Genomic DNA, 479,339 nt, shown 5'->3' on the forward strand with positions numbered 1-479,339 from the left:
CTCGGCAAGAGAACCAAAAATAACCAAAAAAGGAAAAGAAAAAAAAGTAATAAGGGTAGTGTTATAAATTAGTTTTGGTAGAAATCATTCCCGACATGTCGTGGGTAAGGTAGATTGAATTTCAATTTATTTGAGCAATTCAGCAAGCAGCGATAAGTAAAACAGCTCTGGGCGGCTGGGGAGTCTCCTGCTCCGCCAACGGCGCACACCTAAGACCGCCAGAGTCTTGGTTTATAGCCTAGTAGTTCCGGGTTTAGTAGTACCTCCTGGTGTCTTCTACGACTGCGCGGCCTGTTGCTAGGGGGTCTTCGTCAGTCCTCTGGTGGTCGTGGGGATGAAGATCGTCGTCTTCCTCTGCGTTGGGGTCGTGACTTTGCTGCGGTATCTGTGTTCCCATGCTGGTTTCTATTGCAATTGTTAACTTAACAGGAAGTTCCCATACTTGTTTTTTTCCTTCAACAGGATATTGGGGGGTATAAGCAGTCAACTGTTGAAACCCCCCTATCAGCAACATTTAATGAACAAGCAAGGCTTTACCCATTACAGGTAGGATCACACAGTCTAGTACCTAAGCTCTACTTGCTCAAGTCAGGGCTTTTAGCTCAGGCTGACCTTGCTTATATGTCAAAAAATGCTAGTGAAACTTGACATCAAAATAAACAGTAAAAACATATAGCTAGATGGTAGGTACATGTTCCTACAGTGATAAAACTTTTGAATTCTGAAATGATTTTAGTTGTAATAATAGGCACTTTTCAATAGATCGGGATCATTCATGGTTAAGATGAACTGAAAAACAATAAAAATCTTTAAATATACGACAGTTAGTTTTTCTTCCAGCCAGGCCATATATGTAAATGATATTATTACTATGGAAACACAGCACAAACAACATAGTTGGCAAATCTGCCTATTTTGGTATAAAATCATGAAAAAACTTAGCTTGCAGAAGGTATTTTCATTGCATTATTTTTAATTTACTGAATAATCTCTAGGATAAATCAAATCTATAGAAAGCACCAAAATCTTAAAGTTCTTAAAGTATTAAATTTCTTTATTATATTTTCATCTTAACTATTTCTGATCTTGCAAAGAAATTTGAAACATCTGTTCCTCAGCAATGTCACTTTAGCACATAGCCTACATTCATAATTTCAGACAAAAAGTCAAACTTAATACATATATAACAGAGATAGAAGCTTTACAGATTAAGTTCTGAAAACATGAACTGAAATAATCATTGTTCCTACTTCAGCAGACCTAGATTACTACTTTTTTTCTAACACTTTGCAGAGTACTCGATTTGTACTTCTTTTTTTTTCCATTTTTAAAATTTAAATAAATGCAATTTAAAACTTCAGACCATACACAGTGTATTAGAGCCAGAAATCATCAGCTTTGTATTTCCAGCTTTGTCAATGATTCAGATTTATCTTGTACAAATTTCTGATCATTCTTAAAACACTTTCTGCTTTCCTTAATGAGATACCGAATTTACATTTTTGTATAAACTATTAGAAGAAAAGGGTGGAAGAGATACTTAATGTACCTTTGCATTGAAAAAGACAAAATGTGTCACATACAAGGAAAACGGTACCTCAAAATCTTACTTACGAATTAAGTAGTAATTTCAAAATATTGTTTTCATGGTGAACGCTTCTTACTTTCCGAAACATCAGACTTTTATTTACTCACCTATGTTTTGTAACAGTGGTAGAAGACATAGCCCTTCGGGTGAGAGGCATATTCACAAATGATGTTAATGAAGGCATTTACATTTACTTGACTAACTCTTACTCCCTTCTCCACACTCCTACAAAGACAGAACTCGATGTTATGTGGTGGATCATGATGCGTCTTTTAAGTACCAGGCACAAAATAAAGTCAAGACCTGATTTGCTTACCGTGCTGAACTGAGGAAAAAAACACAACCTCCATGTATACACGTCATCTTTATACTGGAACACAGAGGAAGAAGATCTTTGCAAATGATGTTTTTCCATAAGAACTAGTTATTAATATGATTGGGGATGAAGGTCTAGCCCCCTACCCAACACTTTATTTGCAGTATTTGGAGGAAAAAAATGTTCAATCATGACTTGAACTCTGGGGAAGTCACTGGAAATCTGGACTTCCTTGGAATAAGGCTACATATTTTCACAGGTTCTATTAAGCAATTAAACATACAGATATAAAAAGCAGAGTTTTCCCTATGTTTGCAGATGTAATACAACACATTACTGATTAACGTAAAATATAGTTTTAAATGTACATAAAAAAATTAGGGTTTATAACTCCGTCATTAGCATGTTCTATGAACATTCTGGGCTGAATAAGTGTCCTTGTTTTGGCTGGGATAGAGTTAATTTTATTCATAATAGAATCACAGAATCACAGAATCATCTAGGTTGGAAGAGACATCCAAGATCACCCAGTCCAACCTCTTACCTAATACTAACAAGTCCTCCACTAAACCGTATCACTAAGCTCAACATCTAAACGTCTTTTAAAGACCTCCAGGGATGGTGACTCAACCACTTCCCTGGGCAGCCCATTCCAATGCCTAACAACCCTTTTGGTAAAGAAGTTCTTCCTAATATCCAACCTAAAACTCCCCTGGCGCAACTTTAGCCCATTCCCCCTTGTCCTGTCACCAGGCACATGGGAGAATAGACCAATCCCCACCTCGCTACAGCCTCCTTTAAGGTACCTGTAGAGAGCGATGAGGTCGCCCCCGAGCCTCTCCTCTTCTCCAGGCTAAACAACCCCAGCTCCCTCAGCCGATCCTCGTAAGACTTGTTCTCCAGGCCCCTCACCAGCTTCGTTGCCCTTCTCTGGACTCGCTCGAGCACCTCGATGTCCTTCCTGTAGTGAGGGGCCCAAAAGTGAACACAGTACTCGAGGTGCGGCCTCACCAGAGCCGAGTACAGGGAGACAATCACCTCCCTAGACCTGCTGGCCACACTGCTTCTGATACAAGCCAGGATGCTGTTGGCCTTCTTGGCCACCTGAGCACACTGCTGGCTCATATTCAGCCGACTATCAACCAGTCCTCCCAGGTCCTTCTCTGCCAGGCAGCTTTCCAGCCACTCATCTCCCAGCCTGTAGCTCTGCTTGGGGTTGTTGTGCCCCAGGTGCAGGACCCGGCACTTGGCCTTGTTGAACTTCATACAGTTGGCTTCAGCCCATCGGTCCAGCCTATCCAGATCCTCCTGCAGAGCCTTCCTACCCTCGAGCAGATCGACACGCTCACTTAGCTTGGTGTCATCTGCAAACTTACTGAGGGTGCACTGGACGCCCTCATCCAGATCATCGATAAAGATATTAAAGAGAACTGGCTCTAATACTGAGCCCTGGGGGACTCCACCAGTGACCGGCCTCCAACTGGATTTAACTCCATTCACCACGACTCCTTGGGCCTGGCTATCCAGCCAGTTTTTAACCCAACGAAGCGTATGCCAGTCCAAGCCATGAGCAGCCAGTTTCTTGAGGGGAATGCTGTAGGAAACGGTGTCAAAAGCCTTACTGAAATCAAGGTAGACCACATCCACAGCCTTCCCCTCATCCACTAAGCGCGTCACTTTGTCATAGAAGGAGATCAGGTGAGTCAAGCAGGACCTGCCTTTCATAAACCCTTGGTCAACTAGATGGATAACCTTGTCATCAAAGGAGATTAAGTTAGTTAGACAGGACTTTCCCCTCATGAACCCATGTTGGCTATGACCAATGACTGCTTTCAGGTGTTTTTCAATAACTCCCAGAATAATATTCTCCATAATTTTAGCAGGCACTGAAGTGAGACTGTCAGGCCTGTAATTACCAGGGTCTTCTTTCTTACTCTTGAAAAGGTAACGGTGCTGTGTTTTTATTTAGGATGAGAATAATGTTGATAACAGATGTTTTAGCTGTTGCAGAGCAGTGCTTACGCTAAGTCAAGGGCTCTTCTGCTTCTCGTGCTGCCCTGCTAGCAAGGAGGCTGGGGGTGCACAAGAATCTGGGAGGGGAGACAGCCAGGACAGCTGACCCAAAAGGACCAAAGGGATATTCCTTACCATAGGATGTCATGCTCAACAAGAAATGTAGGGGGAGTTGGCCGGGGGAGGGCTGCCATTCCTCAGGGACTGGCTGGGCATCAGTCGGCTGGTGGTGAGCAGTTACGTTTTGTATCACCTGTTTTCTTTCTTTTCTTTGTTTTTCTTTTCTTTCTTTCTTACTAAACCATCTTAACCCAGGAGTTGAGATAAGTGAGTAACGAATACTATGACCAGGTCTAGAGGGGCCCTGCCTCCAGACAGGTGGAGGAAAGGGACAACCAGGCTTATTGGACTGTGGGGATCCGACGGCCTGGCACATTAGACCCACAAGGGGGATCTTAACTGCTTGGGGGGATCCCAGCAGTTAACTGTATTGGAGGCTGAAGTGAGTCTAACTGGGAATGAGTGGCAAAATCACTGTATTGTGACTGGCCCAGATGCTCCATGCATCCTTGGCATAGACTGTCTCAGGAGAGGATATTTGAAGGACCCAAAAGGGTTCCGGTGGGCTTTCGGCATAGCTGCCTTGGAGACAGAGACAGTACGAACTGGAGTCAAAGACAGCCAAGTGGTACGCCACAACTGATATCGCTAATTTGCTTTTCTCAATCCCTTTGGCAGCAGAATGCAGGCCACGGTTTGCTTTTACCTGGAGGGGCATCCGGTACACTTGGAATTGACCGTCCCAGGGGTGGAAACACAGCCCTACCATTTGCCATGGACTGATCCAGACTGCACTGGAACAGGGGGGAGCCCCCGAACACCTGCAATACATTGATGACATCATTGTGTGGGGCAACACAGCAGAAGAAGTTTTTGAGAAAGGGAAGAGAATAATCTAAGTTCTTTTGAAAAACGGTTTGCCATAAAACACAGCAAGGTCAAAGGACCTGCGCAAGAGATCCGGTTCCTGGGAGTAAAATGGCAGGATGGACGTCACCACATCCCTATGGAGGTGATCAATAAGATAGCAACTATGTCCCTACCAAGTAAGAAGAAATAAACACAAGCTTTCCTAGGCCTTGTGGGATTCTGGAGAATGCTTGTTCTAGGCTATAGTCAGCTTGTGAGCACTCTATATTGAGTGACTCGAAGAGGAACTATTTCGAGCAGAGTCTTGAGCAACAATAAGTCTTTGAACAGATCAAGCAGGAAACAGCTCACGCGGTTGACCTTGGGCCTGTCCAGAGAGGACCAGCTGTGCAAAATGTGCTTTACACCACAGCTGGGGAGTGTGGCCCCACCTGGAGCCTCTGGCAGAAAACACAAGGAGAAATCTGAGGTCAACCTTTAGGGTCCTGGAGCCAGGGGTATCAAGGATCAGAAGCCCATTACACCCCGACTGAAAAAGAGATACTAGCAGCATATGAGGGGGTTTGATCCACTTCAGAAGTTGTTGGTACAGAAGCACAGCTCCTCTTGGCACCACGACTACCTCTGCTACATTGGATGTTCAAAGGGAGGATCCCCTCTTCATATCATGCAACTGACGCTACATGGAGTAAGTGGGTAGCGTTAATCACGCAGCGGGCTCAAATGGGGAAACCCAACGGCCCAGAAATTCTGGAAGAGATCATGGACTGGTCAGAAGGTAGAGGTTTTGGAGTATCACCTGAAGAGATGACTCAGGCCCAAGAGGCACCACCATATAATGAGTTATCAGAAGATAAAAAGCGTTATTATTACTCCTGGAGAGTCCAGCAGAGATGACTGGGGTCTGGAGCATCTCTCTTATGAGGAAAGGCTGAGAGAGCTGGGCCTATTTAGCTGGAGAAGAGAAGTCAAAGAGGGGATCTTATCAACGTATATAAATATCTTAAGGGAGTGTGTCAAGACAATGGGGCCGGACTCTTTACTAGTGCTCAGCGATAGGACGAAAAGCAACAGGCACAAACTGAAACACAGGATGATCCTTCCATCTGTATATGAGGAAAACCTTCTTTACTGGAAGGGTGAGAGAGCACTGGAACAGCTTGCCCAGAGAGGCTGTGGAGTCGTCTTCTCTGAAGATATTCAAAACCTGCCTCAGACAGGTCAGACAACAGGACTAATTTCCAAAACAACATCGCAGACACTGGGGTCAAAGAGCATGGCATTGAATGGGTTTATCACATCCCCTATCATTCACCAATCTCCAGGAAAATCAAAGAATACAATGGACTGTTAAAGACTACACTGAGAGCCATGGGTGCTGGGACATTCAAGCATTGGGCTACACATTTAGTAAAAGCCACCTGGTTAGTCAACACTGGGGGATCTACCAGTCGAGCTGGCCTTGCCCAATCAAAACTTTAACGCACTTTAAAAGAGGTTAAAGTCCCTGTAGTACACATAAAAAACATGCTGGGGAAGACAGCCTGGGTTATTCCTGCCTCAGGCAGAAGGCAAACCCATTCATGGGATTGCTTTTGTTCAACAATCTGGGTGCAACTGATGGGTAATGGGGAAGGATGGGACAGTCTGAAGTGTACCTGAAGGGGATTTGATTTGGGGTAAGAATAGCACATGATTTGAATTGTATGATGCCAACTATCATATGATGCTGTAGGTCACCACTGCTATGGCTGCTATATGTCATATCAATGGTATTACAGTAAAAGTCATGCAAACTAAGAATGAATCTTGTAAGGAACTGGACAAATACAGCAGTGATGGAACCAGAGCTGGGTTCAGCATGCAACAGTCCAACACCACACACCATCTCTCCTGTCCAGAAGGACCACTGTGACAGATGGAGCCCAAAGTCATGGACTAAATGAAATCAATGGATATTTTAGAGGGATGGCCCATAGACTAAGGGAATGATATCTGTTTGCGTATATCAGAAGGATGGGAAGGATGGTCGTGATTAATGTGGCTGTATTGGAAAGTGTAGGACCTGAGCATGCTGTAAATGGTATGGAATAAAGGGTGGATATTTTCCTGGTTTTGGCTGGGATCACAGAATTACAGAATGGTTAAGGTTGGAAGGGACCGCTGGAGTTCATCTAGTTCATCCCCCATGCTCAAGCAGGGATGTGTAGAGCAGGTTGTCAAGGAGCAGGTCCAGACAGCTATTGAAGATCTCCAAGGAAGGAGACTTCACTACCTCTCTGGGAAACCCATTCCAGTGCTCCATCACCCATGCAGTAAATAATTGCTTCCTGATAGAGCTTCTGGGGGAAGAGTGGCTGGAAAGCTGCCAGTTGGAAAGGGACCTGGGGGTACTGGTGGATAGTTATCTGAATATGAATCAGCAGTGTACTCAGGTGGCCAAGAAGGCCAACAGCATCCTGGCTTGTATCAGGAATAGTGTGGTGAGCAGGACTAGGGAAGTGATTTTCCCCCTGTACTCGGTCCTGGTGAGGCTACACCTCAAGTACTGCATTCAGCTCTGGGGCCCACAGTATAAGAAGGACACGGACCTATTAGAATGAGTCCAGAAGAGGGCCACGAGGATGATCAAAGGGCTGGAGTATCTCTCCTATGAAGACAGGATGAAGGAGTTGGGGTTGTTCAGCCTGGAGAAGAAAAGGCTCCAGGAAGGCCTTATAGTGGCTTTCCAATACCTAAAGGGGGCCTACAGCAAAGCTGGGAAGAGCCTCTTGATCAGTGTAGTGATAGAACTAGGGGTAATGGTTTTAAACTGAAAGAGGGTAGATTTAGATTAGACATTAGAAAGAAGTTCTCTACTCAGAGAGTGGTGAGGCACTGGAACAGGTTGCCCAGAGAAGTTATGGATGCCCCATCCCTGGAAGTGTTCAAGGCCAGGATGGATGGGACTTTGAGCAACCTGATCTAGTGGGAGGTGTCCCTGACCATGGCAGGGGGATTGGAAATATATGATCTTTAAAGGTCCTTTCCAACCCAAACTACTCTATAATTTTCTTCATGGTAGCTCATATGGTGCTATGTTTTGGATTTAGGATGAAAATAATGTTGATAATACACCAATGCTTTAGTTGTTGCAGAGCAGCCTCCTCTGCTTATCATGCTGTCCTGCTAGCAAGGAGACTGGGAGTGCACAAGAAGCCGGGAGGGGACACAGACAGGACAGCTGACCCAAATGGACCAAAGGGATATTCCTTACCATATGATGTCATGCTCAACAATAAAACTGGAGGGAATTTGCTGGGTTAAACCACAGCAATAAATTTTTAAAGAAATATGCCATAAGGACATAGTAACCAACAAAGTAAAACTGCCTATACAAAAAGCATGCAGACTGAGTATTCTCTTCCCAAAACTGGGAATAACTGGCAATTAAAAGCATTGGAAGAACCCAAAACATTACCACAAGACTGATTCCTCTGAGGTACATACAAAGGATAAGAGAGGAATATTTGGAGTATATTTCAGTCTAGCTATTTCATTTTTCCTTTCCTCAGCAATATTAACACCGTTCACAGATTGGTCACGTGGTCAAGAAGCAAAGACCCTTAACTGCACTTCAGCTTGATTTTTGCCCATTTTCATTTCTCTTGGGATATCTTTTGCTTGCAAATAGAGAAGGACTTGGGGGTGATGTGAAGGTTGGAGGCCGTCTTGGGAACAGCGATCACAAAATAAGAGTTTTCGATTCCTGGAAAAGTAAGGAGGGAGGGTTAGCAGAACTGCCATCCTGGACTTCCGGAGGGCAGACTTTGGCCTGTTCAGGAGACTGGTTGGCAGAGTCCCTTGGGAGGCAGTCCTGAAGGGCAAAGGAGTCCAGGAAGGCTGGGTACTCTTCAAGAAGGAAAGCCTAAAGTCACAGGAGCAGGCTGTTCCCACGTGCCAAAAGACGAGCCAGCACATAAGAAGATCAGCCTGGCTGAACACAGAGCTGTGGCTAGAGCTCAGGAAGAAAAAGAGGGTTTATGAGCTTTGGAAGAAGGGACGGGCCACTCAGGAGGGCTACAAAGATGTTGTGAGGCTGTGTAGGGAGAAGATTAGAAGGGCCGAAGCCCAACTGGAGCTCAATCTGGCTATTGCTAGACAATTGCTAGACAATTAAAAATGTTTTTATAAATACATAAACAAGAAAAGGAGGACTAAGGAGAATCTCCATCCTTTTTTGGATGTGGGGGGAGACAAAATGACAGGAGATGAGGAAGATGCTGAGGTACTTATTGCCTTCTTTGCCTCAGTCTTTAGCAGCAAGACCAGTCGTTCTCTGGGTACTCAGCCCCTGAGCTGGCAGATAGGGACAGGAAGCAGAATGAAGCCCTCAAAATCCAAGGGGAAATGGTTAGTGAGCTGCTACTCCACTTAGATGTGCACAAGTCTATGGGGCCAGACGGGATCCACCTAAGGGGACTGAGGGAGCTGGCGGAAGTGCTCACCAAGATGCTTTCCATCATTTATAAGCAGTTCTGGCTATCAGGGGAGGTCCCAGTCGACTGGCGGCTAGCAAATGTGACGCCCATCTACAAGAAGGGCTGGAAGGAGGATCCAGGAAACTACAGGCCTGTCAGTCTGACCTCGGTGCCAGGGAAGTTCATGGAGCAGATTATCTTGAGTGTCATCACGCGGCACTTACAGGAAAACCAGGCAATCAGGCCCAGTCAGCATGGGTTTATGAAAGGCAGGTCCTGCTTGACTCACCTGATCTCCTTCTATGACAAGGTGACGTGCTTAGTGGACAAAGGAAAGGCTTTGGATGTTGTCTACCTAGACTTCAGTAAGGCTTTTGACACCGTTTCCCACAGCATTCCCCTGAAGAAGCTGGCTGCTCAAGGCCTGGACTGGTGTATGCTTCACTGGATTAAAAACTGGCTGGGCCCAAGGAGTCGTGGTGAATGGAGCTAAATCCAGTTGGAAGCCAGTCACTAGCGGTGTCCTCCAGGGCTCAGTATTGGAGCTAGTTCTCTTCAATATTTTTATCAATGATCTAGATGAGGGGATCGAGTTCACCCTCAGTAAGTTTGCGGACAACACCAAGTTAGGCGCAAGTGTTGATCTGCCAGAGGGTAGGAGGGTTCTGCAGATGGATCTAGATAGGCTGGACCAATGGACCAAGGCCAACTGTATGAAGTTCAACATGGCTAAGTGCTGGGTCCTGCACTTGGGGCACAACAACCCTATGCAGCGCTACAAGCTGGGAGATGAGCGGCTGGAAAGTTGCCTGACAGAAAGAGACCTGGGGGTATTGGTTGATAGTCGGCTGAACAGGAGCCAGAAGTGCACTCAGGTGTCCAAGAAAGCCAACAGCATCCTGGCTTGTATCAGAAGCAGTGTGGCCAGAAGGACTAGGGAAGTGATTGTCCCCCTGTACTCGGCTCTGGTGAGGTCGCACCTCGAGTACTGTGTTCACTTTTGGGCCCCTCACTACAGGAAGGACATGGAGGTGCTCGAGCGTGTCCAAATAAGGGCAATGAAGCTGGTGAAGGGGCTAGAGAACAAGTCTTATGAGGATCGGCTGAGGGAGCTGGGGTTGTTTAGCCTAGAGAACAGGATTCTCAGGGGAGACCTTATCACGCTGTACAATTCCCTTAAAGGAGACTATAGTGAGTTGTGGATTGGGCTCTTCTCCCGAGTGCCAAGTGATAGGACGAGGGGAAATGGCCTCAAGTTGCACCAGAGGAGGTTGAGGTTGCCTATTAGGAGAAATTTCTTTGGTGAAAGAGTTGTGCGGCATTTGAATTGTCTGCCCAGGGAAGTGGTTGAGTCACCATCCCTGGAGGTCTTCAAGAAGCATGTAGATTTAGAACTTGGTAGCATAGTTTAGTGGTGGACTTCAGTACTAGGTTAAAGGTTGGACTAGATGATCTTAGAGGACTTTTCCAACCTGAATGATTCTATGATTCTATGACTGGTTATGAGAGCACCTTATCAAGTCTTCCTCAGGGTATTCTTCATGATACTGCTGAGCTGAACAGCTCACTGCTTCTTTTTTTTTCCAGATGAACTTTTTGCCATTTTTTCGAACTGATCTGACTTCCTGTACATCCAGATGAGGACGAAAGCAAAATCAAAGCAAGCAGTTGAAGCTCATTGACTGGAAAAGAGAAAAAGCAGCCTCTATTTCTGACATATTTGAGATGTAAATTTGCCCCAAGTATATCCTTTGGTGAAAACAGAAGTTTTACATATTCTCAGCTTCCTCTCCTGCCCTTTGCCAAAAAGACATGGAAAAAAAGAGCAGCCAGCCACTTTCTTCCACTGCCAGAGATGCAGAAGAAAAACAGGTATTCAAAGTGCTCCCTTTGTGTACTGTGACTACAAAGCCTCTTACCCTGGATCAACAGCAGGTATTCAAAATATGTCAAAACTAAACATTATAAAATGTGAATTAAAACATTTGAATATAATATAATTACCTATATATAATTAAGGTTACACTTCGGTTACACAATTTAAGAGTACGATGGCTACAAATTCAATTGTTCCCTAGCAATAAAAACGGTGTATAATTTTATATAACCTGCTAATGTGATGCCGATCTATAAGAAGGGTCGTAAGGAGGACCCGGGGAACTACAGGCCTGTCAGCCTGACCTCAGTGCCAGGAAAGGTGATGGAACAGGTCATCTTGAATGCAATCACGCAGCATGTGCAAGACAACCAGGGGATTAGGCCCAGCCAGGATGGGTTCATGAAAGGCATGGGTTCGTGACCGGGTGACCCGCCTGGTGGATAAGGGAAAGGCTGTTGACGTAGCCTACCTAGGCTTCAGCAAGGCCTTTGACACAGTCTCCCACAGTATTCTCCTGGAGAAGCTGGCAGCCCATGGCTTGAACAGGTATACTCTTTGCTGGGTAAAAAACTGGCTGGAAGGCCAGGCCCAGAGAGTGGTGGTGAATGGAGTGAAATCCAGCTGGAGACCGGTCACGAGCGGTGTTCCCCCGGGGTCAGTTTCGGGGCCCCTCCTCTTTAATATCTTTATTGATGATTTGGACGAAGGAATTGAGTGCACCCTCAGGAAGTTTGCAGATGACACCAAGTTGGGGGGAAGTGTTGATCAGCCAGAGGGTAGGAAGGCCCTGTGGAGGAAAATGGACAGGTTGGATCAAAGGGCAGAAGCCAGTGGGATGAGGTTCAACATGGCTTAGTGCCAGGTCCTGCACTTTGGTCACAACAACCCCGTATGACACTACAGGCTTGGGGCAGAGTGGCTGGAAAGCTGTGCAGAGGAAAAGGATCTGGGGGTGCTGGTCGATGCTCACCTGAACATGAGTGTGTTTGGGTGGCCAAGAAGGCCAATGGCATCCTGGCTAGTATCAGGAATAGTGTAGCCAGCAGGACCAGGGAGGTGATCGTCCCCCTGTACTCTGCTCTGGTGAGGCCTCACGTCAAGTACTGTGTTCACTTTTGGGCCCCTCACTACAAGGACATCGAGGCCCTGGAACGTGTCCAGAGAAGGGCTACGAAGCTGACGAGGAGTCTGGAACACAAGTCCTATGAGGAGAGGCTGAGGGAGCTGTCTGGAGAAGAGGAGGCTCAGGGGAGACCTTATTGCTCTCTATAACTCTACAACCATTCTATGATTCTATGACACAACTACCTGAAAGGAAGTTGTGGGGAGCTGGGGGTCGGCCTCTTCTCGCAGATAATGAGCGATAGGACAAGAGGGAATGGCCTCAAGTTGTGCCAGGGGAGGTTTAGGTTGGAAATTAGGAGACATTTCTTCTCAGAAAGAGTAGTCAGGCATTGGAAGGGGTTTCCCAGGAGGTGGTGGAGTCACTGTCTCTGGGTGTATTTAAGGAAAGGTTGGATGTGGTGCACAGGGACATGGTTTATTGGGTGATACTGGTGGTAGCAGGGTGGTTGAACCAGATGATCTTGGAGGTCTTTTCCAACCTTAATGATTCTATGATTCTATGAAAATTTAATGATGCTATATATGTGTGGAGAAATATTCAGACTTGTTAGTGTCATTGATAAGTACTAGCCTTGGGCAAAGGGGAACTGAGCAGCTTGTTCTTGCTTATCTCTTATACAAACTTTGTGGATGGAGGTCCACAGACTTGGTATAAGAGGTTGCTGAAGGAGAGAGTCTTGAGGGATGGCAAGATGGCCAGGGTGCCCCAGTGAAACCTTTTGCTTCATTATTTTTAAAATGAATATTAAAGTTCACAGCCCTAAATATGTTAATGAGTTTAATGAAGTACATGGTAAACATATATGACTATAGTATTCAACTCTTCACCCAAATCATGCTAAATGTCGCCCCAGGGAGGGAACAGATAATGTTAGGATATAAAAGAGTGCTAGGAGTTAGTAAAAAAAAAAAAAAAAAAAAAAAAAAAAAAGAAAGAAGAAGAAAGAAGAAGAAAGAAGAAATTAGTGTTAGGGAAAAAAATTTTTGTGAGGAAAAAAGAAGAGATGGGGGGGGGGGAAGAAGAAATTGGAAACCTAGAAGAGGCAGTTGACGAGTTGTGCTCCTTCTCCTCCACCAAGACAGGGACATCTTCTTGATAAGCTCTGTGCCTTCACCCTTTGGTGAGGAATAGCCAGAATAGCATTTTGCTAGCACTATTATCATATATTAGCACTACTGCAGTAAGAGTATTTATCTACGGCAATTCCAAATCTGTTATATCTGTCGCCTTATTAAATATGTTCAACTTTGTTAAACTGTCTCAGTCAAAGTCCTTAACAGGGATCTGAAACAGGCAGACATCGAACTCTGATAAGACCTCTTTAACGCAACAGTATTTAAAGATGTTAATGAAAAGTTTTGGTGCATTTGTGTGCACTCCAGTTTCCTATGAAAAAAGGTACATCATTATGTTATGTACATCCGTGGTTCCCTTCGTAATTACTTCTGTACTTACTGGGCAATTTCAAATGGATTTCATAGAGAGGACAGAGTACTCAAAATAGTTACTTTACTAGAATCTTCATGAAAATAGGCAGCCAAGTAGAAGAGAGAGATCTGCAAATATCCCAACCAAGGGAAGGACTGCAGTCCAAACTCGGATCTTACTGGACACAAGTGGAGCCTTGTAAATACTTTCACAGAATAAAACAGATTTCCATGCTGCAGCCCATGGAGGAGCCCACTGTGGAGCAGGTGGATCTGACCTGAAGGAGGCTGCGGTCTGTGGACAGCCCCCGCCAGAGCAGACTCCGGGCCGGAACTCTAGCCCGTGGAGAGGAGCCCACACAGGAGCATGTGATCTGGCAGGAGCTGCTGCCTATGGGAGACCCATGTTGGAGAAGTTCTTGAAGAGCTGCTGCCTGTGGGAAGTCCACGCAAGATCAGTTCGGGAAGGACTGTATCCCGTGGGAGGGACCCCATGTTGGAGCAGGGGAAGAGAGTGACCATGAAGTGGCAGAGACAGTGTTACAGACTGACCGCAACCCCCATCCCCCGTTCCCCTGCGCCACTCATGGGTAGGACGTTTAAGAGGGTGGATGAGGAGGGAAGATGTTTTTAGGTTTTTTTTGTTTGTTTGTTTCTCACTGCTCTAGCTTGTTAGTAAAATGTAATAAATTTTATTAATCTCCCTATGCTGAGTCTGTTTTGCCCATCATGATAACTGTTGAGTGATCTCCCTGTCCTTATCTCAACCCTTGAGCCCATTTCCTTGTATTTACTCCCCTTTTCCCTTTGAGGAGGGGGAGTGAGAGAGTGGTTGTGGTGGAGCTCAGCTGCCCAGCTTAGTAAAATCACCACGCTAGTGCTTATATCTTCCTATAGACCATCCCTAGAGACATGGCAAATCCATGGGAAACAAGACAATTAGCTCTGCCCATAGAACATCTTGCTAGGTAATAAATGCATACAGTTCCAAAGCTCTTTCTACAGTACCCACAGTTAACTTTCTATTTTTCTTAATTATCAAGGCTTAACTTAGTGGAAGTTACATGTGTAGATTGATATATAACAGCACAGGAATTTTAAATCTCATGACATACTGGAATCTACATTTAAACAGAGACTACTTATTGAAGCAGTCAACCTTTTTAACAAATACCAGTTCTCAGTTCACAGCTCTCTTCCTATTTGTGATCACATAAAACCCCCTTATAGAAATTACAAAAAGATCTTGAGAGGAATTAACACTTTATTCATACGCATTATGTTTTCCAATATGTGTATAAACTGGAAGCTATAAAAAAAGGATAAGCGTAATCAGATAGCTTGCCACAGATAAATTTGAGAACTTCCATTTTGGTACAAAAGACATTTCTTAGGACCATCTCATTGTTTTGTTTTCTGAAAACAGAGTATACAAGTTAGAACACACTGGATTATACATTTTGGTCTAGTGATATGACTGTAATGGAATTGTCTACATACTATATTTTCAAAGATCCACAATATTACATAAAACTGGTAGATAAAGTATTCAAGGCAGTTCTTACTGGATCCTTGATTTCTAAAAATTCAATATATTTACCTCAATATTTATAATTACAAATTGCAATAAATAATTGTAGAGAGGTTATCTCCTACCTATATTCCATTCTCACAGAGAACAACAATTCCAATTCTCGACAAATAAACAAAAGCCACCATTTATAAAAAGATCACATTAACATAAAAGCCAGACATTGAGATTTTTCAGTGTGTGACCAAAGTTGACCAAAATCATAACTGGGAAACCTTAATAAGTTGAATTTTCTGAGGACTGGTCCTCAGAATTCTTTTTAGCAAACAGATAAAAATAACAATTACTTTTTCTTTTTGCAGTAATACTTTTCCAAGTTCAATTTCTTGAAATGTGCAATTCATTGCAAAGATGTATACAAAACAATCCTCAGAGATAACAACATGGATGGCAATAAAAATAAAAATCTGAAATAGAACCTTCCAGAGGAGGATGCCAGCCCTAGAACTTAAAACCACTCTAGGGACGAGTTGATTGTAAGGGGTGAAATGAATCTCATCTATGGTATACTGCATCATTTTTCATAAGAATGACAGTAAAGAATTCTCCTATGAAAGCATTCTAGCATTCAGAATAATACTGTTGCTTGTGAAAAGCAAGAAGAAATGATAGACCAGATTTTAAATTACAAATGCATTTATATATGCATTTATATATGCATAAAATGCATAAAACACTGAGCATAAAAGAGAATGTAATGAAAGTATCAGTTTTGTTGTTAGGCAATATGAAAGTTAGAGTGTTTTTGTTGCTGTTGTTTAGAAGTATACAAATTGTATCTACACAGAACAATTAACTTAGATGATCATGTGCTGTGTTTCATGCACCCAGAAAGAATGTCAGACATTTGCAGTTGAATTTGCTTAATTCATTATTTTTTTAAAATGTTGAGGCCAGAATAAGGAAGGAGGAAAATAAACACTGCAAATCAAACTCATTGACTCAATCTGAGCTGTCAAAAGACATTATTTCCATTAAAAGACTAATAATTATAGGGTTAATTCTAAAGTTACTTTACTTTAAATGTACCTGGGAAAAGAAATCTGCTGTAAATCAAGATGACCTTGTACAGAATAAAATAACCGCCTCGAATGATGCTTACAAGGCTGTTCATACACATATAGTTCTATTATGTGGCAAAAATTACTTTTCCTTATTTAGAAGAATGGATCTACTAGATTTTCTAATCCAAGTTTCTCAAAAAAAAAAGTTTTTATATTAGGTACTAAAACTCACAGATATTAAATGCAAAGAAGAAAAATTCACAACAGGTGAATTTGGAAACTTAAGTTGTTTAATATAATTGGCATCCAAATAAATGAACTGAAAAACAACTCAGTCTACACAATGTCACTTAAACCATTCTGTAAATTATTCTTTAATGTAGCTATAGGGAGCTGCAATCTCTGTTACATATAATTGAAGACAACACACATTTGTAAACAACAAGAAAAGGCTTAATTAAGGAAATAAAAATTAGCATATCAATTTCATTTGCAACTGTCACTTATTTTACTTTATATATTATAATTACTAATACAGAGAATGCTATCAATCCATCTAAGAACTTTTATTCATGCTCACTTTCTGGAGAGTCTTAACTCTTGAGAGACACAAAGCGTGCAATGAATATGACAAAGGGTATAGCTGGGATATTAATTATGAGTTAAAATGATGATCTTTCAGAAATGAGTGTGCACATCATTTACTGAGAAAGCATTCAAAAATCTGTCCTGTACTGTACATAAAAGTTTTCTAAGAATAACATAAGCTTCAATTCTGCAAACACAGACATACAGTATTTTTTCCACATCTACAGCTGTTATTTTGTTAAGAGTACATTTGAGAATCACATTATCTACAATGTTCAAATGTAAAACAAAGGAGAACTACTTACCTACACAAAGGAAATAATGAAACATGAGTAGACTACTATGAATACATTATTACCTTAAAATCCTAAGTTACAAAACTCTTAAATAGCATTGATGTTTTCATATTGTTAGCATTCCTCTAAACTTGTTAAAAAAACATTTTTTATTAAATATCAGCTCATGTTTATCTCCATACTTTTACTAGTTTTCATACAAGGCAAAGCTTCAGTCTGAAACTATACTTACATAGATTCAACATCTTTTTCTTTTTTCATTATTCCTGATAAAACAAAAGTCTTTCTCTTCCGAGGTTTTATCCCTATGGAAAAAAACATTTTTCATTTAAAGATCAGAGATGAGTATATATTTAGCAATGTCAAACACTGGTGCATACCAATATCGATACCTTTTAAATGCTGCCATAATTAATCACACAAAAATTTAACTGTGGAGGCACGTATGAAGGCAAATTAAGGGAACGCAAAATATCTGTAATATTATTTCAGTATGTTGTTAAGTAGCATACCAACAAAAAAATAAAAATAAAATATGGTTAAAGAAACACAATAATAAAATAAATCCTTATAAAAGTGATTTGCACTGTACATGCAACTTTTCATGTTGAATATGCTATACTGCCACTTATTTCATAGAAGAGCTATTGCTCATGGAAGTCCTGAATAACCAATGCACTTGAATCAGAAACTGAACCCTGCCTCTCTCAGCTACTGCAGTTCAACACCCTGTTCTTATTTCCCTGAGTGCTCCCAGTAGCTGCAAGCCCCTGTCTCTTCTAAGTAGTTTTCCTGGTTTCAGCTAGGATAGAGTTAATTTTCCTCCTAGTAGCTGGTAGGGTGCTGTGTTTTGGATTTAGGATGAGAAGAATGTTGATGACACACTGATGATTTAATTGTTGCAGAGCAGTGCTTACACCAAGCCAAGGACTTTTCAGCTTCTCGCTCTGTCCTGCCAGCGGACAGGCTAGGGGTGCAGCAGGAGCTGGGAGGGGACAGACCCAGGAGGATGAAGAGGAAGATGTCTCAAAAACAACAGTAACTACCCGAAACCTATACCAGCGTGAGCTACGAGATGTGCGAAAAGATTTTGGTCGTTGTATAGGTGAGCAGCTTGTCACCTGGCTGCTCTGGTGCTGGGACACCGGAGCCAATTGTCTGGAATTAGAGGGCAGGGAAGCCAGGCGGCTTGGGATCCCTTGCTAGGGACGCAGGCATTGACAAAGCAATTGGAGATGGAGCAACACCTTATAGCCTCTGGAGGCATCTCCTGTCAGCTGTGAAGGAAAGGTATCCCTTCAAGGAAGAACTTGTATGTCTACCAGGCAAATGGACCACCATGGAGAAGGGAATCCAGTATCCGAGGGAATTAGCCATCCAGAAGGTGATTTATAGGGACCTAGACAACGAACAAATATCCACAGATCCAGATGAAGTCAAGTGTACACGACAAATGTGGCGGAATTTGTACGGAATGCACCATCATCATATGCCAGCTCATTGGCAATAATAACCTGGAAAGAACAGGAGGAACCCACAGCTGATGAACTGGCTAAACAGCTCTGGCAGTACAAAGAAAGTCTCTCCTCTTCCCTACACGAGTGCGTCTCGGCTGTGGAGAAACTTTCTGAAGAGTTCTACCAACTTAAAGACGCACAGAAGTATAAGGCTTTAGTAGACACCGGTGCACAGTGTACTCTAATGCCATCAAGCTATAAAGGGCCAGAACCCATCTGTATTTATGGAGTGACAGGGGGATCCCAGCAGTTAACTGTATTGGAGGCTGAAGTAAGGCTAACTGGGAATGAGTGGCAAAAGCACCGTATTGTGACTGGCCCAGATGCTCCGTGCATCCTTGGCATAGACTACCTCAGGAGAGGATATTTCAAGGACCCAAAAGGGTTCCGCTGGGCTTTTGGCATAGCTGCCTTAGAGACAGAGGACATTAAACAGTTGTCTACCTTGCCCGGTCTCTCGGAGGGCCCTTCTGTTGTGGGGTTGCTGAGGGTTGAAGAACAGCAAGTGCCGATCGCTACCACAACTGTGCACCAGCGGCAATATCGCACCAACCGAGACTCCCTGATTCCCATCCATAAGCTAATTCGTCAACTGGAGAGCCAAGGAGTGATCAGCAAGACTCATTCACCTTTTAATAGCCCCATATGGCCAGTGCGAAAGTCTAATGGTGAGTGGAGACTAACAGTGGACTATCGTGGCCTGAACGAAGTCACGCCACCACTGAGCGTTTTGCCATAAAACAAAGTCAAAGGACCTTCACAAGTGATTCCATTTTTAGGAATAAAATGGCAAGATGGACGTCGTCAAATCCCAATGGATGTGATCAACAAAATAACAGCTATGTCTACACCAACTAGCAAAAAATAAACACAAACTTTCCTAGGTGTCGTGGGGTTTTGGAGAATTACACATTCCAAATTACAGTATGATTGTAAACCCGCTCTACCAAGTAACCCGTAAGAAGAAAGATTTCACATGGGGCTCTGAGCAACAACAAGCCTTTGAACAAATTAAGCAGGAAATAGTTCATGCAGTAGCCCTCGGGCCAGTCCGAACAGGACCAGATGTAAAGAATGTGCTCTGCACTGCAGCTGGGGAGAATGGCCCCACCTGGAGCCTCTGGCAGGAAGAACCTGGGGAAACTCGAGGTCGACCCCTAGGGTTTTCGAGTTGGGGATACAGAGGATCTGAGGCCCACTACACTCCAACGGAAAAAGAGATCTTGGCAGCATAGGAAGGGGTTCGATCTGCTTCGGAAGTAGTCGGTACTGAAGCACAGCTCCTCCTAGCACCCCGATTGCCGGGGGATACTAGGCCGGATGTTCAAAGGAAGGGTCCCGTCCACACATCATGCAACTGATGCTACATGGAGCAAGTGGGTTGCACTGATTACTCAGCGGGCTCGAATAGGAAACCCCAGTCGCCCAGGAATCTTGGAGGTGATTATGGACTGGCCAGAAGGCAAATACTTTGGGATATCATCAGAGGAGGAGGTGGCCCGTGCTGAAGAAGCCCCACTGTACAACAAGTTACCAGAAAATGAGAAGCAATATACACTGTTCACTGATGGGTCCTGTCGTATTGTGGGAAAGCATCGGAGGTGGAAGGCAGCTGTATGGAGTCCTACACGACGAGTTGCAGAAGCTGCTGAGGGAGAAGGTGAATCGAGCCAATTTGCAGAAGTGAAAGCCATTCAGCTGGCTTTAGATATTGCTGAACGAGAAAAGTGGCCAGTTCTCTATCTCTATACTGATTCATGGATGGTAGCAAATGCCCTGTGGGGGTGGTTACAGCAATGGAAGCAGAACAACTGGCAGCGCAGGGGCAAACCCATCTGGGCTGCTGCATTGTGGCATGATATTGCTGCCCGGGTAGAGAACCTGGTTGCAAAGGTACGCCATGTAGATGCTCATGTGCCCAAGAATCGGGCTACTGAAGAACATCAAAACAACCAGCAGGTGGATCAGGCTGCTAAGATTGAAGTGGCTCAGGTGGACCTGGACTGGCAACATAAAGGTGAGTTATTTATAGCCCGATGGGCCCATGACACCTCAGGCCATCAAGGTAGAGATGCAACATACAGATGGGCTCGTGATCGAGGGGTGGACCTGACCATGGACACTATAGCACAGGTTATTCATGACTGTGAAACATGTGCTGCAATCAAGCAAGCCAAACGGTCAAAGCCTCTTTAGTATGGAGGACGATGGCTGAAATATAAATATGGAGAGGCCTGCCAGATTGATTACATCACACTCCCTCAAACCCGCAACGGCAAGCGCCACGTACTTACAATGGTGGAAGCAACCACCGGATGGCTGGAAACATATCCTGTGCCCCATGCCACCGCCCGGAACACTATCCTGGGCCTTGAAAAGCAAGTCCTATGGCGACATGGCACCCCAGAGAGAATTGAGTCAGACAACGGGACTCATTTCCGAAACAACCTTATAGACACTTGGGCCAAAGAACATGGTATTGAGTGGGTGTATCACATCCCCTATCATGCTCCAGCCTCCGGGAAAGCTGAATGATACAATGGACTGTTAAAGACTACACTGAAAGCAATGGGTGCTGGGACATTCAAAAATTGGGATGCACATTTGGCAAAGGCCACCTGGTTAGTCAATACCAGGGGATCTGCCAACCGAGCTGGACCTGCCCAATCAAACCTGTTACGCACTGTAGAAGGGGATAAAGTTCCTGTAGTGCACGTAAGAAACATGCTGGGTAAAACAGTCTGGGCTACTCCTGCCTCAGGAAAAGGCAAACCCATTCGTGGAACTGCTTTTGCTCAGGGACCTGGATGCACTTGGTGGGGAATGCAAAAGAATGGGGAGGTCCGATGTGTACCTCAAGGGGATTTAATATTGCATGAGAATAGCCCATGAGTTGAATTATATTATGTTAATTATTATATAATGCTGTATGTCATCACTACCATGTTTGCTATATGTCAATGTCCTATTAATGGTATCACAGTAACAGCCACGCAGATAATAATGAACGAATTCTGATAGAAATGGACAAGCACAGAGAGGTGATGGAAGGAGAACGGGCTTCAACGTGTGACAATCCAACATCACACAACATCTCTTCTGCCCTGAAAGACTGCTGTGACAGATGGAGCCCGAAGTCAGTCACGGACTATGCAAACTCAGTGGACATTCTATATACCATAGATGAAAATGGTGATTAATTGGAATGTATTGGAAAGGGTGTTACCTGAGCATGACATGAATGGTATGGAATAAGGGGTGGATATATGTCCTGGTTTCAGCTAGGATAGAGTTAATTTTCCTCCCAGTAGGTGGTAGGGTGATATGTTTTGGATTTAGGGTGAGAAGAGCGCTGATAACATGCTGATGTTTTAATTGTTGCAGAGCAGTGCTTACACCAAGCCAAGGACTTTTCGGCTTCTCGCTCTGTCCTGCCAGCGGGCAGGCTAGGGGTGCAGCAGGAGCTGGGAGGGGACAGACCCAGGACAGCTGACCCAAACTGGCCAAAGGGGTATTCCATACCATCTGACGTCATGCTAAACAATATATAGGGGTGGCTGGCCGGGGTGGGGGGCCGGCTGCTCGGGGATAGGCTGGGCATCAGTCAGCGGGTGGTGAGCAATTGCATTGTGCATCACTTGTTTCATACACATTATGAGTATGTGGGAATGGAAATGTTGTTTTTGCAGTGTTACATTGTATAGAAGGAAGGAATGTGGTATTGAAATATGCTTACAGTGATAAGAAAGCTTAACAGAAAACCTTGTAAAATGCAGACAGCCGGACTCCTTAGAGCAATTAGGTGAAAATCACGGTGTCAAGTCAAATCAGATAAGTGATGAAACATTACCACTTCAAACAGTAAAAAAGTCAAAAGAAGCTTGAAATTTAACAGGCCAGCAACTGAAGGCCAGGCATTGTCTGTGAAGCATCAGATAGATTGTGAACCTGGATTACCCACTCCAGTGGGGAAACAGGGGAGGGTCCTGTCATCAAAAAGTATATAAACTGTGTTTTTGGAACTAGTGGGCGCGCTCTCCTGCTTGTGGGGCGCCCGCCATTGCAATCGCGAATAAATTACTACTTCACTGAGATCCTCGCCTGAGCCTAAGTTATTGGCTACGGAGTGTTTCTCACAATCTGGGGGCTCGTCCGGGATCCAGTCACCTACCGGGGAGCCCCACCGCCGCAGCAGCAGGAAGGCATGCCCCGCTGATTTCAGCGGTCCTGTGCATCGACGGTGGCGGTTCTGCGGAGAGCTGACAGAGGGCCCGAGACTGATTAAAGAGGCAGGATCCATGAAGTAGTGGGGAAAAGGAAGAAGGTAGGCACTCAGGGTTTTAAGAATTGATCCGGTAACTCTGTGCACAGACCAAGGTAAGAAATATTAAGTATTGCTTTGGGGGTTGGGTGAGACTCTGTGTGATGTGTGATGTGTGATTGAGACGTACTTTTGTACGAAGCGAGTGTGGAGTCCTGATCCGCGGTTCCGTAGCTCCGCGAGGGGCGCGGACGGAGACGGACGAAGCGTGAGATAAGGGAGAGAAAGGAAGAGTCTCGGGAAATTTGGTGTATGGTAAGCCCTTGCACTGGGAAGTGCTTGGCAATACACCAGGGAAATTTGGTGTGCGGTAATCCTTGCACGGGGAAGTGCTTGGCAGTACACCAGGGAAATTTGGTGTGCGGTAAGCCTTGCACGGGGAAGTGCTTGGCAATACACCAGGGAAATTTGGTGTGCGGTAGCCCTTGCACGGGGAAGTGCTTGGCAGTACACCCCCATTTTCCAGAATAGGAAAAATGGGAAATATGAGTTCCAGGGGACAGGGAGATATCCCGGGGGGAGTGCCTACCAAAAGTTCTTCCTGAAGAATTATAAGAAATTGGAAAAATAATCTCAAAATTGGAGGAGATGGTAAAATAAATAAATAAATAAATATGGTTAAATATTGTGTATTAGTCTGGACAAAAGAACCAATTAAGGAAACAGCAGTATTTTGGCCAAAATACGGGCCTGATGAAAATTCAGGCTTGAAATTTATGTGTAAACAATAAGATTCCTTTTTTTTTTTCGGAGGAGGAGCCAAGTTATGCTCCCTATAATCCTAATATTGCACCGGAGGCAGCAGCAGTCGCTCCAGGAAAGGAGACAGGGACTGCAATTAACACTGTCCCTAGAGAAGAGCGTACTCTAGGCTCTGGCAAGAATTAGAACAAGGTAGAAGAGGTACTGAGAATTTTGCCTTCCCTGATACTAACAGCACTAACACTAACTGTGTATCCTCTTAAGTGAACTTCCCCCCCTCCTTACCAGCAGAGAGGTTAGGAGTTTCCTAGGACCTAACTTATACTCTTGGGGAGGGGGAATTATGTATATAAATATGTCGTTTACAGGGAAAGAAATGGGAATGATCAGGAGGAGAGCTGCTATACAAAAATGGGAAAGAACTCATCCTCCAGGACCAGGGGTAATACCGGCAGGGCAGAAATAACCGCTTGCCGATCCTGGCTGGAAGAATAATAGTGTGCAACACAGAAATCATATGAGAGACTTGGGGTCAGAATGAGAAAGTACTTGGGGATGAATCCTGAGGACCCGGTATCCCAAGGGCTCTTGAAAGTTCATTTTGTGATTGAAGCCTGGCAAGATGCACAGAAAATGCTCCAGAAGGTGGAGGGGATGTAGTGAACAGTCACTGGGGGGCCCTCCTGTGGGAGGCCCTGAACGTGTGTGTCAAGAGGGGAGATGAGAAGGAAAAGCAGAGAGTGAAACTAATGGTATTGACAGTGTAGCAGGTAGTGAGGCAGAGGGTTGGAGAAAGAGGAAGAAAATCTTCAGGGGAGTCAGGGCCAGGATGGAAAAGAGAGGAAGAGAGATGAAGGAATGGCAGGCAAGGAAAGCTACCCGTGTTGTGGCCTGAATCTTAGCAGGGACAGGCTTTGATGGGATGTTTTAAGTGTGGCCAGGCTGGCCACTTCAGGTAGGAATATCCGGAGTGGAAGAAGGAGGAGAGAAGGAAAATGGGATGAGGGAGAAAGGTATGGAATTAAGTTGGCTAATGACTGAGACTTTGGTGAAAGTACAGGCTGGAGAAAGATAAGAAGAAGTGTTAAAAAGGGTTATTGAAGGTGTTAAAGGTGTGGTATGTAATGTTTGACAGAGCTGTTTTTTGAATGAGTTGGGAAAGTTGAATGAGCAGGGAAGGAGGATGTAGGCACTATCTAAGTAACAGTCTAGAAGTTTTGGTATATTTGCTGTGGTGTTTGGTCAGTTTCCCAAGTATCAGGGAGGGGCGGGACAGGGGGGGCAGCATGCTCCACCAGGGGCCTCTCCACAGGCCACAGGGGGCTTTGGCTCCGGCGCCTGGAGCGCCTCCACCCCCTCCTTCTGTGCTGACTTTGGTGTCTGCGGGGAGGTTTCTCACTCCTCGCTCTCCCAGCTGCTGTTGAGCAGCAGGTTTTTGTTTGTTCGTTTGTTTGTTTTCGTGGATGTGCTCTCACAGAGGCACGGACTGTGTTGCTCATGGCTTGGCTCTGGGCAGCGGTGGGCCCCTCTGGGGCCGGATGAAATTGTCCCTTATCTGCCACAGGGTGGTTTCTGGATTCTCCTCGTGGGGGCTGCCACTGCAGCCCCCTCCCGAACCTTGCCATCAAACACAATACACAGGGGCAGCTAGGTCATTACTGGCCTGTAAAGTATCAGGGATTAAATTAACTAATGAAACCCTAACAAGTGATGGGGGTAGAAGGGGCTGGGATAACAGTGCCACCTTTGGGGGATACCAAGCTGAGACTAGGGGATAAAATGATCTCTGGGCAATTATTGTATGTATCCAAGGCAGGGACTAACTTGTTGGGAAGGGATTTGATGATGAAATTGGGCATTCAAATAGTAAATTGTTAGACTGGAATAACAGTGGTATTAATGGAGTGCTCTCAGGCCCTGAGAGCAAAGATATATTCACCTCTGACTGGAAACACTCAGAAGTGGGGGCGGAAGCAACAATACATATGGACAGTTTTACCTCAGGGGTTTACAGGGCCTCTGATTTATTTGGGCAAAGTTCTAGAACAGATTTTGGAGCAATTCCAACCTCCCAAGGAGGTGTTACTGTTACAAGTATGTGTATGATCGTTTATTGTCAGGACAGGAGAAAACAGTTGTGAAGGAAGCTACTAACAAGCTATTCAACTTTCTGGGAAAGCAGGGCTTGGGAGTATTGAAAAATAAATTACAATACGTAGAAAGAGAAGTCAGGTATTTAAGGCATCTAATGTCTGAGGGAAAATGGAGAATAAATCCAGAGAGGATTCAGGGAATTGTTGAAAACTAAGAAAGAACTAAAAAGTTTTAAGAGAAAGACTTTTTAAGGAATCAGGAGCCACGAAGCCTGAGGGAAAATGGATACTCCCTGATGGGAGAGAAATGCTAAATAAAGCACCAATGAGGCAAATATTAATCGTTTTACATCAAGAGAGTCATTGGGAGATGCAAGCAATGTGTGATGCTGTGCTAAGAAAGTATGTCTGTGTAGGAATATACACTTCAGTGAAGCAAATATGCAGAGGATGTACCATATGTCAAAAGGCAAATAAAAAGGTCATTTGTAACTAACCTAGAGGGGGACGGGAGCCAGGGATTCGACCTTTACAAAGTATACAGGTAGACTTTACTGAGTTACGTAAAGGAGGGAGATTTAAGTACTTGTTTGTCCTAATTGACCACGTGACTGGATGGGTGTAAGCTTTCCCCTCTGTATCTGCCACTGCAAACACGGTGTCTAAGGTATCACCGGAGCAAATAGTCCCTAGATATGGGATAGCTGAAAACATTGATTCAGATCAAGGAAGACATTTCACTTCACAAGTACTGCAAGGGTTAATGCAGGCCTTAGAGATTGAGTGGGATTTTTACACCCCCTGGCACCCCTCCTCTTCTGGGAAGGTAAAATGAATGAACCAGACATTAAAGAAGCAATTAACTAAATTAGTGTTAGAAACTGAACTTCCTTGGGTAAAATGCTTACCTTTAGCACTCCTCCAGGTTCAAACAGCACCAAGAAAGGATATAGGAATATCACCATATGAGATGCTGTTTGGATTACCCTATCTGGGCAGAAGGGATGAGATACCGCAATTCGAAATGAGAGTATTCTTAAGAACTGTATTCTGGGGTTGTCCTCTTCTTTGTCATCTCTCAGGACCCGTGGGAAATTGGGTCCTGATTCACACCTGGAAAGGATCAACTCCGGCCTGAATGGGAAGGACACTTCCAAGTACTACTAACCACTGAAAAAGCCATAGGAACTGCGGAAAAAGGTTGGACTCACTATACTCGAGTGAAGGCATCCGTCGACCCTAGTACCTAGGAAGCTGTTCCTACAGAAGACTTGTTGGAAACTGAAATCGAAGAGAAAAATCTCATAGTGGCCGCTGAGCGGCATAAAAGCTTACAATTTGTTGTGGTTTAACCCGGATGGCAACTAAACACCACACAGCCGTTCGCTCACCCTCCCCCCTCCCTCTCTGGGATGGGGGAGAGAAACGGGAAAGTGAAGCCTGTGAGTTGAGATAAAGACAGTTTATTAAGACAGGAAAATAATAATAACAATAATAATAATAATAGTGATAATGGTAATAGTATTAACAATAATAATGTGTAAGAAAACAAGTGATGCACAATGCAATTGCTCACCACCCGCTGACCGATGCCCAGCCTATTCCCGAGCAGCCGGCCCCCCCACCCCGGCCAGCCACCCCTATATATTGTTTAGCATGACGTCAGATGGTATGGAATACCCCTTTGGCCAGTTTGGGTCAGCTGTCCTGGGTCTGTCCCCTCCCAGCTCCTGCTGCACCCCCAGCCTGCTCGCTGGCAGGACAGAGCGAGAAGCCAAAAAGTCCTTGGCCTGGTGTAAACACTGCTCTGCAACAATTAAAACATCAGCATGTTATCAGCGCTCTTCTCATCCTAATCCAAAACATAGCACCCTACCAGCTACTAGGAGGAAAATTAACTCTGTCCTAACTGGAACCAGGACAGATATCCACCCCTTATTCCATACCATTTATGTCATGCTCAGGTTACACTCTGTCCAATACATTCTAATTAATCACCATTTTCATCTATGATATATAGCAATCATGGTAGTGATGACATACATTATTATATAATAATTAACATACTACAATTCAACTCATGGGCTATTCTCACCCAGTATCAAATCCCCTTGAGGTACACACCGGACCTCCCCATTCTTTTGCATTACCCACCAAGTGCATCCAGGTCCCTGAGCAAAAGCAGTTCCACGAATGGGTTTGCCTTTTCCTGAGGCAGGAGTAGCCCAGACTGTTTTACCCAGCATGTTTCTTACGTGCACTACAGGAACTTTATCCCCTTCTACAGTGCGTAACAGGTTTGATTGGGCAGGTCCAGCTCGGTTGGCAGATCCCCTGGTATTGACTAACCAGGTGGCCTTTGCCAAATGTGTATCCCAATTTTTGAATGTCCCAGCACCCATTGCTTTCAGTGTAGTCTTCAACAGTCCATTGTATCGTTCAACTTTTCCAGAGGCTGGTGCATGATAGGGGATGTGATACACCCACTCAATACCATGTTCTTTGGCCCAAGTGTCTATAAGGTTGTTTCGGAAATGAGTCCCGTTGTCTGACTCAATTCTCTCTGGGGTGCCATGTCGCCATAAGACTTGCTTTTCAAGGCCCAGGATAGTGTTCCGGGCGGTGGCATGGGGCACAGGATATGTTTCCAGCCATCCGGTGGTTGCTTCCACCATTGTAAGTACGTGGCGCTTGCCGTTGCGGGTTTGAGGGAGTGTGATGTAATCAATCTGCCAGGCCTCTCCATATTTATATTTCAGCCATCGTCCTCCATACCAAAGAGGTTTTGACCGTTTGGCTTGCTTGATTGCAGCACATGTTTCACAGTCATGAATAACCTGTGCTATAGTGTCCATGGTCAGGTCCACCCCTCGATCACGAGCCCATCTGTAGGTTACATCTCTACCTTGATGGCCTGAGGTGTCATGGGCCCATCGGGCTATAAATAATTCACCTTTATGTTGCCAGTCCAGGTCCACCTGAGCCACTTCAATCTTAGCAGCCTGATCCACCTGCTGGTTGTTTTGATGTTCTTCAGTAGCCCGATTCTTGGGCACATGAGCATCTACATGGCGTACCTTTACAACCAGGTTCTCTACCCGGGCAGCAATATCTTGCCACAATGCCGCAGCCCAGATGGGCTTGCCCCTGCGCTGCCAGTTGTTCTGCTTCCATTGCTGTAACCACCCCCACAGGGCATTTGCTACCATCCATGAATCAGTATAGAGATAGAGAACTGGCCACTTTTCTCGTTCAGCAATATCTAAAGCCAGCTGAATGGCTTTCACTTCTGCAAACTGACTCGATTCACCTTCTCCCTCAGCAGCTTCTGCAACTCGTCGTGTAGGACTCCATACAGCAGCTTTCCATCTCCGATGCTTTCCCACAATACGACAGGACCCGTCAGTGAACAAGGCATATTTCTTCTCATTTTCCGGTAGCTTGTTGTACAGGGGGGCTTCTTCAGCACGAACCACCTCCTCCTCTGATGATATCCCAAAGTATTTGCCTTCTGGCCAGTCCATAATCACCTCCAAGATTCCTGGGCGACTGGGGTTTCCTATTCGAGCCCGCTGAGTAATCAGTGCAACCCACTTGCTCCATGTAGCATCAGTTGCATGATGCGTAGAGGGGACCCTTCCTTTGAACATCCAGCCTAGTACCGGCAGTCGGGGTGCCAGGAGGAGCTGCGCTTCAGTACCGACCACTTCCGAAGCAGATCGAACTCCTTCATATGCTGCCAATATCTCCTTTTCAGTTGGAGTATAGCGGGCTTCAGATCCTCTGTATCCCCGACTCCAAAACCCCAGGGGTCGACCTCGAGTTTCCCCAGGTTCTTTCTGCCAGAGGCTCCAGGTGGGACCATTCTCCCCGGCTGCGGTGTAGAGCACATTCTTTACATCTGGTCCTGTTCGGACTGGCCCGAGGGCTACTGCATGAACTATTTCCTGCTTAATTTGTTCAAAGGCTTGTCGTTGCTCAGGGCCCCATTCAAAAGCATTCTTCTTACGGGTTACTTGGTAGAGCGGGTTTACAATCAGACTGTAATTTGGAATATGCATTCTCCAAAACCCCACGACACCTAGGAAAGTTTGTGTTTCTTTTTTGCTAGTTGGTGGAGACATAGCTGTTATCTTGTTGATCACATCCATTGGGATTTGACGACGTCCATCTTGCCATTTAATTCCTAAAAACTGGATCTCTCGTGCAGGTCCTTTAACTTTATTCTGTTTTATGGCAAAACCAGCCTTCAGAAGGATTTGGACTATTTTCTTCCCTTTCTCGAAAACTTCTTCTGCAGTGTCACCCCACACAATGATGTCATCGATGTACTGCAGGTGTTCAGGAGCTTCCCCCTGCTCCAGCGCAGACTGGATCAGTCCATGGCAAATGGTAGGGCTGTGTTTCCACCCCTGGGGCAGCCGATTCCAAGTATATTGGACTCCCCTCCAAGTGAAAGCAAACTGTGGCCTGTACTGTGCTGCTAGAGGGATGGAGAAAAATGCATTAGCGATATCAATTGTGGCATACCACTTGGCTGCCTTTGATTCCAGTTCATACTGGAGTTCTAGCATGTCCGGCACTGCAGCACTCAGTGGTGGCGTGACTTCGTTCAGGCCACGATAGTCCACTGTTAGTCTCCACTCACCATTAGACTTTCGCACTGGCCATATGGGACTATTAAAAGGTGAATGAGTCTTGCTGATCACTCCTTGGCTCTCCAGTTGACGAATTAGCTTATGGATGGGAATCAGGGAGTCTCGGTTGGTGCGATATTGCCGCCGGTGCACAGTTGTGGTAGCGATCGGCACTTGCTGTTCTTCAACCCTCAGCAACCCCACAACAGAAGGGTCCTCTGAGAGACCAGGCAAGGTAGACAACTGTTTAATGTCCTCTGTCTCCAAAGCAGCTATGCCAAAAGCCCAGCGGAACCCTTTTGGGTCCTTGAAATATCCTCTTCTAAGATAGTCTATGCCAAGGATGCACGGAGCATCTGGGCCAGTCACAATACGGTGCTTTTGCCACTCATTACCGGTTAGACTCACTTCAGCCTCCAATACAGTTAACTGCTGGGATCCCCCCGTCACACCATAAATACAGATGGGCTCTGGCCCTTTATAGCTTGATGGCATTAGAGTACATTGTGCACCGGTGTCTACCAAAGCCTTATACTTCTGTGCGTCTGACGTGCCAGGCCATCGAATCCACACAGTCCAATAAACTCGATTGTCCCTTTCCTCCCCCTGGCTGGAGGCAGGGCCCCTCTAGTCCTGGTCAGAATCCGGGAGTCCGGGTAATTACTGTTGATTTTTCGACATCCTCATCCTCATCTTCAGTCTTCTGCACCTTTGATGGCCGGTGTAGAGTCCGGGTAGTTACTGTTGATTTTCCGACATCCTCATCCTCATCTTCAGTCTCCTGCACCTTTGATGGCTGGTATGGAGTCCGGGTAGTTACTGTTGATTTTTCGCCATCCTCATCCTCATCTTCAGTCTCCTGCACCTTTGATGGCCCAGCCTCGTCTTCACTACGCCCAGACTTAGCAGAAGACTGTCTGCGTTTTAAACGACCTGAGCCTCTATACCATTTTTTCACCTTGTCTACAGGGTCAACTTGCACTGCTACAGCTCGTTTCTCTGACCCAGACACAGGGTCTGCCACAGGGGTTGGAATACCCTCTGCGGGGTCAACTTGCACTGCTACAGCTCGTTTCTCTGACCCAGACACAGGGTCTGCCACAGGGGTTGGAATACCCTCTGCGGGGTCAACTTGCACTGCTACAGCTCGTTTCTCTGACCCAGCCACAGGAGTGGGAGCAGCTGCACGAGCTGGGGCAGCTGCAGGAGCTGGAGCGGCTGCAGGGGCTGGAGCTGGAGCGGCTGCAGGAGTCGGAACGGCTGCAGGAGCTGGAGCTGGAGCGGCTGCAGGAGCTGGAGCCGGAACGGCTGCAGGAGCCGGAACGGCTGCAGGAGCTGGAGCTGGAGTAGCTGCAGGAGCTGGAGCGGCTGCAGGAGCTGGAGCTGGAGTGGCTGCAGGGGCTGGAGCTGGAGCGGCTGCAGGAGCCGGAACGGCTGCAGGAGCTGGAGCGGCTGCAGGAGCTGGAGCTGGAGTAGCTGCAGGAGCTGGATCTGGAGCGGCTGCAGGAGCTGGAGCGGCTGCAGGAGCTGGAACTGGAACGGCTGCAGGAGCTGGAGCTGGAGCGGCTGCAGGAGCTGGAGCTGGAGCGGCTGCAGGAGCTGGAGCGGCTGCAGGAGCTGGAGCTGGAGCGGCTGCAGGAGCTGGAGCTGGAGCGGCTGCAGGAGCTGCAGCTGGAGTGGCTGCAGGAGCTGGAGCTGGAACGGCTGCAGGAGCTGGAGCTAGGTTGCTAGTAGCATCAATTGCAGCTCGATAGGCACAAGCCAGACCCCAGCACGCTACAGTGATTTGTGTCACTTTGGAACTGCCAGAGTCATGACACCTTTTTTTCAAGCATTCTGCCAGCTTTTTAGGATTTCGCAGTTGTTCAGGGGTGAATGTCCAAAACACTGGAGGTGACCACTGCTCTAGAAACCTGCCCATATCCTCCCACACTCCCTGCCACTCGCGACTATCCCGCCTCAAGACAGATCTCCGGATGAGATTCCTAAGTAGTTGTTTAACCCTCCACAAAATCTGAAGCGCATTCAGGAGACATAACAACAAGAGCAGGCTGGTCTGAGTATCCCAAGGATATTCAACATCTCGGAGAACCACCGTAACTAACTCGGGGGATAAGAGGGTGGTGGTGAAGGAGAAAGGGAGAGTGAACAGGTAGGGAAACATGTCTTCCCCTGTCCCCTTCACAGATTGGCTCCCTAACGAAAACAGGCAATAGGTGTAATTGCTAATAGTTTCCGAGATATGGGTTCCAAAGTATAGAGTCGACGTCAGTGCTGAGTACAAATACCAGGTTAAAGTCGTGACCAGATATTTCATCATTTCATAAGCCATTGCTACACCGCACAGTACCATAACAATCTTAAACCAGGGCCCGGAAAGGATAAACAGTGCAACAGGGAGCACATACAGAAAGTAACGCACCATAAAACTCAATTTGGAATACAGGTACAGCAGACTGGAGATTAAGGCAATCAACATCGTGACTAGCAACTATTAAGCAGGTCCAATACTTATACCAATTTTAGTTTAACACACTCTGGTCAGATTTGTCGATATCTCAACCCTTCGGGCCCCACGTTGGGCGCCAAAAGGGTTGTTGTGGTTTAACCCGGCTGGCAGCTAAACACCACACAGCCGTTCGCTCACCCTCCCCCCTCCCTCTCTGGGATGGGGGAGAGAAACGGGAAAGTGAAGCCTGTGAGTTGAGATAACGACAGTTTATTAAGACAGGAAAATAATAATAACAATAATAATAATAATAGTGATAATGGTAATAGTATTAACAATAATAATGTGTAAGAAAACAAGTGATGCACAATGCAATTGCTCACCACCCGCTGACCGATGCCCAGCCTATTCCCGAGCAGCCGGCCCCCCCACCCCGGCCAGCCACCCCTATATATTGTTTAGCATGACGTCAGATGGTATGGAATACCCCTTTGGCCAGTTTGGGTCAGCTGTCCTGGGTCTGTCCCCTCCCAGCTCCTGCTGCACCCCCAGCCTGCTCGCTGGCAGGACAGAGCAAGAAGCCGAAAAGTCCTTGGCCTGGTGTAAACACTGCTCTGCAACAATTAAAACATCAGCATGTTATCAGCGCTCTTCTCATCCTAATCCAAAACATAGCACCCTACCAGCTACTATGAGCTACTTAACTCTGTCCTAACTGGAACCAGGACAACAAAAAAAAAGAAAAGGGGGGAATGGTGGGAATAAAAATGTTTTTGCAGAGTTACATTGTTTAAAGGTAAGGAATGGGGTATTGAGATATGCTTGCAGCGATAAGAAAACTTAGCAGGTGACCTTGTAAAATGCAGACAACCAGACTCCTTAGAACAATTAGGTGAAAATCACGGTGTCAAGTCAAGTCAGATAAGTGAAGAAACATTACCACTTCAAACAGTAAAAAAGTCAAAAGAAATCTGAAATTTAACAGGCCGGCAACTGAAGGCCATGCATTGTCTGTGAAGCATCAGATAGATTGTGAACCTGGATTACCCACTCAGTGGGGAAACAGGGGAGGGTCCTGTCATCAAAAAGTATATAAACTGTGTTTTGGAACCAGTAGGTGCGCTCCTGCTTGTGGGACGCCCGCCATTGCAATCGCGAATAAATTACTACTTCACTGAGATCCTCGCCTGAGCCTAAGTTATTGGCTACGGAGTGTTTCTCACAAAAACAAACAAACAACAAAAAAAACACTTAAAACAATCCCCTAAACAAAATAAATTACAACAACATAGGAAGCCTTTGTGACCGCAATACTCCATTAGAATTGGTTTAAGTAGTATGGCAAAAATGGGAAAAGCCTGAGCCATATTTTGACATTTGTCATTTAAGTTACACAGTCATTAGTGAACCAAACCCAAACCATCGCAAATTCAGAGGCTTAGCCAAAGTATAATTATAAGAATCATTAAAATTCCCTGGCAGTTGTGCATTAGGCTTATAAATCACTGTAGGTCTTATTTTTGTAGAAGTTTGTTTCTCAAAAGAACAACTGCATTTTAGTCTATTGGAATACTTTCAAGTTTTACAAATTTACATGCTGAATACACTTCACTGCTCAGTTTCAGGTCCTATCCACTATGCTGTTCTGTAAATAACTATGCTACAACAACTCACCTTCAAGTGCGCTGGATGTTTTACATTCTTCAAATTCAATAAAGCCTTAAAGAAACGACAGTGAAGTTATTAGGTTAAATATTATGTTAAATTTAATCTCAAATGAAGGTCAAACCCTAAGATATTTTAACCACTATTAATATTTCCTGAAAATACTAGATAATCTAATTTAAAATGTTGGTGGTAACTGAAAACGATTGCCCTGTCAATGGTCAAACAGATTGCAAACTCATGTGTACAGCAAATCATTAAATATTTTCACTTTCATACTGAAAACGTAAAATACTAGTGCACACTCTCCAAATACAATTTAATTGCCTGTTATTACTGAGACAGGGAACATGATAAAGGATGTTGATTCCTAGGTCTTAGCTAGCACAGTTGTCTGTTAACGACCCAAAGATAAGAGAATAAAAGACTATGCATAGATAATGGTACCAGCAAGAACTGGCTTGACTGCTGAAGTCTGTCCAAGACAGGAAAGGCCAGAAGATTAGCAGCAGGGAAGACTTCTGGCCTTCAGCAAAAGACCAACAGAGTACCCTGGGTGACCACCCAAGGACTCCAGTACGCATATGAATAGAGACGGGAACCTACGTTAATGATTCTTTGGAGACCTGATGAATATACAAGAGACTTACGGGAAATTAAATGAAATGAATATGTATTTGTCCCACTAATATAAGCACACTGCCAGTAACCCTTGGTGCGCAAGTTAGGTCGATCTATCCCCCTTGCGCCTGGCGTGGGTGCGCAGCGCCGAATAAACATACCTGCTTTATAACTATCTCGACGTTATAGAGTCTGATTTTCACAAATCATTACAACTACATGAAGCATTTCTACTTTGTTTCCTCTTCTCATTTAAAATTGCATACATCAGTGCAAAGATTTAGATTTATCTTATTTTCTTGAAAGAGCTATGTAAAGAAAAATTTAAAATGAAAAAAGCATAGCTTCACACTTTCGCTAACTGTATTGTTAGTTCCTCTGTTTTCTCTTCATAGCCAATAACCTAGGCAGTTAAAAGTGAGATGCAGAACATAGAACAACAAAGAAGATAAAAGAACTTTAAAAAGCTCATTAAGACTAAACAAGACAAAAAAAGCAAACAGCATTGTTTAAGTGCAGTATGTAAATAAATTCATTATTATGGCTTCCTATTATAGTTGACACAAGGTAACAGTCAGTTGTCATTGCAAAGGGCAGTCCTAACTTTAATTCCTTCAATCTGGCTAGGTCTAGAATTTGTTTAACCCCACACTATGATCCATTTTAGGGAGCTAAACTTGCAGGGAAAAAAAAAAAACAACACAAAAAAACCAAAACAGTGGTTTTCCATAAAATCTTGTGCAGGGAGTTAAAAATGGCAGAATCACACCAGCATTTGTGCAAGTGCAAAGAAAGATTAGGTGAGGACTTTTGCCCAGGGAAGTTGTGGATGCCCCATCCCTGGAGGTGTAAAAGACCAGGTTGGATGAGGCCCTGGGCACCCTGATCTAGTGGGTGGCATCCCTGCCTATGGCAGGGGGGGTTGGAGTTAGATGATCTTTAATGTCCCTTCCAACCCAAGCCATTCTCTGATTCTATGACTCCATGAAAGCAGAGAGAACACGCAGAAAGGTGCCATTACTTTCAGCCCCAACTAAGAATTGGCCCCTTTGTTACCTTAGGTTAATAATTAGCCAGCTTATTTTTAAGAAAATACAGACTTGTATCTCAAAGCGAGGATAAGATGTTTGAGGGGGGAGGGGATATTAGGTGAGGAACTCATGGTATGCATGTCTTTCGATGTGTAAACGACTAAGCTTAGTATGCATGCCTAAACTGAAATAATAAGAGAAGAAAGAATGAGATGGTCTGAGCATGTGGAAGAACTGGGTTCAAACAGCAAGCACAGTGAGGAAGACTATCTACGACCACCAGAAGACCCGGAAAGACCACCAGTAGAAACAAATGCGCAGGGACATGTGCATATTTAATGTCAGGGACATTTACACATTAAATGTCAGTGACGTTTACATATTTAATGAGCTCCGGGAAATAGTATGAATATGTTAATTATTTCTTGAAAATCTGATTCATATGTATATTTTGATTGCATATAACCCTTGTAGCTTGACCAATTCGGCATACACACTAGGTGGAGTGATCCCCTGTGTGCCCGGTGCCGCAATAAAGACTGCCTGCTTTATGAAACTCCAAATTGAGTCTTGGAGAGTTTCTTCGACCGGCTTTTACGGTAACACTTGACCCATGTTTAAAACAGTAGCTTGCAACTGTATCCACAAAAGTAAACATGTTTAGCATGTTAACGCTGTCACACGCTGTCACTCATCTCTATGTAATCATTTTGAGGGAATACACACAAGTTCATGCATGCACACATTACAGATAAGATAGGGGGAGGGGAAAAAAACCTGTTCCCAATTCTGTAAGACAGCCAAACTTTTTCACCCCTCCCCTCTCACTGGAGTTATGCAACTACTTCAAGTGAAAGATTGAAATCTTGGAAAATTTCAGTTAAACGACTGGAAGTAAAGTGACTGTGGAAACTTCAAATGCAGAAACTACTTCCACTATTGCCCCAAAACATGTGCTAGTACATACTCTGATTTATCTTTATTATGAAATTATGTTTGTTCTTGAACATCCACCATAAAAGCAAGAGCTGTGCAAGGGTGTTTTTTCATCAAATAAAAAGTGTACAAGTAAGCATTTTCCAGTGTTTTCACTTGTACTCTTTTCAAAATGAATGTCATACTCATAGTCTTAAAGTAAGTATCTGATACAAACAGAACTTAGATACAAGAAACATGGAGACAACAAGCTTCAGTTTGTTTTTATATAGTACAACATAGCAAATCATTGTGCTGCAATTAGAGATGCCACAATGAAAGTAAAAAATAATTCGGCTGTGAATTAGCATTGTGAATTACCCAAATGGAATTAATTTGTAATTGATTTATGCAGTTAAGTACCTCAAATGGTTATATGTGCAATGTAACCTCTACAATGTATATTTAACTCTTGCAGTGTAAAATGGCATTCAACTCAGTATAAACTACATTTTGATAGCATTTCTCAAAACTGCAAATGAAAAGTTATGCTTACATCAAACAATAAGGCAATTGAGAAAGTGATGTTGCAACTCCATACTAATTGATGTCAAGCAAATTGAATTATTTTAGACATAGTAGATAAAATCTACCAGATATTTTTTTTAAATCTTGCTGGCCTCTAATGTTTTGTTTTTTTAAAAAGATTTGCTCAAAATAATGACTTGTATTTATTGTAATTAAGACCACATCTGCAAAATTTTCCCTTCTGGTAAAATAAAACAAACAAACAAACAAAACGGGTGCTTGTAAAACCAACAGCAGGATGAAAATCTAGGTCTAGAACCCATTAATATCCCATTTATCATAATGTAATTATTTGGCTTCCAAGTGAAGCTTTTCAGAACAGAATATTAAAAGGCCAATTTCAAATGGCAGTCTTAACTGCCCTTTAAATTTAAATTATTAAATAACTTCAAATTATTCAATATGACAAGGCAAAATACAAATTCTGAACAACTCTCATTCTGAAATATATTATAAATACATGGACAATTTAAGCTGCTCTTCAATCCCTTCTCCTTTGCTCTCCATTAAATTCGCAATAAAACAAAGTGTCCTGGTTCCAGTTAGGACAGAGTTAATTTTTCCTCATAGTAGCTGGTAGGGTGCTATGTTTTGGATTAGGATGAGAAGAGCGCTGATAACATGCTGATGTTTTAATTGTTGCAGAGCAGTGTTTACACCAGGCCAAGGACTTTTCAGCTTCTCGCTCTGTCCTGCCAGCGAGCAGGCTGGGGGTGCAGCAGGAGCTGGGAGGGGACAGACCCAGGACAGCTGACCCAAACTGGCCAAAGGGGTATTCCATACCATCTGACGTCATGCTAAACAATATATAGGGGTGGCTGGCCGGGGTGGGGGGCCGGCTGCTCGGGGATAGGCTGGGCATTGGTCAGCGGGTGGTGAGCAATTGCATTGTGCATCACTTGTTTTCTTACACATTATTATTATTAATACTATTATCATTATCACTATTATTATTATTATTGTTATTATTATATTCCTGTCTTAATAAACTGTCTTTCTCTCAACTCACCGGCTTCACTTTCCCGTTTCTCTCCCCCATCCCAGAGAGGGAGGGGGGAGGGTGAGCGAACGGCTGTGTGGTGTTTAGCTGCCAGCCGGGTTAAACCACAACGGTCCTTTTGGCGCCCAACGTGGGGCTCGAAGGGTTGAGATATCGACAAAATTGACCAGAGTGTGTTAAACTAAAATTGGTATAAGTATTGGACCTGCTTAATAGTTGCTAGTCACGATGTTGATTGCCTTAATCTCCAGTCTGCTGTGCCTGTTTTCCAAATCGAGTTTTATAGCACGTTACCTTCTGTATGTGCTCCCTGTTGCACTGTTTATCCTTTCCGGGCCCTGGTATAAGATTGTTATGGTACTGTGCGGTGTAACAGTGGCTTATGAAATGATGAAATATCTGGTCACGACTCTAACCTGGTATTTGTACTCAGCACTGACGTCGACTCTGTACTTTGGAAACCATATCTCGGAAACTATTAGCAATTACACCTATTGCCTGTTTTCTTTAGGGAGCCAATCTGTGAAGGGGACAGGGGAAGACATGTTTCCCTACCTGTTCACTCTCCCTTTCTCCTTCACCGCCCTCTTATCCCCCGAGCTAGTTACGGTGGTTCTCCGAGATGTTGAATATCCTTGGGATACTCAGACCAGCCTGCTCTTGTTGTTATGTCTCCTGAATGCGCTTCAGGTTTTGTTTCAGTGTGCTCCACAAATCAGAAAATACAGGTATCTCACTGTACTGGATCTGGCTAGTGTGAGAAACACTCCGTAGCCAATAACTTAGGCTCAGGCGAGGATCTCAGTGAAGTAGTAATTTATTCGCGATTGCAATGGCGGGCGCCCCACAAGCAGGAGAGCGCACCTACTAGTTCCAAAACACAGTTTATATACTTTTTGATGACAGGACCCTCCCCTGTTTCCCCACTGGAGTGGGTAATCCAGGTTCACAATCTATCTGATGCTTCACAGACAATGCCTGGCCTTCAGTTGCCGGCCTGTTTTTGAGATGGTAATGTTTTCTCCCCTTATCTGGCTTGACTTAACATAGTGATTTTCACCTGATTGCTCTAAGGAGTCTGGTTGTCTGCATTTTAGGAGGTCACCTGCTGAGCTTTCTTATCACCGTAAGCATATCTCAATACCACATTCCTTCCTTCTATACAATGTAACACTGCAAAAACAACATTTCTATTCCCACACTAGGATAGAGTTAACTTTCCCCACAGCAGCCCATATAGTGCTGTGCTTTGCACTTGTAGCTAGTTGATATGGCACTGATGTTTTGGGTATTGCAGAGCAGTGCTGGCACAGCATCAAGGCTGTCTCTCCAACTCCCCTGCCCATCCCACAAAGGCCAGTAGGTTGGGGGTGGGCAAGAGGTGGGGAGGGGACAAATCAGCTGACATAAACTGACCAAAGGGATATTCCATACCATATGACATCATGCTCAACAATAGAAGAATGGGGGGGGGACTCTCACTATGAAAGTGTTTGTCTTCCCAAGCAACAGCTATGCATATTGTTATAAATGACTGAGTCCCAAATAGGATTACAATCAGAGTTTACAATTTATTAAACGAATAGAGGCAAGCAAACAGCGCTGGGTGCGCCGGGAGTCTCTGCTCCACCGGGACGCACACCTGTTACGTAAGGCGGCTGGTTTTTATGCTCCTAGGCTAATACATATTCATTACTACTTCTAGAAGAGGCAGGGTTATTATAATTGGTTTCCCGAATCCGAAGTCCTCCCAGGTGCGCCTGCTTATCAGTCTCTGTTAGTTTCTCGGGGGCCGCTCGGACAGGGAGGCTCATATTCTTCCTCCTTATCTAGTGGTCTCTTGGCCGGCTGTCAGAAGTTACTGCACATTCGTGCAAAGTCAGCAGTTTTTCTCCGAAGAAATCCCTTTGTTCTCTTCTCGCCTAAACCCAGGCCTCAATGTTAACCCTTCAAAACCCCTTAGTGGCACGAATTGCTGGACCATTTCTTACAATTCCTCCCTTTTTTTTTTTTTAATCATCAATTCGTGTCTCTCCTTCAACCTTTGTCAGTAACAATTGGATTTCATCAGTCAGTTCTCGGGGTGTCCACTTCTTAAGCATCATTATCGACACGTCACCTTTTCTCTCCACTGAAGTCATCACAAATTGGGTGCTATTTATTACTCGCCGTATCAACAACGTAAAGCAAGGTATCATACAAGGTATAAACAATAATGTCACTATACCACATAAAAATAAAAACAGCATCCTTTTAACCCATGGTTCACCAGGCAACCATGAAAAGAAATCCCAATCCATACCCTTACAAGTTTGTACTGGGACGTGGGCTAGCTTTCTAATTTCCTTTGTTATCTGCTTGACCACTTTTCCATTATCATCAATCTGTAGACAACAATTAGAATCGTTCAGTTTTCCACATACTCCCCCTTCTTCTGCTAGTAAATAGTCTAAGACCATTCTATGTTGGAATATAGCATTTCTCATTTGAGTGGATTGGTCAGCCAAAAGATCCAAGGCTGTCGCTGTTTGATTTGTTACAACTTCGAGGATAGCTTGCAACCTAATTATTCGGTTCAAATTATAAATAGGTTCTCGGGCTCCTGATATCAACTCATTTGGGTTCCAGGTAGCTGGCCCATAATGCTGTATGATTCTTTCAGGAGGCCATTCATCCTTTCCCCATTTTTGGGCACTATCCCCGGATAAGGAAGTATCAATAGATCGTTTTACTCTGTTCAGGTCATCATATAATCTTATTCCTAAATGATTTCCTTGTGTTTGTGACAATAAAAAGAACAAGGGTCTTATGTACCCCCCATAGCATATTCCCGACCAGTTTCCAGGTAGCCTCTTGTAAGCATGTTTGCCACACACCCAATAATGTCCCTTTAGGGCCCACGTCCCGTTTGGAAAATGACCATCCCATCCATCTTTACCCTTTGGGGCGTGATAATACAGAGTGTCCTTGTTACCGAGTGGTCCTGTTACAATGTCTGCCCCGTTTGTACTCGTATATGCACGCTTCCAAGCTCCCACGTTGGGTTTCCACTTACAGTCACAATTCAGTTCTCTTTGGCGACCTGTCATATTATAAGCCTTTTTCGCCGTCCAATCTTGAGAGTGTGGGAAGCGCCTTCAATCATGGGGTTGGGCCCGCTTTCAGAGCTTGTGTTACCATTCAGCCCTTCAGGGTGATCCAGCTCCTGGAAAAACTAATCACAATTTTATTATGGGTTTAAAAGGTTCTCATGTTATTTTTCTCAGGACAAACTGATCTTGGTGTGGGAGAAGTCCGGTCGAGGCACTCTCACTCGGCGGTCAATACCCATAGGGGTTGCCTCCCTCGGTAGACCATACACGCCGCAGTGGAGGGTCCTACCCCGGTCTTGCCTTCTCCCTTTCCTCCCTTCAGCCTTGTCCTCATTATCCAGTGCCCTTAATTCATGCAGAACCTCATTGCTGGGATATCAGTTCCTCTTTAGTCTCAGTTTCAGTTCCCCAGGAGTGGACTCAACCCTCCAGGCTTCGGTAGTTATTGGTCCTTTTATTCTGGATGCGTGGGTCCAACCCCTTCTTGCTGTTCTCACAGCTGTTTCAGTAGTAAGTAAAACAAGGTACAGTCCCTCCCATCGGGGGTTCAATGATTCTTCTCTCCAGGTTTTTATTAAGACCTTGTCTCCTGGTTGTATTTTATGAATAGCAAATCCTAAAGGTGGTGTCTGAGTCATCATCCCAATTTCTCTTATCTCCTGTAATCTCCTTCCAATGGTAATTATGTATTTCTGGATACTATGATCCTCAACTACATTGTTCCCTAGGGGCATCCCTTGAGAATAAGGCATACCATATAACATTTCATATGATGATAATCCAGTCTCACTGTGTGGTTTAGTTCTTATGTTTAAAAGTGCCAATGGTAAGCATTTCGTCCAGGGCAGCTGCGTCTCGATCATTAACTTAGCCAATTGTTGTTTTATTGTTTGATTCATCCTTTCTACTTTCCCTGAGCTTTGTGGGCGCCACGGAGTGTGGTATTCCCACTGAATACCTTTCAAGGGGTACATCCTTCAAATCTTTGTGGCTGGCGTATGTTCGATTATTTCCACACAATTGTGTTCCAACGGTCCTTCTTCTGGAACGGTTCCTAGAAATACTGCTGGATATAACAGGTTAGTCGTTTTCAAGGTTATGTCATCTTGTTCAGTTAGGATTGCCTGATATTTCATCATCCGGCTGGGTGATAACCAGTGCCCCCCCCCCCTTTGTTCCAAAACGGTTGTTACCATATGTGGTCCAAAAACTTCAATACGTTTTCCCATTTGAAGGCAAATAATTTTCTACTATCTTTATCAAGAGGTATGCAAAAGAAGGCATCCTTTAAATCTATCACGGTAAACCATTTATATTTCTCTTTCACAGATGTTAACAATGTGTAAGGATTAGCTACTACCGGGTGAATATCCTTTGTTATTTCATTTATTGCTCTAAGATCTTGTACAGATCTATACTCGCCATTCGGCTTCTTTACTGGAAAAAATTGGAGTATTGTATTCCGATTTACATTCTTCCAGAATCTGATATTTGAGAAATTTGTCAATAATTTTCACTATTCCCGTGCCTAGCTTCTATCTTAAGTGGATATTGTTTGATTCAAACAGGTTTGGCTCCTTCCTTTAATTCCACCTTTACCAGTTGTGCCAGTTTCGACTTCCCTGGTACATCTGTTTCCCGTACTGTTGCTATAACTGCATTTTCTACTTCTCTTGGAATATTAACAAAGGGTTTATCTTTGATCATTAGGATTTGGCCTACTTTGGACTCAGGTACCTTCATTATTAATTCTCCATCCTCAAAGGTTATTGTTGCATCTAATTTGGCTAATAGATCCCGTCCCAAGAGTGGCATCGGGCATTCTGGTACATACTAAAATTTATGGGTTAGTTCCTCACCCCCAAAACGCAAATCAAGGGGTCGTAAGAATGACCATTCTTCCTCTTTCCCTGTGGCTCCAATTATTGTAGTTGTCTTAGTTCCTAATCGTCCTTTTAAACTATTTAACACTGAATATGTTGCTCCTATTACATTTACAGCCTAATTAACACAGAGAAAGAAGCTCCCATAACCAACAAAAAATTCAAGCCTGTCTTCGTTTCCTAGCTTTATTTCAACTAGTGGACCTGCTAGGGTAGATGCCCCAGGTCCCCATCATTCCTGACTGTTGTTTGTCCTGCAGCCTAAGACAATTTCTTTCTGATATCAGGGGCTGATTGCCCTGGAAAGAGGTTAGCCAGTTGCCTCTCTCTCTCTCTTTTTTTTTTTTTTTTTTTTTTTTTTTTTAAGCCAGGTCCACTTTTTTTTTTTTTTTTCATTGCATTTCAAAGTTGGTCCAGAAATTCAAAAATTCCATAAATTCCATAGGGGTTTCTTTTGGACCTTGTTGGAACAGATTCTCAATTCCCAATAGCCAATTTAACCAGATTTTAGTATTTACATAATTTCCGGGGTGATTAGGGTCTCAGTGAGGGGGTCGGTCAGGGGAATGCAATCGTTGAAAGTTCCCTGAGCGGTCCCATTGGCAATCTGAGCTCACACAGGAACTCAGGTTGTTTCAAGAGTTAGCTGCTTTTCTGTTTCCACGACAACTCTCTCGGACCCATCACGGTCCCCCTGCCCCAGAGGGCTCACACCGCGATTTAGAGATCTCAGCCTCGGGTTGAGGCGGAACTATTAACATTCCTACATCCTCTTCCCCTGCTCATTCAACTTCAAACAGCTCTGTTAAATACTACATGCCACACAGCCTTTAACACCTTCAACAACCCTTTTAACACTTCCTTTATCTTTCTCCAGCCCGTACTTTTCTAATGCCAACACCAAAGGCTCAGTCAGGGGCCAACTTAATTCCAAACCTTTTCCCTCCAACATGCTGAAACAACATATCACTATACAACATTTCATCCTATTTTCCTTCTCTCCTCAAAAACATTAATTGCAAGACACTGTTATTGATCCATAAAGTGGCCATTTAGTTTATATAGTGGCCACCATTGATTGCAATACTTAGTGAAAGTCCTCTTGCTTTCTGTGCCCCCATTTCTAACAATATCCTTCCAATGTGCCAATATGCACCCAAGGAGGCTTTTTCTTTTTTAGGACGTCTTTTTTTTTTTTTTTTTTTGGATTTTCCCCTTTTCCTTGATTTCCCATTCCCTTTTATTTATTTATGTTAGTTACTGTCCCTTGTTTCAATTTCCACGCAAACCTTTTTATTGCAGGTTTTTACTATCTTTTCCTAATCTTCTTCCCAAATGTCCCAATTCTCTGGGATTAAACTCTTCTTTCCACATACAAACTTTACTATTTCAGATTATTAATGAGCCCCATTCCAATCATAAATCCGCAGGACTTCGGAAAAACACCTGAAGCACTCAGCCTTCTGTCTTCTAGACAAATAATAACACCTTTTCCACAAAATTTACATTTCAATAAGACCGAATTTCAAGCCAAATGCTAATTTTTCTCATGCACTTTGTTAGTAAGCCTACACAAAACAAGGAATCACTCCTGTGTATCCGTCAAGATGGGGGTTTAAAAAGGTATTGAGGCCTAAATAAATTCACTCTCCCCCTTCTTACCAAATTCCCAGGGCTCAGGCCCGAACCACCAAAGAAGTGACTCTCCGTTCTACCACTTTGATAATCAGTCAGCCCCGCTCCCCCGATACTTGGGAAACTGACCGAACACCACCGCGAACATACCCAAACTTCTAAACTGTTACTTAGATAATGCTCCCACCTTCCTCCTTGACACAGTCAAAACATTTAAGAACAAAACAGGATTACAAGATGCACCACCGGGGGTGGATTGTTAGGATACAGAGGTGGTAGGTTATCCAATGACTCCCATTCATCATCTTTTTCTTTTTCCTTTTTTTTTTATTTTTTATTTTTTTGTTCTCTTCTTCGTCAAACTTCTCGTCTGCTTTTAGTGTAAATATTGAGGCTGGAAAAGGACGTGAGATCCTGATCCATAATCCTGCATAATCACTTTCCTCCTGGCTAAAAGGTTCCTTTGAATTAACATGTATATTTAAGGCCTGGCAAACCCAGTCTTCAAAGGATCCAAAAACGGGCCAAAAGACATGTGGTCTTAAAGGCTCCTTTGGCCATTCTGTCATACAATACTGAACCATTTTTAATTTACTTTTTCCCTTTTCTGGGGCCCCTATCGTTCCAATTTCTAATCATTATCCCTAATGGACTTTCTGGTGGTATGTCTGGTAATTTGCTCCCTTTTCTCTGGTCCCGGGTCTTCAATTTTGTCTGACCCATCTAGGAATTTTACTGTGGCAATTCCTACAGCCCTTGGTTGCCTTAGTGAGAGTGTCTTGCAGGGGGTTTAGGACCTATCACCCACCCACGAATCCTATAGGAATCGCTTCGGTCCTTCACCGGCCAAGTCCCTCGCGGGAGATTGGAACCGCGGTTAGAAGACCTCCACAATCGCTTCGGAACTACGTTCCGTCTCAGTCACACTCTCACACACACAGGCAACCGAAACCCACCCAACCGAACGGTATACGCCTTAAATACTTACGACTCCGTCGTCTTCGTTCGGATCTTCGCGCGCAGAATTACGGGCAAAATATAGTGCTGCAGCCGGCAAAGGGAGCTCATAAAAAAATCTAAATCTTTGCTTGCCCTTATTCAGGTTCAGGATGGCATTAGCCCTGACCTGACTCGAACAGGAGCCACCAAATGGTGGGGGCGCCCCTCCTAGATCAAGTCAGAATTCAGGAACCAAGACCATCCCGGACGAGCCCCCAATTGTTATAAATGACTGAGTCCCAAATAGGATTACAATCAGAGTTTACAATTTATTAAACGAATAGAGGCAAGCAAACAGCGCTGGGTGCGCCGGGAGTCTCTGCTCCACCGGGACGCACACCTGTTACGTAAGGCGGCTGGTTTTTATGCTCCTAGGCTAATACATATTCATTACTACTTCTAGAAGAGGCAGGGTTATTATAATTGGTTTCCCGAATCCGAAGTCCTCCCAGGTGCGCCTGCTTATCAGTCTCTGTTAGTTTCTCGGGGGCCGCTCAGACAGGGAGGCTCATATTCTTCCTCCTTATCTAGTGGTCTCTTGGCCGGCTGTCAGAAGTTACTGCACATTCGTGCAAAGTCAGCAGTTTTTCTCCGAAGAAATCCCTTTGTTCTCTTCTCGCCTAAACCCAGGCCTCAATGTTAACCCTTCAAAACCCCTTAGTGGCACGAATTGCTGGACCATTTCTTACAATATTGAGGTCCTGTTTCGCAAGAAGTGGATGAACACCACTTGCTAATAGGAAATAGAGAATAATTTTCCTCCTTTTGCTTCTACATGGCCTTTGCGTTTTTTGTTTGTTTGTTTTCATTAAACTGCTCCTTATCTCAACCCACAAGCTTTTCCTTCTTTTAATCATATTTTCTCCCCCGTCCTTCTGAGGGGGAGGAGTGAGAGAGTGGCATGGTGGCGCTTAGCTACCCATCAGTTGTTAAACCACCACACTCACAGAACAAAAAACACCACCACCAAAACCCAGAAAAACTGAGTCAGAGAATGTCCACATCCCTACAGTGATTTCATTAACATTTTATTTTAGGTATTTAAATGCTACTGTTGAAATATATTGAGCAAGAAATTCAGAAAAATACCATAAAACATAGAAGCTGAAGAATAAATCTATTACTTATTCAACACTACACTTATGACAATACATTTTTCATGAGTTTGCTAAGGTTTCAAGCAACTACTTCTGTTTCTTCCTTCTATACATATTGCCATTTGGCCAGGAAAAAAATACAAGCCAAACCAACCACAAACACTCATCGCCAAAAGAAAAACAGAGGAAAGAAAACTTTTAAAAAACAGACAAACGTAGTTTTAGAGAAAAACAATACTAAAGCTTTTTCAGAATTCCATCTTTTTTCTTTATCCTTCCCAGCTACTAAGAGTGATCCAAAGATTTTTAAGACTTACATTAATGATTAAAATATATAAATATTCAAGGATCAGGTAAAACTCATACTTACTTCAGGTCAATATCTTTAACTTTCACTTCTAACACAAGCAGAAAGCAAAGATTTTTCTTTAACAACACATCAAAGTATTTATATTTTGTCCATTACTCTTGCCTAACATTTGTCTTTGAAGTTTTTTTTTGGTTTTTTTTTGGAAAAGAAATTTATTTCAAGAGACACTCATGCTTAGTACCAAAACGCACACCGATATGAAGATCAGATTAACATTTTCATTTTAACAGAGGCCAGCTACCCCCCCGCCCCCAAAATTCACCTCACTGTTTCAACAATGTGTTCTTCTCTGATAGGGAAGACTGTAAAACACAGTCTGATAAACTCTAGGTTACTTAAGAATTGCCAGAGAGAATCATCATCATAGAACAGTTTGGGTTGGAAGGGACCTTAAAGATCATCCAGTTCCAACTCCCCTGCCATGGGCAGAGATGCCACCCACTATACCAGGTTGGCCAAGGCTTCGTCCAACCTGGTCTTGAACACCTCCAGGGATGGGGCATCCCCAGTTTCTCTGGGCAACCTGTTGCAGTTCCTCACCACCCTCTGAGTGAAGAATTTCCTCCTAACCTCTAGTCTAAAACTCCCCTCTTTTAGTTTAAAACCATTCGCTCCTATCCTATCATTTTCTACCTGAGTAAAGAGTCCTTCTCCATCCTTTTTATAAGACCCCTTTAAGTTTTGAAAGGCTGCAGTAAGGTCACCCCAGAGCCTTCCCTTCTTCAGGCTGAACATCCCCCTCTCTCTCGGCCTTTCTTCATAGGAGAGGTGCTCCAGCCCTCTGATCAACTTTGTGGCCCTCCTCTGGACCCGCTCTAACAGATCAACAGCCTTCTTGTACTGGGGGCCCCAGACCTGGATGCAGTACTCCCAAGTGGGGCCTCACGAGGGCAGAGTAGAGGGGGGACAATCACCTCCCTCGACCTGCTGGCCATTCCTCTTTTAATGCAGCCCAAGATGCAGTTGGCCTTCTGGGCTGCAAGCATGCACTGCTGGCTCATGTCAAGCTTTTCGTCCACCAGAACCCCCAAGTCCTTCTCTGCAGGGCTGCTCTCAATGAGTTCTTCTCCATGTCTGTACTCTTGTCCGGAGTTGCCCCGGCCCAGGTGCAGCACCTTGCACTTGGACTTGTTGAACCTCATTAGGTTCATGTGGGCCCACTTCTCAAGCTTGTCCAGGTCCTTTTGGATGGCATCCCATCCTTCTGTTCTATTAACTGAACCACTCAGCTTGGTGTCATCTGCCAACATGCTGAGGGTACAGTTGATCCCACTGTCTATATCGCTGATAAAGATATTAAACAGTACCAGTCCCAGGACAGACCCTTGAGGGTCACCACTCATCACTAGCCTCCACCTGGACATAGAGCCATTGACCACCACTCTTTGAGTGTGACCTTCAAGCCAATAAAGAGATGGAAGTTGTGCAGCAAATTTCAGCAAGCAGGTCCCACTTTTCACTGAGATCTATGAAGTTAACTTGGAGATTTTAAATATATTTTCTTCTTAATCACACCTACTAGATTATTTTACGCTTTCCCAAAATGGGCAGTTAATATAGAAGTCCCTTCTCCCCACATGCTGTCTCCCCCCCTTGCTTTACTGCAATAAAGGGAAACACCAGTCATGAAAACAGCATTACCTTACAACAAATTATGTGAAACATTTAAAATTCTAAAGCATTTTTTTTTAATCCTAACTTTTTTTGTTTAATTCAAATTTCTTTAGGGCCCTTCATCCCGTGTAATCTCAGAAGTTTAAGATGCTAGCGGCTGCACTAACAAATCCACAAATGGGACTAGGGCAACTATCATTAGGTCTAGTCACTGTTCCATAATCTGGATTGTAAGAATGTAGAATTAGCATTATGTATTATCCATTGATTGGGGCCACAGGAAAGCAAGAGACTGAACCCTTTTTGCAACTAATTAAATGTGAAATTGGGAAATGAGTATCGACTCATGAATTTTTATACTTGCCGGAATGTCCTTTGCCTCCGTTAGAATGAGACCTATTAAATAAACTGTGCTCAGATAACCTTCATAAAGGAAAAATCCAAGTACATATTCCTGAAAATAATGCCTGTCAGGCACAAGTATATTTGTTATAGGGGAATTTCGAACATGCTCCGGGAGAAGGATTGAGTCAAGTACCATCTGAAATCAAGTATGTGGTAGTGCTGTTTGTGTGGGCAACGGAGAAACCTGGGCAAGTGAGATCAGCAGAACCGGTGAAGGTACAACTCCAAATGGGAACAAGACCCGTAAGAAGGAAAAAAGATTGGAGCCAGTGATCGATAACTTCTTACAATATGGATTATTAAAAGAATGCCAGTCTGAATATAATATCCCAATTTTCAAGACACTAAGGGGGTTTGGGGGAATTCTGGGTTGTGGATTCCGAATTATGGGTTGATGGCTAGACCCCTATATGAAGCTGTTAAAGCTCTAGAGGAACTGTTAGAATGGACCTCGGAATGCAGACAAGGATTTGATATCATCAAAAGAGCTTTAATGGAAGCCCCTGCCTTGGGAATTCCTAACCTAACCAAACCATTTGAACTGTTTATCCTTGAAAAGGCGCATGTAGCATTGGGAGTACTAACACAATATTTAGGAGACTGGAGAAGACTTGTAGCTTATTTCTCAAAACAGCTGGATAAAGTGAGCTCGGGGTGGCCTGGATGTTTAAGAGCAGTAGCTGCAACGGTTTTGTTGATACAGGAATCTTGGAAGTTGACAATGAGACAAAAATAACAGTATATATACCGCATGTGGCAGCGGCAGTATTAGAACAAAAAGGACACCACTGGTTATCACCCTGCCGCCTGGTACAATACCATGCCTTGCTAATGGAACAAGATGATGTTCAGTTAAAAATGAGTAGTGCCTTGATCAAGGAGAAGAAATTAACCATAACTGCACACAGGCTATTGAGCAAGTGTATGCCAGCCGACCAGATCTAAAGGACATGCTTCCTGAAAACCCAGATGACATTAAACAAAGAAAAGCAGGTAGGAGTATTACCATCTAACGCCTCAGCACAGAAAGCGGAATTAATAGCACTAACAAGAGCCCTGGAGCTAGCTGAAGGAAAGTGAGTTAATATGTATACATGTTTATAATGTTTGAATACACATTCAAAATATGCATTTGGATGTACATACATGCTCATGGCGCTATATGGAAGGAAAGGGGACTACTGCCATCAAAAGGTACTCCAATTAAACATGGAAGTGAAATCCTGAAACTACTCGAGACAGTTCAGAAAACTAAAGAGGTGGCGGTAATACACTACAAAGCTTATCAAAGTGGCAACTCCGCTATTATTAAGGGAAACCAAAAGGCAGATGAAGTTGCCAAACAAGCAGACATCAGGCGAACTATAAATCTCCTATTACCAACTAGAGAAATATTGATAACAATTCCTGACTATAGAGAAAAGAAGTAAAGCTGGCTGAGCTATTAAAATGTGTGAAAGACTCAAATGGATGGTGGATAACTGCCCATGGACAATGCATTGTTACACCATTAATGATAAGACAACTGATGACCCAGGTCCATCGAGAAACCCATATGGGAGCTGAGGCTCTGGTAAAGAGTGTCAAAAGATATTCTATTGGAGCTAAGATGGTATTGACTGTAAAAAGTATAACTCAAAAGTGTGAGCTGTGCCTTAAAAACAATCCTAAAATAAAGGTAAAACCTCCTCCTGGAGAGGTAAAAAAATGGAATCAATCCACGTAAGTGCTGGCAAGTCAATTTTTCTGAATTACCTAGGTGTAATCAATATAAGTATTTACTTGTGTTTGTGGATCCCTTTTCTGGTTGGTCAGAAGGTTCCCTGTGTTGAAGCAATCAGGCTAGGGAAGTAGAGAAATGTCTGTTGAAAGAAATAATCCCAAGTGTCGCATCCTAGTTTCAGCTAGAATAGAGTTAATTTTTCTGCTAGTAGCTGGTAGGGTGCTGTGTTTGGGATTTAGGATGAGAATAATGTTGATGACACACTGATGTTTTAATTGTTGCAGAGCAGTGCTTACACCAAGACAAGGACTTTTCAGCTTCTCGCTCTGTCCTGCCAGCGGGCAGGCTAGGGGTGCAGCAGGAGCTGGGAGGGGACAGACCCAGGACAGCTGACCCAAAGTGGCCAAAGGGGTATTCCATACCATCTGACGTCATGCTGAACAATTAATATGGGGGGGCTAGCCGGGGTGGGGGGGCCGGCTGCTCGGGGATAGGCTGGGCATCGGTCAGCGGGTGGTGAGCAATTGCATTGTGCATCACTTGTTTTGTACACATTACTATTAGTAGTACTATTATCATTATTATTATTGTTTTCCTTTCTTTTCTGCCCTAATAAACTGTCTTTATCTCAACCCACAGGCTTCATTTTCTTGATTCTCTTCCCCATCCCAGAGAGGGAGGGGGGAGGGTAAGCGAACGGCTGTGTGGTGTTTGGCTGCCGGCCAGGTTAAACCACAACACAGAGATTTGGAGTGCCGGAGGGAATGTCTTCTGATAGGGGACCACATTTTGTGACAATGGTTATTAAAGAAATGGCTAGAATATTGAATACAAAATGGCACTTAAATACCACCCCATGGAGGCCACAATCTAGTGGCCACGTAGATAGAATGAACCAAATGCTGAAGGGACAAATAAGGATGTTGTCTGTAGGTTTGTGCCCGGTGCGCCGCGCCAATAAGCGCACAGAGTTGGAATCCACACGAAGGTCTTTTAATTAAATAATTAGTTATATAACTCTGCAGAGTCAGGTGCTTGGCGATCTTTCGCAAAGCAAGCACACCTCTGACTTGAATCACCATAACTTATACACAGCAAACTTGTGAAAACTATCTCTTTGGCTACTTTTGATTGGCTATTACAGCTCACCTAACTTATCTCTACCGAGTTTGCGCATTACAGAGGAACAGTGTGTGTGCGGGGGGGATGGATGACACATGACCAAATCCCACATTTGCATACATTAGCGTTTTGATAGGTGTGATTTTTAATATGTTAATGGCCATTAATGAGCAAAAGGTTACTACAGGTCAGCCTGGAGCTGTTTTTCTCCTTCTTGTTTTTTACCTTTTATCCCTTATCTTCCTTGCTTCTGCTAGCTCAAGGCTACCTGTCTCTTTCTTCCCTTATTTTCTCAGCTAAAAGGCTACACGAGCTATAGAAAGACTACACAAGCTACAGGCCTCCCTATTTTCTTCAAGGTTTTCTTGTTTTTTCCCAGCTTTGGGACTACAAGAAAATTGTGCCAAGAAACGCAGTTAATATGGACCAAGGTATTTCCAATAGCATTGCTAAGAATTTGGATAACTCCAAGGGCTTGGGAAAAAGTAAGCCCGTTTGAAATACTATATGGAAAATCATATGCAGTAAATTTAACTGGAAAATCCAGTCAGACGAATGTAACTGGGAATCAAGCCCTTACATGTTATTTTTTCTCTTTAGCAAAAACTTTGAGTCTTATCCACAGATATGTACTATTAAGGGTGATTCCTCCTGGAGATCAAGTTTACTGGCAAACCTGGAGGGAAGACCCCTAGCTGAAAAGTGGAAAAGACCATACCTGGTGCTGTTAACAAAACACAGAGGAACTGATTGGTGGATGTACACCAGAGGGCTGTGCTGCCATTCAGAGACACCTGGATGTGCTGGAGCACTGGGTGGTGAGGAACCTCATGAAGTTCAACAAAGGCAAGTGCAGGGTCCTGCACCTGGGGAGGAATAACCCCATGTACCAGTACAGGCTGGGGGCTCATCTGCTGGAAAGCAGCTCTGCAGACAAGGACCTGGGAGTCCTGGTGGACAGCAGGTTAACCATGAGCCAACAATGTGCCCTTGTGTCTAAGAATGCCAATGGTATCCTGGGTGCATTCGGAAGAGTGTTGCCAGCAGGTTGAGGGAGGTGATCCTTCCCCTCTACTCAGCCCTGGTGAGGCCTCACCTGGAGTACTATGTCCAGTTCTGGGTTCCCCAGTACAAGAGGGGCATGGAGCTCTTGGAGTGAGTGCAGCGGAGGGCTACGAAAATGATAAGGGGAGTGGAGCATCTCTCATACGAGAAGAGGCTGAGAGAGCTGGGCCTGTTTAGCTTAGAGAAGAGAAGACTGAGAGGGGATCTTATCAACATATACAAATATCTGAAGGGAGGGTGTGTCAAGAGGATGGGGCGAGACTCTTTTGGCAACAGGACAAGAGGCAACAGGCACAAACTGAAGCACAGTGAGTTCTGGCTGAATATGAGAGGGCACTTCTTTACTGTGCGAGTAACAGAGCACTGGAACAGGTTGCCCAGAGAGGTTGTGGAATCTCCTTCTCTGGAGATATTCAAAACCCACCTGGATGCCATCCTGCACAATGTGCTCTAGGTGATCCTGCTCGGCAAGGGAGTTGGACTAGATGATCTTCAGAGGTCCCTTCCTGAAGGGATGCAAGACACGGACTCCTGATGGCTCTTGAACAGGAGACCTTTATTGAAATTTTTCACTACTACATATACTTTCCCTGTAGCCCCACACACTGTCCATGCACCCGAATCTGTCATACAACTGGTTAGAGACCCTCAGACATGCGCCTCAAGCCACCCAGCAATTGGCCACTACCCAAAGCTCATCTTTAACACTGTAGCCAATTTACTTTATCTCGACCTTGCTCAAGTTTTTGGTTCTACCACTTGTTTCCTCATTATCTTTAATTCAGGGATGTGTGAAACAGCGCGAAGCCACCTGCAAATTCCTTTCCCACAATTCCCCCTTTTTTATTTTCAACCAACCAAACGCTTTCTATAGATTTTTCTATCAATCACCGCAGACATTGCAATAAGCAAGGTACAATAAGCAACAGGGAGAAAATCACAAGCAGAATTACGATTGTAAAGTAGCATGCCTACTAGAATCTACATCAGTCAACAAGCCACTAAGCGCTAGGGATGTTGCTTCGCAGCGATGCTGCTTCTCACTCGCACAGCACAATCACACAATCACGCAAAGAGGCCTCTTGCACTTCTCATTCATACCACAAGAAAATATCACTTAAAATAATTTGTCCGCGGCTTCAGGAGGTCCTTGTCTACTCCCGCGGTGAGCGGCTGAGAGTGGAGACCCCTCCGAGGAAAATGCTCGGGGTGCACCTAGGGGCGTCTGCTCCACAGTCGATCCTGTCTCTTTCTTCCCTTATTTTCTCAGCTAAAAGGCTACACGAGCTATAGAAAGACTACACAAGCTACAGGCCTCCCTATTTTCTTCAAGGTCTTCTTGTTTTTTCCCAGCTTTGGGACTACAGTTTCCCCCCTTTAAGACTATGAACCTCACTTTTAGGCTTCATAGTTCTCACTGCATAGTTCTTGTCCATTTCTATGAATTTGAAGAAATACTGTATATTATCTGAAGAAATACTGTATATTATCTATATCTTGTTTCACTAACATCACTTGGTGGTGGGGTCTCCCACCACCCATCCTTTCGCTTCATGTATTGTAGCTTTTCTGCTAACTGCATCTATTTAGCAGAGTGTTGTGGCGGATTAAGTAAAGTCTTTGCACAGGGGACTAACATGCCTTGTAGGTCTTCTGGTGCCCTTCTAGCTGCTTCTTTGTCTGCTAAATCAGCTTTCCTGTTCCCTATTATTATATCATGATCACCCTTTTGGTGGGCCTTTGTGGTGGTTTTTACCATGCTAGGCAGCTGAACAGCACAACCTCTCTCTCACTCCCCCTCCTTAGATGAGGAGGGGAAGAAGTAAAGGAAAGAACAACTCACAGGTTGAGATAAGGATGATTTAATTAAAGGAAAAAAAAAGAATTATTAAGGAAAGATTATTATTAATTAAACAATTTAACTAAACAATTAACAATTTAACTAAAGGGGAAAAAAAGGAAAGGGGAAAAGGGAGGGGGAAAAGGGAAAACTAAACAAAACAAGTAAAGGCTATGTGGAAGTGCAGAGGAAAGAAATTACTCTCTACTTCCCACAAATGAGCGATGCTTGACCACGTCCTTGAAGCAGGGCCTCAACGCACGTAGCCGGTGTTCGGGAGGAGGACAGACGTTTTCACAACGAGAGCCCACCCCTCCTCTCTTCCTCCTTTTTCCACCTTTTATTGCTGAGTGTGACATCATATGGTATGGAATATCCCTTTGGTTGGTTTAGGTCAGCTGCCCTGGTGATGTTTCTTTTCTCACATTTTTGCCTACCCCTAGGAGGGTTAGAGAGAGTCCTGATGCTGTGCCAGCACTGCTCAGCAGCAGACACAACACTGGTGTGATATGAGTGCTGTTCTAGCTACAAGTGCAGAGCACAGCACTGTATGGGCTGCTGCAGGGAAAGTTAACATCCCAGTCCGACCCAGTACAGACTACATTCACCTATTCCAACTGTATAATAATACAAGCCTTTATGAAATTTACTTTTGCTTTCTTTTAGACAATAGACAGTATAGAAATTTTAAATAATTTTTAATAAATTTTTAATAATGTGATTTGAAACCAAAATCTCTTAACGGTTAAAAAACGTGTATGTGTGTATAAATACATATGGATTATATAAAGAGAATCACAGAATCACAGAATCACAGAATCGTCTAGGTTGGAAGAGACCTCCAAGATCATCTAGTCCAACCTCAGCCCTAACACTAACAAGTCCTACGCTAAACCATATCACTAAGGGCTATATCTAAACATCTTTTAACGACCTCCAGGGATGGTGACTCAACCACCTCCCTGGGCAGTCCATTCCAATGCCTAACAACCCTTTCAGTAAAGAATTTCTTCCTAACATCCAACCTAAACCTCCCCTGTCGCAACTTTAGCCCATTCCCCCTTGTCCTGTCACCAGGCACGTGGGAGAATAGACCAACCCCCACCTCTCTACAGCCTCCTTTAAGGTACCTATAGAGAGCGATGAGGTCTCCCCTGAGCCTCCTATTCTCGAGGCTAAACAATCCTAGCTCCCTCAGCTGCTCCTCATAAGACTTGTTCTCCAGACCCCTCACCAGCTTCGTCGCCCTTCTCTGGACTCTCTCGAGCACCTCCATGTCCTTCTTGTAGCGAGGGGCCCAAAACTGAACACAGTACTCGAGGTGCGGCCTCACCAGAGCCGAGTACAGGGGGACAATCAGCTCCTTAGACCTGCTGGCCACACTGCTTCTGATACAAGCCAGGATGCTGTTGGCCTTCTTGGCCACCTGAGCACACTGCTGGCTCATATTCAGCCGACTATCAACCAGTCCTCCCAGGTCCTTCTCTGCCAGGCAGCTTTCCAGCCACTCATCTCCCAGCCTGTAGCTCTGCTTGGGGTTGTTGTGCCCCAGGTGCAGGACCCGGCACTTGGCCTTGTTGAACTTGATGCAGTTGACCTCAGCCCATCGGTCCAGCCTATCCAGATCCTCCTGCAGAGCCTTCCTTCCCTCGAGCAGATCGACACATGCACCTAACTTGGTGTCATCTGCAAACTTACTGAGGGTGCACTCGATCCCCTCATCCAGATCATCAATAAAGATATTAAAGAGGACCGGCCCTAGTACTGAGCCCTGGGGGACTCCACTAGTGACCGGCCTCCAACTGGACTTAACTCCATTCACCAGGACTCTTTGGGTTCGGCCATCCAGACAGTTTTTAACCCAACAAAGCATACGCCAGTCCAAGCCATGAGCAGCCAGTTTCTTGAGGAGAATGTTGTGGGGAATGGTGTCAAAAGCCTTACTGAAGTCAAGGTAGACCACATCCACAGACTTTTCTTTGTCCACTAAGCGTGTCACTTGGTCATAGAAGGAGATCAGGTGAGTCAAGCAGGACCTGCCTTTCATAAACCCATGCTGACTGGGCCTGATCGCCTGCTTGCCCTGCAAGTGCCGCGTGATGACCCTCAAGATAATCTGCTCCATGAGCTTCCCTGGCACCGAGGTCAGACTGACAGGCCTATAGTTTCCTGGATCCTCCTTCCAGCCCTTCTTGTAGATGGGCGTCACGTTTGCTAGCTGCCAGTCGACTGGGACCTCCCCTGATAGCCAGGACTGCCGATAAATAATGGAAAGCGGCTTGGCCGGCTCCTCCGCCAGTTCTCTCAGTACCCTCGGGTGGATCCCATCCGGCCCCATCGACTTGCGTACATCCAAGTGTTGTAGCAGGTCGCCAACCATTTCCTCATGGATAGCGAGGGCCACATCCTGCTTCCCATCCCCTTCCACCAGCTCAGGGTACCAGGTATCCAGAGAACAACCGGTCTTGCTGCTAAAGCCTGAGGCAAAGAAAGCATTGAGCACCTCAGCCTTTTCCTCATCTTTTGTAACTAAGTTTCCACCCGCATCCAGTAAAGGATGGAGATTCTCCTTAGTCTTCCTTTTCGTGTTTATGTATTTATAAAACCATTTTCTTTTATCTTTAACAGAAGTAGCCAGATTGAGCTCCAGATCAAGGACATCGAGGTGCTCGAGCAAGTCCAGAGAAGGGCAATGAGGCTGGTGAGGGAGAACAAGTTGGAGCTGGTGAGGATAAGTCTTACGAGGATCGGCTGAGGGAGCTGGGGTTGTTTAGCCTGGAGAAGAGGAGAGGCTCGGGGGCGACCTTATCGCTCTCTACAGTTACCTTAAAGGAGGCTGTAGCGAGGTGGGGATTGGTCTATTCTCCCACGTGCCTGGTGACAGGATGAGGGGGAATGGGCTAAAGTTGCGCCAGGGGAGTTTTAGGTTGGATATTAGGAAAAACTTCTTTACCAAAAGGGTTGTTAGGCATTGGAATGGGCTGCCCAGGGAAGTGGTTGAGTCACCATCCCTGGAGGTCTTTAAAAGACGTTTAGATGTAGCCCTTAGTGATATGGTTTAGTGTAGGACTTGTTAGTGTTAGGGCTGAGGTTGGACTAGATGATCTTGGAGGTCTCTTCCAACCTAGACGATTCTGTGATTCTGTGATTCTGTGAAGACAGACATTTCCTTAACGAGAGCCTACCTCTCCCCTCTCCTTCCTTTTTCCAGCTTTTATTGCTGAGTGTGACATCAGGTGTTATGGAATATCCCTTTGGTTGGTTTAGGTCAGCTGCCCTAGTGATGTTCCTTCCTCACCTCTTGCCCACCCCCATCCTGCTGGCTCTTCGGGGGTTGGAGGGAGTCCTGATGCTGTGCCAGTATTGCTCAGCAATAGACACAGCACTGGTGTGATATGAGTGCTGTTCTAGCTACAAGTGCAGAGCACGGCACTGAATGGGCTGCTGCAGGCAAAGTTAACTCCCTCCCAGACAGACCCATTACAACCTCCACCCCTTATTCCATAACATTTGTGTCATACTCAGGTTCCATAGTCTTCAGTATATAAGTATTCTCATCACCATTGTTCATTATCCTTTAACAGATTGATAGGTAGGTACTTCTAATCATTTTATAGGCCTTTCTCAAAAAATGTTCATAAGAAGTGGTTATGATTTAAGCTTCATCTTCTAACGTGGTCACTCAGGACAGGCGGAGTTGGATTTCTGGGCATCAGCACCAGCTTAGCTCGAGTAGTTGCTGCACTTGCCCGGTTCCTTGGAAAGCTGACCTGTCGTTGATCCTGCAGCGTCTTCCTACAACATATAACTTAGATTACAGATTAGTTTTCGCTCAAGGTTAAATCTCCTTGAGGCATGCACTTGATATCCCCATTCTTTTGCATTACCCACCAGGTATACCCCGGTCCTTGGGCGAAGACAATCCCAGGAGTGGGTTTGCCTTTTCCCGAGGCAGGAGCAACCCACACTGCCTTCACCATCCACTTCCCTACATGCACTACGGGGACTTTAGCTCCTTTCACCGTTTGTAGGGGTTTTGTTTCGACAGGAATGGTTGTCGGACTCCCTGTTGTTAACTAGCCAAGTGGCTTCTGGTAGATTTATGTCCCAGTGTTTCCACTTCACAGCACCCAATGCACATAACATGGTCTTTAACAGTCCTTTCTACCTCTCAACCTTTCCAGAGGATTGTGGGTGATAGGGGATGTGATACAGCCACTCAATGCCATGCCTCTTGGCCCAGGAGGTGACAAGATTTTTTCAGAAATGACACCCATTGTCGGAGTCAATTCTTTCTGGTATACCATGATGCCATAGCACTTGCCTTTTGCAGGCTGAAGCTAGTGTTTCGGGCCGTGGCATGGTTTACGGGGTATGTTTCCAGCCACCCAGTAGTTGCTTCTACCATGGTGAGTATGTACCGTTTGCCTTAGCGGGTTTGTGGGAGTGGTCCGATATAGTCAATTTGCCAGGCCTCACCATATTGAAACCCTAGCCACCTCCCCCTGTTCCAGGGAGATTTTACTTTCATGGCTCTCTTAATTGCAGCACAGGTCGCACACTCATGGGTAACCTGTGTGATGGTCTCAATGGTCAGGTCCATCCCTCGATCACGAGCCCATCTGTATGTGGTATCCCTCCCCTGATGTCCTGATGTTTCATGGGCCCATTGAGCTACAGACAGGTCACCCATACATCCCCAGTCCAGGTCCACCTGATCCACTTCAGTTTTCAAATCTTGGTCCACCTCTGCGTTATTCTGATTTTCTTCGGTGGCGCGACTCTTGGTCATGTGAGCATCTATGTAACGTACTTTTACATCCAGGTTTTCTACCCAGGCAGCAATATCCTGCCACCGTATAGGAGCCCAGACAGGTTTACATCTGCGCTACCAGTTGCTCTGTTTCCATTGCTCTAACCACCCCCACAGAACATTTGCCACCATCCATGAATCAGTGTAGAGATACAGTACTGGCCATTTTTCTCTTTCGGCAATCTCTAGGGCCAGTTGGATGGCTTTCACTTCTGCATACTGACTCAACTCACCCTCCCCTTTCATGGCAGCCACAGCACGTTGTGTGGAACTCCACACAGCAGCTTTCCATTTCTGACAGCTCCCTACCATGCAATAGAATCCACCAGTGAACAACACATACTGCTTTCTGTCTTCTCTTGTGTTGCCCACACAATATCATCCATGTACTGCAAGTGTTCAGGAGCTCCCCCCTGTTCCAGTGCAGTCTGGATCAGTCCATGGCAAATGGTAGGGCTGTGTTTCCACCCCTGGGTGGAACAGCTAACAGCAGTTAGCTGTTGGGATCCCCCTGTCACTCCAGAGATACAGATGAGTTCTGTCCCTTGGTAGCCTGATGGCATTAAGGTACACTGTGCACCAGTGTCCTCTAGAGCTTTGTATTCCTGTGGTTCCAATGTGCCAGGCCATCGGATCCACACAGTCCTATAAATCCGGTTATCCCTCTCCTCTACCTGGCCAGAGGCAGGGCCCCTCTAGTCCTGGTTGGAATATCTGTCACTTAATTCTTGCAAATGAGAAGCAGATGTCCCTTCATCAGGGTCAAGAATAACATCAGCCCTTCTACTGCCTCTGGGGAACTGCCCAACAGAAACCGGAGAAACATTTTTTTCCAGGAGACTCTCTTCTTGCTGCTGTATTTCCTTGCAGTTCACATACTCGAGCAGCTAGGGTCGAGGTAGGTTCACCATCCCACTTCCTCATATCTTCCCTGTAGTCACGCAGATAAAACCACAAGGTGCCACGTGGTGTGCGTCCCGGGTACTGTCTCCCTCGAGCAGGAAAATACTGATTCATAATGACTGAAATATCACTCCATCTGGGTGAGGAGGGATATGCTCGTTCTATGAGGTGGTGGAGCGTTTGGGACAGTTTCTCCACAGACGAGATGCAGGCCCATAGTGGAACAGAGAGATTTCTTCATATTTTTGACGCTGGCTGGACAGAGCATCCACTGTTGGTCCCATCCCTTCATCCCAATTAATTGCTACCAGCATACTGGCATGTGATGATGGTGCACCCCACACAAACTTACACCATATTGACTTCATTGGGATCATTAGGTGTCTGGTCACTGTCCAAATCACTATAAAAAATCTCAAGCACAGTTAATTCCCTTAGGTGCTGGAGACCTTTATCCATGGTGGTCCACTTGCCTAGCTGGTATACAATATACAATATCTTCCTTGTGGGGATGCCTTTCTTTCACAGCTGCCAGGAGTTGCCTCCTGAGGCTGAGAGCCTGTGTGTCTCTCCCAATTACTCTGTCAATGACCCTTTCTCTAGAGAGGGATCCCAGCTGCTTGGATTCCTTGCATTCTAATTGTTGGGTATTGGCCCCAGTGTTCCAGCATCAAAGCAGCCAGGTGAGGATGTGTTCACCTGGGTGTTGACTGAAATCCTTTCATATTTCTCGCAACTCACTCAAGGATAGGGATCGGGTGGTTTCTGATTCGTTTATGATTTCCATATCTTCTTCCTGATGTTTCTGTGATGGCTCTGCTTTAGAGCTGTCTGCCTTTTCTCCTTCTCCCTTCTTCTTAGGAGAGGCTTCTTCCCTTACTAAGCGAGCTGACTTCTGTTTCCATTGTTTTGCCCATTGACTGTGGGGGTGACTGATACCATAGTCAGTTGGTCCTCTGGGTCAGCCACAGCATGTGTTATCTGGTCATCAGATTCAGAGACTTCCTCCCTCCCTTGAGGGTGCTGGGTAGTGTTAATTACTGTTTGATATGCGTAAGCCAGGACCCAGCACAGTGCAGCAAGCTGTCGTTCTCTGGCATTGTCAGGGTCAGGGCATACGACTCTCAAATATTCTATCAGGTTTTTCGGATTTTGCACTTGTTCAGGGGTGAAGTTCAAAACTATCGTAGGAGTCAACTGTGACAGATCCATATCCTCCCACACATCTTGGCACCCGCCACCACACTGTCTCGGGGCAAATTCCTGGGTGAGATTTCTAACTGATTGATTAACCTTAGAGAGAAGAGGAAACACATTATGCAGACTTAGCAATAGGAGTATATTGGTTACACATGGATATTCAAAGTACTCAAAAACTGTTGTAATTATCCCACTGTGAAAGAAGGAGGAGGTACCATTCCTGATATTATTCACAAACTGACTTCCAGATGAGGAAAGGAAGGCAGTGTAATTCTGAATATTCTCTAAAAGATAGTTTCCATGAGAGCCAAATGATAACAGTGCAGAGCCTGAACTCTTAGCACCGATAAGCACTTAGCATTCTAGCACCGATAGGAAAACACCAGTGAGATATACCACAAAATGCTGGTTCAAATCAGCACCATTTTTGTAAAATTGCTAGTATAAAGCAAATCAAAACTTGTAAACAGCAGTTGAAATTACTTACCAGATTTCTGGACCACCTAGATCCACATCTGTACTGACAGTGCTTTTCTGAAAGTTCAGGGATTTTTTAAAACGTGATCAGAATACCGATGTTGCATTATAGGAGCGCAGATTATGTGTAAGACAGTTAATATACCACTGTGGTGCATACAAAAAAAGGAAACAAAAAATGCATTCGGAGTATTTCTTACACAATAAGGATTTTACCTGGCTACATCCTAGGAAAATCAAATAATATCTCAATGACACTAACACCTCCAAACATGGTACTGCCATTGTCTTTCTCACAATCCACTCATTTCTTACCTGGTTAATGGAAAATACCCAGAAACAACTGTTTATCCTTTAATTCCACCTCCCCAAAACATCTCTCTGAGTGTTACAACTCAGAGAAGTTTGGGGGAACTACAGCAGCACACTTTCCATGTAGTTGCCAATCCATTATGTATTTATGAATGTGCATTTGTTTACACAAATAGATAAAGCCTTCATCTAACAAAATACTATACAAGAAATCACAGTATCAATGTGCATAGATATTTTGTATAAACGTAGTTACACTACAGATTGGTGTCACATATATGAAACACAGTGTTCAAGGCACTGGCATGCCCTCACAGTAGATGGTATTTGCAGCTGTCTAATGAGCTACCTTTGCTCCTGCATCCATTAAGACAGCTGTAAAAGTCATGCATTGCTATCTCTTGTGCTGCACCACTTAAACAGTTCTTTATGGCTTTCACGTGAAAAAACAGGGTTTTACTGTGAGGGAAAATAAAGGAAAACCCATAATGGAAGGCAGCACTGAGCTGCTGCATGATCTTAGGGAGATCTGTTCACCTCTCTGTGCTCTGGTGTCCCATCTTACTCACCATCTACCTTCTCTATTTAAATTGCAGAGATTGTCTTACTACACACATCTGACAGTCAACACCATCTACCTTTTATAATGCATTACTTCACCTTTGCCACCATATTTTCCATATATCTCATAGTTTTCAGAACCGAAAAGCTGCTTAACAAATATTTGAGCATTAACATTACAGATGTTCAGCACTAAAACATTCACTAGAAATAATATACTGATGAAGTTGTGGTCAAGGGTCCAGGTGGAGGCCAGTGACAAGTGGTGGCCCTCAGGGGTTTGTCCTGGGAGCAGTACCGTTTAATATCTTTATCAGCGACATAGACAGTGGGATTGAGTGCACCCTCAGCAAGTTTGCAGATGACACCAAGCTGAGTGGTGCGGTTGATACAACAGAAGGAAAGGATGCCATCCAAAGGGACCTGAACAAGCTTGAGAAGTGGGCCAATGTGATCCTAATGAGGTTCAACAAGTCTAAGTGCAAGGTGCTGCACCTGGGTCAGGGCAATCCCAGACAGGAGTACAGACTGGGAAGAACACATTGAGAGCAGCCCTGCAGAGAAGGACTTGGGGGTTCTGGTGGACAAAAGGCTCAACATGAGCCAGCAGTGCACGCTTGCAGCCCAGAAGGCCAACTGCGTCCTGGGCTGCATCAACAGAGGAGAGGCCAGCAGGTCGAGGGAGGTGATTGTCCCCCTCTCCTCTGCCCTTGTGAAGCCCCACTTGGAGTACTGTGTATTAATTGTTCATCCTGACGTTGTATGGTACGGAATACCCCTTTGGCCAGTTTGGGTCAGCTGTCCTCGTTCTGTTCCCTCCCAGCTTCTTGTGCACTCCCAGCCTCCTTGCTGGCAGGGCAGTATGAGAAGCTGTAAAGTCCTTGTCTTAGTGTAAGCGCTGCTCAGTAACAACTAAAACTTCAGTGTGTTATCAGCATTATTCTCATCCTATATCCAAAACGGAACACCATACCAGCTACTAGGAGGAAAATTAACTCTATCCTAGCCGAAACCAGGACAATACGTCAGTCCTTGTGGTAGATTTATAAGCAGCAAGCAGATTGTCTCTCAACCTTTGTTTTGCTGGGCTAAGCATGCTGAGCAATTCTAGTTTTCTCTTGTGAGATCAGTTCTCTGTTCCTCTAAATACATTCCCAAGCAGCCCTTCTTTGTCTCTGTTCCCATTCGAATTCTTCCTGAAACACAGGTGCACAGAACTGTACATTTTTTTCAGGGGCTTCACCGGCACCTGAGAGATCGGCATCAGTCCCTTTTTATCTACTGTAAATGCCTCTTCTGATATATACTATAATCACACTTTAATTATTCTTTACTATATTATGGCTATATCTTTTCTCTGTTCCTGTTATTTTCAATTGACAAGCTTAAAGTTTATTATGAAATCCCTGTTATTTACCATGGTCTTGCAATTTCTACTAATGACTCTTATCCTATTTCTATTGCTTCAATCCTAAACTAATTCTTTTTTTCTTGTCATATATTCTGGCTCTCCACCATTTTGAGAATACCCCCTTCTTCCGTGTTGATAACAAGTGTCATTAGCACATTCCCATGCTTCATACCAAGTCATTATTATTGTCATTAATGAAATGCTTAAAGAAGTGTAGTGCAAGATCAGCCCTTGAAGAGCTCTCTCGGTAACCTCCTTCCAGCCAGACATTTCCCCTTTCACTATAACTCCTTTGGCTGTCTTGTTGATCTTATGCTAGTTTCTGTATCTTCTCCACATAAACTGATAATTTCTCATGTAATACCACGTGACAAGCTTCACTGAAGTTGAGCTACAAAAGATCCTTGACATGAGCCGGCAGTGCGCGCTTGCAGCCCAGAAGGCCAGAAGGCCAACTGCATCCCAGGCTGCATCAAAAGAACAGTGGCCAGCAGGTCGAGGGAGGTGATTGTCCCCCTCTACTCTGCCCTCGTGAGGCCCCACTTGGAGTACTGCGTCCAGGTCTGGGCCCCAGGCACAAGAAAGAGCTGTTAGAGCAGATGTTAGAGGAAAGCCACAAATATGATCAAGGGGCTCGAGCTCCTCTCCTACAAAGAAAGGCTGAGAGAGCTGAGGCTGTTCAGCCTACAAAAGAGAAGACTCCGGGGTGACCTCACTGCAACCTTTCAGTACTTCAAGGGGACTTATAAAACAGATGGAGAGTGACTCTTTGTTCAGTCAGATAATGACAGGACAAGAAGGAACGGTTTTAAACTAAAAGAACAGAGAGTTAGATTAGAGGTTAGGAGGAAATTCTTCACTCAGAAGGTGGTGAGGCACTGGAAGAGGTTGCCCAGAGAGGTTGTGGATGCCCCATCCCTGGAGGTGTTCAAGACCAGGTTAGATGAGGCCCTGAGCAACCTGTTCTAGTAGGTGGCATCCCTGCCCATGGCAGGGGGGGTTGGAACTAGATGATCTTTGAGGTCCCTTCCAACCCAAGCCATTCTACGATCCCTGGAGAAAAAGGTGAGCAGAATTCCACCACCTATAGTTTGGAGGTATGTATGTGCTTACCCAGCTGTAACTTAATTTCTGGACCTTTTTTTTTTTTTTCCTAAGTGGATCAGGAGGGTCTTTTTAGCTGAGGAGGACATGAAGGTTAAGAGAGCCAAGAATACCAAGCCAAGGGAAGTCAGATTTTGTTAACCTTCTCATTTATACATCAGTTTACCTTATAAAGCAAGGTTCAGAAGAAAAATAAACCTGATGCATTTATTAGGTAGGTTCTGATGTTTCTGGAGGCAATCCACTTAAATGTTCATTGTTCATTGGACAAGGTGGTAATACAGTATCTTTTTAAGTGGACAAGAGACTGAATCTTTCTTGACCTGGTATTTCAAGGAAGAAATACATTTAACCAGATCATCTTAATCTTATTCCACTGCAGAAAGGGCAGATTCACCATCCCACCTATACAACATGACCAGAACTTTTGGTGAAACCAGTCTCCCCTCTCCCTCTTCTACAAACCTTTCAGTAATGAAACCTGAGTGAAAGCAGGAACATCCTCTCAAGAACACCTAGTGTTAGCTAGGAAAACTCAAAACTTAGTGACAGTTTCATTGTGGAGTCATTGGAGTAAGGGATTCAAGCCTGGGTATTCTGCCTTTCACCTAGACAACCACCAAAGGCTAGAATTTTGAGCCTTAAAGGTGACCAAAAAAATACAGTCGTGTCCCAGGCAGCTCTAGTATTTGTGCTGTGCTACATGTTTGGTCTAGTGGGTTGCGTGGTGGGTTTTTGTTTTAAGAATTTATTTTTTTTATAATTCTACCTTATGCAAGTGACCACTATCATCTGTGTTGCTTGTGTGACCATTTCGCTCCTGCTACACCAATGCCAAAGACAGTTTCAGACCTATCAGCACTTCATGCCACTAACAGCTTTAAGTTGCTCACTTTCCTTTGACGGAACAGCTGCAAAGTGCTCGAAGAGTTAAAATGCCCTATCACAGAGCTTCTGGTTCTTGGTGCCTTTTTATTTTCTGCTCCTTTGCAGAGTCAGAAGTTAAACTGTGTGTCACTTATGTCAACTAGCTCTACTAGAATGGAAATGGAATAAAATTCATACAGCCAGGAGTCTCACATAGGTGAGAGCAATCAGCATTGCTTCCCCTCACACCATCATCACGAAGCATAAAGACCCAGCTTTCAAACTGTTTCCAGTGCTGCCTGTCCAGTGCTGCCTTTGAGACCACAAAGGTTTTCGAAGTGGAGCCATAACCTGGGCATAGAACAGTGTTAATTATATAAAAAGGCGGTGTGTACCTCTGAGCTCTGATGAAGGATCAGATGCACTGAACCTGTTTGCTTTGTATAGTTTTCCACACAATTAAGTTTTAATGATAATTTTAATGACCAAGATTTTCTATAAACTTCCATTTAGAGATGTAGGTTATACATACATGGTCTGTAAGGTACCAGTGTAAATTTAGGGAAATAATACTCTAAAAATTGGTGCTTGTAACTATAAACTACCTTTCTTTTACAGGAATGCAGAACAGATGAATGCTTATTGGAAAATATCTAGCATTTCAGAGAACTCTGATAATGGAGGCAAGTTGAACTGTTTTGTTTTGTTTTCTTTGACATAAATATGGTAAGAGTAAAATGTGATCATTTCGACCTCTACATCCTCATGCCTGTTTACATTTCTTCTCATGCTGTATCGTTTACCAGTTCACCTTCTCAGTGAAATTCCTCTTGAGAGATTCTGTTAACAGTGAGATGTCAAAATATAAATTTATTAATGAATTATAAAAGGAAAAATAGTGAAAACCTTTGAAAGCAATTAGTAGCGCTAAAATGGAGCTTAGACTCGGTAAGGAAATTATTACATCAATGCTATTTGAAAATGAGCAGTTATTCAAATAAAAATACATTTAATATGTGTTCTGTTTTTCCACACACTGAAAATTGAGATAAAGTAGGAAGAGGTAAGTGGAAGAACTGGAAAAAAAATCCTGTACTGAGATAGGCTCAACTATAGATAACATTTAACTTAACCAACATTTTGAAGGTCTTTGTTTTGACAATATGTGACTCCAGGAAAAAAAATGAATCTCTGCATATCTGCTCAGAGTGTTAATTTATATAGCATATGGTAGGGTGCCAATAGTTATTCTCAGCCCAGCTGCCTTTCCCTGAGGTCCTTTTGTTGTCACAGCCCTTGCAGCTTTTACAGATGCAATGTTTTTTCTGAAGTAGAAAAGCAGGGGCCAAAGGGAAGCATCTCATCCACAAAGCCACCGTAGAGAAATAGAATTGTGGTGTAATGGAAAGGCCATTATGAAAGCACAAATTTCATGGATCATGGTGGAGCAGGTTGTCCCCCTGAAGCCACGTGTACCACGGCAGAGCAGATTTCCACGCTGCAGCCCGTGGAGGAGCCCACGGTGGAGCAGGTGGATCTGACTTGAAGAAGGCTGCAGCCCATGGAGAGCTCCAGCAGGAGCAGACTCTGGGCCAGACCTCTAGCCAGTGGAGAGGTGCCCACCCCAGAGCAGGTGGGCTGGCAGGACCTTCCATCCATGGGGGATCCATGTTGGAGCATTTTGCTCCTGATGGATGGACCCCGTGGTACAGACCCATATTAGAGCAGTTCTTGAAGAGCTGTCTGTGGGAAGTCCATGTAGAATCAGTTTGGGAAGGACAGCATCCTGTGGGAGGGACCCCATGTCAGAGCAGGGGAAGAGAGTGACCGTGAAGGAGCAGTGGAGACAAAGTGTTATGGACTGACTGCAGCCCCCATTCCCTGTTCCCATGTGCTGCTCAAGGGGGAGGAGGTAGAAGAAGGAGAGAAGGTGTTTTTAGTTTGATTTTAGTTTCTCACTGTTCTAGTCTGTTAGTAATAGCTAGTAAATTACATTGATTTCCCTAGGCCGACTCTGTGTTGCCCATGACAATAACTGTTGAGTGATCTCCCTGTCCTTATCTCAACCCCTGAACCCTTTCCAACGTATTTTCTCCCCCTTTCCCTTTGAAGAGGGGGAGTGAGAGAGTGGTTGTGGCAGAGCTCAGCTGCCCAGCTGGATAAAACCCCCACAGGTATACAAATTCTTCTGAATATAATCTCATACAAATGCATGTTACTTATCTCTAAATCATTCACTAGTCATCTTCTTAAACAGATTATTGCAAAAACAGATTTGTACTCTCATCTCTTATAAAAATTTATATAGGACAGCCTCTAGGAATAGATCTTAAAGAGCGTCATGTTATTTTTACTTCTTACTACTAAAACATTTGGGAGATTGTCTTGTTCTTGCAAAACAACCAGCCTTTCAGTTCTGTTATTTTTAGGTTCTGGAGCTCTCACGGCAAAATTTGAACTTTCAGAAGGACCCAGTAAACCATCAATACTTGCAGTGCAATTCATTGGTGAAGGAAGCACCCTTTCAAGTGTAGATGTAGAGCTAGTAGGCACTGGTTATTGTCTTTCCCTTCTTAAGAAGAAATTTGCCACTGGTAAGACACTGATATCCTTACATATTCAAATTAATATGATATATATTCTGTAGTGCTAAATTATAAAATTATGAAATGATTAATGATGCATAAATAGTTACCTTTATTTAAAATATGGCTAAAATATTTCACATTTTTTTGTTTTTCCATAGTTAGTCAAACTGTTCCCAGGAAAACAGTGACAGAATCTGTTTTGTCTACTGACTGCAAAAACTACCTTTATTTTTCAGGACTGTATATGGCAGACTGCTGATGAACCCATAAAAGTCATTGGATCAAAGAAGTGCAAGAAGCTCACTCAGCCTTCTCTACTTTTCAAACACTATTTTAACATGCTTTCTTTTTTTTTTAAATGTTAACCTACTTTGAGGCTGAACTACAGAACAGAAAATGCACTTTTAAAAGTAATTTTGCAAACTTTTTATTATTTCACAGTAGCACTGAAGTTAACTTCAACACTGTCTGTAAATGATCAACTGCAATATTTGGGAAAATGTATTAAAATTTTAGTAAATTTATATAGATAAAGTCAAAATAGTAATCAGTAATGAAAATATGAAATTATATGTTATACCGTTATATTAAACCTGAACAAGTAGAAAAGCAAGTAAGAAATATTTGAGCTTTCTGTAATTAATATTCATTTTTCAGCTTCTTTAATTGCTAGTTTGTAAAGAAAACAGAGGCAAAGTCTCATGTAGTTCTTCCATCCACTCATGCCATAAAAACAGTTGAGTTAGAGATGCATAAAAAATGTAATTTGATGCCCATTTATCATATATTATTAACATGTAAGTTGTTATATATAGTTTTTTATTTTCCTAAGTGCAATGTGTTACAAAATTGCAAAAGACAGAAGAGTTTACTTCTGCAGTTAGTAAATTTTATGGGCATTGTGATTGTTTGAATTAATGCTGTAGATTTAATTTATTTTTATATGAATTGCATAACATTTGTGCCTTTAAAAAGAGCTGTGCTTATCCAATTTGTTAGTGAAGTGCCTCACTTCCTTTTTCAGTGTTTTGTTCTTCATAAAGAAAGCATGGCATTGGTATAATACATACAACTTTATAAAAATTCCTTTAACTGAGATTTAGAAGGGAGATTTGCAAAAACTAGAGATTGTTTTAAAAGAGGTTTAAAATAACGTATTAATTCTTCATGGGGTAATTACAATAAATGCAACCATGGTAAAGGGAGATGCATCATGCAGGACTTTGAAACTTTGATATGGTAACTTTAATGTCACCAAAGATGCAAATCCTAAAAAAAAATCACTGAAGACAGTAAAAGCAAACTTCTAAATCAAGGAGCATTTCCTTTCACTTTGACTGCAAGTCTTCTGGAATTATGTGATATGGATGTAAACATAGTACTTTGGGAGGAATAGAATTTTAGAAGGGCATTTTATAAGAGCAGGATGACAATTACTGCCATTTTTATTAGTTTAAATTTTATCCATAACCACCACTTTTAATAGTCATCATCTAGTCTGTTTGCCACAGCCTAAGCACAGGGAAGTAACACGTTAGTAACAATGTGTCAAAGTAAGTCAATAATTTAGAAAATCTTTTATGTGTTTGCATTATCAAGTGTTTTTTCAACGCAGCAACCAAAAGTGTTAGAGCAAAATTATTTAGTAACATGCAGGTGGGAATTTTATATGACCATTATGAATAACAATATATAGTTCAAATTCTCTGTTAAAACGATAAAACATGCTTGAACTAATTTGTGTAAAATCAGTAATGAATTTGACTGCTAAAGCTTTATAATAAATTAAGCTTTGTAGATACTGTATAAATACTAATTAGCACTAAGTACATCCTGTACTGTAGATTTGATTAGAAGATTATATTTGGCTCTTAATTTGCTAATCTTACTGAATGGTGAATTTCTAACTCAAGAAATGGTACAGTCTTTTTTACTGGAATCTTAATTGTAATCTGCTTTGCAACCAAACTATTTAACATTACAATATTTTATTAATGAAAACCCCAAACTGTATTACATTTTTTAATCGGCCACTACTTTCGTTTCTAAGCTAAATGAAGTAGCTATGTTTCAGCACTTTTAAACTAGCCTTCATTCAGGTGATTATATGTACATTTGCATTGGGTGCAGGTTACAATTTTGAAGCCATATTATCCTGGTTTCAGCTAGTACAGAGTTAATTTTCCTCCTAGTAGCTGGTAGGGTGCTATGTTTTGGATTTAGGGTGAGAAGAGTGCTGATAACATGCTGATGTTTTAATTGTTGCAGAGCAGTGTTTACACCAGGCCAAGGACTTTTCGGCTTCTCGCTCTGTCCTGCCAGCGGGCAGGCTAGGGGTGCAGCAGGAGCTGGGAGGGGACAGACCCAGGACAGCTGACCCCAACTGGCCAAAGGGGTATTCCATACCATCTGACGTCATGCTAAACAATATATAGGGGTGGCTGGCCGGGGTGGGGGGCCGGCTGCTCGGGGATAGGCTGGGCATCGGTCATCAGGTGGTGACCAATTGCATTGTGCATCACTTGTTTGTACACATTATTATTAGTAGTACTATTATCATTATTATTATTATTTTCCTTTTCTTTTCTGTCCTAATAAACTGTCTCTATCTCAACCCACAGGCTTCATTTTCCTGATTCTCTCCCCCATCCCAGAGAGGGAGGGGGGACGGTGAGCGAACAGCTGTGTGGTGCTTAGCTGCCGGCAGGATTAAACCACAACACATATAAATTTCTATATAAACTTTTTAAAAAAAACAAAACTCTGAAACAACATAAAAAGTGCATTTAGCTATCTGATGAAAAAAAAATGTAGCAAGCTGGTTCTTGTTTGTGTAAACAGCAATATCCTTTGTAGCTGCTTCCTAAGAAAATTAATTTGCAAACACAACTCTAAAGGACCTGAACTTTTATGGATTATTACTACATCAAACTGTAAATTAGAGCACACAATTTATCTTACAAAAATTTTAAATACATCTGATTTTTCATAATATGAAAATTTAAAAAAATACACCCATAATAAACATGTAATATGTAATTTAAATACTGCTTTATATTGATGATACTTTTGCAATTATTCCCACAGCACTTCCAAGCTGTGATAATAGAACAAAACCATGCTTGTATCAAATATTTTAAAATCTTAATTGATTTGTATGTGATAAGTGGTAGAAATATTTATGAACTTTTTTCTATATTTAAAAGACACCACAGAGAAGGTGGGTAGAAAGATGGCTTCTGCAAAGAGCTGCACCTTTACTAAACTGGAATGCTTGGGAAGGTGTTTACAATTACTTGTGCCTTTACTAAATTGGTATGCTTAACTAATATCAGATTAGGCAAAACTGCAGATATCTTTCCTCCTCTGGAGATATTCAAGGCCCGTCTGGATGCCTACCTGGGCAGCCTGCTCTAAGGAACCTGCTTTGCCAGGGGGGTTGGACCCGATGATCTTTCGAGGTCCCTTCCAACCCCTACAATTCTGTGATTCTGTGATTCTGTGACATTTATCAGAAAAATCTTGCCGTTGTAGACATGAACCAACTTTTAGCTGCTTTCCCTAAACAGTGCTATCAAATGCTATACATCCCCTAACTTCCTTAATAAGCATATATTTTGTTGAATGCACAGGAAGAAAAAAAAAACAGTGGAAAGATTAAAGTAATTATTTCTGATTTTTTTTATGTTCCACCAGTCCAAAACAATAGGTGATTTAAATACTACTTCTCCAGTCTGAGAACAGTCCTTTCAAGCTGCTAGCATAGAAACAAAAGTTGAAGCTGAACAAATATATTTGAATTTGTTTCTTTTCCACTAATTCCAGTCTCTATAATTTAATAAGTAATGACTTATTGACTTTCTCATCTGGATGGATAGCTTTTCAATAAGTACCATTCTTGTCATGATGGAAAGTAGAAGTCCAAGTGTTTGATTCTTATCTTATGCTATAAGGCAGAAATGAAGAATGCAAGTAGAATGAAGAATGTAGTATTGGGGCCAATTTTGTTTAAAATTTTATCAGCAATCTTGATGAGGGGATCAAATGCACCCTCAGTAAGTTTGCAGTAAGTTGGGCAGGAGTGTTGATCTCCTTGAGGGTAGAAAGTCTCTGCAGAAGGATCTAGATAGTCTAGAATGATGGGCCATGTCCAATTGTATGGCATTCAAGAAGGCTAAGTGCCACGTGCTGCTGCACTTTGGTCATAACAACCCAATGCAGTGGTATAGACTTGGGGAAGAGTATCTGGAAAGTTGCCCAGCAGAAAAGGACCTGAGGGTGCTGGTCAACAGCTGGCTGAACATGAGCCCGCAGTGTGCCTAGGTGGCCAAGAAAGCCAATACCATCCTGGCTTGTATCAGAAATAGTGGGGCCAACAGGACTAGGGAAGTGATTGTCCCTCTGTACTTGGCTTTGGTGAGCCCGCACCTCAAGTACTGTGTTCGGTTTTGGACCCCTCACTACAAGAAAGATACTGAGTTGCTGGAACATGTTCAGAGAAGAGAAATAAAGCTGGTGAAGGGACTAGAAAAGAAAACATATGAGGAGCGGCTGAGGGAACTGGGGCTGTTTAATCTGGAGAAAAGGAAGCTGAGGGGAGACCTCATCACTCTCTACAACTACCTGAAAAGAGGCTGTAGCGAGGTGGGTGTTGGTCTCTTTTCTCAGGTGACAAATGATAGGATGCAAAAAGCCTCAAGTTGTGCCAGGTGATGTTTAGATTGGATATTAGGAAGAATTTCTTCATGGAGACAGTGGTTAAGCATTGGAATGGGCTGCTTGGGGCGGGGGGTGGGGGGTGGGGGTGGAGTTGCCATCCCTGGAGGTATTTAAGAGACGTGTAGATGTGGTGCTTAGGGACATGCTTTAGTGGCTGACTTCGTAGTGTTAGGATGATGCTTGGACTTGATGATTATATGGGTCTTTTCCAACCTAAATGATTCTATGATTCTAAGTACCCTATGGCCAAACCAAATGGACCATATATCCCAGAACTTCAGCTTCAGCAGTGTCAGAAGAACAGATGGTGGAAGGAGAGCTCACAAGCCATTTTCTTTCTACTCACCCAGGACCCTCAGTTATTGGTTAGGGATGTAAAAGGGTACAACTCTGCTCAGTCCTTCTAGTATTCATTTGTTGTGATTTAACCCAGCCGGCAGCTCACCCTGCCCCCACAGTGGGATGGGGGAGAAAATCAGAAAAAAAAGTAAAAGCTCTTGTGTTGAGAAAAGACAGTTAATTAGGACAGAAAAGAAAGAAAGAAAAATAATAATTATTATAATAGTAATAATAATAATGTGTACAAAACAACTGATGCATAACACAATTGCTCACCACCCACTGACCGATGCCCAACCCATCCCTGAGCAGCAGTCCCCCTACCCCAGCCAGCCAACCCATATTAATTGTTCAGCATGACGTCAGATGGTATGGAATATCCCTTTGGCCAGTTTGGGTCAGCTGTCCTGGTTCTATTCCCTCCCAGCTTTTCGTGCACCCTCAGCCTCCTCACTGGCAGGTGTAAGCACTGCTCTCTAACAATTAAAACATCAGCGTATTATCAACATTATTCTCATCCTATATCCAAAACAGAGCACCATACCAGGTACTAGGAGGAAAATTATCTCTATCCTAACTGAAACCAGGACAATATCCACCCCTTATTCCATACCATTTATGTCCCTTATTCCATGCTATTTATGTCATGCTCAGGTCCCACCTTTTCCAATACATTCCAATTAATCACTGCTTTTCATACATCTATATAAAATGTCCACTGATTTTGTTTAGAGTGTGACTGACTTTGGTCTCCATCTGTCACAACTGCCTTTCAGGGCAGAAGAAATGGTGTGTGGTGTTGGATCGTCACATGCTGAAGCCCATTCTGGTTCCATCACACCACTGTGCTTGTCCAGTTTTATCAAGATTAATTCATAATTATCTGGGTGACTATCACTGTGATACTGTAGGACATACAGGAACCATAGTAATGATGACATACAGTATTATATAGCAACTAGCATAATACAATTCAACTCATGGGCTATTCCCACGGAATATTAAACCCCCTTGAGGTACACATCGGACCTCCCCATTCTTCTGCAATACTCACCAAGTCTACCCATGTCCCTGAGCAAAAGCAATCCCATGGATGGGTTTGCCTTTTCCCTGGGCAGGAATAAACCAAAATGTCTTCCCCATCACGTTTTTTATGTGCACTATGGGGACTCTATCCCCTTCTACAGTACGTAACAGGTTTGATTGGGCAGGTCCAGCTCAGTTGGCAGATCCCCTAGTGTTGACTAACCAGGTGGCCTTTACTAAATGTGTATCCCAAAGTTTGAATGTCCTAGCACCCATTGCTTTCAGTGTAGTCCTTAACAATCCCTTGTATCGTTCTATTTTCCCAGAGACTGGTGCATGCCCGGGTGCCCTGAGCTGGAGGACCATGACGGCGGGAATTATAAACTTCCAACCGACTCTGAATGTGTGCAGGATTTGCTGCTTCACCTCGATCCATACAAGTCCATGGGTCTGGATGGGATTCATCCCAGGGTGCTTAAAGAGCTGGCTAATGTCACTGTGGGACCTCTCTCAATTATTTTTCAATGGTCTTGGGAATCTGGAGAGGTCCCAGTAGACTGGAAGCTGGCAAATGTTGTACCAATTTTCAAGAAGGGCAGGAAAGAGAACCCTGGAAACTACAGGCCTGTCAGTCTCATGTCAGTGACTGGTAAAATTATGGAGAAGATTTTCCTTGAAGTTATTGAAGTGCACCTTGGTGGACAATGCAGTCATTGGTCCCAGACAACATAGGTTCACGAGGGGTAGGTCCTGTTTGACTAACTTGATTTCCTTTTATGATAAGATCACCCACCTGGTCGATCAAGGGAAACCAGCTGATGTGATCTTTTGGGATTTCAGTAAAGCTTTTGACATAGTTTCCCATAGGATCCTACTGGACAAAATTTCCAGCATACAGCTAGATAAAAACATCATGCAATGGGTGAATAGTTGGATGACAGGCAGGGCTCCAAGGGTTGTGGTAAATGGGTCTGCATCAGGCTGGTGGCTGATCAATAGTGGGGTCCCCCAAGGCTCCATTTTAGGGCCAGTTCTCTTCAATGTTTTTATAAAAGATTTGGATGTAGGACTAGAAGGTGTTTTGAGCAAAGTTGCTTATGATATTAAACTTGGAGGAGTTGTGGACTCTGATGAGGGTGGAAAGGCCTTGCAGAGAGATCTGGACAGATTGGAGAGCTGGGCAGTCACCAACCGCATGAAGTTTAACAAGAGCAAGTGCCAGGTCCTGCACCTGGGACGGGGCAACCCTGGCTATATGTACAGACTGGGGGATGAGACGCTGGAGAGCAGCCCTGCAGAGACGGTTCTAGGGGTTTTGGTTGATAGCAAGCTGAATATGAGCCATCAGTGTGCCCTGGCAGCCAAGAGGGCCAACTGTATCCTGGGGTGCATCAAGTACAGCATTGCTAGTCGGTCGAGGGAAGTGATCGTCCCACTCTACTCTGCGCTGGTGCGGCCTTACCTCAAGTACTGTGTGCAGTTCTGGGCACCACAGTACAAAAAGGATGTGAAACTATTGGAGAGTGTCCAGAGAAGGGCAACAAGGATTGTGTCACGCTAAGGAGTGTAGCCGATTAACCAGTATGGGTCCGGTCAGATTCAGGGTACTGAACTATCACAGTCACGGATTCATCAACAACGTAACACGCCCTCACTCTAGTCGCGTTCAATGAGAACTATCATGGCTAGGAACAATGCAATTAAGTGCAATTTATTACAGCAACAGGTACACAGGTTCTTTGGATTGCCGGCGATAATTTACTGTCTGCAAAAGCAAGCTAGCATGCATGAAATACACAGGTGCACAGCCTGGCTATTAACGTGTTAAAAGGCACAAAGACTCTAGAGATTTCTAAGTTTCTGCGGAGGCACCCAGTATAACCAAGTGTTCAAATCTGACCCAAAGGAGGCCCAGTGTGGGGGGGAAGAGATGCTGAGCCTGTCGACTGATCCCAGAAGTCAGGAGATCCTCGTGATGGTATATTCCCTCATGATGGTATCTCCCCTGACGATGGTATCTTCCCTAACATCCCCTCTCTCTTAAGCCAATTTATATCATTTTCTATCTTTTAGGTGGAACTTGAGTGACTCTAGTCAAGCATATCTTAGTTATGATTGGTGAAAAGTTTTCTTGCCTTCGTTTAAAGGTATAGGCTCCGAGAAATTCAGAGCGCGTGCTCAGTGAGCACTAGACAAAACACTGGTGTGATATCAATGCTGTTCTACCTACAAGTGAAAAGCACAACACTGTTTGGGCTCTTGCAGGGAAGATTAACTCCCTCCCAGACAGACCCAGTACAACCTCCACCACTTATTCCATAACATTTGTGTCACACTCAGATCCCACATACTTTAGTATATAGGTATTCTCATCACCACTGTTCCCTGTCTTTTCACAGCTTGATAGATAGGTACTTCTTTTCATTCTATAGACCTATCCCCAAAATGTTCATAAGAATTGTTGATGATTTAGTCTTCATCTGACAAAGTAGTCACTCAGGACAAGCAGAGTTGGATTTCTGGATGCCAGCACCGGCTTAGCTTGAGTCATTGATGCACTTGCCCGCTTCCTTGCAAAGTTGACCTGTCATTGATCCTGCAATGACTTCCTACAACACATAACTTAGATTACAGATTAGTTTTCTCCCAAGGTTAAATCTCCTTTTATCACACACCTGATATCCCCATTCTTTTGCATGATCCATCAGGTATACCCCGGTCCTTGGGCGAAGACAATCCCACAAGTGGGTTTGCCTTTTCCCGAGGCAGGAGCAACCCACACCACCTTCACCATCCACTTCCCTACATGCACTACAAGGACTTTAGCTCCTCCCACTTTAGCTCCAAGATTGTTTCAGAAGTGACTCCCATTGTCGGACTCGATTGCTTCTGGTGTACCATGATGCCACAACACTTGCCTTTCCAGGCCCAAGATGGTGTTTCAGGCTGTGGCATGGTTTACGGGGTATGTTTCCAGCCACCCAGTAGTGACTAGGGAGATTTAGATTAGAGGCTAGGAGGAAGTTCTTCGCTCAGAGGGTGGTGAGGCACTGGAACAGGTTAGGTTGCCCAGAGAGGTTGTGGATGCCCCATCCCTCGAGGTGTTCAAGACCAGGTTAGATGAGGCCCTGAGCAACCTGATCTAGTGAGTGGTGCCCTTGCCTATGGCAGGGGGGGTTGGAACTAGATGATCTTTGAGGTCCTTTCCAACTCAGGCCATTCTATGATTCTATGATCACTCTTATTTCCCTTGTTTAGTAATGTTTAGTAAAATTGTTTTCCCCACAAAAACAATTTTATGGAAGAGGAAGAAAATTATTAGCTTTTCAGACCACATTCAGACTATTTGGCAGTTACCCTTTCTCTTCAGCAGTACATGGCCTTCTTTTTTTTTTTTTTCCTTGGTCTCCTTCTTGCCTCCACTTCCACTTCCTTTGCATGGGCTCAGCTTTGACCTCGGCAGTTTTCACTCCACTGCATATTTCTGGTGCTAGTACCTGTGTCTCCCTTGGTCTTGCACAGGGCCTCATCTCAATGAGCTATCTCCACTCAACAAAACGTGCCTTGACACCTGTGCCCAGGTCCTGTCTCCTCATCTCTGCACAGCAACTCTGAAGATACCCAAATTAGTTCCTTAGGACCTAGAGTGTTGTGGTCAATTGGCTTGGCAACTACAGGCATTCAAAAATAACCTGCGCAGCTAGAGCTGCTTTAATCCCATAACAAATAGACAGGAATATAAATATGCCAGATTAACATCTGAGGAAAACTAGCTCTGCATTCACTGGATTCAGTGATGCTGTACTGACTGAATCCATAGAAGTGTTTGGCCTCAATATGTCCTAGAGAAACAGTCTTTCAGAAATATAAACAATGCAAAACAATGTTGTCACTGGAAGCCTGGAACTGCTGCAAGTTAGAATTAATCATTTTTTTTTAGTGTGATGATTAAGCAGCAGTGCTTGAATGCCAGGGAACTGGAAGCCAAAGAAAATATTCCAAGTTGGATTTGTTAAGCATGTGGTTTTATTTTAAAGCACATTAGTCAGGCAAGTTCAGTCAAAAGTCATATGTAAAATTATTAGATCTTGTGCAGGGGGTTTCTCATTTCTGTCAGCTCTTCTGACGCTGTGGAAACCATACTGAGTAAAATACTGAACAGCTGAAGATGGTTGTGCTGGAGGCAGGTTATTTTTTTCCATGCCTTTCTTACTGTGCACATGCTTGCTATTAGAATCCCACAAGAAACAACTTCCATTCTTAAAATCATAGTTTTGGGAAAGCAGTTCAGAAAAAGGAAGGGGAAAATATTATGATGAAGCCTCCTTTTTCCAACTTTCTTAGTATTACAGACAATGGATTCCATGGTGTCTCATACAGTAAATAAGAGAAAGGACCCAGTGTTAATGAATAGCGTAGTCATGCTAGAATGTAGTCATGTTTCTAACCCTAGGACTCCCAATTGCAAAATGTGCACACAACCTTAACACTGCCCCTTGAATGTATTATGATAAAGCCCTTAACTGCCTGATTGCTTATTAACTTTTTCACTGAACCGCATTCATTAAACGAATTAAAACATGATTGAAACTGGAAATAGTAGTGTGTGAAGCCCAACCGGTGGTCCTTAGAATACTGGGAGTTTGGGCTCACATTAATATGGGCAACCTGAAGAGGCCAGGCAGCTCAGGGACCATGCAGAGGCTCCTGAACAGCATGGCTGAGGCTCCCAGTGACCAAGGGACCCACAGCAGTGGAGAAAGGAAAGGTCTAAAGCAACTACAAAACTTGTGACTAATTGTAAAGACCGTAGAGACAGGCTCCTTTGAACATAGGGTGAGCTGTGGTCATACCTGAATGTAGTCTGGCAGGTGAGCTACCTAGCTGAGTGTCTCACAGAGCAGTTTGGCTCCCATTAGGTCCTCCACAAATATCCAATGGCAGGTGTTTCACACAGAAGTATTGCCTTGTTCTCCTATCCTTGACACCTGTTAAAAGATATGAAACTATATAGACTTTGATCTGACTAGGTAAAGCTTGTATTTTATTTTCTCATGGGCTGGGGCTTTACCCAATTTAAGTGTAGCAGATACGCTAGGAAAGACAAGCTATTGCAGTTCCCTCCTCCTAGGAAGTGAAAGCAAAACAGACAAATGCATCTTTCTGCCCCTAACACCACGGTACCTCTTTTCATGTGACTTTCATACCTCATATCCCAAGTAACTTCTGAAATCGAGTTCACATTCAAATCTGATTCAGTTACCTTTCAATTAACTTTTTTCTAGATTGACCCTAGATTGCCGCTATTTATAAGCAACTCTGTCAGCACTCCTATGGAAGGAAAGATGGAACAAACACTTCTCAGTTCAGGTTCCTTCCCTCTCCTGCAAAGACAATCTCAGCTTTCAGGTGCACAGGCCTCCTGAACTGACTTTCACATGCACTGTTTTGTCTTGCATATAGGGGCGACTGATACTGGCACAGGTTGGTTCTCTGGCGGAGCCATGGGGCCCATCGCAGGGGTTGGGGTTGCTGCAGGGACTGTCACAGGGGTTGGAGTGGCCACAGGGCCCATCGCAGGGGTTGGAGTGGCTGCAGGGTCCGTCACAAGGTTTGGAGTTGTGTTGGTTGTTGCCCTTCCTCCAAGCTCAAGATTGGTGCATCCCTATGAGCAAGAAGGCAAGCAAAGGGGCAGGAGACCTTCCCCTTCACTTCCAAAAAAACGAAAAGAAAAAAAAAAACAAAACAAACAAAAAAAACCACATTTAGATGTAGTACTTTCGTCATGTTTATGTTCCTGTATCCATGTTTTTTCTTCTTTCGACCCTGCCTCCCCCCCTTTTTTTTTTCTTTCAGTGATCCATCTGGGGCAATGCTGCACTAAACAGCTGCTGCAATGTGGCCTTCCAGGCACAAAGCCAGTCCTTCATCACCAAAATCAAACCACGTAGACTTTTTTTCAAGGCTGTGTGTAACCACAGCCTATATGGTGATTCATTTCCTTTTACAATTCTTCCATCCTAGTTCTTTTGCTTTGACTCTGCATCCTCTTTTATAGGAGGAGGGTGTCAAGAGGGTGGAGGCAGTCTCTTTTCAGTTGTGCCCAGCGACAGGACGAGAGGTGACAGGCACAAACTGAATCACAGGAAGTTCTGGCTGAATATGAGAGGGCACTTCTTTACTGTGAGGGTGAAAGAGCACTGGAACAGGTTGCCCAGAGAGGTTGTGGAGTCTCCTTCTTTGGAGATATTCAAAATCCACCTGGATGCCATCCTGTGCAACGTGCTCTAGGTGATCCTGCTCGGCAGGGGGGTTGGACTAGATGGTCTTCAGAGGTCCCTTCCAACCTCATCCGTTCTGTGATTCTGTGATTTTTTCTGACGGATGAAAAGCTCGATGTGAGTTGGCAGTGCGTGCTTGCAGCCCAGAAGGCCAACTGCATCCTGGGCTGCATTAAAAGAGGAGTGGCCAGCAGGTCGAGGGAGGCGATTGTCCCCTTCTACTCAGCCCTTGTGAGGCCCCACTTGGAGTACTGCGTCCAAGTCTGGAGCTCCCAGCACAAGAAGGATGTGGAGCTGTTAGAGCAGATCCAGAGGAGGGCCACAAAGATGATCAAGGGGCTGGAGCACCTCTCCTACAAAGAAAGGCTGAGAGAGCTGGGGCTGTTCAGCCTACAAAAGAGAAGGCTCTGGGGTGACCTCACTGCAACCTTTCAGTACTTCAAGGGGACTTATAAAAAAGATGGAGAGTGACTCTTTGTTCAATCAGATAATGACAGGACAAGGGGGAATGGTTTTAAACTAAAAGAGGGGAGATTTAGATTAGAGGCTAGGAGGAAGTTCTTCGCTCAGAGGGTGGTGAGGCACTGGAACAGGTTGCACAGAGAGGTTGTGGATGCCCCATCCCTCGAGGTGTTCAAGACCAGGTTAGATGAGGCCCTGAGCAACCTGATCTAGTGGATGGTGTCCCTGCCTATGGCAGGGTGGTTGGAACTAGATGATCTTTGTGGTCCTTTCCAACTCAGGCCATTCTATGATTCTATGATCTTTAGAGGTCCCTTCCAACCTCGGCTATTCTGTGATTCTGTGATTGTACTATGTGATCCTGTTTTATGTGGTTCATGCAATAGAATAGAATAGTTCAGTTGGAAGAGACGTCCAAAGATCATCTAGTCCAACTGCCTGACCACTTCAGGGCTAACCAAAATTTAAAGCATATTAAGAGACAGGTACACCCTTTGCTGGGTTAAAAACTGTATGGACAGATGGGCCCAGAGAGCAGTAGTGAATGGAGTGAACAATTAGTGAAGAATACCACCCAGGATTCTACCCCGAGGCAGCATGGTGGTGGGTGGCAAGGTGGGCGGGAGGATATGGGCAGGTACCTGTCACAGTTGTCTCCTCCGATGGTTTTGAACTTCACCCCTGAACAAGTGCGAAATCCTAAAAAAATGACAGAATGATTGAAAGATGTATGCCCTGACCCTCACAATGCTGGAGAATTCCAGCTTGCTGCACTGTGCTGGGACCTGGCCTGCACCTATCAAACGGCAGTTAACACTACCCAGCACCCTCAAATGGAGGAGGAGGTCTCTGAATCCGATGACCAGATAACACACACTTTGGCTAACCCAGAGGGCCAACTGTCAATGGTAACATTCGCCCCCATAGTCAAGACAAAACAATGGAAGGGGAAGTGTGAGGGACCATTCAGAGGGACCTTGACAGGCTGGAGGGCTGGGCCGAGAGGAACCTCATGAAGTTCAACAAAGGCAAGTGCAGGGTCCTGCACCTGGGGAGGAATAACCCCATGTACCAGTACAGGCTGGGGGCTCATCTGCTGGAAAGCAGCTCTGCAGAGAAGGACCTGGGAGTCCTGGTGGACAGCAGGTTAACCATGAGCCAACAATGTGCCCTTGTGTCTAAGAATGCCAATGGTATCCTGGGTGCATTCGGAAGAGTGTTGCCAGCAGGTTGAGGGAGGTGATCCTTCCCCTCTACTCAGCCCTGGTGAGGCCTCACCTGGAGTACTATGTCCAGTTCTGGGTTCCCCAGTACAAGAGGGGCATGGAGCTCTTGGAGTGAGTGCAGCGGAGGGCTACGAAAATGACAAGGGGACTGGAGCATCTCTCATACAAGAAGAGGCTGAGAGAGCCGGGCCTGTTTAGCTTAGAGAAGAAAAGACTGAGAGAGGATCTTATCAACACATACAGATATCTGAAGGGAGGGTGTGTCAAGAGGATGGGGCCAGACTCTTTTCTTTTCAGTGGTGCCCAGCAACAGGACAAGAGGCAACAGATACAAACTGAAGCACAGCAAGTTCCATCTGAACATTAGGAAGAACTTCTTTTCTGTGCAGGTGACAGAGCACTGGCACAGGTTGTGGAATCTCTTTCTCTGGAAATATTCAAAACCTGCCTGGATGTTATCCTGTGCAACACACACTAAGTGACCCTGCTTGGTAGGGGGGTTGGACCAACCTCAACCATTCTGTGATTCTGTAATTTGTCTTTAGATCACATGAAGCTAAAACGTGGAAGACTACAACTCAAAAATTTAGTCTTTTGTCTAGAAAGCTTTATGTAGATTCCCTGTTCCCTGACAGTAATGAAAGAAATGGCTTCATTCATGTACCTTGACTACCACACAAATCGAGCAACATAAGGCCTATGTTAAATTTCTCTGGACAAAAAACTTCTCAGTAAGTTTTTACAAATTGTCTTGAATCAAAGGCTATGTAGGAACATGTACCTCCCCCCCCCCCACACTTTTACCTATACTACATACAGATATCAAGCTTCAGACAATCTGAAGTTAATTTGAAGTGAATAGCTGCTGCTTTTATCTCCGCAAATTTAAGCTTCTGAAGATTACAGGATTTTAGTAAGCAAATTCTACCCTGATCAAGCTGAGACATGCTGTTCACACCCCTCTACCTCTGTACTGAACAATGTGGATACAGCAGACCACAGATTCATTTGCCAGTCTTCTAAGAAGGTTTGGAAGAGAAGACATGATGTTTAGCTGTACCAACACCCTATACAAAAATCTCAAATTACACATGAAGTGCAATACCCCTCCACCTAAATATAATATTTAGCTTGTAAGATCTGCAGCCTTGCAATGTCACGAAAATTTTTCAGCAGAGAACGTGCAGCCTTTTCACACAAGGAGAAATTACTCTTCCCCCTTAGCTGATTACTTTGGGTGTGGAGGAGGCAATCTCCATTTATACGGTGACTTTGTCACGAAGAATTCTAGTAATCATTTCCAGTTATAAAACCAACAAACAAAAAACCATCAAGCTCAGACATTCAAAGTATTGCATACGGGCTGCTGCAAGTAAAGTTAACATCCCAGCCAGACCCAGTATAAGTATTTCACAGGCCAATTTCAAAGCTGAATGGCAGCATCACCAGCATATTATAAGCATCACTTAATGTCTCTAGAAGACCTATATTGAGCACAGAGTTGTAAGAGCTGCAATCTGAATGCATACTCTTACATGATCAATGACAGAAACGTGTTAGAATACATGTCAGTAACATACACATAATCAACAATATAATAGTTTTCTGGTTAACTAGTAACCCATTTAAAGAACATGCAAAATCATCAAGCTAGTTAAAAACTAGTTTTCCTCTGATTTAAGGCTAAGTCTCCAGCTGAAGACAAAAACTTCCACACAGAAATGAAAGCTACTGGAGACTGTCAGTAATAGTTCTGTTGAATAGTTCGTATTCCAAAATAACACATGTATATTTCCTCAAATATATAAACCAATATTAACGAGTCCTTGCTAAAAAACTCAAACCGTAACTTAAACATTTGCTAGCATACACATGTTCAAAGTCTTTCCTTTTTTTTTTTCCCCGATTATAAGTGTATCCAAATGTCATGATAAAATAAGAGGGTCTTCCAAGCGCATTATACTTCCTAATTCTACAATAATAAGAGCATGACAAGTACAGAAATTTCAGCTGTCCTAAAAGGCAAGAAAACTGCCATGGTCAACTTAAGGATGTACGACTTGAATTTGGAACATAACCCTCTAAAATTTATTATGAGAGCTATACCTGAGCTCACTTGCTCTAAGGTCTACTTCAAACCTTAAGTGCCTTCTAACTGCCCATACAAGAACATATGCTTCTAATCAGCTATAACATAGCAAATCCGAACAGAAAAAGCTGGAAGTTCATCTCCTACATTCTGCTTCCGTTGAACTGACTAGAGATCACTGCAGCAGGGCAGCTTCCCCTACAGTCAAGCCAAACTGAGAGCCCTCAGGACTGCTCCCCACCCAAGCTTTCAGGACCTCGTGTCCCAGGCCCTGCATGTGGGCAGAGACGTACAGTCTCACGGGCCAGGAGACAGGAAGGGGAAGCAATTCCTACCTTGCCACCAATGCGCACTTGAGCCTGGAGCTTGGCAAGCTTTTCTTGATTCATGATTGTTTCTTTCATCTGCAGAAGCAACAAGAAAGCCTATGAAACAAGCCAGGAAGCACCCAACAGCACAAGCCACAGCAACCCAGCGGTGGAGCAAGTATGCGTCAGTCTATGCAGCCACACACTCCCCAGCAGGAAGACGCCCCAACCCCGCCATGGCGGGACGGAGAAAATAGTCTGCTCGCGCGCAGCACCTCAGCCCATAACCGTCTTTCCTTTACTATTCCCCTCCCCCCCAGCCACCGCCGCCATCCCCAGACACGTAACGAACCCTCCCAACCACCCCCACGGTCTCCCTTGTACCTTCCTGGGGCAAGCACAGCGCTACCGAAACGGGAAAAAACACGAAAACCGCAAACAGGAACAAGGGGCCAAGTACAGCCGCGGCAGATAGCCAGATGGCGGCCGGAAGGGAGGTACGCCGTGTCGCACAGCGCATGTGCAGTCACCTCCTCCTCTGCGGCGGTGGGCAGAGCTGTCACCGTCACCGCGGGAGAAGTTAGGGGTTGCTCAGGTGGTGCCGTCCCTGTAGCAAATGCTTGCGGAGATCTTTAGACTCCTGCATGCCGCAGCTCAAAAAGAAAATTGATTTGTACGGTCGAGTGAGGGTGTGAGGCTAAGCCCCCGGCCCCTGGAATGGGATCGATTCTTCCCTGCGTCCGGCTCAATGAGTGGTCCCTAGCACATGGCTGTACTTCTCAGCCCCTTTCTGGCTTTCAGCACCTGTCGTTTCCTTTTGTAACTTGTCACCCTGTCTTAGATTGTTTTTCTGCCGTCAGCAGAAATCCTTCATGATTCTTGGAGTATTTATTTTTTACTTAAAAAAAAACACATTTAGATGTAGTACTTTTGTCTTGTTTATGTTCCTGTGTCCATGTTTTTTCTTCTTTCGACCCTGCCTCCCCCCCCTTTTTTTTTCTTTCAGTGATCCATCTGGGGCAATGCTGCACTAAACAGCTGCTGCAATGTGGCCTTCCAGGCACAAAGCCAGTCCTTCATCACCAAAATCAAACCACGTAGACTTTTTTTCAAGGCTGTGTGTAACCACAGCCTATATGGTGATTCATTTCCTTTTACAATTCTTCCATCCTAGTTCTTTTGCTTTGACTCTGCATCCTCTTTTATGTTATCAATCACCTGTAAGGAATGCTCCAGCAATTCGTGCCACTAGGGGATTTGAAGGGTTAACATTGAGGCCTGGGTTTAGGTGAGAAGAGAACAAAGGGATTTCTTCAGAGAAAAACTGCTGACTCTGCACGGACGTGCAGTAACTTCTGACAGCCGGCCAAGAGACCACTAGATAAGGAGGAAGAATATGAGCCTCCCTGTCCGAGCGGCCCCCGAGAGACTAACAGAGACTGATAAGCAGGCGCACCTGGGAGGACTTTGGATTCGGGAAACCAATTATAATAACCCTGCCTCTTCTAGAAGTAGTAATGAATATGTATTAGCCTAGGAGCATAAAAACCAGCCGCCTTACGTAACAGGTGTGCGTCCTGGTGGAGCAGAGACTCCCGGCGCACCCAGCGCTGTTTGCTTGCCTCTATTCGTTTAATAAATTGTAAACTTTGATTGTAAACCTATTTGGGACTCAGTCATTTATAACACACCCATATGCAACTGTTCTCTTCTTGTTGAACACGCTGTTTGCACTCTCTTTGGTTCTCAGAACTTTTCTTCTGTAGTGATGTTTTGCATCACTGAGGTCTGAACATGCTCTTTTTCTATACCATCTGAATATATATATGAATATTTTTCTGTATTATCTGAATCCTGTTCTGAGAATTAAGTGCACACCTCCAAGGCTCTAACTCAAGCAGTTGCTGCTACATTTGAACATTTGTAAACCCATTTCCTTGGCCTGTGTTCCTCATCATTCATAGTCTGAAATTTCAGTTCTTCAGAGGTTTACTACTGTGTTTCATTTTGCCCACTCTGAGGAGTCTGTTGGGTCTAATCTCACAATTATCGGGAACTCATATATCAGGCTCCAGTGACGATTATCACCATGCAGAAAGCTGAGCAGTCTTTGTGGGCTTTGGGCCTGTGTTGCATAAAAGGGTGCAGGAGATTTATGGAGGAGGCAGGCTGGTGATCCCATCAGTGCTGCACATGCTCACCATGTGACATGAGAGAGAAGCTGTGTTGCTCTGCAATCTTGCCCCCATCATCACCACAACCGAATCTGATGGGCCTTCTGGCATCATTAGAAATATTACTGACCTTGTCATCTCAACCTGTATGTTAATGCCTTTTAAATCATTTTTTGTCTGGAATATCCTCAATAAACGATTCCTTTCGTTCCTATATCTATAAGACTATGCTCATACTTAATTTATCCTTCTGTATTGATTAATGTAGTAATTCCCAGAGCCAAGGCTTTGTCAAGGCTGTGCTGAGAGAGAGAGAGAATATGTGTGTATACTTGATTTGCTCTGATATCTCTACAGCAGAGCTGATTGTTAATTTGTAAGCGGATTGCCTGACACGGAAAATTTTGTTCATTGTAAAAAAAGAGTGAGCTAATGACTTTTCTAATTTCCTTCTCTTCAGGGCTGCTCTCAATCCATTCATCCCCCAGTCTGTACTGATGTTTGGGATTGCCCCAGCCCAGATTTAAGACCTTGCCCTTGGCCTTGCTGAATTTCACGAGGTTCACATGAGCCCACTTCTCAAGACTGTCCAGGTCCTTCTGGATGTCATCTCTTCCCTCTGAAGTATCAGCTGCATCACTCAGCTTGGTGTCATCTTGTAGTGGATTTATGTGGCAAGGTTTTGGTAGTGGGGGACTGCAGGGGGTGGCCTCTGCGAGAAGACTCCAGAAGCTGCCCCATGTTAGATAAAGGCCAGTTTCAGCCAAATCCAAAGGGACCTGCCGCTGCCCAGAGCCGAGCCAATAAGCGATGTTTGTGCCTCTATGAGAGCATATTTAAGAAAGGGAAAAACATTGCTGCGCAACAGCAGCTGGGTGAGGTGTGAGGAACAGCCCAGCAGACACCAAGGTCAGTGAAGAAGGAGGGGGAGGAGGTGCTCCAGGCGCTGGACCTGAAGTTCCCCTGCGGCCTGTGGAAAGGACCGTGGTGGACCAGGTTGTCCCCCTGCAGCCCATGGTGTACCATGGCAGAGCAGATTTCCACGCTGCAACCCGTGGAGGAACCCACAGTGGAGCAGGTGGATCTGACCTAAAGGAGGCTGTGGCCTGTGGAGAACACCTGCCGGAGCAGACTCTGGGCCAGATCTGTAGCCTGTGGAGAGGAGCGCATGCAAGAGCAGGTGACCTGAAAGGAGCTGCTGCCCGTGGGGGACCCATATTGGAGCAGTTTGCTCCTGATGGATGGACCCCGTGATACGGACCCATATTTGGAGCAGTTCTTGAGGAGCTGCTGCCTGTGGGAAGCCCATGTAGGATCAGTTTGGGAAGGACTGTATCCCATGGGAGGGACCCCACATTGGAGCGGGGGAAGAGAGTGACTGTGAAGGAGCGGCAGAGACAACGTGCTATAGGCTGACTGCAACCCCCATTCCCCAATTCCACTGCGCCACTTGGGGGGAGGAGGTAGAAGAGGGCGGATGGGGGGAAGATGTGTTTAGTTTGTTTTTCTTTCTTTCTGACTGCTCTAGTTTGTTAGTAATAGGCAATAAATGACATGAATCTCCCTATGCTGAGTCTGTTTTTCCCATGACGATAATTGTTAAGTGATCTCCCTGTCCTTATCTCAACCCTTGAGCCCTCTTCATCGTATTTTCTCCCCCTTTCCCTCTGAGGAGGGGGAGTGAGAGAGCAGTTGTGGTGGAGCTCTGCTGCCCATCTGAATAAAACCACCACAGTCATTTTTGGCACCCAATGTGGGGCGCAAAGAGTTGAGATAACAGTAGAACTGATTAAAACGCTTACGACTAACACACTTACTTACTAGTCACCATGTTCAGCTTGCTGTTATTATTTTAATGTGATCCTGTCTTATATAATCTGTGCCATGTTCTCCCTTCTCCTCTATATCCGTTCGGAGAATGTGCTAAAATCTGTGTTCGTTTTTGTTTGTTTTCTTTTTTAATTTGCTGTGTTGTAAAGCACTGGCCTTGAGTATAATCTGGTATTCAGGCCCTGCATTGTTATCATTTTGGTCTCCTGGAAATTATCTTTTTGGGAATATTCAAAATTACACTGTCTTCCTTTCCTGATCTGGAAGTCAGTTTATGAATAATATCAGGAATGGTACCTCCTCCTTCTTTCCCCATGGACTACTTGCAGCAGCTTTTGAGTACTTTGAATACCCATGGGTAACCAACATACTCCTATTGCTAGGTCTGCACAATGTGTTTCTCTTTCTCCCTAAGGTTAAGCAATTAATTAAGAATACCACCCAGGAATCTGCCCCAAGACAGTGTGGTTGTGGGTGGCAAGGTATGTGGGAGGATATGGGCAGGTACCTGTCACAGTTGTCTCCTCCGATGGTTTTGAACTTCACCCCTGAACAAGTGCAAAATCCTAAAAAACTGATAGAATGTTTGGAAGACGTATGCCCTGACCTTCACAGTGCTGGAGAATTCCAGCTTGCTGCACTGCAGGAGACCTGCATGGATGAACAGGGAGCTCCTGGTGAAGCTCAGACAGAAGAAGGAAGTTTACAGCATGTGGAAAAAGGGACAGGCCACTTGGGAGGAATATAGGGACACTGTCAGCGTATGCAGAGATGCGACAAGGAAGGCTAAGGCCCATTTGGAATTAAATCTAGCAAGGGATGTCAAGGACAACAAGAAGGGCTTCTTTAAATACATCAGTAGAAAAAGGAAGACTGGGGAAAATGTTGGCCTGCTGCTGAATGGGGCGGGTGCCCTGGTGACAAAGGATATAGAGAAGGCAGAGTTGCTGAATGGCTTTTTTGCGTCAGTCTTTACTGCTAAGATAAGCCCTCAGGAATCTCAGACTCTGGAGACAAGAGAGGAAGTCCAGAGAAAGGAGGATTTCCCTCGGTCGAAGAGGATCATCTAAGCAAACTTGACATCCGCAAATCCACAGGCCCCAATGGAACGCACCCATGGGTGCTGAGGGAGCTGGCCAATGTTATTGCTAGGCCACTCTCCATCATCTTTGAAAGGTCATGGAGAACAGGGGAGGTGCCTGAGGACTGGAAGAGAGTCAATATCACGCCAGTCTTCAAAAAGGGCAAGAAGGAGGACCCAGGCAACTACAGGCCAGTCAGCCTCACGTCCATCCCTGGAAAGGCGATGCTCATCCTGGAGATCATCTCCAAGCATGTGGAGGATAAGGTGATCAGGAGTAGTCAGCATGGAGTCACCAAGGGGAAATCATGCTTAACCAATTTGATAGCTTTCTATGATGAGATGACTAGCTGGGTAGATGAGGGGAGAGAAGTGGATGTGGTCTACCTTGACTTCAGCAAGGCTTTTGACACTGTCTCCCATAACATCCTCATAGACAAGCTCAGGAAGTGTGGGATGGATGAGTGGACAGTGAGGTGGATGGATAATTGGCTGGATGGCAGAGCTCAGAGGGTTGTGCTCAGTGGTGCTGAGTCTAGTTGGAGGCCTGTAGCTAGCGGTGTCCCCCAGGGGTCAGTACTGGGTCCAGTCTTGTTCAACTTATTCAACAACGACATGGATGATGGAACGGGAGTGCACCCTCAGCAAGTTTGCTGACAACACAAAGGTCGGAAGAGTGGCTGATACTCCAGAGGGCTGTGCTGCCATTCAGAGGGACCTTGACAGGCTGGAGGGTTGGGCCGAGAGGAACCTCATGAAGTTCAACAAGGGCAAGTGCAGGGTCCTGCACCTAGGGAGGAATAACCCCAAGCACTAGTACAGGCTGAGGGCTGACCTGCTGGAGAGCAGCTCTGCAGAGGAGCCTGGGAGTCCTGGTGGACAGCAGGCTGACCACGAGTCAGCAATGCGCCCTTGTGGCCCAGAAGGCCAACGGTATCCCGGGGTGCATTAGGAAGAGTGTTGCCAGTAGGTCAAGGGAGGTGATCCTGTCCCTCTACTCAGCCCTGGTGAGGCCTCACCTAGAGTATTGTGTCCAGTTCTGGGCTCCCCAGTACAAGAGGGACGTGGAACTACTGAAGCGAGTCCAGAAGAGGGCTACGAAGATGGTTAGGGGACTGGAGCACCTGTTGTACGAGGACAGGCTGAGAGCTGGGCCTGTTTATCCTGGAAAAGAGAAGACTGAGGGGAGACCTCATCAATGTGTATAAATATCTGAGAGGAGGGTGTCAAGAGGGTGGAGGCAGTCTCTTTTCAGTTGTGCCCAGCGACAGGACGAGAGGTGACAGGCACAAACTGAATCACAGGAAGTTCTGGCTGAATATGAGAGGGCACTTCTTTACTGTGAGGGTGAAAGAGCACTGGAACAGGTTGCCCAGAGAGGTTGTGGAGTCTCCTTCTTTGGAGATATTCAAAATCCACCTGGATGCCATCCTGTGCAACGTGCTCTAGGTGATCCTGCTCGGCAGGGGGGTTGGACTAGATGGTCTTCAGAGGTCCCTTCCAACCTCATCCGTTCTGTGATTCTGTGATTTTTTCTGACGGATGAAAAGCTCGATGTGAGTTGGCAGTGCGTGCTTGCAGCCCAGAAGGCCAACTGCATCCTGGGCTGCATTAAAAGAGGAGTGGCCAGCAGGTCGAGGGAGGTGATTGTCCCCTTCTACTCAGCCCTTGTGAGGCCCCACTTGGAGTACTGCGTCCAAGTCTGGAGCTCCCAGCACAAGAAGGATGTGGAGCTGTTAGAGCAGATCCAGAGGAGGGCCACAAAGATGATCAAGGGGCTGGAGCACCTCTCCTACAAAGAAAGGCTGAGAGAGCTGGGGCTGTTCAGCCTACAAAAGAGAAAGCTCTGGGGTGACCTCACTGCAACCTTTCAGTACTTCAAGGGGACTTATAAAAAAGATGGAGAGTGACTCTTTGTTCAATCAGATAATGACAGGACAAGGGGGAATGGTTTTAAACTAAAAGAGGGGAGATTTAGATTAGAGGCTAGGAGGAAGTTCTTCGCTCAGAGGGTGGTGAGGCACTGGAACAGGTTGCACAGAGAGGTTGTGGATGCCCCATCCCTCGAGGTGTTCAAGACCAGGTTAGATGAGGCCCTGAGCAACCTGATCTAGTGGATGGTGTCCCTGCCTATGGCAGGGTGGTTGGAACTAGATGATCTTTGTGGTCCTTTCCAACTCAGGCCATTCTATGATTCTATGATCTTTAGAGGTCCCTTCCAACCTCGGCTATTCTGTGATTCTGTGATTGTACTATGTGATCCTGTTTTATGTGGTTCATGCAATAGAATAGAATAGTTCAGTTGGAAGAGACGTCCAAAGATCATCTAGTCCAACTGCCTGACCACTTCAGGGCTAACCAAAATTTAAAGCATATTAAGAGACAGGTACACCCTTTGCTGGGTTAAAAACTGTATGGACAGATGGGCCCAGAGAGCAGTAGTGGATGGAGTGAACAATTAGTGAAGAATACCACCCAGGATTCTACCCCGAGGCAGCATGGTGGTGGGTGGCAAGGTGGGTGGGAGGATATGGGCAGGTACCTGTCACAGTTGTCTCCTCCGATGGTTTTGAACTTCACCCCTGAACAAGTGCGAAATCCTAAAAAAATGATAGAATGATTGAAAGATGTATGCCCTGACCCTCACAATGCTGGAGAATTCCAGCTTGCTGCACTGTGCTGGGACCTGGCCTGCACCTATCAAACGGCAGTTAACACTACCCAGCACCCTCAAATGGAGGAGGAGGTCTCTGAATCCGATGACCAGATAACACACACTTTGGCTAACCCAGAGGGCCAACTGTCAATGGTAACATTCGCCCCCATAGTCAAGACAAAACAATGGAAGGGGAAGTGAGCTCGTTCAGTAAGGGAATAAGCTCCTTCTAAAAAGTGCAAGGAGGGAAAAGTGGAAGAGGCAGGCAACTCTAAAGCAGAGCCATCACAAAAACAGCAGGAAGAGTCAGAAATCATAAACGAGTCAGAAACCACCCAATCCCTATCCCTGAGTGAGTTGTGAGATATACAAAGGGATTTCACTCTTCACTCTTCACCCAGGCGAGCACATCCTCACCTGGCTGCTTCGATGCTGGGACACTGGGGCCAATAGCCAGGAATTAGAAGGCAAGGAAGCCAAGCAGCTGGAATCCCTCTCTAGGGAAAGGGTCATTGACAGAGAGATTGGGACAGAGGCGCAGGTTCTCAGCCTCTGGAGGCGACTCCTGTCAGGTGTGAAGGAAAGGTATCCCTTCAAGGAAGACATTGTATATCAACTAGGCAAGTGGACCACCACGGAGAAATGTTTCCAGCACCTTAGGGAATTAGTCGTGCTGGAGATGGTTTATACTGATTTGGACAGTGACCAGACACCCAAAGATTCTGATGAAGTCCAGTGCACACTGTCCATGTGGCAGAAGTTTATACAGAGTGCACCATCATCACACGATAGCATGCTGGCAGAGATGAATTGGAGAGATAGGATGGGACCAACAGTGGATGTCATGTCCAGCCAGCTTCAGCAATATGAAGAAAAACTCTCTGTCTCACTACGGGCCTGCATTTTGGCTGTGGAGAAATTGTCCCAACAGGTTCACCACCTTGAAGAACATATATCTTCCTACTCACCCAGATGGAGCAGTATCTCAGCCATTAAGTGTCGGCATTTTCCTGCTCGAGGGAGAGAGCACCATGGACACACAGCACATGGCACGCTATGGTTTTATCTCCATGATCACGGGGAAGACATGAGGAACCTACCTTGACACTAGTAGCTCGGGTACGTGAAATGCAAGGAAATACAGCAGCCAAAATGGTGTCTCCAAGGAAAATTACTGCTCTGGTTCCTGTTGGGCAGTCCCCCAGAGGGAGTAGAAGGGCTGATCAGCTGGTTTTGCCATAAAACAAAATAAAGTCAAAGGACCTGTACAAGAGATCCAGTTTTTAGGAATAAAATGGCAAGATGGACGTCATCAAATCCCAATGGATGTGATCAACAAAATAACAGCTATGTCTCTACCAACTAGCAAAAAAGAAACACAAATTTTCCTAGGTGTCGTGGGGTTTTGGAGAATTACACATTCCAAATTACAGTCTGATTGTAAGCCCGCTCTACCAAGTAACCCGTAAGAAGAATGCTTTTGAATGGGGCCCTGAGCAACAACAAGCCTTTGAACAAATTAAGCAGGAAATAGTTCATGCAGTAGCCCTTGGGCCAGTCTGAACGGGACCAGATGTAAAGAATGTGCTCTACACCGCAGCCGGGGAGAATGGCCCCACCTGGAGCCTCTGGCAGAAAGAGCCTGGGGAAACTCGAAGTCAACCCCTAGGGTTTTGGAGTTGGGGATACAGAGGATCTGAGGCCCACTACACTCCAACCGAAAGGAGATATTGGCAGCATATGAGGGAGTTCGATCTGCTTCGGAAGTGGTCGGTACTGAAGCACAGCTCCTCCTGGCACCCCGACTGCCGGTACTAGGCTGGATGTTCAAAGGAAGGGCCCCCTCTACACATCATGCAACTGATGCTACATGGAGCAAGTGGGTTGCACTGATTACTCAGCGGGCTCAGATAGGAAACCCCAGTCGCCCAGGAATCCTGGAAGTGATTATGGACTGGCCAGAAGGCAAATACTTTGGGATATCATCAGAGGAGGAGGTGGTCCGTGCTGAAGAAGCCCCACTGTACAACAAGCTACCGGAAAATGAGAAGAAATATGCCTTGTTCACTGACGGGTCCTGTCGTATTGTGGGAAAGCATCGGAGGTGGAAGGCAGCTGTATGGAGTCCTACACGACGAGTTGCAGAAGCTGCTGAGGGAGAAGGTGAATCGAGTCAGTTTGCAGAAGTGAAAGCCATTCAGCTGGCTTTAGATATTGCTGAACGAGAAAAGTGGCCAGTTCTCTATCTCTATACTGATTCATGGATGGTAGCAAATGCCCTGTGGGGGTGGTTGCAGCAATGGAAGCAGAACAACTGGCAGCGCAGAGGTAAACCCATCTGGGCTGCTGCATTGTGGCAAGATATTGCTGCCCGGGTAGAGAACCTGGTTGTAAAGGTACGCCATGTAGATGCTCATGTGCCCAAGAATCGGGCTACTGAAGAACATCAAAACAACCAGCAGGTGGATCAGGCTGCTAAGATTGAAGTGGCTCAGGTGGACCTGGACTGGCAACATAAAGGTGAATTATTTATAGCCCGATGGGTCCATGACACCTCAGGCCATCAAGGCAGAGATGCAACATACAGGTGGGCTCGTGATCGAGGGGTGGACCTGGCCATGGACACTATAGCACAGGTTATTCATGATTGTGAAACATGTGCTGCAATCAAGCAAGCCAAATGGTCAAAGCCTCTTTGGTATGGAGGACGATGGCTGAAATATAAATATGGAGAGGCCTGCCAGATTGATTACATCACACTCCCTCAAACCCGCAGCGGCAAGCGCCACGTACTTACAATGGTGGAAGCAACCACCGGATGGCTGGAAACATATCCTGTGCCCCATGCCACCGACCGGAACACTATCCTGGGCCTTGAAAAGCAAGTCCTGTGACGACATGGCACCCCAGAAAGAATTGAGTCAGACAATGGGACTCATTTCCGAAACAACCTTATAGACACTTGGGCCAAAGAGCATGGTACTGAGTGGGTGTATCACATCCCCTATCATGCACCAGCCTCCGGGAAAGTTGAACAATACAAAGGACTGTTAAAGACTACACTGAAAGCAATGGGTGCTGGGACATTCAAAAACTGGGATGCACATTTGGCAAAGGCCACCTGGTTAGTCAACACCAGGGGATCTGCCAACCGAGCTGGACCTGCCCAATCAAAACTGTTACGCACTGTAGAAGGGGATAAAGTTCCTGTAGTGCACGTAAGAAACATGCTGGGTAAGACAGTCTGGGCTACTCCTGCCTCAGGAAAAGGCAAACCCATTCATGGAATTGCTTTTGCTCAGGGAATTGGATGCACTTGGTGGGTAATGCAAAAGAATGGGGAGGTCCGGTGTGTACCTCAAGGGGATTTGATACTGGGTGAGAATAGCCCATGAGTTGAATTATATTAATTATTATATAATACTGTATGTCATCACTACCATGTTTGCTATATGTCAATGTCCTATTAATGGTATCACAGTAACAGCCACGCAGATAATAATGAATGAATTTTGATAGAAATGGGCAAGCACAGAGAGGTGATGGAAGGAGAACGGGCTTCAACGTGTGACAATCCAACATCACACAACATCTCTTCTGCCCTGAAAGACTGCTGTGACAGATGGAGCCCGAAGTCAGTCACGGACTACGCAAACTCAGTGGACATTCTGTATACCATAAATGAAGGTGGTGACTAATTGGAATGTATTGGAAAAGGTGTAACCTGAGCATGACATAAATGGTGTGGAATAAGGGGTGGATATATGTCCTGGTTTCAGCTAGGACAGAGTTAATTTTCCTCCTAGTAGCTGGTAGGGTGCTATGTTTTGGATTAGGATGAGAAGAGCGCTGATAACATGCTGATGTTTTAATTGTTGCAGAGCAGTGTTTACACCAGGCCAAGGACTTTTCGGCTTCTCGCTCTGTCCTGCCAGCGAGCAGGCTGGGGGGTGCAGCAGGAGCTGGGAGGGGACAGACCCAGGACAGCTGACCCAAACTGGCCAAAGGGGTATTCCATACCATCTGACGTCATGCTGAACAATTAATATGGGGGGGCTGGCCAGGGTCGGGGGACAGGCTGCTCAGGGATAGCCTGGGCATCGGTCAGTGGGTGGTGAGCAATTGCATTGTGCATCACTTGTTTTGTACATATTATTAGTAGTAGTACTATTATTATTATTATTTCGCTTTCTTTTCTGTCCTAATAAACTGTCTCTATCTCAACCCACAGCCTTCAATTTCCTGATTCTCTCCCTCATCCCAGAGAGGGAGGGGGGAGGGTGAGCGAATGGCTGTGTAGTGCTTATCTGCCGGCCGGGTTAAACCACAACATCGGGGTACTCCTGAACCTGATGAAGAGACCTATTCTTCGCATTTTCAGTTATTAAGTGATGTGTACTGAAAGCAGGACTGGAGGGTCCCTGCCTCTGGTCAGGCAGATTAAGGAGACAACCAGATTTACTGGACAGTGTGGATCCGATGGCCTGGCACATTGGACCTGCAGGTGTACAAGGCTATAGTGGACACCAGCATGCAGTGTACCCTAATACCATCAGGCTACGGAGGGGCAGAACCCATCTGTATTTATGGATGGACGGGGGATCCCAACAGTTAACTGTATTGGAGGCTGAAGTGAGCCTCTCTGGGAATGAGCGGTAAAAGCGCCCCACTGTGACTGGCACAGAGGCTCTGTGCATCCTTGGCATAGACTACTTCAGGAGAGGGTACTTCAAGGACCCAAAATGGCACCGGTGGACTTTTCATAGAATCATAGAATCATTAAGGTTGGAAAAGGCATTCAAGATCATCTGGTCCAACCATACAACTACCACCAATATCACCCACTAGACTGTGTCTCTAAGCACCACATCCAACCTTTCCTTAAACACCCTCAGGGATGGTGACTCCACCACCTCCCTGGGCAACCCATTCCAATGCCCAAACACTCTTTCTGAGAAGAAAGGTCTCCTAATTTTTAACCTAAACCTCCCCTGGCGCAACTTGAGGCCATTCCCTCTACTCCTATCGCTAGTTATCTGCAAGGAGAGGCTGACCCCCAGCTCCCCACGACTTTCTTTCAGGTAGTTGTAGAGAGCAATAAGGTCTCCCCTGAGCCTCCTCTTCACCAGACAAAACAGCCCCAGTTCCCTCAGACGCTCCTCATAGGACTTGTGTTCCAGACCCTTCACCAGCTTCGTAGCCCTTCTCTGGACGCATTCCAGGGCCTCCATGTCCTTCTTGTAGTGAGGGGCCCAAAAATGAACACAGTACTGGAGGTGTGGTCTCAACAGAGCAGAATACAAGGGAACAATCCCCTCCCTGGTCCTGCTGGCTACACTATTCCTGATACTAGCCAGGATGCCGCTGGCCTTCCTGGCCACCTGGGCACACTGCCAGCTCATGTTCAGGTGAGCATCAATCAGTATCCCCAGGTCCTTTTCCTCTGCACAGCTTTCCAGCCACTCTGCCCCAAGCTTGTAGCGCTGCATGGAGTTGTGACCAAAGTGCAGGACACGGCACTTAGCCATGTTGAACCTCATCCCATTGGCCTCTGTTCATTGATCCAACTTGTCCAGGTCCTTCTGCAGGGCCTTCCTACCCTCTAGCAGATCAACACTTCCCCCCAACTTGGTGTCATCTGCAAACTTTCTGAGGGTGCACTCAATTCCCTCGTCCAAATCATCAATAAAGGTATTAAAGAGGATGGGCCCCGAAACTGATCCCGGGGGAACACCACTCGTGACTGGTCGCTAGCTGGATTTAATTCCATTCACCACCACTCTCTGGGCCCAGCCGTCCATCCAGTTTTTAACCCAGCAAAGAGTGTACCTGTTCAAGCCATGGGCCTCCAGCTTTTCCAGGAGAATACTGTGGGAGACCATGTCAAAGGCCTTGCTGAAGTCTAGGTAGACTACGTGAACAGCCTTTCCCTCATCGACTAGGTGGGTCACATGGTCATAGAAGGAGAGATGTTGATCAGACCAGAGAGGGAGGTGGTGAGCTAACAAACTTCAGATGAAGACTTCTGTCTGCAGGATGGCTTTCGAAATATCTTTACCCCCTCCTTCCTCTTCCCCTTCCTGAGTTTAATTAATTTAAGAAGGAAATCAAATATCTCTAAGAGTCGACCTTGCAAGCTCTTGAAGAACTGCTTCTAAAGCACACCACTAATCTCACAGTGTAGTTGTAAGGCTATTGTTTTTAACTGAAGAGAAGTAGCACACTCCATCATGGAAAAGACTAACAGGAAATGAGTTTTTAACTCTTTCTTATGCAATGTTAAACAATCCACTGGCCGTTAAAATGCCAATTCTGTTTTGATTGCAGGAGCAACAACCCAAAGAAAGCAACACAAAGGACTGATTCGTAAGTAAGTCCCCACTGGTCCTCCGTTTCAGGTGATACTTGATGTGAGGATAGCAAAAGAGCAGAGACCACCTTTATGCGGGGGCTCACAGCAGGAAAAAAAAAATACATTGGACATAAATGCAATCACTGGGGTCTTAAAAAGAAACGTCTTGAAAATTCACCAGTCCCACAACTGGAATCCAATTAGAGCTGGAGCAGCACATTTTTTTTGTGCTCAAAAAGAAATCGTCGGACTGGTGTCTAGCATCCTCACTTCTCAAATCTCAGTTTTCAAAAAACTGAAGCACACTATTTTATTGAAATATAGGTTGTCTTCATTCAAAGTTTCAAGGCATCCTGTTTCAAACCCAGTTTCATGGATTTACAACACAATCCTTTCTACTATTTCCAAATATTCCTATGTACATTTTGTTCAATACTAAGACGCATGCAGGAGAATACCACAAAAAGTTACATAAGAGAAACAAACAAACAAGCAAACAACACCCAATACCAGTAATGAAGTATTGACTACTATTTCTACTGTGGAAAGATTGATAACGTTATTTGATATTTGCAGATAATAAGAAGTAAATTGACATTTTAATTAGTTTTTGGGGTTAGTAAAAAGAATGCAGAAAGAAAATTTTCATCTCTGAGAGGTTTTTCCTCTTTACAAAAACTTAGCATTTTCCCTTTTGCTCTCATTTTGTTCCTTTTATTCTTGCTTTTCTCCTGGTACTTGCTGATGCTTCTGGATGTTTAAAACCATCTTAAGCAAACAAACAGACAAACAAAAAACTACATGCATGTGCACACACACACACAACACAAAAAAAAACCCACCAACAACAAACCAAAACAAAACAAAACCACAACCAAAACAAAACCACCAGGCTCTAAATAGGAAGAATTGAGTTTAAAATGTATAGGGAAGGACCGCTGTAGTAAGACAGCAGAAGCAAAAGAGTCGGATCTGCCTGTGATCTCTTGCTATAACCTTCACATTGCGCACCGGTGTCACTGAGCATGTGACACAGGCAGCTCTTTGAGAGCACCGGTTACCTGGCAGCACAAACGAGCCCGCCGTGCCGGCAGGGCCTCGGCTCCTCCTGGATGTGGCCGGCAGGGGTGGGTGGCGGGTCCCTCGCGGGGGGGGGGGGGGGCGGGGGGTTGGGGACCCCCCTTGTAGATTTGGACAATACTTTCAGCCATCGCCCGTCGCAGAGGAGGAAGACGAGGGACTTGCCGTCTAGAGGACAGCTGAGTCAGCCCTCAGGGCAGACAATTAAGACCTGGTGTTATTGCAGTCCCTGCATGTCCCTGGAGATCACGACTTGTCATTCTGCCAGGATAGCTTCTCCCACTTGTTCCCTTCCCAACCTTGCATACGCCTTCTTAAAAAGGAAAGGAAGGAGAGAAGAAAGGCGAACAGCGGCGTCACAGCGAGGGGCGGAGGTAAACGCATTTCCCCACGCAGGGCACCGGCGCTCGATGTCCGCTGACCCCGGGACCCCAACTATGGGGTTTCCCTGTCCCCAGGACGCGTGGGAGCGCAGCGGTCCCCGTACCGCGGCACCGCTCTTCTGCGCTGAAGGCGGTGCTCTCCGCGGACGGGGATGCCACCTACCGTCAGAGAGCGCCGGGCAGAGAGCGCCGACCCAAAGAAGACTCCGGGAAGGGCAGGGCAGGATCCCCTCCTCGCCTGGGGACCGGCAAGACCCTAAGGAACAGCAGCATTTTGGGAGGACTTGAGAAAACCCCCTCCAGGGGAAGCAGCTTTCAGACTTCTTTCTGAGACTGGCTCCCTCAAAGGCCAAAAATGCCCTGACCTCCATACCCCTCTGGGGCTCAGCCGCCAGGGGAACGTGGTTGCCCCCCTTGTGGGCCACACACCTCTGCTGGATTTCTGTGGCAAGGTTTTGGTAGCAGGGGCTGCAGGGGTGGCCTCTGTGAGAGGAGTTCAGAAGCTGCCCCATGTTAGATAAGGGCCAGTTTCAGACAGCTCCAAAGGGACCTGCCGGTGGCCAGAGCCAAGCCAATAAACAATGTTGTTTCCACCTCTGTGAGAACATATTTAAAAAAGGGGAAAAAAACAAACAAAACTGCTGCACAACAGCAGCTGGGAGAGTGAGGAGTGAGAAACAGCCCAGCAGACACCAAGGTCAGTGAAGGAGGGGAGAGGTGCTCCAGGCGCCGGAGCAGAAGTTCCACTGCGGCCTATGGAGAGGCCCATGGTGGACCAGGTTGTCCCCCTGCAGCCCATGGTGTACCACAGTGGAGCAGGTTTCCACACTGCAGCCTGTGGAGGAGCCCATGGTGGAGCAGGTGGATCTAGCCTGAAGTAGGCTGTGGCCTGTGGAGAACACCTGCCGGAGCAGATTCTGGGCCAGACCTGCAGCCAGTGGAGAGGAGCCCATGCAGGAGCAGGTGACCTGGCAGGAGCTGCTGCCTGTGGGGGAACCCATATTGGAGCAGTTTGCTCCTGGTGGATGGACCCCATGGTACAGACCCATATTTGGAGCAGTTCTTGAGGAGCTGCTGCCTGTGGGAAGTCCACGCAAGATCAGTTTGGGAAGGACTGTATCCCATGGGAGGGACCCCATGTTGGAGCAGGGGAAGAGAGTGACCATGAAGGAGTGGCGGAGATGAAGCATTGCAGACTGACCGCAGCCCCCCCTTCCTCGTTCTCCTGTGCCACTCGGGGGGAGGAGGTAGAAGAGGGCAGATGAGGGGAAGGTATCACAGTATCACAGATTTCTGGGTTGGAAGAGACCTCAAGATCATCGAGTCCAACCTCCGAACTAACACTAAGTACTCCACTAAACCATATCGCTAAGTTCTACATCTAAACGTCTTTTAAAGACCTCCAGGGATGGTGACTCCACCACCTCCCTGGGCAGCCCGTTCCAATGCTTAATAACCCTTTCGGTAAAGAAGTACTTCCTAACATCCAACCTAAAACTCCCCTGTCGCAACTTTCGCCCATTCCCCCTCGTCCTGTCACCAGGCACGTAGGAGAACAGACCAACCCCCACCTCTTTACAGCCTCCTTTAAGGTAACTGTAGAGAGCGATAAGGTCGCCCCTGAGCCTCCTCTTCTCCAGGCTGAACAAGCCCAGCTCCCTCAGCCGCTCCTCATAAGACTTGTTCTCCAGACCCCTCACCAGCTTGGTCGCCCTTCTCTGGACTCGCTCGAGCACGTCCATGTCCTTCCTGTAGCGAGGGGCCCAAAACTGAACACAGTACTCAAGGTGTGGCCTCACCAGAGCTGAGTACAGGGGCACAATCACTTCCCTAGACCTGCTGGCCACACTGCTTCTTATACAGGCCAGGATGCTGTTGGCCTTCTTGGCCACCTGGGCACACTGCTGGCTCATATTCAGCCGACTATCAACCAATACTCCCAGGTCCTTCTCTGCCAGGCAGCTTTCCAGCCACTCATCTCCCAGCCTGTAGCTCTGCTTGGGGTTGTTGTGCCCCAGGTGCAGGACCCGGCACTTGGCCTTGTTGAACTTCATACAGTTGACCTCAGCCCATCGGTCCAGCCTATCCAGATCCTCCTGCAGAGCCTTCCTGCCCTCGAGCAGATCGACACACGCACTTAGCTTGGTGTCATCTGCAAACTTACTGAGGGTGCACTGGACGCCCTCATCCAGATCATCGATAAAGATATTAAAGAGGACCGGCCCCAGTACTGAGCCCTGGGGGACTCCACTAGTAACTGGCCTCCAACCAGATTTGACTCCATTCACCACAACTCTCTGGGCCCGGCTATCCAGCCAGTTTCTAACCCAGCGAAGCGTACGCCAGTCCAAGCCCCGAGCAGCCAGTTTCTTGAGGAGAATGTTGTGGGGAATGGTGTCAAAAGCCTTACTGAGGTCAAGGTAGACCACATCCACAGCCTTTCCCTCATCCACCAAGCGCGTCACTTGGTCATAGAAGGAGATCAGGTTCGTCAAGCAGGACCTGCCTTTCATAAACCCATGCTGACTGGGCCTGATCGCCTGCTTGCCCTGCAAGTGCCGCGTGATGACCCTCAAGATAATCTGCTCCATGAGCTTTCCTGGCACTGAGGTCAAACTGACAGGCCTATAGTTCCCCGGGTCTGCCCTGCGGCCCTTCTTATAGATGGGCGTCACATTGGCTAGCCGCCAGTCAACTGGGACCCCCCCGATAGCCAGGACTGTCGATAAATGATGGAAAGCGGCTCGGCCAGCTCCTCCGCCAGTTCTCTCAGTACCCTTGGGTGCATCCCATCCGGCCCCATCGACTTGCGCACATCCAAGCTCCGTAGCAGGTCGCCAACCATTTCCTCATGGATAGCGAAGGCCACATCCTGCTCCCCATCCCCTTCCACCAGCTCAAGGCACTGGGTATCCAGAGAACAACCGGTATTGCTGCTAAAGACTGAGGCAAAGGCGGCATTAAGCACCTCAGCTTTTTCCTCATCCTTAGTAACTAGGTTTCCCCTCGCATCCAGTAAAGGATGGAGATTCTCCTTAGTCCTCCGTTTCGCATTGATATATTTGTAAAAGGATTTTTTGTTGTCTTTAACGGCAGTAGCCAGGTTGAGCTCCAGATGAGCTTTGGCCTTTCTAATTTTCTCCCTGCACAGCCTCGCTACATCCTTGTAGTCCTCCTCAGTGGCCCGCCCTTTTTTCCAAAGATTATAAACCCTCTTTTTTCTGCTAAGCACAAGCCGCAACTCTCTGTTGAGCCAGGCCGGTCTTCTTCCACGCCGGCTCGTCTTTGGACACGTGGGGACGGACCGCTCCTGTGCCATCACGATTTCCTTCTTGAGGAGCGCCCAGCCTTCCTGGACTCCTCTGCCCTTCAGAACCGCCTCCCAAGGGACTCGGCCAACCAGCGTCCTGAGCAGCTCAAAGTCAGCCCTCCGGAAGTCCAATACAGCAGTTTTACTGGTCCCCTTCCTGGCCTCGCCAAGAATAGAGAACTCTACCATTTCGTGGTCACTCTGCCCAAGACAGTTTCCGACCACCACATCTCCCACCAGTCCTTCTCTGTTTGTGAAGAGAAGGTCTAGCGGGGCACCACCCCTGGTAGGTTCCCTGACCAGCTGCGTCAGGAAGCTATCTCCCACGCTCTCCAGAAACCTCCTAGACTGCTTTCTCTGTGCCGTGTTGTGTTTCCAGGATATGTCCGGGAAGTTGAAGTCCCCCACGAGGACAAGCGCCGACGATTTTGCAACTTCTGTCAGTTGCCTATAAAACTCCTCATCCGTCTCCTCATCCTGGTTCGTGTTTTTAGTTTGTTTTAGGTGTTTTTAGTTTGTTTTTCTTTCTTTCTGACTGCTCTAGTTTGTTAGTAATAGGCAACAAATTATATTAATCTCCCTGTGCTGAGTCTGTTTTTCCCATGACAATTGTTGAGTGATCTCCCTGTCCTTATCTCAACCCTTGAGCCCTCTTCATCATATTTTCTTCTTTCACTTTGAGGAGGGGGAGTGAGAGAACGGTTGTGGTGGAGCTTGGCTGCCCAGTTGAGGAAAACCACTACAACATATAATCCTCAGACATAAACCATTGACCAAGTCTGCGACTAGGAGTGGATTCTGCTGTACCTAGGCTCCTTACCTCCTTGGTTCAGGTAGTTTAGAAAGCAAGGGGTCCACTCTGAACCTCATGACTCAATAGGAGGGTCTCCCTGACCCATCTGACTTACCCCGTCCTCTATGAAGTAAGTAATCAAGTGTACCTTGCCATCTCAAATCTTCGTAAGTCACTGTCTGATTTACAACTAAGCTCTGTTGGATCACTACATGATATCAATAAATATATTGCTGCTTCCCTCTTATGAGTGAAGTATATAATTTCATTAGAGACAGTCCTCCATACCAGAGAGGCTTTAACCACTTGATTGTTTGATTGCAGCACGTTTCACAATCACGGATAACCTGTGCAATGCTGTCCACGGTCAGGTCCACCCCTTGATCACAAGGCCATCTATATGTTCCATCTCTTCTTTGATGGCTTGAGGTGTCATGGGCCCACCAAGCTATGAATAACTCACCCTTATGTTGCCGGTCCAGATCCACCTCAGTCACTTCAATTCTAGCAGCCCAATCCACCTGCTGGTTGTTTTGATGTTCTTCATTGGCACCACTCCTGGGTACCTGAGCATCTACGTGATGTACTTTTACAACCAGATTCTCTATCCAGGCAGCAATACATTGCCTTAAGTACATGCACACACATAATAAAATATATAGTTTCACCAATTATTTTAATTGCTTTTCTATTAGAAGAAAGTAATTTTAAACAAGAGCAGATCCCTTAAAGCATAAGCTTAACAATTATAAAGATATTTCTAAAAATCTGTTGCAAAATTGATGAAAAAATTCATTAGTGCCCACTACTGCATTGGAATCAAGATGTTACGAAGCTTAATGTGACAGAACCAGAATGTTCCCTTAGCTTTTTCAAAATAAAAATTCAAACAGACCTGTGTTTCAATAGAAATGTAGGTGTTTGTTTTCAGTTCTCCATTGTCCAATATATTTGGAACAGAGATATGAAGCCACTTTTTTTGAGCAAGTGGATCCTTTGACCTTTGTGGGTCCCTAATGGCATAATTACAGTATGGTTAAATGGAAGTTCAAGCTACCGAGAAACACTAACCCAACTATTTTCAGTTTCTGACAGCTAATGACAAACTAGGACTGTAATCAAACTCCTTACTGAGAGGAAATCATGACAATGTTGAGTCCAGGACTGAGTATTCCTGACTGGGAGTATTCTTAGCATGTAGACTTCCATAGACGTCCCATGGTTGCTTTTCATGGGTTTAACATTATTTTGCATTGCAAAGGTGTTGTTTCAGCAAGGACCTTATTTTTTTAAAACCAAGTATATATACTAGGAAGTAGAGAAAAGATCCAGCTCTGGCGACACACACTGGCTAATGCAAAGATTGCAACAGACACTGTGGCTGAACCAGAGAGCCAACCCGTGCCGGTATCAGTCGGCCCTATATTCAAGAAGAAACAGTGGAAGCAGAAACTAACATGTTTAGTAAGAGAAGGAACTTATCCTAGGAGGGGGAAGGAGAAAGACTCAGAAGAGGCAGGCAGCTCCAAACTAGGGCCATCATGAGAACAGGAGGACAAAGACGAAGAAAGTCATAAACGAGACAGTAGCTGCCCAATCCCTGTCCCTGAGTGAGCTATGAGATATGCAAAAAGATTTCAGCCACCGTCCAGGTGAGCACATTGTCAAATGGCTGCTCTGATTTTGGGATAAGGGGGCCAGAAGCCAGGAATTAGAAGGCAAGGAAGCCCAGCAGCTGATATCCCTCTCTAGGGAAGGAGGCATTGACAAAGTGATTGGGAAAGGGGCACAAGTCCTCAGCCTCTGGAGGCAACTCCTGTTGGGTGTGAAGGAAAGGTATCCTGAAGGGAAGATGTTGTATGTCACCTGGGCAAGTGGACCACCGTGGAGAGAGGTATCCAGTACCTGAGGGAATTAGTCATGCTGGAGGTGGTTTATAGTGACCTGGACAATGACCAGATATCCAAAGATGAAGTCTAGTGCACGTGGCCCAAATGGTGGAAGTTGGTGCAGAGCACACCACCAGCGTACGCCAGCTCGCTGGCAGTAATGACCTGGAAAGATGGAGAGGAACTCATGGTGGATGAATTGCCAAGGCGATCGGCTCCAGGGCAGGCGCGTTCTGCAGCAGAGCAGGGGATCACAGTGTGCAGGGGGGTTCCTGCATCAAGGCAACCCCAGGGAGTGGAGGGAGCCACCAGCATCCAGCAGCCCTTGTGCAGTGGTTTAGCCCGGCTGGCAGCTAAACACCACACAGCTGTTCGCTCACCCTCCCCCCTCCCTCTCTGGGATGGGGGAGAGAAACGGGAAAGTGAAGCCGGTGAGTTGAGATAAAGACAGTTTATTAAGACAGGAAAATAATAATAACAATAATAATAATAATGTGTATGAAACAAGTGATGCACAATGCAATTGCTCACCACCTGTTGACCGATGCAGAGCCTATCCCCAAGCAACCGGCCCCCCCACCCCAGCTAGCCACTCCTATATATTGTTCAGCATGACGTCAGATGGTATGGAATACCCCTTTGGCCAGTTGGGGTCAGCTGTCCTGGGTCTGTCCCCTCCCAGCTCCTGCTGCACCCTCAGCCTGCCCGCTGGCAGGACAGAGCGAGAAGCTGAAAAGTCCTTGGCTTGGTGTAAACACTGCTCTGCAACAATTAAAACATCAGCATGTTATCAGCGCTCTTCTCATCCTAATCCAAAACATAGCACCCTACCAGCTACTAGGAGGAAAATTAACTCTGTCCTAACTGGAACCAGGACAGATATCCACCCCTTATTCCATACCATTTATGTCATGCTCAGGTTACACTCTTTCCAATACATTCTAATTAATCACCGTTTTCATCTATGATATATAGCAATCATGGTAGTGATGACATACAGTATTATATAATAATTAACATACTACAATTCAACTCATGGGCTATTCTCACCCAGTATCAAATCTCCTTGAGGTACACACCGGACCTCCCCATTCTTTTGCATTACCCACCAAGTGCATCCAGGTCCCTGAGCAAAAGCAATTCCACGAATGGGTTTGCCTTTTCCTGAGGCAGGAGTAGCCCAGACTGTTTTACCCAGCATGTTTCTTACGTGCACTACAGGAACTTTATCCCCTTCTACAGTGCGTAACAGGTTTGATTGGGCAGGTCCAGCTCGGTTGGCAGATCCCCTGGTATTGACTAACCAGGTGGCCTTTGCCAAATGTGCATCCCAGTTTTTGAATGTCCCAGCACCCATTGCTTTCAGTGTAGTCTTTAACAGTCCTTTGTATTGTTCAACTTTCCCGGAGGCTGGTGCATGATAGGGGATGTGATACACCCACTCAGTACCATGTTCTTTGGCCCAAGTGTCTATAAGGTTGTTTCGGAAATGAGTCCCATTGTCTGACTCAATTCTTTCTGGGGTGCCATGTCATCACAGGACTTGCTTTTCAAGGCCCAGGATAGTGTTCCGGTCGGTGGCATGGGGCACAGGATATGTTTCCAGCCATCCGGTGGTTGCTTCCACCATTGTAAGTACGTGGCGCTTGCCATTGCGGGTTTGAGGGAGTGTGATGTAATCAATCTGCCAGGCCTCCCCATATTTATATTTCAGCCATCGTCCTCCATACCAAAGAGGCTTTGACCGTTTGGCTTGCTTGATTGCAGCACGTTTCACAATCATGAATAACCTGTGCTATAGTGTCCATGGTCAGGTCCACCCCTCGATCTTCATCACAACAGTGAATCTCTCATTCACTTTTCTCGTTCAGCAATATCTAAAGCCAGCTGAATGGCTTTCACTTCTGCAAACTGACTCGATTCACCTTCTCCCTCAGCAGCTTCTGCAACTCGTCGTGTAGGACTCCATACAGCAGCTTTCCATCTCCGATGCTTTCCCACAATACGACAGGACCCATCAGTGAACAGGGCATATTTCTTCTCATTTTCTGGTAGCTTGTTGTACAGTGGGGCTTCTTCAGCACGGACCACCTCCTCCTCTGATGATATCCCAAAGTATTTGCCTTCTGGCCAGTCCATAATCACTTCCAGGATTCCTGGGCGACTGGGGTTTCCTATCTGAGCCCGCTGAGTAATCAGTGCAACCCACTTGCTCCATGTAGCATCAGTTGCATGATGTGTAGAGGGGGCCCTTCCTTTGAACATCCAGCCTAGTACCGGCAGTCGGGGTGCCAGGAGGAGCTGCGCTTCAGTGCCGACCACTTCCGAAGCAGATCAAACTCCTTCATATGCTGCCAATATCTCCTTTTCAGTTGGAGTATAGCGGGCCTCAGATCCTCTGTATCCCCGACTCCAAAACCCCAGGGGTCGACCTCGAGTTTCCCCAGGTTCCTTCTTCCAGAGGCTCCAGGTGGGACCATTCTCCCCGGCTGCGGTGTAGAGCACATTCTTTACATCTGGTCCTGTTCGGACTGGCCCGAGGGCTACTGCATGAACTATTTCCTGTTTAATTTGTTCAAAGGCTTGTCGTTGCTCAGGGCCCCATTCAAAAGCATTCTTCTTACGGGTTACTTGGTAGAGCGGATTTACAATCAGACTGTAATTTGGAATATGCATTCTCCAAAACCCCACGACACCTAGGAAAGTTTGTGTTTCTTTTTTGCTAGTTGGTGGAGACATAGCTGTTATTTTGTTGATCACATCCATTGGGATTTGGCGACGTCCATCTTGCCATTTTATTCCTAAAAACTGGATCTCTCGTGCAGGTCCTTTAACTTTATTCTGTTTTATGGCAAAACCGGCCTTCAGAAAGATTTGGACTATTTTCTTCCCTTTCTCGAAAACTTCTTCTGCAGTGTCACCCCACACAATGATGTCATCGATGTACTGCAGGTGTTCAGGAGCTTCCCCCTGCTCCAGCGCAGACTGGATCAGTCCATGGCAAATGGTAGGGCTGTGTTTCCACCCCTGGGGCAGCCGATTCCAAGTATATTGGACTCCCCTCCAAGTGAAAGCAAACTGTGGCCTGTACTGTGCTGCTAGAGGGATGGAGAAAAATGCATTAGCGATATCAATTGTGGCATACCACTTGGCTGCCTTTGATTCCAGTTCATACTGGAGTTCTAGCATGTCCGGCACTGCAGCACTCAGTGGTGGCGTGACTTCGTTCAGTCCACGATAGTCCACTGTTAGTCTCCACTCACCATTAGACTTTCGCACTGGCCATATGGGACTATTAAAAGGTGAATGAGTCTTGCTGATCACTCCTTGGCTCTCCAGTTGACGAATTAGCTTATGGATGGGAATCAGGGCGTCTCGGTTGGTGCGATATTGCCGCCGGTGCACAGTTGTGGTAGCGATCGGCACTTGCTGTTCTTCAACCCTCAGCAACCCCACAACAGAAGGGTCCTCTGAGAGACCGGGCAAGGTAGACAACTGCTTAATGTCCTCTGTCTCTAAGGCAGCTATGCCAAAAGCCCAGAGGAACCCTTTTGGGTCCTTGAAATATCCTCTTCTAAGATATGCCAAGATATTCTAAGATATGCTCTTCTCATCCTAATCCAAAACATAGCACCCTACCAGCTACTAGAAGGAAAATTAACTCTGTCCTAACTGAAACCAGGACACCTTGCAAGAGCGGTTGATGAGGCTTGGGTGGGGCCGGCAGCAGCAGCCACTCCCATGTACAAAAGCTGCCCCTAGGGAGCGTGAGTGACCAGGGCGGGCAAACAGTGTGTGGCGCATCAGCCAGGGAGCGGCACAGCAGTTTACACGGGAGAGTGCACAGGGAGGGCGGAAGGTGGGTCACTTTCTATTCTGGGAGCAACAGAGAAGGGAGCCTTCTACTGAAACAAAAATGGTGTCTACCCGCCACGCCTGCCGGGCTGAGGATGAAAACCCAGATGGAGGGGCCGCAATCTTCCCAGGCAGGTGCCTACACCCAAACAGACCTCTCGAGGACCCAAAGAGCTGCCCAGACCCTCAATTTCAGGCCACTCCAGAATCTGGAAGTCCCCCTAGGTCCTGAAGGCAGAGGTGGGTGTCATGGGTGCAGGTGTGCCCAGATGGATGAACTTTTTAAACGGGTGGCTCTGTTACAAGAGGAGCTCACCAGGCAACATAGCATCCAGGAATCTGAGTGGGAGATTGATAAATGGTATTATGTGCTGACACAGGCCGAGCAACAGCCCTGCTTTAAGTCCTGGCAAGGGGAAGGCAAACAAGCTTCCAGGCCTAAACCAACAAACTTCAACAACTCAAGACAAGGGAGATTGGATCCTCATCTCTGCTAGGAGCAGGGGGAGGAGTCTCCCCCTTGCCACTGAAGTATCCCTACGCAACAGCTATGATGCTATATGTCTGGAAAGAAAAGACTGTGTGAGTAATGGCAAAGACCTCGAAAAGGGCAACCATATAAAGTTGTCTCCGTCAACCACCTGTATCAGAACCAGTGCCACAAAAAAGGCACGAAGGGTGTTAGTAATTGGAAACTCCTATCTGAGAGGCATTGAGGCACCCATTTGCCATCCAAATAATCTCTCCAGAGAGGTTTACTGGCTGCCTTGGGCCCGCATTCCTGATATTATGAAGAGGCTACCAAGCCTGGTAGAGCCTGAAAACTACCACCCATTCCGATTCTTTCATGGAGGATCAAATGAGGCTGCAACAAAGAGACTCTGAAATATCAAAAGGGACTTCATGTCCCTCGGAGAGATGTTGAAGGAATCGGGAGTGCAAGTAGTGTTCTCCTCCATCATCCCAGTTGGTGTCTGGGACACAAGGAGATGAACAGACCGAGTGAATGATTAAGCTGAGTGACTAATGCCATGCTCAAGGTTTTGGGTTCTACAATCTCAGACATACTTTTGAGAGACCAGGCATGCTGACACCAGATGGGGTGCACCTGACTAGGTGGGGCAAGAGTGTTCTGGGTGGTAAGCTGGCTGGCCTTATTAGCAAGGCTTCAAACTAGATGAGGTGGGGGTAGGGGATGTACCTCTGAATGATAGAAACGAACCTGGGAACACTGTCACTTTAGGAAACTACAGGGAAATACTTGTGAACTGTCCCAAAGCAATTAGGAAGGGTTCCTCTGAAAAGGCAATGTGACTGGTAGCCCAGCTGAAGTGCCTCTACACCAGTGCATGCAGCATGGGAAACAAGCAGGAGGAGTTGGAAACGATGATGCAATTAGAAAAATATGACCTGATTGCTATCACAGAAATGTGGTGGGACAGATCACATAACTGGGAAGGACAGGCAGGGGTGCTGCCCTCTATGTTAGGGAATGGATTGATTGTGAAGAGATGCCTTTGAGAAACAGCCACGGACAAGCTGAGAGCTTGTGGGTAAAAGTTAAGGACCACACCAATAAAGGACACCCTGTGGCTGGGGTCTACTACAGGCCACCTGCAATAGATCACAAGAAGCCTGTTGATAAGGCCTTGCTTCAACTACAAGAAGCATCATGGTTGCACACTCCCATCCTGATGGGAGACTTTACCCGGATGTCTGCTAGAAAATCTACACAGCAGGCTGTAAGCAATCCAGGAGATTCCTAGAGTGCGCTGAGGATAACTTCCTGGTTCAGGTATTACACAAACCAACCAGAGGAGAAGCATTACTGGACCTGGTGCTTACCAATGCTCATTAAATGAGCTCATTAAAGAGGTTAAGATTGGAGGCTGTCTGGACTGCAGTTACCTTGCCCTGGTTGAATTTGTGATCTTGAGGAATATGGGCCTGGCGAAGAGCAGAGTCAAGTTCTATTCAAGCTATTCTGTTCTAGTTCAAGCTATTTAAAGACCAAGTGGATGAGATCCCCTGAAACACTGTCCTTAGGGACAAAGGAGCTGATCAGAGCTGGCAACTCTTCAAGGATGTTTTCCTTAGAGCTCAAGAACTCTCCATCCCCCTGCGTAAGAAAGCGGGCAGGGAGGGCAGAAAACTGGCATGGCTGTGCAAGGACCTGCTGGTCAGACCAAGGTGCACGAAGGAAATGCACAGGCAGTGGAAGCAGGGACATGGCACCTGGGAAGAGTACAGGAATGCGGTCCGGATGTGCAGGGATGGGATCAGGAAAACCAAGGCACAGATAGAACTGAGCTTGGCAAGGATCGCAAAGAATAACAGGAAGAGATTCTATAGGTGTATTGCTTAGAAAAAGAAGGCCAAGGAGAATGTACCCCCTCTGATAAACGAGAAGGGAGAACTGGTAATGACAGACATGGAGAAGGTGAGGTACTCAACAACTTCTTTGTCTCACTCTTCACTGTGTGGTGGTTTTACTCGGGTGGGCAGCCGAGCTCCACCGCAACCGCTCTCTCACTCCCCCCCCCTCCTCAAAGAGGAAGGGGAAGAAAATACAACACAAAGACCTCGAGGTTTGAGATGAGAATGATTTAATTAAAGGGAAAGGGAATGGGGAGAAAAAGAAACAAAAGAAACAATAAGGCCGCGCGGAAGCACAGAGAGAAAGAAAAAAAAATTATTCCCTACTTCCCATCAACGAGCAATGTTCGGCCACGTACTGGGAAGCAGGGCCTCAAAACGCGTAGCGGTTGTTCAGGACAGCCCCCTCCCCCACGAGAGCCCCCCCTTTTTATTGCTGGGTGTGACATCAGGTGTTATGGAATATCCCTTTGGTTGGTTTAGGTCAGCTGCCCTGGCAATGTCCCCTCCCCATCACTTGCTCACCCCCAGCCTGCTGGCTCTTGGGGGCTTGGAGGGAGTCCTGATGCGGTGCCAGCACTATGCAGCAATAGACACAACACTGGAGTGACACCAGTGCTGTTCCAGCTACGAGTGCAGAGCACAGCACTGTGTGGGCTGCTGCAGGGAAAGGTGACTCCATCCTAGACAGACCCAACACAACCTCCACCCCTTATTCCATAACATTTGTGTCACACTCAGGTCCCACATAGTTTAATATATAGATATTCTCATCACCATTGTTCTCTGTCCATTAAAGTATTTATAAGTCTGTACTTCTTTTCATTCCATAGGTCTTTCCCCAAAATGTTCATAAAAACTGTTGATGGTTTCAGCTTCATCTGACAAAGTGGTCACTCAGGGCAGGCGAAGTTGGTTTTCTTGACACCAGCATCAGCTTAGCTCACGTCACTGTTGCACTTGCCCGGTTCCTTGCGAAGCTGACCTGTCGTTGGTTCTGCAGTGTCCTCCTACAACACATAACTTGGATTACAGATTAATTTTCTCCCAAGGTTAAATCTCCTTGAGGCACACACCTGATATCCCCATCCTTCTGCATTACCCACCAGGTATACCCTGGTCCTTGGGCAAAGACAATCCCACGAGTGGGTTTGCCTTTTCCCATGGCAGGAGCAACCCACACCACCTTCCCCATCCACTTCCCTACATAAAGGGATGCAAGACATGGACTCCTGATAGCTCTTGAACAGGAGGACTTTTATTGCCCTTTTTCACTACTACATATACTTTCCCTGTAGCCCCACACGCTGTCCATGCGCCCGAATCTGTCTTAAAATTGGTTAGAGACCCTAAGACACGTGCCTCGAGCCAGCCAGCAATTGGCCACTGCCCAAAGCTCATCTTTAACACTGTAGCCAATTTACTTTATCTCGACCTTGCTCAAGTTTTTGGTTCTACCGCTGTTTTCCTCATTATCTCTAACTCAGGGACGTGTGAAACAGCACAAAGCTCCCTGTGAATTCCTTTCCCACAATGCCCTCTTTTTTATTTTCAATCAACCAAACGCTTTCTATAGATTTTTCTATCTATCACCGCAGACACTGCAATAAGCACGGTACAATAAGCAACAGGGTGAAAATCACATGCAGAATTACGATTGTAAAGTAGCGTGCCTACTAGAATCTACATCAGTCAACAAGCCACTAAGCGCTAGGGATGTTGCTTCGCAGCGATGCTGCTTCTCACTCGCACAGCACAATCACACAATCACGCAAAGAGGCCTCTTGCATTTCTCATTCATACCACAAGAAAACATCACTTAAAATAATTTGTCCACAGCTTCAGGAGGTCCTTGTCTACTCCTGTGGTGAGCGGCTGAGAGTGGAGACCCCTCTGAGGAAAATGCTCGGGGTGCACCTAGGGGCGTCCGTTCCACAGTCGATCCCACAGCCGAGCAGAGTGGCTCCTGGCGCAAGGAAGGATGCTATTATAGTTTTGTATAATTACACCAAAGAGATGCATTGCAATAAGGAGCAAGAGTGGCATTGACCATTTGTTTCATGATTGGATTTTTTGCCTGAGCAATTAAACCTTACACATGCTGTTGCTGTTTCACATCCCAGGATATCTAATTCCTGTGGCTCTAGGGGCGCTTGCCATAAGTAGACAGTCCAGTCTTTGTTATCTGCCGGGATCCCCACCAGACATGTCGTAAACGGGTCGCTAGCACTAGCCAGGGACAGGCACATCGCTTCTTGTCCTGTCATGTTGGCGAGGGTGACCCAGATGTTGCGGCGTGGTTGGATGGAGACCCAGGGCTGGCAATAACCAATGACAGTGGCGATTGTGAGGAGGAGGCCAACCATGGCCTTAATCCCCTTGCTGGTACCCATCTTGGTCCGTGACCTGTGGAGACACAAGCATACCCTCGACCCCAAGTTATTAGAGGCTGGGGTCCCTCCCAAAGACCTGTATTTAAATTTTTTACCATTACTAAGGCCTGCTCTGATTGTGGCACCTGTGACAGTGCAGAATTCATACTTTTGTAATGTTTTACTATGGGCGGTACCTCTTCGTGAGGAAAGGGTAATGATAGGTGATTCATTACGTGAAGTGCCTTTCCCAACCTGTTCTGTGGTGTTTCCTGGGTGTCTCCCCCTTTTTGTTTATTTGGCAGTGTTTTCAAGGTGCGATGTGTGCGCTTTACAATGGCTTGGCCCATGGGGGAATGAGGAATGCCTGTGATGTGTCAGATACCCCAAGTTTGAAAAAAGGTTTGAAGCAGCTATGCAGCAATAGACACAACACTGGAATGATAACAGTGCTGTTCCAGCTACGAGTGCAGAGCACAGCACTGTGTGGGCTGCTGCAGGGAAAGGTGACTCCATCCTTGACAGACCTAACACACACTGCCAGTCAGGCTTCACATGTCTCTCATTTCCCTGAACCTGTAGGTGAGGGCTGGGGGAGCAAAGTCCCTCCCACTGTAAGCAAAGAGCAGGTTTGAGACCACCTGATGAAACTCAACAGGTATAACTCCTGATGACATGCTGTTGTGGTTTAACCCAGTCAGCAGCTAAGCACCACACAGCCATTCGCTCACCCTCTCCTCTCCCTCTCTGGGATGGGGGAGAGAATTAGAAAGAAATGAAAGCCTGTGGGTTGAGATAAAGACAGTTTATTAGGACAGAAAAGAAAAAAAAATGATGATGATAATAGTAATACTAATAATAATGTGTACAAAACAAGTGATGCACAGTGCAATTGCTCACCACCCGCTGACCGATGGCCAGCCTATCCCTGAGCAGCTGGTCCCTCCACCCCAGCCAGCCACCCCTATATATTGTTCAGCATGACGTCAGATGGTATGGAATACCCCTTTGGCCACTTTGGGTCAGCTGTCCTGGGTCTGTCCCCTCCCAGCTCCCGCATGTGTTTGCCTTTGCCCAAGGCAGGAATAGCCCAGACTGTCTTCCCCAGCATGTTTTTTTAACGTGCGCTGCAGGGACTTTATCCCCTTCTACAGCACATAATAGTTTTGATTGGGCTCAGGTGGTAGATCCCCTAGTGTCGACTAACCAGGTGGCCCTATCTAAATGCATAGCCCAATGTTTGAATATCCCAGCACCCATGGCTCTCAGTGTAGTCCTTAACAGTACATTGTATCATTCTATTTTCCCAGCGGCTGGTGCACAAAAGCAGATGTGATACACCCATTCAATGCCATGCTCTTTGGCCCACACATCTATGAAGTTGTTTTGTTTGTTGTCTGATTCAATTCTTTCTTGGGTGCCTTATCACCATAAGACTTGTTTTTGAAGGCCTTGGATAGTGTTCCGGGCAGCGTCATGGGGCACAGAATATGTTTCCAGCCATCCAGTGGTTACTTCCACCATTGTAAGCCCATGGCACTTGCTGTGACTGATTTGCAAGAGTGTGATGTTATCAATCTGCCAGCCTCCCCCCCCTCCCCCCCCCATTGATATTTCAGACCTCTTCCTCCTTACCAGAGAGGCTTTAACTGCTTGGTTTGCTTGATTGCAGCACATATTTCACAATCATGGATAACCTGTGCAATCGTGTCCATGGTCAGGTCCACCACTTGATCATGAGGCCAGCTCTACGTTGCATCTCTTCTTTGATGGCTTTGTGAGAAACAAGCTGCAGCCAATAACACAGGCTCAGACGAGGATCTCAGTGAGTGAAGTAACATTTTTATTCGCGATTGCAATGGCAAGCATCCTGCAAGCAGGAACACCTAGCAGAAGTGTATCATAACCTTATATCCCCTATTACCCGATGCTTGATTCCTCCTGTTTCCTCATTGGCTGAGTACTACAGGTTCACAACCTACTCAGCACTTGTTACTGTACCATATATGTACAGTTTTATTTGACCAACCTTTAATTTCTCCTTTTCCCCCTTTTTCCTTTTTTTTTTTTTCCTCCTCTTCTTCTCTCGTGATTGAAGAGGCCTGTGATTTTTTGTTTTTGCTGATTCCACAACTGTCTTGTTTTTCTTAGCCATCCTCCTTGTTTTGGGACAGTGGGACCTTCCATTGTCCCTTTATCTGCTTAACATACCCCCCACTGTTATGCCTGCACAATCACTTTTGAATATGCAAGGTTAGTGGAATTTTCCACTGCAAAAGCACAACTTTAATTCTTACAGCTTGAGGTGTCACAGATCCATCGAGCTACAAATAGGCTCAATGGGCTCCCCTGAGCCTCAGTTTATTTTGCATTTTAGCTTTTCCACCTTATTGCCACAATTCCATGAATGCACTTATTTAATTCAAAACAAAAAGTGTAATTTAATGATAAAGTACTTGTGAACTGAGACAAGTAAACAAATTGTTCTCGCACCTGACCTCAGTCATGTCATGCTCACATCCAACTGCTGTCTTACCTCATACCACAGGAGCTGCGTGGCTTGAACAAGTTCCTCCACTCTTTCCCAATACAATGACAAACATTCTTGGCAAGTCATTGCTATAATAAGTCAGAAAGAGCCCCACCCTGTACCAGGCACAATGCAAACTTTATGTTATGGCTATATCTATTAAGCAAAGTTCTACCTCGAATTTTATCCTGCACAAGACAGGATACGTTTCCACTTCCAGAAGTATTTGCTCTGAAGAGACAACCTTAGAAGGCTGGTTGTCAAGCCCTCTTCTAGCTTAGCTAGAATCATTATGGAAATGATTAACAGCAAAGGCTCCAAAATGTAAAGTTTAGCCATCACCCCCCAGGGAGCTTCAGCTACACAAAGGTCAGAGCACAGTTTAAGAACTCTTGTGCCCAAGAACATTCTCTGGAACACGTAAAAGCAACAGAAAGAACATATTCCTGAAACATCAGTATGTCTGAAGATGTTAAACATTTCATTAAGAACCATAACCAATTCTATTTAGTCTTTTCTCTCCCTTCCTATGTACTTTATTCCTGCACATAACTGACTTTTTCAGATAAGTAAAAATAAAATACGGGGACAGTATTATTTGATTCTAATTAGGTACACCCTGAAAAGATCTATTAAACACTCCCTGAAGACAAAAATGTAACATTAGCATTGAGTTATCCCAGGATGTCAACAGCCTGCAATTATTCTTCAAGGCCAAGCAAAGTTCTCTCTCAACCTGCATGTTTTATAGAATAGAATAGTTCAGCTGGAAAGGACCTAACAAAGATCACCAAATCCAACTTTCTGACCTCTACAGGGCTAACCAAAAGTGAAAGCATATTCTTGAGGGCATTGTCCAAATGCTTCTTAAAAACCGACAGGCATGGGGCATCATCCATCTCGCTGGGAAGCCTATTCCATTGTTCAGCCACCCCCCACAGTAAAGAAACTTTTCCTAATGTCCAGTCCAAACCTCCCCTGGCACAGCTGCGTGCCATTCCCATGCGTCATATCATTAGTTACCAGGGAAAAGAGACCAGCATCTCCCTCTCCATTTCCCCTCCCCAGGAAGTTGTAGAGAACAATGACGTTGCCTCTTAGCATTCTCTTCTCCCGACTAGACAACCCAAGTGTCCTCAGTCTCTCTCATAAGACACGCCTTCCAACACTTTTACCGGCTTTGCTGCCCTCCACCGGACACTTTCAAAGACTGTAACATCCTTTTTATATTGTAGAGACCAGAACTGTACACAATATTCAAGGTGAGGCTGCACTAATGCTAAATATGGCAGGAGAATCACCTCTTCTCACCAGCTGGCTATGTTATGTTTAATGCATCCCAAAATGTGGTTTGCCCTCTTCGCTGCTAGGGCACACTGCCAACTCATGTTTAGCCTACTGTCAACCAGCACCCCCAGATCCCCTTCTGCTGAGCTGCTCTCTAGCCACTTGGCTCCCTCCCAGGCTGCACTCATGCCCAGCATTACTCCATCCCAGGTTCAGAACCCTGGATTTACCTTTATTGAACCTCATGCCACTGATGATTGTCCAGTGCTCCAATCTATCTAGATCCCTCTACAAGGTCTCCCATCCCTCAAGGGAGTCAACAGCACCTCCCAGTTTAGTATCATCAGCAAACTTGCTGTGGATGCATTCAGCTCCTACATCCAGATCATTGATAAAAAATATTGAACAGAACTGTCCCTAGAATTGATCCCTGGTGAACACCACTAGTGACCAGCTGCCAGTTAGATGCAGCCCCACCTACTACAACCCTTTGAGCTCTACCATCCAGCCAGTTCATCACACAGCATAGCATGAACCTGTTTATCTCACAGGTGGATAATTCATCTAAAAAGATACTAAAAAATCAAGATAGATTACATCTGCTGCCTTCCCTTCATCCACTAAGCAGGTGACCTTATCATAGGAGATCAAATTACTGAGGCAGGACTTTCCCTTTATGAACCCACAATATATTACAACATCATATAGTAGAATCATAGAATCATAGAATATCCCAAGTTGGAAGGGACCCATAAGGATAACTTATAAGTTATAAGTTATAACTTATAACTTATAAGTTGGAAGGGACCCATAAGTCCAACTCCTGGCACCGCACAGGTCTGCCCAAAAGTTTAGACCACATGACTAAGTGCACAGTCCAATCTCTTTTTAAATTCAGACAGGCTTGGTGCAGTGACTACTTCACTGGGGAGCCTGTTCCAGTGTGCAACCACCCTCTCGGTGAAGAACCTCTTCCTGATGTCCAGCCTAAACTTCCCCCGCCTCAGCTTAACACCGTTCCCGCGGGTCCTGTCACTGGTATTTACAGTGAATAGGTCACCTGCCTCTCCACTCCCCTTCGCGAGCAAGTTGTAGACTGCGATGAGGTCCCCCCTCAGTCTCCTCTTCTCCAGGCTGAACAGGCCCAGTGACCTCAGCCGCTCCTCATATGTCTTCCCCTCTAGGCCCTTCACCATCTTCGTTGCCCTCCTCTGGACACTCTCCAACAGTTTCACGTCCTTTTTGTACTGTGGTGCCCAGAACTGCACACAGTACTCGAGGTGAGGCCACACCAGCGCAGAGTAGAACAGGACAATCACTTCCCTCGACCGACTTGCAATGCCGTACTTGATGCATCCCAGGATACGGTTGGCCTTCCTGGCTGCCAGGGCACACTGCTGGCTCATATTCAACTTGCTATCAACCACAACCCCCAGATCCCTCTCTTTGGGGCTGCTCTCCAGCGTCTCGTCGCCCAGCCTGTACGTATAGACAGGGTTGCCCTGTCCCAGGTGCAGGACCCCGCACTTGCTTTTGTTAAACTTCATGTGGGTTGGTGATTGCCCTGCTCTCCAATCTGTCCAGATCTCTCTGCAACGCCTTTCCACCCTCATCAGAGTCCACAACTCCTCCAAGTTTAATATCATCAGCAACTTTGCTCAAAACACCTTCTAGTCCTACATCCAAATCATTTATAAAAACATTGAAGAGGACTGGCCCTAAAATGGAGCCTTGGGGGACCCCACTAGTGACCGTCCACCAGCCTGATGCGGCCCCATTTACCACAACCCTTGGAGCCCTGCCCGTCAGCCAAGTGCTCACCCATCGTATGATGGTTTTGTTTAGCTGTATGCTGGACATTTTGTCCAGTAGGATCCTATGGGAAACTATGTCAAAAGCCTTGCTGAAGTCCAAAAAGATCACATCAGCTGGTTTCCCTTGATCTACTAGATGGGTGATCTTATCATAAAAGGAAATCTAATTTGTTAGGCAGGACCTACCCCTCATGAACCCATGTTGGCTGGGACCAATGACTGCATTGTCCCCCAGGTGCGCTTCAATAACTTCAAGAATCATCCTCTCCATAATTTTACCAGGCACTGACGTGAGACTGACAGGCCTGTAATTGCTAGGGTCTTCTTTCTTACCCTTCTTGAAAATTGGGACAACATTTGCTAGCTTCCAATCTACTGGGACCTCTCCAGATTCCCAAGATTGTTGAAAAATAATTGAGAGAGGTCCCGCAATAACATCAGCCAGCTCTTTAAGCACCCTGGGATGTATCCCATCCGGACCCATGGACTTGTATGGATCCAGGTGGAGCAGCAAATCCCGCACACGTTCAGGGTCGGTAGGGAGTTTGTCATTCCCACTGTCATAGTCCTCCAGCTCAGTGTACCCTGGGTCCCGAAGCCCATCATCAGTGTTGAAGACAAAGGTGAAGGCGATGTTTAACGTCTCTGCTTTGCCTATGTCATTGTCTGTCAGGAGACCCTCCCCATCTAGTAGTGGACCTATGTTTTCTTTGGTTCTCCTTTTTCTGTTCACATATCTAAAAAAACATTTTTAATTGTCTCTCACAGACATGGCCAGCTTCAACTCTAGTTGGGCTTTGACCCCACGAATTTTCTCCCTACAAACACAAACAGGATCCAGTAATTCCAGAAATTCATTTTATTTCTTCAGTTTAGGAGATTAGAGTGGTAGTTTCACTTTGCTAGGCAGCTGAACTCCACCACAACCGCTCTCACTCCCTCTCCTCAGAAGAGGAGGGAAGGAAGGAAAAAAAACCAAAACAAGTCATGGATTGAGATAAGGATAACTTAAATTAAATGAAAAATAATTATTAAGGTAAAGTTATTAATGTAAAAATCATTTAAATAAAGGGAAAAGGAAAGTGGGGGGGGGGGGGGTAAGAAAATGCCATGTGGAAGCAGACTTACTCTCTACTTCCCATCGAGTGATGCTTGGCTATGTACCTGAAGCAGGGCCTCTATACACATAGCCGTTGTTCAGGACAAACGTTTTCATAATGAGATCCTGCCTGCCCCTTCCCTTTTTCCGCCTTTTGTTGCTGAATGTGACATCATATCGTATTGAATATCCTTTTGGTCAGTTTAGGTCAGCTGACCTGGTGATGTCCCCTCCCCACCTCTTACCCCCCCCCCCCCAGCCTGCTGGCTCTTGGGGTGGCGGTTGGAGCTAGTCCTGATGCTCTGCCGGTATTGCTCAGCAATATACAAAACACTGGTGTGATGCCAATGCTGTTCTAGCTGCAAGTGCAGAGCATGGTACTGTATGGGCTGTTGCAGGGAAAGTTAATTATACCCTAGCCCGACCCAGTACAATTACGAAGTGACTTAAACTCATCATTATGTGCTCCCACGTGCCGTAAACAATGGAAAGATCACTAATTAAATCTAAAATGCTGAATTATACACAGATTTTTTATTGAAGCCAGTTTTCTAATTCCACAAGAGGAAGATGCTTTTCTGCAGAAAAGCAATACCCTTTATGATTTAGTATTTATGACTATTTCTCCCCCCACACACACATACTTCTGACAAGAAGCCACATCAAAAAGTTTTGTGGTTTTTTTTTTTAAATGTATTTTTAATTGTATACCAAAGTTCATTAGAGATGGGGTTTTGACTGCATACAAGTTACTCAAAAGTTGTGTCTAGGCAGAGATTCATCAGCAATCTGACTTATTTCAAAGCATAAGTTTATTCAATCAGGCCACAAAAATAATATTGTATACAAACAGTAACTAAGAAGAGCTGCAGGTTCAAGGAGTTTTCAATTACAAGTTTTGAGAACTCATCAGGAAATAAATTCAAATAAAAGTCACAATATAAAATAGCAGCTCCATGTAGCTTTTTTGAGTTTTAACTTTATTCAAAGTGACACTTGGTTCAGTTTGCCTCGTTCTTTGAAGCTTCATCAAAGTTTTCAACAAGATCTAGAAAAATAAACATTGATATCAAAGTTTGATCTGCTTCTGCTTTGCCAAACATATTTTTTTCTCAAGTTCTACTTCATATCAAGCACTTACAACGTTAAAAAAAGTCATCTTATAAAATACAGATCAAATAACGTTTAAGAGCTCCAGGGTTCATTCTTCTTGTCGAGAACTTTTAGAATTATGCATTATAATGAACCACCTACTATCATTTAACTTTACTATACCCACAACTAAGCCAAGTGATACTAAAAAGGCAGTTTCTTCCCAGCCTTCTTATTGAAGATTAAATAATTAACTTAGCCATAGTTATTACTCTTACACAGGACAAATGCTACCTCAAACCAATGGTTCACCTAGTCTCACACTGTGTCTGAAAACAGATACGTAACCCGTTCATAGAAATTCTGTAACAGCAAGTGAATAGTCAATACTCCTTCTGTCGTTGGCCTAACCTTATGCTACACATGTTCTCTCTCAGAAAATCACTTCCTTATCCTCCATTTCATGTTTGTTCTTACCTGGAACTTCATCATCTTCACCAGTATCAAGTGGTGCTTTCTCATCCACAGCTGCAAGAGCAAGTAGTTCCAAAGCATTATTCAAGCTCACCATAGGCATCTTGATTACAAAGTTGTTTTTCTTTGTGTTTTTTTTTTTTTGAAAACATTATCTAAGAGTCTGAGTTAAGCTGCAATGCTCTAAACAATTCCCCTGCTAAATAAACACAACTAGCCTAGGAAGCTCACATTCCCTTTGTTACTGATCATGCTCAAACAGCCCAACGCTGGAAATGGGAAGATGCATGCTAGAAACAGTTTGCTAGTTACTATCCTGTATCTAGAGCCACTGAGTGCCTTGTAGCTGAAAATGATTACCACACAAGAGCCAAGACCAATTTATCTTAAAAGCATCTTGGTTTACTGACTACTCAGAGGTTCTCAAAGCTTACTTATTTTACAACATCAAGTTATAAGGAAAAGAGATGAGTCCTTATGATCCTTGGGCTTCAAGAAAAATTAAGGTGTAATTTTGAAGCTGCAGGCAGACAGCTATGACTAAAGGCTCTTAAAGATAATCTTGTTCCCTGGAAAAGTCAGAGGAATATGAAACTAGATGCACAATTTTACACTTAATCAATTGAGGTAACCACGTGTTTTGGTCCACATCTCTGCAAACTCAGTCACTATTCCCATTTACTGGAGATACTGGGACTTAATCACGTCCAATGTAGCAGGCCAATTAGTATCTGTGAAACCGTAGCACTCTAATGCTAGGAATACTTAACTCAGGTCCCTGGGTGCCTGTGCCACTACTACTACTGCTATTCTTAGCTGTACTACCTAGGTTAAGCTGTCCCACATTTTCAATCATCTCAGTCTATTCTAATTAATCCTTCTCAGTTTTCAAGGAAAACACGAGGAGAGATGGGTTTATACCAGACCTCTGAAATCACTGTAACCTGATTCCTAGAGAACTAGGACAGATCAATGCAGAAACTTTGGTCTGAAAGGGCTTGTGATGAGGTCATCACTAACTCTTTTTGTTTTTAACAGCAGAAAGCTGTTACCATGTTATTTCCTCCTAAGCTGTCTGCATTTTTCTCTCACCCCTAGAACCAGACTAAGTTTCCTTTAGCACCTACAAATACAGTCATCTCAGATACTTCACTCTTTTGATGTCAGGCTTCCAAATCTAGCAGACAATACTGAAAGGAAAGTTTTGTGCAACTACTTTGACATCCACCCAAAGTAGAAAAAAATAGCCATTTACCAAGTCGTACAAAAGGAAGCATTTTAAACAAGCTTCCCTAATATTAAAATTGCACAATTTAGCTTATCCAGAACATACCCATTTTGTTATGAGAAGAAAGATCTTGGTTATGAGAAGAGAGATCTTAGTGGATCATTTTTAACCCTTCAAGTTTTCTTTCTTTCAAGCCCTGCTACTACCACACAGAAGCTACAGAGATGACATTAGGAAGGAGGGACCTGAGCTGCATTGGGAAAGAAGCAGTTTACCACCTCCTGAGAACTACTTCTAGTGTTTTTTTTTTCCGTAGGAAGTTAACAGGAGGGAAGTAACATCAACTTTAGGAATGGAAAAAGAGGCTGTCTTAGCTGACAACAAAGCACAGAAAAAAAGAAATGTAACAATCAAGTTCATTACTACCAGAAACTGGACACCTTGATAAGCTTCTTCATTTTCTGTGTTTTGGAAGTCCATTCCTTCCAAGGTATGGAACAAAGTATTTGAGAAGAGGAAGTAGGAAGACCCTACCTGCAGGACATGAGGAACATTCCCAGTGTCTACAAGCCTGTCTTTTTCCTCCCAATTCTCAACCTATAGCAGTACCACCTTTTCCAAACACCACATACTTAAGTTTCTCCTCTACTTTTCCCACACAATTCTAGGGAGAAACTGAATGTTTGTTCTTTTACTAATTTAAGGATAGAATAGAAGTTGGCATATCCAGCTTAATGCTCATACCAGTCCTGTTCTCTACACTGTCCTACACACATACAGAAATTATAACATTTTCAGATGAAAACTGTGTAATTCCCTCTTAGCTATCAAAAAGCCCACACAAGAAATACCTTCATCATACCTGTGAGGATGCAAAGCATTACCAAGATGCCTGTCCTCAAGTCACTCATGTTTCCATTCAAAGTGGAAAAACAAACATATTCAAAACATATCTTTTAAGAATTTAACTCTTCCAGAGTTAAATACGGTAGCCACATCAAGAAGTAAGCTACCATGAAATCAACTCCAGCAACAACTTTCTAGACCTAGAACAACTGCAAGATATACTGAGAAACAGGTGCATCTGCTTTATTCAGTTATATGCTTTGTTGGATTTGAGCTATAAATAAGATCTGAGTTCCATTTCTTTATAATCACGTTAAAATACGTTTGCAGAAAGTAGGAGTGCATTGAATTTCACTGCAGCTATACAAGTAAGCCTATGAATGCACTTCATGCTGTCAGCAGACAAGTTTCAACTTACATTGCTTGGGTAGGGCTTCTGCCAATCTCCTCAGGCTGGAGAGACTGTCAGCTCCAAGCTGATTTAAGATACTAGGAAGCATTTCTGTCAGCTGCTTTGTCTCAGCATGGCCAGTAATAGTGAAAGTGTTAGCAGCCAGAGATGCCTGAACTTTAGGGTTATTGAAGTGAATGACTGTTCCTTGGTTGGTAAACATATTTACCTGAAAGAAAAAAAAAAAATCCAATACACTTCAAGCAGTTTAGCATGATTTTTCAATTTAACAGGAAACTAGCTGAAGCTCCTAGAGCTCAATAAAGACTTACTAATATACTTAAACAGACCAGATTAAGATGTTAATTACCAGAAAATTAATATTGATACATTTTATATTTCTATATAGAAAAGCATTTTTTCCCCTTTGAAGCAGTTACCTCTTCAATACCAGAAATATTGTTAACTCCCAGTTTCTTCAAAGAAAACTGAAGTTTCTTGTCATCTCCTGTAGCTGTTCTGTGGACCACCTTCTTCTTTCTGCGGGCAGTACCCTTTGCAGAAAGTAAAATAAAATTAGTATTGTCCTGGTTCCAGTTAGGACAGAGTTAAGTAGCTCATAGTAGCTGGGAGGGTGCTATGTTTTGGATTAGGATGAGAAGAGCGCTGATAACATGCTGATGTTTTAATTGTTGCAGAGCAGTGTTTACACCAGGCCAAGGACTTTTCGGCTTCTCGCTCTGTCCTGCCAGCGAGCAGGCTGGGGGTGCAGCAGGAGCTGGGAGGGGACAGACCCAGGACAGCTGACCCAAACTGGCCAAAGGGGTATTCCATACCATCTGACGTCATGCTAAACAATATATAGGGGTGGCTGGCCGGGGTGGGGGGGCCGGCTGCTCGGGGATAGGCTGGGCATCGGTCAGCGGGTGGTGAGCAATTGCATTGTGCATCACTTGTTTTCTTACACATTATTATTATTAATACTATTATCATTATCACTATTATTATTATTATTGTTATTATTATATTCCTTATATTCCTTATATTATTATATTCCTGTCTTAATAAACTGTCTTTATCTCAACTCACCGGCTTCACTTTCCCGTTTCTCTCCCCCATCCCAGAGAGGGAGGGGGGAGGGTGAGCGAACGGCTGTGTGGTGTTTAGCTGCCAGCCGGGTTAAACCACAACAAGTATTTAGGTAGTTCTTCACAAACTCCAATCCTCAGAGTCACATAACTTCTCTGCAGTCATCCACAAATCAACTTAATATACAAAGTCCCGTTTCTGTGTTATGGCGCACACCACTCCACCCTTCCAACCACACTGCAGCAGTCTTTCCCTTCCTATAAGGCAAGCTTTGCATGCTCCTGAGAAGCGTGTAGCTTTTAGAAAGTAATACACTAGAGAAGGTTCATTCCACAATTTCTCATGGGAATTCTGCAGCATCGTACTTAAAAAAGAAAAATTGCAAGTTTACCCTCAACTGTTATCACAGGCATAAAACCGAAGACTGAGCACAGCCTTCTGTAAATTCTAAGACCTATGACCAACCTTCTATGATGTGATCCTGTCTTATATAATCTGTGCCATGTTCTCCCTTCTCCTCTATATCCGTTCGGAGAATGTGCTAAAATCTGTGTTCGTTTTTGTTTGTTTTCTTTTTTAATTTGCTGTGTTGTAAAGCACTGGCCTTGAGTATAATCTGGTATTCAGGCCCTGCATTGTTATCATTTTGGTCTCCTGGAAATTATCTTTTTGGGAATATTCAAAATTACACTGTCTTCCTTTCCTGATCTGGAAGTCAGTTTATGAATAATATCAGGAATGGTACCTCCTCCTTCTTTCCCCATGGACTACTTGCAGCAGCTTTTGAGTACTTTGAATACCCATGGGTAACCAACATACTCCTATTGCTAGGTCTGCACAATGTGTTTCTCTTTCTCCCTAAGGTTAAGCAATTAGTTAAGAATACCACCCAGGAATCTGCCCCAAGACAGTGTGGTTGTGGGTGGCAAGGTATGTGGGAGGATATGGGCAGGTACCTGTCACAGTTGTCTCCTCCGATGGTTTTGAACTTCACCCCTGAACAAGTGCAGAATCCTAAAAAACTGATAGAATGTTTGGAAGACGTATGCCCTGACCTTCACAGTGCTGGAGAATTCCAGCTTGCTGCACTGCAGGAGACCTGCATGGATGAACAGGGAGCTCCTGGTGAAGCTCAGACAGAAGAAGGAAGTTTACAGCATGTGGAAAAAGGGACAGGCCACTTGGGAGGAATATAGGGACACTGTCAGCGTATGCAGAGATGCGACAAGGAAGGCTAAGGCCCATTTGGAATTAAATCTAGCAAGGGATGTCAAGGACAACAAGAAGGGCTTCTTTAAATACATCAGTAGAAAAAGGAAGACTGGGGAAAATGTTGGCCTGCTGCTGAATGGGGCGGGTGCCCTGGTGACAAAGGATATAGAGAAGGCAGAGTTGCTGAATGGCTTTTTTGCGTCAGTCTTTACTGCTAAGATAAGCCCTCAGGAATCTCAGACTCTGGAGACAAGAGAGGAAGTCCAGAGAAAGGAGGATTTCCCTCGGTCGAAGAGGATCATCTAAGCAAACTTGACATCCGCAAATCCACAGGCCCCAATGGAACGCACCCATGGGTGCTGAGGGAGCTGGCCAATGTTATTGCTAGGCCACTCTCCATCATCTTTGAAAGGTCATGGAGAACAGGGGAGGTGCCTGAGGACTGGAAGAGAGTCAATATCACGCCAGTCTTCAAAAAGGGCAAGAAGGAGGACCCAGGCAACTACAGGCCAGTCAGCCTCACGTCCATCCCTGGAAAGGCGATGCTCATCCTGGAGATCATCTCCAAGCATGTGGAGGATAAGGTGATCAGGAGTAGTCAGCATGGAGTCACCAAGGGGAAATCATGCTTAACCAATTTGATAGCTTTCTATGATGAGATGACTAGCTGGGTAGATGAGGGGAGAGAAGTGGATGTGGTCTACCTTGACTTCAGCAAGGCTTTTGACACTGTCTCCCATAACATCCTCATAGACAAGCTCAGGAAGTGTGGGATGGATGAGTGGACAGTGAGGTGGATGGATAATTGGCTGGATGGCAGAGCTCAGAGGGTTGTGCTCAGTGGTGCTGAGTCTAGTTGGAGGCCTGTAGCTAGCGGTGTCCCCCAGGGGTCAGTACTGGGTCCAGTCTTGTTCAACTTATTCAACAACGACATGGATGATGGAACGGGAGTGCACCCTCAGCAAGTTTGCTGACAACACAAAGGTCGGAAGAGTGGCTGATACTCCAGAGGGCTGTGCTGCCATTCAGAGGGACCTTGACAGGCTGGAGGGTTGGGCCGAGAGGAACCTCATGAAGTTCAACAAGGGCAAGTGCAGGGTCCTGCACCTAGGGAGGAATAACCCCAAGCACTAGTACAGGCTGAGGGCTGACCTGCTGGAGAGCAGCTCTGCAGAGGAGCCTGGGAGTCCTGGTGGACAGCAGGCTGACCACGAGTCAGCAATGCGCCCTTGTGGCCCAGAAGGCCAACGGTATCCCGGGGTGCATTAGGAAGAGTGTTGCCAGTAGGTCAAGGGAGGTGATCCTGTCCCTCTACTCAGCCCTGGTGAGGCCTCACCTAGAGTATTGTGTCCAGTTCTGGGCTCCCCAGTACAAGAGGGACGTGGAACTACTGAAGCGAGTCCAGAAGAGGGCTACGAAGATGGTTAGGGGACTGGAGCACCTGTTGTACGAGGACAGGCTGAGAGCTGGGCCTGTTTATCCTGGAAAAGAGAAGACTGAGGGGAGACCTCATCAATGTGTATAAATATCTGAGAGGAGGGTGTCAAGAGGGTGGAGGCAGTCTCTTTTCAGTTGTGCCCAGCGACAGGACGAGAGGTGACAGGCACAAACTGAATCACAGGAAGTTCTGGCTGAATATGAGAGGGCACTTCTTTACTGTGAGGGTGAAAGAGCACTGGAACAGGTTGCCCAGAGAGGTTGTGGAGTCTCCTTCTTTGGAGATATTCAAAATCCACCTGGATGCCATCCTGTGCAACGTGCTCTAGGTGATCCTGCTCGGCAGGGGGGTTGGACTAGATGGTCTTCAGAGGTCCCTTCCAACCTCATCCGTTCTGTGATTCTGTGATTTTTTCTGACGGATGAAAAGCTCGATGTGAGTTGGCAGTGCGTGCTTGCAGCCCAGAAGGCCAACTGCATCCTGGGCTGCATTAAAAGAGGAGTGGCCAGCAGGTCGAGGGAGGCGATTGTCCCCTTCTACTCAGCCCTTGTGAGGCCCCACTTGGAGTACTGCGTCCAAGTCTGGAGCTCCCAGCACAAGAAGGATGTGGAGCTGTTAGAGCAGATCCAGAGGAGGGCCACAAAGATGATCAAGGGGCTGGAGCACCTCTCCTACAAAGAAAGGCTGAGAGAGCTGGGGCTGTTCAGCCTACAAAAGAGAAGGCTCTGGGGTGACCTCACTGCAACCTTTCAGTACTTCAAGGGGACTTATAAAAAAGATGGAGAGTGACTCTTTGTTCAATCAGATAATGACAGGACAAGGGGGAATGGTTTTAAACTAAAAGAGGGGAGATTTAGATTAGAGGCTAGGAGGAAGTTCTTCGCTCAGAGGGTGGTGAGGCACTGGAACAGGTTGCACAGAGAGGTTGTGGATGCCCCATCCCTCGAGGTGTTCAAGACCAGGTTAGATGAGGCCCTGAGCAACCTGATCTAGTGGATGGTGTCCCTGCCTATGGCAGGGTGGTTGGAACTAGATGATCTTTGTGGTCCTTTCCAACTCAGGCCATTCTATGATTCTATGATCTTTAGAGGTCCCTTCCAACCTCGGCTATTCTGTGATTCTGTGATTGTACTATGTGATCCTGTTTTATGTGGTTCATGCAATAGAATAGAATAGTTCAGTTGGAAGAGACGTCCAAAGATCATCTAGTCCAACTGCCTGACCACTTCAGGGCTAACCAAAATTTAAAGCATATTAAGAGACAGGTACACCCTTTGCTGGGTTAAAAACTGTATGGACAGATGGGCCCAGAGAGCAGTAGTGAATGGAGTGAACAATTAGTGAAGAATACCACCCAGGATTCTACCCCGAGGCAGCATGGTGGTGGGTGGCAAGGTGGGCGGGAGGATATGGGCAGGTACCTGTCACAGTTGTCTCCTCCGATGGTTTTGAACTTCACCCCTGAACAAGTGCGAAATCCTAAAAAAATGACAGAATGATTGAAAGATGTATGCCCTGACCCTCACAATGCTGGAGAATTCCAGCTTGCTGCACTGTGCTGGGACCTGGCCTGCACCTATCAAACGGCAGTTAACACTACCCAGCACCCTCAAATGGAGGAGGAGGTCTCTGAATCCGATGACCAGATAACACACACTTTGGCTAACCCAGAGGGCCAACTGTCAATGGTAACATTCGCCCCCATAGTCAAGACAAAACAATGGAAGGGGAAGTGTGAGGGACCATTCAGAGGGACCTTGACAGGCTGGAGGGCTGGGCCGAGAGGAACCTCATGAAGTTCAACAAAGGCAAGTGCAGGGTCCTGCACCTGGGGAGGAATAACCCCATGTACCAGTACAGGCTGGGGGCTCATCTGCTGGAAAGCAGCTCTGCAGAGAAGGACCTGGGAGTCCTGGTGGACAGCAGGTTAACCATGAGCCAACAATGTGCCCTTGTGTCTAAGAATGCCAATGGTATCCTGGGTGCATTCGGAAGAGTGTTGCCAGCAGGTTGAGGGAGGTGATCCTTCCCCTCTACTCAGCCCTGGTGAGGCCTCACCTGGAGTACTATGTCCAGTTCTGGGTTCCCCAGTACAAGAGGGGCATGGAGCTCTTGGAGTGAGTGCAGCGGAGGGCTACGAAAATGACAAGGGGACTGGAGCATCTCTCATACAAGAAGAGGCTGAGAGAGCCGGGCCTGTTTAGCTTAGAGAAGAAAAGACTGAGAGAGGATCTTATCAACACATACAGATATCTGAAGGGAGGGTGTGTCAAGAGGATGGGGCCAGACTCTTTTCTTTTCAGTGGTGCCCAGCAACAGGACAAGAGGCAACAGATACAAACTGAAGCACAGCAAGTTCCATCTGAACATTAGGAAGAACTTCTTTTCTGTGCAGGTGACAGAGCACTGGCACAGGTTGTGGAATCTCTTTCTCTGGAAATATTCAAAACCTGCCTGGATGTTATCCTGTGCAACACACACTAAGTGACCCTGCTTGGTAGGGGGGTTGGACCAACCTCAACCATTCTGTGATTCTGTAATTTGTCTTTAGATCACATGAAGCTAAAACGTGGAAGACTACAACTCAAAAATTTAGTCTTTTGTCTAGAAAGCTTTATGTAGATTCCCTGTTCCCTGACAGTAATGAAAGAAATGGCTTCATTCATGTACCTTGACTACCACACAAATCGAGCAACATAAGGCCTATGTTAAATTTCTCTGGACAAAAAACTTCTCAGTAAGTTTTTACAAATTGTCTTGAATCAAAGGCTATGTAGGAACATGTACCTCCCCCCCCCCCCCACTTTTACCTATACTACATACAGATATCAAGCTTCAGACAATCTGAAGTTAATTTGAAGTGAATAGCTGCTGCTTTTATCTCCGCAAATTTAAGCTTCTGAAGATTACAGGATTTTAGTAAGCAAATTCTACCCTGATCAAGCTGAGACATGCTGTTCACACCCCTCTACCTCTGTACTGAACAATGTGGATACAGCAGACCACAGATTCATTTGCCAGTCTTCTAAGAAGGTTTGGAAGAGAAGACATGATGTTTAGCTGTACCAACACCCTATACAAAAATCTCAAATTACACATGAAGTGCAATACCCCTCCACCTAAATATAATATTTAGCTTGTAAGATCTGCAGCCTTGCAATGTCACGAAAATTTTTCAGCAGAGAACGTGCAGCCTTTTCACACAAGGAGAAATTACTCTTCCCCCTTAGCTGATTACTTTGGGTGTGGAGGAGGCAATCTCCATTTATACGGTGACTTTGTCACGAAGAATTCTAGTAATCATTTCCAGTTATAAAACCAACAAACAAAAAACCATCAAGCTCAGACATTCAAAGTATTGCATACGGGCTGCTGCAAGTAAAGTTAACATCCCAGCCAGACCCAGTATAAGTATTTCACAGGCCAATTTCAAAGCTGAATGGCAGCATCACCAGCATATTATAAGCATCACTTAATGTCTCTAGAAGACCTATATTGAGCACAGAGTTGTAAGAGCTGCAATCTGAATGCATACTCTTACATGATCAATGACAGAAACGTGTTAGAATACATGTCAGTAACATACACATAATCAACAATATAATAGTTTTCTGGTTAACTAGTAACCCATTTAAAGAACATGCAAAATCATCAAGCTAGTTAAAAACTAGTTTTCCTCTGATTTAAGGCTAAGTCTCCAGCTGAAGACAAAAACTTCCACACAGAAATGAAAGCTACTGGAGACTGTCAGTAATAGTTCTGTTGAATAGTTCGTATTCCAAAATAACACATGTATATTTCCTCAAATATATAAACCAATATTAACGAGTCCTTGCTAAAAAACTCAAACCGTAACTTAAACATTTGCTAGCATACACATGTTCAAAGTCTTTCCTTTTTTTTTTTCCCCGATTATAAGTGTATCCAAATGTCATGATAAAATAAGAGGGTCTTCCAAGCGCATTATACTTCCTAATTCTACAATAATAAGAGCATGACAAGTACAGAAATTTCAGCTGTCCTAAAAGGCAAGAAAACTGCCATGGTCAACTTAAGGATGTACGACTTGAATTTGGAACATAACCCTCTAAAATTTATTATGAGAGCTATACCTGAGCTCACTTGCTCTAAGGTCTACTTCAAACCTTAAGTGCCTTCTAACTGCCCATACAAGAACATATGCTTCTAATCAGCTATAACATAGCAAATCCGAACAGAAAAAGCTGGAAGTTCATCTCCTACATTCTGCTTCCGTTGAACTGACTAGAGATCACTGCAGCAGGGCAGCTTCCCCTACAGTCAAGCCAAACTGAGAGCCCTCAGGACTGCTCCCCACCCAAGCTTTCAGGACCTCGTGTCCCAGGCCCTGCATGTGGGCAGAGACGTACAGTCTCACGGGCCAGGAGACAGGAAGGGGAAGCAATTCCTACCTTGCCACCAATGCGCACTTGAGCCTGGAGCTTGGCAAGCTTTTCTTGATTCATGATTGTTTCTTTCATCTGCAGAAGCAACAAGAAAGCCTATGAAACAAGCCAGGAAGCACCCAACAGCACAAGCCACAGCAACCCAGCGGTGGAGCAAGTATGCGTCAGTCTATGCAGCCACACACTCCCCAGCAGGAAGACGCCCCAACCCCGCCATGGCGGGACGGAGAAAATAGTCTGCTCGCGCGCAGCACCTCAGCCCATAACCGTCTTTCCTTTACTATTCCCCTCCCCCCCAGCCACCGCCGCCATCCCCAGACACGTAACGAACCCTCCCAACCACCCCCACGGTCTCCCTTGTACCTTCCTGGGGCAAGCACAGCGCTACCGAAACGGGAAAAAACACGAAAACCGCAAACAGGAACAAGGGGCCAAGTACAGCCGCGGCAGATAGCCAGATGGCGGCCGGAAGGGAGGTACGCCGTGTCGCACAGCGCATGTGCAGTCACCTCCTCCTCTGCGGCGGTGGGCAGAGCTGTCACCGTCACCGCGGGAGAAGTTAGGGGTTGCTCAGGTGGTGCCGTCCCTGTAGCAAATGCTTGCGGAGATCTTTAGACTCCTGCATGCCGCAGCTCAAAAAGAAAATTGATTTGTACGGTCGAGTGAGGGTGTGAGGCTAAGCCCCCGGCCCCTGGAATGGGATCGATTCTTCCCTGCGTCCGGCTCAATGAGTGGTCCCTAGCACATGGCTGTACTTCTCAGCCCCTTTCTGGCTTTCAGCACCTGTCGTTTCCTTTTGTAACTTGTCACCCTGTCTTAGATTGTTTTTCTGCCGTCAGCAGAAATCCTTCATGATTCTTGGAGTATTTATTTTTTACTTAAAAAAAAACACATTTAGATGTAGTACTTTTGTCTTGTTTATGTTCCTGTGTCCATGTTTTTTCTTCTTTCGACCCTGCCTCCCCCCCCTTTTTTTTTCTTTCAGTGATCCATCTGGGGCAATGCTGCACTAAACAGCTGCTGCAATGTGGCCTTCCAGGCACAAAGCCAGTCCTTCATCACCAAAATCAAACCACGTAGACTTTTTTTCAAGGCTGTGTGTAACCACAGCCTATATGGTGATTCATTTCCTTTTACAATTCTTCCATCCTAGTTCTTTTGCTTTGACTCTGCATCCTCTTTTATGTTATCAATCACCTGTAAGGAATGCTCCAGCAATTCGTGCCACTAGGGGATTTGAAGGGTTAACATTGAGGCCTGGGTTTAGGTGAGAAGAGAACAAAGGGATTTCTTCAGAGAAAAACTGCTGACTCTGCACGGACGTGCAGTAACTTCTGACAGCCGGCCAAGAGACCACTAGATAAGGAGGAAGAATATGAGCCTCCCTGTCCGAGCGGCCCCCGAGAGACTAACAGAGACTGATAAGCAGGCGCACCTGGGAGGACTTTGGATTCGGGAAACCAATTATAATAACCCTGCCTCTTCTAGAAGTAGTAATGAATATGTATTAGCCTAGGAGCATAAAAACCAGCCGCCTTACGTAACAGGTGTGCGTCCTGGTGGAGCAGAGACTCCCGGCGCACCCAGCGCTGTTTGCTTGCCTCTATTCATTTAATAAATTGTAAACTTTGATTGTAATCCTATTTGGGACTCAGTCATTTATAACAATTGGGGGCTCGTCCGGGATGGTCTTGGTTCCTGAATTCTGACTTGATCTAGGAGGGGCGCCCCCACCATTTGGTGGCTCCTGTTCGAGTCAGGTCGGGGCTAATGCCATCTTGAACCTGAATAAGGGCAAGCAAAGATTTAGATTTTTTTATGAGCTCCCTTTGCCGGCTGCAGCACTATATTTTGCCCGTAATTCTGCGCGCGAAGATCTGAACGAAGACGACGGAGTCGTAAGTATTTAAGGCGTATACCGTTCGGTTGGGTGGGATTCGGTTGCCTGTGTGTGTGAGAGAGTGTGATTGAGACGGAACGTAGTTCCGAAGCGATTGTGGAGGTCTTCTAACCGCGGTTCCAATCTCCCGCGAGGGACTTGGCCGATGAAGGACCGAAGCGATTCCTATAGGATTCGTGGGTGGGTGATAGGTCCTAAACCCCCTGCAAGACACTCTCACTAAGGCAACCAAGGGCTGTAGGAAGTGCCACAGTAAAATTCCTAGATGGGTCAGACAAAATTGAAGACCCGGGACCAGAGAAAAGGGAGCAAATTACCAGACATACCACCAGAAAGTCCATTAGGGATAATGATTAGAAATTGGAACGATAGGGGCCCCAGAAAAGGAAAAAAGTAAATTAAAAATGGTCCAGTATTGTATGATAGAATGGCCAAAGTAGCCTTTAAGACCACATGTCTTTTGGCCCGTTTTCAGATCCTTTGAAGACTGGGTTTGCCAGGCCTTAAATATACATGTTAATTCAAAGGAACCTTTTTAGCCAGGAGGAAAGTGATTATGCAGGATTATGGATCAGGACCTCACGTCCTTTTCCAGCCTCAATATTTACACTAAAAACAGATGAGAAGTTTGAAGAAGAAGAAAAAAAAAAAAAAAGGAAAAAAAAGATGATGAATAGGAGTCATTGGATAACCTACCACCTCTATATCCTAACAATCCACCCCCGGTGGTGCATCTTGTAATCCTATTTAGTTCTTAAATGTTTTGACTGTGTCAAGGAGGAAGGTGGGAGCATTATCTAAGTAACAGTTTAGAAGTTTGGGTATGTTCGCGGTGGTGTTCGGTCAGTTTCCCAAGTATGGGGGGAGGGGGGCTGACTGATTATCAAAGCCGTAGAATGGAGAGTCACTTCTTTGGTGGTTCGGGCCTGAGCCCTGGGAATTTGGTAAGAAGGGGGAGAGCGAATTTATTTAGGCCTCAATACCTTTTAAACCCCCATCTCGACGGATACACAGGAGTGATTCCTTGTTTCGTGTGGGCTTACTAACAAAGTGCATGAGAAAAATTAGCATTCGGCTTGAAATTCGGTCTTGTTGAAATGTAAATTTTGTGGAAAAGGTGTTATTGTTTGTCTAGAAGACCGAAGGCTGAGTGCTTCAGGTGTTTTTCCGAAGACCTGCGGATTTATGATTGGAATGGGGCTCATTAATAATCTGAAATAGTAAAGTTTGTATGTGGAAAGAAGAGTTTAATCCCAGAGAACTGGGACATTTGGGAAGAAGATTGGGAAAAGATAGTAAAAACCTGCAATAAAAAGGTTTGCGTGGAAATTGAAACAAGGGACAGTAACTAATATAAATAAATAAAAGGGAATGGGAAATCAAGGAAATGGGTAAAATCCAAAAAAAGACGTCCTAAAAAAAAAAAAAAAAAAGAGCCTCCTTGGGTGCATATTGGCACATTGGAAGGATATTGTTAGAAATGGGGGCACAGAAAGCAAGAGGACTTTCACTAAGTATTGCAATCAATGGTGGCCACTATATAAACTAAATGGCCACTTTATGGATCAATCGACTATAACAGTGTCTTGCAATTAATGTTGTTTTTGAGGAGAGAAGGAAAATAGGATGAAATGTTGTATACTGAGTTGTTTCAGCATCTTGGAGGGAAAAGGTTTGGAATTAAGTTGGCCCCTGACTGAGCCTTTGGTGTTGGCATTAGAAAAGTACAGGCTGGAGAAAGATAAAGGAAGTGTTAAAAGGGTTGTTGAAGGTGTTAAAGGTTGTGTGGCGTGTAGTATTTAACAGAGCTGTTTGAAGTTGAATGAGCAGGGAAAGAGGATGTAGGAATGTTAATAGTTCCGTCTCAACCCGAGGCTGAGATCTCTAAATCGCGGGTGTGAGCCCTCTGGGGCAGAGGGACCGTGATGGGTCCGAGAGAGTTGTCGTGGAAACAGAAAAGCAGCTAACTCTTAACACAACCTGAGTTCCTGTGTGAGCTAAGATTGCCAATGGGACCGCTCAGGGAACTTTCAACGATTGCATTCCCCTGACCGACCCCCTCACTGAGACCCTAATCACCCCGGAAATTATGTAAATACTAAAATCTGGTTAAATCGGCTATTGGGAATTGAGAATCTGTTCCAACAAGGTCCAAAAGAAACCCCTATGGAATTTATGGAATTTTTGGACCAACTTTGAAATGCAATGAGAAAAAAAAAATGGACCTGGCTTAAAAAACAAAACAAAACAAAACAAAAAAAAACAAACAGAGGCAACTGGCTAGCCTCTTTCCAGGGCAATCAGCCCCTGATATCAGAAATTGTCTTAGGCTGCAGGACAAACTTACAACAGTCAGGAATGATGGGGACCTGGGGCATCTACCCTAGCAGGTCCACCAGTTGAAATAAAGCTAGGAAACGAAGACAGAGGCTTGAATTTTTTGTTGGTTATGGGAGCTTCTTTCTCTGTATTAATTAGTCAGTAAATGTAATAGGAGCAACATATTCAGTGTTAAATAGTTTAAAAGGACATTAGGAACTAAGACAACTACAATAATTGGAGCCACAGGGAAAGAGGAGGAATGGTCATTCTTACAACCCCTTGATTTGTGTTTTGGGGGTAAGGAACTAACCCATGAATTTTTGTATGTACCAGAATGCCCGATTCCACTCTTGGGATGGGATCTATTAGCCAAATTAGATGCAACAATAACCTTTGAGGATGGAGAATTAATAATGAAGGTACCTGAGTCCAAAGTAGGACAAATCCTAATGATCAAAGATAAACCCTTTGTTAATATTCCAAGAGAAGTAGAAAATGCAGTTATACCAGCAGTATGGGAAACAGATGTACCAGGGAAGTCGAAACTGGCACAACCGGTAAAGGTGGAATTAAAGGAAGGAGCCAAACCTGTTTGAATCAAACAATATCCACTTAAGATAGAAGCTAGGCACGGGAATGGTGAAAATTATTGACAAATTTCTCAAATATCAGATTCTGGAAGAATGTAAATCAGAATACAATGCTCCAATTTTTCCAGTAAAGAAGCCGAATGGCGAGTATAGATTTGTACAAGATCTTAGAGCAATAAATGAAATAACAAAGGATATTCACCCGGTAGTAGCTAATCCTTACACATTGTTAACATCTGTGAAAGGGAAATATAAATGGTTTACCGTGATAGATTTAAAGGATGCCTTCTTTTGCATACCTCTTGATAAAGATAGTAGAAAATTATTTGCCTTCAAATGGGAAAACGTATTGAAGTTTTTGGACCACATATGGTAACAACCGTTTTGGAACAAAGGGGGGGGGGCACTGGTTATCACCCAGCTGGATGATGAAATATCAGGCAATCCTAACTGAACAAGATGACATAACCTTGAAAACGACTAACCTGTTATATCCAGCAGTATTTCTAGGAACCGTTCCAGAAGAAGGACCGTTGGAACACAATTGTGTGGAAATAATCGAACATACGCCAGCCACAAAGATTTGAAGGATGTACCCCTTGAAAGGTATTCAGTGGGAATACCACACTCCGTGGCACCCACAAAGCTCAGGGAAAGTAGAAAGGATGAATCAAACAATAAAACAACAATTGGCTAAGTTAATGATCGAGACACAGCTGCCCTGAACGAAATGCTTACCATTGGCACTTTTAAACATAAGAACTAAACCACACAGTGAGACTGGATTATCATCATATGAAATGTTATATGGTATGCCTTATTCTCAAGGGATGCCCCTAGGGAACAATGTAGTTGAGGATCATAGTATCCAGAAATACATAATTACCATTGGAAGAAGATTACAGGAGCTAAGAGAAATTGGGATGATGACTCAGACACCACCTTTAGGATTTGCTATTCATAAAATACAACCAGGAGACAAGGTCTTAATAAAAACCTGGAGAGAAGAATCATTGAACCCCCGATGGGAGGGACCGTACCTTGTTTTACTTACTACTGAAACAGCTGTGAGAACAGCAGAAAGGGGTTGGACCCACGCATCCAGAATAAAAGGACCAATAACTACCGAAGCCTGGAGGGTTGAGTCCACTCCTGGGGAACTGAAACTGAGACTAAAGAGGAACTGATATCCCAGCAATGAGGTTCTGCGTGAATTAAGGGCACTGGATAAAGAGGACAAGGCTGAAGGGAGGAAAGGGAGAAGGCAAGACCGGGGTAGGACCCTCCACTGCGGCGTGTATGGTCTACCGAGGGAGGCGACCCCTATGGGTATTGACCACCGAGTGAGAGTGCCTCGACCGGACTTCTCCCGCGCTAAGATCAGGTTGTCCTGAGAAAAATAACATGAGAACCTTTTGAACCCATAATAAAATTGTGATTAGTTTTTCCAGGAGCTGGATCACCCCGAAGGGCTGAATGGTAACACAAGCTCTGAAAGCGGGCCCAACCCCATGATTGAAGGCGCTTCCCACACTCTCAAGATTGGACGGCGAAAAAGGATAAGAAATGCTATACTTCCTGGTATTGTTTTTACAGGGGCAATTGGGCCATGGGCAGGAATGGAGGAATAACTTTTTCACTTTGGGGGAGGAAGTGGCCAAGGCCTTTAACCTTAGTAACTGCTGGATTTGTGGAGGACCGGGGGGAACTGAAAGTTGGCCCTGGGTAGCAGGCCCGGTCGAACCCAAGTGGTGGGTCAGTAACTTGAGCGAAGTTCATAATGGGACGCAATTTTGGAAAGAGGAAGGAGGTCCATGGCAGTTGCACTCGTCAACTCGGGGTGTATACTGCTTGAACAGAACAGGAACAGTGGCAGTGGGAAAAAGCATTTGCAATTGGACTCTGTCCCCCGGATATGATTGTACCGATCCTGGATGTAGTCCTGTAAGCTGTACAGCACGTAGTGGGAAATGGAACGCCACACATGTTCAGCTGAGAAACGGGACTTGGCTGAAATGCTCATATTGAGAATTTTTTGGATCCGGATGTGAAACTGTGGCAAGAGCACAAGCGGGGGGACAATTCGATGGTCAAATCTTGAGCTGTCAGCGTGATACCACCACTAAGGAATAGCATGTGGTGCGGGTCTATCGTTGGAAATGGCAGGATGAGAATGGGAGGCGAGTGTTCTTTAAACATTTCTGGTCAGCTTATAATATGACAGGCCGCCAAAGAGAACTGAATTGTGACTGTAAGTGGAAACCCAATGTGGGAGCTTGGAAGCGCGCATATACGAGTACAAACGGGGCAGACATTGTAACAGGACCACTCGGTAACAAGGACACTCTGTATTATCACGCCCCAAAGGGTAAAGATGGATGGGATGGTCATTTTCCAAACGGGACGTGGGCCCTAAAGGGACATTATTGGGTGTGTGGCAAACATGCTTACAAGAGGCTACCCGGAAACTGGTTGGGAATATGCTATGTGGGGTACATAAGACCCTTGTTCTTTTTATTGTCACAAACACAAGGAAATCATTTAGGAATAAGATTATATGATGACCTGAACAGAGTAAAACGATCTATTGATACTTCCTTATCCGGGGATAGTGCCCCAAAATGGGGAAAGGATGAATGGCCTCCTGAAAGAATCATACAGCATTATGGGCCAGCTACCTGGAACCCGAATGAGTTGGTATCAGGAGCCCGAGAACCTATTTATAATTTGAACTGAATAATTAGGTCGCAAGCTATCCTCGAAGTTGTAACCAATCAAACAGCGACGACCTTGGATCTTCTGGCTGATCAATCCACTCAGATGAGGAATGCTATCTTTCAACGTAGAATGGTCTTAGACTATTTACTAGCAGAAGAAGGGGGAGTGTGTGGAAAAATGAACGATTCTAATTGTTGTTTACAAATTGATGATAATGGAAAAGTGGTTAAACAGATAACAAAGGAAATTAGGAAGTTAGCCCACGTCCCAGTACAAACCTGGAAGGGTATGGATTGGGATTTCTTTTCGTGGTTGCCCGGTGGACCATGGGTTAAAAGGATGTTATTTTTATTTTTATGTGGTGTAATGACATTATTGTTTATACCTTGTATGATACCTTGCTTTACGTTGTTGGTACTGCGAATAATAAATAGCACCCAATTTGTGATGACTTCGGGAGAGAAAAGGTGATGTGTCGATAATGATGCTTAAGAAATGGGCACCCCGAGAACTGACTGATGAAATCCAATTGTTACTAACAAAGGTTGAAGAAGAGACACGAATTGATGATATTAAAAAGAAGGGGAGGAATTGTAAGGAATGGTCCAGCAATTCGTGCCACTAAGGGGTGTGAAGGGTTAACATTGAGGCCTGGGTTTAGGTGAGAAGCGAACAAAGGGATTTCTTCAGAGAAAAACTGCTGACTCTGCACGGACGTGCAGTAACTTCTGACATCGGGCCAAGAGACCACTAGATAAGGAGGAAGAATATGAGCCTCCCTGTCCGAGCGGCCCCCGAGAGACTAACAGAGACTGATAAGCAGGCGCACCTGGGAGGACTTTGGATTCGGGAAACCAATTATAATAACCCTGCCTCTTCTAGAAGTAGTAATGAATATGTATTAGCCTAGGAGCATAAAAACCAGCCGCCTTACGTAACAGGTGTGCGTCCTGGTGGAGCAGAGACTCCCGGCGCACCCAGCGCTGTTTGCTTGCCTCTATTCGTTTAATAAATTGTAAACTTTGATTGTAAACCTATTTGGGACTCAGTCATTTATAACACACCCATATGCAACTGTTCTCTTCTTGTTGAACACGCTGTTTGCACTCTCTTTGGTTCTCAGAACTTTTCTTCTGTAGTGATGTTTTGCATCACTGAGGTCTGAACATGCTCTTTTTCTATACCATCTGAATATATATATGAATATTTTTCTGTATTATCTGAATCCTGTTCTGAGAATTAAGTGCACACCTCCAAGGCTCTAACTCAAGCAGTTGCTGCTACATTTGAACATTTGTAAACCCATTTCCTTGGCCTGTGTTCCTCATCATTCATAGTCTGAAATTTCAGTTCTTCAGAGGTTTACTACTGTGTTTCATTTTGCCCACTCTGAGGAGTCTGTTGGGTCTAATCTCACAATTATCGGGAACTCATATATCAGGCTCCAGTGACGATTATCACCATGCAGAAAGCTGAGCAGTCTTTGTGGGCTTTGGGCCTGTGTTGCATAAAAGGGTGCAGGAGATTTATGGAGGAGGCAGGCTGGTGATCCCATCAGTGCTGCACATGCTCACCATGTGACATGAGAGAGAAGCTGTGTTGCTCTGCAATCTTGCCCCCATCATCACCACAACCGAATCTGATGGGCCTTCTGGCATCATTAGAAATATTACTGACCTTGTCATCTCAACCTGTATGTTAATGCCTTTTAAATCATTTTTTGTCTGGAATATCCTCAATAAACGATTCCTTTCGTTCCTATATCTATAAGACTATGCTCATACTTAATTTATCCTTCTGTATTGATTAATGTAGTAATTCCCAGAGCCAAGGCTTTGTCAAGGCTGTGCTGAGAGAGAGAGAGAATATGTGTGTATACTTGATTTGCTCTGATATCTCTACAGCAGAGCTGATTGTTAATTTGTAAGCGGATTGCCTGACACGGAAAATTTTGTTCATTGTAAAAAAAGAGTGAGCTAATGACTTTTCTAATTTCCTTCTCTTCAGGGCTGCTCTCAATCCATTCATCCCCCAGTCTGTACTGATGTTTGGGATTGCCCCAGCCCAGATTTAAGACCTTGCCCTTGGCCTTGCTGAATTTCACGAGGTTCACATGAGCCCACTTCTCAAGACTGTCCAGGTCCTTCTGGATGTCATCTCTTCCCTCTGAAGTATCAGCTGCATCACTCAGCTTGGTGTCATCTTGTAGTGGATTTATGTGGCAAGGTTTTGGTAGTGGGGGGTGGCCTCTGCGAGAAGACTCCAGAAGCTGCCCCATGTTAGATAAAGGCCAGTTTCAGCCAAATCCAAAGGGACCTGCCGCTGCCCAGAGCCGAGCCAATAAGCGATGTTTGTGCCTCTATGAGAGCATATTTAAGAAAGGGAAAAACATTGCTGCGCAACAGCAGCTGGGTGAGGTGTGAGGAACAGCCCAGCAGACACCAAGGTCAGTGAAGAAGGAGGGGGAGGAGGTGCTCCAGGCGCTGGACCTGAAGTTCCCCTGCGGCCTGTGGAAAGGACCGTGGTGGACCAGGTTGTCCCCCTGCAGCCCATGGTGTACCATGGCAGAGCAGATTTCCACGCTGCAACCCGTGGAGGAACCCACAGTGGAGCAGGTGGATCTGACCTAAAGGAGGCTGTGGCCTGTGGAGAACACCTGCCGGAGCAGACTCTGGGCCAGATCTGTAGCCTGTGGAGAGGAGCGCATGCAAGAGCAGGTGACCTGAAAGGAGCTGCTGCCCGTGGGGGACCCATATTGGAGCAGTTTGCTCCTGATGGATGGACCCCGTGATACGGACCCATATTTGGAGCAGTTCTTGAGGAGCTGCTGCCTGTGGGAAGCCCATGTAGGATCAGTTTGGGAAGGACTGTATCCCATGGGAGGGACCCCACATTGGAGCGGGGGAAGAGAGTGACTGTGAAGGAGCGGCAGAGACAACGTGCTATAGGCTGACTGCAACCCCCATTCCCCAATTCCACTGCGCCACTTGGGGGGAGGAGGTAGAAGAGGGCGGATGGGGGGAAGATGTGTTTAGTTTGTTTTTCTTTCTTTCTGACTGCTCTAGTTTGTTAGTAATAGGCAATAAATGACATGAATCTCCCTATGCTGAGTCTGTTTTTCCCATGACGATAATTGTTAAGTGATCTCCCTGTCCTTATCTCAACCCTTGAGCCCTCTTCATCGTATTTTCTCCCCCTTTCCCTCTGAGGAGGGGGAGTGAGAGAGCAGTTGTGGTGGAGCTCTGCTGCCCATCTGAATAAAACCACCACAGTCATTTTTGGCACCCAATGTGGGGCGCAAAGAGTTGAGATAACAGTAGAACTGATTAAAACGCTTACGACTAACACACTTACTTACTAGTCACCATGTTCAGCTTGCTGTTATTATTTTAATGTGATCCTGTCTTATATAATCTGTGCCATGTTCTCCCTTCTCCTCTATATCCGTTCGGAGAATGTGCTAAAATCTGTGTTCGTTTTTGTTTGTTTTCTTTTTTAATTTGCTGTGTTGTAAAGCACTGGCCTTGAGTATAATCTGGTATTCAGGCCCTGCATTGTTATCATTTTGGTCTCCTGGAAATTATCTTTTTGGGAATATTCAAAATTACACTGTCTTCCTTTCCTGATCTGGAAGTCAGTTTATGAATAATATCAGGAATGGTACCTCCTCCTTCTTTCCCCATGGACTACTTGCAGCAGCTTTTGAGTACTTTGAATACCCATGGGTAACCAACATACTCCTATTGCTAGGTCTGCACAATGTGTTTCTCTTTCTCCCTAAGGTTAAGCAATTAATTAAGAATACCACCCAGGAATCTGCCCCAAGACAGTGTGGTTGTGGGTGGCAAGGTATGTGGGAGGATATGGGCAGGTACCTGTCACAGTTGTCTCCTCCGATGGTTTTGAACTTCACCCCTGAACAAGTGCAAAATCCTAAAAAACTGATAGAATGTTTGGAAGACGTATGCCCTGACCTTCACAGTGCTGGAGAATTCCAGCTTGCTGCACTGCAGGAGACCTGCATGGATGAACAGGGAGCTCCTGGTGAAGCTCAGACAGAAGAAGGAAGTTTACAGCATGTGGAAAAAGGGACAGGCCACTTGGGAGGAATATAGGGACACTGTCAGCGTATGCAGAGATGCGACAAGGAAGGCTAAGGCCCATTTGGAATTAAATCTAGCAAGGGATGTCAAGGACAACAAGAAGGGCTTCTTTAAATACATCAGTAGAAAAAGGAAGACTGGGGAAAATGTTGGCCTGCTGCTGAATGGGGCGGGTGCCCTGGTGACAAAGGATATAGAGAAGGCAGAGTTGCTGAATGGCTTTTTTGCGTCAGTCTTTACTGCTAAGATAAGCCCTCAGGAATCTCAGACTCTGGAGACAAGAGAGGAAGTCCAGAGAAAGGAGGATTTCCCTCGGTCGAAGAGGATCATCTAAGCAAACTTGACATCCGCAAATCCACAGGCCCCAATGGAACGCACCCATGGGTGCTGAGGGAGCTGGCCAATGTTATTGCTAGGCCACTCTCCATCATCTTTGAAAGGTCATGGAGAACAGGGGAGGTGCCTGAGGACTGGAAGAGAGTCAATATCACGCCAGTCTTCAAAAAGGGCAAGAAGGAGGACCCAGGCAACTACAGGCCAGTCAGCCTCACGTCCATCCCTGGAAAGGCGATGCTCATCCTGGAGATCATCTCCAAGCATGTGGAGGATAAGGTGATCAGGAGTAGTCAGCATGGAGTCACCAAGGGGAAATCATGCTTAACCAATTTGATAGCTTTCTATGATGAGATGACTAGCTGGGTAGATGAGGGGAGAGAAGTGGATGTGGTCTACCTTGACTTCAGCAAGGCTTTTGACACTGTCTCCCATAACATCCTCATAGACAAGCTCAGGAAGTGTGGGATGGATGAGTGGACAGTGAGGTGGATGGATAATTGGCTGGATGGCAGAGCTCAGAGGGTTGTGCTCAGTGGTGCTGAGTCTAGTTGGAGGCCTGTAGCTAGCGGTGTCCCCCAGGGGTCAGTACTGGGTCCAGTCTTGTTCAACTTATTCAACAACGACATGGATGATGGAACGGGAGTGCACCCTCAGCAAGTTTGCTGACAACACAAAGGTCGGAAGAGTGGCTGATACTCCAGAGGGCTGTGCTGCCATTCAGAGGGACCTTGACAGGCTGGAGGGTTGGGCCGAGAGGAACCTCATGAAGTTCAACAAGGGCAAGTGCAGGGTCCTGCACCTAGGGAGGAATAACCCCAAGCACTAGTACAGGCTGAGGGCTGACCTGCTGGAGAGCAGCTCTGCAGAGGAGCCTGGGAGTCCTGGTGGACAGCAGGCTGACCACGAGTCAGCAATGCGCCCTTGTGGCCCAGAAGGCCAACGGTATCCCGGGGTGCATTAGGAAGAGTGTTGCCAGTAGGTCAAGGGAGGTGATCCTGTCCCTCTACTCAGCCCTGGTGAGGCCTCACCTAGAGTATTGTGTCCAGTTCTGGGCTCCCCAGTACAAGAGGGACGTGGAACTACTGAAGCGAGTCCAGAAGAGGGCTACGAAGATGGTTAGGGGACTGGAGCACCTGTTGTACGAGGACAGGCTGAGAGCTGGGCCTGTTTATCCTGGAAAAGAGAAGACTGAGGGGAGACCTCATCAATGTGTATAAATATCTGAGAGGAGGGTGTCAAGAGGGTGGAGGCAGTCTCTTTTCAGTTGTGCCCAGCGACAGGACGAGAGGTGACAGGCACAAACTGAATCACAGGAAGTTCTGGCTGAATATGAGAGGGCACTTCTTTACTGTGAGGGTGAAAGAGCACTGGAACAGGTTGCCCAGAGAGGTTGTGGAGTCTCCTTCTTTGGAGATATTCAAAATCCACCTGGATGCCATCCTGTGCAACGTGCTCTAGGTGATCCTGCTCGGCAGGGGGGTTGGACTAGATGGTCTTCAGAGGTCCCTTCCAACCTCATCCGTTCTGTGATTCTGTGATTTTTTCTGACGGATGAAAAGCTCGATGTGAGTTGGCAGTGCGTGCTTGCAGCCCAGAAGGCCAACTGCATCCTGGGCTGCATTAAAAGAGGAGTGGCCAGCAGGTCGAGGGAGGTGATTGTCCCCTTCTACTCAGCCCTTGTGAGGCCCCACTTGGAGTACTGCGTCCAAGTCTGGAGCTCCCAGCACAAGAAGGATGTGGAGCTGTTAGAGCAGATCCAGAGGAGGGCCACAAAGATGATCAAGGGGCTGGAGCACCTCTCCTACAAAGAAAGGCTGAGAGAGCTGGGGCTGTTCAGCCTACAAAAGAGAAGGCTCTGGGGTGACCTCACTGCAACCTTTCAGTACTTCAAGGGGACTTATAAAAAAGATGGAGAGTGACTCTTTGTTCAATCAGATAATGACAGGACAAGGGGGAATGGTTTTAAACTAAAAGAGGGGAGATTTAGATTAGAGGCTAGGAGGAAGTTCTTCGCTCAGAGGGTGGTGAGGCACTGGAACAGGTTGCACAGAGAGGTTGTGGATGCCCCATCCCTCGAGGTGTTCAAGACCAGGTTAGATGAGGCCCTGAGCAACCTGATCTAGTGGATGGTGTCCCTGCCTATGGCAGGGTGGTTGGAACTAGATGATCTTTGTGGTCCTTTCCAACTCAGGCCATTCTATGATTCTATGATCTTTAGAGGTCCCTTCCAACCTCGGCTATTCTGTGATTCTGTGATTGTACTATGTGATCCTGTTTTATGTGGTTCATGCAATAGAATAGAATAGTTCAGTTGGAAGAGACGTCCAAAGATCATCTAGTCCAACTGCCTGACCACTTCAGGGCTAACCAAAATTTAAAGCATATTAAGAGACAGGTACACCCTTTGCTGGGTTAAAAACTGTATGGACAGATGGGCCCAGAGAGCAGTAGTGAATGGAGTGAACAATTAGTGAAGAATACCACCCAGGATTCTACCCCGAGGCAGCATGGTGGTGGGTGGCAAGGTGGGTGGGAGGATATGGGCAGGTACCTGTCACAGTTGTCTCCTCCGATGGTTTTGAACTTCACCCCTGAACAAGTGCGAAATCCTAAAAAAATGATAGAATGATTGAAAGATGTATGCCCTGACCCTCACAATGCTGGAGAATTCCAGCTTGCTGCACTGTGCTGGGACCTGGCCTGCACCTATCAAACGGCAGTTAACACTACCCAGCACCCTCAAATGGAGGAGGAGGTCTCTGAATCCGATGACCAGATAACACACACTTTGGCTAACCCAGAGGGCCAACTGTCAATGGTAACATTCGCCCCCATAGTCAAGACAAAACAATGGAAGGGGAAGTGAGCTCGTTCAGTAAGGGAATAAGCTCCTTCTAAAAAGTGCAAGGAGGGAAATGTGGAAGAGGCAGGCAACTCTAAAGCAGAGCCATCACAAAAACAGCAGGAAGTCAGAAATCATAAACGAGTCAGAAACCACCCAATCCCTATCCCTGAGTGAGTTGTGAGATATACAAAGGGATTTCGCTCTTCACTCTTCACCCAGGTGAGCACATCCTCACCTGGCTGCTTCGATGCTGGGACACTGGGGCCAATAGCCAGGAATTAGAAGGCAAGGAAGCCAAGCAGCTGGAATCCCTCTCTAGGGAAAGGGTCATTGACAGAGAGATTGGGACAGAGGCGCAGGTTCTCAGCCTCTGGAGGCGACTCCTGTCAGGTGTGAAGGAAAGGTATCCCTTCAAGGAAGACATTGTATATCAACTAGGCAAGTGGACCACCACGGAGAAATGTTTCCAGCACCTTAGGGAATTAGTCGTGCTGGAGATGGTTTATACTGATTTGGACAATGACCAGACACCCAAAGATTCTGATGAAGTCCAGTGCACACTGTCCATGTGGCAGAAGTTTGTACAGAGTGCACCATCATCACACGATAGCATGCTGGCAGAGATGAATTGGAGAGATAGGATGGGACCAACGGTGGATGTCATGTCCAGCCAGCTTCAGCAATATGAAGAAAAACTCTCTGTCTCACTACGGGCCTGCATTTTGGCTGTGGAGAAATTGTCCCAACAGGTTCACCACCTTGAAGAACATATATCTTCCTACTCACCCAGATGGAGCAGTATCTCAGCCATTAAGTGTCGGCATTTTCCTGCTCGAGGGAGAGAGCACCATGGACACACAGCACATGGCACGCTATGGTTTTATCTCCATGATCACGGGGAAGACATGAGGAACCTACCTTGACACTAGTAGCTCGGGTACGTGAAATGCAAGGAAATACAGCAGCCAAAATGGTGTCTCCAAGGAAAATTACTGCTCTGGTTCCTGTTGGGCAGTCCCCCAGAGGGAGTAGAAGGGCTGATCAGCTGGTTTTGCCATAAAACAAAATAAAGTCAAAGGACCTGTACAAGAGATCCAGTTTTTAGGAATAAAATGGCAAGATGGACGTCGTCAAATCCCAATGGATGTGATCAACAAAATAACAGCTATGTCTCCACCAACTAGCAAAAAAGAAACACAAACTTTCCTAGGTGTCGTGGGGTTTTGGAGAATTACACATTCCAAATTACAGTCTGATTGTAAGCCCGCTCTACCAAGTAACCCGTAAGAAGAATGCTTTTGAATGGGGCCCTGAGCAACAACAAGCCTTTGAACAAATTAAGCAGGAAATAGTTCATGCAGTAGCCCTTGGGCCAGTCTGAACGGGACCAGATGTAAAGAATGTGCTCTACACCGCAGCCGGGGAGAATGGCCCCACCTGGAGCCTCTGGCAGAAAGAGCCTAGGGAAACTCGAAGTCAACCCCTAGGGTTTTGGAGTTGGGGATACAGAGGATCTGAGGCCCACTACACTCCAACCGAAAGGAGATATTGGCAGCATATGAGGGAGTTCGATCTGCTTCGGAAGTGGTCGGTACTGAAGCACAGCTCCTCCTGGCACCCCGACTGCCGGTACTAGGCTGGATGTTCAAAGGAAGGGCCCCCTCTACACATCATGCAACTGATGCTACATGGAGCAAGTGGGTTGCACTGATTACTCAGCGGGCTCGAATAGGAAACCCCAGTCGCCCAGGAATCCTGGAAGTGATTATGGACTGGCCAGAAGGCAAATACTTTGGGATATCATCAGAGGAGGAGGTGGTCCGTGCTGAAGAAGCCCCACTGTACAACAAGCTACCAGAAAATGAGAAGAAATATGCCCTGTTCACTGATGGGTCCTGTCGTATTGTGGGAAAGCATCGGAGGTGGAAAGCTGCTGTATGGAGTCCTACACGACGAGTTGCAGAAGCTGCTGAGGGAGAAGGTGAATCGAGCCAGTTTGCAGAAGTGAAAGCCATTCAGCTGGCTTTAGATATTGCTGACAACAAAGCACAGAAAAAAAGAAATGTAACAATCAAGTTCATTACTACCAGAAACTGGACACCTTGATAAGCTTCTTCATTTTCTGTGTTTTGGAAGTCCATTCCTTCCAAGGTATGGAACAAAGTATTTGAGAAGAGGAAGTAGGAAGACCCTACCTGCAGGACATGAGGAACATTCCCAGTGTCTACAAGCCTGTCTTTTTCCTCCCAATTCTCAACCTATAGCAGTACCACCTTTTCCAAACACCACATACTTAAGTTTCTCCTCTACTTTTCCCACACAATTCTAGGGAGAAACTGAATGTTTGTTCTTTTACTAATTTAAGGATAGAATAGAAGTTGGCATATCCAGCTTAATGCTCATACCAGTCCTGTTCTCTACACTGTCCTACACACATACAGAAATTATAACATTTTCAGATGAAAACTGTGTAATTCCCTCTTAGCTATCAAAAAGCCCACACAAGAAATACCTTCATCATACCTGTGAGGATGCAAAGCATTACCAAGATGCCTGTCCTCAAGTCACTCATGTTTCCATTCAAAGTGGAAAAACAAACATATTCAAAACATATCTTTTAAGAATTTAACTCTTCCAGAGTTAAATACGGTAGCCACATCAAGAAGTAAGCTACCATGAAATCAACTCCAGCAACAACTTTCTAGACCTAGAACAACTGCAAGATATACTGAGAAACAGGTGCATCTGCTTTATTCAGTTATATGCTTTGTTGGATTTGAGCTATAAATAAGATCTGAGTTCCATTTCTTTATAATCACGTTAAAATACGTTTGCAGAAAGTAGGAGTGCATTGAATTTCACTGCAGCTATACAAGTAAGCCTATGAATGCACTTCATGCTGTCAGCAGACAAGTTTCAACTTACATTGCTTGGGTAGGGCTTCTGCCAATCTCCTCAGGCTGGAGAGACTGTCAGCTCCAAGCTGATTTAAGATACTAGGAAGCATTTCTGTCAGCTGCTTTGTCTCAGCATGGCCAGTAATAGTGAAAGTGTTAGCAGCCAGAGATGCCTGAACTTTAGGGTTATTGAAGTGAATGACTGTTCCTTGGTTGGTAAACATATTTACCTGAAAGAAAAAAAAAAATCCAATACACTTCAAGCAGTTTAGCATGATTTTTCAATTTAACAGGAAACTAGCTGAAGCTCCTAGAGCTCAATAGAGCTCCTAGAGAAGACTGAGGGGAGACCTCATCAATGTGTATAAATATCTGAGAGGAGGGTGTCAAGAGGGTGGAGGCAGTCTCTTTTCAGTTGTGCCCAGCGACAGGACGAGAGGTGACAGGCACAAACTGAATCACAGGAAGTTCTGGCTGAATATGAGAGGGCACTTCTTTACTGTGAGGGTGAAAGAGCACTGGAACAGGTTGCCCAGAGAGGTTGTGGAGTCTCCTTCTTTGGAGATATTCAAAATCCACCTGGATGCCATCCTGTGCAACGTGCTCTAGGTGATCCTGCTCGGCAGGGGGGTTGGACTAGATGGTCTTCAGAGGTCCCTTCCAACCTCATCCGTTCTGTGATTCTGTGATTTTTTCTGACGGATGAAAAGCTCGATGTGAGTTGGCAGTGCGTGCTTGCAGCCCAGAAGGCCAACTGCATCCTGGGCTGCATTAAAAGAGGAGTGGCCAGCAGGTCGAGGGAGGTGATTGTCCCCTTCTACTCAGCCCTTGTGAGGCCCCACTTGGAGTACTGCGTCCAAGTCTGGAGCTCCCAGCACAAGAAGGATGTGGAGCTGTTAGAGCAGATCCAGAGGAGGGCCACAAAGATGATCAAGGGGCTGGAGCACCTCTCCTACAAAGAAAGGCTGAGAGAGCTGGGGCTGTTCAGCCTACAAAAGAGAAGGCTCTGGGGTGACCTCACTGCAACCTTTCAGTACTTCAAGGGGACTTATAAAAAAGATGGAGAGTGACTCTTTGTTCAATCAGATAATGACAGGACAAGGGGGAATGGTTTTAAACTAAAAGAGGGGAGATTTAGATTAGAGGCTAGGAGGAAGTTCTTCGCTCAGAGGGTGGTGAGGCACTGGAACAGGTTGCACAGAGAGGTTGTGGATGCCCCATCCCTCGAGGTGTTCAAGACCAGGTTAGATGAGGCCCTGAGCAACCTGATCTAGTGGATGGTGTCCCTGCCTATGGCAGGGTGGTTGGAACTAGATGATCTTTGTGGTCCTTTCCAACTCAGGCCATTCTATGATTCTATGATCTTTAGAGGTCCCTTCCAACCTCGGCTATTCTGTGATTCTGTGATTGTACTATGTGATCCTGTTTTATGTGGTTCATGCAATAGAATAGAATAGTTCAGTTGGAAGAGACGTCCAAAGATCATCTAGTCCAACTGCCTGACCACTTCAGGGCTAACCAAAATTTAAAGCATATTAAGAGACAGGTACACCCTTTGCTGGGTTAAAAACTGTATGGACAGATGGGCCCAGAGAGCAGTAGTGAATGGAGTGAACAATTAGTGAAGAATACCACCCAGGATTCTACCCCGAGGCAGCATGGTGGTGGGTGGCAAGGTGGGTGGGAGGATATGGGCAGGTACCTGTCACAGTTGTCTCCTCCGATGGTTTTGAACTTCACCCCTGAACAAGTGCGAAATCCTAAAAAAATGACAGAATGATTGAAAGATGTATGCCCTGACCCTCACAATGCTGGAGAATTCCAGCTTGCTGCACTGTGCTGGGACCTGGCCTGCACCTATCAAACGGCAGTTAACACTACCCAGCACCCTCAAATGGAGGAGGAGGTCTCTGAATCCGATGACCAGATAACACACACTTTGGCTAACCCAGAGGGCCAACTGTCAATGGTAACATTCGCCCCCATAGTCAAGACAAAACAATGGAAGGGGAAGTGAGCTCGTTCAGTAAGGGAATAAGCTCCTTCTAAAAAGTGCAAGGAGGGAAATGTGGAAGAGGCAGGCAACTCTAAAGCAGAGCCATCACAAAAACAGCAGGAAGTCAGAAATCATAAACGAGTCAGAAACCACCCAATCCCTATCCCTGAGTGAGTTGTGAGATATACAAAGGGATTTCGCTCTTCACTCTTCACCCAGGTGAGCACATCCTCACCTGGCTGCTTCGATGCTGGGACACTGGGGCCAATAGCCAGGAATTAGAAGGCAAGGAAGCCAAGCAGCTGGAATCCCTCTCTAGGGAAAGGGTCATTGACAGAGAGATTGGGACAGAGGCGCAGGTTCTCAGCCTCTGGAGGCGACTCCTGTCAGGTGTGAAGGAAAGGTATCCCTTCAAGGAAGACATTGTATATCAACTAGGCAAGTGGACCACCACGGAGAAATGTTTCCAGCACCTTAGGGAATTAGTCGTGCTGGAGATGGTTTATACTGATTTGGACAATGACCAGACACCCAAAGATTCTGATGAAGTCCAGTGCACACTGTCCATGTGGCAGAAGTTTGTACAGAGTGCACCATCATCACACGATAGCATGCTGGCAGAGATGAATTGGAGAGATAGGATGGGACCAACGGTGGATGTCATGTCCAGCCAGCTTCAGCAATATGAAGAAAAACTCTCTGTCTCACTACGGGCCTGCATTTTGGCTGTGGAGAAATTGTCCCAACAGGTTCACCACCTTGAAGAACATATATCTTCCTACTCACCCAGATGGAGCAGTATCTCAGCCATTAAGTGTCGGCATTTTCCTGCTCGAGGGAGAGAGCACCATGGACACACAGCACATGGCACGCTATGGTTTTATCTCCATGATCACGGGGAAGACATGAGGAACCTACCTTGACACTAGTAGCTCAGGTACGTGAAATGCAAGGAAATACAGCAGCCAAAATGGTGTCTCCAAGGAAAATTACTGCTCTGGTTCCTGTTGGGCAGTCCCCCAGAGGGAGTAGAAGGGCTGATCAGCTGGTTTTGCCATAAAACAAAATAAAGTCAAAGGACCTGTACAAGAGATCCAGTTTTTAGGAATAAAATGGCAAGATGGACGTCGTCAAATCCCAATGGATGTGATCAACAAAATAACAGCTATGTCTCCACCAACTAGCAAAAAAGAAACACAAACTTTCCTAGGTGTCGTGGGGTTTTGGAGAATTACACATTCCAAATTACAGTCTGATTGTAAGCCCGCTCTACCAAGTAACCCGTAAGAAGAATGCTTTTGAATGGGGCCCTGAGCAACAACAAGCCTTTGAACAAATTAAGCAGGAAATAGTTCATGCAGTAGCCCTTGGGCCAGTCTGAACGGGACCAGATGTAAAGAATGTGCTCTACACCGCAGCCGGGGAGAATGGCCCCACCTGGAGCCTCTGGCAGAAAGAGCCTAGGGAAACTCGAAGTCAACCCCTAGGGTTTTGGAGTTGGGGATACAGAGGATCTGAGGCCCACTACACTCCAACCGAAAGGAGATATTGGCAGCATATGAGGGAGTTCGATCTGCTTCGGAAGTGGTCGGTACTGAAGCACAGCTCCTCCTGGCACCCCGACTGCCGGTACTAGGCTGGATGTTCAAAGGAAGGGCCCCCTCTACACATCATGCAACTGATGCTACATGGAGCAAGTGGGTTGCACTGATTACTCAGCGGGCTCGAATAGGAAACCCCAGTCGCCCAGGAATCCTGGAAGTGATTATGGACTGGCCAGAAGGCAAATACTTTGGGATATCATCAGAGGAGGAGGTGGTCCGTGCTGAAGAAGCCCCACTGTACAACAAGCTACCAGAAAATGAGAAGAAATATGCCCTGTTCACTGATGGGTCCTGTCGTATTGTGGGAAAGCATCGGAGGTGGAAAGCTGCTGTATGGAGTCCTACACGACGAGTTGCAGAAGCTGCTGAGGGAGAAGGTGAATCGAGCCAGTTTGCAGAAGTGAAAGCCATTCAGCTGGCTTTAGATATTGCTGAACGAGAAAAGTGGCCAGTTCTCTATCTCTATACTGATTCATGGATGGTAGCAAATGCCCTGTGGGGGTGGTTGCAGCAATGGAAGCAGAACAACTGGCAGCGCAGAGGTAAACCCATCTGGGCTGCTGCATTGTGGCAAGATATTGCTGCCCGGGTAGAGAACCTGGTTGTAAAGGTACGCCATGTACTTTTGGATTTACATGTACATTACAAATGTACATTTACATGTACATTTACATGTGCACACTGTCCATGTGGTGGAAGTTTGTACAGGGTGCACCATCATCACATGCCAGAACACTGGCAGGTATGAATTGGGAAGATGAGATGGGACCAACAGTGGATGTTGTGTCCAGCCAGCTTCAGCAATACAAAGAAAATCTCTCTGCCTCACATTTGGTGCCAAAAAGGACTGTGGTGGTTTTACCTTGCTGGGCACCTGAACTCCACAACAGCTGTTCTCTCACGCCCCCTCCTTAGAAGAAGAGGGGAAGAAGAAAGTATGCTGGAAATAAAACAAAAAAAGAAAAACAACTCACGCATTGAGATAAGGTTAATTTAATTAAAGGGAAAAGGAAGAGGGGAAAACAGATAAGCAATGGCTACGCGGAAGTACAGAGAGAGAGAAAAGAAATTACTCTCTTCTTCCCGTCAACAATCAATGTTCGGCCACGTCCTGGGAAGCAGGGCCTCAATATGCATAGTGGTTGTTTGGGAGGACAGATGTTTTCATAATGAGAGACCCCCCTCTCCTTCCCCTTTCCCAGCTTTTATTGCTGAGTGTGACATCATATAGTATGGAATATCCCTTTGCTCTGGGATCATATTATCAGTTCTGAAAAAGGGTGAAACTTAGGATATCAGAATTCTCAAAGAATATCATTTAGCTGCACAGAAGAAGCATAGGAATGGAAAAAGACAGTTAAAATGGTTACTTGTGAAAATTGTCTCCTAAATTATGTGAAAGATTAAAGGTGGAAGAATGACAAAAGTTGCAGTCCCAGTGTCAGTGGAAAAGCTCTCCTGAAAGACATGGCTAATGCTGCATAAGTAACAACAGGGTACATTGAGAAGATGTGTTAAAATCATATTCAGGAAATGCATCACAGGTCACAAGCATAAGTGATCAGACTAAAGTGAAGTAATATTTGTCCTGATTTCAGTGAACACAAAGATCAAATATTCAATATATTTTCAGGCAGTGAAGGAAATATGCCTGATATTCAAAGTCAAAGGAAATGTTTGTTCAAAAGAATGCCATATTCAGCACACGAGAAAGAAATATATGGCACATCAACAGGGCACCACAGGGAATAATAATGTTATCATTCCTAATGTAGATGCTCCAGGACATTAGGGGAAAAATGCTGTTATTTGGAAAAATATGCATACATGTTAGTAAACTAATGAAGGAAAGTAGCAGCGTTATGGATCACAGGAGCAAAAGTGTCGGGAGAGATACCTTCTCCAGAAACCATCTCTGGAAGTTTAGAGATGAGACTCACTAAATAATTCTTAAATGTTGAAGAGATACTAAAGATATAAACATTGAATGGAAGTCCAGGAAGAATGAACTAAAGTACAGTGCTATTTTCATCTCAGATATTACAATGTTGTACCATGTGCTGTTGAGTAGCATGGAGTGATCCATAATATACATGAGCATCTAGGAAGAGAGAGAGATCCTCAGCAAACAGTGTCCTTTTCTCACCATGCCTGTAACTCTTAAACTGAGCAACCCAAAATACTTGGCCTTCAAGCCTTTCATGAGCTATGGGATGCCTCTATTTATAACACCCCGCAGAAGCAGTCTAGAGAGTAGTTAGAGAAGTGCTGCATAAGGAATCCCCTGCCTTCACTGAACATGGTTGAAACAGGTGTTAGTGAATACTTGGAAACTTGTGTCAATCAGAATGATAAAGGCTTACATAGAAAAGTTTTCATGTAAGGCTCCCATGGTAGACAGGCACAATGAATATCTTGCTAGAGAACAGATAAAAGTCAGAAATCACCATATTACTTTCTGGTTGTATGTGAAAAAGATGATATCTTATATATTTATGCATAGATGAATGAGAATCAAATAAACACATTGTTCCTGTAGACATCCAATACTGAATTCAAGAAAGCTTGGTCATTTAAGCCATGATCACAGAAATTCTTTAACACCTTGTCCTGATTTTGGCTGGGATAGAATTAATTTTCTTCCTAGTAGCTGGTAGGATGCTGTGTTTTAGTTTAGGATGAAAATAGTGCTGATAACACACCCATGTTTTAGTTGTTGCAGAGTGGGGCTTACACTAAGCTGAGGACTTTTCTGCTTCTCGTTGCCATGCCAATGAATAGGCTGGGGGAGCACAAGAAGCCAGGAAGGGACACAACCAGGACAGTTGATACAAACAGACCAAAGGAATATTCCATACGTCATGCTCAGCAATAATTCGGGGGGAGGAGATGGCTGGTAGGAGAGAGCCGACCCTCGGTGGTATCAGTTGCTGCTATAGTCAAGAAGAAACAATGGAAGCAGAAGCCAGCCCAGCTACTAGGAGGAAAATTAACTCTATCCTAACTAAAACCAGGACACCAGCTCATTTAGTAACGGAAGAAGCTTCTCCTAAGAGGGAGCAGGAGGAAGAAATAGAAGAGGCAGACTGCTCTGCAGTATGGCCATCACAAGAAGAGGAGGGGGAGTGAGAAAATAAGTGAGTCAGAAACCACCCAATTCCTATCCCTGAGTGAGCTGCAAAATATGCAAAAGATTTCAGCCATCGTCCAGGAGACTACATTGTCAGGTGGCTACTCTGATTCTGGGATAAGGGGGCCAGAAGCCAGGAACTGGAAGGCAAGGAAGCCCAACAGCTGAGATCCCTCTCTAGGGAAGGGGGCATTGATGAAGCGATTGGAATAGGAGCACAAGTCCTCAGCCTCTGGAGGTGACTCCTGTTGGGTGTGAAGGAAAGGTATCCTGAAGGGAAGATGTTGTAGGCGAGTGGACCACCATGGAGAGAGGTATCCAGTACTTGAGAGAATTAGTCATGCTGGAGAAGAGGGTACTTGAAGGTCCCAAAAAGGTACCGCTGGGCTTTCGGCATAGCTGCCTTAAGTACGGAGAAGATGAAGCAGCTGTCTACCTTACCTGGTCTCTTTTGAGGATCATTCTGTTGTGGGGTTGCTCACAGTTGAAGAATAGCAGGTGCCAACTGCTACCACAATGGTGCACTGGCAGCAATATTACACCAACCGACACTCCCTGATTCCCATCCATAAGCTGATTCATCACCTGGAGAGCCAAGGAGTGATCAGCAACTCACTCATCCTTTAATAGTCCCATATGGCCAGTGCAAAAGTCCAATGGAGAGTGGAGGCAGTGGACTGTCATGGACTTTCCAATTCATTGCTGCCAGTGTGCTGGCATGAATGTAGTCACACCATCGCTGAGTGCTGCAGTTGCTGAACACGCTAGAACTGGAGTCAAAGGCAGCCAAGCGGTATGCCAAAATTGATATCGCTAATACATTTTTCCCATACCTTTGACAGCAGAGTGCAGGCCACGGTTTGCTTTCACTTAGAGGAGCATCCAGTACAGCTGTAATTGACTGCCCCAGGGATGGAAACACATCCCTACCATTTGCCATGGGCTGATCCAGACCGCCCTGTAAGAGAATGAAGCTTCTGAACACCTGCAATACATTGATGACATCATTGTATGGGGCAACACTGCAGGAATATTTGAGAAAGGAAAGAGAATGGTCTAAATTTTTTTGAAAGCCAGTTTTGCTATAAAACAGACTGCAGTGGTTTTACCCTGCTGGCCAGCTAAACACCACCACAACAGCTGTCTCACTCCCCCTCCTCAAAAGAAGAAGGGGAAGGGGAGAAGAAAGTATTCTTGAATGAAAAAAAAAAAAGGCTCACAGGTTGAGATAAGGATAATTTAATTAAAGAGAAAAGAAAGAGGGGAAAAAAAAAAAAAGGTCACACAGAAGCACAGAGGGAAAAAACAAAATAAAAAAGAAATCTATTCTCTACTTTCCATCAACAAGCAATGTTTGGTGTCCTGGTTTCAGCTAGGATAGAGTTAATTTTCCTCCAAGTAGCTGGTGGGGTGCTATGTTTTGGATTTAGGATGAGAAGAATGTTGATAACACACTGATGTTTTAATTGTTGCAGAGCAGTGCTTACACTAAGCCAAGGACTTTTCAGCTTCTCGCTCTGTCCTGCCAGCGGGCAGGCTGGGGGTGCAGCGGGAGCTGGGAGGGGACAGACCCAGGACATCTGACCCAAAGTGGCCAAAGGGGTATTCCATACCATCTAATGTCATGCTGAACAATTAATATGGGGGGGGCTGGCAGGGGTGGGGGGCCGGTTGCTCAGGGATAGGCTGGGCATCGGTCAGCAGGTGGTGAGCAATTGCATTGTGCATCACTTGTTTTGTACACATTATGAGTAGTAGTACTATTATCATTATTATTGTTTTTTCTTTTCTTTTCTTTTTTCTTTATTTTTCTTTTCTTTTCTGTCCTAATGAACTATCTCAACCCACAGGCTTCATTTTCCTGATTCTCTCCCCCATCCCAGAGAGGGAGGGGGGAGGGTGAGCGAACGGCTGTGTGGTGCTTAGCTGCCGGCCGGGTTAAACCACAACAGTCCATATAAATCACCTCCCATACAGCTAATTCCCTCAGGTACTGGATTCCCTTCTCCATAAAGGTCCACTTGCCTGGTAGACATACAAGTTCTTCCTTGAAGTGATACCTTTCCTTCACAGCTGACAGGAGACACCTCCAGAGGCTGTAGCCTGGTGCTCCATTTCCAATTGCTTTGTCAATGCCTGCATCTCTAGCAAGGGATCCCAGCCACCTGGCTTCCCTGCCCTCTAATTCCGGACTATTGGCTTCAGTGTCCCAGCACCTGAGCAGCCACGTGACAAGGTGCTCACCTACACAACAACCGAAGTCTTTTCGCACATCTCGTAGCTCATGCTGGTGTAGGTTCCGGGTAGTTATTGTTGTTTTTGCAAAATCTTCATCTTCATCGTCCTGTTCCTCTGATGGCCCAGCCTGGTCTTCTCCATACCTAGTCTTAGCAGGAGTTTCACTGCGTTCTAAACGATCTGACTCTCTAAACCATGTTTTCATCTTGATTACAGGTGCAACTGACACTGGTACAGTTTGTTTCCCTGGCTCAGCCTTGGGGCCCGTTGTAGGGCTTGGAGTGGCTGCTGGGCCTGTCTCAGAGGTTGAAGTGGCTGCAGGGTCTGTCACTGAGGTTATAGTAGCATCGATTGCAGCTCGGTAAGCATAGGCCAAGCCCCAAAACGTTGCAGTGATTTGTGTCTCTTCGGAATTGCCAGGGCGATGACACACCTTTTTCAAGCATTCTACCAGTTTTTTAGGATTTTCAGGGGTGAATTTCCAAAGCACTGGAGGTGCCCACTGCTCTAGATGCCTGCCCATATCCTCCCACTCTCCCTGCCACTCATAACTATCCCGCCTCAGGACAGATCTCTGGATGACATTCTTAAGTATTTGTTTAACCTTAGACAAGACCTGAAGCGCATTCAGGAGACATAACAATAAGAACATGCTGGTCTGAACATCCCAAGGATATTCGAAGTTTTGGCAAGCTACCATAACTTGACTGGAGGAGAAGAAAGGGGGAGTGAACAAGTGAGAAAAAACATCTTCCCCTGACACCTCCACAGATTGGCTCCCTGAAGAAAAAGGGTAAAAGGTGTAATTATTAAGTTTCTGAGGCAGGGTTTCCAAAGTATGGAGTTGATGGCAATGCTGAGTACAAATACCAGATTAGTCTCATGGCTGGTAATTTTATCATATCATAAGCCAGTGTTACACAGTAAAGCAAAATAATAACCCGTACCAACCCCCCAGAAGTGATAAGCAACATGTCAGGGAACACATACAGTAAGTAATGTGCTATATAACTCAGTTTGGAAAGCAGGCACAGCAGATTTGAGGTCACAAAAATCAACGTTGTGATTAGCAACCATTAAACTGATGTAATGCTTATAAGAATCTTGTTTTAACACGCTCTGGTCAGATCTGTTTTTATCTCAACCCTTCGAGCCCCATGTTGGGTGCCAAAAAGGACTGTTGTGGTTTAACCCGGCCGGCAGATAAGCACCACACAGCCGTTCGCTCACCCTCCCCCCTCCCTCTCTGGGATGGGGAATCAGGAAAATGAAGCCTGTGGGTTGAGATAAAGACAGTTTATTAGGACAGAAAAAAAAAAGAATAATGATAATAGTACTACTACTAATAATGTGTACAAAACAAGTGATGCACAATGCAATTGCTCACCACCCACTGACCGATGCCCAGCCTATCCCTGAGCAGCCGGTCCCCCCACCCCTGCCAGCCCCCCCATATTAATTGTTCAGCATGACGTCAGATGGTATGGAATACCCCTTTGGCCACTTTGGGTCAGATGTCCTGGGTCTGTCCCCTCCCAGCTCCCGCTGCACCCCCAGCCTGCCCGCTGGCAGGACAGAGCGAGAAGCTGAAAAGTCCTTGGCTTAGCGTAAGCACTGCTCTGCAACAATTAAAACATCAGTGTGTTATCAACATTATTCTCATCCTAAATCCAAAACATAGCACCCCACCAGCTACTAGGAGGAAAATTAACTCTATCCGAACTGAAACCAGGACATTTGGCCACGTCCTTTGAAGCAGGGCCTCAGTATGTGTAGCGGTTGTTTAAGAGGACAAACATCTTCATAACGATAGCCCACCCTTCTCCTTTCCCTTTCCCAGCTTTTATTGCGGAGTGTGACAACATATGGTATGAAATATCACAGAATCACAGAATCGTCTAGGTTGGAAGAGACCTCCAAGATCATCTAGTCCAACCTCAGCCCTAACACTAACAAGTCCTACACTAAATCATATCACTAAGGGCTACATCTAAACGTCTTTTAAAGACCTCCAGGGATGGCGACTCAACCACCTCCCCAGGCAGTCCATTCCAATGCCTAACAACCCCTTCAGTAAAGAAGTTCTTCCTAACATCCAACCTAAACCTCCCCTGGCACAACTTTAGCCCATTCCCCCTCGTCCTGTCACCAGACATGTGGGAGAATAGACCAATCCCCACCTCTCTACAGCCTCCTTTAAGGTACCAATAGAGAGCGATGAAGTCTCCCCTGAGCCTCCTATTCTCGAGGCTAAACAATCCCAGCTCCCTCAGCCGCTCCTCGTAAGACTTGTTCTCCAGACCCCTCACCAGCTTCGTTGCCTTTCTCTGGACTCGCTCGAGCACCTCCATGTCCTTCTTGCAGCGAGGGGCCCAAAACTGAACACAGTACTCAAGGTGCGGCCTCACCAGAGCCGAGTACAGGGGCACAATCACTTCCCTAGACCTGCTGGCCACACTGCTTCTTATACAGGCCAGGATGCTGTTGGCCTTCTTGGCCACCTGGGCACACTGCTGGCTCATATTCAGCCGACTATCAACCAATACTCCCAGGTCCTTCTCGGCCAGGCAGCTTTCCAGCCACTCATCTCCCAGCCTGTAGCTCTGCTTGGGGTTGTTGTGCCCCAGGTGCAGGACCCGGCACTTGGCCTTGTTGAACTTCATACAGTTGACCTCAGCCCATCGGTCCAGCCTATCCAGATCCTCCTGCAGAGCCTTCCTGCCCTCGAGCAGATCGACACACGCACTTAGCTTGGTGTCATCTGCAAACTTGCTGACGGTGCACTCGATCCCCTCATCCAGATCATCGATAAAGATATTGAAGAGGACCGGCCCCAACACTGAGCCCTGGGGGACTCCACTAGTGACCGGCCTCCAACTGGATTTGGCTCCATTCACCACAACTCTTTGGGCCTGGCCATCCAGCCAGTTTTTAACCCAACAAAGCGTACGCCAGTCCAAGCCACGAGCAGCCAGTTTCTTGAGGAGAATGTTGTGGGAAACGGTGTCAAAAGCCTTACTGAAGTCAAGGTAGACCACATCCACAGCCTTCCCCTCATCCACCAAGCGCGTCACTTGGTCATAGAAGGAGATCAGGTGAGTCAAGCAGGACCTGCCTTTCATAAACCCATGCTGACTGGGCTTGATCGCCTGCTTGCCCTGCAAGTGCCGCGTGATGACCCTCAAGACAATCTGCTCCATGAGCTTCCCTGGCACTGAGGTCAAGCTAACAGGCCTATAGTTCCCCGGGTCTACCCTCCGGCCCTTCTTGTAGATGGGCGTCACGTTTGCTAGCCGCCAGTCGACTGGGACCTCCCCTGATAGCCAGGACTGCCGATAAGTAATGGAAAGCGGCTTGGCCAGCTCCTCCGCCAGTTCGCTCAGTACCCTCGGGTGGATCCCATCCGGCCCCATCGACTTGGAGGTGGTCGGAAACTGTCTTGGGCAGAGTGACCACGAAATGGTAGAGTTCTCTATTCTTGGCGAGGCCAGGAAGGGGACCAGTAAAACTGCTGTATTGGACTTCCGGAGGGCTGACTTTGAGCTGCTCAGGACGCTGGTTGGCCGAGTCCCTTGGGAGGCGGTTCTGAAGGGCAGAGGAGTCCAGGAAGGCTGGGCGCTCCTCAAGAAGGAAATCGTGATGGCACAGGAGCGGTCCGTCCCCACGTGCCCAAAGACGAGCCGGCGTGGAAGAAGACCGGCCTGGCTCAACAGAGAGTTGCGGCTTGTGCTTAGCAGAAAAAAGAGGGCTTATAATCTTTGGAAAAAAGGGCGGGCCACTGAGGAGGACTACAAGGATGTAGCGAGGCTGTGCAGGGAGAAAATTAGAAAGGCCAAAGCTCATCTGGAGCTCAACCTGGCTACTGCCGTTAAAGACAACAAAAAATCCTTTTACAAATATATCAATGCGAAACGGAGGACTAAGGAGAATCTCCATCCTTTACTGGATGCGAGGGGAAACCTAGTTACTAAGGATGAGGAAAAGGCTGAGGTGCTTAATGCCGCCTTTGCCTCAGTCTTTAGCGGCAATACCGGTTGTTCTCTGGATTCCCAGTGCCTTGAGCTGGTGGAAGGGGATGGGGAGCAGGATGTGGCCTTCGCTATCCATGAGGAAATGGTTGGCGACCTGCTACGGAGCTTGGATGTGCGCAAGTCGATGGGGCCGGATGGGATGCACCCGAGGGTACTGAAAGAACTGGTGGAGGAGCTGGCCGAGCCGCTTTCCATCATTTATCGGCAGTCCTGGCTATCGGGGGGGTCCCAGTGGACTGGCGGCTAGCCAATGTGACGCCCATCTATAAGAAGGGCTGCAGGGCAGACCCGGGGAACTATAGGCCTGTCAGTTTGACCTCAGTGCCAGGAAAGCTCATGGAGCAGATTATCTTGAGGGTCATCACGCGGCACTTGCAGGGCAAGCAGGCGATCAGGCCCAGTCAGCATGGGTTTATGAAAGGCAGGTCCTGCTTGATGAACCTGATCTCCTTCTATGACCAAGTGACGCGCTTGGTGGATGAGGGAAAGGCTGTGGATGTGGTTTACCTTGACCTCAGTAAGGCTTTTGACACCGTTCCCCACAACATTCTCCTCAAGAAACTGGCTGCTCGGGGCTTGGACTGGCGTACGCTTCGCTGGGTTAGAAACTGGCTGGATAACCGGGCCCAGAGAGTTGTGGTGAATGGAGTCAAATCTGGTTGGAGGCCGGTCACTAGTGGTGTCCCCCAGGGCTCGGTACTGGGGCCGGCCGTCTTTAATATCTTTATCGATGATCTGGATGAGGGCGTCCAGTGCACCCACAGTAAGTTTGCAGATGACACCAAGCTAAGTGCGTGTGTCGATCTGCTCGAGGGAAGGAAGGCTCTGCAGGAGGATATTGATAGGCTGGAGCGATGGGCTGAGGTCAACTGCATCAAGTTCAACAAGGCCAAGTGCCGGGTCCTGCACCTGGGGCACAACAACCCCAAGCAGAGCTACAGGCTGGGAGATGAGTGGCTGGAAAGCTGCCTGGCCGAGAAGGACCTGGGAGTATTGGTTGATAGTCGGCTGAATATGAGCCAGCAGTGTGCCCAGGTGGCCAAGAAGGCCAACAGCATCCTGGCCTGTATAAGAAGCAGTGTGGCCAGCAGGTCTAGGGAAGTGATTGTCCCCCTGTACTCGGCTCTGGTGAGGCCGCACCTTGAGTACTGTGTTCAGTTTTGGGCCCCTCGCTACAGAAAGGACATGGACGTGCTCGAGCGAGTCCAGAGAAGGGCGACCAAGCTGGTGAGGGGTCTGGAGAACAAGTCTTACGAGGATCGGCTGAGGGAGCTGGGCTTGTTCAGCCTGGAGAAGAGGAGGCACAGGGGCGACCTTATCGCTCTCTACAGTTACCTTAAAGGAGGCTGTAGAGAGGTGGGGGTTGGTCTGTTCTCCTATGTGCCTGGCGACAGGACGAGGGGGAATGGGCGAAAGTTGCGACAGGGGAGTTTTAGGTTGGATGTTAGGAAGTACTTCTTTACCGAAAGGGTTATTAAGCATTGGAACGGGCTGCCCAGGGAGGTGGTGGAGTCACCATCCCTGGAGGTCTTTAAAAGACGTTTAGATGTAGAGCTTAGCGATATGGTTTAGTGGAGTACTTAGTGTTAGGTCGGAGGTTGGACTCGATGATCTTAAGGTCTCTTCCAACCTAGAAATCTGTGATACTGTGATACTGTGACTTGCGTACATCCAAGTGTTGTAGCAGGTCGCCAACCATTTCCTCATGGATAGCGAGGGCCACATCCTGCTCCCCATCCCCTTCCACCAGCTCAGGGTACCAGGTATCCAGAGAACAACCGGTATTGCTGCTAAAGACTGAGGTAAAGAAAGCATTGAGCACCTCAGCCTTTTCCTCATCTTTTGTAACTAAGTTTCCCCCCGCATCCAGTAAAGGATGGAGATTCTCCTTAGTCCTCCTTTTTGTGTTGATGTATTTGTAAAAATGTTTTTTGTTATCTTTAACGGCGGTAGCCAGATTGAGCTCCAGATGAGCTTTGGCCTTTCTAGTTTTGTCCCTGCACAGCCTTACAACATCCTTATAGTCCTCCTCAGTGGCCCGCCCTCTTTTCCAAAGATTATAAACCCTCCTTTTTCTCCTAAGCTCGAGCCACAACTCTCTGCTCAGCCAGGCCAGTCTAGTTCCGCGCCGGCTCGTCTTTGGGCACGTGGGGGGGGACAGACCGCTCCTGAGCCTTTAAGATTTCCTTCTTGAGGAGTGCCCAGCCTTCCTGGACTCCTTTGCCCTTCAGAACCTCCTCCCAAGGGACTCTGCCAACCAGTGTCCTGAACAGCTCAGTCTGCCCTCCGCAAGTCCAAGACAGCGGTTTTACTGGTCCCCTTCCTGACTTCGCCAAGAATAGAGAACTGAACAATTTCGTGGTCACTCTGCCTAAGACAGCTCTCGACCACCACATCTCCCACCAGTCCGTCACTGTTTGTGAACAGAAGGTCTAGCGGGACACCTCCCCTGATAGGCTCTCTAACCAGCTGCGTCAGGAAGCTATCTTCCACGCTCTCCAAAAACCTCCTAGACTGCTTTCTCTGGGCTGTGTTGTGCTTCCAGGATACGTCTGGGAAGTTGAAGTCCCCCACGAGAACAAGCGCTGACGATTTCGCGGCTTCTGCCAGCTGCCTGTAGAACTCCTCATCAGTCTCCTCATCCTGGTTCAGTGGTCTATAACAGACCCCCACCAGGATGCTTGCCTTGTTGGCCTTCCCTCTGATCCTAACCCATAGGGACTCAACCTTATCATTCCCAGCCTCAAGTTCCTCAACATCAAAACACTCTCTAATATAGAGAGCCACACCACCACCCCTTCCGTGCTGCCTGTCCCTTCTGAAGAGCCTATAGCCAGACATTGCAGCACTCCAGTCATGAGAGTGGTCCCACCACGTTTCCGTGATGGCAACCAAGTCATAGCCTTCCCGCTGCACGATGGCTTCCAGCTCCTCCTGTTTCTTGCCCATGCTGCGTGCATTAGGGTAGATGCACTTCAGTCGGGCCATTGCCTTCTTCCCCGGCTTTGCCATTGTTCCCCCCGGCACAGCTCCAATAAGACTTCTTTCAGCCCCATCCCCATTCTTTCCTAGTTTAAAGCCCTCTCAATGAGCCCTGCTAGCTCCTGGGCTAGGATCCGTTTTCCCCTTAGAGATAGGGACCCGTCTGCAGCCGTGTCCTGGTTCCAGTTAGGACAGAGTTAATTTTCCCTCATAGTAGCTGGTAGGGTGCTATGTTTTGGATTAGGATGAGAAGAGCGCTGATAACATGCTGATGTTTTAATTGTTGCAGAGCAGTGCTTACGCTAAGCCAAGGACTTTTCAGCTTCTCGCTCTGTCCTGCCAGCGGGCAGGCTGGGGGTGCAGCAGGAGCTGGGAGGGGACAGACCCAGGACAGCTGACCCAAACTGGCCAAAGGGGTATTCCATACCATCTGACGTCATGCTAAACAATATATAGGGGTGGCTGGCCGGGGTGGGGGGCCGGCTGCTCGGGGATAGGCTGGGCATCGGTCAGCGGGTGGTGAGCAATTGCATTGTGCATCACTTGTTTCTTACACATTATTATTATTAATACTATTATCATTATCACTATTATTATTATTATTGCTATTATTATATTCCTGTCTTAATAAACTTTCTTTATCTCAACTCACCGGCTTCACTTTCCCGTTTCTCTCCCCCATCCCAGAGAGGGAGGGGGGAGGGTGAGCGAACGGCTGTGTGGTGTTTAGCTGCCAGCTGGGTTAAACCACAACAGCCCTTTTGGCGCCCAACGTGGGGCTCGAAGGGTTGAGATATCGACAAATTTGACCAGAGTGTGTTAAACTAAAATTGGTATAAGTATTGGACCTGCTTAATAGTTGCTAGTCACGATGTTGATTGCCTTAATCTCCAGTCTGCTGTACCTGTATTCCAAATTCAGTTTTATGGTGCGTTACTTTCTGTATGTGCTCCCTGTTGCACTGTTTATCCTTTCCGGGCCCTGGTTTAAGATTGTTATGGTACTGTGCGGTGTAACAATGGCTTATGAAATGATGAAATATCTGGTCACGACTTTAACCTGGTATTCGTACTCAGCACTGACGTCGACTCTATACTTTGGAACCCATATCTCGGAAACTATTAGCAATTACACCTATTGCCTGTTTTCGTTAGGGAGCCACTCTGTGAAGGGGACAGGGGAAGACATGTTTCCCTACCTGTTCACTCTCCCTTTCTCCTTCACCACCACCCTCTTATCCCCTGAGCTAGTTACGGTGGTTCTCCGAGATGTTGAATATCCTTGGGATACTCAGACCAGCCTGCTCTTGTTGTTATGTCTCCTGAATGCGCTTCAGATTTTGTTGAGGGTTAAACAACTACTTAGGAATCTCATCCGGAGATCTGTCTTGAGGCGGGATAGTTGCGAGTGGCAGGGAGTGTGGGAGGATATGGGCAGGTTTCTAGAGCAGTGGTCACCTCCAGTGTTTTGGACATTCACCCCTGAACAACTGCAAAATCCTAAAAAGCTGGCAGAATGCTTGAAAAAAAGGTGTCATGACTCTGGCAGTTCCAAAGTGACACAAATCACTGTAGCGTGCTGGGGTCTGGCTTGTGCCTATCGAGCTGCAATTGATGCTACTAGCAACCTAGCTCCCGCTCCTGCAGCCGCTCCAGCTCCAGCTCCTGCAGCCACTCCAGTTCCTGCAGCTGCTCCAGCTCCAGCTCCAGCTCCTGCAGCCGCTCCAGCTCCAGCTCCTGCAGCCACTCCAGTTCCAGCTCCTGCAGCCGCTCCAGCTCCTGCAGCTGCTCCAGCTCCAGTTCCAGCTCCTGCAGCTGCTCCAGCTCCAGCTCCAGCTCCTGCAGCCGCTCCAGCTCCAGTTCCAGTTCCTGCAGCTGCTCCAGCTCCAGCTCCAGCTCCTGCAGCCGCTCCAGCTCCAGCTCCTGCGGCCGCTCCAGTTCCAGCTCCTGCAGCCGCTCCAGCTCCAGCTCCTGCAGCCGCTCCAGCTCCAGCTCCTGCAGCCGCTCCAGCTCCTGCAGCCTCTCCAGCTCCAGCTCCTGCAGCCGCTCCAGCCTCTGCAGCTGCTCCAGCTCCAGCTCCAGCTCCTGCAGCCGCTCCAGCCCCTGCAGCCGCTCCAGCTCCAGCTCCTGCAGCCGCTCCAGCCCCTGCAGCTGCTCCAGCTCCAGCTCCTGCAGCCGCTCCAGCTCCTGCAGCCGCTCCAGCTCCAGCTCCCGCAGCCGCTCCAGCTCCAGCTCCCGCAGCCACTCCAGCCCCTGCAGCAGCTCCAGCTCCTGCAGCTGCTCCCACTCCTGTGGCTGGGTCAGAGAAACGAGCTGTAGCAGTGCAAGTTGACCCCGCAGAGGGTATTCCAACCCCTGTGGCAGACCCTGTGGCTGGGTCAGAGAAACGAGCTGTAGCAGTGCAAGTTGCCCCTGTAGGCAAGGTGAAAAAATGGTATAGAGACTCAGGTCGTTTAGAACGCAGACAGTCTTCTGCTAAGTCTGGGCATAGTGAAGACGAGGCTGGGCCATCAAAGGTGCAGGAGGATGAAGATGAGGATGAGGATGTCAAAAAATCAACAGTAACTACCCGGACTCTATACCAGCGTGAGCTACGAGATGTGCGAAAAGATTTTGGTCGCTGTATAGGTGAGCAGCTTGTCACCTGGCTGCTCCGGTGCTGGGACACGGGAGCCAATTATGTGGAATTAGAGGGCAAGGAAGCCAGGCGGCTGGGATCCCTTGCTAGGGACGCATGCATTGACAAAGCAATTGGAGATGGAGCACGATCTCGCAGCCTCTGGAGGCGTCTCCTGTCAGCTGTGCAGGAAAGGTATCCCTTCAAGGAAGAACTTGTATGTCTACCAGGCAAATGGACCACCAAGTAGAAGGGAATTCAGTACCTGAGGGAATTGGCCGTACGGGAAGTAATTTATAAGGACCTAGACGACGCACAAACATCCACAGATCCAGATGAAATCCGGTGTACACAACCCATGTGGCGGAAGTTTGTACGGAGTGCACCATCATCATATGCCAGCTCATTGGCAATACTAGCCTGGAAAGCGGAGGAGAATCCCACAGTGAATGAAGTGACTAAATTACTCCGGCAGTACGAAGGAAATCTCTCCTCTTCCCTACAGGCCTGTGTCTCAGCTGTGGAGAAACTCTCTGAAGAGGTCCACCAACTTAAAGAGAATTTATCTTCCCCTCCACCTGAACGAACCAGTGTCCACCAGCTAAAAGAGAATGCTTTGGAGAAACTTTCTGAAAAGATCCACCAACTTGAAGAAAGATTATCTTCCCCTTCACCTGAACGAACCAGTGTCCACCAGCTAAAAGAGAATACTTTGGAGAAACTTTCTGAAAAGATCCACCAACTTGAAGAGAGATTATTTTCCTCCCCACCTGTACAAACCAGTGTCTCAGCTATTAGGGGTAAACGTTCATCTATGCAAGGAAGACAATATGGTGGGCACACACACCGCGCCACCCTGTGGTTTTACCTACGTGACCATGGAGAGGACATGAGAAAATGGGATGGAAAATCTACTGCGACCCTAGAGGCACGGGTACGTGAATTGCAAAAGAAAACAATTGGGAAAAAGGAGTTCTCTGAAAAGTTTGCTGCTCCAACTTCCAGCAGGCAGTCCTTTAAACACAGAAACGAAGATTCTGACCAGGACTAGAGGGGCCCTGCCTCCAGCCAGGGGGAGGAAAGGGACAATCGAGTTTATTGGACTGTGTGGATTCGATGGCCTGGCACGTCAGACGCACAGAAGTATAAGGCTTTGGTAGACACCGGTGCACAATGTACTCTAATGCCATCAAGCTATAAAGGGCCAGAGCCCATCTGTATTTATGGTGTGACGGGGGGATCCCAGCAGTTAACTGTATTGGAGGCTGAAGTGAGTCTAACCGGTAATGAGTGGCAAAAGCACCATATTGTGACTGGCCCAGATGCTCCGTGCATCCTTGGCATAGACTATCTTAGAAGAGGATATTTCAAGGACCCAAAAGGGTTCCGCTGGGCTTTTGGCATAGCTGCCTTGGAGACAGAGGACATTAAACAGTTGTCTACCTTGCCTGGTCTCTCAGAGGACCCTTCTGTTGTGGGGTTGCTGAGGGTTGAAGAACAGCAAGTGCCGATCGCTACCACAACTGTGCACCGGCGGCAATATCGCACCAACCGAGACTCCCTGAGTCCCATCCATAAGCTAATTCGTCAACTGGAGAGCCAAGGAGTGATCAGCAAGACTCATTCACCTTTTAATAGTCCCATATGGCCAGTGCGAAAGTCTAATGGTGAGTGGAGACTAACAGTGGACTATCGTGGCCTGAACGAAGTCACGCCACCACTGAGTGCTGCAGTGCCGGACATGCTAGAACTCCAGTATGAACTGGAATCAAAGGCAGCCAAGTGGTACGCCACAATTGATATCGCTAATGCATTTTTCTCCATCCCTCTAGCAGCACAGTGCAGGCCACAGTTTGCTTTCACTTGGAGGGGAGTCCAATATACTTGGAATCGGCTGCCCCAGGGGTGGAAACACAGCCCTACCATTTGCCATGGACTGATCCAGTCTGCGCTGGAGCAGGGGGAAGCTCCTGAACACCTGCAGTACATCGATGACATCATTGTGTGGGGTGACACTGCAGAAGAACTTTTCGAAAAAGGGAAGAAAATAGTCCAAATCCTTCTGAAGGCCGGTTTTGCCATAAAACAGAATAAAGTTAAAGGACCTGCACGAGAGATCCAGTTTTTAGGAATAAAATGGCAAGATGGACGTCGCCAAATCCCAATGGATGTGATCAACAAAATAACAGCTATGTCTCCACCAACTAGCAAAAAAGAAACACAAACTTTCCTAGGTGTCGTGGGGTTTTGGAGAATGCATATTCCAAATTACAGTCTGATTGTAAACCCGCTCTACCAAGTAACCCGTAAGAAGAATGCTTTTGAATGGGGCCCTGAGCAACGACAAGCCTTTGAACAAATTAAGCAGGAAATAGTTCATGCAGTAGCCCTCGGGCCAGTCCGAACAGGACCAGATGTAAAGAATGTGCTCTACACCGCAGCCAGGGAGAATGGTCCCACCTGGAGCCTCTGGCAGAAAGAACCTGGGGAAACTCGAGGTCGACCCCTGGGGTTTTGGAGTCGGGGATACAGAGGATCTGAAGCCCGCTATACTCCAACTGAAAAGGAGATATTGGCAGCATATGAAGGAGTTCGATCTGCTTCGGAAGTGGTCGGTACTGAAGCGCAGCTCCTCCTGGCACCCCGACTGCCGGTACTAGGCTGGATGTTCAAAGGAAGGGTCCCCTCTACACATCATGCAACTGATGCTACATGGAGCAAGTGGGTTGCACTGATTACTCAGCGGGCTCGAATAGGAAACCCCAGTCGCCCAGGAATCTTGGAGGTGATTATGGACTGGCCAGAAGGCAAATACTTTGGGATATCATCAGAGGAGGAGGTGGTCCGTGCTGAAGAAGCCCCACTGTACAACAAGCTACTGGAAAATGAGAAGAAATATGCCTTGTTCACTGACAGGTCCTGTCGTATTGTGGGAAAGCATCGGAGATGGAAAGCTGCTGTATGGAGTCCTACATGACGAGTTGCAGAAGCTGCTGAGGGAGAAGGTGAATCGAGTCAGTTTGCAGAAGTGAAAGCCATTCAGCTGGCTTTAGATATTGCTGAACGAGAAAAGTGGCCAGTTCTCTATCTCTATACTGATTCATGGATGGTAGCAAATGCCCTGTGGGGGTGGTTACAGCAATGGAAGCAGAACAACTGGCAGCGCAGGGGCAAGCCCATCTGGGCTGCGGCATTGTGGCAAGATATTGCTGCCCGGGTAGAGAACCTGGTTGTAAAGGTACGCCATGTAGATGCTCATGTGCCCAAGAATCGGGCTACTGAAGAACACCAAAACAACCAGCAGGTGGATCAGGCTGCTAAGATTGAAGTGGCTCAGGTGGACCTGGACTGGCAACATAAAGGTGAATTATTTATAGCCCGATGGGCCCATGACACCTCAGGCCATCAAGGTAGAGATGCAACATACAGGTGGGCTCGTGATCGAGGGGTGGACCTGACCATGGACACTATAGCACAGGTTATTCATGACTGTGAAACATGTGCTGCAATCAAGCAAGCCAAACGGTCAAAACCTCTTTGGTATGGAGGACGATGGCTGAAATATAAATATGGAGAGGCCTGGCAGATTGATTACATCACACTCCCTCAAACCCGCAACGGCAAGCGCCACGTACTTACAATGGTGGAAGCAACCACCGGATGGCTGGAAACATATCCTGTGCCCCATGCCACCGCCCGGAACACTATCCTGGGCCTTGAAAAGCAAGTCCTATGGCGACATGGCACCCCAGAGAGAATTGAGTCAGACAACGGGACTCATTTCCGAAACAACCTTATAGACACTTGGGCCAAAGAACATGGTATTGAGTGGGTGTATCACATCCCCTATCATGCACCAGCCTCTGGAAAAGTTGAACGATACAATGGACTGTTGAAGACTACACTGAAAGCAATGGGTGCTGGGACATTCAAAAATTGGGATACACATTTGGCAAAGGCCACCTGGTTAGTCAATACCAGGGGATCTGCCAACCGAGCTGGACCTGCCCAATCAAACCTGTTACGCACTGTAGAAGGGGATAAAGTTCCTGTAGTGCACGTAAGAAACATGCTGGGTAAAACAGTCTGGGCTACTCCTGCCTCAGGAAAAGGCAAACCCATTCGTGGAATTGCTTTTGCTCAGGGACCTGGATGCACTTGGTGGGTAATGCAAAAGAATGGGGAGGTCCGGTGTGTACCTCAAGGGGATTTGATACTGGGTGAGAATAGCCCATGAGTTGAATTGTAGTATGTTAATTATTATATAATACTGTATGTCATCACTACCATGATTGCTATATATCATAGATGAAAATGGTGATTAATTAGAATGCATTGGAAAGAGTGTAACCTGAGCATGACATAAATGGTATGGAATAAGGGGTGGATATCTGTCCTGGTTCCAGTTAGGACAGAGTTAATTTTCCCTCATAGTAGCTGGTAGGGTGCTATGTTTTGGATTAGGATGAGAAGAGCGCTGATAACATGCTGATGTTTTAATTGTTGCAGAGCAGTGTTTACACCAGGCCAAGGACTTTTCGGCTTCTCGCTCTGTCCTGCCAGCAAGCAGGCTGGGGGTGCAGCAGGAGCTGGGAGGGGACAGACCCAGGACAGCTGACCCAAACTGGCCAAAGGGGTATTCCATACCATCTGACGTCATGCTAAACAATATATAGGGGTGGCTGGCCGGGGTGGGGGGCCGGCTGCTCGGGGATAGGCTGGGCATCGGTCAGCGGGTGGTGAGCAATTGCATTGTGCATCACTTGATTTCTTACACATTATTATTATTAATACTATTATCATTATCACTATTATTATTATTATTGTTATTATTATATTCCTGTCTTAATAAACTGTCTTTCTCTCAACTCACCGGCTTCACTTTCCCGTTTCTCTCCCCCATCCCAGAGAGGGAGGGGGGAGGGTGAGCAAACGGCTGTGTGGTGTTTAGCTGACAGCCGGGTTAAACCACAACAAGCCGTCAGGCCGGGTGCCGAGTAAAGCGCCCCATGGTCAAAAAAACCAAAATTTCTGTGATGGCACCAGCCTCTGAGCCACGTGTTAATCAGGTGAGCTTTCCGTGTCCTCTCCGTACTCCTCCCTGCTACTGCAGGGATAGATGAAAACACCACCTGTACTCCCGCTCCACCCACTAACCGTCCCAGTCCCCTAAAGTCCTGTTTGATAGCCTTCAGGCTTCTCTCATCAATATCATCACTGCCAGCCTGGACTATCAAAAGAGGGTAGTAGTCAGAGGGGCAAACCAGGTTGGGAAGCTTCCTGGCAACATCCCTGACCCTGGCCCCAGGGAGGCAGCAGACTTCCCTACGTGTGGGGTCAGGCCGACAAACAGGGCCCTCTGTTCCCCTGAGGAGGGAGTCACCTACTACAATCACCCTTCTTTCTTTCTTGGTGGAGGCAGTCTTGAGGCATGGAGTCAGCTTCCTCACCCTAGGCATCCTCCTGGGTAGACTTTCTACCTCGTCCTCACCCACTGGTCTCTCAAGCTCCAGGGCCTCAAATCTGTTACGTAAGGGCACCTGGGAAGGTGGGGCTGGTAGGGGGGGGCGTTGCCTGAAAGGTCGATCAGGGACCTGTCTCCATACCTCCTCAACTTCTAGGTCCCCTCCCTCTGCCCGACAGCAACAGGGCAGGGGGTCCATCCCCATTTGGGATGTCTCACCCTGGTACCTCTCCTTCAGGCCCTGCAGGGAGTCACTCCACCAGTCTATCTCCCGCTCCCACTCCCTAATAGCCCTCAACCTCTCCACCTCCTCTTTGAGTTCTGCCACCAGGCGGACCAGGTCATCCACCTGCTCGCACCTCACACACACGGTGCCTCTGCCTCCCTCAGATGGCAGCAACAGGCTCAGGCAGTCCCTGCACCCAGAGACCTGAACTGCCGCATTGTTGAGCAGGCAGTCAGTCTGGGTGGCCACAGACTTTCTAGAGAGAGTACTCTGCCTGGTGAAGACCATCGCAGCCCGGCTAGCGGTCGACAGCCGTTAAAGATGTTGTTCTTATGGGCGGGGGGAAACTCTGCCCTCTCTGCTCGCCCTGCCTGCGCGAACTGCCGCGCGAACTGCCGCGCCCACCCTTCTGACGCGCCACGCCCTGTTTGCCCGCCCTGGTCGCCGCGCTCCCTAGGGGCTGCTTTTGAACAGCCGGGGAGGGGGCGCTTCTGGCTCCGCCTACGCCTCGTCAGCCTCCCTCGTGGGGGCTGCCGGGTCCTGGTGGCTCCCTCGAGCGGCCTCGATGTCGGAAAAAAAGCCCTGCCTGTCCCGATCCCCTGCTCCGCTGCAGGACGCGTCTGCCCCGGAGCCGATCGCCTCGGCAAGGAGAAAATATCCTTTTGGTCAGTTTAGGTCAGCTGACCTGGCAGTGTCCCCTCCCCACCTCTTACCCATCCCCAGCCTGCTGGCTCTTGAGGGGTTGGAAGGAGTCCTGATGCTCTGCCAGTACTGCTCAGCAGTACCTGATGCTCTGCCAGTATTGCTCAGCAGTAGACAAAACACTGGTGTTATACCAATGCTGTTCTAGCTACAAGTGCAGAGTACAGCACTGTATGGGCTACTGCAGGGAAAGTTAACTCCATCCCAGCCAGACCCAGTACAATTACACAGTGACTTCAAATTATTCTTAACTAATCATTTAACCTGAGGAAAAAACAGAAACACATTCTGGAGACCTAGCAATAGGAGTATATTGGTTACCCATGAATATTCAAAATACTCAAAAGATACTGTAATTATTACATTTCTTAGGGAAAGAAGGGGGAGGTACCATTCCTGATATCATCCACAAACTGACTTGCAGAGGAGAAAAAAAAGAGAATGTAGATGATAATATTCTCCAAGAGACTGTTCCCAAAGGACAGAGATGGGAACATGTTGCCCAGAGAAGTTGTGGATGCCCCATCCCTGGAGGTGTTCAAGGCCAGGTTGTATAGGGCCCTGGCAAACTGATCTAGTGGGTGGCATCCCTGCCCATGGCGGGGGGGTTGGAACTAGATGATCTTTAAGGCCCCTTCCAACCCAAGCTGTTCTATGATTCTACGATTACTAAACGAGCTAACTTCTGCTTCCATTGTTTCTTCTTAGCTATAGGGGTGACTGATATCATCGAGGGTTGGCTCTCTGGTTTAGCCACAGTATCTGTTGTTTTGTTGTTCTATAGAGAGACCTTCTCTTTCCCTTGTGGGTGCTTAATAGTGTTGAATAGTGCTTGGTAGGCATAGTCCAGGCCTCAGCACCTAGCAGTGATTTGCGTCTCTCTATCATTGCCAGGGTCAGGGCATAGTTCTTTCAAACATTCTATCAGCTCTTTAGCATTCTGCCCTTGTTCAAGGGTGGAGACCCAAAGCACTGGAGGTGCTCACTGTTCTAGGTGCCTGCCCATATCCTCCTCCACACCTTGCAACCCATGACCACACTGCCTTGGGGCAAATCCCCGACTAGTATTCTTAAATAGTCATTTAACTTTAGGAAAAGCTGGAAACACATTCTGGAGACATAGCAATAGGCATATGTTGGTTACCCAAGGTCGTTCAAAGTACTCAAGAGCTATTGCACCTGGCCTGTAGAAAAATAAGGGGTAGTTACAATTTCTTATTTGCTCCCCCAATTGGCTCCCATGGAAGGAAAGGGAGAAAGTGTATTTGTTAATTGTCTGTAAGAGATGGTTCCTAAAGTATAGGGATGACAGCAATGCAGGGCCCAAATTAGGCTCAAGGCCAGTGTTTTACAGCACAGCAGAATGAAAAAGCCAAACACAGCCTTTAACACGCTCTCAAACCTGATACTGTATTGGGTTTACATGGCAAGGATTTGGTAGAGGGGGGCAGCAGGGGTGGCCTCTGTGAGAAGAGTCCAGAAGCTGCCCCATGTTAGATAAGGGCCAGTTCCAGCCTCCTTCAGGATCCGACCTGAAGGAGGCTACAGCCTATGGAAAGCCCCCGCCGGAGCAGACTTTGGGCCAGACCTGTAGCCAGTGGAGAGGAGCCCATGCAGGAGCAGGTGATCTGACAGGAGCTGCTGCCCGTGGGGGACCCACGCTGGAGAAATTCGCTCCTGATGCGTGGTACAGACCCATATTTGGAGCAGTTCTTGAGGAGCTGCTGCCTGTGGAAAGCCCACGCAGGATCAGTTTGGGAAGGACTGTATCCCATGGGAGGGACCCCACATTGGAGCAGGGGAAGAGAGAGACCGTGAAGGAGTGGTGGAGATGAAGTATTACAGACTGATTGTAACCCCCATTCCCCGTTCCCCTGCACTGCTCAAGGGGAGGATGTAGAAGAGGGTGGATGGGGGGAAGGTGTTTTTAGTTTTGTTGTTGTTGTTGTTGTTTGTTTGTTTGTTTCTCACTGCTTTAGCTTGTTAGTAATAGGTAATAAATTTCATTAATCTCCCTATGCTGAGTCTGTTTTCCCATGACAATAATTGTTGAGTGATCTCCCTGTCCTTATTTCAACCCTTGAGCCCTTTTCATTGCATTTTCTCCCCCTTTTCCCTTTGAGGAGGGGGAGTGAGAGAGCAGTTGTGGTAGAGCTCAGCTTCCCAGATGAGTAAAACCACCACAGATATATAGCAAAAGAGGGAACATGGCACAGCTCACATAAAACAGGGTCACACAAAACAACATTGAGAGCAAATCAGTCAACATTGCAACAAGTAACTGTTAAATAGATATAATAATTATAAGTTCTATCTAATGTGCTCTGGGCAAATCTATTGTTATCTCAAACCTTCAGGCCCCACGTTGGGTGCCAAAAAGGACTGTTGTGGTTTTATCCTGGTAGGCAGCTAAACGCTTCCACAACTGCTCTCTCACTACCCCTCCTCAAAAGAAGAGGCAGGGGAGAAGAAAGTATGCTGGAAAGAAAAAAAAAAAGGGCAAAAAAAAAAAAAGCTCACCAGTTGAGATAAGGTTAATTTAATTACTAATTACTTAATTATTTAATTTAACTGCCAAATCTTGCTGGCCTACCTTTGCACTTCAACAGGCATGTAGCTACCAAAGCTCCTCCAGTGATATCTGCCACCAGTCCTTTACTTGTCAAACCCTTGTCTCTCATTGGTAAACCCAAGTATTTTGGCTGTTAAATTCTTGATTTTCTCTGCTGATCAGGCCCAGGATTACCACCTGTAAAAATCTGCTAACAAGTACATTTCATGTACATCATATACCACTGGAACATATGTTTGTAGTACAATTCACAGAAGCTGTATCGAATGCATGGTCAGATCCATATCTTGTATCTATGTAGCATGCCTGTATATTAGATCATTTAGCATATGATATTCACAAATTTGGCACCACAGGAACTTGTTACCTTTCATTTGACTTCCTTCTTCATTAGAAACACCTTTAATCTAGAAGTCTACCTAGGCAGGCTGTGGGCACCTCCCTCACTGGAGATTTAAAAAAAAAATCAGCTTAGACAAAACATCTCCCAGACTTGGTCTTGCCTCACTGCAAGATGGACTAGACAATTTGTTGAGGTTCCTTTTAATCTGACATTTCTTGGAAAGTATCAGTTGCTCTACGACACTGGATAGAGAAATGTGAAAATACTGGGTAAGTTGCTAGACCTTCCCACTTCTACATTATTTCTTTAATGCAAAGGGTTTATAAAAATATTTAGTTCTGGGAGGATCTCCTTTTCCTGTACACCACTACAGCTCTGATGGGGTATGATCTTTACTACAAAAATTATCATGGCAATCCAAAACTCCATAGGAAAGATAAAGGACCCTCATGGCAGGTGAGAATGTGTGTGTTTGTATGTGTATATAATTTATTGCACATATATGCAGGGGATCATCCCAATTCTATGGAATGTAATCTGTAAGATGCCCCACTGCATATATTTAACGTTATTGGTGTGAGTAGTGTTGTGGTTTAACCCGGCTGTCAGCTAAACACCACACAGCCGTTTGCTCACCCTCCCCCCTCCCTCTCTGGGATGGGGGAGAGAAACGGGAAAGTGAAGCCGGTGAGTTGAGATAAAGACAGTTTATTAAGACAGGAATATAATAATAACAATAATAATAATAATAGTGATAATGATAATAGTATTAATAATAATAATGTGTAAGAAAACAAGTGATGCACAGTGCAATTGCTCACCACCCGCTGACCGATGCCCAGCCTATCCCCGAGCAGCCGGCCCCCCACCCCGGCCAGCCACCCCTATATATTGTTTAGCATGACGTCAGATGGTATGGAATACCCCTTTGGCCACTTTGGGTCAGCTGTCCTGGGTCTGTCCCCTCCCAGCTCCTGCTGCACCCCCAGCCTGCTTGCTGGCAGGACAGAGCGAGAAGCCGAAAAGTCCTTGGCCTGGTGTAAACACTGCTCTGCAACAATTAAAACATCAGCATGTTATCAGCGCTCTTCTCATCCTAATCCAAAACATAGCACCCTACCAGCTACTATGAGGGAAAATTAACTCTGTCCTAACTGGAACCAGGACAGATATCCACCCCTTATTCCATACCATTTGTGTCATGCTCAGGTTACACTCTTTCCAATACATTCTAATTAATCACCATTTTCATCTATGATATATAGCAATCATGGTAGTGATGACATACATTATTATATAATAATTAACATACTACAATTCAACTCATGGGCTATTCTCACCCAGTATCAAATCCCCTTGAGGTACACACCGGACCTCCCCATTCTTTTGCATTACCCACCAAGTGCATCCAGGTCCCTGAGCAAAAGCAATTCCACGAATGGGTTTGCCTTTTCCTGAGGCAGGAGTAGCCCAGACTGTTTTACCCAGCATGTTTCTTACGTGCACTACAGGAACTTTATCCCCTTCTACAGTGCGTAACAGGTTTGATTGGGCAGGTCCAGCTCGGTTGGCAGATCCCCTGGTATTGACTAACCAGGTGGCCTTTGCCAAATGTGTATCCCAATTTTTGAATGTCCCAGCACCCATTGCTTTCAGTGTAGTCTTCAACAGTCCATTGTATCGTTCAACTTTTCCAGAGGCTGGTGCATGATAGGGGATGTGATACACCCACTCAATACCATGTTCTTTGGCCCAAGTGTCTATAAGGTTGTTTCGGAAATGAGTCCCATTGTCTGACTCAATTCTCTCTGGGGTGCCATGTCGCCACAGGACTTGCTTTTCAAGGCCCAGGATAGTGTTCCGGGCGGTGGCATGGGGCACCGGATATGTTTCCAGCCATCCGGTGGTTGCTTCCACCATTGTAAGTACGTGGCGCTTGCCGTTGCGGGTTTGAGGGAGTGTGATGTAATCAATCTGCCAGGCCTCTCCATATTTATATTTCAGCCATCGTCCTCCATACCAAAGAGGTTTTGACCGTTTGGCTTGCTTGATTGCAGCACATGTTTCACAGTCATGAATAACCTGTGCTATAGTGTGCTATAGTATAGAGATAGAGAACTGGCCACTTTTCTCGTTCAGCAATATCTAAAGCCAGCTGAATGGCTTTCACTTCTGCAAACTGGCTCGATTCACCTTCTCCCTCAGCAGCTTCTGCAACTCGTCGTGTAGGACTCCATACAGCAGCTTTCCATCTCCGATGCTTTCCCACAATACGACAGGACCCATCAGTGAACAGGGCATATTTCTGCTCATTTTCCGGTAGCTTGTTGTACAGTGGGGCTTCTTCAGCACGGACCACCTCCTCCTCTGATGATATCCCAAAGTATTTGCCTTCTGGCCAGTCCATAATCACCTCCAAGATTCCTGGGCGACTGGGGTTTCCTATTCGAGCCCGCTGAGTAATCAGTGCAACCCACTTGCTCCATGTAGCATCAGTTGCATGATGTGTAGAGGGGACCCTTCCTTTGAACATCCAGCCTAGTACCGGCAGTCGGGGTGCCAGGAGGAGCTGCGCTTCAGTACTGACCACTTCCGAAGCAGATCGAACTCCTTCATATGCTGCCAATATCTCCTTTTCAGTTGGAGTATAGCGGGCTTCAGATCCTCTGTATCCCCGACTCCAAAACCCCAGGGGTCGACCTCGAGTTTCCCCAGGTTCTTTCTGCCAGAGGCTCCAGGTGGGACCATTCTCCCCGGCTGCGGTGTAGAGCACATTCTTTACATCTGGTCCTGTTCGGACTGGCCCGAGGGCTACTGCATGAACTATTTCCTGCTTAATTTGTTCAAAGGCTTGTCGTTGCTCAGGGCCCCATTCAAAAGCATTCTTCTTACGGGTTACTTGGTAGAGCAGGCTTACAATCAGACTGTAATTTGGAATATGCATTCTCCAAAACCCCACGACACCTAGGAAAGTTTGTGTTTCTTTTTTGCTAGTTGGTGGAGACATAGCTGTTATTTTGTTGATCACATCCATTGGGATTTGGCGACGTCCATCTTGCCATTTTATTCCTAAAAACTGGATCTCTCGTGCAGGTCCTTTAACTTTATTCTGTTTTATGGCAAAACCGGCCTTCAGAAGGATTTGGACTATTTTCTTCCCTTTTTCGAAAAGTTCTTCTGCAGTGTCACCCCACACAATGATGTCATCGATGTACTGCAGGTGTTCAGGAGCTTCCCCCTGCTCCAGCGCAGACTGGATCAGTCCATGGCAAATGGTAGGGCTGTGTTTCCACCCCTGGGGCAGCCGATTCCAAGTATATTGGACTCCCCTCCAAGTGAAAGCAAACTGTGGCCTGCACTGTGCTGCTAGAGGGATGGAGAAAAATGCATTAGCGATATCAATTGTGGCGTACCACTTGGCTGCCTTTGATTCCAGTTCATACTGGAGTTCTAGCATGTCCGGCACTGCAGCACTCAGTGGTGGCGTGACTTCGTTCAGGCCACGATAGTCCACTGTTAGTCTCCACTCACCATTAGACTTTCGCACTGGCCATATGGGACTATTAAAAGGTGAATGAGTCTTGCTGATCACTCCTTGGCTCTCCAGTTGACGAATTAGCTTATGGATGGGACTCAGGGAGTCTCGGTTGGTGCGATATTGCCGCCGGTGCACAGTTGTGGTAGCGATCGGCACTTGCTGTTCTTCAACCCTCAGCAACCCCACAACAGAAGGGTCCTCTGAGAGACCAGGCAAGGTAGACAACTGTTTAATGTCCTCTGTCTCCAAGGCAGCTATGCCAAAAGCCCAGCGGAACCCTTTTGGGTCCTTGAAATATCCTCTTCTAAGATAGTCTATGCCAAGGATGCACGGAGCATCTGGGCCAGTCACAATATGGTGCTTTTGCCACTCATTACCGGTTAGACTCACTTCAGCCTCCAATACAGTTAACTGCTGGGATCCCCCCGTCACACCATAAATACAGATGGGCTCTGGCCCTTTATAGCTTGATGGCATTAGAGTACATTGTGCACCGGTGTCTACCAAAGCCTTATACTTCTGTGCGTCTGACGTGCCAGGCCATCGAATCCACACAGTCCAATAAACTCGATTGTCCCTTTCCTCCCCCTGGCTGGAGGCAGGGCCCCTCTAGTCCTGGTCAGAATCTTCGTTTCTGTGTCTAAAGGACTGCCTGCTGGAAGTTGGAGCAGCAAGCTGTTCAGAGAACTCCTTTTTCCCAATTGTTTTCTTTTGCAATTCACGTACCCGTGCCTCTAGGGTCGCAGTAGATTTTCCATCCCATTTTCTCATGTCCTCTCCATGGTCACGTAGGTAAAACCACAGGGTGGCGCGGTGTATGTGCCCACCATATTGTCTTCCTTGCATAGATGAACGTTTACCCCTAATAGCTGAGACACTGGTTTGTACAGGTGGGGAGGAAAATAATCTCTCTTCAAGTTGGTGGATCTTTTCAGAAAGTTTCTCCAAAGCATTCTCTTTTAGCTGGTGGACACTGGTTCGTTCAGGTGGAGGGGAAGATAAATTCTCTTTAAGTTGGTGGACCTCTTCAGAGAGTTTCTCCACAGCCGAGACACAGGCCTGTAGGGAAGAGGAGAGATTTCCTTCGTACTGCCGGAGTAATTTAGTCACTTCATTCACTGGGGGATTCTCCTCCGCTTTCCAGGCTATTATTGCCAATGAGCTGGCATATGATGATGGTGCACTCCGTACAAACTTCCGCCACATAGGTGGTGTACACCGGACTGCATCTGGATCTGCGGATGTTTGTGCGTCGTCTAGGTCCTTATATATTACTTCCCGTATGGCCAATTCCCTCAGGTACTGAATTCCCTTCTCCATAGTGGTCCATTTGCCTGGTAGACATACAAGTTCTTCCTTGAAGGGATACCTTTCCTGCACAGCTGACAGGAGACGCCTCCAGAGGCTGCGAGATCGTGCTCCATCTCCAATTGCTTTGTCAATGCATGCGTCCCTAGCAAGGGATCCCAGCCGCCTGGCTTCCTTGCCCTCTAATTCCACATAATTGGCTCCCGTGTCCCAGCACCGGAGCAGCCAGGTGACAAGCTGCTCACCTATACAGCGACCAAAATCTTTTCGCACATCTCGTGGCTCACGCTGGTATAGAGTCCGGGTAGTTACTGTTGATTTTTTGACATCCTCATCCTCATCTTCATCCTCCTGCACCTTTGATGGCCCAGCCTCGTCTTCACTATGCCCAGACTTAGCAGAAGACTGTCTGCGTTCTAAACGACCTGAGTCTCTATACCATTTCTTCACCTTGCCTACAGGGGCAACTTGCACTGCTACAGCTCGTTTCTCTGACCCAGCCACAGGGTCTGCCACAGGGGTTGGAATACCCTCTGCGGGGTCAACTTGCACTGCTACAGCTCGTTTCTCTGACCCAGCCACAGGAGTGGGAGTGGCTGCAGGAGCTGGAACTGGAGCGGCTGCAGGAGCTGGAGTGGCTGCGGGAGCTGGAACTGGAGCGGCCGCAGGAGCTGGAACTGGAGCAGCTGCAGGAGCTGGAGCAGCTGCAGGGGCTGGAGCGGCTGCAGGGGCTGGAGCGGCTGCAGGGGCTGGAGCGGCTGCAGGGGCTGGAGCTGGAGCGGCTGCAGGGGCTGGAGCTGGAGCGGCTGCAGGGGCTGGAGTGGCTGCAGGAGCTGGAGCTGTAGCGGCTGCAGGAGCTGGAGCGGCTGCAGGAGCTGGAGCGGCTGCAGGAGCTGGAGCGGCTGCAGGAGCTGGAGCTGGAGCAGCTGCAGGAGCTGGAACTGGAACAGCTGCAGGAGCTGGAGCGGCAGCAGGAGCTGTCACTAGGTTGATAGTAGCATCAATTGCAGCTCGATAGGCACAAGCCAGACCCCAGCACGCTACAGTGATTTGTGTCACTTTGGAACTGCCAGAGTCATGACACCTTTTTTTCAAGCATTCTGCCAGCTTTTTAGGATTTTGCAGTTGTTCAGGGGTGAATGTCCAAAACACTGGAGGTGACCACTGCTCTAGAAACCTGCCCATATCCTCCCACACTCCCTGCCACTCGCAACTATCTCGCCTCAAGACAGATCTCCGGATGAGATTCCTAAGTAGTTGTTTAACCCTCAACAAAACCTGAAGCGCATTCAGGAGACATAACAACAAGAGCAGGCTGGCCTGAGTATCCCAAGGATATTCAACATCTCGGAGAACCACCGTAACTAGCTCAGGGGATAAGAGGGTGGTGGTGAAGGAGAAAGGGAGAGTGAACAGGTAGGGAAACATGTCTTCCCCTGCCCCCTTCACAGAGTGGCTCCCTAACGAAAACAGGCAATAGGTGTAATTGCTAATAGTTTCCGAGTTATGGGTTCCAAAGTACAGAGTCGACGTCAGTGCTGAGTACAAATACCAGGTTAGAGTCGTGACCAGGTATTTCATCATTTCATAAGCCATTGTTACACCGCACAGTACCACAACAATCTTAAAGCAGGGCCCGGAAAGGATAAACAGTGCAACAGGGAGCACATACAGAAAGTAACGCACCATAAAACTCAATTTGGAAAACAGGCACAGCAGACTGGAGATTAAGGCAATCAACATCGTGACTAGCAACTATTAAGCAGGTCCAATACTTATACCAATTTTAGTTTAACACACTCTGGTCAAATTTGTCGATATCTCAACCCTTCGAGCCCCACGTTGGGCGCCAAAAGGGCTGTTGTGGTTTAACCCAGCTGGCAGCTAAACACCACACAGCCGTTTGCTCACCCTCCCCCCTCCCTCTCTGGGATGGGGGAGAGAAACGGGAAAGTGAAGCCGGTGAGTTGAGATAAAGACAGTTTATTAAGACAGGAATATAATAATAACAATAATAATAATAGTGATAATGATAATAGTATTAATAATAATAATGTGTAAGAAACAAGTGATGCACAATGCAATTGCTCACCACCCGCTGACCGATGCCCAGCCTATCCCCGAGCAGCCGGCCCCCCACCCCGGCCAGCCACCCCTATATATTGTTTAGCATGACGTCAGATGGTATGGAATACCCCTTTGGACAGTTTGGGTCAGCTGTCCTGGGTCTGTCCCCTCCCAGCTCCTGCTGCACCCCCAGCCTGCTCGCTGGCAGGACAGAGCGAGAAGCCGAAAAGTCCTTGGCCTGGTGTAAACACTGCTCTGCAACAATTAAAACATCAGCATGTTATCAGCGCTCTTCTCATCCTAATCCAAAACATAGCACCCTACCAGCTACTATGAGGAAAAATTAACTCTGTCCTAACTGGAACCAGGACACCCAGGGACACCATGGGGGTTGGCGGCACCGTGGGTGTCGGGGGCAAACGGCTCTTTCTGCTTCAAGCTGAGACAAGGGTCCAGCCCCTTTTGTCTTGTGGGCAATCAAGCCCTCTGTACTGCATGTGATCAGCTGGGTCACCTACTACCCCTTGTAGGGACTTCGGAAGGGGCTGCTGAGCATCAGAAGGGGCAGGTTGACACCTCCTATCCGTCTCCCTCAGAGACTCCCAGGAGCCCCTCAGGCTGCAAATTTCTCACTTCAGCCCAGCCACCTGCTTGAGGAGTTCCTTGAGCAGGGCACACCTGCACCCATGACAGCCCTCTCTTCCCTCAGGACCCAGGGTGGGCCTCCAGATTCCGGAGCTCCCTGCAGTCACCTGTCTGGACTGCTACTTCCCCTCTCAGGGGATCCACCTGAGTGCCCACATGAACCCAGAGAGGCATCATCTCCTCCGTTTGGGTTGCTGCCTCAGCCTGGCTGCTGCAACAGGTGCTCACCAGGGTGAATTCTAGGTGCAAAGAGGCAGAGTTCCCCGACGAGAGAAGGGGAGGGGAGGGGAGGGGAAGAGAACGGGAGGCAGGAAAGGGAGGAGAGGATCCACCTCGCACTCCTCCCTGCCCCGCGCAAACTGCCTGTGCTAACTACCAAGCCGGTCCTGCTTGCAGCGCTCTCGCATCGCGGCGCTCCTTAGGGACTGCTTTTATAGCGCCAGGGGGTGGGCTGCTATCACCCCTGGCTCCGCCCTCAGCACGTCAGCGCCCGCGGCGGCACAAGCACATCTCCTGCCTGCTCGGGGGGGGGGGGGGGGGGGGGGGCGGGGCGGGGCTGCGGCTCTGACCAAGCGGCTCTGTGCCTCGTTATTGGGGGGGAGGGGATTAGAGGTTGGATCCGTTCGTCTCCCTGCCAGGAGCCCTCGCTGCAGCCGATCCGCGCGAGGTCCTCGTGAAAAAAATAAGGGCCTTGGCAAATTGGGTAAGTATAAAAATGGATGTATTCCAATCATTTTTCCCCAATTTAAATTTCAAGCATTGCAAAAAGAACGTCTTTTCCTGTTGGCCAGTTGCTCCTATTACATTTACAGACTCAGCGCTTTTCCAGAATCAATTTTTGAATTAACACAGAAAGAAGCTGCTGTATCCAACAAAAAAGTCCATGCCTCTCTCTTTGTTCCCTAGGTTCCCGTCATTCCTGCTCTGACTGTTGCAAGTTTATCCTGCAACCTAAGGCAATCTTTTTTTTTTTTTTTTTTTTTCCCCCAATGTCCTTCCTTCTTGCAGTACGCATGCTGGTTCTGTCCTAATGTTCCTCTAAACCCTCCTAAAGTCCTCTCTTTACCTTTCTCAATTCCCCCTTCCCTCCCCCCCTTCTCTCTTTCTGTTCTAGTGCAGCCACTGTTAGCCTTATCTAAGGTGATAGCCGTGGCTATCACCTTAGATAACTTCTGTCCTTCGCGTCTTCCCTATTCCTAAATACTTTACACGCTGCATTCAATAACTTTTCTGGGTTTCCCAAGTCTTGTTCCTCCAATTTCTGTAATTTCTTTCTTATATCAGGGGCCGATTGCCCTAGAAAGAGGCTAGCCAATTGCATCCGTTCGTCTTCCGAAGCTGGGTCCAGATTGGTATATTTTCTCATTGCATTTCAAAGTTGGGCCAAAAATTCCGCAGCGGTCTCTTTCAGACCTTGCTGGATACTATACAGGGTTGAATGATTTATAGCTTTTGGAACCACGTTCTCAATTCCCAATTTAATCTGATTTCGGTATTTACATAACTGTTCATAATTTACGGGGTGATTAGGGTCTCAGTGGGGGTCGGTCAGGGGAACGCAATCATCTACAGTTCCCTGAGTGGTCCCATTGGCAATCTGAGCTTGCACATGAACTCAGGCTGTTTTAAGAATTAGCTGTTTTTCTGTTTCCATCATCTCCCTCAATATTAGATCAATGTTTCCCCAGTCTGGATCCTGATTTTTTTTTTCTTCTCTCTATTAAATCCACCATTGGTTACAATACTTAGTTACGGTCTTACAATTAACGTTTCTTCCATGTGGCCCACCAATGTCCTTCCAATGGGCCAAGATACAACCCAGAGGGGTCTTTTTATTAATAGTACTCAAAGTTCTTCCCATTCTGATGTCTTTTCTCAATCTCTTACACTTCATCCGTCTCTGGCTGTATTCCTCGCGGAATAGCAGAACTGCGGATCGGGACTCCGCACTTGCTTCTCAGCGATGCTGCTTCTCACTCACACAGCACAATCACGCAATCACACAAAGAGGCCTCTTACACTTCTCACTCAAGCAACACAGAATAGCAATCACTACTATAAATAGTGTCACTTATTACAACAAATTTCCCAGCATAAATCATGATCCGTTAAGTGTTTTCCGTTATTCAATGTCAAGAACATGTTCAGAGTCAAAGTGCCAGAAAAAATCCAAAACTAAACAAAGTTAAAACAACGTACCAACGAAATCACACCCAGTAACTAGTAGTACAGCACCCAACGTAGAACGTCTTCTGTGCTTTACAGGTACCTTCCAAAACAACGGTACACCAATCAAACAAAATTCCAAAAAGAATACCTTTGCAAAAGATGGTCCTTGTCTGTCCCCATGGTGAGCCAGCTGAGGCGAGGAGTCCCTCCAAGAATTTTCCGGGGCACGCCTAGAGAGTCCCATGTCTCCGTGGCTCCCGCAGCCGAACAGAGAGTATCCCACCTGGGTCGCCAAACTGACACAGTGCTAACTCAATAACCAAAGTTATTAAGCAGGTATTAAAATGGTCAAAAAATGGAGCACAGGAAGTTCCGCACCAACATGCGAAAGAACTTCTTCATGGTGAAGGTGATGGAGCACTGGAACAGGCTGCCCAGGGAGGTTGTGGAGTCTCCTTCTCTGGAGATATTCAAGGCCCATCTGGACGCCTACCTGGGCAACCTGCTCTAGGGAACCTGCTTTGGCAGGGCGGTTGGACCCAATGATCTCTCGAGGTCCTTCCAACCCCTACAATTCTGTGATTCTGTGATTCTTTATTACGGCACCGGGTGGGTGGGGGATCGCATAACACACACACCAAGGGTTACTGGCAGTGTGCTTATATTAGTGGGATAAATATGTATTCATTTCATTTCCCATAAGTCTCTTGCATATTCATCAGATCTCCAAAGAATCATTAACATAGGTTCCGTCTCTATTCGTACGCATACTGGAGTCCTTGGGTGGTCGTCCAGGGTACTCTGTTGGTCTTTTGCTGAAGGCCAGAAGTCTTCCCCGCTGCTAATCTTCTGGCCTTTCCTGTCTTGGACAGACCTCAGCAGTCAAGCCAGTCCTTGCTGGTTCCATTATGTATGCATACAGTCTTTTACTCCCTTATCTCTGGAGTCGTTAACACGCAATTATGTTAGCTAAAACCTACAGAATCAACATCCTTTATCTTGTTCCTTGTCTCACATTCTTGCTAACATTCTGAGATGTAGAACTTCAGTTTTGTGGTAGGGTGTTCACTGATAACTAATGAATGCATGTTAACTAATATTTTTATAATATAGCTATAATAGGCTGATCTAAAACAGCAATGGTTATACCCAAACAACTGTGGGGAACAAAAATGAATCAGCTCTAAGTAAGAGACTCTAAGTAAGAGACTCTAAGTAAGAGACTGCTAAAAGCAAAGGTTAAAACAGCTACTGAGGAATGTGAACTATGTTGTGAGGAGTTGGTTAAATATTTGTTCTGATAGCAATAGGTATGGATGGTGGGGAGAAATGATTCATTTCAGTTAAGACTGCGTGACTGGAGCTGCTGCTCTTTTGTGTGGTCCTGTTGGAAACCTTAGAGAAGAAGGATTTAAGCAGTTCATGTCTGAACAGATTTTTGAGGTCTCGGAGTGATGAAATATTCTTTTGATGTTTTATTCTTCCTTTGTTCTGGGAACAGGACTTTTACATAAAGAAGAAATACCAGACCTTGCTACTTAGTCTTTTTTTTACTACCTGAAGATGCCTGACCCTACTAGCTTAGTCATATTGATGTTAGGTTTGAATTTTTGTTTCTTGAATGCTTATTTTTCAGAGGATGGAGTTCACTTCTAGTTTTAGTTCATACTGTGAGAAACAAAGTTGTGGTTTTGCAGTAGAATGTGTTTTTGCATTGGAAAATTCCACTAACCTTGCATGTTCAAAAGTGATTGTGTGGCATAGCAGTGGGGAGTATGTTACGCAGATAAGGGGAAGGTCCCACTGTCCCAAAATCAGGAGGATAGCTAAGAAAAACAGGACAAGCAGTGCGAAAGCAGGAAAAACAAACAAACAAAAAAAATGCAGGCCCTCTAGGCTCTAGAGAAGAAAGAAAAATAAAAGGAAAACGAGAAATTAATGGTTGGTCAAATCAAATTGTACATATATGGATGCCCGCCATTGCAATCAAGAATAAAATAGCTTCACAGAAATCCCTGTCTGAGAAAATTATTGAGGTATTTCTCACAATTTGGGGGCTCATCCAGGATCTTGTCGCCTACTGGAGAGTTCTTGCCATCATGGACGGGAAGGTGCACCCCCCTGATTTCAGCAGTCCCGTCGGGGGTGGTGGGTTGTCTCGGGATGGCTGACAAAGAACCAAAACTGTTAAACTGAAGACAGGTTCTCTGAAGGACTAGGGAGAAGGGAGAACAGTAGGTACAGGTACAATTATTGAAAGAGACCCAATAATTCCATGCACTGACCAAGGTAAGGCAAGCTTTAGTGTATTGCCTGGGGGGTTCGGGGAGACTTCTGTGTGGAGTGTGAATGAGACGCACTTTTAGTGCGAAGCGAGTGTGGAGTCCCAATCTGCGGTTCTGTGGTCCTGTGAAGGGTGCGGCCAGAGACAGACGAAGTGAAACATAGAGTGAAAGAGAGTCTCGGGGAATTAGGAGCCTTTAGGTGTATGGTAACCTGGGCACAGTAAATTGTTTGGCAGTGTGACCCACCTCTCTCCTTATCTTAGATACAGGCGTGTGGTACCCCTATGGGCGGTGAAGTCCACAGCAGCACATCAGGAAGAGATGGGGAATAAGGGCTCCAAGGAACAGCAGAATGGTGATGGAGACCCCAGAATTGTGCCTAAAGATAGTCCTTTGGGAAGAATGATAAGGAATTGGAAAAAAAAAACCCAAAAACAGGAAAAAAAAACAATTGTAAGATATTTTGTAATTGTCTGGCCTAAAGAGCCAATAAAAGGAACTTCAGTATTCTGAATACGAGTCTGATGAAACTTCAGGCAAAAAATTTATATGTAAACAGTAAGACTCCTTTTTCAGAAAAGGAGTCAAGTTATGCTCCCTATAATCCTAATATTGCACCGGTGGCAGCAGCAGCCACTCCAGGAAGGGAGATAGGGCCTGCAATTAACACTGTCCCTGGAGAAGGAGTGCACTCTAGGCTCTGGCAAGAATTAGAACAACCTAGAAGAGATACTGAGAATTTCGCCTTCCCTGATACTAGCAGTACTAACACTCCTATGTATCCTCTTAGGGAGGTCCCAGTGGGAGAAGGACAAATAGGTTATGTGAACTCCCCCCACCTTCCCAGCAGAGCGGTTAGGAGTTTTAAGAAGGAAATGAACTCTTTAATTGAGGACCCTACAGGACTAGCAGAACAGTCAGATCAGTTTCTAGGGGGTAATTTGTATTCCTGGGGGGTAATGATGTCAATCTTGAGTATGTTATTCCCTGGAGAAGAATGTTCAGGAGGGGAATGATTAGGCGGGCATCTATGTAAGAATGGTAAAGAACCAATGCCCCCCCACCCCTCCAACTGGGAGTAATTCCTATAGAGCAGAAATATCCGCTTATCCAACTGCAATAATAACAACCAGCAAAACAGAAATCATATGAGAGACTTAGGGTCAGAATGAGTGTCCTGGTTCCAGTTAGGACAGAGTTAAGTAGCTCATAGTAGCTGGTAGGGTGCTATGTTTTGGATTAGGATGAGAAGAGCGCTGATAACATGCTGATGTTTTAATTGTTGCAGAGCAGTGTTTACACCAGGCCAAGGACTTTTTGGCTTCTTGCTCTGTCCTGCCAGCGAGCAGGCTGGGGGTGCAGCAGGAGCTGGGAGGGGACAGACCCAGGACAGCTGACCCAAACTGGCCAAAGGGGTATTCCATACCATCTGACGTCATGCTAAACAATATATAGGGGTGGCTGGCCGGGGTGGGGGGGCCGGCTGCTCGGGAATAGGCTGGGCATCGGTCAGCGGGTGGTGAGCAATTGCATTGTGCATCACTTGTTTTCTTACACATTATTATTGTTAATACTATTATCATTATCACTATTATTATTATTATTGTTATTATTATATTCCTGTCTTAATAAACTGTCTTTATCTCAATTCACCGGCTTCACTTTCCCGTTTCTCTCCCCCATCCCAGAGAGGGAGGGGGGAGGGTGAGCGAAAGGCTGTGTGGTGTTTAGCTGCCAGCCGGGTTAAACCACAACAATGAGAAAGTATTCGGGGTACTTACGTATTGCTGACGGGCTGGAGCAGTGAGAAACAAAGAAACAAGCTGAGGGCACCTTCCCCCATCCACACTCTTCCACCTCCCCGCCCTGAGTGGTGCAAGGGGTCCAGAGTGGGGGCTGCAGTCGGTCCATGGTGCTTCATTTCCTTTGCTCCTTCACGGTCACTCTCTCCCCTGCTCTGGCATGGGGGTCCCTCCCACAGAATCACAGAATCACAGAATCATCTAGGTTGGAAGAGACCTCCAAGATCATCTAGTCCAACCTCTGACCTAACACTAACAAGTCCTCCACTAAACCATATCACTAAGCTCTACATCTAAACATCTTTTAAAGACCTCCAGGGATGGTGACTCAACCACTTCCCTGGGCAGCCCATTCCAATGCCTAACAACCCTTTCGGTAAAGAAGTTTTTCCTAATATCCGACCTAAACCTCCCCTGGCACAACTTTAGCCCATTCCCCCTCGTCCTCGTCCCACCAGGCACGTGGGAAAATAGACCAATCCCCACCTCGCTACAGCCTCCTTTAAGGTATGGAGAGTGATAAGGTCGCCCCTGAGCCTCCTCTTCTCCAGGCTGAACAATACCAGCTCCCTCAGCCGATCCTCGTAAGACTTGTTCTCCAGACCCCTCACCAGCTTCGTTGCCCTTCTCTGGACTCGCTCGAGCACGTCCATGTCCTTCTTGTAGTGAGGGGCCCAAAAGTGAACACAGTACTCGAGGTGTGGCCTCACCAGAGCCGAGTATAGGGGGACAATCACTTCCCGTGTCCTGCTGGCCACACTGTTTCTGATACAAGCCAGGATGCTGTTGGCCTTCTTGGCCACCTGAGCACACTGCTGGCTCATATTCAGCTGGCTATCAACCAATACTCCCAGGTCCTTCTCTGTGTGGGAATGGAAATGTTGTTCTTGCAGTGTTACATTGTATAGAAGGAAGGAATGTGGTATTGAAATATGCTTGCAGTGATAAGAAAGCTTAACAGAAAACCTTGTAAAATGCAGACAGCCGGACTCCTTAGAGCAATTAGGTGAAAATCACGGTGTCAAGTCAAATCAGATAAGTGATGAAACATTACCACTTCAAACAGTAAAAAAGTCAAAAGAAGCTTGAAATTTAACAGGCCAGCAACTGAAGGCCAGGCATTGTCTGTGAAGCATCAGATAGATTGTGAACCTGGATTACCCAGTCAATGGGGAAACAGGGGAGGGTCCTGTCATCAAAAAGTATATAAACTGTGTTTTGGAACTAGTGGGTGCGCTCTCCTGCTTGTGGGGCGCCCGCCATTGCAATCGCGAATAAATTACTACTTCACTGAGATCCTCGCCTGAGCCTAAGTTATTGGCTGCGGAGTGTTTCTCACAATTTGGGGGCTCGTCCGGGATCCAGTCACCTACCGGGGAGCCCCACCGCCGCAGCAGCAGGAAGGCATGCCCCGCTGATTTCAGCGGTCCTGTGCATTGACGGTGGCGGTTCTGCGGAGAGCTGACAGAGGGCCCGAGAGTGATTAAAGAGGCAGGATCCGTGAAGTAGTGGGGAAAAGGAAGAAGGTAGGCACTCAGGGTTTTAAGAATTGATCCGGTAACTCTGTGCACAGACCAAGGTAAGAAATATTAAGTATTGCCTCGGGGGTCGGGCGAGACTGTGTGATGTGTGATGTGTGATTGAGACGTACTTTTGTACGAAGCGAGTGTGGAGTCCTGATCCGCGGTTCCGTAGCTCCGCGAGGGGCACGGCCGGAGACGGACGAAGCGTGAGATAAGGGAGAGAAAGGAAGAGTCTCGGGAAATTTGGTGTGCGGTAAGCCTTGCACGGGGTAGTGCTCGGAAGTACACCAGGGAAATTTGGAGTGCGGTAAGCCTTGCACGGGGTAGTGCTCGGAAGTACACCAGGGAAATTTGGTGTGCGGTAATCCTTGCACGGGGTAGTGCTCGGAAGTACACCAGGGAAATTTGGTGTGCGGTAAGCCTTGCACGGGGTAGTGCTCGGAAGTACACCAGGGAAATTTGGTGTGCGGTAAGCCTTGCACGGGGTAGTGCTTGGCAGTACACCAGGGAAATTTGGTGTGCGGTAATCCTTGCACGGGGTAGTGCTCGGAAGTACACCAGGGAAATTTGGTGTGCGGTAAGCCTTGCACGGGGAAGTGCTTGGCAGTACACCAGGGAAATTTGGTGTGCGGTAAGCCTTGCACGGGGTAGTGCTCGGAAGTACACCAGGGAAATTTGGTGTGCGGTAAGCCCTTGCACAGGGAAGTGCTTGGCAATACACCAGGGAAATTTGGTGTGCGGTAATCCTTGCACGGGGTAGTGCTCGGAAGTACACCAGGGAAATTTGGTGTGCGGTAATCCTTGCACGGGGTAGTGCTCGGAAGTACACCAGGGAAATCTGGTGTGCGGTAAGCCTTGCACGGGGTAGTGCTTGGCAGTACACCAGGGAAATTTGGTGTGCGGTAATCCTTGCACGGGGTAGTGCTCGGAAGTACACCAGGGAAATTTGGTGTGCGGTAAGCCTTGCACGGGGTAGTGCTTGGCAGTACACCAGGGAAATTTGGTGTGCGGTAAGCCTTGCACGGGGTAGTGCTTGGCAGTACACCAGGGAAATTTGGTGTGCGGTAAGCCTTGCACGGGGAAGTGCTTGGCAGTACACCAGGGAAATTTGGTGTGCGGTAATCCTTGCACGGGGTAGTGCTCGGAAGTACACCAGGGAAATTTGGTGTGCGGTAAGCCTTGCACGGGGTAGTGCTCGGAAGTACACCAGGGAAATTTGGTGTGCGGTAATCCTTGCACGGGGTAGTGCTCGGAAGTACACCAGGGAATCTGGTAAACTCATAGGTGTGCGGTAGCTCTTGCACGGGGAAATGCTTGGCAGTACACCCCCATTTTCCAGGATAGGAAAAATGGGAAATATGAGTTCCAGGGGACAGGGAGATATCCCTGGGGGAGTGCCTCCCGACTGTCCTTTAGGAAGGATGTTGAGAAATTGGAAGAATAACCCCAAAACTAAGGAAAAAGATAGGAAGAAAATGGTTAAATATTGTGTATCAGTCTGGACGAAAGAACCAATTAAAGGAGCTGCAGTATTTTGGCCAAAACACGGGTCTGACAAAGATTGGGTATGTCAGGCCTTAAATTTTTATGTTAATAACAAATTTCCATTTTCGGAAGAAGAATCGGAGTATGCAGCTTGTTGGATACAAGGAATAAATTTGGTTTTGAGCAAAAATCAGAATAAAGAGGGAAAGAAAAAGGAAGAGACAAGTGATAAATGGGACCTTCTGGATAACTTACCTCCTCCTTATAACCCCCAAGTTGCTGCAGCAGCAGCGGCTGCTGTAGCAGTTCCTCCGAAAGAAGAGACAGGAACTATAGATAACATTAGCTCTGGGAACAGGAGGTACCCCAAACTGGTAAAAGAATTAGAACAAGGTAGAAGAGGTACTGAGAATTTTGCCTTCCCTGATACTAACAGTACTAGCACTAACTGTGTATCCTCTTAAGTGAACTTCCCCCCCTCCTTACCAGCAGAGAGGTTAGGAGTTTCCTAGGACCTAACTTATACTCTTGGGGAGGGGGAATTATGTATATAAATATGTTGTTTACAGGGAAAGAAATGGGAATGATCAGGAGGAGAGCTGCAATACAAAAATGGGAAAGAACTCATCCTCCAGGACCAGGGGTAATACCGGCAGGGCAGAAATAACCACTTGCCGATCCTGGCTGGAAGAATAATAGTGTGCAACACAGAAATCATATGAGAGACTTGGGGTCAGAATGAGAAAGTACTTGGGGATGAATCCTGAGGACCCGGTATCCCAAGGGCTCTTGAAAGTTCATTTTGTGATTGAAGCCTGGCAAGATGCACAGAAGATGCTCCAGAAGGTGGGGGGGATGTAGTGAACAGTCACTGGGGGGCCCTCCTGTGGGAGGCCCTGAAGGTGTGTGTCAAGAGGGGAGATGAGAAGGAAAAGCAGAGAGTGAAACTAATGGTATTGACAGTGTAGCAGGTAGTGAGGCAGAGGGTTGGAGAAAGAGGAAGAAAATCTTCAGGGGGAGTCAGGGCCAGGATGGAAAAGAGGGGAAGAGAGATGAAGGAATGGCAGGCAAGGAAAGCTACCCGTGTTGTGGCCTGAATCTTAGCAGGGACAGGCTTTGATAGGATGTTTTAAGTGTGGGCAGGCTGGCCACTTCAGGTAGGAATATCCGGAGTGGAAGAAGGAGGAGAGAAGGAAAATGGGATGAGGGAGAAAGGTATGGAATTAAGTTGGCTAATGACTGAGACTTTGGAGAAAGTACAGGCTGGAGAAAGATAAGAAGAAGTGTTAAAAAGGGTTATTAAAGGTGTTAAAGGTGTGGTATGTATTGTTTGACAGAGCTGTTTTTTTTGAATGAGTTGGGAAAGTTGAATGAGCAGGGAAAGAGGATGTAGGCACTATCTAAGTAACAGTCTAGAAGTTTTGGTATATTTGCTGTGGTGTTTGGTCAGTTTCCCAAGTATCGAGAAGGGGCGGGGGCGGGGGGGGGGGGGCAGCATGCTCCACCAGGGGCCTCTCCACAGGCCGCAGGGGGCTTCGGCTCCGGCGCCTGGAGCGCCTCCACCCCCTCCTTCTGTGCTGACTTTGGTGTCTGCGGGGAGGTTTCTCGCTCCTTGCTCTCCCAGCTGCTGTTGAGCAGCAGGTTTTTGTTTGTTTGTTTGTTTGTTTTCGTGGATGTGCTCTCACAGAGGCACGGACTGTGTTGCTCATGGCTTGGCTCTGGGCAGTGGTGGGCCCCTCTGGGGCCGGATGAAATTGTCCCTTATCTGCTACGGGGTGGTTTCTGGATTCTCCTCGATTCTCCCGAACCTTGCCATCAAACACAATACACAGGGGCAGCTAGGTCATTACTGGCCTGTAAAGTATCAGGGATTAAATTAACTAATGAAACCCTAACAAAATTAAATTAACTAATTAAATTAACTAATGAAACCCTAACAAGTGATGGGGGTAGAAGGGGCTGGGATAACAGTGCCACCTTTGGGGGATACCAAGCTGAGACTAGGGGATAAAATGATCTCTGGGCAATTATTGTATGTGCCCAAGGCAGGGACTAACTTGTTGGGAAGGGATTTGATGATGAAATTGGGCATTCAAATAGTAAATTGTTAGACTGGAATAACAGTGGTATTAATGGAGTGCTCTCAGGCCCTGAGAGCAAAGATATATTCACCTCTGACTGGAAAGACTCTGAAGTGGGGGCGGAAGCAACAATACATATGGACAGTTTTACCTCAGGGGTTTACAGGGCCTCCGATTAATTTGGGCAAAGTTCTAGAACAGATTTTGGAGCAATTCCAACCTCCCAAGGAGGAATTTCTGTTACAAAATGTGTATGATCGTTTATTGTCAGGACAGGAGAAAACAGTTGTGAAGGAAGCTACTAACAAGCTATTCAACTTTCTGGGAAAGCAGGGCTTGGGAGTATTGAAAAATAAATTACAATACGTAGAAAGAGAAGTCAGGTATTTAAGGCATCTAATGTCTGAGGGAAAACTGAGAATAAATCCAGAGAGGATTCAGGGAATTGTTGAAAACTAAGAAAGAACTAAAAAGTTTTTAAGAGAGATTTCTTTAAGGAATCAGGAGCCACGAAGCCTGAGGGAAAATGGATACTCCCTGATGGGAGAGAAATGCTGAATAAAGCACCAATGAGGCAAATATGATGTTTTACATCAAGAGAGTCATTGGGAGATGCAAGCAATGTGTGATGTTGTGCTAAGAAAGTATGTCTGTGTAGGAATACACACTTTAGTGAAGCAAATATGCAGAGGATGTACCATATGTCAAAAGGCAAATAAAAAGGTCATTTGTAACTAACCTAGAGGGGGATGGGAGCCAGGGATTCGACCTTTACAAAGTATACAGGTAGACTTTACTGAGTTACGTAAAGGAGGGAGATTTAAGTACTTGTTTGTCCTAATTGACCACGTGACTGGATGGGTGTAAGCTTTCCCCTCTGTATCTGCCACTGCAAACACGGTGGCTAAGGTATCACTGGAGCAAATAGTCCCTAGATATGGGATAGCTGAAAACATTGATTCAGATCAAGGAAATAATTTCACTTCACAAGTACTGCAAGGGTTAATGCAGGCCTTAGAGATTGAGTGGGATTTTCACACCCCCTGGCATCCCTCCTCTTCTGGGAAGGTGGAGCGAATGAACCAGACATTAAAGAAGCAATTAACTAAATTAGTGTTAGAAACCCAACTTCCTTGGGTAAATGCTTACCTTTAGCACTCCTCCAGGTTCAAACAGCACCAAGAAAGGATATAGGAATATCACCATATGAGATGCTGTTCGGATTACCCTATCTGGGCAGAAGGGATGAGATACCACAATTCGAAACAAGAGAGTTTTCTTAAGAACTGTATTCTGGGGTTGTCCTCTTCTTTGTCATTTCTCAGGACCCGTGGGAAATTGGGTCCTGATTCAGACCTGGAAAGGATCAACTCCGGCCCGAATGGGAAGGACACTTCCAAGTACTACTAACCACTGAAACAGCCATAGGAACTGCAGAAAAAGGTTGGACTCACTATACTCAAGTGAAGGCATCCGTCGACCCTAGTACCTGGGAAGCTGTTCCTACAGAAGACTTGTTGGAAGCTGAAATCGAAGAGAAAAATCTCATAGTGGACTCTGAGCAGGATAAGAGCTTGCAATTGTAAACTAACCTTTTATTTTCACAGGTAACTAATGAGTGTGACTTGTGCTTGAGAGAAAGGACTGGCCTATAGTGAACTGAAGTGTTCCCAAGGGGGGTTTGTTATGGTAGTAGTGTATATCTTATTCTTTGTATTGATAATTATTTGGAAACCTAAGGTTTAAAAATAATGACAGGGAAAAATCAATTATTAATTTTGTTTTTAGTGATTGTAGGCCTCAGAGAAAGTCTTGGTCAATTGGCAACTTGGAAAAGGCATGACCAGATAATAGTAAGATGGGATACCCCATAAAAATATGGGTGAATGTGACAGAGGGTTATGTACCGCAATCTGTCATGTTTGATGCTTGTGAGGTGTTAGCTTGTGGAGATTTAAATGCCCAACGACAATTGAGCAGAGGGAACAAATAACTGGTAGAGACCCAACAGCCAGATTGAGAATAGCTGTATGGAAACGATCCTCTATTGCCATCAGAGAAAGGGAGAAACTCAAGGAGAAAACAGGAGAGAAAACAGGAGGCCCTCTTTGAAATGCGGCAGTTCAAACATTTGAGATTGAAACAGGGTATGGGGATGTGAATGCCTGGATAGAATGGGTCAAATATACTGTCCAGAGTCTCAACCATAGCAATTGCTATGCTTGTGCCTCGGGATGACTGATTGCCCAGATAGTGCCCTGCCCATTGGGGTGGACCAAGGATTCCCAGGGAATGCGATGTATGATTGCATTGTACCAAGAAAAGACTGCCTGGGGAAATGAGGCCTGTAAGTCTCTCTCTTTGCTATTCCCTTCCTCGCATGATAGCAATATCAGGGTTCCCCCTGTATTCTCTACAGCTATAGGTAACCATACAGCTTGCCTCTCACGGCAGGGTGTGAGTGCTACCCGGCATCTGGGAGAATTTGCCTTGTGCACGAGGACCTTGAATGCTACCGAGGACTTGATGGGAAACTATTCAAGACTTGAGATCCCTAGGGCAGATCTCTGGTGGTACTGTGGAGGGAAGATCTTACGGTCCACCCTACCATCTAACTGGGGAGGCACTTGTGCACTTGTTCAATTAGCTATACCCTTCACCCTGGCATTTGAAAGCGAAACATCACAAATACCCAGAAGAAGTAAAAGAGGCTTAGGAATATCATTTGATGATAGAGTATACATAGATTCTATAGGGGTGCCTAGAGGAGTTCCTGATGAACAGGAAGCCAGGAATCAAATTGCTGCAGGGTTTGAGTCACTGTTCTGGTGGGTAACAATTAATAAAAATGTGGATTGGATTAATTATATCTATTATAATCAGCAGAGATTCATAAACTATACAAGAGATGCGATAAGAGGAATCGCTGAACAACTAGATGCCACCAGCAAAATGGCTTGGGAAAACAGAATAGCATTAGATACGATTCTTGCGGAGAAAGGTGGTGTGTGCGTGATGCTGGGCAACCGTTGTTGTACTTTTATCCCTAACAATACTGCCCTGGATGGCACAGTAACTAGAGCATTGCAAGGGCTTACCACCCTTGCCAATGAATTGGCAGAAAACTCAGGAACAGACACTTCCATCACAGGATGGTTGGAATCTTGGTTTGGTAAATGGAAAGGAATGGTAGTGTCCATATTTACATCCTTGATTGTAGTAGCAGGAGTTTTGACAGCCATTGGTTGTTGCATTATCCCCTGTGTAAGGGGACTTGTCCAACGGTTAATTGAAACTGCACTTTCGAAACAAATGACCATGGATCCACCACCCTACTCAGATAAGATGATGATATTAGAGGAAATGGAAAGCAAAGAAAGTGAAGAAGAGGAAGACATCTACCAAATTACACCTTAGAGCAAAATTTTGCAAAAATCAACAAATTATAAAAAGAGAAAAGGGGGGAATTGTGGGAATGGAAATGTTGTTTTTGCAGTGTTACATTGTATAGAAGGAAGGAATGTGGTATTGAAATATGCTTGCAGTGATAAGAAAGCTTAACAGAAAACCTTGTAAAATGCAGACAGCCGGACTCCTTAGAGCAATTAGGTGAAAATCACGGTGTCAAGTCAAATCAGATAAGTGATGAAACATTACCACTTCAAACAGTAAAAAAGTCAAAAGAAGCTTGAAATTTAACAGGCCAGCAACTGAAGGCCAGGCATTGTCTGTGAAGCATCAGATAGATTGTGAACCTGGATTACCCAGTCAATGGGGAAACAGGGGAGGGTCCTGTCATCAAAAAGTATATAAACTGTGTTTTGGAACTAGTGGGTGCGCTCTCCTGCTTGTGGGGCGCCCGCCATTGCAATCGCGAATAAATTACTACTTCACTGAGATCCTCGCCTGAGCCTAAGTTATTGGCTACGGAGTGTTTCTCACATCTGCCAGGCAGCTTTCCAGCCACTCATCTCCCAGCCTGTAGCGCTGCTTGGGGTTGTTGTGCCCCAGGTGCAGGACCCGGCACTTGGCCTTGTTGAACTTCATACAGATAGCCTCAGCCCATCGGTCCAGCCTATCCAGATCCTCCTGCAGAGCCTTCCTACCCTCGAGCAGATTGACACTCGTGCCTAATTTGGTGTCATCTGCAAACTTGCTGACAGTGCACTCGATCCCCTCATCCAGATGATCGATAAAGATATTGAAGAGAACTGGTGTGGGAGTGTGGCCATGGGGGTCAACAAGCCCCATGGTTGGTGATAACATCGGACTCTTAACGATGAGGCCATCAGGAATGTAAAGAGTTTTGAGGGAGCAAAGAAGGGTGATTCAGGAGATGCCATGCCGTCTAGGGTTGCTTGTTCTCCAGCCGTTAAAGCATGGAAGTTGCTGGGTGTTTGCTGTTGCCGGGCAAAGTTGTTGACCAATGAAGAGGTAGTGGAAAAGTACTGCTGTGGGGCGAATGGTATAAGAAGGGAGCCTGTCCTGAATAAGGGATAGAATGAAGTTGTGCCCTCACTCTGAGAGATGAAGTTACGCCCTCAGTAAGAGAGAGTTGAAGTTATGTCATCAATAAAGTAGTAGCAGTTACTGATCCTGAAAGAACCCTGGTGTCCGTGTGGTCATTTCGCCACAAACTGGCCCTAATACTGAGCCCTGGGGGACTCCACTAGTGACCGGCCTCCAACTGGATTTAACTCCATTCACCAGGACTCTTTGGGCCCGGCTATCCAGCCAGTTTTTAACCCAGCGAAGCGTATGCCGGTCCAAGCCATGAGCAGCCAGTTTCTTCAGGAGAATGTTGTGGGAAACGGTGTCAAAAGCCTTACTGAAATCAAGGTAAACCACATCCACAGCCTTTCCCTCATCCACTAAGCGCGTCACTTTGTCATAGAAGGAGATCAGGTTCGTCAAGCAGGACCTGCCTTTCATAAACCCATGCTGACTGGGCCTGATCGCCTGGTTGCCCTGCAAGTGCCGCATGATGACACTCAGTCTGCTCCATGAGCTTCCCTGGCACTGAGGTCAAACTAACAGGCCTATAGTTTCCCGGGTCTACCCTCCGGCCCTTCTTGTAGATGGGCGTCACGTTTGCTAGCCGCCAGTCGACTGGGACCTCCCCTGATAGCCAGGACTGCTGATAAATGATGGAAAGCGGCTTGGTCGGCTCTTCCGCCAGTTCTCTCAGTACCCTCGGGTGGATCCCATCCGGCCCCATCAACTTGCGTACATCTAAGTGCTGTAGCAGGTCGCCAACCACTTCCTCGTGGATTATGAGGGCCACATGCTGCTCCCCATCCCCTTTCACCAGCTCAGGGTACTGGGTATCCAGAGAACAACTGGTCTTGACGCTAAAGCCTGAGGCAAAGGCGGCATTAAGCACCTCAGCCTTTTCCTCATCTCTTGTCACTAAGTTTCACCCCGCATCCAGTAAAGGACGGAAATTCTCCTTAGTCCTCCGTTTCGTGTTTATGTATTTATAAAACCATTTTCTTTTATCTTTAACAGCAGTAGCCAGATTGAGCTCCAGATGAGCTTTGGCCTTTCTAATTTTGTCCCTGCACAGCCTTACAACATCTTTATAGTCCTCCTGAGTGGCCCGCCCTCTTTTCCAAAGGTCATAAACCCTCTTTTTTTTCCTATGCTCTAGCCACAGCTCTCTGTTCAGCCAGGTCGGTCTTCTTCTGCGTCAGCTCATCTTTGGGCACGTGGGGGGGGACAGACCGCTCCTGAGCCTTTAAGATTTCCTCCTTGAAGAGTGCCCAGCCTTCCTGGACTCCTCTGCCCTTCAGAACTACCTCCCAAGGGACTCTGCCAACCAGTGTCCTGAACAGCTCAGTCTGCCCTCTGCAAGTCCAAGACAGCAGTTTTACTGTTCCCCCTCCTGACTTCGCCAAGAATAGAGAACTATACCATTTCGTGGTCACTCTGCCCAAGACAGCTCCTGACAACCACATCTCTCACCAGTCCGTCACTGTTTGTGAACAGAAGGTCTAGCGGGGCACCTCCCCCAGTAGGCTCACTAACCAGCTGAATCAGGAAACTATCTTCCACGCTCTCCAGAAACCTCCTAGACTGCTTCCTCTAAGCTGTATTGTATTTCCAGGATACGTCTGGGAAGTTGAAGTCCCCCACAAGAACAAGTGCTGACGATTTCACAACTTCTGCCAGCTTCCTGTAGAACTCTTCATCCGTCTCCACATCCTGGTTTGGTGGTCTATAACAGCCCCCCACCAGGATGCCTGCCTTGTTGGCCTTCCCACTGATCCTAACCCATAGGGACTCAACCTTATCATTCCCAGCCTGGAGTTCCACAACATCAACATCAAAAGATTCTCTAATGTAGAGAGCCACACCACCACCCCTTCTGTGCTGCCTGTCCCTTCTGAAGAGCCTATAGCCAGTCATTGCAGCACTCCAGTCATGGGAGTGGTCCCACCACGTTTCCGTGATGGCAACCAAGTCATAGCTTGCCTGCTGCACGATGGCTTCCAGCTCCTCTTGTTTGTTGCCCATGCTGCGTGCATTAGTGTAGATGCACTTCAGTTGGGCCATTGCCCTCTCCACCGGCCCTGACTTTGTTCCCCCTGGCACACCTCTAACGAGCCTTATTTCATCCCCGTCCCCCTTCTTACCTAGTTTAAAGCCCTGCCAATGAGCCCTGCCAGCTCCTGGGCTAGGATCCGTTTTCCCCTTAGATAGGTGGGACCCACCTGCAGTTATCAGGCCGGGTGCCGAGTAAATCTCCCCGTGGTCAAAAAAAACAAAACTTCTGTGTTGGCACCAGCCTCTGAGCCACGTGTTTATCAGGTGAGCTTTCCGTGTCCTCTCTGTACCCCTCCCTGCCACTGTAGGGATGGAGGAAAACACCACCTGTACTCCCGCTCCATCTACTAACTGCCCCAGTCCCCTAAAGTCCCGTTTGATAGCCTTCAGGTGGGGGTGCCACCCTTGCTGGGCTGGTCCTGTGTTGGTTTCTCCATAGGCAGCGGTTCTTTGGTAGCTGCTCCATGTGTGGGTCTGTGCTGTAGGATCCGTTGGGAGCGGGTTGCACCATCTTGGGACCTGCATGGGCAGCAGATCCCCCCCCGATCACCTGCTCCTGCATTGGCTTCTCTCCACGGGCTGCACTGTGGAGTTCTGCTCTGCCATGGTACACCATGGGCTGCGAGGGGGGACAACAACCTGCTCCATCATGGCCCTCTCCACGGGCTTTGGCTCCAGCACCTGGAGCACCTTCTCCTTCTCCTTCTTCACTGACCTTGGTGTCTGCAAGGGTATTTCTCACTCCTCACTCTCCCAGCTGCTGTTGTGCAGCAGTGTTTCGTTTTGGTTTTGTTTTCTTCCAGCTGAAACTGGCCCTTTTCTGACGTGGGAGCTTTTGTATTCTTCTCACAGAGGCCACCACTACAGCCCCCCACTACCAGAACCTTGCCATGTGAACCCAATACACTAGGGCAGCTAGGTCATCGTTGCCCTGCAAAGTATCAGGGCTTAAATTAACTAATGAAACTCTAAAAGGTAAAGGGGGTAGAAGGGACTGGGATAACAGTGCCACATTCTGGGGACACCAAGCTGAGACTAGGGGATAAAATGATCAATGGGCAATTATTGTATGTACCTGAGTGTGGGAGAAGAATTCGCAGGGAGCTTTGTGCTGTTTTGTGGGAAAGGAATTCGCAGGTGGCTTCATGCTGTTTCACACGTCCCTGAGTTAATGAGGAAAACAGCGGTAGAACCAAAAACTTGAGCAAGGACGAGATAAAGTAAATTGGCTACAGTGTTAAAGATGAGCTTTGGGCAGTAGCCAATTGCTGGCTGGCTCGAGGCGCGTCTGAGGGTCTCTAACCAATTGTAAGACAGATTCGGGTGCATGGACAGCGTGTGGGGCTACGGGAAAAGTATATGTAGTGGTGAAAAATGGCAATAAAGGTCCTGCTGTTGAAGAGCCATCAGCTGTCCGTGTCGTGCTTGCCTTCAATTGGTGACCCCGACATGATCAGGAAGGAGCAGCGCTGTACGAGAGTCTGAACGGAACCCAGCCAAACGGATCAAGCTCGCAGCTGGACTGCAGCTTCGACCCTGGGACATCACCTGGAGGACAGGTGAGCGTCTGGGCATTAATCATGGGAGCTAGCCTTTCGGCAGAGGAAGAGGCTATAGTGAAATTACTAAAGCAACTCCTAATAGACAGGGGAGTAAAATATGATCCGTTTAAGATAAAGCTATTATTGAAAATTTTGCAAAAACAAGGGTTCCCCTCAATGGCTTCTACAGTATTTGATGTAAAAACTTGGGACCAAGCGGGGGAAAAAATATGGGAAGCAGCATCCAGTGGGGATACTAATGCTGCTGAGGTGATGACTACGTGGTGGCTGGTGACAGAGACTTTAAGATCGTGGCAGGCAGAAAAGGAAGTACAGAATGCCGCTGCCCAGGCAATAACAGCAGCCGAACCGAGATCAGAGCCTGCAAGGTCACCAGAGCACTGCAATTTGATAGACCTGGGGGATGACAAGGAAGAGGGCCGCGGACCGCCGCCGCAGAGCCCCTCCCCGCTGCCGCCGCAGAACCCCTCCCCGCTGACCCCCTCGGCTCCCGCCTTGCTTGCCCCTGATAATGCCTCTCTGGGAGCCCGAGCTTTCGACCCGCGGGAACGATGGGAGCTGGTGCGCCGAGAAGTGCTAAAAGACGGGGACCCGGTGGGAATGGCTTTCCCGGTGCAGGTGCGACCCAACGGTCCAAATGAATATAATGCCTTCCAATGGGATCTAATTAAGGAATTGAGAAAGACTGTGACTACATATGGATTACATGCACCATTTACTCAGTCATTGTTAGAAAACGTTATGACTGGTCACTTGCTGGTGCCGTACGATTGCCGTCAGATAGCCGCGATGATTTTAACGCCAACACAAAAATTACTGTGGGAGCAAAAATGGAAAGAAGCGTGCGAATTGGCCGCCCTGCGTAACCTGGACCGGCAGCCCGGCGACCCCCTCCGGGGAGCCGGGATCCCACAGTTGATGGGGACTGAGCCGTTATTTGATCCGAGATTGCAGGCTAGGCTCAACGATGCCATCTTGCGGCAGTCCGCGTCTCTGGCCTTCCAGGCTATGTTGAAGTTGCCTGAAGTTGGAAAAGTCCAGCCATCATTTACCAGCATTAGGCAACAAATTACCGAGCCTTATATGCAATTCATTGATAGATTGCGAGACGCTTTGGACAAACAAATTGACAACCGCGAGGCCAAAGAGGTCCTTATACTAAAACTGGCAGTGCAAAATGCAAACACAGACTGTAAGAAAATACTCCAAGCCCTGCCTGCTAATACTACACTGGTACAAATGATAGAGGCTTGCAATCGAGTCGGATCCATAGAACATCACACTGCCGCTTTGGCCGGAGCTTTTGCTGCTGCGCTTAAAACCGGGCGAAAACGGTGTTTTCGCTGTCGAGCCACGGGGCATTTTGCCACCGAATGCCCACAGCGAGGAGCGGGGGGGGGAACGCGGTAACTCTGCCCCTCCCACTGTTTGCCCACGGTGCGGCACGGGATGGCACTGGGCTAGCCAGTGCCGTTCGACGCATAATGCAGAGGGACAACCTTTACAACCGCGGCAGGGAAACAGGAAGCAGAGCGCGGGGCGGGGCCGCGCGATGACACAAGTGCCCCGGCCCTCCTTCGTGGGCGGGCCGTCCTCGCGGAAGTCACCGCCCTGGGCGATGATGACTACCGGGCTGCGACCGCAGCCGCCCACTGCTCCAGCGATCCCGTCCACTACGTCACCGTGGATTCCCTCACAGCCAGAACCTGAGGAAGCGCCGGATTAGATGTTTCCACAGTAACGAGCTGCACCCTTTGGGACACTCGGGTCCGCAAAATACCTCTAAACGTAAAGGGACCAATAGGGAAGGGATGCAGCCCCCTCTTGCTAGGGCGGTCTAGCACCCCACTAACGGGTCTTTTTGTACTGCCTGGAGTAATCGATGCTGAATATGAAGGAATAATACAAGCAATGGCATGGACTCCTTTGACTTGCGGAAAACGGACTCCACAATCAGTAAGATTGTGAAGTAGGTATGTTTATTCAGCGCTGGGCAGCACGGGGGGTAGTCCCGCCAAAGTCGTGCGTGCCTGACGCGGCAACTTGCCTTGGTTATATGCAGTAAAGAGTTACATATGCATGAAGTTTCACAATACGCCTATACATACTCATAACCTGTCCCTGCTTCGTATTAAAATTAGTTCCAAGGAGTCATTTCCATAAACTCCTCCCACCTGCGCTTGCGCAGTGTATTCTGGTGGTGGTCGTCGGGGGTCGTGGGGATGAAGATTGATGACTCTTCCTCATCACCGCTAGTTGACCTCTTGTCTCTGCGCAGACTCAGTTGCTTCTTGGATCTTGTCCATCCACAGGACCAGTTTCTACCAGTTTCTTAAGATAGGCTCACACTCTTATTAAGAGACTGACCTTGGTAAAGGGGCCCAAGGCTTCTTGCTTTAATTAATTTGCACAAGCACCATAGTTAGTAAAGACACTAAGTAGGATCCTAGTTTCATGCCGTCAGCACTCTATCTCTACTTGATAAGATTCCCCTAACTCCCTCTCTCAGTCCCCCCTTTTCTAAAAAGTTAGTAAATTCTTTTACTATTTCTAGGTTCAATATAGTGTTTCTCTATCTAACACTCCTTCAAAGTATCTGTTAGACTCCAGTTTCCGTCTGAGTTGGTTCTTTTTCTACTCGCTGTAGGAGTTTCCCGTACTCTTAAAACACCATAAGATACATCGGATCACTACACAAAGAACCATGAACAAAACCACGACCACGATTACTGTGATAAACAACTGTTTCAACCAGGTTAGGTTTGGCAACCAGGAAGTCAATTTTTCTACCAAGTCTGTAAATCCCCAGGACGTGTCATCCTGAGCTACTGCATGCAAAATTTTATTCCTTTCCCAAATCTTCTCCAGGTCGGTCTCAATCTGTTTTTGTTTGTTAACATATACACAGCAAGTTTGGTTTATGATTGTACACAGTCCTCCCTCCTTGGCTAAAAGCATATCTAATCCCATCCTATTCTGAAGTACTACTTTGTGTAGGGAGGAAATTTCTTCCTGTAATGCCGAAAGAACATCAGCTGTGGTATTTTCAATAATTTCTAATGTGGCTGAGATATTATAGGTTTTTCTATTTCACTTATTCCCAGGGATGGAATCAACCACCTTACAAAACTATGGAATCCCGTGGGTCTCATCACGAGGGGGTTATTCGGAACAGTACGTGTTTGTCTCCATAAGGTCCGGACTATTCCCGGAGGTGGTTTAGTGAATATACCCCCTCGAGGGCTAAGATAGCCCCCAATACAATGACCCTTCCAATTTAAGGGTAAGCTTTTCCTAGCACGCCCATCTCCACATAGGCAATAGAATCCTTTTTGTAGCTTGCAAATTTGCATGAGAGAATTGAGGCTGTGAGATCCTGAGTTCGTATCCTTTTTATCAGCACATATTGTGACACCTACACCATAATCTCTAATTTTAGTAAGATTAAAAGTTCCTACATATTCTGCCATACTACAGTTGTCAGGTTCCTGGGCTAAATAACTAAGTGGACCTATACCTATGCATGAGGTTTTATCATTTAAGCATCTCGTGTATACGTTAACATTTTCGTGTGGGAGTAGTTCAAATCTCTCCCCTAGATGTTCACGATCATCCTTGCCAAATGGACATGTTCCATTTCTTGGGTACGCAAAGGTCAATGTCCAATTCATACTGCGTATGCCCCATACGGGGAATTCTAGGTTGCCTCTAGGCAGCACTGTGCACACCCAACAGTCAGAAAGGTTGAAACTATCACTCACTGCCTGGGTGAGTTTCACATAGGTATTGTGCACCCACTGTTCAGTTTCCTTGACCAATGATACCATTAAGACTGTGAGAAATGTAACCTTCCAGGTTGCACCTGAGTAACCTTCCATGGGGTCTTGGGTGCCTTTTTCACTCTGGTGTGATAGATCCAGGCATTCTGCTCCTTGATTCTTGTCGCTGTGACCTGGAACAGTCCTTCCCGCTGTGGTTTCAAGGTCTTCTCTGCAAGAGACTTTACATACACATAATCTCCAGGTTGTATATTGTGCACTGGTCCATCTAACCCTCTACCCCAAGTCCCACTCACATGCTGTCCAATTTCATCGAGCTGTTTACCTAAGGCCACCATATAGGAGGTCATAATTTCATCCCCAGCTTGCATGGATATCCCTCTTTGTATTCCATAGAGTCATCCATATAAGATTTCAAAGGGGCTTAACCCTTCCTTTGCCCTTGGTATACGCAAAAGGGCTAAAGGAAGAGACTGAGGCCAGACCAAATTTGCATCTTCTCCCAGTTTCACAATTTGCTGTTTGATTAAGTGGTTCATTTTTCTACTTGGCCACTCGACTGAGGGCGATATGAAGTTGCCAGTCTGTACCCAAATGGCGGCTAATTTCTTGTACCACTCTTGAGATAAAGTGTGGTCCCCTGTCAGAGGATATAGTTGCTGGAACTCCAAAATGTGGTATTATTTCTTGTATCTTAATTACCTCCCGAGCCTTGGCTGTTCTAGTTGGGAATGCTTCTGGCCATCCTGAAAAGGTGTCAGTTAATACCGATAAATACTGATACCCCCCTTTTCTTGGGAGTTCAAAAAAATAATTTGCCACTGTTTGGAGCTTGATTACTTTTATACCTGTCTAACAATGGTATACAAATTAGGCCCTATCCATTTTCTATTTAAAAACTCTTATACTACTTCAGCTCCCCAGCATGTTTTATTATGTTCTACAATTACCATTCAATTTAATATGATATCACAATTCACCCATCATTTATTTACATTAAACCTGCAGGTAACATTTTCCATTTACATCTTAGAATATTATACTTCATTTTCTGAAGCTTTTGTTAATGCCTGATTTTCTGTTCTTGGTACTAGTGCCAAAATTTGACTCTCAGGGGCCCGTTCTGCCACCCCTTTGGCTCCTGCATCAGCCAATCTATTTCCCTCTTCAATATCAGTATCCCCTAGTTGATGTCCTTTAATGTCAACTTTAGTAGGCAGGTATACTGCTTGGAGTAATTTCAGTATCTCTTCTGCATGTTTAATTGAGGAAGATAAAAGTCCTCTCTCTCCTTCCAAATTGCCCTGTGTGCATGCACCACACCAAAGGCATATTTCAAATCTGTCCAAATGTTTGCCAGCTCAAAAGCTCTTATCAAGGCGATGATTTCTGCCTTTTGGGCTGATGTTTGTTACCGCATATCCTGTGAGGCGAAGTCCGTGGCGGACGAAGCTGCTGCCATCTGTATACCAATCCTCCGCATCTTCTAGGGGTGTATCCTTTAGGTCTGGTTAGCTGGAGTATACAGTGTCCATGGTCTTGATGCAATCATGAATGGGTAATCTGGAAACTCTGTTACTAAGGAAAGAGGCTGGGTTCACAGTATTAGTGCCAAAAAACATTTAGTAAACTAATAGTCCATTATACACATTCCTTTTCTTCTTCATACTGCAACAGTGTCCCCTTTTCCCGAAGGGGACTTTCAAGCTTCAAGATCACAGGCTAGTTGTTTCCCGAATATGGTGGGGCTATTCTTGAACCCCTGTGGTTCTTTCTTTCTTTCTAGGCTCACACTCTTATTAAGAGACTGACCTTGGTAAAGGGGCCCAAGGCTTCTTGCTTTAATTAATTTGCACAAGCACCATAGTTAGTAAAGACACTAAGTAGGATCCTAGTTTCATGCCGTCAGCACTCTATCTCTACTTGATAAGATTCCCCTAACTCCCTCTCTCAGTCCCCCCTTTTCTAAAAAGTTAGTAAATTCTCTAAAAGTTAGTAAATTATTATATTCTCCTAACTCCCTCTCTCACCTTCTCCTGCAATGCTCATACCCAAGGGGACTAGAATTGCACAGTTAATACTATTTAAAGCCATAGTTCCACAAGCAGAGACGCGTGACTGACACGACGCGGGGTTTGGATCGGTGGGACTCCCATCAGTTTTTTGGGCCTCGGCCATCACCATTAAGAGACCTACACTGACCCTAACACTTCATCACCCAAAGGCCAACCCCTCAAGTGCACAAATAACCGTATTAATGGATACCGGGGCAGATGTCACAGTAATTGCTCTTCAGGATTGGCCCAAAGGTTGGCCGTTAGATTCCACCACAAAAGGCCTTGTGGGAGTTGGTGGTGTCTCCGATACTTTTCAGAGCCGGTATATGCTTACCATTAAGACTCATGAAGGCTCACTCTATAACATCCGGCCATATGCTGCCCTCATACCTGTCAGTCTCCTGGGGAGGGATGTGATGGGACAGGGTGAGTTCACTCTGAGCTTTCCGGAAAATTTTCAATAGCGGCCATTGACGAGCGACCGCGCATGAGACTCACCTGGAGAACTGATACTCCAGTGTGGGTGAATCAATGGCCGCTTCCTGCGGAAAAGGTCGCTGCTCTCCAAGAACTTGTCCAAGAACAGTTACAATTGGGACACATTACCCCCACAACCAGCCCCTGGAATTCATCTGTGTTTGTTATTAAAAAGAAAAGCAGGAAATGGCGATTACTTCACGATTTACATCAAATAAACAATGCAATGGAGGACATGGGAGCTCCCCAGCCTGGATTACCTTCTCCTGCTATGATCCCTTGAAATTGGAATATAGTAATTATTGATTTAAAGGACTGCTTCTTTACTATTCCACTTACTTCACCCTGCTGATGCTCCTCAATTCGCGTTCCCCAAATCAGTAAGACCGAACCAATGGATAGGTATTATTGGACTGTGCTGCCTCAAGGGATGAAAAATTCCCCAACAATTTGCCAAACATACGTAGCAGGAGTGCTACGCCCCGTATGCAAGCGATTCCCGCACGTATACATCTATCATTATATGGACGACATATTGCTCTCCAGTCCGACAGAAAACTTAACGCAAGAAGTACTGCCTGCTCTATGGCAGGAGTTCCAGACATGGGGATTACAAATCGTGCCGGAAAAAATTCAAATGGAGGCGCCTTGGAAATATTTAGGCTGGAAGGTACTGCAGCACAGTATTCAACCCCAAAATGTAGCCATTACAATGGAAATTCGCACGCTCAATGATGTCCAGAAGCTTATAGGGAATATAAATTGGATAAGGACGCAATGCGGAATTGACAACCATACACTAGCACCCCTGTTCGAGTTGTTAAAAGGGGACACTGATATTAATGCGCCCTGCCGCCTGACTAATGAAGCCAGGGCAGCACTAAACCGTATAGAGGAGAAGATCTCTGCCCAATAATGCCAGCGGCAAGCAGAAAATTTACCCATTCAGCTCTACATATGCAACCAGAATCCACAACCTTTAGCTATTATTGCGCAATGGGACTCCAATGCAACAGACCCGTTGCTGCTATTAGAATGGGTGTTTCTACCCCACCAACCGACAAAGACGCTTGCCACCCGCATTGAAATGTTTTCAGATTTGATTAGGAAGGGTAGAGAACAAATTATAGAAATGGCCGGAGAAGAGCCAAAATCCATTATCATTCCGATAGTTAAAGACTATCTTGATTGGTGCCTCCAGAATAGCTTAGAGCTACAATCAGCCCTTTCGGGTTTCAAGGGTCAACTTGATATACATCTCCCATCTCATAAAATGCTTACTTTTTATAATAATGTACAGGTTGAGGACAAGCCACTATATTGATGGCACCCAGTCCAAGGACAAACAGTATTCACAGTCGGGTCAGGGAGAACAAGAAAAGCTGTAGTCGTGTGGGAACAAGGAGGCCACTGGCAACATGTGATAGAAACAATACAGGGCTCCCCTCAGATAGTAGAATTACATGCGGTAGCAATGACATTCAAGCAACGGGACCAGGCTCCACTAAATATTGTCTCTGATTCATATTATGCAGTAGGAGTAGCACAACGAATTGAAAGATCTCAGATCAAACACACCCAGAACGAGGCACTATTCTTAAAATTTAAAGAGTTATTATTTCTTGTAGAGCACCGTACCCACCCTTATTGCGTGATCCACATTAGAAGTCATACGACACTCCCGGGATTCTTTACAGAAGGAAATGCCCGGGCCGATCAATTGACTAACATTGCATTCCAAGTCCCAGTGCCAAATACATTGTCCCAGGCTCATTTATCACATCAATTCTTCCACCAGGCTGCAAAGGCATTGTCCAAACAGTTTGCCATCCCCATAGGAGATGCTAAGCTTATAGTACAGACCTGCCCGGATTGTCAAAAATGATCAGGCCCACTGACTACAGTTAATCCTAGGGGCCTCTCTTCTCTTCAGCTTTGGCAAACTGACGTTACTCACATTCCCGAGTTCGGGAGGCTAAAATACGTTCACGTGTCCATAGATTCTTTTTCGCATGCGCGCTGGGCCTCTGCGATGACGGGCGAAACAAGCCGTCACGCACAGGCGCATTTCTGTGCGGCCTTCACTGCCCTTGGAATCCCTAAAGAAATAAAAACTGATAATGGCCCAGCTTATGCAAGCTGCTCTACGCGACTTTTTTCCCATACCTGGGGTATCACTCACAAGACAGGCATCCCACACTCACCCACAGGACAAGCAATAGTAGAACGTGTTCACCGCACATTAAAGGACTTATTGGCTAAACAGAAAAAGGGGGAGACACAGGAGACCCTGCAGAATAGATTAAACAAAGTGGTATATGTCATAAATCATTTGACACTACCTTTTCAATACAAAGAAATACCACCTATAATTAAGCATTTTAAATCAATGGAATCAGGACTAACATCCATTCCAACAGGAAAAGCAATGGTTATGATGAGAAATCTGGATACTGGGGGGTGGGAAGGACCATATCCCCTAATAACCTGGGAGCGAGGGTACGCTTGTGTTTCCACAGGGCAAGGACCACGATGGGTGCCAGCTCGTGGCATGCGACCATGATTGGGACCATCATCCTCGTCCACCTCTGCAGCTTCGGTGCCTCCTGGGTCTCAGTCCAGCCCAGACTGTGGGTGACCCATTCGGTGATAATCTGGAGCTGATTAATACAGCAGTGCACTAAAGGTTAGATGGGAGGAGGTTCCTGGATCTGGTGGAGCCAATGAAACGACCCATCTACAACATGTCTGGTGGGGAACCCAGCAGATAACAAAGACTGGACTGTCTACTTACTGCAAACGCCCCTAGAGCCACAGGAATTAGATATCCTGAGATGTGTAACAGTAATAGCATGTGTAAGATTTAATTGCTCAAGAAAAAAAAAATAAGGTCAATGCCACACTTGCTCCTTATTGCAATGCATCTCTTTGCTGTCATTATACAAATTATAATAGCATCCTTCCTTGCGCCAGGAGCCGCTCTGCTCGGCTGTGGGATTGACTGTGGAACGGACGCCCCTAGGTGCACCCCGAGCATTTTTTCCTCGGAGGGGTCTCCACTCTCAGCCGCTCACCACGGGAGTAGACAAGGACCTCCTGAAGCTGTGGACAAATTATTTTAAGTGATATTTTCTTGTGGTATGAATGAGAAATGCAAGAGGCCTCTTTGCGTGATTGTGTGATTGTGCTGTGTGAGTAAGAAGCAGCATCGCTGCGAAGCAATATCCCTAGCGCTTAATGACTTGTTGACTGATGTAGATTCTAGTAGGCACGCTACTTTACAATTGTAGTTCTGCATGTGATTTTTCACCCTGTTGCTTATTGTACCTTGCTTATTGCAGTGTCTGCGGTGATTGATAGAAAAATCTATAGAAAGTGTTTGGTTGATTGAAAATAAAAAAGGGGGAATTGTGGGAGAAGAATTCGCAGGGAGCTTTGTGCTGTTTTGTGGGAAAGGAATTCGCAGGTGGCTTCATGCTGTTTCACACGTCCCTGAGGTAGAGATAATGAGGAAAACAGCGGTACAACCAAAAACTTGAGCAAGGACGAGATAAAGTAAATTGGCTACAGTGTTAAAGATGAGCTTTGGGCAGTAGCCAATTGCTGGCTGGCTCGAGGCGCGTCTGAGGGTCTCTAACCAATTGTAAGACAGATTCAGGCGCATGGACAGCGTGTGGGGCTACGGGGAAAATAAATGTAGTGGTGAAAAATGGCAATAAAGGTCCTGCTGTTGAAGAGCCATCAGCTGTCCATGTCGTGCATGCCTTCACCTGAGGCAGGGACTAACTTGTTGGGAAAGGATTTGACAATGAAATTGGGCATTCAAATAGTAAATTGTTAGACTGGAATAATGGTGCTGTTAAAGGGATGCTCTCAGACTCTGAGAGCAAAGATATATTCGTCTTGGAGTGGGAAGACCCTGAAATCGGGCGGAAGCAACAATACAGATGGACAGTTCTACCTCAGGGATTTACAGAGTCACTGAATTTATTTGGGCAAGTTCTAAAACAAATTTTGGAGCAATTCCAACCTTCTCAGGAGGCATTACTGTTACAATATGTGGATGATCTTTTGTTGTCAGGACAGGAGAAAACAGTTGTGAAGGAAGCCACTTACAAGCTATTCAACTTTCTGGGAAAACAAGGCTTGAGAGTATTGGAAAATAAATTACAATATGTAGAAAGAGAAGTCAAGTATTTAAGGCATCTAGTGTCTGAAAGTACCCTCCCCACTGGAAAAGCAGATATTTAGTGGAAAAGAGTTTTTAAGGAATTTAAGGAATTTAGTGGAATATGTTTTTAAGGAATTATGAGCCACAGAGTCCAAAGGAAAATGGATACTTCCTGATGGGAGAGAAATGATGAATAAAGCGCTAATGAGGCAAATATTAACTGTTTTACATCAAGGGAGTCATTGAGGAATTTAAGCAATGTGTGACGCTGTGCTATGGAAATATGTATGTGTCGGAATACACATACTCTGGCTAAACAAGTATGCAGGAGTTGTGTAGTATGTCAAAAGGTAAATAGGAAAATTATCCGCAGTCAGCCCAAAGTGGGGCGAGAACCAGGAATTCAACCCTTCCAAAGTGTGCAGGTAGATTTTACAAACTCCTCAGAGTAGGTAGATTTAAATACTTATTAGTCTTGGTTGATCACTTGTCAGGGTGGGTGGAAGCTTTCCCTTCAGTATCTGCTACTGCGAGCTTGGTAGCTAAGGTAATTCTAGAACAGATAATTCCCAGGAATGGAATTGTTGAAAATATTGACTCTGATCAAGGAACTCACTTTACATTACAAATATTGCGAGGACTAATGTGGATTCTAGGAATTAAATGGGAATTTCACAGTCCTTGGAATCCTTCCTCTTCTGGAAGGGTGGAGAGGATGAACCAGACAGTAAAGAAGCAACTGACTAAGTTCTGGAAACTCGGCTCCCCTGAACAAAGTGTTTACCTTTGGCACTTCTCCAAATTCAAACACCTCCAAGAAAAGATGTGAGAGTTTCACCATATGAAATATTATTTGGATTGCTGTACATGGACAAAGGGAATGAATTACCTCAATTCGAGACAAAAGATGCTTTTCTTAAAAACTATATACTTGGGCTGTCATCCTCTTTGTCATCTCTCAGGACCTGTGGATTGTTAACTCAAACCCCACCCTTGGAAGCCCCGATCCATCCATCCTGAGCAGGAGACTGGGTTCTGATACAGACATGGAGAGAATCGAAGCTACAACCTGAGTGGGACAGACCATTCCAGGTACTCCTGACTACTGAGATGACAGTAAGAACAGCTGAGAAATGGTGGACTCATTGCACTCATTATACCCAGGTGAAGGCATCAGTTGACCCTGAGACCTGAGAGACTGTTTCTATAGGAGAACCTTTAAAATTAAAAATTAGGAGGAGGTGTGAATCGTGGTTGTAAACTAACCTTTAAATTCTCCTTAGGAAAAAATTATGAATACCACATGTAATTGGGGAAAAAGAGTTGGATTACATAGAGTGTTCCCAGGCTATTCTGTTTTTTATAATAATATGTATATCATTCTTCATACTGATGGAAATTCAGGGGGCAATAATACTGACCCTGGGTGTGGAAATGTTACCTGTGAGGTAGGGAATTATCCATACTATACCAAATATGGTAGCTACAGGAATGCTAATATATATAATGCACACCAGATACAACATGGGAATCATCCTGTAACTGGCTGGCCAGTCCTGAACGGCCAGGGGTAATATTGGCTATGTGGTAATAGGGCTAGGAAGGTGTTGCCCCCAGGGTGGAAGGGAGCTTGCACCCTGGGGGCAATAATTCTAAATGGAACTATTACTGAAGACATACAAAGCCAAAGCTCCCTTGGGACCCATAAACACAGAATTAAGAGGAATCCAGCTAGTCCTGTAGTGAAAAGGAACAGGGCATTTCACAGTTTTGTGAGGTGGTTTAACACTTGGTTAAGTGTGAGTGAATTAGAAAAAGCTATTTTGATATCTCAGCTGTAATCAAAGAATTAGAAAACAACACTCTGGATGCCATCTGGGCACTGCATGAGGAGGTGACAAGTCTGTCAAAGATGGTATTCCAGAATCTAATGGTACTGGATTTATTACTGGCGTTTCTACACTGAGTCTGTTTTGCCCATGATGATAGTTGTTGAGTGATCTCCTTGTCTTTATCTCAATCCTTGAGCCCTTTTCATCATATTTTCTCCCCCTTTCCCTTTGAGGAGGGGGAGTGAGAGAGTTGTCGTGGTGGAGCTCAGCTGCCCAACTCTGTAAAACCACCACAAGGTTCCTTCCAACCTCAACTATTCTGTGATACTGTCCCGCACGGCATCCTTTGGGACAAATTGTCCAACTGTGTATTGAAGAGGTTCACACTATGCTGGGTAATGAGCTGGCTCAACTGTAGAGCTCAAAGAGTTGTAGTGGATGGGGCTACATCTGGCTGGCAGCCAGTCACTAGCTGTGTTCCCCAGGTCTCAGTTCTAGAGCCAGTCCTATTCAAAATTTTTATCAATGATCAGGATGCAGGAGTGGAATTCATCCTCAGCAAGTTTTCAGATGATACTAAACTGAGAGGTTCTGTTGACTGCCTGGAGGGACAGGAGGCCTTGCAGAAGGATCTAGATCCATTGGAGCACTGGACAATCATCAGTGGCATGAAGTTCAGCAAAGATAAATCCAGGGTTCTGCACCTGGGATGAAGTAATGCTGGACACAGGCACAGCTTGGGAGACGAGTGCCTAGAGAGCAGCTCAGCTGGTCTCTAGGGGTGATCTGGGGGTGCTGGTCGACAACAGGCTGAACATGAGTCAGCAGTGTGCCCTGGCAGCCAAGAGGGCAAACTGCATTTTGGGATGCATTAAACACATCATAGCCAGCCAGTAAAAAAAGAGGTGATCCTCCCAGTATATTTAGCATTGTTCACAGAGTCATAGAATCATAGAATATCCCGAGTTGGAAGGGACCCACAAGGATCATCAAGTCCAACTCCTGGCTCCACACAGGTCTACCCAGAAATTCAGACCATATGGCTAAGAGCATAGTCCAAACACTTCTTAAACTCCAACAGGCTTGATGCTGTGACTACATCCCTGGGGGGCCTGTTCCAGTGTGCAACCACCCTCTCGGTGAAGAACCTTTTCCTGATATCCAGCCTGAACCTCCCCTGTTGCAGCTTGACTCCATTCCCTTGGGTCCTACCGCTGGTCACCAGAGAGAATAGATCAATGCCTGCCCCTCTGCTCCCTCTCGTGAGGAAGCTTTAAACTGCGATGAGGTCTCCTCTCAGCCTCCTCTTTTCCAGGCCAAACAGACCAAATGACCTCAGCCACTCCTCATACATCTTCCCCTCTAGGCCCTTCATCATCTTTGTAGCCCTAAGGTTGTTGCAACCTCACCTTGAATATTGTGTGCAGTTCTGATCTCCACAATATAAAAAGGATGTTAAGGTCCTTGAAAGTGTCCAGAGGAGGGAAAGAAAGCTGGTAAAAGCACTGGAAGGCATGTCCTATGAGAGAGTCTGAGGACACTTGGGTTGTCTAGTCTGGAGAAGAGAATGCTCAGAGGCAACCTCATTGCTCTCTACAACTTCCCGAGGAAGGGAAGTGGAAAGGGAAGTGCCGATCTCTTATCCCTGGTAACCGATGATAGGTTGCTTTCCTCAGCAACCACCTTGACAGATGGGGCCAAAGTCATTCCCAGGTCTTATGGTTATTTTGGAGAAAGCTTATGGAATGGGAAGATAACTGTTAAGAGAAAGAGAATAGAATCATAGAAGCATAAAATGGTTTGGGTTGGAAGGGACTTTAAAGATCATATAGTTCCATCTCCCCTGCCATGGGCAGGGACACCTTCCACTAAAGTAGGTTGCTCAAAGCTCCATTCAACCTGGCCTTGAACACCTCCAGGGATGCGGCACCCAGAGCTTCTCTGGGCAACCTGTTCCAGTGCCTCACCACCCTCATAGTAAAGAATATCTTCCTTATATCCAACCTAAATCTTCCCTCTTTTAGTTTAAAGCTATTACTCCTTGTCCTTTCACTATATTCCCTGATAAAGAGTTCTTCCAGGCTTTCCTGTAGGCCCCCTTGTAGGTAATGGAAGGCTCCAGTGGAGCCTTCTCTTCTCCAGGCTGAACAACCCCAACTCTCTCAGTCTTTATTCGTAGGAGAGGTGATCCAGCCCCTTGATCATTTTTGTGGCACTCCTCAGGACTTGTTCTAATATGTCCACGTCCTTCTTGTGCTGGGGGCCTCAGAGCTGAATGCAGTACCCCAGATGGAATCTCATGAGAGCAGAGTAGAGAGGCAGAACCACCTCCCTCGACCTGCTGGCCATGCTTCTTTTGATGCAGCCCAGGATACGGTGGCTTTCTGGGCTGGAAGCGCACATTGCCGACTCACGTTGAGCTTCTCATCAACCAACACCCCCAGATCCTTCTCATCAGGGCTGCTTTCAATCCATTCTCTGCCCAGCCTGTATTTGTGTTGGGATTGCCCCAATGCAGATGCAGGACCTTTCACTTGGCCTTGTTGAACTTTATGAGGTTTGCACAGGCACACCTCTCAAGCCTGTCAAGGTCCCTCTAGACAGCTTCCCTTCCCTCCAGCGTGTCGACTCCACCGCACAGCTTGGTGTCATCGGCAAACTTGCCGAGGGTGCACTTGATCCCACTGTCCATGCTGCCGACAAAGTTGTTAAACAGCACCGGTCCCCCCCATACCGACTCCTGAGGAACAACATCGTTACTGATCTGTACTTGGATATTGAACTGTTGACTGTAACTCTTTGAGTGCGACTATCCAACCAATTCCTTACCCGCTGAGTGGTCCATCCATCAAATCCATGTCTGTCCAATTCAGAGACAAGGATATTGTACAGGACAGTGTGAAATGCTTTGTGCAAGTCCATGTCCGTTGCTCTTCCTCTATCCACCAATGCTGTAACCCCATCATAGAAGGCCACCAGATATGTCAGGCATGATTTGCCCTTAGTGAAGCCATGTTGGCCGTCACCAATCACCTCCTTATTTTCAACGTGCTTTAGCATGGTTTCCAGAAGGATCTGCTCCATGATCTTGCCAGGCACAGAGGTGAGACTGACTCACCTGTAGTGTGAGAAAAACCTCAATAATTTTCTCAGACAGGATCTTCTGTGAAGCTATTTTATTCACGATTGCAATGGTGGGTGTCCTGCAAGCAGGAGCGCCCAGCAAAAGTATATCATAACCTTATATCCCCTATTACCCGATGCTTGATTCCTCCCGTTTCCTCATTGGCTGAGTACTACAGGTTCACAAGCTACTCGATGCCTTTCTATACCTTCTTCACAAAATCATTGAAGGAGGGGAGAAGGTGCTCCAGGTTCTAGTGTCTTGGGTCTACATGGCAAGAATTGCTCTAAAATCTGCTCTAAAACATGCCCAAATAAATTTGGTGATTCTGTGAACCCCTGAGGTAAAACAGTCCATCTATATTTTTGTTTCTGACTTGTTTCAGGGTCTTTCCACTCAAAGGCAAATATGTTTCTGCTCACAGGGTCCAGTGGACAGGGTCAAAAGGCATCTTTTAAATCTATCACACTGAACTACTTATGCTCATGTGGGATCTTGCTCATCACAATGTATGGATTTGGAACCACAGGGTGGCGCTTCCGCACTATCTCTGTATTTTTTCTTAGATCCTGTACCAGTTGGTAAGAACCATCAGCCTTTCTTACTGGCAGGAGTGTTAAAAGGAGAGATGCATGGTTCCAATAATTCATCTTTAATCAATTCTCTTATTACTGATTTAAGACCATTTTGTCCCTCAGCTGAAATACGGTATTGCTTCTGCTTTATTGCCTCATATCCTTCCTGTATATCTATCTTTAGGGAGGTAATATTAATTCCTCCTCTATTTCCCTCCTTGACCCAAACTATGAGGTCTACTTCTTTTTCATCATCTTCTGTCAATAACTTCATTGATACCGTTATTCCCACCTGACAACTTAATATTTGAATACCCAATTTCATCATCAAATCCCTCCCCAACAAATTAGTCTCTGCCTCAGGTACATACAGTACTTGCCCAGTGATTGTTTTATCCCCCAGTCTCACTTTGGTATCCCCCAAAAGAGGCACTGTTATCCCCATCCCTTCTACCCCTGTCACCCTTAGGATTTCATCAGTTAATTTATGGGCCAGTGATGATCTATCTGCCCCAGTATCTACTAAAAATACAACTTCTTCTTCAGTAGGTCCCACCACTAAATTTATCAAGGGCTCTCAGTGGGACCAGCTTTCTGAGAAGCCCTGACTCCCCTATTCTGAATTTATAACAGCTGTGGTGACCAGCTTGACCACACTTGAAACATCTTCTTTGTCCCTGTTGTAATTTAGACTGCAACACAGGTAGCTTCCTCTGCTTATCATTCTTTCATCTCTCTTCCTCAACCTTCCACCCTGGGTCCGACTTATCCTGACAATTTCTCCCTTCATCTCCAATCCTCTGCTTCATTACCTGATTCACTGTGGATATCATTAGTTTCACTCTCTGTCTTTCCTTCTCCTCTCCCCTCCTGACATAAACCTTCAGGGCCTCCCGCAGGAGGGTCTCTAGTGGCTGTTCACTCCATCCTTCCATCTTCTGGAGCTTTTTCTGTATGTCCAACCAGGTTTTAGTCACAAAGTGTACTTTCAAAAGCCCTTGGGCTAGAGGGTCCTCAGGAATCATCCCCGAGTACTTCCTCATTCCATCCCTCAGTCTTTGCAGAAAGTCATTAGGGAATTCATCCTTTTGTTGTCAGATTTCAAATGCTTCAGTAAAATTCTGGGACTTTGTTACTGCTTCCCTAATCCCCATTATTATGTCCCTTAAGTCTCTCATATCGGCAAGTGGATATTTCTGCTCTACTGGAATTGCTCCTGGTCCGGGGCGGGGAGGGGTGGTTAGGTGCACTCTTAATTAATCCCCACTCTTCTCCAGTGAATAACATACTCAGGATTGAAATCATCTCTCCCCAGGGATATAAATTAGGCCCTAGAAACTGATCTAAGTGTTCCTCTAGTCCTATGGAGTCCTCAATTAAAGGTTTAATTTCCTTCTTAAAACTCCTAACCTCTCCACTGGTGATGGGGGGGGGTCACACAACCTATTTCATATAATCATAGAATCATAGAATCATAGAATGGCTTGGGTTGGAAGGGACCTTAAAGATCATCTGGTTCCAACCATCCTGCCATAGGCAGGGATGCTGCCCACTAGATCAGGTTGCTCAGGGCCTCATCCAGCCTGGTCTTGAATACCTCCAGGGATGGGTGTACTGGGTCGGGCTGGGATGTTAACTTTCCCTGCAGCAGCCCATACAGTGCTGTGCTCTGCACTCGTACCTAAAACAGCAGTTGTATCACACCAGTGTTGTGTCTGCTGCTGAGCAGTGCTGGCACAGCATCAGGACTCTCTCTAACCCCCCTAGGGGGTGGGCAAAAATGTGAGAAAAGAAACATCACCAGGGCAGCTGACCTAAACCAACCAAAGGGATATTCCATACCATATGATGTCACACTCAGCAATAAAAGGTGGAAAAAGGAGGAAGAGGGGAGGGGTGGGTTCTCGTTGTGAAAACGTCCGTCCTCCTCCCGAACACCGGCTACGTGCATTGAGGCCGTGCTTCAAGGACGTCGTCAAGCATAGCTCATTTGTGGGAAGCAGAGAGTAATTTCTTTCCTCTGCACTTTCACATAGCCTTTACTTGTTTTGTTTAGTTTTCCCTTTTCCCCCTCCCTTTTCCCCTTTCCTTTTTTTTTTTCCCCTTTAGTTAAATTGTTAATTGTTTAGTTAAATTGTTTAGTTAAATTGTTTAATTAATAATAATCTTTCCTTAATAATTATTTTTTCCCTTTAATTAAATTACCCTTATCTCAACCCGTGAGTTGTTCTTTCCTTTACTTCTTCCCCTCCTCATCTAAGGAGGGGGAGTGAGAGAGCGGTTGTGGTGTTCAGCTGCCTAGCACGGTAAAACCACCACAGTCCTTTTTGGCGCCCAACGTGGGGCTCGAAGGGTTGAGATAACAGTAGAATTGATTAAAACGCTTACAACTAACACACTTACTTGCTAGTCACCATGTTCAGTGTCCTGTTAATATTGGCGTGTTTGATCATGTGTCGTGCAATCCATGTCATGTTCTCCTTTCTCCTCTATATCCGATCCGAGAATGTGCTACTATCTGTTTTTTTTTTTAATTCACTGTGCTGCCAAGCACTGGCCTTGAGTTTAATCTGGCATTCAGGCTCTGCACTGCTATCATTTGGGTCTCATGGAAACTATCTTTTAGAGAATATTCAGAATTACACTGCCTTCCTTTCCTCATCTGGAAGTCAGTTTATGAATAATATCAGGAATGGTACCTCCTCCTTCTTTCACAGCGGGCTAATTACAACGCTTTCTGAGTATTTTGAATATCCATGTGTAACCCATATATTGCTATTTCTAATTCTGAATAACGGGTTTCCTCTTCTCTCTAAGATTATTCGATTGTTTAGAAAGCTTACCCGGGAATCTGTCCCGAAAAAGTTTTGTGGCAGGTGGCAAGGTGTGTGGGAGGATATCGGCAGGTACCTGTCACGGGTGTCTCCTCCAATAGTTTTGAACTTCACCCCTGAACAAGTGCAAAATCCTAAAAACCTGATAGAATGTTTGAGAGTCGTATGCCCTGACCCTGATAATGCCAGAGAACGACAGCTTGCAGCATTGTGCTGGGTCCTGGCTTACGCATATCAAACACTGTTTAACATCATCCAGCACCTTGAAGAGAGGGAGGAAGTATCTGAATCTGATGACCAGATAACACATGCTGTGGCTGACCCAGAGGACCAACCGACTATGGTATCAGTCACCCCCATAGTCAAGTCAAAACAATGGAAACAGAAGTCAGCTCGTTTAGTAAGGGAAGAAGCCTCTCCTAAGAAGGAGGGAGAAGGGGAGAAGGCAGGCACCTCTAAAGCAGAGCCATCACAAAAACAGCAGGAAGAAGAGATGGAAATCATAAAGGAATCAGAAACCACTCGATCCCTATCCCTGAGTGAGTTGCGAGAAATACGAAAGGATTATGGTTGACACCCAGGTGAACACATCCTCACCTGGCTGCTTCGATGCTGGGATGCTGGGGCCAATAGCCAAAAATGAGAAGGCAATGAAGCCAAGCAGCTGGGATCCCTCTCTAGAGAAATGGTAATTGACAAAGGAATTGGGAGAGGGACACAGGTTCTCAGCCTCTGGAGGCGACTCCTGGCAGCTGTGAAATAAAGGTATCCCCATAACGAAGATATTGTATATCAAGTAGGCAAGTGGGCCACTATGGATGAAGGTCTCCAACATCTGCGGGAATTAGCTGTGCTGGAGATGATTTATAGTGATTTGGACAATGCCCAGACACCTCAAGATCCCGATGAAGTCCAGTGCACAACATCCATGTGGCGTAAATTGGTGCGGAATGCACCATCATCACATGCCAGTACACTGTCAGGAATTCATTGGGATGAGGGGATGGGACCAACAGTGTATAATCTGTCCTGCCATCTTCAAAAATATGAAGACAACCTCTCTGCTCCGCTACGGGCCTGTGTCTCAGCTGTGGAGAAACTGTCTGAAAGACTTGACCACCTCGTAGAACGAGCATATCCCTCCTCACCCAGATGGAGTGATATTTCAGCCACTAAGAATCAGTATTTTCCTGCTCGAGAGAGAGTACCCAAGACGCACACCACATGGCACCTTGTGGTTTTATCTGCGTGACCACGGGGAAGATATGAGGAAATGGGATGGTGTACCTACTTCAACCCTAATTGCTCGGGTACGTGAACTGAAAGGAAATGCAGCAGCAAGAAGAGGGGCTCCTAAGAAAAATGCTACTCCTGTTGGGCAGTTCCACAGAGGCAGTAGAAGGGCTGATGTTATTCTTGACCCTGATGAAGGGACCTCTGCTTCACATTTGCAAGAATTAAGTGGCAGATACTCCAACCAGGACTAGAGGGGCCCTGCCTCTGGCCAGGTAGAGGAGAGGGATAACCGGATTTATTGGACTGTGTGGATCCGATGGCCTGGCATATTGGAACCACAAGAATACAAAGCTTTAGTGGACACTGGCACACAATGTACCTTAATGCCATCAGGCTACCAAGGGACAGAACCCATCTGTATCTCTGGAGTGACAGGGGGATCCCAGCAATTAACTGTATTGGAAGCTGAAGTGAGTCTAACTGGGAATGAGTGGCAAAAGCATCCCATTGTGACTGGCCCTGAGGCTCCATGCATCCTTGGCATAGACTACCTCAGGAGAGGGTACTTCAAGGATTCAAAAGGGTACCGGTGGGCTTTTGGCATAGCTGCTTTGAGCGCAGAGAAGATTAGGCAGCTGTCTACCCTTCCTGGTCTCTCAGAAGACCCTTCCATTGTAGGATTGCTGAAGGTCGAAGAACAGCAAGTACCAATCGCTACCACAGCGGTGCACTGATGGCAATATCGCACCAACTGGGACTCCCTGATTCCCATCCATGAGTTGGTTCATCGGCTGAAGAGTCAAGGAGTGATCAGCAAGACTCACTCACCCTTTAATAGTCCTATATGGCCAGTGCGAAAGTCTAATGGTGAGTGGAGGCTAACGGTGGACTATTGCGGCCTGAACGAAGTCACACCACCACTGAGTGCTGCAGTGCCGGACATGCTAGAACTTCAGTACGAACTGGAATCAACGGCAGCCAAGTGGTACGCCACAACTGATATCGCTAATGCATTTTTCTCCATCCCTCTGGCAGCAGCATGCAGGCCGCAGTTTGCTTTCACTTGGAGGGGCATCCAACACACCTGGAATCGACTGCCCCAGGGGTGGAAACACAGCCCTACCATTTGCCATGGACTGATCCAGTCTGCACTGGAACAAGGGGGAGCTCCTGAACATCTGCAGTACATTGATGACATCCTCGTGTGGGGCAACACAGCAGAAGAAGTTTTTGAGAAAGGGAAGAAAGTAATCCAAATTCTCCTGAAAGCTGATTTTGCCATTAAACAGAGTAAGGTCAAGGGACCTGCACAGGAAATCCAATTCTTGGGGGTAAAATGTCAGGATGGACGTCGCCATATTCCGATGGATGTGATCAATAAAATAACAGCAATGTCTCCACCAACTAGCAAAAAAAGAAACGCAAGCTTTCCTAGGCCTTGTGGGATTCTGGAGAATGCATGTTCCAGGCTATAGTCAGCTTGTGAGTCCTCTATATCAAGTGACTTGAAAGATGAACTGTTTCGAGTGGGGCAGCGAGCAACAACTGGCCTTTGAACAAATCAAATAAGAAATAGCTCGTGCAGTAGCCCTTGGGCCTGTCCGTACCGGACTAGCTGTGCAAAACATACTTTCCACTGTGGTCAGGAAGCATGGCCTCACCTGGAGCCTCTGGCAGAAAACCCCAGGAGAAACTCGAGGTCGACCTCTGGGGTTCTGGAGCCGGGGCTATTGAGGATCAGAAGCCAATTACACCCCAACTGAAAAGGAGATACTCATGGCATATGAGGGTGTTCGAGCTGCTTCAGAAGTTGTTGGTACAGAAGCACAGCTCCTCTTGGCACCACGGCTACCTGTGTTACATTGGATGTTCAAAGGGAAAATTCCCACTACACACCAAGCAGCCGACGCTACATGGAGTAAGTGGGTAGCGTTAATTACACAGCGGGCTCGAATGGGAAAACCTAATCACCCAGGAATCCTGGAAGAGATCATGGACTGGCCGGAAGGCAGAGATTTCGGAGTGCCGACAGAAGAGGTAACCCGTGCTGAAGAGGCACCACCATATAATGAATTGCCAGAAGACAGAAAGCAGTATGTGTTGTTCACTGACGGATCCCGCCGTGTGGTAGGGAGCCATCGGAAATGGAAAGCTGCTGTGTGGAGTCCCACACGAGGAGTCGTGGCTGCCATGGAAGGGGAAGGCGAGTCACAGATTCACAGATTCACAGATTTCCCTAGGTTGGAAGAGACCTCAAGATCATCGAGTCCAACCTCCGACCTAACACTAAGTACTCCACTAAACCATATCCCTAAGCTCTACATCTAAACGTCTTTTAAAGACCTCCAGGGATGGTGACTCCACCACCTCCCTGGGCAGCCCGTTCCAATGCTTAATAACCCGTTCGGTAAAGAAGTACTTCCTAACATCCAACCTAAAACTCCCCTGTCGCAACTTTAGCCCATTCCCCCTCGTCCTGTCACTAGGCACGTGGGAGAATAGACCAACCCCCACCTCTCTACAGCCTCCTTTCAGGTAACTGTAGAGAGCGATGAGGTCGCCCCTGAGCCTCCTCTTCTCCAGGCTGAACAAGCCCAGCTCCCTCAGCCGCTCCTCATAAGACTTGTTCTCCAGACCCCTCACCAGCTTGGTCGCCCTTCTCTGGACTCGCTCGAGCACGTCCATGTCCTTCCTGTAGCGAGGGGCCCAAAACTGAACACAGTACTCGAGGTGCGGCCTCACCAGAGCCGAGTACAGGGGCACAATCACTTCCCTCGACCTGCTGGCCACACTGCTTCTTATACAGGCCAGGATGCCGTTGGCCTTCTTGGCCACCTGAGCACACTGCTGGCTCATATTCAGCCGACTATCAACCAATACTCCCAGGTCCTTCTCGGCCAGGCAGCTTTCCAGCCACTCATCTCCCAGCCTGTAGCTCTGCTTGGGGTTGTTGCAGCCCAGGTGCAGGACCCGGCACTTGGCCTTGTTGAACTTCATGCAGTTGACCTCAGCCCATCGCTCCAGCCTATCCAGATCCTCCTGCAGAGCCTTCCTGCCCTGTCGAGTCAGTATGCAGAAGTGGAAGCCATACAACTGTCCCTAGAGATTGCCGAAAGAGAAAAATGGCCAGTACTGTATCTCTACACTGATTCATGGATGGTGGCAAATGCTCTGTGGGGGTGGCTGCAGCAATGGAAACAGAGCAACTGGCAGCACAGAAGTAAACCTATCTGGGCTGCTACCCTGTGGCAAGATATTGCAGCTCGGGTAGAAAACCTGGATGTAAAAGTGCGTCGTGTAGATGCCCACATGCCCAAGAGCCGCGCAACTGAAGAACATCAGAACAACGAAGAAGTGGATCGAGCTTCAAAAATTGAAGTGGCTCAGGTGGACCTGGACTGGGGACGTAAGGGTGAGCTGTTTGTAGCTCAATGGGCCCATGAAACATCAGGACATCAGGGGAGGGATGCCACATACAGATGGGCTCGTGATCGAGGGGTAGACTTGACCATTGAGGCCATCACACAGGTTACCCATGAGTGTGCGACCTGTGCTGCAATTAAGAGAGCCATGAAGGTAAAATCTCCCTGGAACAGGAGGAGGTGGCTAGGGTTTCAATATGGCAAATTGACTATATCGGACCACTCCCACAAACCCGCTAAGGTAAACGGCACATACTCACCATGGTAGAAGCAACTACTGGGTGGCTGGAAACATACCCCGTAAACCATTCCACGGCCCGAAACACTATCTTGGGCCTAGAAAGGCAAGTGCTGTGGTGTCATGGTACACCAGAGAGAACTGAGTCTGACAATGGGAGTCATTTTCAAAACAATTTGGTCACCTCCTGGGCCAAGAGGCATGGCATTGAGTGGCTGTATCACATCCCTTATCACCCACAAGCCTCTGGGAAGGCTGAGAGGTAGAAAGGACTGTTAAAGACTATGTTACAAGCATTGGGAGCTGGGACATGGAAACAATGGGACATAAATCTACCAGAAGCCACTTGGCTAGTTAACAACAGGGGGTCTGACAGCCGTGCTGGTCCTGCCGAAAAAAAAACCCTACACACGGTGAAAGGAGCTAAAGTCCCCGTAGTGCATGTAGGGAAGTGGATGGGGAAGGCAGTGTGGGTTGCTCCTGCCTCGGGAAAAGGCAAACCCACTCATGGGATTGTCTTCGCCCAAGGACCGGGGTATACCTGGTGGGTAATGCAAAAGAATGGGGATATCAAGTGCATGCCTCAAGGAGATTTAACCTTGAGCGAAAACTAATCTGTAATCTAAGTTATATGTTGTAGGAAGACGCTGCAGGATCAACGACAGGTCAACTTCGCAAGGAACCGGACAAGTGCAACAAGGACTTGAGCTAAGCTGGTGCTGGCGTCCAGACATCCAACTCCGCCTGCTCTGAGTGACCACTTTGGCAGATGAAGACCAAATAGTCAACAGTTCTTATGAACATTTTCCGAGAAAGACCTATAGAATGAAAAGACATTTCAGTGTGGCCAGGAGGTCTAGGGAAGTGATTGTCCCCCTTTACTCGGCTCTGGTGAGGCCACACCTCGAGTACTGTGTTCAGTTTTGGGCCCCTCGCTACAAGAAGGAAATGGAGGTGCTCGAGCGAGTCCAGAGAAGGGCAACGAAGCTGGTGAGGGGTCTGGAGAGCAAGTCTTACGAGGAGCGGCTGAGGGAGCTGGGATTGTTCAGCCTGGAGAAGAGGAGGCTCAGGGGTGACCTTATCACGCTGTACAATTACCTTAAAGGAGGCTGCAGCGAGGTGGGGATTGGTCTATCCTCCCACGTGCCTGGTGACAGGACGAGGGGGAATGGGCTAAAGTTGCACCAGGGGAGGTTTAGGTTGGATGTTAGGAAGAACTTCTTTACTGAAAGGGTTGTTAGGCATTGGAATGGGCTGCCCAGGGAAGTGGTTGCGTCACCTTCCCTGGAGGTCTTTAAGAGACGTTTAGATGTTGAACTTAGTGATATGGTTTAGTGTAGGACTTGTTAGTGTTAGGTCAGAGGTTGGACTAGGTGATCTTGGAGGTCTTTTCCAACCTAGACGATTCTGTGATTCTGTGACATACCTACCCATCTCCGGTCTTCTAGAAGGGCAAGAAGGAGGATCCGGGAAACTACAGGCCAGTCAGTCTCACCTCTGTCCCTGGAAAGGTGTTGGAACAGCTTGTTCTGGATGCCATCTCCAAGCAATTGGAAGAGAAGAAGGTTATGAGGAGTAATCAGCATGGATTCACCAAGGGGAAGTCATGCTCGACCAACCTCATTGCCTTCTAGGATGGCATCACCAGCTGGGTAGATAGGGGGAGAGCAATGGATGTCATCTACCTTGACTTTAGCAAGGCCTTTGATACTGTCTCCCACGACATCCTGCTAGCAAAGCTGAGAAAGTGTGGGATGGAGATGAGTGGACAGTAAGGTGGGTTGAGAACTGGCTGACTGGCCGAGCTCAGAGGGTGGTGATCGGCGGCGCAGAGTCCGGCTGGAGACCTGTGACTAGCGGTGTTCCCCAGGGGTCGATGCTGGGTCCGGTCTTGTTCAACATCTTCATCGACGACCTTGATGAGGGAATAGTGTCCGCCCTCAGCAAGTACGCCGATGACACAAAGCTGGGAGGAGTGGCCGACACGCCAAAGGCTGTGCTGCCATTCAGCGAGACCCGGGCGGGCTGGAGAGATGGGCAGGAAGAAACCAAATGAGGTTTAATAAGAGCAAGTGTAGAGTCCTGCACCTGGGAAGGAGCAACCGGATGTATCAGTACAGGCTGGGGGATGACCTGCTGGAGAGGAGCTCTGAGGAGAAGGACCTGGGGGTCCTGGTAGATGACAGGTTGACCATGAGCCAGCAGTGTGCCCTGGTGGCCAAGAGGGCCAATGGGATCCTGGCGTGCATTAAAAGGAGTGTGGCCAGCAGGTCAAGGGAGGTGATCCTCCCCCTCTACTCTGCCCTGGTCAGGCCTCACCTGGAGTACTGTGTCCAGTTCTGGGCTCCCCGGTACGAAAAAGACAGGGATCTCCTGGAAAGAGTCCAGCGGAGGGCCACAAAGATGATACGGGGCCTGGAGCATCTTCCCTATGAAGAAAGGCTGAAAGATCTGTTCAGCCTGGAGAAAATTGTATGTTAACATCAAGGACAGGTCGACCCCAAAGATAAGGGAGTAAAAGACTGTATGCTTAGGTAAGGGAACCAGCAAGAACTGGCTTGACTGCTGAAGTCTGTCCAAGACAGGAAAGGCCAGAAGATTAGCAGCGGGGAAGACTTCTGGCCTTCATCAAAAGACCACCAGAGTACGCAAGACGACCACCCGAGGACTCCAGTACACATGCGAATAGGGGCGGGAACCTATGTTAATTATTCTTCGGAGACCTGATGAATACGCAAGAGACTTACGGGAAATGAGATGAATATGTATATATCCCACTAATATACTGGCACACTGCCAGTAACCCTTGGTGTGTGTGTTAGGCGGAGCGATCCCCCCCCACACCCGGCGCCGTAATAAAGAATACCTGCTTAATAACTTTGGTTATTGAGTTTTTACTGCGTCAATTTGGTGACCTAGATGGGACCCTCTGTTTAGCTGTGGGAGCCGCTGAGATGTGGGACTCTCTAGGTGCGCCCTGGGAAATTCTTGGAGGTACTCCTCGCCTCAGCTGGCTCACCGCAGGGACAGACAAGGGCCATCTTTTGCAAAGGTATTCTTTTTGGAATTTTGTTTGATTGGAATACCGTTGCTTTGGAAGGTACCTGTAAAGCGCAGAAGACGTTCTACGTTGGGTGCTGTACTACTAGTCACTTGAAGTACATGTGATTAATGGGTGTCACATTAAGGGGTGTAGCCAATTAACCGTTACGGGTCTGGTCAGATTCAGGGTACTGAACTATCACGGTCACAGATTCGCCAATAACGTATTAACTGATATGGGTCCGGTCGGATTCAGAGTACTGAACTATCATGGTCACGGATTCACCAACAACGTAACATGCCCTTACTCTAGTCGCGTTCACTGAGAACTATCACGGCTAGGAACAGTGCAATTAAGTGCAATTTATTACAGCAACAGGTACACAGGTTCTTTGGATTGCTGGTGATAAATTCACTGTCTGCAAAAGCAAGCTAGCATGCATGAAATACACAGGTGCACAGCCTGGAAATCAACGCGTAAAAAGGCACAAAGACTTTATAGAGAGTTCTAAGTTTCCGCGGAGACACCTGGTATAACCAAGTGTTCAAATCTCACCCAAAGGCATCCCAATGGGGGGGGGGGGAAGAGAGGCTCAGCCTGTTGACTGATCCCAGAAGTCAGGAGGTCCTCGTGATGGTATATTCCCTCATGATGGTATCTCCCCTGACGATGGTATCTTCCCTAACATCCCCTCTCTCTTAAGACAATTTATATTATTTTCTATCTTTTAGGTGGAACTTGAGTGACTCTAGTCAAGCATATCTTAGTTATGACTGATGAAAAGTTTTCTCGCCTTCGTTTAAAGGTATAGGCTCTGAGAAATTCAGAGCGCGTGCTCAGTGAGGGGTGGTCGCACCTTGGAGGCGGGTAGCTTTTGGGATGGAGGTGTGTTTTGGTATTATGATGATATTATAATGAGCAAAAGTTCACTAGAGTACAGCATTTTGTCAAAAACATGACAGGTCGTTGGCTCAGGGTAGCAGAAGTGCAGCTTATCGGTCTCGGTGTGCACAAGAACAATTGAGTCCCCACCTGGCCACAGAGCCTAGCCGCAGTGTCTCCACTCTGCTCTACGGTCCATACTGTTCCTTAGAATCAGCACACTAGGTTCCCCCAGTGTGACAGCATATAAGGTTGGAGGCCTAGGGAAGGCTCAGGTAATGCAGCCATGCCCTACCCTGAAAGCCTCTTCAATGCTGTACATTTTCTTTAAAATGTGAATATTAGTTTTATTTTCCTAGTTACTTTAGGCAATTACACCACATAATCCACCCCATGACTATAGTCACTCAAGCTTCATGACATTCGGAATATGTCGGGGATATCACATACATTCTCGGGATGAGTTTTATGGAGTGTATGTACATTGTGTAGGGATGCTAAACGTTTCATCATAATCCAGACTTTAACATACAATCTAATTGTCATCATAAAGCATAATACAGTGAGCATTAACAAAATGACAACAGGGTGAAGCATCTTGTTGAAGATTCCTGTGGCAGCTGGCGACCATCCACACAAAGTGTCCCACCAATGGTGTTTTTCATCTTTCTTTACTCTTTCCATCACTCGATGTATTTCTTCTTTATCATGATGGACAGTAATCAGTCTTTCATCCATTTTCTCGGACTTGTTTCATCAGCCCCTTTAAGTCTTCATGTAACAGTAATTTCTTCACCAAGGCAAGGTTCATTCCAATAGGAGTAGGCAGCAGATCATGAAGCAGAATATAATTGAATATAACAAGTTGATAAGAGGTGACAGGAGCTGAGTAACTAAAATCACATCCTAGAATTTTGGTAAAGTTACAAACACAAACATTAGAGTGATCACTTGCATTTACAATAGTATTAGCTATGACTATAGAATCACAATGGGTTCTCCTGCAAACACAGACTTTCCCAATATATACAAGTACAGTTTCAAGGGTTTCATTAGGATGTATCTTGAAGTGGCAAATATTTTGTTCAGTGTCAAGACTTGGCCGTCGAATGTGTTACTTTCACAGATGAAGCCTTTTTGTTCACACACAATACATGCATTTACATCAATTGTTTGCCACTTTCCTCCCTTTTGATGGGCCCATACTTTATGCTCCTTAGGATAAAATATAGTTCCATTATGATTGAGTCCTAATGCAATGATTGGATATACATTGCATACGGTGGCATTGCTTATGGTAAGTATAAAGGCAATAATTTTATAATTTTCTGCATAACAGGTAAAGTTGACTAATTGTCACCATGTTTGAAACTCCTTTTCAAATTCTGAAGCATTATCCCAAATCAATTTTTGAATTTCAGTGGGTGAAGTTCTTCCTTCTCCCTCTCTAATAATAGCTGCTGCTACAGACTGTATCCGTAACTGCGCTTGGATGCAGCTCAAGGCAAGGGAGGTATTGCCTTGGGTTTTTCCAAGGGCATTTACAATTAATTGATGATCATTTTCTTCAATTTGTTCCAAATGGTGTAAAATGTCTGATAAGGATGATTTTATTGGTCATTCCAATTACCTTAGGTCATCTGTAGTAGCAGTTATTCTACTCATTAGGACCTCAGCATCTATGCTATTTAATATACCTAATCCTGTTCCCAGTAACCCAGTTGCATCCCATGGCATGCGCCGAGATTGTTTCAGAGAACGTCCATGTAACCATGCTAACCAGCCGGTGTAGGCAGTTTCTCACAAAGGTGGTACATTTTGAGTTGATTTCTGAGATATTAATGTGCAGCGCTAGCTCTACCTTTTTTAGAGACCAGCTAGGGTTAAAGAGAACTTGTTGTTGTCCCACATTTTTAATTCTGTAAGGACCTGTGTGAAGATGGAAGGAGTTAGACTAATGGGAGGCCGAGTTGGTACAGTTTCAAATATCTGCGGGGGCAGAGGCTTCTTATCCTTTGAATTCTGTGCCTCTATAACCCCAAAGACAGTACACAATTTTCGGTTTGGTGAAAATAAAATTGTGACTATAATTTGGTGGTCTGGAAGAATCAGCATAAATTGTCTTAATTTCAGCTGGCCTATTGTAAGTAGATCCGTTAGTTATCCGGCAACTGATTTGTATTGTCTGGCCAGAAGTGGCTTGAAGTTCAGCCATTCTTAGAGAATCATTCCAACTCTAAGTGAATATTAGTTTTATTTTCCTAGTTACTTTAGGCAATTACACCACACTGGTCAAACTTAGGCAAAAGAAGGAACTGCACAGGCAGTGGAAACAGGGCCGTGTGCCCTGGGAAGAGTACAGAAATGCTGTCCGGACGTGCAGGGATGGGATCAAGAAAGCCAAGGCACTGACTGAGCTAAACTTGGCGAGAGATGCAAAAAAATAACAAGAAGGGATTCTACAGGAACATTGGCCATAAAAGAAAGACTAAGGAGAGTGTACCACCTCTGAAAAATGGAGATGGAGGACTGGAAACAACAAACATGAATAAGGCTGAGGTACTTAACAACTTCTTTGCCTCAGTCTTCACTGGCAGTCAGGCTTTCCACATCTCTCAAGACTCCGAACCTCTACGCAGGGGCTGGGGGAGCAGAGTCCCTAACACTGTAAACGAAGAGCAAGTTTGAAGCCATCAGGCTACCAAGGGACAGAACCCATCTGTATCTCTGGAGTGACAGGGGGATCCCAAAGGTTAACTGTATTGGAAGCTGAAGTGAGTCTAACTGGGAATGAGTGGCAAAAGCATCCCATTGTGACTGGCCCTGAGGCTCCATGCATCCTTGGCATAGACTACCTCAGGAGAGGGTACTTCAAGGATTCAAAAGGGTACCGGTGGGCTTTTGGCATAGCTGCTTTGAGCGCAGAGAAGATTAGGCAGCTGTCTACCCTTCCTGGTCTCTCAGAAGACCCTTCTGTTGTAGGATTGCCGAGGGTTGAAGAATAGCAGGTGCCAATCGCTACCACAACAGTACACCGGTGGCAAGATCACACCAACTGGGACTCCCTGATTCCCATCCATGAGTTGGTTCATCGGCTGGAGAGCCAAGGAATGATCAGCAAGACTCATTCACATTTTAATAGTCCCATATGGCCAATGCGAAAGTCTAATGGAGAGTGGACTATCTGAACGAAGTTAAGCCACCGCTGAGTGCTGCAGTGCCGGACATGCTAGAACTCCAGTACGAACTGGAATCAACGGCAGCCAAGTGGTACGCCACAACTGATATCGCTAATGCATTTTTCTCCATCCCTCTAGCAGCAGAGTGCAGGCCACAGTTTGCTTTCACTTGGAGGGGTGTCCAATACACCTGGAATCGGCTGCCCCAGGGCTGGAAACAGAGCCCTACCATTTGCCATGGACTGATCCAGTCTGCGCTGGAACAGGGGGAAGCTCCTGAACACCTGCAGTACATCGATGACATCATTGTGTGGGGTGACACAGCAGAGGAAGTATTCGAGAAAGGGAAGAAAATAGTCCAAATCCTTCTGAAGGCCAGTTTTGCCATAAAACAAAATAAAGTCAAAGGACCTGCACGAGAGATCCAGTTTTTAGGAATAAAATGGCAAGATGGACGTCGTCAAATCCCAATGGATGTGATCAACAAAATAACACCTATGTCTCCACCAACTACCAAAACGGAAACACAAGTTTTCCTAGGTCTTGTGGGATTCTGGAGAATGCATGTTCTAGGCTTGTTGGAGAATGCATGTTCTAGGCATGTTCTATTCAGCTTGTGAGTCTTCTATATCAAGTGACTTGAAAGATGAACTGTTTCGAGTGGGGCAGCGAGCAACAACTGGCCTTTGTACAAGTCAAACAAGAAATAGCTCGTGCAGTAGCCCTTGGGCCTGTCCATACCGGACTAGCTGTGCAAAACATACTTTCCACTGCAGCAGGGGAGCATGGCCTCACCTGGAGCCTCTGGTAGAAAACCCCAGGAGAAACTCGAGGTCGACCTCTGGGGTTCTGGAGCCGGGGCTATTGAGGATCAGAAGCCAATTACACCCCAACTGAAAAGGAGATACTAACAGCGTATGAGGGTGTTCGAGCTGCTTCAGAAGTTGTTGGTACAGAAGCACAGCTCCTCTTGGCACCACGGCTACCTGTGTTACATTGGATGTTCAAAGGGAAAATTCCCACTACACACCAAGCAGCCGACGCTACATGGAGTAAGTGGGTAGCGTTAACTACGTAGCAGGCTCGAATGGGGAAACCCAACCAGCCAGGAATCCTGGAAGAGATCATGGACTGGCCAGAGGGCAGGGATTTTGGAGCACTGACAAGAGGTAATTCATGCCGAAGAGGCACCACCATATAATGAATTGCCAGAAGACAGAAAGCAGTATGTGTTGTTCACTGACGGATCCCGCCATGTGGTAGGGAGCCATCAGAAATGGAAAGCTGCTGTGTGGAGTCCCACACGAGGAGTCGTGGCTGCCATGGAAGGGGAAGGCGAGTCGAGTCAGTATGCAGAAGTGAAAGCCATACAACTGTCCCTAGAAATTGCTGAAAGACAATCATAAAATTATAAAATGGCCTGGGTTGAAAAGGACCTTAAAGATCATCTAGTTTCAAACCCCCTGCTCTGGGAAGGGTTGCCAACCGCTAGAGCAGCCTGCCCAGAGCTGCATCCAGCCTGGCCTTGAATGCCTCCAGGATGGGGCATCCACAACCTCCCTGGGCAACCTATTCCAGTGCCTCACCGCCCTCTGAGTGAAAACCTTTCTCCTAATTTCTAACCTAAATCTCCCCTGTCTTAGTTTAAAACCATTCCCCCTTGTCCTATCACTATCAACACATGTAAACAGGCGTTCCCCCTCCTGTTTATACGCTCCCTTCAAGTACTGGAAGGCTGCAATGAGTTCTCCCCGGAGCCTTCTCCTCTCCAAGCTAAACAAGCCCAGTTCCCTCAACCTTTCTGCATAGGAGAGGTGCTCCAGCCCTCTGATCATCTTAGTGGTCCTCCTCTGGACCCGTTCCAAGAGCTCCACATCCTTCTTGTGCTGGGGGCCCCAGGCCTGCACGCAGTATTCCAGGTGGGGTCTCACAAGAGCAGAGTAGAGGGGGACAATCACCTCCCTCTCCCTGCTGGCCACCCCTTTTTTAATGCAGCCCAGGACATAGCTGGCCTTCTGGGCTGCAAGCGTGCACTGCTGGCTCATGTCCAGCTTCTCGTCCAGCAGGACCCCAAGTCCTTCTCTGCAGGGCTGCTCTCAAGTTCTTCTTCGCCCAGTCTATATAAATACCTGGGATTGCCCCAGCCCAAGTGCAACACCTTGCACTTGGCCTTGTTCAACCTCATTAGGTTCTCATGGGCCCACTTCTCCAGCCTGTCCAGGTCCCTCCGGATGGCATCCCTTCCCTCTATTGTATCCACTGCACCGCTCAGCTTGGTGTCATCTGCAAACTGAGGGTGCACTCAGTTCTATGTCGTTGATAAAGATGTTGAAGATGTCCGCCCCAAGACAGACCCCTGAGGGACACCACTTGTGACTGGCCTCCACCCAGACATAGAACCGTTGACCACAACCCTTTGGCTGCGACCGGCCAACCAATTCTTTATCCACCTAACAGTCCATCCTTCAAATCCATACCTCTCCAATTTAGAGAGAAGAATGTGGTGAGGGACCATATCAAAGGCTTTGCTCAAGTCCAGGTAGATGATATCCATCACCCTTCCTTTGTCCACCGATGCCATCACTCCATCATAGAAGGCCACCAGATTGGTTAGGCAAGATCTGCCTTTGGTGAAGCCGTGCTGGCTGTCTCGGATCACCTCTTTATCTCGTGCATGCCTTAACATGTCTTCCAGGAGGATCTGCTCCATGAGCTTCCCAGGCACAGAGGTGAGGCTCACCGACCTGTTTTTCCCCGGGTCTTCCTTTCTCCCTTTCTTAAAAATGGGAGTAATGTTTCCCTTTTTCCAGTCACCAGGGACTTCACCCGACAGCCATGATTTTTCAAATATGATGGAGAGCGGTTCGGCAACCACATCAGCCATCTCTCTCAGCACCCTGGGATGTATACCATCTGGCCTCATGTACTTATACACATCCAGTTTCCTTAGGCAGTCCCGGACTTGTTCCACTGTCACAGTGGGACAGAATCTGCTCCTCTCACCCTCTCCTTGAGGTTCAGGGTCCTGAAAGACATAGGAAACTTGACCACCAGTGAAGACCGAGGCAAAGCACTTATTGAGTACCTCAGCAGCTAAGCACCATACAGCCATTCACTCACCCTCCCCCCTCCCTCTCTGGGATGGGGGAGAGAAACAGGAAAATGAAGCCTGTGGGTTGAGATACAGTTTATTAAGACAGGAAAAAAAATATAATAATGAAAATAGCACTACTAATAATAATGTGTATTGTGGTTTAACCCGGCCAGCAGCTAAACACCACAAAGCCGTTCGCTCACCCTCCCCCCTCCCTCTCTGGGATGGGGGAGAGAAACGGGAAAGTGAAGCCGGTGAGTTGAGATAAAGACAGTTTATTAAGACAGGAATATAATAATAACAATAATAATAATAGTGATAATGATAATAGTATTAATAATAATAATGTGTAAGAAACAAGTGATGCACAATGCAATTGCTCACCACCCGCTGACCGATGCCCAGCCTATCCCCGAGCAGCCGGCGCCCCACCCCGGCCAGCCACCCCTATATATTGTTTAGCATGACGTCAGATGGTATGGAATACCCCTTTGGCCAGTTGGGGTCAGCTGTCCTGGGTCTGTCCCCTCCCAGCTCCTGCTGCACCCCTAGCCTGCCCGCTGGCAGGACAGAGCGAGAAGCTGAAAAGTCCTTGGCCTGGTGTAAACACTGCTCTGCAACAAATGAAACATCAGCATGTTATCAGCGCTCTTCTCATCCTAATCCAAAACATAGCACCCTACCAGCTACTATGAGGAAAATTAACTCTGTCCTAGCTGAAACCAGGACAGATATCCACCCCTTATTCCATACCATTTATGTCATGCTCAGGTTACACCTTTTCTAATACATTCTAATTAATCACCATTTTCATCTATGGTATATAGAATGTCCACTGAGTTTGCATAGTCCGTGACTGACTTCGGGCTCCATCTGTCACAGCAGTCTTTCAGGGCAGAAGAGATGGTATATGATGTTGGATCGTCATACGCTGAAGCCCGTTCTCATTCCATCACCTCTCTGTGCTTGTCCAATTCTATCAAAATTCATTCATTATTATCTGTGTGGCTGTTACTGTGATACCATTAATAGGACACTGACATATAGCAATCATGGTAGTGATGACATACAGTATTATATAATAATTAACATACTACAATTCAACTCATGGGCTATTCTCACCCAGTATTAAATCCCCTTGAGGTACACACCGGACCTCCCCATTCTTTTGCATTACCCACCAAGTGCATCCAGGTCCCTGAGCAAAAGCAATCCCACGAATGGGTTTGCCTTTTCCTGAGGCAGGAGTAGCCCAGATTGTCTTACCCAGCATGTTTCTTACGTGCACTACAGGAACTTTATCCCCTTCTACAGTGCGTAACAGGTTTGATTGGGCAGGTCCAGCTCGGTTGGCAGATCCCCTAGTGTTGACTAACCAGGTGGCCTTTGCCAAATGTGTATCCCAATTTTTGAATGTCCCAGCACCCATTGCCTTCAGTGTAGTCTTCAACAGTCCATTGTATCGTTCAACTTTCCCGGAGGCTGGTGCATGATAGGGGATGTGATACACCCACTCAATACCATGTTCTTTGGCCCAAGTGTCTATAAGGTTCTTTCAGAAATGAGTCCCATTGTCTGACTCAATTCTCTCTGGGGTGCCATGTCGCCATAGGACTTGCTTTTCAAGGCCCAGGATAGTGTTCCGGGCGGTGGCATGGGGCACAGGATATGTTTCCAGCCATCCGGTGGTTGCTTCCACCATTTTAAGTACGTGGCGTTTGCCGTTGCGGGTTTGAGGGAGTGTGATGTAATCAATCTGCCAGGCCTCTCCATACTTATATTTCAGCCATCGTCCTCCATACCAAAGAGGCTTTGACCGTTTGGCTTGCTTGATTGCAGCACATTTCACAATCATGAATAACCTGTGCTATAGTGTCCATGGTCAGGTCCACCCCTCGATCACGAACCCATCTGTAGGTTGCATCTCTACCTTGATGGCCTGAGGTGTCGTGGGCCCATCGGGCTATAAAAATCTGACCCTTCTGTTATCAGTCCAGATCCACCTGGGCGACTTCAATCTTAGCAGCCCAATCCACCTGCTGGTTGTTTTGGTGTTCTTCAGTAGCCCAATTCTTGGGCAAGTGAGCATCTACATGGTGTACCTTTACAGCCAGGTTCTCTACCCGGGCAGCAATATCTTGCCACAATGCCGCAACCCTGATGGGTTTGCCCCTACACTGCCAGTTGTTCTGCTTCCATTGCTGTAACCACCCCCACAGGGCATTTGCTACCATCCATGAATCAGTATAGAAATAGAGAACTGGCCACTTTTCTCGTTCAGCAATATCTAAAGCCAGCTGAATGGCTTTCACTTCTGCAAACTGGCTCGATTCACCTTCTCCCTCAGCAGCTTCTGCAACTCGTCGCGTAGGACTCCATACAGCAGCCTTCCACCTCCGATGCTTTCCCACAATACGACAGGACCCATCAGTGAACAGGGCATATTTCTTCTCATTTTCTGGTAGCTTGTTGTACAGTGGGGCTTCTTCAGCACGGACCACCTCCTCCTCCGGTGATATTCCATGATATTTGCCTTCTGGCCAGTCCATAATCACTTCCAAGATTCCTGGGCAACTGGGGTTTCCTATTCGAGCCCGCTGAGTAATCAGTGCAACCCACTTGCTCCATGTAGCATCAGTTGCATGATGTGTAGAGGGAACCCTTCCTTTGAATATCCAGCCTAGTACTGGCAGTCAAGGTGCCAGGAGGAGCTGCGCTTCAGTACTGACCACTTCCGAAGCAGATTGAACTCCTTCATATGCTGCCAATATCAGTTGAAATGGTAAATCGTCGCTTCTGCTTCGGGACTTTGCAAGGAGGATTTACTATTCAATCTGTAACTGTTTTGTGTGAATTCGCAAAGTGGGATCCTGTTGTGCTGCCCATGCCTGCCAAAATGGTGACTGTAAAAGAGTACCACATTCGGGGGGCGGGGGGGGAGGAGGAAATTGCTGAAAACTTTCAGGCACTTCAACAAGTGGGAATCGTTAAAGAAACCATGACTGCTTTTAATAATCCTAGTTGTCACGTTCAAAAATCAGACTGCATTTGGAGAATGGCTGTAGATTATAGAAAAATAAATAAAGCCACCTCCCCACTTGCAGTTATGACTAACAGGCATGGTTACTCCCATAGAAAGAATTAACAAAAATTTACAACACCGGAAGGTGGTGATGGATCTTCCTAATGCTTTGTTTTCAATAGCCCTTGCTTCAGAAAGCCTGGACCGGTTTGTCTTTACCTGGCAACAAAAGCAATATACTTTCCAAGTATAGCCCCAGGGATATAAACACAGTCCCTCTATTTGCCACCAAATGATAGCAACTGATGTAGCAATATTGTTGGCTATGGTTACTGTTTACCATTATATTGATGATCTATTGATTATGGCCACTCTTCTAGTAAGCATATCCTTTAATCATGTGCCCACACTAATGGACCCCCCCCGCCGAGATCTCCCTCCATCTCCTGTGGATGAAGCACCCCCTTATGATGAGTTAATAGAAAAGCACAAAAAAGATGCCTGGTTTACAGACAGGAGTACAATATACACGGCAACTGGACAAAGACAAGGGAGAGCACTTGCATGTGCTCTGGCTCCAGAAATTATATCATGGCAAACAGGTGTACAGGCATCTAGTCAGTGGGCTTTGAATACCCAGCAGATGGATTACATTGGCCCCCTGCCCCCATCAAGGGGGTGGCGACATGTATTCACTGCTGTGGATACAGTATCAGGATTGTTCTTTGCTAAACCCACCAAATATGCTAATCAGCATAGCATAATTGAAGCACTGGAACAACTCATCCATCAGTACATACCTCCTCATCAAACTCAAAGTGACCAAGGAACAGATTGGATATTCCACGCTGCCTACCATCCCCAAGCTAATGGCTTGATTGACAGAATGAATGGGATGCTGAAAGAACAATCTAGAAAGTTAACCAGTACTAGAACTTTACAACACTGGAGTTTACTTTAAGCCGCTTTTTTGTTAATCAACCAGAATATTCACAATCAGATACCCTATGATTATAACATGGTGAGGACTGAAATTCTACATTGTGTCTCCCCCAAAATACTAACCACAGGGGAAATGAAACTGTTTACACTGACAGATTGTATGGTGGGACCACAACCTATTAATCTAGATGTGAAAATCCACATAACAACTCCTGAGAATGCAGTATGGTTCTGTACTCCAGTTTCTCTCCTTATTCTACATCCTCTGTTAATATCAGATTCTCGAGTTCTCATATTTCAGGTATCTTCGACGAATACCTGTGCCTTATCTAGGGGAGATAGTATTGGGATGATGTTGTTGGTGTCACGAATCCAATATCGAATTGAAGTTCAACCTGAAAATGTGCAAATCATAGCTCTTTGATCTGTATGGGCAATCGATCTGTCTCAAGTTACTAATCTCAAGGTAATATTAGCTGAAGAAGCTGGAGCAATGGCGTATGTATTACTGGAAGGAAATGACACTCCTATTTTCCTCCCTTATCACAGGCTGGCTCATTGTGCCTTGTAACTTTGTACTACAAGCACACACCCTGGATACATTTCTGCAAGATCAGTATGTAAATACTTGAATGTGGTTGGCTTTTTACTGTAACTAACTTCTTATTGTTATTCTTTTCAAGTAGCAAATATAGAGCACCTGGTGTGTGCCCTTGCACAGGGCTTACATTGGACATAAAAGGAAATTATTGCCTTAAATTCAAAAGTGACTGCTGTACCCCAAGAAACCCTACAACACTGATTGATGATGGACTACTTTCTTCTTCAACATCATAGACGCTGCTCTGGGTTTGAAGGCATGTGATGCTTCAATTTAACAGATGAATCAGCTAGCGTGGAGGACAACATTCAACGTCTTCAGGACTTAATGCTTTAAATTAAACAATCTACTGGTGCTACCTGGCTAGCTGAGTGCTTCAATTCCCTGACAGGGAGGGGAATGGGTTATGTTTATTCCTTTCCCTATGTACTTTATTGTGTGCCTTATAAATTAGCCTGTCCCACATTCCCAGGCCCAGCAGCAGTGGTCACTTGAGCAAAACGGGGTGGAATGTTGGGAGGAATGGGTTAAAAGCCAAAGACTGGTGAGGAGGATTATAAATACGCTCAAGTGACCTTGCAGCTGGGAATGCGTAAAGTCTGGGGAGCAGCAATGTAGAAAAACATATAAATTATGTCTGCTGCTGTTTGTGCTCTGTGTGTTTGACAAATAGCACACCTGTGCATAGATAACATAGGTGTTTGGTGAACTTGGAGGTGGCCTATTGGTTGTGCTTGAGCTCCCGGTCTTGGTACAGAGATCAAAGAAGCACAGTGAGAAAGACAGCATGGTGGTAAAAACTGCACCTGCACAAAGTCTTGATAAAAACAGGTGAAACCAGCAGGCTGGCGATCTCCTAGCATGGACCCTGTTTAGCGGTTCCTGTGTTCCCGCTTGTGTGCCTGTGCTCGTGTACCTCTGTCTGGGTGCTGCTTCGGGGATCCCCTGGTTGGCGAGGTAATGAGAAGAAATCTACTCTTTGCATTTTAGCTGCAAGTCTGTGGTTGTTCCTGTTGCCTGCCCAGACAATGGAGAAGGTATTTTTTGCTGAGAACATTTCTGCCAGAAGTACTTCAGTTAAAAGCCATGGCTCCTCTACTGAAAAAGTAAGGTTTTCTAATAAACACTGAAAAAAATTTTTACATTTGGTTAGCTGATGTACTATTAAATTCTGGGAAAAATGAAATATCATGTAAAATAGTCTCAATTACTAATTGCAATATGAAATGACTGATGGGGTTGGTGTTGCTGCATGCAAGGGTTAGAAACCATGCTGTAAAGTTTATCTGGGTTTATCTCCAAATAGATAAAACTTCCAAATATTTTTTTCTATTGCATTTTAATTCAAAAAGTTATGAAAATACACTTAATCATTTGAATTATGGAATCAACTCTGTAGTAAGTGACGTGTGGTGTTTTTTTTAATTGTAGATTGTAATTATTCTATTATAGCGTTAATACCCATATGTTATTTTTAAGGCATCTTAAGAGAGCAAAATGTTGAAAGAATTTTAAGCATTAATACTGAACTCAATTTGTTTTGCAATAAAGTGTATTTCATACCACTTTCAACTAAAAGTTTTAAACAAAATGTTAATATTTATTTGTAAAATGCAGTTAAGATATGAGGCCAGTAGTGATAATAATCAAATAAAAGGCATTGGTAATTAAATTTATAATACATAATGATATCTATTCTATTTATTTATGAATATAGTGATAACCATGTTTGATGCTTTGTAACAATAAATTAAATAGCTGCTTTTCATCTTCACTGTGATAGTGATAGTTTTAAAATACTTGTAGCTTTTAGGATATAGATATTTTTTAAGGCTAACCTCTTTATTACTCACATAATTAATTCCTTAAAAATTTAATTGTTATGACCAAAACAAATATTTCAGTTTTCCTGTTGTTTATTCAAAAATGCTTTAGCTGCCCAAACTTTCACTTTGAAATATGGACATTGCACGAAAATTAGTATGAAGACAAAGCTAAGTAAAAGCCATTATAAATGATCACTGACTCAAAGCTGGAGGGTGACCACAGATTTTGCAGTTGCAACCCAACTCTTATCAATAAAAAATAATTAAATACATCAAAAAACATTGCCAAAACTGCCAACATATTTGATCCCCTTTGCATCAAATCTTTGCTAGCAGACTGGAGGACTTGGTGAATCGTGTTTTAAACTAACAAACTTGGGTGGAAATGTCCAAAGCTGTGACATCTGCACATTCAGAAACAACCCTATGTCCAGCCACTTCAAGCACGGGTATACCAATGCATGCAGTCTGGACAACAAACAGGAAGAACTGGAGCTCTGTGCCTAGTTTGAGAGTTATGATGCCATAGGAATCAGAGAAACATGGTGGGAAAACTCACATGACTGGAAGACCACAATGGATGGCTACAAGCTCTTTTGGAAAGATAGGAAAGGAAGAAGAGGAGGTGGAGTTGCACTCTATGTAAAAAAGAAATCCAAGTGCATGGAGGTGAACTATGGAGATGACAAAAGTTCTATCGAATGCCTCTGGATCAAGTTTAGAGGGATTATCACCAAAGGGGGATCTTATGTTAGGTATCTGTTACCGACCTAGATGACAAGGCTGACGAAACCTTACTTTGGATGCTTGAGGAGGTCTCAGGCTGTCAGAACCTGGTCCTCATGGGTGACTTCAATTACCCAGACATTTGTTGGGAAAACAACACAGAGGTGCACAAGTTGTCCATCAGGTTCCTGGAATGCACTGAGGACTGCTTCCTGCAACAGATGCTGGACATGCCACCTAGGAACAGCGCATTTCTAGATTTACTGCTCACAAACTGAGAAGAATTACTTGACAGTATAACTACCAATTCATTCAGAAGAGTGTTGCCAGCAGGTCAAGGGAGGTGTACTGGGTCTGGCTGGGATGGAGTTAACTTTCCCTGCAGCAGCCCATCCAGCACTGTGCTCTGCACTTGTAGCCAGAACAGCACTGGTATCACACCAGTGTTGTATATACTGCTGAGCAATACTGACACAGCATCAGGACTCCCTCTAACCCCCCAAGAGCCAGAAGGCTGGGGGGAGGCAAGAAGGGGGAGGGGAAGCTTCCCTGGGAAGACCAGGGAAGCTGATCTAAACCAACCAAAGGGATATTCCATACCATATGATGTCACACTCAGCAATAAAAGGTGGAAAAAGGAAGGAGAGGGTGGGGGTGGGCTCTCGTTGTGAAAACATCTGTCCTCCCAAACAATGGCTACGTGTGTTGAGGCCCTGCTTCAAGGACGTGGTCAAGCATCGCTCGATGGCGGAAAGTAGAGAATAATTTCTTTCCTCTGCGCTTCCACAGGGCCTTTGCTTGTGTTTTTGTTTGTTTGTTTGTTTCCTTTTTTCCCCATTTCCTTTTCCCTTTAGTTAAATTATTTAACTAATAATCATTTTCATGATTATAATCATGAGTCAAGTAAGTATGCAGAAATGAAAGCAATTCACCTGACCATAGAAATTGCTGAAAGAGAAAAATGGGGTTTCCTATTGAAGCCCGCTGAGTAATCAGGGCAACCCACTTGCTCCATGTAGCATCAGTTGCATAATGTATAGAGGGGACCCTTCCTTCGAACATCCAGCCCAGCACCGGCAGTCGGGGTACCAGGAGGAGCTGCGCTTCAGTACCGACCACTTCCGAAGCAGATCGAACCCCTTCATATGCTGCCAATATCTCCTTTTCGGTTGGAGTGTAGCGGGCCTCAGATCCTCTGTATCCCCGACTCCAAAACCCCAGGGGTCGACCTCGAGTTTCCCCAGGTTCTTTCTGCCAGAGGCTCCAGGTGGGACCATTCTCCCCGGCTGCGGTGTAGAGCACATTCTTTACATCTGGTCCTGTTCGGACTGGCCCAAGGGCTACTGCATGAACTATTTCCTGCTTAATTTGTTCAAAGGCTTGTCGTTGCTCAGGGCCCCATTCAAAAGCATTCTTCTTACGGGTTACTTGGTAGAGCGGGTTTACAATCAGACTGTAATTTGGAATATGCATTCTCCAAAACCCCACGACACCTAGGAAAGTTTGTGTTTCTTTTTTGCTAGTTGGTGGAGACATAGCTGTTATTTTGTTGATCACATCCATTGGGATTTGACGACGTCCATCTTGCCATTTTATTCCTAAAAACTGGATCTCTCATGCAGGTCCTTTGACTTTATTCTGTTTTATGGCAAAACCGGCCTTCAGAAGGATTTGGACTATTTCCTTCCCTTTCTCGAAAACTTCCTCTGCTGTGTCACCCCACACAATGATGTCATCGATGTACTGCAGGTGTTCAGGAGCTTTCCCCTGCTCCAGCGCAGACTGGATCAGTCCATGGCAAATGGTAGGGCTCTGTTTCCAGCCCTGGGGCAGCCAATTCCAGGTGTATTGGATACCCCTCCAAGTGAAAGCAAACTGTGGCCTGCACTCTGCTGCTGGAGGGATGGAGAAAAATGCATTAGCGATATCAGTTGTGGCGTACCACTTGGCTGCCTTTGATTCCAGTTCATACTGGAGTTCTAGCATGTCCAGCACTGCAGCACTTAGAGGTGGCGTGACTTCGTTCAGGCCACGATAGTCCACTGTTAGTCTTCACTCACCATTAGACTTTCGCACTGGCCATATGGGACTATTAAAAGGTGAATGAGTCTTGCTGATCACCCCTTGGCTCTCCAGTTGACGAATTAGCTTATGGATGGGAATCAGGGAGTCTCGGTTGGTGCGATATTGCCGCCGGTGCATAGTTGTGGTAGCGATCGGCACTTGCTGTTCTTCAACCCTCAACAACCCCACAACAGAAGGGTCCTCTAAGAGACCGGGCAAGGTAGACAACTGTTTAATGTCCTCTGTCTCCAAGGCAGCTATGCCAAAAGCCCAGCGGAACCCTTTTGGGTCCTTGAAATATCCTCTTCTAAGATAGTCTATGCCAAGGATGCACGGAGCATCTGGGCCAGTCACAATACGGTGCTTTTGCCACTCATTACCGGTTAGACTCACTTCAGCCTCCAATACAGTTAACTGCTGGGATCCCCCCATCACACCATAAATACAGGTGGGCTCTGGCCCTTTATAGCTTGATGGCATTACCGTGCACTGTGCACCGGTGTCTACTAAAGCCTTATACTTCTGTGCGTCTGACGTGCCAGGCCATCGAATCCACACAGTCCAATAAACTCGATTGTCCCTTCCTCCCCCTGGCTGGAGTCAGGGCCCCTCTAATCCTGGTCAGAATCTTCATTACTGTGTCTGGAGGACTGCCTGCTGGAAGTTGGAGCAGCAAGCTTCTCAGAGAACCTATTTTTCCCGATTGTTTTTCTTTGCAACTCACGTACCCGTGCCTCTAGGGTCAAGGTAGATTTTCCACCCCATTTTCTCATGTCCTCTCCATGGTCACGTAGGTAAAATGACAGGGTGGCACGGGGTGTGTACCCACTATATCATCTTCCTTGCACAGATGAACGTTTACCCCGATAGCTGAGACACCGGTTTGTACAGGTGGGGAGGAAAATGATCTCTCTTCAAGTTGGTGGACCTTTTCAGAAAGTTTCTCCAAAGTATTCTCTTTTAGTTGATGGACACTTTCAGAAAGTTTCTCCACAGCCGAGACGCAGGCCTGTAGGGAAGAAGAGAGACTTTCTTCATACTGCCGGAGTTGTTTAGCCACTTCATCCACTGTGGGTTCCTCATGTTCTTTCCAGGCCGTTACTGCCAATGAGCTGGCATATGATGATGGTGCACTCCGTACAAACTTCCGCCACATGGGTGGTGTACACCGGACTTCATCTGGATCTGTGGATATTTGTTCGTTGTCTAGGTCCCTATAAATCACCTCCCGTACAGCTAATTCCCTCAGGTACTGGATTCCCTTCTCCATAGTGGTCCACTTGCCTGGTAGACACACAAGTTCTTCCTTGAAGGGATACCGTTCCTTCACAGCTGACAGGAGACGCCTCCAGAGGATGTGAGATCGTGCTCCATCTCCAATTGCTTTGTCAATGCCTGCGTCTCTAGCAAGGGATCCCAGCCGCCTGGCTTCCCTGCCCTCTAATTCCACACAATTGGCTCCGGTGTCCCAGCACTGGAGCAGCCAGGTGACAAGCTGCTCTCTTATGCAGCGACCAGAATCTTTCCGTACATCTCGTAGCTCACACTGGTATACGTTTCGGTTAGTTACTGTTGCTTTTCTGACATCTTCATCTTCATCCTCCTGTTCCTCTGATGGCCCGGCCTCGTCTTCTCTATACTTAGTCTTAGCAGAAGTTTCTCTGCGTTTTAAACGACGTGAATCTCTATACCATCTTTTCACCTTGTCTACAGGGGCAACTTGCACTGCTACAGCTCGTTTCTCTGACCCAGCCACAGGGTCTGCCACAGGAGTTGGAATACACGCTGGGCCCGTCATAGGGATTGGAACAACAACAGGGCCCGTCACAGGAGCTGGAATGACCACTGGGCCCATCAGAGGGGTTGGAGCGGCCGCAGGGCCTGGAGCAGCCGCAGGGGCTGGAGCGGCTGTAGGGTCCATCGTAGGGGTTGGAGTGGCTGCAGGGGTTGGAGTGGCTGTTTGGCCTGTCACAGGACTTGGAGTGGCCTCGGGATCTGTCACTAGGTTGACAGTAGCATCGATTGCAGCTCGATAGGCATAGGCCAGACCCCAGCGTGCTACAGTGATTTGTGTCTCTTTGGAATTGCCAGAGTCATGACACCCTTTTTTCAAGCATTCTACCAGTTTTTTAGGATTTTGGAGCTGTTCAGAGGTGAATTTCCAAAACAGTGGAGGTGACCACTGCTCTAGAAACCCGCCCATATCCTCCCACACTCCCTGCCACTCACAACTATCCCGCCTCAAGACAGATATCTGGATGAGATTCCTAAGTAGTTGTTTAACCTTAAACAAAACCTGAAGCGCATTCAGGAGACATAACAATAACTCCATGCTGGTCTGAACATCCCAAGGATATTCAAAATCTTGAAGAACTATTGTAACTAGCTTGGGGGATAAGAGGGTGGTGAAGGAGAAAGGGAGAGTGAACAAGTAGGAAAAAATATCTCCCCCTGTCCCCTCCACAGATCGGCTCCCTGACGAAAAAAGGCAATAGGGGTAATTGTTAATAGTTTCCGAGATATGGTTTCCCAAGTACAGAGTCGACGGCAGTGCTGAGTACAAATACCAGGTTAGGGTCATGATCAGAAATTTCATCATTTCATAAGCCACTGTTACACCGCACAGTACCATAATGATCTCAAACCAGGGCCCGGAAAGGATAAACAGCACGAGGGGGAACACATACAGTAAGTAACGTGCTATAAAACTCAATTTGGAAAACAGGCACAGCAGACTTGAGATTAAAGCAATCAACATTGTGACTAGCAACTATTAACCAGGTCTAATACTTATACAAACTTTGGTTTAAAACGCTGTGATCAGATCTGTCATTATCTCAACCCTTCAGGCCTCACGTTGGGTGCCAAAAAAGACTGTTGTGATTTAACCTGGCCGGCAGCTAAACACCACACAGCCATTCGCTCACCCTCCCCCCTCCCTCTCTGGGATGGGGGAGAGAAACGGGAAAGTGAAGCCTGTGGGTTGAGATAGAGACAGTTTATTAGGACAGGAAAATAATAATAATAATAATAATAGTACTACTAATGATAATGTGTACGAAACAAGTGATGCACAATGCAATTGCTCCCTACCCGCTGACCGATGCCCAGCCTATCCCCGAGCAGCCGGCCCCCCACCCCAGCTAGCCACCCCTATATATTGTTTAGCATGACGTCAGATGGTATGGAATACCCCTTTGGCCAGTTTGGGTCAGCTGTCCTGGGTCTGTCCCCTCCCAGCTCCTGCTGCACCCCCAGCCTGCCCGCTGGCAGGACAGAGCGAGAAGCTGAAAAGTCTTTGGCTTGGTGTAAGCACTGCTCTGCAACAATTAAAACATCAGCATGTTATCAGCACTCTTCTCATCCTAAATCCAAAACATAGCACCCTACCAGCTACTAGGAGGAAAATTAACTCTATCCTAGCTGAAACCAGGACAACAGGTTAACTGATGCTTCTACCCAGGTATGAGTCCACCCTTTCTCAGCTGTTCTTACTGTCATCTCAGTTGTCAGGAGCACTTGGAACAGTCCATCCCACTCAGGCTGCAGTTTCAGTTCTCTCCATGTTCACATCAAAACAAAATCTCCTGCTTGGAATGGATGGATCAGGACTTCCAAGGGTGGCGTTTCACACGCTGCTTGAATTCCCCAATGACCCTCTTGATGCAAAACAGTTAATATTTGCCTCATTAGCACTTTATTCATCATTTCTCTCCCATCAGGGAACATCTGTTTTCCTTTGGACTTCGTGACTCCTAATTCCTTAAAAACCTCTTTCTCTTAAAACTTTTTAGTTCTTTTTAGTTTTGTGTAGGGGTAGCTCAACAATTCCCTGAATCCTCTCTGGATTTATTCCTCGTTCCCCCTCACACACAAGATGCCCTAAATACTTGATTTCTCTTTCTACGAATTTTAATTTATTTTCAATACTCTCAAGCCCTGTTTTCCCAGAAAGCTGAATAGCTTGTTAGTGGCTTCCTTCACAACTCTTTTCTCCTGTCCTGACAATGAAAGATCATCCACATATTGTAACAGTAACACCTCCTCGGGAGGTCGGAATTACTCCAAGATTTCTTCTAGAACTTGCCCAAATAAATTGGTGGCCCTGTAAACCCCTGAGGTAAAATTGTCCATCTGTATTGCTGCTTCTGCCCCATTTCAGGGTCTTTCCACTCAAAGGCAAATGTATCTTTGCTCCCAGGGTCTGAGAGCACCCCATTAATAACACTGTTATTCCAATCTAACAATTTACTATTTGAATGCCCAATTTCATTATCAACACCTTTCCCAACAAGTTAGTCCCTGCCTCGGGTACATACAGTAATTGCCCAGTGATCATTCTATCCCTAGTCTCTGCTTGGTGTCCCCCAAAAGTGCCACTGTTATCCCAGTCCCTTCTACCCCCATCACATTTAGGGTTTCATTAGTTAATTTAATCCCTAATACTTTACAGGCCAGTAATGACCTAGCTGCCCCAGTGTATTGGGTTCACATGGCAAGGTTCTGGTAGTGGGGGGCTGCAGTGCTAGCCCCTGTGAGAAGAATCCAGCAGCTGCCCCATGGTAGATAAGGGCCAGTTTCAGCTGGATCCAAAAGGGCCCACTGCTGCCTAGAGCCAAGCCATGAGCAATGCAATTTGTGCCTCTGTGAGAGCACATCCAAGAAAAGGAAAACTGCTGCACAATAGCAGCTGGGAGAGTGAGGAGTGAGAAACCTCCCTGCAGACACCAAGGTCAGTGCAGAGGAGGGGGAGTGCAGTGCAGAGGTGCTCCAGGTGCTGGAGCTGAAGCCCCCTGCGGCCCACAGAGAGGCCCCTGGTGGGGAAGGCAGACCTCCCCACAGCCCAAGGGGGCCCAAGCCGGACCAACCCGCTCCTGATGAATAGGCCCCATGGCACAGACCCACACCTGGAGCAGCTCCCAAAGAGCCCGTTTTTCGCTTCCCGTGGAGAAACCCACACAGGACCAGCCCAGGACAACCAGGGGATCAGGCCCAGTCAGCATGGGTTCATGAAAGGCAAGTCCTGCCTGACCAACCTCATCTCCTTCCATGACCGGATGACCCGCCTGGTGGATGAGGGAAAGGCTGTTGATGTAGTCTATCTAGAATTCAGCAAAGCCTTTGACACAGTCTCCCATAGTATTCTCCTGGAAAAGCTGGCAGCCCATGGCTTGGACACGTATGCTCTTTGCTGGGTAAAAAACTGGCTGGATGTCTGGGCCCAGAGAGTGGTGGTGAATGGAGTGAAATACAACTGGAGACCGGTCATGAGTGGTGTTCCCCCAGGGGACAGTGTTGGGGCCCATCCTCTTGAATATCTTTATTGATGATTTGGACGAGGGAATTGAGTGCACCCTCAGGAAGTTTGCAGATGACACCAAGTTGGGGGGGAAGTGTCGATCTGCTGGAGGGTAGGAAGGCCCTGCAGAGGGACCTGGACAGGATGGGTCAATGGGCAGAGGCCAACGGGATGAGGTTCAACATGGCTAAGTGCCAGGTCCTGCACTTTGGTCACAACAACCCCATGCAGTGCTACAGGCTTGGGGCAGAGTGGCTGGAAAGCTGTGCAAAGGAAACGGATCTGGGGGTGCTGATTGCTCACCTGAACATGAGCCAGCAGTGTGCCCAGGTGGCCAAGAAAGCCAACGGCATGCTGGCTAGTATCAGGAATAGTGTAGCCAGCAGGACCAGGGAGGTGATTGTTCCCTTGTATTCTGCTCTGTTGAGACCACACCTCCAGTACTGTGTTCAGTTTTGGGCCCCTTGCTATAAGAAGGACCTGGAACATGTCCAGAGAAGGGCTACGAAGCTGATGAGGGGCCTGGAACACAAGTCCTATGAGGAGCCGCTGAGGGAACTGGGGCTGTTTCATCTGGAGAACAGGAGGCTCAGGGGAGACCTTATTACTCTCTACATCTACCTGAAAGGAAGTTGTGGGGAGCTGGGGATCGGCCTCTTCTCACAGGTAACTAGTGATAGGACTAGAGGGAATGGCCTCAAGTTGCACCAGGCAAGGTTTAGTTTTTAAATTAGGAAACCTTTATTCTCAGAAAGAGTAGTCAGGCATTGGAATGGGTTGTTCAGGGAGTTGGTGGAGTCACTGTCCCTGAGGGTAGAAAGGTTGGATGTGGTGCTTAGGGACATGGCTTAGTGGGTGATATTGATGGTAGGGGGACAGTTGGACCAGATGATCTTGAAGGTCTTTTCCAACCTTACTGATTCTATGACCCCCAACAGGATTACTCTCCAATCCTCAGGAAGCAGGCAGCATATGCGTGAAAGAAAGCTGGGCGGGATGTGGCTGTTAACAGCTAGGCCGTGCCTTCGGTCCCGCACTCCTTCCTAGGCAGGGCCGAGAGTCCACGATGGTCTCACCCTTATAGCAGTGGCCCGGTCATCACCTGCACATCAGCTGGTAGTGACATGCGGAAAACGGACTCCACAATCAGTAAGATTGTAAAGTAGGTATGTTTATTCAGCGCTGGGCAGCACGGGGGGGTAGCCCCTCCAAAATCGTGCGCACCTGACGCAGCAACTTGCCATGGTTATATGCAGCAAAGAGTTACATATGCATGAAGTTTCACAATACGCCTATACATATTCATAACCTGTCCCCGCTTCGTATTAAAATTAGTTCCAAGGAGTCATTTCCGTAAACTCCTCCCATGTGCACTTGCGCAGTGTATTCTGGTGGTGGTCTTCGGGGGTCGTGGGGATGAAGATTGATAACTCTTCCTCATCACCGCTGTTATAAATGACTGAGTCCCAAATAGGATTACAATCAGAGTTTACAATTTATTAAACGAATAGAGGCAAGCAAACAGCGCTGGGTGCGCCGGGAGTCTCTGCTCCACCGGGACGCACACCCGTTACGTAAGGCATCTAATTTTTTATACTCCTAGGCTAATACATATTTATTACTACTTCTAAAAGAGGCAAGGTTATTATAATTGGTTTCCCGAATCCGACGTCCTTCCAGGTGCACCTGCTTATCAGTCTCTGTTACTTTCTCGGGGGCCGCTCGGACAGGGAGACAGGGAGGCTCATATTCTTCCTCCTTATCTAGTGGTCTCTTGGCCGGCTGTCAGAAGTTACTGCACATTCGTGCAAAGTCAGCAGTTTTTCTCCGAAGAAATCCCTTTGTTCTCTTCTCGCCTAAACCCAGGCCTCAATGTTAACCCTTCAAAACCCCTTAGTGGCACGAATTGCTGGACCATTTCTTACAATTCCTCCCTTTTTTTTTTTTTTTTAATCATCAATTCGTGTCTCTCCTTCAACCTTTGTCAGTAACAATTGGATTTCATCAGTCAGTTCTCGGGGTGTCCACTTCTTAAGCATCATTATCGACACGTCACCTTTTCTCTCCACTGAAGTCATCACAAATTGGGTGCTATTTATTACTCGCCGTATCAACAACGTAAAGCAAGGTATCATACAAGGTATAAACAATAATGTCACTATACCACATAAAAATAAAAACAGCATCCTTTTAACCCATGGTTCACCAGGCAACCATGAAAAGAAATCCCAATCCATACCCTTCCAAGTTTGTACTGGGACGTGGGCTAGCTTTCTAATTTCCTTTGTTATCTGCTTGACCACTTTTCCATTATCATCAATCTGTAGACAACAATTAGAATCGTTCAGTTTTCCACATACTCCCCCTTCTTCTGCTAGTAAATAGTCTAAGACCATTCTATGTTGGAATATAGCATTTCTCATTTGAGTGGATTGGTCAGCCAAAAGATCCAAGGCTGTCGCTGTTTGATTTGTTACAATTTCGAGGATAGCTTGCAACCTAATTATTCGGTTCAAATTATAAATAGGTTCTCGGGCTCCTGATATCAACTCATTCGGGTTCCAGGTGGCTGGCCCATAATGCTGTATGATTCTTTCAGGAGGCCATTCATCCTTTCCCCATTCTTGGGCACTACCCCCGGTTAAGGAAGTATCTATAGATCGTTTCACTCTGTTCAGGTCATCATATAATCTTATTCCTAAATGATCTCCTTGTGTTTGTGACAATAAAAAGAACAAGGGTCTTATGTACCCCACATAGCATATTCCCGACCAATTTTCAGGTAGCCTCTTGTAAGCATGTTTGCCACACACCCAATAATGTCCCTTTAGGGCCCATGTCCCATTTGGAAAAGGACCATTCCATCCCTTTTTAGCCCTTGGGGCGTGATAATACAGAGTGTCCTTGTTACCGAGTGGTCCTGTTACAATGTCTGCCCCGTTCGTACTCGTATATGCGCACTTCCAAGCTCCCGCATCGGGTTTCCACTTACAGTCACAATTCAGTTCTCCTTGGTGGCCAGTTATATTATAAGCTGACCAGAAATGCTTAAAGAACACTCGCCTCCCATTCTCATTCTGCCATCTCCAGCGATAGACCCGCACCACATGCTGTTCCTTAGTGGTGGTATCGCGCTGACAGCTCAAGATTTGACCATCAAATTGTCCCCCCGCTTGTGCTCTTGCCACAGTTTTACATCCGGATCCAAAAAATTCTCTGTATGAGCATTTCAGCCAAGTCCCATTTCTCAGCTGAACATGTGTGGTGTTCCATTTCCCACTACGTGCTGTACAGTTTATAGGACTACATCCAGGATCGGTACAATCATATCCAGGAGACAGAGTCCAATTGCAAATGCTTTTTCCCACCGCCACTGTTCCTGTTCTGTTCAAGCAGTATACACCCCGAGCTGATGAGTGTAACTGCCATGGGCCTCCTTCCTCTTTCCAAAATTGCGTCCCATTATGAACTTCGCTCAGATTACTGACCCACCACTTGGGTTCAACTGGGCCTGCTACCCAGGGCCAACTTTCAGTTCCCCCCGGTCCTCCACAAATCCAGCAGTTACTAAGGTTAAAGGCCCTAGCCACTTCCTCCCCCAAAGTGAAAAAGTTATTCCTCCATTCTTGCCCATGGCCCAATTGCCCCTGTAAAAACAATACCAGAAAGTATAGCATTTCTTATCCTTTTTCGTCGTCCAATCTTGAGAGTGTGGGAAACGCCTTCAATCATGAGGTTGGGCCCGCTTTCAGAGCTTGTGTTACCATTCAGCCCTTCGGGGTGATCCAGCTCCTGGAAAAACTAATCACAATTTCATTATGGGTTTAAGAGGTTCTCATGTTACTTTTCTCAGGACAACCTGATCTTAGCGCGGGAGAAGTCCGGTCGAGGCCCTCTCACTCGGCAGTCAATACCCATAGGGGTTGCCTCCCTCGGTAGACCATACACACCGCAGTGGAGGGTCCTACCCCGGTCTTGCCTTCTCCCTTTCCTCCCTTCAGCCTTGTCCTCTTTATCCAGTGCCCTTACTTCATGCAGAACCTTATTGCTGGGATATCAGTTCCTCTTTAATCTCAGTTTCAGTTCCCCAGGAGTGGACTCAACCCTCCAGGCTTCGGTAGTTATTGGTCCTTTTATTCTGGATGCGTGGGTCCAACCCCTTTCTGCTGTTCTCACAGCTGTTTCAGTAGTAAGTAAAACAAGGTACGGTCCCTCCCATCGGGGGTTCAATGATTCTTCTCTCCAGGTTTTTATTAAGACCTTGTCTCCTGGTTGTATCTTATGAATAGCAAATCCTAAAGGTGGTGTCTGAGTCATCATCCCAATTTCTCTTAGCTCCTGTAATCTCCTTCCAATGGTAATTATGTATTTCTGGATACTATGATCCTCAATTACATTGTTCCCTAGGGGCATCCCTTGAGAATAAGGCATACCATATAACATTTCATATGATGATAATCCAGTCTCACTGTGTGGTTTAGTTCTTATGTTTAAAAGTGCCAATGGTAAGCATTTCGTCCAGGGCAGCTGTGTCTCGATCATTAACTTAGTCAATTGTTGTTTTATTGTTTGATTCATCCTTTCTACTTTCCCTGAGCTCTGTGGGTGCCAGGGAGTGTGGTATTCCCACTGAATACCTAATGATTGACACAACAATTTTATTATTTTAGAAGTAAAGTGTGTGCCCTGATCAGAATCAATGTACTGGATTATCCCATACCTTGGTATTAAATGTTCCAATAAAATTTTTACCACTGTCTGTGCAGTAGCTCGTGCTACAGGATAAGCTTCTACCCATTGTGTTAAATGATCTACGATTACCAATAGATATTTCATTCTCCCTACCTTGGGCAATTCAGTGAAATCAACTTGTACTTTCTCGAAAGGCCTATAAGCTGTTTTTCTCCCTCCCATAGCTGCTTGTCGAAACACTTTCTTATTTATTTTCTGACAAGTTAAACAACCTTGTGTAATTTGTTTCGCTATTTCAAAAATTCCAATGCAACCAAATTGTTTAAGGAAATGATCGCTTAATGCCTTCATACCCCAATGTGTTTGTGCATGTAAACGTTCCAGTATTTGCCTCGCATAGGCTTTTGGCAATATCTCTCGCCCGTCAGGCAGTGTCCATTCTCCTTGTTCTAACTTAGCCCCTATTTTCTCCAATTTTGCTTGTTCTTCAGGGGTAAATTTCTTTTCTTCTCTTTCTCGCCTTTCTTCCTCTCGTATCACATTGATTTTAACAACCTGAGTCCTCAGGGCTGCTTCCTGGGCCTCCTTATCTGCTAGATTATTTCCTCTGATTCGATAATCCAATCCCTTTTGGTGTCCTCTTACATGTACCACTGCTATCTCCTTTGGTTCTCTTAATGCCCTTAAAATTTTTATTATTAACTCTTGATGTATAAGATTCCTCCCTTGAGTATTAATTAGACCTCTTTCTTCCCAAATTTTTCCAAAAGTATGGACCACCCCATATGCATATTTAGAGTCTGTATATATCGTCCCACTTTTCCCTTTTAATAGTTCCAGGGCCCTACATAGGGCATACAGCTCACAAGCCTGAGCTGACCATGATGGGCTCAAAGGTCCGGATTCCACAGGTTCTAAGTTCTTATTAATTATTGCATATCCTGATTTTCTTTTTCCTTCCACTACTCGGGAGGAGCCATCTACAAACAGTGCCTCTCCTTTCTCCAACTCAGCATCCTTTAAATCCGGCCTCACTGTTGTCTGAGTCTCAATTACCTCTAAACAGTTATGTTGTACTCCCTCCTGTGGTTCTCCGAACAAAAATTGTGCTGGGCTCTGAGCAGAGGTTACCCTCAGTTCTAAGTCAGGTGAGTCAATTAGTATTGCTTCATACTTTAGGATCCGACTATCCGTTAACCATTTTTCTGCTTTTTGCTGTAAGACACTTCTAACATTGTGTGGAGTATAAACCTTTAAAGGAGCACTAAAGGTAATCTTCCTAACTTCTTCTATTAGTAATGCTGTAGCGACCAGAGCTTGAAGACAAGCAGGCCACCCTCTACTTACTGGATCAAGCAACCTAGAGCAATACCCTACAGGTTTCTTAATCCCTGCCCAATCTTGAGTGAGAACTCCATATGCTGTTTGGTTCGATGTATTTACAAAGAGATAGAAAGGTTTTTCCAGATCTGGAAGGCTCAGTACAGGTGCCTGTATTAAAGCCCTTTTTATTTCCTCAAATTTCTGATCATCCTCTGTGAACCACTTAAGCTGGTTATTAGTTAATTTCTCATATAAGAATTTGACCTTTTCACTGTAGCCTTCAAGCCACGGTCTACAATATCCTAATAATCCCAATACTTGCCGAATTTCCTTTTTAGTTTGTGGGGGTCTTAAAGATAGAATCCCTAATACCCTGTCAGGATCTAATTTCTTTTTCCCCTTACTCAGCCAGTGCCCCAAGTATTTTACTTCCTGTTCCACAAACTGTAATTTCGATCGAGACACCTTTAATCTCCTTTCCCCTAAAAAGTTTAGCAATTTAATAGTAGCTTCTCGGGTTCCCTCTTCAGTTTCTCCTGCTATTAATAGATCATCCACATATTGCAATAATTTGACCCCCCTAGGTAACGTGAAATCTTGTAAAATTTTTTCTAAAGTTTGTCCAAATAGATTTGGTGACTCTGTAAACCCCTGTGGTAGCACAGTCCATCTTAATTGTTGTTTTCGTCCCGTTTCGGGGTCCTCCCACTCGAAGGCAAAATAATCTCTGGATCTCTCATCCAGAGGGCAGGCCCAAAATGCATCTTTCAGATCTATTACACTATACCAGGTATGTTTGGGAGATATGCGACTCAATAAAGTATAAGGATTTGCCACCACAGGGAATTTAGCGAGTGTTCGCTGATTTACAGCTCTCAGGTCTTGCACCATCCTGTATGACCCATCCGATTTTTTTACGGGGAGGATGGGTGTATTATGAGGCGACATGCACGGTTCTAAAGTTCCTTTTTCCAGAAGTCTGTCAACCACAGGTTTTAACCCCTTTCGACCCTCCATTGGTATAGGGTATTGTTTGACTCGGATTGGACGATGGGGATCCATTATTTGAATATTTATGGGGTCCATTTCTATCCTTCCAGTCTCCCCCTCCTTATACCATACTAAAGGGTTAATGACTTCTTCATCTTTTTGTGTCAAAGTGTATAATTTAATCTGCAATTCGTCCCCTTGACTCTGAATGCTCAAATTCAATCTTAAAATCAAATCTCTCCCCAGTAAATTGTACTCCGCTTCAGGGAGCAAAAGAAAATCATTAACATAAGTTTTCTTCCCAGTTTCTACTTTTACATTTTTCAAGACAGGCACTCTAAAAGGCTCTCCTTTTGCCCCTATCACTGACATATAATTGTTCCCTTCCTCTACTCCTTTTGGAAGTTTTTGAATAGTAGATTTTTCAGCTCCTGTGTCCACTAAAAACAAAACTTCCTCTTTATGGGGACCAATTAGTAGTTTTATCAAGGGCTCCGTTGATGTTGACGTCCCCAGAAGATATAGCCCCTGACACCCCTATTCTTCTTTGAATGTTTTCTCATCTTGCTCCCGCTTACGACAGTTCCTCTGAATGTGTCCCTTCTTGTTGCAATAGTAACAAGCGGGAATGGTGGATTTCTCTCGACAAGACTGCCCCCTAGGGGCTTTCTCTATTCCCTTCTCCCTCCTTTCTCCGGACAGAGTCTTATTTCTCTGACTTTCTCTTACTGCTGCTACAAAAATCTTAGCTTTTGCTTTTTGTTTTTCCTCATCTCTCCTAACATATACTTTCTGTGCTTCCCTAAGTAACTCTTCTAATCCCCTCTCTTGCCAATCTTCCAGCTTCTCTAATTTCCTCCTTATGTCCCCCCAGGATTTAGCTACGAATTGCGTTCTAAGGAGTGCAGTTCCAGCCACTGTATTTGGGTCAATTCCAGAATACATTTGTAAACTTCTCCTTAATCTCTCCAACCATTCTGTTGGAGATTCGTCTTTCCCTTGTTGTTCATTAAATGCTTTATTAATGTTTTGCCCTCGGGGAACAGCTTCCCTTATTCCCTGTATGATTAATGTTCTCAAATCCCTCATATTCTGTCTTCCTTGGGGTTGTTGATGATCCCAGTGGGGATCCACGTTTGGCCATTTTTGGTCTCCTGGGGGTCCTGCCTGATTCTGTCTCTCCCACATTCTCATTCCAGCTTGCCTAATCATTCCTTTTTCCTCGACAGTAAATAAGATCCCTAAAATGGACTGTATTTCTTCCCAGGTATAAGTATTGGGACCTAGGAATTGGTCCAGTCTTTCAGCTACTCCGAGGGGGTCATCTAATAAGGCCCCCATTTCTTTCTTGAAATTCCTTACATCTGTGGTATTTAAGGGGACTGCCACAAACCCAATGCCTCCCTGATTGCCTCCCAGGGGTACCTCTCTTAAGGGATATAGAGAAGCTCCCTCATATGTGGCAGTCCTACTTCTCGTACATGCAGCCGGGGGTCGGTCTGATTCCAGTGCTGTCGGCGGTGGAGATACCACAGCTGCCGGAGGTGGGGCCACTGCCAGAGGTGGATTGTTAGAATATAGAGGTGGTAAATTATCTAATGGCTCCCATTTATCCTCTTTTTCTTTTTCCCGTTTTTCTTCTCCTTCTTCAAACTCCTCCTCTGTTTTTAGTGTAAATACTGAGGCTGGAAAAGGACGTGAAGTCCTGATCCATAATCTTGCATAATCACTTTCCTCCTGACTAAAAGGTTCCTTTGAGTTAACATGTAGATTTAAAGCCTGGCAAACCCAGTCTTCAAAAGATCCGAAAATAGGCCAAAAGACATGTGGTCTTAAAGGCTCCTTTGGCCATTCTATCATACAATACTGAATCATTTTTACTTTGCTTTTTCCTTTTCTGGGGCCCCTATCGTTCCAATTTCTAATCATTATCCCTAATGGACTTTCTGGTGGTATGTCTGGTAATTTGCTCCCTTTTCTCTGGTCCCGGGTCTTCGATTTAATCTGACCCATCTAGGAATTTTACTGTGGCAATTCCTACAGCCCTTGGTTGCCTTAGTGAGAGTGTCTTGCAGGGGGTTTAGGACCTATCACCCGCCCACGAATCCTATAGGAATCGCTTCGGTCCTTCACCGGCCAAGTCCCTCGCGGGAGATTGGAACCGCGGTTAGAAGACCTCCACAATCGCTTCGGAACTACGTTCCGTCTCAATCACACTCTCACACACACACAGGCAACCGAATCCCACCCAACCGAACGGTATACACATTAAATACTTACGACTCCGTCGTCTTCGTTCGGATCTTCGCGCGCAGAATTACGGGCAAAATATAGTGCTGCAGCCGGCAAAAGGGAGCTCATAAAAATCTAAATCTTTGCTTGCCCTTATTCAGGTTCGAGATGGCATTAGTCTCGACCTGACTCGAACAGGAGCCACCAAATGGTGGGGGCGCCCCTCCTAGATCAAGTCAGAATTCAGGAACCAAGACCATCCCGGACGAGCCCCCAATTGTTATAAATGACTGAGTCCCAAATAGGATTACAATCAGAGTTTACAATTTATTAAACGAATAGAGGCAAGCAAACAGCGCTGGGTGCGCCGGGAGTCTCTGCTCCACCGGGACGCACACCCGTTACGTAAGGCATCTAATTTTTTATACTCCTAGGCTAATACATATTTATTACTACTTCTAAAAGAGGCAAGGTTATTATAATTGGTTTCCCGAATCCGACGTCCTTCCAGGTGCACCTGCTTATCAGTCTCTGTTACTTTCTCGGGGGCCGCTCGGACAGGGAGACAGGGAGGCTCATATTCTTCCTCCTTATCTAGTGGTCTCTTGGCCGGCTGTCAGAAGTTACTGCACATTCGTGCAAAGTCAGCAGTTTTTCTCCGAAGAAATCCCTTTGTTCTCTTCTCGCCTAAACCCAGGCCTCAATGTTAACCCTTCAAAACCCCTTAGTGGCACGAATTGCTGGACCATTTCTTACAACCGCTAGTTGACCTCTTGTCTCTGCGCAGACTCAGTTGCTTCTTGGATCTTGTCCATCCACAGGACCAGTTTCTACCAGTTTCTTAAGATAGGCTCACTCTCTTATTAAGAGACTGACCTTGGTAAAGGGGCCCAAGGCTTCTTGCTTTAATTAATTTGCACAAGCACCATAGTTAGTAAAGACACTAAGTAGGATCCTAGTTTCATGCCGTCAGCACTCTATCTCTACTTGATAAGATTCCCCTAACTCCCTCTCTCAGTCCCCCCTTTTCTAAAAGGTTAGTAAATAATTTTCTAAAACGTTAGTAAGTTCTTTTCTAAAAAGTTAGTAAATTATTGTATTCTCCTAACTCCCTCTCTCAGTAGGAGGCTGTCCTGCCGGTTCCTTGGGAAGCGACGGATTTCTCTTCTCTTGGGCGGGGGGGGGCGTTTACGGCTGAGCTAGGAGTTTCAGCGCTACTGGCAGGTTTGAGGGCGGCCGTTCCCCGAAGCGCCTCATCTGGCAGGGAATAAGCAGCTGCCCGCCAAGTAACACCTCCGGTGAGCAATCGAGTTCGCCGCTAGAGCGTCCGAACACTGGGACGCTCTGGCGGGCGCCGCACACTCTTCTCTGTCGTCAGGTCCGTCTCTCTGGCTGCGTGTGACACTGCCGCGAGCGGAGCGGTCGTGCGGGCTCCGCCATGATGAACAGCGGAGGAATCGGGGTGCCGCTGGGTTTCCCCTTGGGCCCCACATCTGTCATCCAGGTCACGAACCTGTCTTCGGCGGTAACCAGCGAGCAGATGCGGACTCTCTTCGGCTTCCTGGGAGATATTGAGGAGCTGCGTCTCTATCCCCCAGAGTAAGTGGGGCCTGCACCGGTCTCCGGAGCGATAGAGACCTGGGAGAATGAAAAGGTCTAGAGGGGTTGTGAGAGTTGTGAGAAGGCCCTACTTGACTTCCCCACATCTTGACTGTGGGCACCGCAACCTCCCACACGGGGAGCGGGGTCACGTGGTCCTACCCCTTTGTATGACAGGAACGGTAGGGGAAAGGAGCTCCATCCGAACTTAAGATGGCGGTCCCGTCCTGAAGTACCTGCGGCATCTCCGGAGTGGCCTGTAGGAGCACGGCGAGTTCTGTGGCTTAGTGGTAGCGGCAAGAGCTCGGCCGCTTGCTGGGTGATGCCGGCACTGAGTCACAATCTAAGGCCTAGGGAGACGCGTGCTCAGAGATTGTCCCCAAAGCTCTTCCGCGGCGCACGTCTCTCTTTTTCCTCCCTTTACTGAAATACCTATTCTGTAGTCCAGATTTTTTCGCTCAGGCACCTCCCTGAGTTATGTGTGTGTAGGTTGGGGGGGGATCGGGCAGGAGGATGGTGGCATGGTAGCGTTCAGTCATTCCAGAATTCCAGTTCTTGTTTAAAGAATAATATAAGGTGTAATATTAAGAGTATTAGACTAACTTTTTAATAGAGAAAAGTGTCAAAGAAAGTTACATGTTGCATTGTGTAGAATTGTAATCTATTTTTTTTTCTAATTTGGTGTTGCAGACATTCAGTGTACCCACTATTTTTATTTAATCAAGCATGATTTTTCAGAACAGTGAAGTTGTACTCTCCTGTATGGGTTTTTTTGTTTGTTTGTTTTAAAAGAGCATTCAAGTTAAGAGGTTTACTGTAACATTTGTAATCCTATTCCCTTTGCTGGGCATGCTTATTTCTAATGGATGTGAACTTTCAGTTCTGTTGATGATGCACAAGAGTTAACAGAATATATATATATATATGTGCATACACTTTATAAAGAATATAAGTTTTCTTTTTTTTCTAATCAAGCATTAAGGTATTTCCGAATAAAAGTATAAATTATTCCTTACCTCTTCCAAGTCAGTCATGTTTGTCAGCCTTCTACTTCTTCCCCTTAATCTGAGTATTTCATAGAATGGTTTTTATGGATTTAATTTCAACAGTTTTTTCATTAACAAAGCTAATTTTTTGGTTGAAAGGAAATAAGTCTTATTCTGGTATTTATGAATTAACTTGGTTAAAGACATGTATACATTTTGGAACATTGCTCTTGACAACTTTTTTTTGGAAATATTATTTTCCTATTTTTGGAAGATGCAGCATTATGTGTTATTAGAGGATTAGGGGGGGTTATTTTCCTCTGTCAGAGTAATCCAAAACATTTGTAGCAATGGTGAATTTGATCAGGTGATAATTTCCACTTTATAGGAGATTTCTTTGATAGCACTGTTCCACTATAACTCATTGTTAGCCACTTTACTGCTGACTTGAATGAAAAAAAGAAGGCTATGATTTAATAGGAAGCAAGGATGATAAATCTGGCATCTATGGTGTTTCAGTGATTTTAGAACAAAATATAGGGCTATGCTATGGTTGTCTGAACTAGTATTATTAGAGAGATGAATTCCTTTTTACTGATTTTTTTTCTACTTTTTTCCAGTCTCCTATCACTAACATCCCTTGGTTTTATAGGATGCAGCAGAAAAATTATTAAAGAAAAAAAAAACCACAAAAACAACTAAAAGGAAACCTCCAATGCTGAGTGTAATTAGTTACAGATTACATCAAGTGAACTGCTCTAATAGACTATTTAAAGTTCTTGTAAGCATGCAAAATGTGGAGGGGGAGAGAGAAACCACCTCAGTTTTCTAATGCATTAAATAAAATGTGAGTTCTTTAAGATGACTCTTTAGTGTTCTCAGTGAACTTCCTGAACCTAGTGACTTTTCCCAGCAATTAGTATCTGAAGACTGTGGTTTTAAAGTAGCAGTTTCTGTTACAGTCCTTTATTTTGTATCCCAGAGTGGATTGAGCAGACTTTTTAATGTTAAGTTAAATCGTGCAGTGCTTTTTGGTAGTTTGTCTATTTGTGTTTTATTTTCATTAATCAAAACCCTTTGGTTTCAGTACTACTTGTGTGGTAAGTGATGCCAACATTTGAATATGCAGTAACATGAGATAGAATGCTGTGTTCCATGTTTTGTAGGCTATTCCCTGAAATTTTTGTCTCTGCTGTGTGGTGTGTTTTTGTTGTTGTTGTTGTTCATTTTAACAGCCTAAAATTATTTATATTGAAACTTACAAAATGTGGTGATCAATTGAGTATTAATTTGGTGTCTTTCTTTTGATTACTTAGAGTTTTGTGAGAACAGGACATACGGCTACTCTTTCACGGTTCTAAACAAGACAGAACAGTTTTTATAAATCACTATGTTTGCAGTACAGTTGAAATCTGAAGCTGGTTTGCAGGGTGTGACAGGTCTTCTGCCTTGAATATGTACTCTAGTATGCTAAATACTCATATAGCTTAGAAATGTTTTTCAACATACTAGGAGACCAGTTATGTGTTGTTAACTTGGGATTTTGGCTTCTATAAGTTTCCATAAAAAGGAGGAGGTGTTAATATCACTTTTTAGTTATATTAAGTAGACAAGTTAGTAAATTTCTATATTCTTGTCTTTTGGGTAATTTTTCCAGGAAGTCTAAAAAATATTATTTTTTTTTAATTTAAAAAAGCATATAATAGAATCATAAAATGGCCTGGGTTGAAAAGGACCTTAAAGATCATCTAGTTTCAAACCCCCTGCTCTGGGAAGGGTTGCCAACCACTAGAGCAGGCTGCCTAGAGCTGCATCCAGCCTGGCCTTGAATGCCTCCAGGATGGGGCATCCACAACCTCCCTGGGAAACCTGTTCCAGTGCCTCACCACTCTCTGAGTGAAAAACTTTCTCCTAATTTCTAACCTAAATCTCCCCTGTCTTAGTTTAAAACCATTCCCCCTTGTCCTATCACTATCAACACATGTAAACAGGCATTCCCCTTACTGTTTATACGCTCCCTTCAAGTACTGGAAGGCTGCAATGAGTGTACCAAAAAAACACACAAAATTTATTCAATGTAACTAATTGTTTTTTTTCCTTTTATCTTGCAGCAACGCACCTCTTGCTTTTTCTTCCAAAGTATGTTATATTAAGTTTCGTGAGGCATCGAGTGTTGGTGTGGCCCAGCATCTAACTAACACAGTTTTTATTGACAGAGCTTTGATAGTTGTGCCCTGTGCAGAAGGTTGGTATTTTAGACATTCTTCTGTAATTTTGGTCTTTGTCCTGTCTGCTAATTGTTTTAAGCTTTCCATGTAAGGAGGTGGTGCTCTGTTATTTTGTTTTATTGCTTTTTGAAAAAAAAATCTTGAAACAAAATTGAATGAAGCAACCTAATTATATAGATTTAATTCAATTCAGCATTAGGAAAAAAAAATGTTTTTAATTAGGATAATTCTGTTTTCCATATTTGTTATATATTTTGGGGGAGAAGAAGGTATAATAAATTGTTTTCCCGTTCAATATGATTTGTGTTGGCTAGCTTATTCCCACATAAAGTTCTCACTGAAGTCAGTGGAGCACTGAAAAGATTAGGCAATTTCCTGGCACAGGTAACATTGCAGTTTGGATCTTAATGCACCACCTTTGGTATGAGTGGCGGTGGTGTTTTTAAGACCGAATTCCAGTCTGTCTTATAGACGTGTTATATATGCATTTGACCACTTTAGTTTTATGTAATTTAAAATATTTGTTATTTATGGTGATAATTACTTTTTACATATAAATGTTTACCTGCTAGTTTAATAAAAAGATTTAAGTTTCCCCTTCTTACTGTGGAAAATATTACTTTATTTGCAATAAAAAGGCTTTCTTATGCATTCTGGTACTCCTTTTTTTTAGATATCTCTTGGAAAAATGCAATTATCTGCACAGAATGCTTTCAGTGTAAAATATTTTTATAACTCTTAATAAAATAAAAATGTTTGTTGTTTACTAAATTTACAGGTGTTCCTTTAATTAGCTCAGAGGCCATACTTTTACAAATATGTTGAATATAAGGAAATTCTTATTGTTAATGTAATATCCCAGATCTGAGTGCAGTTCTATGAAGAATGGCCCTACTATTGCTGAAGAATGTATAGGCAGATAACTGCAGTTAGGTGAAGCCCCATTGACTTCATTGGGATCTTCGTTGAATTGAGCATCTGCCCATTTGAATCTGGATTTTTTTTTTTTTTTACCTCTTTGGAGTAGAAACATGCCAGCTGGTGGAATAAAGCTAAATTCACTTCAAACATGGTAGCTGTTTTGCCATGAACTACAATATTTAGAATGATTGAACCATAAACTGTAGCAAGTACAGAAATATCTGCTATTTACATGACTTTTCTAACTGCAAGAGCCAGGTTTTGGCTCAGAAAATGCTATTGACTTTTTGGAGTCCATTAACAGTGGTCCCAGAGTACTGTTTTTTTATTTTTTTGGCATGTTTGCAAAATCATGACATGGATAGTATGAGATTAGTGCTGCTGTAATAATGGTCTGGGATGTTCATAGCAAACTCTGACAAGTCTCCAAAATTTCATAGATTCTAAAACCAGTTTAACTAAAGGTTATACTAACCTACAATATACTGTCAGTTCTCATAGTCTTGTTAATATGGGCATATATTTTTGTCTTTGTGAAACTTAGATTTTTTTAGTTGATTTTATCCTTTGCTTTGGGAGCTTTTTGATTTTAATTTTTGAACTTATTCTTAAACCCCAAAGAAGTTATTGCTATATCCACTTGAAGCTTTTGTGTAAGCAAAATGTATTGGACCAGAGTCCTTAATACTGTAAAATTGCCCCTAAATAATTGACTATAAATTATTCAGGATCTTAGTTTTATGTTTCATCCAAAAGACCTTAACACTGGTTCAGTACTACCAGAGAGGGAAGATTGCCATCTAATGTACGAACAACACTTCCTGGTGTTTTTCCTGTGATGAGATCACTGCCTGACGTGATAGGAGAACAGGCAGGTAAAGCTACATTTTCCTGTCTCTTAATGGTAGACAATGAATGGAAGGAAAATAAAGTCAAAGTTCTGAGAAATCTTCTTCCAACACCATTTGTAGCTGACTTATTAGGTATTTCTGATGAAAACATATTATGGAAAAAGTATCACTGTTCTAAATCATTCTAGACCCCACAGAGATTTGTATGTAATTAGGTAAACAAGTGATTGGGTTGTAAGGTCAATTTTTTTCTTTTTTTTTTTTTTAATGTCAGAACGCTGTTTGCTCTTTCCATGCAACTTTCTAACAGAGTCACTGATCTTAAATTGTAAAGATGTGAAATCATATAGGTTTAACTTTCTGAGGAATTTATTGCGTAGAAGTATGGTTTTGGAGACCACAGTGCAACATTTTTTGATTTACTATGTATCATATAATACATTGTTAATGGAATCAGTGGAGTGTATCACAGACTTTAAAAGTAGCAATGGCTATATTCTACTGGGAGGTTAAATTATATTGTTGGCCAACAGTGCCACTAATCAAATAGTTTATGCACTGAATTGAACATAGAGGAGAGGTAAAATGGAACTCTGAAAACTTGGTTTTAAAAAAACAGAATAACATCTGAAATTTAGAGTGCATTTAAACAGTGGTAAATCAAGGGAGCATGAGGAGGGAATCAATACACAATTAAATCAATGTTAATTTTGTGACATTTATTAAACAATTTAACAAAATGTAATTGTAAATGACGTGGCATCAAGCTGTCAAAATATGACTTTCTTTTGTATGTATCAGTAGTTTTTTCTTTAAATGTTATACTTTGAGAGCTCAAAGGTTGAAAGAAAAAGATGCCATCCTAACCATTCTAAATCTTATGACCACGCTATCTGGTAGATGAATTTTGACTATTAATTTGGTTATGTATGTTTTCTGTGTGATATTTGTGCATTATTAGATGACTAGACTGGCCAAGACAGACCTGTTACACTTGCCTGAGTTAGGCGTTGTTTGCCATGCCACTAAACCTGCCATCAAGTGAAACTTTCATGGGGGAAATGAGTTTGAAGTCTGGCCTGCTGAAGATAGATGCCTTGTCTCTGTTTTTATTTTATTTTGCTTTTTTTCCTTGGTTTATTTTGTTTTGTCCCTTTTTTGTTTTGTTGTGTTCAGTCTCTTTCCTTTGTGTACTGGTACTTTGGTTCTTTAAAAATGGTGTTCTGTAAAGAGTTCACAGTGTTTCATTTTGAAGTTGACCTAAAGCTGTTTATCAGTGATGGATGGTATACACTGAATATGATTAACTAAGTTTCATGCTGTGAATGACAGACAAATTTGGTTTGGAATACATTTAAGCATCTAAAATCAACAGATGAGCACATTGTGTCAGAAGACTAGAATAGTGAAAAATATACCAATTTGCGTGGTCTGTTTAAAAGAAGGCTTTCTATTTATGTCTAATATGAAGAGTTTAATTATTTCTGAAACTGAACTTTCATGGATACTGAATGTCATGAAATACTTGTGAATACAGTCTTGTTCCAGTGAGGTCAGTGGCAGTAAGACTTCATCCTTCCGTTTTTGTAATTTTTAGAGAAAACGTTTATCACTCATAAGTGCAGATGCAACCTGAGGTTTTGGTTGGAACATGTTGTATGAGGCACATTGTCTTTTAACACTGTTGTTTGTGGGAAGATTGAATCAGTTTTGTATGTGTGTATTGCACTTCTACATGCTCCAGTGGTGGTTATTTCTAAAAGAGGTTTTAACACTTTTTTTTTTTGTCTTGGTCATCTCATAATCTTACAAGCCTTGGCAGTTCATGCTGGAGTGATTGAGAAGGTTATTGTCTCTAGGTGATGGTCTTACTTCTTTCTTGTGAAATGGAACCACTGAAGCAGAAGTGATGGGGTGGGTGGTGTATGTCATCTCAGACACTGTTCTTCCTAGCTAAGTGCATTTAAATCAATGGGTTTCACTTTGGTAATGCACCAAGCTGTGAACTGCAGCTGGAGAGAGCTTTATGATCTCTGTTGGATTTAGTTGTGGCAGTTGAGGTAATTGCCAGTAGTTGTAATCTCTTTAATCACTACTGCTAAATCCAATAAGAATCATGAATTGAATCACACAAATTATTTTATTTGTAAGTGTGCGTTTGCCATTGATTTTTAAAAAAGCAGAAAAATTCTTTATGTTTAGAGTAGATGTGAACAGGAAGTATTTTTAAAACGAACTTAATGTCAAAGCAGTTTTGGGGGGAGGATTAAGCATGTATTTTCAGTAAGAAGAATATGAAATTAATTTTTTCTGAGTACTTGGAGAAGAATAAAATACTGTGATTAGTACTTGCTTAACACAGGTATTTCTGTTCAGCATTTAGCAAAATGAATGCTGGTATGGATTAGGTTAACTAGGGCTCTTAAACATTTTGATGGGAAAAAGTAACAATCATAACATATTTAGAACAACTGTATGCTTCCTAAGAAGCATAAAATATTTCTAGACAATGCAGAACTAATCTGTTTGCTTACAGATTGCTTTGCAAAGGAAGGAGTAAATAAATAAATAATTAGATTAAAGGTGTGATGATCAAACTCATAGAATGCTTTGGGTTGGAAGGGACCTTAAAGATCATCTGTTTCCAACTCCCTGAATATGTGAAGGCCATTTGAGGAGTTTCATCTCAGTTGGGTGTGCAAACACCAGTTCTATGCATTGGAAGATGTTGAGCTGAAAGTAGCCAGATATAGCCTGAGACCAGACTTATCTCAAATACATAGTATTAACAGAACAGGCCTCAACTGGCAAGAGACATAGGAGAACACCTGCTTGATGTGCCAGCCCTTTAATTAAAAAGATCTCAGAGTAGTATTTCTATTTATAGAATCACAGAATGGTTTGCGTTGGAAGGGACCTTAAAGATCATCTAGTTCCAACCCCCCTGCCATGGGCAGGGACACCTTCTGCTAGACCTGGTTGCTCAAAACTCCATCCAACCTGGCCATAAACGCTTCCAGGGATGGGGCATCCACAACTTCTCTGGGCAACCTGTTTCAGTGCCTCACCATCCTCAGAGTAAAGAATTTATTCCAAATATCTAATCTAAATATCCCCTCTTTTAGTTTAAAACTATTGCTCCTTGTCCTATCACTACACTCCCAAAGAGTCCCTCTCCAGCTTTCTTGTAGGCCCCCTTTAGGTACAGGAAGGCCTCTATAAGGTCTCCCCAGAGCCTTCTCTTTTTCAGGCTGAACAACCCCAACTCTCTCAGCCTCTCTTCATAGGAGAGTTGCTCCAACCCTCTGATCAAGGTAAAGCTCAAAAACTTCTAGGAAATATTTCTAAGTACGTGGTATATATGTGGCATATTTATTTTTGACAATTTCCCCTTATTAGAACATAAATATCTTTACTTCATTTCCATTTGTCTTGAGATTAAAAGCATGAATTTAAACAGCAAAGCAGTTATTTTAAATAATTCTTAATGTCCAAAATTGTTGTCATAACTGATACGTTCTGCTGTATATCTTTGTGGGCTTTGTATTCCTTTTCTAAATATTAAGGAGATAAAATTCCAAAACCTAATGGCTGTTAGGTTAGTTAGCTTCACATATTGATTTGTTTTTCAAAAATGTCTAAAGAACAGGAAAGGAAATTTATAAGATATTTTAGCACCCCCCCCCCCCAATTTATTTTCTATAGAATTGTTTAAAAGTTTGATTAGTTGATCTGATTTTAAAAACTGGAGGGTGAACTTGTGAAGACAGTTTATCTGAAAATACAGACAAATTTTCAGGGTTCTGTCTGTAGAGAGAGACCCTTCTCCATTATTGAATAAAATAAATGAGGACATCTTTGTTTGTGGCATGGAACTGTTATAACTGACTGAGTCCCAAATAGGATTACAATCAAAGTTTACAATTTATTAAATGAATAGAGGCAAGCAAACAGCGCTGGGTGCGCCGGGAGTCTCTGCTCCACCAGGACGCACACCTGTTACGTAAGGCGGCTGGTTTTTATGCTCCTAGGCTAATACATATTCATTACTACTTCTAGAAGAGGCAGGGTTATTATAATTGGTTTCCCGAATCCAAAGTCCTCCCAGGTGCGCCTGCTTATCAGTCTCTGTTAGTCTCTCGGGGGCCGCTCGGACAGGGAGGCTCATATTCTTCCTCCTTATCTAGTGGTCTCTTGGCCGGCTGTCAGAAGTTACTGCACGTCCGTGCAGAGTCAGCAGTTTTTCTCTGAAGAAATCCCTTTGTTCTCTTCTCACCTAAACCCAGGCCTCAATGTTAACCCTTCACACCCCTTAGTGGCACGAATTGCTGGACTATTCCTTACTATTCCTTACAATTCCTCCCTTTTTTTTTTTAATATCATCAATTCGTGTCTCTTCTTCAACTTTTGTTAGTAGCAGTTGGATTTCATCAGTCAGTTCTCGGGGTGCCCATTTCTTAAGCATCATTATCGACACATCACCTTTTCTCTCCCGAAGTCATCACAAATTGGGTGCTATTTATTATCCGCCGTATCAACAACGTAAAGCAAGGTATCATACAAGGTATAAACAATAATGTCATTACACCACATAAAAATAAAAATAGCATCCTTTTAACCCATGGTCCACCGGGCAACCATGAAAAGAAATCCCAATCCATACCCTTCCAAGTTTGTACTGGGACGTGGGCTAACTTCCTAATTTCCTTTGTTATCTGTTTAACCACTTTTCCATTATCATCAATTTGTAAACAACAATTAGAATCGTTCATTTTTCCACACACTCCCCCTTCTTCTGCTAGTAAATAGTCTAAGACCATTCTACGTTGAAAGATAGCATTCCTCATCTGAGTGGATTGATCAGCCAGAAGATCCAAGGTCGTCGCTGTTTGATTGGTTACAACTTCGAGGATAGCTTGCGACCTAATTATTCGGTTCAAATTATAAATAGGTTCTCGGGCTCCTGATACCAACTCATTCGGGTTCCAGGTAGCTGGCCCATAATGCTGTTTGATTCTTTCAGGAGGCCATTCATCCTTTCCCCATTTTGGGGCACTATCCCCGGCTAAGGAAGTATCAATAGATCGTTTTACTCTGTTCAGGTCATCATATAATCTTATTCCTAAATGATTTCCTTGTGTTTGTGACAATAAAAAGAACAAGGGTCTTATGTACCCCACATAGCATATTCCCAACCAGTTTCCGGGTAGCCTCTTGTAAGCATGTTTGCCACACACCCAATAATGTCCCTTTAGGGCCCACGTCCCGTTTGGAAAATGACCATCCCATCCATCTTTACCCTTTGGGGCGTGATAATACAGAGTGTCCTTGTTACCGAGTGGTCCTGTTACAATGTCTGCCCCGTTTGTACTCGTATATGCGCGCTTCCAAGCTCCCACGTTGGGTTTCCACTTACAGTCACAATTCAGTTCTCTTTGGCGACCTGTCATATTATAAGCCTTTTTCGCCGTCCAATCTTGAGAGTGTGGGAAGCGCCTTCAGTCATGGGGTTGGGCCCGCTTTCAGAGCTTGTGTTACCATTCAGCCCTTCAGGGTGATCCAGCTCCTGGAAAAACTAATCACAATTTTATTATGGGTTTAAAAGGTTCTCATGTTATTTTTCTCAGGACAAACTGATCTTGGTGTGGGAGAAGTCCGGTCGAGGCACTCTCACTCGGCGGTCAATACCCATAGGGGTTGCCTCCCTCGGTAGACCATACACGCCGCAGTGGAGGGTCCTACCCCGGTCTTGCCTTCTCCCTTTCCTCCCTTCAGCCTTGTCCTCTTTATCCAGTGCCCTTAATTCATGCAGAACCTCATTGCTGGGATATCAGTTCCTCTTTAGTCTCAGTTTCAGTTCCCCAGGAGTGGACTCAACCCTCCAGGCTTCGGTAGTTATTGGTCCTTTTATTCTGGATGCGTGGGTCCAACCCCTTTCTGCTGTTCTCACAGCTGTTTCAGTAGTAAGTAAAACAAGGTACGGTCCCTCCCATCGGGGGTTCAATGATTCTTCTCTCCAGGTTTTTATTAAGACCTTGTCTCCTGGTTGTATTTTATGAATAGCAAATCCTAAAGGTGGTGTCTGAATCATCATCCCAATTTCTCTTAGCTCCTGTAATCTCCTTCCAATGGTAATTATGTATTTCTGGATACTATGATCCTCAACTACATTGTTCCCTAGGGGCATCCCTTGAGAATAAGGCATACCATATAACATTTCATATGATGATAATCCAGTCTCACTGTGTGGTTTAGTTCTTATGTTTAAAAGTGCCAATGGTAAGCATTTCGTCCAGGGCAGCTGTGTCTCGATCATTAACTTAGCCAATTGTTGTTTTATTGTTTGATTCATCCTTTCTACTTTCCCTGAGCTCTGTGGGTGCCACGGAGTGTGGTATTCCCACTGAATACCTTTCAAGGGGTACATCCTTCAAATCTTTGTGGCTGGCGTATGTTCGATTATTTCCACACAATTGTGTTCCAACGGTCCTTCTTCTGGAACGGTTCCTAGAAATACTGCTGGATATAACAGGTTAGTCGTTTTCAAGGTTATGTCATCTTGTTCAGTTAGGATTGCCTGATATTTCATCATCCAGCTGGGTGATAACCAGTGCCCCCCCCCCTTTGTTCCAAAACGGTTGTTACCATATGTGGTCCAAAAACTTCAATACGTTTTCCCATTTGAAGGCAAATAATTTTCTACTATCTTTATCAAGAGGTATGCAAAAGAAGGCATCCTTTAAATCTATCACGGTAAACCGTTTATATTTCCCTTTCACAGATGTTAACAATGTGTAAGGATTAGCTACTACCGGGTGAATATCCTTTGTTATTTCATTTATTGCTCTAAGATCTTGTACAAATCTATACTCGCCATTCGGCTTCTTTACTGGAAAAATTGGAGTATTGTATTCCGATTTACATTCTTCCAGAATCTGATATTTGAGAAATTTGTCAATAATTTTCACCATTCCCGTGCCTAGCTTCTATCTTAAGTGGATATTGTTTGATTCAAACAGATTTGGCTCCTTCCTTTAATTCCACCTTTACCAGTTGTGCCAGTTTCGACTTCCCTGGTACATCTGTTTCCCGTACTGTTGCTATAACTGCATTTTCTACTTCTCTTGGAATATTAACAAAGGGTTTATCTTTGATCATTAGGATTTGGCCTACTTTGGACTCAGGTACCTTCATTATTAATTCTCCATCCTCAAAGGTTATTGTTGCATCTAATTTGGCTAATAGATCCCGTCCCAAGAGTGGCATCGGGCATTCTGGTACATACAAAAATTCATGGGTTAGTTCCTTACCCCCAAAACGCAAATCAAGGGGTTGTAAGAATGACCATTCCTCCTCTTTCCCTGTGGCTCCAATTATTGTAGTTGTCTTAGTTCCTAATCGTCCTTTTAAACTATTTAACACTGAATATGTTGCTCCTATTACATTTACAGCCTAATTAACACAGAGAAAGAAGCTCCCATAACCAACAAAAAATTCAAGCCTCTGTCTTCGTTTCCTAGCTTTATTTCAACTAGTGGACCTGCTAGGGTAGATGCCCCAGGTCCCCATCATTCCTGACTGTTGTAAGTTTGTCCTGCAGCCTAAGACAATTTCTTTCTGATATCAGGGGCTGATTGCCCTGGAAAGAGGCTAGCCAGTTGCCTCTCTCTCTCTTTTTTTTTTTTTAAGCCAGGTCCATTTTTTTTTTTTCATTGCATTTCAAAGTTGGTCCAGAAATTCAAAAATTCCATAAATTCCATAGGGGTTTCTTTTGGACCTTCTTGGAACAGATTCTCAATTCCCAATAGCCAATTTAACCAGATTTTAGTATTTACATAATTTCCGGGGTGATTAGGGTCTCAGTGAGGGGGTCGGTCAGGGGAATGCAATCGTTGGAAGTTCCCTGAGCGGTCCCATTGGCAATCTGAGCTCACACAGGAACTCAGGTTGTTTCAAGAGTTAGCTGCTTTTCTGTTTCCACGACAACTCTCTCGGACCCATCACGGTCCCCCTGCCCCAGAGGGCTCACACCCGCGATTTAGAGATCTCAGCCTCGGGTTGAGACGGAACTATTAGCATTCCTACATCCTCTTTCCCTGCTCATTCAGCATCAAACAGCTCTGTTAAATACTACATGCCACACAACCTTTAACACCTTCAACAATCCTTTTAACACTTCCTTTATCTTTCTCCAGCCCGTACTTTTCTAATGCCAACACCAAAGGCTCAGTCAGGGGCCAACTTAATTCCAAACCTTTTCCCTCCAAGATGCTGAAACAACATATCACTATACAACATTTCATCCTATTTTCCTTCTCTCCTCAAAAACATTAATTGCAAGACACTGTTATAGTCGATTGATCCATAAAGTGGCCATTTAGTTTATATAGAGGCCACCATTGACTGCAATACTTAATGAAAGTCCTCTTGCTTTCTGTGCCCCCATTTCTAACAATATCCTTCCAATGTGCCAATATGCACCCAAGGAGGCTTTTTTTTTTTTTAGGACGTCTTTTTTTTTGGATTTTCCCCTTTTCCTTGATTTCCCATTCCCTTTTATTTATTTATATTAGTTACTGTCCCTTGTTTCAATTTCCACGCAAACCTTTTTATTGCAGGTTTTTACTATCTTTTCCTAATCTTCTTCCCAAATGTCCCAATTCTCTGGGATTAAACTCTTCTTTCCACATACAAACTTTACTATTTCAGATTATTAATGAGCCCCATTCCAATCATAAATCCGCAGGTCTTCGGAAAAACACCTGAAGCACTCAGCCTTCGGTCTTCTAGACAAACAATAACACCTTTTCCACAAAATTTACATTTCAATAAGACCGAATTTCAAGCCGAATGCTAATTTTTCTCATGCACTTTGTTAGTAAACCTACACAAAACAAGGAATCACTCCTGTGTATCCGTCAAGATGGGGGTTTAAAAATGTATTGAGGCCTAAATAAATTCGCTCTCCCCCTTCTTACCAAATTCCCAGGGCTCAGGCCCGAACCACCAAAGAAGTGACTCTCTGTTCTACCACTTTGATAATCAGTCAGCCCCTCTCCCCCGATACTTGGGAAACTGACCGAACACCACCGCGAATATACCCAAACTTCTAAACTGTTACTTAGATAATGCTCCTACCTTCCTCCTTGACACAGTCAAAACATTTAAGAACAAAACAGGATTACAAGATGCACCACCGGGGGTGGATTGTTAGGATATAGAGGTGGTAGGTTATCCAATGACTCCCATTCATCATCTTTTTCTTTTTCCTTTTTTTTTATTTTTTATTTTTTTGTTCTCTTCTTCTTCAAACTTCTCGTCTGCTTTTAGTGTAAATTTTGAGGCTGGAAAAGGACGTGAGATCCTGATCCATAATCCTGCACAATCACTTTCCTCCTGGCTAAAAGGTTCCTTTGAATTAACATGTATATTTAAGGCCTGGCAAACCCAGTCTTCAAAGGATCCAAAAACGGGCCAAAAGACATGTGGTCTTAAAGGCTCCTTTGGCCATTTTGTCATACAATACTGAACCATTTTTAATTTACTTTTTCCCTTTTCTGGGGCCCCTATCGTTCCAATTTCTAATCATTATCCCTAATGGACTTTCTGGTGGTATGTCTGGTAATTTGCTCCCTTTTCTCTGGTCCCGGGTCTTCAATTTTGTCTGACCCATCTAGGAATTTTACTGTGGCACTTCCTACAGCCCTTGGTTGCCTTAGTGAGAGTGTCTTGCAGGGGGTTTAGGACCTATCACCCACCCACGAATCCTATAGGAATTGCTTCGGTCCTTCATCGGCCAAGTCCCTCGCGGGAGATTGGAACCGCGGTTAGAAGACCTCCACAATCGCTTCGGAACTACGTTCTGTCTCAGTCACACTCTCACACACACACAGGCAACCGAATCCCACCCAACCGAACGGTATACGCCTTAAATACTTACGACTCCGTCGTCTTCGTTCGGATCTTCGCGCGCAGAATTACGGGCAAAATATAGTGCTGCAGCCGGCAAAGGGAGCTCATAAAGAAATCTAAATCTTTGCTTGCCCTTATTCAGGTTCGAGATGGCATTAGCCCCGACCTGACTTGAACAGGAGCCACCAAATGGTGGGGGCGCCCCTCCTAGATCAAGTCAGAATTCAGGAACCAAGACCATCCCGGACGAGCCCCCAATTGTTATAAATGACTGAGTCCCAAATAGGATTACAATCAAAGTTTACAATTTATTAAATGAACAGAGGCAAGCAAACAGCGCTGGGTGCGCCGGGAGTCTCTGCTCCACCAGGACGCACACCTGTTACGTAAGGCAGCTGGTTTTTATGCTCCTAGGCTAATACATATTCATTACTACTTCTAGAAGAGGCAGGGTTATTATAATTGGTTTCCCGAATTCGAAGTCCTCCCAGGTGCGCCTGCTTATCAGTCTCTGTTAGTCTCTCGGGGGCCGCTCGGACAGGGAGGCTCATATTCTTCCTCCTTATCTAGTGGTCTCTTGGCCAGCTGTCAGAAGTTACTGCACGTCCATGCAAAGTCAGCAGTTTTTCTCTGAAGAAATCCCTTTGTTCTCTTCTCGCCTAAACCCAGGCCTCAATGTTAACCCTTCACACCCCTTAGTGGCACGAATTGCTGGACTATTCCTTACAGAACTCACCGTTGGGATTTTGTACTTAAAACAAAGCATTACGTTGTTGAGAGACCAAAATATCCTGGAAACAATGCTGCTAACATATAATTTAGATATGTATGGTCTTCATTCTTTGAACTGCTATAATAGTTGACTATTGAATATGGAAGTGCTTAGCGTATTCCTTAAGCAACATTTGAGCAAATTAATAATTCCAGTTATTCAGATGGGCTATATTCTTAAAGTTTAGGTTTGTCATTTAAGTACATTTCTGAACTTAACTCATTGTTTAGTTATGTGCTTAACTCAATTCCTATTTATGTAAAAAGGCTAAATACCTTAATCTGTTAAGTTTATCTGTTTAAGTGTGTATTAATTGGCTGTATGTAAGTGCATACTTAAATTAGGCATATGTTTATGTACATGACTGACCAAGGATCTAAATTAGAATGCAGTCACACAATTTTAGGAACCATTTCTGTCACTGGATTTACTTGAGCTGTCTGTTGGTCCTGTGGAAACCTGCATGAGTATACAGTTAATTGCAAGATGCCGGCTGTTCAGAATAAAGGTCCAATAGTTAATGGTCTAGTTCATCATTTGTTTGAAAACAATTATTTTGATTTTTTTCAGAAGAACTGGTATATAATTGTATGCCTAATTTGCATGCACAGTTACTGGAAGCGTATATTTGGAAGGTTATTTAGTTAGATGCAGAGTACCTCATTCTCATGAGCAGTCGGGCAAATCCGGTATACCTATCATTGCATGCCTGACTTCAAAATGAGACCTGTAAAGAGTGCTCAACATTGAGATGATGACTCAGATTTGTGCATGGTTTTAAAAAGTCCTGGAAGACATTATTGTACAGTTAATTTTAAGAGCTAATAATTTTCTCATCTTTCTGCTTTAGATAGCAAAATAAAGTGGTTTGTTACATGTTAAGGAGCAAGGTGCCTCAAAACATAAATAAATGTAAATCGGAGGTGTGAGGAAAAAATGGGTACTGTTTTTCTCTTCTATTCCACCCATGCTGCATATTTCTTAAATATTTTTAATTGTTTAATAATTTTAATTTAGATTTCTTTTGTCCTTTGGTCGCATCCTATTGTAACTCAATCCTTGCTGCAGACCTGCAGTACTGGCTTGCAACACTTTTTTTTCCTTTCTTTTTTTTTTTTTTTAAGTAGTATGATTCCTGTGGAGTTTATTGGAACTTGCATAGCTAAAATTGAACAGTTTTGAAAATTCTCCAGTATTTTGTTTTTGATAAGAATATTAATATCTTCTTTTTAAATCCCTAAAGTTAGGGGTTTGTAGTTAAAATACACAGTTCTAACCAAAGCAGTAAAAGACACTGGCACATTCTTTGTAGATATCTTGACTTTTAAAACAACACTTAAATAAAAGCATTTACTTTATTTAAGTGCATGGGGTAATACCAGAGGGTTCAGTTAGGCGTCATCTATAGTTACACCAACAATTTTGAAAAGATGATCGATACCTAGTATAATTAGAACTTTTCAAGTGTTTGTACTAGTTTATATCCCTTTGTATTTCAAATTTAGTATGTGCATTTAAGAAATGGCTTAACTATTGTATCTTTTAATTTTTGAAGATTTTGGGGGGTTAATTTAGCAGTCTAATTGTAACTGACTTTGAATTAAACCTGCATTTAGTTCAGATAAGATATTACTTAAACTGTTAGCATGACAGGGAGAATATAATTTGTTTGAAATTGTAGTAAATACATATTTTAGGAAAATATAGCTTGCTTAGCTGATCGGTTATGATTTTCTTCAATCTCAGTAAATTTGCAGCTTGCATCAAACTTTCAGATAAGCTGAGATGACCTAGAATGTAAGACAGTAAAAATCTAAATTTTTCTGCCCTCCCCAACTCCCAACTTCACTTGTAGTATTTATTGTTGTTGTGGTTTAACTCGGCTGGCAGCTAAACACCACACAGCCGTTCGCTCACCCTCCCCCCTCCCTCTCTGGGATGGGGGAGAGAACCGGGAAAGTGAAGCCGGTGAGTTGAGATAAAGACAGTTTATTAAGACAGGAATATAATAATAACAATAATAATAATAATAGTGATAATGATAATAGTATTAATAATAATAATGTGTAAGAAAACAAGTGATGCACAATGCAATTGCTCACCACCCGCTGACCGATGCCCAGCCTATCCCCGAGCAGCCGGCCCCCCACCCCGGCCAGCCACCCCTATATATTGTTTAGCATGACGTCAGATGGTATGGAATACCCCTTTGGCCAGTTTGGGTCAGCTGTCCTGGGTCTGTCCCCTCCCAGCTCCTGCTGCACCCCCAGCCTGCTCGCTGGCAGGACAGAGCGAGAAGCTGAAAAGTCCTTGGCCTGGTGTAAACACTGCTCTGCAACAATTAAAACATCAGCATGTTATCAGCGCTCTTCTCATCCTAATCCAAAACATAGCACCCTACCAGCTACTATGAGGGAAAATTAACTCTGTCCTAACTGGAACCAGGACAGATATCCACCCCTTATTCCATACCATTTATGTCATGCTCAGGTTACACTCTTTCCAATACATTCTAATTAATCACCATTTTCATCTATGATATATAGCAATCATGGTAGTGATGACATACAGTATTATATAATAATTAACATACTACAATTCAACTCATGGGCTATTCTCACCCAGTATCAAATCCCCTTGAGGTACACACCGGACCTCCCCATTCTTTTGCATTACCCACCAAGTGCATCCAGGTCCCTGAGCAAAAGCAATTCCACGAATGGGTTTGCCTTTTCCTGAGGCAGGAGTAGCCCAGACTGTTTTACCCAGCATGTTTCTTACGTGCACTACAGGAACTTTATCCCCTTCTACAGTGCGTAACAGGTTTGATTGGGCAGGTCCAGCTCGGTTGGCAGATCCCCTGGTATTGACTAACCAGGTGGCCTTTGCCAAATGTGTATCCCAATTTTTGAATGTCCCAGCACCCATTGCTTTCAGTGTAGTCTTCAACAGTCCATTGTATCGTTCAACTTTCCCGGAGGCTGGTGCATGATAGGGGATGTGATACACCCACTCAATACCATGTTCTTTGGCCCAAGTGTCTATAAGGTTGTTTCAGAAATGAGTCCCGTTGTCTGACTCAATTCTTTCTGGGGTACCATGTCGCCATAGGACTTGCTTTTCAAGGCCCAGGATAGTGTTCCGGGCGGTGGCATGGGGCACCGGATATGTTTCCAGCCATCCGGTGGTTGCTTCCACCATTGTAAGTACGTGGCGCTTGCCGTTGCGGGTTTGAGGGAGTGTGATGTAATCAATCTGCCAGGCCTCTCTAGTCCTAGTCAGAATCTTCGTTTCTGTGTTTAAAGGACTGCCTGCTGGAAGTTGGAGCAGCAAACTTTTCAGAGAACTCCTTTTTCCCAATTGTTTTCCTTTGCAATTCACGTACCCATGCCTCTAGGGTCGCAGTAGATTTTCCATCCCATTTTCTCATGTCCTCTCCATGGTCACGTAGGTAAAACCACAGGGTGGCGCGGTGTGTGTGCCCACCATATTGTCTTCCTTGCATAGATGAACGTTTACCCCTAATAGCTGAGACACTGGTTTGTACAGGTGGGGAGGAAAATAATCTCTCTTCAAGTTGGTGGATCTTTTCAGAAAGTTTCTCCAAAGTATTCTCTTTTAGCTGGTGGACACTGTTTCGTTCAGGTGAAGGGGAAGATAATCTTTCTTCAAGTTGGTGGATCTTTTCAGAAAGTTTCTCCAAAGCATTCTCTTTTAGCTGGTGGACACTGGTTCGTTCAGGTGGAGGGGAAGATAAATTCTCTTTAAGTTGGTGGACCTCTTCAGAGAGTTTCTCCACAGCTGAGACACAGGCCTTTAGGGAAGAGGAGAGATTTCCTTCGTACTGCCGGAGTATTTTAGTCACTTCATTCACTGGGGGATTCTCCTCCGCTTTCCAGGTTAGTATTGCCAATGAGCTGGCATATGATGATGGTGCACTCTGTACAAACTTCCGCCACATGGGTAGTGTACACCGGACTGCATCTGGATCTGCGGATGTTTGTGCGTCGTCTAGGTCCTTATAAATTACTTCCCGTACGGCCAATTCCCTCAGGTACTGAATTCCCTTCTCCATGGTGGTCCATTTGCCTGGTAGACATACAAGTTCTTCCTTGAAGGGATACCTTTCCTGCACAGCTGACAGGAGACGCCTCCAGAGGCTGCGAGATTGTGCTCCATCTCCAATTGCTTTGTCAATGCATGCGTCCCTAGCAAGGGATCCCAGCCGCCTGGCTTCCTTGCCCTCTAATTCCACATAATTGGCTCCCGTGTCCCAGCACCGGAGCAGCCAGGTGACAAGCTGCTCGCCTATACAGCGACCAAAATCTTTTCGCACATCTCGTAGCTCACGCTGGTATAGAGTCCGGGTAGTTACTGTTGATTTTTCGACATCCTCATCCTCATCTTCAGTCTCCTGCACCTTTGATGGCCCAGCCTCGTCTTCACTATGCCCAGACTTAGCAGAAGACTGTCTGCGTTCTAAACGACCTGAGCCTCTATACCATTTTTTCACCTTGTCTACAGGGGCAACTTGCACTGCTACAGCTCGTTTCTCTAACCCAGACACAGGGTCTGCCACAGGGGTTGGAATACCCTCTGCGGGGTCAACTTGCACTGCTACAGCTCGTTTCTCTGACCCAGCCACAGGGTCTGCCACAGGGGTTGGAATACCCTCTGCGGGGTCAACTTGCACTGCTACAGCTCGTTTCTCTGACCCAGACACAGGAGTGGGAGCAGCTGCAGGAGCTGGAGCTGCTGCAGGGGCTGGAGTGGCTGCGGGAGCTGGAGCGGCTGCAGGAGCTGGAGCGGCTGCAGGAGCTGGAGCTGGAGCGGCTGCAGGGGCTGGAGTGGCTGCAGGAGCTGGAGCTGGAGCGGCTGCAGGAGCTGGAGCAGCTGCAGGAGCTGGAGCTGGAGCAGCTGCAGGAGCTGGAGCTGGAGCGGCTGCAGGAGCTGGAGCTGGAGCGGCTGCAGGAGCTGGAACTGGAGCGGCTGAAGGAGCTGGAGCTGGAGCGGCTGCAGGAGCTGGAGCTGGAGCGGCTGCAGGAGCTGGAGCTGGAGCTAGGTTGCTAGTAGCATCAATTGCAGCTCGATAGGCACAAGCCAGACCCCAGCATGCTACAGTGATTTGTGTCACTTTGGAACTGCCAGAGTCATGACACCTTTTTTTCAAGCATTCTGCCAGCTTTTTAGGATTTTGCAGTTGTTCAGGGGTGAATGTCCAAAACACTGGAGGTGACCACTGCTCTAGAAACCTGCCCATATCCTCCCACACTCCCTGCCACTCGCAACTATCCCGCCTCAAGACAGATCTCCGGATGAGATTCCTAAGTAGTTGTTTAACCCTCAACAAAACCTGAAGCGCGTTCAGGAGACATAACAACAAGAGCAGGCTGGTCTGAGTATCCCAAGGATATTCAACATCTCGGAGAACCACCGTAACTAGCTCGGGGGATAAGAGATTGGTGGTGAAGGAGAAAGGGAGAGTGAACAGGTAGGGAAACATGTCTTCCCCTGTCCCCTTCACAGATTGGCTCCCTGACGAAAACAGGCAATAGGTGTAATTGCTAATAGTTTCCGAGATATGGTTTCCAAAGTATAGAGTCGACGTCAGTGCTGAGTACAAATACCAAGTTAGAGTCGTGACCAGATATTTCATCATTTCATAAGCCATTGCTACACCGCACAGTACCATAACAATCTTAAACCAGGGCCCGGAAAGGATAAACAGTGCAACAGGGAGCACATACAGAAAGTAACGCACCATAAAACTCAATTTGGAATACAGGTACAGCAGACTGGAGATTAAGGCAATCAACATCGTGACTAGCAACTATGAGGGAAAATTAACTCTGTCCTAACTGGAACCAGGACAATTGTGTAGAATCACAGTAGTTTTTTATTTTATTTTTATATCAGAGATAGGTAACACCAGATTGGGGGGGGGGGGGTCGGCACAAATTTCAGATAGCAAATACTTTTTTTTTCTTCTTCTTCTTCCCCCCCTCTCTTCTTTTACTGACTTGGTTATTTGCCATTTCTGGGGATTAAACTTTAAAAACTGATATTCTTTTCTGTATCTGATGTTCTGTGTGCTATTAGTGATGCAACCAACATGAATGGTTGTCATGTGTAAAACAACTTTCGATCACCATGAAAACACCGCCCTGGGAAATCGTCCATGCTTGATATCGTTTGGTTCATGAACATTAAGTTTCCAGTACAGGTGACCCACAGTTCAAAGTGTTAAATGATTGTTTGCATTGTTCAGTTTTAAAAATAATCCATTAATGAGATTGCTAGTCTTTGAAGTTTTGCTCACTTCTGTTTTTCCAAGTAGAGCAGGGTAAAAGGAAAAACTTATTCCTTGCTTTTGTTCTTACTACTTTCTTTGTAAGGATGTCATAGACAGGTAATAAATAAGAATGAACCTTTTTAAATGTAAGGGTAATTGTAAAATCATAGAGCGTGTAGAAAATCTGTGTAGCGTTCCAACACCATATAACGCTTTCAATTGCTTCTTCAGGTAAAATCCCAGATGAAGCCAAAGCCCTTTCTCTATTGGCACCTGCTCCTGCTATGACAAGCCTGATGCCTGGTGCAGGGTTGCTTCCTATACCTACACCGACCCCTTTGACTACAGTAAGTAAAATTCAGTTGCTATTTGATTTCTGGTTTCTTCTATACTCAATAGCCTTTTCTGTGTTCAGAGAACAACAACTATCTGATCCATCGATGTTGTCCTCTTATATGCTAAATCAATGAAGATTTAGCTGTGGTGCCTCTTCTGAGGGTAGACTGCAAGATGTGCATGTGCAGAGTCCCAAATCTGTCCTTAAATTATTCTTTTGTCTCCATTACTAGAAACAATATTTCCACTTTTATATTCTTAACAGCTATTGATCAGCATCCTAAAAGAAATTAATGTTTAGTATCTTCCTTCTTTCCTTCCTTTCATAAAAAAGAAGTTGCAGAATAAAACTTGGTTAAAGCAATATTTAATAAATCTGCACATATAGGTCAGCATCCTTTTTGAAACTTGTCCTCCAACACCTGTTTTAGAGCGTACAAATAATGAAACAGTGGGATCAAAATCACCAATTAGATGTTTTGATGTTAATTCTCTTTATGGTTCATAATGGTCATTGTATAAGAGAAATTGCATGGATTTGAAAATCACTTTTAGTTCACAAGAATGATGGCTTTTTTTCCCCTGTCTTGAAATAGGCGATATTGCTCTCATTGACTTGGGAAGTGATAGTTCAGGCACTTCCTAGACCAAAATGTGCTTACTTGTGCTTCCACTTTATCATTGTTTCTAATGAAGTATAATTGTGTTATTTAGAGACATCTGTTTCTAAACTAACCTTCCAAGGTATATTTGCTTTGTTTTTATATAAAATCTTTAATAAATTATTTGTGAATTTTACACTATAAAAGAGGAAGTCAAGCTATCTGTCCCTTTTTGTTGAATAATGAAAGGATGATTTCAAGGCAAAGCTGAGTAGTTTATTTTTGTTACATTTAAAAAAAAAAGTTACTGGTGTCTTGCTGAAGATTTCTAACACCTTAGAATTGGGCCACTGAAGAACATCAAAACAACCAGCAGGTGTATCGGGCTGCTAAGATTGAAGTGGCTCAGGTGGACCTGGACTGGCAACATAAGGGCGAATTATTTATAACTCGATGGGCCCATGACACCTCAGGCCATCAAGGTAGAGATGGAACATACAGATGGGCTCGTGATCGAGGGGTGGACCTGACCATAGACACTATAGCACAGGTTATTCATGATTGTGAAAAATGTGCTGCAATCAAACAAGCCAAGCAGTGAAAGCCTCTTTGGTATGGAGGACGATGGCTGAAATTTAAATATGGGGAGGCCTGGAAGACTGATTACATCACACTCCCTCAAACCCGCAACGGCAAGCGCCACATACTTACAATGGTGGAAGCAACCACCGGATGGCTGGAAACATATCCTGTGCCCCATGCCACCGCCCGGAACACTCTCCTGAGCCTTGAAAAGCAAGTCCTATGGCGACATGGTACCCCAGAAAGAATTGAGTCAGACAATGGGACTCATTTCTGAAAGAACCTTATAGACACTTGGGCCAAAGAACATGGTATTGAGTGGGTGTATCACATCCCCTATCATGTACCAGCCTCCAGGAAAATCGAGGGTGGATAGTGTGAGAAAACATCTGTGTGGTTCTTAGGTGCTGGCTGGGTTACACCACTACAGAAGCATACAGAAAATCTTAACTATATATGGTTATTTGTAGGTAGATTTTTATTCTTAAAAGAAATAATTACTCAACTGGGATCATGCAGTTTAAAATATTGCCTACGTTCATTGAATTGACTTTTACAGAAAGGCACAAGGAAGATAAGTATTAACAAGTGAAGTATATTCTGCCTGTGCGTACTTTTTTGTTTGTTTGTTTGTTTTCCAGCTCAGTGTTTCACTTGGCAGTTTGGGGGCAATATCAGCAGCATCACTGGACCCTAACATTACAGCACTGGGAGAAATACCACAGCCACCAATTATGGGGAATGTGGATCCATCCAAAATTGATGAAATCAGGAGAACAGTCTACGTTGGAAACTTGAATTCACAGGTAGCTTTTTTTTTGGTTGAAAATAGTAATGGAGGATGTAGAATTATAACTCATAAATTACAATCTTAATGTTAAGATGCCTGTGACGCCCATCTACAAGAAGGGCCGGAGCGTAGACCCGTGAAACTATAGGCCTGTTAGTTTGACCTCAGTGCCAGGGAAGCTCATGGAGCAGATTATCTTGAGTGTCATCACGCGGCACTTGCAGGGCAAGCAGGCGATCAGGCCCAGTCAGCATGGGTTTATGAAAGGCAGGTCCTGCTTGACAAACCTGATCTCCTTCTATGACAAAGTGACGCGCTTAGTGGATGAGGGGAAGGCTGTGGATGTGGTCTACCTTGATTTCAGTAAGGCTTTTGACACTGTTTCCCACAACATTCTCCTGAAGAAACTGGCTGCTCATGGCTTGGACTGGTGTATGCTCTGTTGGGTTAAAAACTGGCTGGATAGCCGGGCCCAAAGAGTCCTGGTGAATGGAGTTAAATCCAGTTGGAGGCCAGTCACTAGTGGAGTCCCCCAGGGCTCAGTATTAGGGCCAGTTCTCTTTAATATCTTTATCGATGATCTGGATGAGGGGATCGAGTGCACCCTCAGTAAGTTTGCAGATGACACCAAGTCAGGTGCGTGTGTTGATCTGCTCGAGGGTAGGAAGGCTCTGCAGGAGGATCTGGATAGGCTGGACCGATGGGCTGAGGCCAACTGTATGAAGTTCAACAAGGCCAAGTGCCGGGTCCTGCACCTGGGGCACAACAACCCCAAGCAGAGCTACAGGCTGGGAGATGAGTGGCTGGAAAGCTGCCTGGCAGAGAAGGACCTGGGAGTATTGGTCGGTAGTCGGCTGAATATGAGCCAGCAGCGTGCTCAGGTGGGCAACAAGGCCAACAGCATTCTGGTTTGTATCAGAAATAGCTTGGCCAGCAGGACTAGGGAAGTGATTGTCCCTCTGTACTCGGCTCTGGTGAGGCCGCACCTTGAGTACTGTGTTCACTTTTGGGCCCCTCACTACAAGAAGGACATGGAGGTGCTCGAGCGAGTCCAGAGAAGGGCAACGAAGCTGGTGAAGGGTCTAGAGAACAAGTCTTACAAGGAGCAGCTGAGGGAACTGAGGTTGTTTAGCCTAGAGAAAAGGAGGCTCAGGGGAGACCTTATCACGCTGTACAATTACCTTAAAGGAGGCTATAGAGAGGTGGGGACTGGGTTCTTCTCCCAAGCACCAAGTGATAAGATGAGGGGAAATGGCCTCAAATTGCACCAGAGGACGTTTAGGTTGGATATTAGGAGAAATTTCTTTACTGAAAGAGTTGTGCAGCATTGGAATAGACTGCCCAGGGAAGTTGTTGATTCACCATCCCTGGAGGTCTTCAAGAAATGTGTAGATTTAGAACTTTAGAGCATGGTTTAGTGGTGGACTTTAGTACTAGGTTAAAGTTTGGACTTGATCTTGGAGGTCTTTTCCAACCTGAATGATTCTATGATTCTATGTTTCTATTAAACTGTCTTTATCTCAACCCATGAGTTTTACCTTTTTTTTTTTTTTTTTATTCTCTCCCCTATCCAGCTCTAGGGGTTAGGGGGGAATGAGCAAACAGCTGTGTGGTGCTTTGCTGCCTGCCGGGTTAAACCACAACATAATCTTAGCTAAGTGATATAAAGGATTGATTGTGTATATAATCCCCTAGGCATAAATCGTTAAGTCTGGGATTGGGATAGGATCCAGTCATATCTATACTCCTTGGAGTTTGGATGGCAAATGGGGCTCCATTCTGAACCTCGTGACTCAGTGTGAGGGTCTTCCTGACACTTTTAATCTGACCCTATCCTCTATGCAGTAAATAATCAAGTGACCTTGCCATCATAAATATTGTTAATGTAGCATTTACCATTAGAACTTTGTTAAATCGCTGTCTCATCCACAATTAAGCCCTGCTAAATCACTATTTCCATCAATAAATATATTGCTGCTTCTCTCTTACGAGTGAAGTGTATAATTCCTGTTGTGACACCCGCGATAGGACCTGAGGGAACAGCATGAAGCTGAGTCAGAGGAAGGTCAATTTGCATAGCAGGAAAAGTTTCTTCACTAAGAGGGTGGTTGGGCACTGGAACAGGCTCCCCAGGGAAGTGTTCACAGCACTAAGCCTGCTGGAGTTCAAGAAGCATTTGAACAACGCTCTCAGACATATGGTTTAATTTTTAGGTCGTCCTGTGTGGGGCTAGGAATTGTAATGATGATCTTTATGGCTCCCTTCCAACTTGGGATATTCTATGATTTTAAGTGTTCCAGCCTTTTACATGTACTTTGTCAATAGGACTGCTGGCCCATTCAGCAGTGGGCCCATGTTTTCCCTTGTCTTCCTTCTGCTGCTGCTATGTTTGTAGAAGCCCTTCTGTATTGGCTTTATGTGGCAAGGTAACGGCCATGTTGCCATAAGACTTGCTTTTCAAGGTCTGGGATAGGTGGATGGGGGGGGAAGGTGTTTTTAGCTTGCTTTTAGTTTCTCACTGCTCTAGTTTGTTAGTATAATAAATTATATTAATCTCCCTACGATTAGTCTGTTTTACCCGTGTCAGTAATTGATGAGCCATTTCCTTTTCCTGATCTCAACCCTTGAGTCCCTTTTCATTGTATTTTCTCCTTCTCTTCCTCTGAGGAGGGGGAGTGAAAGAACAGTTGTGGTGGAGTTTAGCTGTCCATTGGTGTGAAACCACCACATCTTCTGAAATCCAATTTTTTTTTCAGATTTTTTTTCCAAGTTAATTTTATCCTGTGGCTGACAAATACCAAATCTAAAGTGTTTTTCTTCTGTTCTGTTTTTGGGAAGGAGACAAGTAGCTCAAAATTTCATATTTATTATTAAAGACTTTACATTAAGGAGGGTATCCCAGTCAGTTCTGACATTACAGATTTTTTCTCATGATGAATTAGAGCTCATTTTTCTGGTAACCTCCACTGAGAGATGTAAGGAGAAAGGATGTGAATCTTCAGAGCAGTAATAATTTCTACACCTCTGCTAACAGTCTTTCGACAAGATATACCGGTATATATATTTTTAATGTAATGCTTTATGTAATGATAGAATAATCATACCAGAGTTTATTTTTGCATAAAATGTAATAAAAGATCTTGAATTCTCCAGTTAAAGTTATCTAAGCTTTGGCTAATTACAAAGCTATCAGGATGTCTGAAAAAAAAATAAACAAACAAAAAACAACATTTAATTTGGATCTTGAATCTTGCATTTTTAGAATCCGGATTCCATTTACAAAAAGAATGACTGTACTGATTATGATTTTCAATAAGTACTACCTGAAACATACACATTTAAAGTAATCTCAAGCAATTGTCCAAGATTTATTTTATTTAAAAGTCTTTAACTTATTCTTTGTAAAGTAGTAGTTTACTGTCAATTGAAATATACAAGCATCAATATATGGAGCATTACCCCCACTTATCCATGGAGATTCCTTAACAACTAACTTACTTGCTCATGGAAGTATCACAAATGTACATTTTTTTTTCAGCCCAGACAGCTTCAAGAATACTTAAGTACTTAAGTTCATTTTCAGTTCAGGTTTGGGGTATGGAAATTCTTAAAAATTAAAATATTGTCTGAAACCATAGTCTTTCAGTGCCAAGATGCAGTTCTTTGCCACCTAAGAAAGACTGCAGTTAAAACAACTGATCACTCATATGCATAGCGCTCAGTTTCATTTTCTATAGTTAATTTAATTTTTTAAAGAGAATTTGAACTATAACTCTAGGTAAAAATCAATTTAATTGGGATAGATTCCCAGTCAAGTTATAACAAAACCATTAACAGCTTATTCCATTACAACCCTTCCTGTTAGCAGAGTTAGTGAATTTCATGCCAAATCAATTATAGAGCCAAAGCTGACCTATTAAAGGTGAGGTTTTATACCTAGACTCTTTGGTATTTTGGGTTTAAAATATCTTATTCAAGAAGCCTTTCACTCTGCTAAAGTAAAAGAGAACCAGTTAGCATTGTTCCCACATACGATGGAGCAATCTCACAGCCTCTCTGTCAGCAATCACCCGTGTAGGGCACTGCATGTGGTTTCTGGGCTGGCGTGCTTGTTTCCTCTGCTATGAGGGTGCCAGCTCCCAGCAGCCGAGATTGATTCTTCCCACAGCATCTGGAAAACATGTGCATTGCGGGTACTGAGGATAAGGAAAAGGCTGAGGTTCTTAATGTCTTTTTTACATCTGTCTTTACTAACCAGACTACTTATTCTTGGAGTACTCAGCCTCCCAACCTGGAAGTCTTGGACGGGGAGCAGAAGAAACCCCCCACAGTTCAGGTGGAAACAGTTAGAGACCTGCTGCTCCACCTGGACTGTCACAAGTCCATGGGGCAAGATGGGATCCAACTGAGGGTGCTGAGGGAGCTGACGGATGTGATTTCCAAGCCGCTTTTCCTTTATCAGAGGTCATGGTGATCCGGAGAGGTCCCGTATGATTGGAGGCTTGCTACTCTGATGTCCATCTATAAGAAGGGTTGTAAGGAGGACCCGGTGAACTACAGGCCTGTCAGCCTGACCTCGGTGCCAGGAAAGGTGATGGAACAGGTCATCTTGAATGCAATCACGCAGCATTTGCGGGACAACCAGGGGATCAGGCCCAGTCAGCATGGGTTCATGAAAGGCAAGTCCTGCCTGACCAACCTCATCTCCTTCCATGACCGGATGACCCGCCTGGTGGATGAGGGAAAGGCTGTTGATGTAGTCTATCTAGAATTCAGCAAAGCCTTTGACACAGTCTCCCATAGTATTCTCCTGGAAAAGCTGGCAGCCCATGGCTTGGACACGTATGCTCTTTGCTGGGTAAAAAACTGGCTGGATGTCTGGGCCCAGAGAGTGGTGGTGAATGGAGTGAAATACAACTGGAGACCGGTCATGAGTGGTGTTCCCCCAGGGGACAGTGTTGGGGCCCATCCTCTTGAATATCTTTATTGATGATTTGGACGAGGGAATTGAGTGCACCCTCAGGAAGTTTGCAGATGACACCAAGTTGGGGGGGAAGTGTCGATCTGCTGGAGGGTAGGAAGGCCCTGCAGAGGGACCTGGACAGAATGGGTCAATGGGCAGAGGCCAACGGGATGAGGTTCAACATGGCTAAGTGCCAGGTCCTGCACTTTGGTCACAACAACCCCATGCAGTGCTACAGGCTTGGGGCAGAGTGGCTGGAAAGCTGTGCAAAGGAAACGGATCTGGGGGTGCTGATTGCTCACCTGAACATGAGCCAGCAGTGTGCCCAGGTGGCCAAGAAAGCCAATGGCATGCTGGCTAGTATCAGGAATAGTGTAGCCAGCAGGACCAGGGAGGTGATTGTTCCCTTGTATTCTGCTCTGTTGAGACCACACCTCCAGTACTGTGTTCAGTTTTGGGCCCCTCGCTATAAGAAGGACCTGGAACATGTCCAGAGAAGGGCTACGAAGCTGATGAGGGGCCTGGAACACAAGTCCTATGAGGAGCCGCTGAGGGAACTGGGGCTGTTTCATCTGGAGAACAGGAGGCTCAGGGGAGACCTTATTACTCTCTACATCTACCTGAAAGGAAGTTGTGGGGAGCTGGGGATCGGCCTCTTCTCACAGGTAACTAGTGATAGGACTAGAGGGAATGGCCTCAAGTTGCACCAGGCAAGGTTTAGTTTTTAAATTAGGAAACCTTTATTCTCAGAAAGAGTAGTCAGGCATTGGAATGGGTTGTTCAGGGAGTTGGTGGAGTCACTGTCCCTGAGGGTAGAAAGGTTGGATGTGGTGCTTAGGGACATGGCTTAGTGGGTGATATTGATGGTAGGGGGACAGTTGGACCAGATGATCTTGAAGGTCTTTTCCAACCTTACTGATTCTATGACCCCCAACAGGATTACTCTCCAATCCTCAGGAAGCAGGCAGCATATGCGTGAAAGAAAGCTGGGCGGGATGTGGCTGTTAACAGCTAGGCCGTGCCTTCGGTCCCGCACTCCTTCCTAGGCAGGGCCGAGAGTCCACGATGGTCTCACCCTTATAGCAGTGGCCCGGTCATCACCTGCACATCAGCTGGTAGTGACATGCGGAAAACGGACTCCACAATCAGTAAGATTGTAAAGTAGGTATGTTTATTCAGCGCTGGGCAGCACGGGGGGGTAGCCCCTCCAAAATCGTGCGCACCTGACGCAGCAACTTGCCATGGTTATATGCAGCAAAGAGTTACATATGCATGAAGTTTCACAATACGCCTATACATATTCATAACCTGTCCCCGCTTCGTATTAAAATTAGTTCCAAGGAGTCATTTCCGTAAACTCCTCCCATGTGCACTTGCGCAGTGTATTCTGGTGGTGGTCGTCGGGGGTCGTGGGGATGAAGATTGATGACTCTTCCTCATCACCGCTAGTTGACCTCTTGTCTCTGCGCAGACTCAGTTGCTTCTTGGATCTTGTCCATCCACAGGACCAGTTTCTACCAGTTTCTTAAGATAGGCTCACTCTCTTATTAAGAGACTGACCTTGGTAAAGGGGCCCAAGGCTTCTTGCTTTAATTAATTTGCACAAGCACCATAGTTAGTAAAGACACTAAGTAGGATCCTAGTTTCATGCCGTCAGCACTCTATCTCTACTTGATAAGATTCCCCTAACTCCCTCTCTCAGTCCCCCCTTTTCTAAAAGGTTAGTAAATAATTTTCTAAAACGTTAGTAAGTTCTTTTCTAAAAAGTTAGTAAATTATTGTATTCTCCTAACTCCCTCTCTCAGTAGGAGGCTGTCCTGCCGGTTCCTTGGGAAGCGACGGATTTCTCTTCTCTTGGGCGGGGGGGGGGTGTTTACGGCTGAGCTAGGAGTTTCAGCGCTACTGGCAGGTTTGAGGGCGGCCGTTCCCCGAAGCGCCTCATCTGGCAGGGAATAAGCAGCTGCCCGCCAAGTAACACCTCCAGTGAGCAATCGAGTTCGCCGCTAGAGCGTCCGAACACTGGGACGCTCTGGCGGGCGCCGCACACTCTTCTCTGTCGTCAGGTCCGTCTCTCTGGCTGCGTGTGACACTGCCGCGAGCGGAGCGGTCGTGCGGGCTCCGCCATGATGAACAGCGGAGGAATCGGGGTGCCGCTGGGTTTCCCCTTGGGCCCCACATCTGTCATCCAGGTCACGAACCTGTCTTCGGCGGTAACCAGCGAGCAGATGCGGACTCTCTTCGGCTTCCTGGGAGATATTGAGGAGCTGCGTCTCTATCCCCCAGAGTAAGTGGGGCCTGCACCGGTCTCCGGAGCGATAGAGACCTGGGAGAATGAAAAGGTCTAGAGGGGTTGTGAGAGTTGTGAGAAGGCCCTACTTGACTTCCCCACATCTTGACTGTGGGCACCGCAACCTCCCACACGGGGAGCGGGGTCACGTGGTCCTACCCCTTTGTATGACAGGAACGGTAGGGGAAAGGAGCTCCATCCGAACTTAAGATGGCGGTCCCGTCCTGAAGTACCTGCGGCATCTCCGGAGTGGCCTGTAGGAGCACGGCGAGTTCTGTGGCTTAGTGGTAGCGGCAAGAGCTCGGCCGCTTGCTGGGTGATGCCGGCACTGAGTCACAATCTAAGGCCTAGGGAGACGCGTGCTCAGAGATTGTCCCCAAAGCTCTTCCGCGGCGCACGTCTCTCTTTTTCCTCCCTTTACTGAAATACCTATTCTGTAGTCCAGATTTTTTCGCTCAGGCACCTCCCTGAGTTATGTGTGTGTAGGTTGGGGGGGGATCGGGCAGGAGGATGGTGGCATGGTAGCGTTCAGTCATTCCAGAATTCCAGTTCTTGTTTAAAGAATAATATAAGGTGTAATATTAAGAGTATTAGACTAACTTTTTAATAGAGAAAAGTGTCAAAGAAAGTTACATGTTGCATTGTGTAGAATTGTAATCTATTTTTTTTTCTAATTTGGTGTTGCAGACATTCAGTGTACCCACTATTTTTATTTAATCAAGCATGATTTTTCAGAACAGTGAAGTTGTACTCTCCTGTATGGGTTTTTTTGTTTGTTTGTTTTAAAAGAGCATTCAAGTTAAGAGGTTTACTGTAACATTTGTAATCCTATTCCCTTTGCTGGGCATGCTTATTTCTAATGGATGTGAACTTTCAGTTCTGTTGATGATGCACAAGAGTTAACAGAATATATATATATATATGTGCATACACTTTATAAAGAATATAAGTTTTCTTTTTTTTCTAATCAAGCATTAAGGTATTTCCGAATAAAAGTATAAATTATTCCTTACCTCTTCCAAGTCAGTCATGTTTGTCAGCCTTCTACTTCTTCCCCTTAATCTGAGTATTTCATAGAATGGTTTTTATGGATTTAATTTCAACAGTTTTTTCATTAACAAAGCTAATTTTTTGGTTGAAAGGAAATAAGTCTTATTCTGGTATTTATGAATTAACTTGGTTAAAGACATGTATACATTTTGGAACATTGCTCTTGACAACTTTTTTTTGGAAATATTATTTTCCTATTTTTGGAAGATGCAGCATTATGTGTTATTAGAGGATTAGGGGGGGTTATTTTCCTCTGTCAGAGTAATCCAAAACATTTGTAGCAATGGTGAATTTGATCAGGTGATAATTTCCACTTTATAGGAGATTTCTTTGATAGCACTGTTCCACTATAACTCATTGTTAGCCACTTTACTGCTGACTTGAATGAAAAAAAGAAGGCTATGATTTAATAGGAAGCAAGGATGATAAATCTGGCATCTATGGTGTTTCAGTGATTTTAGAACAAAATATAGGGCTATGCTATGGTTGTCTGAACTAGTATTATTAGAGAGATGAATTCCTTTTTACTGATTTTTTTTCTACTTTTTTCCAGTCTCCTATCACTAACATCCCTTGGTTTTATAGGATGCAGCAGAAAAATTATTAAAGAAAAAAAAAACCACAAAAACAACTAAAAGGAAACCTCCAATGCTGAGTGTAATTAGTTACAGATTACATCAAGTGAACTGCTCTAATAGACTATTTAAAGTTCTTGTAAGCATGCAAAATGTGGAGGGGGAGAGAGAAACCACCTCAGTTTTCTAATGCATTAAATAAAATGTGAGTTCTTTAAGATGACTCTTTAGTGTTCTCAGTGAACTTCCTGAACCTAGTGACTTTTCCCAGCAATTAGTATCTGAAGACTGTGGTTTTAAAGTAGCAGTTTCTGTTACAGTCCTTTATTTTGTATCCCAGAGTGGATTGAGCAGACTTTTTAATGTTAAGTTAAATCGTGCAGTGCTTTTTGGTAGTTTGTCTATTTGTGTTTTATTTTCATTAATCAAAACCCTTTGGTTTCAGTACTACTTGTGTGGTAAGTGATGCCAACATTTGAATATGCAGTAACATGAGATAGAATGCTGTGTTCCATGTTTTGTAGGCTATTCCCTGAAATTTTTGTCTCTGCTGTGTGGTGTGTTTTTGTTGTTGTTGTTGTTCATTTTAACAGCCTAAAATTATTTATATTGAAACTTACAAAATGTGGTGATCAATTGAGTATTAATTTGGTGTCTTTCTTTTGATTACTTAGAGTTTTGTGAGAACAGGACATACGGCTACTCTTTCACGGTTCTAAACAAGACAGAACAGTTTTTATAAATCACTATGTTTGCAGTACAGTTGAAATCTGAAGCTGGTTTGCAGGGTGTGACAGGTCTTCTGCCTTGAATATGTACTCTAGTATGCTAAATACTCATATAGCTTAGAAATGTTTTTCAACATACTAGGAGACCAGTTATGTGTTGTTAACTTGGGATTTTGGCTTCTATAAGTTTATATATATATATATATATATATTTTTATATATATATATATATATATATATATATATATATATATATAAGAACGGGTTGCCCAGGGAGGTGGTGGAGTCACCTTAAATACCCACACGGGGATGTTTAAGGAGAGGTTGTACATGGTACTTATGGACGTGGTTTAATGGGTGACATTGGTAGTAGGGTGATGGTTGGAGCGGATGATCTTGAAGGTCTTTTCAAACCTTAACGATTCTATGATATGATTCTATATTATGAGCAAGGCCAAGTGCAAGGTACTGCACCTGGGTCATGGCAATCCCAGGCATGGGTACAGACTGGGAGAAGAATTCATTGAGAGCAACCCTGTGGAGAGAGACTCGGGGGTTCTGGTGGACGAAAGGCTCAACATGAGCCAGCAGTGTGTGCTTGCAGCCCAGAAGGCCAACTGCATCCTGGGCTGCATCAAAAGAGGTGTGACCAGCAGGTCAAGGGAGGTGATTGTGCCCCTCTACTCTGCTGTCATGAGGCCCCACCTGGAATACTGCATCCAGGTCTTGGGCCCCCAGCACATGAAAGATGTGCATCTGTTAGAGCAAGCCAAGAGAAGGGCTACAACGATGATCAGAGGACTGGAGCATCTCGCCTATGAAGAAAGGCTGAGAGAGCTGGGGCTGTTCAGCCTGGAGAAGAGAAGGCTCCAGGGAGACCTCATTGCAGCCTTTTAATACTTAAAGGGTTCTTATAAAAAGGATTGAGAAGGACTCTTTTCTTGGGTAGATAATGAATAGGGCAAGGGGTAATGGTCTTAAACTAGAAGAGGATAGATTTAGACTCCGGTTACCCAGAGAGGTGTGGAGTTTCCTCCTCTGGAGATATTCAAAACCCTCCTAGATACCATCCTGCGCAATGTGCTGTAGTTGATCCTGCTTGGCAGGGGGGTTGGACTAGATGATCTTCAGAGGTCCCTTCCAATCTCAGTCATTCTGTGAGTTTCTGACAGGAAAGCTAGGACTGTCAGAGATTATTTTTTTTCCAGCGATTTTTTTATTTAATTAATTGAAAAAATAATTGTTTTTGACTGATGGCAATTTAAGTATTTGATTTTAGTGTTTATTTGACTGCTGAAGTATGTACTAGAGTATTATCAATCACAAAAAAATAAAACTAGTTGTAAGTTATTGGAGAAACAGATTAAAAGTTGACTTAAAGTTCTGGTTTTGTTTTTTTTTTGTTTGTTTGTCTGTTGTTGTTTCTGTTGATCAAAAATCACAACCAGTACCAGAAATAGCTTGGATGTAGGTGTATAAAGAATTCCCTCATCAATTATCTCAAATTATTTGCCTGAAAAGTGCAATATCCTGTGCAAGTGTATTTGTAACCTAAATATAGATCTTCAGGGTTTTACTTGAGGGCTTGTGGTTGTACTGTCTTAAATTATAGTATATTCTTTAGGTTAATGGAAGAAAAAAAATAGTATCTGTATTTCCTGAAGTGTAACATTACCAAATTCATGCTGCCTATGTAATAATGGTGTGATGTCTTTCCAAAACCTATGTAGCTCTTAGATTATCTGTTATGTTTGATAAGTAGTTTTCATTATATGTTTTACTTCAGCTGAGCTCTTCGTCTCTTTCTAGACTACAACAGCAGATCAACTGCTTGAATTCTTTAAACAAGTTGGAGAAGTCAAATTTGTGCGAATGGCAGGTGATGAGACACAACCAACACGGTTTGCTTTTGTGGAATTTGCAGACCAAAATTCTGTACCACGAGCTCTTGCCTTTAATGGAGTTATGTTTGGAGACAGGCCACTGAAGTAAGAAATTAATTACCAATGTGAATATTGAATGAGAGGTTTCTTAGTATCCTTATATGTTTATGATTTTGATCTGCAATAAACTGCTGTGACTAATATTTATTCAATATAAGGACCTGTTAGCAAACTGGAACACTTTTATAAACTCCGATTTCAGGGTTGGGCATAACTTTCTCTAAGAAGAATCTGGGTGGCATAGAGTAAAATATAATTACATTTAATCTTAAAGTAGTGAAAGCTATAACAGCGAGAGAATCTGCAAAGTCCTTGGTACTAATTAAACTTTATATATGTTGTCTATGCAATCAGTAGGCCTTAGAGATTTTATCTAAAATAGAGAAATAGGTTTCTAGACTTTAATCTGTATTTATATAGAATAATACAAAAGTGTTGTGCCTCACTTATTTAAAAGCTCTAAGATTTGAAAGCAGTAAAAGCCAGACATTTTAGATATTTAGACATGGCATAAATGAGTGTTAGGAAAAATCTGTAGTTTTGCTTGAACTTTAGAGTTTTCAGTTATATGTGGGAGTTAAGGTGTTTTCCTTTCTTATTTTTCATTTTTCCTTTTAAAGCATTTGTGGGTTAACGGCTTTTTTCCCTAATTTAGAATAAATCACTCCAACAATGCAATAGTGAAGCCTCCTGAAATGACGCCACAAGCTGCTGCCAAAGAACTGGAAGAAGTGATGAAGAGAGTAAGGGAAGCCCAGTCTTTCATATCTGCTGCTATTGAGCCAGGTAGGTATATTAGGTTCGCTACCTAACAGACATGTTTATACTTTGGTACATGCCAATGAAAATAATACATGTTCATTATATTATTTCATAATTATATTATTGAAGCAAATTATAATAATAATGAAAATAATCAAAATTGTATTCATGCAAGAAAGCAGTAGAATGAAGTTGACTTTATTTCCTCATATCTTATTTTCAGATACATGCTCGCTGAATGTTTTCAAAAATATGTAGTCAGTGCTAAACTAAGTAAGACTTGATGTTGGCATCTTTTCAGTTTAAAGCACTTACAGACTTTTAAAAGAAATTGCTTTGTTTTATTCTCTAGCACACATTAATGCCATAGTTTCATGATCAGAGGGAAGCTAGCATGCTGCTGAAAGCAGCAATATTATGCTTTCTTTACTTTCAGTGGGTTAAGTTTGTCCCTGTGCTATGCTCTTATACTAGCTCAAGACTATATGCAGCCTCACAGCAAATGGGATCAGAAAATGAATCTGGGATAAAACTTAACGGACTTTTTTTTCCATCCAGAATGGTTTCTTGATCCCTGTTAACGCTGAAACACAAGGTCAAAGAAAGGAAAGTGTCGATGGGTTGAGAGGTTAGATGGACATTTCAGTGCTGATTTATGCTGACTTAAACTGCTTGGAAAACCATAGCATAAAAATTCTCAACTCATTAAGCTTTCAATTGAAATCTTCCTTTTTATTTTGATCAGTGGGATTTTGTCATTCTTATTAACAAACTCAGACTTTGACTTATGTAGGTTAGGTAGTAGATGGGTGTTGGTGGGCTTGATTTTATTTTTTTCCCCAATTGGTGTTTTTTTTTTAGGGTTGGAAGAAAATAGCTCTAACGTTTCCTTAATGTTAAGCAGCAGAATAACAATCTTTTAGAGTCTGAACCAAAGTCTTCTGAGGTCACTGGTAAGCTTTCCATTGACTTCCTGGCCTTTGGATCAAACTTTTCACCCCCCTTCTCTCCATCCCTTCCTCCTCCAAATAATGTTTGAGGAATAAAACTTCCATATTTTTACAATGGTTAAAATATCAAAAAAGTATGGAAAGTCCTAATTTTGAAAATGAGCATAAAATGTAAACAATAATTATGCCCTCTAAATTTATTCTTCTCAGGTTATTTAAAAAATAAAATATAGTAGCTGTATTAAATAATACACTAGGAGGAGAATATGTTGCTGTAATCTTGTGCGTTGTGGCAGCAACATAAATCCCCTTCCTAATAGAGCTAGCTTTTTATAATTATCTGGTTTATGTGTACTGCTGCAGGATGGCTGCACTCAACGAGTATATGCAATGACTTTCTTGGATGTTTCTGAAGGATATTTGCAAAGAAGGAAGATGTGCAAAGAGTAGGCCCCTTGCACTATATGTGGTACATTCCACTTATGCCAGACTGTTAACTGGAATCTTTAAATGTTCTGAGCTTACACTGCAAAGTGGTTTTTTCCTCTCAGAGTCTGGAAAGAGCAGTGAAAGAAAAGGCGGTCGATCTCGTTCCCATTCTCGTTCAGAATCCAGGTCTAGCTCAAAATCCCAATCTAGAAGGAAAAGATCACATTCAAAACACAGGTAGGTATGTCTTTTATTTTGGACTGAGATCATACTGTTTTTCTTGAGTGATGGTGGTTACTGAGATTTCTTATTGAGTTATGAAACAAGTACCACTGTAGGGAAGATAAGTAACTTTTACTAACCAGATCAGAGTAACTGTGATCTTTATCTCTGAACAGATACTCTTTCCCTCTAAATGCTAAACATTTTCAGGATTGCTTTCAGTTAAAACACACTAGAAGGTACTTTTGTGTCATGAAAACCATATTTCATTTTTTGACCTATGTATTTTTAAAATAGTTATCTGTATTTTGTGGATGGAACATTTAGTTTACTGTTAACACCCTCAACTCTGATAGGCTGTCTGGTTTTGCTAGTAGAAAGTTCCTGCTGTCTTGAACTTCTAAACATCTAGTTAACAAATGCAGTGTTTCTGTTTACTGTACTTAAAATGTAAAGTTAAGTTTTTAAAAGTCAGAAGAAAAAGGTTTTAGGGGCAGTTTTTCATTCTTCAGAGTGTTTGCTTTGCTAAAATCGTTAACTTCTGAAACAGTCTTTGGAATATGGGAAGAAATTAAATTACTAGATAACCCTTAATGTTTATCCATTAACGTTTTTTCAAAGAATGAGACAGTCTAGTGTGTGACACTTTCTGAAATGGTTCGTATTCTTCCAATGTCAAGAATGTCTTCTGAGCATTTACAGTCTCAATGTAAATCACTTTTCTGTAAGTTGTTTTTTTTTCCTGTAAACTTTTCTCCATTCTTCTGTAATTTTTTTTTCTCTCATTCTGGGGAGCGGGGAGAAACTCAATGCATTTGATAGCTTAAACTTTAAAAAGGTGTCAGTGTTGCACCAACAGCTCTGTTGCATCCTTTCATGCATTGTCTTTTAACAGGGCAACTAGAATTCTTTTACATACAGAAAAGCTGGTCAGAGGGGCATACCACATACAACCAAAGAAATGTGATCTAAGTGCAGGCTTCATTTTTTTAATAACATGTACTGCAGTATCTTGCTATCTAATAACATTAAACCATTGGGTACCTTTTTAATACAAGAAGAATCATTTGCAGGCTTCCTTATTGTATGCTTCTCTGTTGTTTCTGTAACTCAGGATACAACTGAACAATAATCTTTGTGTAACATTCCAGTAATCTGTGGTATTTTGTATACACACAAACCAAATTGAGTTTTAGAAGATAAATTTGCATTTTTTCACTTGCAGAAAACTTGTGTTTTAAACATCTGTTGATAGTTATGTTTTGTTTTAATGATTTACCACTGTTACTGTCAGTTTTGAGTACATGCTGAAAAAAGAGCCTCTGGGCTGTTGAAGCAGTTTCATCTGTAAGAATAAACTATGCTGACCACTTTCCTCTTTTAGTGTTTTATAAAACCCCTAAATCCATTTCATCACTATGATATAAATTTTATTAAAGGGCTTGACTAAATTGTAAGCAATTTGCCCTCTAATTAGTTTTTCTAAACTTATATGTGGAGCAAAGCTGTAGGTATAAAGTGGTTACCTCTCCTATCCTCTTGGTATATTTTTACTTTTTGTGTCTTGAGCTGCAGAAGAAAGGTGGAGCTGGTATTTTTTGTATCTTTCTGTTCTTCAGGATTGAGTAATATATATGGCATTTTTGTCTTTGGTAAGTTTAACTTCAAGGTACCTTAACCTCTCAGTCAAAGTATCCAATGATGTGTTTTGTGAAACTTGAAATAAAAAGCTGAATTTGAAGATTCATTTTCCTAGGGACTATGATCCTATAAAAATAGGGAATATTTTTTTGGGGGGGGGGGGGGGGGAAGAGTATAGTAATTTTTAAGTTGTTTTCTTCATCAACTCTGAGACTATACTATATATGTATATCAGAAGACTTTAAACGTATTTCTATTGGAGTATTTGCACATTATTTGCATTCCTTATTTATCATGTAGCAAATGCTTACAAATACTTTCAACTGAGAAAGTAACTTGACTAAATGCTGAACCACAGGTAGTGTTTTGTTTGGTTGGTTTTTTTATTTATTTTTTGTTCATTTAAATTGTAAGGCTGGAGAACCAAGCAAAAAGAGGCCAGTTAATGCTATCTTTCTTCAGTGACCAAGACTACAATAAGCGACTGGGCCTGGAGAAGAAGAAAAATGCAACTAACTATTTTTACGTGCTGCTTGAAATTGTTTATAGTAGATTTTATGCACTGTAATTTATTAAGGAAAGCTATCCCAGTATGATGATAATTGATATTTTCCAGAATATTTATGGAGGTCATAATAAAATATGAGCATTACTTAAATGGTGTATTGTTTCAAAAGAGAACATGTGCAACTGGTGAAACTTAATGTATACATATTTGCAAAAATGCTGGTAGGCAGTATATTACTGAGATGTAATTATATGCTTTTCTGTAGTGAGGCGAGATTTGCGTGTTGTTCCCCCCCTATATCTTGGCTGACCTAATTTTTCTGAAGTTTCAGTATTAAAGTATTTTTCTTCTGGTGTTGTTCATATAGAAGTAGATCTGGTAACAGATCAATCTCAAGACACAAGGAGAGATGCAAATCCAGAAGTCCCCTGACAAAACGGTCTAGATCTAAGGAAAGGCAGAAATCAAGTAGTCGCTCTCGTTCTCGGTGAGTTTCCATTCCTGAGAAGTGATACTGTTCATCTTAGCACACAGTACAAAGTTTTGTTGTTTTCTTTGGGGGGGGATCTAACCAGCATTTTAGGTGATGGGTAAAGGATGGAATCTCTAAATGCTTTATTCTGTTCCTAGGCTTGTCCCATCCCCTACGATAGGAGAAAAGAATAGAAAGTAATTTTTTATACTGAGGTACCTAAACTTTGATACCAAAGTCTATTCTACATTTATATCAATGTTTAAGCTCACCAAAAAAAGGTAACTTTAATTAACTGCCAGACTTTAACCAACAGATGATAATATGATTTTCTGAGGATGAAATAGTGAATATTCACAAAACTGAAGTGCCTATAAAAGTAGCTTCATGAATAGAAGACTTGGTACTTTTTTTCCTCTGGTTCATCTCTGTAATGCCCCTAACTCATTTAAAGGGACCTTCATACTTAGGTTGTGCAGTTTTTTTTTTTTGTTTTGTTTTTGTTTTTTTCTTCTGGGAAAGAGAACTGCAGATCTGCCGACATCAGTGGGAACACTTAGGAGTAGGCTACATAGCTGGGCTTTGATGGATGACAATCCTTTTGAGTCTCAATTGCTCGTTTGATGGAGCTTCTTGAGAGATCTAATCACTGGAAGGGGGAAGTCCAATGAAATATCTGCAATAAATAACTGGAAGGCTTTTCTTGGGGCGCTGTGAGACCCCTTGCTATTGCAGGGATTGTGTGCTGTTTCATCTTTATGATCTTACATTCCTTCTGTGAGATACTTAAAGAGATATTTGCCAAAACCTGATAGGAACCAAAGTCATAAGGTTATAGAACATAAAATGGCCTACTATTCAAGTTGAAAAAAAGATACAGTCAAACACTTGTTCCAATGAATGAAAGTGTGGGTTGTGCTTAGGGCCTTTCGTGTCTGAAGGAGTCTCTTTTAAGAATCCTAGAATAGGTACCAATACCAATAGACACAACTCTTTTTCAGTCTAGTTCTCCTGGATTTGAAACTGCCTGTTAATTAAGTCCTCCTATTGTACTTTCTCCTGTTTCTCTCTGAACAATTGTTCATTTTCATATGTCCTTGAGGCAACTCATGTCTGCTAAGAAAGGAAAGATGGTTTGGAGTCTCATGCTTTCAAATAATCCTATATAAAAATGTACTCTTCCAGCCAGAGCTGTAATCTAATCATTTTTTATTTGTCTCAACAACTGGAACATCCTTTTTTTTTCTTCTTGCTGTTTTTCTTTTTATGAACAGGTATCATTCTGTCTGTCCTAGAGAAGGTGACTTGTTCTGTTATCCTTCCTTCTGTTTTTACCATCCTACTGGATTTTCCTATGCTTCAATTGTTTTTGAATTCCTAATGACATTACAGATGATTGAATTGTCTTGATTGAGTTTAGACCTTACATTTGCCTTTTGAGAGTATTTGTTTGGTGAAATTTTATCCTTGTATTTTTCTTTCTGTATATTCATTGATGTTGGACTATCAAGCAGTTCCAGGATGTGTGTGTGTGAGAGAACACTAGAATAAAGACTTCTGTCCAGTCAGCTATCATTATTCATGTGGGGGTGGTTAATCCGCAGTCTATTTTACATTTTCACATATTTGACATATTTCACAATTTTAGTAAAGAATGGATTTACAAGTTGTATGCTTTGTTGCACTCCTGAGAAAATGCTGAAAATCTACGTACGTATAGTAATGTAACTGTGAGGTGAAGAAACTTATTCTATTAAAGTATAGTAACATCAATCTGAAGATCACAGTTTGATTTGATTTTTACCTCCTTTCCCCCCCTCCCCCCCATTTGGTTTCCAAACTTTTCCTAGCTGTTATAGCTACTCTTTCATGGTAAACAGGTGGAAAATGAAAATTAATAATTATTCAAAAATTTTAAACAGAGACATATTTTCTCTTGAGCAATTAATATATGCTGAAGAGTTGCTTGTATTTTTTATTAGAAAGTTCAAAGATTAATTAATGGATTTGTGTTTGGCTTTTCACAGGGAAAATAAGAGAGACAAAGAAAAGGTCAAGGAAAAAGAAAAGACCAAAGAAAAGGAGAAAGAGAGAGATGGAGAGCGAAACAAAGATCGAGAGAGTGTTGGGGACAAGGACAAGGACAAAGATAGGGACAGGGACAAGGAAAAGGAGAAAGATAAGGAGAAGGAAAAAGACAGGGAAGAAGTACACCAGAACAAGGAAAAAGAAGATATTGAGGAAGGGGGGGTAAAAGACAGAGAGAAGGTGAAGGACAAGGAGGGAGATAAGGACAAAGGAGGGGACAAAGAGAAAGATAGAGACAAAGAAAAGGGAAAAGATGGGGATAAGTTGAAGGAGCAACAAAAAGGAAGAGATGATAAAAGAAAGAAAGAGAAGCGATCCAGAACACCCCCAAGAAGCTACAGCTCTTCAAGAAGATCTCGCAGCTCCAGCAGGTTTGTTTAGACTTTTTTCATGCTTTTTTGGACTTGTCGGTACAGTTAGGCACCGTGAAATACACACATTCTAATGTTTATGTATCAATATCATCTCACTAATTCAGTTTGTATTCTTGCTGTTTGTAGATTTTAGTATAAAGTAAAATCTATTACAAAGAGCTCTGTATGTTACCTGACAGAACATAGTTTACTGTTGTTCTGCTGGTGCTTGCCTTACACTTAACTGTGTAGTATAGTCCTTGAATATAGTAAGTAGATGGTTCTTGTGCTGTTTCTGTGTTGGAGCAATCCAGAAGTTTTGATAGAGGGTCATCGCATGTTATCTTTGTCCTGATTAAAGTTAATCATCGTTACATTGTTCCTTGCTTGCTTACATACTGTGCAGTGTTGGTCTGTTGAGCTTACAAACAGTTGGGTGGTAGTATTTGCCACTAGACCATCTTAGGGATGGCAGGCAAGCAATGAATTTTCTTGGCTGGATGGTTGAACAGCAGGAAACAAGTATGTCACTTGCCTGGCTATCCATTCAAAAATATATATATCTCAGTTGAAAGATAAGGGTATGTTGTTGAGCTAACCTATTGGGTTTACGTGGCAAGGTTTTGGTAGTGGGGGGGTTGCAGGGGTGGCCTCTATGAGAAGAGACCAGAAGCTGCCTCGTGTTAGATAAGGGCCAGTTTCAGCCATCTCCAAATGGACCCTCTGCTGGCCAGAGCTGAGCCAATAAGCAATGTTGTTTGTACCTCTGTGAGAGCATATTTAAGAAAGGGGGAAAGAAGAGGAAAAAAAAAAAAAAACAGTAGCTGGGAGAGCGAGGAGTGAGAAACAGCCCTGCAGACAGTAAGGTCAGTGAAGAAGGAGGGGGAGGAGGTGCTCCAGGTGCCAGAGCACAAATTTCCCTGCAGCCTGTGGAGAGGATCATGGTGGAGCAGGTTGTCCCCCTGCAGCCCATGGTGTACCACGGTGTTGTGGTTTAACCTGGCTGACAGCTAAGCACCACACAGCCGTTCGCTCACCCTCCCCCCTCCCTCTCTGGGATGGGGGGAGAGAATTAGAAAGAAATGAAAGCCTGTGGGTTGAGATAAAGACAGTTTATTAGGACAGAAAATAATAATAATAATGATAATAGTACTACTAATAATAATGCGTACAAACAAGTGATGCACAATGCAATTGCTCACCACCCGCTGACCCAGCCTATCCCTGAGCAGCCGGCCCCCCACCCCAGCTAGCCACCCCTATATATTGTTTAGCATGACGTCAGATGGTATGGAATACCCCTTTGGCCAGTTTGGGTTAGCTGTCCTGGGTCTGTCCCCTCCCAGCTCCTGTTGCACCCCCAGCCTGCCTGCTTGCAGGACAGTGTAAGAAGCTGAAAAGTCCTTGGCCTGGTGTAAGCACTGCTCTGCAACAATTAAAACATCAGTGTGATATCACCATTATTCTCATCCTAAATCCAAAACATAGCACCCTACCAGCTACTAGGAGGAAAATTAACTCTATCCTAGCCGAAACCAGGACACATGGTGGATCAGATTTCCACACTACAGCACATGGAGGAACCCACGGTGGAGCAGGTGGATCTGACTTGAAGGAGGCCGTGGACTATGGAGAGCCCCCTGCAGGAGCAGACTCCAGGCCAGACCTCTAGCCTGTGGAGCAGAGCCCACGTGGGAGCAGGTGGTCTGGCAGGAGCTGCTGCCCATAGGGGACCCGTGTTGGAAGAGTGTGCCTACCCCTGTAGCCCCCCACCAAAACCTTGTCATGTAAACCCAATAGAGCTAGTTAGATGGCCAGGTACAAGTAAAAGGTAACGTTCCTTAACCATACTGATAGTAAACAAAAAAGCATTCAAGGTTAATCTAGCTGTTGTTTTTGCCTCTGAAGGAGGATAAACTGGATGGAAATACGAAAATGTTCAATCTCACAGCCTCCTTTTACTATACTGATTATAAGTTCTGTAAGTGGGCTAACTCAGGCGTATTCTAAAGTGTTGCATCTAACTTAAGTTCAGAAGCTTAGGTGGAGAAAATCTTTTCCGAATACCTCAACAATTCCACAGTTCGGTAATATCATATGTCAAATTTAGATACAGAATTTCATCTGTTACCTTGAGGGAATGTAATTCTGGATGAATTGTGGAAAACTTCTACATATTATAATCACTGGACAAAAGCAAAGTTCCCATAGCCATCAAAGTTTAGGAGTTTGTGATACATATAACGCAGAAAAGGCTGTAATGGTTTCTAAACGTTCTGTTTGACTTGGATGAAGTGTCCATGCTGTTTTGGGAGGTTTATGAGCAAAATATTGTGGTTTCTTTGAGCAAATGCAGATTCCTATTTTAATTTAATTTTTAACATTATTTCATGGGTTGAAGATTTGTACAGAGTTTTGCCACCTTTGAAAATGTAAGATTTTCTGCCTGTATACCTCAGGAGTATTGAATTAAATAAATGTAGAAAAAAGATTCAGGATCTTGAAAATGTATAGCTTATATAAGAGTACTGGTGGAAAACCCACCAAGTATATTTTAAAAATTAATATTTTAGTGTTAATTATGCTCCCCTTTAAGAATCTTGCTATTTAAGAAAAGAATATGAAAGGATCAAATGCTATATATTGAGGCAGAGAATTCTAGTGAAATTTAGTGCATCTCTTCTAATGTACTCGCTACAAAGCTCTATTTTGATATGAAGTTAAATTTTTATACAGATGATACTAAACAAGGACAATTTTCTTTTTGAAGGTGAAAGGTGAGAGAGAGATTCTTTTTTTCCCTCTATAGATTCATAATTCTTTCATCAGAAAGAATTATCATTAGGGGAGCAATGATGGGGCCAGTATTGTTGAATGTAGCCCATCAAAAAGCACACAAACATCTTTACCTCACAGAAATCAACAAAATCTTAAATGTTACTTTGACTTGTGAAGAGTCTCATCCTCTCACTAGGCACAACTGAAAAGAGACTGGCTTCATCCTCTTGACACCATCTCCTCACGTATTTATACACATTGATGAGGTCTCCCCTCAGTCTTCTCTTTTCCAGGCTAAACAGGCCCAGTTCTCTCAGCCTGTCCTTGTACGACAGGTGCTCCAGTCCTCTAATCATTTCAGTAACACTCCTCTGGACATGCTCCAGTAGTTCCATGTCCCTCTTGTACTGGGGAGCCCAGAACTGGACACAGTACTCCAGGTGTGGCCTCACCAGGGCTGAATAGAGGGACAGGATCACCTCCCTTGACCTGCTGGCAACACTCTTCCGAATGCACCCCAGGATATTCTTGGCCACAAGGGCACATTACTGACACATGGTCAGCCTGCTGTCCACCAGGACTCCCAGGTCCCTCTCTGCAGAGCTGCACTCCAGCAGGTCATCCCCCAGCCTGTACTGGTGCTTGGGATTATTCCTCCCTAGGTGCAGGGCCCTGCGCTTGCCCTTGTTGAACTTCATGAGGTTCCTCTCGGCCCAACCCTCCAGCCTGTACACATCCCTCTGAATGGCATCACAGCCCTCTGGGGTATCAGCCGCTCCTCCCAGCTTTGTGTCATCAGCGAACTAGATGAGGGTGCACTCTATTCCATCGTCCAGGTCACTGATGAATAAGGTGAACAACACTGGACCCAGTACTGACCCCTGAGGGACACCACTAGCTACAGGCCTCCAACTAGACTCAGTACCACTGAGCACGACCCTCTGAGCTCTGCCATCCAACCAGTCTGTCCGTCCGTCCATCCATCCATCCAATCGATCCATCCACCTCACTGACCACTCATCTGGAGGACAGTTTGCTCTCCTGAAGTCCAGGGTCGCAATCCTACTTTTTGCCCTGCTTCCTCCTCAGTGCAATGGTGTGATGCACAATGCAATGGCTCACTACTCACCAAACAATGCCCAGCCACTCCCCAAGGAGCAGTCCTACATTCCCCTGCCAACACTCCCAGTTTTTATTGTCCCACATGATGTCACATGGTATGGAATATCCCTTTGGTCACCTGTCCTGGCTCTTTCCCCTCCCAGCTTCATATGCACCCGCAGCCTCCTCAGCTTCTCATATGATCCTGTCGGCAAGAAGTCCTTGGCTTAGTGTAAGCATTGGTGTGCATTATTTTTCTCATGGCACTTACCAGCCCCCTATGCGGAAAATTAACTAAATCCCATCCAAAACCACAACACCAGGGATGCAGTATATCAATCAGAAAACATACAAGCTTCAATTTCTAATGCTGAGTCAATCAAATTGAGTCAGATGCCTTCAACCACTGCTAATATTCCTTTTTGCTACAACAAGTGTTATAAGTGGATAAGGAATTACTAAGGTCTCATCTAATTTGGGTTACATTGCACTCAGATTGCCATGGCTATTGAATATAGCCCATCAAAAAGCACGCAAACATCTTTACCTCACAGAAATCAACAAAATCTTAAATGTTACTTTGACTTGTGAAGAAGATATACTACTTTCTTTTGCTAGTATTGCTGCACCAAAAAAAAAGCCCTGTAGCTGATATTTAGCCTTCAAATGAAATTCTTTCAGTAGCATAAGTTCCAGCTATATTTCTTTCATCATGTGTTTAAGAGCAAGGAAGAGATCATCATGACTACAGACCACTGATGAAATATGCTTATTTATTTTTACAACACATTCATCTGATCAAGTGTGACAATAAAACATAGTACAGATCCTGCCTTACTATTAGAAGGTATGAGAAATCGTGTCTGAACATACTCTGTTATTATGCACGTGCAACAAAAGAATCTCACATTTGATTATTTTCTAGTTCATCTTGTGGCTTCTGCTTGGTTACTTACATTTTAACATTTAAAAAAAAAATGTCATCAATATTGACAAATAAGGAATGAAAACTTTTTTTTTTTTTTTAAACCATATAACAGGTATAAATTGCTAACCACAGAGTGGTTTATTCCGTTTACAAGCTTAGCAAGTTTACTGTTTCTGGTGAAGGGAAGTAAAACTAAAGGAAAAGGAAATAGTGACACGATGGCATGGTTAATTAATACTGTATGGGAGAGAAAGGTAAATTTGACAGATAGTACCTCTGCCTTCCATTTCCTTGTTTCACTGGTTACCCAATGGAGTCCATCTGTCCAAGAAACCAATAGCTAGCACTTAACGATATAGCAGCAGAACAAGCTGTTTTTATTCAGCCCAGAAGATGCCACATTATAAACAATGCTGAATTTTCGATTCATGGAATGAAGTACTGAGAAACAATTTAAACAAAACAATTAAAAATACATCTGAAACTTTCCTAGGACTGGCTTTGTTTTCCCTGCTATATGTGCAAAAGAAATTTTCCCTCCACTGATTTAAGACAGCAAATTGGGAAGATAGTAAGAGGTGGTGCGTCTCTCCATTACAGTAAATCCAACAGGAGTTAATTATTTTTCTTTTCAAATATATCAGCTGATAAAGTCATGCCACAGATTCCATGCTGTTTTCCACTCTGAATTATCTCATTAATGAAGTTTCCTTTATCATGAGCTGTTTCCCAGAACCAATTATTTTCTAGTAGCATATAAATGGATACCTCAGGACCCGATAACCTGTTGCATTGCTGTCAACACAAAATCTTAAGTAAAACACTGTCCCTTTTTAAATAACACTGGAATACTGGTCAGTAATACCTGCTCTCTTTAAACAAACAAAAAATAAACAATCAAAAAACCCCAACTCTCTTCAAAACTGCATGAAGTCCAGCTTTAAAAACAATCAATAGTGGTGTACCCCAGAGATCAATACTGGGGCCAGTATTATTGAACATCTTCATCAATAGCACAAATAAGAGATTTCTTGATGGCTGAAGTGGTATCTTCATTCATAACACAGTAATTACCCAATCTGAAGGCTGTGTAATATCAATTTCAGTCAGTCTTAGACATTGAATATTGTCTGTCAGAGATTTTTTTCTTAAATTTTTGTTTCTTTTTGCATGAAGAAGGCAGTGGGATTCCATATGTTCCACTGGCAATTTCTGCTGGTATTAGCAAGGCTCATTCCATTAAATGTTGTGTTCTATTCAAGATCAGATTCCAGAATAGCAACTTCAGCAAATTCCATACCTGCATAAAACAGCTGGTTTCCAAAGTATTACGAGCTCTTTGGTGCATTATAGAATGATAAATAATAAATATAAACTTATCCATTTTGATTTGGACAACAGCTTGAGCTTCACTTTACACTGACTGTTTGCTTCTAAACCAATAGGAATGCTAGCTTATATATTCAGGAATTAAACTTGAGTCAGGTTGAACTGAAATTCCAGTGATCTCGAGCTTGTAATGTTTTGAAGTTCATATTACTGAAGTTATGTATCTTGTTATCTTGTGGCTCCTCATTCAATTGCATTCTTTTCTTGACTGGAGAAACTCTTATTAAATACAGTATTAGCGAATTCATTGTGCTTCCATTGTTATCAGGTGTGAATACAAGCATGTGAAGATGAACACAAAACTGAAATCTGAAAGGGCGCAACTTTTTTTTTCTCCCTCCTTTCTACTTCCATTCTCCCCTTTTCCACCAAACTGAAACATGAAAAAACATTTTTTTTTAAACTATGTACAATTCATATACTGTTGGTGATATATAATGTTAAACTCGGGGATATTTACTTAGTTGTTGTGGGAAATCATTTTAAGAGCTTTCTTTTTTTATGCAGTTTCTGAGTTTATTCTTGGTCTCTTTACTGATCTTGAATTTCTTGGTCCTGCAGAGAAAGACATAAAAGGAAGAGTAGAAGTCCTTCCAAGTCTCCTAAAACATCCAAAGCAACAAAAAGAAAGTCTTCACGAACTCCTTCTCCAAGAAGGTCAGTTTGATGTAAACATAAAAGTTAATAAGCAGTAAAGGAGGAAAAAGTTGTAATATTTTTTGTTAAATTTAAATGGGACATAGAGATCACCATTATGAAAGGAACTGAACTCAATTTGTGGTTCTGATTTTATTTATATTTTTGTTATACAAGGAGCTCTTTAATATTTGTCATTCGTTTTTCTAAGTAAAGGGTCAGTGTTTTTCAATGAACAGAGCAATCAAATGTGGATACAGATACAATTTTGGAAGTATTCTCACTGATTTACTGTCTTTGCACTAGTCATCTCAGATGACAATGGCCAGTATGATTCAGTTTCAATTAAAAAACCAACAACAAATGTTCATAGGATTTGAGCTTCAGTATTCTTTAGAGAGTTTCTAATCTGTCAGCAATGCAAATACACTTGTACAATACTTGTACTTGCAAATACACATGTACAATACACTTGATGTAACTATTGTTAGTACATTTGCTTTTGGATCAAATTCTGATTTGAGTAAAAGTTTTCTTAAACAGAAACAAGAAAGAAAAAAAAAGAGAAAGGGATACAAATAATGAAAGAAGAGAGAGAGAATGCTCCACCTCCAAGAAAAAAAGTGATAAAGAAAAAGATAGAAAGGAGCAATCTGATCAAAACACCACTAATTTGAAGGTAAGCTGTGTGACCAAATGATAAGTAGTGGAGTGCTGCAAGTGGAGTGATTACTGGAATTCCTTCCCTCTTTTTTTTATTTCCCTCCTTCTTTATTTTCTCCTTTTTCCTTACCAAAATATTGTCACTTGAGACACTTGGGTTTAGCTTTTGCCAGTAGGAGACATGAGTCATTCTGCAACTAGTAGTCTAGTTTGCTAAGTCTCTGTGATTGAACTTTACTGGACCCATAAGAGCTTGTATGTATAGGCTATGGAAACACTTGGTTTTGGTTTCTCTCTTTTTTCTGTTTGGTGCCATATGTTAGGAGTTGGCTGGCTGCCTATCTGTATGAGGAGGCAGGAAGCAGATTGTTTAGTCAAAAAGTAGGGTTCAGGAACATCTTGGCTGTCAAGCTCAAAAGATTTTATTTTTAATAAATTTTCACTCTGCAGTTCAGCCTCTCCCTGCTTGCTTTGGTCGTGGGTTGCATATTGGACTCTGCAGGAAGTAAAGTTGAAGATTTGGGGAAGAATAGTATGGGATTTTCTTTTGCAAAATAGAAGGTGGTGTGATTAAAAGAAACATCTTCAAATTGTTTAATCTTAGAATTTGAAAAGCAGTGTGCCTTTAAAAAGTAGCTTATACTCAGAATTATTCAACTGTTATAAAACAACTGATTTAGGTGATTGTCCACAGTATGTTTAAGTAATTCTCTTACACAAGAAGTCTCTTAAAATGCATTAGTTATCTGACAAAAAAATATGAATGAAAATTCGTAATCCTGTTTTATTTAGAAAATATGAATAAGTCTTAATTTCTGGAGCTGTTTCTCATAGATTTCATGGTACTATTTGTTCTGTTTTATGTCAATATTGATGATCAAGACAGATTACTTTACAGCAATGATTTCTTGGATGACAGGTTGTTACAAGTGCCTAACTTCAGTCACTTGAAAAGAAAGCCTTTTAAAAAAAATGTGTTGATACATCTATTCTAAAAATTGCCAACACAAGATAGGCATGTGAAAATTGAGACAACCAAAATACCAAGAGTTGGTTGGAAGTCATATACTGTCATATCCTCTAATGCTATGAGCATTTTTTTTTTTTTTGTAAATAACTTTGTCTTTGGTAGGACAAAGATCACAAGGATCAAAATTCAGAAACTGACAAGGAAGTAGACAACAGAGATACACAAAGGACAGATGAAATCAAACTACAACAGAATGGGAACTGTCAACCAAATGAAGAAAGCCTCTCAATTAAAATGGAAGAGGTTTAGAGCAAAGAATGGACATTTGACTCAACTAAGGAATGAAATCCAAATATTTTTATTTCCCAGAATGAGGAAGAAAATGTCAAAACAATCAACTTGAATATGTTGATAGTACTAGTAGCTCTTCCAATTCTTTTGATAACTTTTTTGTCGTCATACTCTAAAGCAAGAGAGCACGGACCAGTAGTTATACCATAAAAAGGCAGATGTTATCAGAACTATTAGTCTCTGAAAATACATGCGTTTCTGTGATGGCTGTACTTATTTGTAAAATGATTTATGTTAAGTCTTGTTGTAAGCTATTCCAAATAAATAGAAACTCAAAGATGTAAACCTGTCTATCAAAAAAAGTTGATATGCATTGAAGGTTGTTTAAAATATTGCTTGTTGATGAATTCTGTATTGTTTTACCTTATAGGTTAAAAAATCCACAAAAACAATGTGTACTGTTTATTCTTGGAAGTGGTGTGTAAGTATATATGTTTTCTTTTGTTGCAAATGGCAACTATAGAAAAAGGGGTTTTTAAACATAAACAAAGTTTTATGGTTATGTTAAATGCCCACTGACTACTATGTTTTTCATTTGCTCATTGCTTGAGTTTCTTGGGTTTTATTATTTAAAACAATTTCTTACTAATATTCCTAAAACAAATATTTCTTTTAAAGTATTTGAGAAGTGCATGCTACTTTCCTGTTCTTAAAAGGAATATTGTGATAATATAGATAATATGTTAGCTTATTGGGTTATTTTGGGGTTTGGTTTTGTTGTTTTCTTTGCTCCTTCCAGAAGTGAGCACACCTGTATGATATTATCAGAAGTTAGATCTTTGTTTTGAGACATACTGCAGTGTCTGTTCAGTTGCAAATAGTACAGGTGCCACTATGAAAATATTTTTTTTTATTTAAAACAAAAAACAAAAACGGGAGCACAAGCAGAAGCTTTAGTGCCTTCTTAAAATGTGGTATTTTCTAGAAATATATATGTGATAATACTCATTTTCAGCTAAATCTTACATGTTCTCTTTTGCTATTTTGCCATCGCCATACTGTAGACAAGACTGCAAGTGATTTGTCAGAATGGTTGCTTAATTCACTTGTTAAAATACTAAAGTTCCATTTTTTTTATTTTTAGAAGAGATTTATAGGTGAAAGCAAAGATTAATTTTGGGGACCACCAGTGTACTAAAGTAGCAGCTAAATACAAAGTATTTTTTGATCACCTGCATCAGACAGCCCTTTAGACATTTGATCTACATTTGGATAGCTTTAATCATTACCTCTCCATCATTTTCTCTAATGCCTGTTGAGTGATATCAAAGGAATTGTACTGATGGGGGGACAAATAATTTGGGAAAAAATGTTCTAATTTACAAAGGATTTGTATGGTAGTTTCTTTTTTCGTTCTTTGGGGAGAAAGCACGTAAGAAAGAGAATGAAAAGCAAATATTTTTGTTAAGTCAAGATATGACTTGTGCTATTTAAACTAATATAATCAGTTTCATCATTGTGAGATGTCTTAAAGTCATATCTTTAGAACTTGTACCTAATCAAGTAGATTATTTTTAATACAACTTAGTACAATCAAATGACTATATTGCCTTAATTCATGGGAAGAATTTCTTTCAGTTAAAAGCAAGAAACAAAACAAAAAAAAACACTGTTTCTTTTCATTTGCATAGTTAATTCTTATGGAAGGAAAATCAAAACACAGTAAAGGGAATGAGAAATAAGCCCAATTTCTAAGGTAATGAAACCCAATTTGATTGTGAAGCTGATTAATTGTTCTTATTTTTTTGTAGAATTTAATGTTCTTGCCACCGTGTCCATTTAAGACTAGAAAGTGCTTTACCGTATAAAGTATAGACAGTATTTTTTGTGATATTTAAGCCATATGCTGTTGGCTGGTAAACAGCTTATTCTGATTTTAAAAAAAAATCTGTATGCTTATGGAAAGACTGAAGTATCATGTCTTGCAACAACAACTGTCTTATAATGTGTAAGTAACATAAAGCAAAGAGATTGTATACTTGTTATCTTTGGCACCATTTCACTAATAAAATTAGGTATTTTAGAGGGAAGTTTCTGTTGGCATGTACACATTAAAGGAATATTTTTAGTTGATCATCTGGTCTTATTCAGGTAGCCTATTTTGATTTGAAATGTGGATACAAGTGAAAATATACGTATATTATTTTTAATATCTTTAAAAAGCTGTTTCTCCTTCTCTGAGAGAAATCAGAATTCTTGTAGCATATTGTGTTTCAGTTACTTAGTTTGATTTCCTGCATTTTGTTATTCTAAAATTGCATAGCTTCACTATATAGCAGTTACAGAATATGTAAAGGATTGTGCACAGTTAGATAAGAAAAAATACCTTAAAGAATGATAATTAAGGATGGCAGCCTTACTAGCTAATTTATCACATGTAAGTCCATATGCAACATATTATGTTATATTCTATGTGAATTAAAGGTTACCTTAGAAAAAAGTTTTAAAGACCAAAAGGAGGGGGGGAGGAAATACACCAAATACACACACTTCCTCCACACCCCAAGCCATATCTTTATAAATTTTTATTTTCTAGTTTTGCTTTGCACATATTTTGCAGATTTGTGAGGGTTGTTAAGTTATATGTATTTGTATTAGGGGGTTTACAGTTCTTCTCTTCCTAAAATGCTGCCACTAGAGAACTAATGTTCTGCAAAACACTTGTCTCCATAGAGGGTAGATCATTTTTAAATCAGTAGTGTAGCACAGTAATGAAGTTCATGCTTGCTCCACCAGGATTGTGTAAATTAATTGTGTTCGTGCTTGCTCCACCCATTAAATGTGTCTATCTTTCACTGGAAGTCCATTGTCTTCATTGTAGTAAGTTTGCATGCTGAGCTGCAATGTCAGGTTGTTTGGTTTTGCACTTTATAAAATAGATGAAATTAAGCAAAGATTTTGAGAACAGCATAATTCATTATAGCTGTATTGTTTTTAAATGTAATTTTATTTGAGTCGGCCTTTAATTGAAAATGTTGTGACTCATAAGTCAGCTCAGAAAAGTAACAATATGGTGCCATTTTGCTAAGAGCATTTAAAGCACATATGCAGAAGCTTCCATTAGTGACCACAGTTATTTCATAACTGTGTTTCTGGATAACAGATAGGATTTTTCTTTGGATTTTAAAAGGGGAAGGTAGCAGAAGACAACTGTTGGTGGATGAAACAGGAATCCAAGCTCAAAATAGAGGTGACTGTCACTCAAATAAATTCAGTGAAGTCAATAAGTTTACACAGGTATGAGGGATGAAAATTTGCTCACAAACATTGATATTAACATGGTGTTAAAAAACAAAACAAAACAAACAAAAAAAACACCACTTTTCCAGATTTCAGAGTTGTAACTAAGTGGGGGGGACAACATCTCATTTGGAAACTAGAAACATCGAAAGAATGCCTGAGAAATTGGTGAGATATGGGTTCTGTCTACCCATTAGTCACCTGCTAATTTTTGATAGCAATTTCAGATAGATACATCTAGCTTTAAATTAGTCAGCTGGCTAACAGCAGCAACCTGCACACAGCTTGGATTCTAGAATGAACTGACCTTTTGAGTGTTTTTACTCTGCTGCTAAAAAGATAAATTCTGCAGTATATATCATGCTCTGCGTTGCTTGTTATTTGTTTGCTAGTGTTTTTCACCACAGCTGCATCTAAGGCAAAACTTGAAGTTAATTTGGAACTCTCCAAATCTATTTGTTATATGGTAGCTTCTCTGTGTTGCCTTTAGCTTTTACTGACACTTTGTAATGGTTATTAGATTTAGGGATTCTTTGTTATTTTTCTTCTGGTTTAAGCAAGAGATAAGTAAAGGCGGCTTTATATGATACAAATTCTTATGTACTGCATATGTGTCTTTATTCCTGTTTTCAGACTTTTTTTTTTCATTCATGTGTATGACCATTGAAAGCAGCAATACTATAGTGATGTGTGTATTTTCTACATGTAGATATGAAGCATCTCTAAATCACTCAGTTTGTAATGAAACAAGATTCGAGTTCATGCATTTTAATTTTGCTAGTCATTCATTTGGGAGAGAGGAGACTAATCATCTTGATTTCCATAAATGTTAGTCTGAAAGCAGAATTATAACCGTAAAACAACTTCTAAATACATGAATTCTGAACAATGGAGTATTGCAAATTGGAGCATATTATGGGTCCAACATGCCACTTGGTGATACTAAGTTTTATGTCAATGGATTATTGCCTTTGGCATTGTCATAATCTTAAAAGTGTGAATTGGACTTAGTGATGCATGCTCAGATCTCTAAATGGCCAAAATGATGTAAATCAGCAGGCACTTAGTTCAGATAGATTTAGTTGTCTCACCAGAAAATGGAGTGTGGACAGTTGAAATCTGTAAATACTGTTAGTGCTGTTACCTAAAGAGAATCTAAAACTTAGTTTTTGTTTGCTAATATGTAAACAAACAAACAAACAAAAAGTTTTCAGCCTGTACCTTAGTTTTATTTTTGTATGTTGAAAAGTAATTAAAATAATATTGAAAACTAAAGCACTGTGTCCTGGTTTCAGCTAGGGTAGAGTTAATTTTCCTCCTACTAGCTGGTATGGTACTGAGTTTTGGATTTAGGATGAGAATAATGCTAACACACCGATGTTTTAATTGTTGCAAAGCAGTGCTTACACTAAGCCAAGGACTTCTCAGCTTCTCATATTGCCCTGCCAGTGAGGAGGCTGGGGGTGCACAAGTTGCTGGGAGGGGACAGAACCAGGACAGCTGACCCAAACTGGCCAAGGATATTCAATACTGTATGATGTCATGCTGAACAATAATATGGGGTGGCTGGCTGGGGGCACGGAAACAGGACTGGACCACTGCTCGGGGATGGGATGGACATAGGTCAGCGGGTGGTGAGCAATTGCATTGTGCATCACTTCCTTTGTACATATTATTGTTAATTTATTTCTTTTCTGTCCTATTAAACTGTCTTTATCTCAACCCACGAGCTTTTACTTTTTCATTTCCCGATTCTCTCCCCCATCGCACAAGGGGAGGAGGTTGAGCGAACAGCTCTGTGGTGCTTAGCTGCCTGCTGGGTTAAACCATAACAATCCTTTTGGTGCCCAACAGGGGGCTTCTTCAGCATGTGTCACCTCCTCCTACAGTGATATCCCAAAATGTTTGCCTACTGGCCAGTTCACAATCACTTCCAAGATCCCTGGACAACGGGGGTTTCTTATTCAAGCCCACTGAGTAATCAGTGCAACCCACTTGCTCCATGTAGCATCAGTTGCATGATGTGTAGAGGGGACCCTTCCTTTGAACATCCAGCCTAGTACCGGCAGTCGGGGTGCCAGGAGGAGCTGCGCTTCAGTACCGACCACTTCCGAAGCAGATCGAACCCCTTCATATGCTGCCAATATCTCCTTTTTGGTTGGAGTGTAGCGGGCCTCAGATCCTCTGTATCCCCGACTCCAAAACCCCAGGGGTCGACCTCGAGTTTCCCCAGGTTCTTTCTGCCAGAGGCTCCAGGTGGGGCCATTCTCCCCGGCTGCGGTGTAGAGCACATTCTTTACACCTTGTCCTGTTCGGACTGGCCCAAGGGCTACTGCATGAACTATCCCCTGTTTAATTTGTTCAAAGGCTTGTTGTTGCTCGGGGCCCCATTTGAAATCATTACAGCATGTTACTTGGTAGAGCGGGCTTACAATCAGACTGTAATTTGGAATATGCATTCTCCAAAACCCCCACGACACCTAGGAAAGTTTTTGTTTCTTTTTTGCTAGTTGGTGGAGACATAGCTGTTATTTTGTTGATGACATCCATCTTGCCATTTTATTCCTAAAAAATGGATCTCTTGTGAAGGTCCTGTACAGTAAAATTGACTGTCCATTTCCTTCCCCTGGCTGGAGGCAGGGCCCTTCTAATCCTGGTCAGAATCTTCATTTTTGTGTCTGGAGGACTGCCCACTGGAAATGGAAGCATCAGTTTTCTCAGAGAACGCCCCTTTTGCAGTTGTTTTTCCTTGCAACTCACATACCCCTGCCTCCAGGGTCGAGATAGATTTTCCATCCCATTTTGTCATGTCCTCTCCATGGTCACGTAGGTAAAACCACAGGGTGGCACGGGGCGTTTACCCACTGTATCTTCTTGAACAGAGGGACGCTTACTCCTAGTAGTTGAGACAGCGGTTTGTACAGGTAGGGAGAAAATTTATTCTCTTTAAATTAGCAGACCTTTTGAGAAAGCTTCTCCACAGCCGAGACACAGGCCTTTAGGGAAGAAGAGAGACTATCTTCGTACTGCCGGAGTTGTCTAGTCACTTCATCCACTGTGGGTTCCTCTCACTTTTTCCAGGTCATTTCTGCCATTAGCTGGCATATGATGATGGTGCACTCCGTACAAACTTCCACCACATGGGTCATGTACACTTGACTTCATCTGGATCTGTGGATATTTGTTCGTTGTCTAGGTCCCTATAAATCACCTCCCATACAGCTAATTCCCTCAGGTACTGGATACTCCTCTCCACTTGTCTGTCTGGCTGTTGTGGTTTAACCCGGTCAGCAGCTAAACACCACACAGCCTTTTGCTCACCCTCCTCCCTCCCTCTCTGGGATGGGGGAGAGAATTCCCTCAGGTACTGGATTCCCTTCTCCATAGTGGTCCACTTGCCTGCTAGATATACAAGTTCTTCCTTGAAGGGATACCTTTCCTGCACAGCTGACAGGAGACGCCTCCAGAGGCTGCGAGATCGTGCTCCATTTCCAATTGCTTTGTCAATGCCTGCGTCTCTAGCAAGGGATCCCAGCCGCCTGGCTTCCTTGCCCTCTAATTCCACACAATTGGCTCCGGTGTCCCAGCACCGGAGCAGCCAGGTGACAAGCTGCTCTCTTATGCAGCGACCAGAATCTTTCCGTACATCTCGTAGCTCATGCTGGTATAGGTTTCGGGTAATTACTGTTGATTTTTTGACATCCTCGTCTTCATCCTCCTGCACCTCTGATGGCCCAGCATCGTCTTCTCTATAACTAGACCTAGCAGAAGACTGTCTGCGTTCTAAACGACGTGAATCTCTATACCATCTTTTCACCTTGTCTACAGGGGCAACTTGCACTGCTAAAGCTCGTTTCTCTGACCCAGCCACAGGGCCTGCCACAGGAGTTGGATAACATGCTGGGCCCATCACAGGGGTTGGAGCAGCTGCAGGAGCTGGAACGGCTGCGGGAGCTGGAACGGCTGCGGGAGCTGGAGCGGCTGCAGGAGCTGGAACGGCTGCAGGAGCTGGAACGGCTGCGGGAACTGGAACGGCTGCGGGAGCTGGAACGGCTGCGGGAGTTGGAGCGGCTGCAGGGTCCATCGTAGGGGTTGGAGTGGTCGTTGGGCCTGTCACAGGACTTGGAGTGGCCGCGGGGTCTGTCACTAGGTTGACAGTAGCATCGATTGCAGCTCGATAGGCATAGGCCAGACCCCAGCGTGCTACAGTGATTTGTGTCTCTTTGGAATTGCCAGAGTCATGACACCCTTTTTTCAAGCATTCTACCAGTTTTTTAGGATTTTGGAGCTGTTCAGAGGTGAATTTCCAAAACAGTGGAGGTGACCACTGCTCTAGAAACCCGCCCATATCCTCCCACACTCCCTGCCACTCACAACTATCCCGCCTCAGGACAGATATCTGGATGAGATTCCTAAGTAGTTGTTTAACCTTAAACAAAACCTGAAGCGCATTCAGGAGACATAACAACAAGAACATGCTGGTCTGAACATCCCAAGGATATTCAAAATCTTGAAGAACTACTGTAACTAGCTTGGAGGATAAGAGGGTGGTGAAGGAGAAAGGGAGAGTGAACAAGTAGGAAAAAATATCTCCCCCTGTCCCCTCCACAGATCGGCTCCCTGACGAAAAAAGGCAATAGGGGTAATTGTTAATAGTTTCCGAGATATGGTTTCCCAAGTACAGAGTTGACGACATTGCTGAGTACAAATACCAGGTTAGGGTCATGATCAGAAATTTCATCATTTCATAAGCCACTGTTACACCGCACAGTACCATAACGATCTCAAACCAGGGCCCGGAAAGAATAAACAGCACGAGGGGGAACACATACAGTAAGTAACGTGCTATAAAACTCAATTTGGAAAACAGGCACAGCAGACTTGAGATTAAAGCAATCAACATTGTGACTAGCAACTATTAAGCAGGTCTAATACTTATACAAACTTTGGTTTAAAACGCTCTGATCAGATCTGTCATTATCTCAACCCTTCAGGCCCCACGTTGGGTGCCAAAAAAGACTGTTGTGATTTAACCTGGCCGGCAGCTAAGCACCACACAGCCATTCGCTCACCCTCCCCCCTCCCTCTCTGGGATGGGGGAGAGAAACGGGAAAGTGAAGCCTGTGGGTTGAGATAGAGACAGTTTATTAAGACAGGAAAATAATAATAATAATAATGATAATAGTACTACTAATGATAATGTGTACGAAACAAGTGATGCACAGTGCAATTGCTCCCTACCCGCTGACCAATGCCCAGGCTATCCCCAAGCAGCCGGCCCCCCACCCCAGCTAGCCACCCCTATATATTGTTTAGCATGACGTCAGATGGTATGGAATACCCCTTTGGCCAGTTTGGGTCAGCTGTCCTGGGTCTGTCCCCTCCCAGCTCCTGCTGCACCCCCAGCCTGCCCGCTGGCAGGACAGAGCGAGAAGCTGAAAAGTCCTTGGCTTAGTGTAAGCACTGCTCTGCAACAATTAAAACATCAGCATGTTATCAGCACTCTTCTCATCCTAATCCAAAACATAGCACCCTACCAGCTACTAGGAGGAAAATTAACTCTATCCTAACTGAAACCAGGACGCTGGCATACAAGTTCTTCCTTGAAGGGATACCTTTCCTTCACACCTGACTGGAGGAGCTTCCAGAGGGTGAAGATTTGTGCTCATTTTCCAATTGCTTTGTCAATGCCCAGTTCCCTAGTGAGGCATCCCAGCTGCCTGGCTTCCCTGCTCTCTCATTGCAGACTATTGGCTCCACTGTCCAAACACCAGAGCAGCCGGGTGACAAGATGCTCACCTGGACGACGACCAAAATCCTTTTGCATATCTCATAGCTCACGCTGGTATAGGCCTCAGGTAGTTATCGATGCTTTTATGTTGTCTTCCTCTCCGTCTTCCTATTCCTCTGACGGCCCAGCCACTTCGGAGTAGCCTGCTTCATCTTCTTCTTCTTCCTCCCCAGTCTGAGTAGGAGTTCCTTTGCTTTCTAAACGACCTTTCTCATCCATTGTTTCATCTTTTGCACAGGGGCAACTGACACTGGCAGTTTGTTTCCCTGACCCAGCCTTGGGGCCTGTCACACGGGTTGGAGTGACTGCAGGGCCCGTCATGGGTTGGAGCGGCTGTAGGGCCGGTTGCAGGGGTTGGAACAGCTGTAGGGTCTGTCACAGGGGTTGTAGTGGCGTTGATTGTAGCTCGGTAAGCATAGGCTAAGCCCCAGCATGTTGCAGTGATTTGTGTCTCTTTGGAATTGCCAGGGTGGTGATGCACCTTTTTCAAGCATTCTGCTATTTTTTTAGGATTCTGCACTTGTTCAGGAGTAAAGTTCCAAAGCATTGCAGGTGCCCACTGTTCTAGGTGCCTGCCCATATCTTCCCATGAACCATATATAATTCACCCTTCTGTTGCCAGTCCAGATCTACCTGGGTCACTTCAAGCCTGATCCACCTGCTGGTTGTTTTGATGTTCTTCAGTAGCCTCATTCTCGGGTATGTGAGCATCTACATGGCGTAGTTTTACATCCAGGTTCTCTACCTGGCCACAATGCAGCAGCCCAGATGGGTTTGCCTCTGCGCTGCCAGTTGCTCTGCTTCCATTGCTGTAACCACTCCCACAGGGCATTTGCTACCATCCATGAATCAGTATAGAGATAGAGAACTGGCCACTTTTCTCGTTCAGCAATGTCTAAAGCCAACTGGATGGCCTTCACTTCCACAAATTGGCTCAATTCACCTTCTCCTTCTATGAATTCTGTTTTTTATGATGTTTTCTGAAACAGTGAACTCTTCATATGTAAGAGGGCAAGAAAAATGTTGTGGCAGTTTCATGATTATTGAGCTTAATAGAGGGGGACACTGACAGCAAAAGTGAATTTGAGCTGTTTATATATTTTGTTCTGGAAAATTTCAGTTTACACTTAATTTTGATTCATTATCTATATTAAAATAATCGAGTGCCAAATTTGATACAAGACAAGGTTTTTGTTGTGCAATGTACCATATTGTTCATTGTCTTCAAGGATGTAAAGAATCTGATAAGGTTTCGCAATTCACAACATTGTGATAAGGGGATTAAGCGAGTAGATAATGAGGAAGGGAGGTTGGGAAAACATCCTTGTTAAAACAAAGGATTCTGTGAAGCAACCCACCGCAAGACATCCTGTTTGCTGCTTCACGACCCCCCCTCCCTTGAACACGAGTACAACGCGTGAAAAACAACGACCCCCAACAACGGACCGCGCAGCTTCAGAAGGCTCAACAAGTCCTGACAAGCCAGAACTTGAATGCTATAAAACAGTGACGCTGGAAAGGGAAGTTGCGTGCTGTGGTGGAGCGGAGACTCCCCAGCCGCCCAGTGCTGTTTTGCTTGTGCTTGCTTACTTAATCATCTATTCAATAAAATATTTTTGATAGATGTTATAAATGACTGAGTCCCAAATAGGATTACAATCAAAGTTTACAATTTATTAAACGAATAGAGGCAAGCAAACAGCGCTGGGTGCGCCGGGAGTCTCTGCTCCACCAGGACGCACGCCTGTTACGTAAGGCGGCTGGTTTTTATGCTCCTAGGCTAATACATATTCATTACTACTTCTAGAAGAGGCAGGGTTATTATAATTGGTTTCCCGAATCCGAAGTCCTCCCAGGTGCGCCTGCTTATCAGTCTCTGTTAGTCTCTCGGGGGCCGCTCGGACAGGGAGGCTCATATTCTTCCTCCTTATCTAGTGGTCTCTTGGCCGGCTGTCAGAAGTTACTGCACGTCCGTGCAGACTCAGCAGTTTTTCTCTGAAGAAATCCCTTTGTTCTCTTCTCACCTAAACCCAGGCCTCAATGTTAACCCTTCAAATCCCTTAGTGGCACGAATTGCTGGACCATTCCTTACAATTCCTCCCCTTCTTTTTAATATCATCAATTCGTGTCTCTTCTTCAACCTTTGTTAGTAACAATTGGATTTCATCAGTCAGTTCTCAGGGTGCCCATTTCTTAAGCATCATTATCGACACATCACCTTTTCTCTCCCGAAGTCATCACAAATTGGGTGCTATTTATTATTCGCAGTACCAACAACGTAAAGCAAGGTATCATACAAGGTATAAACAATAATGTCATTACACCACATAAAAATAAAAATAGCATCCTTTTAACCCATGGTCCACCGGGCAACCACGAAAAGAAATCCCAATCCATACCCTTCCAGGTTTGTACTGGGACGTGGGCTAACTTCCTAATTTCCTTTGTTATCTGTTTAACCACTTTTCCATTATCATCAATTTGTAAACAACAATTAGAATCGTTCATTTTTCCACACACTCCCCCTTCTTCTGCTAGTAAATAGTCTAAGACCATTCTACGTTGAAAGATAGCATTCCTCATCTGAGTGGATTGATCAGCCAGAAGATCCAAGGTCGTCGCTGTTTGATTGGTTACAACTTCGAGGACAGCTTGCGACCTAATTATTCGGTTCAAATTATAAATAGGTTCTCGGGCTCCTGATACCAACTCATTCGGGTTCCAGGTAGCTGGCCCATAATGCTGTATGATTCTTTCAGGAGGCCATTCATCCTTTCCCCATTTTGGGGCACTATCCCCGGCTAAGGAAGTATCAATAGATCGTTTCACTCTGTTCAGGTCATCATATAATCTTATTCCTAAATGATTTCCTTGTGTTTGTGACAATAAAAAGAACAAGGGTCTTATGTACCCCACATAGCATATTCCTGACCAGTTTCCGGGTAGCCTCTTGTAAGCATGTTTGCCACACACCCAATAATGTCCCTTTAGGGCCCACGTCCCGTTTGGAAAAGGACCATCCCATCCCTCTTTAGCCTTTGGGGCGTGATAATACAGAGTGCCCTTGTTACCGAGTGGTCCTGTTACAATGTCTGCCCCGTTTGTACTCGTATATGCGCACTTCCAAGCTCCCACGTTGGGTTTCCACTTACAGTCACAATTCAGTTCTCTTTGGCGGCCTGTCATATTATAAGCTGACCAGAAATGTTTAAAGAACACTCGCCTCCCATTCTCATCCTGCCATTTCCAACGATAGACCCGCACCACATGCTATTCCTTAGAGGTGTTATCACGCTGACAGCTCAAGATTTGACCATTGAATCACAGAATCACAGAATCACAGAATCACAGAATCACAGAATCACAGAATCGTCTAGGTTGGAAGAGACCTCCAAGATCATCTAGTCCAACCTCGGCCCTAACACTAACAAGACCTCCACTAAACCATATCACTAAGGGCTACATCTAAACGTCTTTTAAAGACCTCCAGGGATGGTGACTCAACCACTTCCATGGGCAGTCCATTCCAGTGCCTAACAACCCTTTCAGTAAAGAAATTCTTCCTAACATCCAACCTAAACCTCCCCTGGCGCAACTTTAGCCCATTCCCCCTCGTCCTGTCACCAGGCACATGGGAGAATAGACCAACCCCCACCTCTCTACAGCCTCCTTTAAGGTACCTATAGAGAGCGATGAGGTCTCCCCTGAGCCTCCTCGAGGCTGAACAACCCCAGCTCCCTTTTATTTATTTATATTAGTTACTGTCCCTTGTTTCAATTTCCACACAAACCTTTTTATTGCAGGTTTTTACTATCTTTTCCTAATCTTCTTCCCAAATGTCCCAATTCTCTGGGATTAAACTCTTCTTTCCACATACAAACTTTACTATTTCAGATTATTGATGAGCCCCGTTCCAATCACAAATCCACAGGACTTCGGAAAAACACCCAAGGCACTCAGTCTTCTGTCTTCTAGACAAACAATAACACCTTTTTCACAAAATTTACATTTCAACAAGACCGAATTTCAAGCCGAATGCTAATTTTTCTCATGCACTTTGTTAGTAAGCCTATAGGAAACAAGGAATCACTCCTGTGTATCCGTCGAGATGGGGGTTTAAAAATGTATTGAGGCCTAAATAAATTCGCTCTCCCCCTTCTTACCAAATTCCCAGGGCTCAGGCCCGAACCACCAAAGAAGTGACTCTCCATTCTACCACTTTGATAATCAGTCAGCCCCTCTCCCCCGATACTTGGGAAACTGACCGAACACCACCGTGAATATACCGAAACTTCTAAACTGTTACTTAGATAATGCTCCCACCTTCCTCCTTGACACAGTCAAAACATTTAAGAACAAAACAGGATTACAAGATGCACCACCGGGGGTGGATTGTTAGGATATAGAGGTGGTAGGTTATCCAATGACTCCCATTCATCATCTTTTTCTTTTTCCTTTTTTTTTATTTTTTATTTTTTTGTTCTCTTCTTCTTCAAACTTCTCGTCTGCTTTTAGTGTAAATATTGAGGCTGGAAAAGGACGTGAGGTCCTGATCCATAATCCTGCATAATCACTTTCCTCCTGGCTAAAAGGTTCCTTTGAATTAACATGTATATTTAAGGCCTGGCAAACCCAGTCTTCAAAGGATCTGAAAACGGGCCAAAAGACATGTGGTCTTAAAGGCTCCTTTGGCCATTCTGTCATACAATACTGGACCATTTTTAATTTACTTTTTTCCTTTTCTGGGGCCCCTATCGTTCCAATTTCTAATCATTATCCCTAATGGACTTTCTGGTGGTGGACCCACCCAACCGAACGGTATACGCCTTAAATACTTACGGCTCCATCGTCTTCGTTTGGATCTTCGCGCTCAGAATTACAGGCAAAATATAGTGCTGCAGCCGGCAAAGGGAGCTCATAAAAAAATCTAAATCTTTGCTTGCCCTTATTCAGGTTCAAGATGGTGTTAATCCCGACCTGACTCGAACAGGAGCCACCAAATGGTGGGGGCGCCCCTCCTAGATCAAGTCAGAATTCAGGAACCAAGACCATCCCGGACGAGCCCCCAATTGTTATAAATGACTGAGTCCCAAATAGGATTACAATCAAAGTTTACAATTTATTAAACGAATAGAGGCAAGCAAACAGCGCTGGGTGCGCCGGGAGTCTCTGCTCCACCAGGACGCACACCTGTTACGTAAGGCGGCTGGTTTTTATGCTCCTAGGCTAATACATATTCATTACTACTTCTAGAAGAGGCAGGGTTATTATAATTGGTTTCCCGAATCCGAAGTCCTCCCAGGTGCGCCTGCTTATCAGTCTCTGTTAGTCTCTCGGGGGCCGCTCGGACAGGGAGGCTCATATTCTTCCTCCTTATCTAGTGGTCTCTTGACCGGCAGAGTCAGCAGTTTTTCTCTGAAGAAATCCCTTTGTTCTCTTCTCACCTAAACCCAGGCCTCAATGTTAACCCTTCAAATCCCTTAGTGGCACGAATTGCTGGACCATTCTTTACAATAGACCAAGAAATTTGTATGGTCTCACTTATAACAAATTTGGTGCCGTGACTCGGATGAAGGCGGATTGACTGAGGATCCTTTCGGGGGAGGCGCCCCGCCGATTTCGGTGGCCCCTGGAACGGAAAGCCTCACTCGAGCCCTTCAGCGGCGAACCCTAAATTAGGCACAAGCAAATAAAACCGGTAACCCCAAGCAATCTTTGTGCACGAAGACCGAATGAAGACTCAGGATTGAGTAAGTATAGGCCGGTGATCCATTCAGTTGGGGTTGGGAATCCCGGAACACAATAAACAAGAAGTCCAATTGCGGACGAAGCGAGTGTGGACCCCTCGGTAGTGCGGTTCCCATATCCCGCGAGGGACTGGGCCACGAAAAGGGGGAAGCGTTTGTGTGTGTGTGTGAAGGTGTTCCGGAAGATGGGGCAGAAGAAAAGTAAGCCTTCTGGCCTCATGAGAGGGGGATCTAGTGACATAGGGATACCTTCTATTCCCCCTAAATGTCCGTTAGGGTTAATGATTAAACATTGGAGTGATTCCCCTTCTAGGCGGGGAAAGAGCAAAGTTAAAATGATTTATTATTGCATTGAAGTGTGGGGTAATAAGCCCATAAAAGGGGACAGTGTTTTCTGGCCCCCGTTTGGCTCTTTTGAAGATCTGTCAGACCCTCAATATCTACGTGAATTCTAAGGAGCCATTTAGCTTGGAAGAAAGTGAGTATGCCTACCTTTGGATAATTTCAGACACAAGGACGTATCTGTATCCCTTAAAAGAAAAAGGAGGGTGGGATAAAAAGAGGAAAGACTTAGAAGTCCCAACACCACCCCCGCCCTATGTTCCACCGCCTGCACCGACGGCCCCCGTCCTTAATGGACCCTCTGAGTCAACAGTATCAGGAGAATCAGAATCGGACTACGAGACACAAGGGTCAGTAACTAGGAGCAGGGCAAGAAATCAAAGATTTGACTTAAAGGAAGGATTATACCCTTTGTGGGAAATAGCAATAGGGGGACCCCAGCCGGGAATGGGGTACGTGGCTGTTCCCATTAACTCAGGGGATGTAAGAGACTTCAAGAAGGAAATGGGAAATTTATTAGAGGACCCACTGGGAGTGGCCGAGCGAGTAGACCAATTTTTGGGTCCGAATATATATACCTGGGAGGAATTACAGTCCATCCTGGGAATCCTCTTTACCTCAGAGGAGAGAGGAATGATAAAGCGCGCTGGTATGCGAATTTGGGACCAGCAGCACCAGCAAGGTCCGGCTGCAGATATTAAGTGGCCAATGCAGTCGCCAAATTGGAATAATCAGGATCCCGTACATAGAGGTCACATGCAAGACCTAAGAACCATCATAATTCAAGGAATATGGGAATCGGTCCCTAGAGGGCAAAATATAAATAAAGCCTTCAATGAGCAGCAAAAGAAAGATTCCCTACGGAATGGTTGGAAAGGCTGCGAAAGAGCCTGCAGCTATATAGTGGATTAGATCCAGGAACCCCGGTAGGGGAGGCGCTGCTCAAAACTCAGTTTGTAGCAAAGTCATGGGTAGATATTAGAAAAAAAATTAGAAAAAATAGAGGATTGGAAGGACGGGGGCTTGGATGAACTCTTGAGAGAGGCACAGAAAGTATATGTTCGCAGGGAGGATGAGAAGGAGCGAAAGCAAGTACGCATGATGATGGCAGCAGTACGGGAAGGTCAGAGAGGGATCAGACCAAGTCGGAGGTCTGGCCCAATCCACGGGAAGTTTCGAAAGGATGAGAAGGGTAATCAAGAACAAAGAAACGTGACCTGCTTTTATTGTAATAGGAAGGGTCACATGAAGAGAGAGTGTAGACAAAGAAAGGAAGACGAAAGAATGTTTAAGAGTGAATAGGGGTGTCAGGGGCTCTATTTGCTGGGGACCCGAAATAAGTGCGAGCCCTTGATAAAATTAAAAGTGGGTCCCCAGCGCGAAGAGGTAGAATTCCTTGTAGATACAGGGGCTGAAAGATCCACAGTCCAAACCTTACCCACTGGATGTAGGGCCTCCGCAGAAAAAGTTCAGGTAATTGGAGCAAAAGGGGAGCCCTTCGGGGTCCCTGTTATAAAAGAAGTGACAGTCGAGTCAGACTCTAAAATGGGTAAGGGATCGTTACTCCTAGTACCGGAGGCTGAATATAATTTGTTAGGTAGGGATTTAATCATAGAATTGGGAATAGGGTTAGAGGTAATAGATAAACGGTTAGAAATCAAATTATGCCCGCTTCAAGTAGAAGACGAAGCTAACATTGTTTCTGGGGTCTGGTACACTCCAGAAAGTGTAGGAAAATTAAATATAAACCCTTTTGAAGTAACCATAAGCAATCCGGAGGTACCAGTCAGGATAAAACAATATCCCCTTTCAGAGGAAGGTAGGAGGGGACTAAAACCCGAAATTCAAAGACTGCTCCAGCAGGGACTGTTAGAGCCTTGCATGTCTCCCTTTAACACCCCTATCTTACCAGTAAAGAAGAAAGACGGTAAATATAGACTAGTACATGATCTAAGGGAAATTAATAAGAGAACTGTTACTCTGTTCCCTGTGGTGGCAAACCCACATACCCTGTTGAGTCAACTACATCCGGACGATCGATGGTATAGTGTAATCGATCTGAAAGATGCATTTTGGGCATGCCCCCTGGACGAAAAATCCAGAGACTATTTTGCTTTCGAATGGGAGGACCCAGATACACATAGAAAACAACAATTGAGGTGGACAGTTTTTCCTCAGGGCTTCACGGAATCTCCAAATCTGTTTGGGCAGGCCCTGGAGCAAATTTTACAAGAGTACAATAAAGTGCCAGGCACAACAATGATTCAATATGTAGATGACCTGCTGGTGGCAGGGAAAGAAGAATCGGCTGTAAAACAAGCCAGTATTGATTTACTAAATTTCCTCGGCTCGCGAGGACTGAAAGTCTCCAAATCAAAATTACAGTTTGTGGAAGAAGAGGTAAAGTATTTAGGCCACCTACTGAACAAAGGGACTAAAAGATTAGACCCAGAGAGGGTCAAGGGAATTTTAGCATTAAAAGCCCCATCTACCAAACGGCAGGTGAGGCAACTATTGGGGCTCACAGGATATTGTAGACAGTGGATAGAAGATTATAGCGGAAAGGTCAAGTTTTTGTATAAGAAATTGGACAAGGATGGGTTGCTCAAATGGACCAGGGAAGATGAAGAACAGTTAGAAAGGTTAAAAGAAGAACTTATACATCCCCCAGTTTTAAGCTTCCTTGAACTAAGGAAACCATTTTTCTTATTTGTAAATAGCACTGGAGGAACTGCTTATGGGTTGCTTGCCCAGGAATGGGCAGGAAGCAAAAAACCTGTGGCTTATTTATCTAAACTACTAGACCCTGTTAGTCGTGGCTGGCCTAGCTGTCTACAGGTGGTAGTGGCAGCTGCCCTGTTAGTAGAAGAAGCTCAAAAGATTACTTTTGGGGGAGAAATTAAAGTCATCTCTCCCCACAATATACGCGGGGTTCTCCAGCAGAAGGCTGAAAAATGGATTACAGATGCAAGGCTGTTGAAATATGAGGGAATCTTGATATCCTCACCAAAGTTAACGTTAGAAACAACCTCAGTACAAAACCCCGCCCAATTCCTTTATGGTGAACCGAGTGAACAGCCTGAACATGATTGCCTCAGAAATATAGAGGAACAGGTAAAACTAAGACCCGACCTAGAAGATGTAGAATTACCCTTAGGGGAACGAATATATATAGATGGATCCTCGAGGGTAGTGGAAGGGAAAAGAAAATCGGGATATGCACTAATAGATGGGAGAACGTTTGAAGTAATAGAATCAGGCCCTTTGAGCCCGAGCTGGTCGGCACAAGCCTGTGAATTATATGCTATGCTGAGAGCTCTGAGATTGCTAAAGGATAAAAGTGGTACAATATACACTGATTCTAAATATGCCTGTGGGGTAATACACACCTTTGGGAAAATATGGGAAGAGAGAGGACTTATGAATTCTCAAGGGAAAGGGCTGATTCATCAGGGATTAATTCTTCAGGTTTTACAAGCCGTTAGAGAGCCAGAGGAGATTGCTGTGGTATACGTAAAAGGACATCAGAGAGGACTGAGTCCTCAGGTTAGGGGAAACAACCTAGCTGATCGAGAGGCAAAAAAGGCGGCCCTCATGTATGTATATGAGGTAACGAAAAGAGCAGATTGCCCGAGCTGTGGAAGGGGAAAAGATTTGAAGAAATTCCCCTGCTATGATTGCTGGAGTGAGTGGGGAGTCGAGGGAATAGAGTGCAACTGCTCTGAGAAAGAAACACCTCCTTATAAAAATTGTTACAAATGTGGGCCGGCCAATTCGCTGTGGTCAAGTGGACCTATTCCGCTTCCATTGCTTTGTTTTACCCTTATAGAAAAGCAGAAAATGAAACAGATGGGAATAAGGGAAACTGAAAAAGGGGAATGGGTCCTAACTGATGGGCATAAAGTATTGCCAAAAACAATGGCACTGAGGGTGCTACGGAGGTTACATGAACACACGCATTGGGGTACCCAGGCGCTGGTAGATCAATTTGCCATGAATTACATGTGTATAGGGGCATACAACATAGCAAAGGGAATTGTAAACGATTGCATGACTTGCCGGAGGGTAAATGCGCAACATATGAGAAAAAGGGTTCCGGGTGGACGGGAATTGGCACACCGACCCTTTGCAAAAATTCAGCTGGATTTCACCGAACTTCCAAAAACGGGGCGATACAAATATTTGTTAGTCATTGTAGACCACTTCACGAATTTTGTCGAGGCATTCCCTACGGCAAGAGCTACCGCGCAAACCGTGGTGAAAATATTGCTAGAAAATATAATTCCCCGATATGGGATCATAGAAACAATTGATTCCGACAGGGGACCACATTTCGCGTCTAAGGTATCCCGTGACACTATGAAAGCTTTAGGAATTAATTGGGAATATCATACTCCATGGCATCCTCAGAGTTCAGGAAAAGTAGAACGAATGAATGGGGAAATTAAAAAACAACTGACTAAGCTAACGTTAGAAACAAAAACTTCTTGGATAAAATGCCTACCACTAGCTTTGCTAAATATACGCACTAAACCCAGGACCGATCTGGGAATCTCGCCTTTTGAAATGTTGTATGGTATGCCTTATGATCTGGAAGTACCCCTTGATCATCCCCATCTGCAAGATGCCCAATTAAAACCCTACCTAATACAATTAATGAATAGGCGTAAGGAGTTGCAGAAAAAGGGTCTAGTTGCACAGCGTCCCCCGTTGGACATGGCAATACACAAAGTACAGCCAGGAGATAAAGTCCTGGTAAGGACTTGGAAAGAAGTTTCACTGACACCACAATGGGAAGGTCCCTATGTTGTTTTGCTCACTACAGAAACAGCAGTCCGAACCGCAGAAAAGGGGTGGACACACGCCAGTCGCATTAAGGGACCGATCCACGACGAAAAGTGGGAGATTACTCCAGGAACTGAGGATCTGAAGCTCACCCTGCGACGGACCCGATAAGTATCGTGGGTAGAGGCAGAGGCTCTCCTAGCCCCTGAAGACCACTACTGCTGCCGAGAAGAACTATAACCTTGTAGTTGGCTGCAACCCAACTGACGAGTGAGGCAGAGGAGTGAATAGGTGGGGAAAAATGAGCCTCGGCCATTCCTACCGGTATTTGAGGGTTCTCGCGGTGATTGCATCCTGCATCACGACTCAACATCACCCACACCAGCCTTTTCAGTGGAGTCTCATAAGATGGGACAACGCCACTGTGGTACAGCAAATCACCACGGCTGGTGCCCCTAGCTTTAAGACTGACCTTTGCAACATAACAACCGTAAAACCGTGCAATAATCAATCAGATTTCTATCTTTGTCCAGCCTCTAACCCAGGAAAAGGTTACTGTAATTCCCCAGCTCAGTATTATTGCGCTTACTGGGGTTGTGAAACTATTGCCTCAGCATGGAATCCAGGTGGGGGAAAAGATAAATATTTAACTGTCCAATTTGGGCCTAAGGGTTGCAGTAATCGGAATAGGGTTGAGGCGGTCTATCACCGTAGAGCAGGGACCGTACAAAAAGGGAACTGCACGTTTCTGTGGATGAATGTAACTAACCCTACGGATCAGGGATGGATTCTTGGGAGAACTTGGGGAGTACGATACTATGAGCATGGGGCCGACAGAGGAGGATTTATTCTAATTAAGAAAAACAGGCCACCAGAGACACCGCAACTCATCGGGTCCAACCGAGGTTTGGGAGATAAAGAACAACTTCATAAAGTGCCCCGTTCCACACAATCTAGCAGAAGCACGAGTACAACCAAAACAGCACCCTTTCTAACACAACTCCCCAGCGTTACTGAGGGAAATATGGTTGCCCCTATAAGTGGTATGTGGAAAGTTATAAATGCCAGTTTCCAAGTGCTCAATCAAACAAACGCAGACATAACAAGAGGGTGTTGGTTATGTGTTAGTGTTAGGCCTCCGTACTAAGAAGCAATAGGAGATGTGGGGACCCCTGAGTACTCGAATGAAACCAACCCCCACAAATGTAGTTGGGGACAGGAGGTCGGGATAACGCTAACTCAAGTTACGGGAAGAGGTAGATGTATAGGGACAGTTCCAAAAGGGAAAATAGACCTATGTAATATTATCGAGAACGGGCATCAGTCACATGACTGGTTGATCCCCGCCAATAATACCAGATGGGTATGTTCATCTCTGGGGGTAACTCCATGCTTATCTTTGAAATTGTTCAACTCGTCTCATGATTTCTGTGTACAGGTAGTAATTATCCCAAGGATTCTATACCACTCTGAGGAATATATGTACACCCAACATACTGTGGCAGAATACCACTTAAAGAGGAGGGAGCCTATTACGGCTGTCACTTTAGCCACTCTGATGGTTCTAGGGGCTGCAGGAGCCGGAACTGGAATTGCCTCTCTGGTAAAACAAAGTCAAGAATTTACCTCTCTACGCATTGCTGTAGATGAGGATTTGGCCCGCATCGAACAATCTATATCAGCTTTAGAGAAATCTGTTAGATCGTTATCTGAAGTGGTGCTTCAAAATCGTAGAGGATTGGATTTAATTTTCTTACAACAGGGAGGACTATGCGCAGCCCTATGAGAGGAGTGTTGTGTATATGCTGATCACACTGGGGTAGTAAGAGACACCATGGCAAAACTGCGGGAAGGGTTAGAAAAACGAAAAAGAGAAAATGAAGCCTGCCAAAATTGGTACGAATCCTGGTTTAATTACTCGCCTTGGCTCACTACCTTACTATCAACCATAGCAGGACCTTTACTGTTGTTTATATTAGCACTGACTTTCGGACCATGTATATTCAGTCGAGTAATCGCGATAGTAAAAAACCGGTTGGAGGCTGCTCATCTTATGCTTGTGCGCACGAGATATGAATCCCTGGAGCAGGAGGAAGATGGTGCAGAGACTTTAGTGTTAAGCAAGCGAATACTCCAGAAGTTCAATGAACAAAATATGTTGGAAAAAGAAAAAGGAGGGATTGTGATAAATTAGTAGGGGGGTTGTTCATTGTCTTCAAGGATGTAAAGAATCTGATAAGGTTTCGCAATTCACAACATTGTGATAAGGGGATTAAGCGAGTAGATAATGAGGAAGGGAGGTTGGGAAAACATCCTTGTTAAAACAAAGGATTCTGTGAAGCAACCCACCGCAAGACATCCTGTTTGCTGCTTCACGACCCTCCCTCCCTTGAACATGAGTACCACTCGTGAAAAACAACGACCCCCAACAACGGACCGCGCAGCTTCAGAAGGCTCAACAAGTCCTGACAAGCCGGAACTTGAATGCTATAAAACAGTGACGCTGGAAAGGGAAGTTGCGTGCTGTGGTGGAGCGGAGACTCCCCAGCCGCCCAGCACTGTTTTGCTTGTGCTTGCTTACTTAATCATCTGTTCAATAAAATATTTTTGATAGACCAAGAAATTTGTATGGTCTCACTTATATCAAGAAGAGCAGATTCTGTCCCACTGTGACAGTGGAACAAGTCCGGGACTGCCTAAGGAAACTGGATGTATATAAGTCCATGAGGCCAGATGGTATACATCCCAGGGTGCTGAGAGAGATGGCTGATGTGGTTGCCGAACCGCTCTCCATCATATTTGAAAAATCATGGCTGTCGGGTGAAGTCCCTGGTGACTGGAAAAAGGGAAACATTACTCCCATTTTTAAGAAAGGGAGAAAGGAAGACCCGGGGAAAAACAGGTCGGTGAGCCTCACCTCTGTGCCTGGGAAGCTCATGGAGCAGATCCTCCTGGAAGACATGTTAAGGCATGCACGAGATAAAGAGGTGATCCGAGACAGCCAGCACGGCTTCACCAAAGGCAGATCTTGCCTAACCAATCTGGTGGCCTTCTATGATGGAGTGATGGCATCGGTGGACAAAGGAAGGGTGATGGATATCATCTACCTGGACTTGAGCAAAGCCTTTGATATGGTCCCTCACCACATTCTTCTCTCTAAATTGGAGAGGTATGGATTTGAAGGATGGACTGTTAGGTGGATAAAGAATTGGTTGGCCGGTCGCAGCCAAAGGGTTGTGGTCAACGGTTCTATGTCTGGGTGGAGGCCAGTCACAAGTGGTGTCCCTCAGGGGTCTGTCTTGGGGCGGACATCTTCAACATCTTTATCAACGACATAGATGACAGAATCGAGTGCACCCTCAGCAAGTTTGCAGATGACACCAAGTTGAGCGGTGCAGTGGATACAATAGAGGGAAGGGATGCCATCCGGAGGGACCTGGACAGGCTGGAGAAGTGGGCCCATGAGAACCTAATGAGGTTGAACAAGGCCAAGTGCAAGGTGTTGCACTTGGGCTGGGGCAATCCCAGGTATTTATATAGACTGGGAGAAGAAGAACTTGAGAGCAGCCCTGCAGAGAAGGACTTGGGGGTCCTGCTGGACGAGAAGCTGGACATGAGCCAGCAGTGCACACTTGCAGCCCAGAAGGCCAGCTATGTCCTGGGCTGCATTAAAAAAGGGGTGGCCAGCAGGGAGAGGGAGGTGATTGTCCCCCTCTACTCTGCTCTTGTGAGACCCCACCTGGAATACTGCGTGCAGGCCTGGGGCCCCCAGCACAAGAAGGATGTGGAGCTCTTGGAACGGGTCCAGAGGAGGACCACTAAGATGATCAGAGGGCTGGAGCACCTCTCCTATGTAGAAAGGTTGAGGGAACTGGGCTTGTTTAGCTTGGAGAAGAGAAGGCTCCGGGGAGACCTCATTGCGGCCATCCAGTACTTGAAGGGAGCGTATAAACAGGAGGGGGAATGCCTGTTTACATGTGTTGATAGTGATAGGACAAGGGGGAATAGTTTTAAACTAAGACAGGGGAGATTTAGGTTAGAAATTAGGAGAAAGTTTTTCACTCAGAGGGTGGTGAGGCACTGGAACAGGTTGCCCAGGGAGGTTGTGGATGCCCCATCCTGGAGGCATTCAAGGCCAGGCTGGATGCAGCTCTGGCCAGGCTGCTCTAGCGGTTGGCAACCCTGCCCAGAGCAGGGGGGGTTGAAACTAGATGATCTTTAAGGTCCTTTTCAACCCAGGCCATTCTATGATTCTATGATTCTATGATTCTATGATCCTACGGTCTATACCAAATTGGGCTCACATATAGCTGGGGATTCTAACCACTACAGCAACAAAAATCTTATTTTCCCCCTCTCTAAATCTGATATTTCATAGAATCTTAGAATGATTTGGGTTGGAAGGGACTGTAAAGCTCATCTAGTTCCAAACCCCCTGCCATGGGCAGGGACACCTCCCACTAGACCAGGTTGCTCAAAGTCCCATCCAACCTGGCCTTAAATACTTCCAGGGATGGGGCATCCACAACTTCACTGGTCAACCTGTTCCAGTGCCTCACCATCCTCATAATAAAGAATTTCTTCCTTTTATCTAACCTAAATCAACCCTCAATCAAAAAGATTTAATTAAATTCCATTTAAACCATTACTCCTTGTTTCAATATACTCCCTGGTTAAGCTGTTGACCACAACTCTCTGAGTGAGACCATCCAGCCAATTCCTTACCCACCAAATGGTCCCTCCGTCAGATCCATGTCTCTCCAACTTAGAGACAAGGATATCATGAGGGACAACGTTGAATGTTTTGCACAAGTCCAGGTAGATGATGTCAGTTGCTCTTCCCCATCCACCAATGCTGTAACCCCATTGTAGAAGGCCACCGAGTTAGTCAGGCACGATTTGCCCTTAGTGAAGACATGGTGGCTGTCACCAATCACTTCCTTATTTTCCATGTGCCTTAGCGTAGTTTCCAGGAGGATCTGCTCCATGATCTTGCCAGGCACAGAGGTGAGACTGACTGGCCTGTAGTTCCTTGAGTCTTCCTTTTTTCCCTTTTTAAAAATGGGGGTTATATTTCCCCTCTTCCAGTCAGTGGGAACTTCACCGGACTGCCATGACTTCTCAAATATGATGGATAGTGGCTTAGCAACTACATTTGCCAGTTCCCTCAGGACCTACGGATGCAACTCATCAGGTCCTATGGACTTGTGTACCTTTAGGTTCCTTAGCTGGTCTCTAACCTGATCTTCTACAGTGGGTGGTTCATCATTCCCCTACTCCCTGCCTTTGCCCTCTGGGACTTGGGTGGTGTGGCTAGAGCTCTTGTTGGTGAAGACTGAGGCAAAAATGTCGTTGAGTATCTCAGCCTTCTCCATATCCCAGGTGACCAGGTCTCCTGTTTTCTTCTGGAGAGGGCCCCAAATTTCCCTAGTCTTCATTTTATCATTGATGTACCTATAGAAGCCTTTCTTGTTGCCCTTGACATCCCTAGACAAATTTAGTTCTGATAAGGCTTTAGCTTTTCTAACCTGATCCCTGGCTGCTCGGACAATGTCTCTGTATTCCTCCTAGACTATCTGTCCTTGTTTCCACCCTTTGTAGGCCTCCTTTTCATGCCTGAGTTTTTCCAGGAGCTCGTTCTTCATCCAAGGAGGCCTCCTGGCATTTTTGCCTGACTTCCTCTTTGTTGGGATGCATTGCTCTTGAGTTTGATGGAGGTGATCCTTGAGTATTAGCCAGCTTTCTTGGGCCCCTCTTCCCTCTAGGGTCTTATCTCATGGGACTCTACCAAGCATATCCCTGAAGAGGCCAAAGTCTGCTCTCCCAAAGTCCAGGGTAGAGAGCTTGCTGTACTCTCTTGAACTCCAAGGATCTTGAACTCCACCACGTCACGGTCACTGCAGTCAAGGCTGCCCTTGAGCTTCATATTTCCCACAAGCTCCTCCTTGTTGGTGAGAACAAGGTCCAGCATAGCACTTCTCCTTGTTAGCTCCTCTACCACCTGGAGAAGGAAGTTACATCAATGCACTCCAGGAACCTCCTGGATTGCTTATGCCCTGATGTGTTGTCCCTCCAACAGATATTGGGGTGGTTGAAGTCCCCCATGAGAACCAGGACTTGTGGATGTGAGGTTGCTTCTATCTGTCTATAGAGGGCCTCATCCACTCAGTCTTCCTGGTTGGGTGGCCTGTAGCAGACCCCCACTATAATGTCACCTGTCCCTGCCCTCCCTTTAATCCTGACCCATAAGCTCTCTGTCAGCTCCTCATCCATCCCCAGGTAGAGCTCCATGCACTCCAGCTGGTTATTGACATAGAGGGCAACACCCCCTCCTTGTTTCTAGTGCCTGTCTTTTCTAAAGAGCCTGTATCCTTCAATTCCAACACCCCAGTCATGGGAGCCATCCCACCATGTCTCTGTAATGCCAATGAGGTCATAGCCCTGCAGGCATGCATACATCTCTAACTCCTCTTGTTTATTCCACATGCTATGTTTGTTAGCATAGAGGCATTTCAGTTGGGCCCCTGGTGAGGCTGACTCACTGGCTGGAGTGGCTGGACTTCCTTTGAGCTGCTCTCCTGCTGACCCATGACCCTTCTCCAGGCTCTGGACATCTGTCACTGACACCGGAGTCAAACTGGGAGGAGTGGGATGGACTGAGGTTCCCCTCCCCCAGGAATTTAGTTTAGCCCTCTTCACCAGCCTGCGACTGAAGATGCTCTTCCTCTCCTCTGACAGGTGGACTCCATCAGCCCCAGCAGACCAGGTTTCTCAAAGTGAGTCCCATGGTCTAAGTAGCCGAAACCCTGTCTGTGGCGCCAGTCCTGTAATCATCTGTTGATTTGCCAGATTCATCTGGCCCTTTCAATCCCCTTCCCTTTGACCAACAGGGCTGATGAAAAAAAAAACTACCTGCGCTCCTGAGTCCTTTGCTGCTGAAAATACTGTTCCCCCCCCAACAGGGGAACTTCTGCTCCAGCACCTGGAGCGCCTCCTCCCCCTCCTTCTTCACTGACCTTGGTGTCTGCAGGATTGTTTCTCACTCCTCCCTCTCCCAGCTGCTGTTGCACAGCAGTTTTTTCCCTTTCTTAAATATGCTTTCATAGAGGCGCAAACAACATTGCTTATTGGCTTGGCTCTGGTCAGTGGCAGGTCCCTTTTGGAGCTGGCTGGAACTGGCCCTTATCTAACATGGGGCAGCTTCTGGATTCTTCTCACAGAGGCCACGCCTGCAGCCACTCACAGTAGACTATCTTGGCCTAAATGAAGTCACGCCACCGCTGAGTGCTGTGGTGTTGGACATGCTAGAACTTCAGTATGAACTAGAGTCAAAGGCAGCCAAGTGGTATGCTACAATTGATATCCCCTGGGGCAGTTGTTTCCAGGTGTACTGGACACCCCTCCAAGTAAAAGCAAACTGTGGCCTGCATGCTGCTGCTGCCGCCAAAGGGATGGAGAAAAATACATTAGCGATATTGATTGTGGCATACCACTTGGCTGCTTTTGTCTCCAGTTCATACTGAAGTTCTAGCATGTCCAGCACTGCAGCTCTCAGCGGTGGCGTCACTTCCTTCAGACCACGGTAGTCCACTGATTGTCTCCACCCATCATTAGACTTTTGCACTGGCCATATGGGACTACTGAAGGATGAGTGAGTCTTGCTGATCACTCCTTGGCTCTCCAGCTGATGAACCAGCTCATGGATGGGAATCAGGGAGTCTCGGTTGGTGTGGTGTTGCCGCTGGTGCACCATTGTGTTAGCGATTGGCACCTGCTGTTCTTCAACCTTCAGCAATCCTACAACAGAAGGGTCTTCTGAGAGGCCAGGCAGGGTAGACAGCTGCTTTATCTTTTCTGCACTGAAGATGGCTATGCGAAAAGCATACCGGTACCCTTTTGGGTCCTTGAAGTACCCTCTCCTGAGGTAGTCTATGCCAAGGATGCACAGAGCCTCCGGGCAGTCACAACTGGTCTGCTTTTGCCCCTTATTCCTGGTTAGGCTCAGTTCAGCTTCCAATACAGTTAGCTGTTGGGATCCCCCCCTGTCACTCCAGAGATACGGATGAGTTCTGCCCATTGGTAGCCTGATGGCATTAGGGTATACCGCACGCTGGTGTCCACTAGAGCGTTGTACTCCTGCGGGTCCAATGTGCCAGGCCATCGGATCCACCTGGTCCAGTAAATCCTGTTGTCCCTTTCCTCTGCCTGACCAGAGGCAGGCCTCCTTTAGCCTTGGTTGGAGTATCTGTCACTTAATTCCTGCAAATGCCAAGCAGAAGTCCCTCCATCAGGGTCCAGAGTATCATCAGCCCTTCTACTCTCTCTGGGGGACTGTCCAACAGAAACTGGAACAGTAATTTTCCTAGGGGACACCCTTTTGGCTGCTGTATTTCCTTGCAGTTCACGTACCTGAGCTACTAGGGTCAAGGTAGGTTCACCATCCCACTTCCTCATGTTCTCCCTGTGATCGTGCAGATAAACCCCAGGGTACTACGTGCTGTGTGTCTATGGTACTCTCTCCCTCAAGCAGGAAAATGCTGACTCTTAGGAGCTGAGATACTGGTCCATCTGGGTGAGGAGGAAGATATATGTTCTTCAAGGTGATGGAGCTGTTGGGACAATTTCTCCACAGCCAAGATGCAGGCCCATACAGAGAGATTTTCTTCGTATTGCCCAAGTTGGCTAGATACACGTTCCACTGCTGGTCCCATCCCATCTCTCCAATTCATCGCTGCCACCGTGCTGGCATGTGATAATGCTATGCTCCGTACAAACTTCTGCAACATGGATGGCATGCACTGGACTTCATCGGAACCTTTGCGTGTCTGGTCATTGTCCCAATCACTATAAACCATGTCCAGCACAACTAATTACCTCAGGTGCTGGAGACCTTTCTCCATGGTGGTCCACTTGCCTAGTTGATATACAGTATCTTCCTTGAAGGGATACCTTTCCTTCACACCTGACAGGAGTTGCCTCGGGAGACTGAGAACCTGGGCCTCTCTCCCAATTTCTCTGTCAGTGACCCTTTCTCTAGAGAGGCATTCCAGCTGCTTAGCTTCCTTGACTTCTAATTCCTGGCTACCTGTTGTGGTTTAACCCTGCTGGCAGCTAAACACCACACAGCCGTTCGCTCACCCTCCCCCCTCCCTCTCTGGGATGGGGGAGAGAAACGGGAAAGTGAAGCCGGTGAGTTGAGATAAAGACAGTTTATTAGGACAGAAAATAAAATAATAATAATCATAATAATAATGATAGTAGTACTAATAATAATAATGTGTAAGAAACAAGTGATGCACAATGCAATTGCTCACCACCCGCTGACCGATGCCCAGCCTATCCCCGAGCAGCCGGCCCCCCACCCCGGCTAGCCACCCCTATATATTGTTTAGCATGACATCAGATGGAATGGAATACCCTTTTGGCCAGTTGAGGTCAGATGTCCTGGGTCTGTCCCCTCCCAGCTCCTGCTGCACCCCCAGCCTGCCCGCTGGCAGGACAGAGCGAGAAGCTGAAAAGTCCTTGGCTTAGTGTAAGCACTGCTCTGCAACAATTAAAACATCAGCATGTTATCAGCACTCTTCTCATCCTAAATCCAAAACATAGCACCCTACCAGCTACTAGGAGGAAAATTAACTATCCTAACTGAAACCAGGACAAAAATACTCAAAAGTTACTGTAATTAGCCCATAGAGAAAGAAGGAGGAGCTACCATTCCTGGTATCCTCTACCAGTTGATTTCCAGAGGAAAAAAAAAGAGTGTAGTTAGTATTCTCCAAGAGATAGTTCCCAAAGGACAGAGATGATAGCAACCCATGGCCTGAATACCAGATTTGGCTCAAGGCCAGTGCTTTACAGTACAGTGAACAGAAAAGAACAAACACTATTTGAGAAATATTTTCTTAGACAGGATCTTCTGTGAAGCTATTTTATTCACGATTGCAATGTCGGGCGTCCTGCAAGCAGGAGTGCACAGTAAAAGTATATTATAACTTTATATTCCCTATTACCCAATGCTTTATTCCTCCCTTGTTTCCTCATTGGCTGAGTACTACAGGTTCACAAACTACTCGGCGCTTATTACTAAACCATATATGTACAATTTTATTTGACCAATCATTAATTTCTCCTTTTCCTTTTTTTTTTTTTCCTTCTCTCGTGACTAGAGGGCCTGTGATTTTTGTTTTTCCTGCTTTCGCACTGCTTGTCCTGTTTTTCTTAGCTACCCTCCTTATTTTGGGACAGTGGGACCTTCCCCTTATCTGCTTAACATACTCCCCACTGCTATGCTACTGTCATGCTTGCACAATCACTTTTGAATATGTGAGGCTAGAGGATTTTCCACTGCAAAAACACCTTCTATTGCAGTAACACACCTTTGTTTCTCACACACCATAGCAAGCTCTCAGATCTGCTCTATAGCAAAAGGGAGAACATGGCATAGATCACATAAAACAATATTAAGAGCAAACAAGACAACATGACTAGCAACTGTTAACTATGATAATTTCAAGTGCTCTCTAAAGAGCTCTGATCAAATCTATTGTTATTTCAACCCTTCAAGCCTCACGTTGGGCACCAAAAAGGTCTTTGATGGTTTTACATTGCTGGGCGGTTAAACTCCACCACAACCACTCTCTCACTCATACTCAAAAGAAGATGGGTAGAAGAAGGTAAAGAAAAAGGGGTTGAGATAAGGACAATTTAATTAAAGGGAAAAGAAAGAGGGAAAAAACAAGTAAAGGCCAAGTGGAAGCATAAAGAAAGAAAAATATCTCTACTTCCCATCAATGAGCAATGTTCACCCATGACCTTGGAAACAGGGCCTCAATACATGTAGCGGTCGTTCCACAAGACAGACATCTTCATAATGATATCCCCCTGTTCTCCTTCACATTTCCCAGCTTTTATTGCTGTGTGACATCATATGGTATGGAATATCCCTTTGGTCAGTTTAGGTCAGGTGACCTGGTGATGTCCCCTCTCCACCTCCAGCCTACTGGCTCTGGGGGCGGTCTGGAAAGAGTCTCGATGCTGTGCCAGAACTTCTCAGCAATAGACAAAACATTGGTATGATATCAGGGCTATTCTAGCTGCAAGTGCAGAGCACAACACTATATGGGCCACTGCAGGGAAAGCTATCTCCATCTCAGCCAGACCCAGTACACAGGGCTGTAAACTGTTACGGTTAATGTCAGGTTTCTTTGTAGAAGTAGGAAAAGTCACGTAGTGAGATTGATATGCCAGATCCACCTATAAAAGGAAAAAAATACTAAACAACTTGTTTTATTATGTTGCATGGTGGTTTCACACTGATGGCAAGCTAAACTTGACCACATCGCTCTCTCACTCCCCCTCCTCGAAGGAAATGGGGGAGAAAACATGACGAAAAAGGGCTCAAGGGTTGAGATAAGGACAGAGATCACAGGCAAAATGTGCTCATCATTAGGAGATTAATATAATTCATTGCCTACTGATATCAGACTAGGACAGTGAGAACTAAAAGCAAACTAAAACCACCTCCCTATCCACCCTCTTCTAAGTCCTCCCCCCAAAGCAGCACAGGGGAACAGGGAATGGGAGTTGCATCGTCATCTGCCACTCTTTCATGTCCACTCTTCCCCTGCTGCAGTGTGGGGTCCCTCCCAATGGGATATAGTCCTTCCCAAATTGATCCAACGTGGACTATCCCCACATACAGCAGTTCTTCAAGAACTGCTACAATATGAGTCTGTACCACGTGGTACTTCAGGAATGGACTGCTCCAGTATGACAGGTGGCAGCTCCTGCCAGATCACCTGCTCTACCTTGGGCTCCTCTTCATGGGCTGCAGTTCCAGCCCTGAGTCTGCTCCACCATGGTTCTCTCCATGGGCTGCAGGGGAACTTCTGCTCTCATGCCTGGAACACCTTCTCTCTCCTTCTTCACTGATCTTAGTGTCTGCAGGGTTGTTTTTGTACATTTTCTCACTCCTCTCTCCCATTTGCTGTTGTGCAGAAGTTTTTTTTTTTCTTTCTTTCTCAACTGTGCTCTCACAGAGGTACAACAAGCATTGCTCATTGGCTCAGCTTTGGGTGGTGGTAGGTCCCTTTTGGAGCCATCTGAAACTGGCTCTTATCTGCCATGGGGCAGTTTCTGGACTCTTCTTACATAGGCCACCCCTGCAGCCTCCCCACTACCAAAACCTTGCCACATAAGTTCAATACATGTTGTCAGGTGGTTTTCAATAAAAGTGCATGTATGTTTGCATTTTTGTCTCATACTATTTTGTTCCTAGGTCTTCACTTTCTTTACACAATAACTCTAAAGACACTCAATTTTAACACTCCTTGTTGACTTAGTCACCCCTCTCTTCTATTGAAACTACTTAATTTGCCTCAGACATAAACAGACTACTCATTTCTATAAGGAAAAGAGCCACTGGCTACCCTAGTTGATTTTATTTTTTTATTTTGAATATTCTTTGTTTTTATTTTGAGCATTTTTTTTATTATGGATAACCCAGTCAGTTACAGCTGGCTCCGTGCATCTATGATTCTATGATCTATTCAGGTATTGGAACAGGTTGCCCAGGGAGGTGGTGGAGTCACCGTCCCTGGGGGTGTTTAAGGAAAGGTTGGACTTGGTGCTTAGGGACACGATATTAGTGGGTGATATTGATGGTAGGTGGATGGTTGGACCAGATGATCTTGGAGGTCTTTTCCAACCTTAATGATTCTATGATCTCAGTGCCCAGGGGTCTGAAATACAAATTTGCCTTTACTAATGGATATTGATAAAGGATTAAGGTCTATATAAACTACATAAGAATAAAACTGTGTTATGGAGAATTTCCTAGAAATTAAATAAGTCAATTACACATAGCTTTAAAGAACATTAGTTTATTATCTATTCCCCATGTGCTACCTCAAGAACCACCTAATTATATACAAAAATTTGAAATGTTGAATAAATGCTGATGAATAAAAACCATTTTGTAGCTGTTGACAAGGGAATATTTTTGAACAAACAACAAAATAATCATAAAGGTTTGATTCTGTGTTGCTTATTGCTATGTTTGTGTTCATAAAATGCTTTCAAGTATATACATATTTTTATTTCTATTTTTAGCTCCAGTCCAAAAATATTTATATATATATTTACATAATAAGTGGGAGACTTCATCTTTTCATTACATCAGTTGAATGGATTCTTTAATGAATTATTAAGAATAGAAAGAATTAACAGAGTTTGCTTCAACTCACTGCCATGCTTAGTAACTTATGCTGATAATGGATTTTATTCTATTCAAAATGTAGTTTAAGATGCATTCAAAATGAAAAGTGCCCACATCATCTCTCCTCTTGCTGAATGCTGTCTGGACTAGCTCAGGAGACATCTTTCTCCCACTCCTTCAAAATCTAGCTTGACATTTATTTACCTTTACACACAAACACAGAAGGAAGGAACACATTTCAATCCATTAAAAACTCCACAGTTTACTGAGTAAAATCAGCATAATCCATGTTTTATTTGATGGTTCATTTGCTAATTTACTAAAGTAAATTAGTAAATTAGCTTTGTCCAAGTATTTTCCCAAGAAGTACTAAACTTCCTGATATAAATCTCTACTCCTACAGTTCTACCATAGCCAAACAGTTTTTGGTAGAATTGTCCTGTGATACATAAAGCTAAAAATTAGGTGACACAATATAGTTCTTCTGTTGACATTAAAGAAAAATACAACACAGTATAATTCCTCAGTGATATACGTAAACGTACTGCAAAATGTATACAAAGCCAGTCCAAGATCAGTAAAGAATCAGTTCTGCTTTACGGACTTTTCCCTTTCTAAAGGTACAGGTTATGTAGAAGACCAAATTAATTTAGGACTTGTCTGTATGCATTCCATTTAAAAGGCAGTGTGTGATAAAAATAACATGATTAAAAGCAATGAACACGTGGTGTGAATATTTTACATTTTCAGTAAAAATAGAAACTAAGCAATAACAAAACACATCTCAGAAGGGAACCACTGAAGCCTGCCATTATATAGCTATAGCTCATTCTTTTCTTTAAAGATTAACAGCACAGAAAATAAGTGAATTTTTATCAAAATACAGCACATTTCTACTAATATATAAAAAACTTTCCTATGTAAATATTACTGAATTAACTAAAATATTAAAATATACAAAGCATACAGTCTTTTATTCTTTTTTAATCTTTGGGGTTGTTAACATAAAATTGTGCTAGCTAAGACCTACGGAATCATCATCCTTTATCTTGTTCCCTGTCTCAATATAATTATTTAATTAAAAGACCTTCATGTGGATTCCAACTCCGTGCTTATTGGTGCATTGCACCGGGCACGAACCTACGGACAACAGTTTTGGTGACCCAGATAGGACCCTTAAATTAGCCTTGCCCAGTCCATCTCAATGGCATCGGCATCAGAGGGGAGCACGCCAGAGACCAAGTGCACACCAGTGATTTTATCGGGGTCCGGCCTTGACCCTCCAAGAGTCCATGGCAGGCGAGTGGTACAACGACGCAATGCTCTGAGGAATCCACTGAACGTCTGGGGGTCAAGGGGAGTCACTGGACTGGTGAGTACAATTTATATCTTCCTATGGGTATACAGAGAGCGAACTGTCAGCCTCACATGTAGATGCTGTGATTTAGCAAGAATGGGAAATAGCTCTGTGAGCTACTTGATTGGTGCTGTGATTTAGCAAGAACGGGAAACTGCGCAGTGAGCTATCAGAATAAAGCTGAGTGTGAGCAGCCGCTAGAGGAAATGGGAAGCGGTCAGTCCAGAACCCCCGCTTCTTCTCCCCTGGGATGCATTCTCAGAAATTGGTCTAAATTTGGTGGTGGTTATTTGATAAAGGATAAAATGAGGCACTATTGTAATCAGGAGTGGATTCAGTACGAATTAGATGCTGGAGAACGACGGCCAGAAAACGGATCCTTTAAGTATGATACCAAATGGCATTTGTGATAAATTAAAACTATTGAAGCCTTTAACAAAAAACATTCATGGCATTGGGAGCCACTTTAGGACTTTACTCCCCTTTTTCCCAGTTCAGACTTAATGTAATAAATTGTAATAAAATGGTTGGGCACTGGAACAGGCTTCCCAGGGAAGGGGTCATGGCCCCAAACCTGCCAGAGTTCAAGAAGCATTTGGACAATGCTCTCAGACATATGGTTTAATTTTTAGGTAGTACTGTTTGGAGCCATGAGTTGGACTAAATGAACCTTGTGGATCCCTTCCAGCTTAGGATATTCTATGATTCTATGATTCCAGTCTTCAAGCTGACCCTGTATTGAGTAGGAAGTTGAGCTTGAGATCTCCTAAGATCATCCCCCGTTTCAGTTTTCTTATGACTCTTAAGCAACTTTATCATTCTTAAGACAGTCTTGGCAAACACAGGCAGGCCTAAGCAACCTAGAGAAGATGGGGGAAAACATGGCAACAGTTCAGCTTCTGTCCTGGTTCCAGTTAGGACAGAGTTAATTTTCCTCCTAGTAGCTGGTAGGGTGCTATGTTTTGGATTAGGATGAGAAGAGCGCTGATAACATGCTGATGTTTTAATTGTTGCAGAGCAGTGTTTACACCAGGCCAAGGACTTTTCAGCTTCTCGCTCTGTCCTGCCAGCGGGCAGGCTAGGGGTGCAGCAGGAGCTGGGAGGGGACAGACCCAGGACAGCTGTTTATTGGACTGTGTGGATTCGATGGCCTGGCACATCAGACGCACAGAAGTATAAGGCTTTAGTAGACACCGGTGCACAATGTACTCTAATGCCATCAAGCTATAAAGGGCCAGAGCCCATCTGTATTTATGGTGTGACGGGGGGATCCCAGCAGTTAACTGTATTGGAGGCTGAAGTGAGTCTAACCGGTAATGAGTGGCAAAAGCACCCTATTGTGACTGGCCCGGATGCTCCGTGCATCCTTGGCATAGACTACCTCAGGAGAGGATATGTCAAGGACCCAAAAGGGCTCCGGTGGGCTCTTGGCATAGCTGCCTTAGAGACAGAGGCCATTAAACAGTTGTCTACCTTGCCCGGTCTCTCAGAGGACCCTTCTGTTGTGGGGTTGCTAAGTGTCGAAGAACAGCAGGTGCCAATCGCTACCACAACAGTGCACCGGTGGCAATATCGCACCAACCGAGACTCCCTGATTCCCATCCATAAGCTAATTCGTCAACTGGAGAGCCAAGGAGTGATCAGCAAGACTCACTCACCCTTTAATAGTCCCATATGGCCAGTGCGAAAGTCTAATGGTGAGTGGAGACTAACAGTGGACTATCGTGGCCTGAACGAAGTCACGCCACCACTGAGTGCTGCAGTGCCGGACATGCTAGAACTCCAGTATGAACTGGAATCAAAGGCAGCCAAGTGGTATGCCACAATTGATATCGCTAATGCATTTTTCTCCATCCCTCTAGCAGCACAGTGCAGGCCACAGTTTGCTTTCACTTGGAGGGGAGTCCAATATACTTGGAATCGGCTGCCCCAGGGGTGGAAACACAGCCCTACCATTTGCCATGGACTGATCCAGTCTGCGCTGGAGCAGGGGGAAGCTTCTGAACACCTGCAGTACATCGATGACATCATTGTGTGGGGTGACACTGCAGAAGAAGTTTTCGAGAAAGGGAAGAAAGTAGTCCAAATCCTTCTGAAGGCTGGTTTTGCCATAAAACAAAATAAAGTCAAAGGACCTGCACGAGAGATCCAGTTTTTAGGAATAAAATGGCAAGATGGACGTCGTCAAATCCCAATGGATGTGATCAACAAAATAACAGCCATGTCTCCACCAACTAGCAAAAAAGAAACACAAACTTTCCTAGGTGTCGTGGGGTTTTGGAGAATGCATATTCCAAATTACAGTCTGATTGTAAACCTGCTCTACCAAGTAACCCGTAAGAAGAATGCTTTTGAATGGGGCCCTGAGCAACGACAAGCCTTTGAACAAATTAAGCAGGAAATAGTTCATGCAGTAGCCCTTGGGCCAGTCCGAACAGGACCAGATGTAAAGAATGTGCTCTACACCGCAGCCGGGGAGAATGGTCCCACCTGGAGCCTCTGGCAGAAAGAACCTGGGGAAACTCGAGGTCGACCCCTGGGGTTTTGGAGTCGGGGATACAGAGGATCTGAGGCCCGCTATACTCCAACTGAAAAGGAGATATTGGCAGCATATGAAGGGGTTCGATCTGCTTCGGAAGTGGTCGGTACTGAAGCGCAGCTCCTCCTGGCACCCCGACTGCCGGTACTAGGCTGGATGTTCAAAGGAAGGGTCCCCTCTACACATCATGCAACTGATGCTACATGGAGCAAGTGGGTTGCACTGATTACTCAGCGGGCTCGAATAGGAAACCCCAGTCGCCCAGGAATCCTGGAAGTGATTATGGACTGGCCAGAAGGCAAATACTTTGGGATATCATCAGAGGAGGAGGTGGTCCGTGCTGAAGAAGCCCCACTGTACAACAAGCTACCAGAAAATGAGAAGAAATATGCCCTGTTCACTGATGGGTCCTGTCGTATTGTGGGAAAGCATCGGAGGTGGAAAGCTGCTGTATGGAGTCCTACACGACGAGTTGCAGAAGCTGCTGAGGGAGAAGGTGAATCGAGTCAGTTTGCAGAAGTGAAAGCCATTCAGCTGGCTTTAGATATTGCTGAACGAGAAAAGTGGCCAGTTCTCTATCTCTATACTGATTCATGGATGGTAGCAAATGCCCTGTGGGGGTGGTTACAGCAATGGAAGCAGAACAACTGGCAGCGCAGGGGCAAGCCCATCTGGGCTGCGGCATTGTGGCAAGATATTGCTGCCCGGGTAGAGAACCTGGTTGTAAAGGTACGCCGTGTAGATGCTCATGTGCCCAAGAATCGGGCTACTGAAGAACATCAAAATAACCAGCAGGTGGATCAGGCTGCTAAGATTGAAGTGGCTCAGGTGGACCTGGACTGGCAACATAAAGGTGAATTATTTATAGCCCGATGGGCCCATGACACCTCAGGCCATCAAGGTAGAGATGCAACATACAGGTGGGCTTGTGATCGAGGGGTGGACCTGACCATGGACACTATAGCACAGGTTATTCATGACTGTGAAACATGTGCTGCAATCAAGCAAGCCAAACGGTCAAAGCCTCTTTGGTATGGAGGACGATGGCTGAAATATAAATATGGAGAGGCCTGGCAGATTGATTACATCACACTCCCTCAAACCCGCAACGGCAAGCGCCACGTACTTACAATGGTGGAAGCAACCACCGGATGGCTGGAAACATATCCGGTGCCCCATGCCACCGCCCGGAACACTATCCTGGGCCTTGAAAAGCAAGTCCTATGGCGACATGGCACCCCAGAGAGAATTGAGTCAGACAACGGGACTCATTTCCGAAACAACCTTATAGACACTTGGGCCAAAGAACATGGTATTGAGTGGGTGTATCACATCCCCTATCATGCACCAGCCTCTGGAAAAGTTGAACGATACAATGGACTGTTGAAGACTACACTGAAAGCAATGGGTGCTGGGACATTCAAAAATTGGGATACACATTTGGCAAAGGCCACCTGGTTAGTCAATACCAGGGGATCTGCCAACCGAGCTGGACCTGCCCAATCAAACCTGTTACGCACTGTAGAAGGGGATAAAGTTCCTGTAGTGCACGTAAGAAACATGCTGGGTAAAACAGTCTGGGCTACTCCTGCCTCAGGAAAAGGCAAACCCATTCGTGGAATTGCTTTTGCTCAGGGACCTGGATGCACTTGGTGGGTAATGCAAAAGAATGGGGAGGTCCGGTGTGTACCTCAAGGGGATTTGATACTGGGTGAGAATAGCCCATGAGTTGAATTGTAGTATGTTAATTATTATATAATACTGTATGTCATCACTACCATGATTGCTATATATCATAGATGAAAAATGGTGATTAATTACAAGGTATTGGAAAGAGTTTAACCTGAGCATGACATAAATGGTATGGAATAAGGGGTGGATATCTGTCCTGGTTCCAGTTAGGACAGAGTTAATTTTCCTTCTAGTAGCTGGTAGGGTGCTATGTTTTGGATTAGGATGAGAAGAGCGCTGATAACATGCTGATGTTTTAATTGTTGCAGAGCAGTGTTTACACCAGGCCAAGGACTTTTCAGCTTCTCGCTCTGTCCTGCCAGCGAGCAGGCTAGGGGTGCAGCAGGAGCTGGGAGGGGACAGACCCAGGACAGCTGACCCAAACTGGCCAAAGGGGTATTCCATACCATCTGACGTCATGCTAAACAATATATAGGGGTGGCTGGCCGGGGTGGGGGGCCGGCTGCTCGGGGATAGGCTGGGCATCGGTCAGCGGGTGGTGAGCAATTGCATTGTGCATCACTTGTTTCTTACACATTATTATTAGTAGTACTATTATCATTATTATTATTATTATTATTATTATTATTATTATTATTATTTTATTTTCTGTCCTAATAAACTGTCTTTATCTCAACTCACCGGCTTCACTTTCCCGTTTCTCTCCCCCATCCCAGAGAGGGAGGGGGGAGGGTGAGCAAACGGCTGTGTGGTGTTTAGCTGCCAGCCGGGTTAAACCACAACAGCTTCTCAGGGTGTATTACTGTAAATTCATATTCAATCTGGGTGGTAAAATCTTGCAGAATGATAGTTAGATTTGACCAGTTTAAACTGTTATTGCTTCTACTTGTGCATCCCACCTTTCTCCTTGAGCTATTGCTCCTTATGCAGCGACAGAAGGGACCAGTCATGCACCTTAGCTGTTCTGTTTTGGAGTTGTGCCCACTCATGCTGTTACATAACATTTGCTGTAGCTACCAGCAAGATCCTTTGTTATAAAGGCAGTAATTTTAAAATCTGTCTAGGGTTGCAAAGAAAGTTTTACATATAAACTGTTCAGAGAGCAAAAGTGGCAATAATCATTCCAAATCATCATCTGTACAGGCTGTCCTAGCCCATACCTAATATGCAACAGTATATTAAGACTTGAATACAATTATTTAGTCACTAGTCATGTAGAATATTTTTATTTGACATACATTATGATATTCATGTCTAACCCATGTTTTACAGAGAATGTTGTGTAACCAAGCAAAGTCATTTTGGGAAATATGATGTTCAGTCATAAAAACTTCAGAAGTTGTCTAAATGTCAACAAGACAGAGTAGGACTGTCATTACATTGTCACTTGGATTATCACGAGTATAGAGAACGTGCTGCTACACAAAAAAAAATAGTTATGAAAAATGAGGCAGGCTGTAATTTTCTAAGCATGCAAATGCAACTTGTTCCTCAGCTTTTTCAAACTATAAATTCCTCATTAAACAAAAAGCAAAACCCAAGCAGAGTGCCAGCATGACAACAACAAAAGGAAACTTCATCATAGATGTCATGCAGATAAATAAAATTCCATTAAGTCAGGAATAAAATATCTCAGCAAGGAGATAAATGCTATGACCAGCCAGGTATCAGTCAGCATAGAGGTAGCTTCTGCCGGTGCTTGCACATGTTCAGCCTATCAGCTGGGGGAGAGGCAGCAAAAGCTGTCAGGAACTGCAGGATGGAATGGGACGTAACAGAGGTATGCAGCTGGGGAAAGTGGGTCATGAGGGGTAACTGCTGGTGTTCAGACAGTGCATTGTTCAGAATACTGCCCATGAATGACCACAGGTTAAATAATAATAGTAAAGCCTAAAGAACACACTCATGTTCCATCTTAAATGACATTGGGACACTTTAAAAGTGTGAAAAATGTTCAGAATTTAAAAAAAAATGATCCAACTGATTAATGCCTCAGCCCATATCACCTATCTTAATGTTATGTGGAAGAAAACTAAAAGCATCATCTCAGAATATAAGAATATTTCTGGAAAAGATACTGGCAATGTATATATATATATATATAAAAAGATTCTGATCTTAGAAAAGAAGCAAACTACAAATGAACTGGTATATTACACAGGCTAGCTAATTAGATGGCTACCATACATGAATTATTTTATCTCCAGGCTGCAACAGTTTAGATGCTGGTCCCTTGAAAAACAGAGGTGGAAAACACTTTTGACAACTTATTTCATAATTAATAGGGTGTACAGATGAAATTCAAACCATTATTTCAATTTTCCATCTTAAGTAGAAGGGAATGCAATAATATTCTACAGATCGACTGGCTTTTGTGACTGCCTTCCTTTACTGATGTTAAATCCAGGAAAATTGCCTTTAAAGGAGTACTTAATGGCAAATTCTGATCTGCCTGATGTTTAACTCAATTCTTTGTTTAATTTGGCAGATGTTTATGTCAAGATAAATTATGAACCACCAGAAATAAGGCTGTAGGTGAAATCATGTTCTCTCAAGAGGCTTTCTAATTGTAAACTCCATAATTCGCTATCTCAGATTTGTTGACTAATACCTGGAACAGTGTAAGAAACACTCAGCTAGAATAATCCTCTGTGTTGCCATGTGGCCACAGTGGTCATCTACCACCTTGATTTTCCATAATTATCTGTCCTTACTTTGCTCCCATTGAGTCCTGGAGTTTAGTGGTTTGGGGGATTGGGGGATTCCCCCACCCCCGTTTGGTGAACATTGGAAACATTTGCTAATCAGAATAATTTTAAGATGCATTAGTATAAAATACTCACATCATCTTCAGGTCTGAATGGATGCCCTCTACCACTAATTCCTCCTGATATAGTTAATCCAAGTTCAGGATCTTTGTCAGTTCTCACTTGAATCTAAGTAGTTACAAACAAAGTTAGAAGAACTGGCTGAAAAATTGCATACAAAGCTACTGTAATTAAATTATTACAAAGGAATTCAGATGAACAAAAGCTTTTGAAAAGAAATGCAAAAAAGCATTTATCACAATTCAAGGCTATCGTAATATTAATATTAGAATATTGTAATTATAATATTAATTCAGAACAAGGTTCCAATACAACATCTTACATCACTGTACAGGCTTTACTCCAATATCACTATTATTATAATTATAGTAGTCCATGTAAGCTTTAAATTCAGAGATATTTAGATAACTTGTATTGGGTTTATGTGGCATGGTTTATGGTAGCAGGGAGGCTTCAGGGGTGGTCTCTGTGAAAAGAAACCAGGAGCTTGCCCCATGTTGGACAGAGCCACTTCCAGCTGGCTCCAAAAGGGACTCACCACTGGCCAAAGATGAGTGCTGCTGGTTGCATCTCTGTGATACTGTATTTAAGAAAGGGTAAAGAATGCTGTGCAGCATCTGTAAGAGGGTGGAGTGAGAAAAATGTGAGAGAAACCACTCTGCAGATACTAGGGTCAGTGAAGAAGGAGGGGGAGGAGGTGCTCCAGGCACCAGAGTAGAAGTTCCCCTGAAGCCCATGGAGAGGACCATGGTGGAGCAGGCTGTCCCCCTGAAGCCCATGGTGTACCACACTGGAGCAGGTGGATGTGACTTGAAGGAAGCTGCAGTCCATGGAGAGCCCATGCAGGAGCAGACTCTGATCTGGACCTGCAGCCTGTGGAGAAGAGCCCATGCTGGAGCAGGTGTTCTGGCAGGAGCTGTAGCCCGTGGGGGACCCATGGTGGAACAGTACATTCCTGAAGGACTGCACCTTGTGGTATGGACCCATATTGTAGCAGTTCTTGAAGAACTGCAGTCTGTGGGAAGAGTCCATGTTGGCTCAGTTTGGGAAGGACTGTATCCCATTGAGAAGGACCCCATGCTGGAGCAGGGGAAGAGAGTGATGATGGAAAAGTGACAGGGACAAAGCAGCACGAATCATTTGCAACCCCCATTGCCTGTCCCCCCCCGTGCCACTAGATGGGAGGAGGTCAAAGAAAGGGGGTGGGGGGAATGTGTTTTTAGTTGCCTTTTAGTTCTCACTGCCCTACTCTATTACTATTTGGCAATAAATTAATTTAATCTTCCTCAAGACAAGACTGTTTTTTCAATGATGGCAATTGGTGAGTGATCTCTCTGTCCTTACCTCAACCCACAAGTTGTTGTTTTTTTTTCCCCCATCATATTTTCTCCCTCTATCCTGCTGAGGAGGGGGAGTGAGAGCATGGCATGGTGGGCACCTGGCAGCCAGCTAGGGTCAACCCACCACATATGTAAATGAATTTAATGCCCCCAGCAAATATACATGTTCATATGCAAGAAGTTCTAGCTGAAGTTTAAATCAAACCTAGCTCCTATTTCCTAAGTTTTACATAGTATTTACACTGTATCCCCCTTTCTCTTGCCGGAAGAATTGATTAGTAAGCTTAATTTTATACAAAAAGTGAACATTCTCATTCTAGCACAGAATGAAAACACAGCTCTCAGTACTTTCTCAAAAAAAAAAAAAACAAAAAAAAAAACAAAAAAAACAATACAGAGGAAACATCCTGTGTCCAAGAGCAGAAAGGTTGCCGACAATGAAAGAGAGCCATTAAATGTTATAAGAATTTCTTACCCCCATCTGCCTACCATAAATAAAATTGATAATTATCAGGCATGCATCAGATTTTCACTTTTTTTTTAATCCTAGCTTTTGTTTAGGGCTGCACACTTCTACATTTGCAGGTTTTTGAACCATTGTGGATAGCAATGAATAGATGCAAAGTACTCTAAGTTGTACTGTTACTTCTTACTTTTAAGTTTCTCATAAGTAATGAGTTGTGATCAATAAATGTAGTCAAGAAATAATTTTCTATCACAGTAAAAGGATGCAAACATAAGTTTCTGGTACATTCTGTTAAAAATCTACCACATTTCTTTTTAAAAATGTTCACATAAAAAGGAAAAAGAGCTCAAAACTAGAAGGAATGTGTGATTTCAGTAGTAGAACTCCACTGAGATAACATTGCCTTCTGCTGGAGATCAATTCCTATATGATTTCTGTCACCATCTATAGAGAAACAGTAGTAAATGAAAATATAATAATTCACTACCTCTGACATGTCATACGTTTGTTAGGTTTTACCCTTACCTCTTGCTTTTCCAATTCATGTCTTTTTCTGGGAGAACACTGAGACTGGGTATAGGCAGGTTGGTGGACAACTTTCAACAACAGATAATCAATTAATTGTTTTCTAGATGGATGTCTTGCTACTGATGATCGAGGAGGGAGATGATGGACTTGGCTGTAGCTTGCCTGAGGTCTTTGAGGCTGGCACATTTGTCCATTTGTCAAAGATATCTGAATAAAACAAAAATATTCTTAATGCCATACAGGTTATAAGTAGTGATTCTCAATTCCTCCTTAATTATTTCAGTATTTCTCGTGCTTGACTGCTTTTAATTTTAGGAACGTTACTAAAACTATTCTTCTGGATCATGTACCATTTCACTCAAATTTCATTATAGTCATCAGCTCTGACCTTCTGAGAACAAATCTGAAAAATAAAACCTTACTTTGAAATCTAATATACTCGATCAAACTAGACAAAATTTTCTTTGCTATTAGCACTTGTTTCACTGAGTTATCTCAACTACTATTTCCTGGCAGTGCGATTGACAGCATTGACAGTTACTTTATATTGTTATTGTTTGCAATTCAGAGATTTTGCAACAATTCCCAATAGATCATACACAAAATAAAAATCCTACAAAGCTACCAGACATAATTTTTATGCTCTCTGAGCACCTTTTGTGACCACTTCACCAGAAAACTTCCTGTGCAGATTCACATACAAACTCGAGATTTTAATACTAAAACTGTAATGATGATATTTCTAATAAATATTATTATTAATTTTTTAAAGACACCTGCCACTGATTTGATAGGTATAATGACAGCAGTAAGGTACACAGCTGTAAAGACATTCAGTGTATTCAAAACATTTCATTAATATGATGCTGGAGATGACAACATTTCTTACTGAAACCCCAGTTGCTGTTCAGCTCTGCACTGAGATGAGCAGCCTTTCCTTCCTCACACTCTTACCCAGCCTAAGTAGTCAGTCATCCCTCTGTAGGATTCCCATGTTCCATAAATGCTATAGTCTTGAGTTACAGATTTTTCTGTCTACTACCATAATCTCACTAGTTATAGGATACAAGGATATTAAAATACTCTATTTCTCAATATTATAAATAACTGAAGTACGCAAATTTCAACCTTTAACTATGCTTTGTGAATGGGCACACATCAAAACCCATTCTGTTAAGATGAGTTTCTGTCACAGAATCATAGAATCATTTAGGTTGGAAAAGATCTCTAAGATCATCTAGTCCAACCTTTAACCTAGCACTGCAAAATCCACCATTAAACCTTGTCACTAAGTACTACATCTATATGCTTTTCTGAAGACCTCCAGGGATGGTGACTCAGCCACTTCCCTGGGCAGCCTGTTCCAATACTTCACAACCCTTTCAGTGAAGAAATTTTTCCTAATATCCAACCTAAACCTCCCCTGACACAACTTGAGGCCAATCCCTCATCTTATCACTTTGTGCTTGGAAGAAGAACCCAATCCCCACCTCGCTACAGCCTCCTTTAAGGTAATTGTACAGTGTGATAAGGTCTCCCCTGAGCCTCCTCTTCTCCAGGGTAAACAACCCCAGCTCCCTCAGCCGATCCTCGTAAGACTTGTTCTCTAGACACCTCGCCAGCTTCGTTGCCCTTCTCTGGACTCTCTCGAGCACCTCCATGTCCTTCTTGTAGTGAGAGGCCCAAAAGTGAACACAGTACTCTAGATGCGGCCTCACCAGAGCCGAGTACAGGGGGACAATCACTTCCCTAGTCCTGCTGGCCATGCTATTTCTGATACAATCCAGAATGTTGTTGGCCTTCTTGGCCACCTGAGCATGCTGCTGGCTTATATTCATCCGACTGTCAACCAATACCCCCAGGTCCCTTTCCGCTGGGCAGCTTTCCAGCCACTCTTCCCCCAGCCTGTAGCATTGCATGGGGTTGTTGTGCCCCAAGTGAGGACCCAGCACTTAGCTTTGTTAACCTCATATAGTTGGCCTCTGCCCACTGGTCCAGCCTATCCAAATCCCTCTGTTGAACCCTCCTACCCTCGAGCAGATCAACACTCATGACTAACTTGGTGTTGCCTAACTTACTTGGTCGCGCCTAACTTACTGAGGGTACACTCGATCCCCTTGTCCATATCACTGATAAAGATATAATGTCAAATTATGTCTAATCACTATGCCAAAGCGATTCTAAGAAATGTCAATGTGTATGTATATCTTCAGATCAGATGTATTCAATTTACAAGATTTTCCACTTTTTTTTCTTTCTAAAAAATCTAAAGGATCATGGGAAAACTATTTTTTTGCATTGTCAAAGTTTACATATGCAATATGTATCAACAACTATGCAAATTCCCAATAACTAATGTCTGTAGAAATGCAACTGAAATTACTCAAGTTAGAAAATCTATTGTTGCATCCCACTGTAAGTGAAGAGCAGGTTCGAGACCACCTGATGAAACTAAACACATGCAAGTCTGATGACATGCATCCCAGGGTCCTGAAGGAATTGGCTGATGTAGTTGCCAAGCCTCTCTCCATCATATTTGAAAAGTCCTGGCAGTCAGGCAAAGTCCCTGGTGACTGGAAAAAGGGAAATATCACTCCCATTTTAAAAAAGGGTAGAAAGGAGGACCCGGTGGAGCCTCACCTCTGTGCCTGGCAAGATTATGGAAAAGATCCTCCTGGAAGCAATGTTGAGGCACGTGCAAGACAAAGAGGTGATCCAAGACAGCCAGCTTGGCTTCACCAAGGGCAAATCGTACCTGACCAATCTGGTGGCTTTCTATGATGGAGTGACCGCATCAGTTGACAAAGGAAGTACAACCTTCTTCTTTATCCCTCAATAAAATATTCTTTGCAACAGATATGCAAATTGTTTCTCTTGAATATATGCAAATTTCTCTTTACAAATGGTCTCATGAACTGTTTTCACTTTCCTTCAACCAGATGGATAATCGTAGTTTATCAGTTTATCTGGATATGCCCTCATACATCTTGTCAAATGGATTATAAATGTTGGTTACTTAGCTGGAATCTATTGTTAATCATTTTTGCAGGACTTAAAACTATTCTATATCACTCCTTATGCAAATTAAACCCTTGAAAGGTTTTTTTACACCTTCATCAGGTGAAAAGGTCTAATAAAATAATAACCAGCTTCTCCAGTTTTGGCTAACAAGCAGACACAGTGGTTTAAGTCTCCCTCTCCCCCTCTCTCTTTCCAGTTACTAACAAACCAGTACTCCAGGAGCCTCATGAAAAAAAAAATAATCAACCCTCAACAAATAAAAATCACATACAGAGTTTAATTTTTTCAACCATCTCCAAATAAAGTTCTTTAGCTATCAAGGATATTGAAGTAGGGCATAATAATCACAAACCAAACTATGTTTTTTCAAAATACATTTAAAAAGAAAATCCATCTAGCTGGAATAATCAAAATGCATTTTTCCTGCTTTACTCATTTTCCCTCCAAGGAAACAGGATCAGACTAATGACATTCTGCCCGATATTTAGTGATGATTTTTTAAAGTGGTTTAACTGGACAGCATAGGACATTATAATCTTCCAGTCTCTACTTGATGTCTTTGAAGATATTTAATTTTTCAGCTCTATAAATCATCTCAGATTTTTGATATCATTTAAAGTACATAAAGAATGCTCTTTGTCATCTCTAGTTATATCAAAACCTCCTGTGATTTCCTGAAATGAACACAATTTTTAAGTGTTCTCATCTCACAACAATAAATATTAATTCAACAGTCTGTCAAATATCCAAGTTCAAGAGACAACTAGCTTGTAGACAAATATATGTTAATTATGGCTTTTGAATTCTTCAGCAACTGAAGGTGTAGAGCTATATTTCCAAATAGATTTTACTGGTTTTCTTTCCTTGTTCTTAAAGGGAAAAAATAGAGAGGAAAAAAAAAGAAAAAAAAAAGGCAGAACAGAAAGATCAAGAAGCATAAGGGAATATGATGTAAAAACAAGAGACTTTTCTTTGGGGGGGAAAAGTTCATTTACAGTCTACCATTTGACTGTTTCTCCAGTATTCAGCATGTTTATCCTTTTTAAGGCAGTATCAGAAGTACATTTTCACTGGTAATTAAAAGCAGTTTGAAACAGATTATTTATTTATTCCATATAAAATGGATGACAGAAATATAGAAAAGTTTGAAATTATTTTTACCTTTTCTAGCTTTTTAGCCTCAATATGTTGCAACACCCATTCCCTCCAGTCATGATGACTTTACTTTTTCCTGGACGGTCTAAAAAAGAGTGCTCAGAGTTAACCTTTGGGTTTGATCTCTTTGAGGGGCTAGTCCATGAGCAATTAAAGTCACTAACTGACACAGTTCTTTCTGGCATTTCATTCACTGATGGCTGAGCAATCTGCAGTCGAGGTACATTTGGACCATCAATGCTATATGTCCTGGCAGAAAGAGGTCTCTGTTGCCCAAATATTATTGGTGGAGCTCTTCCCATTGAATGCAAATCTCTGTATGTTAAATAGTCTCCTTCAGGAACCGGGGCCTGGCTTGAAGGTCCAGTATCACCAACATTTATAGAAGCTGTAAAGGATACAGTGCTCTGTCTTTGAAGAGTGTGTCTGGTTGCTCTGGGGAGCAGTTTATCATTTCGTGGAACAGCCCATATATCTATATGTCTTCCAGACATCCACTGATGAGTGTTATATGCAACACTGGTGTACTGGGTCTGGCTGGGATGTTAACTTTCCCTGCAGCAGCCCATACAGTGCTGTGCTCTGCACTTGTAGCTAGAACAGCAGTTGTATCACACCAGTGTTGTGTCTGCTGCTGAGCAGTGCTGGCACAGCATCAGGACTCTCTCTAAACCCCCTAGGGGGTGAGAAAGAAACATCACCAGGGCAGCTGACCTAAACCAACCAAAGGGATATTCCATACCATATGATGTCACACTCAACAATAAAAGGTGGAAAAAGGAAGAAGAGGGAAGGGGTGGGCTCTCGTTGCAAAAACGTCTGCCCTCCTGAAGACCGGCTACGTGCGTTGAGGCCCTGCTTCAAGGATGTGGTCAAGCATCGCTCATTTGTGGGAAGTAGAGAGTAATTTCTTTCCTCTGCACTTCCACATAGCCTTTACTTGTTTTGTTCTGTTTTGTTTTTTTCCCTTTCCCCCTCCCTTTTCCCCTTTTCCTTTTTTCCCTTTAGTTAAATTGTCTGATTAATAATAATCTTTCCTTAATAATTATTTTTTCCCTTTAATTAAATTATCCTTATCTCAACCCGTGAGTTGTTCTTTCCTTTACTTCTTCTCCTCCTCATCTAAGGAGGAGGAGTGAGAGAGTGGTTGTGGTGTTCAGCTGCCTAGCATGGTAAAACCACCACAACTGGTTCGGACATTGTGCTCGGAAAAATTCATATTGGCAGAATGCTTTACATAGCTGGGGGTTTCTGTGCTGTCAGACCTTAGCAGACGTGAAGGAGGTAAGCTGGCTTGTTCTAGTTGAGTGTTTTGTTTCTGGGACCATGAAGTGTCTTTTCCTGTTGCATTGTTGCTGTACTGAATATTATATTGGGGAGTGCAGAACATCTGTGCAACACCTGTCACTGATCCTCTCACTACATTAGCACCTTCAGGATTGTGGTTTGAGTCAAACTTGAACACAGTTTTTGTAGAAGATATTAAATCAGATGATGACAATGACAACCCAGGAAAAATTTGCAAAGGTTGATCATATAGAAGAGTAGTGGATTTACTTTGGACTATGTTTTTCCCATCTGCACTACCACTGAGTATGGTTGTGGAAATACATTGCCATTGACAATATCATAGATTTTCAGTCCACCAGTGTCCATACTGGTGTTGCTATGAGATTTCATCACAGGTCCACACCTCTGTGGGGACAGATCTTCAGTGCTCCTTGAAATAGACACCTCAGCAGAAGAATCGAAATCAACTGTAGTGCTTCTCATTAGTTCACCTTTACTGGGAGACTGTACTGCTTCCTCAGGATGTCCATTAACTTTATTTATAGGATATTGATTTCCATTTTCCAAATTCTCACTTTTTTCTTTTCATATTATTATTCAAAAAGCCCTTTACTGATGCTATTTCCTGTGTTTTTAACTTTTCTACAGGAACTGGCAGTGCCTTTTCATTAACCAGTTTATTGATATGCACTTTTATTTGGTCTAATTTGTGAAACTTCTCCATATGAGTGCTTAGATCAACACCTTTTCCTACCAGGCCTAATCTTTCTTCAGTGCTTAATTCATATTGAGACAAATTTGTAACCTTCTCTTGCACATTTATTTTTTCTTCTACTATAATGCTCAATTCACCTCCATTTTGCAAAAGGTTATTCAAATTTTCATCTTCTCTCCTGGAAGAAAAGATGTCTCTTAAAAGAAATTCCGAAAGATATTCCAAGATATTCCTTTAAGAACTGGTTTAGAAAAATTAATCATTAGGATGCAACACAGCAATACTGCGCACACAATACAGGAGAAAGATCAGTATAAAACCAAATTTATGATTTTCTATCTTACCATTACAAAAATACATTATACAGAGGGCTCACTTTGGCAACTCGTTTGTGTCAATTACATGATCATGTACTGATTTCTGAAGGTTAATTAAATGCAACAGGAATGATTAAAGACGTTTTAAAAGTATCAAAAAGTACAAAGTGACAATAACTTAAATTTCTTATCATATACTTCCAAGTTCAATGACAATTTTGGAGAAAAGTCTTGTTTCTATTGCCACATTTTAAAAAGAATGGCGCATTTTAACTAAAACCACAAAAAGAGTAGCAAACTAAGTCCATTTTTATAAGTTTCTAAAAGTTTTTTTTATAGTTATGTTAATACTCAAATTGATCTTCAACATTATGCAAATAAAAACAGAGCTTTTAAAATGTTGTATTGGAAGTGTTTTGCAGGGATAACAGAGATTATTAAGGATGAGATTATTATACCCTATTATTAGAAGAGATGTAACCATGTCTTGGATACTAAAATTGGTCTCTGAATTTAATTGTCCTAAAGTTTTGTTTTGAAAGAACTATTTTGTTACTTAACATTATTTTAAAACATTAACATTTAAATTATTTGATAAATGATAAATGAATGATTAGTAAATTAAGAAATTGACATGTAATATGAAAGATTAAGTAATATTTTTCTATTATACTTGCTCAGTGGTATACTGTATTTTACAAACCTTATCTTGGATAAAACAGCAGCACATGTTTCTTTGTCTGGAGAACAGAGAGAAATATCTTGGCTACTATCAGTATTTAAGGAAACAGATTCTGACATTTGAGAAGGAGAGGAACAGTTGCTGGTTTTTTGATTGCTGTTGTGGGTAACTTCATTTGATAACGAATCAGCATCTTTTGAATCATCTGAAACAAAAAATTTGCCAATTTAGTTAGACATATATCTGTTTAATAACCATTTAATGTGTTTACGTTATGGTGTTTAGAAACTGTATCTTGTTCTTCAGTGATATTTATTACTGGAAAAATAACATATAAGCTAACACCTTTGCAAACTATAAACTCACAAAAGACTGTTGGCAATAGTTCCTATTTTTGAAATATTGGGCTTGACATAAATAGCCCTCAACTGTTAAAGAAATTGAACTCGTTGCTTTATTCCAAGTTTCCTTGGTATAAGCTAGTGTTACATAGTGTTGCATAATGCAATATTTCCCAAAAATATCCATCAAATGATTTTCTGTTTTTGCAATGACTCCAAAGTTTTCAATTGCATGAATCTATTAGCCCCTATGAAAACCAAGTACACTGCTTCACATGCAGAACTTTGAAAGCATACACAGTTCCTTCTTAAACATATCAAGTGTGTTCAAGCTAACAGTCCCCCAAAACAGAAGACACCCTTTCCCCCTCTGCTTTTAAACTGATGACAAGAATCAAGAAAATTAGGATGTCAATACAGCTTTCTCTACCCCACACTCAAGTAAGTATAAGATACTAAAGAATTCTTTTCTGCTTTCATTGCTTAACATGAGAATTGATCATATTTCTTTTAAAACACACAAATAATCTTTTACATAATTTAATTGGAAAAATTAGCCATTCTGAGTCAAGGAATCATCTGAATCATGTAACACCTATTGCTTTTTATGTTATATAACCTTTTTTATTATTGCTGAGAGCTACCACTTTTGGTTGGTTTATCAAGGTTTCTATCAGCGGTGGTTGCATTTCTGCCATTTTAATCTCTTCATCAGAGGAGAGTTCTGAATCCTGTTAAAGGAAAAAAAAACTGAATGCTGTGCATTTTAAATAAGTGCTTAAAGGTTAAGTAAGTGCCATCTAAACTGTCACCCACTGAACAATAAAAGAGAAAAAGAGAAATGAGCAACATAACATAACAGTTGTGTAGTGCGTTTGTAGTGCAAGTCAACTGAATTTAGTAACTTTTGCCACAGAATTATCTTTAGGAAGCAGCATATACTGGCTTGATTGTCAGTGATGAACGCCATGAGAATGATAGTCAAACTGGTGGTAACTTCGGCTGCAAGAACCTACTCAGAACAAGCAGATGCAACCTCTGTTTCACCACTGGAGAGAACTTCCAGTTCAGTTTATGTCAGAAGAAAACAACACCCATCATTTTACATCATCATTCAATGACATAGTAATAGATATTAACATGATGTGACAAATACAAACTTTCCAGTAACAGATAAGGAAGTATTTATGCTATTGCATTACAACTTTTTTTGTCCCACTGCCAGTGGAAATGGGTTACAATTTATTCCTTTTCTCTCTGCAGTTACTTTCCACGTATTGTAAAGCTGCTCTTGTGCATCTCCTCCCCTGCCCCTTGCCCCAAGGACTTCACATATTTAGGCTAAAGGACACCAATACTTTCAGTTTTCCTTACAAGTTCTCTAGACCTTTGATAACTAATACTTGCTATTGCTCTCTTTGGACTCTTTATGTAATTGCTCTCCACCTTCATTGAATTTCAGTGCTCAAAACTGCACACGCTGCTCTATCTAAGGTCTTAAATGTACTAATGAATTATCAGTTTACTCCTGTTAAGACACATCAGTTATGTTTGCTTCTCTCCTCCCAGTGTTGACTTCCATTACATTATCACTGAACCAGCAAACACCCCAGACTGACGAGCTGGGTATTGGTTCTGCAGAAAAGAGCTCAAACTGAAACTATAACAGCTACAGAGTAGCATTATCAAGATTATTTTAGGAATGGAGATATGCTGTGAGAAAAGATTGAATGAGCTTAGCTTGTCTAGTGTAGCAAAAAAAAAAAAGAAAAAAAAAGAAAGTGGGTTTATATCTTGAAATTTATATTGGAGGGTGAATTTCAAAAGGAAGAGAAATTATTTAACTTCAAGAACAACAGTGACAGAGGAGTAAAGTGATGTTGAATAGATTTAAGATAGAAATCACTAGTTCCTAAACATAAGATGGAACTCAGTGCACTTACGAAAGAGATTAACTGATGAAGCTGCCTGCAAAAGCAGCCATGCAATAGATTTGGTATCCTACTGCCAGACCTATACTCCTATCATCTTTAAAAAAGCAGTTGTTTTCAGTAATATTTTGAAGAAAAAAAAAAGAAAAACTTCCTTACCTAAAGTGAAATTTTCTTTCTAACAAGCATACTTCTTACAAATGCTACAAAATCCATGTCACAGATTGCAGAAGAAGTCTGTCAATGTAATGACAAAATGTCAAAAACTTTTTCTTACAAGTTTCATAACATTTAATGTGTAGAACCTACTGGAGCACCACCTAACTACCTGGCCAGTTCTTTAGACTGGAGTAGAGGAGGACAAACCTGACTGAGAAGTAGCAAACACAGTACGATAGTCTCCATTAAAAAAAAAGATAAAAAAAAAAAAAAGAAAACAATCTATTTCTCCACAACCGGAATAGATAACTGGGTTCACCTGTAACAGAGTTACCAGCAGGTTATTACGTGGAAGTAAGGAATTCAGTATTCCTGAATGACTAAGCACTGCTGCCTCGCTAACTAGTGTACAGCCAGATTCAAAGAATTACTGCCACTGTTGTTAGACAACTAATATGATTTTCTGAAATTACGTTTTTAAACTAAAGAAAAATGTTCAAAACCAGTATTTTCAGAAAGCATGTAGAAGCAGAAACGTGCTAGTGGGGAAAGAGTTAGCAACAGCCACAGCTGCTTGTTACAAAGCTTCTTCAACACATGACATACACATGCTCCACTCCTTACACAACACAGGCAAAATAATCTGCCTGTGAAATTGTCCTGGTTTCAGCTAGGATAAAGTTAATTTTCCTCCTAGTAGCTGGTAGGGTGCTATGTTTTGGATTAGGATGAGAAGAGTGCTGATAACACACTGATGTTTTAATTGTTGCAGAGCAGTGCTTACACTAGGCCAAGGACTTTTCAGCAAGAAACTCGTAAGAAGAATGATTTCAAATGGGGCCCTGAGCAACGACAAGCCTTTGAACAAATTAAGCAGGAAATAGTTCATGCAGTAGCCCTTCGGACAGTCCAAGCAGGACAAGGCGTAAAGAATGTGCTCTACCCTGCCGCTGGAGAGAATGGCCCCACCTGCAGCCTCTGGCAGAAAGAGCCTGGGAAACTCGAGGTCGACCCCTCAGGTTTTGGAGTCGGGGATACAGAGGATCTGAGGCCCGCTATACTCCAACCGAAAAGGAGATATTGGCAACATATGAAGGAGTTCGATCTGCTTTGGAAGTGGTCAGTACTGAAGCGCAGCCCCTCCTGGCACCCCGACTGCTGGTACTAGGCTGGATGTTCAAAGGAAGGGTCCCCTCTACACATCATGCAACTGATGCTACATGGAGCAAGTGGGTTGCACTGATTACTCAGCGGGCTCGAATAGGAAACATATGATCCCTGGGCAGCATTCTCCCTACTTCTACTAATTGAGTATACACATGATAGATTTTCTCTTTTGCTAGTATATACAGGGATAGAGGAACTAGATAGAGCATTATCTATAGGATAGAGCATTACTCGAGTTTGCTAATTGCCACACGTCTGTCTTGTTCACAGTGAGTGGTATAGCATAGACAGGAGTTCCTTCATGCTGAGGCAGGTACATGGATGTACACACCCAACAAGACGATATATTTGCAAAATGGGTTAATTTTAAAGCTAATCGAACTATAGAATTCTGTATCCAAGAATTGGAACCATAAGTCAGCCTTGTTAAGGAAAGTATAACCAGAATAAAGATAATTTTGTCCTTTTAAACAGCAGTTTCAAGTCCACAGTTGGTTCAACTTGCCACAATTTCTCTTGTGCTCTTTCTTCTGATGGTGTGTCTCGCTTTTCCTCTTCTGGTGGTGCTGCTTTTACACAAATGTAGTGAATCCACAATCAATTTTTCTTTTGATCCCTTCCACTGCAGTGCAGAAGTGGAGCAAAACAGTATAAGGTCCTTTCCACTTCTCCTTTAGAGAAGTGGAAAGCCTTTCCACGTTCAGATCAGCACCTGATGTCCATGTCGGAATGGGTGTGCTGGAACATCCAATGGAATCGGTAGTCACTCCTGTACATATCTATGGAGAGAGGACACCATGGAAGACAAAGACACAAATATTGTCTGACCCAACCCTCCCCCCTGACATGCATTTGACTCCCTTCTGTCACCAATTCATTTACAGGTTATGGTTTGCCATATAATAATTCAATTGCGCTAACTATTTCTCTGGCTCTGGGGGCTACCCTAATTCTTAGCAAAGCTATTGGTAAGGCTTCCAGCCACTTTAGTTGAGCTTCTTGTCAAATTTTAGTGAACTGCTTTTTCAGTGTTTGATTCATTCTATTTGTCTGCTCGATTGTGGTCTCCATGCAGTATGTAAGTCCCACCTAATCTGTAATGCTCTCGATATTTCTTGAACTACTTTTGATATAAAATGAGGTCCATTGTCTGAGGAGAGTCACAGAATTACAGAATGGATGAGGTTGGAAGAGACCTGTGAAGATCATCTAGTCCAACCCCCCTGCCAAGCAGGATCACCTAAAGATCTAGGTGATCTAGTGATCCTAGATTTAGGAGATATAGGGATCTAGTCCCTCTGGTATTCCAAAGTGTGGGATTACTTCTTTCGGTAAAGCCTTTACAACCTCCCTATCTTTATTAGTTTGACATGGGAAGCCTTCTAGCGATTCAGTGAACATGTCCAGCAGCACTAGGAGATATCGCTATGATCCTTGTCTAGGCAATTGGGAAAAGTCCACTTGCCAGTACTCCCCAGGTTTCATCCCTTTTCTTGTCTCCCCGGCGGCTGTTTTGGCTGGATCTTGGGGATGTTTGCACAGCATACAAGACACTTTCGCACTACTTGGTTTCCGATAATTTGCATTTTTAGTCCTATTGCAAAGTGCTTTAGGCTATCTGCCATGGCATCAGTGCCAAAGTGTGTCCCTTCATGTAAGTCTTTCATTAGCTGTTCAGTCATAGTTTCTGTTATCAGGATCTGTTCATTGGGTGTGAGAAACAATCTGGAGCCAATAACACAAGCTAAGGCGAGGATCTCAGTGAAGTAGCATTTTTATTCGTGATTGCAATGGTGGGCATCCTCCAAGCAGGAGCACACAGCAAAAGTATATCATAACCTTATATTCCCTACTACCCGACGCTTGATTCCTTCCCTGTTTCCTCATTGGCTGAGTACTACAGGTTCACAAACTACTCGACGCTTGTTACTGTACCATATATGTGCAATTTTATTTGACCAACCATTAATTTCTCCTTTTCCTTTTTTTTTTCCTTCTTCTCTCATGACTAGAGTGCCCCTTTTTGTTTTTACTCATTTTGTACTGCTCACCCTGTTTTTCTTAGCTATCCTCCTTATTTTGGGACAGTGGGACCTTCCCCTTATCTGCTTAACATACTCCCCACTGCTATGCTGCACAATCACTTTTGAATATGCAAGGTTAGTGGAATTTTCCACTGCAAAAACACCTTCTATTCCAAAAACACAACTTTGTTTTATCACATCCTGCCCATGGCAGGGGGGTTGGAACTAGATGATCTTCAAGGCCCCTTCCAACCCAAACCATTCTATGATTCTATGATTCCCAGTGGTGAGCAGATATTCAGCCATTTCTAGGAAAACAGAGTTCCATCTCATGTAACCTTTTTTTTTTTGAAGACAAGTATCATCGCTCCAAACCTCCCCCCTTTCCTCTACCTTTCCCTCTAGCTTTTATTGCTTAGCAGGACGTTGTATGGTATGGAATAACCCTTTGGTCAGTCTGGGTCAGCTGTCCTGGCTGTGTCCTCTCCCAACTTCTTGTGCATCCCAACCAGCCTCCTCGCTGGCAGGGCAGCACGAGAATATGTCCTTGACTCTGTATCATACAATCAGGTATCATAGAATATGCTGAGTTGGGAGGGACCCACAAGGATCATCAAGTCCAACTCCTGGCTCCACACAGGACCACCCAAAAATCGGACCATATGTCCGAGACAATTGTCTAAATACTTCTTGGACTCCAACAGGCTTAGGACCATGACCACTTCCCTGGGGAGCCTGTTCCAGTGCTCGACCACCCTCTCGGTGAAGAACCTTTTCCTGATATCCAATCTGAACATCTGTCGCGTTAAAGGGGTGTAGCTGGTTAACCGTTACGGATCTGGTTGGATTCAGGGTACTGAACTATCACAGATCACAGTCACAGATTCACCACTAACGTATTAACCGATGTGGGCCCGGCTGGATTCAGGATACTGAACTATCATGGTCACGGATTCTCCAACAACGTAACACGCCCTTACTCTAGTCGTGCTCAATGAGAACTATCACAGCTAGGATCAATGCAATTAAGTGCAATTTATTACAGCAACAGGTACACAGGTTCTTTGGATTGCCAGCGATAATTTACTGTCTGCAAAAGCAAGCTAGCATGCATTAAATACTCATGTGTACAGCCTGGCTATTAATGCATTAAAAGGTACAGAGACTCTAGAGATTATTCAAGTGCTTAAATCTCACCCAAAGACATCCCAATGGGGGGGGGGGGGGGGGCGGGGGGAGGGGAAGAGAGGCTCGGCCCATCGACTGATCCAGAAGTCACGATGGTATCTTCGTGATGGTATCTTTCCTGAAAATGGTATCTTCCCCAACATTCCATTTCTCTTGAGCCAATTTATATTATTTTCTGTCTTTTAGGTGGAGCTTGAGTGACTCTAGTCAAGCATATCTTAACTGTGATTGGTGAAAAGTTTTCTTGCCTTCGTTTAAAGGTATAGGCTCCGAGAAATTCCGAGCACATGCTCCATGAGGGGTGGTCGTACCTCGGAGGCGGGTAGCTTTTGGGATGGAGGTGTGTTTTGGTGTTGTAATGATGTTATAATGAGCAAAAGTTCACTAGAGTACAGCATTTTGTCAAAAACATGACAGGTCGTCCGCTCAAGGTGGCAAATGTGCAGTTTATCAGTTTCAGTGTGCACAAGAACAATCGAGTCCCCCCTCTTGTCAGAGCCTAGCTGTGGTGTCTCCACGCCACTCTACACTCCATATTGTTTCTTAGAGTTACCACACCAGGTTCCCCTGGTACGGTAACATCCAAGGTTAGAAGCCTAGGGAACACTCAGGTCATGCAGCTGCGCCCTGCCCTGAAAACCTCTTCAGTGCTGTACTTTTCTTTTTAGAATATGAATAGTAGTTTGATTTTCCAAGTTACTTTAGGCAATCACACCACAACATACCCTGACACAGCTTCATGCCATTCCCTTGGGTCCTAGCACTGGTCACCAGAGAGAAGAGATCGGCACCTCCCCCTCTGCTCCCCCTCATGAGAAAGCTATAGACCAGGATGAGGTCTCCCCTCAGTCTCCTCTTCTCTAGGCTGAGCAAACCAAGTGACCTCAGCCACTCTTCATATGTCTTGTCTTCTAGACCTTTCACCATCTCTGTTGCCCTCCTTTGGATGCATTCTGATACTTTTAGATCCTTCTTATGTTTTGGTGCTTAAAACTATACACAGCCCTTGATGTGAGACCGCACCAGCACAGAACAGAGTGGGACAATCACTTCCCTTGACTGTCTAGCTCTACTGTGCTTGATGTACCCCAGGATATGGTTGGCTCTTTTGGCTACCAGGGCACACTGTTGACTCATATTCAACTTGTCATCGTGTTACCATGCCATGTTATCACATATTAACATTATTTTCATCCTAAATCCAAAATAGGGCGCCATACAGGCTACTATGAAGGAAATTAACTCCACCCCATCCAAAACCAGCACAGAGAATTGAAACAAATAGAATTATAGTGGAACATACTGACCTGCCATATGATAAAGTCAAGCCACTGTGTACCACCAGCAGGTACTTCATTAGCCACAGATCATGCAGAGCTGTATGGTTTAGTAGATAAAGAATTGTTTTTAAGGATTTTTTCATTAGTATTACACTTATAACCGTTACTGACATATTCTCATTACAGTGTAGATATGCCTTGTGGGAGCTCTAAACTAACATGTCTAAGCCCACATTATGCCATAACAGACAGGAACTAAGTTTAGGCTGTAAAATTACCTGTTTGGGTATATTACTGACTAATTGCTTCATCTCTCTCAGCCTTTTATCTAGAAGAGTCAATTATTGGTAATGTATTTCATTAAGATCTTTTGGAAATAGCACAAAAAGTTTTGAAACTGCTTTTTTGGTTAAAGATCTGTCTGAAAGGTAGTCTTCATTGATTAACAAAAAAATAAAAAGAAGTTTAAGATATTCTCTTGAAAAATTAATTTATGGGAGCCAGGACTGCAATTTATGTAGGAATACTATATACTTACAGTATAAAAAAAAAAAAAAAAGAGTTGCATTTAACTGAATTTGGTTGTAGTTGTTAAGCTGCAGTAGCACCTGTTTTGTATTACTTTCTCATGAGGGAAGTTTAAGTAAGAAATCATATGCAGCATGGATGTTTTACCTTTCCCTGATACATAAGATACTACTAACAATAAATTGTAATGGGAGCACATCCTGCACTTTACTTTTGGGATAGACTGGTTTGCTTGTATTGTACAGATGCATCATTTGTTTGCTGCTAGAAAATTAAAATTTGTTTCCAAGTTTTCTAGGTCAATATCTTGTACACTTCGTGGGTTTTGAAAAAAGCTCTTCTGAGTTGGTGAAATTTAAGGGTTTTTAGACCTCCTCTATGAGAGAGGGATTTGTACACAGATTTATTTATTGTGAGCCCCAGTTGAAACATAATGCTTTTTTCAAAAATATTTCACAGAATCACACAGCATCATCTAGGTTGGAAGAGACCTCCAAGATCACCTAGTCCAACCTCTGACCTAAAACTAACAAGTCCTCCACTAAACCATATCACTAAGGGCTACATCTAAACATCTTTTAAAGACCTCCAGGGATGGTGACTCAACCACTTCCCTGGGCAGCCCATTCCAATGCCTAACAACCCTTTCAGTAAAGAAGTTCTTCCTAATAATCAACCTAAACCTCCCCTGGCGCAACTTTAGCCCATTCCCCCTCGTCCTGTCACCAGGCACGTGGGAGAATAGACCAACCCCCACCTCTCTACAGCCTCCTTTAAGGTACCTATAGAGAGCGATGAGGTCACCCCTGAGCCTCCTCTTCTCCAGGCTAAACAACCCCAGCTCCCTCAGCCGCTCCTCATAAGACTTGCTCTCCAGACCCCTCACCAGCTTCGTTGCCCTTCTCTGGACTCGCTCGAGCACCTCCATGTCCTTCTTGTAGTGAGGGGCCCAAAAGTGAACACAGTACTCGAGGTGCGGCCTCACCAGAGCCGAGTACAGGGGGACAATCACTTCCCTAGTCCTGCTGGCCACACTGTTTCTTATGCAAGCCAGGATGCTGTTGGCCTTCTTGGCCACCTGGGCACATTGCTGGCTCATATTCATCTGACTACCAACCAATACTCCCAGGTCCTTCTCGGCCAGGCAGCTTTCCAGCCACTCATCTCCTAGCCTGTAGCTCTGCTTGGGGTTGTTGTGCCCCAGGTGCAGGACCCGGCACTTGGCCTTGTTGAACTTCATACAGTTGGCCTCAGCCCATCGGTCCAGCCTATCCAGATCCTCCTGCAGAGCCTTCCTACCCTCGAGCAGATTGACACATGCACCTAACTTCGTGTCATCTGCAAACTTGCTGAGGGTGCACTCGATCCCCTCATCCAGATCACTGATAAAGATATTAAAGAGAACTGGCCCCAGTACTGAGCCCTGGGGGACTCCACTAGTGACCGGCCTCCAACTGGATTTAACTCCATTCACCACGACTCCTTGGGCCTGGCTATCCAGCCAGTTTTTAACCCAACGAAGCATACGCCAGTCCAAGCCATGAGCAGCCAGTTTATTGAGGAGAATGTTGTGGGAAACGGTGTCAAAAGCCTTACTGAAATCAAGGTAGACCACATCCACAGCCTTTCCCTCATCCACTAAGCGCGTCACTTTGTCATAGAAGGAGATCAGGTGAGTCAAGCAGGACCTACCTTTCATAAACCCATGCTGACTGGGCCTGATCGCCTGGTTGCCCTGCAAGTGCCGCGTGATGACACTCAAGACAATCTACTCCATGAGCTTCCCTGGCACTGAAGTCAAAAACTCTCTCCTCTAAAATTTATGTTCCAATTCAGGGGTAAAAATCCTAGATCAAATCCTGGATCAAATTTAGCATTGCCCAGTCCTTCCAAAAAAGGAATTATGTATTAGAAAGCAAGCAAGAATTTACAGGATAAAAGTTGTGTGGATTTTTACTGGTAGTGGTTGTAAAGTAAGCAATGACTGTTGAGGATTTTATGCCATATGTACACAGAGCATAGGAAATTCCTGGGGAAATGATCTGTCCATTTCATCTAGGTTCCTGACATGTCTCAGAATTACATGGGGTCCAGGATGACCAATTATTGTAGTACAATGACCTATTATCTTAGTATTTGTGAACCTGTGTTTATGTTCTAGTAAAATAGTATCTGACATTTGGGAAGCAGATGGTTTGTTTTCAGACTTAAAATCATTAGCAGTCTTTTGACATGAAGCGATCTTGCCTGATCAGTAGTCTTTACTTTCCTCACTTCAGCTAATTCTTCCTTGAGAAGAGTTGAGTGGATGTCAAACCTTTCCACTTCACAGTAAAAGTGAAACTGTATTTGTGAAAGCAACTGTATCTTCCCATAAAGATTTTAGTAGATGTGCATATAAATCTTCAAGCTTATTCTTCATTCATATGACAATGTAATAAAAGCTTATATTTTGGCTTGTTGTGTTCTTCAGTTCAGTACAATTATTGACTCATTATTGCTTTTGAGGTTTATTTGCCGAACTCCATAGGAGGGTAGGTATTTGTCCTGGTTTCAGCTAGGGTAGAGTTAATTTTCCTCCTAGTAGCTGGTAGGGTGCTATGTTTTGGATTAGGATGAGAAGAGCACTGATAACATGCTGATGTTTTAATTGTTGCAGAGCAGTGCTGACACCAAGCCAAGGACTTTTCAGCTTCTCGCTCTGTCCTGCCAGCGAGCAGGCTAGGGGTGCAGCAGGAGCTGGGAGGGGACAGACCCAGGACAGCTGACCCAAACTGGCCAAAGGGGTATTCCATACCATCTGACGTCATGCTAAACAATATATAGGGGTGGCTGGCCGGGGTGGGGCGCTGGCTGCTCGAGGATAGGCTGGGCATCGGTCAGCGGGTGGTGAGCAATTGCATTGTGCATCACTTGTTTCATACACATTAGTAGTAGTAGTACTATTATCGTATTTTTTTCCTGTCCTAATAAATTATCTCTATCTCAGCCCACAGGCTTCACTTTCCCATTTCTCTCCCCCATCCCAGAGAGGGAGGGGGGAGGGTGAGCGTACGGCTGTGTGGTGCTTAGCTGCCAGCCGGGTTAAACCACAACAGTATTTCACCTGAAGAAAACATTGCATTGCCTTTCTGGAAGCTTTTCTGTAACAGTGGCTCCTCTTTTGAATTGCTTTACATTTCTCTACTTGATTTAATTTATTCTACATATAATGTCAATAAAATTGATAGCAACCGCCTTCATATTTCTTATAGCTTTCAGCTTGTATGCTCTTTACATAGAATTTAATATCAAAAGACCTGTGTTCCTCAGTCATTAATGCAGCCACCAATCTATAACAGAAAAGCTGAATATGAAAGAAAACAAAATGTTTACAAAGGCATGCAGCTACCTGAAAGTGAAAGTGTTTTTTTTTCTGCCTGTGTTAAATATTGCAAATGATTGAACCAGTATCAAAAAGCTTGTAAAAAGTGAATCTGAACACACATTTATCTTTTTTTTCATATACTGAGTATTTTCACATGTTAAGCAGCAGTATTTTTTAATGTATAATTTTGTGTTCATGAATTTAATTTAAAACCTGCAAATGATGGCAAAAATAATTGGTTCAGAATTAAGTGCTATACAGATGAAGGGTATTTGTTCCCATTTCTTTTCTCCTATGCCTTGCAGTAGCATGTTTTTGTGTACTGCAGAAAAATTTGATGTTGCTGATCCCCCTGTTTTCACTGAGAGCTCTCATATATATAATGTAAATGATTATATTTTTTTTAAAGAAGGCAATTAATAAAGGATTTTTTCTTGGATTTGAATTTCACTTGGGTTTCAGAGTTTCATTTTGAATTTCATTTGTAATTTTGTAATTTGTAATATTAATATAATTTAAACTTAAAGTGTGCAGTTAATGTTGGATGAATTAACCTCTTGACGTGCGGAAAGCAAACTCCACAATCAGTAAGACTGTAAAGTAGGTATGTTTATTCAGCACTGGGCAGCACGGGGGCAGCCCCACCAAAGCCGTGCACACCCCAACGCGGCACTTGCCTTGGTTATATGTGGTGAAGAGTTACATATGCATCAAGTTTCTCGATACACCTATACATATGCATGACCTATCCCCGCTTTGTAATAAAATTAGTTCCAGGGAATCATTTTCATAGATTTCTCCTATCCACGCTTGCACAGTGTTTTCTGGTAGTGGTCGCCAGGGGTCGTGGGGATGAAGATTAGTGAGTCTTCCTAGTCACCGCTGGTTGACCTCTCGTCTCAGCGCAGACTCATAAGCTTCTCAGCTTCTGCTTAAACTGCAGACTCGGTTTCAGTTGGTTCTTGAAATGTGTTTCCTGTTTCTATCAGGAACTGTTTTTCGTGCGCAATAGGTAGCGGAAGACATAGTACATGTCCCTTAGCCTGTCTTATTTACTAAAATTCCTTTGGCTTCCTTTCACACGTTCATTAGCCTATCTTATCTACTGAAATTCTTTTGGCTTCCTTTTACATGCTCATTAGCCTATCTTATCTACTAAAATTCTTTCAGCCTCCTCTCACTCTAAAGAGGAGTAATTTTTTTTTCAGGTTAATATCCTTAGAAGAACTAGACTGTATTTTTAATGAGATTGAAACATTGCCTTCATCTGTTGGGCAGCTCTCTAACATAAGGACATTTGCTGCAGATCATAACTTTTTAACACAGCTGCCACCAGAGATATGTATTTAGTTACAAAACTGTAAAAAAAAATCATGTATTTTAAACTGTAAAATCTGGACAACTTTTATTTGAATAACAAGTTAATAAATGTTGAGTAGATTTTCTGTGTTTTTAAATAATTAAATTAAATCTGATTTTTTTGAAGCAAGAAGTAGAAGTTAGTTGCTATTGTATTGAGACTAAAAGGAGCTTGAATATGTGAAAATAAATCTTATCATACTTTACAGGCAAAAATAGCTGTAATGCTAGTTATTTTTAAACAATTGAAATTGTGTATTTAGAGCTGTGAAGATGAATTCATTCTTTTCTTTTTTTCAGATTGAAAAATGGAAGTATGTAACCGTGTTGTTTCTGCATTATAATAAGCTTGAATTTCTCCCTGAAGAAATGGGTGGTATGCAGAAATTAAAAGTCATCAGTCTGAGTGATAATAGGTTTGTGAACACATTAATTCAAATGTTGTGCAATATGCAATAGCATTTCATTGTATATATTGTATTGTAACGGATGTCTATCGCCAAATGTAAGTAGAGGCATTTTTATGAATATATTATGCTGTCTTTCCTTATATCTTACCCAAGGCTTATATGTTGACTGAGTTGTATTTAATGTACAAGTATTTAAGTTATTATTGTTGTATTCTGGATCTTGCAGTTCCATTGTATGAAGCTGTATTTCTTTTAATGACTTAAGTGTAGGAATAAAAATGTTGTTTTTGCACCGAGTTACATTGTTTCAAAGGAAGGAATGTGGTATTGAGATATGTTTGAAGTGATAAGAAAGCTTAACAGACGACCTTGTAAAATGCAGACAATCAGAATCCTTAGAGCAATTAGGCGGAAATCACTGTGTAAGAAACATCACCACCTCAAAGAGTAAAAAAGTCAAAAGAAATTTGACTTATAACAGGCCGGCAACTGAAAGCCATGTATTGTCTGTGAAGCACTGCATAGACTGTGAACCTGGATTACCCAGTCAATGGGGAAACAGGGGAGGGTCCCGGTCGTCGAGAAAAAAAAAAAAAGAAAAAAAAAAAGTACATAAACTGTGTTATGGAACTAGTAGGCGCGCTACTGCTTGTGGGACGCCTGCCATTGCAATCGCGAATAAAAATGCTACTTCACTGAGATCCTCGCCTGAGCCTATGTTATTGGCTACGGAGTATTTTTCACAATTTGGGGGCTCGTCCGGGATCCAGCCACCTACCGGGGAGCCCCACCGCCGCAGCAGCAGGAAGGCATGCCCCGCTGATTTCAGCGGTCCTGTGCATCGACGACGGTGGCGGTTCTGCGGAGAGCTGACAGAGGGCCCGAGACTGATTAAAGAGGCAGGATCCATGAAGTAGTGGGGAAGGGAAGAAGGTAGGCACTCCTGGGTTTAAGAATTGATCCGGTAACTCTGTGCACAGACCAAGGTAAGAAATATTAAGTATTGCCTTGGGGGTCGGGTGAGACTCTGTGTGACGTGTGATTGAGACGTACTTTTGTACGAAGCGAGTGTGAAGTCCTGATCCGTGGTTCCGTAGCTCTGCGAGGTGATTCACGGAAACGGACTCCACAATCAGTAAGATTGTAAAGTAGGTATGTTTATTCAGCGCTGGGCAGCACGGGGGGTAGTCCCACCAAAGTCGTGCGCCCCTAACGCGACAACTTGCTTTGGTTATATGCAGTAAAGAGTTACATATGCATGAAGTTTCCCAGTACGCCTATACATATGCATGACCTGTCCCCACTTAGTATTAAAATTAGCTCCAAGAAGTCATTTTCATAAACTTCTCCCTTCTGCGCTTGCGTGGTGCCTTCTTGTGGTAGGCGCTGAGGGTCGTGAGGATGAAGTAAGGTATCTTCATCAGGGTTGAACTTTTCACCTCGTCTCCTTGCGCATGCTCTCTGAGGCCTTGGTCACAATCTAGGCCATAAGGTTGGTTTGGTCCGGTTCTCGGGGTCCGAGGGGCTCCTGTTATCTCGAGGCCTTGCATATTTGACATTCTTTATCTTGTCCTTTTGTGAACAGTCCTCCTTATCTCTGAGCCCTTGGTCAAAGTCCGAACCATAAGGTTGGTTTGATCTGGTTCTTGGGGTCCCAGGGGCTCCTGTTATCTGGAGGCCTAAGAGCAGCACAGGAACAGTATATCGCAAATGTGCCACATATTAAGCAATGACTGTTGCCTACATATTCATTCTTAATCAATCGCTCTCTAATTTCTAATCCCATGTTTCAGAGGGGCGCGGCCGGAGACGGATGAAGCGTGAGATAAGAGAGAGAAAGGAAGAGTCTCGGGAAATTTGGTATACAGTAGCCCTTGCACGGTGAAGTGCTTGGCAGTACACCAGGGAATCTGGAAAACTCATAGGTGTGCGGTACCCCTTGCACGGTAAAGTGCTTGGCAGTACATCCCCATTTTCCAGAATCAGAACATTAGTGTGTTGTACCCTGCAGGAGGTATATTTCTGTAGCAGCACACTGACAAGGACTAGGAAAAATGAGAAATATGAGTTCCAGGGGACAGGGAGATATCCCTGGGGGAGTGCCTACCGACAGTTCTTCCTGAAGAATGAATAGAAATGGGAAAAATAATCCCAAAATCAGAGGAAATGATAAAAGAAGAAAATGGTTAAATATTGTGTATCAGTCTGGACAAAAGAACCAATTAGGGAAACAGCAGTATTTTGGCCAAAATACGGGCCTGATGAAAATTCAGGCTTGAAATTTATGTGTAAACAATAAGATTCCTTTTTCGGAGAAGGAGTCAAGTTATGCTCCCTATAATCCTAATATTGCACCGGAGGCAGCAGCAGTTGCTCCAGGAAGGGAGACAGGGACTGCAGTTAACACTTTCCCTAGAGAAGGAGCGTACTCTAGGCTCTGGTAAGAATTAGAAATAGGTAGAAGAGAGATTGAGAATTTCGCCTTCCCTGATATTAACAGTCCTAACACTAACTGTGTATCCTCTTAGGTGAACTCCCCCCTCTCCTTACCAGCAGAGAGGTTAGGAGTTTTAAGAAGGAGATGAAGTCTTTAACTGAGGACCCCATCAGGCTAGCTGAACTATTAGACCAGTTCCTAGGGCCTAACTTATACTCTTGGGGGAAAATTATGTCTATACTAAGTATGTTGTTTACAGGGGAAGAAAGGGGAGTGATCAGGAGGAGAGCTGCTGTGCGGAAGTTGGGGGGAGCTCATTCTCCAGGACCGGGGGTAGTACTGGCAGAGCAGGGGTGCCCACTTGCCGATCCTGGCTGGAGTGGTGATAGCGCGCAGCACAGGGGTCATGTGGGAGACTTGGGGTCAGGGTGGGGGAGTGCTCGGGGATGAGTCCCGGGGACCCGGTATCCCGGGGCCTCTTGAAAGTTCATTTTATGGTTGGAGCCTGGACAGATAAATGGGGGGGGGGGCTCCAGAGGGTGGGAGGAAGTAGTGAACAGTCACGGGGGGCCCTCCTGAGGGAGGCCCTGAAGGTGTATGTCAGGAGGGGAGATGAGAAGGAAAAGCAGGGCGATACTAATGGTATTCACAGTGTACCAGGTAGTGAGGTAGAGGGCTGGAGAAAGAGGAAGAAACTCTTCAGGGGGAGTCAGGGCCAGGATGGAAAGGAGAGGAAGAGAGATGAAGGAATGGCAGGCAAGGAAAGCTACCTGTGTTGCAGCCTGAATCCTAGCAGGGACAGGTTTTGATAAGATGTTTTAAGTGTGGCCAGGCTGGCCACTTCAAATAGGAATATCCGGAGTGGAAGAAGGAGGAGAGAAGGAAAATGGGATGAAATATGGTATACTGATATGTTGTTTCAGCATCCTGGGGGGAAAAAGGTATAAACTTAAGTTGGCCCCTGACTGAGCCTTTGTTCAAAGTAGAGGCTGGAGAAAGATAGAAAGAAGTGTTAAAAAGGGTTATTGAAGGTGTTAAAGGTGTTGGTATGTAGTGCTTGACAGAGCTGTTTTTTGAATGAGTTGGGAAAGTTGAATGAGCAGGGAAAGAGGATGTAGGCATTATCTAAGTAACAGTCTAGAAGTTTTGGTATATTTGCTGTGGTGTTTGGTCAGTTTTCCAGTATCGGGGGGAGGGGGGGGACAGCCTGGTCCACCAGGGGCCTCTCCACAGGCCGCAGGGGGGCTTTGGCTCTGGCCCCTGGAGCGCCTCATCCCCCTCCTTCTGTGCTGACTTTGGTGTCTGCGGGGAGGTTTCTCACTCCTTGCTCTCCCAGCTGCTGTTGAGAAGCAAGGTTTTTTTTGCTGTTGTTTTGTTTTGTTTCTTTTCGTTTTCTTGGATATGCTCTCACACAGGCATGGACTGTGCTGCTCATGGCTTGGCTCTGGGCAGCGGTGGGCCCCTTTGGGGCTGGCTGAAACTGGCCCTTATCTGTCACAGGGTGGTTTCTGGATTCTTCTCACAGAGGCTGCCACTGCAGCTGCCCCAGAATGTTGCCATGTGAACCCAATACACTGGGGCAGCTAGGTCATTGCTGGCCTGTAAAGTATCAGGGATTAAATTAACTAATGAAACCCTAAAAAGTGATGGGGGTAGAAGGGGCTGGGATAACAGTGCCACCTTTGGGGGGATACCAAGCTGAGACTAGGGGATAAAATGATCACTGGGCAATTACTGTATGTACCCAAGGCAGGGACTAACCTGTTGGGAAGGGATTTGATGATGAAATTGGGCATTCAAATAGTAAATCATTAGGCTGGAATAATGGTGTTATTAACGGGATGCTCTCAGGCCCTGAGAGCAAAGATATATTCACCTCTGACTGGAAAGACTCTGAAGTGGGGGCGGAAGCAACAATACAGATGGACAGTTTTACCTCAGGGGTTTACAGGGCCACCAATTTATTTGGCCATGTTCTAGAACAGATTTTGGAGCAATTCCAACCTCCCAAGGAGGTGTTACTGTTACAATATGTGGATGATCTTTTATTGTCAGGACAGGAGAAAACAGTTGTGAAGGAAGCTACTAACAAGCTATTCAACTTTCTGGGAAAGCAGGGCTTGGGAGTATTGAAAAATAAATTACAATACGTAGAAAGAGAAGTCAGGTATTTAAGGCATCTAATGTCTGAGGGAAAACGAAGAATAAATCCAGAGAGGATTCAGGGAACTGTTGAAAACTAAGAAAGAACTAAAAAGTTCTTAAGAGAAAGGGTTTTTTTAAGGAATCAGGAGCCACGAAGTCTGAAGGAAAATGGATACTCCCTGATGGGAGAGAAATGCTGAATAAAGTGCTAATGAGGCAAATATTAACTGTTTTACATCAAGAGAGTCATTGGGGGGTGCAAGCAATGTGTGATGCTGTGCTAAGAAAGTATGTCTGTGTAGGAATATACACTTCAGTGAAGCAAATATGCAGAGGATGTACCATATGCCTAAAGGTAAATAAAAAGGTCATCCATAACTCACCTAGAGGGGGACGGGAGCCAGGGATTCGACCTTTCCAAAGTATACAGGTAGACTTTACTGAGTTACCTAAAGCAGGGAGACTTAAGTACTTGTTGGTCCTAATTGACCACGTGACTGGATGGGTGGAAGCTTTCCCCTCGGTATCTGCAACTGCGAACACGGTGTCTAAGGTATCACTGGAGCAAATAGTCCCTAGATATGGGATAGCTGAAAACATTGATTCAGATCAAGGAAGTCGTTTCACTTCACAAGTACTGCAAGGGTTAATGCAGGCCTTAGAGATTGAGTGGGATTTTCACACCCCCTGGCACCCCTCCTCATCTGGGAAGGTGGAGCGAATGAACCAGACATTAAAGAAGCAATTAACTAAATTAGTGTTAGAATCCTGACTTCACTGGGTAAAAAGCTTACCCTTAGCACTGTTCCAGGTTCAAACAGCACCAAGAAAGGATATAGGAATTTCACCATATGAGATGCTGTTCGAATTACCCTATCTGGGCAGAAGGGATGAGATACCGCAATTCGAAACAAGAGAGTTTTCTTAAGAACTGTATTCTGGGGTTGTCCTCTTCTTTGTCATCTCTCAGGACCCATGGGTTGTTGGCTCAAATCCCCACCACCATCAACCAAGAAATTGGGTCCTGATTTGGACCTGGAAAGAATCAAAACTCTCGCCTGAATGGGAAAGACTATTCCAAGTACTACTAACCACTGAAACAGCCATAAGAACTGCGGAGAAAGGTTGGACTCACTACCCTCGAGTGAAAGCATCTGTCAACCCTAGCACCTGGCAAGTTGTTTCTACAGAAGGCTTGTCGAAAATTAAAATCAGAAAGAAAATCTCATAGTTCTGAGCAGGATAAAAGCTTACAATTGTAAACTAACCTTTTATTTTCACAGGTTACTAATGAATGTGACTTGTGATTGAGAGAAAGGACTGGCCTATAGGGAACTGAAGTGCTCCCAAGGGGTTTTTTGTTCTAGTAGTGGTGTACATCTTATTATTTGTATTGATAATTATTTGGAAACTGTGAGAAAAATCTCAAATAATTTTCTTCAGACAGGATCTTCTGTGAAGCTATTTTTTTTGCGATTGCAATGGCGGGCGTCCTGTCAATGAGGAGTGCATTTTTGTAAACAAATCATAACCTTTTATTCTCTATTAACCGACACCTGATCTCCTCCCCTGTTTCCTCATTGGCTGAGTACTACAAGTTCACAAGCTACTCGACGCTCCTCTATACCGTATATGTACAATTTTTCTTTTTTTCAACCCTTTAATTTCTCCTTTCTTATGTTTTGAGAACTTGTGATCTTTGTTTTACTGTTCTCACACTGCTCATCCTGTTTTCCTCAAGCTTCTACCTTATTTTGGAACAGTGAGGCCTTCTACTGTCCACTTATCTACTTAGCTTTTCTCCTTATTATGGCTACACAACTACCTTGGAGTACAGAAAAGTAATTCTCTACTGCAAAAACACAACTTAGTTTCTCACAATCTCGCAGGCATTGACAAAGCAATTGGAGATGGAGCACGATCTCGCAGCCTCTGGCGGCGTCTCCTGTCAGCTGTGAAGGAAAGGTATCCCTTCAAGGAAGAACTTGTATGTCTACCAGGCAAGTGGACCACCATGGAGAAGGGAATTCAGTACCTGAGGGAATTAGCCGTACGGGAAGTAATTTATAAGGACCTAGATGACGCACAAATATCCACAGATCCAGATGAAGTCCAGTGTACACGACCCATGTGGCGGAAGTTTGTACGGAGTGCACCATCATCATATGCCAGCTCATTGGCAATAATGGCCTGGAAAGAGGATGAGGGACCCACAGTGGATGAAGTGGCTAAACAACTCCGGCAGTACGAAGAAAGTCTCTCCTCTTCCCTACAGGCCTGCGTCTCGGCTGTGGAGAAACTCTCTGAAGAGTTCCACCAACTTAAAGAGAATTTATCTTCCCCCCCACCTGAATGAGCCAGTGTCCACCAACTAAAAGAGAATGCTTTGGAGAAACTTTCTGAAAAGATCCACCAACTTAAAGAGAGTTTATTTTCCTCCCCACCTGTACAAACCAGTGTCTCAGCTATTAGGGGTAAACGTTCATCTGTGCAAGGAAGACGATATGGTGGGCACACACTCCGCACCACCCTGTGGTTTTACCTACGTGACCATGGAGAGGACATGAGAAAATGGGATGGAAAATCTACCTCGACCCTAGAGGCACGGGTATGTGAGTTGCAAAAGAAAACAATTGGGAAAAAGGGGTTCTCTGAAAAGTTTGCTGCTCCAACTTCCAGCAGGCAGTCCTTTAAACACAGAAACGAAGATTCTGACCAGGACTAGAGGGGCCCTGCCTCCAGCCAGGGGGAGGAAAGGGACAATCGATTTTATTGGACTGTGTGGATTCGATGGCCTGGCACGTCAGACGCACAGAAGTATAAGGCTTTAGTAGACACCGGTGCACAATGTACTCTAATGCCATCAAGCTATAAAGGGCCAGAGCCCATCTGTATTTATGGTGTGACGGGGGGATCCCAGCAGTTAACTGTATTGGAGGCTGAAGTGAGTCTAACTGGAAATGAGTGGCAAAAGCACCGTATTGTGACTGGCCCGGATGCTCCGTGCAGAAATACAGAAAAGTATTTCTCTACTGCAAAAACACAACTTAGTTTCTCACAATTCCCCCCTCTTCTTTTCTTACTTCTATTGTTGTTTTTTTACCTCTTCACATACCGCACTCTTGAGTTTTTCCAAAATTAAGGTGCAATATTCTTCTTCGGATGTCACGGGGGATGACAGATATACAATGACATTATTATTACAATACCAACAAATAGTTGTTTGAGCCAATTCTATTCAGGTAATCAGAAAGTTAGTTTCTCCCAAATGTTTCTAAATCCCCAGGAAGTGTCATCTTGAGCTACTCTATGTAGGATCTTGTTGTGTTTTGTTTTTTTGTTATTTTTTCCTGAAATGTTTTTGAGATCAGTCAAATTCATCCCATTTGATCTGCATATATACAGCAACTAGTATTAATTACAGTGCACGCTCCTCCTTATGAGGTTATTAATAAATCTAATACTATTTGATTCTAGAGTACTATTTTTGCAAACTTATCTAACTTATTTTCTAGTTCTTCAATTATAGCTGAGATATTTACTTTAGCATTTTCTAATTCACTCACCCCTAACGAAGGTAAAAACCACCTTGCAAAACTGAAATGCTAGAGAATTTTACTAGAGGATTATCTGGACTCTGCTTAATTCTGCGTGTGGTCTCAAGGGGCTTTGGCTTTGTGGGTCTTCAATAATAGTTACATTTGGAATTATTGCCTCCAGGATGCAATCTCCCTTCCATCCTAGGGGCAACACCTTCCTGGCTTTATTGCCACATAGCCTGTACCACCCCTTGCCATTTGGGACAGGCCATCTGGTTACAGGATTCTCATGTTGTACCTGGTGTGCATTATGTATATTAGCATTCCCATGGCTACCATATTCAGTACAGTATGGATTATTCCCTATTTCACGGATAATATTTCCACACCCAGGGTCAGTAATATTGCCCCCTGAGTTTTCTATCAATGTTGTTTTAAAAGGCACCTTTGATAACACAGTATGTTGTAACCAGGATTATGTGTAGGGGACTGAACTTCAAAATCTATTCTTTCCCAGGACTCAGTATGATCTGTCATTTTTAGAAATCTAGAGAATCCAGACACAGTTGCTGCTGGAAATAGCAATCAGGGACAAGGCCTCTTCAGTCTTTCTAGGCATCTGGGTGCAAATCCAACAATTATTTCGAGACAGAACTTGAGAGATGTTCTGGATTAATTGGAAATGCTGATTTTTCCCTCCATCCTATCACTAATCCATTGAGAATAGGTATTACTATGATAAACTTAAAATACATCATTTCTATGTATATATATACACCCCTATAATAATTAAGAAAAACAGTAACAATCACAAACTAATAAGGATTCTTTTAGTGGGGATTGAATACCATCCTTTCTTTTTCTCCCACTTCCAGGGAGTGTTCCCTGGAAACACTCCAATTCTGTGTAATTCAATCCCTTTTACTCATTAATTCATTAAGAATTCTTCTAAGGAGAAGTTAAAGGTTTACAATAGATAGTTTTAACAGTTTTAACCTTAAAAGTCTTTGTTAATGCAGTCTCTCAGGTATCAGGGTTAACTGATGCTTTTACCCAGGTATGAGTCCACCCTTTCTCAGCCGTTCTTCCTGCCGTCTCAGTAGTCAGGAACACTTGGAACAGTCCATCCCACTCAGGTTGCAGTTTCAAATATCTCCGTGTTCACATCAGATCCCACTCAGAGTGGATGGATCAGGGCTTCCAAGGGTGGGGTTTGAGCTAATGATCCACAGGTCCTGAGAGATGACAAAGAGGACGACAGCCCGAGTATATAGTTCTTAAGAAAAGCATCTACTACACAACTCCTGCATACTTGTTCAGCCAGAGTATATATATTCCTACACATACATATTTCCATAGCACAGCATCACACATTGCTTTAATTCCCTAATGACCCTCTTGATGCAAAACAGTTAATATTTGCCTCATTAGCACTTTATTCAGCATTTCTCTCCCATCAGGGAGCATCTGTTTTCCTTTGGACTTCGTGACTCCTAATTCCTTAAAAACCTCTTTCTCTTAAAACTTTTTAGTTCTTTTTAGTTTTGTGTAGGGGTAGCTCAACAGTTCCCTGAATCCTCTCTGGATTTATTCTTCGCTCCCCCTCAGACACTAGATGCCCTAAATATTTGACTTCTCTTTCTACAAATTTTAATTTATTTTTCAATACTTTCAAGCCCTGTTTTCCCAGAAAGTCGAATAGCTTGTTAGTGGCTTCCTTCACAACTGTTTTCTCCTGTCCTGACAATAAAAGATCATCCACATATTGTAACAGTAACACCTCCTCTGGAGGTTGGAATTGCTCCAAAAATTGTTCTAGAACTTGCCCAAATAAATTGGTGGCCCTGTAAGCCCCTGAGGTAAAACTGTCCATCTGTATTGCTGCTTCCGCCCCATTTCAGAGTCTTTCTACTCAAAGGCAAATATGCAGTCCGTGCAGTTATAGAGTAATAATAGTCTTCTGGTGTGTTAGTTAAAAATACTCCAGGTCCCCAAAAGCCTCTTGCTTCTTCCTCACTCAACATATTTCGATCTCCTCTTTCAAGAGGAACTCACCACACATACTCAACTTCCGATTCTCCTGACCGCCTTGAGAACTTCTGCTGTATTTTAACCAACTCTGCTGGTGACCATGGAATCATTCGCACAGTAGTATGGATCTCATCATCATCATCAACAGTAGTTTCAGTTTTAACCAAAGGTCTCAAGGAAATCGACTGAGGTTCAGAATCAGCAGTTTCTTTGTCATCACTGTCAAACCAAAAACCACCATTCCAGCTTTCAGGGTCTGCACTATGCATCAATCTATGAACCTGCTTAACCGGAGCAGAAGGCTGTGTTCTATTTAACAGGTGATTAAACCTCTCCAGTAATTGTTTAAGATGATTATTCTCATTCAAAAGTTTATCATTTTCAGTCACAAGTTCGTTATTCTCATTCAAAAGTTTATCCAATCTGATTCCTGCTGTTTTTCCCTTCTCCCTTTCAAAGGCCAATGATAACTTCAACACCTCAATCTCTGATTTCAAAGCTGTAACACAGAAATTAGAAATCAGAAATTAGTTTGGGAGCAGGAGTTTCCTTAGCATCTTGCTGAGCACAAGACAAACAGGCTCCTAACACAGCACAAATCACACCTTTACCCTTCCGTTCTCCAATCTTTCGTGAAGCCTGACACTGCTCAATGCATTCTACCACTTTCTCATCTTTCCAAAATTTTTGGGCCCGCTCCTTCCCAGCCTGGGAAGGGGCACATTTGTATTTTTGCAGCAGTTTATCCATAGCAATCCTGCCGACTACGCCAATTTCTCTGTCGCGTTAAGGGGTGTAGCCAATTAACCGTTACGGGTCTGGTAGGATTCAGGGTACTGAACTATCACGGTCACAGATTCACCAACAACGTAACATGCCCTTACTCTAGTCGCGTTCAATGAGAACTATCATGGCTAGGAACAGTGCAATTAAGTGCAATTTATTACAGCAACAGTGTTGTGGTTTAACCCGGCTGGCAGCTAAACACCACACAGCCGTTCGCTCACCCTCCCCCCTCCCTCTCTGGGATGGGGGAGAGAAACGGGAAAGTGAAGCCGGTGAGTTGAGATAGAGACAGTTTATTAAGACAGGAATATAATAATAACAATAATAACAGTGATAATGATAATAGTATTAATAACAATAATGTGTAAGAAACAAGTGATGCACAATGCAATTGCTCACCACCCGCTGACCGATGCCCAGCCTATCCCCGAGCAGCCAGCGCCCCACCCCGGCCAGCCACCCCTATATATTGTTTAGCATGACGTCAGATGGTATGGAATACCCCTTTGGCCAGTTTGGGTCAGCTGTCCTGGGTCTGTCCCCTCCCAGCTCCTGCTGCACCCCTAGCCTGCTCGCTGGCAGGACAGAGCGAGAAGCTGAAAAGTCCTTGGCCTGGTGTAAACACTGCTCTGCAACAATTAAAACATCAGCATGTTATCAGCGCTCTTCTCATCCTAATCCAAAACATAGCACCCTACCAGCTACTATGAGGAAAATTAACTCTGTCCTAACTGGAACCAGGACAAACAGGTACACAGGTTCTTTGGATTTCCAGCGATAATTTACTGTCTGGAAAAGCAAGCTAGCATGCATGAAATACACAGGTGCACAGCATGGAAATTAACGCGTTAAAAGGCACAAAGACTCTGTAGAGATTTCTAAGTTTCTGTGGAGACACCCAGTATAACCAAGTGTTCAAATCTCACCCAAAGGCATCCCAGTGGGGGGGGGGGAAGAGAGGCTCAGCCCGTCGACTGATCCCAGAAGTCAGGAGGTCTTCGTGATGGTATATTCCCTCGTGATGGTATCTCCCCTGACATTCCCTCTCTCTTAGGCCAATTTACGTAGCTGATACGTAGATGACCTGTTGATAGCTACTGAAGAAGAAAAGGAATGTGTAGAATGGACTATTAGTTACTACATTTTTTGGCACTAATACTGTGAACCCAGCCTCTTTCCTCAGTAACAGAGTTTCCAGATCGCCCATTCATGATTGCATCAAGACCATGGAAACGGTCTCCAGCCAACCAGATTTAAAGGATACGCCCCTAGAAGATGCAGAGAATTGGTATATAGATGGCAGCAGCTTCATCCACCAGGGAGTTCGCCTCACAGGATATGCGGTAACAAACATCAGCCCAAAAGGCAGAAGTCATCGCCTTGATAAGAGCTCTTGAGCTGGCAAAAGGGAAAAGAATTAACATTTGGACAGATTTGAAATATGCCTTTGGTATGGTGCATGCACATGGGGCAATTTGGATGGAGAGAGGACTCATCTTCCTCAATTAAACATGCAGAAGAGATGCTGAAGTTACTCCTAGCGGTATGCCTGCCTCCTGAAGTTGCCATTTTGCACTGTAAAGGACATCAAACAGGGGATACTGATATTGAAAGAGGAAATAGATTGGTTGACGCAGAAGCCAAAGGGGCAGCAGAACGGGCATCTGAGAGTCAAATTTTGGCACTAGTACCAGGAACAGAAAACCAGGCATTAACAAAAGCCTTAGAAGATGAAGTAGAATATTCTAAGATCAATAAGCAATTAATTGAAGATGTAAATGGAAAATGTTACCTACAGGTTTAGCACAAATAAATGATGGGAGAATCGTGATACCATATTATATTGGATGGTAATTGGAGAACATAATAAAACATGCTGGGGAGCTGAAATATTATAACCGTTTTTAAGTAGAAAAGAGATGGGACCTAATTTGTATACCATTGTCAGATAGGTATTGAAACAATGTGTCATATGTCTTAAAAATAACCCACAGACAGGAATCAAACCCCAAATGGGAACAATAGGGAAGGGAAATGTTCCTGGGAAACAGTGGCAAATTGATTTTTTCGAACTCCCAAGGAAAGGGGGGTTTAGATGCCTATTGGTACTAACAGACACCTTTTCCAGATGGCCAGGAACATTCCCATGTAGAACTAACAAAGCCAGAGAAGTGTCCAAAGTATCGTTGAATGAAATTATACCAAGATTTGGTGTACCCTCAGTAATGTCATCTGACAGGGGACCACACTTCACTGCAGAACTGATCCAACAGGTCATCAAAGTGCTGGGGATTGAATGACAACTACACACTCCATATAGGCCACAGGCGAGTGGCCAAGTGGAAAAAATGAATCATTTGATAAGACAACAGATTGCTAAAAGCTGTCAAGAAACCAACATGTATTGGTATCAGGCACTACTATGGCACTTCTTAGAATTAGAACTAGGCCTAGGTCCAAGGAAAAATTAAGCTCCTTTGGAATATTGTATGGCAGGCCTTACCAAATGCCATACAAAGGAGAAGTTCTAACACAAGTAGGAAACCAATATTTATGACAACATATTATAGTTTTGGGCAAGCAACTAAAACAAATCAATAAGAACATTTTAGGCACTAGACCTTTTATCAGCCTCCTAAGGGGGAGTATGCACATTAATAAATATTAGTTGCTGTATGTATGTAAATAAATTGAGACTGATCTCAAAAACATTTGGGAAAAGACCAATATCTTACATAGGGTAGTTCAAGATGACACCTCGTGGGGTTTTTGAGAATTATGGAGCAAACTGACCTCTTGGTTACCCAACTTTTATTGGCTTAAGCAAATGTTTATAGGAATCTTGATCTTGCTTTTACTAGTATTCTTAACCTGTGTATTGGTACAGTGTGCATTTTGGTGCTGTATGAAAGGACTAGATGATTATGAAACCTGGAAGTGTAACCGAATCAAGCATCAAGTAGAAACTGGTAAGAATTTTATGAAAACTTTGAATCAAGGAGGAGTGTTATAAGCAAAAGAATTTGCTTAGGATAAAGAAAAGGGGGGACTTGAGACAGGGAACAAGGTAAAGGATGTTGTGAAGTAAGAAATGGATGCTAAAGGGTTAACTATAGAACTATAGCAGGGACTGAGACAGGATAGCCCTGGAGGATAAGGGATTTCTATAGATATTGTAAACTAATCACAAGGACAGGACTGAGACAGGATAGCCCTGGAGGATAAGGGATTTCTATAGATATTGTAAACTAATCACAAGGACAGGACTGAGACAGGATAGCCCTGGAGGATAAGGGATTTCTGTAGATATTGTAAACTAATCACAAGGACAGGACTGAGACAGGATAGCTCTGGAAGATAAAGGATTCCTACAGGATAGCTCTGGAAGATAAGGGATGTCTATAGCCCAGGCCATTGTGAAGATAGCACATTCCCTGTTAAGCAAGAACCGGGTTAGACGAGTTTTGCAGCTGAAGACCCCAGCCCGTAATGAGGAAGATATACAACCTTCATCCTGAAGACCCCGGCCCACGACCACCTGGAGGCACTGCGCGTGCACAGTCGGGAGGAGTTAAAGGCAGAGACGATGGAAACGATTTCTCGGAACTCATTGTAATAAAGACCGCCCTTTTGGGGAGAGGTTATGAATATGTATAGGCGTTTCCTTACCTGTGTAACCCCTTCTGTATAAATACAAGATGAACTACTGTGGCGGGTGCCCACGATTGTGGTGGGGTGACCCCCTGTGCTGCCCAGCGCTGAATGGTTACTGCGTGCTGAATAAACATACCTACTTGTGGGGTGGGGTTGCCCTTTATGTGAGGGAGCAATTAGAGTGTACCCAGCTCCACCTGGGGGAGGGTGAAGGACAAGTGGAGAGCTTGTGGGTGAGAATTAAAGGGTGGGCTGGTATGGGGGACACTGTTGTGGGGATGTACTACAGGTCACCAGATCAGGAGGAGGAGGTCGATGAGGCCTTCTACAAGCAGCTGGTAGTAGCCTCACGATCCCAGGCACCGGTTCTCACGGAGGACTTCAGTTATCCAGACGTCTGTTGGGTAAGCAACTCGGCCAGGCACGTGCAGTCCAAACGGTTCCTACAATGCATTGAAGACGATTTTCTGATGCAGGTGGTGGAGGAGCCGACGAGGCAGGGGGTGCTTCTGGACCTTGTCCTTACCAACAGGGATGGGCTTGTTAGGGATGTGAAGGTTGAGGGCAGCTTGGGATGCAGCGACCATGAGATGGTGGAGTTCAAGATGGTGGAAGAAGTAAGGCAAAAAGCAGGATTGCTACCCTGGACTTTCGGAGAGCCATCTTTGACCTCTTCTGGGACTTGCTTGGGGGTGTCTCATGGGCTACATTACTAGAAGTCAAGGGTGCTTGTGAGAGCTGGGCAACATTTAAACAGCACTTCTTCCAAGCTCGGGATCGGTGCATCCCTAAGAGTAGGAAATCAGGGAAGGGGGGCAGGAAACCTGCGTGGATGAGCAAGGAGCTCATCGACAAGATCAAAAGGAAGAGGAAGGTCTATGAAATGTGGAAAAAGGGCCTGTCCTCTTGGGAGGAGTACAGAAGTGTTGTCAGGGCCTGCAGGGACGCGACGAGGAAGGCTAAAGCCCACCTAGAGATTAAGCTTGCAAAAGAGAGAAAGGATAATAAGAAGGGTTTGTTGTTTTTTTTTTAAGTATGTAAACAGTAAAAGGAAGACTAGGGATAATGTGGGTCCCTTGCTGAACGAGGGGGGTGTCCTGGTAACGGGAGATGCTGAGAAGGCGGAGATACTGAATGCTTTCTTTGCTTCAGTCTTTGCTTCAAGGACTTCCCCCCGGGCCTCCTGGAGCCTGGTGGGAGGAGAAAGGGTCTGGGAAATGGAGGGCTCCCCCCTGGTTGACGAAGGAGTGGTTCGGGAGCGTCTGAGTGGGATCAACGCACACAAATCCATGGGCCCCGATGGGATGCATCCACGTGTGCTAAGGGAGTTGGCAGAGGTGATCTCCGAACCGCTCTGTATCATCTTTGAAAGGTCCTGGAGAACAGGAGAGGTGCCTGAAGACTGGAGGACAGCCAATGTCACTCCGGTCTTCAAGAAGGGCAAGAAGGAGGATCTGAGAAACTACAGGCCAGTCAGTCTCACCTCTGTCCCTGGCAAGGTGTTGGAACAGCTTGTTCTGGATGCCATCTCCAAGCAATTGGAAGAGAAGAAGGTTATGAGGAGTAGTCAGCATGGATTCACCAAGGGGAAGTCGTGCTCGACCAACCTCGTTGCCTTCTAGGATGGCATCACCAGCTGGGTAGATAGGGGGAGAGCAGTGGATGTCGTTTACCTTGACTTTAGCAAGGCTTTCGATACTGTCTCCCATGACATCCTGCTAGCAAAGCTGAGAAAGTGTGGGATAGATGAGTGGACAGTAAGGTGGGTTGAGAACTGGCTGACTGGCCGAGCTCAGAGGGTGGTGACTGGCGGCGTAGAGTCCGGCTGGAGACCTGTGACTAGCGGTGTTCCCCAGGGGTCGGTGCTGGGTCCGGTCTTGTTCAACATCTTCATCGACGACCTTGATGAGGGAATAGTGTCCGCCCTCAGCAAGTACGCCGATGACACAAAGCTGGGAGGAGTGGCCGACACGCCAAAGGCTGTGCTGCCATTCAGCGAGACCCGGGCGGGCTGGAGAGATGAGCAGGAAGAAACCAAATGAGGTTTAATAAGAGCACGTGTAGAGTCCTGCACCTGGGAAGGAACAACTGCATGTATCAGTACAGGCTGGGGGATGACCTGCTGGAGAGGAGCTCTGAGGAGAAGGACCTGGGGGTCCTGGTAGATGACAGGTTGACCATGAGCCAGCAGTGTGCCCTGGTGGCCAAGAGGGCCAATGGGATCCTGGTGTGCATTAAAAGGAGTGTGGCCAGCAGGTCAAGGGAGGTGATCCTCCCCCTCTACTCTGCTCTGGTCAGGCCTCACCTGGAGTACTGTGTCCAGTTCTGGGCTCCCCGGTACAAAAAAGACAGGGATCTCCTGGAAAGAGTCCAGCGGAGGGCCACAAAGATGATACGGGGCCTGGAGCATCTTCCCTGTGAAGAAAGGCTGAGAGACCTGGGTCTGTTCAGCCTGGAGAAAAGAAGACTGAGAGGGGATCTTATCAATGTGTATATATACCTGAAGTGTGGGAGACAGAGGGATTTGGCCAACCTCTTTTCAGTGGTTTGTTGGGACAGGACAAGGGGTAATGGCCACAAAATGGAGCACAGGAAGTTCCGCACCAACATGCGAAAGAACTTCTTCACGATGAGGGTGACGGAGCACTGGAACAGGCTGCCCAGGGAGGCTGTGGAGTCTCATTCTCTGGAGATGTTCAAGGCCCGTCTGGATGCCTACCTGGGCAGCCTGCTCTAAGGAACCTGCTTTGGCAGGGGGGTTGGACCCGATGATCTTTCGAGGTCCCTTCTAACCCCTACAATTCTGTGATTCTGTGATACTTTACAACTTTACAGTTTGTGGTGTCTGTTTTCCGCACATCAGCTCATTCTGTAGGTCTTGTGGGAATAAAAATGTTGTTTTTGCAGAGTTACATTGTTTAAAGGTAAGGAATGGGGTATTGAGAAATGCTTGCAGTGATAAGAAAACTTAGCAGGTGACCTTGTAAAATGAAGACAACCAGACTCCTTAGAACAATTAGGTGAAAATCACGGTGTCAAGTCAAGTCAGATAAGTGAAGAAACATTACCACTTCAAACAGTAAAAAAGTCAAAAGAAATCTGAAATTTAACAGGCCGGCAACTGAAGGCCATGTATTGTCTGTGAAGCATCGGATAGATTGTGAACCTGGATTACCCGGTCAATGGGGAAACAGGGGAGGGTCCCGGTCATCGAAAAATAAAGTATATAAACAGTACTGTGTGACTAGTAGGCGCGCTCCTGCTTGTGGGATGCCCGCCATTGCAAGTGCGAATAAATTACTACTTCACTGAGATCTTCGCCTGAGCCTAAGTTATTGGCTACGGAGTGTTTCTCACAGTCTTAGCTAACGCTATTGTATGTTAACCACAAGGACAGGAAGATCCCAAAGATAAGGGAGTAAAAGACTGTATGCATAGATAAGGGAACCAGCAAGAACTGGCTTCACTGCTGAAGTCTGTCAAAGAAAGGAAAGGTCAGAATGTTAGCAGCGAGGAAGACTTCTGGCCTTCATCAAAAGACCACCAGAGTATGCCAGATGACCACCCGAGGACTCCAGTACACATGCGAATAGGGGCGGGAACCAGGTTTTCAGTTCCACTGTAACAATTCAAATGCTTAACATGGGTGTTTATGCCAGCAGTTTAAAGAGCAGCTAGTCTAAGTATTTGATGTGTATTATTATATTAAACTTGAATTAATCCTCCCAGTTACAATGAGAGAAATGCCAACTGCTTCAGGCCAATATTTCTCATTAATTACTGCAAGAAAATTACTAGTTTAGACACAACCTGTATCTCCCAGCCAGGAGAGGTTGAAAAAGTTTCCCTAGTAGCCTCTGCTCTACACATAAGAAATTAGATATTTGTATCTTCAATCTCTTAGGATTAGCGTAAGAGAGAGTAGAACATTGTTATAAATGAAGATACAACTCAATCTGAATTTAGTAATATTTATAAAAGGCAAGTAAACAGCGCTGGGTGCACGGGGAGTCTACGCTCTACCAGCACGCACACACAACCGTCGAACTTTCTAAATATATAGAACATTGCTTTTAGATATTCATAAGAAACCCGAGTACGCCTATACATATGTACAATCAGAAAAGGTATCAATTGAAACATAAACATGGCAAAGTTTTCCGAATTCTGGCAAGTGTTTAACAAACAATCCTTTAAGTCTATTACTATTAATGTCCATGACTGGGGGAACATAGTTGGAGTTGGTAATCCTGGTTGAAGTGCTCCCATATCTTCCATGACTTCATTAATTTTTCTCAGACCATATAACAGTCTCCATTTTCCATTCCTTTTCTTGATTACAAAAACCAGAGAGTTCCAGGGCTAGTCGTGGGAACAATATGTTTCGCTTTAAGTTGTTAAGCAACTCGGCCTTCAGGCCTTATGTATCCTATTCCTCCCGGATTGAAGGGAAACAGATCCGGCTCCTTTTCAGGGCCTATAGGGCCTGGATCGAAAGGAACGTTCAGATCACCAGGGGGCGTAACAGCAAAGGCCTGCGATGGCAGTAGCGGCGGGGGGGCCGATGGTGTAGCAGAAGGATCGGTGGACGAGCCCGCAGCTCCCTCACTATCTGGCAAACCACACGTTTCTGATTGCGGTCGCACATGGCTCTTTAAGGCCTCAGAGACTGCTCGCCAGGTGCCAAGCAATCCTGTCGCAACCTTGTTGTTTTTAGTAGCAGAGTCCCACACCTTGACCTCAATTTGGTCCCATGTTTCAGGATCATAAACTGTCTGATTGTTAATAAAGGGAATAAGCTGTAAGGTTACCAGGACAGTCTTTGTTTCTAAGGACGTATGATTCCCCAAAGCACGCAACTGCTTACCTTCAGCCAGCAAGGGGCAGTTGTGTGCGCGGGTCCATTTCTCTCAGCTTGAGCTTCCTTCCAGCTCCGGTGCGCCTATTTCCAGCGACTTTCTATACGAGCGTCTTAGAGCGGTTTGCTGAGTTTGGCCGAACCTATCTTCATTAGGCGATCAGTGTCCCTGTTCCTGTCCTGGTCCCTGTTCTGTTAGCCTGTCCCTGTTCCTGTTGTTCATGTCCCTATTTTTCTTCATGTCCCTGTTCATTTTCTTCAGGTCCCTGTTCGTTTTCTTCAGGTCCCTGTTCGGGTGCCATTTGTAGCGTAACGACCACACGGACACCAGGGTTCTTTTAGGATCAGTAACTGCTGCTACTTTATTGATGACAGAACTTCATCATATCGTGTTGCATCCCATACTGAGCACAGGCTCCCTTCTTATACTATTCGCCCCACAGCAGTCCTTTTCCACTAACTCTTCATTGGTCAAACAACTTTGCCCGGCAACCAGCAAACCCCCAGCAACTTCCATGCCTTAACGGCGGGAGAACAAGCAACCCGAGACAACAAGGTGTCTCCTGAATCACCCTTCTTGGTTCCCTCTCAACTCTTTACATTCCTGATGGTCTCATCCTTAAGAGTCCGATGTTATCACCAACCATGGGGCTTGTCGACCCCCATGGCCACACTCCCACATCTCCCCCTTCTTTATTAACATCAACCATCTTCTTGACACGAATTATTACTCCATATATCACAATATGAAACAAGGTCGCAAAGCTATGAACCTTTCTTTCACCAAAAGCAGTCTTTAAGTTCACGGAACTGGCTTATTAAAAGTGTAGTACAGTGGGTTCTGGCTAAAGTCAAACAAAGTGTGGGTGTGCATAGTTTAACATATGAATGGAGATTTGGTTCTACTTTACAACTTTGCAGGTTGTGGAGTCTGTTTTCTGCAAGTCAATAGAAGGAAGACTAGAAACTTTGTATGTCTAATGCTACATTACTCACTAAAGAATCTGCCTTATCTGTAAGACCATACAGAATTGTATCCCAGGCCGGGGGGGGGGGGGGGGGGGGGGGGTGAATAACCTAGGCCTGGAGGATGTGCCTGTAAAGAATAGGTGAGGAACTCCTGGTATGCACATGTCCTTCGATGTGTAAATGCTTAGTTTAGTATGCATGGTTAAGTTGGAACAACAACATAAGAAAGAACGAGATAGAACGAGATGGTCTGAGCATGCGCAAGAACTGGGTTCAAGCAACAAACTTAGTGAGGAAGACTACTGACTACCACCAGAGACCCCCGGAAGACCACCAGTGGAAACAAATGCGCATGCATCAGGGACATTTACAGATTTTAACGAATTACGGGAAATAGTACGAATATGTTAATTATTTCTCAGAAATCTAATGAATATGTATGTTTTGACTATATATATCCCCTGTAGCCTGGACAATTCGGCACGCACATTAGGTGGAGCGATCCCCTGTGCGTCTGGCGCCGCAATTAAAGAATGCCTGCTTTCTAAAACTCCAAACTGAGTCTTAGAGAGTTTCTTTGACCGACTTTTACGGTACCACTGGTTTGAGATTTCCAGTGTTTTGCCATTAGCGTGGGCTCCCAGTTCCTGTCCATGTATTGGCACATAGGAAAAATGTGGTAGCTCCTTGATGTGAAAAAAGAATTACCTTGATGATAAAACTGAGCTGCTGCTAGGCACCTGGTTGCAGAAAAATGCGAGGAATTGAGAAAGTCCTGCAGCAGACTAAGATAGTAAATCATTATGGGAAAATGTTTCCTGCATGTCCGGTGGAACCTTAAGCAAAATCTAGGTGCCTCAAGATGCCAGTGAAGGGACCTTAAAGATCATCTAGTTCCAACCCCCCTGCCATGGGCAGGGACACCTTCCACTAGACCATGTTGCTCAAAGCCCCTTCCAACCTGGCCTTAAACACTTCCAGGGAGGGGGCATCCACAACTTCTCTGGGCAACCTGTTCCAGTGCTTCACCACCCTCAGAGTGAAGAATTTATTCCTTATATCTACTCTAAACATACCTTCTTTTAGTTTAAAGCTGTTACTGTCTCTCTACTCCCTGATAAAGAGTTCCTCTCCAGCTTTCTTGTTGCCCCCCCCCCCCCCCCCCCCCCGCCTTTCCGCCCCTTTAGGTACTGGAAGGCCTAAAAGTCTCCCTGGAGAGATATTGCCATGTGATTTTACCATGAACTTGATTTAAAGTCCTTGAAGCCAATCAAAGCAAAGAAATAGCTGAGCAGCTTCAAGAACCTTTTGAGCAAGTATAAGAAACACCCTTCCAGTTGCTTTGTTTTTTAGTAGTTCTGTTTTCACATTTTTTGTAAAAGGACAAGATAAAGAATGCCAAACTTGCAAGGCCTTGACGTAACAGGAGCCCCTCGGACCCCGAGAACCAGATCAAACCAACCTTATGGTTCGGACTGTGACCAAGGGCTCAGAGAGCACGCGCAAGGAGACGAGGTGAAAAGTTCAACTCTGATGAAGACGTCTTACTTCATCCCGACGACCACCCGGATGACCACCAGAGAGTACAACGCAAGCGCAGAAGGACTGATAAGACAATTAGCATACAAAGCGGGGCTAGGCGGAGCTAGGAAATGAATATGCATTGATGTGTTGCGAAACAAGGCATATGTAATATTTTAGGGGATAAAAGAGAATGCGGGTGAGCGAATTGTTGCGTATGTCTTTGGGAACTATCCCGCATGCGCCCGGCGCCAAAATAAACCACATACCTACTTTATAACTCATTTGCTTTTGAGTTGTAGAGTTCTTCCGTGAATCAGCTGTGTAATGGGTAAAGCCTTGTTTGTTCATTAAATGTTGCTGATGGGAGGTTTCAACGGTTGATTGCTTATACCCCCCAATATCCTGTTGAAGGAAAAAAACAAGTATGGGAGCTTCCTGTTAAGTTAACAATTGCAGTAGAAACCAGCTCCAAATAAGGGCAAAATGGCATTCCCCCTCGCATGAGAACACACATACTGCAGCAAAGTCATGACCCCAACGCAGAGGAAGACGACGATCTTCATCCCCACGACCACCAGAGGACTGACGAAGACCCCCTAGCAACAGGCCGCGCAGTTGTAGAAGACACCAGGAGGTGCCACTAAACCCGGAACTACTAGGCTATAAATCGAGACTCTGGCGGGCTTAGGTGCATGCCGTTGGCGGAGCAGGAGACTCCCCGGCTGCCCAGCGCTGTTTTACTTATCGCTGCTTGCTGAAATGCTCAAATAAATTGAAATTCAATCTACCTTACCCACGATGTGTCGGGAATGATTTCTACCAGAACTAATTTATAACAAGCTGCTTTACCAAAACCAAACCCAAATGAATAAATTAATTTAAAATAGCACGCAGACTTATGCACAAAACATATTTTTGTTCTTAAAACAAAAAATTATTTCAAATGTATAGATTTTTTTTGAAATGTAAATTTAGCAATATAAATAAGTTATGAGATTGCTTTTATCATAAAATACAGTATATTATGATAATTTGTTATTCTCTTATCTAACAGATTAACTAAACTCCAGATATTGGAACTTAGACAAAACCAGTTAAAAATATTGCCAAAATAAGTCTGTATTAAATTTATTTAAAATACTTTGGATGTTTTTTTTTTTTCTATAGTTAGACTAAAAATGTAGTGCATATTGGGAAGTAGATCACAGCTTAAAAGCAGGTTGATGGTTTTGCAGTTCCTGCTGTTTCTATGAGCTAGAGGAATGCTCTGAATTTTCAGAGTTGGATCCTGGAGATCTAAGGAGGTTAACAAAGGTACAAAATGTCAATAAAGAGAGAAACAGAGATCCCAAAGATGGGATATGAATAACCAGCTATAGAGTCGTGAATATTTTGTGATGTGCAATAAAAGGTGTCTTCCTCTGGCAACAGTAACTGGTAAATAGGAGTACTGGTTTCATGTATTTTGGTTGAGAAGAGGAGGAGCTAACAATTGAATATTCAATCTGTCCAGATCATTCTAGTAGAGAATTAATTGCATGCGGTAAGCTAAAGTATGAATTGCTGGCCCTTAAAGTACAGCAGACAGTTTTCTTAGTGACTCTGGAAAACTGTATGTTCCATTGGAGTACCCTTTTTGTGTGTATAGCTACCATGCTGTGGTGTCTGCAGTATAAAAATGCCAAAATGAAATGTATAGCATCAGAAAGTGTGAATTTAAGTCTTTCAGGTGTGAAACATTCTACTCATTCATGTGATATAGATACTTTCTATCCTCCTTTGTTCTTTCTGATGTCACTAATTTTCAGTAAAAATTAAAGGGCATATAATTTGGGACGGTAGCTATGTAAATTAAGTTGCTCCCAACTGAGGAACAGTAGCTATAATTAAAGCACATATCTAATATAAATTTTGTTTACAAAATTACTCCGACCTTAATTGCAATAATTAACCCTAATAGCATGAATTATATGCAATATTTTGAAAAGAGTAGTTTATGGAGGTCTCTTGTAGTGATAAGAGACATTTAAATAAATGCTATAATGTATTTAGGCTAAATGCAATTTCTGTTGAAGCTGCCGGCAATTTTTTTTGCTGACCGGTGTTTTCAGGGTTTCATCTTTGCTGGAAAACTAAACAGTAGCTGTCATGAAGATGTCCTCTGCAGCACCTCCTTAATGATCTGCAGTATATGTGGAGCTGCCAACTTTATTATTCTCTTCTGGTACTCTTGTGGTTCAATTCAGGGAGATAAAGCTCTTGAGACTACTTTTTTTTTCTTTAGTTTAAACGCATAAGTATGCATTTTGCTACAGTGAGACACTAAGAAAATATATTTTTTGTGTATAATATACACTGGGGAGAAAAAATTTATTGTGGTGTCTATAGTACGCAAGGAGTAAATCAGCCTTTCAGGATAATACAATTGTGCAGCAGTTGACTTAACCAAAAAAGTTGTCTGTGGCCTGGTTTAACTATTATGTCAGAAAAGAAACTTGCATAGTTTTCCAAACCTATTTGTTTTTAAAAGAACGTGCTTCACAGCTTTAAATAGTGTAGAAAATGAAAATTCTTTTTGAAGCTATTAAGACGTAGCAGTTGTGATGGTTTTACTCAAGTGGGCAGCCGAGCTCCACCACAACCACTCACTCATTCCCCCTCCTCAAAGAGAAACGGGGAGAAAATACAGTGCAAAGGGTTCAAGGGTTGAGATAAGGACGGGGAGATCGCTCAACAATTATCGTGACAGGCAAAACAGACTCAGAGTAGGGAGACAGTAAGATTTATTGCCTATTGCTAACAAGCTAGAGAAGTGAGAAACAAAGGAAAGAAACCAAAAACACCTTCCCCCCATCCACCCTCTTCCATCTCCTTCCCCTGAGCGGCACAAGGGAATGGGGGAATGGGGGTTGTGGTCACTCTATAGCACTTTGTCTCCACTGCTCTTTCTCAGTCACTCTTCCCCTGCGCCATGGGGTCCCTCCCACGGGATGCTGTCCTTTCCGAACTGATCCTGTGTGGGCTTCCTACAGGCAGCAGCTCTTCAAGAACTGCTCCAAATATGGGTCCATACCACGGGGTCCATCCATTAGGAGCATACTGCTCCAACCTGGATCCCCCACGGGCAGCAGCTCCTGCCAGGTCACCTTCTCCTGTGTGGTTCCCTCTCCATGGGCTACAGGTCCATCCCGGAATCTGCTCCTGTTGGAGCTCTCCATGGGCCGCAGCCTCCTTCAGGTCAGATCCACCTGCTCCCCCTGCTCCACCGTGGGCTCCTCCATGGGCATGGAAATCTGCTCTGCTGTGGTATACCATGGGCTGCAGGGGGACAACCTGCTCCACCACAGTCCTCTCCACAGGCCGCATGGGAACTTTTACTCTGGAGCCTGGAGCACCTTGTGAGAAACACTCTGTAGCCAATAACATAGCCTCAGGCTCAGGACCCAGTTTCTTGGCTGATGGTGGTGAATGGGGAATTCCAAAGGTGGGGTTTGAGCCAACAACCCATGGGTCCTGAGAGATGACAAAGAAGAGGACAACCCCAGAATACAGTTCTTAAGAAAACTCTCTTGTTTCGAATTGCGGTATCTCATCCCTTCTGCCCAGATAGGGTAATTCGAACAGCATCTCATATGGTGAAATTCCTATATCCTTTCTTGGTGCTGTTTGAACCTGGAACAGTGCTAAGGGTAAGCTTTTTACCCAGTGAAGTCAGGATTCTAACACTAATTTAGTTAATTGCTTCTTTAATGTCTGGTTCATTCGCTCCACCTTCCCAGATGAGGAGGGGTGCCAGGGGGTGTGAAAATCCCACTCAATCTCTAAGGCCTGCATTAACCCTTGCAGTACTTGTGAAGTGAAACGACTTCCTTGATCTGAATCAATGTTTTCAGCTATCCCATATCTAGGGACTATTTGCTCCAGTGATACCTTAGACACCGTGTTCGCAGTTGCAGATACCGAGGGGAAAGCTTCCACCCATCCAGTCACGTGGTCAATTAGGACCAACAAGTACTTAAGTCTCCCTGCTTTAGGTAACTCAGTAAAGTCTACCTGTATACTTTGGAAAGGTCGAATCCCTGGCTCCCGTCCCCCTCTAGGTGAGTTATGGATGACCTTTTTATTTACCTTTAGGCATATGGTACATCCTCTGCATATTTGCTTCACTGAAGTGTATATTCCTACACAGACATACTTTCTTAGCACAGCATCACACATTGCTTGCACCCCCCAATGACTCTCTTGATGTAAAACAGTTAATATTTGCCTCATTAGCACTTTATTCAGCATTTCTCTCCCATCAGGGAGTATCCATTTTCCTTCAGACTTCGTGGCTCCTGATTCCTTAAAAACCTATTGCTCTTAAAACTTTTTAGTCCTTTCTTAGTCATGGAGAGGAGCCTATGCAGGAGCAGGTGATCGGGGTGGGGGTGGGTGTGAGAAACACTCTGTAGCCAATAACTTAGGCTCAGGCGAGGATCTCAGTGAAGTAGTAATTTATTCGCGATTGCAATGGCGGGCGCATAGGGAGCATAACTTGGCTCCTCCTCCAAAAAAAAAAGGAATCTTATTGTTTACACATAAATTTCAAGCCTGAATTTTCATCAGGCCCGTATTTTGGCCAAAATACTGCTGTTTCCTTAATTGGTTCTTTTGTCCAGACTCATACACAATATTTAACCATATATATATATATTTTTTTTTTTTTACCATCTCCTCCAATTTTGAGATTATTTTTCCAATTTCTTATAATTCTTCAGGAAGAACTTTCGGTAGGCACTCCCCCAGGGATATCTCCCTGTCCCCTGGAACTCATATTTCCCATTTTTCCTATTCTGGAAAATGGGGGTGTACTGCCAAGCACTTCCCCATGCAAGGGCTACCGCACACCTATGAGTTTACCAGATTCCCTGGTGTACTTCCGAGCACTTCCCTGTGCAAGGATTACTGTACACCAAATTTCCCTGGTGTACTGCCAAGCACTTCCCTGTGCAAGGGCTTACCATACACCAAATTTCCCGAGACTCTTCCTTTCTCTCCCTTATCTCACGCTTCATCCGTCTCCGGCCGCGCCCCTCGCGGAGCTACGGAACCGCGGATCAGGACTCCACACTCGCTTTGTACAAAAGTACGTCTCAATCACACATCACACAGAGTCTCACCTGACCCCCAAGGCAATACTTAATATTTCTTACCTTGGTCTGTGCACAGAGTTACCGGATCAATTCTTAAAACCCGGAGTGCCTACCTTCTTCCTTTCCCCACTACTTCACGGATCCTGCCTCTTTAATCAGTCTCGGGCCCTCTGTCAGCTCTCCGCAGAACCGCCACCGTCGATGCACAGGACTGCTGAAATCAGCGGGGCATGCCTTCCTGCTGCTGCGGCGGTGGGGCTCCCCAGTAGGTGACTGGATCCCGGACGAGCCCCCAAATTGTGAGAAACACTCTGTAGCCAATAACTTAGGCTCAGGCGAGGATCTCAGTGAAGTAGTAATTTATTCGCGATTGCAATGGCGGGCGCCCCACAAGCAGGAGAGCGCACCTACTAGTTCCAAAAACACAGTTTATATACTTTTTGATGACAGGACCCTCCCCTGTTTCCCCACTGGAGTGGGTAATCCAGGTTCACAATCTATCTGATGCTTCACAGACAATGCCTGGCCTTCAGTTGCCGGCCTGTTTTTGAGATGGTAATGTTTTCTCCCCTTATCTGGCTTGACTTAACATAGTGATTTTCACCTGATTGCTCTAAGGAGTCTGGTTGTCTGCATTTTAGGAGGTCACCTGCTGAGCTTTCTTATCACTGTAAGCATATCTCAATACCACATTCCTTCCTTCTATACAATGTAACACTGCAAAAACAGCATTTCTATTCCCACATGGGGGGGTCCCAAGCTGGAGCAACCCCCTCCTGATGGATGGACCCCGTGGCACAGACCCACACCTGGACCAGCTCCCAAAAGAGATGCTGCCAGTGGAGAAATCCACGAAGGACCAGCCCAGGTTTGTAGTAATCTACAAAAATCTGTAGTAATCTGCAAAAATCTTTGTAGATTACTGAGATATAGTCCCCAGTCTTTGCCAATTGTTTCTACTCTCCTCCTTATTGGAGTAAATTCATACCGTTAAGCTTCCAGTTAAGTAAAAAAAGGCCAGAAATATCTGTAATGAGACATCAGCACCAAACAGCACTTATCACCTCACTTGTATGCTGCATCTTAAGTGACTTGTGTGCCAACTGGCTACTCTTGCCTTCCCAACTTATCTTGTAAAACCTCAAGTCATGAGGGCAGCGGCAAGATACTGAGAGATCCTGATTTTCCTTTTGAAGTTTGGCGGTTAAAGAATCAGAGGATGATAAAGTTGCTATCCTCCAGAAACCAAAGCAGCCAGCTCCCAAGTCACATTCCTTGTTCTTAGTGTCAGAGGAAAATTGCTACTGCAAAACAAACATTTATTAGACTTCTTAAGATGGTAAACAGGTAGGTTCTGTCCTTTATTTTGATTTTTTTTTCCTTGCTAAAGCATTAGTGGGGAGGGAGAAGAGAATTAAAAGGAATCGATGAAATCAGAAAAGAATACTGTATCTAACCTTTACCCCAACATCTTTTACAGAAACTCTCTGGCTTTCTTGTTTCGACTCCTTGGCAATATCTTCAGTAGATTCTTCATCCTTCGGTCTATGAACAATTGTCTGGACAGTTTTGACCATATTCGTCAGTTCATCAGGATATGGAGTTGGATATCTCTTCAGATTGCCTTCCTGTGTTACAAAAAGCAATAATATTCAAATTTTACTTAAATGCCACAATTAAAGTATCATCTTTAAAACAGATAATAAATTAGGACAAAACACTCAGCAGAGCAATCTTCACTTTGCTGTTTGAGTCTACCTAGATTAACTCAAACTTATGTTTATAAAACCCAGGAAGAACACATTTTTTTGTTTGTTTAATTTGGCCATTGATTGAAAGCAGGAAGAACTATGACAACTATAATGTACTTAAAGAAAAATCAGGATTAAATATTATTTCCCCACTATCCCTCCCCAGTAGCACTGTAAGCATAGCAACCACATAACCACCAAGTGATTATATGAAGGTGCTTTATTCAGCGCTGGAAGCCGGGGCAGGTGCCCAAATCTGGCTTCAAGTCCCGTTACTTCCCAGCCATTATTTATACATCCAACATTACGTAAGGTATACATATTCATTACAGGTTGCAACATCAGCCTCGCATTCCATTCTAATTAGCTCTCCTCCCATTTGCACATGCGTGGTGCTCTCTGGTGGTCGTCCAGATGCAGTAAGGAGTCTTCCTCTCTGCTAAACTTTTCACCTTTCTCACTCGACGCATGCTCTCTCTGCTCCTTGGTTCTGGTTCAACTCATTTCAGCATTTTCAGGTTCTTATCAAAGGTCAGGTTGTACTTGTTCCCTCCCAGGGTTCCCTTTCAAAGATTCATTTGACTGTTCGGTATACTCCCTAAATATCTCAGTATACATAGATTAATTGATAATGTAAGTACATTTGACAATGCTTATTATACTTTATGACCCATCACCTAAGAGACATTAATAAAACATCCATTTGGTTCTCCATAACACTAACAGCACCACCAGTCCAGTACTCTCCTAGGTATGCCTTATCATAGAATCAGAATCATTAAGGTTGGAAAAGACCTCCAAGATCATCTGGTCCAACCATCACCCTACTACCAATATCAGCCACTAAACCATGCACAGTTACGAGATCAGTTCTCAACGATATCAGTTCTCAAAACCGGAGTGCCTACCCTTTTTTTTTTTTTTTTCTTCCCTAATTCTTCACTGATCCTGCCTTCTTAACCAGTCTCGGTTCCTTTGTCAGCTCTCTGCAGAACCACTGTCACCACAGCACAGGAGTGCTGAAATCAGCGGGTCATGCCTTCCTGCTGCAGTGGCGGCGGGGCTCCCCGGTAGGTGACTGGATCCCAGACGAGCCCCCAAATTGTGAGAAACACTCTGTAGCCAATAACATAGGCTCAGGTGAGGATCTCAGTGAAGTAGCATTTTTATTCACGATTGCAATGGCGGGTGTCCCACAAGCAAGAGCGCACCTACTAGTCACATAGTACAGTTTATATTCTTTATCTCTCAATGACCGGGACACTCCCCTGTTTCCCCATTGACTGGGTAGTCCAGGTTCACAGTCTATCCAGTGCTTCACAGACAATACATGGCTTTCAGTTGCCAGCCTGTTATTTTTCAAATTTCTTTTGACTTTTTTTACTCTGAGGTGATAATGTTTCTTCCCTTATCTGGCTTGACTTGACACCTAATTTCACCTAAATACCGTGAAATTCACCTAATTCTCCTAATCCACCTATTCACCTATTCACCTAATTACCGTGAAATTCACCTAATTCAACCAGACCTAAGGAGTCTGGTTGTCTGCATTTTACAAGGTGGTCTGGTAAGCTTTGTTATCACTGCAAGCATATCTCAATACCACATTCCTTTCCTCTAAACAATATGACATCTCTAGAAAAAACTCTTTCTTACATGGTCACATACACCCAGTAAATGCTTTTCTGTTGAATATCAATTTAGTACTTGTCTTTCTCCCCGTTCTCGGCCCGCCCCCCCCCCCTCCCCCCCCCCCCCCCCCCACATTGGGCATTCCTAAGAAGCAACATGTCTGGTACTTCCTGTGCTTATGTTAGTGTTGGGGAGAATCGAATGGATGTTTTACTAATGTCTCTTAGGTGATGGGACATACAGTATAATTAAGCATTGCCAAATGTACTTACATTATCAATTAATCTATGTACACTGGAAACTTAGGGAGTACACTGAACATTTAAAGGAATCGTTGAAGGGGAACCCTGGAAGGGAACAGGTACAACCTGACCTTGGATAAGGGCCTGGAAATGCTGAAATGAGTTGAAGCAGAACCAAGGAGCGGAGGGAGCATGCGTCGAGTGAGAAAGGTGAAAAGTTTAGCGGAGAGGAAGACTCCTTACTTCATCTGGACGACCACCTGGACGACCACCAGAGTGCGCCACGCATGTGCAAAGGGGAGGGGAGCTAATTAGAATGGAATGCGAGGCTGATGTTGCAACCTGTAATGAATATGTATACCTTACGTAATGTTGGATGTATAAATAATGGCTGGGAAGTAACGGGACTCGAAGCCAGATTTGGGCACCTGCCCCGGCTTCCAGCGCTGAATAAAGCACCTTCATATAATCACTTGGTGGTTATGTGGTTGCTACGCTAACACTTATGTTACCAATTCTGGTGCAAAAACATTTTTGTTCCTCCAGTTCCCCCCTTTTCTTCTTTATAAATTTGTCAAAGCAAAGAAATTGCTGAGCAGCTTCAAGAACCTTTTGAGCAAGTATAAGAAACACCCTTCCAGTTGCTTTGTTTTTTAGTAGTTCTGTTTTCACATTTTTTTTTACTTCATGCTAGAGAAAAGGCACAACTCCTTCTAGAATACTCCTTTGAAAGTTTCTTTTTTTGTTGTCTTGTTTTAGAACATGGAAAACAGTTTTCTTCAAGTAGTGCAAAATCAAGTCTCCTGTGCTTTGTAATTCTGGATGCTTGCACTTCCCCATAGGCCAGTCTGAAATGGATTTGAATGTAATTTTGTATGGGGTCATTATACAGCCACAGTAGTATTAACACAGGTGTGTAAGGAATGGTCCAGCAATTCGTGCCACTAAGGGATTTGAAGGGTTAACATTGAGGCCTGGGTTTAGGTGAGAAGAGAACAAAGGGATTTCTTCAGAGAAAAACTGCTGACTCTGCACGGACGTGCAGTAACTTCTGACAGCCGGCCAAGAGACCACTAGATAAGGAGGAAGAATATGAGCCTCCCTGTCCGAGCGGCCCCCGAGAGACTAACAGAGACTGATAAGCAGGCGCACCTGGGAGGACTTTGGATTCGGGAAACCAATTATAATAACCCTGCCTCTTCTAGAAGTAGTAATGAATATGTATTAGCCTAGGAGCATAAAAACCAGCCGCCTTACGTAACAGGTGTGCGTCCTGGTGGAGCAGAGACTCCCGGCGCACCCAGCGCTGTTTGCTTGCCTCTATTCATTTAATAAATTGTAAACTTTGATTGTAATCCTATTTGGGACTCAGTCAGTTATAACAGGTGGGAACAAAATTGAAAGGCATATTAGGGTGTTCTTTCACCATTGTTACATGGTTGTTTTTTATTTGGGAAACTATCTATTTGAGAGGGAGGAGGTTCCCCTGCAGCAGTTGCCATCAGCTGGCAGCTATTGCTTTCAGTGCTGGACTAGGCTGAGCTTTGCTCTATTTCAAGGTGACTCTTATATTCTTAAATTATTTGCAGCAGATTGCTGCTTTCAAATGCATCCAAAAATGAAAGGATGTTTTGAGAAAAAACAAATATTGTTTTCACTCATTCTGTTTTTATTTTCAATATAGTTCTCACTACCAAATAAGAATTAAGGTTTTTGCCTGCATCCTTACAACAGTTGAGCACATTCAGTCTGTTCACTGAACTCCTTTTTGAGTCAGGGAGCTTACAGCCCTATTCTGTGTTGTATGAGGGTTGTTGGTGGGTCACGTGTATAATTTTTGTCTTTATGATACTGTCTGTATTTAAACCAAACTCAGTTTCTGCATTTCATTTAACAAACAGTCACTGTCCTAATGCAAAAATTTCCATCAGGGACAGTATGCTGATGAATGTCAAGACTGCTTTGAACTTATCTTGGCCAAGCAGTTGAGCTTGGGATTTAGAGGTTATTTATCATGCACCAAGGATTTACTGAAAGGAAGGTGTCTTGGTTTCGGCTAGGACAGAGTTAATTTTCCTCCTAGCAGATGGTAGGGTGCTGTGTTTAGGATTTAGGATGAGAATAATGGTGATAACACACTGATGTTTTAGTTGTTGCAGAGCAGTGATTACACTAAGCCAAGGACTTTTCAGCTTCTCACATTGCCCTGCCAGCAGGCAGGCTGGGGGTGCAGCAGTAGCTGGGAGGGGACAGACCCAGGACAGCTGACCCAAAGTGGCCAAAGGGGTATTCCATATCATATGATGTCATGCTGAGCAATTAATACGGGGTGACTGGATGGGGTGGGGGGACTGGCTGCTCGTGGATAGAATCATAGAATCATAGGATCATAGAATATCCCGAGTTGGAAGGGATGCACAAGGATCATCGAGTCCAACTCCTGGCACCACACAGGTCTACCCAAAAATTCAGACCATATGACTAAGAGCACAGTCCAAACGCTTCTTAAAATTTGACAGGCTTGGTGCAGTGACTACGTCCCTGGGGAGCCTGTTCCATGCGTGACAGCGCTCTCAGTGAAGAACCTCTTCCTGGTGTCTAGCCTGAACATCCCCTGCCGCAGCTTGACACCATTCCCGCGGGTCCTATCTCTGGTCACTAAAGAGAATAGATTGTCTAGATTGTCGCCTGCCCCTCTACTCCCCGTCGTGAGGAAGCTGTAGACCGCGATGAGGTTTCCCCTCAGCCTCCTCTTTTCCAGGCTGAACAGGCCCAGTGACCTCAGCTGCTCCTCATACGTCTTCCCCTCTAGGCCCTTCACCATCTTAGTAGCCCTTCTCTGGACACTCTCCAACAGCTTAATGTCCTTTTTGTACTGTGGTGCCCAGAACTGCACACAGTACTTGAGGTGAGGCCGCACCAGCGCAGAGTAGAGTAGGACAATCACTTGCCTTGACCGACTAGCAATGCCGTGCTTGATGCATCCCAGGATACGGTTGGCCCTCCTGGCTGCCAGGGCACACTGATGGCTCATATTCAGCTTGCTATCAGCAACAACCCCCAGATCCCTCTCTGTGGGGCTGCTGTCCAGCGCCTCATTGCCCAGTCTGTACGTATAGCCAGGGTTGCCCCATCCCAGGTGCAGGACCCGGCACTTACTCTTGTTAAACTTCATGCGGGTTGGTGGTTGCCCAGCTCTCCAATCTGTCCAGATCTCTCTGCAAGGCCTTTCCACCCTCAAGGGAGTCAACAACTCCTCCAAGTTTAATATCATCAGCAAATGTGCTCAATACACCTTCTAGTCCTACATCCAAATCTTTTATAAAAACATTGAAGAGGACTGGCCCTAAAATGGAGCCTTGGGGGACCCCACTAGTGACCGTCCACCAGCCTGATGCGGCCCCATTTACCACAACCCTTTGAGCCCTGCCCGTCAGCCAATTGCTCACCCATCGTATGATGGTTTTGTTTAGCTGTATGCTGGACATTTTGTCCAGTAGGATCCTCTGTGAAACTGTGTCAAAAGCTCTACTGAAATCCAAAAAGATTACATCAGCTGGTTTCCCTTGATCTACTAGATGGGTGATCTTATCGTAAAAGGAAATCTAATTTTTTAGGCAGGACCTACCCCTCATGAACCCATGTTGGCTGGGACCAATGACTGCATTGTCCCCCAGGTGCGCTTCAATAACTTCAAGAATCATCCTCTCCATAATTTTACCAGGCACTGACGTGAGACTGACAGGCCTGTAATTGCCAGGGTCTTCTTTCTTCCCTTCTTGAAAACTGGCACAACATTTGCCAGTTTCCAGTCAACTGGGACCTCTCCAGATTACCAAGACCATTGAAAAATAATTGAGAGAGGTCCCGTGATGACATCAGCCAGCTCTCTAAGCACCCTGGGATGAATCCCATCCGGACTTGTATGGATCCAGGTGGAGCAGCAAATCTCGCACATGTCAGGGTCAGTTGGGAGTTTATCATTCCCGCCGTCATGGTCCTCCAGCTCAGGGCACCCTGGGTCCCGAAGCCCATCATCAGTGTTGAAGACGGAGGCAAAGAAGGCATTAAACGTCTCTGCTTTGCCTATGTCCTTGTCTGTGAAAGAAAGAAAGAAAGAAAGCGTAAGGAAGCGGGCAGGGAGGGCAGACAACTGGGATGGCTGAGCAAGGACCTGCTGGTCAAACTGAGGCTCAAGAAGGAAATGCACAGGCAGTGGAAACAGGGACATGTGGCCTGGGAAGAGTACAGGGATGCTGTCCGTATGTGCAGGGATGGGATCAGGAAAGCCAAGGCACAGATGGAACTGAGCTTGGCAAGGGAAGCAAAGAATAACAGGAAAGGTTTCTATAGGTACACTGCTCAGAAAAAAAAGGCCAAGGAGAGCATACCCCCTCTGATGGATGAGAAGGCTGAACTGGTAACAACAGACATGGAGAAGGCTGAGGTAGTCAACAACTTCTCTGCTTCAGTCTTCACTGCCAGTCAGGCTTCCCAAGTCTTTAATTTCCCTGAGCCCACAGATGGAGGATGGGGGAGCAAATTCCCCTCCCCAGTGTAAGAGAAGAACAGGTTCAAGAACACCTGGTGAAAATAAACAAGTACAAGCCTATGGGGCCTGATGACATGTATCCCAGGGTCCTGAAGGAACTGGTTGATGTAGTTGCCAAGCCTCTCTCCATCATATTTGAAAAGTCCTGGCAGTCAGGCAAAGTCCCTGGTGACTGGAAAAAGGGAAATATCAGTCCTGTTTTTAAAAAGGGCAGAAAGGAGTGTGGGAAAGGAATTCGCAGGTGGCTTCGCGCTGCTTCAAACATCCCTGAATTAGAGATAATGAGGAAACAAGCGGTAGAAACAAAAACTTGAGCAAGGTTGAGATAAAGTAAATTGGCTAGTGTTAAAGATGAGCTTTGGGCAGTGGCCAATTGCTGGCTGGCTCGAGGCGTGTCTGAGGCTCTCTAACCAATTGTATGACAGATTCGGGCGCGTGGACAGCACGTGGGGCTACGGGAAAAGTATATGTAGTGGTGAAAAATGTCAATAAAGGTCTCCTGTTCAAGAGCCATCAGGAGTCCGTGTCTTGCATCCCTTCAAATGGTGACCCCGACGTGGGAGGAGCAGCGCTGCACGAGCGTCCGAAGGGAACCCAGCTGAACAAGTCAAGCTCGCAGCTGGACTGCAGCTTCAACCCCGGGACATCACCTGACGGACAGGTGAGCGGCTGGGCATTGATCATGGGAGCTAGCCTTTCGGCAGAGGAAGAGGCTATAGTGAAATTACTAACGCAACTCCTAATAGACAGGGGAGTAAAAAATGATCTGTTTAAGATAAAGCTATTATTGAAATTTTTGCGAAAACAAGGGTTCCCCTCAATGGCTTCCGCAGTATTTGATGTAAAAACTTGGGACCAAGCGGGGGAAAAAATATGGGAAGCAGCATCCAGTGGGGATACTAATGCTGCTGAGGTGATGACTACGTGGCGGCTGGTGACAGAGGCTTTAAGATCGTGGCAGGCAGAAAAGGAAGTACAGAATGCCGCTGCCCAGGCAATAACAGCAGCCGAACCGAGATCAGAGCCTGCAAGGTCACCAGAGCACTGCAATTTGATAGACCTGGGGGATGACAAGGAAGAGGGCCGTGGACCGCCGCCGCAGAGCCCCTCCCCGCTGCCGCCGCAGAACCCCTCCCCGCTGACCCCCTCGGCTCCCGCCTTGCTTGCCCCTGATAATGCCTCTCTGGGAGCCCGAGCTTTCGACCCGCGGGAACGATGGGAGCTGGTGCGCCGAGAAGTGCTAAAAGACGGGGACCTGGTGGGAATGGCTTTCCCGGTGCAGGTGCGACCCAACGGTCCAAATGAATATAATGCCTTCCAATGGGATCTAATTAAGGAATTGAGAAAGACTGTGACTACATATGGATTACATGCACCATTTACTCAGTCATTGTTAGAAAACGTTATGACTGGTCACTTGCTGGTGCCGTACGATTGCCGTCAGATAGCCGCGATGATTTTAACGCCAACACAAAAATTACTCTGGGAGCAAAAATGGAAAGAAGGGTGCGAATTAGCCCCCCTGGGTAACATAGAATGGCAGCCTGGCTACCCCCTCCGGGGAGCCGGGATCCCACAGTTGATGGGGACTGAGCCGTTATTTGATCCGAGATTGCAGGCTAGGCTCAACGATGCCATCTTGCGGCAGTCCGCGTCTCTGGCCTTCCAGGCTATGTTGAAGTTGCCTGAAGTTGGAAAAGTCCAGCCATCATTTACCAGCATTAGGCAACAAATTACCGAGCCTTATATGCAATTCATTGATAGATTGCGAGACGCTTTGGACAAACAAATTGACAACCGCGAGGCCAAAGAGGCCCTTATACTAAAACTGGCAGTGGAAAATGCAAACACAGACTGTAAGAAAATACTCCAAGCCCTGCCTGCTAATACTACACTGGTACAAATGATAGAGGCTTGCAATCGAGTCGGATCCATAGAACATCACACTGCCGCTTTGGCCGGAGCTTTTGCTGCTGCGCTTAAAACCGGGCGAAAACGGTGTTTTCGCTGTCGAGCCACGGGGCATTTTGCCACCGAATGCCCACAGCGAGGAGCGGGGGGGGGAACGCGGTAACTCTGCCCCTCCCACTGTTTGCCCACGGTGCGGCACGGGATGGCACTGGGCTAGCCAGTGCCGTTCGACGCATAATGCAGAGGGACAACCTTTACAACCGCGGCAGGGAAACAGGAAGCAGAGCGCGGGGCGAGGCCGCGCGATGACACAAGTGCCCCGGCCCTCCTTCGTGGGCGGGCCGTCCTCGCGGAAGTCACCGCCCTGGGCGATGATGACTACCGGGCTGCGACCGCAGCCGCCCACTGCTCCAGCGATCCCGTCCACTACGTCACCGTGGATTCCCTCACAGCCAGAACCTGAGGAAGCGCCGGATTAGATGTTTCCACAGTAACGAGCTGCACCCTTTGGGACACTCGGGTCCGCAAAATACCTCTAAACGTAAAGGGACCAATAGGGAAGGGATGCAGCCCCCTCTTGCTAGGGCGGTCTAGCACCCCACTAACGGGTCTTTTTGTACTGCCTGGAGTAATCGATGCTGAATATGAAGTGTTATAAATGACTGAGTCCCAAATAGGATTACAATCAAAGTTTACAATTTATTAAATGAATAGAGGCAAGCAAACAGCGCTGGGTGCGCCGGGAGTCTCTGCTCCACCAGGACGCACACCTGTTACATAAGGCGGCTGGTTTTTATGCTCCTAGGCTAATACATATTCATTACTACTTCTAGAAGAGGCAGGGTTATTATAATTGGTTTCCCGAATCCGAAGTCCTCCCAGGTGCGCCTGCTTATCAGTCTCTGTTAGTCTCTCGGGGGCCGCTTGGACAGGGAGGCTCATATTCTTCCTCCTTATCTAGTGGTCTCTTGGCCGGCTGTCAGAAGTTACTGCACGTCCGTGCAAAGTCAGCAGTTTTTCTCTGAAGAAATCCCTTTGTTCTCTTCTCGCCTAAACCCAGGCCTCAATGTTAACCCTTCACACCCCTTAGTGGCACGAATTGCTGGACTATTCCTTACATGAAGGAATAATACAAGCAATGGCATGGACTCCTTCTCCTCCAATGCTCATACCCAAGGGGACTAGAATTGCACAGTTAATACTATTTAAAGCCATAGTTCCACAAGCAGAGACGCGTGACTGACACGACGCGGGGTTTGGATCGGTGGGACTCCCATCAGTTTTTTGGGCCTCGGCCATCACCATTAAGAGACCTACACTGACCCTAACACTTCATCACCCAAAGGCCAACCCCTCGAGTGCACAAATAACCGTATTAATGGATACCGGGGCAGATGTCACAGTAATTGCTCTTCAGGATTGGCCCAAAGGTTGGCCGTTAGATTCCACCACAAAAGGCCTTGTGGGAGTTGGTGGTGTCTCCGATACTTTTCAGAGCCGTTATATGCTTACCATTAAGACTCATGAAGGCTCACTCTATAATGTCCGGCCATATGCTGCCCTCATACCTGTCAGTCTCCTGGGGAGGGATGTGATGGGACAGGGCGAGTTCACCCTGAGCTTTCCGGAAAATTTTTGATAGTGGCCATTGACAAATGACCGCGCATGAGACTCACCTGGAGGACTAATAATCCTGTGTGGGTGAATCAATGGCCGCTCCCTGCGGAAAAGGTCGCTGCTCTCCAAGAACTTGTCCAAGAACAGTTACAATTGGGACACATTACCCCCACAACCAGCCCCTGGAATTCATCTGTGTTTGTTATTAAAAAGAAAAGCAGGAAATGGCGATTACTTCACAATTTACATCAAATAAACAATGCAATGGAGGACATGGGAGCTCCCCAGCCTGGATTACCTTCTCTCGCTATGCTCCCTCGCAATTGGAATATCTTAATTACTGATTTAAAGGACTGCTTCTTTACTATTCCACTTCACCCTGCTGATGCTCTTCGATTCGCGTTCTCGGTCCCAAAAATCAGTAAGACCGAACCAATCGATAGGTATCATCGGACTGTGCTGCCCCAAGGGATGAAAAACTCCCCAACAATTTGCCAAACATACGTAGCAGGAGCACTATGCCCCGTACGCAAACGATTCCCGCACGTATACATCTATCATTATATGGATGACATATTGCTCTCCAGTCCGACAGAAAACGCAAGAGGTACTGCCTGCTCTATGGCAGGAGTTACAGAAATGGGGATTACAAATCGCACGGGAAAAAAATTCAAATGGAGGCGCCTTGGAAATATTTAGGCTGGAAGATACTGCAGCAAAGTATTCAACCCCAAAATGTAGCCATTACAATGGAAATTCGCACGCTCAATGATGTCCAGAAGCTTATAGGCAATATAAATTGGATAAGGACGCAATGCGGAATTGACAACCATACACTAGCACCCCTGTTCGAGTTGTTAAAAGGGGACACTGATATTAATGCGCCCTGCCGCCTGACTAATGAAGCCAGGGCGGCACTAAACCATATAGAGGAGAAGATCTCTGCCCAATAATGCCAGCAGCAAGCAGAAAATTTACCCATTCAGCTCTACATATGCAACCAGAATCCATAACCTTTAGCTATTATTGCGCAATGGGACTCCAATGCAACAGACCCGTTGCTGCTATTAGAATGGGTGTTTCTACCCCACCAACCGACAAAGACGCTTGCCACCCGCATTGAAATGTTTTCAGATTTGATTAGGAAGGGTAGAGAACAAATTATAGAAATGGCCGGAGAAGAGCCAAAATCCATTATCATTCCGATAGTTAAAGACTATCTTGATTGGTGCCTCCAGAATAGCTTAGAGCTACAATCAGCCTTTTTGGGTTTCAAGGGTCAACTTGATATACATCTCCCATCTCATAAAATGCTTACCTTTTATAATAATGTACAGGTTGAGGACAAGCCACTATATTGATGGCACCCAGTCCAAGGACAAACAGTATTCACAGTCGGGTCAGGGAGAACAAGAAAAGCTGTAGTCGTGTGGGAACAAGGAGGCCACTGGCAACATGTGATAGAAACAATACAGGGCTCCCCTCAGATAGTAGAATTACATGCGGTAGCAATGACATTCAAGCAACGGGACCAGGCTCCACTAAATATTGTCTCTGATTCACATTATGCAGTAGGAGTAGCACAACGAATTGAAAGATCTCAGATCAAACACATCCACAACAAAGCACTATTCTAAAAATTTAAAGAGTTATTATTTCTTGTAGAGCACCGTACCCACCCTTATTGCGTGATCCACATTAGAAGTCATACGACACTCCCGGGATTCTTTACAGAAGGAAATGCCCGGGCCAATCAATTGACTAGCATTGCATTCCAAGTCCCAGTGCCAAATACATTGTCCCAGGCTCATTTATCACATCAATTCTTCCACCAGGCAGCAAAGGCATTGTCCAAACAGTTTGCCATCCCCATAGGAGATGCTAAGCTTATAGTACAGACCTGCCCAGATTGTCAAAAATGATCAGGCCCACTGACTACAGTTAATCCTAGGGGCCTCTCTTCTCTTCAGATTTGGCAAACTGACGTTACTCACATTCCCGAGTTCGGGAGGCTAAAATACGTTCACGTGTCCATAGATTCTTTTTCGCATGCGCTCTGGGCCTCTGCGATGACGGGCGAAACAAGCCGTCACGCACAGGTGCATTTCCGTGCAGCCTTCGCCGCCCTCGGAATCCCTAAAGAAATAAAAACTGATAATGGCCCGGCTTATGCGAGCCGCTCTACGCAGGCTTTTTCCATACCTGGGGCATCACTCACAAGACAGGCATCCCACACTCACCCACAGGACAAGCAATAGTAGAACGTGTTCACCGCATATTAAAGGACTTATTGGCAAAACAGAAAAAGGGGGAGACACAGGAGACCCTGCAGAATAGATTAAACAAAGTGGTATATGTCATGAATCATTTGACACTACCTTTTCAATACAAAGAAATACCACCTATAATTAAGCATTTTAAATTAATGGAATCAGGACTAACATCCATTCCAACAGGAAAAGCGATGGTTATGATGAGAAATCTGGATACTGGGGGGTGAGAAGGACCATATGCCTTAATAACCTGGGGGCGAGAGTATGATTGTGTTTCCACAGGGCAAGGACCACGATGGGTGCGGGCTCGTGGCGTGCGACCATGATTGGGACCATCATCCTTGTCCGCCTCTGCAGCTTCGGCGCCTCCTGGGTCTCAATCCAGCCCAGATGAAACATCTGGGTCACCCTCGCCAACATGACCGGACAAAACCATATGTGTCTGTCTCTGGCCAGCACGGGAAATCCGTTCATGACCTGCCTAGTCGGGATTCCTCTAGAAGATAAGGATCTGACAAATTTGGTTAGCAGCACATCAACAGGGCCACACCTTGTGGGGGTGTGGACCTCTCAGATAGAGGAAATGCCTCCAGAGAGGCAATGAACAACTGGGATGGTTGGGTGGTCCAATTACCGATAGCCCCGTTGGAGCCACAGGAATTAGATATCCTGGGATGTGTAACAGCAACAGCATGTGTAAGGTTCAATTGCTCAGGCAAAAAATCCAATCATGAAACAAATGGTCAATGCCACTCTTGCTCCTTATTGCAATGCATCTCTTTGGTGTAATTATACAAAACTATAATAGCATCCTTCCTTGCGCCAGGAGCCGCTCTGCTTGGCTGTGGGATCGACTGTGGAATGGTCGCCCCCAAGGTGCACCCTGAGCATTTTCCTCAGAGGGGTCTCCACTCTCAGCCGCTCACCACGGGAGTAGACAAGGACCTCCTGAAGCCGCGGACAAATTATTTTAAGTGATATTTTCTTGTGGTATGAATGAGAAGTGCAAGAGGCCTCTGTGTGATTGTGTGATTGTGCTGTGCGAGTGAGAAGCAGCATCGCTGCGAAGCAACATCCCTAGCGCTTAGTGGCTTGTTGACTGATGTAGATTCTAGTAGGCATGCTACTTTACAATCGTAATTCTGCATGTGATTCTTACCCTGTTGCTTATTGTACCGTGCTTATTGCAATGTCTGCGGTGATTGAAAAATCTATAGAAAGCGTTTAGTTGGTTGAAAATAAAAAAAGGGGGAATTGTGGGAAAGGAATTTGCAGGTGGCTTCGCGCTGTTTCACACATCCCTGAATTAGAGATAATGAGGAAACAAGCGGTAGAAACAAAAACTTGAGCAAGGTTGAGATAAAGTAAATTGGCTACAGTGTTAAAGATGAGCTTTGGGTAGTGGCCAATTGCTGGCTGGCTCGAGGCGTGTCTGAGGCTCTCTAACCAATTGTATGACAGATTCAGGCACGTGGACAGCGCATGGGGCTATGGGGAAAGTATATGTAGTAGTGAAAAAGGGCAATAAAGGTCTCCTGTTCAAGAGCCATCAGGAGTCCGTGTCTTTCATCCCTTCAAAGGAGGACCCAGGGAACTACAGACCTGTGAGCCTCACCTCTGTGCCTGGGAAGATCATGGAACAGATCGTCCTGGAAGCAATGTCAAGGCACATGCAAGACAAGGAGGTGATCCAAGACAGCCAGCATGAATTCACCAAGGGCAAATTGTGCCTGACCAATCTGTTGGCATTCTATGATGGAGTGACTGTATCAATTGACAAGGGAAGACCGACTGATGTCATCTATCCAGATTTCTGCGAGGCCTTTGACACAGTCCCACATTAAGTCCTGATTTCCAAATTGAAGAGATATGAACTTGATGGGTGGACCATTCAGTGGATAAGGAATTGGCTTGAAGGTCACGCCCAGAGGTTCAAGGGTGGTGAGGCACTGCAACAGGTTGCCATAGTGGTTGTGGATGATCCATCTTTGGAAGTGTTCAAGACCAGGTTGGATGGGGCTTCGGGCAACCTGGTCTAGTGGACGGTGACCCTGCCCATGGCAGGGAGGTTGGAACTAGATGATCTTTAAGGTCCCTTCCAACCAGAGCTATTCTGTGATTCTATAATTCTATGATTCTATGATTACTAGTGCCCTAGTTTAGACTAGGATAGAGCTAATTTTCCTCCTAGCAGATGGTATGGTGCTGGGTTTTGGATTTAGGATGAGAATAATGGTGATAACACACTGATGTTTTAGTTGTTACAGAGCAGTGCTTACACCAAGCCAAGGACTTTTCAGCTTCTCGCTCTGTCCTGCCAGTGGGCAGGCTGGGCGTGCAGCAGGAGCTGGGAGGGGACAGACCCAGGACTGCTGACCCAAGCTGGCCAAAGGGATATTCCATATCATATGACATCATGCTGAACAATTAATGTGGGGTGGCTGGCCGGGGTGGGAGGGAACTGCTGCTCGGGGATAGGCTGGGCATCGGTCAACGGGTGGTGAGCAATTGCACTGTGCATCACTTGTTTTGTACACATCATTATCAGTAGTACTATTATCATTATAATAATTATTATTTTCCTTTATTTTCTGTCCTAATAAACTGTCTTTATCTCAACCCCCAGGCTTTCACTTTTTTTTTTCGATTCTGTCCCCCATCCCAGCGAGGGAGGGGGAGGGGGAGTGAACTGCTTTGTGGTGCTTAGATGCCTGATGGGTTCAACCACAAAAAAGGGTTAAAAGAAAGTTTGAATTAACAACGTTCTTGTGAAAAACACACATTTTCATGATGCCAAAGTGTAGGCAGACCTGGCCAGTTGGTTGGAGGTATCTGAATATGAATTATATTATGGTAACGATAATGTCAAAATACGAAGAATTTTTTCTTAAAAGCTAGGATTCACTGAACTGTATATGTTAACAATATATCAGTAAGTAGAGTTGTGGAGGTTTTACTCACCTGGGCAGCTGAACTCCATCACAACCACTCTCTCACTCCCATTCCTCAAAGGGAAAGGGGGACAGCAGGTTACAACCACCGTTGGAAAACAGCAGTGAGTGTCCGGCCTGCGTGAACTGCTGCGCAAACTGCCACGCTACACCCTGTTTACTGCGCTCCCTAGGGGCTGCCTTTGTTCAACAGGGGGGGCTGCTGGCTCCGCCCACACCTCGTCAGCTGCCCTGGAGGGCTGCGGGTCCTGGCGGCTCTCGCGGCTACCTTCCTCGAGTGGCCTTGATGCAGGAAAAAACCCTGTCCCCCTTGATCCCCTGTTCTGCTGCAGAACGCGTCTACCCCAGATCCGATCACCTTAGCAGATGATTAACAAACATAATTCCTTTATCCAAGACCAATTGGGTAACCACGAAGTTAATTTTTAACTTACTCCAAGTCAAGGGAGGGACCACCTCACAAAACTATGGAACCCGTAAGGGTGGACAGCAATAGCATTGGGGGGGGCTTTCAGTTCTGGTTTGTTTAAGAAGTTTTTACCCAGCCATTTTGCTTATGTAATTTGTCAATTACTGTCATATTAAGAAATAGAGCTCCCAGATGTGAGAAATAAAGTTGTGTTTTTGCAGTGGAAAATTCCACTAACCTTGCATATTCAAAAGTGATTGTGCAGGCATAACAGTGGCATAACAGTGGGGGGTATGTTAAGCACATAAGCAGAAGGTCCCACTGTCCCAAAATAAGGCAGATAGCTAAAAAAAAAAAAACAAGACGAGCAGTGCGAAATCAGTAAAAACAAAAAAATCACAGGCCCTTGTTGTGGTTTAACCCGGCTGGCAGCTAAACACCACACAGCCGTTCGCTCACCCTCCCCCCTCCCTCTCTGGGATGGGGGAGAGAAACGGGAAAGTGAAGCCTGTGAGTTGAGATAAAGGCAGTTTCTTAAGACAGGAAAATAATAATAACAATACTAATAATAGTGATAATGATAATAGTATTAATAATAATAATGAGTATGAAACAAGTGATGCACAATGCAATTGCTCACCACCCGTTGACCGATGGCCAGCCTATCCCTGAGCAGCCGGCCCCCCCACCCCGGCCAGCCACCCCTATATATTGTTTAGCATGACATCAGATGGTATGGAATACCCCTTTGGCCAGTTTGGGTCAGCTGTCCTGGGTCTGTCCCCTCCCAGCTCCTGCTGCACCCCTAGCCTGCCCGCTGGCAGGACAGAGCGAGAAGCCGAAAAGTCCTTGGCCTGGTGTAAACACTGCTCTGCAACAATTAAAACATCAGCATGTTATCAGCGCTCTTCTCATCCTAATCCAAAACATAGCACCCTACCAGCTACTAGGAGGAAAATTAACTCTGTCCTAACTGGAACCAGGACAGATATCCACCCCTTATTCCATACCATTTATGTCATGCTCAGGTTACACTCTTTCCAATACATTCTAATTAATCACCATTTTCATCTATGATATATAGCAATCATGGTAGTGATGACATACAGTACTGTATAATAATTAACATACTACATTTCACCTCATGGGCTATTCTCACCCAGTATTAAATCCCCTTGAGGTACACACCGGACCTCCCCATTCTTTTGCATTACCCACCAAGTGCATCCAGGTCCCTGAGCAAAAGCAATCCCACGAATGGGTTTGCCTTTTCCTGAGGCAGGAGTAGCCCAGACTGTCTTACCCAGCATGTTTCTTACGTGCACTATGTTATAAATTACTCTTTTAGCCAGAAAGAATTAGTTTATTGAGTAAGCGATCAGCAAGCAAAACAGCGCTGGGCGGCCGGGGAGTCCATGCTCCTCCAAACGGCGCGCGCCCCCCCCCCCCCTTTCGCAGTCCCCTTTTATCATCGAGTTCTTCCGGGGTTACGTAGCCCCCCTTCCTAGTACTGCGGCTGCGTCAACTGTTGCTAGGGGGTCGTCTCTGGTCCCTCTGGTGGTCGCTCGGATGAAGGCAGTAGTCTTCCTCTGCTTGGTATGTGGTGTTTTCCCCTCCTTAATTGGTCATGTTGGTTTGTCTTAAGATAGGGCAGTGGGTTATCGGTTTGGCAATTATATTATTTACACAAAGTTCTCTCAATCTTATGTCTGAGACATCAACAGGCAGGATGTCTCAAGGTTCTTACCGCCACCTGGGTGACTCCTTTTGTTCCTTCTTAATATAGCCATGAGAAATAATGAACAAACATTCTTTATACATCACAATCCCTCCTTTTTCTTTTAGTCACTTATTTTGTTCGTTAATTCCTGGTATGCCTGACTACTGAGCATTAAAGTTTCAGCAGTTTCAGCATCCTCATCCATAGTTATAGGTTCATATTTAGCACGGATAAGCATCAAATGCGCTGACTCTAAATGGCTTTTTACAATCGCGATTACTCGGTTAAAAATACATGGTCCAAAGGTTAGCCCTAACACTAATAACAACAAAGGTCCTGCTACTGTTGACAGCAAAGTTGTAAGCCAAGGTGAATAATTAAACCAAGATTCATACCAATTCTGCCTGGCTTCATTCTCTCGCTTTCTCTTTTCCAATCCTTCTCTGAGCTTCATCATTGTATCCCTCACTACTCCAGTGTGGTCTGCATATACACAGCATTCTTCTTTCAAGCGGCACATAATCCACCCTGCTGCAAAAATATCAAATCTAGTCCTCTACGGTTTTGCAAAACAACTTCTGATAGTGACCTTACTGATTTTTCCAGGGCTGTAATAGATTGTTCAACTCGAGTTAAATCTTCATCTACAACCACACGTAGGGAGGTGAACTCCTGACTTTGTCTGACTAGAGAGGCAACTCCAGTGTCTACCCCGGTACCTCCCAGAATTATTAATGTAGCCAGTGTTACAGCCGTGATTGTTTCTCTTCTTGTTAGATGGTGCTCTGCTACCGTGTGCTGTGTATATACGTACTCTTCAGAATGGTACAGAATTCTTGGTACAATTATTACCTGTATACAGAAATCTTGAGACACATTAAAGAGTTTGAGTGATAAGCAAGGAGTAACACCCATCGATGAACAGACCCATCTAGTGTTATCTGCGGGTATTAACCATTTTTCTTTACCTCCTGGTGTAACCTTCTCTGTAATACTACATAGATGGAGCTTCTCACCAGGGACCGTGCCTACGCACCTGCCATTTCCAGTTACTTCCGTCAATGTTATTCCTACATCCCTTCCCCAATTGCATTGTGGAGGGTCGGTTTTACTTGAACGGGTGGCCTCTCCCAGATCCCCAATGGCGTCGTAATATGGGGGCCTTATATCAAGACATAACCAGCAAGGTCTAGGTACGTTTGGATTTGTTTGATTCAATAAATAATAACTAGCATTCATGATTCTCCACATGTTATTCTCAGTCATCCCTTCATTTTTAATCTCGTATTTTTGACCCACTGATTTATTAATAACCTTCAGTGGTTTAGGGCTATTAGGAGTTTGTGTTCCAAAAGCTTGTGTAGGTTGAATCCTTAAAATATTCCCTGACAGTTCCTGATTTGGTCCCACCCGTTGGGGGTTCTTAGCCTCTTCTTTCTTTATATATATTATACCTCCCCTATCAGCTCCAGGTTCATAAAACCTGATTCCCCAACGTTGTCCTAGGGTCCATCTTTGATCATCCGGTTGGGTTACATTGATGTATGTGAATTTGCAATTCATGTGATCTGACCTGTAGTGCTGTAGACTTCCACCATGGTGGTTCGTTGGTCCGCCCCTATTCTTCCAGTTACATCCTGGTGGCCCGTGCCCCGCCTTCAAATATTTATCTGCTCCAGCCCCGGTATTCCAGTCTGTGGCGATAGTCTCGCAATTCCAATAAGCACAATAGTATTCATTTGGATAATTACAATACGGCCTTCCCGTGTTAGAACTTGGGCACATATAGAAGCTTAATTGATTAAAACACGTTTGCTATATTTTGACCCCATGTTACAAAGTCACACAGTGAGACCTTAAAGCTAGGGCCCCCAGCAGTAGTTATCTGCTGCACAACATGGTGATCTTCCCATCTAATTAGGCTCCATATAAAAGGTTTATGAGGGTGCGCAGACCCAGGAACAGTGAAAACAATCACACCTATTACTATGTATCGCAAAAAGTGGCTAGGGCTCATTTTCCGGAGTTCTTTACCTGGCCACGTAATTCCCCACCGTTTCACTCTCTGCCTCGCTTGTCAGTTCGGTTGCAGCGAACTACAAGGTGCATGTTCTTCTCGGCAGCAGCAGTGTTCTTCAGGGGAGTTTCTTGGTTAGCTGCAACCTTTCTCCGATCACACAGGGTCCCCACTCCCCCTTTTTACGATACATAGACAGTATATATTATACTTATCGAGTTCGTTTCAACGTGAGCTTTAAGTCATCAGGGCCTGCGACCGCTTCCCATTCGCTTGTCTGGATTGGTCCTTTCACGCGACTGGCATGTGTCCACCCCTTTTCAGCCATCCGGATAGCCGTCTCTGTGGTAAGTAAAACAACATAGGGGCCTTCCCACCGTGGTGTTAAAGACGTTTCTTTCCATGTCTTAATTAGAACCTTATCTCCAAGTTGTATTCTATGGATTGCTATATCTAACGGGGGACGCTGTGCCACCAAACCTTTTGCTTGTAACTCCCTCCGTCGGTTCATAAGCTGTATTAAATAAGCTTTTAATTGGATATCCTGTACCTGGGGGCGATCAGATGGCATCTCTAAATCATAAGGCATACCATACAGCATTTCAAAAGGTGAGATTCCGACATCGGCTCGGGGCTGTGTTCGGATATTCAATAGTGCAAGCGGTAAACATTTCACCCAGGAGGTCTTTGTCTCCATCATAAGCTTTGTTAGTTGCTTTTTAATTTCACCATTCATTCGTTCCACCTTTCCAGAGCTTTGAGGGTGCCACGGAGTATGATATTCCCAACTTGTCCCCAAAGCTTTCATAGTTTCTTGGGACACTTTCGATACAAAGTGCGGGCCTCGGTCAGAATCAATTGTTTCTATAATCCCGTATCTCGGGATAATGTTTTCTAATAGTATTTTCACCACGGCATGGGCCGTTGTTCTCGTCGTCGGGAAAGCTTCGACAAAGTGCGTGAGATGGTCTACAATCACTAATAAGTATTTATACCTTCCTACTTTTGGAAGCTCTGTGAAATCCAGCTGGATTTTGGCAAAAGGTCGGTGCGCCAATTCCCGACCTCCTAACACTCTTTTTCTCATTTGTCGGGCGTTCACTCTCCTACAGACAAGGCAATCATTCACAACTCGTTTTGCTACATTGTATATCCCAATACACATATACCTTGTAGCAAATTGATCCACTAGTGCTTGAGCTCCCCAATGAGTGTTTTCATGAAACCTCCGTAGCACTCTTAAAGCTGCAGACTTAGGGAGCATCTCCCGTCCATCGGGCAATACCCATTTACCCCCATCGGTCTCTTTTATACCCATTTGAGCCATTTTATCCTTTTCTGGCTGCGTAAAGCAGAGCAATGTATATATGGGCCCATGCAAGTAGCAAGGCGGGGTTTTCCCTTCCTCCTTTTCCCAGAACGGGCAACTACATTGTATGGCATCAAAGCCAAAATCCTTCCAACAAGCATAACATGGAAATTCCTTTAAGTCTTTCCCACAGTCTGGGCAATCTTCCCTCGTTTTTATAATTCTTATACTCATTAATGATGCCCTTTTTGCCTCCTGATCTGTCAGGTTATTACCCCTAACCTGAGGGGTGAGGCCCTTTTGATGCCCTTTTATATGTACTATGGCAATTTCTTTAGGCTCCTTAATAGCTTGTAAAACCTGGGCAATCAATTCCTGATGTATTAAACCCTTTCCTTGTGAATTGATGAGCCCCCTTTCTTCCCATATTTTACCAAATGTATTACCCCATAAGCATACTTTGAATCTGTATATATTGTACCACTTTTATTTTTCAACAGTTTTAGGGCCCGCAAGACGGCATATAGCTCACAAGCTTGGGCTGACCAGCTAGGGGTCAGAGGTCCAGATTCTACTGTCTCAAATGTTTTCCCGTTTATCAGCGCATATCCTGATTTTCGTTTTCCTTCAACTATTCTTGAGGAACCATCCACATGTATTTGTTCACCGATGGGTAATTCCACCTCTTCTAGATCAGGTCTCAATTTCGTTTGCTCTTCTATATTTCGGAGGCAATCATGTCCTAAGGACTCATTTGGTTCCCCATAAAGAAATTGAGCAGGGTTCTGTAGGGAGGTTGTTTCTAATGTTAATTTCGGAGAGGAAATCAAAATTCCTTCATATTTTAATAATCTGGCATCGGTGATCCATTTCTCTGCCTTTTGTTGCAATACCCCACGTATATTGTGTGGAGATATTACTTTGATTTCCCCCCCAAAAGTGATCTTTTTTGCTTCCTCTACTAACAAGGCGGCAGCTACCACTACCTACAAACAATTTGGCTAACCCCGGCTAACTGGGTCCAATAATTTAGACAAATAGGCCACAGGTTTTTTACTCCCTGCCCATTCTTGGGCCAGCACTCCGTATGCCGTGCCTTCTGCACTATTCACAAACAGAAAAAACGGCCTCCTTAAATCTGGTAAGCTTAACACTGGGGGGCGTGCTAGTTCCTCTTTTAACTTGTTCAGTCGTTCCTCATCTTCCCTGGTCCATTTCAACAACCCGTCTCTAGTTACTTTTTCATAGAGAAATTTTACCTTTCCACTATAATCCTCTACCCATTGTCTACAATAGCCTATTAATCCCAGTAATTGCCGTACCTGCCTTTTAGTTCGTGGGGACGTTAAAGCCAATATTCCACTGATTCTGTCTGGGTCTAATTTCTTAGTTCCCCTACTTAACTGGTGCCCCAGGTATTTTACCTCTTGCTCCACAAATTGTAATTTTGATTTTGAAACTTTTAGTCCCTGTAGGCTGAGGAAATTTAACAGCCATATACTGGCTTGTCTAACAGCAGTTTCATCCTTTCCTGCTAGTAGTAAATCATCTACGTATTGTACTAAGGTTACTCCTGGTACCCTGTCATAACCCTGCAGAATTCGTTCTAATGCTTGTCCAAATAAGTTGGGGGATTCGGTGAACCCCTGGGGAAGTACTGTCCACCGCAATTGTTGTTTTCGGTGGGTGTGATGTATGAAGCATGTTTGTTCATTATTTCCCATGGCTATATTAAGAAGGAACAAAAGGAGTCACCCAGGTGGCGGTAAGAACCTTGAGGCACCCTGCCTGTTGATGTCTCAGACATAAGATTGAGAGAACTTTGTGTAAACAACATAATTGCCAAACTGATAACCCACTGCCCTATCTTAAGACAAACCAACATGACCAATTAAGGAGGGGAAAACACCACATACCAAGCGGAGGAAGACTACTGCCTTCATCCGTGCGACCACCAGAGGGACCGGAGACGACCCCCTAGCAACAGTCGATGCAGCCGCAGTACCAGGAAGGGGGGCTACGTAACCCCGGAAGAACTCGATGATAAAAGGGGACTGCGAAAGGGGGGGGGGGGGGGGGCGCGCGCCGTTTGGAGGAGCATGGACTCCCCGGCCGCCCAGCGCTGTTTTGCTTGCTGATCGCTTACTCAATAAACTAATTCTTTCTGGCTAAAAGAGTAATTTATAACAGTGGGTATCCGGATCTTCCCATTCGAAAGCGAAATAATCTCTGCTCTTTTCTTCCAGGGGACACGCCCAGAATGCATCCTTCAAATCTATCACTCTATACCATCTATCTTCCGGGTGTAAATGACTTAGCAGGGTATGGGGGTTGGCTACCACTGGAAATCTAGTTACTGTTCTCTTATTAATTTCCCTTAAATCGTGAACCAACCAATATTTACCATCTTTTTTCTTTACTGGCAAAATTGGGGTGTTAAAGGGGGACATACAGGGTTCTAATAACCCTTGTTGTAGCAATCGTTCGATCTCAGGCTTTAACCCTCGTCTGCCTTCCTCAGACAGGCGGTATTGTTTAATTCGTATTGGCACACTTGGGTTGGTTATAGTCACCTTAAAAGGTGCAATATCCAATTTTCCCACACTGTCAGGAGTATACCAAACTTCTGGATTTATATCTTGCTCATCCTCTACTCTCAGAGGACACAATTTAACTTTCAGTTCCTTATTACTTCCAGACTTATGCCTAATTCTATTATTAAGTCCCCACCCAATAAATTATAATCTGCCTCAGGTACCAAAAGTAAAGACCCTATCCCCAGTTTTGAATTAGATTCAATCAGCACTTCTTTTATAACGGGGACCCCAAACAGTTCCCCTTTGGCCCCAATCACCTGTACCTTCTCCGCTGATCTTTTGCACACCACCCTTGGAAGTCCCGATCCATCCATTCCGAGCAGGAGATTGGGTTCTGATACGAGGCCTACAAAGGCAAACCTACGAGGCAGTGCAAAGGCAAACCCATCTGGGCTGCTGCATTGTGGCAAGATATTGCTGCCCAGGTAGAGAACCTGGTTGTAAAGGTACGCCATGTAGATGCTCATGTGCCCAAGAATCGGGCTACTGAAGAACATCGAAACAACCAGCAGGAGGATCAGGCTGCTAAGACTGAAGTGGCTCAGGTGGACCTGGACTGGCAACATAAGGGTGAACTATTTATAGCTTGATGGGCCCTTGCCTACCCCCGATAATGCCTCCCTGGGGGCCCGAGCTTTCGACCCGCGGGAACGATGGGAGCTAGTGCGCCAGGAAGCGCTAAAGGACCTGGTAGGAACGGCTTTCCCGGTGCAGGTGCGACCCAACGGTCCAAATGAAAATGCAATGCTAACGCAGGGTCCAGCGCCACCTGCACCCCCGCTGTCACCTCCGGGCACCCACCCACCCGCTCCGCCGCCGGCTGCTGCGTTTCTCAGGTTTGAGCGCCCGCCCGTACGCACCGGGTGCTGCCATGTTCTGCCTGCTGCTGCGCCCGGGCCCGCCGCCTCGCGGGCCCTCGCTCGCCGCCGCCCGCCGCCGCCGCCGCTGCTGCCCCCCCGCCATCCCCTCCACCCCCCACCCCCGGGCTGGCCTCCCCTGAGCCCGCCGGCCCATCTGCTGGCGCTGCGGGCCGCTGCCGGAAGCTCGGCCAAGGATGTGGGTGGATCCCCTGAACAGGCAGCCACAGATCTCAGCAGTGAACACAAACTCAATAAATCCCAGCAGCTGAAAAAAGTTTTCAAAGAATGTGGTGCTGTAGGGGTTTCATTCCATGTTGGAATTTCATTACTATCTCTAGGAATCTTCAACCTGTCTGTTAGCGTTCGCGAGGACCCATAACCACAGAGTGATTATATGAAGGTGCTTTTATTAGGCGCCGGAAGTTAGGGGCATGTCTGCCCAAATCTAACTTCATTCGATTTGTACACACAACAAATATTTATACTATTTAGAAACACACATTTGCATAATATACTCGTAATCATCAGTTATCTTCATATTCATTGGATGAATGTATATTCCATCTTCTATAATCATAGCCCCCTTATTAATCTGATAGGTCCCTTTTTCAGTTACTTAGATACTTTCCTGATTACATTAGATTTCAATGGTATTTACCTTAGTTTCCAAACCATTTATTCACCCAGCAATAATCTCCCAGATACCCCTAATATTTATCCTAACTGCTATCTCTAGATCAAATGAGCATTTATGGTATGCATTGTTAGCAGCAATACTGGTTTTACTACTAATACACCTGTTGCCATGTTAACTTTTACCAACATGGCTGTGTCAAGTGGTGTGGATATGACTGCAGTTCTCTTCAAACTTGGTTTCAGTGAATCATCGCTGCAATCTAAAAGGGCTGCTGGTACAGGCACATTTGTGTTGGCATATGCTATTCACAAATTGTTTGCTCCAGTACGAATAATTTGTGTGCCAGTGATACGGACGGCAATGTTTAACAACAGGAAAACATTACATTGTTCCTTATCCAGCTAAATTAGACGGCTAAGTACCTAAACATGCTTCCTCACAAACCACCGTGTCCCCTGCTCACCACCTTTGGGTTTTTCCAACTAAAACAAGAGTTGCTGTTGTAACATCACAATTTGCGTGAATAACAATCTGTGTGGCTCAAAAGATTACACTGTTTCTCTCTCTTGGGATAGAATATTTGCATTGTGCCAAATGCTAGTAGATATTTTCATATATTTTCTATGCTCTGTGATACCTTAACATATGCAGATTTTCAGACTTGTGTCCTCTTGCATTAGAGATAAAAACCATACATGATGGAGAAATTACATTGTAAATGTGTCTTAGGCTGTTAAATATTTGTTTTTCAGATTTTTTTAAAATGTATGTATTTAAGTACATTTGTTAGCATATTTTTGACAATTTATGTTCATAAATGTTTTGAAGCAATTGTTTCAGGGAAAGTATCTGTGCTGCACGCTCAATAAAAATGTGTTAAATAAAAAAAAAAAGACAAAAAAAAGAAAAAAGGAAAAAAAGAAAAAAGAAAAAAAACTAGTACCTTTGAATATTGTATCGGACTCGCAATACGCTGTAAGTGTCGCTCAGCGCATTGAAAGGGCACATTTGAGACATATCCCAAAGGAAAACTTGTTTCTAAAACTTAAAGAGCTGTTATTTTTGGTAGAGCAGCGAGTGCACCCGTATTGTATTATTCATATGCAGAGCCACGCCATGTTACCTGGTATTTTTGCAGAGGGTAACACACGCGCTGACCAGCTAACTAATATGACCCTGACTGCCCTGGTGCCTAAGGTGCTGGAGCAAGCACGGTTATCCCATGCCTTTTTCCATCAATCTGCCAAAGTCTTGGCGAAACAATTCACTATATCGATCACTGATGGCAAATTGATTGTCCAAACATGTCCTGACTGTCAACAACATGTTTCGACCCCGTCTTTAATGGTAAACCATAGAGGTCTACGGTCCTTACAGTTATGGCAGACCGACGTAACGCATATTCCAGAATTTGGTCGCTTGAAAAATGTTCACTTATCGGTAGATACTTTCTCTCATGCTATTTGGGCGACAGCTGCGGTGGGTGAAACTAGCCGCCACGTCCAGGCTCACTTCCGTGTCGTTTTCGCAGCGCTAGGCATCCCAAAGGAAATAAAAACTGACAGTGGCCCCGCCTATACTAGTCATTCCCTTCAAACCTTTTTTCAAACTTGGGATATCCGACACATCAAAGGCATTCCTCATTCCCCCATGGGTCAAACCATTGTTGAGCGCACACATCGCACCTTGAAAACACTGCCAAATAAACAAAAAGGGGGAGACACCCAGGAAACACCACAGAACAGGTTGGGAAAGGCACTTCACGTAATGAATCACCTATCATTACCCTTTCCTCACGAAGAGGTACCGCCCATAATAAAACATTACAAAAATATGAATTCTGCACTGTCACGGGTGCCACAAGCAGAGCAAGCCTTAGTAATAGTAAAAAATTTAAATACAGGTCTTTGGGAGGGACCCCAGCCTCTAATAACTTGGGGTCGAGGGTATGCTTGTGTCTCCACAAGTCATGGACCAAGATGGGTACCAGCAAGGGGGTAACGCCATGGTCGACCTCCTCCTCACAATCGCCGCTGTCATCGGTTATTGCCAGCCCTGGGTCTCCATCCAACCACGCCGCAACATCTGGGTCACCCTCGCCAACATGACAGGACAAGAAGCACTGTGCCTGTCCCTGGCTAGTGCTAATGACCCATTTACGATATGTCTGGTGGGGAACCCGGCAGATAACAAAGACTGGACTGTCTACTTATGGCAAGCGCCCCTAGAGCCACAGGAATTAGATATCCTGGGATGTGAAACAGCAACAGCATGTGTAAGGTTCAATTGCTCAGGCAAAAAATCCAATCATGAAACAAATGGTCAATGCCACTCTTGCTCCTTATTGCAATGCATCTCTTTGGTGTAATTATACAAAACTATAATAGCATCCTTCCTTGCGCCAGGAGCCACTCTGCTCGGCTGTGGGATCGACTGTGGAACAGACGCCCCCAAGGTGCACCCCGAGCATTTTCCTCAGAGGGGTCTCCACTCTCAGCCGCTCACCACGGGAGTAGACAAGGACCTCCTGAAGCCGCGGACAAATTATTTTAAGTGATGTTTTCTTGTGGCATGAATGAGAAATGCAAGAGGCCTCTTTGCGTGATTGTGTGATTGTGCTGTGCGAGTGAGAAGCAGCATCGCTGCGAAGCAACATCCCTAGCGCTTAGTGGCTTGTTGACTGATGTAGATTCTAGTAGGCATGCTACTTTACAATCGTAATTCTGCATGTGATTCTTACCCTGTTGCTTATTGTACCGTGCTTATTGCAATGTCTGTGGTGATTGATAGAAAAATCTATAGAAAGCGTTTAGTTGGTTGAAAATAAAAAAAGGGGGAATTGTGGGAAAGGAATTTGCAGGTGGCTTCGCGCTGTTTCACACATCCCTGAATTAGAGATAATGAGGAAACAAGCGGTAGAAACAAAAACTTGAGCAAGGTTGAGATAAAGTAAATTGGCTACAGTGTTAAAGATGAGCTTTGGGCAGTGGCCAATTGCTGGCTGGCTCGAGGCGTGTCTGAGGCTCTCTAACCAGTTGTATGACAGATTCAGGCACGTGGACAGCGTGTGGGGCTACGGGGGAAAGTATATGTAGTAGTGAAAAAGGGCAATAAAGGTCTCCTGTTCAAGAGCCATCAGGAGTCCGTGTCTTTCATCCCTTCAAGGAGCAACCCCCCTCTGTCATACAAAGGCAGCCTGTAGTGAGCTTGAGCAACCAGGAGTGCAGCAACCAGGAGCGTGGCCAGCAGTCCATGCAGGAAGGGTGCAGGGTCAGTCTTTTTTGTGTTCTGGGATCAGTAGATGAAGGGCCTTCTCCTGCAACAGAAATGGTGTCCACCTGCCAGTCTGAGGCTGAAACCCAGATGGGGGGGCCACAACCTCCCCAGGCAGGTGCCTACATCCAGACAGGCCTCCCAAGTATCGAAAGAGCGGCCCACACCCTCAGTTCCAGGGAACTCCAGTCTGGAAGTCCCCCCTAGGTCCTGAAGGCAGAGGTGGGTGTCATGGGTGCAAGTGTGCCCAGCTGGATGAGCTTTTCAAACAGGTGGCTCTGTTGCGAGAGGAGCTCACCAGACAGGGTAGCATTCGGGAATCTGAGGAGGAGATTGACAAATGGTATTATATGCTGACATGGTCCGAGCAACAGCCCTGCCTTAAGTCCAGGCAAGGGATAGGTAAACAAGCTTGCAGCCCTGAACAAGCACATTAGAAAGACTCACTGGACAAGGGAGAGCGGGCCCTTGTCTCTGATCAGAGCCTGAGGAGGAATCTCTCCCTTGCCCCCGAAGTGCCCCTGCACAATAGATATAATGTTCTAGGACAGGAGAGAGGGGACTCTGAGAATATTAGTAAAGACCTCAGAAAGGCCAGCCACGCAAAGTTGGCTCAGTCTCCCACCTGTATCAGAACCAGTTCCACAAAGAAGGCATGAAGGGTGTTAGTCATTGGAGACTCCTCTCTGAGAGGCATTGAGGCCCCCACTTGCCATCCAGACAATCTCTCCAGAGAGGTTTGTTGCCTGCCTGGGGCCTGTATTTGTGATATTACTAAGAGGCTACCAAGTCTGGTGGGTCCCAAACACTACCACCCCTTCCTCCTTTTTCAAGTAGGATCAAAGGATGCTGAAACAAGGAAACTCCAAAATATCAGAAAGGATTTTTATCACAGAATCACAGAATCACAGCATCATCTAGGTTGGAAGAGACCTCCAAGATCACCGAGTCCAACCTATGACCTAACACTAACAAGTCCTCCACTAAACCATATCACTAAGCTCTACATCTAAACGTCTCTTAAAGACCTCCAGGGATGGTGACTCAACCACTTCCCTGGGCAGCCCATTCCAATGCCTAACAACCCTTTCGGTAAAGAAGTTCTTCCTAATATCCAGCCTAAACCTCCCCTGGCGCAACTTTAGCCCATTCCCTCTAGTCCTGTCACCAGGCACGTGGGAGAATAGACCAATCCCCACCTCTCTACAGCCTCCTTTAAGGTACCTGTAGAGTGTGATAAGGTCACCCCTGAGCCTTCTCTTTTATGTCCCTTGGAAAGATGTTGAAGGGATTGGGAGCACAAGTAGTGTTGTCTCCAGTCTTCCCAGTTGGTGACTGGGACTCAGGAAGAAGGAGATGAACAGGCCGAGTGAATGATTGGCTGTGAGGCTGGTGCCATACGCAAGGTTTTGGGTTCTATGACCTTGGATGCACTTTTGAAGGACCGGACATGCTGACACCAGATGGGGCAGAGCTGACCAGGTGGGGCAAGATTGTTCTGGGCGATAAGCTGGCTGGCCTTATTAGCAGGGCTTTAAACTAGATGTGGTGGGGGAAGGGGATGTACCTCTGAGTGAAGAAATCATACCTGAGAACACTATCACTCTAAGTAACAACAGGAAAATACTTGTGAACTGTCCCAATGCAATTAGGAAGGGTTCTGGAAACTTGATATGACCGATTGCCCAGCTGAAGTGCCTCTACACCAAAGCACGCAGCATGGGAAACAAGTAAGAGGAACTGGAAACCATGGTGCAATTAGACAAATATGACCTGATTGCTATCATGGAAACATGATGGGATGGATCACATAACTGGAACATTGGAATAGAGGGCTACAAACTCTTCAGAAGGGATAGACAGGGAAGGAAGGGAGGGGGTGTTGCCCTCTACATTAGGGAAGGTATTGATTGGGAAGAGTTGCCTCTGAGAAACAGCCATGGACAGACTGAGAGCTTGTGGGTGAGAGTTAAGGACCACACCAATAAAGGACACCTTGTGGTTGGGGTCTACTACAGGCTACCCAATCAAGGGGAGCCTGTGGATGAGGCCTTCTTGCTTCAACTACAAGAAGCGCCACACTCTCACATGGTCATCTGTCCCTGGTGAATGGAAAAAGGGAAACATTACTCCCATTTTTAAAAAGGGCAGAAAGGAGGACCCAGGGAACTACAGACCTGTGAGCCTCACCTCTTTGCCTGGGAAGATCATGGAACAGATCCTCCTGGAAGCAACATCAAGGCACATGCAAGACAAGGAGGTGATCCGAGACAGCCAGCATGGCTTCACCAAGGGCAAACCATGCCTGACCAATCTGGTGACCTTCTATAATGGAGTGACTGCACCAGCTGACAAGGGAAGACCGACTGAAGTTATCTACCTGGAATTCTGTAAGGCCTTTGACACCTGACATCCTTGTCTCCAAATTGGAGAGAGATGGATTTGATGGGTGGACCATTCAGTGGATAAGGAGTTAGCCTGAAGGTCGCACCTAGAGACTGGTGGTCAAGGGCTCTATGTCCAGGTGAAGGCTGGTGATGAGTGGTGTACCTCAGGGGTCTATCTTGGGAATGGTATGATTTAATACCAGTGACATAGACAATAGGGTATAGTGTACCCTCATCAAATTTTCAGATGGCACCAATCTGAGTGGTGCAGTTGATACAAGAGAAGGAAAGGATACCATCCAAAGGGACCTGGACAGTCTTGAGAAGTGGGCCAACGGGAACATAATGAGGTTCAAAAAGTCCAAGTGCAAGGTGCTGCACCTGGGTCGGGGCAATCCTGGACATGAGTACAGACTGGGAGAAGAACTCATTGAGAGCAGCCCTGCAAGAAGGACTTGAGGGTTCTGGTGGACTAAAAGCTTGACATGAGCCAGCAGTGCGTGCTTGCAGCCCAGAAGGCCAACTGCATCCTCAGCTGCATCAAAAGAGGAGGGGCCAGCAGGTTGAGGGAGGTGATTGTGCCCCTCTACTCAGCCCTTGTGCGGCCTCACTTGGAGTACTACGTTCCAACCTTCCTCACAGCAGGCTGCAGGGGAGCTTTTGCTCTGGCACCTGGAGCACCTCCACCCCCTCCTTTTTCACTGACCTTGGCGCCTCCAAGGCTGTTGCTCACTCCTCTCTCTCTCCCAGCTGGTGTTCTCCAGCATTTTTTTTCCCTTTCTTAAAAATGCTCTCACAGAGGCACAAGCAATATTGCTGATTAGCCCGGCTCTGGCCAGCAGCGGGACCCTTATCAAACATGGGGCAGCTTCTAGATTCTTCTCGCAGAAGCCACCCCTATGGTCCCCCCCGCTACCAAAACCTTGCCACGTAAACCCACTACAAGTACCCTCCCCACCAGAAAAGCAGATATTTAGTGAAAAAGAGAAAGAGGTTTTTAAAGAATTAGGAGCCACGGCGTCTGAAGGAAAATGGATACTCCCTGATGGAAGAGAAACGATGAATAAAGCCCTAATGAGGCAAATATTAACTGTTTTACATCAAGAGGGTCATTGGGGAGTTCAAGCAATGTGCGACACTGTGCTATGGAAATGTGTATATGTAGGAATATATATACTCTGGCTAAAAAAGTATGCAGGAGTTGTGTAGCATGTCAAAAGATAAGTAGGATAATCATCCACAATCAGCCCAGAGTGGGGTTGAGAACCAGGAGCCTTCCAAAGCATACAGGTAGATTTTACAGAACTCCCTAGAGTAGGTAGATTTAAATACTTATTAGTCTTGGTCGATCACTTGTCAGGGTGAGTGGAAGCTTTCCCTTCAGTATCTGCTACTGCGAGCTTGGTAGCTAAGGTAATTCTAGAACAGATAATTCCCAGGAACTGAATCGTTGAAAATATTGACTCTGATCAAGGAAATCACTTCATGTCACAAATATTGCAAGGGCTAATGTGGACTCTAGGAATTAAATGGGAATTTCACACTCCTTGGCATCCTTCCTCTTCTGGAAGGGTGGAGGGGATCAGACAGTAAAGAAGCAACTGACTAAGTTCTGGAAACTCGGCTCCCCTGAACAAAGTGCTTACCTTTGGCACTTCTCTGAATTCAACTGGCGCCAAGAGAAGATGTGAGAGTTTCACCATATGAAATATTATTGCTGTACCTGGGCAAAGGGAATGAATTACCTCAATTTGAGACAAAAGATGCTTTTCTTAAGAACTATATACGCGGGCTGTCGTCCTCTTTGTCATCTCTCAGGACCCGTGGATTGTTAGCTCAGACCCCACCCTTGGAAGTCCCGATCCATCCATTCCGAGCAGGAGATTGGGTTCTGATACGAACATGGAAGGAATTGAAGCTAAAACCTGAGTGGGACGGACCGTTCCAAGTATTCCTGACTACTGAGGCGACAGTAAGAACAGCTGAGAAAGGGTGGACTCATTACAACTGGGTGAAAGCATCAGTTGACCCTGAGGCCTGAGAGACTATAAAAGAACCTTTAAAATTAAAAATTAGAAGGAGGTGTGAATCATAGTTATAAACTAACCTTTAACTTCTCCTTTGGAAAAAAAATAATGAATACCATGTGTAATTGGGGAAAAGAGTTGAATTACATAGAATTAGAGTGTTTCCCAGGGCATTCTGTTTTTTATATTAGTATGTATATCATTCTTCATATTCAAATTCAAATGCAAATTCAGAAGGCAATAATATTGACCCTGGGTGTGGAAATATTACCTCTGAGGCAGGGAATTATCTACACTGTACCAAATATGGTAATTATGGGAGTGCTAATATATATATAATGCACACCAGACACAACATGGGAATCATCCTGTAACTGGATGGCCAGTCCCAAATGGCAAAGGGTGGTATTGGCTATGTGGTAATAGAGACAGGGAAGTGTTGCCCCCAGGATGGAAGGGTGCTTGCACCCTGGGGGCAGTAATTCCGAACATAACCATTACTGAGGATATGTAAAGCATAGGCCTCCTTGGGACCCACCTACGCAGAATTAAGAGGACTTAAATTAATCCTCTAGTGGAGAGAGGAACGGCATTTCACAGTTTGGCAAGGTGGTTTATCCCTTGGTTAGGGGTGAGTGAATTAGAAAAAGCTATTGTGAATATCTCAGCCATAGTTGACGAATTAGAAAATAACACTCTAGATGTGATCTGGGCACTGCAAGAGGAGGTAGCAAGTCTGTAAAAGATAGTATTCCAGAATCTAATGGTACTGGATTTATTACTGGTCTTGCAAGGAGGGTTGTGCTCTATAATTAATGCAAGTTACTGTATGTATGTAGACCAAACGGGGAAAATTGAGACTGATCTCAAAAATATTTGGGAGGAAACCAAAATCTTACATGAGGTGGCCCAAGATGACACTTCCTGGGGATTTAGAGACATATTGCACCCTAATGTTGGAAATGCTGAGTGATGTGAAAAGGTGCAAAGCCAAAAATAGGAGTAAGAAAAGAAGGAGGGGGGGGGAACTGTGAGAATTAAAGTTGTGTTTTTGCAGTGGAAAATTCCACTGACCTTGCATATTCGAAAGTGATAGTGCAGGCATAGCAGTGGGGAGTATGTCAAGCAGATAAGGAGACAGTGGAAGGTCCCACTGTCCCAAAATAAGGAGGATGACTGAGAAAAACAAGACAAGTAGTTGCAGAATCAGCAAAAACAAAGGACATGACAGATTGCATCTATCCATAATGTTGTGATGACATCACTACATCATCTGTGATGCAGGCTGGAATTAAGAGACCTCAATACATGACCTTAAGTAGCTTTGCATGGACAAAAATTGGGATCAAAAGGATCTTCACATCTCCTGTCGCAAAAAGAGCGTGTTTCAATCATCTAATCCCTGTATATGTTTCCAACAAAATTAATTTAAAAGGTGGTGGATGATTCTCCTTTTCTAACCAAACAAACATTACTTTAAAAAATTCTTGACCCCATATATCCCATGTACACTTCATTGATTTTGCTACAAATATCATTCCAAATATATGTATATCAGTATCATGATGAAATATATAGGCCAGTCAGCCTCACCTCCATCCCTGAAAAGGTGATTGAACAGCTCATCCTGAAGGTCATCTCCAAGAAAGTGGAGGATAAGGAGGTGATCAGGAGTAGTCAGCACGGATTCACCAACAGGAAACCATTAACCATGATGGGATGACTGGCTGGGTAGATGAGGGGAGAGCAGCGGATGTTGTCTACTTCAGCAAGGCTTTCAATACTGTCACCCATAACATCCTCATAGACAAGCTCAGGAAGTGTGGGATAGATGAGTGGACAGTGAGGTGGACTGAGAACTGTCTAGAAGGCAGAGCTCAGAGGGTTGTGCTTAGTGGTGCGGAGTCTAGTTGGAGGCCTGTAGCTAGCGGTGTCCCCCAGGGGTGCAGTTAGTACTGGGTCCAGTTTTGTTCAACTTATTCATCAATGACCTGGATGAGGGAACGGAGCGCACCCTCAGCAAGTTTGCTGATAACACAAAACTAGGAGGAAGTGGCTGATACCCCAGAGGGCTGTGCTGCCATTCAGAGGGATGTGTACAGGCTGGAGGGTTGGGGCAGAGAGGAACCTCATGAAGTTCAACAAGGGCAAGTGCAGGGTCCTGCACCTAGGGAGGAATAACCCCAAGCACCAGTACAGGCTGGGGGCTGACCTGCTGGAGAGCAGCTCTGCAGAGAGGGACCTGGGAGTCCTGGTGGACAGCAGGCTGACCATGAGTCAGCAATGCGCCCTTGTGGCCAAGAATATCCTGGGGTGCATTCGGAAGAGTGTTGCCAGCAGGTCCAGGGAGGTGATCCTGTCCCTCTATTCAGCCCTGGTGAGGCCACACCTGGAGTACTGTGTCCAGTTCTGGGCTCCCCAGTACAGGAGGGACATGGAACTACTGGAGCGAGTCCAGAAGAGGGCTTCTAAGATGATTAGAGGACTGGACCACCTGTCGTGCAAGGACAGGCTGAGAGAACTGGGCCTGTTTAGCCTGGAAAAGAGAAGACTGAGGGGAGACCTCATCAATGTGTATAAATATCTGAGGAGATGGTGTCAAGAGGGTGGAGGCAGTCTCTTTTCAGTTGTGCCCAGTGACAGGACAAGAGGCAACGGGCACAAACTGAATCACAGGAAGTTCTGGCTGAATATGAGAGGGCACTTCTTTACTGTGAAAGAGCACTGGAACAGGTTGCCCAGAGAGGCTGTGGAGTCTCCTTCTTTGGAGATATTCAAAACCCTCCTGGATTCCATCCTGCGCAATGTGCTCTAGGTGATCTTGCTCGGCAGGGGGGTTGGACTAGATGATATTCAGAGGTCCCTTCCAACCTCAGCCATTCTCTGAAAGTATTCACAATGACTAAAGCTGTGAAAGAATTCTGTGAAATCTGAAATGTTTTATGAACAGATCGGTCAAACCTTTACTATGTTTAGTTAGATAGAAGGAAGTTTAGAAACTTTGTACGTGTAAATGATGACCCAGGCCTGGAGGATGTGTCTGAAAAGATTAGGTGAGGAACTCATGGTATGCACATGTCCTCGGATGTGTAAATGACTCAGCTTAGTATGCATGCCTAAATTGACTATCAGGCTATGGATGAACATCAGAAGAACCTGAAAGACCACCAGTAGAAACAAATGTGCATACTTACTTTAATGAGTTCCAGGAAATAGTGTGGATATGTTAATTAATTTTTTCTCAGAAATCTAATGAATATGTATGTTTTGATTGGATATAACCCCTGTAGCTTGAACAATTCGGCATGCACACTAGATGGAGCGATCCCATGTGCGTCCAGCACAGCAATTAAGGAATGCCTGCTATCTAAGACTCCAAATTGAGTCTCAGAGAGTTTCTTTGACCAATTTTTACGGTATCAATTTGGCGACCCAGGTGGGATTTAGCTCTTGAGCCTTGACGGTTCCTGGGATTGTGGAATCTCAGCTGGTGCCGAGAGATTCTCAGAGAGGACCTCAATCCCCAGACCGAAGAAAGAGCCCCTGAGCAAAGACTACTGTTTTATAAGTATAAAGGCATTCTTTTGGAAAATTTGGTTACCTGCCCATAAGACACAGCAGCAAAAGCTATGCAGGGTTGGGTTTAGGGCCTAGGCAGGGGTTCAAGTCCGCATTTGGTTTGAAAAAGCGGTTAGAGTCCCCAGCTTGGCTAACTGAATTTTGGGTTGTTAAGGTTGGTTTAAAGTCCCATAAAGACATAAGGAGATGTCCTATGCAGGGCATGGTCAAGGCCACCAGCATTTGGTGAGTTCAAGTCTCGCCAAAAGGAGGAGGGGTTCGAGTCCCTTGGGGTTCAAGTCCTCTGGATTAGGTACATTCTAATGGGATTGATCACCATCGGGTTATTGGGTGGATTTGCAGATGTAATTTTTGTGTTGCTTTTTCTGTGTTACTGTCAGAATAAGAGTTGTGTATGTCCACTGGTGTGAATGAGTGGATGGTGTGCTGGTGTGAATGACCGGATTCCCAGGGGATCCCAGCAAATAATTCCTTGAGCAACCGGAAGTTTGCTCTCCTGAAGTTCAGGGTCCTGACTCTGCTTTTTGCCAGACCCATATTCCTCAAGATCACAAACTCCACCAGGGCATGGTCGCTACAGCCCAGGCAGCTTCCAGTCTTAACCTCTCTAATGCTCTCTTCCACATTGGTGAGCACCAGGTCTAGTAAGGCTTCACCTTGGGTCGGTCCATCTATTACCTGGACGAGGAAGTTATCCTCAACAGACTCCAGGAATCTCCTGGATTGTCTGCAACCCGCCATGCCGCTACCCCAGCAGATATCCGGGTGGTTGAAATCCCCCATCAGGACAAGAGCTTGTAAGCGCGACGGTTCTTGCAGCTGAAGCAAGAAGGCCTCATCAACAGATTCCCCCAATCAGGTGGCCTGTAGCAGACCCCAACCACTAGATGTCCTTTACTGGACTGATCCTTGATTTTCACCCACAAGCTCTCAACCTGGTCATGGCTGTTTCTCAGGCACAGCTCTTCACTATCTATCCACTTCCTAACATAGAGGGCAATTCCTCCTCCCCTCCTTCCTTGCCTATCCCTTCTGAACAGCTTGTAACCATCAACAGCCACACTCCAGTCATGGGAATCGTCCCACCAGGTTTCTGTGATGGCAACTACATCATAGTTCCCTACTAGCATGGTGGCCTCCAGCTCCTCCTGTTTGTTACCCATACTGTGTGCATTAGTGTAAATGCACCGCAGCTGGGCCACCTTTTGGGAGGGAGAAGCCCTAATACCCTCTTGACCATACTCAGGTGTTTCCATAGTTACCAACCTCTCACCAACCCTTGTGTCCTTCCTGCAAAATGTTATGTCATCCTCATCCTTCACAAGACACAAGACTGCGAGGTCTTGCTAGCACATTCCTCACCCACAAGAACTGGCATGTTACATTCAGGCTCCTTTCTAGTGACCCCGGTTCCACCACCACCCCCCTTCATACCTAGTTTAAAGCTCTGTCAACGAACCCTGCCAACTCCCATCCTAAAACCCTTTTCTGCCGGTGGAATAAGCTATTCCTGTCTGTTGTCAGCAGGCCTGGTCTCATGTAAATTGAGCCAAGGTCAAAAAACCCAAACACCTGCCGGTGATACCAAGCTCAGAACTAAATATTAATCTGCTGGCTCATCGTGTCCAGTCCCACATTATTTCCTATAACTGGAGGGATAGAGGAGAACACGACTTGTGCTCCCAAACCCTTGACCAGTCTCCCCAAGGCTCTGAAGTCCTTCTTCATAGCCCTTAGAGGAGTTCTTCCTATTTCATCACTGCCTACCTGAAACAACAAAAGAGGATAATAATCCGAGGGCCGTACTAGTGAAGGAAGTTTCTTCCTTACATCTTTAAGTTGGGACCCTGGGAGGCAGCAGACCTCCCCGTGTAGCAGGCCTGGTCTGCATATCGGGCCTTCCACTCCCTTCAGCAGTGAGTCACCAATGACAATGACCCGTCTTTTACTCTTTACTGAGGAGGTTTTAATGCAGTGGGTAGTCTGATTAGACTTTGGTGACACCTCCAAGTAGGATGGTGGGCTGAGACTCACTCTTATTGTATGTTTCACCAAATGAATGAATGTGACCCAGTTTTTGAAGGGTTTGCTTGTTGAGGTTGCAATAGGTGGATGAAAGAGCTCTATTGAACAGGGGAAGTAGAGATTATGAAAATTATTTGTGGGAATCAGAAGTTTATTGAGAATCACAGAATCATCTAGGTTGGAAGAGACCTCCAAGATCACCGAGTCCAACCTCTGACCTAACACTAACAAGTCCTCCACTAAACCATATCACTAAGCTCTACATCTAAACGTCTCTTAAAGACCTCCAGGGATGGTGACTCAACCACTTCCCTGGGCAGACCATTCCAATGCCTAACAACCCTTTCAGTAAAGAAGTTCTTCCTAATATCCAGCCTAAACCTCCCCTGGCTCAACTTGAGGCCGTTCCCTCCAGTCCTATCTCTGGTTATCTGTGAGAAGAGGTCGACCCCCAGCTCCCCACAATTTCCTTTCAGTTAGTTGTAGAGAGCAATAAGGTCTCCCCTGAGCCTCCTCTTCCCCAGACTAAACAACCCTAGTTCCTTCAGGCACTCCTCATAAGACTTGTGGTCCAGACCTTTCACCAGCTTCGTAGCCGTTCTCTGGACACGCTCCAGGAACTCAATGTCTTTCTTGTAGTGAGGGGCCCAAAAGTGAACACAATATTTGAGGTGCGGTCTCACCAGAGCTTAGTACAAGGGGAAGATCACCTCCCTGGTCCTGATGGCTACACAATTCCTGATACAAGCCAGGATGCTGTTGGCCTTCTCGGCCACCTGAGCACACTGCCAGCTCATGTTCAGGCAAGCGTCGACCAACAACCCCAGATTTCTTTCCTCTGCACAGCTTTCCAGCAATTCTCCCCCAAGCCCCAAGCACTCACAGAAGTCAGTTATCAGCAGGAACATGGTAGATACTATTAGGCCAGTCACAGAGAGGTGTGAAATATGTTGTAGGAATAATCCAGAAACAGAATAGAATACAATTTGGAAAAAAACTATTGAGGGGTAGGCACCTGGAGAGTATTGACAAATAGACTTTACTGAATTGCTAACAAAAAGAGAGCTAAAGTATTTGTTAGTCCTCGTGGACACATACAGGTTGGCCTGAGACTTTTCTGTGGTGTACCAATAAGGCAAGAGAAGTAGTAAAAGCTTTGTTAAAAGAAATAATTCTGAGATTTGGAATAGCTTTGGGAATGTCATCAGATAGAAGTCCACATTTTATAGCCAAGGCAATTACCGAGATAAGCAGACTACTAGGTATTGGTTGCGATCTGCATACTCCCTACAGGCCCCAGTCTAGTGGCAAAGTAGAAAAAATGAATCATACTCTCAAGACTCAGTTAGGCAAGCTGTGTCAAGAAACCTCAGTGAACTGGACACAGGTTTTACCTTTAGCTTTTTTGAGAATTAGAGTCGAACCTCAAGGTAGACAACATTTCAGTCCGCATGAGCTGAGGTATGGACAACCACACCAAACACCTGGATTGACAGGATAAATGCGAGTGCAAGGAGAAAATGATATGAGAAATTGGCTAATTGCTCTTGGGAGAGTTTTGCAAGAATTGAATAAATATGTAGTTTTGAATAAATCTTTAGGTCTTGATTCCCCAGGGCATCCATTCCAGCCTGGAGATTGGGTATACGTCAAATCCTGGACTTCTGAACCACTACAAGAAAAGTGGAAGGGGTCATTTCAAGTTTTGCTAACCACACACACAGCAGTCAAGTTAGAAGGCAGATGCCAGGGCATTCAGGAAGTGGAGTCACTTCCCCCTGGAATTAACTGGACGAGCCCACACATCTGGCAAAATACAACTTTACTAAAAGATCAGTTTAAATTTTACTCAAAGATTGATGCAAGGATTCCAAAAAAAAGGAATTATACTGGCCTTCCACCTCCAAATGGATTAGTATGGTATTGGCTGTGTGGAAATCGAGGTTGGAAAGTACTGCCTCGGGGGTCACAAGGAGCATGCACTCTGTGTGAGAAACAATCAGTAGCCAATAACACAAGCTAAGGCGAACATCTCATGAAGTAGCATTTTTATTCGCAATTGCAATGGCGGGCGTCCTGAAAGGAGGAGTGTGCAGTAAAAGTATATCATAACCTTATATTCCCTATTACCCGACGCTTGATTCCTTCCCTGTTTCCTCATTGGCTGAGTACTACACGTTCACAAACTACTCGACGCTTGTTACTGTACTATATATGTACAATTTGATTTGACCAGCTGTTAATTTCTCCTTTTTCTTTTTTTTTTCCTTTTTCTCTCGTGACTAGAGGGCTGTCCTGGTTCCAGTTAGGACAGAGTTAATTTTCCTCCTGGTAGCTGGTAGGGTGCTATGTTTTGGATTAGGATGAGAAGAGCGCTGATAACATGCTGATGTTTTAATTGTTGCAGAGCAGTGCTTACACCAGGCCAAGGACTTTTCAGCTTCTCGCTCTGTCCTGCCAGCGGGCAGGCTAGGGGTGCAGCAGGAGCTGGGAGGGGACAGACCCAGGACAGCTGACCCAAACTGGCCAAAGGGGTATTCCATACCATCTGACGTCATGCTAAACAATATATAGGGGTGGCTGGCCGGGGTGGGGGGGCCGGCTGCTCGGGGATAGGCTGGCCATCGGTCAACGGGTGGTGAGCAATTGCATTGTGCATCACTTGTTTCATACACATTATTATTATTAATACTATTATCATTATTACTATTATTATTATTACTATTGTTATTATTATTTTCCTGTCTTAATAAACTGTCTTTATCTCAACTCACCGGCTTCACTTTCCCGTTTCTCTCCCCCATCCCAGAGAGGGGGGGAGGAGGGTGAGCGAACGGCTGTGTGGTATTTAGCTGCCAGCCGGGTTAAACCACAACGGTCCTTTTGGCGCCCAACGTGGAGCACGAAGGGTTGAGATATCGACAGATTTGACCTGAGTGTGTTAAACTAAAATTGGTATAAGTATTGGACCTGCTTAATAGTTGCTAGTCACGATGTTGATTGCCTTAATCTCCAGTCTGCTGTGCCTGTTTTCCAAATTGAGTTTTATAGCACGTTACTTTCTGTATGTGCTCCCTGTTGCACTGTTTATCCTTTCCGGGCCCTGGTTTAAGATTGTTATGGTACTGTGCGGTGTAACAATGGCTTATGAAATGATGAGATTTCTGGTCATGACTCTAACCTGGTATTTGTACTCAGCACTGTCGTCGACTCTATACTTTGGAAACCATATCTCGGAAACTATTAGCAATTACACCTATTGCCTTTTTCCATCAGGGAGCCAATCTGTGGAGGGGACAGGGGAAGATATTTTTTCCTACCTGTTCACTCTCCCTTTCTCCTTCACCACCCTCTTATCCCCCAAGCTAGTTACGGTGGTTCTCCAAGATGTTGAATATCCTTGGGATACTCAGACCAGCATGTTCTTGTTGTTATGTCTCCTGAATGCGCTTCAGGTTTTGTTTAAGGTTAAACAACTACTTAGGAATCTCATCCGGAAATCTGTCTTGAGGCGGGATAGTTGCGAGTGGCAGGGAGTGTGGGAGGATATGGGCAGGTTTCTAGAGCAGTGGTCACCTCCAGTGTTTTGGACATTCACCCCTGAACAACTGCAAAATCCTAAAAAGCTGGCAGAATGCTTGAAAAAAAGGTGTCATGACTCTGGCAGTTCCAAAGTGACACAAATCACTGTAGCGTGCTGGGGTCTGGCTTGTGCCTATCGAGCTGCAATTGATGCTACTATCACCCTAGTGACAGACCCTGCAGCCGTCCCAGTTCCAGCTCCTGCAGCCGTTCCAGTTCCAGCTCCTGCAGCCGCTCCAGCTCCTGCAGCCGCTCCAGCTCCTGCAGCCGTTCCAGTTCCAGCTCCTGCAGCTGCTCCAGCTCCAGCTCCTGCAGCCGCTCCAGCTCCTGCAGCCGTCCCAGTTCCAGCTCCTGCAGCCGCTCCAGCTCCTGCAGCCGTTCCAGTTCCAGCTCCTGCAGCTGTCCCAGTTCCAGCTCCTGCAGCCGCTCCAGCCCCTGCAGCAGCTCCAGCTCCTGCAGCCGCTCCCACTCCTGTGGCTGGGTCAGAGAAACGAGCTGTAGCAGTGCAAGTTGCCCCTGTAGACAAGATGAAAAAATGTTATAGAGACTCAGGTCGTTTAGAACACAGACAGTCTTCTGCTAGGTCTGGGCATAGAGAAGACGAGGCTGGGCCATCAGAGGTGCAGGAGGATGAAGATGAGGATGAGGATGTCGAAAAATCAACAGTAACTACCCGAACCCTATACCAGCGTGAGCTACGAGATGTGCGAAAAGATTTTGGTCGCTGTATAGGTGAGCAGCTTGTCACCTGGCTGCTCCGGTGCTGGGACACCGGAGCCAATTGTGTGGAATTAGAGGGCAGGGAAGACAGGCGGCTGGGATCCCTTGCTAGGGACGCATGTATTGACAAAGCAATTGGAGATGGAGCACGATCTCACAGCCTCTGGAGGCGTCTCCTGTCAGCTGTGAAGGAAAGGTATCCCTTCAAGGAAGAACTTGTATGTCTACCAGGCAAGTGGACCACCATGGAGAAGGGGATTCAGTACCTGAGGGAATTAGCCGTACGGGAAGTAATTTATAAGGACCTAGACGACGCACAAACATCCACAGATCCAGATGAAGTCCAGTGTACACGACCCATGTGGCGGAAGTTTGTACGGAGTGCACCATCATCATATGCCAGCTCATTGGCAATAATGGCCTGGAAAGAGGATGACGGACCCACAGTGGATGAAGTGGCTAAACAACTCCGGCAGTACGAAGAAAGTCTCTCCTCTTCCCTACAGGCCTGCGTCTCGGCTGTGGAGAAACTCTCTGAAGAGTTCCACCAACTTAAAGAGAATTTATCTTCCCCCCCACCTGAATGAGCCAGTGTCCACCAACTAAAAGAGAATGCTTTGGAGAAACTTTCTGAAGAGGTCCACCAACTTAAAGAGAGTTTATTTTCCTCCCCACCTGTACAAACCAGTGTCTCAGCTATTAGGGGTAAACGTTCATCTGTGCAAGGAAGACAATATGGTGGGCACACACCCCGTGCCACCCTGTGGTTTTACCTACGTGACCATGGAGAGGACATGAGAAAATGGGATGGAAAATCTACTGCGACCCTAGAGGCACGGGTATGTGAGTTGCAAAAGAAAACAATTGGGAAAAAGGGGTTCTCTGAAAAGTTTGCTGCTCCAACTTCCAGCAGGCAGTCCTTTAAACACAGAAACGAAGATTCTGACCAGGACTAGAGGGGCCCTGCCTCCAGCCAGGGGGAGGAAAGGGACAATCGAGTTTATTGGACTGTGTGGATTCGATGGCCTGGCATGTCAGACGCACAGAAGTATAAGGCTTTAGTAGACACCGGTGCACAATGTACTCTAATGCCATCAAGCTATAAAGGGCCAGAGCCCATCTGTATTTATGGTGTGACGGGGGGATCCCAGCAGTTAACTGTATTGGAGGCTGAAGTGAGTCTAACCGGTAATGAGTGGCAAAAGCACCGTATTGTGACTGGCCCGGATGCTCCGTGCATCCTTGGCATAGACTACCTCAGGAGAGGATTTTTCAAGGACCCAAAAGGGTTCCGCTGGGCTTTTGGCATAGCTGCCTTAGAGACAGAGGACATTAAGCAGTTGTCTACCTTGCCCGGTCTCTCAGAGGACCCTTCTGTTGTGGGGTTGCTGAGGGTTGAAGAACAGCAAGTGCCGATCGCTACCACAACAGTGCACCGGCGGCAATATCGCACCAACAGAGACTCCCTGAGTCCCATCCATAAGCTAATTCGTCAACTGGAGAGCCAAGGAGTGATCAGCAAGACTCATTCACCTTTTAATAGTCCCATATGGCCAGTGCGAAAGTCTAATGGTGAGTGGAGACTAACAGTGGACTATCGTGGCCTGAACGAAGTCACGCCACCACTGAGTGCTGCAGTGCCGGACATGCTAGAACTCCAGTATGAACTGGAATCAAAGGCAGCCAAGTGGTATGCCACAATTGATATCGCTAATGCATTTTTCTCCATCCCTCTAGCAGCACAGTGCAGGCCACAGTTTGCTTTCACTTGGAGGGGAGTCCAATATACTTGGAATCGGCTGCCCCAGGGGTGGAAACAGAGCCCTACCATTTGCCATGGACTGATCCAGTCTGCGCTGGAGCAGGGGGAAGCTCCTGAACACCTGCAGTACATCGATGACATCATTGTGTGGGGTGACACTGCAGAAGAAGTTTTCGAGAAAGGGAAGAAAATAGTCCAAATCCTTCTGAAGGCCGGTTTTGCCATAAAACAGAATAAAGTTAAAGGACCTGCACGAGAGATCCAGTTTTTAGGAATAAAATGGCAAGATGGACGTCGTCAAATCCCAGTGGATGTGATCAACAAAATAACAGCTATGTCTCCACCAACTAGCAAAAAAGAAACACAAACTTTCCTAGGTGTCGTGGGGTTTTGGAGAATGCATATTCCAAATTACAGTCTGATTGTAAACCCGCTCTACCAAGTAACCCGTAAGAAGAATGCTTTTGAATGGGGCCCTGAGCAACGACAAGCCTTTGAACAAATTAAGCAGGAAATAGTTCATGCAGTAGCCCTTGGGCCAGTCCGAACAGGACCAGATGTAAAGAATGTGCTCTACACCGCAGCCGGAGAGAATGGTCCCACCTGGAGCCTCTGGCAGAAAGAACCTGGGGAAACTCGAGGTCGACCCCTGGGGTTTTGGAGTCGGGGATACAGAGGATCTGAGGCCCGCTATACTCCAACTGAAAAGGAGATATTGGCAGCATATGAAGGAGTTCGATCTGCTTTGGAAGTGGTCGGTACTGAAGCGCAGCTCCTCCTGGCACCCCGACTGCCGGTACTAGGCTGGATGTTCAAAGGAAGGGTCCCCTCTACACATCATGCAACTGATGCTACATGGAGCAAGTGGGTTGCACTGATTACTCAGCGGGCTCGAATAGGAAACCCCAGTCACCCAGGAATCTTGGAGGTGATTATGGACTGGCCAAAAGGCAAATACTTTGGGATATCATCAGAGGAGGAGGTGGTCCGTGCTGAAGAAGCCCCACTGTACAACAAGCTACCGGAAAATGGGAAGAAATATGCCTTGTTCAAGGATGGGTCCTGTCGTATTGTGGGAAAGCATCGGAGATGGAAAGCTGCTGTATGGAGTCCTACACGACGAGTTGCAGAAGCTGCTGAGGGAGAAGGTGAATCGAGCCAGTTTGCAGAAGTGAAAGCCATCCAGCTGGCTTTAGATATTGCTGAACGAGAAAAGTGGCCAGTTCTCTATCTCTATACTGATTCATGGATGGTAGCAAATGCCCTGTGGGGGTGGTTACAGCAATGGAAGCAGAACAACTGACAGCGCAGGGGCAAGCCCATCTGGGCTGCGGCATTGTGGCAAGATATTGCTGCCCGGGTAGAGAACCTGGTTGTAAAGGTACGCCATGTAGATGCTCATGTGCCCAAGAATCGGGCTACTGAAGAACATCAAAACAACCAGCAGGTGGATCAGGCTGCTAAGATTGAAGTGGCTCAGGTGGACCTGGACTGGCAACATAAAGGTGAATTATTTATAGCCCGATGGGCCCATGACACCTCAGGCCATCAAGGTAGAGATGCAACATACAGGTGGGCTCGTGATCGAGGGGTGGACCTGACCATGGACACTATAGCACAGGTTATTCATGATTGTGAAACGTGTGCTGCAATCAAGCAAGCCAAACGGTCAAAGCCTCTTTGGTATGGAGGACGATGGCTGAAATATAAATATGGAGAGGCCTGGCAGATTGATTACATCACACTCCCTCAAACCCGCAACGGCAAGCGCCACGTACTTACAATGGTGGAAGCAACCACCGGATGGCTGGAAACATATCCTGTGCCCCATGCCACCGCCCGGAACACTATCCTGGGCCTTGAAAAGCAAGTCCTATGGCGACATGGTACCCCAGAAAGAATTGAGTCAGACAACGGGACTCATTTCCGAAACAACCTTATAGACACTTGGGCCAAAGAACATGGTATTGAGTGGGTGTATCACATCCCCTGTCATGCACCAGCCTCTGGAAAAGTTGAACGATACAATGGACTGTTGAAGACTACACTGAAAGCAATGGGTGCTGGGACATTCAAAAATTGGGATACACATTTGGCAAAGGCCACCTGGTTAGTCAATACCAGGGGATCTGCCAACCGAGCTGGACCTGCCCAATCAAACCTGTTACGCACTGTAGAAGGGGATAAAGTTCCTGTAGTGCACGTAAGAAACATGCTGGGTAAAACAGTCTGGGCTACTCCTGCCTCAGGAAAAGGCAAACCCATTCGTGGAATTGCTTTTGCTCAGGGACCTGGATGCACTTGGTGGGCAATGAAAAAGAATGGGGAGGTCCGGTGTGTACCTCAAGGGGATTTAATACTGGGTGAGAATAGCCCATGAGGTGAATTGTAGTATGTTAATTATTATATAATACTGTATGTCATCACTACCATGATTGCTATATATCATAGATGAAAATGGTGATTAATTACAAGGTATTGAAAAGAGTGTAACCTGAGCATGACATAAATGGTATGGAATAAGGGGTGGATATCTGTCCTGGTTCCAGTTAGGACAGAGTTAATTTTTCCTCATAGTAGCTGGTAGGGTGCTATGTTTTGGATTAGGATGAGAAGAGCGCTGATAACATGCTGATGTTTTAATTGTTGCAGAGCAGTGCTTACACCAGGCCAAGGACTTTTCAGCTTCTCGCTCTGTCCTGCCAGCGGGCAGGCTAGGGGTGCAGCAGGAGCTGGGAGGGGACAGACCCAGGACAGCTGATCCAAACTGGCCAAAGGGATATTCCATACCATCTGACGTCATGCTAAACAATATATAGGGGTGGCTGGCCGGGGTGGGGGGGCCGGCTGCTCGGGGATAGGCTGGCCATCGGTCAACGGGTGGTGAGCAATTGCATTGTGCATCACTTTTTTCATACACATTATTATTATTAATACTATTATCATTATTACTATTATTATTATTACTATTGTTATTATTATTTTCCTGTCTTAATAAACTGTCTTTATCTCAACTCACAGGCTTCACTTTCCTGTTTCTCTCTCCCATCCCAGAGAGGGGGGGAGGAGGGTGACCGAACGGCTGTGTGGTGTTTAGCTGCCAGCCGGGTTAAACCACAACAATACCAAAGAGGCTTTGACCGTTTGGCTTGCTTGATTGCAGCACATGTTTACCCCTAATAGCTGAGACACTGGTTTGTACAGGTGGGGAGGAAAATAAACTCTCTTTAAGTTGGTGGACCTCTTCAGAAAGTTTCTCCAAAGTATTCTCTTTTAGCTGGTGGACACTTGTTCCTTCAGGTGGAGGGGAAGATAAATTCTCTTTAAGTTGGTGGAACTCTTCAGAGAGTTTCTCCACAGCCGAGACGCAGGCCTGTAGGGAAGAGGAGAGACTTTCTTCGTACTGCCGGAGTTGTTAGCCACTTCATCCACTGTGGGTCCGTCATCCTCTTTCCAGGCCATTATTGCCAATGAGCTGGCATATGATGATGGTGCACTCCGTACAAACTTCTGCCACATGGGTCGTGTACACTGGACTTCATCTGGATTTGTGGATGTTTGTGCGTCGTCTAGGTCCTTATAAATTACTTCCCGTACGGCTAATTCCCTCAGGTACTGAATCCCCTTCTCCATGGTGGTCCACTTGCCTGGTAGACATACAAGTTCTTCCTTGAAGGGATACCTTTCCTTCACAGCTGACAGGAGACGCCTCCAGAGGCTGTGAGATCGTGCTCCATCTCCAATTGCTTTGTCAATACATGCGTCCCTAGCAAGGGATCCCAGCCGCCTGTCTTCCCTGCCCTCTAATTCCACACAATTGGCTCCGGTGTCCCAGCACCGGAGCAGCCAGGTGACAAGCTGCTCACCTATACAGCGACCAAAATCTTTTCGCACATCTCGTAGCTCACGCTGGTATAGGGTTCGGGTAGTTACTGTTGATTTTTCGACATCCTCATCCTCATCTTCATCCTCCTGCACCTCTGATGGCCCAGCCTCGTCTTCTCTATGCCCAGACCTAGCAGAAGACTGTCTGTGTTCTAAACGACCTGAGTCTCTATAACATTTTTTCATCTTGTCTACAGGGGCAACTTGCACTGCTACAGCTCGTTTCTCTGACCCAGCCACAGGAGTGGGAGTGGCTGCAGGAGCTGGAGCTGCTGCAGGGGCTGGAGCGGCTGCAGGAGCTGGAACTGGGACAGCTGCAGGAGCTGGAACTGGAACGGCTGCAGGAGCTGGAGCGGCTGCAGGAGCTGGAACTGGAACGGCTGCAGGAGCTGGAACTGGGACGGCTGCAGGAGCTGGAGCGGCTGCAGGAGCTGGAGCTGGAGCAGCTGCAGGAGCTGGAACTGGAACGGCTGCAGGAGCTGGAGCGGCTGCAGGAGCTGGAACTGGAACGGCTGCAGGAGCTGGAACTGGGACGGCTGCAGGGTCTGTCACTAGGGTGATAGTAGCATCAATTGCAGCTCGATAGGCACAAGCCAGACCCCAGCACGCTACAGTGATTTGTGTCACTTTGGAACTGCCAGAGTCATGACACCTTTTTTTCAAGCATTCTGCCAGCTTTTTAGGATTTTGCAGTTGTTCAGGGGTGAATGTCCAAAACACTGGAGGTGACCACTGCTCTAGAAACCTGCCCATATCCTCCCACACTCCCTGCCACTCGCAACTATCCCGCCTCAAGACAGATTTCCGGATGAGATTCCTAAGTAGTTGTTTAACCTTAAACAAAACCTGAAGCGCATTCAGGAGACATAACAACAAGAACATGCTGGTCTGAGTATCCCAAGGATATTCAACATCTTGGAGAACCACCGTAACTAGCTTGGGGGATAAGAGGGTGGTGAAGGAGAAAGGGAGAGTGAACAGGTAGGAAAAAATATCTTCCCCTGTCCCCTCCACAGATTGGCTCCCTGATGGAAAAAGGCAATAGGTGTAATTGCTAATAGTTTCCGAGATATGGTTTCCAAAGTATAGAGTCGACGACAGTGCTGAGTACAAATACCAGGTTAGAGTCATGACCAGAAATCTCATCATTTCATAAGCCATTGTTACACCGCACAGTACCATAACAATCTTAAACCAGGGCCCGGAAAGGATAAACAGTGCAACAGGGAGCACATACAGAAAGTAACGTGCTATAAAACTCAATTTGGAAAACAGGCACAGCAGACTGGAGATTAAGGCAATCAACATCGTGACTAGCAACTATTAAGCAGGTCCAATACTTATACCAATTTTAGTTTAACACACTCAGGTCAAATCTGTCGATATCTCAACCCTTCGTGCTCCACGTTGGGCGCCAAAAGGACCGTTGTGGTTTAACCCGGCTGGCAGCTAAATACCACACAGCCGTTCGCTCACCCTCCTCCCCCCCTCTCTGGGATGGGGGAGAGAAACGGGAAAGTGAAGCCGGTGAGTTGAGATAAAGACAGTTTATTAAGACAGGAAAATAATAATAACAATAGTAATAATAATAATAGTAATAATGATAATAGTATTAATAATAATAATGTGTATGAAACAAGTGATGCACAATGCAATTGCTCACCACCCGTTGACCGATGGCCAGCCTATCCCCGAGCAGCCGGCCCCCCCACCCCGGCCAGCCACCCCTTTATATTGTTTAGCATGACGTCAGATGGTATGGAATACCCCTTTGGCCAGTTTGGGTCAGCTGTCCTGGGTCTGTCCCCTCCCAGCTCCTGCTGCACCCCTAGCCTGCCCGCTGGCAGGACAGAGCGAGAAGCTGAAAAGTCCTTGGCCTGGTGTAAGCACTGCTCTGCAACAATTAAAACATCAGCATGTTATCAGCGCTCTTCTCATCCTAATCCAAAACATAGCACCCTACCAGCTACCAGGAGGAAAATTAACTCTGTCCTAACTGGAACCAGGACAGCCCTCTAGTCACGAGAGAAAAAGGAAAAAAAAAAGAAAAAGGAGAAATTAACAGCTGGTCAAATCAAATTGTACATATATAGTACAGTAACAAGCGTCGAGTAGTTTGTGAACGTGTAGTACTCAGCCAATGAGGAAACAGGGAAGGAATCAAGCGTCGGGTAATAGGGAATATAAGGTTATGATATACTTTTACTGCACACTCCTCCTTTCAGGACGCCCGCCATTGCAATTGCGAATAAAAATGCTACTTCATGAGATGTTCGCCTTAGCTTGTGTTATTGGCTACTGATTGTTTCTCACACAGAGTGCATGCTCCTTGTGACCCCCGAGGCAGTACTTTCCAACCTCGATTTCCACACAGCCAATACCATACTAATCCATTTGGAGGTGGAAGGCCAGTATAATTCCTTTTTTTTGGAATCCTTGCATCAATCTTTGAGTAAAATTTAAACTGATCTTTTAGTAAAGTTGTATTTTGCCAGATGTGTGGGCTCGTCCAGTTAATTCCAGGGGGAAGTGACTCCACTTCCTGAATGCCCTGGCATCTGCCTTCTAACTTGACTGCTGTGTGTGTGGTTAGCAAAACTTGAAATGACCCCTTCCACTTTTCTTGTAGTGGTTCAGAAGTCCAGGATTTGACGTATACCCAATCTCCAGGCTGGAATGGATGCCCTGGGGAATCAAGACCTAAAGATTTATTCAAAACTACATATTTATTCAATTCTTGCAAAACTCTCCCAAGAGCAATTAGCCAATTTCTCATATCATTTTCTCCTTGCACTCGCATTTATCCTGTCAATCCAGGTGTTTGGTGTGGTTGTCCATACCTCAGCTCATGCGGACTGAAATGTTGTCTACCTTGAGGTTCGACTCTAATTCTCAAAAAAGCTAAAGGTAAAACCTGTGTCCAGTTCACTGAGGTTTCTTGACACAGCTTGCCTAACTGAGTCTTGAGAGTATGATTCATTTTTTCTACTTTGCCACTAGACTGGGGCCTGTAGGGAGTATGCAGATCGCAACCAATACCTAGTAGTCTGCTTATCTCGGTAATTGCCTTGGCTATAAAATGTGGACTTCTATCTGATGACATTCCCAAAGCTATTCCAAATCTCAGAATTATTTCTTTTAACAAAGCTTTTACTACTTCTCTTGCCTTATTGGTACACCACAGAAAAGTCTCAGGCCAACCTGTATGTGTCCACGAGGACTAACAAATACTTTAGCTCTCTTTTTGTTAGCAATTCAGTAAAGTCTATTTGTCAATACTCTCCAGGTGCCTACCCCTCAATAGTTTTTTTCCAAATTGTATTCTATTCTGTTTCTGGATTATTCCTACAACATATTTCACACCTCTCTGTGACTGGCCTAATAGTATCTACCATGTTCCTGCTGATAACTGACTTCTGTGAGTGCTTGGGGCTTGGGGGAGAATTGCTGGAAAGCTGTGCAGAGGAAAGAAATCTGGGGTTGTTGGTCGACGCTTGCCTGAACATGAGCTGGCAGTGTGCTCAGGTGGCCGAGAAGGCCAACAGCATCCTGGCTTGTATCAGGAATTGTGTAGCCATCAGGACCAGGGAGGTGATCTTCCCCTTGTACTAAGCTCTGGTGAGACCGCACCTCAAATATTGTGTTCACTTTTGGGCCCCTCACTACAAGAAAGACATTGAGTTCCTGGAGCGTGTCCAGAGAACGGCTACGAAGCTGGTGAAAGGTCTGGACCACAAGTCTTATGAGGAGTGCCTGAAGGAACTAGGGTTGTTTAGTCTGGGGAAGAGGAGGCTCAGGGGAGACCTTATTGCTCTCTACAACTAACTGAAAGGAAATTGTGGGGAGCTGGGGGTCGACCTCTTCTCACAGATAACCAGAGATAGGACTGGAGGGAACGGCCTCAAGTTGAGCCAGGGGAGGTTTAGGCTGGATATTAGGAAGAACTTCTTTACTGAAAGGGTTGTTAGGCATTGGAATGGTCTGCCCAGGGAAGTGGTTGAGTCACCATCCCTGGAGGTCTTTAAGAGACGTTTAGATGTAGAGCTTAGTGATATGGTTTAGTGGAGGACTTGTTAGTGTTAGGTCAGAGGTTGGACTCGGTGATCTTGGAGGTCTCTTCCAACCTAGATGATTCTGTGATTCTCAATAAACTTCTGATTCCCACAAATAATTTTCATAATCTCTACTTCCCCTGTTCAATAGAGCTCTTTCATCCACCTATTGCAACCTCAACAAGCAAACCCTTCAAAAACTGGGTCACATTCATTCATTTGGTGAAACATACAATAAGAGTGAGTCTCAGCCCACCATCCTACTTGGAGGTGTCACCAAAGTCTAATCAGACTACCCACTGCATTAAAACCTCCTCAGTAAAGAGTAAAAGACGGGTCATTGTCATTGGTGACTCACTGCTGAAGGGAGTGGAAGGCCCGATATGCAGACCAGGCCTGCTACACGGGGAGGTCTGCTGCCTCCCAGGGTCCCAACTTAAAGATGTAAGGAAGAAACTTCCTTCACTAGTACGGCCCTCGGATTATTATCCTCTTTTGTTGTTTCAGGTAGGCAGTGATGAAATAGGAAGAACTCCTCTAAGGGCTATGAAGAAGGACTTCAGAGCCTTGGGGAGACTGGTCAAGGGTTTGGGAGCACAAGTCGTGTTCTCCTCTATCCCTCCAGTTATAGGAAATAATGTGGGACTGGACACGATGAGCCAGCAGATTAATATTTAGTTCTGAGCTTGGTATCACCGGCAGGTGTTTGGGTTTTTTGACCTTGGCTCAATTTACATGAGACCAGGCCTGCTGACAACAGACAGGAATAGCTTATTCCACCGGCAGAAAAGGGTTTTAGGATGGGAGTTGGCAGGGTTCGTTGACAGAGCTTTAAACTAGGTATGAAGGGGGGTGGTGGTGGAACCGGGGTCACTAGAAAGGAGCCTGAATGTAACATGCCAGTTCTTGTGGGTGAGGAATGTGCTAGCAAGACCTCGCAGTCTTGTGTCTTGTGAAGGATGAGGATGACATAACATTTTGCAGGAAGGACACAAGGGTTGGTGAGAGGTTGGTAACTATGGAAACACCTGAGTATGGTCAAGAGGGTATTAGGGCTTCTCCCTCCCAAAAGGTGGCCCAGCTGCGGTGCATTTACACTAATGCACACAGTATGGGTAACAAACAGGAGGAGCTGGAGGCCACCATGCTAGTAGGGAACTATGATGTAGTTGCCATCACAGAAACCTGGTGGGACGATTCCCATGACTGGAGTGTGGCTGTTGATGGTTACAAGCTGTTCAGAAGGGATAGGCAAGGAAGGAGGGGAGGAGGAATTGCCCTCTATGTTAGGAAGTGGATAGATAGTGAAGAGCTGTGCCTGAGAAACAGCCATGACCAGGTTGAGAGCTTGTGGGTGAAAATCAAGGATCAGTCCAGTAAAGGACATCTAGTGGTTGGGGTCTGCTACAGGCCACCTGATTGGGGGAATCTGTTGATGAGGCCTTCTTGCTTCAGCTGCAAGAACCGTCGCGCTTACAAGCTCTTGTCCTGATGGGGGATTTCAACCACCCGGATATCTGCTGGGGTAGCGGCATGGCGGGTTGCAGACAATCCAGGAGATTCCTGGAGTCTGTTGAGGATAACTTCCTCGTCCAGGTAATAGATGGACCGACCCAAGGTGAAGCCTTACTAGACCTGGTGCTCACCAATGTGGAAGAGAGCATTAGAGAGGTTAAGACTGGAAGCTGCCTGGGCTGTAGCGACCATGCCCTGGTGGAGTTTGTGATCTTGAGGAATATGGGTCTGGCAAAAAGCAGAGTCAGGACCCTGAACTTCAGGAGAGCAAACTTCCGGTTGCTCAAGGAATTATTTGCTGGGATCCCCTGGGAATCCGGTCATTCACACCAGCACACCATCCACTCATTCACACCAGTGGACATACACAACTCTTATTCTGACAGTAACACAGAAAAAGCAACACAAAAATTACATCTGCAAATCCACCCAATAACCCGATGGTGATCAATCCCATTAGAATGTACCTAATCCAGAGGACTTGAACCCCAAGGGACTCGAACCCCTCCTCCTTTTGGCGAGACTTGAACTCACCAAATGCTGGTGGCCTTGACCATGCCCTGCATAGGACATCTCCTTATGTCTTTATGGGACTTTAAACCAACCTTAACAACCCAAAATTCAGTTAGCCAAGCTGGGGACTCTAACCGCTTTTTCAAACCAAATGCGGACTTGAACCCCTGCCTAGGCCCTAAACCCAACCCTGCATAGCTTTTGCTGCTGTGTCTTATGGGCAGGTAACCAAATTTTCCAAAAGAATGCCTTTATACTTATAAAACAGTAGTCTTTGCTCAGGGGCTCTTTCTTCGGTCTGGGGATTGAGGTCCTCTCTGAGAATCTCTCGGCACCAGCTGAGATTCCACAATCCCAGGAACCGTCAAGGCTCAAGAGCTAAATCCCACCTGGGTCGCCAAATTGATACCGTAAAAATTGGTCAAAGAAACTCTCTGAGACTCAATTTGGAGTCTTAGATAGCAGGCATTCCTTAATTGCTGTGCTGGACGCACATGGGATCGCTCCATCTAGTGTGCATGCCGAATTGTTCAAGCTACAGGGGTTATATCCAATCAAAACATACATATTCATTAGATTTCTGAGAAAAAATTAATTAACATATCCACACTATTTCCTGGAACTCATTAAAGTAAGTATGCACATTTGTTTCTACTGGTGGTCTTTCAGGTTCTTCTGATGTTCATCCATAGCCTGATAGTCAATTTAGGCATGCATACTAAGCTGAGTCATTTACACATCCGAGGACATGTGCATACCATGAGTTCCTCACCTAATCTTTTCAGACACATCCTCCAGGCCTGGGTCATCATTTACACGTACAAAGTTTCTAAACTTCCTTCTATCTAACTAAACATAGTAAAGGTTTGACCGATCTGTTCATAAAACATTTCAGATTTCACAGAATTCTTTCACAGCTTTAGTCATTGTGAATACTTTCAGAGAATGGCTGAGGTTGGAAGGGACCTCTGAATATCATCTAGTCCAACCCCCCTGCCGAGCAAGATCACCTAGAGCACATTGCGCAGGATGGAATCCAGGAGGGTTTTGAATATCTCCAAAGAAGGAGACTCCACAGCCTCTCTGGGCAACCTGTTCCAGTGCTCTTTCACAGTAAAGAAGTGCCCTCTCATATTCAGCCAGAACTTCCTGTGATTCAGTTTGTGCCCGTTGCCTCTTGTCCTGTCACTGGGCACAACTGAAAAGAGACTGCCTCCACCCTCTTGACACCATCTCCTCAGATATTTATACACATTGATGAGGTCTCCCCTCAGTCTTCTCTTTTCCAGGCTAAACAGGCCCAGTTCTCTCAGCCTGTCCTTGCACGACAGGTGGTCCAGTCCTCTAATCATCTTAGAAGCCCTCTTCTGGACTCGCTCCAGTAGTTCCATGTCCCTCCTGTACTGGGGAGCCCAGAACTGGACACAGTACTCCAGGTGTGGCCTCACCAGGGCTGAATAGAGGGACAGGATCACCTCCCTGGACCTGCTGGCAACACTCTTCCGAATGCACCCCAGGATATTCTTGGCCACAAGGGCGCATTGCTGACTCATGGTCAGCCTGCTGTCCACCAGGACTCCCAGGTCCCTCTCTGCAGAGCTGCTCTCCAGCAGGTCAGCCCCCAGCCTGTACTGGTGCTTGGGGTTATTCCTCCCTAGGTGCAGGACCCTGCACTTGCCCTTGTTGAACTTCATGAGGTTCCTCTCTGCCCCAACCCTCCAGCCTGTACACATCCCTCTGAATGGCAGCACAGCCCTCTGGGGTATCAGCCACTTCCTCCTAGTTTTGTGTTATCAGCAAACTTGCTGAGGGTGCGCTCCGTTCCCTCATCCAGGTCATTGATGAATAAGTTGAACAAAACTGGACCCAGTACTAACTGCACCCCTGGGGGACACCGCTAGCTACAGGCCTCCAACTAGACTCCGCACCACTAAGCACAACCCTCTGAGCTCTGCCTTCTAGACAGTTCTCAGTCCACCTCACTGTCCACTCATCTATCCCACACTTCCTGAGCTTGTCTATGAGGATGTTATGGGTGACAGTATTGAAAGCCTTGCTGAAGTAGACAACATCCGCTGCTCTCCCCTCATCTACCCAGCCAGTCATCCCATCATGGTTAATGGTTTCCTGTTGGTGAATCCGTGCTGACTACTCCTGATCACCTCCTTATCCTCCACTTTCTTGGAGATGACCTTCAGGATGAGCTGTTCAATCACCTTTTCAGGGATGGAGGTGAGGCTGACTGGCCTATATATTTCATCATGATACTGATATACATATATTTGGAATGATATTTGTAGCAAAATCAATGAAGTGTACATGGGATATATGGGGTCAAGAATTTTTTAAAGTAATGTTTGTTTGGTTAGAAAAGGAGAATCATCCACCACCTTTTAAATTAATTTTGTTGGAAACATATACAGGGATTAGATGATTGAAACACGCTCTTTTTGCGACAGGAGATGTGAAGATCCTTTTGATCCCAATTTTTGTCCATGCAAAGCTACTTAAGGTCATGTATTGAGGTCTCTTAATTCCAGCCTGCATCACAGATGATGTAGTGATGTCATCACAACATTATGGATAGATGCAATCTGTCATGTCCTTTGTTTTTGCTGATTCTGCAACTACTTGTCTTGTTTTTCTCAGTCATCCTCCTTATTTTGGGACAGTGGGACCTTCCACTGTCTCCTTATCTGCTTGACATACTCCCCACTGCTATGCCTGCACTATCACTTTCGAATATGCAAGGTCAGTGGAATTTTCCACTGCAAAAACACAACTTTAATTCTCACAGTTCCCCCCCCTCCTTCTTTTCTTACTCCTATTTTTGGCTTTGCACCTTTTCACATCACTCAGCATTTCCAACATTAGGGTGCAATATGTCTCTAAATCCCCAGGAAGTGTCATCTTGGGCCACCTCATGTAAGATTTTGGTTTCCTCCCAAATATTTTTGAGATCAGTCTCAATTTTCCCCGTTTGGTCTACATACATACAGTAACTTGCATTAATTATAGAGCACAACCCTCCTTGCAAGACCAGTAATAAATCCAGTACCATTAGATTCTGGAATACTATCTTTTACAGACTTGCTACCTCCTCTTGCAGTGCCCAGATCACATCTAGAGTGTTATTTTCTAATTCGTCAACTATGGCTGAGATATTCACAATAGCTTTTTCTAATTCACTCACCCCTAACCAAGGGATAAACCACCTTGCCAAACTGTGAAATGCCGTTCCTCTCTCCACTAGAGGATTAATTTAAGTCCTCTTAATTCTGCGTAGGTGGGTCCCAAGGAGGCCTATGCTTTACATATCCTCAGTAATGGTTATGTTCGGAATTACTGCCCCCAGGGTGCAAGCACCCTTCCATCCTGGGGGCAACACTTCCCTGTCTCTATTACCACATAGCCAATACCACCCTTTGCCATTTGGGACTGGCCATCCAGTTACAGGATGATTCCCATGTTGTGTCTGGTGTGCATTATATATATATTAGCACTCCCATAATTACCATATTTGGTACAGTGTAGATAATTCCCTGCCTCAGAGGTAATATTTCCACACCCAGGGTCAATATTATTGCCTTCTGAATTTGCATTTGAATTTGAATATGAAGAATGATATACATACTAATATAAAAAACAGAATGCCCTGGGAAACACTCTAATTCTATGTAATTCAACTCTTTTCCCCAATTACACATGGTATTCATTATTTTTTTTCCAAAGGAGAAGTTAAAGGTTAGTTTATAACTATGATTCACACCTCCTTCTAATTTTTAATTTTAAAGGTTCTTTTATAGTCTCTCAGGCCTCAGGGTCAACTGATGCTTTCACCCAGTTGTAATGAGTCCACCCTTTCTCAGCTGTTCTTACTGTCGCCTCAGTAGTCAGGAATACTTGGAATGGTCCGTCCCACTCAGGTTTTAGCTTCAATTCCTTCCATGTTCGTATCAGAACCCAATCTCCTGCTCGGAATGGATGGATCGGGACTTCCAAGGGTGGGGTCTGAGCTAACAATCCACGGGTCCTGAGAGATGACAAAGAGGACGACAGCCCGCGTATATAGTTCTTAAGAAAAGCATCTTTTGTCTCAAATTGAGGTAATTCATTCCCTTTGCCCAGGTACAGCAATAATATTTCATATGGTGAAACTCTCACATCTTCTCTTGGCGCCAGTTGAATTCAGAGAAGTGCCAAAGGTAAGCACTTTGTTCAGGGGAGCCGAGTTTCCAGAACTTAGTCAGTTGCTTCTTTACTGTCTGATCCCCTCCACCCTTCCAGAAGAGGAAGGATGCCAAGGAGTGTGAAATTCCCATTTAATTCCTAGAGTCCACATTAGCCCTTGCAATATTTGTGACATGAAGTGATTTCCTTGATCAGAGTCAATATTTTCAACGATTCAGTTCCTGGGAATTATCTGTTCTAGAATTACCTTAGCTACCAAGCTCGCAGTAGCAGATACTGAAGGGAAAGCTTCCACTCACCCTGACAAGTGATCGACCAAGACTAATAAGTATTTAAATCTACCTACTCTAGGGAGTTCTGTAAAATCTACCTGTATGCTTTGGAAGGCTCCTGGTTCTCAACCCCACTCTGGGCTGATTGTGGATGATTATCCTACTTATCTTTTGACATGCTACACAACTCCTGCATACTTTTTTAGCCAGAGTATATATATTCCTACATATACACATTTCCATAGCACAGTGTCGCACATTGCTTGAACTCCCCAATGACCCTCTTGATGTAAAACAGTTAATATTTGCCTCATTAGGGCTTTATTCATCGTTTCTCTTCCATCAGGGAGTATCCATTTTCCTTCAGACGCCGTGGCTCCTAATTCTTTAAAAACCTCTTTCTCTTTTTCACTAAATATCTGCTTTTCTGGTGGGGAGGGTACTTGTAGTGGGTTTACGTGGCAAGGTTTTGGTAGCGGGGGGGACCATAGGGGTGGCTTCTGCGAGAAGAATCTAGAAGCTGCCCCATGTTTGATAAGGGTCCCGCTGCTGGCCAGAGCCGGGCTAATCAGCAATATTGCTTGTGCCTCTGTGAGAGCATTTTTAAGAAAGGGAAAAAAAATGCTGGAGAACACCAGCTGGGAGAGAGAGAGGAGTGAGCAACAGCCTTGGAGGCGCCAAGGTCAGTGAAAAAGGAGGGGGTGGAGGTGCTCCAGGTGCCAGAGCAAAAGCTCCCCTGCAGCCTGCTGTGAGGAAGGTTGGAACGTAGTACTCCAAGTGAGGCCGCACAAGGGCTGAGTAGAGGGGCACAATCACCTCCCTCAACCTGCTGGCCCCTCCTCTTTTGATGCAGCTGAGGATGCAGTTGGCCTTCTGGGCTGCAAGCACGCACTGCTGGCTCATGTCAAGCTTTTAGTCCACCAGAACCCTCAAGTCCTTCTTGCAGGGCTGCTCTCAATGAGTTCTTCTCCCAGTCTGTACTCATGTCCAGGATTGCCCCGACCCAGGTGCAGCACCTTGCACTTGGACTTTTTGAACCTCATTATGTTCCCGTTGGCCCACTTCTCAAGACTGTCCAGGTCCCTTTGGATGGTATCCTTTCCTTCTCTTGTATCAACTGCACCACTCAGATTGGTGCCATCTGAAAATTTGATGAGGGTACACTATACCCTATTGTCTATGTCACTGGTATTAAATCATACCATTCCCAAGATAGACCCCTGAGGTACACCACTCATCACCAGCCTCCACCTGGACATAGAGCCCTTGACCACCAGTCTCTAGGTGCGACCTTCAGGCTAACTCCTTATCCACTGAATGGTCCACCCATCAAATCCATCTCTCTCCAATTTGGAGACAAGGATGTCAGGTGTCAAAGGCCTTACAGAATTCCAGGTAGATAACTTCAGTCGGTCTTCCCTTGTCAGCTGGTGCAGTCACTCCATTATAGAAGGTCACCAGATTGGTCAGGCATGGTTTGCCCTTGGTGAAGCCATGCTGGCTGTCTCGGATCACCTCCTTGTCTTGCATGTGCCTTGATGTTGCTTCCAGGAGGATCTGTTCCATGATCTTCCCAGGCAAAGAGGTGAGGCTCACAGGTCTGTAGTTCCCTGGGTCCTCCTTTCTGCCCTTTTTAAAAATGGGAGTAATGTTTCCCTTTTTCCATTCACCAGGGACAGATGACCATGTGAGAGTGTGGCGCTTCTTGTAGTTGAAGCAAGAAGGCCTCATCCACAGGCTCCCCTTGATTGGGTAGCCTGTAGTAGACCCCAACCACAAGGTGTCCTTTATTGGTGTGGTCCTTAACTCTCACCCACAAGCTCTCAGTCTGTCCATGGCTGTTTCTCAGAGGCAACTCTTCCCAATCAATACCTTCCCTAATGTAGAGGGCAACACCCCCTCCCTTCCTTCCCTGTCTATCCCTTCTGAAGAGTTTGTAGCCCTCTATTCCAATGTTCCAGTTATGTGATCCATCCCATCATGTTTCCATGATAGCAATCAGGTCATATTTGTCTAATTGCACCATGGTTTCCAGTTCCTCTTACTTGTTTCCCATGCTGCGTGCTTTGGTGTAGAGGCACTTCAGCTGGGCAATCGGTCATATCAAGTTTCCAGAACCCTTCCTAATTGCATTGGGACAGTTCACAAGTATTTTCCTGTTGTTACTTAGAGTGATAGTGTTCTCAGGTATGATTTCTTCACTCAGAGGTACATCCCCTTCCCCCACCACATCTAGTTTAAAGCCCTGCTAATAAGGCCAGCCAGCTTATCGCCCAGAACAATCTTGCCCCACCTGGTCAGCTCTGCCCCATCTGGTGTCAGCATGTCCGGTCCTTCAAAAGTGCATCCAAGGTCATAGAACCCAAAACCTTGCGTATGGCACCAGCCTCACAGCCAATCATTCACTCGGCCTGTTCATCTCCTTCTTCCTGAGTCCCAGTCACCAACTGGGAAGACTGGAGACAACACTACTTGTGCTCCCAATCCCTTCAACATCTTTCCAAGGGACATAAAAGAGAAGGCTCAGGGGTGACCTTATCACACTCTACAGGTACCTTAAAGGAGGCTGTAGAGAGGTGGGGATTGGTCTATTCTCCCACGTGCCTGGTGACAGGACTAGAGGGAATGGGCTAAAGTTGCGCCAGGGGAGGTTTAGGCTGGATATTAGGAAGAACTTCTTTACCGAAAGGGTTGTTAGGCATTGGAATGGGCTGCCCAGGGAAGTGGTTGAGTCACCATCCCTGGAGGTCTTTAAGAGACGTTTAGATGTAGAGCTTAGTGATATGGTTTAGTGGAGGACTTGTTAGTGTTAGGTCATAGGTTGGACTCGGTGATCTTGGAGGTCTCTTCCAACCTAGATGATGCTGTGATTCTGTGATTCTGTGATAAAAATCCTTTCTGATATTTTGGAGTTTCCTTGTTTCAGCATCCTTTGATCCTACTTGAAAAAGGAGGAAGGGGTGGTAGTGTTTGGGACCCACCAGACTTGGTAGCCTCTTAGTAATATCACAAATACAGGCCCCAGGCAGGCAACAAACCTCTCTGGAGAGATTGTCTGGATGGCAAGTGGGGGCCTCAATGCCTCTCAGAGAGGAGTCTCCAATGACTAACACCCTTCATGCCTTCTTTGTGGAACTGGTTCTGATACAGGTGGGAGACTGAGCCAACTTTGCGTGGCTGGCCTTTCTGAGGTCTTTACTAATATTCTCAGAGTCCCCTCTCTCCTGTCCTAGAACATTATATCTATTGTGCAGGGGCACTTCGGGGGCAAGGGAGAGATTCCTCCTCAGGCTCTGATCAGAGACAAGGGCCCGCTCTCCCTTGTCCAGTGAGTCTTTCTAATGTGCTTGTTCAGGGCTGCAAGCTTGTTTACCTATCCCTTGCCTGGACTTAAGGCAGGGCTGTTGCTCGGACCATGTCAGCATATAATACCATTTGTCAATCTCCTCCTCAGATTCCCGAATGCTACCCTGTCTGGTGAGCTCCTCTCGCAACAGAGCCACCTGTTTGAAAAGCTCATCCAGCTGGGCACACTTGCACCCATGACACCCACCTCTGCCTTCAGGACCTAGGGGGGACTTCCAGACTGGAGTTCCCTGGAACTGAGGGTGTGGGCCGCTCTTTCGATACTTGGGAGGCCTGTCTGGATGTAGGCACCTGCCTGGGGAGGTTGTGGCCCCCCCATCTGGGTTTCAGCCTCAGACTGGCAGGTGGACACCATTTCTGTTGCAGGAGAAGGCCCTTCATCTACTGATCCCAGAACACAAAAAAGACTGACCCTGCACCCTTCCTGCATGGACTGCTGGCCACGCTCCTGGTTGCTGCACTCCTGGTTGCTCAAGCTCACTACAGGCTGCCTTTGTATGACAGAGGGGGGTTGCTCCTTGAAGGGATGAAAGACACGGACTCCTGATGGCTCTTGAACAGGAGACCTTTATTGCCCTTTTTCACTACTACATATACTTTCCCCCGTAGCCCCACACGCTGTCCACGTGCCTGAATCTGTCATACAACTGGTTAGAGAGCCTCAGACACGCCTCGAGCCAGCCAGCAATTGGCCACTGCCCAAAGCTCATCTTTAACACTGTAGCCAATTTACTTTATCTCAACCTTGCTCAAGTTTTTGTTTCTACCGCTTGTTTCCTCATTATCTCTAATTCAGGGATGTGTGAAACAGCGCGAAGCCACCTGCAAATTCCTTTCCCACAATTCCCCCTTTTTTTATTTTCAACCAACTAAACGCTTTCTATAGATTTTTCTATCAATCACCACAGACATTGCAATAAGCACGGTACAATAAGCAACAGGGTAAGAATCACATGCAGAATTACGATTGTAAAGTAGCATGCCTACTAGAATCTACATCAGTCAACAAGCCACTAAGCGCTAGGGATGTTGCTTCGCAGCGATGCTGCTTCTCACTCGCACAGCACAATCACACAATCACGCAAAGAGGCCTCTTGCATTTCTCATTCATGCCACAAGAAAACATCACTTAAAATAATTTGTCCGCGGCTTCAGGAGGTCCTTGTCTACTCCCGTGGTGAGCGGCTGAGAGTGGAGACCCCTCTGAGGAAAATGCTCGGGGTGCACCTTGGGGGCGTCTGTTCCACAGTCGATCCCACAGCCGAGCAGAGTGGCTCCTGGCGCAAGGAAGGATGCTATTATAGTTTTGTATAATTACACCAAAGAGATGCATTGCAATAAGGAGCAAGAGTGGCATTGACCATTTGTTTCATGATTGGATTTTTTGCCTGAGCAATTGAACCTTACACATGCTGTTGCTGTTTCACATCCCAGGATATCTAATTCCTGTGGCTCTAGGGGCGCTTGCCATAAGTAGACAGTCCAGTCTTTGTTATCTGCCGGGTTCCCCACCAGACATATCGTAAATGGGTCATTAGCACTAGCCAGGGACAGGCACAGTGCTTCTTGTCCTGTCATGTTGGCGAGGGTGACCCAGATGTTGCGGCGTGGTTGGATGGAGACCCAGGGCTGGCAATAACCGATGACAGCGGCGATTGTGAGGAGGAGGTCGACCATGGCGTTACCCCCTTGCTGGTACCCATCTTGGTCCATGACTTGTGGAGACACAAGCATACCCTCGACCCCAAGTTATTAGAGGCTGGGGTCCCTCCCAAAGACCTGTATTTAAATTTTTTACTATTACTAAGGCTTGCTCTGCTTGTGGCACCCGTGACAGTGCAGAATTCATATTTTTGTAATGTTTTATTATGGGCGGTACCTCTTCGTGAGGAAAGGGTAATGATAGGTGATTCATTACGTGAAGTGCCTTTCCCAACCTGTTCTGTGGTGTTTCCTGGGTGTCTCCCCCTTTTTGTTTATTTGGCAGTGTTTTCAAGGTGCGATGTGTGCGCTCAACAATGGTTTGACCCATGGGGGAATGAGGAATGCCTTTGATGTGTCGGATATCCCAAGTTTGAAAAAAGGTTTGAAGGGAATGACTAGTATAGGCGGGGCCACTGTCAGTTTTTATTTCCTTTGGGATGCCTAGCGCTGCGAAAACGACACGGAAGTGAGCCTGGACGTGGCGGCTAGTTTCACCCACCGCAGCTGTCGCCCAAATAGCATGAGAGAAAGTATCTACCGATAAGTGAACATTTTTCAAGCGACCAAATTCTGGAATATGCGTTACGTCGGTCTGCCATAACTGTAAGGACCGTAGACCTCTATGGTTTACCATTAAAGACGGGGTCGAAACATGTTGTTGACAGTCAGGACATGTTTGGACAATCAATTTGCCATCAGTGATCGATATAGTGAATTGTTTCGCCAAGACTTTGGCAGATTGATGGAAAAAGGCATGGGATAACCGTGCTTGCTCCAGCACCTTAGGCACCAGGGCAGTCAGGGTCATATTAGTTAGCTGGTCAGCGCGTGTGTTACCCTCTGCAAAAATACCAGGTAACATGGCGTGGCTCTGCATATGAATAATACAATACGGGTGCACTCGCTGCTCTACCAAAAATAACAGCTCTTTAAGTTTTAGAAACAAGTTTTCCTTTGGGATATGTCTCAAATGTGCCCTTTCAATGCGCTGAGCGACACTTACAGCGTATTGCGAGTCCGATACAATATTCAAAGGTACTAGTTTTTTTTCTTTTTTCTTTTTTTCCTTTTTTCTTTTTTTTGTCTTTTTTTTTTTATTTAACACATTTTTATTGAGCGTGCAGCACAGATACTTTCCCTGAAACAATTACTTCAAAACATTTATGAACATAAATTGTCAAAAATATGCTAACAAATGTACTTAAATACATACATTTTAAAAAAATCTGAAAAACAAATATTTAACAGCCTAAGACACATTTACAATGTAATTTCTCCATCATGTATGGTTTTTATCTCTAATGCAAGAGGACACAAGTCTGAAAATCTGCATATGTTAAGGTATCACAGAGCATAGAAAATATATGAAAATATCTACTAGCATTTGGCACAATGCAAATATTCTATCCCAAGAGAGAGAAACAGTGTAATCTTTTGAGCCACACAGATTGTTATTCACGCAAATTGTGATGTTACAACAGCAACTCTTGTTTTAGTTGGAAAAACCCAAAGGTGGTGAGCAGGGGACACGGTGGTTTGTGAGGAAGCATGTTTAGGTACTTAGCCGTCTAATTTAGCTGGATAAGGAACAATGTAATGTTTTCCTGTTGTTAAACATTGCCGTCCGTATCACTGGCACACAAATTATTCGTACTGGAGCAAACAATTTGTGAATAGCATATGCCAACACAAATGTGCCTGTACCAGCAGCCCTTTTAGATTGCAGCGATGATTCACTGAAACCAAGTTTGAAGAGAACTGCAGTCATATCCACACCACTTGACACAGCCATGTTGGTAAAAGTTAACATGGCAACAGGTGTATTAGTAGTAAAACCAGTATTGCTGCTAACAATGCATACCATAAATGCTCATTTGATCTAGAGATAGCAGTTAGGATAAATATTAGGGGTATCTGGGAGATTATTGCTGGGTGAATAAATGGTTTGGAAACTAAGGTAAATACCATTGAAATCTAATGTAATCAGGAAAGTATCTAAGTAACTGAAAAAGGGACCTATCAGATTAATAAGGGGGCTATGATTATAGAAGATGGAATATACATTCATCCAATGAATATGAAGATAACTGATGATTACGAGTATATTATGCAAATGTGTGTTTCTAAATAGTATAAATATTTGTTGTGTGTACAAATCGAATGAAGTTAGATTTGGGCAGACATGCCCCTAACTTCCGGCGCCTAATAAAAGCACCTTCATATAATCACTCTGTGGTTATGGGTCCTCGCGAACGCTAACAGACAGGTTGAAGATTCCTAGAGATAGTAATGAAATTCCAACATGGAATGAAACCCCTACAGCACCACATTCTTTGAAAACTTTTTTCAGCTGCTGGGATTTATTGAGTTTGTGTTCACTGCTGAGATCTGTGGCTGCCTGTTCAGGGGATCCACCCACATCCTTGGCCGAGCTGCCGGCAGCGGCCCGCAGCGCCAGCAGATGGGCCGGCGGGCTCAGGGGAGGCCAGCCCGGGGGTGGGGGGTGGAGGGGATGGCGGGGGGGCAGCAGCGGCGGCGGCGGCGGGCGGCGGCGAGCGAGGGCCCGCGAGGCGGCGGGCCCGGGCGCAGCAGCAGGCAGAACATGGCAGCGCCCGGTGCGTACGGGCGGGCGCTCAAACCTGAGAAACGCAGCAGCCGGCGGCGGAGCGGGTGGGTGGGTGCCCGGAGGTGACAGCGGGGGTGCAGGTGGCGCTGGACCCTGTGTTAGCATTGCATTTTCATTTGGACCGTTGGGTCGCACCTGCACCGGGAAAGCCGTTCCTACCAGGTCCTTTAGCGCTTCCTGGCGCACTAGCTC

At 45.0% G+C, this 479,339-nt stretch overlaps 7 protein-coding genes and 3 long non-coding RNA genes across 16 annotated transcripts; 5 read left to right on the top strand and 5 right to left on the bottom strand.

Moving 5' to 3' along the window:
* Positions 1 to 22,216: 22,216 nt before the first annotated feature.
* Positions 22,217 to 208,009, bottom strand: LOC308184985 (uncharacterized protein; the record flags this gene model as incomplete). Its single annotated transcript, XM_080572529.1, has 3 exons — positions 22,217 to 23,324; positions 196,960 to 197,725; positions 207,903 to 208,009. 3 exons carry the CDS (start codon positions 208,007 to 208,009, stop codon positions 23,076 to 23,078), a joined length of 1,122 nt encoding a protein of 373 aa, XP_080428655.1. The 3' UTR covers positions 22,217 to 23,075.
* On the bottom strand, positions 27,299 to 390,028 carry LOC308184722 (uncharacterized protein). The gene is made up of 3 exons (XM_080572096.1): positions 389,078 to 390,028; positions 213,217 to 213,359; positions 27,299 to 39,958 (listed from the first exon to the last, which is right to left on the bottom strand). The coding sequence occupies exon 3, from the start codon at positions 30,981 to 30,983 to the stop codon at positions 27,930 to 27,932; it is 3,054 nt and encodes a 1,017-aa protein (XP_080428222.1). The 5' UTR covers positions 30,984 to 39,958; positions 213,217 to 213,359; positions 389,078 to 390,028; the 3' UTR covers positions 27,299 to 27,929.
* LOC308184899 lies at positions 68,995 to 78,759 on the top strand. The gene is made up of 3 exons (XR_013943018.1): positions 68,995 to 69,844; positions 70,075 to 70,248; positions 76,249 to 78,759. It is a non-coding gene; the product is annotated as an uncharacterized lncRNA (long non-coding RNA).
* Positions 114,275 to 118,192, bottom strand: LOC308184832 (uncharacterized protein). The gene is made up of 3 exons (XM_080572415.1): positions 118,075 to 118,192; positions 116,164 to 116,473; positions 114,275 to 115,077 (listed from the first exon to the last, which is right to left on the bottom strand). Exons 1-3 carry the CDS (start codon positions 118,152 to 118,154, stop codon positions 115,006 to 115,008), a joined length of 462 nt encoding a protein of 153 aa, XP_080428541.1. The 5' UTR covers positions 118,155 to 118,192; the 3' UTR covers positions 114,275 to 115,005.
* On the bottom strand, positions 123,848 to 135,877 carry LOC308184798 (transcription factor BTF3-like). Of its 2 annotated transcripts, none has more exons than XM_080572370.1 (6): positions 135,731 to 135,877; positions 135,370 to 135,438; positions 127,641 to 127,754; positions 127,228 to 127,429; positions 124,739 to 124,789; positions 123,848 to 124,217 (listed from the first exon to the last, which is right to left on the bottom strand). In XM_080572370.1, exons 1-6 carry the CDS (start codon positions 135,860 to 135,862, stop codon positions 124,171 to 124,173), a joined length of 615 nt encoding a protein of 204 aa, XP_080428496.1. In that variant the 5' UTR covers positions 135,863 to 135,877; the 3' UTR covers positions 123,848 to 124,170. The 2 variants fall into 2 exon arrangements, with proteins under 2 accessions (XP_080428496.1, XP_080428497.1); XM_080572371.1 differs by having other exon boundaries at positions 135,727 to 135,860.
* On the top strand, positions 136,031 to 143,926 carry LOC308184898. The gene is made up of 2 exons (XR_013943017.1): positions 136,031 to 137,261; positions 140,674 to 143,926. It is a non-coding gene; the product is annotated as an uncharacterized lncRNA (long non-coding RNA).
* LOC308184986 (uncharacterized protein) lies at positions 230,028 to 232,510 on the top strand (the record flags this gene model as incomplete). The annotated part of the gene is made up of 3 exons (XM_080572530.1): positions 230,028 to 230,111; positions 230,577 to 231,486; positions 232,375 to 232,510. 3 exons carry the CDS (start codon positions 230,028 to 230,030, stop codon positions 232,485 to 232,487), a joined length of 1,107 nt encoding a protein of 368 aa, XP_080428656.1. The 3' UTR covers positions 232,488 to 232,510.
* Positions 256,998 to 339,679, top strand: LOC308184735 (uncharacterized protein). Of its 6 annotated transcripts, XM_080572145.1 has the most exons (14): positions 256,998 to 266,947; positions 267,028 to 267,248; positions 270,346 to 270,479; positions 289,442 to 289,557; positions 291,372 to 291,536; positions 302,933 to 303,111; positions 303,722 to 303,852; positions 305,330 to 305,444; positions 307,946 to 308,065; positions 310,078 to 310,509; positions 317,249 to 317,344; positions 317,867 to 318,002; positions 319,678 to 319,728; positions 339,253 to 339,673. In XM_080572145.1, exons 2-14 carry the CDS (start codon positions 267,088 to 267,090, stop codon positions 339,355 to 339,357), a joined length of 1,941 nt encoding a protein of 646 aa, XP_080428271.1. In that variant the 5' UTR covers positions 256,998 to 266,947; positions 267,028 to 267,087; the 3' UTR covers positions 339,358 to 339,673. The 6 variants fall into 6 exon arrangements, with proteins under 6 accessions (XP_080428271.1, XP_080428270.1, XP_080428273.1 ...); XM_080572144.1 differs by having other exon boundaries at positions 256,998 to 267,248; positions 339,253 to 339,672; XM_080572147.1 differs by lacking the exon at positions 339,253 to 339,673 and adding an exon at positions 320,392 to 323,822 and having other exon boundaries at positions 256,999 to 267,248.
* A 31,932-nt stretch (positions 390,029 to 421,960) lies between the features above and the next one.
* Positions 421,961 to 428,122, bottom strand: LOC308184873. The gene is made up of 2 exons (XR_013942982.1): positions 422,955 to 428,122; positions 421,961 to 422,328 (listed from the first exon to the last, which is right to left on the bottom strand). It is a non-coding gene; the product is annotated as an uncharacterized lncRNA (long non-coding RNA).
* Positions 428,123 to 437,042: 8,920 nt separating this feature from the next.
* LOC308184969 (protein FAM210B, mitochondrial-like) lies at positions 437,043 to 438,412 on the top strand (the record flags this gene model as incomplete). Its single annotated transcript, XM_080572516.1, has 3 exons — positions 437,043 to 437,083; positions 437,173 to 437,408; positions 437,778 to 438,412. The coding sequence occupies 3 exons, from the start codon at positions 437,043 to 437,045 to the stop codon at positions 438,071 to 438,073; spliced, it is 573 nt and encodes a 190-aa protein (XP_080428642.1). The 3' UTR covers positions 438,074 to 438,412.
* Positions 438,413 to 479,339: the final 40,927 nt, after the last annotated feature.

The sequence above is a fragment of the Anser brachyrhynchus genome (assembly GCF_964034855.1).
Source record: "Anser brachyrhynchus genome assembly, chromosome: W".
Classification (NCBI taxonomy): Eukaryota; Metazoa; Chordata; class Aves; order Anseriformes; family Anatidae; genus Anser; species Anser brachyrhynchus.

What these genes read in the sequence shown, in the direction of transcription:
- LOC308184832 (XM_080572415.1), bottom strand. Translation starts at nt 118,154, where the DNA reads ATGGACACGATTGCACAGGTTATCCATGATTGTGAAATATGTGCTGCA. An exon ending in AAGCAGTTAAAGCCTCTCTG is followed by an intron (nt 116,474 to 118,074) that starts GTAAGGAGGAAG and finishes GTGTCTCCACAG; the next exon opens with GTCACGGACCAAGATGGGTA. An exon ending in GTGAAACAGCAACAGCATGT is followed by an intron (nt 115,078 to 116,163) that starts GTAAGGTTTAAT and finishes TATGTGTTGTAG; the next exon opens with GAGGACACTGCAGAACCAAC.
- LOC308184722 (XM_080572096.1), bottom strand. Translation starts at nt 30,983, where the DNA reads ATGCCATCAAGCTATAAAGGGCCAGAGCCCATCTGTATTTATGGTGTG.
- LOC308184735 (XM_080572145.1), top strand. Translation starts at nt 267,088, where the DNA reads ATGATGAACAGCGGAGGAATCGGGGTGCCGCTGGGTTTCCCCTTGGGC. An exon ending in ATCTGCTGCTATTGAGCCAG is followed by an intron (nt 303,853 to 305,329) that starts GTAGGTATATTA and finishes TTTTCCTCTCAG; the next exon opens with AGTCTGGAAAGAGCAGTGAA. An exon ending in AGTAGTCGCTCTCGTTCTCG is followed by an intron (nt 308,066 to 310,077) that starts GTGAGTTTCCAT and finishes GGCTTTTCACAG; the next exon opens with GGAAAATAAGAGAGACAAAG.
- LOC308184798 (XM_080572370.1), bottom strand. Translation starts at nt 135,862, where the DNA reads ATGCGCTGTGCGACACGGCGTACCTCCCTTCCGGCCGCCATCTGGCTA. An exon ending in TAGCGCTGTGCTTGCCCCAG is followed by an intron (nt 135,439 to 135,730) that starts GAAGGTACAAGG and finishes TTGCTTCTGCAG; the next exon opens with ATGAAAGAAACAATCATGAA. An exon ending in ATATTTCTGGTATTGAAGAG is followed by an intron (nt 127,430 to 127,640) that starts GTAACTGCTTCA and finishes TTTTTCTTTCAG; the next exon opens with GTAAATATGTTTACCAACCA.